At 36.8% G+C, this 576716-nt stretch overlaps 1 protein-coding gene across 2 annotated transcripts; it reads right to left on the bottom strand.

Moving 5' to 3' along the window:
• Positions 1–49450: 49450 nt before the first annotated feature.
• Klhl1 (kelch like family member 1) lies at positions 49451–466384 on the bottom strand. Of its 2 annotated transcripts, XM_060391518.1 has the most exons (11): positions 465086–466381; positions 318711–318893; positions 301978–302114; positions 281209–281405; positions 203704–203916; positions 173860–174046; positions 140342–140566; positions 86902–87064; positions 74221–74433; positions 58903–59074; positions 49451–50588 (listed from the first exon to the last, which is right to left on the bottom strand). In XM_060391518.1, the coding sequence occupies exons 1-11, from the start codon at positions 465583–465585 to the stop codon at positions 50529–50531; spliced, it is 2250 nt and encodes a 749-aa protein (XP_060247501.1). In that variant the 5' UTR covers positions 465586–466381; the 3' UTR covers positions 49451–50528. The 2 variants fall into 2 exon arrangements, with proteins under 2 accessions (XP_060247501.1, XP_060247502.1); XM_060391519.1 differs by lacking the exon at positions 140342–140566 and having other exon boundaries at positions 49473–50588; positions 465086–466384.
• Positions 466385–576716: the final 110332 nt, after the last annotated feature.

A 576716-nucleotide genomic window follows, 5' to 3' on the forward strand; every position in this document is an offset into this window, starting at 1 on the left:
TTGATATGATAATTTTTATTTCATCATATTTTATTTTGTCATATTAAGGCCCAGGGTGGCCTTCCAATACTCTAGTAAATAGAGCTAGACCCAGGCACATACTGGCAAAAAAAATTGAACATAGTGTGTTTTATAAAAAATAACTCATGAATCTGGGAGCAGATCTGTACAGGGAAATACGAATTGGAATGATGGGAATGGATGTGAATTCAGTAACAGTAGGTCTGGGTTCTCATTCTGCTTTCTGCTTCCTGGCAGACATGCTGGAAGGATTATTTCCCATTTTTCTGCTGATGTGGGCTAAGGTATTCCATTATAACAATCTGTAATGAAAGACTCAAGCCCTTTAAAACTATGAGATAAAAAGGTATTTTCTTGCTTAAGTTGATTGTCAGTTATTTTCTTAAGTAGAATGTGCACAAAAAACAAATTACATAAGTATAATAACACCATTGTAGTTATACAAGAGGCAAAATAGAACAGTGTGCTTTTTACTTAGACAAAACTAATCTCTTTAAAAAGGCTCAGAAAAATAAAATAGACAATTTTTTTTTCAGGAAAAGTAATCTCTGTGAAGATGAGGAATACATGAGATAAAATATGTAGTAAACTTTTTTCCAAGTAACAACTTTCAGTGTTGTAAAGTACATGAGTATTCATTATATGTTTTGTAAAAAGCAAGAGTAAATGTATCTAAATAAGGAATTTTGCTTAAAAAATGAAAATTTTATTTCAATTATAATCAGAAATCTAGCATAAAATTTTTGTTCCATATTTTATATACTAAGAAGAACCATTTATAGTACACAAAATAATTTGTATGTAATATATGTAAAAGAACAATATTTGTAGCATAGAATTTGTGAAATTACAAATTAATAAATGACATAACCAGAGAAGCATTAGAATATATGTCATCATTTTTATTTTAGATTTACATTTATCTCTACTTGTTTATTTTGAGTCATGGTTTCTCTGGAGAGCCTTGGATCACCTGGAACTCTACAGCTGGCAGGCCTAGACCTCAGAGATCCATCTGACTCTGCCTCCCAAGTGCTGGGAGCATATTTAGAGAAGGATAACGAACAAGTCATAAAGTCCTTTGTGTTGATTTCTGTGACATGAAAAGTAATAAAATTAGGTACTCTCAAAAGAAAACCACACAATACTTTCCCCTGGAAAAATGTTTGATCCAAGCGTAGTACCAAGAACATTGGAGAATAAATCCAATGAGCTTCCTCTAGGAGGATACAAAAAGACGGAGAAAACCAGAGAGAAAATCACTCAAATGTTTGGAAGTGCCTCCAGTGTACAGAGCAAGGCTCAAGGGAGTTTTCTAAATAGTAAAAATCAAATTATAATAAGAGACAGAATCCAAATCAAGAAAAAATATTGGAAACTAATAGAACACAGGAGACAACTAAAATAATTGATAGACATTGTCCTGAATGTAGGAATATACATACATGTACTGAGGTAAGCTGAATAAACATTACAGAATAAAAAATGGTAAAACATGATCAACCTGAATATTTATTACTTTCCAATATGTACATGAACACACCCACCACACACAAATTTTTAAAACAAGAGTGCACAAGCAGACAGAACACACACACACAACATACAGGCATCTTAACACATTCCCTACATGTCCTCTATCAGACACACACACACCGTTGCAGGTTCAGAATGTATACATCTTATGAATGCATTGCTATTTAGTTCTACAGTTAGCATTAATAACAAACAATGAATAGGGTAAGGCCTGATTAGGTATTGTTTTTTCTCTATTATAAAAAGAAAATAAATTTTTAAGTTATAGGCAGCATTTAATTTCTCTCTGTTCTATTTTGAAGTGTAACTAATTTGGAATACAAAATGTGTCTTATATAAAATAACTTTTTTCATAAAAGCAAGAATATGAAGCTCTTTTCACAGTCTGTAGGCTGTCATTGTTTTTATCTTGACAGTGTATTTTACTTTACAGAAGGTTATCAGTTTCAGGAGGCCACATTTATTGATTGTTGGTCTTACAGCATGTGCAGTTGATGTTCTGTTCAGGAAGTTGTCTCTGGTGCCAATGAATTCAAGGTTCTTCCCCACTTCTCCCTCTAACAGATTTAGTGTGTGGGTTTTATGTTGAGATCTTTGATCCACTTGGACTTTAGTTTAGTGCAGGGTGATAGGTATGGATCTATTTGCTTTTTCTCCATGTAGACATCCAGCTAGAGCAGCACCATTTGTTGAAGATGCTATCTTTTTTCCATGGTATGGTTTTGGTTTCTTTGTCAAACATCAAGTATCTGTAGGTATTTGGATTTATTTCTGCATCTTTGATTCAATTCCATTGATCCACCATTCTGTTTCAATGCCAGTACAATGCTGTTTTTAATACTGTTGCTCTATAGGACAGCTAGAGATCAGGAATGGAGATACCTTCAGAAGATCTTTCATTTTTACAGGGTTGTTGTGCTCAAGTATATTCATAACAGCTTTATTTATAATAGCCAGAATCTAGACACAACCTAGATATCCCTTACTGAGGAATGGATACAGAAATTGTGGATGGGGGCGGAGCCAAGATGGCGACTAGCACACACAGTTTCTGAGCGGTGGGATACCTGATCTTCTGAGTTGGAGAATGGAAGGACCCCCAACCCAGGAAAACCACAGCGAGGTTTTCTGAACACCAGGGAACATCGCAGGAGGTGAAAACTTTGGCCTCCGGTCACCCGGAGACTTGCTTGGGGAAGGAGAGAAAAGATCCTTTGTTCTTGCAGCACTCCCTTCCCCCAGACCTCCTTCCTCCTCAGCACAGAGGCACAGCGGGCTCATCTTTCTCAGTGCAGACCTAACTGCCTGGGGTATACAGCCGCTGGGTGGAGCCCCAAGCACTTTAGCTGCAAACAAAAGGCAGCAGTACGTGTCCTGGAGTCCCAGATTCGCGCAGCGGCTGCACCATCCTCCCAGGGCACGAATCTGCTAGACACCATACTAGCTTCTCAGGATCGCCATCAATGACAGTACAGCCTGCCCAATCCCACAGTGACAGAGAATACGCTATATACTCACCAAAACCAGGCAGAAACGTCATACAACCTGGACACACCAGGCACTGGGCCTCCCAAGCTTGGAGAGCACAATGAAGAGATCCCAGGACTTCCCAGAAAGCATTGGGACTAGCAACCCAGTCTCCAGTTACAGCGGGACATGGCGGCAGAGCAGCACTGAACTGGCGGGCACCACAGCCCTCCAGTTTAAGACTAACCAGGGCCAAACCAGAGAACATAGAGCCTGGTTACCCCATCCCTGCTGAAGTGACCACCCTGAAATCTCCAGCTGCAGCAAGACCTCAGAACCTGGCAGTGACAGCAGCACAGAACTGGCGGAACACATCAAAGAAGCAGGGCCAAACCAGAGAGCAGAGAGCCCCAAGATACCAAGATCTCGGCCAAGAGACCTGCCTGTAAGTGAGTGCACCCTTGAGAATCTGCAGTTCCCCAGATCCTGGGTCCTTCTAAATCAGAAGCCAGGCATCGAACCCCCCTCCCACCCACATACCCACTTTGGGAAACAGAGGGGCACTAGGGACATTGAAGTTCCTGCCCTGTGGGCCTGATTGAGGAGTTAAGACAGTTAATGCCAGAAATTGTGCTACAATCGTCATTAGCGCCTGTGACATATACAGTGCAGAGCCCCTCCCACACACTCAAGGGTTCAACATTAGCCATCACTCTGTCCCTCGAGAAACTCATCCACGCACACTTACACACACAGACACACACACGTGCGCGCGCACACACGCTTGCATTTGCCCCATTTGCGCCTGAGTACTTTCCTCCCACAGGCACAGCACACGCTGAGAGTGCTCAGCTTCCTGAAGAACTCTCCAGACACCAGAGAGAGACAGCACCAGTCTTATCTGCAGAATCCAAAAACAAACAGGGAAGGTTTCAGATAAGCCAATGGCCAGAGGTAGGCGAAAGAACACTTCCAACATAAATCAGGACATCATGACTTCACCAGCAAACCCCAAAATCGATGGATACTCCAATTCATCAGAAGCACAGGAAAATGATTTTAAAGCCATGCTTGCCCAATTATTTGAGGCTCATAAGGAGGAAATGAACAAGTCTTTCAAAGAGATGGCCAGTCAATTGGAGGCAAAGAAAGAAGAAATAGACAATATCCTTAAAGAAACACAGGCAAACATAGCCAAACAAATAGACACAAGTAGAGGAAAAATTAGTGGCATATGAGAAGGAAATGAAAAAAGAAATAGAGGCCATTGTAGAGAGACAGGAATCCAAATTCAAACACATGAAAGAAATGGTGCAAGGCATGAAAATAGAATTAGAATCAATAAAGAAAACACAAAATGAGAAAACCCTTGAGCTGGAGAACTTGGAGAAAAGATCAAGAACCACAAAAGTAAGCATCACCAACAGAATACAAGAGATGGAAGAGAGAATCTCTGGAGCTGAAGACACACTTGCAGAAATGGATACTTCTCTCAAAGAAAAAGTAAAATCAGAAAAGTTCCAATCACAAAATATCCAAGAAATCAAGGATGCTATGAAAAGACAAAATCTAAGAATAATAGGAATTCACGAAAAAGAAGACTCCAGACTCCAAGGTCCAGAAAATATTTTCAAGAAAATCATAGAAGAAAATTTTCCCAACTTAAAGAAAGAGATGTCCATAAATATACAAGAGGCCTACCGAACTCCAAATAGACTAGACCAGAAAAGAAACACATCACGTCACATCATAGTCAAAACACTAAATCTACAGAACAAAGAAAAGATATTAAAAGCAGCAAGGGAAAAAGGCCAAGTAACATATGAAGGTAGACCTATCAGAATCACACTGGACTTCTCATCAGAAACTATGAAAGCCAGAAGGGCCTGGGCAAGTATCATGGAGACTCTAAGAGATCACAAATGTCAACCCAGACTACTATACCCTGCAAAGCTTTCAATCAACATAGATGGAGAAAACAAAATATTCCATGACAAAACTAAATTTACACAATATCTACACAGCAAACCATCCCTACAGAAGATACTAGAAGGAAAACTCCAATCCAATGAAAACAAATTCACCTAAGAAAACAGGGCACACAGATAATTTCCCAACAAAAATGAAAAGAAAACAGGCAATGAAACAGGGTTAGATCATCGACTCCATTACAAAAGGAACTAACATGCATTGGTCACTATTATCTATCAATATCAATGGATTCAACTCACCAATAAAAAGACACAGGCTAACAGAATGGTTAAGGAAACAGGATCCAACATTCTGTTGCATCCAAGAAACACACCTATGCAACAAAGACAAACACTACCTCAGAGTAAAGGGCTGGAAAACTGTTTTTCAAGCCAATGGTTCCAGAAAACAAGCTGGAGTAGCCATCCTAATATCTAATAAAATAGACTTTCAACCCAAGTTAATCAAAAAAGATAAGGAGGGCCACTATATTCTCATCAAAGGAAAAATCCACCAAGAGGACATCACAATCTTGAATATCTATGCCCCAAATACAAGAGCACCGACATTCGTAAATGAAACATTATTAAAGCTTAAATCATACATCGATCCTAATACCTTAATAGTGGGAGATTTCAACACTCCACTCTCACCAAGGGACAGATCAACTAGACAGACACCAAATAGGGAAATAAAAGCACTCACAGAATCCCTAAATCAAATGGACCTAATAGACGTCTACAGATCATTTCACCCAAACTCAAAAGAGTACACCTTCTTTTCAGCACCGCATGGAACCTTTTCCAAAATAGACCATATAGTGGGCCACAAAGCAAGCCTCAACAGATACAAAAGGATTGAAATAATCCCTTGTATACTATCTGACCACCATGGACAAAAGCTAGACATCAACAACAACAGAAACAACAAAAAGCCGACACGCACATGGAAACTGAACAACTTACTACTCAATGACAGCTGGGTTAAGGAAGAAATAAAGAAAGAAATTAAAGACTTCCTAGAATTCAATGAAAAGGAAGGCACAACATACCCAAATGTATGGGACACATAGAAAGCAGTGCTCAGAGGAAAATTTATAGCACTAAGTGCCTTCAAGAAGAAATTCTTAACATCACATACAAACAACTTAATGGCCCAACTGAAAACCCTAGAAAAAAAAGAAGCAGATACACCCAAGAGGAGCAGACAGCTGGAAATAATCAAACTAAGGGCTGAAATCAACCAACTAGACAAATAAAACTATCCAAAGAATCAATGAAACAAAAAGCTGGTTCTTTGAGAAAATCAACAAGATAGACAAACCCTTAGTCAAAGTAACTAAAAAGCAGAGAGAAACTATCCAGATCAACAAAATCAGAAATGAAAATGGGGACATAACCACAGACATTGAGGAAATCCAAACAATTATTAGGTCATACTACAAAAGCCTATATGCCACAAAATTTGAGAATTCCACATTTGGCTAAGGCTGAGGATCTGGCTTGCTTCCATGTATGTGGACCTATCTGCATTGCCCCCGTGGCACGCCTGGGTTGGCTACCCAGAGGCTATTTAAGCTGTGGGCTGGCTTTCCCCGGGGTCCGAGGATTGTTCAAGGTTCCTGAATAAACTGCATTGAAAAAATAAATAAATAAATAAAATTAAAAAAATATATAACTAAAATTAAATTTACTAAATTAGTAAATACAAAAACATTTATTCTTTAAAAAAAAGAGAATCTAAATGAAATGGATAATTTTCTTGAAAGATTCCATCTACCAAAACTAAGTCAAGATCAGGTAGAAAGACTGAATAGCCCTATATCTCCCAAGGAAATTGAAGCAGCCATTAACAGTCTCCCCTCCAAAAAAAGCCCTGGACCAGATGGCTTCAGCGCAGAATTCTACAAGACCTTCAAAGAAGTGCTAACTCCAATTCTCCTCAAGCTATTCCACAAAATAGAAACAGAAGGAACACTACCAAACTCATTCTATGAAGCCACAGTCACCTTAATACCTAAACCACACAAAGACCCAACAAAAAAAGAGAACTTCAGGCCTATCTCTCTTATGATCATTGACGCAAAAATACTCAATAAAATACTTGCAAACCGAATCCAAGAACACATCAAAGATATCATCCACCATGACCAAGTAGGCTTCATTCCAGGCATGCAAGGGTGGTTCAACATACGGAAATCCATCAATGCAATCCACTACATAAACAAACTGAAGGAGAAAAACCACATGATCATCTCCTTAGATGCCGAAAAAGCATTTGACAAAGTCCAACACCCATTCATGTTTAAAGTCTTGGAGAGATCAGGGATACAAGGCACATAACTAAACATAGTAAAGGCAATATATAGCAAGCCTATAGCTACCATCAAACTCAATGGAGAGAAACTTAAATCAATCCCACTGAAATCCGGGACAAGACAAGGCTGTCCATTGTCCCCATATCTCTTCAACATAGTACTTGAAGTCCTAGCCAGAGCAATAAGACAACTAAAGGAGATCAAGGGGATACAAATCAGAAAGGAAGAGGTCAAAGTATCACTATTTGCAGATGATATGATAGTATACATGAGCGACCCCAAAAAATCAACCAGAGAACTCCTTCAGCTGATAAACACCTTCAGCAAAGTTGCAGCATACAAAATCAACTCAAAAAAATCAGAAGCCCTCCTATATACCAAAGACAAAAAGGCTGAGAAAGAAATTAGGGAAACAACACCCTTCACAATAGCCACTAATAACATAAAGTACCTTGGTGTGAGTCTAACCAAGCAAGTGAAAGACCTGTTTGAGAAAAACTTCAAGTCTCTGAAGAAAGAAATCGAAGAAGATATCAGAAGATGGAAAGATCTCCCATGCTCATGGATTGGTAGGATTAACATTGTGAAAATGGCCATACTGCCAAAAGCAATCTACAGATTCAATGCAATTCCCATCAAAATACCAACTCAATTCTTTACAGACCTTGAAAAAAAGATTCTCAGCTTCATATGGAGAAACAAAAAACCCAGAATCTCCAAAACGATCCTGTACGACAACAGATCATCTGGAGGTATCTCCATTCCTGATCTCAAGCTGTACTACAGGGCAACAGTAATAAAAACTGCATGGTATTGGCATAGAAACAGAAAGGAGGATCAATGGAACTGCATAGAAGACCCAGAAATAAATCCACACACCTATGAATACCCGATATTCGACAAAGAAGCCAAATCCATTCAATGGAAAAAAGACAGCATCTTCAACAAATGGTGCTGGACCAACTGGATGTCTACATGCAGAAAAATGAAAATAGATCCATATTTATCACCCTGCACAAAACTAAAGTCAAAGTGGATCAAGGACCTCAACATAAAACCAGATACCCAAAATCAATTGTAAAAAAAGTGGGGAATAGCCTAGAACTCATTGGCACAGGAGACAACTTCCTGAACAGAACACCAACAGCACAGGCTCTAAGAGCAACAATCAATAAATGGGACCTCATGAAACTGAAAAGTTTCTGTAAAGCAAAGGATACTGTCATCAAAACAAAACGACTGCCTACAAATTGGGAAAGAATCTTCACTAACCCTTTATCTGACAGAGGACTAATATCCAGTATATACAAAGAACTAAAGAAGCTGAAAAGCAGCAATCCAAGTAATCCAATTAAAAAATGGGGAACAGAGCTAAACAGAGAATTCTCGACAGAGGAATATCGAATGGCAGAAAAACACTTAAAGAAATGCTCATCCTCATTAGACATCAGGGAAATGCAAATCAAAACGACCCTGAGATATCACCTTACACCCATCAGAATGGCCAAGATGAAAAACTCAAGCGATAACACATGCTGGAGAGGTTGTGGAGAAAGGGGAACCCTCCTCCACTGCTGGTGGGAATGTAAACTGGTACAACCACTCTGGAAAGCTATCTGGCGCTTTCAAAGACAAATAGGAATAGTGCTTCCTCCAGACCCAGCTATACCACTGCTAGGTATATACCCAAAGTTTGTTCAAGTACACAAAAAGGACACTTGCTCAACCATGTTTATAGCAGCTCTATTTGTAATAGCCAGAACCTGGAAACAACCCAGATGTGCATCAACGGTGGAATGGGTACAGAAATTGTGGTATTTTTATACAATGGAATACTACTCAGCAATCAAAAAGGAGGAAATCATGAAATTTGCAGGCAAATGGTGGGATCTAGAAAAGATCATTCTGAGTGAAATATCCCAGAAGGAGAAAGACAAACACGGTATATACTCACTTATATAGACCTATAAGATATGATAAACATAATGAAATCTATACACCTAAAAAAGATAATCAATTGAGCAGACATGGGTAAGATGATCAATCCTTGTTTAGGAAGACAGATGGGATATACATGGAACGTATGACAGGAGTCTACTCAGCGCATCTGAAAGACTCTAACTAGCAGTGTTTTCAAAGCAAAGACTCATGACCAAACCTTTGGCAGAGTACAGGGAATCATAAGAAAGAAGGGGAGTTAGTCTGATGGGGAAAGGATAGGAGCTCCACAAGGACCAAATATATCTGGGCACAGGGTCTTTTCTGAGACTGACATTCAACCAAGGATCATGTATGGATATAACCTAGAACCTCCACTCAGATGTAGCCTGTGGTAGCTCAGTAACTAATTGGTTTCCCAAAGTCAGGGGAACAAGGACTATTTCTAACAGGAACTCAATGATTGGCTCTTTGGTCTCCCCACCCCCAAAGGGAGGAGCAGTCCTGTTAGGCCACAGAGGAGGGCTTTGCAGCCAGTCCTGAAGATACCTGATAAAACAGGATCAGATGAATGGGGAGGAGGTCCCCCCCATCAGTGGACTTGGAAAGGGTCACGGTGGAGATGAGGGAGGGAGGGAGGGACTGGGAGGGAATGAGGGATCGGGACAGGGCTGGGATACAGAGTTAATAAAATGTAACTGATAAAAAAATAAATAAAATAAATAAAAAAAAGAAAAAAAGAAAACTAAAAAAAAAAAAAGAAATTGTGGTATATTTACACAATGGAATAGTATTCAGCAATTAAAAACAAGGAAAACATGAGATTTGCATGCAATTGAATGGAACTAGGAAAGATCCTGAGTGAGGTATCCCAGAAGCAGAAAGACACAGTTGGTATATACTCACTTATATGTAGATATTAGCCATGTGATATTGGATAAACATACTAAAGTCTATAGTCCTAAAAAAGAGAGGATGCTTAAACCTCATTTAGAAGGGCAAACAGGATAGACATTGGAAGTGGGAGAAGACAAGGAACAGGATATGAGCCTAGCACAGGTTATCAATCTAGCAGGGTTATCAAGGCATATGCCAAGATTTGTAGCCAAACCTTGGGCAGAGTGCAGGGAATTTTATGGAAGAAGGGGAAGAAAGGAAGACCTGGAGGAAACGAGAGTCCAGAAGGAGTCCAACAAATCCAAAAAATCCGGGCTCAAGGGGTCTTGTAGAGACTGATGAATCAGCCAAGGACCATGCCTGGAGCGGACCTAGACCCCCTGCTCAGATGTAGCCCATGGACAGCTTAGTGTAAGTGGAGCAGGAACAGTCTCTGGTAGGAACTTGGTTGCCTGCTCTTCGATCAGCTCCTCTTGGGTAGGTGGCCTTACTAAGCCACAGAAAAAGAAGACCCAGACAGTCCTGATAAAACTTGATAATCTAGGGTCTGATGGTAGGGGAGGAGGACCTTCCCTATCATTAAAGTAGGGGAGGGACATAGAGGGGGAGCGGGAGTGAGAGTGGGACTGGGAAGAGATGAGGGAATGGGATACAAACATGATACAAAGTGAAGAAAGTGTAAATAATAATAATAAAAAATAATAATAATCGCATCCTCCTCTTATGCGAAAAGAATAAAAAATAAATAAAATAAATGTAAGAAATAAATAAAATAAAAGCATAGCTACAAGAAAAAAAACAAGAATGTTAAGAAACACATACTTTCAATTAGAAATAAGTGAATAAAAGATGAGTCACTTAAAACAAATTGTTCTGGGCTTGATGGTATATAGAAACATAAAGGTTGAAGGCAAGATAGAAATAGGGCAAAGATTTCTAAGCAGGTTTAGTTAATCACACTGAGCATAAAAAGAAGGAAATAGAAAAATTTGCAGCTGATCAAGGTGGAATTACATGTTTATATATGGACATCTATACATTTAATATTTTGTTCTACTGCAAATTGTGGATTCTCATTTTCTATAACTTCCATTGAATTTATAAATCTAGCTATCTTTGGAACAAACTGTCATGTGTATCTATCCGATCTAAAATTGTCAGATAAAATGAATGACATCATATGTCTTTAATCACTACCTTTACGTTTACATTTAATATCACATGATATGCATTTGAAGTTATGTATACAGCGTATTAAAGTGCATTAAATGTAAATGTACTCATTTTTGTAATAATGATTAATGGCTTTTACCATTTTTATTTGAAAAATGAAATACACAAACTAATAATATATAAATATTTATTTTTAAGAAGTGTAATCTATTTCTGCCATGAACTCAATGGCCGGCTCTTTGACCTTCCCCCCAACCCGAGGGAGGAGCAGCCCTGCTAGGCCACAGAGCAGGACTTTGCAGCCAGTCCTGAGGATACCTGATAAACCAGGGTCAGATGAAAGGGGAGAAGGTCCTCCCCTATCAGTGGACTTGGAAAGGGACAGGGAGAAGATGACGGAGGCAGGGTGGGATTGGGAGATAATGAGGGAGGGGGATACAGCAGAGATACAAAGTTAATAAACTGTAACTAATATTAAAAAAATAAAAAATTTAATGAAAAAGTGTAATATGAAATATATTCATAATCCTATAATTCTCAGTGTAAAGTAATAAAATCATAGACATTCAAGTTTCTCTGAAATATTATTACTGTTGGTTTTATATGTTAAAATGTAATTTAAAATAAAAATATACATATATATTCTTTTATTCTTATAGCCTTATATTGTTACACTGGCTAAAGATACATATATGTGCATTTATGTTGGTCAGTGTAACATATAAGAATGTAATATGAAAGGCCTTATGGATTATTTAGACTTCTATTAAGAATTGGCTTTCCTATTGTTCTTTATGTGTGCCATAGTTGTCATCTCTTGCATAATATCAAAGTTTCAACCTTTTTTCTTTACACAATTTTCCAAGTCAAAACACTTTCTCTACACAATAGTCACTTGAAAAACAATTTAAAGTTTTATTTAATATGATACTTGAATACTTTTTTATTCAATTCAGATTACAATTGGAAAAACTGATGCTTTATTATTTGATCAATAGTTCTTGTTCAGTAACTCTAGGCACAGATATCTTCTACTTTAGAGGTATCAATGAAATAATTGACAGCATTGATCTTGATCTCATTGCCTATATTTTTCTATTGTAAATATCACATAAATTCTAGTGATTCCTCCTTCATTCTTTTCTTTTTTTTGCTCTTGCTGCATGTTTTTATTTTGACATTTTTAACATTTTACATGTTTTAATTAATTTATTTAATTCTTTTTTTAATTGGTTATTATTTTTTTTTTCAATGCAGTTTATTCAGGAACCTTGAACAATCCTCGGACCCCGGGGAAAGCCAGCCCACAGCTTAAATAGCCTCTGGGTAGCCAACCCAGGCGTGCCACGGGGGCAATGCAGATAGGTCCACATACATGGAAGCAAGCCAGATCCTCGGCCTTAGCCAAATGTGGAGTTGTTCGTGACAGAGAGCACTCACCATCGGGAAGGTGGAAGGCGGAAACCAGCTCCATCTTTAAGGCATAGCATTCCGCAGCTCTCTACAGTTCCCCCTTTTTGTTTTAGACGCATCAGGCAAGAGTAGAGGTCTGATCTCTGATATTAGAAATAAATTGGGACTTTGTACCGATGTTCATTTAGGTGTCATCCACCCAAAGAGCATCAGACCCGTCCGATACCTTTTTCTCAGAGGCGGGACCTGGGACATCAACCCGCATGCAATCAGACATGCTCTTCTCTGGGTCCAAAGCGGCTGACCCTGAGTGCAGTGCTTAGCCTCGCATCCTGAGCGTATCATTTTAGCTTTTTATGGTATCCAACCATGCTTGGGGAGAATGTCCTGCTTCAATGGCTGTAAAGGCCTGAATGATCATGGCTGCATCACACTGTTGTGAGACTCTAATCTTGCATATATACCACAGGCAAAACAAGGAGACCAACACCAGAAGGCCTGCTAACACTCCCATGCCCGCCCGTTCCTTCAGATGATTCATGGCTGCAGCAATCCATGTTGATAATCCTGTGGCTAGTCCTGCGTCCACTCTGGTAGAATTTACTGTGACAATGGCCACTCTCAGCTGCTCCATCGTAGTATCGAATTCTCCAGTCCAATTACATTCTTTTCATTCTGAAGTTTTTAATGTTTCCACAATTTGCTGAATATATTTAGTCTATGAAACATTCTCTTATCTCTCATTTTTGTTACTTCTTTTTCACACACCCTCACAAAAACACACAAATATCCCCCAACACACACACACATACACACACACACACACACACACACACACACACACACATACACTCAGAGGAGGATAAGAACAGCAGGATCAGATTATAGAAGAAATACACACTTAGCCTGCAGGGCTGGGACTGGCTTTACATTAAGGTTCTTTTTTATGGTGTTTTTATTGTTCTGCTTTGATGGAAAAAATGAGAATTATGAGAAAAAGTGAGAATGCCTGAGCTTTTATTATGCTCACTGTGTTGCCTGATGGTTTCAATATCTATAGAATTGCAAAATCTATCTGTAAGACGTTAAAAGGAGGGGAAATAAATGCACTGGGAAAACCAAATTGTTCACTTTTAAATAAACAATGTATTAAGTGCTCTGTCATGAAACAACTTGTATTTAAAGACCTTTGATTTTATCAAGGAGAAAACCATTTCTTTATTCTTCAATGTGTTTTAGATAATTAAAAAATCCTAAGTCTAGAAAACATATATTTTTATATTGGCCAAAGATACATATCTGTATATATTGGTCCATGTAACATAAAATTTAACTGTGGATTATACTTGAATATTGTTATTAATTTAGTATTTGATTTTTCTGCCAATGGTTAAGACAAAGATTTTATTCTAACTTGCAACTTAAATACAGCAAGTTTATATAAAAATTAATTTAAAAGAATTATTTCATTATTACTTGATATAGCATTTCAATATACTACAGAAAAAGAAAGACCTTAAAAATAAAGTGTAGCTCACACAAAAAAATAGTATGCTTTCTTAAAAAAAATGAGATGTATGATTTTTGAGAGTTTTTCCTACAATTATATGCTTATGTTTGTTAGAATAATATAATCCTTAACCTGTCCCAGTATGTCAAATATGACAATAGTAAATATTTCAAATAAAATTGAAATTTCATACAAAATGACATATAGAACTGATTTTTGAGATGATTATAAACGTTAAGAATAAAACAGTCAATAACAACCTGCATATTTTACAATAAGACACCATGGTAATGATTTGTTATCCTCAAACTTATTTTACTTTACACACAATATTTTTCCTAGAAATTTTTAAAAAAAAATGTTCTAACAACTTCACATTCTCTACCAGAGCAAACCCTAGGGAACATCAAAGAAACAATTATATTCACTCAGAGTTTCTGCCAGCTGAGTCTTGACAGAGTAATCTCCTTGAAGTGATTCTCTCTGCTAACATTTTATACATTTCCCTGTCAAGTACTTATTAGCATTGGCATCTGGAAGAATTTCAGAGACAATCATGTTGTCTAACACCTGCCAAGGCTTATGCAGAAGGCTCTGAAGTTTATTAGAAATTGCTCAAATTAATAACTGTTTCATTAGTAGTTCTTAGTTGTCTTATATACTGCTATTTTATTTCAACAGAAATGTATCATTTTTCATATTGTGGCCTGAACCCAACAAGGCCTTGTACATTCGTATACTCTATCCCTGAGTTATATATCTAATCGTACAAGCCACATATTCTAAAACTGTCTCTGACATGAACTCAGTGGCTGGATCTTTGATTAACCACCTTCCCCCACCCCAGGCCACTGTGGACAGAGAGGAAGACAATGCAGACGGGTCTGATGTGACCTGATAGGCTAGGGTCAGATGGAAGGAGGGGAGGACCTCTGCTATCATTGGACTGGAGGAAGGGTATGAGAAGAGAAAGATGAGGGAGAGAAGGTAGGATTGGGAGCAGAGGTGGGAAGGGACTACAGCTAGGATACAATGTAAATAAATTGTAAATAATAAAAAATAAATCAACTGAAAATCATATTTAGTCACTGTTGAATGATGATTTATTTTAAGTACCATATTTAAGTAATACATCCAAACTGTTTAATTTTGTCACTAAAAAACAATATAGAAGGCTAGAGAGATGATTCTGTAGGTAAAGTATCTACTGCACAAACATATAAACCTCAGATATCTAGAAATCACATTTTATTTTTTATTTTTTATGTTTTTTTAACTTAAGAAACAATTTATTTTGGCTTATAATTCCAGAGAAATTTATAATAGAGAGGAAGGCAAGACAGCAGGAATGGAAACCTGAACTATCATATCTCAGTAATAACCAGGAAGCAGAGAAAGAAGGAAGGGAAGTAAGGCTATAAAACATGAAAGCTAGCACCCAGCAATGCATTTCCTACCACAGGACTCCCTGTGGTAGGTTCCAAAACTTTCCAATCGGAACCAGCAACTTCAGACCTTTCAAATATATAAACCTATGGGGGATATTTATATAACACCACATTCTTCTTGCAGTCCTGCAACAAAATTTTGTGTTACAGTATGGAAAAATCATTATAAATACAAGTGATATATGCTATGCCTTAAAGATGGAGCTGGCTTCCGCCTTCCACCTTCCCGATGGTGAGTGCTCTCTGTCAGGAACAATTCCACATTTGGCTAAGGCTGAGGATCTGGCTTGCTTCCATGTATGTGGACCTATCTGCATTGCCCACATGGCATGCCGGGGTTTGCTACCCAGAGGCTATTTAAGCTGTGGGCTGGCTTTCCCCAGGGTCAGATGATTGTTCAAGGTTCCTGAATAAACTGCATTGAAAAAAAAAAAAAAAAAAAAAAAAAAAAACAATCATCTTTACTTTTGAATGAAATTATTTGTACCTTCTCTGGAACATTACAATATTCATGGTTGAAAGATAGAAATCACATTTTAAAAGATACAAAAAATGGCATCCCTCTGTAACCTCATTACGGTGGTGACGGAGACACGTTCCTTCTGGAGCTCCCTGGACAACCAGTGCTACAGAACAGGTGAACTCCATTTTCAGTGAATGGACTGTCTTCCAAAAATGAAGATGATGAGTAAAAGAAGATACCTCTTTAAAAACATGTGCAAATGTGTATGAACACATAAGCTCCCATAGACCTCTTTCACATACATGCAACACACAAAGCATAAATAAATTAAATAATAATGCAGAGGCTATGGAGACGACTCAGTCAACAAGGTACCTGTGTTGCAAGTAAAGTAAGCCAAATGAGAGCAAGGAGAATTTCTTCCCGAGAATGCACAATAACTTTATGTGAGGTTTTAGAAAAAAAATTACTGAACACCAAAGGCACTCTGGGTCCTTTGTCTTGAGTACTTGAAGAATGCATTTCACATACAACCTAATAGTGAGGTTTTAGAAGGACTTTATAGGTTTATAGGTGAGAACATACAGGCCAAGAATTGAACAGAGTTCTAGTGGGCAACAATGTGTGGCATGTAAAAAGTTTCCAGTTAGGAGCCTGAAGTAGAAGTTTAAATGTAGTACTAGGTAGATGTGTGGTAGGTAACTAGTCAATCTAGTTGGCTCACACATGAGGTAGCTATATGCTTTTCCATTCCAGGCAATAGGACCTGAATTTTATTTACACTCTCTTGCCTGGGTTTGGAGCCGATGTATAAATGGAGAAGAAACGTAACAGGAAACTAGCCCAGGACCCAGAGCCCTCAATTACTTCTGGGACTTAGAGGCTCTGCCCAAGACAGAACCAATCTCACGTTTGGCTTTTGGCAAAGGACAAGAATAGAAGTCCCTATTAGATTAAATTATTTTCTGGACCTTGGAGTCTGGAGTCAGAAGATGGAAAGATCTCCCGTGCTCATGGATTGGTAGGATTAACATTGTGAAAATGGCCATAATGCCAAAAGCAATCTACAGATTCAATGCAATTCCCATCAAAATACCAACTCAATTCTTTACAGACCTTGAAAAAAAGATTCTCAGCTTCATATGGAGAAACAAAAAACCCAGAATCTCCAAAATGATCCTGTACAACAACAGATCATCTGGAGGTATCTCCATTCCTGATCTCAAGCTGTACTACAGGGCAACAGTAATAAAAACTGTATGGTATTGGCATAGAAACAGAAAGGAGGATCAATGGAACCACATAGAAGACCCAGAAATAAATCCACACACCTATGAATACTTGATATTCGACAAAGAAGCCAAATCCATTCAATGGAAAAAAGACAGCATCTTCAACAAATGGTGCTGGACCAACTGGATGCCTACATGCAGAAAAATGAAAATAGATCCATATTTATCACCCTGCACAAAACTAAAGTCAAAGTGGATCAAGGACCTCAACATAAAACCAGATACCCTAAATCAATTGTAAAAAAAAGTGGGGAACAGCCTAGAACTCATTGGCACAGGAGACAACTTCCTGAACAGAACACCAAAAGCACAGGCTCTAAGAGCAACAATCAATAAATGGGACCTCATGAAACTGAAAAGTTTCTGTAAAGCAAAGGATACCGTCATCAAAACAAAATGGCTGCCTACAGATTGGGAAAGAATCTTCACTAACCCTTTATCTGACAGAGGACTAATATCCAGTATATACAAAGAACTAAAGAAGCTGAAAAGCAGCAATCCAAGTAATCCAATTAAAAAATGGGGAACAGAGCTAAACAGAGAATTCTCGACAGAGGAATATCGAATGGCTGAAAAACACTTAAAGAAATGCTCATCCTCATTAGACATCAGGGAAATGCAAATCAAAACGACCCTGAGATATCACCTTACACCCATCAGAATGGCCAAGATGAAAAACTCAAGCAATAACACATGCTGGAGAGGTTGTGGAGAAAGGGGAACCCTCCTCCATGGCTGGTGGGAATGTAAACTGGTACAACCACTCTGGAAAGCTATCTGGCGCTTTCTAAGACAAATAGGAATAGTGTTTCCTCCAGACCCAGCTATACCACTGCTAGGTATATACCCAAAGATTGTTCAAGTACACAAAAAGGACACTTGCTCAACCATGTTTATAGCAGCTCTATTTGTAATAGCCAGAACCTGGAAACAACCCAGATGTCCATCAACGGTGGAATGGGTACAGAAATTGTGGTATTTTTATACAATGGAATACTACTCAGCAATCAAAAAGGAGGAAATCATGAAATTTGCAGGCAAATGGTGGGATCTAGAAAAGATCATTCTGAGTGAAATATCCCAGAAGGAGAAAGACAAACATGGGATATACTCACTTATATAGACCTATAAGATATGATAAACATAATGAAATCTATACACCTAAAAAAGATAATCAATTGAGCGGACATGGGGTAAGATGATCAATCCTCATTTAGAAAGACAGATGGGATGTGCATTGAACGTATGACAGGAGTCTACTGAGCACATCTGAAAGACTCTAACTAGCAGTGTTTTCAAAGCAAAGACTCATGACCAAACCTTTGGCAGAGTACAGGGAATCATAAGAAAGAAGGGGAGTTAGTCTGATGGGGAAAGGATAGGAGCTCCACAAGGACCAAATATATCTGGGCACAGGGTCTTTTCTGAGACTGACATTCAACCAAGGACCATGTATGGATATAACCTAGAACCTCCACTCAGATGTAGCCTGTGGTAGCTCAGTAACCAATTGGTTTCCCAAAGTGAGGGGAACAGGGACTATTTTTAACAGGAACTCAATGACTGGCTCTTTGGTCTCCCCACCCCCGAAGGGAGGAGCAGTCCTGTTAGGCCACAGAGGAGGGCTTTGCAGCCAGTCCTGAAGATACCTGATAAAACAGGATCAGATGAATGGGGAGGAGGTCCCCCCCATCAGTGGACTTGGAAAGGGGCACGGTGGAGATGAGGGCTGGAGGGAGGGACTGGGAGGGAATGAGGGATGGGGACATGGCTGGGATACAGAGTTAATAAAATGTAACTGATAAAAAAAAAAAAAAAAAAAAAAAAAAGAGCCTGAACATGCCTTGAAGAGCAGCCAGAAGGCAGTACTTTTCCATGTCCTCTGTATCAGTACCTCCTGGTGCCTGCCTCAACTTTCCAGGATTGTGAACTACAAACTTCAGGATAAAACAAACCCTTTGTTCCTCATATTTATTTCAACTATGATGTTTTATCACAATGATATGAAACCCTGACACAGCATTTTCTTTTTTTTTTTTTTAATTTTCTTTTTTTTTATCAGTTACATTTTATTAACTCTGTATCCCAGCCATGTCCCCATCCCTCATTCCCTCCCAGTCCCTCCCTCCCTCCCTCCCTCATCTCCACCATGCCCCTTTCCAAGTCCACTGATGGGGGGACCTCCTCCCCATTCATCTGATCCTGTTTTATCAGGTATCTTCAGGACTGGCTGCAAAGCCCTCCTCTGTGGCCTAACAGGACTGCTCCTCCCTTCAGGGGTGGGGAGACCAAAGAGCCAGTCATTGAGTTCCTGTTAGAAATAGTCCCTGTTCCCCTCACTTTGGGAAACCAATTGGTTACTGAGCTACCACAGGCTACATCTGAGTGGAGGTTCTAGGTTATATCCATACATGGTCCTTGGTTGAATGTCAGTCTCAGAAAAGACCCTGTGCCCAGATATATTTGGTCCTTGTGGAGCTCCTATCCTTTCCCCATCAGACTAACTCCCCTTCTTTCTTATGATTCCCTGTACTCTGCCAAAGGTTTGGTCATGAGTCTTTGCTTTGAAAACACTGCTAGTTAAGGGTCTTTCAGATGTGCTCAGTAGACTCCTGTCATACGTTCAATGCACATCCCATCTGTCTTTCTAAATGAGGATTGATCATCTTACCCCATGTCCGCTCAATTGATTATCTTTTTTAGGTGTACAGATTTCATTATGTTTATCATATCTTATAGGTCTATATAAGTGAGTATATCCCATGTTTGTCTTTCTCCTTCTGGGATATTTCACTCAGAATGATCTTTTCTAGATCCCACCATTTGCCTGCAAATTTCATGATTTCCTCCTTTTTGATTGCTGAGTAGTATTCCATTGTATAAAAATACCACAATTTCTGTACCCATTCCACCGTTGATGCACATCTGGGTTGTTTCCAGGTTCTGGCTATTACAAATAGAGCTGCTATAAACATGGTTGAGCAAGTGTCCTTTTTGTGCACTTGAACAAACTTTGGGTATATACCTAGCAGTGGTATAGCTGGGTCTGGAGGAAGCACTATTCCTATTTGTCTTAGAAAGCGCCAGATAGCTTTCCAGAGTGGTTGTACCAGTTTACATTCCCACCAGCAGTGGAGCAGGGTTCCCCTTTCTCCACAACCTCTCCAGCATGTGTTATCGCTTGAGTTTTTCATCTTGGCCATTCTGATGGGTGTAAGGTGATATCTCAGGGTCGTTTTAATTTGCATTTCCCTGATGGCTAATGAGGATGAGCATTTCTTTAAGTGTTTTTTTGCCATTCGATATTCCTCTGTCGAGAATTCTCTGTTTAGCTCTGTTCCCCATTTTTTAATTGGATTACTTGGATTGCTGCTTTTCAGCTTCTTTAGTTCTTTGTATATACTGGATATTAGTCCTCTGTCAGATAAAGGGTTAGTGAAGATTCTTTCCCAATCTGTAGGCAGTCGTTTTGTTTTGATGACGGTATCCTTTGCTTTACAGAAACTTTTCAGTTTCATGAGGTCCCATTTATTGATTGTTGCTCTTAGAGCCTGTGCTGTTGGTGTTCTGTTCAGGAAGTTGTCTCCTGTGCCAATGAGTTCTAGGCTGTTCCCCACTTTTTTTTCCAATTGATTTAGGGTATCTGGTTTTATGTTGAGGTCCTTGATCCACTTTGACTTTAGTTTTGTGCAGGGTGATAAATATGGATCTATTTTCATTTTTCTGCATGTAGACATCCAGTTGGTCCAGCACCATTTGTTGAAGATGCTGTCTTTTTTCCATTGAATGGAATTGGCTTCTTTGTCGAATATCAAGTATTCATAGGTGTGTGGATTTATTTCTGGGTCTTCTATGCGGTTCCATTGATCCTCCTTTCTGTTTCTATGCCAGTACCATGCAGTTTTTATTACTGTTGCCCTGTAGTACAGCTTGAGATCAGGAATGGAGATACCTCCAGATGATCTGTTGTTGTACAGGATCGTTTTGGAGATTCTGGGTTTTTTGTTTCTCCATATGAAGCTGAGAATCTTTTTTTCAAGGTCTGTAAAGAATTGTGTTGGTATTTTGATGGGAATTGCATTGAATCTGTAGATTGCTTTTGGCAGTATGGCCATTTTCACAATGTTAATCCTATCAATCCATGAGCACGGGAGATCTTTCCATCTTCTGATATCTTCTTCAATTTCTTTCTTCAGAGACTTGAAGTTTTTCTCAAACAGGTCTTTCACTTGCTTGGTTAGGGTCACACCAAGGTACTTTATGTTATTAGTGGCTATTGTGAAGGGTGTTGTTTCCCTAATTTCTTTCTCAGCCTTTTTGTCTTTGGTATATAGGAGGGCTTCTGATTTTTTTGAGTTGATTTTGTATCCTGCCACTTTGCTGAAGGTGTTTATCAGCTAAAGGAGTTCTCTGGTTGAATTTTTGGGGTCGCTCATGTATACTATCATATCATCTGCAAATAGTGACACTTTGACCTCTTCCTTTCCGATTTGTATCCCCTTGATCTCCTTTAGTTGTCTTATTGCTCTGGCTAGGACTTCAAGTACTATGTTGAAGAGATATGGGGACAATGGACAGCTTTGTCTTGTCCCTGATTTCAGTGGGATTGATTTAAGTTTCTCTCCATTGAATTTGATGTTAGCTATAGGCTTGCTATATATTGCCTTTACTATGTTTAGGTATGTGCCTTGTATCCCTGATCTCTCCAAGACTTTAAACATGAATGGGTGTTGGACTTTGTCAAATGCTTTTTCGGCGTCTAAGGAGATGATCATGTGGTTTTTCTCCTTCAGTTTGTTTATGTAGTGGATTACATTGATGGATTTCCGTATGTTGAACCACCCTTGCATGACTGGGATGAAGCCTACTTGGTCATGGTGGATGATATCTTTGATGTGTTCTTGGATTCGGTTTGCAAGTATTTTATTGAGTATTTTTGCGTCAATGTTCATAAGAGAGATAGGCCTGAAGTTCTCTTTTTTTGTTGGGTCTTTGTGTGGTTTAGGTATTAAGGTGACTGTGGCTTCATAGAATGAGTTTGGTAGTGTTCCTTCTGTTTCTATTTTGTGGAATAGCTTGAGGAGAATTGGAGTTAGCACTTCTTTGAAGGTCTTGTAGATGGCTGCGCTGAAGCCATCTGGTCCAGGGCTTTTTTTGGAGGGGAGACTGTTAATGACTGCTTCGATTTCCTTGGGAGATATAGGGCTATTCAGTCTTTCTACCTGATCTTGACTCAGTTTTGGTAGATGGAATAGGCAGGTCTCTTGGCCGAGATCGTGGTATCCGGGGCTCTCTGCTCTCTGGTTTGGCCCTGCTTCTTTGATGTGTTCCGCCAGTTCTGTGCTGCTGTCACTGCCAGGTTCTGAGGTCTTGCTGCAGCTGGAGATTTCAGGGTGGTCACTTCAGCAGGGATGGGGTAATCAGGCTCTCTGTTCTCTGGTTTGGCCCTGGTTAGTCTTAAACTGGAGGGCTGTGGTGCCCCGCCAGTTCAGTACTGCTCCGCTGCCACGTCCTGCTGTAACTGGAGACTGGCTTGCTAGTCCCAATGCTTTCTGGGAAGTCCTGGGATCTCTTCATTGTGCTCTCCAAGCTTGGGAGGCCCAGTGCCTGGTGTGTCCAGGTTGTATGACGTTTCTGCCTGGTTTCGGTGAGTATATAGCGTATTCTCTGTCACTGTGGGATTGGGCGGGTCGTACCGTCAGTGATGGCGATCCTGCGGAGCTAGTATGGTGTCTAGCAGATTCGCGCCCTGGGAGGATGGTGCAGCCGCTGCGCGAATCTGGGACTCCGGGGTACGTACTGCTGGCTTTTGTCTGCCGCTAAAGTGGTTGGGGCTCCGTCTCAGCGGTTGTATACGCCAGGCAGTTAGGTCTGCACTGAGAAAGATGAGTCCGCTGTGTGGCTGTGCGGAGGAGGAAGGAGGTCTGGGGGAAGGGAGTGCAGCAAGAACAAAGGATCTTTTCTCTCCCTCCCCAAGCAAGTCTCCGGGTGACCGGAGGCCAAAGTTTTCACCTCCTGCGATGTTCTCTGGTGTTCAGAAAGCCTCACTGTGGTTTTCCTGGGTTGGGGGTCCTTCCATTCTCCAACTCAGAAGATCAGGTATCCCACTGCTCAGAAACTGTGTGTGCTAGTCGCCATCTTGGCTCCGCCCCCCATCGTCGACACAGCATTTTCTAACCAAATTCAAACCTGGTTTTGTTTTCTGTTGATCTTATATAAAACAATATAGCAGTTAACATGCAATTTGCATAAAAGTACTATTTGTTTGAATAATTATTTTTTTTCTTTTTAAATTTATTCACTTTACATTCTGATATTATCCTCCTCTTATTCCCACCCAACCTCCCTCTTCTCACCTATTCTCTTCCCTTAATCCTCAGAAAAAAGGAGACCTCCTCCCTTACCAACTGACCACAGACTATCAAGTCTCTTCAGGATCCTCTTCCTATGTGGCCTGACAATGCCACCCACCAGAAGGAAGTGATCAAGGAGCATTCATCAGAGTCCATGTCATAAACAGGCCCTGGTCCCTTAGTAGGGGACCCACATGGAGACTGAACTGCCTATTGGTTACATCTGAGTAGCAGGCTTAGGTCCTTTCCATGCATGGTCCTTGGTTGGTGCCATCAGTCTCTGCACGCTACACTGGACCCAGATTTGTTGTCTCTGTGTTCTTCATGTGGCGCTTCTCTTTCCTCTGGGGCCTTCTATCACTCTGCTTCTTCCTTAAGACTCCCTGCTCTCTGCCCAAAGGTTGGCTGTGAGTCTCAGCATTGCTTCAATCCCATGCTGAATGGAGTCTTTAAGAGGACATTTATGGTAGGCTCCCATCCTATTCCCTCTCTTCAACTACTTCTGGCATCTATACTGTTTTCCCTTTGGAATGCTAATTAAGCATTCTTCTTAAAGTCCTCCTTTTTGTTTAGCTTCTTTAGGTCTGTGGTTTTTTAGTTTGATTATCCTGTGTTGTATGGCTAATACCTGCTTATGAGTAAAGTATATACTATGCGTGTCATTCTGGGTCTGGGTTACCTCACTCAGGATGATCTTTTCTAAATCCATCTATTCGCCTGCAAATTTTATGATATCCTTATTTTTAATAGCTGAGTAATATTCCATTGTGTAGATGTGCCACAGTTTCTTTATCCTTTCGCTGAGGGACATCTAGGTGGTTCCCAGTTTCTGGCCAATACATATAAAACTGCTATAAACATAAGTGAGCAAATGTCCTCTTGGGCACTTGATTTTTGACAAAGATGCTAAAACTGTACAATGGGGGAAAAAGATAGTATCTTTAACAAATAGTGCTGGTCTAACTGGATGCAAATAGATCCACATTTTCATCCTGCACAAAACAGTATTTTTTAATACTGTTAATAGTTCAGAAGTATACAGAATTTCTTGCACCACTCAGCTTTTGAAAGTGAGGATTTCACCAGAGAACATGGAGTTTTGTGAATGTTAGAACTTTTTCTTTATATCATTCAAAATGAAGAAACTAAAAAAGAAGGTCTAATATTGGGAAATGGAGAAAATTCCCCTTTGTTAATAAATGTTTTTATTTTTTTAATTAGAAATAATACATATTAATGAAGAAAGTTATACCTGGAAATTACTTTCTAAGAAAGCTTTGGAATTACTTAAATATTGCAGTCTCTGTGTTCCAATATAGTTTTAGCTAATTTAGAACCTCGAATTTAAAATTAATGACTAGTGAAGCTCACACAAAAGATAAATTTTCTAATTTTTCTTGTAGGCATTTTATCAAGACCTTTATAAAGAAGATAAATAATGTCAGACTTGATTAAGAAATTCTGTCCACAATAAATATTAAACAACAATGCTTTAATGATGATGACTTTTTTGTTGAGCACAGCATTTGAATTTTTGATTCAGGAAGACTATTAGCTTCAGGCTTTAATAGAGTATTGATTGCATACAGGGATTCTAAATAACAATAAAGTGATCTTCACAAATGAAAAACAGCACAAACCCGAGATTCTAATTAACACAGATATTTACTACCATCAGAAATAAATGCTGTGGCTGTAACTTTGGGAACTGTACCTGAATAACTAAAGCTATCATTAGGCACTGTCTGGTAGAAATAAGCTTGTTGCAGTTTATTCCAAGCATGCCAAATATGAAATGTCTTATATGCCCAAATTTTCCACTGTTAAACAATACATTTTTGTTGGGATAAATAAGCATAACTCCAAGCAATGGAGTCAACAGTAGAAACCTCAGGATTTGGGAAGTAGAGGCAGGGGATTCAAAGTAAGCCTCAACCAGAGAGCAAAGAAGGGATAAGCTTGGGTTACAGGAGACCCTTAGGGAAGCTATCTTTGAATTAGTCATTAAAGAGTTTAGAAAATCCTCAAGAAAGTATAAGCTGTTGCCATTATCCTTGTTTTTCTCCCATAACTTGTAGGTAAGATCCTATTGCAAGTATACCACACACTAAAAAATATAGTATTGGAAGAATTCAATTCTCCTGGAAGTATCTTTCCTAAGGATTACATCTCATATTATTGGAAGTGATTATGCAAGATATGAAAGGAGAAAAGCAATTCATAGTCCTAACCAGTTGTAAAGCCTATGAACCACAATGACTGGCCTAGTGAGAAAGGCTTCATGGCACAACAGTGGCACTTTATGTATGTATATATTTGTTTATTTATTTATTTATTTATTTATTTTGATGGTGGCAAATAGATATCTAATTGGACCCAGTGCCCACTCTATAGGAAGAAATTTAGACCTGGAAGTATAATTCTACTCAGATATTATGACTAAAGAGGTAATAGAAACTAGAGACAAATTTATTATGATCATTTTTCTAAATTAATATAACTTCTAATTGTATTCTAAATACTCAGTTTAATATCCACAGTAAGCATAATTTTCACCCCTCATCAAATAAACTTCTTGTTGCAGTGGACAGTGATTATTACAAAGACCCACAACTGGTTAAAATGTGGAGAACTGACCTCAGCTGACAAATCTACCATTACCCAACACTTACAGCAGGGCCATGGATATCATTACAGCCCTCAGTGGTAGCACAGGCCAATAAAATAAAAAATGATCTCAGCTGGCAGTGTACACCACTCAAATAAACACAGCCTCCAGTAGCAGCATTGCCCATAACCCTAAAAATGACTTCAGACTATGGTCATCTTCATCGCCTTCTGGCATTTTTACAACTTGTGACCATTGGGAAAGGCCAATATTGTTGGTGGTACCTTCCCTGGGCTAATGATTTTGTGTTCTGTAAGAAATGAACAAGACAAAGGAAGCAAACTAGCAAGCAGCACTCCTCCATGGCTTCCGCATCCACTCCTGACTCCAGGTTCCTGACCTGTTTGAGTTCCTGTTCTGGTTTCCTCCAAATATGAACCACAGTGTGGAAGTATGAGTCAAATAAACACTTTCCTCCCTAGCTTGTTCTTTGTTCATATTGCTTTGTCACAGAAATAGAAACTATAACTGAGACAGACTAGACCATGTTGTTTTGGTGAAGGCTGTGGAAGGATTTTAGAACTTTGGACTAGGAAAATCATTTAGTGCTGAGAGCTCAGTGAGATGTTCAGTAGGAGCTTAAAAGATAAGAATGTTGAAACAGTGCAGATGATTGGGTCTTAGCTTGTGACATTTCAGAGGGACTCAAAGACTTGACAATGCCATTTGCCCTTTGTGTGACATATATTCAGGTAGAGCAGAAGAATTGACTGTGAATAACAAGAGACTAGGACCACTGAATGAAAGCTTTGTTTTACTGAGACAATTGATGCTTGTCAGCTGGAGCTGAGAAATTATCAGTGACAATAAAAGAGACCAGCATCACTGAACTGAAATACTCTTGGATGTATTTTAGAAAGCTCAGCACAGAGAAGCTCTGTTCCAGAGGCAGCGAAGGTTGTGCTTGGTAGTGTAAGAATCACCAAGGTGGTACTGATATTGAAGGCATGACGTGGTCATGGAGAAAATTTGGGGCTTTGAACAGTAAGAGCTCAGAAGAGGACAAAAGTGAAGATGTAGCCTTAGTGGTAGTTGAAGGTACAGGACTGAAGGAGTCATGCAGAGAAGATCAGGCTTGAAAAGAGCCTAAGAAAGGCTGTTGGTGAAAGTACAGTCCAGTTGTAGCAGAAGACCCCAGCATTTCTTGGATGCTAACTCCACGGAATGACTACCAAGAAGAGCAGCAGTGGGAAGTGGAGCCTGCCAGAGCTTAGAAGACAAGCTGTGTCCGCTTCACAATACAGATCCAGAGATGTCTTCCAAGCACTTTGGAGGTGTCCAGAAGACAGTGAGCGAATCATACATATTATAAATTGAGTTAGTTATACTGGTCAAGTGTGGCTTTGCTTTCTTTAGATTATGAGTGTGCCTTGGTTCTTCCCTTTTGAAGGAAGGAAATTATTTTTTTTTAACAAAATCAATTTTTACTATAAGTTTTCTGAAGAAAAGGTAGACAAATTCTTTGAAATTACAACTTTTCTTTTTTGCTTTTTCTTCTAAAGGGTGCAATTTAAATTTGATAGAGGGAGGTGGCAATTACATTCTTCCTCTTGTTGACTTTGAGGTAAAAGTAAATATCCGTTTCATCTCCAATCATATTTTCATCTATTTATTTATTTATTTAATTTTTGCTGAGACTTATGGCCAACTGTTGGGCAGAGTGCATGGAATCTTATGAAAGAAGTGGGAAATAGTAAGATCTGGAGAGGACAGGAACTCCACAAGGAGAGCAACAGAACCAGAAAATTTGAACACAGGGGTCTTTCCAGAGACTCATGCTCCAACGAAGTACCGTGCATGGAGATAAACTAGAACCCCTGCACCAATGTAGCCCATGGCAGTTCAGTGTCCAAGTGGCTTCCATAGTAATGGGAAGAGGGACTGTCTCTGACATGAACTGATTGGCCTGCTCTTTGATCACCTCCCCCTGGAGGGGGAGCAGACTTACCAGGCCACAGAGGATGACAATGCAGCCACTCCTGATGAGATCTGATAGACTAAGATCAGAAGGAAGGAGAGGGGGACCTCCCTATCAGTGGACTTGGGGAAGGGCCCTAGTAAAGAAGGGGAAGGGAGGGTGGGATTGGGAGGGGAGGAGGGAAGGTTTATGGGGGAATGCAAAGTGAATAAAGTGTGATTAATAAAAGTTAAAAGAAATATAAAAGGAAGGAAATCATTAACTTATTCTTTTATTTACATGATCCCACAGTCAAGAGACTAAAATTATAAAAGATATTTGAGGTTTTAAAAGGGACTTTGAATTTTTAAAGTCTTAATTATGAAGTGTTCGAATTTGTAAACACCGTGTTACTTGTAAAATTTGTGAAAAGTTTTATGTTGTAATGTTGATGTCATTGTGTAATCTAGGATCTGATCAAAAATAGAAAGGTATGGCTTAATAGTGATATGTTTATAAGTTAAACTGATTAGGGATTGTCAATTGTCCTAGCTAATTTTTTGTCAACTTTGCACAAGATAGGGAACCTTGACCAAGATTCCATAATATCTTGTTGTAAGGCATTATCTTAATTGTTGATCAACGGCAAAGGCTCAGCCTATGGTGGATGGTGCTATCTCTTGGCTTGGGTTCTATAAGAAAGTAGGTTGAGCAAGCCAGGAGGAGCAAAGCAGAATGCAGCATTCCTATATGGCCACTACATCTGCTCCTGTCTCCAGGTTTTGGCCCTGTCTGAATTCTGTTCTGGATTCCTTCAATGATGTACTAAAGTGTTGGAGTATAAGCCAAATAAACTCTTTCCTTTCCAGTTTGTGATTGGTCATTTGTATTTTGTCACAAGAATAGAAACCCTAATTAAGCCACTATATTACTTTTCTGCCTCTTGTGTTGGAGGCAGGACACCATTAGCTAAATTCTACTTTGTGTAACTTAATATTTCCTAAGCAAGTTTATTAGTAAATTCATTATAGCATCAACTTTACTTAAGTTTAGCTTATAGATAGTGTCTTCTATATATGATAGGGAAGAAGCACCCATGAAACCTCAAAAATATGGCTGCATAAATAAAGAGAACTCAGTTAACAAGCCAGTGTGGATTGGGGCAAATTTCATAGGGCCCACCACTAAGTAAACAGCTATAGCCAATCAAAAGTTACTCACAAAATTAGTTTTCTTCTGAGACGAGGATCCTGATCTAATCCCAAGTGGTCAGCTCTGAGAAATATAACTCTCAGTGGACACAGAAGGTTGTATGTATTAACAGTAAAAGATTTGACAGAGATGAGGACAGGTATGAGACTGAAGAAGAATTGGAAAGAGGAGAGGAACTGATAGGAAAGATGTAATTATAGCCAATCAACATGTTTTAAATTATCAGAACTTAGAAAATAATGAGAATAAGATCATGCATAGTTTGTGAACTTCTGGTATGTCAACTAACTTATGAATAAGTTAATCAATTAATTAATAATTAATTAAATAAGATCGGTAAAATTGATTGATTGATTGATTGATTTTTTCTATTTTGTTTTGAGGCAAACTCTCATTGTACAGCCCAGGCTGTCCTAAAACTCAAAACTATTCTACTTCATTCTGTTAGGATAACACACAAGTAGCACATCTTGCCTGTTACTCAGCTGTGGTGCCTCCATTCTCTTCAAGCTGAACACAATATAAACCAGCACTCTGGTTTTGATATCATTTATTGTTATTGTATACATATCATGATATGTGTGTGTTTGGGGGGGAGGTAAGTGCCAGGACACACATAATGCAATCAAAAGACAACTTTGTGAACTTAGCTCTCTCCCTTCATCTTTGTGTGTGTAATGAATCTAGAGCTCATGTGGCCAGATGTGTGTGGCAAGCACCTTCACCCGCTGAGCCATCTGTTGGTCCTGATTCAGGGTTGTTTTAAAGTAAAATAATATGATATAAAAAGCACTATTTGACAGTAAAAAAAAAAAAAAAAACTCTATTAAAAAACTTGTCAAGTTTAATAGCAGTTAGGTAAAAATTGCAATCAATCTCAACCATTGATAAACAATCAGAAAGAAATTACTGATAGTTTTTTCAGGTGATCAAATGTTGAAAATATCAATCATAATGATTCCTATTTTAGTTCAAAATTCAAACTAGAATTGAATGCCACTAAAATGTCGTATATCTTTTTCATATGTGTTAAGAACTATTTCTGAGATTGACTCTGTATCTTTTGGTTACTTACACTATTTAAACCATTATATGTAACCTCTTTTATTTTTATTTTGTATTTTTATCTTTTATTTTATCCCAGGAATTATTTCTACTTGAGAGACACCATTGTTTTGTCAAGTGAACACTGATGCACTCATTAGGTTTTTCTACTATAGTGAACTTTATCATGGGACAATTGTTCGTTTGACACACACTTTTTTCAGCTAGTATTATCAACCTATAGAATGCTGAGGGTTATTTGGGCATAAATTGAAGAGGCCATATCTCCACCAATAGATAAACTTTTGTAAAGAAAAACTCAATCCCTGGTACTGGTGCCCTAAAATTTTTGGGTTTTCAGCTTATTCATACTTTTATTTTATCAATATAGTTTTCAAATTAAAGTTAAATTATTCTTTTTTCCATATACTAAAACTTACTGACCTCATGTGATGGTCATGCTTATCATTTTATCTTCCCTTTAAAATGTTCTTTTTTAAAATTTATTTATTTTAATTTTTTTTCTCCATTCAGTCCCACCTTCACACACACACTACCCCTTTCCCCCTGAGTTCTCTGAGAAGGAAAGGCCTTCCATGGATACCAATCCTCCCTGGCACATCAAATCACAAAAGTACTAAGCTCATTCACTCCCATTGAGGCCAGGCAAAGCAGCCCTGCCTGGGGGAAGGAATCTAAAGATAGGCAACAGTGTCAGTATCAGAAGCCATGCAGGAGAAACAGCAAACAGCTCTAGAACTTATGGAACGCAGCCTCCACCAGTTAGCAGACCCAAGATGGGTGTCTCAGAGAGGCCTAGTCTGAGGACTTCATGCTGTTATGGAGCATAGCTCCACTTGTTGCCCTTGTCACCACATCCCTCATAATATACGAGTTGTAAGAAAACTCAAGGGGGCTTTCAGGCCCCTCACTGGACAGTATCACTGGCACTCACAACAATAATGCTTGATCTCATTCAAGCATTGCTACTGGAGCAGATTAATGATTCACCCACCACCCTTGGAATTTGTTCCTTGAAAGGAACATACATAGAGATGTAGATTGTTAGCAATGACCACTACCCTCAAGAAGAATTTTAAAAACCAGACTGTTTAGGAAAGTTAGGTAAAGATGCTTTCTATTGGCTCTGAAGCAGAAGATCTTAGAGAATAATTTGTAGTTAAGAAAAATAGACTCTTAATAATAACACCAGAAACTTTTTGAGGTTGCCGAGGAAAGACAATAGCCTAAAGAAGCACTGGCTGAGGTGACATTCTCAAGGTGGGCTGGTGACTGAGATGGCAATTGCTTTCCTTCTACCTTTTTTCTTTGCCCTCAGTCTTCTGTTATGTTTTAATAAAAATTATTAACGAGTAGATGCACACCTTAAATATTTAAAATAGAGATGGCTATGTTCTACATAAAAGTATAGATTTGTGATTGTTTTAAGATTTCTATAAGATTACATTTTTTTAAGATAATTGATTCTTTCTTTGTGTCTGCAAACTGCAGCCTGCCAGTAAAGAAAAGCTGGCTGAGAAAATATATTGCTTGATCACACTCTGTTAATATATAAATAAGTTGCTTAGTTACAAATGTATTTGTTTTTTTGGGGGGGGGAATAATTTGCTTTTCATATTTGTTTTTCACTCATGTGAGGGAATTGGGGAACAGATTTTTCTTATGTATTCTAACTGTATAACAGTTTATTTAAAGAATAATAGAATGTAACCACCATATGATTTCTGTACTGCTTGAAAGATCTTGCTGGGATATATAAGCTGTGGGAAAGAGAATAAAGCTGTGGTTTGGACCTGTGGTTTGGAACTGTGGTTTAGATCTTCGGAATTTGTTCTATCCACCAAGATGTGTATTTGCATATGTATGTGTGTAAAGTCAGTTTGGAGCTTGCTCTCTGGAATTTGCTCTATACACCTAATGTGTGAATGTGAATGCATTTATATGTGTGTGTGTGTGTGTGTGTGTGTGTGTGTGTGTGTGTGTATAACGTAGAAGAAGCCTGTAACAGAATCTAAATGAAGAGAAGTTAAATCACGAAGAAATTTATTGGAAGCTTATAGCACTGCCCAACACCAGCAATTTAATTGTGGCCCCTCCATTTGCCACTATCAGTGGAAGCCATATCAGTTCTGGACTGAAATATTATTCCCAGGTAAAATCTGTTGGGCCACCAGGCAGCAGCTGGATCTACTCCCTGCCTCAGTGTAACCCTGTGAATATCAAAGCTTGTTATCCATAAGTTGGAGAGATGCCCTGGTCCCATTGTTAGGAGACCCACATGATGACCAAGCGGCACATCTGCTATAAATGTGTAGGTGGCCTCAGTCCAGCCCATGTATGATCTCTGGTTGGTGTTTCAGTCCTTTCACTTGCAGTAAATTTTCAGGTTCCTGAGATCCCAATCTTTAATTGTCAATCTTAGTGCCTGAGCAGTTGTTATTTTGTTCAGTAAGTGGTCTCCTGTACCAATGCATTCAATTCTATTCCCCACTTTCTCTTTTTATATTTAGAATATCTGGTTTTTGATTGAGGTCTTTTGTCAAAGAGCAGATTCAACATTTGAAATGGGAGCAAACTGAGTTCAGTTGTAGATCCACAACTCCTGCCTGGCTGGTGACCGATCAGAATTTTTCTGAGGGTAATTTTCCAGGCCAGAACTAATGGCTAAGGACAGTGACTTCCGCTGATAGTAGCGAACTCAGGGATCAGAATTAAATTGCTTTTCTTTGCTGGCAGGCTGAAGTTTGCGGTTACAAAGCATGAATCAGCTATCTTAAAAAAGTAATCTTGTAAAAATCTTAAAAGAATCACAAATCTAAACTTTTATATAAAAACAATCAGCCATCTCTGCTTCAAATTTTTAAGGTGCATATCTACTCATTATTATTATTTTTTTTTTATTAAATCATATCAGGAAGCTGAGGGCAAAAACCAGTATAAGGGAATCAATTGTAGTCTCAGTCACTGGCCTACCTTCAGTGAGTCACATGAGTTAGAGCTGATTGCCGCATTGTTTTCCCTCAACAACCACAACAAGTCCATGGCTTTACTATTAAGAGTGTATTTTCCTGAACTTCAAACTGTTCTCTAAGTATTTTCTATGTCAGAGTCACTAGCAAAAACATCTGTACCTAAACTTGATAAACAATCTTTTTTTCCAAATTCTTTTTTCATACTTTTTATTTTATTATTATTATTTTTTTCAATTTATTCACTTTGTTTCCCACTATATCTCCCTTCCACTTCTCCTCCTATATCTCTTCTAATAGGGGAGGTCCTCCTTCCCAACTATCTGACCCTGACCTATCAGGCAGGTCTTATCAGGACTGTCTAGATCCTCTTTTTCTGTGGCTTAGTAAAGCCACCTAACCAGGGGTTGGTTTTCAAAGACAAAACAACTGAATTTATTCCAGAGACTTCCCCTACTCCCCTTACCAGGGGATTCCCACGGAAACTGAGCTGCCGATGGGGCTACATCTTTGCAGGGGATCTAGGTCCTCTCCATGCTTGGTCCTTGGTTGATTCATCAGTCTTTGCAGCACCCCTGGGCCCAAATTTTTTGGCTCTGTTGGTCTCCTTGTGGAGCTCATATGCCCTCCAGATATCTCTATCTCTCCTTTCTTCCTTAAGGTTCCCTGCACTCTGCCCAAAGTTTGGCTATGCATGTTAGCATCTGCTTCAATACCCTTCTGGGTAGAGTCTTTCAGAGGCCGTCAGTGGACAGGCTCCTGTCCTGTTCCATGCTTTCTTCTGCTTCCCATGGCTATCCTGTTTGCCTTTCTGAATGAGGATTAAGCATCTTCCCTAGGGTCTTTCTTTTTGTTTAGCTTCTTTAGGACTATAGATTTTAGGATGTTTATCCTATATTATATGATTAATATCCACTTACAAGTGAGTATATACCATGCGTGTCTTTCTGCTTCTAGGTTACCTCACTCAAAATGATCCTTTCTAGTTCCATCTATTTGCCTGCAAATTTCATGATTTCCTTGTTTTTAATCGCTGAGTATAATTCCATTGTGTAAATATACCCCAATTTCTGTATTCATTTCTCATTTCAGAGACATCTGTGTTTCTGGCAATTACAAATAAGGCTGCTTTGAACATATTTGAACAAATGTCCTTGTAGAATTTTGGAGCATCTTTAGGGTATGTGTTCAAGAGTGGATCTTGAGGTAGCCTTATTCCTAATTTTCTGAGAAAGCACCAGATTGATTTCCAAAGTTCTTGTACAAGTTTACATTCTACCAGTAATATCTGAAACAAACCATTCCCTAAACAGAACCTATTTATATTAAATTAGAAATGAAAGGAAGGAAGGAAGGAAGAAAGGAAGAGAAGAAATAAGGAAGAGAGGAAAAAATGAGACAGAATTTAAGAAAGAAAAAGAAGTTAAGGAAGAAAGGAGAGAAGGAAGGAAGGAAGGAAGGAAGGAAGGAAGGAAGGAAGGAAGGAAGGAAGGAAGGAAGGAAAAGTTGTACTGAAGATGACCTCACTGCTGAAGAAGAGTATAACACTTGTCATCAAAGGACAAATGTGTGGATCCCAAGGTTCTAATGGAAGGAAATAATGACCTGAAAATGGTTTGGTCTGTAGAGGGATTTTAATCCAGGAACACGGCTACTCTGTTAAGGAATCATATCCAAAAAATCTTAGGTCTGTGTGATCCAGCTGAAATACGAACATGCCCTTAGCACATATCTTTAATCACTCTGGCTGGAATAGACACTTAGATTTGAAAGAATGAATTGGAGGTAGGATGTAATCAATTCTCAGGAGAACAACTAGGAAAGAGAAACTACTTAAGAGCAGTGCAGAGAGAGCTGGGAAGAATGTGAAGGCAGTAAAGTAGAGTTTGGGAATATAATACAGTATGGTGTAGTTCAGTGCAATTAAGTTTATTACTTTAGTTCATGGAATTCAGAGGCAGTTTTTCCAAGCAGAGCAATTCAGTGACAAGCAGAGAGAAGAGAAGCCAGTTTGAATCAGTCCGCTTGGAAAGGAGTTTTGAGCCTGAACAGCTGAGTTGAACCAGCCAGCTAGAGCTCAGAGAGAACTAGAAAGGATAAGCTTACTGGGCAGTCAGTCTTTGAGACCGAAGAAATTCTAGGCCTAGGTTAGCACACAGAGGCTGGAAGCTGAAGCCTTAAAGACCTGGGCTTGCAGAAGATTAGATTGTATGGAGGTTAGAAGCTTCCAGGCATAGGCTTAGATACATGAAAAGGCTTGCCATGTATTCCTAAAACTTGGGTATGGCTCTCACCTCATTCCATCATCAGAAGAAATAAAAATGACTTTTATATTGGCTCATCCATAGCCACTTTTGGTCTAGTTGAAGAGCCTGGTTCAGTTATGAAAAGCTCTGTGATAGTAAAAGTAACTCACTGATTATGAGTCCGACATGTGTAATAACATAGAGCAAAAATATGGGATGTGTTCTTATCTCAGGCTTTCCATTACAGTAGGGAAATTTCAATATAACACATACAAAAAATAAATACATGTGTTTCAATAGCTTCCCTTAGAGCAGCCAAAAGTATATTATTAAAACATAATAAAGTCTGCTAGTAGACTAAAGTATTTAAATTATTGTACTTTGTATATACTATTATTTCTGTTGTCCAATTTCAGGCTTAACATAAATGTGTCATATTGTATTACATTCTTACTTCAACAGCCCAGTATTCTAGGGGAATCAGATAAGTTTCATATTATTGACCACTTCCATATTATACTTCCTTCATTGCATAAATTAATCCTAACTGCTTCTTTCTGATTAAAAATTTCTTATCTAGAATTGCTTGAATTTCTCTTTTCCAAAACTTGCTAATTCCTTCTCTGCAAAGGGAGTCATTAATGCTCCTCTTTCTAGCTTGGGTTCTGATTTAAAATAAAATGCTCTGACCGTAAGCAACTTAGGAAACATAGGATTTATTTGGCTTACACATTCATATCAGTCAATCACTGAGAAAAGCCATCGCAAGGACTCATGTGGGAAGCAAAGCTGAAAGATTGCATCCTCTGGTCTCCCAAGCTGCCTGTTTTGTACTTCCCAGGGCAGGGTAGCAGTGCTCACAGTGTTCCCACATCATTTATTGCAGAAATGCCCCCTGACCAAGATGTGTCTACAGGTCAATACGATGAAGTCAGTTCCTCAGATAATGTTACCTTTTCCAGGTAACTATAGTTCCTGTCAAGCTGACAAAAAAACTAAACAGCGCTCTCATTTAACATCTGATTTGCTAGCGGTGTCTGCTGCTCCTTAGTCACCCTTTGAACAGCTACAGCAGGCACTTCCATATTTACCGTTTAAAGAGCATGTTTGACTCCTAGTTCTCACACTGCTTCTTGCTCTGATTCCTGAGGGCCTCCCTGGAAAGTTACACACAAATTGACATTGATGGGTTACTTTGGCTGAGCTTATAATGGACTGCAAAGGAGAGACAATTTCTAATACAACTGTTTCCACAAATAAAACGGGGGATTCATTGATCCCACAGAGAAAACATCAAGCACTCAGAAAAATCCAATCCACTGAAAAGAATTAAGTGTGTATTTTTTTTTCAGCCGAGCCTTTTTAGTTTTAGAAAGGACAATAGTCTGAAACTGCTTTGCAAACACTTTAATTAAAAGATTTACATTGAATCATTATTACCTATTTTCTTTGCTTTCAGTTATCTTGACTTCTCACTAACAAAAGCTAGTGAAATATGAGTACTCTGGAGGCAAGGGATTTTCTTGAACAATCTAAATAAACATTTCAAAGGAGTTTTTTTTTTAAGATAAATGAACTTTCCTTAATAATTGGTCATTTTTGTTCATATGTTGAAGGTTTAAAACATTATGTGATATATTGTTTTGGTCTGTTCCATCTATAAACAAAACACAAATTTGGTGGATTCAACAACAAATACCATTTCTCACAGATATGGAAGTAGGAACTTCCAAAATCAAGGCTTCAACAAATTCCACTATTAAAAAGAGTACTTCTACATTAAAGGATGATTACCTTCTGTGTGTGGCTTCATATGACAATATAGTAAGACATTTCTTTATCTTTCTTTCCAAAGAGCATGGATCTGTTTTTGAAAGCATCTATGACCCAATCACCATCCTAGAGGACCATTAGCAAGTAACATTATATAAAGGCTGGAATTTTAACACATGAACTAGAAATAAAAAATATATTCAATTAATAAAAGCTTCTTTATGAATAAGCTCTTTTATATAGAAAAATCAAGAACTGATTCTTGTAGTGAGACCTGATTTAATCACTTGTTATCTTTGTTAGCTTGCTCAAAATGTTTACTCAACATTACTTTTCCATACACAAAGTAAGAGGAAATGATAATATATTTAAAATATTTAAATAACAAATAGATTATATAAATTTATCTTCTGTGGCTGCTTTTGCATCTTTGTTGTATATTGACAATATGAGTTCATGTCATGTATTTTATAATAAAATGAGTTTTTTAATTCATAAGATTTTTGGAAGCCAAAAACCATTAGCTTGCTGTGAAACAAAAATGTCTTTCTTATTAGTGATAATTTTATTTTGGTACTTCCAAGACCTTATCCCAAATCAAATAGTGTATAGATGTGACAATAGTGCTATTTAAGATGTTGCTACTCTATGTGTACCATAAATTGCTAGAGGTCACTGACAAATGAAGAAATACAAAATATTATTGATACATGGACTTGGTATTACACTTGGTGTATTTTCAGTCTTTGAAATTTTCAAAAATGATGACAATAATAGATAACTTGATACTCCTTATTTGACATATATTCCCTTTCTCTTCTTCCATCTCACTCTGCTGCATGTATCCTCCATTATTATTGTGGTTATTATTTTCATGTGTACATAAATAGATGATGAAGTACAGAGTTTAATCTGGAAATCTTAGCACTGTGACACAGATATAAAAAATAATTTAAAATGTATCTTTAATGTCTACTGGTTGTTGAATGCAGTCAGGAAACCCTCATTGGTTATTGTAAATACTTTCTAAAATCCAGGTGTAAAAAGAGCCACACATCTTTTTTTTTAACTTTTTTATTTTTATTATTATTATTAGTTACATTTTATTAACTCTGTATCCCAGCTATAGCCAGCTCCCTCATTCCCTCCCCTATCCCATCCTCCCTCCCTCATCTCCTCCCTGCCCCTTTCCCAGTCCACTGCTTGGGGAGGACCTCCTCCCCTTTCATCTGAACCTGTTTATCAGGTATTTTCAGGACTGGCTGCAAAGTGCTCCTCTGTGGCCTAACAGGACTGCTCCTCCCTTGGGGGTGGGGAGGTCAAAGAGCCCTGTCAGAAATAGTCCCTGTTCCCCTTACTATGGGAAACCAATTGGTTACTGAGCTACCACGTAGCCACACATCTTAGTCGTCAACAAAATTCCAGCAACTGGTATCTCATACCTTCTCTACTATAAGAAAAACATTAAGAATGTATGAGACACCATTTGCGGGAATTTTGTTGGCGACCATCAGAGTTAATGATAGTTGTATTCAAAGACAGTCCCAACTACTAAAGTACCTATTCTCCAGCTTCCCAGCTTTCTGGTAACAGAAGGGAAGGAGGAAAGAAGGACAGGAAAAGCAGGAAAGAGGAAATTAAAATCATTGTTTTCTGTAACTTTAGCACGTGTCCTGGCAGTGAAATGCTATACAAGGAAGATCTTTAAAAGCTCAGTGTTCATGCTATTGAAAGATTGCATCATACTTTAGTAAGAGGAAAATAAAACTTGAAGATAATGATCACTATCTTCTCATTTAAAAAAAATCATTTCTTCCCAATGGTTTTTGAAAGCAGAACAAAGACAATATAATGTTTTACACAGAGAAGATTGTTACTTCTTCATGATCCCCATGCAATGTGAAGTTCATTTGAATTTTGTTGTTTTATTTATTGTTCAATTTTGTGTTTTCTCTATTTGTTACTGAAGGTTACTTCATAAAGTCTATCAAATAAACAAGTTAATGAGTACTTTAGCCTCTCGTTTTAGTGCTGACCATGAACAATGTTCAAAACAATTCAGGGAAACAACCTTTTATTACCTACTGTCATTTAAAGATAAACCAGGGCTATGTTATTAGGGGAAATTGGATGTCTTTTTCAATCAGATATGGGGGAAATAGAATTCTTGAAGGTAAATAACATTTAACTAAGAAAGAAGAATAAATACAATTAAATTACAATTCTCAAAGCAAAACGGTTGAATTTTCTCTATATGTAGAATAGAGATATTAAAATTAAAGCAATATTTAATAGATATTATGAAAGTAGCAAATTAATATCTAATTAGACATAATACTCTGTTAGGTATGACCAATAAATGAACTATTTATGTTTTTAGCATTATTTTGTGTCAAATACGATTTTAAGCCATGTTAATGGTTAATGGAATTGGGTTCATTTCCCAGAGAGGCATCTGAATATATTTTATATTTTATCTGGCTTTGGAGAACAAATGCACTAATACTAGAAAGTTTTTTAAAGAAAAAAAGTTGGTTCCCTAGTAAGGGAAGCAGGGGCAGTCACTGACATGAACTCTGTTGCCTGCTCTTTGATCATTTACGCATGGTCATACCCAAGTCTGACAGCACAGCAATGTACTTGAGCATACATGCTGTTTCTCAGCTTTCTTCTTCCACACTTAAACAATCCAGAGAAGGTTCATATACAGTGGGCAGGGATCTCCACCCCCCATATCCTAATGGAGATGATACTCACAGATATGCTCACTGGCCAATCTAATCTAGACAATTATTTATTGAGACTCCCTTCTAAGGTGATCCTAAATAGTGTCAAGTTGACAATTAAAACTAATCATCACAACATTTATTCATGGATGTGGTGGAAGCTATTAACACATAACTCTAATTAACTGAATATACTTTGCATATTGGTGACTTACAGTTTCTGTATGCATGGATTATAACTACTTGCTTAAATATCAGTGTTAATGTTTTCCATAGACATTTTTAGTGACATAATTCAAAAGGACTTTGATTTTTTTTCTCATTATATTTTGTAATGATTTTTTTCATAGAATATATTCTGTTTAAGGGTGTTGGATCCTCTGGACCTGGAATTACAGATAACTGTGAGATGTCATGTGGGTGCTGGAACTAAACACGGGTCCTCTGGACAGCAGTCAGTCCTATTTTCTGCTGAGCTACTCTTCAGCCTTATAGACTTTCATTTTTAATAGATAATAGGAAAATATTGGAAGAGTGATGATAGGGGTTTGTCTGGTGCTATATATTCAAATGATAATTACTGACCACCAAGATCTGGTTGCCTCCCAAATGAGCACAATTCTCCCATACACCTGTCTTTGTTGTGTAAACCTTGTTCTACTTAAAGTTGAGTGGTTAATAAAAATGATGAAGCCTGGGACTTGATGTAAGAAAGGTAAGTGGAACTGAGCTTCCTGGGCTTGGGGATGGAGGGAGGACCATGGGGTCAGAGAAGGAAAAAAAGATGGAGAAATAGAACATGACTTGATGGAGCATATCTAGCCCAGAAAGGATGACTTATTGGCAAGTAACTTTTACTGTGTAGCTGAGAGGTAGCTAAAAATTTAGAGGGTTGATAACTGTTCAACTTCAATGCATTAAGCTTGTAAAATAAATCACTGTGTCTCTGTGACACTGTATCTCTGTGTTAATTATTTTAAAAACAAGGGTAAAGAATATTTTGTTTTATTAATCAGTATCTTACACAGTAGAAATAAATTCCATAACTTGAAAATCTACTTGACTATATCATTATTCAACAGAACAACAAACACACATGCAGGATAAGTGGTATATATCTTCAAATTAACTTATAATATCTAATTTCAACCTATACCTTAATATAACAGTAAAAATGTGTTTTCCCCACGAAAATGCACATTTATTTTGTAGTAGCTTTTAGATATAAGCTTCCATATGTTTCAAACTTGATTTACTTTTAAATAATTTGTTGCTTATGAGAACGTCCACAAGTTAGTCTGACCCTGTTCTTCCCCATCCCTTAATTCCATCCAGATTCTCTTCACCTCCTCATCTACTCAAATTTTCATTCTTATTTTTTGTTGTTGTTTAAAAAAAATTCCAGTACAAAACAACCTCAACTAAAATTTGGGCATATGCACTCACGTGTGTGCGCTCCCCCCCCCCCCCCCACACACACACCACAGTCTGTTTGGGTTGAGTGACTACTCCTGAACATAAGGCCTGAATTGAGGTATGGTTGATATATGACTACATATGTATAGTATATGACTGTACAGAAAAGACTATACAATGACTCTTCAGTAAAGACAGCTGATGTGTCCTTTCTGATCAGCTATCAATTTACAAATAGCTTCTGGGCTAGAAATGGAAATAGGAAGACTATGATATTTTCAAAGGAATAATAATAATAAATGTTTAGGATAAATGGTGAGCATATTCAGTAGGGTTGGTCAATGGGATGTTTTAAATCAGGGAGTATTAAGTTAGGTAGTTTGAAACATGACTCCTTTACCACAGTGATTTATAGCAGATGTGGTATAAGTTTGAGCTTTGAACAGATTCTGGGCTGATGTCTGGTAGTAATCCTTTTCCTGTGGCAGCCTCTGTGTCAGGATAGGCTATTGGCAGTCTTTACTGAATACTCCTCACAGCCTGCCTACAGCAGCACTTTATGATAGCTTCTTTAATAATGTTCCAGTTTCAGTTATATCTTATTATTAGGGATGACAACAAAGACCATTTTAATGCTGAAATTTCTGTATTTCATCTCAGTAAAATTCCAATTTAAAATTTTAATTCATCTTTGTTTTGGTTAGTTGGATTGACTTCAACACTACAAAATACAAGTAAGCTCAGTGTGTTACAAACATTGAAAGACAGATATTTCATTTTGTCTCTGGCAACCTACCATGACTTCTCTGAAGTTTGAACACTTGTTGCAAAAGGAAGGTTCTTTTTTAATTAAATTTTTATTTTTTATATTAGTTACAGTTTATTTACTTTGTATCCCAACTGTAGCCCCTCCCTCATTCCCTCCCAAACCCTTCTTTTATGGGGTATTTTATGCTCATCTGTGCTTATGAGGAGAAGTATTTAGAAACAGAAATTATGTCATCTTCATACCTCGCAGTAGTAGGTTCTTGTTTTATGTCTATGACCTATTCAGACAAGTATAGGCTAGAGTTTAGAGGACCGTGTATGAGTTTCTTCCTGTTGAACAGACCTTACACCCAATTAGACAGCTTGTAGTTACCGTCAAAATAAGAGGTGCCACCACCTCCCCATCGCATGCATGCTGTCAGTCTGTTCATTATTCTAGATCATAGGTTTTAAGCTGGGCAGGACTGTTGATGTCTCCTCTCTTTTGTCATGTTGGTCACGCCTTCTGAGACTGTGAGAGCCACTCCTCAGAGCAGAAGCTTACAGGTCAACTGCAGTTATGTTACTCCAAGGCAAATATTTGAAATATATGTACCTTAAGCAATAGGACTTTGCCTTCATATTCTGGAAGTAAATGCAGGAAGTAAATGCATAGCCATGTCAAAGCCTATATTGTTATAGGGGCCTTTTAAATTCCCCTGAACAACAACTGCAGAGGAGTCTTCTAAAGATTGGGACTGCGTTTTCTGACAGATAGTCTATGGTTATTTAGGGAAGCATTACCCTAGGTGGTGTGCCTTCATTTAAACTATGTATGTTTGTGTACACACACACACACACACACACACACAGAGAGAGAGAGAGAGAGAGAGAGAGAGAGAGAGAGAGAGAGAGAGAGGCCCAGGACACCTACTTTTAGTGTCTCCTAGACATGACAGGGAAATGTTCTCATGAACTTCCAACAGTATGGTTAGCTGAACAAGACGAGCACACTAATAACACCCTCTGATATGCAAAGGTTGAAGGGTGAAAGTTTACATCATCTCACTTTTATATGAAGAGTGCTTAGTGGTGATTGAAGGAGAGTCATTCTTCTTTGCAGAGAAGCTCCTGCAAAGCAGCATTTTAGATAATTTATATTTGTATTAGTTTACTATGGAGAATCACGTTGCTATTTTGTTTTGTTATATAGCCTAAGAATTCTTCAGATTACGTATATATATAAATGCATGTATATTGTCAAATATCTGGCATAAATTAGTCAGAGGCTTAACTAACATATTAACTTCTAAGGCCTTGAAGTTTCTCACAGTGTTTTTCACTCACTATAGAATTATTACTACACAGTGTTAAAATATTAATTATATATGGCCTTATGATACATAAGGACTTCCAAAGAAGTATATATTATAGATATTACTATGATTTTTTAATAGATTCTACACAAGAAAAACATGGTAGGTGTGACATACTGAGTTCAAAGTTAAGCAAATAAATGGAATAAGAAGTTTAAATTCAAGCTATTCTTGAAAGATAGTTTTATGACAGACAAATTCTACATTGGCTATGTAATTTATCAGTAAAAGTTCAGAGAGCAGAAACTTAAAGTAGATGTTGACATATATCAAAAATAAGATTAAAAAGACTGATGAAAGTAATGGCAAAGAAAGTCATTCAGTGAGAATGATAAGGCAAATTGAATCTACATTCATGAAAAGGATCCTAGTACCTAAAGCCGAGGAAAGGAACCTAGTGTATTTACTATGGTATAATTAAAAATATTGGTTATTTTTACTTAATAAATTTTGGGCTATTCCTGACATAAAAATATATTTGTTCTTTTTTGCTCTTGGGTTTTTATTTTATGGTTTTTAAGATTATATAATACCATATTTTCTCTCCCCCTCCTACTCTCCATACCCTCCCATATATCCCTTCTTGATCTCTTTACTCCTGATTGACTCAATTTTTATGCTACTTGTAAGCATTTTTTGTATAAGTATACATATATTTATACAGACATACAATATACAAAAGGGGCATACATCTATACATATATATACACAAAATACATGTGTGTGCATGCACACATACGTGTACATATGCACATATATGTAAATTTTACAAATCTAACCATTTAGCACTGGACAACCAAGTGATGTGCTTTTTTTTTTTTTTTTTTTTTGGCAGACAGAACAATAAGGTATTTCTCCATGTGTGAAAACTAGAGGTTTAACATCACTAGAGTATGGTACAGGGTTTCAGATGAGAGCTCTTCTCTAGGTGCCCATTTTCCCCTCACAATACCGTTCTGTGTACACTCACACAGTGACAATGAAAATAGGAGCAAGCTCCCTGGTATTATTGTTATTATTATTTATTACAATTTATTCACTTTGTATCCCTGCTATAGCCACCCCACATCTCCTCCTGGTTCCACCCCTTCTCCCTCTTCCCTCCTATATCTCTCCTGCAGTCCACTGATAGGGGAGGTCCTCCTCCTCAACTACCTGACCTTAGCCTATCAGGTCTCATAAGGACAGTCTGGATCCCCTCTTTCTTTGTGGCGTAGTAAGGCCACCTCGCCAGGAGGAGGTGATCAAAGAGCAGGCAACTAAGTTCATGCCAGTGATTGTCCCTGCTCCCCTTACTAGGGACCTCTTATGAACACTGACTAATCCTAGTGGTTCACTTGTCTTTCATTATGATTTCATTCAACAGTAAATTTCTCCATAGATATAGCATCTCCTCAGATAATCACAATGGCAATTAGGGCTTTGATGTTGACATTTTAAGTCCTACAGACATTTAGCATATAACAATTGTACAGGATTCAACTTTGGAAAAAATATTCTACCACCCAAATATAGGAGGTATAATTATACTCACAGCTTACAATTGCATTGAAATTATAGAAATTATTCACTAAGTCTAATTCTGCAATAAAATGAGACTAAAGGACCCTTACTTTAGAATATTTTATTAAAAAAAGTCATATGGTGGTTAGCTCTGACTGCTGTGTGTGTGTGTGTGTGTGTGTGTGTGTGTGTGTGTGTAAAATAATTTCCCCTTTGGCTAATCTTTTACTCTTAGCCACTCTACTTCTATCTATAAATATTTTGTGGACTGTAGAAAATATTTGCTATATACAAATATTTTATGGATTTCTATTGCTATGATAAAATGCCACGAATAAAAGCAAGTTGGGTATGAAAGAGTTTATTTCACTTTCATGAGCACATAACATTTCATCCTTAAACTATGTCAGGGCAAGAAACTTCATACCTTTCTTATAGAACTCAGGACCACCACCCCAGGATTGTCACCACCCACTAGTTGAGAAAATGCCCTACTTACTTGCCTGTAGCCTGATAACATGGGCGAAATTTCTCAATTGAGCTCCTCCTTTCAGACGACTCCAGCTTGTTCAGTTGGCATAAAACTAGTGTGGGCATCCTATGTAAGTTACAAAGTGAACCGAGAATTGACTTTTAAAAAGTTGTCAATTGCCTTTGTATATGGTAGGACCTACCAATTAAAAATGCTACAGAAAACAAAACTGTATTTTCTGCACCAGGTTACCATTTGATTCTTTAAAAAATTTAGGTTAATAGAGAATATTGAATGATTCTGAGTAGCTAACTTTATACCATTCATTTGATAATATTTCGGACTCATTTACGTGTGTAAGTGAATTTTACTGCAAGTAAACACCATGCAAATTTGCTTTGGCGTCTTGTTTTATGAAAATAATCCTTATAAACTGGCATGAGTAATTTGTCAATGGGGGCTAGTGCTGACACACATAACTGTATTACTATACAGATTAGCACTATTAGAAATGAGCTTTAATATTCTGCATCTAAGGACTATTTAATGGAAAATTAATGTTCTTGATTTTTATTCATCAGTAAAAAAATATTTAAGCCAAGTACAAGGAATTATCAATAGCAGCATTTCAGTAACCAAGAAATGTAATCAGATATTCTCAGGATGACAATAATATTGAGAAAGCACTTTGTTTTGCTTTGAAATTAGTTTAGCTCTTTTATAAGAGGTTAATCTTATTTGTTATGTACAGTAATGGGAAGTTAACCAGATATTTGACAGCAGAAAATAAAGATTCTTTAACAAGGAGAGGAGGCATACATAATTCATATTTCAGAGAAAGGAGCAATAAAAAATGTTATTGTCAGTTTCATTGTTTCCAATCATTACATGGAATTAATAAATCAAATTTATTTCATTCCCCATAATTTAATTAAAAAGCTACAGTTAATACCACTTCAAAAAATAATAATGGTTGTATTAAGAATAGTGATAGTTCAAGGTTAAATGTTAGTTTAGGTTAGTTTATCTCATCATAATACTTCACGTAATCTACACGTTTATATCAGTTGCCCCATCTAGCAAATCAGTTGCACATAGCTGTTGTATACGATCCATATTGGGAGGTGTTCGGAGGCAATAAAATAGTTGTTGAAAATCTCACTACAAAACACTTATTTGTAAAATGGTTCATAAGTGGAGGAATCAACTCCTTATGATATCCACAGAGAGCAGGTAAAAGCTGAGGCTTATGTGTTTAATATTCAATGCTGTTATTTTTTTTATTTCAGAAAATAAAATCTGTGTGAGATAGGGCCTGTGCCATAGAAGGTGGTTACAGAAAAGTATATTTGTTTTTTCCATCAAATTGTTCTGTCTGGCCAGGACTCCAAGATCAAAGAATAAGGACCCATGGAATGAAATCTTTGAAAGTATTAGCTACAGTGTTTTTTTTTTTTCTTTAAGTTGATCTCTCAGTCATTTCTGTCACTGAAACACACACACACACACACACACACACACACACACACACACTGGGCATGGACACATGGACACACACACAAAATAACCAATAACATTTATCTAAATCTACATGAATACTGTCCAAGAAAATGTACAATCTAAAAATTGTAATAAAAAGCAGTTACTATAGTTTAAAAACAAGAATACCGGGCTTATGGAAAACATAAGCATGACCTGCATATTCTGGGGATTGACCTGTCTAAGGCAACTGAGAAATGATGGACAGATATGTGTATAGAAAAGTTGGAACTGGTTAGATCATGCACTATGTTGGAGAAGGAAAAACACGATGAAAACTCAGCACTTATTATAGATCACTGGATGAGGAGGTGGGCATTACAAGAAGCTGCCTGAACAGATGGATACTGATGAAGGAGGAGATGTGTTACCTAATCTCTATAGTGGAGTCTCTGGAGTGACACAATCTCAGGCTGCAGCTACCCTGTAAGGGGCTGTTGTTGATACTTTCTGGAAACATTGTCAACATCTTTCCTTAACAGCAAAATGCTTTGCCATTCTTCTGGGCATGAGCTGGACAAGCCTTGCCATTCCCATGAGTCTGAGGCATTAGGGTTCTTGGCATTTTCATATTCATGTCAGGAATGCTTATTCATACAGGACAGCTTACTCTCCATACAATCATAAACATGTGTCATGAATATACAAATTGTAACCTGTAATAGAATGGAGTCTCACACTCAGTGGTATTAGAGCTCCCTAAAGAGAAGCAATAGAATTGTTGGATGTTTTAAAATACATTAGGAGGGGACAGGAGCTCCACAAGGAAAGCAACAGAACCAAAGAATCTGGGCAGGGGTCTTTTGTGAGTCTGATACTCCAAGCAAGGACCATGCATTGAGATAAACTAGAACCCCTGCTCAGATGTAGTCCATGGCAGCTCAGTGTCCAAGTGGGCTCCTTAGTAAGGGGTAGAGGGGCTGTCTCTGATATGAACTTGGGGACTGGCTCTTTGATCACCTCCATCTGAGGGGGAGCAGCCTTACCAGTCCACAGAGGAAGAAAATGAACCCAGTCCTGATGAGACCTGATAACTAGGGTCAGATGTAATGGGAGGAGGACCTTCCCTATCATTGGACTGGGGAAAAGGTATAGGAGAAGAAGAGGGAGGGAGGGTGGAATTGGGAGGGGAGGAAGAAGGAGGCTACAGCTGGGATACAAAGTGAATAAACTGTAATTAATAAAAATAAAATAAAATTTTAAAACTGCATTCATTTTATTCAATGTTTCTACATATTTATATGAGCCGGTTTTGATCATGTAATTATATCTGCAGAATATGAAAGAACTGAGGTGATAATTCTCTTATTTTTATTAGTATTTTGTTGATGGAAATATATAGAAAAGATAAAGTTATTTACTACATGTACAAACTATGTTTCTTATTTGAGCATTACTTATTAATTGCTTTATAAAAGTCACATTATAAACTTTTAGATAAAATTATAATGGTGAGAATTTTTTATATGTGTGTGTGCTTGATGCCTATGGGAAAAGAAGCATACATGTGTCATAGCTTATATATGGAGGTCATCGGACAACTTCCAGTGTCTGTCCTTGCCTTACACACTGTGTAATATAAGTCTCTTCCTCTTCATCACTGCCCAATGTCAGACTATATTGTTCTGGAATTCTTGGGGATTTTCCTGTCTCGGTCTCATACCTGGATGCAGGAATACTGAGATTACAGATGCAAGCTTCCACCTCTGGTTTTGAATGGCTTCAGGTGATCTGATCCCAGGGCCTCCTACTTGCATTACCCACTGAGCTATCTGATGACTTTCTGTTAGGAAGCAATAAAGCATGGTGACCACTCAAAAGTGGTGAAGGTGCATCATAGGAAGCAACAATAAAAAAAGGGAAATCACAAAATGTTATAAAATATTAATGTTATGCAGACATAATACATTTTATGCAGACACATACACACAAACACACATACATGGACACACATGGACAAACACAAAAACCTACAAATCAACAACCTCATCAGTTTTCTTTTTTACCTTCTCTAAAAAATTGAATGAAGCAAGATACACCAATAATAGCAAATGTTCTATCATTTATTAACTATCATTGTAATTTACATGAACATTTCTTGATGGTGTTACATAAAGGTTCCAATCTTCACTTTAGAACAATTACAAACATTTAGCTTAAAATAATGTGCGTATCAGTGAAAGAGGTTTGAAAAATGGTGAATGGGAATCTGTAGTCAGTCATCCTTCTAGCAGTTATCATAATCATCCCAAATTTAATGAGCTGGAAACTTTTGTCTTAAAATTCTAAGTTTGTTTTAAAGAACAAAATTCTAAAGGACTTCAGCATGCAGTGGGTATATTAACATCCAGAATAACGAACATCCATGCTTATGTTGAACTCTGCATGAGGTAAATGCCCATAGCTGTACTGACTCTGGCTCAGTGTGTTGACGATGCAAAGCGATGTGGCAAGCTTAATGAAAAGTCCTCTGTGTTTGCCAGTTTCACACTGAGGACACAGTTGCAATAAACTCCAAACATCATCTTAGATACAATATGCAGCCTTGATTAGCAGGGCAGTTTGTTTTCTGAATGCAAGAGACAAACAGTCATCTGTATCTCTAATTGTTTTCATAGCTGAGGGAAATGAGAAAGAAGCACATTTGTTTCAAAAAACCATTTTGTTTCCTGGCATCATCACATCTGATTAGGAAAACATCAAATCAATCAGATTTTGTGAGATGAATTATCATAACTTTCCTCTTAGCAGCCTGTTGGATGTCCTCACAGATTATAAGAACAAGTGAGTGTCCTATCATTAAGGAACTATCTATATCACAAATATGGGTCTCTTTTGATAAACCAGCCTTTGGTAACTCTAGTTATTGTATGCTACAGTACAAAACATTACCAATAGCCATTCCTGAACTAACTAACGGTTGGCCAGATGTTATGTCTCCTGTTTTCTTTTTTGCTATAACTCTGTTTGATCTTTTACTGCTTTTGGCACCAGCAGGTAAATCTATAAAAATCCTGTTCCTAAGAAGTTTTTATATCAAGAAGTTCTTTCTCATCATTTCCTTATGATATAAAACAAGCACAGTAGCAAAGAAATCCCGCTAAACAGTGTACAAATTAGTCAAGGTTGCTTGATGACAACCACACAAGCCCCTGCTCTCCCGATATTCAAGGAAGCCATCTGTTGAATAAGATGAAAAAAGAGACAAAGGTTACTATCGTGGAACTGAATGTAAATTATAGTATATTTTAAATTATATACATGAAAATCATGAATAAATGTGCTTATGTTATCCCAGTACAGTCACAGAGAGTAAAAGATAAAGAATGTACTGAGATTTTTAACTTCAAAACAAAAAAAACCCAATTAGTTTTATATTAAGATGATAAAACATGCCATCACCCATAGAAAGTTTTAAAAACAAACAAGTAGGATTTGAGTGAAAAGAATTTAAAATAAAAATGTTTCCACCACACATTTATTCATGAATGTATTTGCCATATTTAATTATAAAAGTTATGACACTACAATCAATTTGAAGTTATTTCCACAGATATCATATGGAATTAAATGTATTATATATTCATCCTCGGCACAGACAATGCACAAAAATGTATCCTCAATAATTTCATCATGAATAATTAATTATGACATAATTGGTACAAGGCGTATTAAATGTGGTCTGTAAAATGATGATCATTAAAATCATGGAGAGTTTTTTAAATGATCCCAAATATAAACATTGTTAGAAACATATTAAAAAATTTCAAAAATGTTGTAATCAAATCTATTTTTTGGAGGTAATCCATATTTTATATTGATTTTTACATATGATTTTGTATTTGTTTTTCTTAAAATATCAACTCTAAGGGAAATTATAAAACATCATTTAAATTAGAAAGTAACAAATTACTTAAGGTAAAAAAGTAAACAGTCAAACATCTTTATATGATCTGTGTTAAACTGTTTACTGAGAAAGAACATTTTAAATCTTCTACACATAAAAACTTTAATGAAACCCTTCTAAGTAAGGTTTTAATTAACCTTTTATCTACTAATTGTTTAAAATATATTTATTAGTGCTCATCACCGCCTCAGAATATTATAAAAAACTCAAACAATTTATTATTATTGTTAATTATTTACAGTTTATTCACTTTGTATCCATTGTAGCCCCCTCCCTCATCTTCTCCTGTCTATCTCTCCCTCCCACTTCCTTCCTTATCCATCTTTTCTAGTACACTAAAAGGTTAAGTCCTCCTACACTATTGACTGACTCTAGCCTATCATGTCCAATCAGGACTGCCCGGATCCTCTTCCACTGCAGGCTGTCTAGGTTTCCTCACCAGGGAGAAGTGATTGAGCAGCAGGCAACCAAGTTCATGTCAGAGACTGTCTCTTCACTTCTTGCTAAGGAACCCACATGGAGACAGAACTGTCTATAGGCTACATCCGAGCAGAGGTCTATGTCCCCTCTATGCAAGGTCTTTGACTGATGCACCAGTCTCTGAAGTCCCTTCTGGGCCTTGCTTTTTATAGCTTTTCTGGTCTCCTTGTGTGGCTCCTGTCCCCTCGGGCTCCTTTTATATCCCCCTTCTTCTACAAGATCCCCTGTGCTCTGCCCAAAGTTTGGCTGTGAATCTCTGCATCTGCTTTGATCTCCTGCTGGTTGGAGACCTTTAGAGGACATCTGTGGTAGGCTCCCAACTTATTTCCTCTCTTCTATGGCTCTTGGTGTCTATCCTGTTTGCCCTTCTGATTGAGAATTAAGCATCATCTCTAGGATCTTCCTTATCATTTATCTTCATTAGGTCTGTAAATTTTAGTATGTTTATCCTATAAATATGGTTAATAATCTACTTATAAGTGAGTATATACTATGCATGACTCCCTGCTTCTGGGGTACATATAATTTCTTCTATCATTTCACTTAATAAATTATTTTAAAAAGTCAATTTGATGTAGTATTGCTTTTCTACAGAAAAATTGCCTGAAATGTCACGAGGAATGGGTATACATTGATAATCTACTGCGCTCCTGAAGAACACTTTATAAATTTTATTACGGTCACTTTCATATCACACTGTGTATCATAATCTGAATGTGATCCATATGAAAAACTAAGGGACACTGCAAATTCCATATGAGGAAGGCAAATTAAAGCATTGACTTCCCTTCATTATCTAAATATTTCCAATGTCACCTAGTATCAAACTCATAGAAGGCACTTTTTCAAAATATGAAAAGCCTGGAACAGCTTCCACTTGAGTATAGCTAAAAAAAATTGTTCTTTTTTTTTAAGTTTCCCGAGTGCCCTCTGACACATATTTATTACATGAAATGCTATACACTAATCTATAAATAATTTGAAGAACAATATTTATTATATTTATGCACTAATAATCCCGTAAATAGATTTGAGTCATTTATGGGGCAATAAGCTTCTTCTTTTATTACAAATGTATGATTTCACTGGTGCCTTTTCTGTTTGCTCTCTTTGTCTCTCTGTCTCAGTCTGTCTGTCTTTCTCTCACATTCTCTCTCTTTCTCTTTTGTTTTAATGTCTGTAATGAAAAGACTCTATTCAGCTCTTCAAGAAACACGTCAGAAGAAGGAGAAAAGAGGGAACAAGTCAGGAGCCTGACACAGAGGACCTCTGAAAGGCTCTGCCCTGCAGACTATCATTGTAGATACTGAGACTTATGGGCAACCTTCAGGCAGAGTGCAGGGAATCTTAGGAAAGAAGTGGGAAACAGTAAGATCTGGAGAGGACAGGAACTCCACCAAGAGAGCAACAGAACCAAAAAATCTGAGCAAAGGGGTCTTTCCTGAGACTGATATTCCAACCAAGGACTATGCATGGAGATAACCTAAGACCCCTGCACAGATGTATTCCATAGCAGTTCAGTATCCACGTGGGTTCTATTGTAATAGGAACAGGGACTGTCTCTGACATGAACTGATTGGCCTGCTCTTTAATTACCTCCCCCTGAGGGAGAAGCAGCATTACCAGGCCACAGAAGAAGAAAAAGCAGCCACTCCTGATGAGACTTAATTGACTAGGATCAGAAGGAAGGAAAAGAAGTCCTCCCCTATCAGTGGACTTGGGGAGGGGCATGCATGCAGAGGGTGGAGGAAGAGAGGGATTGGGATGGGAGGAGGGAGGGAACCATGGGGGGGATACAAAGTGAGTAAAGTGTAATTAATAAAGAAAAAAAAGAAGACAGAATGTTAAAAGGAACCAGAAAAAAAAAGGAAAAAAGAAAAAAAGAAACATGGAGGACCCACAGAACTTCACGTAATCATCAAGGCCCCTAAATATTTCCAAATAATTTATTTCTTTCATTCCAGTTTTCTACTTTGTGTTATAATTTTATCTCATGTAGTAATAATTTGCCTCTCTTGCTTTTCTTACTGATTTTTAAACCTTACAAATCAATTCTTATTGATTGTTACTGATTACTATCCATCACTATGCATTCTCTTAAAAATAAGGATATTTAACATTATTTCTGGTCATATGTGCTATAGTTTATTTATCTATCTCCCCAGGCTTAATGTTTTCTACACCATTTCTTGCTGAGCGAAATTTTACTCCATCTCTTAGAAATGCTGATTTTTGATAGCTAAATCGTTCCCACATATTTATCTGGTTAACTACCTCATTTTTAGGTCACATTTAACATTCCGTTTTCAGCAGGAAGAGATTTATACCCAGTGTATGTAGGACATATTGCAGTGATGAGTATTTCATTTAAAAAATACTTTATCATTCTGTTTTAAATGACAGGAGCTCCACAAGGAGAGCAACAGAACCAAAAAATCCGGGCACAGGGTTCTTCTCTGAGACTGAAACTCCAACCAAGGACCATGCATGGAGATAACCTACAACTCCTGCACTGATGGAGCCAATGGCAGCTCAGTATCCAAGTGGGCCCCCTAGTAAGAGCAACAGAGGGCCAACATGACATGAACTCAGTGGCTGGCTCTTTGCTCATTTCTCCCTGAGTGGGGAACAGCCTTATCAGGACACAGAGGAAGACAATGTAACCAGTCCTGATGAGACCTGATAGGCTAGGGTCAGATGTTAAGGAAGGAGAACCTCCCCTATCAGTGGTCTGGGGGAGGGGCATGGGAGGAGAAGAGGGAAGAAAGATGGGATTGGGAGGGGATGAGAGAGAGGGCTACATCTGGGATACCAAATGAACAAATTATAATTAATAAAAAATGAAGTAATTAAAATTTTATATTTATTATACAAAACAATTAAATACTTAAAAGAAATTACTTTTTATTGGAAACAATTTAGCTCATATATTTTATAACAGTTTCACTCTGGAGCTCCTGTCCACACCAGGTCTATCTCCCCCTTCTTTCATAAGAGTCCCAGAACTCTGCCCAAAGTTTGGGTATAAGTCTCCGCATCTGCTTTGATGCCCTGCTGGGTAGTGTCTGGCAGAGACCCTTTATGGTAGGCTCCTGTCCTGTTCCCTGTTTTCTTCCTCATCTGTAGTATATTCCATTTGCCCCTCTGAATGAAGATTGAGCAACTTCCCTAGGATTCTTCTTCTAGCTTAGCTTCCTTAGGTGTACAGATTTTAAAATGTTTATCCTATATTATATGTCTAATAGCCACTTAAAAGTGAGTATATACTATGTGTGTATTTCTCCTTCTGAATTACCTCACTCAGGTTGATATTTTCTAGTTCCCACCATTTGCCTGAAAATTTCATGATTTCCTTGTTTTTAATAGCTGAGTAGTATTCCATTGTGTAAATGTACCACAATTTCTGTATCCATTCCTCAGTTGAGGGACAACTGGGTTGTTTCCAGATGAATAAAGCTACTATGAACATGGTTGAGCAAATGTCCTTGTTATATACTTGAGTCTAATTTGGAAACATGCCTGAGAGTGTTACAGCTGGATATTGAAGTAGCAGTATTCCTAATTTTATTTTTTTTAATTTATTTTTTTATTTTATTATGTTTTGAGGTTTTTAATATAATTTTTTCCTATTCTTTTTTTAATTTTATTTTTCTTATTAGTTACATTTTTTTAAATCTGTGTCCCAGCTGTATCCCGCTCCCTCATTCCCTCCCCACCCCCACACTCCCTCCCTGGTCTCCTCCCTGCCCCTTTCCAAGTCCACTGATAGGGGAGGACCTCCTCCCCTTTCATTTGACCCTGTTTTATCAGGTATCTTCAGACCTGAGGGACATTAGCTCCATAACAAGATCAATAGAACCAAAAAAATCTAGACCCTGAGGTATTTGCAAAAACCAATAATGCAACCAAAGACCATGAGTAGATATAACCTAGAACCCCTGCTCAGATGTAGCCCATGGCGGCTCAGTTTCCAAGTGGATTCCCTAGTATGGGGAGCAGGGGCTGTCTCTAACATGAACTCAGTGGCTGGCTCTTCGATCGCCTCCCCCAGAGGTGAGAGGAAGCCTTACCAGACCATAAAGGAAGACAGTGTAGCCACCCCTGATAAGACCTGATAGGCTTAGATCAGATAGAAAGTGAGGAGGACTTCCTCTATCAGTGGTCTTGGGGAGGGGCATAGGAAGAGAAGAGAGAGGGAGGGTGGGACTGGAAGGAGAAAAGGGAGGGGGCTACAGCTGCGATACAAAGTGAATAAATTGTAATAAATAAATAATAAATGAATAAATTTAATTTTTCCCTTTTTCTTCCCCTTCACCAAATTATAAATTTAATTATGGTGACTTGAAAACATTTGTTACAGAATCAATTATTACAGCTAAATGAGGGTTAAACGTGATACTAGGTTATCTCGTTACCTTTTAAACAACTTTCTCTATATGAACTAGGGAGAAATGAATTTAATTCAGACACAAGAGATAATGATAATACTCAATTAATCTATGTAACAAACATCTACATATCTCTTATAGAATAAACATTGCCTCTGAATTTTTGTAGCTTTCAAGTGCACACAGCAGAGTGGCAGTTTGTGTCTCCTGGAAGTATGAAAGTCAATGTAATTTCACCTATGTGACAGAAGTAAAAATTCATTTTGTCTTCTGAAACACGTTTTCTTTAACCAAGTGAAAGGACTGAGGTTGTTCAATGGCAGATTAAATACGTTAATACATATATATGCACATGTGAGTACATCTTTCTCATAAAACCAGTAAAGGCACAATTATGACAATTGTTTCAGTGCTATAATTCTATCTAATCTACCATGTTTTAAAATATATATATATTGGTCTTAGGTATTTTCCGAGTTTTCTCTTTTATTGTAATTATTAGCCTGTTGTTGGGGCTAGATACTAAAATTCATGTATATTTGGATGTAAATTGATTAAAAATGATTGACCTTATTGAGCGAAGGCACATTGGAATAATGAACATTTCCAAAAGTTATATATATATATATGTATATATATATATATATATATAGTTTATGTGTATGTATCTAGAGACTCTCTCCTCATAGTCCCTCAAGAGCCTTACAAGTCTAAGAGATGAAAGGTATGAAAATAAAATGATTAATTTATTTCACCAGATATGAATGTAAAATATTTAATTCAGTTCTTTAAAATTTTTCTCCACTATACAAAAACAAAAGTGTAACTAAAACAATTTTCTGTTTGTAAAATACTGTACGATTCAGAGAATGAAAAATTTTTAAAAAGATGATAGAAGATGGTCTTTAAGAGGCTTTTGCCTATTACCACATAGAGTATTTTGATTTCAATTTTTTGGAATGATGAGCACAATGATATTTTATGATAACTATTTAATGAAGCTATTACATTACGTCATTATGTATCTGCAAATTCCATTTATTTAAAGCTCATTTGTATTAGTACTATGTGTAAATATCACACTACTGAAGTGGGACATTTTTGTAACAAATAAACGGTGCTTAATTTACACAGTATCTGCTGTGGAAACACTTGGGCCTTAGTAATGTGAAACATCCAAATATACCCGGCAGCATTTTCACAAAATAATATAAACAATCATTGCTCTTTTATTTCTAGTGCCCTTTGGGTAAAGAAGTCTCTTGCAATTATAGTAAATATTGGAAAGTTAAAGAACTTAAGTTCTAGTGGTGCTCTTTTCCCCCAACTATCTTTCTTTTCTTTTCCTAATTCACACAACATATATGTATTTAATATTTAAGATTATAATATATAAATGCTTATATATATTTGGTCCATTCTACAGTTTTGCTTCAGGAGAAGGAATTATTCACAATGGAGACATCATAGCCTTACAATTGTACTTAGATATTAGTCCATCTGAATGAGGCTACTGAGATAAAAATCATTAAAGATGGATCATCGATGATAGCATACATGCTTATATGTAAATATCACTCATGTAAGCTTGTTAATATGCTTCAGGTACTCTATTCACTATTTTTTTTGGGGGGGATGGACGGATTGCTTTTATTTTGTCTTGTCTATTCACTATTTTATTACCCACCTCAGAACCTGTAGCTTATTAAAGCATATAAATTCTGTCTTCTGTTTATTTTAACAAAATAAAGATTTTGAATTTCCATGTGCTCATAAATGGACACTTCATTGTCCACTTTATTAAAAGAATATCCTTCTGTTACTTTTTAAGGAGAGAGGTAGAAAAATAAAATGAAAGTATGCGACATTTTAACTTAAAAGACCATATCTAGGAATGCTTTCCGTCCGTCTACTGTAAGCAAAGCCATGGCAGCATCATAGTCCAAGGTTTATTATACTTTAAATAGTTTTACCTATATCTTGCTTTCTGCCCTAGTCATATATTCTCGAGCTTTTCAAACAGAATGGTTCTTGCTCCATTCTATTCTGATCCTAATTACAAGATATTCAAGATATATATTTTTAATATTCAAGATAATTTTTTACTCAAGATGAGCCAAACATTTGTTTTCATATTGCAGGGCAATGGTAGCTAATGAAGAAAATGTTATTTGGATCTCTTTTTCATTTATTTTAAAATCAACTGAGTACACATTTTAATCCACTTTCTGTTTGTGGGGTGAGATTATCACTTAGTGATTCTTAACAGCTTTCCCAAGTGGACAATCTCAGCTTACAGCATCCATGCACAGAGGTAAAAATGACTAGCAGGAAGGACACATTCCACAACCTCTATCGTTTTGGTGCAGGAAATTTTAATCAAATACGCTGTTATGGCTTTGTGTATAAATATATTACGCTTTCACTTTTTATTTTACACCACTCAAATTTCTTGGTGTTCCTTATTCTGACTCATCATAAAATCTCCTTGAATGATGGGTATATTTTAGTAGTATAAGTTCTTTTAGTGTTACCTAAATAAGAAAATAACATACAAAATAAATCATTTTTTTCAGAGCTCTCACAATACATATGACTAAATCAGTCACTTTGGAATACAGTGGTTATACAACATAGATAACAATTAGCATAAGCATCTTCCATAAGATGTAACCTAAAATGTTTTATTTTTAGTAACATATGCCCCTAACAATCTTACCTGTGTCCACTCATTAGTTTGTGGATCGTAGGATTCCATGGTGTTGAGGTATGTTTGCCCATCATAACCACCAACAGCATAAAGTCTGTCACCAAGGAGACAGACACCAACAGCATCTCTAGGCATACTCAAAGGAGCCACCATGGTCCATGTGTCTGTTTTTGGATCATACCTAAAATGCAAGAATAATAAGATGCAAATTATAATCATATTAAACTTTTATTCTATGAAAGATAATTTTTAAAGTATGATCTGAAAAAAGAAAATTTAGAATTTTTTCTCTCAATTTCAATAAATTTGACACAAAGGTGGTCTGAAAGTAATATCTACATTATTGTTCATTTTAAGGTACTTGAGAAATGACTGAATCATCAAATTAATACAGATTCATATGATACAAAATGAATGTCCTGGCTTTATTTTCAAGATAAATAGTTAGATATATGTCAGTATTTTGAACTAGATTGGAATGCTAGTTTTTTAAATTAATTTAATTTTTTATTAATGCCAGTTTATTTACTTTGTATCTCAGCTGTAACCCCTCCCTTGTTCCCTCCCATTCTCACCCTTCTCCCTCCTCTCCTTCCATGTGCCTTTCCAAGTCCACTGATAGGGGAGGTCCTCCTCCCCTTCCCTCTGACCCTAGCTTATCAAATCTCATCATGACTGGCTACATTGTTTTTCTCTGTGACCTGGGAAGGCTGCTCCCTAATCAGGGGGAGGTGATCAAAGATCAGACCACTGATTTCATGTCAGAGTCAGTCCCTGTTCCCCTTACTAGGGTACCCCCATGGAGACTGAACTGCCTACATCTGTGCAGGGTTCTAGGTTATTTCTATGCATGGCCCTTTGTGGGAGTATCAATCTCAGAAAAGATCCCTGTGCCCAGATTTTTTGGTTCTGTTGCTCTCCTTGTGGAACTCTTGTCCCCTCCAGGTCTTTCATCTTCCCGTTCTTTCATAAGATTCCCTGCACTCTGCCCAAAGTTTGGCTATGAGTCTCTGCACCTGCTTTGATACTTTGCTGGGTACAGTCTTTTAGAGGCCCTCTGTGGAAGGCTCCTGTCCTGTTCCATGTTTTCTCCCTTTTTCTTTGTCCATCCAGTTTACCTTTCTGAGTGAGGATTAGTCATCTTTACAGGGGCCTGCCAAAATTTAATCATTGTCCTAGGCTACTCAGTACATAGTAATTTGATTGACAGATTGAAGCTAATCAATGCAAAGCATCACAAATAATGACAAGCACAAAGATCCACAACATCATTACAAATATACACTATTTTCAATCACAGTCTAACATTCTAAAACATTCAATAATGAGTTGTATAAAGGAAAGGCAAACAATACCACTGATATACAGCAGTACATTCTAGAGCATGGAACATATCTTTAACCAACAGTATACATATTTTAAATAAATGACTTAAAAATAGTGACAGGAAATAAGATTTTGTAAGTTAAATGTGCGTTATATTTTTATTCTGTGTCTTGTGGTTCTGAATTCTATCCAGAAAAATCTTACCCTACTTCATATTCAAATATATTTGGTAGGCATTCTTGTAACAATTTCAGCCTCTTGAGGATTCAGTTAAAGGTGTTAAATCCATTTTGAATTATTTAAAAACAGTGTGAGAAATACAGATCTCTGTTAAATCTTCTTCAGGTTAACATCCAGTCTTGCCAAAACCATTTATAAAACAAACTATCCTTTATCCAGAATACAATTTGAACCCTTAGCAAAAATTAGTTGGCCATAGCTGTATGAGTTTATTCCTGGATCCTTTATGATAGATTACTGCTCAGCATGTTTATTTGTTATGGCAATTTCAGGATGTTGTTATGACTGTCATTCAGTAGTATAATTTTTGGTGAGGTATTGTGACATCTCTTGTAGTGTTCTTTCTATTTTAAGGTAGCTTTGACTACCATAAGAAATGAGACTATAGGATATCAACAGTTTCTGCATTTCAAACAAAACACTCATCAGTGAATACATACATGTGGCCATGGGAAGAAACATTTTCTTGCTATTCATTAGAGTATGGTGTGCCAGCAAGAATATATAAAAAAGTTTAAATATAAATATGCAATGACAAAAACATCCAAAATAAATAAATGGGTCAATGAAATAAACAGTTTTCAAAAGAAATAAACAGAATCAATGAAATCTCGATAAAAATTCCAATACAATTCTTCACCTTGACATCCTATATTAACCCTGTGAGATGTCTGTTATCAAGACAACAAATGATGGCAAGGATAGACACAAAGGTAAACCTTTACCCATTACTTCTAGGAATTTTAGAAACTAGTGCAATCATTGGGAAAACTGTTTTCTAGAATTTTTTTTTTAAAGTATATAAGGCTTTTTGGGGTAGAAAGTAACACTTCATATATATATATGTACATGAAGAATTTTATATATACGTTTCTCTATGTATTTTATGTCTATATAAATAAATGCTCTATTTCTCAATGTCCGAAGTGCTGATTATATTTAATTGAATGTATTACAAATAAAGTCAAAGGAAGGCACGCCTAACCATTAGTTTCCTTTAACTTGTGACATGCAGGCTCCATTACAGATGTGCAGGATGTAAAGGTACACTAAGAAATAACCAGACCTGTAGTACTGCCTCTCATATTCATGAGTTTGAAAAGATTTTTCTCTATTCAGAACTATTCAGTTTTCTCTTTGCCTGGAGGCATAAGAATTCATCCTCAAAGTGAATTCTATTTTTTTTAACATAAATGGTTTCAGATATTTAAAAAATACTGCAACCATTAACTATGGATTATATTATGTAACAGTATTGTTATTTTTTTAGCGAAAGCTGGCCTTAAGTATTTTTAAACTGCCATTTTATTACAAACAATAAAAAAGAAAAGAGGCAGAGGCAAAGGTTTGTTTTTGCATCGGGTCTGTCTACCTCTCCTGCATGTTACCTTGGCCTTCCTAGTCAGAGTGTGAGCTTTGTAGCAGAGCATCTATTAAACTTTACAGCCCTCAGGTAAGAGAATCAGCAGTACATAGTGGATAAAATTGGCTGTAAAATGAAAACTGGCTAAAGGCGTGTAACAGTCACACAATATGAGTTCATTTTTCCTTGAAAATACGCACTGCACTTTTGAGGCAGCATTAAATCTTCAAGCATCATTCTCATCCCCATACATTGAGGGTACAGTTTAATTTAAAAATATTTATGGGGAATTTGTTTTAAGTATCATACTGTTATCAGATAGAAATGAGATGTTCCACTGACTCAAATTTCAAGGTGATATTTAGATGAAGAAATTTAAATACAGAAATATTTGCAGCCTAATATCTATATCAGCCAACAAAACAAAGTGAGAAAGAAAACAAACATCAGGAGGAGAAGCAAAGAACGATGTGAGATTCTCCCTGGAACCCTGCAGGCCACAACAGCCAGGGAATCAGGGAATACCCCCAGCCTTATAGCAGATCATTTACTGGCATCTGTCTTTCCTCCCTACCTCCATTCTATGGGGACTCTGCAGATTGTAGTGGCAGACCCAACTTAATCCCTCCCCTGGACCAGCTCAGGAGCTGCCCTTCTAGCCCATCCTCATTCCACAGCATCAGACTCAGTATCTAGAAACAGATTTTAACTGAGTCTCAAAGTGGCACACCTCACAAGGACTCAAAAGAATTCCACAGCAGAAAACTCTTTGTTTCATGTGGGCTGTGAGAGGAGATCTTTGTCAGCTGCGGAGATTTAAATCTGAGGATCTGGAGAGAAAAAAAAAAATGCCAGAGCCCAGAGAGTATGGAGGACCTCCACAAAAGAACAAGGCTGCTACTCTACTACTTCCCTCTTGCTGCTCCTTGTTGCTCTTGTGAAACAAGAAGTTGGAGATCTCCTGAACTGAGGATTGGCCTGGCTCCAAGGAACCCAACAACCCTAACCTGCAGAAAGCAGCCAAAAATACTGTGCCCCCATTGACCCCTTCTCTCTCCTACCTGTGATGGGATGTTGGAAGGGGTTGAGGTGGAGTAGAGAGAAAAAGGTAAAAGAAATGTAAAAATAAAGATAAATTAAAAAGAAACTAATACCTAGAGTACATAATCATTGTTGTGTTTAACCCCCCCCCAGCAGAGGGCATAGTACCTTCCAGCACTATGAAAACTACTTGCAGATGATATGATAGTATACATGAGCGACCCCAAAAATTCAACCAGAGAACTCCTTCAGCTGATAAACACCTTCAGCAAAGTGGCAGGATACAAAATCAACTCAAAAAAATCAGAAGCCCTCCTATATACCAAAGACAAAAAGGCTGAGAAAGAAATTAGGGAAACAACACCCTTCACAATAGCCACTAATAACATAAAGTACCTTGGTGTGACCCTAACCAAGCAAGTGAAAGACCTGTTTGAGAAAAACTTCAAGTCTCTGAAGAAAGAAATTGAAGAAGATATCAGAAGATGGAAAGATCTCCCGTGCTCATGGATTGGTAGGATTAACATTGTGAAAATGGCCATACTGCCAAAAGCAATCTACAGATTCAATGCAATTCCCATCAAAATACCAACTCAATTCTTTACAGACCTTGAAAAAAAGATTCTTAGCTTCATATGGAGAAACAAAAAACCCAGAATCTCCAAAACGATCCTGTACAACAACAGATCATCTGGAGGTATCTCCATTCCTGATCTCAAGCTGTACTACAGGGCAACAGTAATAAAAACTGCATGGTACTGGCATAGAAACAGAAAGGAGGATCAATGGAACCGCATAGAAGACCCAGAAATAAATCCACACACCTATGAATACTCGATATTCAACAAAGAAGCCAATTCCATTCAATGGAAAAAAGACAGCATCTTCAACAAATGGTGCTGGACCAACTGGATGTCTACATGCAGAAAAATGAAAATAGATCCATATTTATCACCCTGCACAAAACTAAAGTCAAAGTGGATCAAGGACCTCAACATAAAACCAGATACCCTAAATCAATTGGAAAAAAAAAGTGGGGAACAGCCTAGAACTCATTGGCACAGGAGACAACTTCCTGAACAGAACACCAACAGCACAGGCTCTAAGAGCAACAATCAATAAATGGGACCTCATGAAACTGAAAAGCTTCTGTAAAGCAAAGGATACCGTCATCAAAACAAAACGACTGCCTATAGATTGGGAAAGAATCTTCACTAACCCTTTATCTGACAGAGGACTAATATCCAGTATATACAAAGAACTAAAGAAGCTGAAAAGCAGCAATCCAAGTAATCCAATTAAAAAATGGGGAACAGAGCTAAACAGAGAATTCTCGACAGAGGAATATCAAATGGCAGAAAATCACTTAAAGAAATGCTCATCCTCATTAGCCATCAGGGAAATGCAAATCAAAACGACCCTGAGATATCACCTTACACCCATCAGAATGGCCAAGATGAAAAACTCAAGCGATAACACATGCTGGAGAGGTTGTGGAGAAAGGGGAACCCTGCTCCACTGCTGGTGGGAATGTAAACTGGTACAACCACTCTGGAAAGCTATCTGGCGCTTTCTAAGACAAATAGGAATAGTGCTTCCTCCAGACCCAGCTATACCACTGCTAGGTATATACCCAAAGTTTGTTCAAGTACACAAAAAGGACACTTGCTCAACCATGTTTATAGCAGCTCTATTTGTAATAGCCAGAACCTGGAAACAACCCAGATGTCCATCAACGGTGGAATGGGTACAGAAATTGTGGTATTTTTATACAATGGAATACTACTCAGCAATCAAAAAGGAGGAAATCATGAAATTTGCAGGCAAATGGTGGGATCTAGAAAAGATCATTCTGAGTGAAATATCCCAGAAGGAGAAAGACAAACATGGGATATACTCACTTATATAGACCTATAAGATATGATAAACATAATGAAATCTATACACCTAAAAAAGATAATCAATTGAGCGGACATGGGGTAAGATGATCAATCCTCATTTAGAAAGACAGATGGGATGTGCATTGAACGTATGACAGGAGTCTACTGAGCGCATCTGAAAGACTCTAACTAGCAGTGTTTTCAAAGCAAAGACTCATGACCAAACCTTTGGCAGAGTACAGGGAATCATAAGAAAGAAAGGGAGTTAGTCTGATGGGGAAAGGATAGGAGCTCCACAAGGACCAAATATATCTGGGCACAGGGTCTTTTCTGAGACTGACATTCAACCAAGGACCATGTATGGATATAACCTAGAACCTCCACTCATATGTAGCCTGTGGTAGCTCAGTAACCAATTGGTTTCCCAAAGTGAGGGGAACAGGGACTATTTCTAACAGGAACTCGATGACTGGCTCTTTGGTCTCCCCACCCCCGAAGGGAGGAGCAGTCCTGTTAGGCCACAGAGGAGGGCTTTGCAGCCAGTCCTGAAGATACCTGATAAAACAGGATCAGATGAATGGGGAGGAGGTCTCCCTCATCAGTGGACTTGGAAAGGGGCACGGTGGAGATGACGGAGGGAGGGAGGGAGGGACTGGGAGGGAATGAGGGATCGGGACACGGCTGGGATACAGAGTTAATAAAATGTAACTGATAAAAAAAAAATTAAAAAAAAGTGTAATTAAAAAAAAAAAAAAAAAAAGAAAACTACCCAACATGTAAAAAGTTTCCCAGTCAGTTTAAGATTGATTTCTAGATATTCTTCAACCAAAAGGTATGGCCTCTCTCTCTCTCTCTCTCTCTCTCTCTCTCTCTCTCTCTCTCTCTCTCTTATTAGCATTCCGTCAATTTTGACAAGCCTGCTCTCGTTTAAGTAGATAATGGACGTACAGTACAGGATTATCATTCTACGACCACAGATTCAAAGAAGCTAAGTAACAAGGAGGGCATAGGGGAAGGTACCGGAATATCACTCAGAAGGGAAAGCAGAATAAACAGCAGAAGTGGCTGAAGAGAGGAAATTAGACAGGAGAAGGAACAGGAAGTTTGTGGTGTCCTCAGTAACAGTATCTTACGGTCTAGTTATGGTGGAAAACAAAGACAAAAACAAAAACAAAAACAAAAACAAAGCTTGTGTTTGGGAAACCTGGACAGTTTTTGGCCGCATTTGTTTTCCAAGGGGAAGTAGTTAACAGAGTGGTGCACAACAGGTTAAAGCTCTCTTAGCAACACACTGAGTACTCCACACTAAATGGAAAATCTATATTAACACGCCCACAACTGCCACAGCTCTTGCTACACTGAGTAAGAGACTGCAGATTTCTTTAATCATTTAGTAGCAGGGGTCATGGAGGCTGAAGAGGCCACTCTCTAACTAAATAGGACTCCTAGTGGAGGAAGGGGAACACCGACTCCCCTACAAACACTGCAACCAAAAAGAAAGTAGAGACTGAGGAAATCTGCAACCAATGATCTGCCTAACCTGGGACTCACCGCATGGGAGATAGCCAACCTTGTCATGATTAACTTTAAAGACTGCTATTAACTATTATTTTGTAAGAAACTTAAACCACCCTGTGTATTGAAATATGAGTTTACATTTCACTGTTTTAATTAAGACCAAACATAAGAATCAGTAATTTGAGAGGAAGGTTTTTGTTTTGTTTTGTTCATCTTATCATCTTCATCACATACCAGAAATCCTACAGTTCTCATATAGTTATCCCACTACCAAATGAAAAGATGAATTGTGGAATTAAAATAGATTAAATATGTGTCGAATTAGTGAATCTCTCAATTCTCATCACAGCAGCTTCTTTGAAGAATCACAGCTGGTCCACCTTCAGAGAATAAGTCTGTGTAGTGCTCAGTTGCACGGGTTACATTTACATGACAGTCCCTCCTCCTAAGTGTAAGGACTCTTGATGGAAGAGGGGGCATTAAAATTGTGAAAACAAGAGGCAATAGATGACAAAAACAAAACAGTATTCTAGGGCACACCTGGCCAGTAGCACTTAAGAACTTCCTCAGATTTGCTACAGCAAGAATGAGACCTGTGCAAAATCAAGCCAAACAAAACCCTAACATGAAAAAGGAAGGTGGTCATGAAGTCCTACCTTTATCTGTACCTGAAGAGACAGCTGGTGGCTACTGAAAGAGGAAAGGGAAAGCCTTTTTTTTTTTTTTTTTTTTTTTTTTTAAGACAGGGTTTCTCTGCATTGCCTTGGCTGTCCTGGACTCACTTTGTAGAAGAGGTTGGCTTTGAACTCACAGAGATCTGCCTGCATTTGTATCCCTGAATGCTCTGATTAATGGCTTATGCCATCATATCCTGGAAAATTAGTTTAAAAAACACCTATGATACAGTAGATAATTGTGTACGCATGCACATATTGGCAAATTGTTGGATATATTTAAGAAAAAAACAAATGAAATTGGGAGAGAATTGTAGTAAACAGGTATGGATTTGAAAGACACTTGACCAAAACATATTATATACATATGTGACACTCTCTACAGTAAAAGAAGAATAATTGAATCCAAATCATGTACGAATTTTATATATAATGTTTATAGTTACTAAAAATATAACTCATTTATGAATATATGTATACTTTCATATCTGACAGCAAATGTTGACTTAGATGATTGCAAATTTATCAAATAAACAAATATAGCTATTACCTCTGTGTTGACCTAAATATATTAATTAATATTTGTTTATGTTGTAAATTATTTTAGTGACTTGAGCAGACTTGAATCAATGTTTGTATTTTTTAAATAAACTATCAATATATTTTAATACTTGTTTATTGATTGTATTTCATTAAGACATAGCTATATGACTTTCACTTAATATTTGAAAAATTCTCTAAAATTTTAGTCACGGCTTTCCTCAGAAAATGTGTTGTTTTTTTTTTCAGTGCAGTTTATTCAGGAACCTTGAACAATCATCTGACCCTGGGGAAAGCCAGCCCACAGCTTAAATAGCCTCTGGGTAGCCAACCCAGGCGTGCCACGTGGGCAATGCAGAAAATGTGTGTTTTGAATGGAGAACTTAACCATACGACCATCATGAATATTAAGGGAAAGTTAATAAAAAATAGAAAATTACATACAAATATAGAATTTACTAATATATATACATAAATATATACATTCACAAAAAATCAAACAGTATAAATCTATCTATGGATCTATCTTATCAATAGAAGTTCATCCTTAAAGTATTCTTTTTTCTTTACCCATAAATATAATATAAATATGCATGCATTGATATAAATTACAGCTTATTTTAATTTACCCTAAGATACTTTATCTTGAAAGAAAATTTAGCTTTATTTTCTTAGAGTGTGGTTAATTTGAAAAGTAATACCTGAGTACTTACTCTGTGCTTGGAATTTTACCAAGTGCACAGATATTGAGATAAAATGGTAACCTTAGACATTGCCACCACGCAGAACTGAGTTTAGTGGAGCAGTAGATGAGAAAATAATTGAAAATAGGATAATGATTATATAAAGCAAAACCAACCCCTATCCTTTCAGGAGAAATTTACTTTATGAAAATAGTCTTCTGGCCACTACAATGATATATGTTTGAAAAGTAAAAAAATATGATGATTATATTGTAAAAAAAATATGATGATTATATTGTAAAAAATATGATGATTATATTGTAAAAAATATGATGATTATATTGTAAAAAATATGATGATTATATTGTAAAAAATATGATGATTATATTGTAAAAAATATGATGATTATATTGTACAGTTTAGCATAGTCTATCCATCTCCCTGCCCCAACTTCTCTTGATGGTAGATATCTTACTCAGATCTAGAGAGCACAAGACAAGATGGTCTTTTTCTATGACTAGCCAGCAGTGCTAATGGTGCTTCTGAGCACATTTTCTCATTCGCTTTTGTTTGAAGAGATAGAGCCCTGGTGGCTTACCTGTCTTCTGCTTATTCTAGATGCTAAGTACTGAATAAATAAATTGAAAATATAAGACGTAGAGAAAGGGGAATGAGGGAAGGAATACCGGGACACACAGATAAAAGTAAGGGTCATTGAGGGGATGTATGGTAATTCAATATAATAGAGTTGAAGCTGCCTAAAATATATATACATATATAAAGGCTATCTAAGTGAAATCATTGAATAATGGGGAGCCAGACCACCAACTGGCCACCTTTTGTTACCTAATGAAAATTCCAGTACCAAAATTTGGCTACATGTCTTTGAATTTTTGGTCCCCAAACAAGATAGGCAAATACCAAGGCTATTGGTTTCTTTCCACAAACTGAAGGCAACTCCCCATTTCTAAAGATGACATCTACACAACTAATTTAACATGGATAAATAGAACTGGTGTCTACATAGAGCCTTGATTTCTATGTTCTAGTGTCTTTTTTGCAGGAAGGTAGTCTGCAGGTTATCAAAAGCGAAACATGAACACCAAGCCAGCCAAAAACCCAATATCCACAATGGTATATTACCTGTATGATAGGTAATATAGCTAGAGCAATGGTGGTGCAAAACTAGTGGGACTAATGAACCAATAACTGATTGTATTTAAACCCAGTAATTCCCCCATATGAACCTAAACCCAATACTGCTTGGATGACCAAGAACATGAGTTAAGATAGAGAAGGGATTTAGGACAAAAGCAAATAAACCATCTAAAAATTAATGAAACAAACAACAACAACAACACCATAAGCATAGTAAAATGACTCTTCATGATATTCTCCTAGTACTCATAGATTAGTGCCTTATTAACTATCATCAGAAAGGTTTCACCCTGCAGCATATGGAATAAATGCAATGATCCACAGCCAAACGTTATACCAAGAGTGGGCCTTGGAACACTCAGGCCTGAATGGGATATCTCTATCAAACCCTTTCCCTTAGAATTCCTAGAACTCTGAAGTGGAGGTAGAAAGAGCCTGAAGAAACAGTGGACACCAGGAAAACAATGCCTTCTAAATCAAGCAGAGCTAGTATGAGCTAAGAGATTGAGGCAGCATGAGCAGGACTTGAAGTGGTCTCTATGACAGCCTCTACACATATAAGAAAAGTATCTTTAGAAAAGTATCTCATAGTCTTAAATTCTCCTAAAACCGAGTACATATTTTACAGTGAATTTTGTCAGTGAAGATCACTTATTAAAGTGACATTTTGTTTTAAAATAAACTTTAGTGTGTTGCCCACACTCTTTTTAGCTCACTATTTTCTTTCTCTACTTTTGTGCCTGCTCTGAGGTGCTGGTGTTCTTAATGCTCAATATGAACAATCACAGTAAGTATTATATAGATGCTCTTAACACCATCTTTGCATAAAGCATGTGTTTACATAAGAGATCATCTTGATATATATATATACAATATACATATATAAAGCAAAGTATTGTATACTAGACTATGATAGTAAACTAAAAGCACTGTTTACATTATATGCAGAAATAATATTTCAGAGGAACTGTTACACATCCTGATTTATTGATCACTTACATAAGAAACTGTCAATATGAAATTATGCTTTCTAATATGTGAAAGTGCTCTGAATCTGATAGGCATTGCAAATTTATACAAGAATCATGATAATGTTCTATGCCTCTTCATTACTAAAGCTATGCATACCCACTGAATGCCTATAACCTAAAATAGCTTTGTGTATTTAAATCTAATTTTGCTTGTTAAATGTATTTTGAGACTGAATTATTTATGCTTGTGTAAAGAAACAACATTTCATATACTATAGAGTAAATTGAGATAGATTTCTTTGAGGAAATATCAATTCATTACCATTGTTTACCTAAAGTATGTAAGGTAAAATTTGCTGACTCACCATATGCAATAATCCCTCCATTTTCCAAAGTATTTAGTACATGAAAGTAAATGCCTTTGAGATCTTTAATAATTCCAAAATATATGATTGTCTTAAATATTTACAAAAGATAACATCTATTGAATTACTGAATATTTCAGTGTAACAGGTGTAGATTTTTCATTTCACTATATTAGAGAATGTTTAATTGGAAAAAATAGGTATAGTATTCCCTTCTCTATCACACACACACACATATATATATGCTAAAATATAATATGTATGTATGTTTATATGCATATATATGCTTATAGATATATGTGTGTCTGTATTTATTATAGACAGTCATAAAGGCACAGTCTGTTTCAACGAAAAGCCATAATTTTCAACATTATCCCTTTATATGATCCAATAAATCTCATACATTTGAATATAGTTCATTTAATACAAACTATCTCTTGCCAATAAAAACATCTTTTATTTAAGAAAAAAGACTTTAAATGAGACAGCTCTTTCCTTTTCCACCTACTGTCCTTTGTACAAATGTAATTATTAAGAAAATATGTTTTAATAATTTAAAAAAGACAATTATCATATCTAGTACTATTCATGGAGCCTTTGTGTTCTGAAGATACTATGATCCCAATTCATTCAATCAGTTATCCAGTATGATCTGAAGAGAGTTATTTTGCCTGCAGGGCTCAGAATTTTTAGCTTTGTTGGTCTTCTTATGGAGCTCTTCGCTCTTCCGGGTCCTTCTATCGCCCAACCACCACCGTATTCCATAAGACTCCCTTCACTCTGCCCAAAATTGGGCTGTGAGTCTCAGCATCTGCTTCAATACCCTGTTGGGTGGAGTCTTTCAGAGGACCTCTTTGGTAGGATCCCATCCTGTTCCTGCTCTTCCATATCTTTAAAATGAGCAAACAATCTCCTGCTATGCCTCTCTCCTTTTTACATAAAGCTAAATGTCATCCACAGTACCAGAGTGACAATGCTGCAGACATGTATCATAAGTAAGGAATAAGATGGTATTGTACAACTTAGATTTGAAGGTTAAAACAGAATTACTAATCCTAACTAATAAACTAATTACCTTGATATCCCCCATGTTCACTTCTGTGTAGAAGAAGTTTCATGAATGTGTAATTAGAAAACTCACAGGCCTTACTAAGGACTTACCCAGTATTCATTCCATACCATCCAATAGTTCTTAGTGACCTAATCTCCCAACAAGCAAACAATATGTGCCAGTCTTATTAGAATAAGCTTGAAGTCATGGTACTCACTCATAACCCTGGCTTATCTGGTCCAGATTTTTCCAGACTTAAAAAGACCAGTTGCATTTCCTACATGAACTATGGTTATAGAAATTACATATTCTGAGTTGTTTTAAAATGGTGTTACAAAACAAAATACCTTATGACCCAGCTTTGAGTGTTTGAAATAGTATAACAACTAATACATAGACCAAATAGATAAAACAATTTCTTTTTTTTTATTCTTTATTAATTACACTTTATTCACTTTGTATCCTCTCTGTGGTTCCCTCCCACCTCTCATCCCAATCCCCCGCTTCCTCTACCCTCTGCATGCATGCCCCTCCCCAAGTCCACTGATAGGGAGGTCTTCTTTTCCTTCCTTCTGATCCTAGTCAATTAGGTCTCATCAAGAGTAGCTGCATTGTCTTCTTCTGGTAATGTTCCTTCCCACTCAGGGGGAGGTAATTAAAGAGCAGGCCAATCAGTTCATGTCAGAGACAGTCCCTGTTCCTATTACAATGGAACCTACTTTGACACTGAACTGCCATGGGCTACATCTGTGCAGGGGTCTTAGGTTATCTCCATGCATTTTCCTTGGTTGGAATATCAGTCTCAGGAAAGACCCCTGTGCTCAGATTTTTTGGTTCTGTTGCTATCCTTATGGAGTTCCTGTCCTCTCCAGATCTTACTGTTTCCCACTTCTTTCCTAAGATTCCCTGCACTCTGCCCAAAGGTTGCCCTTAAGTCTCAGCATCTTCATTGATAGTCTGCAAGGCAGAGCCTTTCAGAGGTCCTTTGTGTCAGGCTCCTGACTTGTTCCCTCTTTTCTCCTTCTTCTGATGTCCATCCTCCTTGCCTTTCTGGATAAGAATAGACCATTTTAGCAAGAGTCCTCCCTCTTGATTAGTTTCTTTAGGTGTACAGGTTTTAATAGGTTTATCTTATATTTCTATATGAGTGAGTATATACCATGTGTGTCTTTCTCCTTCTTGCATAGCTCACTCAGGATGATCTTTTCCAGATCCCACCATTTACCTGCAAATTTCATGATTTCCTTGATTTTTATTGCTGAGTAATATTCCATTGTGTAGATGTACCACAATTTCTGTATCCATTCCTCCACTGAGGGGCATTTGGGCTGATTCCAGCTTCAGGCTATCACAAATAAGGCTGCTACAAACATTGCTGAGCAAATGTCCTTATTGTGTACTTGAGCCTCTTTTGGGTATATGCTGGTATATCTGGATCTTGAGGAAGTGCTATTCCTAGTTGTCTGAGGAAATGCCAGATTGCTTTCCAGAGTTGTTGAACAAGTTTGCATTCAGCAAACTTTATTTCCTAATAAATGGCAAAGCTTTGTTCCAGTCATAATTTTAGAAACACTTCAATAGAAATGTGCTAGGGAAACTGGATGGACATTGGAAGAGGAAGAAAACAGGGAACAGGACAGGAGCCTACCACAGAGGGCCTCTGAATGTACCCATCAAGGTATTAAAGCAGATGTTGAGACTCATAGCCAAACTTTGGGCAGAGTGCATGGAATCTTATGAAAGAAGGGTGAGATAGAAAGACCTGGATGTGGCAGGAGCTCCACAAGGAGAGCAACAGATCCAAGAAATCTGGACACAGGGGTCTTTTCTGAGACTGATACTCCAACCAAGGACGATGCATGGAGATAACCTAGAACCCTTACACAGATGTACAGCATGGGAATTCAGGCTCCAAGTGGGTTCCCTAGTGAAGGGAACAGGGAAAGTCTTTGACATGAATTCAGTGGCAGGCTCTTTGATCACCTCCCATGATGGGGGTGTAGCCTTACTAGACCACAGAGGGAAGACAATGCAGTCAGTTCTGATGAGACCTGATAGGATAGGGTCAGAGGGAAGGGGAGGAGAATCTCACCTATCAGTGGACTTGGGGAGAGGAATGAGAGAACATGAAGGAGAGAGGGCAGGATTGGGAGGGGATGAGGTAAGAGGCTATAGCTGGAATACAAAGTGAATAAACTGTAATATATATATATATATATATACATATATTTTTTTAATAAATGTGCAGGGTACTTGAGTATCATGTGGAAATGTTGTGGCTTCAGGTTAATGGAAAAGTACAGGCAAGATGAAAAACTAAAAATAAAATGGAAAAATATTCATGTGCTAAGGAAGGAGATGGAAAGGAAAGAAGAAAGATGGGAGAGAAGATGGGAGGGAAGGTGAGTTGGGGGCGAGGGCGAGAGGGAGGAAAAGAGAAATTATGAACATTGTTCCAATAGTTACATTTGCTCTTCCAGAAGCGTAAGGTGTTTTCTTAGTGCCCTTGCGACTTACCTTTCCACATAGTCCAGGAGCCGGGAGCAGTGATTCGAAGCAGGAGCATCATGGCCGCCCACTGCATAGAGGAAACCATCACAGGTGGCCACTCCAACACCCCCTCTCCTCTTACACATCGGGGCACACATGCTCCACTTATTTGTGTGAGGATCATAATATTCCATCGAACTTAAGCAAGAACTTCCATCTCGGCCCCCGACTGAGTACAACCTGGAACCACAATCAGTAGAAACATTTATTATTACATTTTAGATGACAAAACCTAAAAACAAAACAAAACAAAAATGTGGATCTTGTTGAAGATAGCCTTACAAATGATGGGATTCTTGTTATCGTATCATGCAGTACTCTATGTGAAATCATATGAAAATAATTCATCTCAGGTTCTATGAACTTATAATTAGATTATTTATGACATAATGATTAAGCGGCAATGGCCTTAATTTGAATAAATAGTAAGGAATATTTAAAATCTATTTCAAAATGTAGAATAAGTTATAGTATACTGACCACAGTCTGAGGACTTTGATTATTTCATTTGGTATCAGTAATCATTCACAGGTACTGCATTGCAATGCTACAGTTTAGAACACTGAACAATTAAATACTCTAATGCGCGTTGTCATAACAACCATCTTCCTCAGTGTGTATTCTGTAGTATAAGCAAACTTCACAGGAAACTCGGGATACTGGTTTGAATGACTAATTGTAAAATTTACTCTCCTTTTGCTGTAGTTATTTTGTTGATAGAACTATAATAAGAAACTTCAAAAGCAGAGATTAAATGATTTTAAGATACATTTTACAACACTTCATAAATACTATTCTTCATCCTATGGCAAATCATGAAGACTTCACTTTGGCTTCAATTTATTTATTCATTTGATAATTTTGTGTGCCACATAGTATGTATACATACACTGAAAGAGAAAGATGTGTGTATACATCTGTGTATTGTGTGTATACACTAAATAGACAAAATGTTCTAAAATATCTGAAGTTTTACTGATGAATTAGAGATAGAAAACACACACACATGTATAAATATATTTGTGTTATATATATAAGTCTCTCTATATATATTTATATATATTTGTATATAAATATTTATATATATTTTTGTGTGTGTGTGTATATATATATATGGAAGCCTCCTAGTGCTACAATCAGAATCAGTGTCAAGAAAGCCTTAGTGGACATATGTAAAAATATAAAAATTTAGTAATATTTAAAAAAAATGTCAGCGTGGGAGACCGGAGGTTGAGGCTGCCGTGACCCTTAGAGTTAGTCAGGGTCAAGAAGAGCTGTGGGGCAGGTAGCTTTTACTTCCGATGGGAGCATCGAGGACAATTCCAGTAGAACAGATATCAAGAAAAGAAAGGTGTAGTTTGTTTATCTTTCAATATCGTTTTATATAAGTGATCTTTAACAACAAATATTATTCTTGCCCTTCTTTGTCTTAATTCTGCATTTTTTAGTTTCAAAATGGACAGCATTGTGGATTAGGGTTTGGAGGCTTCAGGTTTTTAACTTCATGCTCCAGTATTTTTTAAAAATTCTACAATATGGTGTTTCAGCTGATTTCAAACTACATATACCTTTTTTTCTTTTTTTTTTTTTTTACAAATCGTTTTAGGTTTCTCATGCTGTATGACATGCTAAACATTTCTGGTTGCCTGAGTGATCTCTGTGTGATTGTCATGCTTGATTACTCAGAAGTTGTCTGCTGACTCTCAATATTATAAAATAATAAAATTAAGCAGTAAGAGCATTATAAATGAAAAACATTGAACAATTTAGCCTGCAAAATCACCCAAGAAGTAAAATAATGAGCCAGAAGTTTTTATCATCCTGAATACTTCATAAAATCTGAATCCATTTGCTTCTAATTAATTTAAGTTGAACATCTATCTTAAAGAAGTACTCTATAATTCTGAAATATTGCCAAAATGTAACTAAATATGCTTTGTAGAAATGCTTCATAATTGCCTACATGAAGGGCATATAGCATATAGCTTGTGCATTGAACGTATGACAGGAGTCGACCACAAAAGGCCTCTGAAAGAGTCTACCCAGCAGTGTTTCAAAGCAGACACTAAGACTCATAACCAAACCCTCGGCAGAGTGCAGGGAATCATTTGAAAGAAGGGGAGTTAGTATGATATGGAAAGGATAGGAGCTCTACAAGGACCAAATATATCCAGGCACAGGGTCTTTTCTGAGACTGACACTCAACCAAGGACCATCTATGGATATAACCTAGAACTTCTGCTAGGATGTGGCCCGTGGTAGCTCAGTAACCAAGTAGTTTTCCAAAGTGAGGGGAACAAGGACTATTTCTAACAGGATCTCAAGGGCAGGCTCCTTGACACCCCCCTCCCCCCAGGGGAGGAGCAGTCCTGTTAGGCCACAGAGGAGGACTTTGCAGCCAGCCCTGAAGATACCTGATAAAACAGGGTCAAATGAAAGGGGAGGAGGTCCTCCCCTATCAGTGGACTTGGAAAGGGGCAGGGAGGAGACCAGGGAGGGAGGGTGGGGTTGGGGAGGGAATGAGGGAGCTGGATACAGCTGGGACACAGAGTTAACAAAATGTAACTAAAAAGAAAAATAAAATTAAAAAAAAATTAAAAAAAATCATATCACATTTTCTCTAATGCTTCAGATGATCTGAATTTAAGTTGCTCTGCTTATACATATACATGACATAAACTTATTTCACTAATCAGATATCTAAGCCTAGCCTACCAAATGACATATTTGAGGATATGCCATAATCTACAGAAGAAACCAAAGATAGTGTGCATCTACTAGAACTAAATCACGATCCTTCTCTGAGTATCATGCCAATACAGACTGTTAAGGATTTGAACAGTCGATCAGTCTTTCAAAGCTACAAAGTGAAGCCCAGGACCTTAAGGCTGCATTAGTATATCCACTTACTCACTTACGTGTGCATGCACACACACCCCCACACCCCGTAAAATTAATACCAGATGTTAGAAAAAATAATAGCTGAAAAGACATTGTATTTATCCCAAAAGACCTTTGAGAAAACTTGGTGGATTAGAATTCATTAAAAGAGATAACAGCGCTTTTCTTTTCTACTGCATGAATGCATTATGAAAATTGGTGCTTGTTTTCCACAACAGAAAAAAAAAAAAAACAACAAAACTAAACCAAATGAGTGCTTTGTCAGCATACCTAGTCAATCAAATTTATTTATAATCTATTTATTTCTAGACAAATATTAAATGACCAAGGACTAAGGTATAAAAATAAACAAAAACAGCAATTTATTGTATTTATCCCCCAAACTGTAATAAGCAAAGAATAGAAATTACACAATTTGAGATCCTAGAATCATGTTACTCTGCACAGACTCTCATGAAAAATGAGCAAATGCGTATCCTCTCAAATGCCATTCTCAATCTATTTAATCATAGTGCAGACTCCCTGCTTGCTTTCCCTAAGAGGACAAATTAGATGGTGAGACTGAAGAGCAGAGAAGTTTCTAATACTGAGGTAAATGACCTGACAACATTCAGAGTGACAGCTGACAGTTTCACAGCTAGAAAGAAAACATGACAATTTCAAGTTAGCACTGAAAGCTGAGTAAAATCTGTAGGGTGAAGAAATGCAGGGGCAGCGTTTCACACAAGGCAAGAATTATGGCTTTGGACACAGGTGATGGAAGGTAACAGCAGGTTATGTATAAAATGTGACAGAAGTTTAGGAAGAATGGGATCGAGTGATGCAGGATAAAAAAGATGAATATATGGAGCTGAAATTTGCTTTGAATCTACAGGAAATGGCCCCAAGATTTTTGTTTAGTTTGCTATGATTATTAAGCAGCACATATATCTTCTATGCTAGAGTTGAAATAAGATATGAACAGATAGCTGATTTTAGCAAACTTTCATGCTTTCCCGAGAATAACAAGATTCTGGATTTTCCCCATTATTTTCTGTTACTTCTGTGTCTAATTAGCATAAAGTTGATTTTGCATTATGATTAAGGATCAAATTTCCATTCCTTCATATTTAGTTAATTAATGCATATTTAAGACAGTACTACTAGTTTTATATTCTATCATATAAACTACAGCAGCTCTGGGAAATAAGTCCTGTGTTGTTAAGATACAGGTTCAAATGTTGACAGAAGTAGTATTTTAGTATTAAGCCTCAGGTTGTTCATTCTCACTTTATTCATTTATTTCATCTTCAATTTTAAGATCCAGTTTTGATCTCATATTATATAGTGAAACTGGCATTGAACTCACAGCAAGCTTTCTGTTTTTGCCCCTTGGGTTCTAATGTTAGAGCCATGCAACAGAAAGCCTAATTCTTATTTTCAGTCTTAGCTACATCATTTCTCCGTTAAAAGCGTGAGATTTAAGCCTCTTTTTAATCTGCTAGGTAACAGATGCTAACAGAAGACCAATGTCCAGGGTTTTCACAAACATTGTTAATAAAATTAAGGAAGATTCTAAATTACCATTTCACAGTCACTCCTTTTCTAATGATGATGGAGAAAGACTAAGGTTGAGAATTCATAGTCATTGAGTTTGCTTCCTGCCTGAGAACTCTTGAGTTTAGGACATGCTAATTAAAAGACATGTGAATTAAAATTGGAGCTTAAAGTGACTTGTTTAAGGAAAACTGTACTTTCATTTCAGAAACAAATATGTTCTCTGCCCTAAGGAAACTTTCTTACATGCTTCTTGTTTCACCATGAAAATGTGGGGGTGCACAAAAGGCATTCTTACTTGTTTGAAAAAATACCCACTCATTCTTAGTGCCCACAGAGTATTTTCTAGTATTATTCTGGTCCAAGGTAGTTCCAGGTTAGAGAGCTGCATGGAAGAAGCGGCAAAATGAAGGAAAGACAGATACAGTACAAATTGCCTTTAGAAACCTTTTGTGTTATATGGGTTACTTACTGACTTGCTTTTACAAAATTGTAGGCACATAAAAATTCATAACCAGTAAGATTCTAGAAGACACTAATTATTTCAGATGGTCATTCATATCCATGACTAAAAATCTGTGCCTAGTTGTCATAAGAAAACAAGTAATTGGTTCTTCTTTGCAGGGTGACAGATACTTTACAATAGGAAGCTCTGATACAAAAACAGCAGGGGGACAACAAAAGGAGTAAACTGTCACAGGGAGGGCCTTGAAGTTTCTACTACAAATCTAAACACTTTTTGTTCTCTATGTGTCCAAGAAAGTCATGGAGAAAAAGTTTAAAAAATCCAAGTAGAAAGATTACTTTAAAGAAGGTATACACCTTCTTTAAAGTTTAATATAATTTGTTGTATATAAAAATTGTTTATATAAAAATTTGTTTTTTGTATCCATTTTGTATCCCCCCATACGCCCCTCCCTCCTCCCCTCCTGGTCCCACCCTCCTGCCCCTTTCTGCATACAAAATGAATAAAGTGTAATTAATAAAAGTTAAAAAAAAGAAAAAAATCATAAAAAAAATTGTTTTTACTCTTGTATATATATGAGTATATGTTTTACTCGTATATATACTCATCATATATATATATATATTTGTTTTTACTCATATGTACATTTATGAGTATATGAGTAAAAACAAATTTTCCTTCATCAGTCACAATAGCTCAGTACAGCAGAAAGGTGAGACTATTGTGTCTGACTATGAGGCTGCAGACTGGAGAAGCATGTGTGACCTGTGCTGAAGACAACATCTTTCATGACCGAAGCTGGCAGTGACTGACAGTAAACAGAAAACTGATTTGTACTTGTCTTTCTTTTGTGTTTGGTGGTTTTGAGGCATGCTTCATCAAGTCACCCTTTTCATTATTGGCTTGTTTCATAGACACCCAGCTCCTTTGAGCAAATAGTGATTTTATTCAAGCTGAGAAACAGATTATTTGGCAAGATAAAACAGATATATAGAAATTAACCAATATTAGGTCTTTATTTTAAACCATTTTTATATTTCTATATGACCTGTGGCATGTTGTCTATCCAAATTTTTGCATCTGATTATTTATATCAAACTTAGTTTGTGTTTTTTACTTTGCATACTCTTGACCTTGGCAGAGATTGTGATCTGATGTTGGAATGCTTCCCTACTTGCTAAGAATTAGATAATTCAAAAGGTATCACCTGGGCTAGGATGTAGGTCGTTTGTATGTATGTATGAAGGACAAAGTTTGTTACCAAGTATTCTCTCCAAAACGTAGGATGCTAATGTCAAAAATGCAAAGGTCAGTATTCATAACACACTGAATAAAAAGACTGACTATTCCTAGGGATGTTTGAAGTCCCAGAAATTTATAGATAGAAACAAAAGTTTCAAGAGTTCAATATAATTTCTAACTCCAAGGCAATTTTTATCCTATTTTAAAAACAAATTCACTGGAAAGTTAAACAAAATATTTTCCCAGTAGATAACATATAAATCTCCCTTGTCTATTCGTAAGATTCACTAAATGACCATTTTTTCATTTTCTTCTATTTATTTTGTTCTTTTTTTTCTTTTAAAAAAATGCATGAGTCTTGTATAGGTTAAAACAATTTTAGGTTCTCACTTTGAGCAAAATAATAAAAGTTTTGATTATAAAAAGAGAATATTCCCCAAGAAGTACAATGCAAGGGATTGAAGATTAAGAAACAGAAGTCAGTATTGAATCATAGTACAGATATTTATACGCTGATTGTCCTTTCATTATTCTTGAGCTAAATGTTTCCATTGAATGTAAATTACCATAGTTAGCAGAATAATGAAAATGATGTTTCAAGAGAAAGGAAGAGTCCATGATGAAATGTGAAATGGATCGCATAGTTTTATTTTTCTTATGTTTTCCAGATGCTACAGGGAAGTTGACATATATTTTAAGAAATTCAAGCCAGTGAATGCTATTCAGATTGTATCAATAGCTAAATTGCATGATATTATAAAAACAAGCAAACAAGTAGAAATATGTTTAAATTTAACAAGAATGCAAAAATTCAAGCAACAAAACCAAGGTAGTGCTCAAAGAAGAAATAATAGACACATATAGTTTGTGCAATCTATATACACACATTAGTACACTCTTTTGGACATTGGAGAGTCTAAGATCATGACAAACCCTCATGCTACAATGTTAATAAATCTTCAGTTACATTTTTATTTGTAAAACAAATCTGTCTTGCTAATCAAAGATGATTAAGATTATCAATTAACTTAGTATATGTTATTAGAAGATTCATTCATGGATTCAGTATTGCATTACAACCAATGAGATCTGTAGAACGCATTAGTTTTAAACTTTAGGCAAATTTCTTATTTTTTCAGAAGATTACTGCTCATTGGTATTTATGATTTTTAATTGGGAGAATTATAAATGTCAAACATATAACATTTAGATATAATAGCACATTAGTGATATGCAAAAATAAAATGAAAACTTCCATTCATAGACTTGAGTAAAAGCTCAAAAAGTCATAAGTGAAAGTATTCTCTGCAATGGATTTGAAGTGAAGGATCATTTGTAAATATATTTTTGTCTGACACAAGAAAATCACCTAAATATTAGTAGAGTCATCAAACCACAGAGACTTGAGGCTGTCTCAAACATATTAAAATATATTCTAGTTGCATGAAATGATTCCTGAGTCAGAACTGCATTGCTTTGATTTACAAGACAAAGATGATTGCAAATATAAGATGAAACCATTTAAAATAGTTTCATATAAAAGTACTTTTTGAGGGGATTTTTCGTAGTTAAAATGTAAACAATGCCAAGAAAATAATTCAAAATAATATTAGTATCTCACTTTCTTATTTGGCATGAATGACAATGTCTGAGTAGTGAAATTTCAAAACACATTATGAATCCTGAATGAAAAATTAACTTGTTTAATGACAACTGGAAGGGGGGAGAGAATGTGTAGTCTTTCATTTACAACATGTGAAAATTGTGACTAGATTCTCCATATACATATATTTCTGTTAGGGTTAGAAAACATTTACTTTAACATACATATAATAATATATAAAAGAACAAACTCATAAAAAGTAATAGCTCTGATGCAAAGAAATTTGCAAAAATAAAATAAAATAAGCAGAGCATTCAAACATCAATGTCTGTGTTTTAATTGCAAATTAATGAAATAAATAAATTAAAATAATGTTGCATGCAGAATGCTAAATAGACAGGGCCAGAAAAGAAATCCCCTGTGATACAAAATAATCAACACTGAATATACAAAACAAAGAAGAGATAACAAAATATGCAAAAGAAAAGTACCAAGTTACAAATAAACACAGACTCATTTGACAAAACACTTAGCAATGTAAGTGTCAAATATCATTGCTATAAAGGCAGATACAAAGTATTATTTTAGTATATGTTTCTCTTCCCATAAAACTTATAAGTAAACATTAAATAAATTCACACATTTCCTTAATAAGAAGTTATTATATAGACATACATGACTTATGTACCACTTTGGTTCTGTGCATTTAATACGTGAACAACTACTTAACCTGAAAAATATTCAAAAGATATAAACCAATGTTAATAAACTGAATCATCTCTGACAACATTTTACATCATTACATACTTAGAGAGAACTTGTATTTAAAATAATCATACTGCTATATTCTGAAGAAAATATTTCAATTTAAATATTCCACAACTTTTTTTAAGCTGAAAGGCAAATATTTACTCACAGGTTAAGTCTTAAGGATGATTTTGGTGTGTGTTTTTGAACATATATGGTTCATTCTTATATTTATATACATAAGTTTCACATAAAAAATAAAAAAACAAAGAATATGAAACTTAAAAATACTTCCTCTGAAGTAAACTAGAGTCTTAGTATAATATTAAAGTCTATTTCTACATATGTATATATTCATCTGTGAATTGATTTTTATATCTAAAATTATCTGAATGAAATTAAGAGTATGGTTTAGGTCTAAAGTAAACCAGCCTGATGTAACTTAAAAGTCGTGAAAATAGAAGGCTGTAAATGCTCCCCCTGGAATCTGAGTGCTGACACACCAGTGAACGCAAACCAGTGTTACAGCCCTTCCTTTAAGTCACCCTGTGGGCAATTGCCTGGGACTGGCAGGTCCAAAGCTGCTCCCTGGTGGTCAGCAGCTTGTTATGGTCAGGTGGGCTTCAGCGCAACCCAGGCAGCCAAGCCTAGGGTTCAGGGGCAAATCTTTCAGGGTGACAGGGGATTCCTTCTGTCATCCCTTCAGCCAATCTTTGGTGAAATAGATTGGGGTTGCCTCCCTTTATTTCATGTAAAACAGGGGCTTGTAAACCTTGGACAGCCAGAGGGGTTTGGGGGTGAATGCCTTTGCTTCACTAGGACTACTTCATTTACATGCAGCAGCACACTCCTAATGTAAGGAGGGGAATGCAGTACTTACTTATCCTCAGGGAGAGGTAGGGGGAGAAGAATTCTAGGTACAGTTAAAGATATTGAAAAGGTCATTGATTGAAAGTTAATCAATCATTAGCATTGGGGAGGGGTATTTCCAGGAATCCTAGGTGCACGATGAATGGGCCCCTGATTTTGAAAGGTTGTAATCTCCTTGCCTTTTATGTGACACTCCTTAAAGGAACTGGGATTTCCCAGATCAGGTGGAGAGGAAGGAACCCAGCTGAGAAGGGGAGTCCATCATTTAGCCTGGAGCTTAGCGGCTATGTGGTCATCCCAGACTTAGACCTTTAACACCAGAATCAAAGAACAGCAAACAACTTTCCATCAAGAATGTGAAATTATTTCCACAACTGTCCCTGACAAATGCACCAGATTAAGCAACTATCATCAAAATATCTTCATTTTTCGGCTCTGTTTGTCTCCTTTTGGAACTACCAGACCCTCCGGGTCTTTCTATCTCCCCCTTCTTTTATGAAATTTCATACATTCTACCCAAAGTTTGGCTATGAGTCTCAGCCTCCTCTTCGATACCTCAATCAAAACTGAGCCTTGGGGGCTCTGAAGAGAATGATACCCCAACTAAGGACAATGTGTGGAGAGGACCTGAAACCCCAGCTCAGATGTAGCCGGTAGATTCAGTATCCTAGTGAGGTCCCTAGTAATGGGAACAGGGACTGTCTCTGGCATGAATTCAGTGGCTGACTCTCTGATCACCTCCCCCTGGGGTCCTGGGGTTTGCAGCCTTGCCAGGCTACAGAGGAAGACAATGCAGCCAGTCCTGATAAGACCTGATAGGCTAGGGTCAGAGAGAAGGGGAAGAGGACCGCCTCTATCAGTGGACTAAGGGAGGGAAGGTAATATTAGGAGGAGATGAGGGAGGGGAGCCACAGCTGGGACACAAAGTAATAAATTATAATAAATGATAATAAAAAATACAAAAAAAATATCTTCATAAGAGCTCTGGAAAGCAGGTAAGCGATTTTTCCACAGTACAGCCAAAAAATAATAATTTACAAAAAAAAGTATATAAAATGACAGCTTCGCATTTTCCTGTGTCACTCCTCCCCTTCTAAATACAGAAAGCATTACACTAGGAATCATTGAGGAAAGAAGGCAGTGAGCTGGTGGCTTTTTCTCAGATAAACTCCAGGCCTGCACAGAAAGTTTTAGACAAAGCAATTTTCCAGTCCCACTATGTGTCTCTAGCTTTGATTCTCTGTGAGGTTAGATAACAAAGTTCTTGGCCAGCAAGGTATCTGCAGCTTTCAGTTTTGCCATAGCAGCAGTTAAATCACAGAGTTAATCCAATACAGAGAATGGAGTGTTGGTAGAATCATGAGCTGTTTGGCGATCAGTAATAGCCAAGATGCATAAACACAGTAATATCCAAATTTTAAATTACTTCATAAAAACTCACAAAGTTCTAGGTGCATATAATTTGTTCATAAAAGCACTTATGTTTATCAATTTTGGACAAAGAAGAAGTTTGTTGAATAGGCGTGGAGAAATTGGACAACCTTTTATTTTTCCTCGTTTTAGTGGAAGTGCTGTGCATTTTCTCTCCAGTGGCTGTGGGCTGACTGTAAATGCCTTTGCTATTCTGAGGTATGTTTCCTCTATCCTTACTCTCTCCCAGAATTTTATCATCAAGATAAGTTGGATATTGTCAAATATAGTTTCTGCATCTAATTGGATGATAATGCGGATTCTGTCTACCAGCCTGTTCATGTGATGGATAAGGTTTATTGATTTTTGTATGTTGACTCATCCCTGTATCTCTGGGATAAAGCCCAGTTGACAAAGATGGATAAAATCCATCCTGTTTTGTTGTTTCCTGAATTCAGTTTACAAGGTTTTTACTGAGACTATTTCCATCTATATTCATAAGGTATTTTATGTCATTTGACACGAAGAAATTGAGCTGGAGTTCAACTAGACAATTCGGCTTACTGCATTCATGGTGTGGGAAGGTTTTTCACAGGCTATCACAAGAGAAAGGTAATTATCAGTGTCGCTTAGCCACAAAAACTGTGAAGTGGAAAAGCTACCTGTCTGCAAGGTTTACTGGTTCATTTCTGGTACAAATGGTATGGGACTACCAAACCACGTTTGACTGGATTTAAGACCAACTCCATAAAATGAGATCATACCTAGCACTTTTAAGTGGCCAAAAACTTGACTAGACAGGTTGTGGAGAAAATTATTAATAATATTTTATTAAACTAACAGCAATAAAATGACACAATCACATACTGCTATACCTGTGAATATATCATGAAACCTCCTCCAAGAATTTTCCTCTGTCAGTATGTAGAAATTGACACAGAGACCTACAACTTGACAGTGTGCAGGGAAATGACTGGCTTCAGCATACTCAGTCCTAAATGGGATACTTTAAGTCTCAGGCATCTTTGTAAAATATGAGATGAAAAGAAAATAGAAGTCAAAGGTGGTAGATGATTCTAAGCAAGCAGTGCCTTCCACACCAATGGGTCTGATGCACGTATGAACCCACAGAGAGCGTGACAGCATCCACAAGACCTCAGAGTCTCAAAACAGTCAAAATCCCAGCTGTAGAAAGAGAAAGTGGATGTAAAGTACGGCTTCTAATCAAGAAGCTATTTGCAATTGATACTTGGTAGGAATCGGGAAAATCAGACTTTTCTAATGGTGTGATACTGCATATTTCAAAACCAACACATAAGAAATTCCATGTTTGTTTTATTTTATTTAATGAGGACTTATTTATGTGTTTTGGAATTTTTTGGTCTTTTTTTCTGTTTGGTTTTACTTTGATTTTCACTGTGTTTTCTTTTTTTCTTATTGTTGGAGAGCAAGCTAGCATGATGGCTAGAGAGGTAGGAAAGATCTAATAGGAGTCAGTGAAAGTGAAACTATGACCAAAATATATTGTATAAATCTTTTTTTAATAAAAATTATTTATTTTGAAAATTTATAACTTAAGTGTGATGGGAAGACAGCTTGAAAAGTGGACAAATTGGTACAATAATAGAGGGAAATCACAAAAGACATAAAACCTTTAGTAAATTTTGAAGCAACTTAAATATTTTACTCAAAGTTTAGAAATATTCTCATAGCATATACTCAATACATCTTGGATTAGCAATTAATATAAAAACATTTTAGTTCATTTTATATCAGAAATAAACATGCCTTTATTTAAAACAATATTCTTAAATACTGACACTCAATTAATTTTGTCGTAACCTATTGAAGCATGACAGAAAAATCTACTCACTTGCCATTCAGGGCTGCTACTCCAACAGTGCTCCGAGCAATGGACATGCTGGCTACATATGTCCACTGCTGGCTTTGGGGATCCCACCTCTCCACTGTGTTCAGGTAGCTCCAGCCATCATGGCCCCCCACCGCGTAAATAGGCCCTTCAAGCACAGTCACCCCTAAAACATTAGAGAGAAAAACAAAACAATGTGCTTTTAGTTAACATCACACTGTACAGGGGAAAATGTTAGGAAGTTAAGCTTCACGCTGTGCTTTTATTCTAAGATACATGAACTAAAACTAAGAAAGAATTCTATACTAGTGTTTGGTACCTAATATTCATAATATTTGCCTCATCTTTTCTGTCTAGGATTGATTGGGCTATTTGAGGTTTTATATATTTCTATATGAAACTTGGTATTGTATCTGATATTTCTGTGGAGAATGTGATTCAAATTTGATGAGCATTGCTTTGGAACTACGAAGCATTTTTGATAATACAGCCATTTCCATAATATTATTCTAATCTCTGATCATGGGGATGGGTCTTTTGTCTCCTCCAATTTTTTCAGTGTATTAAAGATTTCATTGTTGAAGTCTTTCAAGTACTTTATCAGACTCTTATTTTTCCTAGACAAACATTTTTTGAAGTACCACATTATCCTAAAAATGACTTTTTCTGAATTTTTTTACTGCCATCATGTTAGTATATAAAAGAGCTGCTAAGTTTTGCATGTTGGTCTTGTATCCTGACACACTGATGATAATATAAGAATTCCCCAGTAGAACAATGGAATAGTTCTCAGCTATTTAAAAATGAGAAAATAATGAAATTTGCAGGCAAATGGATGGAACTAGAAAAGATCATTCTGAGTGAAGCAACCTAGAAACAGAAAGACAGGCATGGTATACAGTCAATTATAAGTGGATATTAGCCGTATAATATAGGATATACATGTACAGATGTAAAGAAGATAGTTAACACTAAGGAGGACCGTAGGGACGATGCCTAAGTCTCATTCAAAATGGCAAACAGGATAGATACCAGAAGTGGTAGAAGGGCAGAAACATTATGGGAGCCTACTATAGAGGGTGCTCTGAAAGGCTCCAACCAACAGGGGATCGAAGCAGATGCTGAGACTCCCACCCAAACTTTGTGCAGAGCACAGGGAGTCTTATGTAAGAAGAAGGGGATGGGGATAAAAGGACATGGAGGGGGCAGAATCCCCAAAAGGAGACCAACAAAGCTAAAGGTTCTGATCCCTGGGAGTCTTGATGCACCAACCAAGGACCATGCATGGAGAGGAGTTAGGCCCCCTACTCAGATGTAGCTGATTGGCAGCTTAGTCCCCATGTGGATATCTGAGTGAGGGGAGGAGGAGCTGTCTCTATCATGAACTCAGTTGCCTGCTTTTTGATCACCTGCTTCAGGTGATGTGGCCTTGTTAAGCCACAGAGGAAGAGGATCCAGGCAGTTCTGATGAGACTTCAAAAGTTAAGGGCAGAAGGCAGAGGAGAAGAACTCCCCCTTTCAGTGGATTAGGGGAAGGGTATGGGGGAAAGAGGGAGGGAGGATGGGATTGAAGGAAGTTGATGACGAAGGCTTCAATTGGTATATATAATGAATAAACTGAAAACAAGTAACAAAAATTAAAATTGATAAAAAAGAATTCCTCAGAAGAGTCTGTCTTTTATTTTAAAATTTTTATTATTATTATTTTTATATAATAATTTTTATATAATAATTTTTATATAATAATTTTTATTTTTTTAATATTAGTTACAGTTTGTTAACTTTGTGTCCCTGCTGTATCCCTCTCCCTCTCTCCCTCCCAATCCCACCCTCCTACCCTCATCTCCTTCCTGCCCCTTTCCAAGTCCACTGATAGGGGAGAACCTCCTCCCTTTCCATCTGATAGTGGTTAATCAGGTGTCTTCAGGACTGGCTGCAAAGTCCTCCTCAGTGGTCTAGCAGGGATGCTCCTCCCTGGGGGGAGGGTCAAGGAGCACGCCATTGAGTTCATGTCAGAAATAGTCCCTGTTCCCCTTATTAGGGTACCTGCTTGGATACTGAGCAACCAAGGGCTACATCTGAGCAGAGACTCTAGGTTGCATCTATACATGGTCCTTGGTTGGAGAAACAGGGTACTAAGATCAATCCTCACTTAGAAAGACAAATGGGATGGACATTGGATGTAGGAGCAAACAAGTAAGAGGACAGGAGTCTACCGCAGAGGGCCTCTGAGAGACTCTACCTAGCAGTGTATCAAAGCGGTGAGTCTAAAACAAAAAGGGGGAACTGTAGAGAGCTGCGGAATGCTATGCCTTAAAGATGGAGCTGGTTTCCGCCTTCCACCTTCCCGATGGTGAGTGCTCTCTGTCACGAACAACTCCACATTTGGCTAAGGCCGAGGATCTGGCTTGCTTCCATGTATGTGGACCTATCTGCATTGCCCCCGTGGCACGCCTGGGTTGGCTACCCAGAGGCTATTTAAGCTGTGGGCTGGCTTTCCCCGGGGTCCGAGGATTGTTCAATGTTCCTGAATAAACTGCATTGAAAAAAAAAAAAAAAAAAAAAAAAGACTCATAACCAAACCTTCGGCAGAGTGGCAGAGTGCAGCGAATCAAAAAACGGGGGTGGGGTGGGGTGGAGTTAAGATGACCTGAAGAAGACAGAAGTTCCACAAGGACCAAAAATTTTATTATTTTTTTTAAATTTATTCTGTTTACATCCCAATATAGCCCCTTCCCTTTTCTCTTCCTGGTTCCACCTTCTCTCCCTCTTACATCCCCTGCCCTAGTTCTCAGAAAGGAGGAGCCCTCCTCTCCTACTAACTTTCCCGGTCCTATCAAGTATCATGAGTACTGTTTGTATCCTCTTCCTTTGTGGCCTTGTAAGGCCTCCCTGCAAGGGGGAAGTGAAAAAGGAGCAGGCAATGGAGTCCATGCCAGAGACAGCCCCTGCTACCCTTGCTAGGCAACCCACATGGAGACTAAGTAGCGGCCCATAGGCTGCACCTGAACAGGTGGTCTATGTATTCTCCATGCATGATCTTTGGTTGGTGAATCAGTCTTCATGGGCCCCTGTAGACACAGATTTGTTGGCCCTGTAAGTTTTTTTTGTGGAGCAGCTGTCTCCTCTGGGGTTGTATCCCCAGACTCTTTTATAACTCTCTCAGTCACCTGCTGTAATGCACGGAAAAAGCAGAAATAAATGTATTCATTAACTTCTTTTGTTTTTGAAATTTTGCACCCCAAGACCTGACTACTTGATTTCTTTTCTGATCATCACAAGACTATGATTTATGTGATTGAATCTGCTTTTAAAAGTTATCCATTGAAGCCTTTTTCAGACCCAACTGCTGTATTGAGACCAAAGTTAAATTATGTGACTTTCAGTTACATTATTATTAACCATGTGTTTATACCATCCTAGAAACATTCACACATAACATATAATAGGAATTCATAAAAAGTATATATGTATATGCACACATGAGCTTCCTCAAACATATAAAATTTCACAATATAATTGTATAAACTTAGAACACATTGTATAAACAAACACTCTAAATGCGGTTGAGGGAAAGGATTTATGTATGTGTGTGTGTGTGTTTTAAAATGATTTATCATTTGACATTATAATACAAGTACATCATTTTCCCCCTTCCCTACCCACCCTCCAAACACTCCTGTATACTTCGGCTTGCGTCCTTTCAAGTTTATGGCCTTCATGGCACCAGTCGAAAACGATGAACAAGATGTCAGTCTGTCTCTCCCCATTACTCTCTTGCTATCCAACCACAATGACTACTGAAAAGGGAAAGGATTTTACTGTAGGTAGGATGGACGGACAGTCAGACTGGAAAATTTCAGATTAGAGAAAGAAAATAGCAGACTGAACATGGTTACCAGATTGGATGCATCAGTAAGGGGAGAGAAGGGCAGGGTAAGAGAGGAAGACAAAGAAAGGAAAGGCAAAGGAGACCAAGGGAGTAGGGGTCGAATGAGGAATCCAAAAGGAAACATTTTGGCATGGGAATATGGGAATGAAAAGCTGGCAGAGAGAAGTCAATGAGCTGGCAAAGTTTAGGGTAGGGGCCCAGATTAGAAGGCCTGAGAAAAGCCATAGGTCACAACTACCTACAAGGGTATGGGGGCCAGCAGGAGCTTTGTTATATGAGCTAACAGGCCTCACAATCTGTGCCTTCTGACAGTGATGAGAAAGTGGCATTTTTTGGTAAAAGGGAATGCCCCCTAATTTGGCAGAGTGAAATTTCCTTTGGACTTAAACACAACAAAGAGAAAAGCTAGGTTAATCAAATAAAACATCTTATTTAAGAATTTTTAGACATAGCCAGGTGTGGAGGCACACACCTTTGATCCCAGCACTCAGGGAGGAGATGCAATTGGATCGATGTGAGCTCGAGGCCATCCTGGTCTACAAAGTGAGTACAGCACAGCCAAGCCACACAGTGAAACCCTGTCTTGAAAAAAAATCCATCTTTTAATATATAATATAAATTAATGATTCAAATATAATAATATCAACCTGCTGCTGAAAACACTGAGACCTCATTATTCTCTCATACTACTTATGACATTCTAAGACTCATAACTTTGAAGCTACATTTAATAATGTTTATTACATGTATTATGATAGAATTTTACTTAAAATTTGAAATAGTTTCTTTAATAATTATGATTGAAATGGAATATAAAAATGATATAAAACAGTAAAATAGTTAATATAAATTTAAAAATTTAGATAGATCATTAAATAATTAAACATTATACATTCATTTTCTCTAATAATTATTAGAATATTTATCTTGATTGTCTTGATATATGTCTATATTTTAGGAAGTTTCTACTGTATTAAGTTTTCCTACTACCTCTCAGGAGGCCCTTAATATTACCTGACTCTCATGTATTTTCTTCATCATAGCCTTATCCTCTCTCCCTTTCCACTTAATCCTCTCTTAAAGAATGTCTCCATGAAACCGCATAGAAGACCCAGAAATAAATCCACACACCTATGAATACTCGATATTTCACAAAGAAGCCAAATCCATTCAATGGAAAAAAGACAGCATCTTCAACAAATGGTGCTGGACCAACTGGATGTCTACATGCAGAAAAATGAAAATAGATCCATATTTATCACCCTGCACAAAACTAAAGTCAAAGTGCATCAAGGACCTCAACATAAAACCAGATACCTTAAATCAATTGGAAAAAAAGTGGGGAACAGCCTAGAACTCATTGGCACAGGAGACAACTTCCTGAACAGAACACCAACAGCACAGGCTCTAAGAGCAACAATCAATAAATGGGACCTCATGAAACTGAAAAGTTTCTGTAAAGCAAAGGATACCGTCATCAAAACAAAACGACTGCCTACAGATTGGGAAAGAATCTTCACTAACCCTTTATCTGACAGAGGACTAATATCCAGTATATACAAAGAACTAAAGAAGCTGAAAAGCAGCAAACCAAGTAATCCAATTAAAAAATGGGGAACAGAGCTAAACAGAGAATTCTCGACAGAGGAATATCGAATGGCAGAAAAACACTTAAAGAAATGCTCATCCTCATTAGCCATCAGGGAAATGCAAATCAAAACGACCCTGAGATATCACCTTACACCCATCAGAATGGCCAAGATGAAAAACTCAAGCAATAACACATGCTGGAGAGGTTGTGGAGAAAGGGGAACCCTCCTCCACTGCTGGTGGGAATGTAAACTGGTACAACCACTCTGGAAATCTATCTGGTGCTTTCTAAGACAATTAGGAATAGTACTTCCTCAAGACCCAGCTATACTACTGCTAGGTATATACCCAAAGTTCGTTCAAGTACACAAAAGGGATACTTGCTCAACCATGTTTATAGCAGCTTTATTTGTAATAGCCAGAACCTGGAAACAACCAGATGTCCATCAACGGAGGAATGGGTACAGAAATTATGGTATTTTTACACAATGGAATACTACTCAGCAATCAAAAAGGAGGAAATCATGAAATTTGCAGGCAAATGGTGGGATCTAGAAAAGATCATTCTGAGTGAAATATCCCAGGAGAAAGACAAACATGGGATATACTCACTTATATAGGCCTATAAGATATGATAAACATAATGAAATCTATACACCTAAAAAAGAAAATCAATTGAGCGGACATGGGGTAAGATGATCAATCCTCATTTAGAAAGACAGATGGGATGTGCATTGAACGTATGACAGGAGTCTACTGAGCGCATCTGAAAGACTCTAACAGTGTTTTCAAAGCAAAGACTGACATTCAACCAAGGACCATGTATGGATATAACCTAGAACCTCCACTCAGATGTAGCCTGTGGTAGCTCAGTAACCAATTGGTTTCCCAAAGTGAGGGGAACAAGGACTATTTCTAACAGGAACTCAATGACTGGCTCTTTGGCCTCCCCACCCCCCAAGGGAGGAGCAGTCCTGTTAGGCCACAGAGGAGGGCTTTGCAGCCAGTCCTGAAGATACCTGATAAAACAGGATCAGATGAATGGGGAGGAGGTCCCCCATCAGTGGACTTGGAAAGGGGCACGGTGGAGATGAGGGAGGGAGGGAGGCACTGGGAGGGAATGAGGGATCGGGACACGGCTGGGATACAGAGTTAATAAAATATAACTGATAAAAAAATAATAGTAAAATAAAAAAATAAAAAAAAGAATGTCTTCATGAAATGCCTTTCCTCTGGGCTCAGAAATCCCTGCCGAAGAGGATGCAGAATGAGTGTCCTTTACTATGGTTTCCAGTTTGTGTTTTTATGTAATTCCTGAGTATGTAAAAGTAGTAATTCAAGGAAAAGATATCTTGACCATGAGAAGGTGTAAGGAACACAAGGTAAGTTGTAAATGATGAGTGAAAATGATGTAAATACAGTACTCATTTATGAAACCTCAAAAAATAAAACTATATACAATAAAATATTAATATGCTAAGTATTTGTGGTAGACTTTATATAATCTACACTGGACAAAAGTATATAGATAATAAGTGGAAAATACTGAAACATTGTATATATTATGATTATTTAGCTATCTTAGGCACTGGTAATCACAATCATGGTGATAAAGATAGGACAAAATGGAGAATATAATTGTGATAAGGAGCTCTAGTTTATGTGACTGTTGCCTGAGTTTCGGTCTCAGTTTATTTTTACTACCTGAATAAGATTGAAAAAAATACTAGAATCATTATAGCTGTTAATCTTCACTCTTAAAAGGTATAGGACCCATAGAATTTGGATGGAAATCACATATAAATACGGATAGCTACATGGCAAATAATATGCCTTCAAAATATTTATAATTTAGAGTAGCCTTGTAGTATTTGTTAAGAATTGAAAAGAATAAGGATTTCAGCAGTATGACAAAGTAAATATCAAACACATTTTCACCCATAAATAGTAAATTCTTATTGCAAAAGTTCCCACCAAAACAAGTAATGTATTTTTAGTGTTTATATTTCTCTTAATGTTCAAAAAGCCACACATTTACTAGAAAATATTTATATTATACACATGACTATTAAAAAGTGATATTCTTTTTGCTATTACTGTATTTTAAAACTCTGGTTGCCTTACAATGTATTTATTGATGTCATTCTGATTTCTATGTAAAGTATTCTCACTAAGTTGAGATTCCTTCTTCTTGTTCTTCCCAGAAAAGGGGAGGCAAACCAACCCTGGCACCCCAAGTCTTAGCAGGACTAATCCCATCCTCTCTCGTAGAGGACAGACAAGGCAGCACAGCAAGGGGAAACAAATCAAAAAGGTGGCAAAAAGAGCCTTTACTCCAACTGTTAGAGTATACCCACTCAAGCCACATGATACCCAAACTACACATCTGCTACATATGTGTAGGGGGTCTAGGTCCAGTGCATGCTTGTTGATTGGTGGTTCAATCTCTGTAAGCCACCATGGGACCAGGTTAGTTGATTTTATAGGTCTTCTTGTAGTGTCTTTGACACTCTTGGCTCCCTCAATCCTACCACAAAACTTGCCTAACTCAGACCATTGATTGGCTGTGGATATCTGAATCTGCTGGACGGAATTTCTCAGAAGTTATGCTACACCCCAGTCAATAAGCATATCAGTTTCATTAATAGTGTCAGAGGTCAGAGCTCTTTCATGGGGTAGGTCTCAAGTTAGGTCAGTCATTGGTTTACCACTCCCTCAATCTCTGCTCCATCTTTATCACTACATTTCTTGTAAGTGAAACAGATTTTGGTGAAAGGTTTTATGAGTGGGTTGGTTGTCCTCTCCTTCCACTGGAAGCCCCACCTCACTACAGGAGATGGTGACTTCAGGATCCTGAACCCCGCTGCTGGGAGTCTCAGCCAGGGCCACCTCCATTGACTCCAGGGATCAAAAAACTCAAGCCACAACACATACAGGTGAGGATGTAGAGCAAGATGAACACTCCTCCATTGTTTGTGGAAGTGCAAACTTGTAAAACCACTTTGGAAATGATTCTGGTGGTTTCTCAGAAAATTGAGAGTGGTTCTATGTCAAGACTGAGCTATACCATTCCTAACAATATATCCCCCCCAAAAAAATGCTCTACCATACAACAAAGGTACTTTCTCAACTATGTACATAGCAGCTTTATTTGTCATAGCCGGGAACCGGAAACAGCCTAGATATCCCTCAACTAAAGAATGAATGAAGAAAATCATGCATTTCAACATTTGGAATACTACTCAGCTTTTAAAAGTTTATTAAAAGTTAAAGATTGTACAAGTTTACATTCCCACCAGCAGTGGAGGTGGGAATGCCTCCAGCTTGTGTTGTTACATGAGCTTTTGATCTTAGCCTTTCTGATAGGTATGAGGTGAATCTCAGGGTCATTTTGATTTGCATTTCCCTGATGACTAAGGACACTGAGCATTCTTTCAGCGTTTTTCGGGCATTCAATATTCCTCTATTGAGAATTCTCTGTTTAGCTCTGTATCCCATTTTTTTTTATTAATTACACTTTATTCATTTTGTATCCCCCCATAAGCCCCTCCCTCCTCCCAAACCCACCCTCCCTTCCCTTTCTGCATGCATGCCCCTCCCCAAGTCCACTGATAGGGGAGGTTCTCCTCTCCTTTCTGATCTTAGTCTATCAGTTCTCATCAAAAGTGGCTGCATTGTCCTCTTCTGTGGCCTGCTCCCCCCTCAGGGGGAGGTGATCAAAGAGCAGGCCAATCAAATTATGTCAGAGGCAGTCCCTCTTCCCATTACTAGGTAACCCACTTGGACACTGAACTGCCATGGGCTACATCTGCGAAAGGGGTTCTAGGTTATCTCCATGAATAGTCCTTGAATGGAGTATGGGTCTCTGGGACGTTCCCTGTGTTCCCATTTTTTAATTCGATTACTTGATTTGTTGCTATTTAACTTCTTGAGTTATTTATTTTTTATTTTTTTCTTATCAGTTACATTTTATTAACTCTGTATCCCAGCCATTTCCCACTACCTCATTCCCTCCCAGTCCCTCCCTCCCTCCCTCATCTCCACCTTGCCCCTTTCTAAGTCGACTGATGGGGGGGACCTCCTCCCCATTCATCTGATCCTGTTTTATCAGGTATCCTCAGGACTGGCTGCAAAGCCCTCCTCTGTGGCCTAACAGGACTGCTCCTCCCTTGGGGGGTGGGGAGGCCAAAGAGCCAGTCATTGAGTTCCTGTTAGAAATAGTCCTTGTTCCCCTCACTTTGGGAAACCAATTGGTTATTGAGCTACCACAGGCTACATCTGAGCGGAAGTTCTAGGTTATATCCATACATGGTCCTTGGTTGAATGTCTGTCTCAGAAAAGACCCTGTGCCCAGATATATTTGGTCCTTGTGGAGCTCCTATCCTTTCCCCATCAGACTAACTCCCCTTCTTTCTTATGATTCCCTGTAGTCTGCCAAAAGTTTGGTCATGAGTCTTTGCTTTGAAAACACTATTAGTTAGAGTCATTCAGATGTGCTCAGTAGACTCCTGTCATACGTTCAATGCACATCCCATCTGTCTTTCTAAACGAGGATTGATCATCTTACCCCATGTCCGCTCTCTTGATTTTCTTTTTTAGGTGTACAGATTTCATTATGTTTATCATATCTTACAGGTTTATATAAGTGAGTATATCCCATGTTTGTCTTTCTCCTTCTGGGATATTTCACTCAGAATGATCTTTTCTAGATCCCACCATTTGCCTGCAAATTTCATGATTTCCTCCTTTTTGATTGCTGAGTAGTATTCCATTGTGTAAAAATACCCCAATTTCTGTACCCCAATTTCTGTACCCATTCCTCTGTTGATGGACATCTGGGTTGTTTCCAGGTTCTGGCTATTACAAATAAAGCTGCTATAAACATGGTTGAGCAAGTATCCCTTTTGTGTACTTGAACAAACTTTGGGTATATACCTAGCAGTGGTATAGCTGGGTCTTGAGGAAGCACTATTCCTAATTGTCTGAGAAAGCGCCAGATAGCTTTCCAGAGTGGTTGTACCAGTTTACATTCCCACCAGCCATGGAGGAGGGTTCCCCTTTCTCCACAACCTCTCCAGCATGTGTTGTCACTTGAGTTTTTCATCTTGGCCATTCTGATGGGTGTAAGGTGATATCTCAGGGTTGTTTTGATTTTCATTTCCCTGATGGCTAGTGAGGTTGACCATTTCTTTAAGTGCTTCTCTGCCATTCGATATTCCTCTACAGAGAATTCTCTGTTTAGCTCTGTTCCCCATTTTTTAATTGGATTACTTGGTTTGCTGCTTTTTAGCTTCTTTAGTTCTTTGTATATACTAGATATTAGTCCTCTGTCAGATAAAGGGTTAGTGAAGAACCTTTCCCAATCTGTAGACAGTCATTTTGTTCTGAAGACAGTGTCCTTTGCTTTACAGAAGATTTTCAGTTTCATGAGGCCCCATTTATTGATTGTTGCTCTTATAGCCTGTGCAGTTGGTGTTCTGTTCAGGAAGTTGTCTCTGGTGCCAATGAGTTTAAGGCTTTTCCCCACTTTTTCTTCTAACAGGTTTAGTGTGTCTGGTTTTATATTGAGGTCTTTCATCCACTTGAATTTTAGGGGAGGGAGGGTGGGACTGTAAAGGGAGGAGGGAGGGGCTTATGGGGGGATAAAAAGCAAATAAAATGTAATTAATAAAAATTAAAATAAATAAATAAACAAAGTTAGAGATTAAAAGTTAATTAAAATAATTGAAGAAGTCACACAGTGGATAAGAGCAGCAGTTGCTCTTCCAGGGGTCCCTGGTTCAATTTCCAGCACTCCATGGTAGCTCAGTGCCATCTGTAACTCCTGTTTCCATGGGATGCAATGCCTTCTTCTGGCTTACATGACTATCAGACATTCAGGGGACACACAGAAATAAATGCAAGAAAATACCCATGCACATAAAGTCAAAATTATCTCAAACAATACACAGTTATGCACTCTCTAAATATTTTGTTAAATTAGTATTTTTGTTCTCTTATTACCAAGGATGGTTACCATTGTTTGTTTAGACATTCTTTAAAATAACGATGCTGCATACATATCAAGAAAGGCAACAGTAATAGAATGCTATGTTCTAAAGTTCTTAATAGCAAGTACACAGATACATCTGTTGGACTCCCTTAGTTATGACTGGAGGTACCTAAAACAATATCTAAGGAAATAAAGACGCGATTCCTACTTCAAAGACACATAAAAGGCTGACAAGAAGATGCGGGTCACTGAATTTGAAGAGTAGAACAAAACCAATAGCACAGGGAAGAAACAGTGTGAGTAAATGAAGGTTTCAGTTTTTACAGGCTACTATAGAAATCTAAAAATGTCCAGCATGAATGTGTCCTTTATGTATGTTTCTGTCACTATATTTACATCGTGCTTGTAGTGGCTAGATGAAGTGACAGGGCCCTTTATTTAGAGACATGGACCGCCCTGAGTAGGAGCTTTTGCCCAGTGAATTCCATTTATCTGGCCAAACAGTTCTCAGATGCATGTTATGATCTGCCACTCTCCTGTGCCTTCCTCTCACTTGACCTTTATAGGACATAGGTTTAATGCATCTCTGCACCTGTTCCCACTTACTGCTCCATATTCCTTGAGGGCTTTTCTTATATTAAAGCTCACGAAGAATTGAAAACGCTTATTGAAAACCAATTCACACAATTACTTAAAAAAATAACATTGCCCATAAATTTGAAAAAAAAAGTTTGCTGATCAGAAAACAAAGGCATTTTCTACTAGTTCAATTAGTACTGATTAATGATTTTGTAAGTTTTATTGGCACCAGTTGTGATGTTTTTTGTTTTTGTTTTTGTTTTTTTGTTCCAGTTTTATTAACTTGGATCTTCTCTCTATGGTTTAATTTGGTTGAAGGTTTGTCAATCTTATTAAACTTTTCTAATAACCAATCCTTTCTCTTTTCATTTTTTTAAATTCATTGTAGTGTTCCTTTGCTCTTGTTTCTCTTTCATAAATTTCCAGGCTTGATTTGATTATCTTTCCTCGCATTCTTTGGGGAGAAGTATTAAAAGACATGGCTTTTCTAAAGTACATCATTAAGTCATTAATTTGAGATCTCTCAATAGTCTTGATGTAGTCATGTGATGCTACAACCATTCCCCCAAGGACTGGCTTCATTATGTTCCACAGATTTTAGAATGCCATGTTTAATGTGACACCTCAGTAATTACTGCAGTTTGTTCACAGGAGAATACTATTATCCTAACTGCACCATAATTAGTTTAGTCTCCTTCTGGTAGCTAAGATCATCATGGGAATAAGAGATAAGGTGTGATGCTATTAAGAATAAACAACCCTTCCCCTACCTAGGTAAATGAAAAATGATAATGTATGCAGAAGGAAACAGTAGAAAAGTAGAAATGTACCTTTCGTACATACAGGTAACCCACTAATTTCAGAAATAAGAACGTCTGATTAACCATCTCTTATTAAAAATTAAGAAGTATGAGGCATTGCTGGGAAGAGCCTCTCAAAGGACAACTCTGAGAGGCTCCAGTTTGCAGGCTTAGCCGAGTATCATTGATAGGGTTAGATGTTGGCACTCTCCCATAGGGTGGGTCTTTGGTTGGGCCAGGCATTGCGTGTACAATGGCTTCAATCTCTTCTCTCTCTGTTCAATATTTATCCTTGCACATCTTGTAGGCAAGGTAAAATTAGGATCTAAGTTTTTTGTGGGTGGTTTGGTGTTCCTTTACCTCTACTAGGAGACCTGTCTATTTAGTGGGTGTCCTCTTCTGTCTCTATCTATGCCTTATGCTATTAGAAGTTTCTGCTTGAGTCCCCCTCATATCCTCCTAGGAGCATCTCCTGACTTAAGTCTCCAGCTTGTCACAGATTTGCCCTCATCCTCAGTTTCTCTTGCTGAGACTCACAGTCAAACATTGCATAGGGTGTCTGGTGGAAAAGTGGGAAGAAAAAGAAAAGGACCTTGATATGACAGGAGCTCCATAAGAAAACCAAATCAGAACCAACTAACCAGGACCCAGAGGAACTTGCTGAGGCTGAAGCATCAAACAAGGACCATGCATGAACTAAACATAGACTCCCTTATAAAATGTTTCAGATGGGCAGCTTATGTTTCATGTGTGTCCTCAAGGAAAGCAGGGATTGCATCTAACATGAACTTTTTTGCCAGCCTATTTTGATCACTTTCTACTGGTAGGACTCCCTTGCCAGGCCACGGGGCAAGAGGCATATTCAGTACCTATGCAATTTAAGGAGCTGGAATAGACAGGAAGCAGAGGCTCCCATTTTCTGTGGCATAGGGAAGGATGGAGGAGGGACTGAGGTGGGACTAAGAGGTGAGGTGGGATGGGGCTACAACCAGGATATAAAGTGAATTAAAAATAAATTAAAAAAAAAATAGAAGTAAATATAATCTATTAGCAAGGATATTATAAATTCAGTTGGTGTGATAATGACACAAGCTATTGCAACTTCTGAATTTTGTTATTCCCTTGCAGTAAAAACACACAATACTTTTACATGTGACATTAGAAGTATCATGTGATTTCAGTTTTACTTACATTAAATACATAGAAATACCAGAATAGTAATATTCTCATGTGCTCTGTTTTCCATTTCTTTTAAAGAGTGAAAGAATGATTGGTAATATAAATGAGATTCCATATAAATTCCATGATCATCAGACATTCAGAGCTAGAGTCATTATTCCCAGAGATCGATATTTACACCCAGGATGTTATTCAGAAATACAAAAATGATAAACATTTGTAATTTAAAATACATGTAATCTAGATGTATTTTTCTCATTTGTTTACAATTTGAAAGTGGCCAGATAAATATATTTTGTTTGTACAAGTATTCCTTTTAAGAATAAATTCACACACGTGATGACATGCAAAACATTTGCATCATTGTCGATTTTCCAGTTACAAGTTTACCTCCTTTAAATTACTTATTCTTTAAGATCAATTTTATATGAAGTACCCAACAAAGAATTTACTATAGTATTGTTGGTATGTAAGAGGCTCTTACTCCAAATTCAGCTTTCACGATGTCATTAGATAATTCACCATAACAGCAATGTAGCTAGGCAATATTCTGCTCATATTCATATTATTATTTATCTGTTTTGCAAAATGGCTTCCATGATTTTTTTCTTTCTACTTTATGATATCATTACCACTAAATTTTCAGTTTTAGCATTTGATGTTTTACCACTGTAACTATTTCTACATAACTCAACCAATGACATTCTATTTTCTATTCATATATAAGTCAGCTGCATTTTTTTTACAGTTTAGCTAACCTTTTAACTCTCTATCCTTGACTTTGCAATACCACACTTACTGAAATTTTTGTTAATATGTATGGCAGATATTCTAAGAACAGCTATATAGTGTTCAGAATTTTTGTATGCTACTTTAATACATGTCTGTTTTATATTCATTTTATACTAATATATTACTACCATGAAAGATGCAAACTAACATTTAATGTAATTTTAGTGCTCATTGTATTCATTTCAAAAGTAATTTTAAAAGTAATACTGCAGAAGAAGATAACAGAATAATTCACTTACTAAAATTAATTCAATAAATTTTCTTGTCTGACTTATAGGTATAGTTCTTGATTACATGTTTACTTTTCCAAAACCAGTAAATTAAATAAAATAGAGGAAATTACTTTCTATTTGTAGCAAATGAAAACAAAGGAGGCTAGTAATGGAAAGATTATTGATTTATAAGGTTGATCATTTATGTACTGTTCAACAGGTTACTAGCCTTTTTTTTTGTGAATATAATTTAACCCGTATATGTTTGTATTGTCAGTATTTAGTTAGATTGCCTTTTCCCTGCATTGTTTAGGAAAGTAATTTTCATTAGGGTTTTAATTCTAATATATACAAAAATATTTCAGAGGTAATCTTGTATAGTTTTAGACTATCTTAAAATATTTAATTATTCTTTGAGAATTTTATATATGCATACAATAAGTTTCATCAAATGTGAAAGCTAATTGCTAAATTTTCATGGTAAGACATAACAAATTTCCAAAAAAAAAAAAAATATAAAAAAGTAAAAACCCACATAACTTTAGACATATTCATTTTGAAGTTTTGTTTTAAAAAATTCAAAGAAATAAATGTGTATGTTTTTTAAAATATACAATAAAAATGATCCCCATTTTCTTTGTGTCTAAAATCTAATTCTATGCTTTTTTGTGAGATTATTTTGTCTTTTTTTTTTTTTCCAGAGCTGAGCACCTTACCCGAGGCCTTGTGCTTTGTAGGCAAGCAGTCTATCACTGAGGTAAATCCCCAACCCCCTTTTTTTTTTTTTTTTTTTTTGGTGAGATTAAACAGAATGGGATATTTCAAACTATTAGGAAGTGAGGCTCTAATATTTTCAGAAATGATGAAGAGCTTTGGTGTTGCGTTTCTTCTAGCATACATGATAAATTTCTGGTAGAAATGTTAATGTCTAGATTTAAAAGAGAATGCTCAAATATAGCAAACACACAGATCTCAAGAGATGCACTTTGTGTTTACTTCAAGTGACTATTTCCCTGGTTCCCCAAAAGTAAACAAAGCAAACAAAGAAACAAAGAAAAATACAGTAGAACACACTTTTTCTCTCGGCATGTTCAAACAGAGGTCTACAGGAAAAGAGTTGTTGTTGGTGTCTGTGTTTCTGTTAAAACCTTTATGTAGGAAAGACAATCTCACCTATGACAGAGCAGGCTTCCGGGAGGATATAGGGGTGATACTAGCAGAGACTCCTAGTAGCAAGGGTCATGGAGATTAATGAGGACACTCACTAACTAGATAAGACTCCTAGTGGAGCAAGGTAAACATCAACCCACAGGCAAAATCTTCAACCCAAAATTTACCCTGCCTACAAGATATACAGGGAAAAAGAGCAGAGATTAAGGGAATGTCCGAGGAATGCCGGGCCCAACCTGAGACCCATCCTATCAAAGAGGGACAAACTGTGACATTATTATTAATACTATGCTGTGCTTGCAGACAGGAAAAAAAAAGTTAATTAAAAAATAATTAAAAAAAAAAAGAACTGCTGCTAAGGGAATTCCTTGGGAACCCACTATACATATGGACCAAAAAAGCGTAAGGGAAACTACAGATCTTCACTTCTACTCCAAAATGAATCCTCCAATCTTACCCTCCAGCTCTGTAGCTAACCGCCTGCTACAGGCTCTATTTTTGCCTCTTATTCTCAAATATCAAGCAGGTCTTCTCCTCCAAGCTTCCTCCTTTGTCTCAGCTCCCAACTCAAAAAGGCATTTCCTGTGAACTTGGTGGTCAAGCTTGCCAGAGAAGCAAGTAGACTAGCACAGCAGGTAGGCAAGCTTCAGATCTTCACTGTACATTCTTTCTTCCAGATCCTCCAAGTTTTATCCCCAGTTCTAGAGCAGATTGCCCGTTGTGGCCTCTTCTAACTCTCCCTGTCCACCACCCCCCAGAGGAGTAAGCAGATTCTGATGGAGCACCCAGCTCTTCACTCTTGTGGATCTGTTCAGCCCACTGCCAATACCTAATACACAAGGGACCCAGAATCTTCAGTGGCAAGAACTAGCAGGAGCCCAGAAGCATTCCCTGCCATACAACATACAGCCATTATCCTTTCCTAAGAAGTAGAGATGGCAACAGAAACCAAGGAATGAATACCCTACCAACAAAGAAAAGACCAGATATCAGCCCCTGGAATTACAACCTTCTCAAACACAGACGCCTAAACTGCAGTGCAAAATCAAAATCAATTGCAACCAGGACAGTATCTTTCCACTAGAGGCTAGCAACCTAATCAAATTAGGTTCTGAGAAATGCAAAATGGCTGAAACACAAGACATGGAACTCTAAATAGCTTTTACTGATATAACAGAGGTCCTTAAAGAGGAAATAAATCCCTTTAAGGACACTAGTCTCATCAGTCTCTGTGGCCTCTGAGAATGAGAGTCTCCCTCTCATAACCACTCAGGAGCCAACCCTGACTTAGGTCTCCAGCTTGTCATAGAGATGTCCGCACACTCAGGTTTTGTTTTCTCTACAGGCCTTCTCTGCTCTTTAGCTGATCTCCACCCTCTTGACTCTCTGTGCTGCCACCCCCTCCCAAGTTCCCTCTCTTCAGCCACTACTTCTATTTATTCCATTTCTCCTCCAAAGTGATATTTATGCATCCTGCCTTGGATCCTCCTTGTTATTTATCTTCTCTGGGTCTGTGCCTCATAGTATGCTTATCCTACATTATATGGCTAAATTTCCCTTATAAGTGAGTACATACCATGTGTGTCTTTCTGGGTCTGGGGCACCTCACTCAGGATGATATTTTCTAGTTCTAACCATTTGCCTGCAAAGTTTCATCATTTCTTTGTTTTTAATATCTGAGTAGGATTTATCCATTCCTAAGCTGAGGGACATTTAGGTTGTTTCCAGATTCTGGCTATTACGAATAAAGCTGCTATGTACATAGTTGAACAAGTGTCCTTGTGTATGGTAGGGCATATATGTATACATTTGGATATACACCCAGGTGTTGTATAGCTGGGTCTTGCAGTAAAGTTATTCCCAATTTTCTGAGAAAGCACCAGATTGATACCCAAAATGGGTTGTACAAGTTTACGCTCCCACCAGCAATGGAAGAGGGTTTCCCTTTCTCCACATCATCTCCAGCATGTATTGTCACCTGAATTTTTGATCTTAGCCATTCTGATAGGTGCAAGGTGAAATATCAGGGTTGTTTGCATTTGCATTTCCTGGATGACTTGCCAGCATAGTTGCTGGGAATTGAACTCATGATCTTTGGAAGAAGAGCCAGTGATCGTAAGAGCTATCTCTCCAGCCTTAGAAAAGTTCTTTGTACTTTTTTTTTTGAGACAGGGTTTACTCTGTGTAGCCTTGGATGTCCTGGACTCACTTTGTAGACCATGCTAGCCTTGAAATCACTGAGATCCTCCAGCCTGTGCCTCCCCAAGTGCTGGGATTACAGGTGTGCTCCACCAAGCCCAACTTGACTTGCCAGCATAGAAATACCAATCCACCCACAAAACTCTGACCCCAAATTTACCCTGCCTACAAGGTGTGCAGAGGTAAAAATAAAGTAGATAGAGCATAGATGGAAGGAATATCAACTAATGCCTGTCCCAACCAAAGACCCATCTGATAGGAAAGTGTCAGCCCCTGATACTATGAATGATACTCTGCCAGAGACTCTACCCAGCATCATCTCAAAACACAGGCTGAAAATCACAGACAAACATTGTCCAATGAGTAAGGAGTCTTATGGGAAAGTGGAAGGAAAGAGAAAAGAGCAGGAGATGACAGGAACTCCATAAGAAGACCAACAGAGTCAATTAACCAGGACCCAGAGGACTAGAAAGATGAGAAGTTGTAATCAGGAAACTTTATATTAAAAAAAATAATAATGGTCACTAAAAAGAAAGGGAGAGCAAAAACAGAAAGCGAGAATTTACTTAAGTATAACCTTTCTAGTGTCTGTATCTGAAAATACAAAGAAAATACCACAGTGCAAGTGAATGGTCTTAAATTTGAAGAGGAACTTCTAAGATCACAAGCAGACAGATGCTAGGTATCTGAAAGAAGCAGAGAATTAATATTTGAAAGATGTCTGTAATGGTGAAATAAATAATACGCAGATGCCATAGATATATTCTACAAGAAAATCTGTGATGATGGGTAGAGTCTCTCAGAGGCCTACTCTGACAGGCTCCTGTTTACAAGCTTAGCAGAGTATCCTTCATAGTGTTAGGGGTTGGCATTCTCCCAAAGGATATTGCATCTGAGCAGGGTGTTTAGCTCCTCTCCTTGCAGAGTCTTTGGTTGATTCATCAGTCTCTACAGGACCCCTTAGGCCCAGATTTTTTTGTCTCTACTCATTATAGAACAGTGCAAGTAAACAGCTTCAGGTTTTTACCTTGATGATTACATGACTGAGCTGTCTAAGTAACAGGGATAGTGAGTTCAATAGATAGTATATTTATCAAGCTTTATGACTAAGCACATGCTGGCACAAATTAAGACAGTTATAATAATGAGATTATAAAGCAGAAACATCACAATCAATCATATTATGTGAAATGTGCAATATGAAACAATAATTATCACAATCAATCATATTATGTGAAATGTGCAATATGAAACAATAATTTTACAATAAAACATAATTTTCAGATTCAGTCCACAAACACAAAATGGTCATATCATATTTTTAGCAAAAAAATATAAAATGATTCCTAGGACTAAGTATGGTAAATACTACTGTTAACATTGAAAAATAAAAATAAAATGCAAGAAAATGGGATGGGAAAAGAAAGTTCAATTAATAAAAGGTATAGTGTTCAAAAAGACTGCATTCCATGCCCAGAACCACTTAAAAACCTGGGCATAGTAGCAAAGCTCCTAATGTTTGAGCTGGAGAGGCAGAGACAGAAAGAGTTTTGAGGCTTGTTAACCAGCCAACTAGGCCAACAAGAGGCCCTAAAGATAATACTCAAGATTGATGCCACCTCTGCATGTATGCACACACAAGTCACATAATACTTATCACACTTGAATATACATACACAAAAAGCAAACAATACAAATTAAAATATAAGACCTATAAAAACTGTCAAATACAGAAAGTGGTAGTTATGAAGTCTAAATCGGTAACTAGTTTAAGCACAGTTAAGAATGAATTTACTACAAAAACATACTTGCACCAACACATAATAGTTTATGGAAAATATTCTATTATGAATAATAGAAATATAAACACATCATGAAATATAGACATACATTTATCAATTTTAAAAGCATAATAGAAAAATGCCAATGTTTTAGTAACTGAAAATGGTTTAAAATATTTGGAGTAATTGATGTGTAAACCTTGCAAAATTTAAGCACAAAATATTCAGATTTAGAGAGAAAGTCATTGCTTAGCAAGTTACTAAATTTGAAACAAAATATTTAGATGCAACAAGGAAGACCTCATTAATTTTAACATTAAAGTTAATGAAATTCAAAACACACTGATGTGTTTATTATAATTATGTTACAAAGTTTGACCAGTTGCCTGAAGTGTCATGATGTCTTCGACAGAATTGGAATGCTAAGTCAAAAGCTAATTATAATTAATAGTAAGGTATTTGGTATTATAAACTCAAGGATTCATTAAGGATATGAGAAAATAAATTTATAGCAATATGAAGAAAAATGACTGAATTTGCAGATGCATATGTTGACTTAATCTTTACTAAATGTTATGCAACCATTGACAGGTCATTAAGGTTACATGAGATCTTAGGTATCAGGTCCTCATGATAGTATTATGAGAGATGAGAAATATAAGTTCATTGTTAACTCAAGTGAAGAATGTGCTAGAAGGCATCTGTCACTTAGTCCTGAAGAGGGTCATCCTCTAGAGGATAATCAGCTGGAGGATTTCTTCCAACTTATGCTCTGTGAATATAAGTATCTGCTGTTTAATTCACCTAGTTGTGGTATGTTATAGCACACTGAGATGACCACTGCATACTAGTTCATAAAAACTGAATGTCATCAAGGCACTAAAGATTTCAATGATCAAAATTTATCTCAATTATAAAATTTCAGGAGATCAAATCGCATAGATTAATTGAAAATATCTACTGTTTGAACTTAATTATCACAATAATAGTTCACAGCTCTGTAGCGAACTAAAGAACACATCATCTCAACTGCAATTATAATGCATTTATGAAAAGTATGAGTATATGAGTGCAGAGGAAATTACACACTGGATCACAGTAGAATGATACTGGGTATAATGTGAATGAGAAAAGAGCCACATCATGATACAATAAGACAAAAGACCTAAAAGAAGGTACAATTTATTATATATTGTAGTGATGGGAGCAAGGGCTGTCTCTGACATGAACTCAGTGGCTGGCTCTCTAATCACTTCCCCCTGAAGGGGGAGCATCCTTACCAGGCCACAAAGGAAGTCATTGCAGCCAGTCCTGATGAGGCCTGATAGGCTAGTGTTAGATGGAAGGGGAGGAGGACCTCTCTTACCAGTGGACTTGGAAAGGGGCATGGGAGGAGATGAGGGAGGGAGGGGTGAATGAGAGGAGAAAGGGAGGGGGATATAGGTGGGATACAAAGTGAATAAACTGTATTTTATTAAAAATTAATTAATAAAAAAACTCAAAATGGGTCTGGAACAGGGTGATGGCTACTTCCCCTGTCTGCATGGAAGTCCCTTGGGTGATGTCAGACCTGAACATCCACATAGTGGCATTGGGGAGTCCAGTTTCTGTTGATTACCCATTGGTACAAAAGCTGTATTAAAAAAGTTTGCTGCTGAACAGTAAAAGTAGATATGCACCTCAGTGTTGGACACTGGTGACTATTTCCTGGGATACTGACTTCTATATTTTACCCCCCTCTTGGATCCTGTTTCCCACATGTTCTTTTATGGAAGATGAGACTGAAAGACATAAAGCCAGATAACCAAAGAATAGGCTCTTTTCAGTCTCAGGAGGCTGAGAATAGGATAACCACCAACTCTGGCAACCCTATGCTCTTTTCTTTATTTATTTTCTTTATTTTTCTTTTTTTCAATATCTTTAAAAATTAATCAATTAATTAGCAATTTTTTTTATTTTTTTCTTCACAATGTATTCATTATATATCCTGAGTAAAGCCCTCTCCCTCAACTCTCCCAGTCCCCCACTCTCTCTTTTATCCCTTTCCCCTAGTCTACTGAAAGGGGGAGTTCTCCACTATCACCATCTGTCCATAGCATGTTATGTCATGAGGATTACTTGGATTCTCTTCCTCCTTGGCCTGGCAAAGCTGCATTATCAGAGGCGAGAGACCAGAGAGAAGGCAACTGAGTTCATGATAGAGGAGGCCCCTGATCCCCTCCCTCAGAGATCCCATGGAGACTGAGCTGCCAACTGGCCACATCTTACAGGGGGTCTAGGTCCTCTCCATGCATGGTCCTTGGTTGGCGCATCAGTCTCTGCAGGACCCTTTGGGCTCAGATCCTTTAGTTTCGTTGGTCTCCTTGTGGTGCTCCTGTCCACTTCATGTCCTCTAATCCCACCCCTCTTTTCCTCCATAAGGCTTTGCCCAAACTTTGGCCATGAGTCTCAGCATTGGTTTTTATCTCCTGTTGGGTGAATCTTTTCAAAGAACCCTCTATAGTAGACCCACCCCCATTTCCTCTCTTCCACTGCTTCTGGTGTCTATCCTGTTTGAGATTCTGAATGAGATTTAAGCATCCTGCCTAGGATCCTCCTTAGTTTTTAGCTTCTTCAATAAGGATGTTTGCTCAACTATGTTCATAGCAGCTTTATTTTTAATAGCTGGAATCTGGATACAACCAAGTTGTCCCTCATGAAGGAATGGATACAGAAATTGCAGTAATCTACACAATGGAATATTACTCAGCTATTAAAACCAAGGAAATCATAAATTTGCAGCCAAATGGATGGAAATAGAAGAGATCATCCTGAAGGAAGTAACCCAGAAACAGAACAACAGGCATGGCACACATTTACTAATAAGGAGAGATTAGCAGTATAATATAGGACAGCCATTTAGAGATCCTAATTATTTTATTTTTTATTCACCTTAACTTTATATCTTGGTTGTAGCCCAATCTCTCCTTTGCTCTCAGTACTATTCTTCTTCTTTTCTTCTCCTCTTGTATCAGATTCACAGGACCCCAAAAGACCATCAGGAGTCCAGTCCATTGCAAAACATGTGAGAGTCTTTTTTATTATAATCTATAGCTTGGGCTCACACACCCTCACCAACATAGCGGATGAGAGCAGAGAGCTTCATGCTCAGGTTAGGTGGTTGATTTAAAGATCCCAGTCCGTCCCAGCATGACCAAAGCTGGGGGATTCCTGCCTGGCAAGCATCTAAACACAAAAGGGGATGTTGCATTTTGAATTTATTGTTTATAAGAAGGCCTTCAAACCATTTAAGGTCTGGCTTCCCTTGGCTGGCTGTACTAGGGGATAGGGGTTGGTTTCCTAGCAACTGTATCAATAGTGGGCAGGAAAGAATGTAGTTCGGCTGGCCTTTGTTCAGGCTTATACTTTAAACTTTAAACCAATACCCCCCTGAAAAAAAAAAAGCCCAAATTTTAATTCTTTAGTCTCTCAGTCCTCCTTCCTGTCCCCCTTTTCTCAGAAAAGAGGAACTCCCTTTCATATCTACTCCAGTTCATCAAATTGCATCAGGAATGAGCATATCCTCTTCCCCTGTGGCTTGGTAAGGCAGTCCTTCCAGGAGGAAGTGATCAAAAAGCTAGTAAGTGAATTCATGTCCTATGCAGTCTCCACTTCTCTTGCTAGGGAACCCACATGAAGCCTGCGCTGCCCATCTGCCACATCTTTGTAGGTGGCCTATGTCCAGTTTGTACATGTTCTTTGGTTGGTTCTTCAGTCTCAGCTACCCCTCTGGGTCCTGTTTAGTTGGCCCAATTGTTCTTCTTGTGGAGCTTGTCACCTCCATATACTTTTCTCTTTCCTCCCACTTTTCCATAAGGCTCCTTATGCATCAATCAACTGTGAGTCTCAGCATCTGTTTTGAGGAAATGCTGGGTAGAGTCTCTCAGGGAACTAAGAAAGAAGGAGCAGAGAGTTAAGAGGGTGAATATCAGACCTGGGGAGAGTGAGTGCGAGAGGAGAGAAAACATGTAGAAAAAAATAAATAAAAACGGAGAGTGGTGGTATTTCTGTGATAAGCTGGAGAACTAAGCCAAGGTAGGCCGCTGGAAGGATATGAGGGGGATTCAAGCAGTGACTCCTGGTAGCAGAGGCCACAGAGACTGAAGAGGACATGTTCCAAGTAGATTAGCCTCCTAGTAAAGGGAGGGAAACTCCAATACACTCACAAAAACTTCAACCCCAAATTTATCCTGCCTAAAGATGTGCAGGGATAAATAAAGAGCAGATAGAGCGGAGGTATAGGGAATGTCCAAATAATGCATGATACAACCAAAGACCTACCCTGTGAGAGTGCCAACCCCTGACACTATGAATAATACTCTGCTAAGTTTGTGGATGGGAGCCTGACAGAGTTGTTTTCTGAAAGTTTCCACCCAGCAGAACCTCATATTTTTTAGAAAAGGTTATCAAACAAAGAAACGAGATAGAAAAATTGGAAAGAAAAAGGAGAGTGAGAAAGTACAGAGACTAGGACAATGTTGCCATGCTAAATTGGTCATGGTCATGAAGGAAAGAAAGAAAGAAAGAAAGAAAGAAAGAAAGAAAGAAAGAAAGAAAGAAGAAAGAAAGAAACAAAGAAAGAAACAAAGAAAGAAACAAAGAAAGAAACAAAGAAAGAAACAAAGAAAGAAACAAAGAAAGAAACAAAGAAAGAAACAAAGAAAGAAACAAAGAAAGAAACAAAGAAAAAGAAAAAGAAAGAAAAAGTGAGTGCAAAGACTGAACTTGTACTTTTCTGCCAGACTCTAGCCATTCATTCATTCATTCCATAATAGCTTTTGTTCAGGTTCAGGTCAGTCTGTACTCAATAACAATTTTTACATATCAAAGATTTTTATCACTATTTTCTGCTGAAAAAAATGCAAAGAAATCTTCCTTTGAATATCACAAGAAAAAAAAGTGGGGAATACCCTTGAACTCATTAGCACAGGAGACAACTTCATGAACAGTGGGTTACTCAGTAATGGGAAGAGGGACTGCCTCTGACATAATCTGATAGGCCTGCTCTTTCATCACCTCCCCCTGAGGGGAGAGCTGCCTTACCAGGCCACAGAAGATGACAATGCAGCCACTCCTATCAGATGTGATCTGATAGACTTTCAGAAGGAAGAAGAGGAGGACGTCCCCTATCAGTGGACTTGGGGAGGGGCATGTGTGAAAAAGGGGGAGGGAGGATGGGACAGGGAGAGGGGGAGGGAGGGTCTTATGGGGAGATACAAAGTGAATAAACTGTAATTAATAAAAATAAATAAATTTAAAAAAAGAAAATATTGAGGAGTAAAGCCAAGGAAAGCAAGTCATTAGTTATCACTGAAAAAGATTTAGGCTGGAATTCCCTTATATACGATGTTCCCAACATAGTATTACCACCAGTCAGGCTATCTTTGATCACTTCCTCCTCTGCAGTGGGAGCAGGGAAAGAGACTGTTCTACTGAGTTTTGATTAATCAGCCAAATTAAACTTGTAGAAGCATGAAGTATGAAGTACTCCTGCTGAAGAATTGCAAATATTTTTCTCTTGCAGGAAAACACTAAGGAAAAACATCAGTTTGATATACTATGTTGCATAACACTCATCCAGAAGCTTCGTTCTGGTATATCTACCACTAGTATGTTCATAAATTATTCAAATGAGTGAAATACAATATTTGCATTGCAATGAAATTTAACATCATTTTTTAAATTTTTATATTGTAACCTACACTATGGCGAATTTTCCTCCTTTGTAAAACATTTGAAAGAGATCCATTCTTCAAATCTTTATTTAAATCCACAAATCATACTTTTTGTTTCTCACTAAGGAAATGCAATAGCCAATTGGTAACAGTTTGACAGCTTTATTCTAATTTGCTTTCTCCTGTAGTGACACACACCAAATACAAAAGGTACTTTGGGAGGAAATGGTGTATTTTATCTTGCAGGTTACAGTCAGTCATCTAGGAAAGCCATATAGGAACTCAAGGCAAGAACTTAGAGCAGAAACCAAAGAACAACATTGATTACTGGCTAGCATCTCAGTTCCTGAACTACATTTCTTTTATAGCCCAGACTCAATGACATAGAGGTGACACTATTACCCATAGTGAGCTAGGCCTTTCCACAGAAAAGGCCTCACAGGCCCACAGGCCTATCTGGTGGAGGCACTTTCTCAATTGAAGTTGCTTCTTCCAATGTGACTCTAAGTTTGTGTCTAGTAGACAGTGAAGGCTAATGAGATATATTACATTCTAATTTGCATTAAAGACACAGTATTTATGTCTTCTAAGGCATTGTAAATTCAGTGCAATTTTTTCCTGATTAATCTTGGTTTTTGTTTGTTTGTTTTTCCAGACAGAGTTTTCTGTATATCTCTGGCTATCCTGGAACTTACTATGTAGATGGTGCTGGAACCACTCAGTGGTCTGCCTTCCTCTGTTATCCTCCACTCCCCTACCCTCAGTGCTGAGATCAAGGTGTGTGCCATCACTGCCAGGCTCCTGTTTAATTACTGCATCTCTCTAAGAACTTACAACTGTGATTTAGATCTAGTGGTCCCCATTTAATGCATGTCAAGTAGAACAGGAATGTGAAAACTGATAATAGAGGAAGAATGAAAGATTTGGTTAATTAAGCAAATTTAAGTGTAGAATAAGTAACACATCATGATCATTAATTTGAAGTGAAGAATATGATACTACTAGAATGTAGAATATTCATGACTGTAGTTTAAATTTTTAAAAAAAATCAAGCTTTGATAAATCTTTATGAGAAAATTAAAATGTCTCAATTGTATTTGAATAATAAGATCTGGAATTGTCTTGATTTATACTATTCCTTAAGCAAATTCTTTTTAATTTAAATTTCAAAATATGAAATGGAAATACTGTAGTTAAGAATATGAGTGGTGTCTGGGGATGGGTCCATAGCTAAGAGCAAGTTCTACTCTTACAGAGTTTGCTTCCCAAAACCTATGTCTATCTGTTCACAGCCACGTGTAACTCCACCTTCCAGAGAACCAGAAACTTCTGTCTTCATAGGCACCTAAGCTCACAGGCACATGCTACATACAAAAGCAGACATGTATATGTATATGTATATATATATATATATGAATTTTTAAAAATAGATATTTTATTTAAAACACTATTCTGATTGTATAGAAGAAGCATGACATATTTATGTACTATGATGTGGTTTGTTTGTATATGTGTTTGTTTACATGATGTGTGTGAGAGAGTACATGTACATTCGTGACCACCATACACAAGTGGAAGTTAGAAAAGAGCTTTGAGAAGCTCATTCTCTCCTTTTATTCTGCTGGAAGCAAAACCTTTTATCTGCCAAGTAATTTAGCTGAGGAAATTCTTTATTTAACACTGAATATTTAACACAAAACACACATGTATATAGTGTCTGAAAAAAAATAAATACGAATATGACGAAGTCTCCTAAAAACTAGCAGGGGAAGTCTGAAGAGGTAGAGGGTTTGATATGTACAATATATGATCATGGGTGTTATCACATGATGCATTACAGAAAGACTACATGGGAGATAACTATGAAAAAATAAGAGCTTTCCATGTAGCGGGTCAGTACAGATGGAGGAACAGCTTGTACAAATAACGCTTTGGACATATTTATGATTTCTCTAGTCTGATAGTACATTGTGTACTAATTTCTGTGCTCTAGCCCCAAGAGTAAAAATCAAAATAAGACTAGTAAAAAAGGAAAGGAGACAATCTGACTACCTGTCAATGTTGTATGAATGATTTTATACTTTCTTGTAAATAAATTAAAAATCAGTTTGAAGGTGCTAGAGAGGCTGTTTGCTTGAAAATAAAATATTTGCTCTGCAAGCATGAGAAACTGAGTTCATTCCTCACCACACACGCAAATACCTGGGCGTCCTGGTGTACACAGCTCATTCTAATGCTGGGAAGGTAGACACAGGCAGGTCCCTAAAACTCTCTACTCAATTATCTGGCCAGCCAGGGTCTCCCAACTGTCAAATCTCAAACTGGTGAATGATCCTATCTCATAAACAGGATGGGCTCAAGAAGAAAAAGGATTTGTCACCAAGCTCACGACCTCAGCTTAACCCTGCGGTTCAAATGTCTATAGGAGAGAATTCACACAGCCGTCCACTAAACTCTACCAGAATGCTATGGCAAATGTAGATGTAAGCATGAGCATGGGTGTGCACACATACACACTCACAAACACGCACACATACACACTCACATACACACTCGCATAAACTAAATACCTATCATTTTTTTATTAAAAATAAAATTATAATAAATGGTTGAGAGTTGGCCTCCATTACATCATTTATATATGTGCACATGGATCTGCACACATGCACACACACACACTCTCTCTACACACACACACAGTCTACACACACACAATCATCCTAACTTTAGCTTTGGTCTTTTGAAGATGAAAAAAAAAATGAATAAAGTAATAATCACTTGTTACACAAGGAAGTGACAAATAAATCATAACTGTGTAATTTACCAAAAATTCACTCTAGATAATTTCTGTCTGTATTATACAAATAGATGAATAAAGTAAATGTAAAAGGATAATCTTAAGTGCTATCACCTAGAAGTTATGTATGATGCCAGCTGAATACAGGATGCCTCTTTGATCATCAAAGAACACTGGTACAATCTGTTCATGAGCTTTTCACCAGTTTTTGTGTTTCATAAATCTGTGTCCACCTGAGCCTTTTCTATACATAGCAGTTTTTGGCGCTGTGCAGCATTCTGGCCTGTTCTCTCTGCAGGAGACTGCAGTTAACAGTGTTCACCTTTAAAGGTTTCCATAGGTGGTAGAAATAGAAGAAGATGGCATGCTTCTTTATGTTCCATCTGCATTTTCTAATATTAGCAATAATTGCTTATTGTCTTCAGCATTCACCTCCAGCAATGAGAACCAACTGGCACAATTTATTTTTAATGAGCTACTTTCCTTTATCTCTGCAGCCTAAATATTTTAGAAGTATGCTGACAGGCAATTATTCCATTTATTAATGCCTAGATGCGAAGGCCAAGATTACACTTTTCAATGGAGGAAACTGGTCTGTCATTTCTGCCTTCACAATTTTAAGGCACCAATTGATCCTTGTTAGCACACATTCACTCTCAAAAGTAGCTAAGAAAGTTTGGAAAGTAAAACAGATTTTTGTTTTTGTGCAGACAGGCCATCAGCTGGGGAAACTGAGTGCTCATACGTAGATTATGAGGCTTCTTAAATAATTTTTGACAAATTTTTTCTAGTGATGATAATGCTGCAACTTGTGACTTTGGAACTTGACTGAATGATAAAATAAAAATCATTTGTGAGTTAAAATAAATATCTTACTCCCCTATCAGTGAGTAGACATCCCCTATCAGTGGACTTGGGGAGGGGCATGCATGCAGAAAGGGGAGGAAGGGTGAGATCAGGAGGGGAGGAGGGAGGGGCTTATGGGGGGATACAAAATGAATAAAGTGTAATTAATAATAATTAAAAAAAGAAGTCAAAAAATATATAAAGGTATAGTTTCACAACAGCAAATAAACTTGCCAAAGTTTGTGACCTATAACTTTTTAGTACTGCAATGTTTAAATAAATGGCTAAGTTAGGAAAATGATGGTATTAATTTTATACCATAGGACTTCCTCAATTTATGATACTAAGATAGACCTACTCATTTTACTGGATAGTTCACAATAGACATTAAAGAATGGCATCTTAAGAGGAATTTAATAAATCCAATGCTTTGCTACTTTTATCAACACGATCCCTGGGAATCTACATTTAATTAAACCAAAACTAATAAAAGTCAACAAAGGCAACAACAGATTAGGAAGCATATCAGTGACAGAATGATTGAGCGGTGAGTGCATGAGGTGGTAGGATAAATTATTAATGACAAAGCTGAATAAATAAACCTAAAGTAATTACAGAAATTGAAGCCAAGATCTCTTGCTTCTTGAGTCTATATTTTCTTGAAGACTTCCCACTATTTGTCAGTCTAATTGGATGCATATCACTCAAATATAAAGCACCCTTAAATTATTTGCTCAGTGTCTAGGATAAAATTATGTACATAGAAATATACCGTGGGCCAGAGCTTGATAAGATGTTTCATTTTCAAGAAGAAATCACAGTTACAAAGATTTTTTAGTATCCATCCTGTAAGCATGGATAAATTGCTCCATTTCTGAGCTTCAGTTTCTTGTTTATAAGGTTGTAGGAAAAAAAAATATCTCGTGGAGGCTGTTATGGAAATTAAATTGGAAATAATGTTTAACACGACAGACTAAGTTTCTGACATTCAATTGTGAGTGTTAGTATGAGTCTTAACTTGACTTCAGAAAGTGACACTCAAAAACAAGATCAATTTCAAAAATATCATAGGCAGAACAACAACAACAAATTGTCTGCATTCATCATAGTCTATTTCCTTCTTGTTCCATTTATCCTATTGTCCAGGTCCCTGTTTTTATTTTTTATGGGGTCATATTTGCATTGCACACTTATCCTAAAATACAGTATAGAGTTACTGTTGGAACATGTTCAACAATCAATATATTTCTTTTATTAAAATTAATTTTTTTCCATTTAATATATTCTGATTATGGTTTCCTCTCCTGAATTTCTCCGATAGCCATCTATTCCCCATCCAAATCCACCCCTTTTATGTTTCTTTTTAGAAAAAGAAATATAAATTTAATACTAAAGTAATATATAATATAAACAAACAAATTAGCTAGAGTTATCCGCACAGATTCTAGGGAGACTCCCCTCTCCCAGAGATAACCCTCTCATAGATTTCTGTCATCTCTCAATCCCAGCTCTCCCACACCTGATCCACATTCCAATTGCGCAACCATGCCCTTTCACACCCAGTTTCCTCCTTCCATCTACTTCAGTTGTCAAATTTTTTTTTCTCTTTGGCATGAGATTTTTTTTAATAATTTTATTTTTTTATATTAATCACAGGTTATTTACTTTGTATCCCAGACATAGACTTCTCCCTCATTCTCTCCCAATCCCACCCTCCCTCCCTCATCTCTTCCCATGCCACTCTCTTAGTCCACTGATAGGGGAGGTCCTCCTCCCCTTCCATCTGACCCTAGCTTATCAGAGTGAGATTCTAGCATAATCCCTTGGGCCCTCCTTGGCTTCCTTGGGTCTGTAGATTATAGCATCATTATCCTGTACATTATGGCTAATATCTACTTATAAGTGACCTTATCTGAGACTCCTAGCAGAGAGGGATATGGAGACTGAAGTCACCAACTCCTGTAGCCAGGTGGGACTTTCAGTGGAAAAACGGGAACAGTAACTCATCCATAAAAACTTTGACACAGAGTAAACTAATCTAGGCCCATGGAGGCTCATAAAGACTGAGCAGCCAACCAAGAAGTATTCATTGCCTGGACCTAGACCCCCTACACATATGTAAAGATGTCCAGGTTGGTCATCACGTGAGTCCCCTAACAATGGGAGTAGAGGCGATCTCTAACTCTGTTGTCTGGCTTTGGATCTGCTGCCAGCTCTGTTGCCTTGTCTGGCCACAGAGGGAGAGGATGCACTTAGACTTGCCTTGGCACTTGAGGTGCCAGGATGGGGTGGTACCCCATGGGGCCTCCCTTTCACTGAGAATGTGAAGAGAAAAGGGGCATGGGGGAATGAGAGTGGGCATGGGAGGAGAGGAGGAGGCTAGGAACAGGCTGCAAAAATGATTCAATAAATATGCGAATAAATAAATAAATAAATAGGAAACAAAATCAGAATAAGACAATAAGCAGAAGACAATGAAAGGGAAAAGCACAAGAAACATATGGACACAAAGACACACTTTCACATACATAGGTATCCCATAAAAATATAAAACAGGGAGTCATAATATATACACAAAGAACAATATTTTCAGTCTACATTGACTGAAGCAAAGCATTTATATTTGTTATGGTTAAAGAATATATCTTATGTCTATGGCCATACCACCCTGAACATGGCAGATCACGTCTGTTCACGGAAGCTAAGCAGGGTCGGGCCTGGTTCATACTCAGATGGGAGAATATATCTTACAATATTTAGTTGAATTTGTTATGTACAATTGTCTCCATAAAATATAAAGATTAATAAGCATAAAAATCATAAAAGTGTGTTACAAAAATGGCGTTGATGTTTAAATAAAAACTTACAAACCTAAAATAAAAAACAATCGAGGGGATTCCAAGATTTCCGTGACCAACACACACTATTTCTGGAGGGCATAAGATCTGAAACTCTAAAACTGGTGAATGGAGCGGCTGAAATCAATAAATTAGAAACAGGTAAAACAATTCAAAGAATCAATGAAACCAAGAGCTGGTTATCTGAGGTCAACAAGGTAGACAAACCCCTTAGCCAAACTAAAAGGCAAAGAGAAACTATCCAAATTAACAAAATCAGAAATGAAATGTGAGACACAATGACAGACATAGGAAATTCAAAGAAGAATTATGTGTTACTTCAAAAGCCTATAAGCTACAAAATTTGAAAATCTAAGTGAAATGGACAATTTTCTTGATAGATTCCACTTACCAAAGCTAAACTAAGATCAGGTTAATAGTTTAAACAGTCCTATACCCCCAAGGGAATAGAAGCAGTCATCAAAAGTCTCCATGTCAAAAAGAGCACAGGGCCTGATGGTTTCAGTGCAGAATTTTATCTGACCTTCGAAGAAGAGCTGACACAAATAACTCTTCAAAGTATTCACAAAATAGAAACAGAAGGAACATTATCAAACTCATTCTATGAGGCCACAGTCACCTTGATGCCTAAACCACACAAAGACCCAACAAAAAAAGAACTTCAGACCTATTCCTCTTATGAACATCAACACACAAATATTCAATAAAATACTCACAAACCAAATACAAAAACACATAAAAGATATCATCAACCATGACCAAGTAGGCTTCATCCCAGGCAGGCAGGGATGATTCAATATATGGAAATCCATCAATGTAATCCTCCATATAAACAAACAGAAGGAAAAAAAATCATCATCTCCTTAGATGTTGAAAAAGCATTTGGCAATGCCCCATACCCATTCATGTTTAAAGTTTTGGAGAGAACAGGGATACAAGGCACATACCTAAACATAATAAAGGCAATATACAGCATAGTAAACACTAAAGCAAACATCAAATTAAACAGAGAAAATTTTAAATCAATTCCACTGAAATTGGGGGCAAGGCAAGGCTTCCCACTCTCTCCTTGTCTCTTTAACATAGAACTTGAAGCCTTAGCTAGAGCAGTAAGACATACAAAGGAGATCAAGGGAACTGGAAAGGAAGAAGTTAAAGTATCACTATTGGCAGATGGTATGAAAGCATACATGAATGACCCCCAAAATTCTACCAGAGAGCTCCTTCAGCTGATAAATGCCTTCAGCAAAGTGGCTGTATAAAAAATTAACTAAAAAAAAAAAAAATCCATAGCCTTCCTGTATATAAAGGACAAAAGGTTTGAGAAAAAAATTATGGAAACAACACCATTTACAATGACCACAAATAACATAATCTTGGCGTGACTCTAACTAAGCAAGTGAAAGACCCATATTAAAAAAAATCAAGTCTCTGAAGAAAATATCAGAGATTTGAAAGATCTCCCATTCTTATGGATCAATAGGATTAACATAGTAAAAATGGCCATCCTACAAAAAGCAACCTACAGACTCAATGCATTCCCAACAAAATACCAAAACATTTATTTACAGAACTTGAAAGAGGAATTCTCAATTTCATATGGAAAAACAAAGAACCAGAATTGCTAAAACAATCATCTACAATAACAGATCTTCTGAAGGTATCCCTATCCCTGATCTAAAGCTGAACTATAGAGCAACAGCAATAAAAACTGCATAGTACTACTGGCTTAGAAACAGAATGGTGGATTAGTAGAATAAAAAAGAAGACTCAGAAATAAACCCACTCACCTACAGATACTTGATTTTTGACAAGGAAGCTAAAACCATACAACAGAAAAAAGACAGCACTTCAACAAATGGTGTTGATCTAAATTGATGTCTACATGTAGAATAATGCTAATAGTTCCATATTTATCACCCTGCACAAATATAAAGTCCAAGTGGATCAAAGACCTCAACTTAAAATCAGATACAATAAAGCTGTTAGAAGAAAAATTGGGGAAGAGCCTTTGACCTCATTGGCACAGGAGACAACTTCCTGAACAGAACACCAGCAGCATAGGCTCTAAGATCAACAATCAATAAATGGGACCCCATGAAACTGATAACATTCTATAAAAGAAACTGTTGTCAGAACAAAAGAACAGCCTACAGACTGGGAAAGGATCTTCACCAACCATATATCTGACAGAGGGCTAATGTCCAGAATATATAAAGAACTCAAAAAGTTAAAAAGCAACAAATCAAGTAATCCAATTTAATAATGGGGTACAGAGCTAAACAGAGAATTTTCAGTAGAGGAATATCAAATGAAAAAGAAACAAAGGAATGTTCAATGTCATTTATCATCAGGGAGATGGGAATGAAAATAACCCTGATATTTCAGCTTGTACCCATCAGAATGGCTCAGATCAAAAACTCAAGTGACAGTACATGCTGGAGAAGATGTGGTAAGAGGGAAACCCTCCTCCATTGCTGGTGGGAATACAAACTTGTACAACTACTTTGGAAAGCAATCTGGCTCATTATCAGAAAATTAGGAATAGTGCTTCCTCAAGACCCAGCTATACCACTCCTACGTATATATTCAAAATATGCTCAAGTACACAACAAGGACATTTGCTCAAACATGTTTGTAGCAGTTATTTTCTTAATAGCTAGAATCTGGAAACAACCCAGATGTCCCTCAATGGAAGAATAGATACAGAAATTGTGATACATTTACACAGTGGAATACTACTTAGCAATTAAAAACAAGGAAATCATGAAATTTGCAGGCAAATTGTGGCAACTAGAAAAGATCATACTGAGTGAGTTAACCCAAAAGCAGAGACAAACATGGTCTATATTCACTCATAAATGATTATTAGACATATAATATAGTATAAACATACTAAAATCTATACTCCCAAAGAAGCTAAACAACAAGGAAGACCCTAGCGAAGATGCTGAATCCTCATTCAGAAGAATAAACACGATAGTTACTGAAAGCAGAAGATAGGGAACAGGACAGGAGCCTACCACAGATGACCTGTGAAAGATTCTACTGATCAAGGTATCAAAACAGAGGCTGAGATTCATAGCCAAACTTTGGGCAGAATGTATAGAATTTTATGAAAGAAGAGAGAGATGGAAAGACCAGGAGGGGACAGGAGCTCCAAACTCAGACCAACAGAGAGAGAGAGAGAGAGAAAACAAACAAACAAACAAACAAACAAACAACAACAACAACAACAACAACAACAAAACCTGAACCCTGGGAGCCCTGAAAAGAATGATTCCACAAACCAAGGACCTAAAAAATGCATGGAGAGGACCTAAAATCCCTATTCAGATGTAGCCCATAGACTCACTCTCCAAGTGGGGTCCCTAATAAGTGGAGCAGGGGCTTTCTCTGACACAAACTCTGTTGCAGGCTTTCTGATCACCTCCTCCTTGGGAGAGCAACCTTGCCAGGCCACAGAGGAAGATAATGCAACCAGTTCTAATGAGGACTGATAGGCTAGGGTCAGGCTAGGGTCAGAGAGTAGGGGAGGAGTACCTTTCTATCAGTGGACTATGGGAGGAGCATAGGAGGACAAGAGGGAGGAAGGAAGTTGGTCACACTTGGGATATAAATTGGATCAATTATAATAAATGATAGTAATAATAATAATAATAATAAAGAAAAGCTAAATAAGAAAATTAATCTATTTTAAAACATTGTTATTCATTAATATATAGTAAAATGTCATAATTAAAAATCAAATAACAATATAAACAAAGTGTTTGTATTTATAAAAAAATTACATGTTCTCTTTTCTTAGTTGCCTATGATTAATTCTGAAATATATTAAAACATGAAATATAATGCATTTTCATATTTGCTTTGTCCAAATCTTCATGAAAAAAAAAAATCTTCAAATCTGAGTCAACTTTACTCTCAGTGAAATTGGTGGAGAAGTTACTGCAGAGAAGGAGGAATAAAGAAATGCTATTAATCACCTTGTTTCATAGGGTTGACTGCTGAAAGAACGTTAGCCATTTTAATCCCACGTTCTTTTAATATAAGTGATTTCAGACATATTCTGTCCCTTGAAATGAGTACGAATATGAATCCCAAGAATAAATATTATACAAGTGTCCCTCATCCTTTATCAATTTTAACAGGCTTCAGAGTAATTACACTAGTATGTAAGTCTTAGAAAATAGGCTTTGGGGCGTGTAGCGAACTCTGCAAACTGACTTGCTATTTTACTCTGTAAGAAATGACAGAGTGGCCTATGACAAGTAGGCTCCTGGGAGGACATGGGTGTGACTCTAGCTGAGACTCCTAACAGGGGGCAGACATGAAGATTGAAGTGACCACCTCCTAGCCAGGCAGGACTAGTGGAAGGAGGAGAACAACAACCCACTAGCAACTTGTGATCCAAAAGATTCCTGGCCTGCAAGAAGTACAGGGGTAGTGAGTGAATAATGATTGAGGGAAAGTCCAAATAATAATTGGCCCAACCTGAGACCCACCTCACAGTGGAGAGCCAGCTCCTGACACTAACAATGATGCTCTAGGCTATACTTTCAGACAGGAGCCTAACTGGACTGTCATCTGAGGAGCTCCAGCGAGCAGCATACAGATACTGGGACTTGTAGCCAAGCTTGGGGCAGACTTCTGGAAGTCCTGTTTAAGTGTCTGGGGAAAGACAGAAGTACCTGGTGAGGACAGGAACCTCATAAGAAGACCAACAGAGACAACTAACCCAGTCCCATGGGGTTTTCAGAGACTGAGATATCAACCTAGGAGCATGCATGATCTGGATCTAAGTCCCCTGCACACATGATGCCAGTGGGCTGCTTGGTCTTCATATGGGGCACCTGACAAGTAAGGGGCTGTTTCTAACATGGACTCTACTGCCAGCTTTTGGATCACTTCCCCCTGGCAGCACTACCTAGCCTGGCCTCAGGAGATGAAGATATGCTCACTCCTGATGTGACTTGGTATGCTGAGGAAGGTTGATACTGGAAATGGAGGTTCCCCTTTTCTGAGAGGAAAGGGAGAAGTGATAGGAGGAGAAGGTTAAGATGCGGGACTTGGAAGACAGGAAGGAGGGTACACCATAGGGATGTAAAGTTAAAAAAAAAAACTAAATAAAAGAGACTCCTTTTACATTACAAATCAGATTGTGAGTTTTTTCATGTTTCCTTTTGGTTGTCTAATAACCAATTCTCTGTTCCACAGACTTTCACCTGACTTTTCCCTGGTAGTAATTAATCCATTTACTATCCAGTATAGACAGGTCATGTAGACTAAAATAAAGAGAATTATATTAGTGATAACTAAGTCCATAAAAATGGATCTAATGGATATCTACTGAATGTTCTACCCAAACAATAAAGAATAGTAATTCTTCTCAGCAATGCCCAGGATAGTCTACAAACTTGTAAAACAGTTTAGAATAGAAGACAGAATTTAATTAATACAGAAATGTTGAAATGATGTTGTGCATTGCATCACACCACCATAGATTAAAGCTAGGTGACAACAGCAAAAGAGAGCTCATTAAGTACAAGAAACTCACGGCATTTAATTCACAAACTGATAAGACTATTTTAAAATTTACAGAAATGACCAAAAGGAAAATATGACATAACAAAATATACAGGGCACAATCCAGTTCTGAGTACAAAGAATGTTTATTCTGTTAATTTCCTACATCAAGAAATTAAGTGATATTAAATAAATAATTTAATGATTCCTAAGAATTTACAAAAACAGTAAAAAGCTGAACACATAACTAGTAGAATGGAAAAAAAATAAGATTAGGGAAGATTCCACTTAAAAAATGGGGAACAGAGCTAAACAGAGAACACTCTGTAGAGGAATATTCAGTGGCAGAGTAGCATTTAAAGAAATGCTCAACATCCTTAGCCATTAGGGAAATGCAAATCAAAACAACCCTGAGATTTCACCTCACACCCATGAGAATGGCCAAGTGACAACACATGCTGGAGAGGTTGTGGAGAAAGAGGAACCCTTCTCCACTGCTGGTGGGAATGTAAACTTGTACAACCACTCTGGAAACCAATCTGGCGCTTCCTCAGACAACTAGGAAATAGTGCTTCCTCAAGATCCAGCCATACCGCTCCTAGGCATATATCCAAAAGAGGCTCAAGTACACAAAAAGGTCATTTGCTCAACCATGTTTGTAGCAGCTTTATTTGTAATAGCCAGGAGCTGGAAACAACCCAGATGCCCCTCAACTGAAGAATGGATGCAGAAATTGTGGTACATCTATACAATGGAGTATTATTCAGCAATGAAAAATAAGGAAATCATGAAATTTGCAGGTAAATGGTGGGACCTGGAAAGGATCATCCTGAGTGAGTTGTCCCAGAAGCAAAAAGACACACATGGTATATACTCACTCATATAAACATACAACATAAGATAAACCCACTAAAATCGGTACATCTAAACAAACTAAGCAAAAGAGAGGACCCTACTTAAAACGCTCAATCCCCATCCTGAAAGGCAAAAAGGATGGACATCAGAAGAAGAAGAAAACAGTAAACAACCTAGGAACCTGCTACAGAGGGCCTCTGAAAGCCTCTGCCCTGCAGACTATCATAGCAGATGCTGAGCCTGATGGCCAACTGTTGGGCAGAGTGAATGGAATTTTATGTAAGAAGTGGGAAATAGCAAGAGCTGGAGAGGACAAGAACTCCACAAGGAGAGCAACAGAACAAGGAAATTTGAACACAGGGAACTTCCCAGAGACTCATACTCCAACCAAGGACTATTCATGGAGATAACCTAGAACCCCTGCACAGATGTAGCCCATGGCAGTTTAGTGTCCAAGTGGGTTACATAGTGATGGGAAGAGGGACTGCCTCTGACATAAACTGATTGGCCCGCTCTTTGATTACCTCCCTCTGAGGGGGGAGCAGCCTTACCAGGCCACAGAAGAAGACAGTGCAGCCATTTCTGATGTGATCTGATAGACTAAGATCAGAAGGAAGGAGAGGAGGACCTCCCCTATCAGTGGACTTGGGGAGGAGCATACATGCAGAAAGGGGAGGAGGGAGGGGCTTATGGGGGGATACAAAATGAATAAAGTGTAATTAATAATAATAAAAAAGGAAAAAAAGATTAGGGAAGAAATTAATTAGTCAAAATTAAAAATAAAAAGGACAAAAAACCAATAATGAGCTCTTTGAAAAATAAAAAGCCTGACAAACTTTAAAAAATTAAACAAAATAAAGAAAACACTTTAATTAATAAAATTAAAGAAGATAAGGAAATATAAATAATACCAATGAAATTCAAAGAACACTAAGAATGTGCGTTAAATAGATATACTATTGAATTGGAAAAATTAAAAATAGAAGAATTTTAAGATGCATACGACCTACCAAAATACAACAAAAATGAAATACAATCCCAATAGACTTGTAAAAAAAAATGGGGCAGAAGCTGTAAGAACCCTACTTTCAACTAAAACTCCTAGGACTGGAAGGATGCACTGTTGAATTCTACCAGATCTTCAAAGAATTTATGCAAACAGCACTAAAATTACCTGGCAAAATATAAAAAGAACAAGAGCTTACAAACTCTTTTTTTTCTTAATTAAGCCAATTTTATCATCGTATTAAAAACCAAACAAGACACAGAATGAAAAATTATAGACTGATTAACATGATGAACATAAATGCAAACCTTCTCAATAAATGCAAAGTTACTTAAAAATAACCTTCTTGATAAAACCAGCTTCCTTTCAGGAATTCATGAGTGGTTAAAGAAACGCATACCAATAAACTAACTAAATTCATCACATAAGATGGAATTCAACTGATCATCAAAATAAAGGCAGAAATGGTATTTTACAAAATACAATATTCCTTCATTTTAAAAGTCACAGTGAAGTGTGAGATGGAGAGAGAATGATTCAGCATCTCATATAATTATAATTGTATATAATTACAGACAGCGTGCTAGTGAAGTAGAGAAAAATTAAAAGAATTTCCATTAAGTGTCAAGATAATGGTGCTCAGTGTCCCCACTCTATTTAATAGAATATTTGACTTAGCTAGAACAGTAAGACAATAAAAGGCAACACAGCACTACAGATAGAAAAAAGGCATAGAGGATTTTATTGTGGTATGCCCTATACATAAAACAACCTAAGGAATCCACTAAAAACTGTTACAGCTCATAAACTTTTAGAAAAGAGACACGGAAGTAAATTAATACCAAAAATGAGCAGCCTTTCTACACACCAATAAAAATTATACTGAAATATAAATCAGTAAAATCGTCTCATTCATAACACGCACACAGGCATACACCATAGAAATATACACAACAAATGAAATAGGCTTCTACATGAAATACTGAGGAGAAAAAACTAGTAAGACACCAGAAGGTCAAAAGACCAACCATGCTCAGATATTGGAAGCATTAGTATCGTGAAAATGATCAATCCGCTAAACCCTATCTACAGATTTATTGTAATCACAATTACGATTCTTCTGATATTCTTTATAAACAAAAACAGCCTAAAATTTTTAATGGAAGGTTAAATTCCAAAGGAGTGTTAAATCTATGAAAAAAAAAAATATTCGCATCCTTTATTTCAAGTCACATCATAGACCTATACTAACAAAACTGTGTGGAACTATCACAATAAAGAAACACTATAAATTAATAACATAAAGGAGAGCACATCATGAATTCTCTAAATGCACATGAGCAAAGCTTGTAAGAACTCACAAAGAATGAGTCCTCTGTGCATATCTCCACAAGGTCCTCTGATCCGATATTATAGCTTCTAGTTCAGTGTTTTTATGGGCTTCCTGGGTGTGCAAATGAGTGAGTCTCTGAGGACTGTGCTTTCTCTTTGGCTATTTTGTGTGTGTGTTGGTATGTCTTAACCAAATTGATGTGATATTTTGTTTTTCTTATTATGTTTTTAAAATTTTTTATATTATAAAAACAAAAACAAAGCAAACAAACAAACAAACAAAGTGAATTGCTGAATGGTAACCTAACTATTTGGAAAAGGTTAACAACTGAACTGTTACTTATGCCTACTTGAGGAGGAACATCAGTTTTCCTCAATAGAGGGACATTGAGTAAGCTAACCTAACAAACAGAAACATGTGTAGTTCATTATATGCTTCTGTTTGTTTTTACTTTCTTTGTTTTGTGAGTGATTTTATTATGTTAAAGTTTGGTGTTTGTTTTTTGTTTATATTTTTCTTTTTTGGTATGGCTTATTTTTTAATTTTATTTATATCTTTATTTATTATAATTCATTCACTTTTATCCCCACTGTGGCCCCCTCCCTCATCTCCTCCCAGTCCCATCCACACTTCCTCTTCTCCCCCTTTGCCCTTTCCCTACTCCACTGATAGGGAAGCTCTTCCTCCCCTACTATCTGACCCTAGCTTTTCAGGTCTCATCAAGGCTGGCTGCATCATCTTCATCTGTGGCCTAGCAAAGCTGCTTCCCCCTCAGGAGTTGGTGATCAAAGACCCAGCCACTAAGTTAATGTCAGAGACAGCCCCTGTACCCCTTACTAGGGAACCCACTTGTAAACTAAACAGCCAATGGGCTTCCTTTGAACAGGGAATCTAGTTCCTCTCCATGCCTGGTCTTTAGTTAGATTATCAGTCTCTGTAAGCCCATATAGGCCCAGGTGTTTTGGCTCTGTTGTTCTCCTTGTGGAGTTCCTGTCACCACCAGGTTTTTCTATCTCCTTCTTCTATGAAGATTTGGGCACTCTGCCCAAAGTTTGGCTATCAGTCTCTATATCTCCTTTGATACCCTGGTGGGTAGAGTTTGTCAGAGGTTCTCTGTGGAAGGCTCCTGTTCTATTCCTTGTATTCCCCTACTTTCGATGTCTATCCTGTTTGCCCTTCTGAGTGAGGATTAAGCATCTACCTTAGGATTCTCCTTGTTGTTTATCTTTAGGAGTATAGATTTTAGTATGTTTACCCTATATTGTATGGCTAGTATCCATTTATAAGTGTATATATACCATATGTGTGTTTCTGATTCTGGGTTACCTTACTCAGGATGATCTTTTCTAGTTCACACGATTTGCCTGCAGATTTCATAATTTCCTTGTTTTAAATTGCTGAGTAGTGTTCCATTGTGTAAATGTACCACACTTTCTGTATCTGTTCCTCAGCTGAGGGACATCTAGGTTGTTTCCAGATTCTGGCTGTTACAAATAAAGATGCCATTAACATAGTTGAACAAATATCCTTATTGAATGGTGGGGCATCTTTTGGGTGTATGTCTAGGAGTGGTATAGCTGGATCTTGGGGTAGCACTCTTCCTAATTTTCTGAGAAAGCACCAGATTTATTTGCAAAATAGTTGTACAAGGTTACATTCCCACCAGCAACTGAGGAGAGTTCTCCTTTCTCCACATCCTCTCCAGCATGCATCATCCCTTGAGTTTTTGATCTTCGCCATTCTGATGGGTATGAAGATAAAGAAAACAGAATTATTTTTGTTGTTGTTGCTGAGTTATTGTTGTAGTGGAGGATTTTTTTTTTTTTGTATTGTTGAGAAAATGTGTGCTAGGGTCTAAAAACACTTGAAGTGGAAATAAACAGTTTTACCAAAATATATTTTAATATAAAAATTGTTTCAATTAAAAATATAAATATAAAAATAATGAAAATAATTTATATCACATTGCAGAAATATGTGCACATACATGGTCACTCAATACCTACTTTAAGATTTAAAAAATTGGAATGCATTTTGACAATATGAACATTTTATAAAATAAAATTAGTAGGTTATCTTCATGGCTTCTCAACCCAACCCAAGACCTTCTGACTAGGTTTACAGTGCTAGGCATATATTTGTTCCTGTGTATATACCTCAAATCTAATTAGAAAGTGGTGGTTATTCCTATAATATTCCTGTGTCCATTGCACTAGTGGACACATCTTATCAGTATTTTGATGTTTCTATGAAATGCTTTTATGGTAACATAAGTAATTAAGTTTCAAAACTTATAAGCAAAAGGATATAATGACAAAAATTTCACTAAATCATTTACTAAAACATCACAAATATACGTATCTACGTAATAGAGTTGGATATTTATATATTTCTCTTTAGTATTTTCTGATATAGCAAATATATATTGTGAGAATCTATAACATCTATTTTATAATGCTATATTGTAAAAAATAGGATAAGCCAGAGAAAATTAAAAACTATATAATTTGAAATGAGATATTAATTTATCTGTAAAATGAGTTAACTGGTAGCTCTTGTAACATAAATTGTACTAAATTATATAACTTTTAACTAAATTACGTTACTGCTGGCTGAGGAGAAAGGTTAGCTTCCTGGGAGAGTAACGCAACTTAAAGCTGAAGTTCTGTGCAGCACCAGGCGCCTTCCAGGCCTGGAGCGCATACTCCACAACAAATCCAGGTGTGAATTTAATTTGTTTATATATATTAAAGAGACTTTTGTTTAAATGCACTACAAAGCCAGGCTTTCCTCCAGGATGACCATACCTACTGGTGCAATAGTCAATTCGACGAATTGCTGGAGAATGAAGCAAACCTGAAAATCAGAGCAGGTTAAACAACCAATGGCCAAGACAAAGTAGAGTATAACAAAGGAACTAATTTGTGGAGAATGTCAGGCCAGCTTTGCCAACAGAGACATAAGACTCTCAACCACACAGTAATATCTTCCAGGACCTCAGTAACCTCATTTTAAACATTAAGGTAGTATTTAAATAATGTTGAAACTAAAAGACCATAGACACTTTTGAATTTGAACTAAATGTAATTTACATTAAAATTTAGCTCAAAGCCGGAGGAGGTCTGGGAGGACAATGTGGTAGTTTAAATGGCAATGGGCTCCACTGGGTCTTATGTTGAATACTTAGTACTCAGTTAGAGGAAGTGCATTACTAGGGAAAAATCACTGAGGTTTCAAATGATGCATTCATTGTGGAGATGAAAGTACTCAGCACACAGCTCCATCTGCCTGACATAATGCCTTCATTGCACCATTGTTGATTTTAACCCTCTGGAATCAAAGCCTAATTAAACTCTCAATTTTATAAGTTGCCTTGGTATTTTTAGTTTGGGTTCCCTAGAGTCATAGAACTTGTAGAATGAATCTCTTTCCTATATCTGTATCTGTACCTGTACCTGTACCTGTACCTGTACCTGTACCTGTACCTGTACCTGTATCTGTATCTGTATCTGTATCTGTATCTGTATCTGTATCTGTATCTGTATCTGTATCTGTATCTGTTTCTGTTTCTGTTTCTGTATCTGTATCTATCTCTATCTATCTATCTATATTATTGGAATATGTAAGTTATTGGAATGACTTATAGACTTCAGTCTGATTAATCAAACAATGTCTAGCTGTGAACACAAAGTTCAATAACCTAATAGTTGATCAGTCCAGCAAGGCTGGTTTTGAGACACTGATCTTTATATTATAGAATCCTGAAAAAATAGGTTCCCGTGACTATGAAGAAATGGACATGCTATCAAGGAGAGAGAAAGCAGACAAAGAACAAAAGCTTCCTTCTTCCATAACCTCATATAGACTTCCAGCAGAATGTACACCCTTATTAAAGATGTGTCTCCACCTTTGATCAAGATCAAAGGTATATGTCTTCCTACCTCAAAGGTCTGGACTGGAAATGGATTATCCACTTCAAACCAAGCACCATAATAGAAAACTAACAATCTATCTATCTATATATTACACACACACACACACACACATATATATATATACATGAAAATTTTAAATAAGCTTATTTTAAAAAAACAGTTAACATTTCATTTTCTTAATTTTTGGATTTAGGTAAAGTTTCTCTTGATATTTTCTTTAAACAAGTTGAAACAATTTTTTAGCAATATAAATTACTTTCATATACATATATATCTACAGTCTTGTTGCAACATTCTTGAACTTAACAAATTTAAATTTTGTCAGAAGAAAAGTTAAGAAATGTAATGGTCAATATCTTGTCATAAAAAAATCTTTTTCTTAGAGCCCTCTAAAATATGAGTTGGTGAAACTGTTACTCTTAAAAGGCAGTATAAAAAATAAATAGAAGGGGCATTCTTAAAACCACTGAAAGGAAAACTAATAAGTGTATACTCTTTTTTATTTTGTAGAATGCTTTTTATAGGAGACGTCAATGTAGTAAGCATGTCACTGGATGTGGAATCATAAGAGGAGTTCAAATCTTAATTCTGCTACCCTAGCTGAATGATATTAAAGAGGACACTGTCATTTGTGAATCTCAGATTATCTATTAATTGAAAATTTGAGAATGATGAACAAAATAGAAGATTATAACACAGTAATAGTTCTGAATAGATGCATGCATCGGAAAATGATTTTAAAGTTAACAGCCTATTATATACTGTTGTTTTAATAAAATCAAAGCATAACAAAAATTAAGGTTGTAAAGTATCTTTATCTTGTCTTTAACTTAATTAAATGACAAAAATCAGGACATCATGGCTTTACCAGCAACCCTAAAAATCAATGGATATTTTAATTTATTGGAAACACAGGAAAATTATTTTAAAGCTATGCTTATCCATTTATTAGAGGCAAATAAAGAGGAAATGAACAAAGCTCTCAAAGAAATACAGTCAAATACAGCCAAACAAACAGAGGCACAGGTAGAGTCACAAATAGAAGCATATATAGAGGAAACAAATGTAAACATAGAGGCAATCATGGAAAGACAGGCATCCACAGTGAAACACATGAAGAAAATTGTGCAAGACATGAAAAAAGAATTAGAATCCAAAAGGAAAACACAAACACCACATACCTAAACATATTAAAGACAATTTACACCAAACCTATAGCCAACATCAAACTAAACTGAAAGAAACTTAAATCAATCTCACTGAAATCAGGGAGTCTTTTCTGAGACTGGTACTCCAATCAAGAACCATGCATAGAGATAACCTAGAGCTCCTGCATAGATGTAGTTCATAGCAGCTCAATTTCCTAGTGGGTATCCCTAATAATGGGTACAGAGCCTGTCTCAGACAGGAACTCAGTGGCACCAAACTCAGTTTGATGACCTCTCTCTGATGGGGGAGCAGCCTTACCAGACAACAGAGGAAGACAAAGAAGCCAGTCCTGATGAGACCTGATAGGCTAGGATCAGAGGCAACAGGAATTAGGCCTCCCATATCAGTGGACTTTAGTAGGGGTATGGGAAGTGTTGAGGCAAAAAGGGTATCATTGAGAGGGGATTATGAAGGGAGCTACAGCTGAGTTACAAAGTGAATAAACTGTAATTTATAAATATATATATATAATTAAAAATAATTAAACAAACAAATTTCAACCTAGAATAAGGCATTGTTTTTTTATTTTCTATTTATTATTAATTACAAGTTATTCACTTTGTATCCCAGCTGTGGCCCCCTCCCTAATCTCCTCCCAATCCCACCTTTCTTCCCTCTCTTCCCCTATATCCCTCCCCTAGTCCACAGAGAGGGGAAGTCTGTTGTTTATAAAGTAGAATTTCCTAGAAGTCATATTGAGTTTAATCATATGTTACATCGAATGTTACCTCTAGTAATTAGCAATGTAGTGAGATTCATGATACTATTCAATGAAAAACACTGAACAGTAAAATGAGTTTTTATAATTTCATCAAGCTAGTATATATAACTAGTACATTTATTGTAATAGCAAAGAAGCTTTGCATGAGGTATGTATTGTGATTTCAGGTTCTAAAATTTTTCATAAATGTTTCCCTGAACAAGAATACAAATCAATGAATACATCAGGGAAAATCCAAGCTATCTATTCAGCAGGTAACATGACATTGCATTCACAGAAGATGAAATACACAAAGCTTTTCATTTTCTAATGATAGTTTTCACTGCGTAGAGATTTATTTTTGGATGGTAGAGCTTTACATTCAACTTTATGTTTTGTTAGAATTATTACTAAGTTACAAATTATATTTTTACAAGCATCTAGTAAAATGAGAAAAAATAAATAAACTTGGACTTTTATTTTATAAAAGTTGGAACTTGGAGCTTATTTATATTGTATCTATGTAAGTAATAATAAAATAGTATTTTGTGGTTACCTTTTGATTTAGCTGTTCAAGGCAGAGATAAAAATTATCTACCTGTAGTCTCTACAGACTTACTTTAAGAATTTTCTGTTTATTTGTGAGATGTAGATAGGAAATAAAATGAAAGCACTGTGTGCATAGTCATCTTAGAATGTGTGTATGTGATATGAGTTGAGAAGAGATGCACCTGCTGTCAAAAGAATCCTTCCTTTCAGTTGTACACTTAAAATATTTCCCCTTTTTAAATGTTTAATATCTGATAGATGGTATCAAATATACTGCTTCAAAAATCTATCTCCTGTGAAATCTTGCACATTTCTTAGGTGAAACCTTCATTTAAAAATGGGTTGATCTAGTCTAGTAAATAGTTAATCTTTAAGTAAAAGAGACACAAAAAGAAGAAACACACAAGCGAATATCAGAAACAGAGGCTACTCTGAACCAGGTGTGTATTTCTCTGTATTTGTTTCTCAAGATTAATTATAAAATCCTCTAGCCAGATCTATCTCTCTCTGTATATAGATTGCTCTATTTGAATTTCAAAGTATGTTATGCAAATAACAAATATGTAAGTTGAATCATTTCTTTAAATGTGTCCTTCTTTAATTGTTAACCCGTGCTATTATATTCTTTTGGATAATAAAGTATCCATAATCTACTTCACTTAATATATTGGTATATTTTGTATATTCTGTATTGATGTTACTAGTGTGTTGGTTGGTAATTTACAAGAAAAGCATAACATGTTTATAAAGTAATAAATTATGTAGTTAGTAGTTAGCAACTACTTGAGGTATAAAAAAGAATATGACTCATACATCTGAAAAGATTATAGTAACATCCCATAACTTACATGTAATATATAATTTTGGGGAAGGTGGTTAACCTGTAAGTAAACTTGTTTCACATTAGAAGGTCCTTTTATAAGCTAATAAAGAAATAATAATATTTAGTGATGACATATATAAATATATGCAGCTCAAAATAACAAAGAAAACAGTACATGTTCTGTCACTTGAATTCAACAGACAATAATGGGAAATGTATGCGAGCATTTAGAATAAAGAATCCAGCTAGCACAGCTAATGCTTACTTTAGTGGTGTCTCCATCTCCTAGCATACTTCCATAAGTATAATTATCATGGGGAAGTTAAGAATGGGAGTTGAGAAAACTGTCCTTCTGTTTCTGCTTTCAATCTTCCTCATTCATTTTTATAAAAATACTTTACATAAAAATGTTTAGTGTAAAGTTTTTTTAAAGGTTTGTTTTAAAGGTTTATTCTAAGTTCTTTTATGAGTTAAATGAAAATATGAATTTTGTCGCATTTTAATACACCTCTCAAAGACTAAGGAGAGTGTCAGAAGAGAGAAAAGAGCAAACCTTGTAGCCTCCTGACCAGATACTGGGGCAGAACTATAAAAACTATTGCACTAATGTCTGTCAGGAGAAGTTGGGGCCCTCTAAATGAGAGCAAAATGCTGGCTGAAACATATTGAATAAAAGGACTATTTCCTAATTCAAAAGTAAGAATAAAGTATTTTTCATGTAAGTAGTTCTACTCATTAGAGTATGTGCATTGTGTTGTACATAAAATCAAATCATATAAGAGCAAAACAAACTTTGCTATGTATTTCCTGTTTTGCCTCCTGTGTAGACAGCCCAAATTAATCAGTCATTATATTACTCAATATACTCTTCCACAGCAGAACTTTATGTAAAGTAAAAAGTATTGCTTTATTAAATTTTATACAATGTAAAAATGCCAAAATATAATTTTATAATCATATGTTTTATAGACATTCTTGTTGTAATAAAAACTTGTAGCTAATTGAAAACACATTGACTTAATTAGTGAGAATCTCTAGGGAGACACTGAGCTCCCTTGACACCATGAAGTTAATTTTCATAGGCTAGGTTACCTATTAGAAGGTGCCTCCTTAATTCATTGAAAGCTATAAAAGATTTTAAACTCCTAATCATCTCTAGTATTGAAAGTACTCTTGGGATTACCTCATAAACCACACACTCACACACACACACACACACACACATACACACACACATCAGGAAACTAAGAGAGCAAAATTCTTGGTAGCTCAAAAATACTTTGATTTTTATCTTTCATTTATAAATTTCACTTCATATTTATTATTTGAATGTAAATTTTGTTTCATATATGCAAATTTTAGCAATTTTGATCATGGAGAATTTGCTGTGTGATACAAGTTTGCAATAACTAAATTTGTGAAGGAGTACAGGTCAGTGTTCCAGGGACACTGCAGCATGTTAACCTCTCTAGGTTTCAGAGAACCCTGGAACACACACAGTGCTAACACGGCAGATAGGCACCCCTTCCACAGAAGATGTCTTCTGGAACTTGGCAGGACTTCTGAAATTATGAACTCACTGCATCTGTATTTAGCTTCACAAGATAAGTACAAGACTGGGCATCATGGATGGGAGATGGGCTTCAGAAACTAACCTTACTTAAAAAGAAATTATTAGCAGTTAATGGTTACAGAAGGACGAGTGTGGTTTTCTTTAGTGGTTAGACACTAAAAGTCGTCTATGCTCACAGAGCCTCATGTAAACAACCCAGTCAGAAGCTGAGGGCCATGCACAAAAGGAGACAGGAGAAGGCTGGAAAGATGGCTCAGCAGTTAGGAGTTGGAGACCCAAGTTCAATTACCGGCACACACATGGTATCTCACAACTGTCTGTAACACCTGTTCCAGGAGGTCTGACATCCTCACATAGACATACATTCAGTCAACTCTCTCTCTCTCTCTCTCTGTCTCTCTCTCTCTCTCTCTCTCTCTCACACAAACACACACACACACACACACACATACACAAACAAACACAAACAAACACAAACACCAAAGGAGCCATGACACACATATGAAAGTATCAAAGAATAAATTAAAAATAATGAACAAAAGTCATGAAATCAGTTGTAACTTCCAGAGTGAGATGAACATTTAGACAATAAACTTAGAACTTTTAAGAGAAAAATTATATTTATATCGTGCTTTCTTTTTTGTTAATCTTCATGCTACATAGTTCTCCTGCAAGGAATCACATATTTACCCTTGAGTTAATGAAACATAAGTTTTAGAACTTGCCAAAAACAGTCTGTGACAATGAGGATGACATAAATGATTAGCTTCAATGAGCAAATGCTAACATCAAAGCAACAGACCCTCATCCTGAGTATTGTGATCTGTTCTTAAATACTGGCTTTAAAGTTAGGCCATCTGCAGCAAAGAAAATCTCAAGGGATGTTGGTACAAAGACAAGTAAATTAAGATTTGCCTCTGTTGCCTCTATTTGAAGGACAACAGCAGGTGATCCTTGTGAATTCAGATTTCAAGTCCAGGGCTCCTTATTCAGAAGTCAGTCTTTCACTTATGTGAATTAATACTAAACAGGTGCAAAGAAACCCAGGGATGTGAGCCTTCTTGATGCAATTATCTCACATTCAAAGCACCCCTATGAAAACTCAGAAACACAACTGTGTATTTAATTGGCCAATACCAAAAAGAAGTGGAACATTAAAAGACAAAGAAAATTGAAGAGAAAGAATAACAGGAAGAAGAAAGATTAGGAAAAGGAGAGGAAGAGCAGGAGGAAGAAGAGTAACAGAAAGAATAAAGAAAACTTTCTCAATGAAGATTGAACATCTTATGCAGGGTCCTCCTTCTAGATTAGCTTCCTTAGGTGTACAGATTTTAGTATGTTTATCCTATATTATATGTCTAATATCCACTTATAAGTCAGTATATACCATGTATGTCATTCTTATTCTGGGATACCTCACTAAGGATGATCTTTTCTAGATCCCACCATTTGCCTGCAAATTTCATGATTTCCTTGTTTTTAATTACTGAGTAGTATTCCATTGTGTAAAAATACCACAATTTCTGTATCCATTCCTCCATTGATGGAGATCTGGTTTGTTTCCAGTTTCTGGTTATTAAAAATAAAGCTGCCATGAACATGGTTGAGCAAATGTCCTTGTTGTGTACCTGAGCATCTTTTGGATATATGCCTAGGAGTGGTATAGCTGGGTCTTGAGGTAGCACCATTCCTAAGAAAGTCTGAGAAAGCGAAGGATTGATTTCCAAAGTGGTTGTACAACTTTACATTCCCACCAGCAATGGAGTAGGGTTCCATTCAGAAAGGCAAATGAAACAGACATTGGAAGAGTGAGAAAACAGGGAACAGGACAGGAGCCTATCACAGAAGGCCTCTGAAAGACTCTATCCAGCAGGGTATCAAAACATATTCTGAGATGCATAGCCAAACTTTGGGCAGAGTGCAAACTTTGGGCAGAATCTTATGAAATAAGGAGGAGATAGAAAGACCTTTTGGACAGCAAAAGAACCAAAAATTTTGACACAGGGGTCTTTTCTGAGACTGATGCACCAAACAAGGACCGTGCATGGAGATAACTGAGAAGCCGTGCACAGAAGTAGTCCAAGGCAGCTCAGTATCCAAGAGGGTTCCCCAATAATAGGACCAGAGACCATCTCTGACATGAACTCATGAGCTGGCTCTTTGATCACCTCCACCTGAGGGGGAAGCAGCCTTACCAGTCCACAGAGAAAGACAAAAAAGCCAGTCCTGATGAGACCTGATAGACTAGGGTCAGATGGAAGGGGAGGAGGACCTCCCCTATCATTGGGCTGGGCAAGGGGCATAGGAGAAGAAGAGGGAGGGAGGGTAAGATTGAGAGGGTTTGGAGAGGGGGCTAAAGCTGGGATACAAAGTGAATAAACTGTGATTAATAAAAAAAGAAAAAGGAAAAGGACTAAAGTTGGCTACAAAGTAAATAAATTAATAATAATAATAATAAAAGAAAATCACTTCAGAGAAAATGCAGCCTCTGGTTTCTTTAAAATAAGAAATTAAAAAATAGGTAAAATAAAAACATAGGGAGGAAAAATAACAGAAGGCGAAGGAAGAATTGGATAGTACAGAGTGGACAGGGAAGTGATCATTTACCATAAATTAAAAATAATTTAAGAGACAAATACAAATTTTTAAAGATTTATAGTATCTTCACACTGACAACAGAGGGCATTAAGACTGTTATAAGAAAGCAAATATAGTGAATTGCCAAATAGCAATAGTGTAACTTCATAATTCCAAGGTAATTGAGATAAAGACACTGCTGTCGACATTGTCCTGTATGTAAGTTGTAAACAGTTCAAAAGACTGGATATCAGTCAATCAAGATGAACTGGGAGAGGAAGAATTAAAGCCTAAACAATGACTGACTCGATAGGCAATGTCAACACTGGCACAACATAAGCACAGAGAAGATAATGATAGAAGCTTGGATGCTCCCTGTACTTGGTTATCGTAAGTTCACTGAGCTTTCTGTCATTCAACTGTTCATCACAGGATGCTTGCATCATCAGAGAACTCAGTAAACACTTTATTTCCCAATCAGCTTGGTTTCATCTGAATGGACCTTGGGTGAATGTGTAAACCAAACGCCATTTTCTACGTACAGAGTTTTGCTGACCATCGACTAGGGGATTTAAAAGGAGACAAAACACAAAACAGTCAAATTTACTTTTCCCACACCGTGGGAGGTGCCATCTTGTGTATCTAGTTTTACAGTCAGCCCTCCTTGCTCTGGACTTCAGCATTTTGTCTGTCTAGTACTTTGTCGTTAGTATTTTGCTAATAATTCATCTTTCTCCCACCAAATGTGTGAGTTAATGAAAATGTTACGGACAACTTAAGCTCTTCACCTTTTTCTTGGTCTGCTTTCTCAACAGCTAAATGTGCAGTTACCAGTCTAGGAAAAGTTGAAAAGCCTAAATATTGTACTCCGAATAAACCACTTTATATAAGAATTAAAATATATTTGTATTATAATTGAAATAGTTTTTAATTATACAAATAAATATAGACCTTACCTAGGCCATGCCTATGTGTTGACATCGGAGGTAAAACAGTCCATGTCTTGGTTTTGGGATTGTAACATTCAACAGTGTTCAATGTCTTTAAGCCATCGCGACCTCCAATTACAAAGAGCTTGTCATCAATAACAGCCACACCAAACTGAAGCCTCCTGCCATTCATCATTCCTGCCTGGATCCACAGATTCGTTCTGAGGTCGTACTTCTCTATAGTTGTAGCTCCTGATTGGACATAAAATCAGACAGTCATCAATTCCAATGAATCAATAAACAGCTTTTGCAGTACAGTATAGATTAGAATGTGAAGACACACTAGTCACATCCATTTTTCTAAAAGAAAAGCCTGTCACAAAACAAAGGGAATAATGAATTATTAACTTTATTTTCTTCTCTTCGTGGATACAAATGATCAAAATAAACACATACATCCAGTGCAAAACTATTGATTTAATGGTGACAGTGTTGGGAATGAAACGGTTTTGTGTCTTATTGTTTGTCTTTCACAGAATGTTTTAAAATCTTAGCTTGAGAAAAAAAAAAAAAAAACCAAACCTGAAAGTCATTTTAAATGACAAAATTATGTGTGCTATCTGTACATCTTAAAGTTAAAATATATTAATTAAACCAAACATTAAGGGGCTGAAAATATTTCCCCATTTCATTTTACATGTGTGGTACAGCATAAACAAACAAACAAATAAATACATAACAAACAAAACAAAAAAGTTTCACTGCCTGTGAGGTAGTTCAGCTTATAAAGTTGTTTTCAAACATCTAGTTTGATTACATGTATTTGATAATTAGAGCCCATGCAGTAGAAGGAAATAAATGACTACCACAAGTTTTCCTTTTACCTTTACATAGGCACCTCGGTATACATGGGTCCACCACATACAGTGCACAAACAAAAGAAATGTACTTTAATTCTCAATTGTGAGATGTTTCATAAATGTTTACCATGATATTTAAGCTTGTTTAGAATTATTTGAGGAATATAATAATAATAATAATAATAATAATATTTAGAGATATAAAATGTTGTTCCATCTTTAATAATTATGTCATAATCTCTAATCTCTAATAATGGCTCTTTGTGTGAAATATATATATGTATATATATAATTATATATATGTATGTATATGTAAATTTGAGAAAGAAACTAACTCTAATAACAGAAAAATTGAAAAGGTCTTAGCCAAAATGGCTCCTAAGAGAAGTAGTAGTGCATTTTTCTACTTGATCTACATAAAATATGACTGCTTATGATATAAATCAGCTAACAGCTTATAATGTCGTCTCAGTGTCTGACCTCTCTGTTAAGCCTCACATTCAACAACATAACCTCTGCACAGATGAGCCATGAGTTTCGTGTGCTTTTATTCAAACACTAATGCCCTATTTTATTTGCAATGTAATAAAATGTTTTCGTTTAGGGAACAAATATCTCTGGGGACTCGTATACTTTTTAGACTATAACGAACAATAAACAAACAAATATGAACATCCAAATATGCCAGTTGAGAATTTGCAACGTATGGTAATATGATAAAATACACTTTCAATTTTTCTTCAAAAGTAAGATAATAATAGTGTAGAATATTAAATAATGGATTATCTAAGTAAAAATAAAAGCATTATAAAATCATTAATTAAAAAATAAATTAATGTTTATGATATCATTTGATGGTTTTTTTATATACATATATTTTTCACATGTGTGGATGTGTCTGTGTGTGTATGTGTGTGTTTATTTTTAGATTAGTGTACATTTTCTCTGTTTCATTCCACTGTGTATAAATACATTTTCTGAGGTGAACTGTATCACTGGATAATTTCAAGATTGCCTGACTATTGCCAAAGGGGCACTGTCTGCTCTCCACGAAAGGTAAGGCCCTTTTGCTGAAGACAAACCTATATAACTCACTGAAGGTGATGAAGTCAAGCTGGTGTCTACCTAGAACCTTAACCCTGCTGACTAGTTACTGTTTGTGTCACTGGAAATTTCTCTTTCTCAGGTGGTTGAAGAAACTAAGACTTGTTAATCTGGGGACCTAGGAAAAACTAAATACTCCTGTCTGATAACAGAACATAAAATGACTTCTAATGACATTCATTTATACCCATAGATCTATGCCTCGTTCAGCTATCATTAGAGAGGTTTCCTCCTGCTGTAGATGGAACTCATCTACAAATGCACAATGTGCAGAGAATGAGAAGCCTTGGAACAACTCAGTTCTGACTTGGATATTTCTATGAATCCCTTCTTTTTAGGTTCAGGGAACTATGCAGAAGAGGAAGCAAAGGATTGTGAAACCCAGTACTAATGGAAGACAGCAAGAAAATAACATCTAGACACAGCAGTTCTGAGACTCATATGAACTCACAGAGCCTGGCAGCATGCACACGGTCTGAACAGATGGGTAGCAGATGGTCTAGACTAGATGGGGTGTCGGCAATGAAAGGGGACCTGAACAACCCTTATCCCTAACCTGGATGTTATCTCTAACTGATAACTGCATGCGTGCACACATACACACACGCAAAATAGTTTAACCCAAAGGAGTCTTACTGTGTAACCACATTTAGGGGCATGCCTCATGCTCAGCAATAAATGGCCAACACAAAACAAACAACAGTACTTTGGAGACTTTTTTTGTCTTGAAATTTCTTTACATGGCATTTTTTAACTCTACATATCTTTTGCTTATATATTGTAGTTTCTGAGTTTTTGTCTTTAGGGTTTTTCTTTGTGGGTGAATGTGTGTGTATCTCTCTGTGTATTTCTTGTGCTTTTTCCTTTTCTCATTTTTTCCTTTCATTTATTAATTTTGCCCTATCCAGTTTGTTTGTTTTTTTTCTTCTTATATTTCTCTTTTCAGTTGCTTTTTTCTTTTCTTTTTCTAATTAGAGAGAGGAAAGAGTAAGAAAGGGTCTGGTTTTTGTTGGGTGTGGGGATCTGGGAGGAGTTGTAGGTAATCTGTAAACATAATATAGCACATAAAGAAAAAAATATATATTTTTAATTAAAACATGTTGCCAGAATTTTCAAACTTTATAGGACTGAGATTAAATACAGCCCTTAATAAAAAGTAAAAACTATATTCAAGTGTATGTATTTTGTAAATAGGTATTGACAGGTGTTAGCAAAAGTGTATAACTTAATTTTGATCATCCCATTCCCTCTAGACTCATACTACAAGAGTGGGTAGAAATGCAAGTTTTTGAAGGAATGTGCTGCCTTTATTTCCCCAAATAAATACTTTTTGCTGGATAGTATTTCAGAGAACACGAAAAGCTGTTATGCTCATCTGGGAAATTAGTCGAGTACAGATGGATTTAATCTGACATGATCAACCACATGAACTATTATTCGTAAGGGAATGTGTGGATTTGCTGTGAATGTCAGGCATTCTCCAAAGAAGTTGAACTCGTCTTACATCTCAATGCATGATTTTGTGGTTTCACAGTTTTATGCTAGCCTCAGCATTAAAGGGGATCCATTTGCTTATCTCAAGTTGCCACAATAGAAATAGCAGCTTGTCTCTGTTTTCATTATTTAAATTCTATTCCATACCTGTATTTTATGACTACTGTAAAAAAAAAATATCTTAAACTTAAGGGCTTAATAACACAAACATATTTTCTAGCTGCTGACAGTCAAAAATATAACAAACACTGAAATCATAAGTTGACAGGGTTGCATTCCCTCCAAAGATCCAGGGAATAAAAAAATAATTTCTTGCCTTTCTGTGTTCTATAGGATATCCATGTTCCTTCCAGATTCTTCTACACACATGGATCCAACAGCACTGAATCATTCCAACATTGTCCACTATGATTATATTTGGCTTTCCTATGGCATTCTCCCTCATAAATATATGTAACCTATGTGTGTTACTACCAACATATTAGTAACTTTATTCTTAGTGTGATATTTATTTAATTTTTGTGTGTCTTTTTATGGGTGCATGCATGTGTGAGTACAAGTGGCTATGGATGCTTAAATGGTGGCAACATGGGAAACACAACTGAATAATCCACAGTATCAATAGGCATAGTTTTTTTTTCTTGTAAAACAAAGCATTTGATTAGGGGCTTGCTTACAGCTTTGGAGGTTTATTCCGATATCATCACAGCAGGAAGCACATAGGCATGCTTCTGGAGCAGTAATTGAGAGCTTTACATCCTTATCTATCCGTATCTCCCTGCAGGGAGAGACAGAGATGGGGCCTGCAATGGATTTTGGTTTTTCTTCACCATTTGCTCGTTATATATCCTGATTGAAGCCCCCTCCCTCAACTCCCCCAGTCACATCCCCCTCCCTTCCCCCATCCTCTTCTCCTAGTTCACTGAACAGAGGAGTTCTCCACTACTGTCATCTGCGCATAGCTTGCTAAGTCTCATCAGCACTGCTTGGATCCCCTTCCTGACAAGGCTGCATCATCAGGGGCAAGTGATCAGAGAGCAGTCAACTGAGTTCACGATAGAGGCTGCCCCTGATCCCCTCACTCACAGATCCACATGGAGACGGAGCTGCCAGTTGGCCACATCTGAGCAAGGGGTCTATGTCTTCTCCAAGCATCTATAGACCTAAAGAAGCTAAACACTAAGGAAGACCCTAGGGACGATGGTTAAATCTCATTCAGAATGCAAAGGGCTTTTTAAACCTCAACACACAACCAGTGACAAATCTCCTCCCATATGACCACATGCAATTCAACAATTCACACATCATAATCTATCTCAAACAGTTACACCACACAGAGAAATAAAAAGAATAGTCACTTCAAACAAATACTCAAGTGTGCAAGTGAGCACCTATGGTGGAAGGCTTGGTTTTCTGGTGGTTCTGTCAGCACTGTTATCAACAACAGAAAAGTGAAAGAAGAATTGCAACTCAGAGCAACAAGTGCCTGGCAGGAGAGGCACAGAAGGGTGTCTACACAGTGATCATCCGTGTACAACTGGGTAAATGTACAGTCTCATCAAACTTGTCCTTATGGGGTCTCAGCATCACCACCCGCCACATTCTTTAGGTTACAACCATCATATTGAAAGCAGCCAGGCTATCTAATTTTTGTGGGCCGTAGGAAGGCCTCACTGAAAAGGCACAGAGAAAGTTGAATTTGGGTGGACGGTACTCAAACACGTTGCAAACCATTCCCTCTTCCCTTACCCCAGCCTCTGTATTCGCTGGAGTCCAATTGGTATGCCTTCTTAGTCACTAAACCCTGCTACCAGTTCCCCAAAACGTGAGCTTTTCTACAAATAACCATCTTATTGGTATGTAGCCTAGCATAAACAGATTTTAGTGATGAAAAGATGGACGGGTTCTGTGAAACACTGGCTACCAAAAATAGTTAAGCTGTATTTCACCTCATTCCTCAACAGTGCTTCATTATACGGCTTTGAAAACAGACAGGAGAGGAAAAAAATTGTATTTGAGGAATATACATATTTATGGCCAAAATAGTTGGTATTTTCTTACTTGTTTACTATGCTTTATAAATGTTTTACATATTTGTGTTTAGTGTGTGTGTGTGTGTGTGTGTGTTTGTGTGTGGGGGGGTAGATGGGTGTGTGGGTGGGTGTGCCTTTTGTAGGTATGTGTGCGGGTATGCATGCCAATGTAAACAATCATTTATCAAGAGGACAGAGTGATGTCTTCCATCCTGACAGTCTTGCTCTGCCAATCCCTGAATTACTATCTTGGGACAGGGTCTCTCATTGAAACTGAAGTGTGGTTAGCAGTCAGAAATCTTATTTCTCCACTGACAGTTATATGGATCACACCTGGCCTTTGGTATAGATATTGTAACTCAGTCCCTTATTATTTCTCATATGCTCTTAAAACTGAGGCATTTTTCCAGATTCCACCTTTTAATTATCAAAAAGTCAAGTATATTTTCAATAAACACATTTTACACAATTTATTAGTAGTAATGCATTTTTCTTTTTATTTTTTAATTAAATTTTTATTTTTTATATTAATTACATTTTTTTCGCTTTGTATCCCAGCTGTAGCCCCCTCTCATTCCCTCCCAATTCCACCTTTCCTCTCTCATCTCCTCCCATGCCCCTCTCCAAGGTCCACCTCCCCTTCCATCCGACCCTAGCTTATCAGGTCTCATCAAGACTGGCTGCAATGTTCTCCTCTGTGTCCTGGCAAGGCTGCTCCTCCTTCAGGGGAGTAATAATCTTTAATAAATATCCCTACTGGTTTATTTTATTGTCTGGGTGTATTTTATTACAATTATTATCATTATTACTTTTACATTTTTTAGTTTGGAAATGAATTTTGTTCTTCCTTTTGTTTATGAGAATTATGCATTTCCTTTGGTGTTTACTGTGCTACAGAAAGTACAAATTTATTCATGTTAATTTTCTGCTTTTGTTCCTTAAATAAAAGCAACACTTGGCATTATATAGATTCAAACATCAGTATGAATATAGCTAGACCACTATTGTAGTAACTAATCATTTTGTAAAGAAATTAAAAGGCAACATTTATGTGGAAATAGAATAGTTCATGTCTACTTTTAATAAAATAATTATACATTGTCTTCAATGTCTAAGAAGTTAAGGCATATCTTTCAAGTGTGTGTTATGAAACTGGTCCAAGAAAACCTTGATAACTTTTCCAGCCTGCAAAATACTTTCTTTGTCTAATGGTACCAACCATTGCCATTGGTAAACTCTGGATCAGTACTTCCAACACACGAAAGAGAAGTAGAAGTATAGATCTATTTAATCTCTGCAATCACCCAATAACAAATGTATGCAACTAATCTAAAACAATGTGCAGTTCCATAGAAACAACTACATAGCAGCATCCACTTGGAGAGATTAGAGATTATAGCTTGAAGGTAGTTGATCTATATATACTGTTTTAGGTAGCTTGATAATGTTATATTATTTTGATGATTACCTTATTTTTATAGAAAAATTTGCTTTCATTCTGTGAGGTTATTCTGTACAGTAATAATCAATGAATATATATATATTAGTGAATCAAAAGTATCCTAAATTTATGTAGCAATTAAGTTCAATGGGAAAGCTCATTTTTAATATACAGAACATGTGAAATAAAGTTAAGGAAGATATTTTTGCATACGTTTTTTTTTTTTTTCAATGCAGTTTATTCAGGAACATTGAACAATCCTCGGACCCTGGGGAAAGCCAGCCCACAGCTTAAATAGCCTCTGGGTAGCCAACCCAGGCGTGCCACGGGGGCAATGCAGATAGGTCCACATACATGGAAGCAAGCCAGATCCTCGGCCTTAACCAAATGTGGAGTTGTTCGTGACAGAGAGCACTCACCATCGGGAAGGTGGAAGGCGGAAACCAGCTCCATCTTTAAGGCATAGCATTCCGCAGCTCTCTACAGTTCCCCCTTTTTGTTTTAGACGCATCAGGCAAGAGTAGAGGTCTGATCTCTGATATTAGAAATAAATTGGGACTTTGTACAGATGTTCATTTAGGTGTCATCCACCCAAAGAGCATCAGACCCGTCCGATACCTTTTTCTCAGAGGCGGGACCTGGGGCATCAACCCGCATGCAATCAGACATGCTCTTCTCTGGGTCCAAAGCGGCTGACCCTGAGTGCCGTGCTTAGCCTCGCATCCTGAGTGTATCATTTTAGCTTTTTATGGTATCCAACCATGCTTGGGGAGAATGTCCTGCTTCAATGGCTGTAAAGGCCTGAATGATCATGGCTGCATCACACTGTTGTGAGACTCTAATCTTGCATATATACTACAGGCAAACCAAGGAGACCAACACCAGAAGGCCTGCTAATGCTCCCATGCCCGCCCATTCCTTCAGATGATTCATGGCTGCAGCAATCCATGTTGATAATCCTGTGGCTAGTCCTGCGTCCACTCTGGTAGAATTTACTGTGACAATGGCCACTCTCAGCTGCTCCATCGTAGTATCGAATTCTCCAGTCCAATTACCTAAAATATAGCTCCACAATTGTTTAGACAGATTTGCAGCACAGGAAAAATTCTCATGTTGTATGCTAGTGACACAAAGTCCAGCATACTTTCATTGACAGCCAGGTTGAGCGATTTGCTCAGACCCTGAATAATCATTTAGCCAATGTAGCTCATGCCTTAGTTGTACATAAAGGAATTAATGCTCAACTAAAAGGAAGCTTGATGGTGTTCAATCAGAGGATTGACCTCTTGCAGGAGCAAATTGACACCCTATGGCATAAGTGTTTTTATATGCTCAGTTTTGATAATTCTTAAAATCATAAGTAAACATGGGCCACATGAGAACTATTTGTAAAGCATAGAGTTAGATGGTAAATTTTCTGTGATGTTATTTGAATAATGAAACCAACAGTAAAAAGTTGTCGTAGTTCCAAAAGAAATTGTAAAAAAGTAATTGTGTTAGCACTTCTATTGCAATGATATAACTCTGAGAGGAAAGGGTTTATTTCAATTTACAGTTCTCATGTCACATTTGTCTTTACTCAGGGAATTCAAAACAGCAGACCAAGGGAGGAAATTAGAATAGAGGCTCCACCTCAGGTATAGTAACTAGATAATAAATCCTTTAATTATTTTTATTTTTATTTTTTATTATTAGTTACATTTTATTAACTCTGTATCCCAGCTGTATCCTGTTCCCTGATTCCCTCCCAATCCCACCCTCCCTCCATCGTCTCCTCCCTGCCCCTTTCCAAGTCCACTGATTGGGGAGGACCTCCTCCCCTTTCATCTGACCCTGTTTTATCAGGTATCTGCAGGACTGGCTACAAAGTCCTCCTCTGTGGCCTAGCAGGACTGCTCCTCCTTTGGGGGGTTGGGGAGGTCAAAGAGCCGACCATTGAGTTCCTGTCAGAAATATTCCCTATTCCCCTTACTATGGGAAACCAATTGGTTACTGAGCTACTACAGGCTTCATCCGAGCAGAGGTTCTAGGTTATATCAATTCATGGTCCGTCGTGGAATGCCAGTCTCAGAAAAGACCCCTGTGCCAGATATATTTGTTTCTTGTGGAGCTCCTATCCTTTCCACGTCATACTATGCTAACTCCCCCTTTTTTCATATGATTCTCCGCACTCTGCCGAAGGTTTGGTTATGAGTCTTAGTATCTGCTTTGATACATTGCTAGGTAGAGTCTTTCAGAGGCCCTCTGCAGTAGGATCCTGTCCTGTTACTTGTTTTCTCCTACGTCTAATGCCCATCCCATTTTTCTTTCTAAGTGAGGATTGGTCATCTTACCCCATGTCTTCTTTCTTGTTTATCTTCTTTAGGTGTATAGATTTCATTATGTTTATAATATCTTATAGGACTATATGAAAATCCTTTAATATACCATGTGTGTCTTTCTCCTTCTGGGATACCTCACTCAGAATGATCTTTTCTAGATCCCACCATTTGCTTGCAAATTTCATGACTTCCTTGACCCTAAAAATTCAACCAGAGAACTCCTTCAGCTGATAAACACCTTCAGCAAAGTGGCAGGATACAAAATCAACTCAAAATTATTCAGAAGCTCTCCTGTATACCAAAGACAAAAGGGCAGAGAAAGAAATCAGGGAAACAAGACCCTTCACAATAGCCACTAATAACATAAAGTACCTTGGGATGACTCTAACCAAGAAAGTGAAAGACCTGTTTGAAAAAACTTTAAGTCTCTGAAGAAAGAAATTGAAGAAGATATCAGAAGATGGAAAGATCTCCCATGCTCATGGATTGGCAGGATTAACATTGCAAAAATGGCCACCCTGCCAAAAGCAATCTACAGATTCAATGCAGTTCCCATCAAAATGCCTTCTCAGTTATTTACAGACCTTAAATCCTTTAATGTAAGAAAAACTGAAAGGTTATTAAATTTTATTGAAACACGTTAAAGATTTAAGGAAGAATTTTTGGGTAGTGATATATAAATAAGTTTTTAATTCATGATAATTATTGAATACTTTGTTTGTTCTAAATGCTTTCCTGGAATTAGTGAATTACATTTTTATAGAAATATAATAGTAAATATGACTATTTTATTAATAAAATGTTAGTCATTTACTGAGTATTGGATGATCAATGATATTAACCTAATTTTCAAGCTCAGTATAACAAAGTTTACTCTTTTCACTTATCTCAATTTAGACATAGTTCATTTTTATTAAATGTAAATGAATAGAAGAATTTTAAAACTTTCCCATCTCCAGTACCTGAGATTATAATGAAATATTACCTCCCTGACTTATATGAGTTACAGTTCAAAGGACCAGAGACAATGGTTTTTCCTTTGTAATTCTGCTGATATGACCGTTGGAAAATGGAACGCTTTGCTTTGCCTAGTGATTAATTAAAAGACAATGTGTATTCACTTTCCAACATGAATAGAAGGTAGAAGATATAACACAAACATAAAATCATTTCCCTCATGAAACAGGTAGCAATTTTCTCAAAATTGAAAAAATCGTCAAGGTGTCATGGAGCATAGTACTCAGTCTCTGAACATGTATTCATTGATACAAGAAAATGCGATGACAGAAATCAGTGCTTATAGATTCTGCCGTGGCACTACAGAAGGCAGGGTTTGTTCTAATATGCATTATTCAAATATTTAGCAACCTCGTTTATCTTGAACACAGACAGCACAAAATTAAGTGGTTTTTATTTTTTTGAACTGACACAATAGATGTCAAAAAAGACACCTGATGATAAATCTTTTCTTTTCAACTCACTAGAAAATCCCTGAGGTCCTTCACAAAGCCTTTTGACTATGAATTTAATGGAACATTAATAAACTCAGTAACCTGACTTCTATAGCTTTTTACAAAACCATAAATTAGAAAGAACTGAGATGGCTGCGAGATGCAGTAGATAACACTGGAAGAGTAACCATGAAAACATGCATTGATCTATCACTGAGTAATCATTTATTGCTATTAAGTGGGAAAAATCAACTTCTAAAATATTTAAAAGGCTCTTAGTTCAATAATGTTGATCTTGGAGCAATAAAATCATTACAAAATGATTACAACTTGACATACATACTCTTTAAGAAAGCAGCTAATACTGAAAAGCATTTCAGAAAACATATTGAAAACAAGTTTTTTATGATATATAGACATGATATCAGAGACCAAAATTTGAAGTAATTGTGGCAATAACCATCATTTACTTATTTTTTTTAATTTTTCATGGAATAAACATTTCATCAGTTGACACACAGCCACATATTTATAAAAGAGAAAGAGAGAGAGAGAAAGCTATAGAACATATACTTTACATGAATGCACATGACATCAGGTCTCTTAAAATTTTGTTCAAACAGAGAGGGAAAATATTATATTCTTGCTATTTTATTATATAAGGAAATCTTATAAACTTTACAACTATCACATTAATTTTGCATGTGCAAGGTAATCAACCAGAAACTTCATTCTACTGGTGGATGACATTGGTGCTAGGGAACCAAATTAGAAACTTCTGTAAGAGCTGCAAGTTCTCCTAACTGCCAAGCCAACTCTCGTGTTCCACTGCAATTTCGTTATAAAAATAAAACACACCAATTTTGTGAAAAAAAGGCTGCTTAAAAGAAATCATCATTGAGAGTGATTATGTAAGAATAAATTCAGCATGCAATGTACAGATGCAGGATGAAGGGAAAAATTGCTGAAAGATGTCAGCTGAATGGTTAAAATAAATTTAGAATGATGATTTACTTTGGATATTAGTATATTCCATAATCATATTTACATTGTAATAGCATTTTACCATTGCTAATTTAAGAGTTAAATTGTAACTTACTAGAAAATAAATTCTTAAAATTGAACAGCCTCTAATAGGAAGCAAAACTGAAGAAAATAACATACTAAATAAACAATACCTTTCAAAACTTACAAATACAGCCATTTGATTAGTCTCAGTCAGAGAAAGAAATACTAATATTAATTATAATTAAAAGTTATATTTATTCATAGCACATTATTAATTGATTATTATTAACAATAATAAAATGATGAATTTCAGGAGCATGGCCCAGATAAGGGGCAGTACTAACCATAACTAAAATCTTTCCCATTGAGTCAGAGTAAATCATCTGCTAACATATTAGCAGAGATATGAAGTCATTGCTATGACTAACCCTGATAATGGGATTATTTTCTTTCTTTACTATTTTTTATTTCATTTTATTTTTTATTTATTACAATTTATTCACTTTGTATCCCAGCTATAGTCCCCTCCCTTGTCGTCTCTCAGTCCTACCCTCCCTCCCTCTTCTCTTCTTATGCTTCTCCTCTAGTCCACTGCTAGGGGAGGTCCTTCACCCTTTCTAACTGACCATGGACTATCAGGTATCATCAGGAATGGCTGCATTGTCATCCTCTGTGGCCTGGTAAGGCTGCACCCCCTGGGGGGGAAGGTGATAAAAAAGCTGGCCACTAAGTTCATGTCAAGACAGGCCCTGCTCCCCTTACTAGGGAACCAACTTAGAGAATAAGCTGAAATTATCTACATCCAAGCAGGGTTTCTAGGTTATCTCCATGCATGGTCCTTCCTTGGAGTATCAGTCTCTGCAAAGACCCATTAGCTCAGATTTTTTTTTTTGTTCTGTTTGTCTCCTCGTGGAGCTTCTGTCCCCACCTGGTCTATCTTCCTCTTCTTTCATAAGATTCCCTGTACTCTGCTCAAAGTTTGGCTATGAGTCTCAACATCTGTGCTGGGTAGAGTTTTTCAGTGGCCCTTGGTAGGAGGCACCTGTCCTGATCCTTTTTTTTTTTTTTTTTTTTTTTTTTTTTTTACATTTCACATATCTATCCTATGTACCCTTCTGAATGAGGATTGAGCATCTTCCCTAGAGTCCTCTTCTTTGCTTAGCTTCTTTAGGTGTATAGATTTTAATATGTTTATCCTACATTATCTGTCTACTATCTACTTATAAATGAGTATATACCATATGTGTTTTTCTGATTCTGGGATACCTCACTCAGGATGATAAGGATATTCATCAACCATATATCTGACAGTTCAGTAATATCCAGAATATATAAAGCACTGAATCAAGTAAACCAATTTAAAAATGGGTTACAGAGCTAAACCGAGAATTCTCAACAGAAGAATATCAAATATCAGAGAAACACTTAAAGAAAATCTCAGCATTCATAGTCATCAGGGAAATGCAAATCAAAACAACCCTGATATTTCACCATACATGGAGATAACCTAGAACCCCTGCACAGATGTAGCCCATGGCAGTTCAGTGTCCAAGTGGGTTACATAGTAATGGGAAGAGGGACTGCCTCTGACATAATCTGATTGGCCTGCTCTTTGATCACCTCCCCCTGAGGGGGGAGCAGCCTTACCAGGCCACAGTAGAGGACAATGCAGCCACTTTTGATGAGAACTGATAGACTAAGATCAGAAAGGAGAGGAGAACCTCCTCTATCATGGACTTGGGGAGGGGCATGCATGCATAAAGGGGAGGTAGCGTGGGATCGGGAGGGGAGGAGGGAGGGGCTTATGGGGGGATACAAAATGAATAAAGTATAATTAATAAAAAAATTATTAAAAAAAAACCTGAAGTGACAAGACATGTTGGAAAGGATGTGTGGAAAGGAGAACCCTCCTCCATTGCTGGTAGGAATCTAACTTTGTATAACCATTTTGGAAATCAATCTTGCATTTTCTCTGAAAATTAAGAATAGTGCTACCTCAAGATACAGCTATAACACTTCTAGGCATATATCCAAAAGGTGCTCAAGTACACAACAAGGACATTTGTTTAACCATTTTCATAGCAGCTTTATTCATAATAGCCAGAATCTGGAAATGAGGAATGGCTACAGAAATTGTGGTACATGTATACAATTGAATACTGCTCAGCAATTAAAAACAAAGAAATCATTAAAATGACAGGCAAATGGATGAAATCAGATAATGTGATTCTTAAGACTATAGGAAAAGAGGGTGGGAGGAAGTTTAAAATTTTGGGAGAAAAACAAGCTATATACAGATCCTAGTAAGTGATCCTTTAGCTACTTAGAAGAATATAGTACTGATAGGTATATAAAGAATAGAGATTGTATTTATGAAGTTTCAGAAAACTTGCAGAAAACGACTATGCTGCAAAATGAAAAAAAAAAATCTTCCATTCTACAGTCTGTTAATTAACTTGGTTTCATTTTCTCAGCTTTCTAAGACCATATGGTAGTCTGATTTCACAGAGAACTAACTAATCAGATTAGAAGAGGAAACTTCAAGGCTCCCAAGCACCGAGTCTTCCTAACACATAGCAATGGTTTAGGTTGCTGCTTTTAGCCATAGTTACACTGAGCACTATGAACAAAAAAAAAAAAAAAAAAAAAAAAAAAAGAAAAAGAAAAGGAAATACAAGGAAAACTTGCAGATTTCCAAGAACAGCTGCATGTTTAAGTTGGTGCTACAGAAGTTGTCCTTTAGGGAGATATATGCACCATTAAAAATGAGCCAAGAACTTTACCTGAGGACAATAGGAAAATATCTCATGATTATTTAGGAACTGATTTGTTAAGACGGCACTGATCATAGGAACTCACTTGCAAATTTTGGAAGAATGCCCTTGGATATGATAATACCCTCCTACAGCCATGATGCATGGAGGACAAGAGAAGTTACAGCTCCTGTTTAAAGCCAGGTTTTGCAAGAATGCAGATTAGGGACTTGAAGATGTCCTTAGATTTCAAATGGAAGCCTGTGACCCAGACAAGGTTTAGTAGGATCAGAGTTCATAGAGGTAGCAATTCACAGGATTAAGCATGAAACTCCAAGCTTGAGGTAGAAGATGCAGTAGAAAACTAGAATCTCACAGTTAGCAAAATATTTCCCAGGGAAAATGCAGATGATTAGGGCTTGCACACAGGAAAAGACCATGTGGGCTGCAACTGGAAAGTGAATAGGGGTGTGGTTGCCTAGACCTTTATAAATCCATCATATGTTTCAGATGCCAGAGGAAGAGTCCAGGGCTTTGAAGCTTGTAGACTTAGGGAAGGCAAAACTTTGGTCATGTCTTTCATTTTCATGTACTCATTCCTTGTTCCTGGAGTGAGAATTTGAATTCATTTGCTTTTTAAAATTGTCGAGCTATATTTTAGGTAATTGGACTGGAGAATTCGATACTACGATGGAGCAGCTGAGAGTGGCCATTGTCACAGTAAATTCTACCAGAGTGGACGCAGGACTAGCCACAGGATTATCAACATGGATTGCTGCAGCCATGAATCATCTGAAGGAATGGGCGGGCATGGGAGCGTTAGCAGGCCTTCTGGTGTTGGTCTCCTTGGTTTGCCTGTGGTATATATGCAAGATTAGAGTCTCACAACAGTGTGATGCAGCCATGATCATTCAGGCCTTTACAGCCATTGAAGCAGGACAGTCTCCCCAACCATGGTTGGATACCATAAAAAGCTAAAATGATACACTCAGGATGCGAGGCTAAGCACTGCACTCAGGGTCAGCCGCTTTGGACCCAGAGAAGAGCATGTCTGATTGCATGCGGGTTGATGCCCCAGGTCCCGCCTCTGAGAAAAAGGTATCGGACGGGTCTGATGCTCTTTGGGTGGATGACACCTAAATGAACATCTGTACAAAGTCCCAATTTATTTCTAATATCAGAGATCAGACCTCTACTCTTGCCTGATGCGTCTAAAACAAAAAGGAGAAACTGTAGAGAGCTGCGGAATGCTATGCCTTGAAGATGGAGCTGGTTTCCGCCTTCCACCTTCCCGATGGTGAGTGCTCTCTGTCACGATCAATTCCACATTTGGCTAAGGCTGAGGATCTGGCTTGCTTCCATGTATGTGGACCTATCTGCATTGCCCAGGTGGCACGCCTGGGTTGGCTACCCAGAGGCTATTTAAGCTGTGGGCTGGCTTTCCCCAGGGTCTGAGGATTGTTCAAGGTTCCTGAATAAACTGCATTGAAAAAAAAATGTAGAAGTAGTTGACCAAGTCACATATGAATGTCTTACCAATGACTTAATCTAATAGTCAATAAAAATATCTGTGCTCTAATATCTTAGATGGAGGTAAAATGCACAGTCACACCTCTTTCAGATCCATATCTGATACCTCTTCCCTTTACAACTATGCACACACCCATCAGTGAAAAGTTTTTCTGTTTTTAAAAGAATTTATTTATTTTTGTTTCATGTGCATTTGTGTTTTTCCTGTGTGTCTGTGTGAGCATGTCAGATCCCATGGAACTGGAGTTATAGACAGATCTGAGCATGTGATAGCCCTGTTGTGTTCTATGGCATAGTGAGATGTATATTGCTTGCAATTGCTATTATACACTTTATAAAATTCTAGAAGACAGGACCTTGAAGTCTCCAAACACAATGTAATGACAGCGGGAAATGCCAATTACTCTGATTTGCCATTTGATTGGTGCATGCTGTATGTATGTTTTGGGATGCCACACTGAATTTAATTAAGACCCACAAGTAATACATGCTTATCAAAAATTTAATAAAGAATGTCACTTTACGTGAAAAAAAAAGCCCCTAAGGTTATAAATTTGCCTCTCATCTCACAAAAAACCCTCAGCCTAAATTTTTGAGCACTATTGGACTCACTAGATTTATTTGAATTCTTAAAGATAGAGTAAAGTATTCCATATTATGTGGCCATAAGCCTTTAGGGAATAGGGGCAAATTTTATGGTTCGAACAAAAAGTGTCCACTAAAGATATTATAGGGTGAAGCCTTGGTTCATACTTGGTTTGACTATTTTGGGAGATGGCAAAAATTTTAATAAGAGACATATCCTAACTAGAGGATATAGAACTCTGGGATTAGATCTCATCTCCTATTTTCTGTCCAGGTCTTCTTTCCCGAGTTGAAGGATGTGAAGGGGGTTTCTGCTTCACTGCATCACTCTGCAATATCGCCAGTTAACCATTGGCTGAAAGAAATGAAGGTGCTGCTCTGCATTTCTACATTCCACTGTTATTTTCCCTTAGACCGAAAAATTCTCAACTTCATATGAAATAACAAGAAACCCAGAATTGCTAAGACAATCCTCTATGATAAAAGATCATCTGGAGGTATCTCCATCCCTGATCTCATGCTGTACTATAGAGCAACAGTAATAAAAACTGCATGGTACTGGCATAGAAACAGAATAGTGGATCAATGGAACTGAATAGAAGACCCAGAAATAAACCCATACGCTTATGGACACCTGATTTTTGACAAAGGTGTCAAAACCATACAATGGAAAAAAGATACCATCTTCAACAAATGGTGCTGGTCTAACTGGATATCTACATGTAGAAAAATGAAAATATATCCATATTTACCACCCTGCATAAAATTAAAGTCTAAGTGGATCAAAGACCTCAACATAAAACCAGACACATTAAATTGGTTTGAAGAAAAATTGGGGAAGACCCTAGAACTCATAGGCACAGGAGACAACTTCCTCAACAGAACACTGACAGCACAGGCTCTAAGATCAACAATGAATAAATGGGACCTCATGAAACTGAAAAGCTTCTGTAAAGTAAAGGACATCATCATAAAAACAAAACGACTGCCTACAGATTGGGAAAGGATCTTCACCAACCCTCTATCTGACAGAGGTTTAATATCCAGTATATATAAAGAACTAAAGAAGTTGAAAAGCAGCACATCAAGTAATCCAATTAAAACCTGGGGAACAGGGTTAAACAGAAAATTCTCGATAGAGGAATATTGAATGGCCGAGAAACACTTAAAGAAATGCTCAACCTCATTAGCCATCAGGGAAATGCAAATCAAAACGACCCTGAGATTTTGCCTCACACCCATCAGAATGGCCAAGATCAAAACCTCAAGTGACAACACATGCTGGAGAGGTTGTGGAGAAAGGGGAACCCTCCTCCACTGCTCTTGGGAATGTAAACTTGTACAGCCTCTCTGGAAATCAATCTGGCACTTTCTCAAACACCTAGGAATAGCACTTCCTCAAGATCCAGCCATACCAATCCTAGGCATATATCTAAAAGAGGCTGAAGTACACAATAAGGACATTTGCTCAACCATGTTTGTAGCAGTTTTATTTTTAATAGCCAGAAGCTGGAAACAGCCTAGATGCTCCTCAACTGAAGAAAGGATACAGAAATTGTGGTACGTCTACACAATGGAATATTACTCAGCAATAAAAACCAAGGAAATCATGAAATTTGCAGGTAAATGGTGGGAACTGGAAAAGATCATCCTGAGCGAGCTATCCCAGAAGCAAAAAGACACACACGGTATATATTCAATCATATAGACAGATAATATAAGATAAACCTACTAAAATCTGTACACCTAAAGAAACTAATCAAGAGGGAGGACTCTGACTAAAATGCTCAATCCCCATCCTGAAAAATTCTGAATAAAGCACCAGCCACCTTGATGTTGAGCTCAGGTCCTAAAATTGTGAAAGCATAAACACCCCTCCCCTGTTTTTAAGTGCTAATAAAATTAGTAAATCATTCTTTGGAAGTCAATAAACATATACAAACATGAAAAATGGAATTAACTTTCTACATTAGAAGACCAACAAACTTATATATTGTTTCATTATTATTATTTGTGGACGTCATTTCTTTCATTCATGTGTATAGTGTATTTTGAAGAAATTCACCACAATTCTCTTCCACTCAACTCGACTCCTATCACATCACCTCCAACAATTTTCTTTCTCAGTTCATGTGTTGGCTTTTTTTTTAAACATGCTTAGGATTACCTCCACTGGCGCATGAGTGAACTCTCAGAGACCACATCCCTGGAGGAAACTGATTATTCCCTCTTCAAAGAGACAGAAAGCACTTCACCGGCTGGCTGTCATTCTTTGCAGGATTTTGGCTGGCTTGATAGGGGTAACAAAACAGGTGGCAGGCCTTAATCAATGAATATAATACTTCTTTGTGCACATGGGGGCGCATTTAATAACATGCTATGGTAAGAAAATATGGAATGTTACTTTTTCACACATAACTGTGTATAATATTTAAATATGAATATGAAATCTATAGTCAGTATTATAACCTGTTATTTTCTAAGTCAGGTAGTGATATTAAAGGGGAAATTTTAATGATTAGCCAAATTTAAAATTATTGCATCTATGGTTGTTGCATATGTACCGTTTTACATCAAAAAACTCATCATCATTATATCTTCAGAGAAGAAAAACAAATATATTAAAGTGCTATTCAGAATTAATTTCCAATTTTCATGTTCTTAATAAATATTCACTCAGCACCATAGATTCATACTACTTAAAATTTTTATTTAAGTAGCATGATATTTACAAATTAAATAATTCCTACATTATTTGCTAACTCAAGCCCTTATTCTTTATGTCAGCCTTAAGGTGCTAATATCTCTACAAGCACCTTTTGTATAATGTTATTTCACTTCTTTCCAGACTTTGTTGAAAATGCAGGGGAAGTGAATGAACGGAAAAATTGAATGTCATGCAAGTTGGCCACCAGTAAATTTGAATCTTTGGCAAAAATACACAGTGTATCTGCAGTGCTGTGAAGAGCTAGAAGTCCCATTAATCTCTATCTACAGCTATAAACACTTGGAAAATACACTTTTCCCTTTTTTATAAATGAGTATTTACTTTAAGAAAATATAAAGCTTGAGTCTTTGTGACCCATTTAAGTTTCCACACTTCACAGTGATTTATATGGCCACATTGGGTGGCAGCTTGGTGACTTCTAATCTTTATTTTATTTTTTTGTCTTTTTTTTGCTCATGGTAATTGAGCCTTGGGGAGTCTCTTTCTCTACCAGAAAATAACTGCATAGTAGAATCCTGTGGTCTAGGTATATGTGAAACATAAGTAATACACATACTCAGAGGTGTAGGCCCTGCATTAGCATAGAGAGAATATTCCTTATGAGTAACTACATATTTTTAGTAAGATTGATCACAATGAATACGGAGTACTCAATGATTTACAATTACAATGGCTACTTTATCACAAGATAACCCTCACCCATTCTTCATTTCTTAGAACACCTGGAGTATATATAATAATATGGTCCAGATCCTCTATCATTAGGAAAAATAGTGATATCACTAGATGAAAAGCAGATTAATTTGATCCAGAAGTCAACCAACTATCATCAGAAGTAATAGACAGATTTATAATTTCAACAGCCGCAAGGATTTATCACTTTCCAGAGGCAATAAAGCTGGGAAAGGAGGTGTTGTGGACAGGTAATTCACCCTTCGCCTGAAGACCCTCCCAGTTTATTCTCCTTGAGGGCTGCAGTCACTTGTCTTACAGACTCTCTGGGAAAGACATAAACACAAAGTTCACTTAACTCATGAGCATATTTCCTAACTCTAAACCTTATTTATTGAGGAAGCAGATATTGTGATTTACCCCAGCCTTTCCCCGGTGTCCTTGGAGACTGTGATTCTCTGGAAAGTATCTTTTAACAATCTTACTAGTGGACAGCAATTCCAGAAGACAGCTCTTGTACGAAAAGCAAAGCTGGCTTAGGCTGACAAGCTGTTATTCTTGGTTTTGAGCTGTTTCTATATCGTTGCAAAAACTAGTGACCTTGAACTAGTAATCGCCATGATGTGCTTCAAGTTCAAAGAAAAATAACTGAAGTGGAACTGAAGTGACTGACTGGGGTTACAGACAGAGTATCCAGTAGGCCAGTCCTCAAAAGGGCAAAACTGAAAGGAAAATAAAGAGTTCCTTTTATTATATCTTGTTTCTTCAAAAGGAAAAAAAAAACTAGAGTTATTAAAACATCTTAGAGTTATTGTAACTTTATATTGCAAAGGTTTAGGTTTCTTGACACAGAATTATATGTGAATGATTTTCTTAAATGCAAGTGGAATTATGTTGAGTTACATGCATGAAAATATCCAATTACAGAATTTCAGAATGAAGAGCTCTGCTTTCAAAGTTCTTGACAGAGTTGCCTATGCACTTCAAGCCAAAGGATTAAAATAATCAGACCAAATGGCTAATTTCAGCTGATATATCTCTTTCCATTTTGTCTCTCAATGGTGTTTTTCATAACAGACAAATTTAGGATAAAATGATCTTGTAAAATCCTTTAATTAGAAAGGAAGAAATCCTACTATGTTTACTCCTAAAGAGAGACAAAACCTTTGTGTAAACTATATGGAACTACAAGGCATAGATTGAATATCAGTATATCAGGTTTCTTACTATAAGATGATTGAAGGATAGTGAGTGCTATTTTTAAGTTTTTAGATGGTAATTAAAGCTCTCCATGCTGAAATTTGCAATTTCTTCCTTCCCATTTTTATGCTTAATATTAAGCATAATATTATGTGTAATATTAAGAACATTTGTTTGTTATTCACATGGAACATTTAAGGCTTGCTGATTAGACCGTATATTTTTGTCATTAATTATATGCCTTTGGCTGCCAGTAGGCCATAAACAAAAAGAAATTAAAAGTTATTTAATTCTTCTCGTCCACTCAGCAGATTGTGATCTGAGCTCATATGCTGCTCCCTTGGGCATGACATATCAACACGACTGGTATTTTCATTTAGTATCCACTGCCATCATAAGTAATATATTAAATAGAAAACACAATAATTCAATTGTCTTACTATTTCCTCTATTATATTCTTATAGGAATATAATTTTGAAAGATTCTTGGATTTTTTTTCTGATCTGAATGCTTTATATACATTAATGAAAATGTCATACAAAAATACATTATTATGCATAATTAACATATAATTAATATACATAACAGATCAGAGTTATGAGTTGATGATGGCTGATAAACAACATGATCTAGAAATCAACACACTTATTGCTATGTTATGCTCTCTGGTTTTGTATCAACTTGACACAAGTTAGAGTCATGAGAGAGGCAGGAGCCTCTCAGTTGAGGAAATGCCTCCATGAGATTTAACTATAAGGCATTTTCTCATTTAGTTGTCAATGGGAAAGGGCCCAGCCTATTGTGGGTTCCTGGGCTTGTGGTCTTGGATTTTTTTTTTTTTTTCATGGAGTTAGTCAATTTACATGGAGCACGTCTCGCCCCTGGGGGCAATGGTCTCCTGAACCTACTCAGACCTTGGACACCACCACTGCTAGTTCTAGATTCTTGGATTTTTAACTTAATTTGTTTCCTGAAACCAAATAGTCAGTGAAATGGCTATATGCTAGTCTGCTGTTACACTGTAGTTAGATACATACATGGAGGCATTGTGTCAACAAGAGAACAGTATCTTTCAAGTACTGTATCTTTCAGTATCTTTTTTTTTTTCTCCTTCAGACAAATAAGGATAATTTTAAGAACCTTGCAGGTACTTGCAGATCATACCAAGATATATTAGTTCTATTTCCTCCTCTCAGGTAGCAAAACTTAGCCTCATGTCTAACACAAACAGGCCTCAGTTTTATGATTCTGATATGCATGATACTATTAAGTCCAATAACACCAGGCTCCAAGCAGCAAAATTCACATTTAATAAATCATTATATTATCACTGTGAGTAATTTCATATGGGATTAACTTTACCATTTGTTCCCCAGTCCACAAATCACGCCTTTATATATTCTCACCATAAGTTCATCTCATGGCATTACATCCAATGTCTAAGAGTAACTCATTTTGAGTCTTTTATATTTCTATTTTGTTTCTTTGTAGTAAAGCTCTTGGAAAGTCACACACATACACACATACACACACAGACAGACAGACAGACAGAGACAGAGAGAGGGAGGTACAGAGAGGTGGGATAGAGAGAGGGCAGAGAGAGGGAGGAACAAAACTGAAATTGGGAATTTCTAACAAACATCAAAGATGGTTAAAAGGTAATTGTGGACAAGCAACCAGAATGGACTTCCATGTCCAGTTGTTTAAGGATTGCATCCAAGCATTTAACCTTGTTGTTTAAATTTAACTCTTTTGTTTCCTATTTAACAAATAATTGTGGAAGGTTAATTTCCTATCAAAACTTCTAAGAATGCTCTTAGAAAGAGAAGCACATTGCCTAGAGGACGTCTTTGGCATGACACTGTAAAATTGCTTATTCATGCCCGGCCACAGAAGAGGACAATATAGCCAGTTCTGACGAGGCCTGATAAACTAGGGTCAAATAGAAAGGGAGGAGGACTTCCCTTATCAGTGAACTTGGAGAGGGGAATGAGAGGAGATGAGTGAGGCAGCATGGGATTGTGAGGGAGTGAGAGAGGGAGCTACAGCTGGGATACAAAGTGAATAAACTGTAATTAATATAAAAATAAAATTTTAATTTAAAAATTGCTTAGTCAGTGGGTACATTATATTTGGGTCAAATTAATGTAATATTAGGATCAAAATTTTCCTAGAAGTACAGAAATAAATGATTACATTGTCAATAAATGAACCTCTTATTCATTTTCTTTCTCTCTCTCTATTTCATTCTTTCCCTTATTTTGCTTTCTCTCTTTTAAAGAACCAAGAAATGGAAACAAGTCTCTGTAGGTCACCTTGTGCATTGCAACAGAATGACCACCACAGAATAAAAAAAGCCATATAAAGGTAAACAAATGAACAACACTAAATAAAACTTTATGGAGTCTGAAGTGTAAATCTAAAAAATGAAAAACCAAATGCAATCATGGAGTTTTATCATTTTAAAATCATTACAATCTAGGAAACATGGTCTATAAACCATGCAAAAATGGTTGGCTACGCTTGGCCTTTGGGTCGTAGAGTTTCACATCTGCCTTACAATGCCCATAAAGTTAGGGAGAAAGGAAGATAGTAACAAAGCCTGGCTGGTTAAGTAACACAAAGATGTATTCATGTTGAGGAGGAGCTTCAGACAGCACTGTGCATGTGCAGCTTCTTAAGTAAATGTGGTTTCCCCAACAATCACACCCACTCCAGCCTCAGTGCTCATGTGCCCTACCTCCCTGAGGACTTTCTTACTTAATTCTTCTCTATGACTAATATTTTTACACACTATTTTTACCTTGTTTGTGGTTGTAGCTTCTTGTACGGTTTAAGCCACAATAAAAGACAGGATTTTTGTGTATTGTTTTTCACCAGGGTTAATAATAGTGACACTAATTCATAACTACCGAAATTATAGCTGGATTTGGTGATTTGAAAATAACTTATTTATTACCTCAGTACTATAAAAAATGTGGAAAGAATGCAAACAATCAGGGATGGGATAAATATCCTTGCAGTCTCACTTTAGAATTAGTATATTTTAGTATTTTTGAAGGATCACATTTCTTTCTTGCCATTTATTTACTAACTGTGCACATATGTATAGACATGGCAATATAAACAAGGATTCCAGAGAGCACTGTGAAGGAATGGGTCCTCTTTTTCCAACCTGTATGACTGGACATTGAGCTAAGGTTTTTAGCCTTGGTAGTAAACACATTTCCCTCATGAACCATCTAGCTGGCCTGAGATTGTGTTGCTTAATATGAGAGAAAACTATTATTAAATTTATCAGAAATTCATTGTTACCATTCAACATGTAATCATCTAAAATGATTTGATCAGATTGAGATAACTAATTTGATTAGCAGTGTTCAAGGTAAAATGTTCAATTAGTAAAAAAAGCTTTGCATTTATAGCATTCACATATTTGTGTCCACTTAGATAAATATAAACATATAAAGACTTATTCATTTTTTTCATTTATTTTCTTTTTATATGTGTGTGTCTGCGTGGACTGGCATATATCATGAACATACCATACCATGACATGCTCGTGGGTGTCACAAGACCCCTTTGTGGGAATCAATTCTCACCTTCCTCTGGAGAGATTCCAGAAAATGAATTCAGGTCCTTACCTTGGCAGTAAGTGTTTTAATCTGCTTAAGAATCTTGCTTGTCCTGTACCCACATTTAAAATATTTTGCACAGTATTATCTGTCTGGTGGAATTTTGTTACTTTTGTTAATGACGCAAAATGAAATAATTTTAATAGTCTCCATAACTGAGAGATAGGTTGCAGTGGATTGTGTCAAGAACTTTGAGATAGCCAGGTAAGGCTCTATCACCGCCTTCAACTCTGATCTGCTTGTACAGGACACATATAAAACAGAAGGGTAATAAAATGTTCACTTGTGTTTTTCAACACCTAGATCATGGAACTTTTTAGAACTTTAGTATGTTCCTTTCTTTTCTAACATATGCCAAAGAAGGTAAGTCTGACCTCACTCTTATTATTGTCCTCCTCTTTGTATGTGTGTGTGTGTGTGTTTGTATATTTGTGTACAAATAGATACTCCTATTGTTTGGTATAATTGAATAAATTAAATATCTGTATTTATTTGAATTTTTATTCATCATTTTTCTCTTCATAGTATCTCATATATTAATGTGTGTACATACTTATGTACAAAGCATTTTTATTGTATTTCTGGACTACATTAAAGATTGCTCCTAAAACATTTTTATAAGTAAAGACCCAAAATAATTTGAGTGCAAATATGTTACATAAAATTTTCAATATATTTGCAGTAATTAAAATGCTTCTTATAATATAGTATATCAAAGAATATTTAACAGTCATAATATTGAAGAAAATGTGAAAATTTAAATACAATGTTTGAGAATAGGTAAAAAATAGCTAATAGATTTTGTAATATTTAGGAGTAGTGACATCAGCACTTCTTATGATTTCATTGGACATTGTTGTAGCTTCTCAAAAGTAGGGATTTTTCCGTTACTTTTTTATTTAAACAAATTATTTTTATTAATATTTTTGTTAAATTTTTATTAATTAGTTAATTTTATCTCACAATTCCAGGTTCTCCTTTCTCCTCTGCTCTCAGTCCCTCTCTCTCACCTCACTCCCCCACCATCCTCCCATGCTCCCTTTCACTCAGAAGAGGCTCAGAGGGAGGCCTCCCATAGCTCTCAGCTCATCTTGGCATATTAAGGTGTAGTAGCTCTAAGGGTATCTCTTCCTGTTGTGGCTAGGCAAGACAGCCCAGTTAAGGAAAAGGAATCCAAAAGCAAGCAATGTAGTCAGAGACAGCCTCTGCTCTTGCTGTTAGGAGTCCCACATGAAGACAATAATATTAACAATAATAAAAAAATCAATACTATTAATTAATAATGATTTACTCATTCATATTAATACATAATGTATATTATAAAAAGAATCTGTCTCAGAGCCTAGGGCTCATCATTTCATCTAGATGAGCTAAACAAGTCCCCGTATTGTCCCATATTCTACCCTTTTGTGTGCTGCAAAAACAGCTTTTTATGTGCATGTCTTCATGTCTCATGCTTTCGCAGCATGCATTCACTCTACCCACCAAGCCTTTGCCCTAGAATAGCCATGTTAGTCTTTCTAAGTACAGAGAGGAACACTGACTGTAAAATGACACAAGAAACATTAGGAGTAATGGCACTGCTCCCTAGGGTAATGGTGATGGCTTTGGTCTCCCAGCTGTGAGCATCTGTCAAAACTTATGCACCAAACACCTACAATGAGTGCATTTCACCAGGGTTAAATGTATATTTTTCTATGTAGCTGTCATAATCTAGTTAATAATTCACACACTGATTTAGCTGAGGGGAACCAAATAAATGTCTACAGCACTGACATGGATAGATGAGTAGAAAAATGATAATCTAATATGACATTAAAATCATATTATTTATTCAAATGCATTAGTTATCAATGTTAGATTCCAACATTTCATATGTTCAAATTCTATAAAATATCTTGAATACATTGACAATGAAAATACCTGTTTTCAGTGCAACTAGAATTGTAAGGTTGCTGAAAATAGAGATTCCTATTCACAATAACAACAAATAACAAAAGCACCTTGGTGTGACTCTAACCAAGCAAGTGAAACACCTATTTGAAAAAAAAAAAAAATTCAAGTCTCAGAAAAAAGAAATTGAAGATATCAGAAATCGAAAGATCTCCCATGCTCATGGAATGATAGGATTGACATAGGGAAAATGGTCATCCTACCAAAAGCAATCTACACATCCAATTCAGTTCCCATAAAAGTACCAACACGATTCTTTACAGAACTTGAAAGAACAATTCTCAATTTCAGGTGGAAAAGCAAAAATCCAAGAACTGCTTAAACAACCCATCTTGATCAGATGATAATTCCTTTCTTAAATTGGAGAATGTAATTTTATTGTGTAGAATCTTAAATTGTATTTAATGATTACAATTTACTCTAGATATAATCAGTTATGTGAAAGAAAACATGTATGTCTGCATTGTATTGTATATTTCATATGAAATTTTTTGTCATGTGAAAATTAGCTAAATGAAATAAGGGAAACAAAGGAAGATAAAAATAAGGGGTATAAGTGTGAGGTTCCTGAAAATGGTGATCTCAAAGGTGAGAGCAGAAAAGTGGTGAGTTATCGGGTATAGAGAAAGGTTGGTAAGGGGAAGGGAGGTGTGGTTGAAGCAAATGTTTCAGTTAGGCAAACAATTTGATCTAATACAGCACGTTTGTTCTTTCAAGTATCTCATTTCTCACATTATATTTTTCCTAATATTGTGAAATGCATTGAGCTCCTCTGAGACATATGTTTGTTAATGTGAACACTAGGTATGATCAAGACTACCTTTAAGGAGAAAACGTAGTAAGAATCATAACATGCTCGGCTTTTATCACCTTACAAATGACATTCTTAGCACATCTCAGGATCAGTGTGAATTAATGAGTGATAAAAATAATTCAAGTTTGGTGATGTAAACATGCATTTATTCTCTTCCTTAGCTAACTGATTAGTAGAAAATAAGATAAACTGCCAAATTAAAACTGAACTACCTATGAGGGAGGGAGGGTGGGATTGGGAGGGAATGAGGGAGCAGGATACAGCTGGGATACAGAGTTAATAAAATGTAACTGATAAGAAAAAAATAAAATTAAAAAAAATTAAAAAAAACTGAACCACCAAATACTGTTAGTATCAGCTCATCATAGGAACTGTATTATATATTAACATTCGAAATATATTTCATAGATGGAACAGCTTAAGTTTTCCTAATGGTCAGTTGGAGGAAAAATATCCAAATCCTTAGTACTTTTACAGCCTTAAAGGTTCAGTCCACAGAGAAAAACAATGAAGCCAGTCCTGATGAGACCTGATAGACTAGGGCCAGATAGAAGAGTAGGAGGACCTCCTCTATCATTGGACTAGGGGAGGGGTGTAGGAGAAGAAGAGGGAGGGAGGATGAGTTTGGGAGAGAATGGGGGAGGGGGCTACAGCTGGGATACAAAGTGAATAAACTGTAATTAATAAAATTAAAATTAAAAAAGGTTCAAAGGAAAGAGCTGTTCAGATAATGATAATCATCTATTTACTTTCTGCATTTCAAGTCTTCAAAATAGTATGAACAAAGGTGAATTTCATATCAATATAAAGTCAATACTATTATATAATTTTATACTTTATAGCAAGTACTTTATTTATGTGAGAGTCTTCGTTCTGATCATCCATGAAGGTCAATTAAAATAGTTGCAATCTAAATTCAGCAGATGTTTGCTAAAAGTCATATTAAATAACAAATACAAAACTATAAAGAGCTGCCTTTATGGTTAGGAAAAATGAACAAGGAATGATGGGCACTCATCAATTTGTAATTACTGTTCTGCCTATTGGTTAATATTTACTTAGGTTATATAGACAGAAAGACATCATGAATTTATACATAGGCTGCAAACTATGGTCACAATTAACCTTCAGAGAAATTTAGAAGTTGATCAAAATAATTAACAAATGATCACCTCTACTGTCACTACAGGTGTTATAATTTAATATATAATATATGTTTTCTCCTTTCACATACATAAAACATTTTTTTTTTCTTCGAGGCAGAGTTTCTCAATGTAGCTGTGGCTGCCCTGAACCCACTTCGTATACCTGGCTGGTCTCTAACTCACAGAGAACTGCCTGTCTCTGCCTAGCCAACCCAAGTGCTGAAAGTACAGGCATGTATCCGCATGCACAGCGCATTTATCCGCATGCACAGCTCACATACAAATGTTGGTATAATGTTCTTGTGGAATGTATACAGTTTTCCCTTGTTCATTCAGATGCTGATTTTTCTGCCCCACTATATGGTTTAAACCCAGACATTGCATCGTGACCCTCATTGTAAGCATCACCTGTCTCAAGTTGGTGTAAACATGCCACCACTTGTTCTCTATATTGTTAATAAGACAACCAGCCAATGTTGAGCAATGGAGAATATAGGGTGGAACATCCTGGTTTGGATGGGAGAAGAAGGAAGAGAGTGGGAGGAAAGATCCCAGAAAAGAGGCCCAAGAAACATCAGCAGAACTAAACGGACCTAAGATATGACTAAATAGCAAGTATAATGTGGAAAATCTAAATAGGAGGAAGCTATGTAAGCTTGGATGTTTGGATGGAGTGTTTATTGCCCAGCATTGTGCTCTACGATAATTAAGTAAATAATAGTCTCTGTGTGATGATTTGGGTATACATCCGGTTTAGGAATAACAGCTGTTTAACTAAAAAATAAATCAACTTTAAATATTAATAATCATCGGCATACATAAAAGTCATAAGGTCTGAAAGCATACTAGAAAATCTGTGAAGCCTTCAAAATTAATAATAGAAAAGTAACTGATCTTTATAAACATTCAAAACTCTTGTAACACTTGAACTATGAGAAAAATAACAACTATCAAAAGTTTATGACATAAACACATAAGATTATCTATTGAGAAAAATTAAAAATAAAAAAGAAAGAAAAGATTCTGCTTGTGAGACGTTATAAAGTTTATAATGAAAAATTTCCTACTTGAAAATTAACCCTGGTGATTATTTATAACTAATAACACTCCGATTTTATATTAATTTATTCTTCACTGGTATATAATTCATGATCCATGTATGTATTTATTCTGCAATCCCAAAGTTTTGATCTGTACAATAATCTAAGCGATTGTGAATTGCACAAATACAGAGGAATTCATACATTGACATGAAGGAAATAAGGAAGTAAATCAAGCTACTTAAAATGTATCATGTAGCTTAAAAAAAAATCAAGGCATTTCAGGTAGAAAATTCTGCCACTCTAATACACAGAGGCCTTTGCTTCTAATTGTGATGCACACTCTTGAATCAACTATCACAGGAGTAACTATGAAGCTCTGAATTAAACACTAGTTCTTTTTCCAAATGCACACAAGTAAAAATGGCATTATATTGAAAAAAAAAAAAAAAACAACTAAAATCTGAATGCAACAATATGCAGAAAAATAGGCCCAGGACTATTTTCTGTTTCCCTTAAAGGAAAGGTTTTTTCGCAGAAGCCAGGCAGTGAGGCTTCCCAGAACTTTGACAGAGGCTTTTCTGGCAGGTTTATGACCTGGGTGACCCAATGGCCGTGATTGGCCTACAGAGCAGTCAGAACCTAAGAACTCAGAATCCTCAGGAGAACCAAGGAAAGTATGGCTGTTTGTGGACTCTAGACATTTTCTGATTTGTACGTTATATAAGATGAGACAGGAGTCAAGACAGAAAATGGATGCAAAGATGCTAAATTTAGCTTTAGCAATGTTTCTAAAGCATGGCTTAGTCTTAGAAGTTGACAGAGCCAGATCTTGAGAGAAGAATTAAGGGAGCATATTGTCCTGCTGAGGAAGAGAGGTCAGGTGTAATTATTGAATGTAAAAAATAGGGCAGCACTCACAGGTAATAAATGTTACTTTCAAAATACCCGATTCTTATTTGGAAGGTGATATTTTCTTTAACTTTCTGCCTAAAGAAAATGAATTCTAGATGCAAGAACTTAATGTTTCCCAGGCCTCCGTGTACTTTCTTATGCAATATTCATCATTCTTTCAGAATTTGCAAGCCTTGTTATGAAACCTACTAGATTCTTACAGCAAATCTCTAAGGCATAAAAACTGTTCATTTTAAATTAAAGAAAATGGCAGTACTGTCCTATATGCTGTTTCTGTTGATCTTGATAATTTTGTGGAATAGCCAGTGAAACAAAATACATAATAATTAGAAAAGGTAGAATTCATATGTTGCTGGTTCTCATTGCATACATTATCAAATATATTAAAACTTTAAAAACAAATTCAACAAGATGGTGTTTGCCTTCACTTCCACATCTACTGGACCTCAACCCTATCTGTATTCCCTGAGGACAGTGGTCCCAGGAAACAGCAGGCTGCAAGGCAAACACAGCAGAGGTGAGCTAAGTCTGGCCCCCAGCGCTCCCTCATTTACTGAACCTCACACCTAGAGTGCATTCCTGGAAGCCAGTGGACCCCAGGAACAACCAGCCATTACCAGATACAACCAGATGGTTACAGGCCACCACAAGAACAAAAATAACAGGAGCCCAGGCAATATGTCAATATCAGAACCCAAATATCATTCTACATCAAGCCCAGGATATCTTAACATAGCTGATGACCAACAAAATTAAGCTAAGTCTCATGAAGATGCTAAGGCCTTTAAAGAAGAAATGAATAAATCCCTTAAAGAAATACAGAAAAACAAAATTAAACTCATGAAAGCAATGAAGAAAACTGTCCAAAGCCTGAAAATGGAAGTAGAAGCAGTTAAGAAAGCACAATCTGAGGGATCCACTGTACCAGCCCTGTACATGGTACTGTCAGTCACTGTGAGTTCATATGAGCTTTGGTCACATTTATTTATAGGGCTTTCTTTTCATGGTATTCTCCATCCCCTCTGGCTCTTACACTCTTTGTTTTCTCTAATTATGGCTGAGCAAGGAACTGATCTCTGTATGGGTAGAGCAGAATATGACATATTGTTGGTGTCATTTTATTGCTGCTTTGTTTTGTTTTATTTAGAGCTGTTGTTTTTTGTTTTAGATTGGGTCCCTGGGATTTCTTATATCAAGTACTTGATCACCAATGCAATGTCATGAAATGGGTTCCATATCCAGGAGTAGGCTTCAAGCCAATTCAAAATTGGTTGGTTACTACAAAAAGCTTTATGCAACCACTGTCCTGGTATATGGTGAAGGCAGAACACCATTGTATCAGAGTATGAGGCTGTGTTGTGTTTGCATTTCCCTTTTGGTATTGTGCAGATCTATAGCAAAGATGCTCTTGTATCCAGATAATTGCAATAATAATATCTGATTGGGGGGTTACAGAGGACTGGAGAGATGGCTCAGAGCCTAAAAACAGTAGCTTTTCTTTCAAAGGTCCTGAGTTCAATTCCCAGCAGCCACATGTTGGCTCATAACCATCTCTAATGTGATCTGATGCCCTCTTCTGGCCTGCAGACACACGTCCAGGCAGAGTACTATATAAATAATAAATAAATAAATCTTAAAAATAATATCTGAATGGTTATTAGTAAATATTAAAGTAAAGATAATTAAGGTTACTAAGAAAGTTTAATATTTAATGGATTTCTTCAGTATAGTAAGACTGCTTTCAGGATAGAAAATTTAAATTCTCATTTCATCCAACAGATTACATACCATCATATTATTTTATGCCCTAGAAACAATATTAAAATCACGGTATTCATCGATTGCAGTGTTAGTGCTTTTAAAGAAATAAACAATTTAAAACAAAAATAGAAAAATATAAAAATAAATTTTTGCTTGAATTTTTATAAGTACATCAGTATTAGAGCAGACAACAGAAACATACCAGACACAACTTTGCAATGTCATTAAGTATTCTTCAGAAATCAGTTAACTTCTAACAGATTTTAAACAACTAAACTATCAAATATCACCCCTGTCCTTTTTTGAACATAATAGTGATGTTTTGGCAATATTGATTTATTATTTAAACTTGTAACATTTGTTTTAGGTTAAATACTATCTTCTGAAGATTTAAAACTGCAATTGGTCACATGTGAGTAATTTTCATTGAAGAAATATCATTTCTAATGAGTAAATGACCTTCTTTCAGCAGAGTATACACAATGCCTTTAATTTGGGTGTTACAGTGTGGGTGTGCGTGTATGTTGTGTGTCCAAGCATGAATGAACACATGTGAGTGCATATGTGTTTTGTGTACAAACTAAAATGATAAAAAGAACAAAAATTTATTTTTGTCACATTTTAACAATAAGCTCAATTCTTTAAGTGTACATACTGCTTTTTCAAACACACTAAGAACTATTGAGATACTAATTAAACTCAGTGTACTGATTTATTCTTATCTATGCATTCTTCTATGTTCAGCTCCTCAGTAGTGGAGCTGCTTCATTACTGCACTCTCAGAATGCCTATCCACTCGCTCTGAATTTTTCCATAGAACTCAAGACTCATTCTAATACATTCACTGTAATTCTTGTTTTCCAAGCAGAAATATTTAAATTCTATTTTTATTTCAAATATAATAGAACAGAGTTAATATGAAACTTAAAGACATAGAATCAGGGACTGTAGGTAGGAAAAGATTTTGTTTTCCCCTAAATTTGAATTGCATTGTTTCAGTAAAACGATGTGTGAACATTGTTAACATCAGCAAATTCTCTCATTCAGATTGAGTCCTGGTACAACAAGGGTGTGGGTTAACGCGAGTCTAGAATCACATACCTTTGTTATTATCCATTCCCCCCACTGCAAAAAGAGTTCCAACTGTAGACTTTCTGGGCTTAGTTCTCGGGCTTTGCATTAAAGTTCTTCTTTCTGGCAATAGATGGTATTTCATTGCTTCCAGAATCAGTTTTTGGCATTCCAAATCATTCTTAAATAGTGCATGGTTTTCAAGGTCAGCCAGTATCTGTGAATAATACACAGTCACTGTTAACAGTGTTTGCTAAATTGTTGAGTATATGCTCTATGTATTGACCGTAGAAACTTAATTCCTTTGCCATCGCTCTTACATTTGGAACATAGAATATCAACGTTTTACTAGGTATTAAATATTATAAATAAAACAAACAAATGTATTTGCTCTCTTTTCTATTTTCTCTAGGAAATCTTCACATTGGAAACAAAATGTTTAAATGTGAGTTTGCTGAGATTAATAAATTGACTCACAGCTTAAGCTCAGCAATCATTTAATTTTGATACGTGTACAAAAGGTCTTTTATATTAAAATGGTTGAATATAATATTATTGATATTAAAGAGTCTCTTAGCTAATTAGGATGAATTAATTTTATTTTATAAATAATTCTGTGTTCTAATTTTGATAAAATACAAAGATAAAAGTAAGAAACCATTTAAATAAATATTAGCTCTATTTGTTGAGTTTTAAGCTTTAAAAATTATTAGTGACATTAGTAATTTACTGGGTAAAATAATTTAATAGCTGAGGATAATTAAAATATACCTTTAAATTAATTTCAACAAATGGTACTCTACTGTCACTGTCTTGATTTTTTTTCTAGTGTTGCATATATAAAAGGTCTTTTGTGGCATGAATATGATTTCCAACTCTTTTTTTTTTTTACTTTTTTATTAACTACAGTTTAATCACTTTGTAACCCCCCTATAGCTCCCTTCCCACCCCCTCCCAATCCCACCATCCCTCCCTCTTCTTCACCCATGTCCCTCCCCAAGTCCACTGATGGAGGAGGTCCTCCTCCCCTTCCTTCTGATGCAAGCCTATCAGATCTCATCAAGAGTGGCTGCACTGTCTTCCTCTGTAGCCTGGTAAGACTGTTCCCCCTTCAGGGGGAGATAATCAAAGAGCAGGCCAATCAGTTCCTGTCAGAGACAGCCCTTGTTCCCATTACTATGGAGGCCACTTGGACACTGAAATTTCATGGGCTACATCTGCACAGGGGTTCTACATTATCTCCATGAATGGTCCATGGTTGGAGTATCAATCTCAGAAAAGACCCCTGTGCCCAGATTTTTGGGTTCTGTTGCTCTCCTTGTGGACTTAAACAGAGAATTCTCGATAGAGGAATATCAAATGGCAGAGAAACACTTAAAGAAATGCTCAAAGTCCTTAGTCATCAGGAAAATGCAAATCAAAACGCCCCTGAGATATGACCTTAAACCCATCAGAATGGCTAAGATCAAAAACTCAAATGACAACACATGCTGGAGACGATGTGGAGAAAGGGGAATCCTCCTCCACTGCTGGTGGAAATGTAACCTGTACAACCACTTTGGAAGTCAATCTGGCACTTTCTCTGACAATTAGGAATAGCGCTTCCTCAAGACACAGCTATATCACTCCTAGGCATATATCCAAAAGAGGCTCAAGTATACAAGGACATTTGCTCAACCATGTTTGTAGCAGCTTTATTTGGAATAGCCAGAAGCTGGAAACAACCCAGATGTCCCTCAGTGGAGGAATGGATATAGAAATCGTGGTACATCTATACAATGGAGTATTACTCAGCAATTAAAAACAAGGAAATCATGAAATTTGCAGTCAAATTTCCAACTCTTTAGCTGAAAATAATTGTCAATCACAATTCAGCAGTAACTTCATTTTTATTTTAAAAATGGTTATAGATGTTGATCATTGAAGTGCTTCTAATTCATTTAGTTTTGTTACCTATAAAACGCTTATGGTAAATAATGTTTATTGTACAAGTTAAATGTTAGCTTAATACCACAGCTTGTCATTAACAGAGTAAATATGTATGGATGTATGAACTGGACAAAATTTTTGATGAAATTTGTTTGATTTTTTTTGTTTCATCATTTTTGACAATATTCATAATGATCCTTTGTGCCATCTAACATAACATATACACTTACTTCTTTAAAATATTAAGCCTACTTAACGTATTTCACAATTAAACAAAATTAAAATGTTTGGATTTATGTTCCTTACAACATTTCAGGCTTATTAAAGTATATGTAGTCAATTAATATTAAAAGTAAAAAAAAAAAATAATTACAGTACAAGTATTTGCATCATAGAGACTTCTTAAAATATCACAAATTGGCATCAGTAAAAGAATAAAAAATTTATCAACAGACTTCTACATATTTGAAAATATTTTTCTCTAAACTATTATATAAAATTAATTATTATGATGATGATATTTGCCCCTCGTATTCTTAGATTCTGCAGGATTTTTAAAAGGATGTTAAATGTAGTATTTTATGAAAGTTCTTTTTCTGCATCTAATGAGTTGCTTATGTGATTTATGTCCTTAATGCTGTTTTTGCAGTGAATTATATTTGTTTATTTACCTTTGTTGAACTATTATTGCCTCTGTGCAATGAAGCTGGGAGTGTGTTCTCTTCAATGTATTCTTTAATTAAGATGTATTTTTTCCTCCATTTAATTTTTTATAATTTTTATTTTTTATGTTAATTATAGGTTATTTACTTTGTATCCCAGCTGTAAGCCTCCCCCTCATTCCCTCCAAATCTCACCCTTCTTCCCTCATCTCCTCCTATGTCCCTTGCCAAGTCCACTGATAAGGGAGGACCTCCTCCCCTTCCATCTGACCCCAACTTCTCAGGTTTCGTCTCTGACTGGCTGCATTGTCCTCCTCACAAGGCTGTTCCTCCCTGCGGGAAGGAGGAACCTGGAAACAACCCAAATGTCCCTTAGTGGAGGAATGGATACAGAAATTGTGGTACATTTACACAATGGAATACTACTCAGCAATTAAAAACAAGGAAATCCTGAAATTTGCAGGCAAATGGTGGGAACTAGAAAAGATCATCCCAAGTGAGGTAGACCAGAAGCAGAAAGACACACAAGGTATATACTCAGTTATAAGTGGATACTAGACCTATAAGTTTGTAAGTATTTTATGGAGAATCTTTTAGTCCACATTTAACAATAATTATTTTTCTCCTGTTTTTTTTTTTTGTTTTGTTTTGTTTTTTTTTTTTTGTTTTTTTTTTTTTTTTTTTTCTGGTTTGGGGATAAGGGTAATACTGAATTTAAAAGGAAAAGAGAAACTATTTTTTTTCCTTTTTTCTTTCTTTTATACTAAATAATTTGAGATCTGGTAGAATTTTATGCTTCACTCGTCTGTGTTTGGGAATTTTAGAGGGGAGACATTTAAACTACAACTTCCATCTTACTGAATGTTATGGGTTTATTTAAATTACCATATTCACAGTTGAATGGGTGTAGCTTTAAACAATTATCTTGAGTAAGAGAACCCAGACAAGAAAGAGAAACCTTATGGGTTTATTTCTCCTGATTTGTGGATGATTTATTTCCAGAGATTAATGCAACTCTCAACACTCATCTGAGAAAGGTTTATTTGTGGTAGATGAAGATTAACTGAGAGATAGGTAACCATCCAGGTGTATAGAATAAGAGATTAAAATGCCTTAAATGGGACATCTCTATCATACCCCTTCCTTCCAGGACTCAAAAATAACCTACTGAAGCTAACGTGGAGAGAATGTAAGAGAGATAGACAGTGGATGAATATAAGAAAACAGCATCTTGTGGTCAGCACAAGAAAATTGTGCATATGACCTCATAGCGTTTATGACAACATACATAATACCTACAGAAGCTCAAACCATTTTAGATCTTAGCACGGAGAGGAGAGGTGGGTACAAATTCTCAACCCTAACTGATATGTTATTGACAACTAATAGTTGCTTGAGAAGCAAGATTCCATTTTCTCTAAGAATGTAGATCCTGGTAAGTCCAGTGGAAGCATGCATACATATTGATAAATGTATGCTCAAAGTAATTTAGACTTGATGCATGTAAAAGAAAAAAATGAGGACATAAGTCTGGTAGGTAAGGAAGTGGTGATGGACCTGGGAGCAGTAGGTATGGGAGGAAAATGATTAAATCTCATTGTAAAAAATTCTTAGAACACCAATAATATTTTTTAAAAAAATTCAGTAAAAATTAATAATGATTAAAATGTAATTTTAAAAGGCAGAGAGCTAGTATAATTTCTATAATTTATGTTAATTACAGTCATTTTTTTCTAGAGTGAGACAACCAAGATATAGAGTAAAGTATATATTCAATTATATGTGGATATTAGCTTCTAAGCAAACTCTAACCATGTTACAATCCATAGACCAAGTGAGGCTAGGAATGGAAAAAGGGACCGTGGAGGTACATGGATATCTCTAGGAGGAAAAAATAAAATAGGTTTTATGGATCAACTTGGGACAGAAACGGCCTGGGTATAGGATGATGGAGTAGATGTGGGGGATAGAACTGAGGGAGGGAATGCTGTGACAGACAGCTAGATTTGAGGAGTATTTGAGGTTTACTATAAAAATATAGCACTGCAGAATCTTCCAAAAATATGTGAAGGTGATCCTAATAAAGTCTCCAAAAAATGGGGGAGACAGTGTCCCAACTTGCCATTTCTTGTCAACAAAGAAAACTTCCAGTAGTGGGACTGGGTTACATTCACTTGAATTGTTGGCCAAAGGTGCCCCATGGAAAGCCCAACCAGGCTTAGGAATAGGCCGTTCTCCACAAACTGCCAGCAATACCCTGTGGCTGAAGATAACAACCTGTAATTCACTGATCATGAGGAGGTCAAGCTGGAGTCTACATAGACCCTATACCACTCTCTTCTACAATCTTTTTCATGGGAAGGTACTCTGCAAGCTACCAAGAGTGAAAAATATACACCAGCCCAGCCACCGAATCGTTGATCTAAAATACTGTCCTGCCTGCAAGGAAGCTAGGGCAACGGTGGCACAAAGCTTGTGGAAGTAACCAAACCATTTTCTGATTTAACCTATTTACTGGCCACTCCTCTAGCTGGAACCCATACCCAATTGCTTGAGTGAACAAGAGCCAGAGACTAGATATCCCTGAGAAATAGGGTAAAACAAAGAACTGCTGTTCAAAATAAAAAAAAAATAAAAAGCAGTGATAAAATGATCCTAAAGATATGCTGCTATACTCATAGATCAAGGCCTTCTGAACCATAATCAGAGAAGCTTCCTCTTCAAGCAGATGTGAACAAATACAGACTCACAGTCAGAACTGAGAGAAAGAGAGAAAAACAGAAGGGGAATGTGTGTGTGTAAGAGAGAGAGACACCTTGGAACTTCCAGTTTGAAATGAGATGTCACTAATATATCTCTCTTCTCAGAATTCATGGAACCATTAGAAAAAAAAAAAGGCAGAAAGAGTGAAAGACATAGAGGGAGTATAGGACACCAGGAAAACAAGCCATTCTGTCAACTGAGCGAATCTCATGAACTCACAGAGACTGAAGCAGCAATCACAGACCCCCCACAGGTCTGTACTGGGTCCTTTTCTGTATATAGTATGGCTTTCAATGTAGTATTTTTATGGGACTCCATAAAATATGTAAATGAATAAGTCTCTAATTTTTATGCCTTCTCTTAGGTTTTTCCTTCTCTTGTTTTGCCTCATTTAACTTCTATGTGAAGTTTTTCATTTTATCTTATTATGTTTCATGTTGTTATATTTTCTTGCTAAAAAATAAGTGGATTAAATCCAAGCAACTTAGGTCTTTTCATTTTTTAAGCAGTTTTGTCTAATAATGTTGGGGATTGAACCCAAGGCTTCATATATGCAAGAATAGTATTTCACCAAATGAACTAAATAACCTCTTCAATACCTTATATTTTTTTTCAAAATTAAATCTTTATTTGCTGTAATTTAAGAAAATATTTTCCAGTCTTTTTCTACTATTGGATCTCTTTACAAAATCTCTAAACAAAATTCATTACAATTAAAAGTGATATTCTTTTGACAAGTGAACTTCATAAAGTCTTTTGCATTTTTTGTTTGAAAAAAGTGAAAAAAACAAATGCTAAAATAGTGTCAATTCCCAAAACTGCAGAAAATAACTTGTTTCAATATGCTAGAATAGTTGTCATGCAGAGAAAGTACTTGTAGGCATTTCTATTGTTCAGTCTTTAAGAGATTCTATAGGAGATGGATATTTCATCTAATTTAAATATACCCTGAACCTATTAGTTAAGTAAGAGGCCAGTGAAAGGAGTCAGTTTTCACAGAACTGAAAGCAACAGAATAACCGTTTCATAGGTATTACTGCCCCTTTTCACAAGAATAAGCAAATCTTACTGATATCTAGCATGGATTTTTTTTTTATATGTTCACATTTCAGCTCTGCCTATGCTCTCAGACAGACACAGAAAGAAAAACCAGTCAGAAATGCTGAAAGTGTGTAGTATTCTTTGCTTTACTAGTGCTGCGGCTCTTCATCAGCAACTGTTCCAGTACCTGCTAGGCTGGCACAGCCCGGACTCCCATAGAAGAAGCCAGCTTACCTATAGATAAACCATCAGTTTGTAGCCTGGATGATGACACTGAGTAGTCCTAAGCAAAAAGAGTTTCACATTACATTCCAAGTTCCATTACCCTTCACTGAAATCATTCTAATGACCTAATCAGTATTTTGTCGAAGTGACTTGAGGATCTTTATATGTGAATATAAATGGGGAAAAAAAAAGCAGAAGCAAAAGACATTTTCATGTGTCCTGTTTCAAACTGACTTGTAAAGCTTGTCAGAGACAACTGACTCTACCTTGAATATTTAATGAAACAAGGGGAGACTTTATATGAAAAGAAGCTGATTCATTAATTTTATTTCAAATGCAGAAAGCTCTGATTACCTTAAGATGATAAGTAATTGGAAAACTTGCAATTCCAATAATAATAATAATGACATAATCAAAACAAGTAGAGCTCATAAAATTAACCAAAATCAGAGGTTTTATTAGTCACAAGTGAAGTGGGATTTGAGCTGCTATAATTTATGATTAACATGTACTTATTGAGCATGATTCTATTATTTCACTGTGAGGAAGCTCAGATTTTCTAAAGCTGAAATAAGTCAGTCTGTGTTCTACATGAGCATTACTCCCCTTTTGAACATATGTATCCTAATAAATTCTAGAACACTTGCTCATTCATTCTGCAAAATTTAGAGAGTAGTATTCCGTTCCAGTGCCGTCATAGATACATAAGATTTGCAGCTTAATTTTATAAAAGCATCCTTAACTGTACAATGTTGCAATATATTTGATCATACTCTGAACCCCAAGATTGTATTGTTTACTGGAAAAACCTGTTTCAAGGTGTGATGTGGCTCATCCCTAGCACACCTTTGACCCAATTCTTAAGGAATGCAAATAGGATTAAATAAAGTTAGCTCTAGGTCAAGTGGCAGAGCTAGCAACCAGCTGACAGTGAACATAGGAAAAACCATAATAAGTAAGAGGAAATCAGAAGGATGGAAGGGAAGATGCATAGGAAGGAGAAGGGAGGAACATTCAGTTTGTGGGTGTTTTTTAGACAACATGGGGAAGGAGCCCATTTTCTTTTGGGGATGTCAGTTGAAGAGGAAGGTCAGCTGGGTGCTTTTGCCATGTTACTAAGCTAGCAGGCTTTCACCCCAGAATCTGGCTCTGGATTCTTTATTGGTAAACTTGAACAGTTTGCAAAAACAACATTTTGGTGGTCCCAGTGTATTGCACCAACAAGAGAATCATGTCAACTCAGACAAACTGAGAAGCCATCAGATTTAGTAAGTCCCCAGGGAAGTCCTCAAGGAGGGAGTTAAGGAGGGGAAATACCATAAAACAAGGCATCAGGGCCCTGTATATTACTAGTTTAGATGGCTTGAAAATAGAAGCAGGAAATAAAAAGCTAAATGACTTAACTAAACTTAGCTCAATGCTGATTTCAATTATTACCATTTTGTTAATTCATATTTTATCCTTAACAGTCACAGTGGCTTTCCATGCCATCTTAAAGAAAAAAGATTTAGAAATAGAAAAAAAAAAAAAAACAAGAAAAATACAAAATGTAAAAGAAAATTTAAAGAGAGTTATAAATAAAAATGAGAAAAATACCTAGACACAGAGTGATTTAGATAGGAACTTAACATCCCACCACATGAAGCATGGCCCGGCTGGCATCATTAGAAAACCAACTTTGGTTAATGGAGACAGGGAGATGATAGGCAGCCCCAAGGTTATGAAGACATTAAATGGAATCCTATAGACATACTAGCTTTAAAGAGATTTAAGGAAGCCATCTTTTCTTTTGGCATGTATTCACCTCATGTAAAGCAGATATTAAATTCATGGGAAACTTAGAACAAAATTATATCCAAGACTGGCAATATTTAGCAACAGCCATATTGGAAGCTGCTCCTCATTTAAAATGATGTACATGGTAGAAAGAGGAAGCTAGAGTACTAGAACAGAGCCATAAGTCTATATTTGTTAATGTTTTCCAGGACCATTTGCTAGGTGAAGGTCAATATGCTGGCTTACAAAGGCAGCTTGAATTTGATGAACATTTTTGGTGCTATATTATTTATTTTTAAATGCTTGGGATAAGGTGGAAGAATTAGGAAAGAGGTCTGATCTGTTGCAAAGACTGATATCAGCTGTAAGTAGAATAGTATCAGATTCAGAATTCGGACATGTTTTAGTTGAATCTATGGCTTTTGAATATGCTAATTCAGAGTGATTAGATTTTTAAAGGCAAGATCAGCACCAAAAGAAGAATGGATAAGAAATATATCTCATATTGGATCTCATGTTTGTGATGCTACTCCAGCAGGAGAATTTCTAAAGGTTAAAAAAAAAATTTCAGATATTTTAATTGTGGTAATCCAGGTCATTTGAATAGGAACTGTGGGCAAAGCAATCCTAGAAACAATGGTTTTTGTTTGTTTGTTTTTCTAGAGATTATCAAAAAAGAAGGGCCCAGCCTTCTCTACTATACAAAAGATATATCAATGGACAGCATTAGACTAATGAATGCAGATCAACAAGGAACAGTCAAGTTAACTTTTTGCCATTGGTAAACACCTCAAGAGGCCTTCTGAAGACCCTGGTATAAAATTCAATCCAATCTTTCCCTGTCAGCAGCAGAGAAACTCATCCAAAGAGCAATTAACAGATGGGCCATCAACCACTGATGAAACCAAAACAATGCAGCAATGCATTGACCAGGGGATGGAAAGGCTAAAACAGAGGAAGGAAACACAAAATAAGTGCTGAACTATTGGCTATAAGACTTTTAAAAGGCTTCTGAAGTTGGGAATATGGGTGAACAGTTAAAAACTATTAACTGGTCTTCCAGAGGCCCCACCATCAGTTCCCAATACATACAGGTTGCTCAAAATTGCCTGTAGCTCAAGTTCCAGACACTTCAACGTCCTTTCAATTCTGTAGATACCTGTATATTCATTATATACAAAACTCATATGCTCACAAATGCACATAAATAAGTAGTCACAATACTTTATGTTTTATAGAAGTCACATACAGCTGTTTCTCTGTGTGCAGATTATGCATTTATATGTAGCTTCCTTATTCATACATTTATTAGAATTAAAAGCAAGGCAGAAAATATCTTTTCATGAGATTTTTTCATAAATAAGCTCATTCTGAAATCAGATAACTGGAGAAGAACTTACTGCACGTATACGGATTCACCACTGTGAACCAGTGCATTTATGCTTCTTTTGCATTTTAATAAAAATATTTCTGATTGACAACAGTGAATTTTTTATTAATTTTATTTTTTTCTTATCAGTTACATTTTATTAACTCTGTATCCCAGCTGTATCCCACTCCCTCATTCCTTCCCATTCCCACCCTCCCTCCCTCATCTCCACCCTGCCCCTTTCAAAGTCCACTGATAGAGGGGGCCTCCTCCCCATTCATCTGATCCTGTTTTAATAGGTACCTTCAGGACTGGCTGCAAAGTCCTCCTCTGTGGCCTAACAGGACTGCTCCTCCCTTGGGGAGTGGGGAGGTCAAAGAGCTAGCCATTGAGTTCCTGTTAGAAATAGTCCTTATTCCCCTTACTATGGGAAACCAATTGGTTACTGAGCTACCACGGGCTACATCCGAGCAGAGGTTCTAGGTTATATCCATACATGGTTCTTGGTTGAATGTCAGTCTCAGAAAAGACCCTGTGCCCAGATATATTTGGTCCTTGTGGAACTCCTATCCTTTCCCCATCATACTAACTCCTCTTCTTTCATATGATCCCTGTACTCTGCCAAAGGTTTGGCTATGAGTCTTTGTATCTGCTTTGAAAACACTGCTAGTTAGAGTCTTTCAAATGCCTTCAGTAGACTCCTGTCATACGTTCAATGCACATCCCATCTGTCTTTCTAAACAAGGATTGATCATCTTACCCCCTGTCCACTCTCTTGATCATCTTTTTTAGGTGTATAGATTTCATTATGTTCATCACATCTTATAGGTCCATATAAGTGAGTATATACCGTGTTTATCTTTCTCCTTCTGGGATATTTCACTCAGAATGATCTTTTCTAGATCCCACCATTTGCCTGCAAATTTCATGATTTCCTCCTTTTTGATTGCTGAGTAGTATTCCATTGTGTAAAAATACCACAATTTCTGTATCCATTCCTCCATTGATGGACATCTGGGTTGTTTCCAGGTTCTGGCTATTACAAATAAAGCTGCTATAAACATGGTTGAGCAAATATGTCTTTTGTGTACTTGTGCAAAGTTTGGGTATATACCTAGCAGTGGTATAGCTGGGTCTTGAGGAAGCACTATTCCTAATTGTCTTAGAAAACGCCAGATAGATTTCCACTGTGGTTGTACCAGTTTACATTCCCACCAGCCATGGAGGAGGGTTCCCCTTTCTCCACAACCTCTCCAGCATGTGTTGTCACTTGGGTTTTTCATCTTGGCCATTCTGATGGGTGTAAGGTGATATCTCAGGGTCGTTTTGATTTGCATTTCCCTGATGGCTAGTGAGGTTGAGCATTTCTTTAAGTGTTTCTCTGCCATTCGATATTCCTCTACAGAGAATTCTCTGTTTAGCTCTGTTCCCCATTTTTTAATTGGATTACTTGGTTTGCTGCTTTTCAGCTTCTTTAGTTCTTTGTATATACTGGATATTAGTCCTCTGTCAGATAAAGGGTTAATGAAGATTCTTTCCCAATCTGTAGGCAGTCATTTTGTTTTGATGATGGTGTCCTTTGCTTTACAGAAGCTTTTCAGTTTCATGAGGTCCCATTTATTGATTGTTGCTCTTAGAGCCTGTGCCGTTGGTGTTCTGTTCAGGAAGTTGTCTCTGGTGCCAATGAGTTCTAGGCTATTCCCCACTTTTTCTTCTAACAGATTTAGAGTATCTGTTTTTATGTTGAGGTCTTTGATCCACTTGGACTTTAGTTTTGTGCAGGGTGATAAATATAGATCTATTTTCATTTTTCTGCATGTAGAGATCCAGTTGGACCACCACCATTTGTTAAAGATGCTGTCTTTTTTCCATTGAATGGTTTTGGCTTCTTTGTCAAAAATTGAGTATTCATTGATATGTGGGTTTTTTTCTGGGTCTTCTATTCGGTTCCATTGATCCTCCTTTCTGTTTTTATGCCAATACCATGCAGTTTTTATTACTATTGCTCTGTAGAACAGCTTGAGATCGGGGATGGAGATACCTCCAGATGATCTGACAACAGTGAATTTTTAAGACATTCTAAAAAGACCATGTAGAAACAACTACAAATTCAGGAAAGGTATATATTCGTAATCTCTGTATACATTGTGAATGTTATTTTGGAGACACAAGCATACATGCTAAAACAGAACCAATTAAGGATTCTTGATCTTTGACTTGTGTATAAATATTAGCATGTTAAACACAGCTGCAGCCAAAGAAATTTTTAAATCTCATCATTTCTCTTCAAAGCTACGACCTGACAGTACTGTCACAATATCACTGATAAACATTTGACACTTTAATACAATTAAATTTTAATTAGCAAATTTTTATATTGATGTTGCTCACTTTTGCTTTGTTTGGCCTGGTTACCCTTTTCTAAAGTTATGAGCATAAAATTATACATCTGGTGGCTATTATACACCTAACACTTATCCTTGCCTTCATCTACACTTTGACCATTTGCCTAATTAATGTATGAACTCTGCTGGCCTGGAGATGAATAAATTTGTGAGTGACCAGAACATTATACATGGAAGCGATGGATAGTCCTCTAAAGAGCAAATGGTACTAGATACAAAAAAAGACCAACAATTCTCCCTCACTTCTGACACATTTTATTTCAAGTATTTCAATTGTATGGTAGAAGCAGCTGTGAATATGATGCCAATAATGTTCAGAACAGCAATTAAAGACACTGCATTCTGATTTGCACTAGGGACACTTGATTTTATCATTTCATTAACAATGCATGCCGTCAATTAAACATTATTTTTCTTTAGTCTTATCATCTTTAAGCAGACTCTTTTAATTTGTAATTTGTCTCACACTAATTATAAGGTATCCATATTTTTTGGCTTTTCTCATTTCACTAACGGAAGACGGAGAAAGAATTTCAATCACTTTGTATTTGCAGATTTCAACTCTCTTTAGATTTATTCTGATCAAAGCTCGACATTTCTCTTTTGATCATCATCAGTTAAATCAGTTTCTGCAAAAACATCAAGGTGAATGCATCTTGCACGTCAATAAGGGATTGCAATAATCCTCCCACCTAATATTCATTCCACTGGGCTTCAACTTTGTAAGGTTTTTAAAAGTTGGATATGAAATAAGCTGCCCCCAAAATCTCTCTACTAGAAAGAAAACTTCAGGATTAAGTTAGAATAGAAGCTTATTTTTCTTCATACTAGAAATATTATCATATGTTGGAATGTGTTAACACCGGTGTAAGATAAGCATTTCTAACAGGATAAGACGTAGTTATTATTTTCTTATGCTTGTAGTTAAGCCACAGTATATTTGGATGAGCTGAACAAATATCAGTTTGTTACATTGAGAGCATAGGATTTGTTTACTCTTCTCACAATGAGATAAATATCAAACTACACATGCTTTTGATTTTTTTTCCTATTGTCCACACTTCTGTAGCTCCCTGGTGACTGAAAACCATTAAATGTTGCTACCTCAGATTAATATTTGTGACTGCCATGGAAGCTGATTGTTCATAGAATTATTCACCACAGACCTCAAGAAGAAATTTAGTAAGTGTCTTAACAATGGAGTGGTTGCTTTCCCCCTGCCATATATACTGTCCCGTTGCTCTTCAACAACCTTGTTTTCTTCTTATTATTGGATTTGTTATTTTCCTTTAGTATTGAAAGTATATTGCAGTGTTAAAAGAAGGCCATTTGATGTTTCAAAATTACCAATGTAAGATCTTGGAGAGTATTGTTTCTCAGGATTTGAAAATGAACAAGGAGACCATTGCTCTGCTGAGAGAAACCCAAGCCAATCATGACGATAGAAGCAAAATTTAACTTTGAACATGATTTTCATTTTCATAATATATAGAATCTCTTCTAATGTGATGTTATTTTGTTTGAAGCCAATAACAAAAGTTACAAAATAAATATTTAGGAAGAAGAGAGACTATGTCAAGGGAAAAAAAAAGAATTCGAAAAGGAAAAATTAAGTTGCGAGATATTACAAATGGCTACTTATTTTAAATATACTAATTTATGTAAATACACTAATTTACACAAATAAATGCAGTGGACTTGGAAAGGGGCAGGGAGGAGATGAGCGACATAAGGAGGGATTGGGAGGGAATGAGGGAATGGGATAGAGCTGGGGTAGAGAGTTAATAAAATGTAACTAATAATAAAAAATAAAAAGAAAGAAAATTTAAAAAAAGTGTCCTGATGCTTTCTCAGAATATTAGGAACAGTGCTTCCTCAAGATCCAGCTATACCAGTCCCAGACATATATCCAAAATGTGCTGAACTGTACAACAAGGACATTTGCTCAACCATATTCATAGCAGCTTTATTCATAGTAGCCAGAATCTGGAAACAACCCATATGTCACTCAATTGAGGATGGATACAGAAATTGTGGTACATTACACAATGGATTACTACTCAGTAATTAAAAACAAGAAAACCATGAAATTTGCAGGCAAATGGTGGGAACTAGAAAGGATCATCCTGAGTGAGGTATCACAGAAGCAGAAAGACACAAATGGTATATACTCACTTATAAGTGGATTTTAGGCATATAATATAAGATAAACATACTAAAATCTGTACATCTAAAGAAACTAAGCAAGAAGGAGGATCCTGGGTAAGATGATCAATCCTCATTCAGAAAGGCAAATGGGGTGGATATCAGAAGAGGGAGAAAACAGGGAACAGGACAGGAGCCTACCACAGACAGCCTGTGAAAGATTCTACCTAGCAGTGTATCAAAACAGATGCTGAGACTTACTTATTTTTTATTAATTGTACTTTATTCACATTGCATCCCAGCTATATGCCCCTTCATCCCCTCCTAATCCCACATTTTCTCCCTCATCTCCTCCCATGCCTCTCCCCAAGTCCACTGATAGGGAAGGTCTTCCTCCCCTGACCCCAATGAAACAGGTCTCATCAGGACTAGCTGATTGTCTTCCTCTGTGGTCTAGTAAAGCTGTTCCCCTCTCAAGAAGGGGTGATCAAAGAGCCAGCCACTGAGTTCATGTCAGAGACAATCCCTGTTCACATTATTAGGAAACCGCCTGGAGACTAAGCTGCCATGGGCTACATCTGTGCAGGGGTTCTAGCTTATCTCCAGGCAAGATGCTTTGCTATAGTATCAGTCAGAGAAAAGACCCCTATGTCCAGATTTTTTTTCTGTTCCTTTTTTTTTAACTTTTATTAATTACACTTTATTCATTTTCTATCCCCCCATACGCCCCTCCCTCCTCCCCTCCCGGTCCCACCCTCCCCCTCCCTTTCTGCATGCATGCTCCTCCCCAAGTCCACTGATAGGGGAGGTCCTCCTCTCCTTCTTTCTGATCTTAGTCTATCAGTTCTCATCAGAAGTGGCTGCATTGTCAGGGTTCTAGGTTATCTCCATGAATAGTCCTTGGTTGGAGTATGAGTCTCTGGGAAGTTCCCTGTGTTCAAATTTTCTTGTTCTGTTGCTCTCCTTGTGGAGACCCTGTCCTCTCCAGCTCTTACTATTTCCCACTTCTTACATAAAATTCCATTCACTCTGCCTGTCAGTTGGCCACCAGGCTCAGTATCTGCTTTCACAGTCTGTTGCTCTTCTTGTGGAACTCCTGTCCCCTCCAGGTCTTTCTGTCTCTTCCTTCTTTCACAAGATTCCCTGTACTCTGACCAAAGTTTGTCAATGAGTCTTCTTTAGCTTCTTGAGGTGTACACAGTAAACTCAAGTTCTGTTTCAGCAGAGAAACAGATTTTCAATAATTTTTTCCAAAGCAATCTATAGGAGAGTTTAAGGAAAAGGCATAGGGAGAAAAGAGGGAGGGTTGGTGAGACTGGGAGGAGACGAGGAGACGAGGGAGGGGGCTACAAATGGGGCTACAAATGAGTAAATTGTAATACATAAATATATAAATAAAATTAAATTTAATAAAAAGAAGCTTTAATTTTGATAGAGAAAAATAAATAAGCAGATACAATACATTATAATACAATGTACAGTAGTAGCTTTAAGAGTCTGGGGTAAGGTGAAACAGCAACATAGAGTGTATATATATTCACAAAGATGATGCCAAGCCCCAGAGAGACTCCTACTGCTTTTTTTAAAAAATAAATTATCATCTTCCACAAACAAGGCAATATCAGATCCAGATGTGAAACTGGTAGTAATTGAAACTTTAGCTTTAAAAAATGCAAACGCACAGTGTAAAAGTGTTCGTAGACCTTTGAAAACTTGGTAAACACCTATGGATAAATGGATTAGAACTACTTCTGACAATAACTATGTAATTGTACAAGCAATTCCCAGCAATCTTAGATAATAAAGTTTGACTGTAGGACATCAGGTCATTTGAAAAGGGATTATAGGCAAGGCATCCCCAAATACTTCTCTAGAAGAGCTCAGCCTTCCAGGATTTGTAGAAGGTGTGATGAGGATAGTCATTGAACTAATGAATGCAGATCATCAAAAGATATTCAAGGTAATCTGTTACCAATGGGATCAGCAAAAATTATTTGAGGGCAAAACCATTAACCTCCATTTATCATTTTGATACATACAAACTTACTTTTTCAGTAAAAACTCCAAGAAAGGAAAATGATTGAGATTTATTACCCATTGCAAAGAAAGTAACAAGCCTACTGAAGACATTGTACATCCATTATATTAAAGGAGTAGCTGTTAGCCACAGCATATATAATTTTTATAGATATTAAAAATGGTAGGCTGAGCAGATGATTCAGTTGTTAAGAACACTTACCACTCTTTTAGGGGACCATGGTTCAGTCATTACTACTCTTGTCAACGTTATGCCTAGATCACGAGACCCCCAAAAGGTCACCAGGAACCTGAGTCTGATATAAACACACAAAGGTCTTTATTCAAACTTGAGCTTGGGTCATCAATCGTTCCTGACTCAGCAAATTCAGAAAGAGCAGCCCAGAGTCTAAGAAGGGCAGAGTTTTGGGCAAAACAGCAATCGGGGAATTCCAAGCCTTGGCATTACAGAACTTGGTAAGAGGGGAGTGGGTAGAGGTAGATTGACCTTTAAGCTGATTGGTTCAGGCCACTTGGCCAAACCATAAGGGGGAAACAGGCTACTAAAAAGGCACATCTTGACCTGGGCGAGGCCCAGAACTATGTGTGTACTTTTATTTCACTGGTTGCCTCCAGGTGCAGGGCCTTATTATTCTTGCCGAGTTCCTCCTGTGATTTTTCACTTGCCAGTTTCCTTCTGTGGGCTTTTTAGTTCCTGCTGGGAGAACTTGGATCACCTAAATGACAGGTCCATTTAAAATGGTGCCTGAAAAACAAGATGGTATTCTGTTCTTGTTCTCTCAGTCAGGTGCCCTCAAGACAGGGAATTCAGTGTCTTCTTCTCGCTTCCAGGAACAACTGCACTAATGTGCATATTTATACACATGTGCACAAACACACAATATTAAAAAAACATAAAAAAATTTAAAAAATTAAATATTTAGCCAGATTATGACTTATAGCCTACAGGAAAGATACTTTCAATTTAAAAAATAAAATTACTTTTCTATTTACAATAATTGAAGTTAGAGCAATTAATGCTGACAGTTAAGAATATAAGCAACTGTAACCCATGCACTTGAGGAGGCAGAGGCAGTCAATCTCTGTGAGTTTGAAGCCAGCCTTGTCTACAAAGCAAGTTTAGACAGCCAAGGTTACACAGAGAAACTGTCTTAAAAACAAGCACACAAATAAATATTTAATCAAAATGACATTAAAAACAAACTCTGAACTCAAAGGGGCTCACAGAGACTAACCCACAAACCAGAGAGCATCCATTGAGTAGTCTAGCTCCCACCCCATTCCACACACAGACATATTCTAACAGATATACAGCTTGGTCCTCATATGAGACCTCTAACATTAGGTCATCAGGTCAGGGCCTGTCTCTGACTCTCTTGCCTGCTCTGTGATCTCTTCCCAATAACGGGGATGCCTTGTTTACCCTCAATAAAAGAAGATATATCCAGTCCTACTTGACATGTCAAGGCAGGTGAAAACCCATGGGAGATCTCCCCTTCTCTGAAAAGAAGAGAGAGAGGAGGAGAAGGGAGCTAGAGGGACTAGGAGGAAGGGAGGGAGGAGAAGTTCCTACTGGAATGTAAAGTCAGTGAATATGTTAAAATACATAAATAATACTACTCCTAGGCATATATCCAAAAGATGTTCAAATACACAACAGGACATTTGCTCAACCATGTTTGTATCAGCTTTATACGTAATAGCCAGAACCTGGAAACAACCCAGATGTCCATCAATGAAGGAATGCATAAAGAAATTGTGGTACTTTTACACAATGGAATATTACTCAGCAATTAAAAACAAGGAAATCATGAATTTTCCAGGCAAATGGTGGGATCTAGAAAAAAAAATCATTCTGAGTGAGATATCCCAGGAGCAGAAATAGACACATGGTATATACTCACTTATAAGTGGGTACTAGACCTATAAGATAGGATAAACATACTTAAATATGTAAACCTAAAAAAGATAAACGAGAAAGAGATCTAGGGGTAAGATCATCAAACCTCATCTAGAAAGACCACGGGGATGGACATTGGAAGTAGGAGAAAACAAGTAACAGGAGAGTAGCCTACCACAGAAGGCAACTGAAAGACTCTACCTAGCAGTCTATCAAAGCAGATGCTAAGACCCATAACCAAGCCTTCGGCAGAGGGTAAGGAATCATATGAAGGAAGGAGGAATTACTGTAACCTAGAGAGGACAGGAAGCCCCACAAGATCTAAATATATCTGGGCACAGGGGTCTTCTTTGAGACTGTTTATCCAACCAAGTACCATGAGTGGATATAACCTACAACCCCTGCTCAGACATAGCCCATAGCCCATAGCCCATAGCTCAGTTTCCAAGTGGGTTCCCCAGTAAGGGGGACAGGAATTGTTTCTTACATGAACTTAATGTCTGACTCATTGAGATTCCCTGACCCCCCTAGGGAGGAGCAGCCTTGCTAGGCCACAGATAAGGACATTGCAACCATCCTGAAGATACCTGATAAGCAAGGGCCAGATGGAAGGAGAGGAGGACACCCCCTCTCAGTGAACTCGGAAGGGGGCAGGGAGGAGATGGGGGAGGGAGGGAGGGGAGAATTGGAAGGGAAAGAGGGAGAAGGCTACAGCTGGGATATAAGTGAATGTATAAAATTATTTAAAAATAAAAATATTTTAAAAATAATAAATAAATAAATATGCAAACAAACAACAGCAAAAAACAAAACAAAAGATATATATTTAATTAAAGGATGAGATGAAATTCTATTACAATTTTACCAATCTAGAGACACTGTCATTATCCATAAACATTAATCAGCATTTAATTTTCCAGTGTAAATTGTAATATTTTACTAACTGAACAAATTAAGATATAAGCTAAATAATGTAGCCATAATTTCAATCGATGTAACTCTCAACAGAGTTATGTTTGCTATGATAAACAATATCTATGTGGGTGTTACTTCATGAAGAAAAACTTACATTTGGGAATTTTGCTTCAGATGTTTTCCATAGATAGGAAGATAGATGTTAGATAGTTAGGTAGATAGATAGATAGATAGATAGATAGATAGATAGATAGATAGATAGATAGATAGATGGTAGTATAAATTATATCTCAGGAACAAAAAATAGTCCACGGGAATGAAACCAAGTAGAATTGCATATAATGATATCTATTTAAAATATATTGTTTGTTAACATTGTTTTCTTAAGACATGTTTCTTGTTAACTCTTCATGATTCTATTTAGCTGCCTTTCTGTCTACCAATTTAATGGTCATCTATGTATGTTCACCTCCACTTCTCCTTATCCATTCTCTTTTTCGTAAAATACAAACAAGTTTCCTTCCTCTTCATGAATTCAGAAAACTGTTGATTACAGATTTTCCCTAACTTATCAACACCATGACTCCATAAGAGCTGTAACTGTAACTTTGAAGAGTATTAAGAATCTGTGGATCAATTATTTTAAGCTTATCTTTCACTAGGTAGACTCTTTAGTTGTATTTTAAATGGTATAATTGTTTCCAATTTTCCTTCATTGGGTGTCCAATAATTATTATTTTTTTCTCTCCCCCATCAGTCTTCATTAGTTCCTGTCCTTTTCCTTGACTTTGGTGGTGGAAAATTCTGAAAAAGAAAATCTAGTTCCCATGCTAACAATGTTTAGCTTTGTCTAGTGAATGACAAATCTAAGTAGAAGGCATAAGTTTGAGAAAGATGGAACTATTTCTTTCTTATTACTCACACAATCTTCCCATTTTGGCCTTGCTCAGGTAGGATTCTCTGTCTCTCTGTCTCTGTCTCTCTCTTCTCTTCCTTTCAGCATCAGTTCCAAGTAGTTACTTGGATAGTGATGTAAATTTGTGCTCATCTCCTCTATTCATAACTGGTAGGAGCTTGTGCAGGTCTAATTCATGTGTTCATCAGTGATGTAGTCATCCACCGCCTTTGAGGTAGATGTTGGTTAAAACAGAGACTGACAACTATGCAAAGACTAAGGTAATAGAGAATGATTAGCCCTCAGTTGGGCATCTGCATCACACTTTCTCCTCTCAAGGTTTAGGTGTCATTGTGCAGGAGGTGGAGAAGAAGAAAGAGGAAGAAAAAGTTTAAAAGCTAGAGTTAGTGTATGAATACAAAGATATAGTACCTCTGGATACAGTAGGGAAGTGGCCTATATGAAGTCACAATGACTATGGCAGTTATGACATATATAAGCAAAAACCAGACTTATAAGTACATTTTCAGTGCAATTATTTTCATGATTCCTTCTTCCTAATAATTTGTAAATTTGGATATTATTGTTCTTTCAGCTGTATAACTAACAAATATTCTTTGCCACTCTCTGGGCCTCCTTTTTACTCAACTGGCTGTTTTTTTGTTTTTGTTTTTGTTTGTTTGTTTATTCATCTTGCGTATATTAGAGTATTTCACTGTTACATAAATCACAAAAGAAACAACATATATACTAAAATATTAATACAGGAGAACAACTTTAGACATTTAAAAGTGTAGTTGATGGTTTAAAACATACATATTGATATTAATTGTAATTGATTATTCAATAAAGTTTTTTCAGCCTGTGCCTATAATAAAGAAAATGATGCCTCTGTATTTATTTAGGAGGTAGATATAATCACTGGTAAGCACTTAGTGAATAACAATTATGTAATCATAACTTTAAAAAATGTCTGTAAGTAATTATAAATTATTTAACTTTTGGGAAAAACTGTTCAACTTAATCCATCAAAAGTAGATTTAAGTTAATATAATCTTGTTTCTTATTTAATATGTAGATTGACCATTTGAGGTTTACACCATCTTTCCTAATCTGAATATCAACATTACATGTATACTTCAAAATGTGCCAAATATAATGAAATTAATTCAAATGAGTGCCTTTTACAATTATTTTAATCTGTTTGGATTTTGTGTGGATTTTAAGATGTCATTTAAAACTGAGTATCCTTTATTCTTTTTCAGCTATTTCAATGAGTTATTAACTTGAAGTTATAAGATTTAGTCAGCTTTCATTTCACTCTTGAGATTTCAACTGTCATTTGATAATATCAAATCTTGAGTTACTGTCATTAAGTTACAGTTGATCACATGGAGAGGAGGTGTGCTTCAGAGTTTCAGGAGGGTTGCAGCACAAAATTGATGTCTACACAGGAAACAATAAATTCACATTCATTAGAATATGTAATTATGTATTTCCTGTATTGAATATTAATTCCAATAAGTTTTCTTACTGTTTTTATGTTGCGAATAAGACACTTGCTTTCATTTGACATTTCCATCTGCATAGGCATTTTAATTTTCTCTTACGCTTTTTATCCACCATTGTCCTCTCTATTCCCCTATTTCTTCTTCCTGTCTCCTTTCCTCTCCACCAAATAATCTCCACTAGATATTTTTTAATTTTTAATTGTTTTTTAATTGGTAACAATTTATTCTCTTTGTATCCAAGCTGTAGCCTCCTCCCTTGTCTCTTTCCACTCCTTCCCTCTTCTCCTCTCATCCCCCTCCCCAAGTCCACTGATAGTGAGGTCCTCCTCCCCTTCCATCTGACCCTCGCCTATCAGGTCTCATCAGGGCTGACTGCATTATCTTCCTCATGGCCTGGTAAGGCTGCTCCCCCCAACCCCTTAAAGGGGAGGTGATCAAAGAGCCAGCCACTGAGTTCATGTCAGAGACAGTCCCTGTTCCCATTACTAGGGAACCCACTTGGATACTGGGCTGCCATGGGCTACATCTCTCCAGTGGTTCTAGGTTATATCCATTCATGGTCCTTGGTTGATTCATCAGTCTCAGAAAAGACCCCTGCGCCCAGGTTTTTTGGTTCTGTTGATCTCCTTTGGGGGCTCCTGTCTTCTCCATGTCTTTCTATCTCTCCTTTTAATAGATTATTTACAACCCATGCATACCACTCATTTTTCTTGCTTATTTTTATTTAAAAACATTTATCAAATTCTTAAATATTATCACAAAGTTCTTCATAGTCTACATTTTGATTATTATTGAAGTAACATCTTTCAATTTGACATCATGTAAGAATATTCCACTTAAATATAATAATGCTCTATATTCTTAATTCTTTTGACAGTTGTTATGTTTGACATATACTGGAACATTTTGTGTCACTTTTACTGAGAATTATTACTATAATAAGTATTGGTAATGGTAGGAATATTTTAAGGAAGAAATTTAATGGGCTTTAGACCAGGTTGGCTATATAATATTTTCCAGGCTAAGCTCTTAAAACACTGGCTGAATGACTAATAAAGTAAATTAATCAAATCTGTTTAAAAGCCATTCTTTTTATTCTTTTTTGTAATTTTTTAAAATTTCTTTTGATTATTACAGTTTATTCATTTTGAATCCCAGATGTAGCCCCCTCCGTCATCTACTCCCATTCCTACCCGCCTCCACTCTCATTCCCACCCTCCCTCCCTTTTCTACTCCATGCCCCTCCCAAGTCTATTGATAAGGGAGGTCCTTCTACCCTTTCTTCTTACCCTAGACTATCAAGTCTCATCAGGACTGGCTGTGTTGTCTTCCTTTGTGGCCTAGTACAACTTCACTACTCCAGGGGGAGGTGCTCAGAGATCCAGCCACTGAGTTCATGTCAGAGACAGCTCCTGCTCCCATTACTAGGGCAACTACTTGGATACTGAACTGCCATGGGCTACATCTGAGCAGTGGGTCTAGGTTATCTCCATGCATTGTCCTTGGACTTTTCCCAAGAGAAGCTATGGTAAGCTCTGTCAGTTCAGAGTACAGGAACCACCTTGAAGATTTTGCTACCTGACTTACAGGTACTTTCTCTCAAAGTCCCTGTCACTTCTTTGGTTTTCTGTCACCTGCTCCTTATATTCTGTGGCCAGTGTCTCATATGGGACAATAACTATTCTGGTTTCCAGGAGAGATCTGGATATGAACCTTTGGATATCCGAGTCGAGCAACAGTTTTCCATGTTGGTACAGTGGTACTTTGATGTTCTGAAGTGTTATCTTTTCAGATTTAAATCCTCCCTCATTTCAAAGTTAGTTACCAGTAATTATCATTTATGTAAACCTTCCCTGTTGAAATTTATATTTTCATATATGCCTGTGCTTGTGTTTCATTTGTTATGTAATAAATAAAGCCAAGTCTGCCAAATTTAGAGGCATTTCTATTCATTTATTTTTGCTAATTTTGTAGGCTACAAAAATGCTTGAGTCAGCAACGTGCCTGCAGCACATTTATGAAGACTTCATTTTGATATCCAGCACCCATGTGAAAATGAGAAATTATACATCTATAATTCTACAGAAGGCAGAGGCACAGATATAAGGTCCTTATATCACTGGCTAGCAAGTGGACAGTTGCTGAGCACCTAACTTTTTAGAAAATAGTAAATTAGGAGAAAAATGTGGAGAATTTTGGTAAATACAGAATCAACCTATGTATGTCACACACATGCATGCATGCTTATACTGACAAATATGGACATATTAAATTACAAACACATACACATACACTTTTTTTAAGAAAAAATAATCTTTATAGAATCCTAATTAAAAGGTCTAAGGATTGTTATGGCTTTTGTTTCGTTAGAAATGCTTTGCCATTTTTCTTGACTTTCTAAAATAATTATTGTATCCTTTTTTAATTTAAAAATACTATGCACAATATATATGATTAAATATTAATTTCCCTTTAATGTTTAATTGAGAAAAGTAATTGGTCTTGCATTGTATCGCCTCTTGGCATTATCTATAATATTTTAATATGTACAAAAGTGCTTATTATACAATTTAAGTTTTAAGTTAATTTGCTTTTCTTAGACTGAACTTTGTTTTGCTGATTTATCACTCTGGAAAAAATAATGCATTTTTTTTCACTTACCCAGTTTTTAAAATTTATATATAGTGCTTCTAGAAATGGACTTTGGGATTTGCACAAAATGAGGAGGTAAATTTCCTATTCAAGAAACAGCCTTAGATATTAGAAAAAGGGTTGATAAATCTGTGTGCTTTGTAAGTTACAACAAACTAGGATGTTATTACCTCCTGGAATGACTCATAATGAGATATTCTACTACCACCCCTTGCTCTCCTTCAAATCCATGTAATCTTTTCCTTCATTAAATGTTGATACACACACACACACATATATATCAACATATATTTCAACACATACATATGTATATTTTTATATCTTCCTTTATACTGACAATTTACAAATGTCACCTTGGCCTTTTGTCATTTCAATATGGTGGCTAGGATAAGTGGAATATGGAAAGAATACTTCTCTCTCCTTTTTCCATATATATATATATATATAGATAGATAGATATAGATATATATATATCCTTTCCCATATATTTGTGTATATATGTGTGTGTGTCATTGTTTGAATTTATGTACAATATCTACACATGGGTGCTCTTGGAGGCCAGGAAGGGTGTCAGATTCCCTGGACCTGTAGTTGTAAGGCAACTACTCTGGATGCTGTGAACTGAAACTGGGTTCTCTGAAGGAGGAGTAACGGTTTTTTACCACCAAGCCATCTCTCTTGGCCCTTGAAACTCACTGAACAGCCACATTAGAAAGTACTAACAAAATTTTAAAAAAAGAGCATCTATGTGTATGTTCTAACGTTTGCATGGTATTGTGAGTCAAACTAAAGACCCTGAGCATGATAAGCAGTCCAGTGCTGCGGCCCTATGCTTCTTGACATGTTTTAATATTTAAATGTACACAATGTAAATGAGTATTTATGTGCATAGTATAAAGTTGTGTTTTATGACACCAAATAAAAATCAGTGGAAAATTTGTTACAAAATATGAAACTATACTTTTTAATTTCAAACTGACATTTGATCACTCATATTATTGTAGAAAATTGAATAATATAAAAACAAAAATAATTGTGCTGGGTCTATCCTTTGTTTCATACATATTCATATAGTCAGCAAAATGCCTTAAATTTCCTATTTTTATATTTTTGTTAAATTTTATACTTTAGTGTACTTAAGAAAATTGTGAAAAGAGTAACATGTAACTCTTGATTTCTTAAAAATAATAGATGCATTCTTGGAAGAAAACTCATTTATCTGTTTCTTTCATTTTGCCATATCTTATGGTCTTTTTTAGTGTGGAGTCAAAAGTTGAATTTATTTCAATATAAACTGTTGCATTTCAAATCCTCATAAAAGAGCCATTTTTGTTTCTGAGATTTTCTGTCTTTTCTACTCTTCCAAAGCCATTTGGTCTATTATTGCTCTCATTTAAAAGTCATTCTCATTTTATTCTTCATGCCACATTAAAATAACATTTTATAATGATATGGGTTGATTCATAATTAATAGAAAAAATCAGAATGGATTTTCTTTTATGTGCATAAAAACTAAACACAGAAGCACCCAATACACTAAGTGATATAAAAGCATGATCGTGTAGAATACAAGGAAATATTTATTTTATTGCCACCTTAAGATGGCAATTGCCTTATAAAAATAGAATAGTGTTTATGGCATAACTAAACTATTGTTGTTATTAATCAGTCTTTTATCACTTTTTATTTGTGAAATATCTGTAATTGCTTTTATTAGTGTCTGTGTGTGTGTGTGTGTGTTTGTGTCTGTATCTACAGCTTAGGAGAACAAAAATGAGAGTTGAGTTAGAGACAGATGATAAGAGTTGATGATGATAAGCAAAAATAAGACTTTAATCAATATAAAGCAAAAGATAATGATTTTTGTAGTCTTCATGGGTTTACAAAAATTCCTAAGAACATGTGGTCTTTTCTTTAAACTATTAAGAAAGACTGAACGCATGAGTTTGTAACAGTTTGTTGTGCTGGCCTGTACATGATTTTAGCCCCTAAGTTAAATATTTCAGAGCATATTTCACATGTACCTAAAGAACTGTTTAATAAACTAAAGTAGTTATTTAATCAATTATTCATTCATTTCTATTTTGTGTTACTACCTTAAGAATTTAAGATATGTTGAATTTCAAATATGTAATGGTAGATGATTGAGATAAACTGGACAAAACAATTATCATTGCAAGGTTTTAGGAAAAATATGAGGAGAAATGTGTAAAACACTAGCTTCAAACTACTAAGTAATGCTAAATTAATGGTAATTTCATTAGTAAATTTTTCTTTTATTTGTCTCTATCTCAATTTAACTTTTACCTCTACATTTGTGTTTTCATATATGGGTGAATATGAACCGATACACATATATTCACATACAAACTAGATGAATGTAAACCTATGCGTAATGTGTAGTAGAGAACAAACAACCTGATAGGAGAATAATTTATTATTCAATGCGTCAATTTAATTAAGATATATTGAAAGAAATCTTTATGTATTTCTGACGTCATAAGAGTAAGCTAGAAGGCTGGGGAAGAAGACATGAGAAGGCACATTCACAGCCTTTTATAGTACTTCCCTCCTTTTCTCCAGTAAAGAATATCCCAGTATAAACAGGGAAAGCTTGAAGATTAAATAGTTGCCTCTAACACTGAACTTAAAATTTTTCTGTTTCAACTTTCCAAGTCCTAGTCCTGGCATTATAGGAAAGAGCTGAAGTGTCCAGCAAATTGTTGACAAAATTTGAATAAAACCCTGACATTTCAACCAGCAGAGAAAATGGGAATGTAAACTTGTACAACCACTTTCTAAATCAGTCTGGCACCTTTTCAGAAAATTCAGAATGGTACTACCTCAGAACCTAGCTATACCACTCCTGGGCATATATACAAAAGATGCTCAAATACACAACAAGAACATATACTCTCCTATGTTTATAGCAGCTTTATCTGCCAGAACCTGGGAACAGCCCAGATGCCCCTCAACTGAGGAATGGATACAGAAATTTTGGTAAATTTACACAATGGAATACTACGCAGCTATTAAAAAGACAAGGAAATTGTGAAAATTTCAGGCAAATAGATGGAACTAGAAAAATCATCCTGAGTGAGGTAACCTAGAACCAGAAAGACACACATAGTACATACTCACTTAGAAGCAGATATTAGCAATATAATATAGGATAAACATATGACAATCTACAGACCTAAAGAAGATAAACAACCCTAGGGAGAGATGCTTAATTCTCATTGAGAAAGGCAAACAGAATAGACAGCAGAAGTGGTAGAAAGGACAGGAGCCTACAACAGATGTCCTCTGAAAGATTCCTCCCATCAGGGGATCAAAGTAGATGCTGAGACTCATAGCCAAACTTTGGGAAGAGCACAGGAAGTCCCATGGAAGAAGAGGAAATTAAAAAAGACCCAGCAGGGACAGGAGCTCTTTAAGGAGACCAACAGAGGTAAAAATCTAGTGCAGGGGGTCCTGCAGAGACTGAAGCATCAACCAAGTACCATGCATGGAGAGGACCTAGATTCCCTGCTCAACTAGAGCTCATAGCAGCTCAGTCTCCATGTGGGTCTTCTAGTAAGGGGAGAAGGAGTAGTCTGTCTCTGAGATGAATCTTGTTTGCCTGCTTTTTGATCACCTTCTCCTGGGAAAGCAGCCCTAATAGGCCACAGGAAAAGAGAATCCAGGCAGTCCTGATGAGACCTGATAGACTAGGGTCAGGTAGCAGGGGAGGAGGGGCTTCCTTGTCAGTGGACTAGGTGAAGGAAGATGATGGGAGAAAGGGAGGATATTTGGGATGGGGAGGAGAAGTCAGAGGGGGCTACAACATGGATACAAAGTGAATACATTGTAAAAAAAAAAAGAATAAAAATTAAAAGAGAAAACATGTGAGTATTAGTGGGTAAATTTAAGAAAAAGAAAATCAGCGTATCATTCTTCATTGGCTAATGTCATTATTTGCTTTTACTGCCATTACTGAGGATGCAGTCTTTGAACATACCTAGTATCAAAGGGAAGAGAAAATGATTGGAAAAATCTAGTACTGGGAATCACAATGTATTCATTGTCTGCTTACATAAATACAGGTCTCATTTTCTTTAAAAAAACTTTGTGTCAAAGCAAGCTCTTATAATTGATTCAGAGAAAACATCCATAAAATTCAGTAACCCTGATTTTAGTTCCTAATTACTCTCCATAGCAAAATGAAAGACAGTTATTATTTTCAACTGTTTTGCAATTTTCTCATACGAATATTTAAAAATTCCCAATCTTAAGTCAACCATAAATTTTTACATACTGCTACCAGTTCATAGTTCCTTATTTCCCTGCTTTATTAACTACTTACCTTAAACTCTTCTTGATATATATATATATGTATGTGTATATCTACATATATACATATATATATACATACATATATATTGTGGTGGATTGTATGTAAAGAAATGTGATGAATGAATGATAAAAAATTTGTTATCCTTCAAGTGTACATTTACACATACATTTTCACATATGATTTCATTGTATTAATTCACTTTGAATTTGCTCTTCACAATAATAACAGAAATTATACACCTTAAGTTTAAAATGTTGTATATAGATCAATTTTTTACTGTTACAAAGCTGTGATAATAGATCACAGGTAGATCATATAAAACTAATGTTTGTTTTTTTTTTTTTTTCTTCACAAAATGAAACTCATAGGTTAGTGATATTTTAATTTCCATGGCTTGGTGTTTTTAAAGTACTGAGTATAAAAAATGATGTTCTAGTAAGATAAATGGTTAATTAAATATTTTGTTATTTCTGATACGATTTTAGTTGGAAAAGATTTTTGAATTGGAATTTATATCAAGGTTATGTCAACTATCAGAAAATCTTATTATTCTCTTTTTCACTTTGTCCTCTGGCCTCATAAAAAAATATATATAGTGATTTAGTTTTTTTTTTCCTTATCTCTAGTGAAAAAAGGTTCTATGCTGGATTCCATTGTTAATTCTGAACTGCCATTCAATTGATCTTAAATGTAAAGAATATATATATATGTATGTATACATGTATATATATATTATCTAAGGAATTATCATATTATTTTATTATAGATCAAATTTAAAGAGAGGATGACAACAGATGTTTAGAATGTAGTTAGGGGTTATGCTGGCTCAGTAAAGTAGTGGCTGTAAGTTCTCTTTCAAGGTCTGTGACTTCACTAGCCTGGAGTTGGCTAGGTTTCTAGTACCAGGTATGATCTCCCTCTTGCTGAACAAGGCTTAAGTTTGAAAGCTGTTATGTACAAATAACTGATAAACAAAAAAATAAATTATAGACACACTAATGGGAGTACATTTGTTATCTAATTGATTTTCAAAGACTTTTTGTGCATGTAATACATTAACACTTTTTGATTGTAAAACCAGCCCCAAATAAAAGTTTATCATATTGATAAAAGCAAGCCTGAATCTATATGCAGCCAAGATGATATTTAGATCCATGATCCTTCACTTATAACCTTTATGCCCTCTTACTTAATTTGAATACAGCACCTTATTAAACTCCCAAAATTCTGAATATTAATTTGAATTGTGTTTTCTTATGATGCAGTAATTTTTAGTATACCACACTTATTGAAGTAGAAGTACACAAAATTACCTGTGGTGGAAGCAGTGGCAATCTTATGAAGGCAAGGAGCATACTCAGGTCACCGCATCTCCGCTGCATGTCATACTTGACCCACATCATTAATGCATGGAAGATGGTCTCTTCATCGGGGACGTTTACATCGTCACTGGCCAGTAGTTTATGGAGCTCTTCAGCTGGAAGGAGTAAAAACTCTTGGTTTCTGATTACTTCCATTATGTTTTCCTGTGGAGAGAGAAAAAAAATCTTGGCATAAATTCTCCTTCACTCCTATGTGGCTGGCAAAGCATCTCAGATAGAAAATGTGAAAGGCAATCAATAACCTTTGTTCTCATTATAACATAATCCTTGAGACTCATCCTTCAGAAATAAGGAGCTGTTAAGAAGAAAGCATTGTAATTGTAATTGAAGTGTAAATGTATCTGAGACAGCAGAGATCTTGTAATAACTGGAGGATTATAACGCACATCTTTGTTATGCAGGCAGAATATATTCAGTGATTAAATGTTCAAGTTTCAAACGGACTGCTATGTAAGATTTAGCAAATATGAAGAGAATAACTTTTCACACTTTCAAAGGCTCAAATACACATACACAAATCAGAAAATGGCAATACAGTTACAAAGAGAAATAAGAAACAAGGTAGCTTTGTTGTTTATTAGAAAAGGAAGAAAGACAGCTGAGAAACCACAGAAGTCACAAAATCATCTGAGCTCTACTCACCACTTTCTCTTATAATTACCTCCTCCCATGCCAATCCATTTGGTATAATTTGTTTCTGTTAGAGTTTTTAATTTTTTATTATTCATTAATACAGTTTATTCTTGATTTTATTCAAGTCATAAATATTTTCAGCTGCATAGCACATAGGAAGACTTGGCTTTGAATTAGTTTCATTGTTTAAAAGGGCAGTCCCTAACCAATGGGATACCCCTGGATGATGTATAAGTAAGATTTGGAAGGTTCTTTCTAGATCTTCTCACTCAAAAATCTACAATAGCATTTTGGATGCTTTAAAAAGCCAACAGGAAAGACATTGGAAGCAGTAGAAAACAGGAAATAGGACAGGAGCTTACCACAGAGGGCCTCTGAAAGACTCTACCAAGCATTGTATAAAAACAGATAATGAGACTCATAAGTAAACTTTGGGCAGCTTGCAGGTAATCTTAGGAAAGAAGGAGGAGATAATACGACCTGGAGAGGAGAGGAGTTCCACAAGCATAGCAACAGAACCAAAATATCTTGGCACAGGGGTCTTTTCTGAGACTGATACTCCAACTAAGGACCACGTATTCATGCATGGAGATAACCTAGAACCCCTGCTCAAATGTAGCCCATGGCAGGCCAGTTTCCAAGTGGGTACCCTAGTAAGTGGAACAGGGACTATCTCTGACCTGAACTCAGTGGCTAGCTCTTTGACCATCTCCCATAAATGGAGGAACAGCCTTGCCAGGCCACAGAGGAGGTCAATGAAGCCTGTCCTAATGAGACCTGATAAGCTAGGGTCACATGGAAGGGAGGAGGACCTCCCCATCAGTCGACCTAGAAGCATAGGAGGAGATAAAGGAGGGAAGGTGGGGTTAGGAGGGAAAGAGGGAGGGGGCTACAGCTGGGATACAAAGTGAATAGGTGTAATTAATATAAAAATAAATTTTAATTTAAGAAAGGAAATAAAGAATTAAATAAATGAAATTAAGAAAATTACTTGCACTGATTAAAACAGAACTATTTAAGTTAACAATTTGAATTATCTTGTGTTGTTTGAAAAATATTAATGAGTTTAGTGTATTTTTATCAAATACACCTCTCTCTTCTCTGTTCTCCATCTATTGAAACATAGGTAACCTTTCAAGATCCCCATTGCTGGAGAAAAACTATTTTTTAGGTCCCAGTAGCCATCAAGTTTGGCTTAAGTTTTATTCCTATTTATTTTCATCTAGCATGTGTTTTTCTCCCAATTAATCTCCCTTTGTCTGCTCTAAACTTCTTTGTTAAATCTATAATGAAGCCAACATGGTTTTAAATGTGTGTGGCATCATCAAGATTTCCTTTTAAGGACTTTAAGTTTTTACAGTGTGATGCCTTCTAATTATAATTAATTTCTTTCCTTATGTGCATAGAGGTTGATAAATTACCCACTCTTCCTTCTGTCATGTTATTTAACATACCATCACTTACTCACTCCAGTATGTAAAAAGGCATTCATTCACTTTGTTTCCCTTGTTGTTGTCATTTGTCACGATTTATTTCAAAAAGCAGAAGTTGTAGTGGTTATCCGAAGTCCCATATTTGGTTGGTGAAGCCAGGATGATCAAGAAATTAGGGCCAACTTCAGAAACATAGTATAAGGCTAGGATTGGTTTCATGAGATTCTTTCATAATAATAAGTAGGTAAATAAGCAAGTAAGTAAGTGTGTATGAATGTATATATGTAAATAAATAAGTCATTTATTTTTTTAGTTTCTCATGTCAAATATTCAGACAATTTTAAACAGTTAACACCTCACTAGATTCTCAAAACATGACACCTTCAGACCTCCCTTGGTAGTTGTTAATCAACATCCTCCAACTTAATGTACATGTATAAGAGAAGATGAATATGATGGGTAGAGCTTTGGGAACCGAGCCTGCAAATATAGCCCAAGCACCTTTTTTGTTTGTACAGACTACCAAGCTATTATAAAAACCCTTTAGTGATCCTGTATGCAAATACTAAATGTCTTGAGAAAGAAATTAGGAAGACAACACCCTTAACAATAACCATAAATGATAAAAAAATATATCTTGGTGTATCTCTAACAAAGCAAGTGAAAGATCTGGATGACAAAAACTTCAAGAATATGAAGACTATAAGTGAAGAAAATATCGGAAGATGGAAAGATCTCCTGTGCTCATGGATCAGTAGGATTAACAATTGTCAACTTCCCTGTGGGGATCCTTTCCTCTCCAGGTCTTACTAACTCCCCCTTCTTTCATAGGATTCCCTGCACTGTTCTCAAAGTTTGGTTATGAATCTCAGCATATGCTTTGATACACTGCTAGATAGAGTCTTTCAGAGGCCCTCTGAGGTAGGGTCCTGTCTTGTTTCTTGTTTTTTTCCTACTTCCAATGTCCATCCAATTTGTCTTTCTAAGTGAGGACTGACCATCTTACCATGGATCCTCTTTCTTGTTTATCTTCTTTAGGTGTACAGATTTTAGTATGTTTATCTATCTTATAGATCTAGTATCCACTTATAAGTGAGTGTATACTGTGTGTATCTTTCTGCTTCTGGGATACCTCACTCAGTATGATCTTTTCTAAATTCCACCATTTTTCTGAAAATTTCATGATTTGGGCACAGGGGTCTTTTCTGAGACTGATTCTCCAACCAGGGAACATGCACGGATATAACCTAGAACCTCTGCTCAGACGTAGCCCATGGCAGCTCAGTATTCAAGTGGGTACCCTAGTAAGGGGAACAGGGACTGTCTCTGACATGAACTCAGTGGCTGGCTCTTTGACCTCCTTCCCCACCTTAAGGGAGGAGCAGCTTTGCTAGGTCACAGAGGAGGACATTGCAGCCACTCTTGTTGAGACATGATAAGCTAGGGTCAGATGGAAGGGGAGGAATATCTCCCCTATCAGTGGAATTACAAAAGGGGTGGGAGGAGATGAGGGAGTGAGGGTGGGATTGGGAGGGAATGAGGGAGGGAGCTACAGCTGGGGTACAAAGTAAATAAACTTTAATAAATATAAAAAAAATAAAAATTTAATGAAAAAATCTTATACAAGAAAAGAACTTACAAAAGTCTCATCATCCCTGATTCAGTTGTGCTACACAGTAATAATAATAAAAAAAAATCCCACATGGTATTGGCATAAAAACAGACAGATTTATCATTGGAATAGAATTGAAGAACCAGAAATAAGCTTACATAACTACAGAAACTTGATTTTTGACAAAGACGCAAATACAATACTATAGGAAGATACAGTTTTCTACAGATGTGGCTGGTCTAACTGGATGTCTGAATGTAAGAGAATATAAACAGATCCATATTTATCACCTGGCAAAAACTCAAGTCCAAGTGAATAAAGATTTCAGCATAAACCCAGACAAACTAACTCTAATAGAAGAAAGAATGAAAAATAGCCTTCATCTCATTGGCAGAGGAAACAGCTTCCTGAACAGAGCACCAACAGCTCAAGCAATAAGATAAGCAATTAATAAATGGAACCTCTGAGAAAGTACCAGATATATTTCCAAAGTGGTTGTATAAATTTACATTCCCACCAGCAATGGAGGAGGGGTCCCCTTTATTCACATCCTCTCCAGAATGTATTGTCACTTTATTTTTTTTTGTTGTTGTTGTTAATTTTTGTTTTTTTTGTTTGTTTGTTTGTTTTTGTTTTGCTTTGCTTTTGATATTTTTAAGAAAGGTTTCAATTAAAATGTTAAAAACTCTGCTGCAGACTGGCCATTTTACCTGCATTCTGTCCTCAAAGCAGATAATTATTTATTTTATTTTTTTTCTTTTTTTTCCCTTCCTTCCCCTTCTTCATGCATGCCCCCTCCCCAAGTCCACTGATAGGAGAGGTCTTCCTCTCCTTCCTTTTGATCTTAGTCTGTTAGATCACAACCGGAGTGCCTGCTTTGTAATCTTCTGTGGCCTGGTAAGACTGCTCTCACCTCAGGGGAAGGTGATCAAAGAGCAGGCCTATCAGATTGTGTCGGAGGCAGTCCCTCTTCCCATTACTACGTAACCCACTTAGACACTAAACTGCCATGGATTACACTTTTTAATTTTTATTTTTATGTTACATTTTATTTACTTTATATCCCAGCTGTAGACCCCACCCTTATTCCCTCCCAATCCCATTTCCCTCCCTCACTCCTCCCTGCCCTCTCTAAGTCCACTGATAGGGGAGTCCTCCTCCCTTTCGATCTGAACCTAGCTTATCAGTTCTCACCAGGACTGGCTGCAATGTCCTCCTCTGTGGCCTAGCTAGGTGGTTCCTCCCACAGTGGTGGGGTGGTCAAAGAGCTAGCCACAGAGTTCATGTAAGAGACAGCCTTTGTTCCCCTTTCTAAGGTACCCATTTAGATACTGAGCTGCCCTGGGCTATGTCTGAGCAGGGGTTCTAAGCTATATCCATGCATGGTCTTTGGTTGGAGAATCAGTCTCAGATAAGACCCCTGTGCCCAGATATATTTGATCCTTGTGGAGCTCCTGTCCTCTTCAGGTCTTACCAACTCTCCCTTTTTTCATATGATTCCCTGCACTCTGCCCAAAGTTTGGTTATGATTCTCAGCATCTGCTTTGATATACTGCTAGCTAGAGTCTTTCAGAAGACCTTTATGGTAGGTTCCTGTCCTGTTTCTTGTTTTCTCCTACTTCCAATGTCCATCCAATTGTCTTTCTAAGTAAGGATTGATCATCTTACCCTGGGTCCTCCTTTTTGTTTAGCTTTCTCAGGTGTACAGATTTTAGTATGTTTATCTTATCTTATAAGTCTAGTATCCACTTGTACATGAGTATATTCTGTGTGAGTCTTTCTGCTTCTGGGATACCTCACTCAAGATGATATTTTCTAGGTCCCAGCATTTGGTTGCAAATTTCATGACTTCCTTGTTTTTAATTGCTGAGTAGTAGTCTATTGTGAAAATGTACCACAATTTCTGTAGCTGTTCCTCCATTTAGGGACATCTGGGTTGTTTCCAGGTTCTGGCTATTATGAATAAAGCTGCTACAAACATGGTTTAACAAATATCCTTTTTGTGTATGTGAGCATCTTTTGGATATATGCCTAGGAGTGGTATAGCTAAATCTTGAGAAACACTGTTCCTAATTATCTGAGAAAGTGCCAGATTGATTTCCAAAGTGGTTGTACAAGTTTACATTCCCACCAGCAATGGAGGAGAGTTCATTCCCCTTTCTCCAGAAACTCTCCAGTATGTGTTACTACTTGAGTTTTTGTTCTTTTTTTTTTTTTTTTCAATGCAGTTTATTCAGGAACATTGAACAATCCTCGGACCCGGGGAAAGCCAGCCCACAGCTTAAATAGCCTCTGGGTAGCCAACCCAGGCTTTTGTTCTTAGCCACTCTGATGGATGTAAGGTGAAATCTCAAGGTCGTTATGATTTGCATCTCCCTGATGGCTAATGACATTGAGCACTTCTTTAAGTGTTTCTCTGCCATTCTATGTGCCACTACAGAGAATTCTCTGTTTAGCTCTCTACCCCAATTTTTAGCTAATTTAACTTTGTTGCTTTTTAACTTCTTTAGTTCTTTACACATACTAGATATTAGTCCTCTGTCAGACACAGGGTTGTTTAAGATCCTTTCCCAATATGTAGGATATCATTTTGTTCTGAAGACCATTTCCTTTGCTTTCCAAAGCTTTTCAGTTTTATGAGGTTCCAATTATTTATTGTTGATCTTAGCGCCTGTGCTGTTGGTGTTATGTTTAGAAAGGTGTCTCCTACACCAATGAGTTCAAGGCTTTTATCCACTTTTTCTTCTGACAGGTTTAGTGTGTCTGGTTTTATCATGAGGTCTTTGATGTACCTTGACTGTAGTTTTGTGCAAGGTGATAAATATGTGTGCATTTTTCTACATATGGACATCCAGTTAGACCAACACCATTTGTTGAAGATGCTGTCTTTTTTTTTCCCATTGTATCGTTTTGGTTTCATTGTGAAAAATCAATATTCATATGTATGTGGGATTATTTCTGGATTTTCTATTTGATTCCAGTAATCCACTATTATATTTCTATGCTAGTACCATGCAGTTTTTATATCTCAAGGTCCTGCTATTGAACTCCTAGTCATATATCCAAAATGTGTTCAAGTATACATCAAGGATGTTTGCTCAACCATGTTCGTAGCAGTTTTATTTATAATATCCAGATTTTGGAAATAACCCAGCTGTCCCTCAGCTGAGGAATGGATTCAGAAATTGTGGTACATTTACACAAAAGAATACTCCTCAGCAATTAAAAACTAAGAAATGATGAATTTTCAGGCAAATGGTAGAAGCTAGGAAAGATCATCCTGAGTGTGGTATCCCATAAGCAGAAAGACACCCACTTATAAGTGGATATTAGACATAAAATATAGGATAAATATACTAAAATCTGTACACCTAAAGAAGCTAAGCAAGAAGGACCCTAGGTAAAATGATCAAACCTCACTCAGACAGGCAAATGGAATGGACATCAGAAGAGAAAGAAAACAAGCAACAGGATAGGTGCTTACCACAGATGGCCTCTGAAAGACTCTACCCAGCTGGGTATCAAAGCAGAAGCTGAGATTCATAGACAAACTTTGGACAGAATGAAAGCAATCCTGTGATTGTAGGAAGAGATAGAAAGACCTCAAGGGGACATGATTTCCACAAGGAGAGCAACAATACCAAAAAAATCAGGGCACAGGGGTCTTTTTTGAGACTTATACTTGGAGACTTATACTCCAACCAAGGACCATGCATGGAGATAAACTAAACTCCTTGCACAAATGTTGCCCATTGTGGCTCAGTCTCAAATTGGTCTCCTAGTAAGGGGAACAGGGACTGTCTTTGACATGAACTCAGTGCCTAGTTCTTTGATCACCTCCCCTTGATGGGGAACCAGCCTTACCAGGCCACAGATCCAGACAATGCAGCCAGTCCTGATGAGAGCTGATAGGCTTGGATCAGAAGGAAGGAAAGGAGGACTGCTCCTATCAGAGGATTTTGGGAGGGGTATGGGAGGAGATAAGAGAGTGATGTTGGGATTGAGAAGGGATGAGGGAGGGGTATACTGCTGGTATACAAAGTGAATAAACTGTAACTTATAAAAAATAAATTAAAAATTAAAAGAAAATGACTCAAGAAATTTGACAACAAAAAATAACCAAATTAAAACATGGGGTACTGGGCTAACCAGAATTCTCAACATAAATATCTATAGTGGCTGAGAAACACTTAAAGAAAAGTTCAGCATCCTTAGTCATCAGTGAAATACAAATCAAAATTACTCTGAGATTCCATCTTATACCCATCAGAATGGCTAGGATCAAAAACTCAAGGGACAACACATGCTTGCTATGATGTAGAGCAAAGGGAATACTCCTACATTGCTGGTGAGAATGCAAACATGTATAACCACTTTGGAAATTAATTAGCCATTTCTAAGAAAATTCTGACTAGATCTACCATAAAATCCAGCTGTAAGACTCCTAGGCATATACCCAGTAGATATTCCACCATTCCAAAGGATACTTGCACAACTATGTTCATAGCAGCTTTATTTGTAATGACCAGAAACTTGAAACAACTTAGATGTTCCCCAACCAAATAATGTGTATAGAAGTTGTGTTACCTCCACACATTGGAATACTACTCAGCTATTAAAAATAAGGACATCATGAACTTTGCAGGCAATTGGATGCAACTAGAAAATATAATCCTAAGTGAGATAACCCTGACCCAGAAAGACACACATGGCATGATCCTAGCATAACTGTTCTCTGAGTGGCTTTCAACAACCAGTGATGGAAACAGATGCATACACACACAGCCAAACATTAGGTGGAGCTCAGGGAATGTTGTGGAAGAAGGGGTTGAAGGATGGAAGGAGTAAGAGAAGTCACGGACATCACAAGAAAATCTACAGAATCAACTAACCTGGACCAACAGAGGCTCACAAACTGAAACACCAACCATCACCATGAATGGGACGGACCTAAGACCCCTACACATATGCAACAGATGTACAGCTTGGTTTTCATGTGCACCCCTTTTCAACTGGAACAGGTTCTATCTCTGATCCTGTTGACTCTCTTTGTATCCCTTTTTCCTAACTGGGATGCATTGTCTAGCCGTAGCAGGAGATGTGGCTTGTCCTGCTGAAAGTTGATATATCAAGGCATGATGATATCCATGGGAAGCCCTTCCTTTACTGAGGAGAAAGGGTGGGAGCAATAAGGGGAGGGAAAGGGAGATGAAAGGACTGAGAGAAGAGGAGAGAGGGGAAGCTGCAATTGCAGTGAAAATTAAAATAAATTAATTAATTAATAGGAAAAAATCCCAGCCTCACTCTTCAGTTTGAAAGCTAAGTATTATAAGTAACAAAATACATCCAAGGGCTAATGTCAGATTTATGGACCATATAAAAGGTTTTATTTGAATTCCTGGGAAATTTCAAAGCTGTACATAACAAGAAAATACTTGGGAAAATAAAAAAAAAATCTTGTTTAAAAAAATAAGTAACAAAATAACTAAGAAATATTATGAAGGGATATTGATCAGTATCAAAAGTGAAGTAAGATATGAGGTGATCAAGAAAACTGAATTTCTACCTTAGCAGCTGTACATCATAAAAGTACAATGTTTCTTTGAGGTTATTTCTCCTAAAGACTACAGAAAATGTGTCCCCTCTACACCAAAAACAAAGGCAACTGGGCATTTTTCCACTAATAAGAGATAAGAAAATATCTTTATCTCATGCCTCTTGTCCATTTTTTCTATATCACGGAGAGACAAAACCTAAAATAGAGATCTGAACCACCATGATATAGAAGGAAGAAATGGTTATATAACAAAATGACTATATAACCTACTCCATAAATATGAATTAAAATGTCTTTTCAATCAACAATAAGATCATTTTGCTATCCACATTCCTTTCTGAAAGCTCACTCAAATCTGTGTTTGGAGTGTGTGAGTTGGTTTGTTTTTCTGTATTCTTTGACCTAATTCTGTTCATGGAGATGCAAATACTAACAAATGTCTCTACTCTAACTTAGGGGTCTTCTCATTAGGAGTCTTGCACAGTGTGTTATTGCACAAGGGTTACTGCACAGTGTAACATCTTAACTTATAAAAACCTGGACTTCTATCTCTTGGTATAGTTAATACCTTAAAAATAATGCAAGACCTGTTTATGTTTATTGAATAGGGCAAATTATGATATGTGATCAAAGAAACTGTATTAGCAGTACAAAGTAGTCAAATACTAGACTGTCATACACATTCTTTCTTTACAGCAGAAAATCTATCGTATGTGGAGTACAGTAGTAAAATACAGATTCCAAGTTTGCCTTTCTAGCCTCCACGTCCTCTAACAGTTTTTGAGATAACTCCAAGGAACACTTTTGAGACCTTTGATAGTGTAATGGACAGAACATGGTCATGGTAGAAACCTCCCAAAACATATATTTAAATATGACACAAAGGATTCTCGGATAGAGCCAGACACAGGAGATTCACCCAGAAAGACATGAAAGAGGACACCTGAGCAGCGGTAACCAGTCATGTGGCAGAATTTAGATTAGAATAAGTTATGAGCTAATCAGCGAAGGAGCCTAGCTGTATGGCCTATGTACTTGTAAATATATTTTGAGTCTGAGTCATTATTTCAGGATCTTAGGGCCATGAGGACCCCCCCAACATATAAATAAGTGAACTCATTCTTATATCGCAATCTCACCTCCCAGAAGAATCCACTATTTATAAAAATTTGGATTACAATGAAAGGGGAGGAGGTCCTCCCCTATTAGTGGACTTGGAAAGGGGCAGGGAGGAGATGAGGGAGGGAGGGTAGGATTGGGGAGGGAATGAGGGATACAGCTGGGATAGAGAATTAACAAAATGTAACTAATGAGAAAAATTAAATTATGGAAAAAAAAATTGGATTACATCCTGAAAGACATTTTTCTCTTGGATGTTTAATAATCATTACACATACACATGCATGTATGTAATTTCTGTCAGAAAACTGAATTGTATTATATCTATCTATCTATCTATCTATCTATAAATCTTCTACTATATATTGTATATAACTCTTCTAAAATTATACTGTCTATAGACAGTAGACCTCAGCCATTAAAATGATGACAAAATACTTTATAAAGGTCTAAAACAATAATATGAGCCCCTGTGGGCCTCCCATTCAGCTCATCATAGAATTACAGTACGATAATAACAGTTTATACACTCTTGAACTAACCTCTATCTTGAACATGCTGTTTCCCACTCTCCTCATAATATCATAATGATATACCTATATGAATATGTACATATATATGTGTGTACATATATATATATAACAATGTCTCATGTATCCATTCCACTACTGAGCTACAGCTCCATCCCTCTTTATTTTTATGTACTGAAATTCTTATCTATAATCACTAGAACATCTTGACATATTTTCAAAATTGGTATAAAATTTATACCAATGGTAGAATTCTGTGTTGTATTTTTTTTTCACCTATTCCCTAAACATTTGATTTGTGAGGGTCATTAAAGAATGAAAATATTAAGTAGTAGAGTGATAATGAAGTCTTAAAAAAATAGATAAGATTCAGCAATAATGCTTAAGCAGATTTGATCATTTATTGGATGAATATGAATCTTCATATTGGGTTCAAGTCATAGTTATGTTTGCAAGGAGAACCCTGGAGGAAGTAATTATATATCTGGACTGGAAGCAACAACAGCTTCAGAAATATGTTTTTAATTACTTATTTAGGGTCATATGCCACTTATTTATACAAGTTATATAAAAACACAAATTATCATTATATTAATATATCTCTAATAGTAGGCATCAAAGAATAGATTAATTACCCTTTTTTTTTCTTAAAAATAGCTTCACGTTTTTGTTTCTTCTGGGATTATATAATAGTTTATACATATTCTGTAAATATTTATCAAATTAATACATTATAAGTTTTGAACCATACTGCTACCACATTTCTATGAAGAGATGAAAAAAGAAAATTATCATAGTTTTCAGGAATTTGGAAAGTTTTTTGTTCTCTTGCTGTTTCCTTTACTCAAACATGTCTGCCATTGTTAAACTATACCCTGAATTATACAGTTACACTGCAGGTATAAAAAAAAAAGAATACAATAAAAATCACTTTGTGAAACACTTAGTTGTGTCTGTCATAAAGATTTTGTTCAAGGCATATTTCATTATATTTTACAGTGTCCTCTTTATGACGACCCTTGGGAAACTTCTTGCAGGTTTTAGTAGCAAGAATAATTGCACTTCTCCTGAGTAAATTGCTTTTCTTTTATCATGGATGTTGTAAATTATGAAATTGATCAGATTTCTCTTTTCATTTAGCCTCTAGGAAACTTAGAGTCAGATTGAAATCCGTCTGGCAGGAAGGATATAGCCTTTTATAGTTTGATTTCTTTTCAGACAGCTCTGGTAATAGTTTCGTTTAATATCACAATAGCCTCATTTCTTTCTTTCCTTTATAAACCTTCTCCTAATTCAGCTAAAATTCTTATAATTTTGTATATTTGTAAACCCTAGTAAGGTCTTCATAAGCTCTTGGTGTTGCTGGCAATAAATATTGTTAAATAGGTGGTTATTAAGACACGTTACAAGCTATTGCAGCTTGTGTTATATGCCTATATTATATTATGTATTATCTATGTTTCCACTTGTTAAAAGGCTCTAAAATTTTCTTTATTCTCCTCTCCTCTCTACCGAGTTTCTTTTCAATGTTATTTTTCTCTAAAATGTTCCTGTGATAATAGCTATTTAGCTCCTTGGATGTTTTAAATAAGCATTTATGTTTATCAAGAAATTTAATTGTTGAGAATGTTTGAACAAAAAGATAACAGTCCAGATTTGTATACGTATTTTAAATTGCATTTTAAGAGTAAACTGATAATTTTAAGGTATGAAACTTGGGCCCTCAGGCTTGATAGCTGTCTTGGAGTTTCTATTGCAATGAAGAGATCCCATGACCATGGAAATTTTAATAAAGCAAATATTTAATTGGAGCTGGCTTACTGTTCAGAGGTTTTGTCTATTATCATCATGGTAGTATGCAGGCAGACATGGTGATAGAGAAGGAGCTGAGAGTTCTATATCTTGATCTGTAGGCAGCACAAGAGACAGTGAGACAGTGAACATGGGATTGAGCACCTGAGACCTCAAAACCTGCTCCCACAGTGACACATTTCCTCCAACAAGGGCACACTTACTCCAACAGGGTCATACCTCCTAAAAATGCCACTCTCTGTGGATCAAGCATTGAAACACATGAGTCTACAAAGGACATACCTATTCAAACTACTAAAACAGTCATTGCTTTTCCTCACTGAGCCATCTCTACTGCTCAGTATTTACTTACATTCTGCTTAACCTAATGTGATAGTGGAGGTTCAGCTTATATTTATGTAGCATAAAAAAGAGGTATTTGTATTTATTTTTAATTAAATTTATATATATATATTACTCCCAGTTTATTTGCTTTGTTTCCTAGCTGTAGACCTCTCCCTCATTCCCTCCCAATCTCACCATCCCTCCCTTATCTCCTCCCTGCCCTTCTCTAAATCCACTGATAGGGGAGGTCCTCTTCCCTTCCATCTGACCCTAGCTTATCAGGTCTCATCAGGACTGGCTGCATTGTCTTCCTCTGTGACCTGGCAAGGCTGCCCCTCCCTTGGGGGGGGGGTAACCAAAGAGCCAGTCACTGAGTTCAAAGCAGAGACAGCCCCTGTTTCCCTTTCGAAGGCTCCCAATTGGATACTGAGATACCCTGGGCTATGTCTGAGCAGGAGTTCTAGGTTTTATCTATGCGTGGTCCTTGGTTGGAGAATCAGTCTCAAAAAATTCCCTTGTGCCCAGATGTAGTTGGTCCTTCTGAAGCTCCTGTCTTCTCCAGATCTTACTAACTGTTCCTTCTTTCACATGATTCCCTGTACTCTGCCCAAGGTTTGGTTGTGAGTCTCAGCATCAGCTTTGATACACTGTTAGGTATAGTCTTTCAGAAGCCCTCTGTGGTAGGCTCCTATCCTGTTACTTGTTTTCTCCTACTTCCAATGTGCTTCCTATTTGTCTTTCTAAGTGAGGATTGATCATCTTACCCTGGGTCCTCCTTCTTGTTTAGCTTCTTTAGGTGTACAAATTTTATATGTTTATCCTATCTTACAAGTCTAGTATCCAGTTATAAGTGAGTATATACAGTGTGTGTCTTTCTGCTTCTTGGATACCTCACTCAGGATGATATTTTCTAGGTCCCACCATTTGCTTGCAAATTTCATGATTTCCTTGTTTTTAATTGCTGAGTAGTATTCTATTGTGTAAAAGTACTACAATTTCTGTATCCATTCCTCCATTTAGGGACATCTGGGTTGTTTCCAGGTTCTGGCTATTACAAATAAAGCTGCTATGAACATAGTTGAACAAATGTCCTTGTTGTGTACTTTAGCATCTTTAGGATATATGCGTAGGAGTGAGTGGTATAGCTGGATCTTGAGGAAGCACTATTCCTAATTGTCTGAGAAAGGGTCAGATTGATTTCCAAAGTGGTTGCACAAATTTACTTTCTAGCAAAAGACACTGTCATGAGAACAAAAGTACAGCCTACAGACTGGGAAAGGATCTTCATCAACCCTATATCTGACAGAGGGCTAATATCCAGAATATATAAAGAACTAAAGAAGTTAAAAAGCAATAAATCAATTAATCCAATCTAAAAAAAAATGGTTGTAAGGAGCTAAACAGAGAATTCTCTGTAGAGGAATATCGAATAGCAGAGAAAGAAAGAAATGCTTAAAGTCTTTAGCCATCAGGGAGGTGCAAATCAAAATGACCCTGAGATTTCACCTTATACCCATTAGAATGGCTAAGATCAAAATCTCAAGTGACAATACATGCTGGAGAGGTTGTGGAGAAAGGGTATTTATATTTAAATTTCAAAAACATTCACTACTGTCTTGGGGTACTTAATCATTTTTCTAAAAGTGCAGTATAATTGTAATAAGGCATGTTAGTATGGGGAATTCACTTATTCAAATTGTTAAAGCTATTTTGTCAAAGTTGATCTCTTATGAAACATGTGATGTCAAGTAAATGGTATTCTACAAGGAAAGCATAGAATGTGACTCTTTGCTATTGTTGAGCTCTAATATGTATAAATGAAAAAAAAGTCAAAGTTGGTTATAACATCATAATATTTTAAATCTATGATTTCTTCAGCTTCCCTTACAAGAAAAGTTTAATAGTCTTTAAACAGTTGCATGATTCAACTTTGTTTTTAAAATCAAGATTAAATGCTTTACCTGTTTACTATTGAGCAATACCTTTCTGTTAAATTTTGAAGACAAGACTTCGTCCTTCTATAACTTGAGACACAAAAGTATTTATAGCCCATATTTGAAGCCTGTCAGATGTCATAGTTGGCAACCCTTGGTGATTCTTCAAGACACATTTTTCATTGCTTATACGGGGTGCAATCTGTTTTAAAATTATTACTTTAATGTTGTTAACCCTAACATATTGTTATCAATACTTTAACACTCTCACATTTTGAAAATGTTTTTCATGGGCTTTGGACTGTTTAGCATCCTTGAATTTGAATACTGATGTCAAAAGCAAGTTTTACTAAAGTCTTGAATACTCCCTTAGAATTTCACAAAGACTGGAGAATTCGATACTATGATGGAGCAGCTGAGAGTGGCCATTGTCATGGTAAATTCTACCAGAGTGGACGAAGGACTAGCCACAGGATTATCATCATGGATTGCTGCAGCCATGAATCATCTGAAGGAATGGGCGGGCATGGGAGCGTTAGCAGGCCTCCTGGTGTTGGTCTCCTTGGTTTGCCTGTGGTGTATATGCAAGATTAGAGTCTCACAACAGCGTAATGCAGCCATGATCATTCAGGCCTTTACAGCCATTGAAGCAGGACAGTCTCCCCAAGCATGGGAGCTAAAATGTTATGCTCAGGATGCGAGGCTAAGCACTGCACTCAGGGTCAGCCGCTTTCGACCCAGAGAAGAGCATGTCTGATTGCATGCGGGTTGATGCCCCAGGTCCCGCCTCTGAGAAAAAGGTATCAGACGGGTCTGATGCTCTTTGGGTGGATGACACCTAAATGAACATCAGTACAAAGTCCCAATTTATTTCTAATATCAGAGATCAGACCTCTACTCTTGCCTGATGTGTCTAAAATAAAAAGGGGGAACTGCAGAGAGCTGCGTAATGCCGCGCCTTAAAGATGGAGCTGGTTTCCACCTTCCACCTTCCCGATGGTGAGTGCTCTCTGTCAGGAACAACTCCACATTTGGCTAAGGCCGAGGATCTGGCTTGCTTCCATGTAAGTGGACCTATCTGCATTGCCCACGTAGCACACTGGGGTTGGCTACCCAGAGGCTATTTAAGCTGTGGGCTGGCTTTCCCCAGGGTCAGATGATTTTTCAAGGTTCCTGAATAAACTGCATTGAAAAAAAAAAAAAAAAAAAAGAGCAAATGGTGGGTTAGAGAGGTAGAAAGGATCCTGGAGGAACTGGGGGAGGGGAAAGATGATGAAATAATATTGTATGAAAACATTTTTCAATAACAATATAAATGAAAAATAAAAAAAGAATTTCACAAAGAATGGGAATTCAAGATATTGTCATATGTAGTCCCATTATGGATGACATTCTGAGGCTCAGAGTAGCTCATATGTATTCATGTTGTTCAAATCGGGACTAGAATTAAGAATTGCATTTCATCCATTCTGACAACTCCCATTTTAATAACTAAACTACATAATCTGTCACTATTTAACCTTTGGCTGATTCATTTCTGGTTCTCTGCAACAGTAGTTTAACTTACTGCCTTGTTTTGATTTGTGAGATGGACATACACTCCAATTATTGACTGATGGCATTGGTAATTGCTTAGGTTCTTGATGTTTCTGAATTCCCCATTGTTTTCTGATGATTGTGGCAGATTTACTTTGGAGATCTGGGTGATCCTTGAATCTCATCAGTGCTGCTCATTCTCCAAGTGATCATAACTAAATATGCTTCCGATATGAAAAAAAGAGGCTTTAAAAAATCTATCAAGCACATAGCAATATTTTGAAGATTATTTCAGGAAACTAATTTGAGAATGCTTAGAGAGCTCGCTGACTCATAGAAAGCATAAAATAATTAATAATTATCAATTATTAATTATAATTCTGTATTTGAGTTTGTTTCAATTTAGAGATGAATTTCAAATTATGACTTACATTCCCATAACTTCAATATTTAATATATACTTTGACTGTTATCTCAACTAAGCATTCTGATTTCATTGTATAAAAGCTATGTATCTAGCTTCTGTGTATTATTTAGATTATGAAGACAAAAATTAAAAAAGAGAAAGGAAGGAAGGAAGAAAGAAAGAAAGAAAGAAGGAAAGAAAGAAAGGAAGGAAGAAGGAAGGAAGGAAGGAAGGAAGGAAAGAAAGAAAGAAAGAAAGAAAGAAAGAAAGAAAGAAAGAAAGAAAGTTTCCTTACTAAGTCTTAGTTCTATTTGGTAATGAAGAAGGCAATAAAATATTTTATAATGAGATGAAAGTGAGTTGTCATAATCTCTTTAAAATATTGGTGTTAATTATTCCAAAACAGAGTGTTGTGTTTTTTTGTTTTGTTTTGCTTTTTTCGTTTTTCTCATGACAAGGTTTCTCTATATAGCTTTGAATTTCCTATAATTCACTTTGTAGACCAGGTTAGCCTCAAATTAACAGACCTCTTCTTGTTTGTGTCTCCTGACTTCCTCTACCTCTTCCTCCTGACATGAGTAAAAACATGTACCTCCACTGCCTGTTTTTTTTAAGACATTTAACATTTTTTATAACAAAAATGTTTATTTAGTATCTGGATATAACACATGATATCTATCAATCCTAACTATAATATTGGAAGGAAAATGATTGTTTTAAACCTTTTAAAAAACACACAGTCTTGGCCCTGCATATGGTCCCTAAGAAAAATATTGCTTAAATTTTATCAGTAAAATATCAGGAAAAGCAATGACTTATTATTAAAGGGTATAGACCTAACGCAGTCAAAATCCGCTGGAATTTAAGAGAGTGACTAGAGTAAGCATTACTAGTTAGGAAAGAAACAGCCTGAACTAGTCATGTTTTGTAAACAAGCAAGGCTTCTAGTTTTAGAACTGGAACAGCAACCCAGCCCCAAAGCCTTTGACAACCTTCAGCCTTCAATTTATTCTGCCTACAGATGTGTTAAGGAAATATTAGCATGGATTTTGTTTGAGTGAGCAGCCAACTACTCGTCTAACTTGAGGTTCAAGCCATGAGAGAGAAGCATTGCCCTGTATGGCCCTAAACTGGAGGCTAGATCCTCCAGAGACCTAGGAGAGAACCAAACATGACTAGGGGGAAAAATGAGTGAAATGATTTCTAATGATATTCTACTATACTCAGAGATTGGTCCCTCACTCAGTCGTCATCAGTGCTGCTTCCTCCAGCATCTGATGTGGCAGATACAGGGTCCCACAGCCAAACACTTAGAATACATGGTCACCGAATCACCCAAACGGTGCTCATTGGGGCCTCACAGAGACTGAACCAAGAATCGCGGAGCCTGGTTCGCTTGGTGTTAGGTCATCTGTATATATGTAATGGATGTGTAGCTTGATGTTCTTGTGAGACTCCTAATAGTGGAAATGAGTGGTGTCTCTAATGCTTTTGCCTGCTTTTGGAACCCATTCCTCTTAGTAAGTTGCCTTTCCCAGCCTTGACATGAGGGTTTGTGCCTCTTCTTATTGGAATGTATGATATATATTCCTGGGAAACCTGCAATTTCTTTGAAGGAAAATGGAGAAAAAGTGGATCTGGGGGGAGAAAGGCGGTTTGGGGAGGGAGGGAGAATAGAGTAGTAGAGAGAGGAAATTCAAGTAGGAGTATATGAATAAGAATAGAATAAAAGTGTCTTTGTCAATCCTGAGGCTTCAAAATCACGAATTTGCAGGCAAAATAAATTAAGGAGTGCTTTAGTACATCATAATACCCTCTTGAAATAGACCTAGCAATCACAACCAATGTATAAGCATTTTTTTCTGATTTAATATTCACTAATATAAAAATATTCAAAAAACTTGCAAATCTTACATGAAATGTATGCAATTAATTCAGGTATACACTTTAACCATTTAAGTTGCTTGGTCTGTTTATGAAACTTGGTATACATTGTTCAAGTGTTTCATACAAAATGTATTTTAACTGCTAATGTCAGAAAGGTTAGTGGATAAAATTCAATTTTAAATTGTATGACCATAAAATATGTCAAGCAGCAACTTGGTAGTAAATCCATGATTTATTAAAATAGTACATATTCTTAAATAAGTTGATTGGTTTTTCAAAATAGGCACATTCATGTACATTTCATATACTAATCCTGCACACAGTATAAATCAAAGTAAGGTACTTATTCTATAACTATTGATGTTTAACACACTTAATTCTTACTAAAGCCAATATTCTATTTCTTTACTGTGGTCACACACTGTTTCACATCAGTAACTGCAAAATCATTTTGTTATCTAAGAGAAATCATTGAAAATGACAGTTCTAGGAAAGGTTAGATTGAAAGTGATACTCTCTGACTAATGTTTATTAAGGACATAAGTTTGTGCTAACCTACAAAGAAATGGTATTATTGATTCTTTAGTCACAAAATAATGTTTTTTTTTTCTGTTATAGCAAAGAGTTTAAGAGAAATAACATTTTCTTTTTTAATTTTAATATTGATTACAGTTTATTCACTTTGTATCCCAGCTGTAGTTCCCTTCCTCATTTGCTCCTAATCCTGCCCTCCCTCCCTCATCTCCTCCTATGCCCCTCTCTAAGTCCACTGATAGGGGAGGTCCTCCTCCCCTTCTCTCTGATCCCAGTCTATCAGGTCTCATCAGGATTGGTTGCATTCTCTTCCTTTGTGGCCTCGTAAAGCTGCTATAAAGAAGTATGATTATTGTATGTATAATGACATTGATTACATTACTAGTCATTGCAGAAAAACAAAAACAAAAATAAAACACTACAAAATGCTCAGACCTAAATGAGACAGTTACTTTATATTCCCTCTTTCAAGGCTTGTTGCTTGTTGTACATGGAGTGTTAAGATTTTAGGAGACAAAATCATAAAATAGTTTTAAAATCCATAAAATAGAAACTGATAAAATGCTACACTTTTAGAAAAAATGATTGAAATAGATATAATCTTCATAATTGTCAAATGATTCTTTAATAAATATTTTTCAACATTAGCAAAAATTAATTTACCATATGTAATTAATATAGCAATCAGAGAAATGGAGAATCCCCCTGTAACATGTATAATAGGTTGAAAAATACATAACACAGGGACATTAAATATGAAAGTTGGTGTGAAAATGGGTCCTTGATACAATTGGTAGACATAGTAAGTAGAAGTCAAGGTTATTATAAAAAATAGAATACCAAGCCTCACAATTTCCCTTGCCCAGCGTTTTAGTACAAAATCACCGACTCAGTATTTCTCAAACTACCACAAATGTGCATTTATTAATTTAATAATTTCATTAAATAGCTTTCATGTTTCCTTAATGCCAAGAACGAGTAATTATTTATTAATTTTATAATCAGTTACCATAGGTAAGGTGGTTAAAGAAAATTGTCCTTTATTAAGTGATAGTTTCATGCATAAGAAGCCCATCAAAAGAGCCAAATAACAGAGAGACAAAACCCCAAACAGGATGTCACCGAAATATTCCTCCCCTCAGAGCTCAGAAAACCATGTAGAAGAGAAGGCAGAAAGAATGTAAGAGAAGAAGGCATGGAGAACACTAAGGAAATCATGCCTTCTAAGCATAACATAACTTAAGCATTTATTTTTTATATTAATTACAATTTATTCACTATGTATCCAAATTGAAGGCTGCTCCCCTATTCCTTCCCAATTCCATCCTCTCTCCCTCATCTCCCATGACCCTCTCCAAGACCAGGGATAGGTGAGGTCCTCTTCCTCTTCCAGCTGACCATAGCCAATCAGGTCTCATCAGGATTAGCTGCATTGTCTTCCTCTGTGGACTGATAAGGCTGCTCTCTACTCAGGAGTAGGTGATCAAAGAACCAGTCACTGAGTTCATGTCAAAGACAGCCTCAGTTCCCCTTACTAGTGAACTCACTTGGAGACTGAGCTGCAGTGGGCTACATCTGTTCAAGGGTTCTTGGTATCTCCATGCATTAACCTTGGTTGGAGTATCAGTCTCAAAAAAGACCCCTAGTCTCAGATTTCTTGGTTCTGTTGCTCTCCTTTTGGAGCTCCTATCCCCTCCAGGTCTTTCTATCTCCCCCTTCTTTCCTGAGATTCCCTGCACTCTGCACAAAGTTTGGCTATGAGTCACAGCATCTGCTTTGATACCCTATTGGGTAGAATCTTTCAGAGGCCCTCTGTGTTAAGCTCCTGTCTTGTTCCGTTTTCTTTCTCTTCTGATGTCTATCCTATTTGCCTTTTTGAGTGAGGATTGCGCATCTTACCCAGGATCCTCCTTCTTGCTTAGCTTCTATATGTGAACATATTTTAGTATCTTTATTGTGTATTATATACCTAATATCCACTTATAAGTGAATATATACCATGTGTGTCTTTCTACTTCTGGGGTACCTCACTCAAGCTGACCTTTTCTAGATCCCACCATTTGCTCACAAATTTTATGATTTCCTTGTTTTTAATTGCTGAGTAGTATTCCATTGTATACATGTCCTACAATTTATGTATCCATTGCTCAGCTGAGGGGCATCTGGGCTGTTTACAGGTTCTGCCTATTTCGCATAAAGCTGCTACAAACATGTTTGAGCAAATGTCCATGAGCATATTTTGGATATATGCTTAGGAGTGGTATAGCTGGACCTCGAGAAAGCACTATTCTTTTTTTTTAATTTAATTTTATTTTTTTCTTATCAGTTACATTTTATTAACTCTGTATCCTAGCCATGTCCCAATCCTTCATTCCCTCCCAGTCCCTCCCTCCATCCCTCATCTCCATCTTGCCCCTTTCCAAGTCCACTGATGGGGGGGACCTCCTCCCCATTCATCTGATCCTGTTTTATCAGGTATCTTCAGGACTGGCTGCAAAGCCCTCCTCTGTGGCCAAACAGGACTGCTCCTCCCTTGGGGGTGGGGCAGCCAAAGAGCCAGTCATTGAGTTCCTGTTAGAAATAGTCCTTGTTCCCCTCACTTTGGGAAACCAATTGGTTACTGAGCTACCACAGGCTACATCTGAGTGGAGGTTCTAGGTTATATCCATACATGGTCTTTGGTGGAATGTCAGTCTCAGAAAAGACCCTGTGCCCAGATATATTTGGTCCTTGTGGAGCTCCTATCCTTTCCCCATCAGACTAACTCCCCTTCTTTCTTATGATTCCCTGTACTCTGCCAAAGGTTTGGTCATGAGTCTTTGCTTTGAAAACACTGCTAGTTAGAGTCTTTCAAATGTGCTCAGTAGACTCCTGTCATACGTTCAATGCACATCCCATCTGTCTTTCTAAACAAGGATTGATCATCTTACCCCATGTCCGCTCAATTGATTATCTTTTTTAGGTGTATAGATTTCATTATGTTTATCATATCTTATAGGTCTATATAAGTGAGTATATACCGTGTTTGTCTTTCTCCTTCTGGGATATTTCACTCAGAATGATCTTTTCTAGATCCCACCATTTGCCTGCAAATTTCATAATTTCCTCCCTTTTGATTGCTGAGTAGTATTCCATTGTGTAAAAATACCACAATTTCTGTACCCATTCCTCCGTTGATGGTCATCTGGGTTGTTTCCAGGTTCTGGCTATTACAAATAAAGCTGCTATAAACATGGTGAGAAATATAGATCTATTTTCATTTTTCACCCTGCACAAAACTAAAGTCCAAGTGGATTAAAGATCTTAGCATAAAACCAGATACTCTAAATCTCTTATTAGAAAAAGTGGGGAACAGCCTAGAACTCATTGGCACAGGAGACAACTTCCTGAACAGAACACCAACAGCACAGGCTCTAAGAGCAACAATCAATAAATGGGACCTCATGAAACTGAAAAGCTTCTGTAAAGCAAAGGACACCGTCATCAAAACAAAACGACTGCCTACAGATTGGGAAAGAATCTTCACTAACCCTTTATCTGACAGAGGACTAATATCCAGTATATACAAAGAACTAAAGAAGCTGAAAAACAACAAACCAAGTAACCCAATTAAAAAATGGGGAACAGAGCTAAACAGAATTCTCAACAAAGGAATATCGAATGGCAGAGAAACACTTAAAGAAATGGTCATCCTCATTAGCCATCAGGGTAATGCAAATCAAAATGACCCTGAGATATCACCTTACACCCATCAGAATGGCCAAGATGAAAAACTCAAGTGACAACACATGCGGAAGCACTATTCTTTTTTTTTTTTTTTAAAGTTAATTAAAGCAAGTAATTGATTAAAGCAAATTTTTAAAATTCATGAACGCAGGCTGCCTGGGAAGATGAGGTCGAAGAGATCAGCATTGGACATGGGCAAGATAAGGATTTTTATAGCTCAGAGATAGGGGATTTACAAACAGGGGATTTGTCAGGCAAATTGATGGGGTACAAAAGCAGCACATAAACACAACAAGCTGATAATAACAAAGACATAGTCGTGAGGTGGTCATAACAAGATAGTTCTAAGAAGGTGTTTCTAACAACATGTGGTCATTACAAGAGGTGGTCACAATAACCTTTTGAAACAAAGACATGGTTGCTGTTTTCTGGAAAAGGTAGTACAGAACCTTCCAAGTTAAGTTTACAGGTGGGACACAGTCCAATTGCTGAGAAATAAAGATTTAATCGTAAATAGGAATGCACCTAGTTTGTCTTTCTTATAAGGTGATTTTCAAGCCCAAGATGGAGGCAGGCTCGTTCATGACAACACTGACACATTCACCTACTGAGAAATAAAGTTATAAGAATGGCTACCCAGAGGCTATTTAAGCTGTGGGCTGGCTTTCCCCAGGGTCCGAGGATTGTTCAAGGTTCCTGAATAAACTGCATTAAAAAAAAAAAAAAAAAAAGAAAATTATACTTAGTGCCCTCACACATCTCTAGAAGTAATAATAATGCATTGTTATCTCTAAGTTAAAGGCTTGGAAATTAACTTTAAAGTATGTGAACAGAATCATATATTGTCTAAAATGTTCAGTATGGTGAATTAATCCTTGCTCTGGCTGTGTCCAAAGGAAGCACTATTCTTAATTGTCTGAGAAACTGGCAGATTGACTGTCATCAGAACAAAATGACAGCCCATAGACTGGGAAAGGATCTTCACCAACCCTTTATCTGACAGAGGGCTGACATCCAGAATATATAAAGAACTCAAGAAGGTAAAAACAACAAAACAAGTAATACAACTAAAAAACAGAGAATTCTCTGTAGTGGAATATCAAACGCTGAGAAACAAGGAAATGTTCAACATCCTTACTCATCATCAAAAGGCCCTGAGATTTTTTACCTTACATCCGTCAGAATGACCAAGATCAAAAACTCAAGTGACAATACGCGGTGAAGAGGATGTGGAGAAAGGGCAACTCTCCTCCATTGCTGGTAGGAATATAAACTTGTATAATCACTTTGGAAATCAATCTGGTGCTTTCTCAGACTTCAGCACTTATGAGCTCAAACTGTGCACAGGGTCTGCATGGGTCTATATTAGGTAAGTTTCTAGAACTAAGAGAAGTGGACACACACTAATCTCTAACTTAGAAGCCAGCTCCAATTGATATCCACTTACAAATGCAAATTTAATTTCCTCTAAGGGAGTGTCACCAGGGAAACAAGCCTCTACAAAGGGTAGACTTCATGCCCTGAAGCAGATCACCAACACAAAAGAAAAGCTCAATTGGAAATGAGGCTCATTTTTTTCTACAATATTTTTTCAGGGCCTTACAAAAAATACAACAAAGCTTTACTGTTCCTTTGCAAATATGTTATGGCTTCCAGGTTTGTGTTTTTATAGGATTCTTGTATATGCCAATATGTATGCCTCTGAGATTAGATATGTTTCTTGTGATTTTTAATTTTTATATTTTGGCTCTTTTGTTTGGTTGTTTAGTCTTATTGTAATTTCTCTATTTTGTTGTATCTTGTTTTATTGTTATTTCGTAGGTGCCTGGCCCTCCTCCTCCCTTTGGAGAGAAAGAAAGAGTGTTGATCTGGAGAGGAGTGAAAGGGAAAAGAATCTGAGAGGAGTTAGGAAAGGGAAAACCATAATCTTAATGTATTGTACAAAAAAAACCACATATATTTTCAAGAAAAAAAAAAAGTCCAGCTAGGTTTTTTACAGAGTTTATAGCAGAATGTTTGTAAGACTACTTAGCTTTAGCATACTTTTTCTGTTGCATGACTAGTCCTATGCATGACCATTTCTCTATGTTCACATATGGTGGTGTCATATTGCATCTTTCTCACAGACTCAATATCTGTTGCATCTCCTTCTCCCTCATCCATTTTCTCTTTTTCTGGCATATGTCTGAAAGGCTAATCTGGCTTCCTTTTTTGGTTTTAGAGGCTCAGATTCAGTTTTAATTGTACTGCAAATTTCCTCTCTATTAAAATTGGTTGATTAGTGATCAATCAACTTAGCTCCATCTGGGAAGTAGTTGTACAGTGATACCAAGATTAATTGTTGGGTCAAATGTCTAGCAGTGAAGGATGGAAATTTTCAAAAGCTGGTTACTACAATTTGCCTGTCCTATAAGATTTTTCATTTATCATATTTGTTATTGAAAAATTTATTCTGTGAAGCTGGGTGCAACAGCCATCAACAAGTTTCAAGTCATTCAAATGTTATTTTTCATTTTCTGCATATGTTTAACTCTCTAATGGAGACTATTAATTAAATATGAAAGGACATATCTGTGCAATCAACCAAAAATTGTATTTCATTAATTAAAGAAACAAGACAATTTTATTCTGATTTATAAAATAGTATTTTTATTTTCTGATTTATATTTATGTTTATTTATATTTTTATATTATTTATATTTTTATTTATCTGTTCTCTGACACAATTTTGCCTTGAGCTCATACTTCTAACTTGGCCAAAGTACCGGGACTCTAGCATATTCTACCATTCCCAATTGTAGCATTAATAATAAAACCACCTTCTCCATTTAAGCTCTTTAATGTATATTACCTTGATAAGTTATTTAGAATGAAAACATCACAACATCATTACAAAATTATTTATAGAACATTTTTAATACCTAGGGGATCATAAATCCTGCATTATTACAACTTCAAATAATTTGTTGGAATGACTGAACATCTTAATTAAATAAAAGAAAAGAAAAAATGGTCTATTGAAAATGGGACAAAGAAATTTTCTACTCTTTATGGTTCTGAAACAAAGAAAAATTAAATTTTTGGAAACTATAATCACTAAGTGTGCTAAATGATATTCTAACTTGATTCAAGCAAATCTGTGACCACTGCAAGTCTCCACAATGCAATGAAAAACTGAGACTATTAATTAAGTAAAAACCAAAACCCGGCATATTTGATACCATGATTGTTTTTTCCAATAGCCTAAAGAGACCTTTGTGTTTTGGTTAAGTTTGACTCCAAATAAATAGGGCAATTGTTAGTTAGGTTTAGTTGTGCTTTATTAAGCATGTACCGAATAACCCTGTTTCTAGAATGCCTTGATCATTTAAGAAACAGGGAACATGTTTAGAAGAAATCTCCAGAAACCTCTAATAGAAGCTAGAGTAATCATGAAAATAACTCATGTTCCCTGTGATGTCAGTGAAAGAATGAAATCAGTAAATGACTTTACCAGGCAGACTTAGATTTCTAGATTTCGTCATTCAGTTAGCATCTATTATTGAAGCCTCGCAAAACTCCTGATGCAGTTAGGTAAACAAATTCTGATGCAAACTTAAGTTGCAATACACACACCATGGATAAATTGACTCTTAGCTGAAACAGCATAGAATGAGAGCAGACAAGTTAAATACTTGTAACGAGCCCTCTATCCTGGACTAATAAGACAAGGACCCCTCTACTACTTTCTACACCAGGTGTTATGTCTCCAAGGAAGAGATAAATGTGACTCTCACCAAAACTTAGAGCAATGCATCCTACTAATCTTTACTATTTTCCTGTTGACAATCCTGGGTGCCAACTTCTTCTCCCCACTGAAGAGTCTAAATGAAAATTATAATTTCTGGTTAGAATTTATCCAGACCTTAGGGCCAGATTTCAAAAAGAAACAAGTCTAGAGATCAAGTATTTTTAATTTCTATTAATGGATATTAAAGTTCCAAGTAGGGGTTTATAGGAATGTGTGAATAATTTAATTCCTTGTACTTTTTGAGACAGTAAATTCAAGCGTTTTTTGATATCTTCAGTTTTAGCATCAGAAAGTGGTGAAGTACATAATCTCTCTTGATTGAAGTCTGAAGGCATCATAAATAAGACTGTTACTGAAGACCAAGTTATTAATGGGTCTTTGAGGGCACCCAAAGCCTCCAGGAGAGACATTAATGCCTCTCATCACTGCATGAACCATTGGCATGATATATGGCCTTGATACTGACCTCAGTTTACTCTTAATTCACTTTGTCACTATGGTCCAAGGGGCTACCTACAGTCAAGAACAGTTACTTGGAAGACCTTGAAAACTTTGAGGCTACACAATTCACATTAGGTGGTAATAGGTTTCTTCATACCATATCAGATATTTTCAAGCAAAACAATTTACTACTCTACTGTCCATATCCTCTGCAGTAAGTCTATTATTTTATGCAATAGTAATAGTTTTGTATTATATATATATATATATATATATATATATATATATAATATATATATATTCCTTGGAGATTCCCCATTATTATAAAAACATGTGGCCCTTGATGCCAGAAGTGTTTGATATGATATTAGCTACAGGGTTATTATTAGATGATGCAATTTGATAAGAAGCAATTAGTCCTTTTCAACATCCTTCCACTTAGATGATCATGTTTCTTTTGCATGTAACTTATTTCCAAATAATGCATCTCCAACAAAGGAATATCATTGTGTGTGTGTGTGTGTGTGTGTTGGAGAGTGTCTAGGCAAGCCATGACTTTGATCTAGACCTTGCCTTTATTATTAATAATGTCTTTCATGCAGCCAGGTGTGGTGGAGCACGCCTTTAATCCCAGCATTTGGGAAACAGAGGCAGACAGGTTTCTGTGAGTTTGAGTCCAGCCTGTATACAAAGACTGCAGGGCAGTCAGAGCTACACAGAAAAACTGCTGAAACAAACAAAAGCCAAAAAATAAAAAAAATAAAAAAACACCTTTCTTGGGATGTGCAATGCCCAATAAACATTATGTCTTTATATGTAGTAACATGGCAGTCCATTAACTAAAAATATGAAGACATAATACATAAGGACCAAGGAGTTGACTAGAACCGCATGTCAATTATTGGGTTACTATTATTATAACTAGTGAGGCTAACCAAAAGCTATGAGGTGGTCTTAATGTCTGTTGGTCAATAATATTATTTTTTTAAAGAAGATACAGTTTGTAGACAGTAGACCTAGAAGAGAACAAAAGGTACACATAGACTACAAGACATCTAAACAAGATGAGGTCTGGCAGCCACACGAAAAGACTCCAGCATGAACTACTGACTCTCAAGCAAAGGCCTATTTTCTTCAATTATCCAGGAAAGACTCAACTATATACTACACTTGTTATTGATTTATTGATGACCATATTTAAATATTTCTGGGATAAATCAGTTGTTGCTTCCTTATACTTGACCTTAATTTTTCAAAAATGCAATAATGGACAATAGATATACTAACAGAAGCTAAAGTAATGAAGATGACTATCTGTGGTACAATAGTAAATTATCATCATTCTATTATGTCACTGAAGTGAGTCCTAGGATAGCTTTTGGGGTAGATCGCAGACAAAACATACTGATTTTCAACATTTTTCTCATGCTTTCTTAGTTTATGCTGAAATAAAATTCAGATAGAATTTAGATATTTTCTTCCTTTTTCTTTGTAAGAACTCTTCACTTTCTGTCTCAGGCTACTCTTAAACTCTTTATGTGTACAAGGATGGCATCAAACTAACAGCAGATTACATGCCTCTCATTTTCAGGAGCTGGAATTACAGTCCTTAATTATTACACTCAGTGAATGCAGCTCTATTCTTCACAAATGCTCCTATTTGGAAGTTAAACTGAAGGTCCAATCCTCAAACTGATGAAGGGGAACATAAACACGACACATATTATGTTTATCATATAAACATAGAAAAATATGGTAGGTGCTTCAGGTAAAACAGATGTGCATAGATCAACGTAAACTGTGTAGATACAGACTTCTTACACCTATTCTACACATTTATTCTGCCACTCTCAGAAGAAAATGGAATAGCACTAAAATGTTGTCTTCCTCCCAAAGATTCTTTGATCCATGACAATGACAAACTTTTCTCTTTAACCATTAACTCCCACATAATGTGGGAGTTTAGTAGACCTGGCATAGTTCATTACTGTTCTATTCCTAATAACAGAAAACGGAAATAGTGATGCATGTACAGTGAAAATGAGCTAAATCTAAACAAAGTTATACAGACATAAAAAATAACAGTAGTATCAGTGGACTAGGGGAGGAGCAGAGGGGAAAAGAGGGAAGGAGGGAGAATGGGATTGGGGGTAGATAAGGGAAGGGGTACACAGCCAGGATACAAATTGAATAAATTTTAATAAATATTAATAATAAAAAATTAAAAACTAAAAGTAGTTTGGTATGTTTTGAATCTCAGTGTTTGTGGGGTAGAGGAAAGTGGATATTTGTGGGTTTGAGACCTTCTTTGCCTACATAGTGTGTAACTCAATCAAGGTTAGTGAATGAGTTGATTAAAAACTTCTAAATTCACTGAAGGAAGAAACTGAAGAAGATGGAAAGATCTTCCATGCTAATTGACAGAATGCAAATAGCTATCCTAAAAAAAAAAAATCTACACACTCTATGTAATCTCCATCAGAATTCCAAAACAATTCTTCAGAGATCTTGAGAAGACTACTCTTATCTTAATATTGATAGACATAAAACATGGTACAGCTAAAACAATCCTGAATAATAAAATTCCTGGCTTTCAACCTACACCACAAACCTATAATAATAATAATAATAATAATAATAATAATAATAATAATAATAAAACAGCATGATGTTGACACAAAAAGACATGTTTATCAATGGAACAATATTGAATACTCAGGAATAAATCCACATACTTAAGATATCTGATTTTTATAAAATATCCAAAAACACATGCTGGAAAAAAAAGAGAGCATCTTCAGAAAATGGTGCTGGTCAAATTGGATGTCTCTATGTAGAAGAATCCACAAATATCCATACTCATCAGCCTACACAAAACTCAACTCTAGATAAATCGAAAACTTCAACATAAAAGCAGATATTCTGAACCTGATAGAAAAGAATGTGGGGAAGAGCTTAGAACTCACTGGCACAGGAGAAGACTTTGTGAATAGAAACCCATTAGTGCAATCACTAAAACCAACAATTAATAAATGGGACCTCAAGAAATTGAGACGCTTGTGGTTGGCAAGCACATCATTTCAACAAAGAAGCAGCCTATGGAATGGAAGAGGATGCATGCATACTGATTACTACTCTGATAGAGGGTTAATGTTAAAAAAATAAAAAGAATCCAATATACTAGATATCAACAAGACAAATAATCCATATTTTAAAATGGGTTCATATCAAAACAAATTCTCAATAAAAGAGAGTCAAATGACTCAGAAACAGCAAAAGAACAAGCTAACACCAAGATAGCCACAAGCTCTTTATGTGCTATGTTATATTGCCTACAAGTCATGCTAGTGCAAAGCTTGCAAGAGCAACCAACCAACAATTTATTAGACTTTTGTCCCATTCCAGGAGATTCCATATCCAAATCTGTTTGAGTGACTAAGAACCTGAGTCTAAGTAGTCCAGGGACCTAGGGTAAAACCAAATAATACTGCTCTAATTTTTTTATTGTATACCAGAATATCATTAGAATATCATATATGAGTGCCTTGCTCACTCATCATCAGAGAAGCTTTCTCCTGCAGCAGATGGAGAAGCTATAGAGTCCCATTCCATGGTACTCTATAGTTGGGTATAGAGTGCTGGGTGTGAAAAGTCTTGAAACACTTAGTTTTAAATGTTTTGCCTCCATCAAATTTCACCCCTCAGAAGCTCAGGAAGAAGAGACAAAGGAGAGTATAAGAGGCAGAGGAGATGAAGGACACTAGGAGAACAAGACCCTCTAAATAAACAGAATCAAAGCTCATATGACCTCACAGAGACTGAAGGAGCATACACAGGGCCTGCACAGCTCTATATGAGGTTCTCTGCACTTATGGCTGCAAGTTTAGTGTTTTTTATAGGATTCCTGAATGTGCAAATGAGAGTATTTTTATTCATGTACCCTTTCTTGGGATTGTTTTCTTCTCTTAGTTTGTCTTGTCCAACTTCAACATGATAAATTTTAATTATATGTTATGTTGTTTTATTTTATTATTATCATTTGAAGCATGTTCTTTTCTAATGACAGAAAAAATAAGAGAGTGGATCTGGCTGAGAAAGGAAGTAGGAGGAACTGGGAGGAATAGAGAAAAAAGAAATCATTACCACAATATATCAGGGAAGAAAAGAACTCATATTCAATAAAAGGAAATAAAAGACTTTCTAATATTTTATGGGATGCAGCTAAATCAATATAGTGTCTAGTGTACTTTATGAAAAAACTATAAAAAACTAACTTGGGAAAAAGAAATCAATACAGGAGTTTCTACTGCTATTTGAACAATGTGTGTATGTGACAGAAAGAAGAGAATATTAAATGTAGAGAAGAAGAGGAAAAAAAACAGGAAAGGGAGATTGTCTTTTACAATATACTAATTATTAAGGACCACAATTTTAATGGATTGCAATTTTTAACATCCACATAAAGCATAGAAAATGAAGTGTTTAAAGGTCAATGTCAAATGTCTCACAACTACAATTTGTGGACACATTATTAAAATATCTTTATTTTTAAATAAATAAATACTTTATAGTGGAGGAATATAATGCTGCCTCTTGATATGCAAATATGGAAGGTAACCTAGCTGTTTCCTTCTATATTAAAAATAAAACTTTTCATGTTACAAAAACAAACCAATGAATGAATGATGAATAAGTAATGCATTAAAAAAATATGAAACTATCAATACTCGATGCAAAACCTCAATCGAGTCTCACTCACTGAGAGAACTAGAACCTTGATACAAGATAAAAAGCTAATATTCCCATCAACACAGTGTATAGTTTTATGAAGTTGCCTTTAGGAATGGATCTAACATCATAGAAAATATTGATTTTAGAACAAAAAAACACACCTAGAAGACAGCAGTTAACTATTAAAGGAAAGAAATAAAAATATAGAACAGATGCATTACTATAACCACTTTCAAATTGGTTACGTTGATAGAAACCTATGGAATCATCCTCAGGGACCTTGGGGCAGAGTTGGCCAATTTCATCCATGACTTCTTTGAATCAACTGTTGAGAATGAAGTGAAAACTTATAATTAAAAAGGTGCTATTTATCTTTTTTAAGTTTTTTAATTCTTTTTGCTTTTATTGTAAATAGATTTTTTACATTAACTACATTTTAATTGCTTTGCCTCCCAGCTGTAGCCCCTTCCTCATTCCTCTCACAATACCACCCTCCTTCCCTCATCTCCTCCCAAATCTCTCTCCAAGTCCACTGATAGGAGAGGTCCTCCTGCCTTTTCATCTGACCCTAGCCTATCAGGTCTCATCAGGACTGTCTGCTTTGTTTTCCTCTGTGGCCTGATAAGGTTGCTCCCCTCTTAGGGGGAGGTGATCAAAGAGCCAGCCACTGAGTTCATGTCAAAGACAGTTCCATGATACTTGCTCAACAATGTTTATAGCAGCTTTATTTGTAATAGCCAGAACCTGGAAACAACCCAGATGTCCATCAATGGAGGAATGGGTACAGAAATTGTGGTATTTTTACACAATGGAATACTACTCAGCAATCAAAAAGGTGGAATTCATGAAATTTGCAGGCAAATGGTGGGTTCTAGAAAGGATCATTCTGAGTGAAATATCCCAGAAGGAGAAAGACAAACATGGTAGATACTCACTTATATAGACCTATAAGATATGATAAACATAATGAAATCTATACACCTAAAAAAGATAATCAAGAGAGCAGACATGGGGTAAGATGATCAATCCTCATTTAGAAGACAGATGGGATGTGCATTGAACGTATGACAGGAGTCTACTGAAGGCATCTGAAAGACTCTAATTGTGTTTTCAAAGCAGATACAAAGACTCATGACCAAACCTTCAGCAGAGTACAGGAAATCATATGAAAGAAGGGGAGTTAGTATGATGGGGAAAGGATAGGAGCTCCACAAGGACCAAATATATCTTGGCACAGGGGTCTTTTTTGAGACTGACATTCAACCAAGGAGCATGTATGGATATAATCTAGAGCCTCTGCTCCAATGTAGCCAATGGTAACTCAGTAACCAATTGGTTTCCCATAGTAAGGGGAACAAGGACTATTTCTAACAGGAACTCAATGGCTAGCTCTTTGACCTTCCCACCCCCGAAAGGAGGAGCAGTCCTGTTAGGCCACAGAGGAGGACTTTGCAGCCAGTCCTGAAGATACCTGATAAAACAGGATCAGATGAATGGGGAGGAGGTCCCCCACTATCAGTGGACTAGGAAAGCGGCAGGGTGGAGATGAAGGAGGAAGGGTGGGATTGGGAGGGAATGAGGGATCGAGACATGGCTGGGATACAGAGTTAATAAAATGTAACTGATAAGAAAAAAATAAAATTAAAAAAAATGTAAAAAAAAAAAAAAAAGACAGTCCCAGTTCCCATTACTATGGAACCCACTTGGACACTGAGCTGCCATGGGCTACATCTGTGCAGGGGTTCTAGGTTACCTCCATTGCTAAAACTTCTAAGTAGTAATATAAGATTGAAAAACATTCAGAGAATTGTAGAAAACAGAGTGCAAAGAATTATGGAAACATGTCAATCAATCAATATAGAAATGATTAGAGGAACAAACAATCTATAGAATAGCATTTACATAAAATAAAATACAAAACATAAGCAGATTTATAAAAATCACACCAAATCACATTTTTTATTTAATCAATGATTGCACTAATTTTTTACTATTTCAAGTTCCTTGAGTATCAGAATTAGCATATGGCCTATACAGGTATTCAAAGACACATTTGAAGTAGCCCATAAAACCTTTTGCAATATATTTTTATGGATAAAAAGTTGTTTCTTATTATTAGTAGTAGTAACAATTTTTTTGGCCAATATTTTTTTTATTTTACTTTATTAATTACATTTTACTCAGTTTCTATCCCCCCCCCCCCGTGGTTCCCTCCCTTCTCCCATCACAATCCCTGATTGGGATGTAACTTCCTCCACCCTCTGCCTGCATGCCCCTCCCCAAGTCCACTGATAGGGGAGGACTTCTTTTCCTTCCTTCTGATCCTAGTCAATTAGGTCTCAACAGGAGTGTCTGCATTGTCTTCTTCTGTGGCTTGATAATGCTGCTTCCCCCTTAGGGGGAGGAAATTAAAGAGTAGGCCAATCAGTTCATGTCAGAGACAGTCCCTGTTCCTATTACAATGGAACCCACTTGGATACTGAACTACCATGGGCTACATCTGTGTAGGGGTCTTAGGTTATCTCCATGCAGAGTCCTTGGTTGGAATATCAGTCTCAGGAAAGACCCCTGTGCTCAGATTCTTTTGGTTCTGTTGCTTTCCTTATGGTGTTCCTCTCCTCTCCAGATCTTACTATTTCCCACTTCTTTCCTAAGATTCCCTGCACTCTGCCCAAAGGTTGCCCATAAGTCTCAGTATCTACATTGATAGTCTGCAGGGCAGAGCCTTTCAGAGGACCTATGTATCAGGCTCCTGACTTGTTCCCTCTTTTCTCCTTCTTCTGATATCCATCCTCTTTCCCTTTCTGGATACAAATTGAGCATTTTAGCAAGAGTCTGCCTCTTGATTAGTTTCTTTAGGTGTACAGATTTTAGTAGGTTTATCCTATATTATATGTCTATATGAGTGAGTATATACCTATACCGTGTTCATCTTTCTGCTTCTGGGATAACTCACTCAGGATGATCTTTTCCAGATCCCACCATTTACCTTCAAATTTTATTATTTCCTTTTTTTTTTTTTTTATTGCTGAGTAATATTCCCTTGTGTAGATATACCACAATTTGTGCATCTATTCCTCCACTGAGGGGCATCTGGGCTGTTTCCAGCTTCTGGCTATTAAAAATAAGGCTGCTACAAACATGGTTGAGCAAATGTCCTTATTGTGTACTTGAGAATCTTTTGGATATATGCCTAGGAGTGGTATAGCTGGATCTTGAGGAAGCGCTATTCCTAGTTGTCTGAGAAAGAGCCAGATTGCTTTCCAGAGTGGTTGCACAAGTTGACATTCCCACCAGCAGTGGAGGAGGTTCCCCTTTCTCCACAACCTCTCCAGCATGTGTTGTTTCTTGAGTTTTTGATCTTAGCCATTTTGATGGGTGTATGCTTAAATCTTAGGGTTGTTTTGATTTGCATTTCCCTGATAGCTAATGAGGTTGAGCATTTCTTTAAATGTTTCTTTGCCATTCGATATTCCTCTGCAGAGAATTCTCTGTTTAGCTCTGTACCCCATTTTTTAATTGGATTACTTGATTTTTTGCTGTTTAACTTCTTTATTTCTTTATATATAGTGGATATTAGCCCTCTGTCAAATATAGGATTGGTGAAGATCTTTTCCCAATCTGTAGGCTGTCGTTTTGTTCTGTGGACAGTATCCGTTGCTTTACAGAAGCTTTTCAGTCAGGTGGTATCTCCATCCCTGATCTCAAGCTGTAATATAGAGCAACAATACTAAAAACTGCATGGTACTGGCATAGAAAAAGACTGGTGGATCAATGGAATCGAATAGAAGACCCTGACATAAATCCACACACTTATGGACACCTGATTTTTGACAAAGATGCCCAATCCATTCAATGGAAAAAAAGACAGCATCTTCAACAAATGGTGCTGGTCTAACTGGATGTCTACATGTAAAAAAATGAAAATAGATTCATACTTATCACCCTGCACAAAACTGAAGTCCAAGTGGACCAAAGACCTCAACATAAAACCGGGCACATTAAATTGGTTAGAAAAAAAAAGTGGGGAATACCCTAGAACTCATTGGCACAGGAGAAAACTTCCTGAACAGAACACCACAGCACAGGCTCTAAGAGCAACAATCAATAAAAGGGACCTCATGAAACTGAAAAGCTTCTCCAAAGTGATAACAATTTATTCACTTTTTAGCAAGGCTATACCCTCCTCCCTTGTCTTCTCCTGGTCCCACACTCTTTACCCTATGTCCCTCCCCCAGTTCACTGTTAGGGAAGGCCCTCCTCCCCTACTATCTGACTCTACCCTATTTGGTCTCTTCATCTTCAGGACTGTCTGGATCGTCTTTCTCTGTGGCCTAGTAAGGGCACCTCACCATGATGAGGTGATCAAAAACAGGCAACAGAGTTCATCCCAGAGACTGCACCTGCTCCACTTACTAGAGAACCCCATGGAAACTGAGCTGCTCTTGGTCTACATCTGAGAGGAGGTCTAGGTCCTCTCCATGCATGATCCTTGGTTGATGCATTAGTTTCTGGAGGCAAATTAAGCAATACCAAAAAAGGAGGTGTTACAGTTTCAGACATTTTGGTTTTTCTAGGATAGTAGAGAATGTCTCCAAATGGATTATGGGAATATTCTATAGTATTTAAATTAGAAAAGTACATACAATTTAGGGTCTTAAACTTTCCTGATGTCAAGATAATAATTCCTGACAGTCACATTGCTTAAATTTTATGAGTCTCAGCCTGTAGTGTTCTGCTGGAGAAGTCTGAAGTTGATAGTCTCTAGATAGCCTTTTTTTTTTTTTTCAGGGAATTCTGAAATATCTCCCCTGATCTGGGTAATTCCAGGTCTTGTAAGAAGGTCACATAGTTCTCAGGGCAGATTATAGGCCAGACCCTCCCCTGATCAGGAAACTGCTCTAGCAAGTATCTAGTAATTCCTAGAAATGCTCCACCCTGTTAAGGATCTTAGTCTTCAATTGTACTTGGAGGTGCCCTCCCCTGCCCACACACACCACAGTATAATGAAGGCCTGTATTTCCCTTCTAGTGATAGGACTATTTAATTTTCACTGACTCTCTGACCCCAGAGAATCAAACACTTTCATCCTCGAAATCCTACCTTCTGCCCAGGGTGTATATTACCTTGATTTCACATAATAAAGGTATGCAGGTTCAAGCTTTCTCACTTCTGAACTATCTGAGAAAAGTAATTTATCCTCTGCAGAGAGGAGTCTCACTGGGCTTGGCCTTTGAACCTCTGGGGCTGGGCCTTGGCTTCAAGTTGACCAGAGATGGTCTTGCACCTCTGCCATGCTCAGCACAGCAGCTTAACCAGGAGTTGTAACACATTGTTGTCTTCAGAGGCTTTGGAATGTCCAAGCTTCCACTGCCGCCAGGACCTCATGCTAAAAAAGCTAAAGTGTAATACTCTGTGAAAAAGCTTTCCACACCCCAGCTTAGTGCTCTCAAGCTTCACCCTAAATTGCTTTAGCTGTCCCTGAGAGAAATGGAATCCCATTTCTCCAACAGCAAGCTGATCTCCAGGACCCCAGCTGAAATCCAGGCCCACTTTTAACAGAGAAAGAAATCAGCCTACATAAGGTAAGAGTTAAAGTTATCATTATGAAAATTATTATCTTAAAAACAATAAAATGTGACTATTATCAGAAATGTGTTTTATTTAAGCTAGATATATATTGTGCAAAACCTTTCCAGTGTTCTTGTCTCCAGATTAGTCCCATCTTTTACTAAAAGGGAGTTTCTGTGTTTGACTATTCAGAATATAATCATATGATTGAAATCATTCATCTTAATATATTACACATATTTTCCATTGGATATCATACTATGTGAAAGATTACTCCCCATAATAACTAAGAATTGATATTTACACAAGATTTTCTCACACTTGCTGTAGTAAATAGAAGGTTAAATGGCCAAGCACATTTGTCATTTGTGGAAACTAAACAAACATACTAACATTAGACAGCAAAACACTACTTAATCATTAAATTATATTGGCTCTTAATGTGTCTTAAATAAAACAGTGTTTCATAATATATGAGATGTGTTTAATCAATCTTGACATGGTACTTTAAAATTTGTAGATGCTTTATTATCAATAGTTTCTAACCTATCCGTTCTCTTTAGTAACTTTCCATAGTGGTTATTTCTGAAGTAAAGTAATGCCTTACTAAAGTAAAGCACAGAGAGCAATATTGAGTATATTATGGTTATACGAGAAGATTCAATCTTACAGAGCAGTAGGTATTTGCAATCCCTTACAGTAGAGGTTGGGACAGGATGAATCTGAGTTCAAGGCAAACATAGGTAAGATAGAAAGAGCATAGAGAGGGCATGAAGAGTGAAGAGAGAGAGAGAGAGAAGGAGGCAGAGAGAGAGAGAAGGTCGAGGAAAAAGAACATTTTAAACTATTTTCATATTGTTTTAACTAAATCAGATTACATGTCTACATTTAAACCATGTGAAAGCATTTAGAGCACCTCTGAACACTGACCATGTGATTTGAAGGTTTTCTTCAACTGTTTCTTGGAAGTCTTTAGTCACAGTTTCTAATTCAATACGATGTCAATACTTTCTAAGTATTGGATCTTAGGCATAGGTAGGACAACTGTTTCCATATACCAAAAGACTGATAGTGTGGCATTACTGGTTACCTTTCATATCTTAAGTCATTGTCTTTAACCTTAAATTTGGTGCTTAAAGCCACCTGTGGATAAGTGCAACATGCATTCTAACCTGGAGCTGTTCTCTTCCTTATTTGTATGCTCAGCTGAACAGATACTAACACTAATGACATTGCATTTGTAAGTGCCAAAATTTATTACTATGATTTAACCTTTCATGCTGTAATTATGTTAAATTGTGAATAATAAGAAAACGTGGTAAACGCCAATTAGCCTTGTCAATTATAAAAGTCTTAACTTCCTGCTAACTCAAAATATGTGAGTAGTTATGGCTATCATAAACTTGTCATTTCATAGCTTGAGTATAATTTTTGACATTATTTAATATCATATCTATATAAAGCACATAATGTGGCTATTTATTTTCATAAATGAAATAAATGAGACAAAATGAGGTTTTATGCCTTGAAAACACTTTTCGAAAGTTTTATGTTAAAAATCTCGACAATCTCTCTCCAAACTCCATGCTCATATTCATATACCCCTCAGTACCTTGACTACCATATTTACTGATAAATGGCTGGAAGTTTTAAAAAGAAACTGAATAAATAACTAAATTTTCGATACATTTCTACTTGAGAGACTCTTTGTCAACTAACACAGCAACCCAGGAGATCATTTAGCATGATGGCTGCACTAATCAATTGATGTCCTACATTAACCCAGTTTGCCAAAATCTCCCAGGGAAGCAAAAATAACTGCCATAAAAATGCTGATTAGCAGAGTGGCCTCACACAGAGAGTTTGTAAGCAGGTAAACCACAATGTGTTTTCTTTGTGGGATGTCTTCTTGATGGCCCCCTCGAACTACGCCCTCATCGGGAATCAGTGTGGTTCTACGAGGTTCATCTAATTGTCAGACAAGAGTGTGCATTGTAATTACAGAAGTCAGGTAATTCTGTGACTTGGGGATCCTAGGAAGGATTTTATTAGCTATAAGTCACCAGAAGTGTCAAGTTCTCTATTGCTTCATTCAGGGGAGAAAAAATATATATATAGTTTGGAGCACCATCAAAGGGACAGTGGTGGGAATAATCTTTATTTGTATTATCCACTTTATAACACATTTGATTAAGGTCATAAAACAGAAAAATAAGGGACATAAAATGATGGATATTTTAAAGTATTGTTTTTATTTCTGATTCACTTCTGCTTGACTGGTTTTGGAATCTTTATATATTCTGAAATTATTATTTTCAAATGATGAAAACACATTATAATCTTATTAAGTTTGCATATGAGAGCTTCTCAGATTTAAATATTCATCCTGTAAGGAACAAAGCTAGAATGTTAATAAAACAGAAATGATAAAAGTCTACTGTGACTTACATTCTAATATTCTTAAATTATGATGCAAATTTTTTTGCTGAAGTAAATGTGCGTTCTTTGTCATATTTCTTCTTATCAAGTATACTGAAAAAAGTAATAATACTCAAGAAAATTGAAAAGCTGTTTAATTTAAATTATGTGTTATATTTTCTACCTTTCTAAGTTGTTAAGAATGATTTATTTCTAAGATTTTTAAATATTTTGTTGTTTTGCAAAAAGTTTCTTCATTTTTATGTAAAATATTCTGATAATAACATAAGCTATGACAAACTTTGTGTCTAGGAGTATTAACTAGCTTAATGATATCTGTCACCAATTTCCTAACAAAACATTTGTTTAATCATTATTGAGTCTAAAATTATTGAGTCTAAAATACAGAACCACAACAATACAGTAACTGAGAAAATGGTAATTTAAGCTTATTGGTGTCTCACATTTGAGGACAAAGCTCTAAGAAACAATTTTAAAGATCCACTTAAACCTTGTGTTTGTGAAAATATTTGATCCTATAGAGCAGTGCTTCTTAACCTTCCTGATGCTGCAATCATTTAATACAGTTTCTCACATTGTGATGACCCACAATCATAACATTATTTTATGGCTTCTTCGTAATTAATTTTCTACTGCTCTTTATTGTATTATAAGTATATGATATGAAGAATATGTGATATGTAACTCCCAAAGGGGTCACTACTCTCAGGTTCATAATCACTGCTTTAAAGCATTAAATTGTGGAGAGACTGATAATGATTAATTGATGATAAATACTCTAACACAAATACTAAAGTTACAATGCACGTCTAACACATGAATAAAATTAAAATCAGTTCCTCAAGATTCCAGAATGATATGAGGTGTGATGGGAGGCATCTCTGGGATGGGAAACCTTCCTGGATTGTAGGTGGTGACACTTGCTGAGTCTACAAGCAGAGGGGATATGGAGTCTGAATTGGCCACCTTTGTAGCCAGGAAGGATTTCCAGTGCCAGAAGGGAGACACCAACCCATATAGGAAAACTTCCAGCCAGCCAACCAATAACTGGCCCAACTTGAGTCCCATGCCATAAGAGAAAGAGACCACCACTGCACTATTAATAATATTCTACTGAACTTGCAGACAGGAGGCTAGCACAAAAGTCATCTGGGTGGCTTCCCCCAACTGCTGAAAACAGATGGGCTTTCTCTCAGAGCTTGCAAATGAAGTGTGGGTCATACATATTGTCTGAGCAACTGGGAGAGGACTTTTTAAAATTTTATTTCATTTTTCACTTTTTATTCATTATATAACTCAGTCGAAGCCCCCTCCTTTAACGCCTCCCATTCTACCCTTTCTCTCTCTTTCCTCCATTCCTTTCCCCTAGTCCAATGAAAGGGGGAATTATCCTCCTCTGCCATCAGAGGATAGATTATCAAGTCTCATCAGAACTGCCTGGATCCTCTTTCTCTGTGGCCTGGCAAGGCCGCATTGCCAGAACTAGATTGCCTGCTCTTTGAGAGGACTTTATTTATTTATTTTTTTAATGCAGTATACTTCAACAGCTTCATAGAATATTTGCTCTCTAGGTGGTGGGTCCCAAACTTTAAGGGTAATTAATCATATGAACACTAATTTCTCAGCAGGTAAACACGTTAATTAGTTCATAGCTTAATAGCCTATTAGTTCTTGGAGCCTAGCTGTAGGATGCAGCTCATTAGCATCTACCGCCTTGAATACCATAACTTATCACTAGCCTCACCCTGTCTCTGCTCCATTGCCAGAATAAGGGGAACCATTATTTGTGTGAGTGATTTCAGTGATGAGGTATTTTACACATGTATATGGGTTAATGTCTATCTATGCGAATGTCCAAACGCAAGTGGATGTGTGTGTACAGATGCATATTCATGAAAAACAGATATAAATGTTAGGTGTCTTCCTCTAGTGTTCATCACTTAAATTTTGAGACATGGTCTCTGATTAGATCTTAACCATTTCTGATAGGCGTTGGTCACCACCATAGGCATCACCTCTCTGAGCCTCTTTTGTGCAGGGTTATGCAATATTTTATGTGGGCAGAGAGGTTCTGAACTCAATCTTCATGCTTGTGTAGCAAGTAATTAAGTGACTAGGGTATTATTCCAACCCCAGCACTATAGTTCCTAATGCTTTGCCTCATCTCAGGCTCAAAAGACACAGTCAGTTGATCATAGGTTGAAACATTTTAAATTCTGAACACAAATAAAAACTTCTTGGCTTAAGCTGTGCCTGGAAATGGAAGGCAGAATCACATAGCAAGTTAGGAGCATTCAAGGATATCAAAAAGGCCATCACAGTATCTTAAAGCTTTTGTTCAAGTCACTGTTTTTGTTTACATATAGTAGCTCCTGCCCTTATAATGTAAGAGTACTGATTACAAACCAGAGAGATGGGCCATGCCGATAAGAAAAAGTACATGTATAACCCTTTGGCAGTTTCAGGCATCCACTAAAAATCATGGAAAATATGGTCAATAAATGCCCTATATCAATAATCTCTACACACAGAGACCAATAAGCTCAGGGTCAGGTTATTCTTTTGTGAATAATTAGTGACATGTGCACATGGCTCTGAGCATGTAAAAGAGTCTGTGCAGCTGAGATGGTTGCAGCATGCTAGAGGCTATATCGGGAAGATTGCTATGATTCTGTGTACAGCTACTACCAGACTAGTTAATACTGTATAACATAAGCCTGTCTAACAGGTAAGAGAGAATGTGCAAATGACTAATTATGAAAGATAAAGATCAAATGACTCGGGGAGACTGAAAAGAATGAATGTGGTGGATGATAAGAGGATGTGCATATGAAAAACATTTTTGTAAGACTTAGAGTTCAAATGTACATCCAATTAGTGCAATAATTTAAGTTGGAATATTGTGAAGAAAGGTCTGAAAGATCAAGTAAAATAAAAACTAGTTTTTGAGCAGTTATATTTATGTCCATTCCTGATTTAACATTTAATTAGTCAATTCTGTAACCAGGTATGAGAAAAAATACATAAATTATTTTTAAACATAAAATGTGAGAATAAAAATGTATATTTTGTAATATGATAGATTCATTTGTTGACAAATATAAATTATAAATTATAAATTATTACATTTATTCCAGAGTATAACATGTGACATTACACATTGACAATATCTTCAATGTAAAAGTTACAAGAGAAAACACAGCCAGACACACATTCATTAAATATTAAATTTTGATTTATATTATTTTTATCATTTTCATAAATTAAAATGATACTGATTATTACAGGAATTTCTATATCATTTTATTTAGAATGCACCAAATAGTGTGAGATCGCATACATATTTTTGTTGTCATTCAATGTTAGAGCAGGATGTTCCCTTTAGACTGTGATATTTTTCAAAAATACTGAAATATATCTCAAAGTAACACACACTGTGAATACATGGATTTCTGCAGTTCATGGAGTAGCTGAAAACTAGAAATTCTAAGGAAGACAGGGAAAGCCCATTAAACCTCAGCTCTACAAACACAAAAAAATAGTCATCTTAAGAACTCTGGGAGTGGAAAAGATAGTCTTCACAATGGAAGATCACATCAATTGATTGTCTAATACCAAACTGTCATTACTGAAAATATCTATATAATTAACTTTACAGAGACTGAGTATGTTGTAATTAGGATTGCATGTAGGAACGTATGATTATATGCTTATAATGGTAATTAATATAAAAATTAATGTAAAAGTTGCTATGAATTTGAAAAAGATCCAGAAAGAGTTATATGTGAGTATTTGGGAAGAGGAAAGGGAAGGGAAATGCGATATAGTTATACTATGATTTCAAATAATAAGAGAAGTAATATAAAATAATAAATGTATCCTTTAGAGCAAATCCTGTTTCCTGAAAGGCATTTAATTAATAATATTAGTCTTATTTATTACATATATCATTTATATGAGGCAAATACATATTAACATTTAATATAAATATATTTTTGTTAACTATATGTACAAAAAGTGAATTAATTCCCTCAATAGAATAGACAATGAGTGAGAGCAAGTGAGAGAAAAATGAAAGGAGTGAAGTCATATGTTAAAAATTAACTTAAATTTTATCTCAAGGCAATCTTAACTTCCTTTATTTCATCACAGAATAAGCAAACTTTTAGATTCAGTGTGGGTTTAATGCGGATTAATACACATCTAAAGGAATAGAACAAAATAAACCAGATGTTAAACATCTTACAATATTTTATCACAATTGCATTTTTATGACAATTGATCCTCAAACTGTGGAGTATATTGGCTATTTTTTCACCTATACATGTATATCCTGAACTATCACTCATATCACTCATCATTCATTCCAAGTGAGGTAACCCAGAAAGACAATCATCTCATATTTTCTCTCAATTGAGTACTATGAAATTGGAACTTCAGATCTGTATGCTTAATTTGGAATACCCCAAAAAATTAAGATACAAGAAAATTAGTGAAGGTCATATGGGGGGAATTCAGTTTAAAAGGGAAGGAAGATAGAGCTCAGGAATATAAGTCTAAATAATTAATGAAAAATAATGTTTCAAGAAGGATTGAAGGATATGCAGAACAGGATATCTAAAGACAATTTAAAAATATCATATGAAAAAAGTACTATTATAGAAGCCTCCTAAAAGATATACATCCATACAAACATATAAATAGTTAGATTAAATGATAATGATGATGCTAGATAAAAAGATGATAGATAAGGAGATGATAGACACATAGATATAGAGATATATGGAAATTTAAATAAACTTAACCTATAAAGGGATACAAATGCTTCTTTTAGATACTATAGGCTAACAAATACAAAGTTCAGTGTCAGGAATGGGTTGCCTCCTTTGTAGTTCTTGGCAAGTGAGACACCAGAGACTCACAAACACTATAGTTAATACTGTTGATTACCCTTCAGATTTTGCCACTATGACCCTATTGTTAAAGATACCATACTCTTGAGCCATAAATCATGAAGAAAAATCAAGCTGGTATGCACATGAAAGCTTCATCAATACTGTCTAGTTTTTGTGGTGCTTATGGATCTACACATGCTGCAAGGTGAAAAAAGGAATCACCAATTTTACCTACTTGTGGATTGTTTGCTACAACTATGACTCTCTTGACAAGACACATCCTATGTCACATGTCTTGACACAATGTCATGGGAATACAACCACCTTCTGATTTGTTTTACAGCTCACTGCTTAAGTTGAAACTCATATTTGGCACAATTTTCAAGGCGAAACAGGCATAAACATGTCATAGGTACTAGGGGTGAATATTCTACTATTTTTGTACTAAATGAACACTATGTTAAGCCAACTCAACTCCTCATGTCTTCTTTTTAACCTATATATTACTGTTTCAGTCAACGTTCATCAAAAAGCTAGTTTTTGTAATTGATGATTAACACAAAAACTTTAAACTGATTTAATTTATGCAAATAAGAGGCATTGGAATGCCCATCTCTAAATCAGACATCTGTATGACAACAACTGTTTCCTAAGCTCATGGATCATAGTCAAGGAGGGGTAACAAAGGTGTTAATAGCCATTTGTGATGGACAGTTAAAAACAAATAGTATTTTCTATACACATCAGGCCAGTTGTACATAGAATGTATAGTGATTACAGCAGCATGCACAAAATATTTGAAGGTTCAGGCAAAATTCTAGCAAGTAGTGGGAAAATGAAATTTTCCACTAATTAATGAACTATCAGCAATTGATAGCATGATAGCACCTGGGAGAGGAAGACTCAGTTTTCTTTAAGGGGAGGGCTTCACATAAAATGTACATGGGCAACATAAACTGTACTTGATGAGTTCACAAATGAGGTATTAAATTTGTATAATATGTTAGTTAACATTTTTTTTGCTACTATGATTTTAAAAACTCCATAATCTAGGCAACTGATATAGCAAAGGATTTATTTAGGCTTACCGTTCCAGAAGAATAAGTCTCCATGATGGCAGAGCAGGCACATGGCAAAAGGTAAGTAGTTATGGATGAACAAGTGGTATGGATCTTGGAAGAATGAGAAGGGGGTGAATATGATAAAAATATATTGTATAAAATTCTCAAAGAAATAATGAAAAGTGAAACCAAACAAACAAAAGAAACAAAGCATGCTTTTACATGAGATGACCAGACAACCAAAACAAAACAAAAACACAGAATAGTATTTGTTGTCTTTCCCCTTTATGTCATGCATGAAGACTATTTTTTTCTTAATTAGATTTCTTTCTTTTTATATGATATTGAACTTTGTAGGATTTAAACAGAAAGCATATATTATGTATATATCACTTATCCATGTGGTTTGTCATTCTTCATTTCTTAGGCACTTGAGTGAGATAATAAGATGAGTTATGGAAAATTACATTCTGGGAAATTTAATGCTACCAGCCTTCATTAACAAAATGGAGAGTCACTAATGGCATATCCCACTGTGTATGATGGTTTAAGACCAATCAAAGGTGCATCCTGTACTTCCACTTCGACCCATCTCATGGCAAGCAGCCTAAGGAACCATTCAGAATTCAATTCTGAAAATATCCCTTTGAGACATTAGGTTTCATTTCACTATTTAACCTTAACTTACATTTGGTTTGCTGCTACTTTTTTGTAGGAAAAAATACAATTGCTTGACATTGTCTGTTTTTATTTTCCATTTCTGTCCTGATGCTTCTTTTTTTCAATATTATTATTATTATCATCATCATATTAATTTTTACAAAATCCATATAAAAGTACTATTTTTATATTAGATCTAACCAACACTTTTTCCACTTAACTACTCCTGTACGCCTCACTTTCTATCAAATTATGAGCTGTTTTTTAATTAATACTATACAGAGACAGAAAGACAGAGAGAGAGCTAGAGACAACAAGAGAGACATGGAGAGAGATATAAAGACAAAGACAGAGAGACAGAAATACACAAAGAGAGCTTGCTACCAAACTGTTTCTTGGATGCATATATGTTTAAAGATGATTACTTGGGATTGAATAGCCTATCTAGGACTCATCCCTGAAGAATAATGATTATCCCTTTCTAGAAGTCATAATTTTCATACAATTCTTCATCTAGGGATAGGTTCTAATGAATTTTCTTTTGTCCATGGGGACATTCATGGTGCTATAATGTTCAGCTCTTTTTTAAGTGACAGTGTGGTTGAGATCTCTTGGGTGTAACTTCCCTGTCATATGTAAAAGGCACAAAATTCCACTTTTCTGGCTCTTATAATAATTTTGCTTCTTCTCCTGTAACATGTCATGGACCATTGGTGTAGATATACATCTGTCAATTCAGACTGGCTATGACATAACCCATGGTTTGTCATTTGACCAGTTGTATATTTCTGTAATGGCTCTGTCTGATGCAAAAAGAAGAAACTTTGTGAAAGATGAGATTTAATTGTATCTATGGGTATAATTCTATTCAACTGTCAGTAAAAAAATCATGAGAATTTCAGGTAAGTGAATGGATTCAGAAAACAACATGGGGTAAGATAATCCAGACTCGGAAAGACAAACATTGCATCTTTCTTATTTGTGCATTTCTTCTCTAAATTTTTATTTTATTTTTGTTTGGTTTTTGTTTGTTTGTTTGTTTTGTTTGGGTATTTTAGACAGGGTTTTCCTATGTAGCTTTGGCTCTCCTGGACTTGCTCTGTAGACCAGGCAGGCCTTGAATTCCCAGAGATCTGCCTGTCCCTGCCTCCCCAAATGCTAGGACTAAAGCCACCAGGCCAGGATTTCAGCAATAAGATTTTAAATGTGGATACATCACCTAGATTAACTGAAGTAATTAGGGAAGTAAAAGAAGGCTACGTAGGTAAGAAATTCTAGAGAGAAAAATAGTAAGGTCTGGATGCTGTAAAAGCAAAAATGAAAAATACATTACCAGGCAAGGATAGAGGGAGCAAGATAAAAGAGTGATGGGTTGTGGTAAAGAACACTAAAGATGGTTAAAAATCCATTAGAAAATATTGTTTATGCTTACATAAATATATTTAATAAATGCGAATTTGTATATGTATACATCTTATATACATGACTTAAAAACACTACATCTAAGATCCAGAAGAACTTCAGGACCAGGCATGGGAAACTTCTTTTCAAGTTCTTGGTCATGGGAGACCAAGAAACTCTCCAAATAATGTAGTTTATTTTCTTTTTTTTTTTTTTTTGTATTTTTTTTTTATTTTTTTTTATCAGTTACATTTTATTAACTCTGTATCCCAGCCGTGTCCCGATCCCTCATTCCCTCCCAGTCCCTCCCTCCCTCCCTCCCTCCCTCATCTCCACCGTGCCCCTTTCCAAGTCCACTGATGGGGGGGACCTCCTCCCCATTCATCTGATCCTGTTTTATCAGGTATCTTCAGGACTGGCTGCAAAGCCCTCCTCTGTGGCCTAACAGGACTGCTCCTCCCTTCGGGGGTGGGGAGACCAAAGAGCCAGTCATCGAGTTCCTGTTAGAAATAGTCCCTGTTCCCCTCACTTTGGGAAACCAATTGGTTACTGAGCTACCACTGCTAGGTATATACCCAAAGTTTGTTCAAGTACACAAAAAGGACACTTGCTCAACCATGTTTATAGCAGCTCTATTTGTAATAGCCAGAACCTGGAAACAACCCAGATGTCCACCAACGGTGGAATGGGTACAGAAATTGTGGTATTTTTATACAATGGAATACTACTCAGCAATCAAAAAGGAGGAAATCATGAAATTTGCAGGCAAATGGTGGGATCTAGAAAAGATCATTCTGAGTGAAATATCCCAGAAGGAGAAAGACAAACATGGGATATACTCACTTATATAGACCTATAAGATATGATAAACATAATGAAATCTGTAGTTTATTTTCATTGTTATTAGTTGCATCATAGAAATTGAAGGGAGGACCCATTTGTTAAAGACACAACACACTATGAAAAATAGACTTGGAAATGTCCTACATGAGGAATTAAGGTCAAAGTATTTGAAAGCATAAGAAAGTTGACTATGTCCAGCACTCTTCATTTATTTCCGTTGTTTATTTTATTTCCACTTCTGAGTGACATTCCATCACAATCCTCTGGGCCATCCTGATTACTTGGCTTCTTTGGATCTATCGATTGTAGTATGGTTAATCCTGTACTATAAGTCTGATATCTGGTTATAAGTGAGTATATAATATATGCGTCTTTCTGGGACTTAGCTACCTTTTCTATTTCCATCCATTTGCCTGCAAGTTTCATGATTTCATTGAATTTTTATTTTTATGCATTTTTTAAATTCTTGCTTATATTTTATTTTAATTTTTAATATTTAATTCATCATTTATTACAATTTTATTCACTAGCTGTGGTCCCCTCCCTCATCTCCTCCCAATCCCAACCTCCCTCCTTCTTTTCCCCTCTGCCCTTCCCCTAGTCCACTAATAGGGGAGGTCCTCCTCCCTTTTTGTCTTACCCTAGCTTATCAGGTGTTATCAGGACTAGCTGCATTTTCTTCCTCTGTGGCCTGGCAAGGCTGTATGCTCCAGGGGAAGGGAGCCTGCCACTGAGTTCCTGCCATAAATACCTCTTATCCCCTTACTAGGAAACTCACTTAGAGACTGAGACTATGGATTATTGCTGAGCAGGAATTTTAGGTCTTCTCCATGCATGGTCCTTGGTTGGTATCAGTCCATGCAGGCCCCCCACAGTCCAGTTTTTGTTTTGTTTTATTTGTTTTGTTTTGTTGCTTTGTTAGTATCCTTTTGGGGCTCTTGTGCCTTTCAGATATTTCCATCTCCCCTTTCTTTAATCAAATTCCATCTATTCTGCCCAAAGTGTGACTATCAGTCTCAGCCTCTGCTTCAACTCCTTGATCAGAACAGTCTTTCAGAGGCCCTCTGTGGTAGGCTCCTATCCTGTTCCCTGTCTTCTCCTGCTTCTGTGTCTATCACATTTGCCTTTCTGAATGAGGATTGAGAATCTTCCCTAGGGTCTTCTTTGTAGTTCAGCTTCTTTAAGACTACAGATTTTAATATGTTTATCCTATATTATATGTCCAATAACAACTTATGAGTAAGTATAATATAGCATGTGTGTCTTTGGGCTTCTGGGTTACTTCACTCAAGATGATCATTTCTAGATCCCACCATTTGTCATGATTTCCTTGTTTTTTTGTTTTTTTTTTTATATTTATTTTTGTATTTGAAGGAAAAAATATACATATACATTTGCAAAATTGTTCAAGAAGGTTAAACCAGAAACAAAAGAGAAATGTATGGAACAAAGGAGAAATTGAATAATACGATGAAGAAGAAGGGAATCCCATAGTGAACACATTTTGTCTATCTGTAGCTCGTGAAAAACATCTCCTCCTACTTAATAATTAAAATCATTGTTGGAGCCTTGTTTTTAATAGCTGAGTAGTATTCCATTATGTAAATGTACGACAATCTTTGTATCCATTTTTTGGTTAAGGGACATCTCCATTGTTTCCAGTTTCTGGCTATTATGAATAAAACCACTTTGAACATAGTTGAGCAAATGTCCTTTCTTTATGGTTGAGCATCTTTTGGGTGAGCCTCCATGTAGTATATCTGGGTCTTGATGTCAAACTATTCCTGATTTTATGAGAAAGTGCCAAATTGAATTTGAGAGAGTGTTTAAAAGTTTGCACTATTTTTCCTTCTTATCCTAGTCTGTTAGGTCTCATCAGGAGTGGTTGCATTGTCTTCCTCTGTGGCCTGGTAAGGCTGCTCCCCCCTCAGGGGGAGGTGATTAAAGAGCAGGCCAATCAGTTCATGTCAGAAGCAGTCCCTGTTACCATTACTATGGAACCCACTTGGACACTGAACTGCCATGGGCTACATTTGTGCAGCGGTTCTAGGTTATCTCCATGCATGGTACTTGGTTGGAGTATGAGTCTCAGGAAAGACCCCTGTGCTCAAATTTTTGGTTCCGTTGCTCTCCTTGTGGAGCTCCTGCCCTCTCTAGCTCTTACTATTATTTCCCACTTCTTTCATAAGATTCCCTGCATTCTGCCCAAAGTTTGGCCATAAGTCTCAACATCTGCTTTGATAGTCTGCAGGGCAGAGCCTTTCAGAGGCCCTCTGTGGGAGGCTCCTAACTTGTTTCCTGTTTTCTTCTCCTGGTATCCATCCTCTTTGCCTTTTGGAGTGGGGATTGAGCATTTTAGCCAGAGTCCTCCCTCTTGATTAGTTTCTTTAGGTGTACAGATTTTAGTAGGTTTATCCTATATTATATGTCTATATGAGTGAGTATATATCATGTGTGTCTTTCTGCTTCTGGGATAGCTCACTCAGGATGATCCTTTCCAGATCCCACCATTTGCCTGCAAGACTAGGATAAGAAGGAAGAAAAAGAAACCCTCCCTTACCAGTGGATTCAGGGAGGGGAGTGTGTGGAGAAGGGAAAGGAAGGGAGAGATTGGGAGGGGAGGAGGGAAGGAACTAGAGGGGGATACAAAGTAAATAAAGTAAAAGTAAAGTTTTTTAAAAAAGAATAAAAGAATTAGAAAGAAAAAAATTTTTGAACTGAAATTCAGTTATAAAGTATTATGTTCAATTTCTACTTCCATTTATGGCTTAAGCATGGATACTAAACATTTCCACTAGGAAAAATTTGAGAGCCAAGTTGGAGAAGTTGTGATTTTTTCCTTTAATTAATTTCACTCCTTTGTTTGTTTTGAGATAAATCTCTCTATGGAACCTTTGGTTGGTCTCAAACTCATAAAGATCTACCTGCTCCTGTCTCCTGAGTGTTGTAATAAAATGTGTGCCCCACTAAAAAAAATAAAAAATAAAAAAAAAAGTTTGAACTCCCACCAGCAGCGGAGGAATGTTCTTGTTTCTCCACATTCTCACTAGGAGCTGGACTGCAGAGGGCAACAAGGGTGGGAATCAGATCTAGGTAGAACAGGAGTGATATGTGAGAGGGCAGGGTACAAGAAAGGAAACTGAGGAGGGCCATGTCTTTGTCAAACTGGGGTCCTGAAACACAGTAGGTTCCTGGGAGGATATGGGTCTCCCTCTAGCTAAGACTCCTAACAGGGTAGCCATGAAGATTGAAGTGACCACCTCCTAGTCAGGTAGGATTGAGAGGAACAACAACCCACCAAAAGAAAACACAGGAAATAAATAACCCCACCAAAGTAAAACAAAAAGCAACCAAGCACACAACCTTATGACCACAGCGAACATCACATTCAAAGGATCTAACAGCCACTGGTCATTAATCTCTCTCAATATTAATGGACTTAATTCTCCAATAAAAAGACACAGACTAACAGAATGTATGCTTAAACAAAACCCAGCAATCTGTTGTATACAAGAAACAGACCTAAGTCACAAAGATAGACATTACCTGAGGGTAAAGGGATAGAAGACGGCTTTCCAAGCAAATGGATGCAAGAAGCAAGCAGGAGTAGCCATTCTAATATCTGATAAAATAGACTTTCAACCAAAATTAAACAAAAGAGATGGGGAAGGACACTTCATACTCATCAAGGGAAAATTCCACCAAGAAGACATCACAATCCTGAACATCTATGCCCCAAATAAAAGGACACCCACATTTGTGAAAGAAACATTGATAAAATTAAACCACACATAGATCCCCACACACTAATAGTGGAAGACTTCAATACCCCACTCTCAACAAAGTACAGGTCAACTAAACAGAAATTAAACAAAGAAACAATATCTCTAACAGAGGTCATGTATCAAATGGACCTAACAGACATTTACAGAACCTTACACCCATACACAAAAGAATTTACCTTCTCAGCACCTCTTAGAACCTTCTCCAAAATAGAGCACATAGTTGGTCACAAAGCAAGCCTCAACAGATACAAAAAGATTGAAATAATCCCTTGTATTCTATTTGACCACCATGGACTAAAGCTGGACCTCAACAACAACAAAAATAACAAAAAGCCGACACGCACATGGACTGAACAACTTGTTACTCAATGACAGCTGGGTTAAGGAAGATATAAAGAAATTAAAGACTTCTGAGAATTCAATGAAAATGAAAGCACAACATACCCAAATTTATGAGAAACATTATAAGCAGTGCTCAGAGGAAAATTTATACCAATAAGTGTATTCAAGAAGAAATGTGTAACATCACATACAAACACCTTAATGGCCCAACTGAAAACCCTAGAAAAAAAAGAAGCAGATACACCCAAGAGGAGCAGACAGCTGGAAATAATCAAACTCAGGGCTGAAATCAATTAGAAACAAATAAAACAATTCAAAGAAACAATGAAACCAAGAGCTGTTTCTTTGAGAAAATAAAAAAGATGGACAAACCCTTAGCCAAGCTAACTAAAAGGCAGAGAGACACCACCCAAAGAAACAAAATCAGAAATGAAAAGGGGGACAAAACTACAAACACTGAGGAAATCCAAGCAATCATTAGGACTTACTTCAAAAGTCTATATGCCACAAAATTTGAAAATCTAAATGAAATGGACAATTTTCTTGATCGATTTGACTTACCAAAGCTGAATCAGGACCAGGTAAATCAATTAAATAGTCCTATATCCCCCAAATAAATAGAAGCGGTCATCAAAAGTCTCCCATCCAAAAAGAGCCCAGGACCAGATGGCTTCAGCACAGAATTCTACCAGACATTCAAAGAAGAGCTAACACCAATTCTCTTCAAACTATTCCACAAAATAGAAACAGACGGAACATTACCAAACTCATTCTATGAAGCCACAGTCACCTTGGTACCTAAACCTCACAAAGACACAACAAAAAAGAGAACTTCAGGCCAATCCCCCTTATGAACATTGATGCAAAAATACTCAACAAAATACTCGCAAACCAAATACAAGAACACATCAAAGATAGCATCCACCATGACCAAGTAGGCTTCATCCCAGGTATGCAGGGGTGATTCAATATATGGAAATCCATCAATGTGATCCACCATATTAACAAACTGAAAGAAAAAAACCACATGATAATCTCCCTAGATGCTGAAAAAGCATTTGACAAAATCTAACATCCATTCATGTTTAAAGTATTGGAAAGATCACGGCTACAAGGCACATATCTAAACATAGTAAAGGCAATATACAGCAAGCCTATAGCCAACATCAAACTTAATGGAGAGAAACTTAAAGCAATCCCATTGAAATCAGGGACAAGACAAAGCTGCCCAATCTCTCCATATCTCTTGAACATAGTGCTGGAAGTCCTTGCTAGAGCAATAAGACAGTTGAAGGAGATCAAGGGGATACAAATTGGAAAGGAAGAAGTCAAATTATCACTATTTGCAGATGATATGATAGTATACATGAGTGACCCCAAAAACTCTACCAGGGAACTCCTACAGCTGATAAACACCTTCAGCAAAGTGGCCGAATATAAAATTAACTCAAAAAAAAAATCAGTAGCCCTCCTGTATACAAAAAACAAAAGAGCTGAGAAAGAAATTAGGGAAACAACACCCTTCACAATAGCCACAAATGACATAAGGTACCCCGGAGTAACCCTAACCAAGGAAGTCAAAGACTTGTATGAAAAAAATTTCAAGTCTCTGAAGAAAGAATTAGAAGAAGATATGAGAAGATGGAAAGATCTCCCATGCTCATGGCTTAGCAAGATTAACATAGTAAAAATGGCCATCTTACCAAAAGCAATCTATAGATTCAATGCAATTCCCATCAAATTACCAACACAATTCTTTACAGACCTGGAAAGAAAAATTCTCAACTTCATATGGAATAACAAGAAACCCAGAATTGCTAAAACAATCCTCTACAATAAAAAATCTTCTGGAGGTATCTCCATCCCTGATCTTAAGTTGCACTATAGAGCAACTGTTTTAAAAACTAAATGGTACTGGCATAGAAACAGAAAGGTGGATCAATGGAACCGAACAGAGGACCCAGAAATAAACCCACACACTTATGGACACCTGATCTTTGACAAAGATGCCAAAACCATACAATGGAAAAAAGATAGCATCTTCAACAAATGGTGCTGGTCCAACTAGATGTCTACATTTAGAAAAATAAAAATAGTTCCATCCTTATCACCCTGCACAAAACTGAAGTCCAAGTGGCTCAAAGACCTCAATATAAACCCAGACACATTAAATCGGCTAGAAAAAAACTGGGGAATACCCTAGAACTCATTGGTACAGGAGAAAACTTCCTGAACAGAACACCACCAGCACAGGCTCTAAGAGCAACAATCAATAAATCATGAAACTGAAAAGCTTCTGCAAAGCAAAGAAAACCATCATCAAAACAAAGAGACTGCCTACAGATTGGGAAAGAATCTTCACCAAACCTTCATCTGACAGAGGACTCATATCCAGTATATATAAAGAACTAAAGACTGAAAAGCAGCAAACCAAGTAATCCACTTGAAAAATGGGGAACAGAGCTACACAGAGAATTCTCTGTAGAGGAATACCGAATGGCAGAGAAGCACTTAAAGAAATGCTCAACCTCATTAGCCATTAGGGAAATGCAAATCAAAACAACCCTGAGATTTTACCTTACACCCATGAGAATGGCCAAGATCAAAAACTCAAGTGACAACACATGCTGGAGAGGTTGTGGAGAAAGGGGACCCCTTCTCCACTGCTGGTGGGAATGTAAACTTGTACAACCACTCTGGAAATCAATCTGGCGCTTTCTCAGACAACTAGGAATAGTGCTTCCCCAAGATCCAGCCATACCACTCCTAGGCATATTTGCAAAAGTGGCTCAAGTACACAAAAATGACATTTGCTCAATCATGTTTGTAGTAGCTTTATTTGTAATAGCCAGAAGCTGGAAACAACCCAGATGCCCCTCAACTGAAGAATGGATGAAGAAATTGTGGTACATCTACACAATGGAATATTACTCAGCAATGAAAAATAAAGAAATCATGAAATTTGCAGGTAAATGGTGGTACCTGGAAAGGATCATCCTGAGTGAGTTGTCCCAGAAGCAAAAAGACACACACAGTATATACTCACTTATATAGACATACAACATAGGACAAATCCACTAAAATCTGTGCATCTAAGGAAACAAAGGAAGAGAGAGGACCCTAAGTAAAATGATCAATCCCCATCCTGAAAGGCAAAGAGGATAGACATTAGAAGAAGAAGATAACAGGAAACAACCTAGGAACCTTCTACAGAGGGCTTCTGAAAGCCAGAAGAAGAAAACAGGAAACAAACTAGGAACCTACCACAGAGGGCCTCTGAAAGCCTCTGCCCTGCAGACTATCAAAGCAGATGCTGAGCCTGATGGCCAACTGTTGGGCAAAATGAATGGAATTTTATGTAAGAAGTAGGAAAGAGTAAGAGCTGGAGAGGACAGGGTCTCCACAAGGAGAGCAACAGAACAAGGAAATTTGAACACAGGGAACTTCCCAGAGACTCATACTCCAACCAAGGACTATTCATGGAGATAACCTAGAACCCCTGCACAGATGTAGCCCATGGCAGTTCAGTGTCCAAGTGGGTTACATAGTAATGGGAAGAAGGACTGCCTCTGACATAATCTGATTGGCCTGCTCTTTGATCACCTCCCCCTGAGGGGGAGCAGCCTTACCAGGCCACAGTAGAGGACAATGCAGCCACTTTTGATGAGAACTGATAGACTAAGATCAGAAAGGAGAGGAGAACCTCCCCTACCAGTGGACTTGGGCAGTGGCATGCATGCAGAAATGGGAGGGAGGGTGGGATAGGGAGGGGAGGAAGGAGAGGCTTATGGGGGTGATACAAAATGAATAAAGTGTAATTAATCAAAAATTAAAAAAAAACCCTGTTATCCAAAAATTATCCAGCCTAAAAGAAGTGCAGGGATAAAGTGGGAACAAAGATTGAGGGAAAGTCCAACCAATAATTGAGTTAACCTGAGATGTGCCTCATGTAGAGATCCAGGACCTAATACTAATAATGATGCTCTGCTATGATTGTAGACAGGAACCAAACATTGACTGTAGTCTGAGAGGCTCCAGCCAGCAAGGGATCAGAACAAATGCTGGGACTTGCAGCCAAGCATAGAGTGGAGCTGTGGGAGTCCTGTGGAATTCCAGGGGGAAAGATAGAAGGAGCTGGAGGGGACAGGAACCTCACAAGAAGACCACCAAAGACATCTAACCCAGTCCCATGAGCACTTTCAGAGACTGAGATGTCAACCAAGGAGCATGCATGATCTGGACCTAGTTTCCCTGCACACATGTGGCTGAGGGGCAGTTTAGCCTTTATATGAGGTGCCTGGCAAGTGGAGGTAGGGGGCTGTTACTAACATGGACACTATTGCCTGCTTTTGGATCACTTCCTTCTGGCAGAGGGACTGGCAGGATGTTCTCAGTCCTGATGTGACTTGATGTGCTGGGGAAGGTTGATGGGGTAGGCTCCCCTTTCCTGGAGGCAAAAGAATAGGGGAAGGAGGAGAATGGATGGAAAGGAAGGAGGGGGTACCTATAGGCTGTAAAGTAAATAAGCTGAAATGAAAGAAAGATAGAGAGAGAAAGAAAAAGAAAGAGGAAAGTAAAGCTGCCTATGTAGAAAATTAGTCACTTGTCCTACCTATCTGATAAGCCTAAGATTCATAATTACCAGCACTGTATTATAGATCTAAGACTGCAATAGTGGTATATTAACTTTGGGGCAACAAACAGAAGGATAATTAAGTTTTTAATTACATTTTTATTTTTTATATTAATTAAAGTTTATTCACTTTGTATCCCAGCTGTAGCCTCTTCCCTCATTCCCTCCCAATCCTATTTTCCCTCCCTCATCTTTTTCCTGCCTCTCTCTAATTCCAGTGACAGGGGAGGATCTCCTCCCCTTCCATTTGACTCTAGTTTATGAGGTCTCATCAGGACTGGAGGCATTGACTTCCTCTGTGGGCTTGCATGGCTGCTCCTCCCTGGGAGGGAGGGAAGTCAAAGAGTCAGTCACTGAGTTCATGTCAAAGACAGTCCCTGTTCCCCTTACTAGGGTTCCCACTTGGATTCTGAATTGCCATGCACTACATTTGAGCCAGGTTCTAGATTATATTCCATTCATGATCCTTAGTTGGATAATCAGTCTCAGAAAAGAGCCCTGTGCCCAGATATATGTGGTCCTTGTGGAACTCCTGTCTTCTCCAGGTCTTATGAACTCCCCCTTCTTACATATGATTTCCTGCACTCTGCCCGAAGTTTAGTTATGAGTCTCAGCATCTGCTTTGATACACTGTTAGGTAGAGTCTAGCAGAGGCCCTCTACGTTAGGCTCCTGTCCTGTTTCTTGTTTTCTCCTACTTCCAATGTGCATCCCATTTGTCTTTCTAAGTGAGGATTTATCATCTTACCCTGGGTCCTCCTTCTTGTTTAGCTTCTTTAGGTGTACAGATTTTAGTATGTTTATCCTACCTTATAGGTCTAGTATCTACTTATAAGTGAGTATATACTGTGTGTGTCTTTCTGCTTCTGAGATACCTCACTCAGGATGATCTTTTCTAGTTCACACCATTTGCCTACAAATTTCATGATATCCTTGTTTTTAATTGCTGAGTACTATTCCATTGTGAAAATGTACCAGAGTTTCTGTATTCATTCCTCTGTTGAGGTACTGGGCTAAACAGAGAATTCTCCCTAGAGGAATATAGAATAGCAGAGAAACTCTTAAGGAAATGCTCAATGTCTTTAGCCATCAGGGGGATGCAAATCAAAACAACCCTGAGATTTCACCTTACACCCAACAGAATGGTTAAGATCAAAATCTCAAGTGACAACACATGCTGGAAAGGTTGTGGAGAAAGGGAAACCCTCCTCCATTGCTGGTGGGAAAGTAAATTTGTACAACCCCTTTAGAAATAAGTCTGGTACTTTCTCAAACAATTAGGAATAGTGCTTCCTCAAGATCCAGATATACCTCTCTTAGTCATATGTCTAAAATATGCTCAAGTACACAGCAAGGACATTTGTGCAACCATGTTTGTAGCAGCTTTATTTGTAATAGCCAGAACCTGGGAACAACCCTGATGCCCCTCAAAGGAGGAATGAGTAATTAAATTTAAGGCCCACTCAATATGAGCGATATCATGCAAGCCTGGTACCATAAACCTAACTGGTGAGAATCTGAATTTAAAGGCTTACTACATCACTTTCCTAAACCAACATAATTCTTTCCTGTTATAACAACTTGTAAAGTAGGCTAAGATTCCTTAACCCGAGTTCATGGAAATTTTTAGCATTTTCATTTTCAGAATATATAGTTTTAAAGTAATATAATTGTCTAATATAAATGTAGTAAAAAATTCTTCTTTTTGTATACATTTCAAAGTATTATATAGAAAACTATGAAATAATTTATTATGAAGTATGTATGCAGATGTGTTTTCATTCTTAAAGAGTCAGGGCAGATTGGTAGCATATATATATATATATATATATATATATATTGGTCATTGAAATCTTTATTTATAAATATTAAGTAGAAAAGAACAGCAAAAATTATTTGTTCGGCTTTTATTTCTGACACAAAATATCTCTTAAGCATTAATTTTCCTTGGTATGCAGCCATAAAACCTGTACATGAAACACACAGGAACATTAAATATGCGAATGCACAGGCAGTCATAAATGCTAAATACTACTTGGCTTTAACATTTCTATACAGCCTATTTCTTCATAACAATTAACCAAGTTATGTTGTTTCAGAAACAAATGTGCAGATAAAGTGTAGATGCTTTAGGATGTTAAAATATAAATTATTTTATCTGACCAAGAAACAAGGGACATATATTTATTTTCTATTAGCAAATTAGCCAATAAAGAAAAAAAAAAAGAAATCTAGGCTAAAATTACAATGGTATTTCCCTTGAAATAAATTAAAAATACCTTATTTAAGTAAAAGAAAGCATTTTTTTCACATCTTAAGATAAATCAATAGGATAAGGTTACACAGCAAGACAAATCAGTCTTGTTGTCTTCCCCATGATTTATAATGCAGGCTTTGTGTAAAAAAAAAATCTATTAATGCAGACATAATCCTTTGTTCCACTGAGAATACAATAATTGGGTTTTCCTCAGCTGCCCTGTTGTCCACTGCAATAAATCAGGTATTTCAAATTTGCATTTACTGCATACATTTTGTAACATATAGACTGGGATGGCTTAACTTAATTAATCTAGAGTTGTTATTAGTTCTTAAATACTTGATAACGTTCCAGCGACAGGCAAGGAATTCCACTTTAACGGCTGTGCGCTCTGATTGACAAAATCTCTCATGCCAAACTCAATGACAATCAACAAACTCATTCCTCTCTTCTGCTGAGAATAATTTTTACTGCTTTTTCCATCATGAATACAACAATTCTTTCATTTGTTTAGCAGTCTGACAGTGCAGCATTTTAAATTTTTTAATAAAATGGGTAAACAGCTTTTATTAAACTACTTACAATCAAATAGATATTACTTATAATAACACAAAGCAAAGCAAAAGTTGAAAAAAAATAAACATGCAGAAGAAGAAAGAAAGGATAAACCACCTCAGCAATAAATGTGTGTACCAAACTAGATGAAAAAGCAGGAAATATCCTTTCTGAAGAAGAGTTGATTTGTAACAAATACCTTCACTTAGGAGGTCATATTTTAGGGTTACATTTTTAGAAAGAACACGAACTGTAAAGATCAAACAGTTCCACATGAGGAAATACATGCTTTATATTCTAGAGCTTACTAAAAACCTATAGTTGTGAAGATAACACCTGCTGAGAGTAACGTTAATACTATTGTTTTGTCAAATTTATATAATATTACTCCTTAATATGTGCTGACTATTCACCACAAATATAGAACCAAGAGCAGAAAAGAAAACACCACAAAAACCAAACAATAAGTTTTATTGGTGTTACCTACTGGAATATGGCTGAAGGGATATTTACAGGACCAGAAATTATTCAAAGGCAACTATGTCAGCCAAGTCCATGCTAATATAAAGAATGACACAGAAAGGGTGGGATCTGGAGAACACTCCTCATCTCGCAGGCAGCACCTTTGGTTGGAGACTGTCAGTCAAAGTCAGCTGTTAGTCTAAACCACTTCCAGACAGCTCAGCTGGTTTATTTTTCAGGCAACTCTATTAGTCTTTGCTTTTTCCAGCTTGTCTGATCCTGTCTTAACTCAGTCCTTGGTACATATGCAAGCTTGGAGAGAGTCGAGGCTAGTGAATCTCTTCACTTTCAGAAACTTTCTGACACTATTGAGTTGTTTGTTTCCTGAGAATTAAGACCCTTGAATCATAATTTTCTCCACCACTTAGACCACACTGAGTCTTCATGAGCAGCCCTCCAAGATGGAATGTATTTTTGGGGGGAGAAAATTTTTTGTTTATTTATCAAACTCCCCTTAGAATTTTTTTTAATTTCTTTTTTCCTTTTTTTATTAATGACAGTTTATTCACTTTGTAGCCCCCCTGTAGCTCCCTTCCTCCTCCCCTCCCAATCCCACCCTCCTTCCCCCTTCTCCACCCATGTCCTTCCTAAGTCCACTGATGGGGGTGTCGTCTTCCCCTTCCTTCTGATCCTAGTCTATTAGATCTCTTCAGGACTGGCTGCATTGTCTTCCTCTGTGGCCTGATAAGGCTACCACCCCTTCAGGGGGTAGTGATCAAAATAAAGACCAATCAGTTCATGTCAGAGACATTCCCTGTTCCTATTACCATGGAACCCACTTGGACACTGAACTACCACGGGCTACATCTGTGCAAAGGTTCTAGGTTTTTCCCATGAATGGGACTTGGGTTGGAGTATCAGTCTCAGAAAAGACCCTTGTGCCAATTTTTTTTTTTTTTTTTGGTTCTGTTGCTCTCCTTGTGGACCTCCTGTCCTCTCCAGGTCTTCCTGTCTCTCCCTTCTTTCATAAGATTCCCTGAACTCTGCCCAAAGTTTGGTTATAAGTCTAAGAATCTGCTCTGATACCCTGCAGGGTAGAGGCTTTCAGAAGCCCTCTATAGCAGGCTCCTGTCTTGTTCCCTATTTTCTCCCTCTTCTGATGTCCATTCTCTTTGCCTTTCTGAATGGGGAGTGAGCATCTTAGCCAGAGTTCTCCTTCTTGATTAGTTTCTTTAGGTGTACAGATTTTAGTATGTTTATCCTATCTTATAGGTCTAGTATCCACATATGAGTAAGTATGTACTCTGTGTATCTTTCTGTTTCTGGGATATCTCACGCAGGATGATCTTTCCAGTTCCCACCATTTGCCTGCAAATTCCATGATTTTCTTGTTTTTTATTGCTGAGTAATATTCCATAGTGTAGATGTACCACAATTTCTGTGTCCATTCCTCAAATGAGGGGCATCTGGGTTGTTTCCAGTTTCTGGCTATTACAAATAAAGCTGCTACAAACATAGTTGAGCAAATGTCCTTGTATACATGAGCATCTTTTGGATATATGCCTAGGAGTGGAATAGCTGGATCTTGAATAAGGGCTATTCCTAATTGTCTCAGAAAGCACTTGATTGATTTTCAAACTGGTTGTAAAAGTTTACATTCCCATCAGCAATGGAGGAGGGTTCCCCTTTTTCAACAACCTCTCCAGCATGTGTTCTCTCTTGAGTTCTTAGCCATTCTGATATGTGAAAGGTGAAATCTCAGGGTTGTTTTGATTTGAATTTTCCTGATGACTAAGGACATTGAGTATTTCTTAAAGTGTTTCCCTGCCATTCGATATTCCTTTATTGAGAATTCTCTGTTTAGGTCTGTACCCCATTTTTTAATTGGATTGACTGATTTGTTGCTGTTTAACTTCCTGAGTTATTTATATATTCTGGATTTTAACCCTCTCTCAGTTATAGTGTTGGTGAAGATCCTTTCCCAATCTGTAGGCAGTCTTTTTGCTCTGACAACAGTGTCCTTTGCTTTATAAAAGGTTTTCAGTTTCATGAGGTCCCATTTATTTCTTGTTGACCTTAGAGCTTGTGCTGTTGGTTTTCTGTTCAGGAAGCTGTCTCCTGTGGCAATGAGATCAAGGCTTTTCCACACTTCTTCTTCTAGCAGTTTTATTGTGCCCACTTGGAATTTAGTTTGGTGTATTTACATTTTTCTACATGTAGACATCCAGTTAGACTAGTACCATTTGTTCAAGTTGCTATCTTTTTTCCATTGAATGGTTTTGGCATCTTTGTCAAAAATCAGATGTCCATAAGTGTGTGGATTTATTCTAAGTCTGCAAAATTTGTGAAAATACTAGATTGTCTCAAAATTTACTGTTTAACTTGTAAATATATTGGCTTTGATTTATATTTTAATAATTCCTTATTGCTTTATATATTTATTTAAAAGTGCTAGAAAAAGAATTTTCATAAACATTTGTTGATCAACCATGATTAGGAAATACTTCCTACTCAGAACCATATGTTATCATCACTTATGAACATGAGCGTTAATAGCTTCATCACAAAATTCATTTGTATTTTGTAGAATTAAAAATTTAATAGGTTATTTAAAGAATTACAAGGTGGATAAACCATGAGGAACCATAGTGATGATCTGGAACAGACTCAGTTGTTTTTTTTCTTCCCAGTAATAAAAGGACTCTCAAGAGAAGTGATTATTGAATGGTATTTATATTAAATAATGTAAAAATGCTACATTTCTAGTTTGCACTTTATTGTTTACTTTGAATTTATATTTTTTTCTGTTGAAAGTTGGTGTCAGTTTTCTCCCTCTTCTGATATCCATCCCATTTGCCTTTCTGAATGAGGATTGAGCATCTTAACCAGGGTCCTCCTTCTTGCTTAGCTTCTTTAGGTGTAGAGAGATTTTAGTATGTTTATCCTATATTATATGGCTAATATTTATAAGTGAGTATATACCATGTGTCTTTCTGCTTCTGGAATACCTCAATCAGGATGAGCTTTTCTAGGTCCCAAAATTTGACTGAAAATTTCATGATGTCCTTGTTTTTAATTGCTGACTAGTATTCCACTGTGTAAACATACCACATTTTTTGTATCCATTTCTCAGTTGAGGGGCACCTGGATTATTTCCAGGTTCTGGCTACTACAAATAAAGCTGCTAAGAACATGGTTGAACAGTTGTCCTTGACATATACTTGAGCATATTTTGGATATATGCCTAGGAGTGCTATAGCTGGATCTCAATGAAGCAGTATTCCTAATTGTCCGAGAAAGAGCCAGATGGATTTTCAAAGTGTTTGTGAAAGTTTACATTCCCACCAGCAATGGACAAGGGTTCCCCTTTCTCCACATCTTCTTCAGCATGTTTTGTCATTGGAGTTTTTAATCTTAGTCATTTTGATGTGTGTAAGGGAACAGGACAGGAGACTACCACAGTGGGCCTCTGAAAGACTCTACCCAGCAGGGTATTGAAGCAGATGTTGAGACTCATACCAAACTTTGGGCAGAGTTCAGGGAATCTTATGGAAGAAAGAGAAGATAGAAAGACCTGGAGGGGACAGGAGCTCCACAAAGAGTAACAGAACAACAACAACAACAAAATAATCTAGGCCAGGGGTCTTTTCTGAGACTGATAGTCCAACCAAGGACCATGTATGGAGATAACCTAGAACCCTTGCACAGATATAGCCCATGGCAGCTCAGTTTCTATGTAGGTTCCCTTGTAAGGACAACAGGGACTGTCTAGGATAGGACCTCAGTGGCTTGCTCTTTGATCACCTCCCCCTTAGGAGGAAGCAGCCTTCCCAGGCCACAGAGGAAGACAATGCAGCCAGTCCTGATAAGACCTGATAGCCAAGGGTCATAGGGAAGGGGAGGAGGACCTTCCCTATCATTGGACTCAGGGAGTGGCATGAAAGGAGAAGAGAGAGGGAGGGTGTGATTGGGAGAGGAGAAGAAAGGGGACTACAGCTGAGATACAAAGTGAATAAACTGTAATTAATAAAAAAATAATAAATAACTAAAAATTAAGAAAAAAGAAAATTAGAAAGTTGGTGCCAGTATCTGCACTCATTACCTTATCAGAAAAATAGTAAGATTTAAAAATTAATCTAAAAAGACAAACTAAGGATATTTAGCATTCTCTATTTACAGGTGTGTAAGACTGACTGACTGGAAATGAATGATATAGATGGAAGTGGAAGTTTCTGGACTTGGTTTCATCATGTGATGTTTTGCTGAAAGCTAGGCGTGTGATGTTTTCCCCAGGTTGGCTTGTGATGAGGCAGGTGATGTTTCGCTCTTTCTTGTGAGGAGAGTGACTTTGCCCAGCTGAGAACATCTGTGGGTAGACTTTGAGTACAGGACACACATGAAGGCCCAGGAACTTTTTAGACTGACATCTCCGTGCTGATCTTTGTGCTTCAACACTTGACTTCACAGAGCGAAATGTTCCAGAGAGCTTCTCCAGTCAATGCAACTTGGTCTTGTGGCTTTTGGTGACTTCACGTTCCTGCTCTGTGTTGGCCTTTGGACTGGACTGGTGGTATCCTTAATCTATCAGTCTAGCAATGACCCAGGGACCCTAATCAGCAGCAAGTTGATAGAAGAGAACTACAGCCCTTTTCTCTATTAATCTCCTACCTCAGGTTGGCAGGGCGGGGGTGGTTGGAAGGGAGGTAATGGTGTTTAAGAACCCTAAATAAAGTAAGTTTTGTGAAAAATCTAAGCCTGAAATAAATAAGAGCTCATCTGTAAGGAAGATGGTTTTCTTTCCATTAACAGCCAGTAACCATCCATAGCACTTCATCTAGGGGTGGAACCATGTTGAATTTTCGGTGCCCACATTGGAATATTAACTAGTAACATAGAAATCTGTATACTTCTTTACTTTATTCAGTGTTAAAATCTAGCAGTATGATACAGTTAGTAAAGACTGGATTTTGCGACTGATTGGATATATAAATGTGTCTGTCCCATCATTGTTGTCTGATGTAAGTTTCTGAAAGCCCTTTTCAAAGAGCAGGGGTGTTTTATTCCGGCCCTCAGCTCAAGCAGCAGAATGGTTTCCCTCGGGCAGAGATTGATTTCTCCTGTTTCTTTTGAACTATAATCAATTCTTCATTTCCTTTCCCTTTAAAAATCACTGTTAAAAGATATTAACAAGTATATTCCTAGACAGAAAATTTTAATTTTAATATAAAAATACTTATGATGTCCACCTTATCCAAAAAACCAAATTATAAAATAGCTCTTTATGAGATAAAATTTTATGAAAAGTGATTTTGTTACATGAATAAAATTGGATTTCTTTTCTCATTCAGAAAGAAAGTAAATTATTGTCCCCATTTTATTTTTCAATTTTTTTTTTTTTAAATCAAAGGGGCCTGAAGGCAAAAATCTCTTGCCTTTCTTCCTTCTGAAATATCAGAAGAGGATTCTTTCAAAGTGTTCTAATATTAAAAGAATATTACTTAGTCTTTTGTGAATTCTCCCAATAAAATGATTTCATATCATATAGAGGATACTTCAAAATGTTACAAAATTACTTTTAACATGTTTTTAGGGTATTTTTAAAGTGTTCTTGAAACTCTATTAACTCCATTCTTGAGCACGAATCTGAGGTATATAACAGCGCTGCATACCCTTTACTGTTCTAGACAATACAGAAAATGTATTTTTAACAGTTGGTGGTATGTGTGCTGAATGATGTTCTTTTATGTTGAAATGTGGAGGTAGAACACTTTTGTTAAGGGTAAGGCCACTCACAGGTGAACCCTGCCTCACTGGATGTCCCTACCCTTCTGAATGCAAGAATCCATGTATAGGATTCAGTATGTCAAAGATATTAAATAAGTGCCTATACTAAGATAAAAAGTCAATCCAATTTCAACACACAGCTGCCCTTACTAGAATCACTAATTGCAATCAATCTATTAAATAACAAATAAATGAGTACATGAAGTCAGTAGTGTGATGCCTTAGTGGTGATTATTCGTTGTGTACATAGAGGAAATTTTCATAAAATAAATGTATGTTTAACAATTAAAGAAAAATAAAAAAGGAAGACTAAATATTGGAAGAAGGTGCAATGATGAGTCTTGAAGGGTATGGGAATAGGAAATGAGGTGTGGATGTGATCAAGATAAAATCTGGATATGGGAAGTCTCATAAGGCACAGTTCTTGATTAGGAGGTATAGGCAATTGATGCCTGCTAAGAGAGTGACAATCTGTGTTCTTCATAGTTGAGTTCCCAAGAAGTTTATCCAGTAGCAAGTGATTGTCACTAAACACACACATGTACATAGAAGACAAACACTGAATGTACTAAGCAGATTGCATTCATAAATACATGTGTATATGTGTGTGCATAACAAAAATAATTGAACAAAGAGTGATTACGAATTTGAGAGGAAATGGGATATGTGAGAGATTTTGGATGGAGAAAAAAAAATTTAAGGTAGAAATTATGTACATGTAGTACTCATGCATAAAAATTTCAAATAAAATGAATTAAAATATAATAAACAACATACATTGTAAAAGATGTATGAGATGTAGCCTGTGGTAGCTCAGTAACCAATTGGTTTCCCAAAGTGAGGGGAAAAGGGACTATTTCTAACAGGAACTCAATGACTGGCTCTTTGGTCTCCCCACCCCCAAAGGGAGGAGCAGTCCTGTTAGGCCACAGAGGAGGGTTTTGCAGCCAGTCCTGAAGATACCTGATAAAACAGGATCAGATGAATGGGGAGGAGGTCCCCCCTATCAGTGGACTTGGAAAGGGGCACGGTGGAGATGGGGGAGGGAGGGAGGGACTGGGAGGGAATGAGGGATCGGGACAAGGCTGGGATACAGAGTTAATAAAATGTAACTGATAAAAAAAATAAAAAATAAAAAAAAATTTCAAAGAATGAATAAAATTTAAAATCATAAAGTGCATTTGAAGGAAATTAATAGTATCAACTTCATGACTGTCGTTTGCAAGAATGGTATCCAGGATATTTTATTATTATTGATGCGCGGATCAGCTCAAGGACCTTGCGTTTGCTACACTTGTACTCTATCTCTAAATTTCCAACCATGTTTTTGATCTCTAGTATTTCCATGTTTCTCAGAATTGTGTTGAACTAACTGTGTAGCTTAGGCAGGGATTGTGCTCCTAAGCCTTCTGCTTCACCTTCTTTATTTTGGGTATCGGAGCCTTGTACTGAAATGACAGAGACAAAAGTTTTAATGGGATGTTCTTTATCCTCTTAAAAAAATCAAGATAATGAGTCATATTTCAATAATACTGAAAGAGGGAATGGAAAGTGCATTACAAGATACTTAAGTGGGGCTATTTTAGAGAAATCTAACAATTTCAGCGATCCAGAAGTCTACTTATATTTATATTAGTAAATAATTATTTATTTTAATACTATTTAAAGCACATCTCAGTCAACAATACAAGTCATTTGCAGCATCATGGACGTGCAATTCTACCTTTCATAGATAAATTAGTTTGAATGTGAAGGATACCCCAGGGCTTTTGTTTTAAAGGTCTGATCTCTGAACTGAGTTCCTCCTTCAGAAGGTAGATCTTGGTCTGCAGAAGTGGGTCACTGGGATTGGGCTTCTGGTGGTCACACTTGGAGTTGCCCCAGGTTCTGGTTATACTCTGTTTGCCGGGTTCTGAAAAGTGAGCCAGCACCACAAGCTTCTACTCCAGCATGTCTTCACCATGACAGGTTGACACCTTTGGAGGACATTAGCTAAAATAAACCTTCTCTCAGCAACACCATAGCAATTAATACACTTCAGGTGAACAGTGTTCAACAAGCTCTGAGGATGTAATGCGTACCATGATTTTACATGGCTGAGTCATTAATTTAACTCTGGCAATGTTTATTTATTTATTTATTTATTTATTTATTTATTTATTTGACATTCTAATTTAAAGACAAGAGAATCTATGACCATTACAAGGGAAAAGCATTGGAGAGACAGATAAGAAGGTCCTTTCTGCTCAGGCTGCCCACCCCTCGTAGTGTTTATCATTGCTGAACATCAGTAGCAGGAATCCTCCAAACTGCCCACTGCACTGATATTAATACACCGATTGCTGATGAAATTACAGATAATGGAAATCTATTTTTTTTAATTTCAAACTGTAACAGAATTGAACATATATGCATAAAATACCAAAATTTAATTACACTGAATAATAGGGATATTTATTCATAATTTGGTACTATTATAGTACACTGTGTATAGTCCTAAGAAAAACATGAATAATGCATTTTATTTTGGTAACTTGTAAAAGATACGAATTCAAAGTTAAACTCCATGTGATCTCCTAAAGAAATCTCTAATTCATGATTTATTGTCCGAGGTACAGGTAAAGGGAAAAAGTGTGCTTTTAAGCCAGTAATTGTGAGGTGTCAGCTATTTGGGTAACACAAGCAGAAATCACATTAATAAAGCTTCCTTTAATAGCTGTGAGGGGCAAGTGAGCACCGAGAAGTGTCTTTAGAGCTATGAAGACTTACACTGATCCAGATAGCTTCATGCTCCAGTTACTACTCTTCTGCCTTTCAAAGCCTCTGATGAACAAAGTAGTCTCTGATTAGTCACGTTTCCACTCTTTCTGCTTCCAGCATGAATCTAGTGAAACTCTGAAGGTCAAGATAGTCACACTGAGTAGAAATTGAGCATGTGATAAACAGAGAAATGACAAGCAGCACTTTAGATGAAAATATAAACCTAACTGAAGAACAAATCTTTCTTCAGTTCTTCAGCTGCATCTGTGTCTGAAGAATTTAACACTGACTTGTCTGAGGCAATTTACGCTTTGCTTCTTGGCTATCAGAAATCTAATCCGACAATGTAGGAAAACTGTAACAACCATACACGAGTTATCATATTGGGTAGAACAGAAAATTTGTACAACACAATATGTACTACATTAATAACCTAATCTATTAAAATTTAACTATTGATATATAATAAATTATTTAATTCCTAAACCCTCATTTCTCAGTTTTAGAACTGTACATGGCTTACATGAATAAGTTAGTAAATAAATATAGTTATCATTAACTACCATTATTGGTGGGAAAGGAGTGTGGTACAGTCTGTGTCTGGCTGGTACAAGGCCTTGGTTTCAGTCCTACCACTGAGATATATCAATACCTAATGCATGCTAATATATACAAACTTGTCCATGATATATAGCTTGTGTTCCATGTGCAGTAGTATAGCGAGGGATGCTGACAAAGCTGCTCCCCATTTGTCCACTGCAGAGGCAGATGTTAGCCATTTATTTTTCTGTTGTATTTCCATTGTTTACAGATGTGTATAGAAAATATTGGATTCTTTTCTAGAGAGGTCTTTCTTCCTTCCTTCTTTCCTTCATTTCTTTCTTTCTTTCTTTCTTTCTTTCTTTCTTTCTTTCTTTCTTCCTTCCTTCCTTTCTTTTTCTTTCTTTCTTTCTTTTTCTTTCTCTCTTTCTCTCTCTCTCTCTTTCTTAATTAAATATTTATCATTAAGCCAGCCTGATACCATTATTGTTGGAATTAGAACTTGGATCAGTTTATTACTCAAAGGTTTTTAATGGCTTGACACTGTATTCAATATAAAAGCCTAAATACTGAAAAACAAATCACCTTAACATTGTAGATGGGGGCTTTTCTAAGCCTAATATTTCATAAATTATGTTTCACTCCTCTTTGCCTTACAATGCAATCACATTTGAATATGCTTAAACAGAAAAGGCTAGTTTAAGCTCAGTGAACAGGCAAATCTATTTTTCTTTGTAACCCTACACAAATTAAAACGAGACTCTCTCATGTATGGGAACTTTTTATGTATCATTTGATCATAACATTTACCATCTGTGTTTGTACATCCACTTGTATCTGAGCAAATAATCAGCGTTGATGATGAAAATTTACTTTCATTCAACATATGAAGCTTGAGACTGTGGACAATATACTGCCTGTTTAATTCATCCCTATACTCCCATTACCACTGACTACAGGAGCTGGAATATAGAAATAAAGGCTTAATGTGGGAATTCACTCTTTCATTCAATAAAGAATATAATATATAAATATTTCATAAGACACATCTAAATATAAAAAACATTACTAAAAAATCGACTATATAGATAGGGAAAATAGAGAACTACAACAAATTAAGAATACGATATGAAGCCAGTAAGCAGTAAGTCCCCAAAGAAATATAGGCCAGCACCATTTTATATGGAATAGTGAGAACAAAGACATCCGTGTTAAAAAACAAAAACATTGGAGAACTGATCTCAGTAACTCAGAGCAGAAGGTAGTGTTAATATTTGGTAGGAGACTTGTGGGAGAGAAAAAAAAAAACAAAAAGAAAAATCCTCCTGTAATAATATGTGTATTAAAGGTGAACGTAGCAGGAAGAAAGCTGGCATGTTTGGACTTCTAAAGTAAGTATAGGAATGCAGTAAGAAAGCAAGTCAAATGCACACACATGCACTGTTATTGAGGTAACAAATGCACAGTGTGTGAGAGCCACAATCATTTTCACAGTTTAAAAAGTTTTTGAAGTTAAAATATAATATCATGTTTTCTTTCTCATTCCCTCCTCCAACACCTCTTATGTATGCCTGACCCCATATTCTACGTCAATTTCATTGACCCTGTCCTCTACTTATTAAATATTTTAAAAACACTAGGGAAAGGTGTAATTCATTAACTTATTCTGGACACTATCTGGAGAAATAGAAAACAACCAAAGTGACATTACATCACTGAAGTGTTTGCAATATATTAAGTAAGATCAGCCACAAAAATATGACAATGAATACTTAGGAACATATTTGTAAATCTAGTCTTTGGGAGAAAGAAGCATAAATCAGAGCTTAAGAACAAACATTCTTACTCTTATGAATAAAGCTGCTATAAACATGGTTGTGCAAATGTCTTTGTTGTATACTTGAGCATATTTTGTATATATGCCTAGGAGTGGTATGGTTGCATCTTGAGGTAGCACTATTCCTAATTGTCTGAGAAAGCACCGGATTGATTTCCAAAGTGGTTGTACAAGTTTACATTTCCACTTAATAGCCAGAATCTGGAAACAACTGAGATGTTCCCAGAATTGAGGAATGGATACAATAATTGTGGTACATTTACACAATGGAATACTACTCAACAATTAAAAACAAGGAAATCATAAAATTTGGAGGCAAATGGTGGAAACTAGAAAAGATCATCGGGAGTGAGGTATCCCAGAGGCAGAAAGACACAAATGGTATATACTTACTTATAAGTGGATATTAGACATATAATATAGGGTAATCATATGAAAATCTGTACACCTAAAGAGGAAAAGCAAGAAAGAAGACCCTGTGTAAGATGCTCAATATTCAATCAGAAAGACAAATGGGATAGATAGCTGAAGAGTATGAACCATACATTACTAGAACAGGAAAAAATCCAAATCCCAGTACATGTTTGAAAGACATTGAGAAGTCTAGGAAAGCTCAGGGAAGTTTCTACTTATGATTTCAAACTTCAGTGCAATGCAAATTGTTCTCAGTAACACTCTGCAAAAAGATACTGCCTTCTAGGCTAGGGTCAGACAGTACGGGAGGAGGACTTCCTCTATCAGTGGACTAGGGAAGAGTAGTAGGGTAGAAACAGGGATGGAGGATGGGACAGGGAGGAGATGAAGGACAGGGTTACAACCAGGATAAAAAAGTGAATAAATTGTAAATAATACTGATGATGATGATAAAAAGAAGAAAATAAAAGATACTGTCCTCTACAAGAATGACTAGTAAACAGTGTTTGATTGTATCATCAATAATGTGAGATAGTGAAAGACAAAACTTTTAAGGACTCACTTCAAATTTAATTCACCTTTCTATTTTCCTACAAATATACATGCAATTGCCTATAGGGTTAAAGATTCTAGAAAAATAGATTTTATCTTTCCATTTTTCTACATATGTACTCACAATTACATGTGTGAGATAATGGTTCTTGTTCTACTTTTCTTTCACATAAGCCTTTTACTGACAAAGGATAATCTTGAGCCAATTGAGAAAGAGTTACAGGTTGTGACACTGAGCATCTTCAAAAGGCAGAACTAACCTTGAAGCCAAGTGGGAGTTAAGATGTAGATCCCATCCCATCAGTACAAGACTCATTGAATATATTCTGAAAATCCCATTCATCTTTAGCCTCTGATGCTCAATTCTAAATTCATGTGTGTGTGTATAAATTTTATACATATATACATAATGTATATATATATAATGTATAATTAATGAGCACCCTCTTTAGCCTATAAATGACATTTCATATACTATTTAATATGAAAGTTCACCTTGATACTAAAATTAAAATGAAGAATGAGAAAGATAAAACTTAGCACTTTTTTTTATTCTTAATTAATTACACTTTATTCACTTTGTATCCCCCCTGTGGTTCTCTCCCTCCTCCCATGCCAATCCCTCCCTTCCTCCACCCTCTGTATGCATGCCCCTCCCCAAGTACACTGATAGGGGAGGTCTTCTTTTCCTTGCTTCTGATCCTAGTCAATTAGGTCTCATCAGGAGTGGCTGCATTGTCTTCTTCTTCTGTGGCCTGTTAATGCTGCTTCCCCCTCACGGGGAGGTAATTAAAGAGCAGGCCAATCAGTTCATGTCAGAGACAGTCCCTGTTCCTATTACAATGGTACCCACTTGGATACTGAACTTCCATGGGCTATATCTGTGCAGGGGTCTTAGGTTATCTCCATGTTTGTAGCAGCCTTATTTGTAATAGCTAGAAGCTGGAAACAGCCCAGATGCCCCTCAGTGGAGGAATGGATGCACAAATTGTGGTATATCTATACAATGGAATATTACTCAGCAATAAAAAACAAGGAAATCATGAAATTTGCAGGTAAATGGTGGGATCTGGAAAAGATCATCCTAAGTGAGCTATCCCAGAAGCAGAAAGATGCACACGGTATATACTCATTCATATAGACATATAATATAGGATAAAACTTATCACTTTTGATACAAGTCCTTTCCATTAAGCATGCAAAACAGCTATTTTCATAACCTATTTTTATTTAACAAATAGAAATCATGTTGTTTGTTTATATTTTGGATTTCAATGCATTTTCAAATTATGTAAAAATATTTTCATTTTTGTGACTCCATGATCTTGTCACGTTGCACTTTACTGATATTAAAATATGGCATTCATAATTACTCAGTGTTTATTAATGAAACCCAATAGAGTATAGAGTAAGACTTTAGTTCAATGATTTTGAATCTGTTCTATGTGCATAAGCCAAACAGTAAATTAATATTGGAAAATCTATTTCATACAACTCCCTAATATCAGCTTTTCAATCAAAATTTTCTATCGTTTTACACATTACTGAACCACTTATCATGCTGGGTCAATTTCCATGGAAGTAATTCAGAATCATTTACACATCAACAATAACTGTGTCAAAATAAGTGAATAAAATTTTTAACAGAAAAGAAGGAAGCATATAAATTGAAAAAAAAGTGAAAATGTTAAGGTCTGGGTTGAAAAAGCAAAGTTGTCCTCTAAAAGATTTTTAGGAAGCAAATAAAAACTAGATTCACAGGTGTTAACAAATTAAATAAAAATTTTGAGAGTGTCTACATTTATGTCATCATAGATATAGTGGGAAAACTGGTAATTTTTTAAAAGTGTAAGTAGAAAAATAAACACTTTCCTTCAAAGCACAGATTGCATAGATCAGCTAAGAATATTTGATTAGGCAATAATATTATCCTGATTAGACAGGGATCAAGAGGAAAATTTGTGATGAGAAATTATAACATGAGATTAAAACCACTAATTATCACGTGTTCGATTTAAAGGGGAAAAAATAGACTAAGAAGGACAAGTGGGTAACAACTTTTCTACTCTTAAATATTAACCATGAACCATAGGAGAATACTTTAGCTTCATATTTCTTTTTTAATATTTTTATTAAATTTTTTTCATTGTTTTTTCTTTGCTGTTTTTAAATTATTATTATTATTATTATTATTATTATTTATTACCACTTATTCAATTTGTATCCTGGCTGTGACATCCTCCCTTTTCTCCTCCCAATCCTTCCCTCCTTCCATCTATTCCTCCTATGCTCCTCTCCTAGTCCATCGATAGCAGGTCCTTCTCCCCTTCTATCCGACCTTAGCTTATCAGGTCTCATCAGGACTGGTTACATTGTCTTCCTCTGTGGCCTATCAAGGTTGCACCCCACAGGGGGAGGTGATAAGAGAGCCTGCCATTGAGTTTATGCCAGAGACAGCCCTGCTCCCCTTGTGAGGGAACCCTAATGGAGACTGAGTCTATGGGCTACGTCTGAGAAGGGATTTTAGTTCCTCTCCATGCATTGTCCTTGGTTGGGGTATCATTCTCTTCAGAGCCCCCAGGGCTGAGTTTTGTTTGTTTCTTTGTTTGTTTGTTTTGGGTCTGTTGGTCTCCTTTTGGAGCTCTTCTCTCCAGGTCTTTCTATTTCCCCATATTTCTATTTTTTATAATAATTTAACTTTCAATAAACATGATAAAACATATAATTTATTTACTATCTCAAAGATAAGCTTGCATAGTCATTAGAGCATATGGTATCATACCTAGAGATATTTTATAATTTTATGTATGCATTCATAAATAATTCACATTTAAAGACGGTAAAAATATTGTTGCTTTTTAGAATAAACTAGGGACAGTCCAAGCAGCTGCAAAGGAAACATTTTTATTACTGAATTAATAATTTCCAAGCAGACCAGAAGGGACCATTATCCCTCTTGATATGGCAACATATTATTCTTTGGCTAAGCTAAGCCAGGGACTTTAAATTTAATGAATTGTGCCCAATTAAATGACAGCAATTGGACCTTGATATTTTGGTTGATAAAGTACTTGATTACACTGATTTTGAACTATCCATATCAATTCAGAAATAGTGTTGTGCCCTATCATGGAATATTTCCAAAGAATTCAACAAGAGAATAACAAATTGTACTGTTTCTTTTATCTATCAGCTTTTATCTAACTTTTGATTTGTTTAAAAATTTTAATTATAAAGGTGAGAAGATACTGAAATTCTAAGATTAATGATTAGATTTTTTTTAAATATTGTTTTTCACTAGTGTCTTAAAGTGTTTATTTTCTTATATTGCTTACTACCTTTGATCTAGAGATTGCCCTTTATTTTATGTATGAAATTAAAATAATTATATCTAGCACATGAATTATAAGTATTGAGTTTTGTAAGAACTTATATTGTCTTTATTGGAAGTAATATGAACAAAAAAAAATCATCAACATAAAACAGTCACATTTAAAGTTTTTCAACTTATTTAAAGTTTACAAGTCATGGTTGTAGAGATGGCTCAGTGGATGAGAGCACTTCTATTCACACATACACTTACAATTTGCTTTTATTTGTTATATTCATCAATATTTAGACTGCATGTATGTCTGTGTGAAGTTGTCAGATTCCCTGGATCTGGAGTTCTGATGTTCCCGGAGAGCAGCCAGTGCTCTTATCCACTGAGCCCTATCTTTCCAGCCCTGAGCAGTGATATTTTTGCTGGTAACCCAGGCTCAATTTCCAGCAACTTATGGAAATTCAGTCATCTGTAATCATTACTCCATGCTGTCTGATGTGATTTAACCTTTGCCAACACTAGGTAAGTAAGTGATGCATATACACACAGGCCAAACAAGAATATACATAAAATAAAATTTAAAACTATTTAAAAAGTTAAAAGCATAAAGAATTCAAAAGACCTTTAGAATCTCTATAATTTGGATAAAAACATTTCTATAGATGAAAATTGTAGCAAAACCAAATATGTTTAATCTACTTAAATATTATTTGTTGATTACTATGCATGCCACTTAAATTTTTGAATTATGGCAATATTTTGAAAAGTTAACTTTACAAAATATATTATAAATGTTTACTTTTACTATTTCTAAATATTTGATTAGAAACAAAAATAACTAATAGTCATGATACAAGCATTATACACTGACCATTATAGCTGCAAGATTATTATCCACAAATCATTCAGACATAGCTGCCCCATATATGATATTGTCTGATAGACTTATTTAAAGAAAAAGACTGAAAAAAGATGAAAGTAACAGTTTTAGAAATGAACAGAAAAATATTGAGAAGATAAGTGTATTTTATAGAAAGTATATTGGTTCATCAACATTTAAAATTCCAGATAGTCAAAACTCACATCAATATTGTCTATAAAATATATTATTACTATAAAATTAAAATAAGGTCAATATTATTATTTACCCTGAGATTATAAAATATTTTTTATGTAATAATAATAGTAAAAAAATGAAAATGTACTAATCATGTAAAACCTTTAATCATAAAATAAGTTTTGAAAGCTATCATAACAGTTACTGTCTCGTTTGGCATTACCGTGTGACACTTCATTATTTAAATATTAAGTCTTCTTACCATGGTGTAGCTGTGGGCCACCTTCATTAATTCAATGCAGCCTTGAGCATCTGCAAACGCACGGATCCCTAAACAGTTTGAGGGGTGCAGAAGCTTCATGAGAAAATGACAGCACACTTCCACCACCTGAGGCAGCTGAAGAAGGCATGCAGCTGCAAGAAGGTTTTCAATCGTGTCTTCTTTTAACTCCAGGCAGCCTAAAGTACAAGTCCAAAACACGAAACCCTGTGTTTAGCATTTCTTGCACGGCTAACGTTGTATGTAACTAGCTGAGTCATTTCTTCATCCCTGTTGGAATGTTTAACTCTCCTGCCAATGCACAGGTCTTATGCAGGTAACATAGTTCCTGTGAGTTGATATGTGCCACACTAGATGAATAAAAAAATGAGTAGGTATTGTCATTGATTTTTTCACCCCTCCCCCCTCAGAATTGACTATATTTCACTTAAAACAGGAAAGGCATTTCAAGTTTTTGTCACCAGACTGTCACTTGCCCTGACATTCATCCATGCATGTACTTGCCTCCTAGCTGTTACAGGTGATAAGGAAATCCAACTAGCTGGCAAATGTAAAACAAAAAAAAACAAACCTCCAAAACCTGGGAGTGGAGTGCAAACCAGAATCACTAACAAATGTTCTTAAATAGCAGATATAACCAATGACATCTTTTAATATGCATATACGACAACTCATAAAAAGTATACCTGTATTTATAAAAAATAATTTAAAAATAATGAAAACATTATGGGCATCTTGAAATCTACAATTTTTTACTAATATTTGAGTCTAAGTCAAACACTTCAGCTATTCACAGTTCTAAAAATACTACTATTATATAATTGGAGAAATATTTTTAAAATTATTTAATAAAGTCATCATAAGAGTGGAAACATATTTTCTAAACAAATATGTGAAAATCAAATAAATGTTGATAGTATATTTTTAGTAGTATAGCTCTGTTTCTCTGACTAGAAATAGCAGAAATATATATATTTAATTTTACAATCTCTCAATAGAATTTGTACACAAACAATTAGTTCAGCAGGCTTGGCCTCCTATCTGTGTGAAGAAATACATTCCAGGATTATTGTTGGGTGCATTCTGAAAACTTTGACGCAGGAGGATTCTTGCCATTCTCAGGAAGGAACTGCTGAACTTTTACTCTTAGACGCAATACCCATTTCCTTCTGAGTGTGTAGAACATCCTTACAATCTCATTAGAGGTTGCCTAGGTGAGCAGTCTCTGGTATGAAACGTTGAGTTACTGAGTCAGTAATGAGTCTCTCTGCCCAGCAAGAGTTCACAAGTTTCATCACAAATGATTATACTTAGTCCCAGGGTCTTGTACCAGAGGAGAGGCTCAGGAAGAGTCCACCTCATGTTCCCTGAATTCATCTGAGGGATCATTGTCTCATCCTCAGTGTGCTTTATATTCTTGTTATAATAAGAAATGACAGGAATTGGTACAACAATAAGCAAGATCTGGTCAGTGATCTCATGAGTCACTGTTGTCAGATACAATGTTCAGAAATTCCTATCTATAATGTTCTAACCATAACAGCTGGAGTTGTAATTTTCAAAGATAAATGCTTTTGTGTTTAATTTTAATTCTGTGTTTAAATTTATACTAACATTTATTCTAATTATATTCAACACCCGAGAAACATTTTAATGGTAATGTAAAACATGAATCTATTATTGTTATAAATATGCAAGGAACTTACACAATGCAAAAGTTGAAAAACAAACAAAAACATGTTTAGACTTATTACAAAGCAAGGGCAATTAAACTTGAATAAGATTGCTCCGAACAAACACAAACACAAGCACATCAATTGAAGTGAAAAAAATGTAAATAAGAACGTCCACATACATATAAAAATACATGAAAAGAAATGGAGGAAAGAAAGTTGAAGGGAAGATTATCACCAAACAAGTCAAATAACCACGAACAAACCATGTAATGCAGCCTATGAAGCTCATATTATATAAAACTTACTTAAGAAAGATTAGAAACAAAAAAGTTAAACCCTGATTATAAATCTTCTGTAAAAATAAGAGAAAATCCTTATGACTTCAAGTTAATGAAATATTTTAGGTAAATATCAAAATATAATCCTGTAAGAACAGAAGAAAATGGACTAAATGAAATTTACTTCAATTTGCAAGCAAGTGGTGGGATCTAGAAAAGATCATTCTGAGTGAAGTATCCCAAAAGAAGGAAGACAAACATGGTATATACTCGCTTATATAGACCTATAAGATATGATAAAGATAATGAAATCTATACACCTAAAGAAGATAAAAAGAAAAAGGACCCGGGCTAAGATGACCAGTCCTCACTTAGAAAAATAAATTGGAGGTGCATTGGACGTAGGAGAAAACAAATAATAGGACAGGAGCCTACTGCAGAGGGCCTCTAAAAGATTCTACCTAGCAGTATATCAAAGCAGATACTAAGACTCATAACCAAACTTTGGGCAGAGTGCAGGGAATCAAATGAAAGAAGGTGAGTTGAAAGAATGACTTAGAAAGGATAGGAGCTCCACAAGGACCAAATATATCTGGGCACAGGGGTCTTTTCTGAGACTGACACTCCACCAAGGACCATGTATGGATATAGCCTAGAACCTCTGCTTGGATGAAGCCCGAGTAGCTCAGTAACCAATTAGTTTCCCATAGTAAGAGGAACAAGGACTATTTCTGACAGGAACTCAATGGCAGACTCTTTGACCTCCCCACCCCCCAAGGGAAGAGCAGTTCTGTTAGGCCACAGAGGAGGGCTTCACAGCCAGTCCTGAAGATACCTGATAAAACAGGGTCAGATGAAAAGGGAGGAGGTCCTCCCCAATCAGTGGACTTGGAAAGGGGAAAGGAAGAGATGAGGGAGGGACCAAGGGTTTTGGGGGGAATGAAGGAGCGGGATACAGCTGGGATACAGCTGGGATACAGAGTTAAAGAAATGTCACTAATAATAAAAAAAAATTAAATTAAAAAAAGAGACAATGGTTGGAGATAAAAAGTGAGCCTTGAATTAGAAAAGTACCTAAAAAAATGCAAATGACTGTTCAGAATATATGAAGAACTCAAAAATCCAATAATCAGAATTAAGTAAGAAGGCAAGAAAAATTTAAGAAGGATTTTTTTGTTGTTGGTTTGCTTGCTTGTTCTTCCAGCAGCAGTGAATGGGTGAGAAGAGTTGAATATCATCAATGTTTCTGGAGATATTCAACAGGCACGCAATGAAAGATAATGAACCATGGCTCGCATTGGAGCTGCTCCTGGGTTTATGAAACACCACAACTATTTTGTGTAATGGTTTCCCACTTACAGCTTTTTTAATGCTATACTATTCAATTAAGCATATGCTTAGACTAAATAAAAAAATTATCATACACCTTAACACAATCATGTGTACTGACAAGTCACAACAACAATTGGACCTATAACTACTCAAAAAAACACATGACAGTAATAAGAAAGAAGTTACTGAAATATTAACTAGAAACATGATTATACTAAGTGAAAAGTAATGATGATAAATGCAAAGAAATTTCCCGGAAAATTAGTACAAATATTACAAGTAAATAAAGATCCTTCAAAGTTATGAAAACATGAAAAATATATAGAGTGGGCAAATTGTACTTATGATTTCAGAAAGATACACACACATATGTATATAACAATTGATGAAACAATAATCTATGAAATGTGAAAGGATCAAGTAAAGGTATATATGTAGTGAAGGAAAGGGGAGGTGGAAACAATATAAATATAATTTCAAAAAACATGGCAAGGAAGAGTTTCAAGGCAATCTCTTGCAGCAAGAATTAGGTCTTTTCCAGATCCCACAGTTTACCTGCAAATTTCATGATTTCCTTGTTTTTTTATTGCTGAATAATATTCCATTTTGTAGATGTACTACAGTTTCTGTATCCATTCCTCCACTGAGGGGTATCTGGGCTGTTTCCAGCTTCTGGCTATTACAAATAAGGCTACTACAAACATGGTTGAGTAAATGTCCTTATTGTGTACTTGAGACTCTTTGGGGTATATGCCAAGGAGTGGTATGGTTGGATCTTGAGGAAGCGCTGTTCCTAGTTGTCTGAGAAAGCGCCAGATTGCTTTCCAGAATGGTTGTACAAATTTACATTCCCACCAGCAGTGGAGGAAGGTTCCCCTTTCTCCACAACCTCTCCAACATGTGTTGTCTCTTGAGTTTTTTATCTTAGCCAGTCCGATGGGTATAAGGTGAAATCTTAGGGTCATTTTGATTTGCAATTCCCTAATGGCTAATGAGGTTGAGCTATCCCAGAAGCAGAAAGATACACACGGTATATACTCACTCATATAGACGAATAATGTAAAATCTGTACACCTAAAGAAACTAATCAAGAGGGAGGACTCTTGCTAAAATGCTCAATTCCTATCCAGCAAAGAGGATGGACATCCGAAGAAGGAGAAAAGAAGGAACAAGTCAAGAGCCTGACGCAGAGGACCTCTGAAAGGCTCTGCCCTGCCGATTATCAATGCAGATGCTGAGGCTTATGGGCATACTTTGGACAGAGTGCAGGGAATCTTAGGAAAGAAGTGGGAAACAGTGAGATCTGGAGAGGACAGGAACTCCACAAGGAGCGCAACAGAACCAAAAAATCTGAGCACTGGGGGCTTTCCTGAGACTGATATTCCAACCAAGGACTATGCATGGAGATAACCTAAGACCCCTACACAGATGTAGCCCATGGCAGTTCAGTATCCAAGTGGGTTCCATTGTAATAGGAACAGGGACTGTCTCTGACATGATCTGATTGGTCTGCTCTTTAATTACCTCCCCCTGTGGTGGAAGCAGCATTACCAGGCCACAGAGGAAGACACTGCAGCCACTCCTGATGAGACCTTATTGACTAGGATCAGAAGGAAGGAAAAGAAGTCCTCCCCTATCAGTGGACTTGGGGAGGGGCATGCATGCAGAGGGTGGAAGAAGGGAGGGATTGGGATGGGAGGAGGGAGGGAACCACGGTGGGGGGATACAAAGTTAATAAAGTTTAATTAATAAAGAAAAAAAAAGACTTTATACCAAAAAACAAAACAAAACATTTAGGTCTTTCGTGCTATGTATGTGTTCGGGATATAAATAAAGAGAAGATTACGAAAGGGTAATCGTTATAAACGTTGTTGTCAAATGATGTGTTTATTACTTTGACAGTTATTACAGTTTTATGACTACGTACTTACATCAAACTGAGCAAAGTGTATACTTTTAACAAATGAAGTTTTTTTACTATTATATTATCTGTCCATCTATCTATCTATCTATCTATCTATCTATCTATCTATCTATCTATCTATCATCTATCCATCTATTTATTGAGAAACTGTTTTAAACAGACTAAGTCAGGCTCAAACTTACTATATATCCAAAGTTGCCCTCAAGTACTTTATCTTCCTAGTCCACCTTGGGAGATGCTGAGAACACAGGAATGTAACAAAATGTCAGGCCACATAGGCAATTTATGCAATTTCTTCATTAACAAATATTTAAAGATGATATTCCAATATAAAGATGCTACAGTCTTACAGTTTGTGGTTCCTTGTAATATTCTTATACATAAATATATAATATTATTATTAAAAACTGGTTAAATTATCTGTCTTTAAACAATCAATACAAATGATAAATGTATTCACATAGTTCCTTTTTAAGTTTTGAGTGTATAGTGTATTATGATCTTTTTCTATAGTCCTGTGTTAATAACTTAAGGTAAATTATTATTAGTTTTAATTATTAAATTGAACTATCACCGTTAATCTCAAATAGTTAAAATTCTTTATACTTTTCAACTTAGAAAAGAAATGGTAGAGAAGCCAGAAAGCACAAATGGAATAATAGTAAGTGTTGAGCTTGCATGCTCATAAATTATGCTAGCTCATGCATGGTATATTCTTTATCTATCTATAACTTGGCTATTTATTTCACACACTTAGATGCTAAAAAGGCGAAATCAGCCAAGCATTTCACTTTAAACTTTCCTAAAAATATGTGAATACTGTTAATGTGGAGGGAATGCAATTTTATGCTGTTAATTATAGTTTACCTTGAAGGCACAGCATTTTATAAGTTGCCACTTGGCTTCAGTCATAGTTTGAACTGTAAATGTTTCCCACAGGGTCAGGTTTAGCTCCTTCATTCCTAGAATGTAACATCATTTTGAAAGCTGTGCAAACTTTAGAAGTGGGCTGGGCAGCAGAGAAAAGGCTTTACGCTCATCTGTGGTGATCTATTGTAGGTTATATTACATACTTCTCCTTTTTTCTCGGATTCCTGCTATAGGCGCATGAAGGAGACTTAAAAACATGATTTCAGAACCACAAACTTTGTCGTTCTTTCCACACTATGATGAAATGGAACCCATAAGAACAACCAATTCTTCCCATCAATTGTTTTAGGTATTTGGTCATAATACAGTAATAAGAAATATAAATACCCAAACTGCTTGAACACTATCTCAGTGCACATCCACAAATGTACTTAAAACTTCCTCAAACTTGGAAAAAGTGTATGATATTTATCTTCAGTGTTTGATATTTTATCTGTAGGTTTTGTCAAATTAAAAAGAAAAAAATGTCCAGTATAATTTTTATAGATTTAATATAAAACGTCTCAGAGTAAAAAGAACTCAAGAGAAGTACACTGGGGTGTTTCTGCGTTTTGTGGATTAAGTTGTACATAATCTCAAGTCCTTGCTTATTTAAATATTTGAATTTCAGAGCTGCCTAGAGCAGTGATATTTACTAATGAAACCAAGGACAATGTCATAAACTGGTCGCTTATTTAAATGGCTTTAAGATTTCTCCTTTGTAAAATGTTCATTCAGAAAAATAATGTTTCACATGACTATTCTATGAGTGCAATTTTGGGTTGTTATGTCCTTGCAGCCATAATGTTCCAGAGAAGAAAGTTGTAGTGTACATCAGAGGTCAACTTATCTTATTTTCTAAGGGAAAGGGGAGCTCCATTTCCCATCCATTCCAGCTCATCAAGTTGTACCAGCACTGGGCTTGTGGCTCTTCCCATGTGGCCTAATGCTGTCAAGTGAGTCTGTGCCCAATGCAGTCCCCACTTCCTTTATTAGAGGTCTCACAGGAGGCCTAAGCTGCCCATCGGCTACGTCTTTTTTTAAGGAGCCTAAGTCCATTTCATGCATGGTACTTGATTGATTCTTCAGTCTCAGCAAGTCCCTCTGGACCCTTGTTAGCTTTCTCTAATGTTCTTTTTGTGGAGCTCCTGTCACTTCCAGGAACTTTTCTGTTTACTCACACTTTTCCACAAGACTCCATATACATTCCATGCAATGTTTGGTTGTGAGCCTCAGTATTTGTTTTGAGGCATTGCTGGGTGGCACCTCTCAGGGAAGAGCTAAAACACGCTTCTCTTTGCAAGTTTAGCTGAGTATCTTTCATAGTGTCAGAGGCTGGCCCTCGCCAATAGGGTGGGTCTTTGTTTGGGGCAGGCAATGGTTATGCATTCCTTCAATCTCTGCTCTGTGTGTTCTAATTTTCTCCCTGCACATCTTGTAGGCAAGATAAATTTGGGGTCTAGATTTTGTGGATGGGTTGGTGTTCCTCTTCCTCTGCTAGGACATGAGTCTAGTTAGTGGGTATCCTCTTCAGTCTCTATGGCCTCTGCTAATATGAGTTTCTGCTTGATTACCCTTCATATCCTCCCAGGAGCCTACCCTGACTTAGATCTCCAGCTTGTAACAGACACAACTCCCACCCTGTTTTTCTTTTCTCTAGAGATCTTCACTCTCATCATTCACTAGCTCTGTCTGTTCTTTCCTTCCCAGTAAGATTTTTGTATCCTCCCTTGGATCCTCTATGTTACTTATCATCTTTGGGTCTGGGTCTCATAGTATGCTTATTCTGTACTATATGGCTAAAACCCACTCGTAAGTGAATACATACCCTGTCTCTCTTTCTGGGTTAACTCACTGAGGATGATCTATTCAAATTCTCTCCATTTGCCTGCAAATTTAGTAATTTATTTATTTTTAATTGCTGAGTAGTGTTCCATTGAATAAATGTGCTACAGTGTCTTTACACATTCTTCATTTGAGGGACATCTAGGGCTGTTTCCAGATTTTGGCTATTGTGAATAAAGCTGCTATAAACATAGTTGATCAAGTGTCCTTGTTGTGTGGTGGAGCATCTTTTGGGTATATACCCAGGACAGGTATAATCTTGAGTAAAGCTATTCCGAATTTTCGAAGACAGCGCCAGATTGATTTCTAACATGGTTTCTCAAGTTCACACTCCGACCAGCAAATGGAGAAGTGTTCCCCCTCCTGCATACCCAAACGAGCATGTGCTGTCACTTGAGATATGATAAACATAATGAATTCTATACACCTAAAAAAGATAATCAATTGAGCGGACATGGGGTAAGATGATCAATCCTCATTTAGAAAGACAGATGGGATGTGCATTGAACGTATGACAGGAGTCTACTGAGCGCATCTGAAAGACTCTAACTAGCACTGTTTTCAAAGCAAAGACTCATGACCAAACCTTTGGCAGAGTACAGGGAATCATAAGAAAGAAGGGGAGTTAGTCTGATGGGGAAAGGATAGGAGCTCCACAAGGACCAAATATATCTGGGCACAGGGTCTTTTCTGAGACTGACATTCAACCAAGGACCATGTATGGATATAACCTAGAACCTCCACTCAGATGTAGCCTGTGGTAGCTCAGTAACCAATTGGTTTCCCAAAGTGAGGGGAACAGGGACTATTTCTAACAGGAACTCGATGACTGGCTCTTTGGTCTCCCCACCCCCGAAGGGAGGAGCAGTCCTGTTAGGCCACAGAGGAGGGCTTTGCAGCCAGTCCTGAAGATACCTGATAAAACAAGATCAGATGAATGGGGAGGAGGTCCCCCCCATCAGTGGACTTGGAAAGGGGCACGGTGGAGATGAGGGAGGGAGGGAGGGAGGAACTGGGCGGGAATGAGGGATCGGGACACGGCTGGGATACAGAGTTAATAAAATGTAACTGATAAAAAAAATAATAATAATAAAAAAAAGAGATTTTGCTGTTTGCCATTGTGACTGGTGTGAGATGGAATCTGAGTCATTTTGATTTTCATTTCCTTGGTGACTAAGGCAGTTGAGCATTTCTAAGGCTCCTCACCCTGAATGTGAGAGTCCAAACTCTTTAATGAGTCAAACTTGGCAAGAAGAATTGGGTTATATTAACACACCGAAAACTCATAAAGTCGTTATGAGTTGCATTGTGGCATTCTTAAAACTTGTAAATAAGAAACACATATCTATACTGAGCAGTCAATTTGTGAAATGCAAGAGATTGTCAAATAACAATTAAACTCCATACAGTGTCTAAAAATATAAACTTTAAAAAAGTATTTCCCGAAATTAGTCTTACAAAATTCAGTTTTACGCATATTGGTGGGCTGCTAAACATATAAAAAAATGCTAAGACAAAGCTATTTGCTAATTGATTTTATTTTTTTTATTTTTACACTGAATATTCAAATTGTTCAAACATTCTATAAAACTAACTAACTCAATGTTTTAAAACAATGGACAATGATAGGGCACCAGTCTTTGATGACTAGTTAGATTTAGAATAGAATTTATTGTCTATTGAATTATTTAAGCTTAAAATTAATATTCTGCTAATGTGCTTGCATAATTTATGTCACTTAAATTAATTAAATTTAAACTAGTCATAAAGTGTATTAAACCAGTCATTAAATGAAGCACTGTTTTATTTTTAAGTATAATAAAGAAGTCAGGGGCAATTTAGCAGATAAAGTTTATAATAAATATAATGTATAAACATTTAATATTAAAAGAACATTAAATATCTCAGTGCCTTTGTACAGATATTTATTTCATTGAAATGTTGGCAGTAAGCATAAGCTTTCTTACCATTCCCTTTGCATGTACAAATACTTTAACTTCTGTGGTACGCAAGCATTTTTTCCAACATGTTAGCTCTTCAGTATGATTAAAGATTGCTGTTAGGCAGTTTAATTTCCTATCCTCCTTTTTAAAATTACCCCTGTTAGATGGGCAGCTTCCTGTATTTGAACTTTGTCCTTATCTGCTGTCCCCAGGACCTGACACTGTATTAGTAACCTTGCATTTCTACCTCCCATATTTGTTAGAACTCTATTTCCTCAATCATCAATGAGCACAGTTTATTTTCAATGGTACAAGGATGATGTAAGAGATGAACCAAAAGAAAAGAGTTATAAGAGTGAATGAAGGCAGCCTTACAGTACAGTCACCCTAAGTCCATCTAATGAAAATATTATTTATTTAAATTTTCATCTCTGGTTAAAATTTGATTACCAACATGCACATTTTCATACATGTATGTAAAACCAATATAGTTGCTTTATTTCATTTTATTTTATTATTTTACAGGGAAAACTCTTCTCTATATATCAAAAATGTTTATACCCCAAAATAATTGTTTTGGGTGGTAAATTACAAACTTAATTAAGCATATGTTTCATGTGTAATTCAGCATGGCATTATTACTTAGTGTCTAGTAAAGTATACATGATATAGTACAATATCTGTCAGTCTGTCTACAGAGCATCACATTTTAACCTGCTCAAATATCTCTGCTGTCTGTAATCCACTCTGTTAGGGGCTTATAGCCATAGGATGGTGAAAAGCACTGAGAACAAGTCACAATATACGAATAGTGATATCAATTTAAGTGATCCATATTATTGTGAGCGCAAGAGAGTCATATGTCATTCTTATGAACTCCTGTCATAACGTACTCAGCAAAAGTGTTGTATGATTGAGAATGAAATATTAAGTTTATTTTCTACCATTCATATTCTAGTAACAAGCTTATTGGCTTAGTGTTGATCTCTCTCAGATTACATATTCCTATCTGTCCAGGCTGCATTTCAAAAACATTAGAGGCATTCTTTTTTTTTTTTAAATTAAATTTTTGTTTTCTTACATTAATTACATTTCATTCACTTTGTATCCCAGTTGTAGCTGCCTCCCTCATTCCCTCCTAATTCCACCCTTCCTCCCTCATCTCTCCAAGTTCACTGATAGGGCATTCTTTCTTATTTTTGAATTATGATTATTTATTACAATTTATTCACTTTTTATCCCAGCTGTAGTCCCCTCCCTCATCTCCTTCAGGTCCCATTCTTCCTCTCTATCCTTCAATTTATGCCCCTCCCCTATTCTACTGATATTGTCTCCCCTATTCTACTGAGATTGTCTGGATCTTCTTTCTCTGTGGCCTGCTAAGGCCACTTCACAAAGGGGATTTGATGAAAGAACAATCCAGAGACTGCCCCTGCTGCCCTTACCAGGGAACATATGTGGAGGCTGAACTACCCATGGGCTACACCTGGACAGAGGGTCTAGGCCGTCTCCGTGCATGGTTCTTGGTTGGTTCATCAGTTTCTGCAGCTCCACCCCCTGCCCCAGATGTAGCATTCTATATATACTGTCAAAAACAAAAAATGGTTCCCTGCAGTAATTAAGGAGACATTTTAGGTTTATATGAAAATGAGTTTGTCATTTTAGTTAGGGTCCTCTCTCTTGCTTAGTTTCTTTAGATGCACAGGTTTTAGTGGGTTTGTCCTATGTTGTATGTCTATATGAGTGAGTATATACCATGTTTGTCTTTTTGCTTCTGGGACAACTCACTCAGGTCCAATCCCCATCCGGAAAGGCAAAGAGGATGGACATCAGAAGAAGAAGAAAACAGGAAACAACCTAGGAACCTACCACAGAGGGTCTCTGAAAGCCTCTGCCCTACAGACTATCAAAGCAGATGCTGAGCCTGATGGGCAACTGTTGGGCAGAGTGAATGGAATTTTAGGTAGGAACTGGGAAATAGTAAGAGCTGGAGAGGACAGGGTCTCCACAAGGAGAGCAACAGAACAAGAAAATTTGAACACAAGGAACTTCCCAGAGACTCATACTCCAACCAAGGACTATTCATGGAGATAACCCAGAACCCCTGCACAGATGTAGCCCAGGGCAGTTCAGTGTCCAATTGGGTTACATAGTAATGTGAAGAGGGACTGCCTCTGACATAATCTGATTGGCCTCCTCTTTGATCACCTCCCCCTGGGGGGGGGAGCAGTCTCACCAGGCCATAGTAGAGGACAATGCAGCCACTTTTGATGTGAACTGATGGACTAAGATCAGAAAGGAGAGGAGAACCTCCTCTATCAGTGGACTTGGGGAGTGGCATGCATGCAGAGGGAGGAGAGAGGGTGGGATTGGGAGTGGAGGGAGGGGCTTATGGGGGGATGCAGAATGAATAAAGTGTAATTGATGAAAAATTAAAAAAAATAAAAAATAAAAAAAAGAAAATGAGTTTGTCAATACATTTTTAAAATAACAAATTGTTATTCTTCAAATACTTTTGTAATTTAAGCTTTATACATCCTTAGCATCTTCAGGAATTCATCAGAAAATTTAATATTCAGGGTGTCATGTCTGACTTTCTCATCATCTCTAAGTAGTTCCTAAGTGATTTGAAAGTGAAGTAATGCTATCTTTAAAGTCCAATTATTTTTCCTCCTTGATGCCATGCTTTTGTAGATATTTTATGAGATATTTCCTGAAGAGTTTCAACATCATTATATATAATCAAAGACTTTTCTACACATAAAACAGATTCTATCCAAGTTCATGCATGCGAGTGAATAAAGCAATTAAGAGAGGCGTCTGTAGAGTAAAATGTTTCTTAAAGTTTTAAATCAATTTGACCCTGTGCTTCTAAGAAGATAAATAGTTAATAATTCAGATATATCACCTCTAATTGAATTGTTGGCCAAGCAATCCACCAATCAATCCAGACTATTGACAAAGTTATTGATATCTCCTCATAAGCTGATGGTAAAGCCCTATTGCTGAAGGTCTTTACCTACACAACACATTGAGCATTGAGAAGCCGAGGTGGTGCCTACCTATAACTAACATATCTACTGATTAGTGATCATGGTACTGGATGGCACTCTTTAGACTTATGAGAAGAGAAAGGTAAACATTAACCCAGCTACAAACACTTTGATGGACAGTAGTACTTGCCTGCAAGATACAGTCGTGCAATATTGGCACAAAAGTTCTACAAATAACCACCAAATATATAATTGGATCGAAGACACACTCTATTAAATGGTACTCATGCCTGACACTTATCAGATGGCCAGAACCTGATACTACTATGGTTATGGAAGTAGAGGAGACATAATACTGCAGTTCTGCTTAGGAAATGAAGCAGGGAAGCAAGCAAACACACAAACTCCTAACATTTTAGGATACACATATATCAGTGCCTTGCTGATCCATCATCAAAGAAGTTTCATCCTCCACTAGAAGGGAATTGAAACAGAGACCAAAACTGGACATTGCAGAACAAGAGACTTTGGAACACTCAGTCTTAAATGTAATGTTTTCATCAACTACTCCAGGAACCAGGGAACTCTAAAGAAGTAGGGCCAGAAAGACTGAGAGCTGGGTGGGATGAGTAACACAAAGGCTGTTTTAGACACAACAGGACTAACACAGATATGAATACACAGACAGACACAACTACAGCTACACGCACAAGGCTAAGCCAGATGGGGTCCCAGTCCTGAGGGAAAGTGGATACAAACCCCCATTTCTAACCTAGTAACTATCTCAAATTGAAAACCATATTTAAAGGAAATATATTTACTACTACACTCTACCAGTAGTTAACTATACTTAAAGGCAGGCCCATGCTAAATAAATGATAAAATAAAATGAACTGCCTCAAACACATTTTTCAAAGGTTTTTGTTGTTGTTTGTTTTACAATACTTTTTAAAACCATTTACAGGTCTTTTTCAATTATGCTGGGTGATTTTGTTGTATCTGTTTTCTGTGTCTACCTATGTGTCTTAGTGTCTTCATGTTCTTGTGCTTGTCCTTTGGTCCTTTCATTTCTGTTTGTGTGTTTTGTTATATTCTAGTATGTTTTTTGTTGTTATTATTGCATGTCTATTTGTATTCTAGTGAAAAAAAGGTGTTATTTTGATTGGATAAGAAAAAGGGGAGGATCTGAAAAGAGGCCAGGAGGGAAAACTTAAACAGCATATATTGTATGGGAAAAATTATATTTTCAATAAAAGTGAAATAAATGAAGAAAAATGGAAAAAAAGAAGCATTCTCTTGCTTGCATATGAATTTATTCACCAAAATCATAACATATCATAAACAATTTTCTAGAGATAAAGTGAAAATAGACTTAAATGGAAAATCCTTAAGAATTTTTTAAATTTCCTTAGCTATCTAATTAACAGAATGTTATTCACATCATGACTAACATTGCCTGTTTTTGTTTGTTTGTTTGTTTTGTTTTATTTACAAAAATCATTTGTATCCTACTTGTAGCCTCCTTCCTCATCTCCTCCTGGTCCCATCCTTCCTCCCTCTTTCTCTCTCTCTGTCTTTCTTAGTCCACTGGTAAGGAAAGTCCTCCTCCCCTACTGTCTGATCCTAGCCTATCAGGTCCCTTCAGGGTTCTCTTCCTCTGCAGTCTGGCTGTGTCTTCCTACCAGGGAGAACTGATTAAGGAACAGGCCCCTTAGTTCATGACAGAAACTGTCTCTTCTCCTCTTACTAGGGAATCCCACATGGAGACTGAGCTGTCCATAGGCTGCATTTGAGCAGGGAATCTAGTCCTCTCTATGTATAGTTTCTGGTTGATGCATCAGTCTCTGCAGCTACCCCCCACCCGGACACCGTTTCATTCTCTTCTATTCTATTCTGTTCTGTTCTGTTCTGTTCTGTTCTGTTCTGTTCTGTTCTGTTCTGTTCTGTTCTGTTCTGTTCTGTTCTATTCATTTGGCTTTGTTGGTCTTCTTGTGTTTCTCCTGTCCACCCCAGCTCCTTTCATATGACCCCTTCTTCCATAGGACTCCCTGCGCTCTATCCAAAGTTTGCTTGTATGTCTCTACATCTGCTTCAATCTCCTGCTAGGTGGAGTGTTTTAGAAGACAACTGTTTAAGCTGTGGGCTGGCTTTCCCCAGGGTCAGAAGATTGTTCAAGGTTCCTGAATAAACTGCATTGAGAAGAACAAAAATAAATAAATAAATAAATAAATAAATAAATAAAGTACAATTGCCAATAAAAAAAAAGAAGAAGACAACTGTTGTAGGCTCTCATCCTGTTTCCTCCTTTCTACCACTTCCAGTGTCTACACTTTTTCACCTTCTGAATGAGGATTAAGCATCTTCCCTAGGATATTTCTTATTATTTGGCTTCATTAGATCTGTAGATTTTAGTATGTTTATCTTATATAATATGGCTAATATCCACTTATAAGTGAGTAAATACCATGCATGTTTTTCTGCTTCTGGGATACCTCACTCAGCATAGTCTTTTCTAGTGCCATCTGTTTGCCTACAAATTTCATGATTTCCTTGTTTTTAATAGCTGAATGGTATTCCATCATGTAAATGTACAATTTCTGTATCCATTCTTCAGTACAGGGACATCTAGGTTGCTTCCAGATTGTAGTTGTTATAAATAAAGCTGCTATGAACATAGTTGAACAAATGTCATTTTTGTATGGTTGTATGGTTGAGCACCCAGGAATAGTATAGCTGGGTCCAGAGGTAGCACTATTCCCAGTTTTGTAATAAAGTACCAGATTGATTTCCAAAGTCGTTGTATAAGTTCACATTTCCACCAGCAGTGGAGGAGTGTTTCCCTTTCTCCCCATCCTCTCCAGCATGTGTTATCACTTGAGTTTTTTATCTTAGCCATTCTGTGTGTGAGATGACATCTCAAAGTCATTTTGATTTCCATTTCCCTGATGACTAATGATGTTGGGCATCATTTTAAATGTTTCTCTGCCATTCAGTATTCCTCTGTTGAGAATTCTCTGTTTAGTTCTATACCCCAATTCTAAATTGGACTATTTGGTTTGTTGATGTTTAATTTCTTTAGTTCTTTACATATTCTGGGTATTAGTCCTCTGTCAGATGTAGGGTTAGTAATAATTTTTTTCCAGTCAGTAGGTTGTCGTTTTGTTCTGACGACAGTGTCCTTTGCTTTACAGAAGCTCTTCAGTTTTATGAGGTCCTGTTGTATGTGTTATTGATCTTAGAGCCTGTGCTGTTGGTGTTCTGTTCAGGAAGTTGTCTCCTATGCCAGTAATTTCAATGCTTATCCTATCCTCACTTTTTCTTCTAAGAGATTTAGTGTGTCTGGTTTTATGTTGAGGTCTTTGATCCACTTGGACTTTAGTTTTGTGCAAGGTGACAAGTTTGAATCTATTTGCATTTTTCTCCTTGTGGGCATTCATTTAGACCAACACCATGTGTCGAAGATGCTGTCTTTTTTCCATTGTTTGGTCTTGGCTTCTTCGTCAAAATCAGCTGTCTGTAAATGTGTTGCTTATTTTTAGGTTTTTGAATAGATTCCATTGACCTTCCAGTCTGTTTCTATGCCATCATGCAGTTTTTATAACTGTTGCTCTATAGTGCAACTTGAGGTCAGGGATGGAGATACCTCCAGAAGTTCTTTTATTTTACAGGATGGTTGTAGTTATTCTGTTTTTTTGTTTGTTTGTTTGTTTGTTTTCTATATGAAGGTTAGAATTGTTCTTTCAAGATGTGTAAAGAATTGTGTTGTAATTTTGATGGGAATGGTCAATGAATAACTGGCCCAACTTAGTCCCATGCTGTCATGGCACTATTAATGATATTCTACTATACTTGCAGACAAGAGGTTTGCATAACTTTCATCATAGAGGCTTCATGCAAGAATTGATGGCAACTGATTCAGAGACTGTCAGCCAAACTTTAGGCAGAGCTCTTGAAAGCTTGTGGGAGAGTGAGATGAAGAATTGAAGAGGTAAGAAAGATCAAGTTAGCTCAAGAAAACCTACAGAATTGAATAACCTGGGCTCAAAGTAGCAGCTCACAGAACTAAACTACCAACCAAAGAATATGCATGGGATGGACCTGGGTCTCTTTCACATATGTAACAGATGTACAGCTTAGTCTTTATGTGATTGCTAATATCAGGAGCAGGGGGGCTTTCTCCCACTCTGTTGCCTGTCTTTGGTTCTCTTTTTTTCTAACTTGGCAGTTTTGTCTCTCCTCAAGTAAAGAAGATGAATCTAGTTCTATTAAAGCTTGATATGCCAATGGTGGGGGTTGATATCCATAGAAGGTCTCCCCTTATCTGAGGAGAAAGGAAGGGTGGGCAAGGTTATGGTGGGCAAGGCGTTGAGAGGCAGGGACTTGTAGGAGAGGAGGGAGGGGAAACTCTAATTGGAATGTAAGTGAATTAATGAATAAATTAATAAAAAAAGGAGAAATGGAATAAAGGGAGAACAGATGCTTTGTATATGCTTTTATGCACTAAAAATATCCAAAAATACAAGCATTTTATTGTAAACTATTACGCTTTTCATTTGTATATATCCTTCCTTAAAGTGACTCATTTTATTTGAGTTGTTAACACTATTGAACTTTTTGGCTAATAGCAGCTAGGACAAATCACATCAATGTTTTCTTATTTACTTCTTGCTAAATTTTCCCAACTTTTGATTTAATACTGTCTCATTTAAATCCCTGGTTTAGGAAAGCAGTAAAGAATGTATTTCTCACATTTTGCAATGAATCAACTTTTATCAGCTAAACACTGCCTTGAAAGATGGCTTTTTTTTTTTATCTAAGGTTCTCAAACTCTACAATCATTAAAGACTGCATTATTTAGGGACTAGCCAACAAAGATCAAGGACTTCCAAGATGGCTGACTCCTTCAAATTCTGGACATGAGATAAAAGCCTGGAAGCTGAAAACCCAGGCCCTTGCTCATAGACTGTCTCAACAAGTTCAAGACCTGATGAGGAAATGTTTATCCAACAGCTGTGAGCCAATCAGCCCTAATGTCTTTCTTCAAACTGACCAAACCAAAACTCCCTAAGAGGCTTAAAATACCACTGGCTCAAAAGAGAAAGCTGGACTTAAAATACAGGGTTTCCCCTTCTGCTTTGTGGACGTCTTGATCTCTATTTCCTGCTATATGTGTTTTTTTTTTCACCCCAATAAAAGCCTTTCTTTAACTGATGATTATATTTACATTTCTATTTACATTTTCTCTACAGCTACCTCATGCTCAAGATTTTGTGTGCCTTTTAACTTTTAAATAATAAAGAAAATGAACCAGTTCAAGATCCCTTTTGGTAATAGAGAGTGGGGAGGAAATAGTTTAAAGAAAATATTATCAAATGAATGGTGTTTTACTTTCCTACATGCTAGTTCTTTTGGGGAGTTGCATTTATTTTAGGTCTTTTCAAACTAGTCTTCCAGATCATGGAGACAGTCTTCTAATTAGACATATGTAGGAATCTTGAATCTTTTTCAATTGGTTGAAATGAACACTGATTTCTTCCATTGTTATGTTTTACATCTTATGTAACAAAGCCAAGTACATATCTGAGGCCATCCCTACAATTTCTGTACTGTTATTACTAGAATCCATTGTTCATCCAGAAAACTTATGTAAACATACAGTTGAGAATGCATCAATACCCTGATACAGCTGTGTTTAGAGGTACAGGCACTGGTACAAATGTGCTCAGGAGGAAAGGCTATGGGGCCAGTGCAGCTGAGAGGCAACTTTATGTCCTTACTTTCTTCTAAAAGTAGAGCCATATCTGGGTCATTACCCTCAGCAGGAAGCATTGAAACAGCATCTAACCTTGTATAAAAAGGTAGTGAGTGTCTTTGGCCTAGTTCTGCTCTATGCAAAGGTAAGTTTGCAAGTGCATGAAAACTGGATATGGTCACTGTGCTTTTCTCTTCCTGGAAGGATCTCTAAAATATTAGCTGTATTACCCTTCCCTTATTCTAGGAAACAAGAATAAAAATTTAAAGAATAACATCTATTGTTTTTCTTCTTTAAAGTATCACACATTTATAAAAAGAATTCTGGTTACCCTCACACCTACCTTTTCCTATCCTTCCTTTCAATATTAACCCTCACTCTTATTTTTAACTTCCCTCTCATATCCATTCCTCTTTGTAACTCAGTTCCTTTAATCTGGACCAGGTTTGGTACCATCAGTTTCCAAAGTATCCACCGGAGTCTGGTGAGCTCATGTGTCATCACAAAAGTGTAGACAAATCATCCAGAATCCATTAGCAGCCAGAGGGTCATGGAGGTTTGCTGTGGTCTTCTGAGTCACTCCTTATCCAAGCTTGACTGATTGTTGTCTGTGGCTACTTAGCACAGAGATATAAACAAATTGTAATTAAATTGTGAAGCTCTTAACAGTTTCCTCCTTTTAAGAAAACACGAAGACGAGCTTTTTTTTTAAGCTTATAGACCTTAGTCTTCCTAAGAACATTTATTTCATATATTTAGAGTTGCACATACATTTTCTCTATTTCTTTGAGTTGTGTTTTCAAATTTTTTTTTCCAGTTTTAGATTCCAAGAGCATTTTTCTCAGTGACTTGAAACGCAAGCTTCAGGGAGTTGGTAAGTGTTGAGACTACCCTCTACAACAAAGATATGCAAAGCTGACTTTTCTTCTGCTAAAACCAAATAGACAACACAAGGAGTCAATGAGCTTTCTTCCTCATCCCAGGGCTTAAAAGCCTGCTCCCTTAATTTAGTCTAGTTATGCTCAGACTTAATTAAAGGTCTTTTTCCACTATTGCAATAGCCTTCAAGAAAAATCTTTGAAAGATTTTTATAGTGAAAATTTTGCTTAGTTTAATCATAATTTAAAATTATTGGGACCAGAAATGTCTGATTTCATATCACATAGCTGAAGCTAATTTCAATTCTGTACTCATAGTTCATGCATTTTTATCATTTCTTTAGGTATTTCCTCTGAGACATTAAATCATTTTTTCCTTGTAACTCTTCTATGTTCCAAAAAAATTGTGATATTCTGGAGAGGAAAGAGCTGGCATATTTATTATATCATTCCCCAGTACAGCTCTGAATTGCACATATTCAACAAACACAAAATTTGTTTATTTTCAAATAACATAATGACTAATAAAATATATAAATATAATAAATTACAAAAACTTTACAACTCTCCGAAGCTATTGATTTTCCAGACTCTAGCTATCATTATTGCCCCCTCATCAGGTAATTGTCATGTAAATATGAAAGGTCATGTAAAATTTTAACATCAAATTAGCACATCAAAAAATGAGAATATTTAAACTCATATTTCTAAAGAGATCTTTTTTATACGTTTAATGTTCTGACCAACTTTCTTTTTTGTATATTTTTATTGATTATTATTATTTATTACAATTTATTCAGTTTGTATTGTGGCTGTGGACCCTGCCTTATCTCATCCCACTCCCACCCTCCTTCCTCTTCCCCCTTTGCACCTCTGCAAGTCCACTAATATGAGAGGACCTCCTCCCCTTCTCTCTGACCCTAGTCTATCAGCAACTTTCTATTTAATGACTAATTCTATTTCCTTTTAATCTTCATTCCACCAAATACTGATTTTACTCATATATCTAATTCTGTGTAATTATAGCAGAAAAAATACAAAAATTATTTTATACATTTGTGATTTCACTAAATAGAAACAATGATATTTCCCCATTTTGTAGTCTGCAAGTAAAATTTAATGATACAAGTTCAGCCTTTTCTTTTATTTAGCTTTGAAAGACCTAAAACCAATGTTAAATAAACATGGTATCAATATAATGTTATAATTATTTTTCTGTACCTGTATATGCAAATTGAACCAGATCCCAGAGCGCATTTGGGTCTATGCCTTCCATCTTGATCTCCTCTTGCTTGGCTTCACAAACATCACTTGTAAACATGGCAGCAAAATAGTCAGAGACAGAACTCAGAACAAGCCTGAAAGAGGCACAGGATCTCTTTTAGGCAATGCACATAAAGCACAGAACACTGAGTTCAGCAAGCAAAAGGTGTAGCAAAGAAGCAACCAGCAGCTTTTGATCAAATACTAAATTTATGATGTAAATTTAAAAGTAATGATGATAATGATGATGAGGATAAAATGTTTTTAAACAAAGGTATTCTGCGTGGATAGATAATGATAGTCCTAGAAGTCAAAGGTTTTTAAAACCATTGGCAAGTTTGGCATGCCTCCCTGTCTCCATTTGTGCTATTTGGTCAGGCATTTCCAGAGGCATCAACAAAATACTTCCTGTTACTATTTTCCTTGTTTGCTTACCAAAAGTAGACGCTCTGGACCCAATGCAGAAAAACAAAACAAAACAAACAAACATGAATTTTGGATACAGGACACATAGATCTGATCTCAGTCTGAAACAGAGAATGAAGTTTTTACTGCTTGCTAGCATACATCCTTCCAAATATTCATATTCTCCAAAGCCATGTAGGCTCCTGGAGAAAAAAAAAAGTCACTTGTTTTATACTGCTCAAAGCAGCATACTACAATACTGACCTTCTGGCCAATCTATATCTTCTGGTGAAATCACTATGCACATAGCATAACTAATTTTGATGTACCTAGTCACAGATTGTAGTTGAGACCTGTTGAGAAAGAATATGATTCTTCCTGCTAGTCAAGGACAAGAAGCCATGTCACATAGAAGCCATAGTTTACATCTATGACTTTTATTTGGCTAAATAAACCTATATCCATACATCCTTTTACATATTTAAGTTAGACCTGGATACTAATGCTACTATTTAGCCTTGGACAGAGAAGCTTCCTTTTATACTAGACAGTAGTTAATGAAGAGAATCAACCTGTTGAAAGAAGTAATGTCTGAGTGTTCAACCCTAAGTAAGAAATTTCCTTCACAACTTCTGAGGATTTTCGCATATTAAGAAGAGGGACAAAAGAATAAAAGGATAGACTGTGTGAAACAATGTGGCACACCAAAGCTTCCACAACAATATGTTTTGTTTGTTTGTTTGTTTTGTTTGGGGTTTTGTTTTGTATCTTTCCCTTAGTGGGGAGGTTGCAATGGTGGAGGGCAGATTCTCAGGGATGGGGACATGGGTGGGATTGGGGTGAATACTGTGAAATTCACACACACACGCACACACACAAATCAATTTAAAAAGTTAAAAAAAAAAGAATCTATGGAGGGTAGCAGTGTTATGAAAGGCTTTCTTCTACATATCGCATTGCTGATGCAATTATGAACACGGAGTAGCTTCAAATCTCTGAACTTGGCTTTAAAAAGGTAAAGAAAAGAAGAAAAGAAAACACAACTTTTGAAAGTACAAAATATGAATTGTACTCAATAATCTATTAAAACTAAGCTGCACATTACCCTTTGCAGTCAAGACATAATGAGTTCTTTCTTCAACCAACACTATTCTGTCATCAAAAGCATTTCACTATTTTATGAACATTATATGACATTACAGCACAGTACCTTTGATGCTCCATCCTGCCTCATTGAGGTTTTAAAAATCTAGTGTGAATTTGATACTAAAATCTTATATTTCCTCTTTTCCAACATTAATATTAGACTGTGGGAATATGAGAAGTTCAGGAAGAGTCAGTTTAATTGTTTCTAGGAAAGGGATATCATTACCATCTTTTTTAGTGGTGTCGCTATTGATAAACTTCCCGTGGTCTAACTTTCTTAGCTGTGTTCATATATGCAACCTTAATTAATCTCAATGGAGCAAAAATGTAAAAAAAAAAGCCATTAAAATGGAAGAGGAATATGATAAGAACAGAATAGGCAAGGGTGAGAAAGACAAAAGAAGGTTATGAAGAATGAATATGGTGACAACACACTGCATATATTCATGACATTGTTGGAGTATTAAATTAAAAATAAACTAAATAATGAAAATACAGTCTTTGAAAGTACAATATAAACTGTACACAATAATCCATTAAAACTAAGCTGGATACCCTTTGCAGTATACGACATAATGATTTCTTCAGGCAATACGTCTGTCATCAAACACATTTTACTATTTAATGAAATTATAGCACAATACTTTTGCTGCTCCAATCTCCTCCGTGAAAGATGTAAACATGTGCTACAAACATGATACTAAAAACTCATTTATATTTCCTGTATTTCCTAAAATTTAACATATGTCTTTGCAGGAGAATCAGTTTTCTATCAATAGTAGAAATGTTTTCTTTAGGATTATTTTAGTGTAGCTCTGAGGACAAAGAATTATCCTAGCTTTCATTTTCTACCTTAATCTACAATGACTCATAAAACATTTTTCCTTTACAAGGGATACTAAATTAATTTCTTTCATTTATAAGAAAAGGCACAATTTCATTATTATTTTTACTTGGTTTTAATAGAAACTAGATTTCAAACTTATTTTTCTGAGGTAATATGCCATGTAGTTATAATTATTTTAATTTTCTGAGGATTTTAATAGTTTTTACAGTCATACATACATACATATCATTCATATATACTTTTACTCTTTTGGAACTTATATAATACTGAGGTTTATCATTTTTAACTAAAGATTAAAAATCGTTCACATAAATTTTCTCATCTTTTCATCCCGTTCACTTCCCACCGTATCTAACAAAAATTGTCAGTAAGCAGCACTCCACCATGGCCTCTGCACGAGTTCTCGCCCCTAAGTTTCTGCCTTTTTAATTTCTGTCATGTCTTATTTTGTTGTTGTTATTGATGATGATGATGATGATGACGATTAGTGTTAAGATACTGTAAGCAAAGTAAAAAAATTACTTCCCATTTCAGTGTGGTCATAGTGTTTAATCACAGCAATAGTAACCATAACTAAGACAAAACATTTAAGATAGAAAAAAGGAGAAATATTGGATTTAAATAAAAGATAACAATACCAATTCTCCTTTCTATTATTAAATCTATTTATTTCTTTATTTATTACAATTTGTTCACTTTGTATCTCTGCTGCAGCCTCCTCCCTCATCTCCTCCTAGTCTGCACACCCTCCCTCTTCTCCCCCTATGCCTTTTCCCTAGTCAACTGATAGGGAAGTTCCTCCTCCTCATCTATCTCACCCTCGCCCATAAGGTCTCATCAAGCCTGGCTGCATAATCTTCCTCTTTGACCTAACAAGGGTGCACCCCCCATGCTCAGGGGAGACCTGTAGACTGCTCAGTTTCCAAGTGGGTTCCCTAATAAGGGGTACCGGGCTGCCTTTGACAAGAACTCAATGGCCAATTCTCATTTCTTAACATAAAAATACTTATATTTTTATGTCTGGATAGATATAGATAGATAGATAGATAGATAGATAGATAGATAGATAGAGATAGAGAGATAGATAGACAGACAGATAGATAGATGGATAAGGGGGCCCTTGTCAATAGAAAAGAAAAGTGAAGTAAAGTGGAGAAGGACAAGCACAAAGTTAAGACTTTATGATGCACAATAAAAGGAAACATTCAAAACTGACCCAAGGCTTTTCAGTGGATCTACTTCTGAGGCTCATGTGTATAGGCAACTTTTGGGCATTTTCCTTTAACTCATAGAAAACTATGAGGAAAATGAATTATTCTGAAATGTTTCTTGTGTAGTTTTTACTGCTATTATCTTTAAATTCTATGAAATATGAGTGATGGGTTGTTGTTAAAATATGAACAAAAAGCAGGATTGTTCTTTATTAAATGCATATCATAAACATGTAATGATTCACTTGAAAGTATCCTGGAGAATTTCAAAATTTAGATGTTTCTTTAATGCTCCAGATACTATCAGGTTAGCAAAAGTTAATTTATTACTTTTTTGTGCATTTAGTTGGGCAGTAGAAACCAATGTAAATGTTTATATCTTCAAAGATTGACAGAATGGTTAAGATGCAGAAAACCTAAAGCCTAATATAAATAGATGAGGTGGGGTATCTGAGCAAGGGAATTCCACTATTTTTAGGAACAGAGGGAGGGGATGCTAGAAGGAGGCAGGAACTGAGAAGAGAAGTGAAAGGGACTTATGACTGAGAAGTAAATTCAATTAATTAATAAAAATAGTATCTTGGGTTTAATGTTTGGCAAAAAAAATTAACATCTTTATATGTGAATATTTAGCTTCAGTTAATGTAGGGAAAGCTGAACAAAAATAGCATCAGTGAGTAAAAGAAGCCACTTGAGGAAATCACTTATTGGGGTCACAAAAATGTAGTTCTTTACAAATCGATTAAAGATTCCTATGTTCCATTTCAATTTATTATGGTGTTTGACGCTGCCACCTTCAACTTTCAACTTTTTAAAATCTTTTTTTTTTTTAAGTTAGATAAGTGGAGACTTTCTTTTTTTTTTTCAATGCAGTTTATTCAGGAACCTTGAACAATCCTCGGACCCTGGGGAAAGCCAGCCCACAGCTTAAATAGCCTCTGGGTAGCCAACCCAGGTGTGCCACGTGGGCAATGCAGATAGGTCCACATAGATGGAAGCAAGCCAGATCCTCAGCCTTAGCCAAATGTGGAATTGATCGTGACAGAGAGCACTCACCATCGGGAAGGTGGAAGGCGGAAACCAGCTCCATCTTTAAGGCATAGCATTCCGCAGCTCTCTACAGTTCCCCCTTTTTGTTTTAGACGCATCAGGCAAGAGTAGAGGTCTGATCTCTGATATTAGAAATAAATTGGGACTTTGTACTGATGTTCATTTAGGTTTCATCCACCCAAAGATCATCAGACCTGTCCGATACCTTTTTCTCAGAGGCGGGACCTGGGGCATCAACCCGCATGCAATCAGACATGCTCTTCTCTGGGTCGAAAGCTGCTGACCCTGAGTGGAGACTTTCTTATCTCAGATTTACCTCTTATTTAGTGACTTCTCTTTCTTTTGTTCCTTGACATTCACTTCGTTCTAGACTATTGTGGATTTCTGAGCTTTGCTTTAATATTCACTTTTGTAAAGTAATTCTTTAGCATTGCTTTAATGACTTGTATGATAGCTTTAAATTTTCCTGTGCTACTGTAGTGCCTGAAAAAAAAAAAAAAAGAAAAAAAAACCTATTGGCTAAATGTTCCACCAGAATTTGACTGCCTTTAAAACAATTTAGTGTTTTGCTTGCAATTTTCTTACAGTCATACTTTCTTACTTTCATTTTCCATCTTGCCATTACGAATCTTCCAGATGGTAGGAATGAAATTTTATTATGATTTCTTGTACTTGTTTTCCTATGGTAAATACAACACAAACCCATCCTTTAGTTTGGTCTAGTTTTTCTATGTTCTATATATAAAGCCCAGACATCCTGGATCAGTACTAACATTACCGAAAGGAAACAAGACACTTCATCCAAAAAGCTTTGTTGGTCCGAGAAGAGAGGTGTGAATCCTTTGCACTTAGACCCATGCTCTGGACATTTCATTTACCAGTCTAGAGGCTCCCTACCTCTAGACAAGGAATGGCACCAATGGCAACTACCTATACACAAGAGCCTAAAATGCCACCTCTGTGAAACTATGTTTATCTGCATCAAGGAAATCTTGTATCTTTCTGGGGTGCTGAGGCGACGAGGTTAAATCCTTGGTCCACTATTTCCTCTGCTTTTGCAAACTTTCATTTTATAAGAACATTTTACACATAAATTTACACATTTGCATTCAGTGCTCTGCTTATAAGATAACAAGATTTACCAAGCCAGTCTATGTATTATATCTCTCCTCACTTCTTTATGTTTATACAATCTTCACTTCGGGTTCAAGTTAATACTCTAGCTTCACAGGTCATTTCATATTTTTTTCCATGCTTATCTTTTATGTTTTGGTTAATTAATGTTATACCATGCTTGAAGTATAGCATTCTGGATCATGTATTCCAGGGCGTTTTGAAAATGGATGACATATATCCCCAGATCTTTGGAATTTGTTTTCCACTTTTACCTAATATTGTGTGTGTATCTGATACAAGTAAAAACTTTTCAGAAAATCCAAGATGGTGGCATCGAGAAGACATTATGTCTGAAGAGCAGGATAGCAATGACTGCACAGGGACCAACAGACTGAACTGTGGACCCTAAAACACCAGAAATTTTGTTTCCCAGATGAGCTGAAACCTCACAGTGTGGAAAGAATCAGGTCCATTCTCAGGTCACCCAGCTAAACCATTGAAGAGTTCTAGGGTCTCAGCAGGGGTTCTGTCATTAGCCCAGAGCCACAAGCCTGCATGCCCTAATCACCATCCCAGACTGAATTATGGGCCCCCAAACACCTCCTTTTGGGAGGTACCCCATGGTGAAGGAAACATCAAGTCAGACCTCAGAGCACCCAGTTAATCCCCAGAAAATTTCTGGGTTCCCACTGGCTCTGGGCTCTAGCCTCTGGGCACATGTCTGTGTGCTGCTCTCACCTGCCACTGATTACCACTTGAGTACTGGAGCACAGAGCTCCAACCTCATACCTGCAGAAGCCTGGGACCCATGGGATCAGCAACCAGACACTGCTCCAAGGCACAACCTGTCTCACTACCTAAACTGACCATACCATGGGGCTCCATGATTCTTCAAGAGGGCTGCCCCCAGTAAACACAGTATAAAAGCAGCAGCTGCTTGTTAAATTCAGAGCAAGAAATCTAGTGGCATGGTAGCTGTCTCCAGGATTTTTCCTGATGAGAGGAGAGACCCCTGACTACCAAAAGCCCCCATTTTTCCACAGTTCCATACACTTGAGGTGAGCTGTGGCTATTCCCTGAGAAGTTCCTGCCATCCAGGGACTATGCCCAAACAGCTGAGGAGGCCTTCTTCAGGAACAACCATCTTACTGCCAAGGGGATTCTCCCCACCCCAGGATTCCAGTAGGCACCAGAAACTAATAGCCAATAACTCAAACAGCCAGATGGATAGAGTCATCGTAAAAGCAAAACCAGCAAAAGCCAAAGCAAGATGGCATCCTTAGAACCCAGTTGTCCAGAGGCAAGTAACCCTGACACCCTAACATATGTGAAATTCAAGAAGATGACCTTACATCTATTTTTATGAAGAGGAAAATGGAGGAAACAAATAAACTGCATAAAGAAATAAAGGAAGATAAAGTCAAATACATTATGGCCATCCATAAAGAATACAGGAAGATGCAGCCAAACAATTTGTGTTCTTTAGAGAGGAACTAATTAAATCACAGAAAGACATAAAAGAAAGAGGAATGTTCAAACAGGTGACATAATTGAAGGAAAAACAGGAAAATACAGTCAGACAGATACAGGAAATCAACAAAACGGTTCAAGATCTGAAGATAGAATTGGAAAAATTAAAAAAAAAACACAAATGGAAGAAATCATGGATAGGAAGAACTTAGGAAAGAAAACAGGAACTACAGAGGTAAGCAAAACCAACAGACTATAAGAGATGGAAGAAAGAATCTCAGGTGTGGAAGATGTATCTGTCAAAGAAAAGGTTAAATCTAAAAAATTCTTGACACAAACCATCCAAGAAATTCAAGGCAACATGAGAAGACAAAACCAAAGAACAACAGAAATAGAGGAAAAAGAAGATTCATGTCTCCCAGGCCAAGAGAATATTTTCAACAAAATAATAGAAAATTTCCCCAACTTAAAGGAGAAGCCTATAAGAATACAAGAGGCCTATAGAACACCTAATGAATTGAATATCCTCCTGCCACATAATAATCAAAACTGAAATACACAGAAGAAAAAAGAATACTAAAAGCTGCAAGGGATAAAGCCCATGTACTATATAATGGGAAACCCATCAGAATCACACCTGACTTCTCAAAAGAGACTGTATAAACCAGAAGGGCCTGGATAGATATCATTCAGAACCTAAGAAAACACAGATGTCAGTCCAGGCTACTATGTCCAGCAAAACTCTCAATCACCATAGATGGAGAAAACAAGATATTCAACAACAACAATAAATTTAAATAATATTTACCCACAAATCGAGAATTACAGAAGATACTAGAAGAAAAAAAAAATACAACCTCAAAAAGCTAACTACATTCAGGAAAACACAGCAAATAAATAACCTCACTATAGCAAAACTAAAAGTACCCAAGCACACAAATGCTCTACCATAGCCAACATCAAAATCAAAGCATCTAACAGCCACTGGTCATTAATCTCTATCAACATCAATGGACTCAACTCTCCAATGAAAAGACACAGACTAACAGAATGGATGTGTAAACAAGACCCAACAATCTGTTGCATACAAGAAACACACCTAAGTCACAAAGATAGACATTCCCTAAGTAAAGGACTGGAAGATGGTTTGCCAAGCAAATGGACCCAAAAAGAAAGCAGGAGTGGCCACTCTAATATCTAATAAAATACAATTTCAACCGAAATTCATCAAAAGAGATAGGGAAGGTCACCTCATACTCATCAAAGGAAAATTCTACTAAGAAGACATCACAATTCTGAACATCTATGCCCCAAATACAAGGGCACCCACATTTGTAAAAGAAACATTAATAAAACTTAAAACACACATAGATACCCACATATTGATAGCGGAAGACTTCAACACCCCACTCTCAACAAAAGACAGGCAAACAAAACAGAAATTAAACAAATAAACAATAACTCTAACAGAGGTCATGAATGAAATGGACCTAATAGACATCTATTGAACCTTTTACCCAAACACAAAATAATTTAACTTCTTCTCAGCACTTCTCCAAAACAGACCATAGAGTTGGTCACAAAGCAAGCCTCAACAGATAAAAGAAGATTGAAATAATCCCTTGTATCCTATCAGACCATCATGGACTAAAGCTGGACCCCAACAACAACGGTAGTAGCAAAAATCCTGCACTCACATGGAAACTGAACAATTTGCTACTCAATGACAGTTAGGCCAGGAAAGAAATTAGACTTCCTAGAATTCAATGAAAATGAAGGCACAACATACCCAAACTTATGTGACACAATGAAAGCAGTACTAATAGGAAAGTTTTTAGCATTAAGTGCCTTCATAAAGAAATTCAAAACATCTCATTCAAACAACATAATGGCTTACATGAAAGCCTTAAGGGGGTGGGGGGAAGAAGCAGACACACTCAAGAGGAGTACAAAGCTCGAAATAATCAAACTCAGGGTTGAAATCAATAAAGGAGAAACAAAGAGTACACTTCAAAGAATCAATGAAACTAAGAGCTGGTTCTTTGAGAAAAATCAACAAGAGACAAACCCTTAGCCAAACTAACTAAAAGGCAGACAGACATTATCCAAATCAACAAAATCAGAAATGAAAGGGGGGACATAACAACAGACACTGAGAAAATCCAAACAATAATTAGATCTTACTTCAAAAGCCCATATAACACAATATTTGAAAATCTAAATAAAATGGACAATTTTCTTGATCAAATCCACTTAGCAAAGCTGAATCAAGAACAGGTGAATCATTTAAATAGTCCTATAACCCCTAAGGAAATATAAGCTGTTATTAAAGTATCCCATTCAAAAAAATCCCAGGGCCAGATCATTTGAGCACAGAATACTACCAGACCTTCAAAGAAGAGCTAACACCAATATTCTGAAAAGAATTGCACAAAATAGAAACAGAAGAAACATTACCAAACTCATTCTATGAAGCCACAGTCACCTTGATACCAAAAGGTCACTGAGACGTAACAATAAAGAGAATTTCAGGCCAATCTCCCTTATGGATATTGATATAAAAATATTCAACAAAATACTCACAAACTAAATCCAAGAACACATCAAATATATCATCCACTATGAGCAAGTAGCTTCATCCCAAATATGCTGGAGTGGTTCAATATACAAAAACCCAACAATGTAATCTATCATATGAAAAAGCTGAAAGGAAAAAAAAAATCACATGATCATCTACTTAGATGCTGAAAAAGCATTTGATAAAATCCAACACACACTCATTTTTAAAGTCCTGGAGAGATCAGAGGTGCAAGGAACTTGCCTAAACATAGTAAAGGCAATATACAGCAAGCTTATAGCCAAATCAGACTAAAAGGAGAGAAAATTAAATCAATCCCACTGAAATCAGGGACAAGACAAGTCTACCTACTCTCTCCATGTCTCTTTAATATAGTTCTTGAAGTCCTTGTTAGAGAAAAAAGACAATTAAAGGAGACCAAGTTATTCAAATGAGAAAGGAAGGAGTCAAACTATTACTATTTGTAGATGATAAAACAGAATATATCAGTGACCCCAAAAATTCTACCAAAGAATTCCTATAACTAACAAACACCTTCAACAAAGTGGTTGGATACATAATTCAAAATAATTAGTAGCCTTTCTGAATACAAAAGACAAATGGACTAAGAAAGAAATTAGGGAAACAACACCATTCACAATAAGCACAAAAGACATAAAATATATTTGTGTAACTCTGGCGAAACAAGTCAAAGACTTGTATATATATATATATATATATATATATATATATATATATATATATATATATATATACAAGACTTCAAGCTTCTGAAAGGGAAGAAAGAAATAGAAGAAGATCCAGAAATAAACCCACATACCTATGGCTACCTGATTTTTGAAAAAGTGCTAAAAGCATACAATGGAAAAAAGGCAGCATCTTCAACAAGTAGTGGTTGTCTAACTGGATGTCTACATGTGCAAACGTGTACAAATAGATCCCTACTTATCACCCTGAACAAAACTAAAGCCCAACTGGATCAAAACCTCAACATTAAACGAGACAAATTAAACCACTTAGAAGAGAAAGGGGGGAATAGCTTTGAACTCACTGGCATAGAAGACAACTTCCTGAACAGAACACCAACAGCCCAGACTCTAAGATCTACAGTCAATAAATGGGAACTCATGAAACTGAAAAACTTTAGTAAAGCAAAGGACAATGACATTGGAACAAAACAACAGCCTACAGATTGGGAAAGGAACTTCAATATCCCTATATCTGACAACGTGCTAATATCCAAAATATATAAAGAACTCAAGAAGTTACAAAGCAACAAATCAAGTAATCCAATTAAAAAATTGTGTACAGAGGTAAACAGAGAATTCTCAATTGAGGAATACAGAATGGCAGAGAAACATTTAAAGAATGCTCAGCCATCTTTAGTCATATGGAACATGCAAATCAAAACGACCCTGAGATTTCACCTTACACCCATCAGAATGGCTAAGATCAAAAACTCAAGTTACAACACATGCTGGAGAGGATGTGGAGAAAGGGGAACCCTCCTGCATTGCTGGTGGAATATAAATTTGTACAACCACTTTGGATATCAATCTGGCACTTTCTGAGACAATTAGGAATCATGCTTCCTCCAGATCCAGCTATACCACTCCTAGGAACATATACAAAATATGCTCAAGTATACAACAAGGGTATTTTATCAGCCATGTTCATGGCAACTTTATTCATAACAGCTAGAACCTAGAAACAACCCAGATGTCCCTCACCCCCTCAACCGAGGAATGGATACAGAAATTGTACATTTACGCAATGGAATACTACTCAGCAATTAAACACATGGAAATTATGAAATTTGCAGGCAAATGGTAGGAACTAGAAAAGATCATCCTGAGTGAGGTATCCCAGAAGCAGAAAGACACACATGTACTTATAATATGTAATATGAGTAAATAATACATAATTAGATGTTATTATCAATTATGAAACTGAACACGATATATACTCACTTACAAGTTGATATTAGACATGTATAATGTAGGTAAACATACTAAAATTTATACACCTAAAGAACCTAAGCAAGAAGGAGGACACTAGGAAAAATGCTCAAAATCATTCAGAACAGCAGATGGGATAGACTTCAGAAGAGGGGAAAAAAAGAAAAAACAGGTCATGAGCCTACCACAGAGAGCCTCTGAAAGACTCTTCACAGAAGGGCATCAAAGCATATGTTGAGACTCAGAGCCAAACTTTGGGCAGAGCACAGGGAATCTTATGAAAGAAGGGGGAGACAGAAAGACATGGAGGGGACAGGAGCTACACAAGGAGAGCAACAGAACCAAAAATCTGAGCACAGTGATCTTTTCTGAGAATGATGCTCCAACCAAGGACCATGCATGGAGATAACCTGGAACCCCTGCACAAATGTAGCCCATGGCAGCTCAGTGTCCAAGTGGATAACTTATTAAGGCGAAAAGGGGCTGGCTCTTTGATCATCTTCCCCTGATTGGAGGTGGAGTTGTCAGTCTTAACAGGACTTCCTGTGCTCTGTCCAAAATTTGGCCCTGAGTCTCTGCGTTTTCCTCGATCCCCTGCTGGTTGGAGTCTTTTTAGAGTACATCTGTGGTAGGCGTAGGCTCCCATTCAAGTGTCTATCTTGCTTTCCTTTCTGAATGAGAATTAAGCATCTTCCCTGCCGTCCTCCTTGTTGTTTAGCTTATTTAGGTCTGTACATTTTAGATTTTATTACATGGCTAATAACCACTTACAAGTGAGTATATACCATTTGTGTTTTTCATCTTCTGGGTTACCTCACTCAGGATGATGTTTTCTAGTTCACACCATTTGCCCGAAAATTTCATGATTTCCTTGTTTTTAATTGCCGAGTAATATTCCATTGTGTAGATGTACCACAATTTCTGTATCCATTCTGCAGTTGAGGGGCATCTGGGTTGTTTCTGGATTCTGGCTAATATGAACACATCTGCTATGAACATAGAGAAGCAAATGTCCTTGTTGTATAGTTGAGCATCTTTTGGATATATGCCTAGGAGGCTTGAGATAGCACTGTTCCCAGTTTTCTGAGAAAGCTACAGATTGAATCCCAAAGTGGTTGTTTAAGTTTACATCAATGGAGGAGGGTTCGCCTTTTTCCATATCCTTTCCGCATGTATTGTTACATGAGGTTCTGATCTGAGCCATTCTACTGTTTGTAAGATGGAATCTCTCTGATTCAATGACACTGAGCTAAAAACAAAATCAGCATTTTTAAAACAAATATTAAGATTAAAATATAATCATGTCTGTTCTCCCTTTTATTTCATCCCACCACATCCTGCAATATATACCCACATAGCTCTCTCACAAACTTGAACACTATTTATTTATTTATTTATTTATTCACTTTGTGTGTGTGCCTGTGTGTGTGTCTCTGTGTGTGAATATAGATCTATGTTATAAGTACAATCTGTTGATTCAGTTTATTTATTTTTTTCTCAAGATATTGTTAGCTTTATAGTTTTCCATTTACAGAAAATAAGACTAGCCATAATTTATAGGCATGAGAAAACATGACATTTTGGTAGGGTTTAGTAACTGTGACCATAAAGTTAGAAACTTTCCCACACTATAAGAGACATTGTTCTCGATTGTTTCCCAGATCTTGGGGGATAGCACATCCTTCAGACACAGGACTCAGTGCAATCCATCGGAAACATCTCTGGAATTCTGTTCCCTGAGAACTACCTCCCAGTGTTGCTTTACATGCTAACATATTATTTGAGATAATACTATAGCTATTTAATGAATTTGTTAAAATTTGTTTGATCAAAGTAACATGAGATTAGTCATATTAAATGAAAATAAATTTCACTCTGAAGAATAAAGTTAGAATTTCAAATAGATTCTATTTAAATCTAGCTTAAGGAAAACTTGCATTTTGTCACACCTATTTCCTGATATGGTTTTACCAATAGTGATAAGTGTTTGTTGATTAATTTTTTATAAATTATATTTTAAATTCATAGGAATGCTGAAAATAGTTGTACATAGTAAGTTTGTGGAACTGTCACAGTAGCCAATTAGTTGGGTTTCATATTATCTATATTATTTAATAGATGTTAAATAACCTTTTGCATGCAGGTCCAGGTCTTCAGCCTGTGTGAAGAGTTTGTACTGAGGTGGCTATAGAAATAGTGCTAGATTTTTATGGCCACCTTCTCATAGGATATATCTATCTTGGGTATATGCATACATGTAAAGATATATACAAGTTTCCTATGTAATATGTATATATGACATATATATAACAATAATGATTAATTTTAATATAAAGGAAAACCATCGAAGGGATTTTGACACTGGGAAAAATTATCCACTTTAGTAACTCAATATTATTAAAGAAATCTAAAATTAGAAATCCTTTTTCTCTTGCTGTTTACATGGTATCGTGTTCAGTTTCATCATTGATAATAACATCTAATTATGTATTATTTACTCATATTACATATTATAAGTACATCCTGTGTAATTTAGATTGCCTAAAATGTCTAATACAATGTGGTAACACACAATTTACTTTAGGGTAATGTTTAAAATTTAATGATGAGAAAGATACTGTATATGTCTAATTATTGTAATTTTTAATATTTTGATATGAGATTGTTTGAATCAGCAGATTTGGCTATTCATATTTGTTGATAATTAAATTCATCTATGCAATAACTTCCATATTTAAATAGAAACAAATTTATCATATAAAAACTATAGAATTATAAAATTTAACTATCACATCATCAAATGCATAGTATTTTTAAATGTAAACCCACAGTAAATCAGTCTTTTTTTTTACATTTATTAATAGAATTTACTATAAGAGAAACATGCAAAAGAATATGAGCAACTTAGTTAATTCTCATAAACAGTAACCACATTTATGTAAACACTTCTTTATGCCACTTATTATTTTTGAAATTAGTTAACTGATGACATATAAGCTTTGCTTTAATTAGGCATGCTTTTAAAGGCTGTTAACTTTGTGTATTCCAAAGAACATCTCAGGAAACATAAACAATTTTAATAAGATATACGAATAATAAGGCTTCTGATTTTATCAATACACACAATATTATTATAATGTTCCTTTGAAATTTTTACATTTAAAATGGTAATGTTCAACGATAAGAAATATACGGAAAATAGAATTTTTAAAGCTGTAAGATAGATCTAATTTGGATCAGTGTTATTGTCTTACAAAAAGATCCTTTAAATAAACCTTCCTTTTGAATAAATCATAGTAATCTAATACAACTTTATAAAAATGATACAAAATTATTTTCCTTGCTATGGAAATGTTTTTTTTTTTTTTTCAATGCAGTTTATTCAGGAACATTGAACAATCCTCGGACTCCGGGGAAAGCCAGCCCACAGCTTAAATAGCCTCTGGGTAGCCAACCCAGGCGTGCCACGGGGGCAATGCAGATAGGTCCACATACATGGAAGCAAGCCAGATCCTCAGCCTTTTAATTTCATTTCTAGTTCATGGAAGTGGAATTTTTAGTCTGAGTTTTAGAAATAATTTATGGAAATATTCTCTTTTAAATATATTTTAGTTAGGATTGGTTTGTTCGACAAACTGATTTTTTTATAAATGTAAATTTAAAATGTCAATATAAATTTTATAATTTAAACCAATAATTTTATTTCTAGAATAACCTGAATTTTAAAAATCATTGATCGATGGAGTAAATTATAAAATTTCAAGTATTAGGCATATTTCCTAAATTATAGTTTCTTTAGTATCCCTAAAAGTCAGATGAAAAGAAATGATATGGTCCAGAGTTATTTGTGATGATTCAATATTCTGAAAATAGCTATGAAATTGTAAGAGGTTAGAACTTTTGCAGGGCCTCGCATACATCTTAAAGTAAGTCAAGATACATACATCTATCTTCCTGTGTACTCAAACCGTTTGCTTAATGTGCCTTTAGAAAAAAGAAAACAACCTAAAAACCTACATTACTTGCTGTGGATTCCCATGTAGTCAGCTTTTACAACATTAGCTAATGCATAGCTGTAATTTTACTTTATTTACTCTTCCATGCCCATAACCCAGATGACACATGTGTCTCATTTGCTGGAAAAAGCAAATACAGACACCAAAAACAAAGTCCTAAAGTCCACCCTAAAAATTTGATGCACCATTAATGAATACTGGTTGATAAAAAATGGTGTTTCTTATCTGGGTCAGTTGGGATCATTTGGAGCCAGTGACTTAATCCCTTGTAAGATTCTATAAAGATTTCTTTAAAGTATCCCATTTCATCCTTATGTGATATTTTTCATGCTGTTAAATATAGTCAGACTTAAAGCCTTTGTGAGGGTCACACACACAGTCACATAGTAAAAACACACATGGTAGACAGAGACATAGAGACAGAATGATTCACAAGACAATCTGGTTTTTTTTTTCAGTCAGGCACAAATTCTGACTAATGTAAAAGATAGAAGAGCATTGGGAGCATGAAGCAGAGAATTCAAGTCTGGACTGGGACTTGGTTAAATCACTTCAAGTGAAAATGTTTAATTTATTCTCTTAATGTGACATCAATGAATTATTTGTAGCTCAGTTAATTTACTAAAACGTATAATATACAGAGTTCTAAAAAGAATTATAAAAGAATTATTTTTAAGTCTTTAGATTTTTTACTTATTACTAGTTAAATAATTTAAAGGATATTATACAGTTCACCTTACTGTAAAGTAAACAGTGCAACAACCCAAGTTCTCTGACAAAGTCTAGGGTTTTTTGTTTGTTTGTTTGTTTGTTTTTTGTTTGTTTGTTTGTTTGTTTTACTACTATTACTGCTATTAGTACCAATGAGTAATTCCAATACTGACATTCCCATACCTGTGAGCAGGTATCTTTCGATTCCCAACAATCAGGATGACATCACAGAGCTGCTGTTGCTTTAAATAGTTCTCCATTTTTCTGAAGGATTGCTCAGCATGGTGAACAGCTTGGTAGAACTCTTCAGAGCTACTGGAGTCCAAATCACTCTGAGGTGCCAGGGAATGACTGGTCGCTGTCAGCCTGTAAATTATACACACAAGCAGAAAGATGATATCTATAAAACATCAGTAACGGTCCAGGAAGTTAGGTCTAGTTTTACAACTCAGGGATCTTTATTTACAAACATTATCATGAAAACCAAATAAAAATTTTAAACAACCATTTTAATGAAATTATTTGTTTTAGCAAGCAGGAAATAATTTGAAAAAAAAAAGTCTTTTTTTTTGTTTGATGTTTGGTTATTTTGTTTTTGTTTTTGTTTTTTTTCCTTTTATTACTACAATTATTCACTTTGTAGTCCAGCTGTAACTCCTTCCCCCTTATCCCCTCTCAATACCTTCCCTCCCTCTTCTCCTTCCATGCCCCTCCCCCAGGCCACTGGTAGGGGAGTAACTCTTCCATTTCCATCTAACCTGAGCCTTTCAGGTCTCAGGAGGACTGGCTGCATCTTCCTCTGTGGCCTGGTAAGGCTGCCCCACCCACCTTAGGGGAAGATGATCAAAGAGCCAGCCACTGAGTTCATATAAGAGACTGTTCCCATTACTAGGGTATCCACTCAGAGATTGAGCTGCCACAGGCTACATCTGTGCAGGGGTTCTAGATTATCTCTGTGAATGGACCGGGGTTGGAGTATCAGTCTTAGAAAAGACCCCTGTACTTTTCAGAGGTCCAGAAAAGACCTCTGATCTCCTCTCCATATCTCTTCAACATAGTACTTGAAGTCCTAGCTAGAGATATAAGACAACTAAAGGAGATCAAGGGGGTACAAATCCAAAAGGAAGAAGTCAAAGTATCACTCTTCTCAGATGATAGGCTAGTCTACATGAGTGACCCCAAAAATTCTACTAGAGAACTCCTTCAGCTGATAAACACCTTCAGCAAAGTGGCTGGATACAAAATTAACTCAAAAAAATTAGTAGCCATCCTCTATCTGAAAGACAAAAGGGCTGAGAAAGAAGTTAGGGAAACAACAGCCTTCATAATAGCAACTAATAACATAAAGTACCTTGGTGTGACTCTAACCAAGCAAAAGACCTGTGTGAAAAAAACTTCAAGTCTCTGAAGAAAAAAAATTGAAGAAGATATCAGAAAATAGAAAGATCTCCCATGGATCGGTAGGATCAACATAGTGAAAATATCCATCCTGCCAAAAGCAATCTACAGATTTAATGATATTCCCATCAAAATACCAACACAATTATTTACAGAACTCCAAATAGACTTTTCTTAAATGGTGGCTTAAAATAGATTTAATCTATCAGAATATCAATTTAGTAAATCTGAAAAAGTCATAGAAATAGTATATGCATTACATATTTATTTTAAAATATATTGATGGTGAATATTAAAATATATATTTTGCTTATCTATGTAACAGAATACTAAGCCTCCATAAAAATAGGACCTCTTTTTAATCTTATTGGGCAAAATTGGTAAACTTAAAATATATTACAATAAGAGAAATATCCAAGCTTACAAAGTCAACTGTAGGAAACTTTTACTAATTTGAAGATTATAAATTAAAAAAAAAAAACTCGTACAATGAGAAAGTAAAACAGTAAGTGATTAGAAACTAGGAACATGAAGGGATAAAAATAGTGGGGAAAAATCTGGCAGTAAATATAAAATCATAATAAAGTCGAAGACTGAAGTCATGTGACTGTTTTACACATGGAATGACTGTTGTTAATATATCAAATTATTAGATTTTGAATATTATATCCCAAATAAATATTACACATTATCCCATTTTATCACTACCTAAGGTTTCCATACTAAAATTTCACATTATGTCTCATAAGCTTGTACAGTGATGCTTCAATTAAATTATCTTAACATTTTTTATTTAAAGTTCTATTATCAATGCAAGTAAAGCTGTTAGAACTATGTTTATTAATAAATCCAATGCAAAATGCAGAAAATAAAATTTTAGATATTGATAAAAAAGAGAGATTATGATGCCCAAATTTTTCAACATGAGCAAAATTCAAAAGAATGCTTCAAAGGATTGGTTGCAATCCATCTGCCCCAACTCACTAGCAAAACTCTTGGGCAAAATATAAGAGATGGATATAAGAAGTATTCATTAAAATGTTGTGAATTGTAACCAATTTTTAGTTAACTGATGAGCATGCTTTAGTTATGGAAAGCCAGCTGGTACTTCATAAGCAAATATGATATCAATTTAAACTTTTTTTCCCACTGAGATTAAGAAACAGATGCATAGGTTTCTTGCCCATGTAACTTCATTGAAGGTCCTTTAGAGTTAAACGTGAAATAAAGTAAAGCATTATTGTTAGATGAAGTGAAAATTTTATGTCATCTAGAGAAGATGTGTATGTGTTCCTAGAAGATCAAATAGAATCTTCAGAATGTCTAAAATATACGAAGCTATAAAACTATGGGTCATCTATAATCAGCATTATTTATCTACACAATATAATTATTTTCAGGCTCTTCATGTCTCCCTTTAAACATTTTTAAGTAGTACAAGTTATAAAACATTTTCTGTGAAATTTTTATGCCTAGTGAAGATAAGTTTCCAAATGTTTCAAAAAAATCCTTAATACTTTTCACTAAGTCATCTAAGTTGTGGTGACTACACTACTAAATAAATTAGGTAAAAGAAGTTTAAATCTTAGTGAAATTGTAGAATTATTTAAAATAAAGGCTGAAACAGGTCAGAATTTCATTTTTTGGACCAAACCGTTCAAAATTAAGCTAGCTATATGTTGGGTATAGATGGGCTAGGATTAGTTCCACTGAGTAAAGATGAGCTGTTGGCAGTTGACACAGTAGAGGGAAAAAGTCATGCCTTTATTTATTATTTTTTTAATGTGTCCATTGGAAGGTGTTGCAGTGGATGGACCTAGATAAAGACAGAAAGAAATGGGATTTTGTGAGATAATTAAATAAATTACAGGGTGATTGTAAGAGTTATGCTGCAGAAGAAAATTATGATGTAGATATGACCACCTTGCATTGTGTACATATATATAATTCTTCAAATTTAAAAAATAAAAACAATAAAAATATGGAGAGGCAAAAACTGAGTCTCAAATGTATTCATTTTCTTCCAGTCTTTTATTTTTCTAAAGTTTTCCACGTTTTGATTTTCTCGGCAAAACGTCTGGAAATAATTCAGTATCTGTCAAATAAATGGTTATGTTGGTTGAACATTTCTCTTGTACAATTCCCATAAATCATTTCCTAACCTCAGACTTGGATAGGATTAATGCACCTCAACCTTTGAGGCGGAGTGGAGTTTGAAAATGACTGTTCACACCAGAACACCTCCTCTTTACAATGTAGGCTTCATTAGTTGCTTCCCTCCTGTTAAATATCAAAGATTACTAATTTGATTAATAATGCTTGAAACCTTTAGAAAACATAGTGTTAGATGTTAGAAAACATCAGTGTTTCCTCTGAGTATTAAATAAAAACACTGCTTTGGTCAACATTTTATATTATACTGTAATATTTGATGCTTAAATCTCTAAGAAATTTGTAGTCAAATAAATTAAAGACTTTAATACAATGATTAAAAACTTAAAATTTTCTCTTTACTGTAACTAGGAAAAAAGTTTGAAAATATAATAAGTGCATCTTGTCAAAATTATGGTATAATATCATATCAAATTTAACACATGCTAAAATCATCATGGCCTAACATGTTTAAAACTTAAACTGGCTCTTGACCTCAGGAACTATTCAAACTATAAATATAACCTTTTACTTTATTTCACAACCATTTGTCCTGCAAGCACTGTTTCATTTTTTAGCATTCAGTAATGTCTGCTTTTTACCGTCCAAACAAACCTAAAACTATGAAGAGTTGAGTTACTTTACCACATACCTTTTTATTTATTTATTTTTTTAATTTTCACACATGAGTAAAGTTTGGCATCATGTGTTTGTTTGTTTGATTAACTACTGTATTTACTTTACATCATGATCAGAGCTTCCCCTCCTACTCTCCTCTCAGTCCGCCCCTCTACCCCTCTTGCCCGATTCACCACTAATCCCTGCCTACTCAGAAAAGGAAAGGACTCCCATGGGTAACAGCCTGCCTGGGCATATCAAGTTGCAGTAAAATTAAGCAAAGCTCCTTTTAAGCCTAAAGAAGTCAGCCCGGTTAGGGGAAACTTATCCAAAGTCAGGTAATAAAATCAGAGACGGCCTCTGCTCTTGCTGTTAGGAGTCCCACATGAAAACTAAGCTGCCTAATAGTCCAATAGTTACATGTGCGCAGAAGGCCCAGGTCTTTTTCTTGCAGGCACTTTGGTTTGTGGTTCAGTGTCTGTGAACTCTTATGGGCCCAGGTGAGTTGATTATGGAGGCTGTCTTTGTTGTTATTTGGTTTTGTTTTCTTATGTTTTGATGCCCATGACTCCTCTGGCTTCCTACAATCCTTCCTCTCCGTCTTCCCCAGAATTCCTCAAGCTGCAACCAAGTGTTTGGCTGTGGATCTCTGCATCTGTTTCTATCAGTTGTTGGATGAAGCCTGTGTTAGGATAGTTATGAGAGGCTCCTATATGCATGTATAGAAGAATACCAGTAATAGAATCAGGGTGGACTCCCTTTTATGGCATGGGTCTTAAACTGGAACAGTCATTGGTTGGCCATTTCCTCAATTTCTGCTCCAACTTTACCCCTGTACATCTTGAAGGCAGAACAAATTGTGAGTTGAAGGTTTTGTGGTAAGGTAGTTGTTCTATACCCTCTATTAAAAATCTTTCTCCTGGGATATCTCACTCAGGATGATCTTTTCTAGATCCCACCATTTGCCTGCAAAATTCATGATTTCCTTGTTTTTAATGGCTGAGTAGTATCCCATTGCATAAAAGTACCACAATTTCTGTATCCATTCCTCCTGTGATGGACATCTGGGTTGTTTCCAGGTTCTAGCTATTACAAGTTAAACTGCTACAAACATGGTTGAGGAAATGTCTTTGTCGTATACTTGAGCATCTTTTGGATATATGCCTAGGAGTGGTATAGCTGCATCTTGGGGAAACTATTCCTGATTGTCTGAGAAAGAACAGAAAGACACACACAGTATATACTCACTTATAAGTGGGTACTAGACCTATAAGACAGGATAAAAATACTAAAATTTGTACAAGAAAGAGGACCAGGGGTAAGATGATCAATCCACACTTAGAAAGACAAATGGGCTGGACATTGGAAGTAGGAGAAAACAAGTAACAGGACAGGAGCCTACCACAGAGGGCCCCTGAAAGACTCTACCTAGCAGTGTATCAAAGCAGATGCTGCGACTCATAACCAAACCTTTGGCAGAGTGCAGGGAATCATATGAAAGAAGGGGAGTTAGTATGACCTCCAGAGGACAGGAACTCCATAAGGACAAAATATATCAGGACACAGGGGTCTTCTATGACACTGTTTCCCCAACCAAGGACCATACATGGATATAATCTAAAACCCTTGCTCAGAAGTACCACATGGTAGCTCAGTATCCAAGTGGGTTCCCTAGTAAGGGGGACAAGGATTATTTCTGACATGAACTCAATGACTGGCTCATTGATCTCCCCCTCCCCTGTGAGGGAGGAGCAGCCTTGCTAGGCCACAGATAAGGACATTGCAGCCAGTCCTGAAAATAACTGATAAGCTAGGGTCAGCTGGAAGGGGAGGAGGACCTCCCCTATCAGTTGACTTGGAAGTAGGCAGAGAGGAGATGAGGGAGGAAGGGTGGGATTGGGAGGGAAATAGAGAGAGGGCTACTCCTGGGATATAAAGTGAACAAACTGTGATTAAAATAAAAAATAACTTAAATTTTAAAAAAGAAAGAAAGAAAATCTTGCCTGCTTACATCAGATGGTTATTTCAGGCTCCATATCCACCATTGATAGAAGTCTTAGCTAGGCTTACCCTTATTGATTCCTGAGAATTTCCAATTTCCCCAAGTCCCAGAGATGTGGTTCCTGCAGTAAAAGTTGTCTCTCCCTTGTAAACTTGTCCTCTCTCTTTCCCCCAACCTTTTCTTCCATTCAATCAATCCTGCTCCCATTACCTCTCCCTCATCCATCCAGCCACCTTCCTCCATCCCACCCAAGATCTATTCTACCCCCTTTTCAGGGAGAATCAAGAGTCCTCACTTGGGTACTTCTTGTTACAAATCCTCTTTGGGCCTGTGGATTGTAATACGGTTATCCTTAACTTTACTGCTAAAATCAACTTATATGTGAGTACATACATTGCTTGTCTTTTCTGAGTCTGGGTTATCTCACTCAAGATGATCTTTTCTAGTTCCATCTATTTCCCTGCAAACTTAATATTCCGCTGTGTAAATGCACCATAAATTCTTAATCTGTTCTTCAGTTTAGGGAGACCTAGGTTTTTTCCATTTTCTGGCTATTATGAATAAAGCTGTTATGAACATAGGTCAGCAAGTGTCCCTGCGGTAGGGTGGAACATCCTTTGGATATATGCTTAGGAGTAGTATAGCTAGATCTGGAGGCAGAACTACTCCCATTTAGTTTTTAATCAAACTTCCAAATTAATTTTCAAAGCATTTGTACAACTCCACACACCCAGGAGCAATGGAGTAGTGTTCCACTTACTCTGTATCCTCACCAGCATGAGCTGTGGTTTGACTTTTGCTCTTATCCATTTGGACAGGTGTAAGATAGAATCTGAGAGTCCTTTTCTTTTGAATTTCTTTGATGACTATGGATATTGAACATGGTTTTTAGTGCTTCTTGGCCATTAGAAATTCTTCTGGGAAGAATTCTCTGTTTAGATCTATACCACAAATGTTTAAATAGCTGTGGTGCCCTTCCTTGTCTCCTCCCAATCAAAACCTCCCTCCCTCTTCTCCCCCAATGCACCTCTCTTAGTCCACTGATAACAATCTCTGTCAGATGTGGGGCTAGTGAAGATTCTGTTATTATTATTATCATCATCATCATCATTTATTACAATTTATTCAATTTATATCCCTGCTGTGGTCCCCTCCCTCATCTCCTCCCAATCCCACCCTCACTCCTTCTTCTCCACCTATGGCCATCTCCTAGTCTACTGATAGGGAAAGTCTTCCTACCATTCCCTCTGACCTGAGCCTATCATATCTCATCAGGACTGGCTGCATTGTCTTCCTGTTTGGCCTGGTAAGGCTTTTCCCCCATCAGAGGAGGTTATCAAAGAGCCAGCCACTGAGTTCATGTCAGAGACAGTCCCTGTTCCCATTATTAGGGCACCCACTTGGAGACTCATAGCCTAACTTTGGGCAGAGTGCAGGAGGAAATCTTATAAAAGAAGAGGGAAATAGAAAGACCTGTAGGGGACAGGAGCTCCACAACAAGAGCCACAGAACTAAAATACCTGGGCAGGGGTGTCTTCTTAGAGACTAATACTCCAACCAAGGCCTATGCATAGAGATAACCTAGGACCACTGCACAAATTTCACTATTTTTTTTTACATAGCTGAGTAGTATTCCATTGTGTATATATACCACAATTTCTGTATCCATTCCTCCATTAAGAACATGTTTGTTCAGATTGTTTACAGATTTTGGCTATCATGAATAAAGCTGCTATGAACATGGTTAAGCAAATGTCCTTGTTGTATACTTGAGCTTATTTTGGATATATGCCTAGGAGTGCTTTTTGAGGAAACAGTATTCCCAATTTTCTGAGACTGTGCCAGTCTGGTTTCCAAAGTAGTTGTATAAGTTTACATTCTCACCAGTAATGGAGGAGGGTTACCCTTTCTCCACAACCTCTCCAGCATGTGTTGTCACTTGAGTTTTTGATCTTAGCCATTCTGATGGGTGTAAGGTGAAATCTCAGGGTTGTTTTGATTTGCATTTCCCTGATGACTGAGGATGGTTGAGCATTCTTTAAGTGTTTCTCTGCCATTCTGTATTCCTCAATTGAGAATCCTTTGTTTACCTCTGTACACAATTTTTAATTGGATTATTTGGTTTGTTGGTGTTTAACTTCTTCGGTTCTTTATGTATTCTGGATATTAGCCCTCTGTCAGATATAGGGTTGGTGAAGATCCTTTTCCAATCTGTAGGCAGTCTTTTTGTTCTGATAACAGTGTCCTTTCCTTTACAGAAGCTTTTCAGTTTCATGAGGTCCCATTTATTGATTTTTGATCTTAGAACCTGTGCTGGTGATGTTCTACTCAGGAAGTTGTCTCCTGTATGAATGAGGTATGGGTCTTCCTCACTTTTTCTTTTTCTGTTAACAAGTTTACTGTGTGTGTGTGTGTTTTTAATTTTATGTTGAGGTCTTTGATCCACTTGGACTTTAGTTTTGTGCAGGGTGATTTGCATTTTTCTACACGTACATATCCAGTTAGAACAGCACCATTTGTTGAAGATGTTATCTTTTTTCCATTGAACACTTTTGGTATTTTGTCAAAAATGAGGTGTCCATAGGTGTATGGGTTTATTTCTGAGTCTATTTTACCATTCTGCAGATTTCTGTTTTTATCCTTTGACTGTGCTCTTAGCCCTACAGAAAGTTTTCAGTTTCATGAGGTACCATTTATTAATTTTTTATGTTAATACCTGAAGCATTAGTGTTCTGTTCAGAAAGTTGTCTCCTAAATGCCAAAGCATTTAACACTCTTCCACACTTTCTCTTTTATCAGGTTTAGTGTATCTAGTTTTATGTTGAGATCTTTAATTAAAGTCACTATGCTATTATCACAAAATAGTAAAATTCATTAACAAAATCTGGCAAAAACAACCGAATATAAATGACTAAATGGATATCTTCCCTAGCATTTTAATATAAAATGGTGAAAACATGATTGTTGTATTAGTAATGAAATTTAAGGAAGTGTTAAAAATGAATGCTTAGTCATGCTAATCTCACTTATTTTCAAATATGTTATTAACCACCAAGAGAAAATATATAACCTTGGAATTATTATGATGGATTAAGTTTAAGCACCAGGTGTTGATACTTACATGAGAGAGAAATGAATATAGTCATTAAATGTGCTTCTGGGTATAATTTTATTTTATAAGTAAATGGGAATCGTAAGGAAGGCTTTTTATCAGAAGTATTAAGATATAAACACACAAAAAGGTAAGACAAAATATTTAAAAATATATTTGTGAGTTATGGACTTTTTATATATTTTGGCCTTTTTAGTATATACTACCATCTAATTTGTATGTCTATAAAATAAGTATATTTAAAAAAATTGCTACAATGCTTGTGAAATGCACTGTAATATTTATGGAAATAAGTAAGGACTATTCTAATATATTATTTTCTAAAGTTTTTGTGGTATAAGTTTTAGGTTTATTTCCAAACAAACATTGTCTGTAAAAGTTTTTTTTTTATTTTTAGTAAGTTATATACATATAAAAACAGTATAGCATTGTAATGGCTGGTTTTGGTTGTCATCTTTTTGTAAAATTAATTTTATTTATATATTTATTTATTACAATTTATTCACTTTGTAATCCCCACTGCAGCTCCCTCCCTCATCTTCTTCTAGCCCCACCCTCTCTCTTCTGCCCCTTTGCCTTTTCCCTACTCTCCTGATAGGGAAGACCTCTTCCTCTTCTATCTGACCTAAGCTTATCATGTCTCATCATGGCTGGCTGGTTTATCATTCTCTGTGGCCTGGCAACGCTGTACCCCTCCCCCGTAGGGGGAGGTGAACAAAGAGCCAGCCACAGAGTTCAAGTCAGAGACAACTCCTGTTCCCCCTTACTAGGGAACCCACTTGGAAACTGAGAGGCCAATGGGCTTCTTCTGAGCAAGGGGTCTAGGTCCTATCCATGCATGATCCTTGTTTGGAGTATCAGTCTCCGCAGGCCTTGGTTGTAACCTTTACTGCATCTGGAATTACTTAAAACCCCAGCAGCTGTTTTTTTTTTGTTTGTTTGTTTGTTTGTTTTGTTTTTGTTTTTGTTTTTGTTTTTTTAATGAAATAATTTGAAATAGGAAAACTCACTTTTAATCCAGATTTTTTTTTCTTTTGCTATGAAGATACACCTTTTATCTGGGCCATGACATCCGGTACCAAGCTATATAAAGAGCATTCAGAAGAAATATTGTTTTCTTTTTTGACTAAGTGCCTTCATTCTGAGTGGCAAGTTCATTCTTTCACTGGCGTTAAAGCCTATCTCAGATTCTAACATACACCGAAGAGCAGATGAGACGTTGTGCCTTGTGGATTAATTGCTAGACCCTCAGCTCTTCCTGTGGTAGACAGCCATGATTGGATAAATCTGACTACAGACTACAAGCCATTAAAATAAATATTTTCCTAATAAATACATACATAAATAAATACAGCTAACAGGTAGATCTATACTACTTTATGTTCTCTCCCTGTAGAGAATCTTGACTAGCACAATGTCTGTGGTTCACTACCGAGAAACGTTTAGCAGCTGTTGAAAGAGCAGTTTTGAAAGCTGCTGCCCGAGACCACGAGGATTAATTTCTGCACATGTGATTAGACCTGGATTAATCTCATAAAAGTTAAGATGTCGCTAAAGAGAGCTAATCACTCATTCATACCTATCTGAAAGAAAAAAAATTAAAAACTTCTAATTACCTTATTTTTCTATGTTCATGAAATAATTTAAATGATTATCTCTGCATGATGAGTCTATGTCAACACCTGTTTTTGGGTTGGACTGAAGGGCCACTCCACAGGAGGAGACACATGCCTGGTATTATAAATCTGCCTAAGAATATATAGATCTACTGCCTTTATTTTGCTAATTGCACATGATATCAAGAAGCCCTGTAAATTTGTCTATGTATCCCCTAGATTAGAGTAGCTAACAGACCTCATAAGAAGAGTTTATTTTTGCTTCATGCTATTTGTCATGTCATTCATATATCATATATAGAGAGAAAGATCAATATATAAAATCAAGGTTTTAATATGTTTAAACTCAACCAATACTGATTTTGATAATAATAAGGACAGCTTTCACAAGCTGAACTTTCAGAATGAGTGGACAAATGCAGTAAAAATGAATGATTTTCAGGATAATATGGAAATGTAAAATATAATGAGATTCATCTTCTCTACAACAAGCCTTGTAATACGTAAGTAATTGATTAGTTAATGCAAAACCTCCGGTTTTTACTTAATGTCTTTTCTACCAAAAATTTACCTTCAGCTTATCTAAAATTCTAAACTAAAGCAAATCTTATTTAAGATGATTTCTAAAATACATACTTCCCATAAATCTAGAAAACACTAATATTTAGTGAAATTTTTCCCTGCTGTCTATAACATAACAGCTAAATGGCCTGAGCTTACCTGTAAAGAAATGTGAACTTTCATTGACAGCCAGGTTGAGCGATTTGCCATAGGGTATCAATTTGCTCCTGCAAGAGGTCAATCCTCTGATTGAACACCATCAAGCTTCCTTTTAGTTGAGCATTAATTCCTTTATGTACAACTAAGGCATGAGCTACATTGGCTAAATGATTATTCAGGGTCTGAGCAGTCTGCCCAGTATGACTCATGGCTAATGCCCTGGTGGTAGCTCCAACAGCCGTCAATGAGATGGTAGTAACAATGGTGGCTGTAGTTCCAAGATGCCTTTTCTGTCTGAGGAGAGTCATAGCGTGAGGGGCATCAATGGGCATAGGCACCCAGTGAGGCATGCGAGTAACCAGGGCATACCTAACTTTACTAGCATTGGGGTTTAAAAAAAAGCGAGTATCATTACCACAATTACTTGGCTCTATCTGGCTAATAATGAATAAAAATGGGGGATATAGACAAACAGGTGTGGGCTTATAGGAAATATTATGAGAAGCCTTAACCCCTCGTTGGAACATCCTGCGTCAGTTCTAGAACTAGCAGTGGTGGTGTCCGAGGTCTGAGTAGGTTCAGGAGACCATTGCCCCCAGGGGCGAGACATGCTCCATGCCAATTGACTAACTCCATGTTTTCCTCCAATTTTGAAAGGTATCGGACTGGTCTGATGCTCTTTGGGTGGATGACACCTAAATGAACATCTGTACAAAGTCCCAATTTATTTCTAATATCAGAGATCAGACCTCTACTCTTGCCTGATGCGTCTAAAACAAAAAGGGGGAACTGTAGAGAGCTGCGGAATGCTATGCCTTAAAGATGGAGCTGGTTTCCGCCTTCCACCTTCCCGATGGTGAGTGCTCTCTGTCAGGAACAACTCCACATTTGGCTAAGGCCGAGGATCTGGCTTGCTTCCATGTATGTGGACCTATCTGCATTGCCCCCGTGGCACGCCTGGGTTGGCTACCCAGAGGCTATTTAAGCTGTGGGCTGGCTTTCCCCGGGGTCCGAGGATTGTTCAATGTTCCTGAATAAACTGCATTGAAAAAAAAAAAAAAAAAAAAAAAAAAAAAGAAATGTGAACTACAGTGAAAGACTAGAACTAATTATTTTTCTCAAGAAACATCTTTTTAATTAAATTGTTATTTTTTACATTAATTGCATTTTATTTGCCTTGTATCCCAGCAGTAGCTCCCTCACTCATTCTTTTCTAATCGAACCCTCCCTCCCTCATGTTCTCCCAACTCTTCTCCAAATCCACTGATAGGGGAGGTCCTCCTCCTTTCCATTTGACCCTAGCTTATCAGATATCTTCAGGACTGGCTTCAGTGTCCTTATCTGTGGCCTGGCAAGGCAACTCCTCCCTCGGGGAGTGGTCAAAGAGTCAGCCACTGAGTTCATGTCAGAGACAGTCTCTGTTCCCCTTACTAGAGTACCCACTTGGATACTGAGCTGTCATGGGCTACAACTGAGCAGAGGTTCTAGGTTATCTCGATGAATGGAACTTGGTTGAAGTATCAGTCTCAGAAAAGACCCCTGTGCCCAGATATTTTGATTCTGTTGCTCTCCTTGAAGAGTTCCAGTCCTTTCCATGTCTTACTAACTCGCCTTTCTTTTATATCATTCCCTGCACTCTGCCCAAAGTTTGGTTATGAGCCTCAGCATCTGTGTTAATACACTGCTAGGTAGAGTCTTTCAGAGGCCCTGTGTTAACTGGAAAAGGAAATCACAGATTGAGTCATTCCCTAGAAAATAATCTGTCAAGTAAATGGAAGGAGAAAACTACCTGGAATTATTAGGCTGAGATCAGATAAATAATATAGCAAATCAACCCAATACCTAGAAGTGGGCAATGAACACAGTCTTCAAAGAAGAAACTCACCAATAAGATTTCACAGTTTTAAATATACCTGCAGCAAATATTGGGGCCCAGATTTCATTTTGAAAAACCTTTGTTCCCAAATATAGGCCACAACAGGAACTGAATATCATTTAAGAATGGAACATCATTGATTAGAATGAGTGTTCTACATTGAATAAATTGATATGCTTCTGTAGAAAATGTTTTAAAATGTAGATATTAGAATGGACTTTATAAAAACATTGGCTCCCATCAACATCTCTATTATACCTTTGGGTTTGTCAGCAATCAAGAGTATGAGCACCACACAGGAAGCAATGGGTAGGTTCAAGGTCTGTTCCCCTTCAGATCACTTTAGTAAATTCAGATTAACTTTTAAACTTAAAAGTATTACTTAAAAGTATTAATTTTACATTCTTTAAAAACTTGACATAGTATTCTCCTGGTAGTTCGTTCACATTTGAACTTGCTATACCATTCATCAGAGTCTACTATTGTAGAATGCCCCAGACTGTATGGTAAAACCTTTCAAAGGAAGAAAAAAATATCAGTCATGGCAGTGCATCCAGTGTTCAGTTGATGGTTCTCTGTGAGTTTGAGACTAGCCTGAGCTATATAGAAATGCCAGGTCATCAAGATCTATAAAGTAAGACTTTATCTAAAACAACAAAAAACAACAACAAAAACAACTAGGCCACAGAAGAAGACAATGCAGTCACTCCTGATGAGATCTAATTGACTAAGATCAGAAGGAAGGAAAAGAAGACCTCCCCTATCAGTAGACTTGGGGAGGAGCATGCATGCAGAGGGTGGAGGAAGGGAGGTATCGGGATGGGAGGAAGGAGGAAACCACAGGGGTGATACAAAGTGAATAAAGTGTAATTAATAAAGAATTAAAATGTATATATGTAATATGTTATATATATAAATATATTTTAACTTAATCATCATACATGATATATATACATTCATCTGTCATACTGTATGCCATAAATATGTACAATTGTTATGTATGCATATCAATTTAATGTGTTAAAGTTTATTGAACATATCACAGCGATATGACTGTATGTAATTTACCTGATTAATTACATTAAAGTCATATGAGATTTAAGATAGAGTCCACAGTCTCCCTGAAGGCTACATTGTTTCCATCTCATTCCTGACTCTCCATGTTTTCTATTCACTGTCATGATTTTGGGAATTGAGGGAAATCTGCACATGTTTATATGCATATCCCTAAAGAACCACCTCATTCTGAGATATAAGCATGGAATGTAGAATACAATTCAACTAATTCTTACCAGACATATTGAATTACAAATATATAGTTCAGTACATGTGCCTCTGTTTGTGTGCCTGTGTCCCTATGTGAGTGCCTGCATGCCTGTGAGGACTGAGAAAGAAATGAGGGAAACAACATCCTTCACAGTAGCCACAAGTAATGTAAAATATTTTAGTGTAACTTTATCCAAGCAAGTGAAAGACTTGTATGACAAGAACTTCAAGTCTATGAAGAAAGAAATTGAAGAATTTATCAGAGGATGTAAAGATCTCTTATGCTCATGGATCAATAGGATTAACAGTAAAAATGGACATAATGTCAATCAATCTACACATTCAATGCAATTCCCATCAAAATTCCACATAATTCTTTACAAACCTCAAAAAACCCAATTTCATATGGAAAAACTATTCTTTACAATAAAAGAACCTCTGGAGGTATCTCTATCCATGACTTCAAGCTGTATTATAGAGCAATAGTAATACAAACTGAATGGTATTGGCATAAAAATAGACAGGTTGATCAATGGAATCAACTCAAAGACCCAAAAATTAAGCCACACACTTTAAAGATGCACGCTTGATTTTTTTTTTTTTTATAAAGAAGCCTGTAAAACGCTCAAGTGCATTTGGAATGAAGACCTCAACATAAAACCAGATACACGAAATCTAATAGAAAGGAAAGTGGGGAATAGCCTTGAACACTTTTGTACAGGAGAACACTGCTTCAACATAACATCAACCTAAGATCCCACACACAACAGAAAATTAATTTTTTACAAAGAAGCCAAACCATATAATGGAAAAAAGATAGCATATTCAACCAATTGTGCTGGTCTAACTGGATGTCTACATGTAGAAAAATGCAAGTAGACCCATATATATCACCCTGCAAAAAGTCCAAATGGATTAAAGTCTTCAACATAAAACCAGACACACTAAACCTGTTAGAAGTAAAAGTGGAGAACAGCCTTGACCTCATTGGCACAGGAGACAAATTCTGAAACAGAACAAAAACAGCACAGGCTCTAAGATCAACAATAAATGGGATCTCATGAAATTGAAAAGCTTCTGTAAAGCAAAGGACACTGTCATCAGAACAAACGACAGCTTATAGACTGGGAAAAATCTTCCCCAACACTACATCTGACAGAGGGCAAATATCCGGAACATATAAAGTACTGAAGAAGTTATACACCAAAAAAAAACAAGTAATCCAATTAAAAAATGGGGCACAGAGCTAAACAGATAATTCTCAATAAAAGAATATTGGATGATAGAGAAACATTTAAAGAAATGCTCAATGTTCTTAGTTATTCAGGAAATGCAAATCAAAACAACCCTGATATTTCACCTCACACCAGTCAGAATGGCTAAGTAAAAATACTCAAGGGGTAAGGCATGCTGAAGAGGATGTGAAGAAATGGTAACCCTCCTCAATTGCTGGTGAGAACGTAACCTTGTACAACCACTTTGGAAATCAGTCTGGCACTTTCTCAGAAAATTAGGAATAGTGCTACCTCAAATCCAGCTATACCACTCCTAGGCATATAACCCAAAAGATAACCTACCATTCAATAAAAACACTTGCTAAACTATAGCAGTTGATATAGCTTTATTTGTAATAGTCAGAATCTGAAAACCCAGATGTCCCTCAAAGGAGGAATGGCTACAGAAATTATGGTATATTTACACAATGTGATACTAATCAGCAATTAACAACAAGGAAATTATAAAATATGTAGGCAAAAGGGTAGGATCTAGAAAAGATCATCTTGAGTGAGGTAATCCAGAAGCAGAAGACACAGATGGTTTATACTCACTAATAAGTGGAAATTTGCCATATAATATAGGATAAACATACTAAAATTTATAAACCTAAAGAAAGTAAACAAAAAGGAGGACCCTAGGGAACATGATTAATCCTCATTAAGAAAGGCAAACAGGGTAGATATTGGAAACAGGAAGAGAAAAGGAACAGGACAGGAGCCTTGCACAGAGGACCCTCTTAAAGACTTGACTCACCTGGGTATCGAAGGAGATACTGAGACTCATAGCCAAACTTTGGGCAGAGTGCTAGAAACCTTTTGGAAGAAGAGGGAAATAGAAAGACCTGGAGGAGACAGGAGTTCCACAAGGAGAATGACAGAGCCAAAAAACCTGGGTCAATAGGAGCTTGTAGAGACAAATACTCCAACCAAGAACCATGCATGGAAAGGATATAGAAACCGTGTCCAGAAGAAGCCCATAGGCTGCTCAGTTCCTAAGTGGGTTCCCTAGGAAGGGGTAGAGGGGCTGTCTCTAATAGAAGAATTTTATTTATTTATTTATTTATTTAATTATTTACTTATTACATTTGATTCACTTTGTATCCCAGCTGTAGCCCCTTCTCTCATCCCTTCCCAGTCCTACTCTCTCTCCTTCATTTTCTCCCATTCCTGTCTGTAAGTCCACTCTTAGGGGAGGTCCTCCTCCCCTTCCCTCTGACCTTAGCCTATCAGGTCTTTTCAGGGCTGGTTGCATTGTCTTCCTCTGTGGCCAGGTAAGACTGATCCTCCCTCAGAAGAAGGTGATCAAAGCACCAGGAATTTTTAATGGCTGAGAAACACCTAAAGCAATGTTCATTGTCATTATTCATCATGAAAATGATAATCTCACAGCCATCTCACATTCCATCAGAATGGAAAAGATCAAAGACTCAAACGACAGCACATGCTGGCAAGAATGTGGAGCAAGGGGAATACTCCTCCATTGCTAGCAGGAGTGCAAACGTGTGCAACAGCTGTGGAAATTAATCTGGAGTTTTCTCATAAGTTTGGAAATAGTTCTATCCCAAGGCCCAGCTTTAGCATTCCTATACCCAAAAGATGCTCTACGATACCACAAGGATACTTGTTCATGTACATTCAGATCAGCTGTATTCTAAATAGCCAGAAACTGGAAACAACCTAGATGTCCCTCATCCTAAGAACAGATGAAAAAAAAAAAAAAAGTGCTATACTCACACAATGGAATACTACTCAGCTACTGAAAACAAAGGTATCTTTTGGATACATAAAGAGATGTATAGCTGTGTTTTGGGATAGCACTATCCCCAATTTTCTGAGAAAGCCTCAGACTGATTTCCAAAATGATTGTGCAAGTTTTCACTCCCACAAGAAATGGAAGGTTGTTCTCCTTCCTCCAAAACCTCACCAGCACGTACTGTTGCCTGTGAATTTGATCTTAACCTTTCTGACTGGTGTGAAATGGAATGTCAGAGTTGTTTTGATTTGTGTTTTTCTTATGACTAAGGAACTTGAACATTTCCTTAAGTGTTTCTTAGCCACTCAATATTCTCACAACCCAACCATCAAACAAAGCCTCTTGGGCCTCTAGCATTTTTATACCCTCTAAATAGTCCCCATAATTTGAAATGTCACACAATCACAGAAACTATATGCTGCTGTCAAAATTATGCCTGCGCTAGAGCATAAGACAGTTCATACTCAGTTGCTGTTAAGCAGTCCCATATTCCCACACTTGGAAAGGAAAACATTTTCTTATATCATTTCTGTTTTTTTCCATTTTTAATTTATTATAGTTTATTCACTTTGTATCCCAGCTGTATCCCCTTCTTAATCCACTCCCCATCCAACTATCCTTCCTTCTTCTCCTCCCATGCCCCTCCCCCATTCCATTGATATGGGAGGACCTCCTCCCCTTCCATCTGACTCTAGTCTATCAGGTCTCATCAGTACTGGCTACATTGTCTTCCTCTGTGACCTAGTAAAGCTGCCCCCCCCCTCCAGTGGTAAGTGAACAAAGAGCCAGCCACTTAGTTCATGTCAGAGACAGGTCTTGTACCCCTTACTAGAGAATACAAATAGAAACTGAGCTGCCCTGGGCTACATCTGTGTAGGGGTTCTAGTTTATCTCCATGAATGGTCTTTAACCAAAATTTGAAAATTCTCACTACAACTCCGAACTCTTGCTTAGATAAGAATTCATAAATGCACTGCATACCCTGATTAGGATCAAAGAAATTTGCAATAAAGTGTTGATTAAGGTAGATAAACCTATACTATAAAAACTTCTACATCTAAACTCAGCTAGCAAACATATTGTTTTGCATCTAGAAAACTGAGAGCCTAGCCTTCTTGCTAATTTGATCTAAAATATATATTCAACTCCTAAGAGCCATTCTGAGACCTTATAGTGTCCATTCAACATGCAGAAGTACCCATACATCAAAAAGGCCACCAAAATTCTTTCTCTCATAGACTTACTCAATTTAATCGCTTTGTACATTAATCCAGTGCACAGAATCTCTACAGTGATTATAATTTACGATGGCATGTAATACAACATATTATGATAGGAGTGGCACTGTCTCATAGTTGTTATATTACATTATTTAAAGTGAAATCACATGTCCTGGTAATACCTACAGAGTATTATATAAAACCACTCCTATTAGAAGGCAGAGACATTTGGCAGTCATATTTTTGTCTACCAGAGACTTTTCCATATGAGCAATTATCAAAAATGATAAAACCAAAATCTGCTTTATAAATGGCTATAACAAAGTGGGTCCCTCTTATTATTGTAACAAATAAGAGACTTTCTATAAGCCATTTTATAGTCTTACAATTAAGCTTAGTTGCTTAGGAGTTAAAATGTTTTTAGGTCTAGAGAGATGTTTTTAGGTTGATAGACACGATATATGGTAAAGATTAATTTACATTCAGAATTTTAGACACACAGATAGGAGAAATTATGTTTTCTTCAAGATTGCCAAATACAAATAAGCAAAACACTATGAATGTAACTTTAGCATATGCTTTTCCTTATTGTTTTGTGGTTCTTACAGTATGCCGTTCTTCATGTATATGTGTAATAACATAGATGTGTCTGTAAAGGGGATGTTTTATTAAATTAAAAGGGAGAATTATGAAAATAATAAAACTTTTGATTCAGATATTTACTCAAGATGAACTTGAATATTTTGGAATCACAGTAAATAAGGAGAAAATTAAAGCAGGATATTGTCATATGCAAAGGCATGAGAGATAGTGAGTGAGTCAAGGGTTTACTTTGTAAACATGATTTGTTGAGTACAGATGTTCATCACTCCCATGAAATGCCATGAGCAGTAACAGATGCCTTGATCCCATAGCTAGAGGAGGTCAAGAAAGACAGAGCCCTGGAGTTTGTTGGCCAGCTAGTGTAGTAAAAATAAATAAATAAATAAAAATAAAAATATTCTTCCTCTTCAGTTAGAGAGCCTGCCTCAAAATATAAAAGAAAGTGTGAAAGAGGAAGACAACTGTCCTTGACCTTTGGTCTAAACACAGACACTAACTGACAGAGAGAGTGACACACACACATATACACACACACAAGCAAACACACAATTGTCATAACCAGTAACTAAAGAATATTCAAATACTGTAAATTGTTAAGTAGAACTGTGTATAAACTTCAAAACTGATTTAACAAAATCTTTCATCAATCACATTTTCTTGTAATTAGCTATGGTTATCCATTTAATATAAAAACTGTGAAATCACGTGCATAATTCTCTCAGTCCATAAATGTGGTACTGACAGAAAAAACAAATAGAGGTGTATGAAGTACACCGTTGTCAGAAGAAATTAGGTTTACTTACCTTATGCTCTCCTAAATTACTTTCAAATTTTTTGCCCTTGTAAATATATACTAACAAAAAGAGAACTGAGTTTTTAAAATTAATGACAGATGATTTCAAAAGATACATGACTAACATAGACGGAGATCAAGGGGATACAAATCAGAATGGGAGAAGTCAAAGTATCACTATTGGCAGACGATATGACAATATGCATGAGTGAAATAAAAAATTCAACCAAAAATTAGATTGAAATCAAGCAAAGTTAAACTGACCTAATATATATGTTTAAATGTAGGGATATTTCATAAGGTACATTAAAAAATGTTACAAGTAAAAAAATGATTTTGAGTCAGATGTTACAAAAGACATTGATGTGTACCTTTTGTTCAGCCAGAGAGTAAGATCTCCTCATTTATAAAATTGTAGAGAGAAGAGAAAATGATGTTGTCTTGGAAGTAAGAACTGCCTCAAAGTATGAAGATGAATCTGCTCACCCATCTCAAAGCCACTAGTCAATCTTCAGTCATATTAAAGCAAGGTACCAGTAAACTAAATGGAGAAATAAGTCAGCACTCTTCAAAACAGAGCAGCACAATGACATCTTGATAATTAAATCTTTTCATTCAAATGAATTAGAAAATTATGATCAAGCAGTGATATAAAAGGAAGACAAAATGGAATAGATGTGTGAACAGATGAGATTTTTTTTCTCAATGCAGTTCATTCAGGAACATTGAACAATCCTCGGACCCCGGGGAAAGCCAGCCCACAGCTTAAATAGCCTCTGGGTAGCCAACCCCAGTGTGCCACGGGGGCAATGCAGATAGGTCCACATACATGGAAGCAAGCCAGATCCTCGGCCTTAGCCAAATGTGGAGTTGATCGTGACAGAGATTTTTAAGGAATTCTTAAAAGAATATGTACTATATTTTAAAACACATATTGACACTCACACACTGACAGTGCAACACTTTAATGTACCACTCTAACAAGTAGACAGGTCATGCAAACAAAAAATAAACAAAGAAATGCTGAAGACAATATAGGTTAAAATCCAATGCTCGTCAAGCTTTCTAATGCTGTGACGCTTTAATGCAGCTCTTCATGTTGTGATGACCCCAAGCATAAAATTATTTTTTTACTACTTTATAATTGTAATTTTGCTACTTTTATGAACTGCAATCCTTTGACATCAGGGAAATGCAAAAAACTACTTTGAGATTATACCTTAGGCCTCAGAATGGCTACTATCAATAATACAAGTAACAGCTCATGCTGGCAAGGATTTGGATTAAGGGGAAGACACATCCATTGTTGGTGTGAATGAAAACCAGTGGTATGACTATTTAAATTGGTGTGGAGATGTGGAGCCCATGGACCATGCCACCAGGGCATCTGGCATAGAACGAGAGCAAGGTGGTGCATGTCCAAATCTCTGAAATCTATATCTCAAGATTGGCAGGAGTAAGAACTGATCCCTCCCTGCTCTGAGCCTGTATGCCTTGGCACAGTAGCTCTGACCCCCTACCTCCGGAATTCTCAAGGTGATCTTGTAGCTTGGCACATGAAATTTCTTTCCATGCAAATAGAGCTTCACCAGCAACCCAGCCCCAACCGATCATTCTGTCCCACCCTGGGATCACTCCCCACTCCCCAGGGTTTATGAAAGAAACATGAAGAATATGGATTCTTTACCTGACAAGTAGAAGACAATCAGGGCTAATTAAAGTGAGAAATGAGGCATAGAAAGCATCATTTATATAGATATCTTTATAACATAATGAGAATAGGGACATCACTTTATCCAGAGAATTGTATTTTGTTTGTTTGTTTGTTTGTGTGTGTGTGTGTGTGTGTGTGTGTTCAAGGGGTTTCTGTACATCTAAGAACTTACTTTATTAGAGGAATAGTTGAAACATTCCTATTTGAAAGCACAGTCAATAACACAATACATTTACCTCTGCCTAAACTTGTTCAAGCCATTTCCACAAGGCGTCTTTGCCAAAACAAAACAAACAAAAAAACAAACAAAAAAACAAAAAGAAAAACCAGCGAACTAAACCTGAATGCACTTTCCAAACATTTGTTTAATAAATATTCATACATCACTAACCTTGTTAGCATTAGAGAGTTGTACAAACATTCCTATGTAAAAGCACAGTGAATGATACCTTTACATCTGGTCTGCCTAAGATTGTTTTGTTATTAATGAACATCAAAGGGTTAAAAGATATGAACATGGATGTGATGGGGATTCCTGTGCTCTGACAGCTTTTGAAGCAAATATTTCCATTCTTCAAGGTTAATTCAATAGCCATTCGTGGAATAGCCATAACACCGAGTAAATAACTGATACATAAATTCAACCTGTGGGTTAAATTTTCCCAATCCCTATTTAAGATTCAACACAGTATGAAGTTACTATTCTAGAAAAATATACTACATTCATTCAAAACATATACGAGATTTCTCCTGTGAACCAAAATTGTATGGATTAATACGTTCATTAATAGTATTTGACTCAATTATCTTGTAATAACAGCAGAAAATTAAGAGTCCAAGATGTCATTCAAGAGAAGGAAAATAAAAGTCCTTAATAATCACTAAGGGCTTGGACTCAGCCATAAAATAGAAAAGACTGGAATATACCTCACACAACACCAGAAAAGAATAACATTACATTGTTTCATACTTCACTGGGAGATGTCTGCTCAATAACTAATGGATTTGATTACTTAAAATGAGATTATAGTTTACTGTGACCCAGCAATACATTTTTTAAACATATGAGCTGTTTTCTACTATTACATCAAATGCAATACATGTCATTTAACTAAAGATGAAAAATTCAGCAGTCCAGTTAATAAAGATTTTAAATCAGATTTTTTAAAATCTAACTTTTGCAGAAACACTCTTAAATGAAGAAAATGTTCAAGAATCTAAAGGGAAAAATATAAAAGAGAATTGTGAGTCAATATCAGAAATTATTTTTGGAACTAGATTTGTTTTCATAGCTGTAATAGTTTTAGTCTGTGGGCACAAATATTAACTAAAGCATTATGTATAATTACTGTGAAATATCCTTGTTTAAACTGTATTCTACATAATTAGTTTGGAGAAATTATAATTTTGCAGCAGTATTCATCATAGTTAATAAAAATGTCATGAATTACAATCATGTATGATAATTCATTGTCAAGTCTTAGTCTTAAGGCTTGTCATTATGTATTGATGTCTATAAATTCCCAAAGCCTATAATTATAGGTACAATATAAACATTCTATACAAGTTATATTTTTATAGTTATTTTATATTGAAAATATTTTTTCACACACTTATATAATAACTTTCCTTGGAGTTTTTTTTAATTTAATTTTTATTTTTTCAATATTAGTTACAGTTTGTTAACTTTGTATCCCTGCTGTATCTCACTCCCTCTTTCCCTCCCACCCTCATCTCCTCCCTGCCCCTTTCCAAGTCCACTGATAAGGGAGAACCTCCTCCCCTTACATCTGATACTTGTTTATCAGGTATCTTCAGGACTGGATGCAAAAGTCCTCCTCTGTGGCCTGGCAGGACTGTTCCTCCCTGGGGAGAGGGGGGGAGGTCAAAGAGCCTGCCATTGAGTTCCTGTCAGAAATACTCCCTGTTCCCCTTATTAGGGTACCCACTCGGATACTGAGCTATCAGAGGCTCCTTGGAGTTTTGAATTATTTGTTTTTGTTTTGTTGTTAGTTTTTTTTTTTTTTTTCTGGCATTGGTAATCTAGCACTTCATTCAAATATTTCTGCTTTTCTGTTAAATATTTTGTAGAAAATACACAATCATATGTTGTTTTCCTTGTCTTTGATCAACAATTTTAAAATTTAGATTGTATGCCAAACTATGCAAAGTACAAATTATAATAAGCACTTAATATTTTTGAACTGGTAAATATTTTCTGAATAATAAAAAGGAGCAAAGTTATACACACACACACACACACACACACACACACACACACAGAATTCTGATCCTTTGGATCATAATGATTAAATGATCCATTTTAACGAATTTAATTCACTTTAATGTTTAATTTACAAAATAGAATATTACATTTTGTTCTCTTGCTTGATTTTCTGGCGTTGTTTACTACACTTTGATTTTGAGACATAGTCTATATAGCCAGGACAGCCTCAGATTCATTTAGCATGCCTCCACTTTCCAAGTGCTGTGATTATATGTCTGATTTGACACAGATATTTTGTAACACTTACTGCCTCATAGTAAGTACCGAAATTATACATGTGTCAGCCCAGCAGGGGAGCAGGTGCCAATAAGGGAATTCAAGACAATGTGAATGAAATGGAAAAAAAAATCACCTAAAACTGTTATGAGGAAAATTGATATTCTTCAGGTAGGGATCAACAATAGGTTATTTAATCCTAAATTATTATATATAATTAAAGAAGAGATCAGGAATTAGGGAGAGAGTAGAGGCAACTCATCAGGAGTTAGGGAGGAAAGACGTAGATTATAAATGATGTAAACATAGTATGATATTCTCAATGCATAAAAAGTGAGCAAAAAGTAGCACTATTTCCAGTTTTCTGAGAGAGTAAAAGATTTGTACAAAAAGGTTTCTATTTTGTGCAGGCACTTTATGAATCCAAAAGGTGACTTGTCCTTTTCTTTCTTATGCCATCTACCTCCTTAAATATCAAAGGAAAAAAACAACAGTGGGCATGATCAATATCTTTGTTCATGGTTTTGTAACTGTTGAAGTGATCTACTAAACATTGTACATTAAATAAAAACAATTTTTTTGTTTTGTTTAAAAAAAAGAGAGAGTAAAAGTGGTTGTACAAGTTTACATTCTCACTAGCAATGGAGAGTGGGTTTCCTTTTCCCCATATCCTCTCTCTAGCATGTGTTCTCATTAGAGGTTTTTTGTTGTTGTTGTTTGTTTGTTTTTTGAAGTCCTCCTCCCCTTCCCTCTGACCCTAGAATATCTGTTCAACTAACTTATTACCAAAATGTATTTTGAGGCTCATTACAGCACACTGCAGATGCACTCCCCAAATGTACTGGTCAAAACATTGTACAATTTATTTATTTATTATTTTATTTTTATTTTTAAAGTTTTTATTAATTACACTTTATTCGCTTTGTATCCCCCCCTGTAGCTCTCTCCCACCTACCCTCCCAGACACGCCCTTCATCTGCCTTCTCCAAGCATGCCCCTCCCCAAGCCCAATGATAGGAGAGGTCTTCTTTTCCTTCCTTCTAATCCTAGTCTACTAGGTCTCATCAGGAGTGGCTGCATTGTCTTCTTCTGTGGCCTGGTAAGGCTGCTCACCCCTCAGGGGAAGGTGATCAAAGAGCAGGCCAACCAGTCCCTGTTCCCATTACTATGGAACCCATTTGTTCACTGAACTGCCATGGGCTACCTCTGGTCACTTGAGTTTTTGTTCTTAGCCATTCTTATGTGTGTGAGACAGAATCTCAGAGTCATTTTGATTTGCATTTCCATGGTGACTAAGGACACTGATCATTTATTTTTTTAATTTAATTTATTTTTTATTAATTACAGTTTATTCACTTTGTATTTTGGCTGTAGCCCCCTTCCTCATTCCCTCTCAATCTCACCTTCCCTTCCTCATCTCCTCCCATGCCCCTCCCCAAGTCCATTAATAGGAGAGGTCCTCCTCCCCTTGACTTTGACCCTAGCCTATCAGGTTTCATCAGGGCTGGCTGCATTGTCTTCCTCTGTGGCCTAGTAAGGCTGCTCCCCCCTCAGGAGGAAGTGATCAAAGAGCCAGGCAATGAGCCAGCCCCTGTTCTCAACACTGCCCACTATGGAACCCACTTGGATAGTGAGCTGCCTTGGGCTCCATCTATGCAGGAGTTCTAGGTTATCTCCATGCACTGTCCTTTGTTGGAGTATCAGTCTCAGAAAAGACCCCTGGGCCCAGATTTTTTTGGAGCTCTTGTTCCCTCCAGGTCTTTCATCTCCCTCTTCTTTCATGAGAGCATTTCAAGTGTTTTTTCTACCATTCAATATTCCTGTGCTGAGAATTTTCTGTTTAGCTCTGTACCACATTTTTAATTGAATTATTTGTTTTGCTGGCGTTTAATTTCTTCGGTTCTTTATATATTCTAGATATTAGCCCTCTGACAGATGTAGGGCTGGTGAACATCTTTTCCCAGGCCGTATGCTTTAGTTTTGTTCTGATGATAGTGTCTTTTGCTTTACAGAAGCATTTCAGTTTTAGGAGGTCCCATTCATTGATTGTTGGTCTTAAAACCTGAGCTCTTGCAGAGACTCAGAGCCAAACTTTGGACAGAGAACAGGGAGTCTTATGGAAGAAGGGGATATATAAGGACATGGAGAGGACAGGAGATCCACAAGGAGACCAACAAAGCCAAAAATGCTGACCGGAAGAGGAACTGCAGAGACTGATGCATCTACCAAAGATCATGCATAGAGAGGATATAATTCCCTGCTGAGATGTAGCCCATAGACAGCTCAGTCTCTATTTGGATACTCTAGCAAGAGGAGAAGATACAGTCACTGACAAGAACTCGGTTTCCTGCTCCTTGATCACTTCTCCCTGGTGGGGCGACCTAGCCAGCCCCAGGAAAAGAGGATACAGGCAGTTGTGATGGAACTTGGTAGGCTAGGGTTAGACAATAGGGAAGAAAGACTTCCCCTATCAGTGGACTATGGAAGAGGTATAGGGGAGGAAGAAAGAGGGAGTGTGGGACATGGAGGTGATGAGGGAGGAGGCTACAACTCACTCACAGAGTGAATAAATTAATAATAATAATAATAATAATAATAATAATAATAATAATAAATTAAAATATAAATTAAAACAACATGAGCAAAAGCAGGGTACAGTAGCAAATGCCTGTGATCTCAGCACTTAGGATGGCAGACGCATGTGGATCTCTGTGAATTTAAGGCCAGACTGGTCTACAAATGAGGCCAACATAGCCAAGGTTAGATAGAGAAATCTAGTCGCCAAAACAAAAACAAAACAAAAGAACAAAAATGATAGGATGAAACAACAAATAAACAGGTAGAATTATAACTTGGCGGTACAATGTTCACTAACCATCTGCACGATTCTAATTTTATTCCTCAATGCTGTACAGAGATGAAGGGCACAGATAGCAATAAAGTGCATGTATTTAATATAAGCCAATGTGCTTTTGTGCTTTAGAAAATACTGGCTTTATATTCCAATGATTACTAAATTTTAAGCAGAAACACACACACACACACACACACACACATACAAAGTTCTATGAAACAGTTAATATTTTTGTTTTATCTTTGCTTAAATCATTTTTATTATAAAATAGATTTATCACAAAGCACTGTAATTGTAGAGTGTGATAGATTAAAATGCATCTTTTCTACAAGGATAATCACAGAATGTAAACTTTAGTAAACAGCTGATGGTCATTATTGAGCAACATTTAACAGTACATAGCTTCCTTTCTTACTCGCTGCAGGAAAAGTAAAGTAACAAAGATGAATATCTAATCTGGAGTCAAGATTAAAATATTTCATATAGTCATAAGATGTAAATTAGGAAAAATTATCAATATTTACTTTATTTTTTTAAATAAACTGATTAAATAATCCATTTTATCATGTTAGTATGCTAGTTCAAAGTCTTTGTTATTTTACTGGATATTCAGGCTTAAAATGTAGGCATCAAGAAATCAATATGATTGAAATTACAAGTCCTGTGCCTTTTAATGTTTCATAGGTAATATGAGAAACTCCTCTGTTAATTTAAAAGGAATATGACTTTTTCTTTAAATAAATTTATACTTGCATATTTTAAATTTTTCTTTATACAAATGTACATATTTAAAGAAAAATTAAATATATGGTAGCTTTTCATAAATGGCTGTAATTTATTTTCAGGTCTCAAGAGCTTTCCTCTTTCCATGTTAGAGTGTTTATTTTCAGATTTTATAGATCATGAATTTGTGAGAATGGTGATCACAGGGGAGGGAGAATGGGCAGAAAATAAACCAAGAAATGTTACAATTCAATTTTAATTTAATAAAAGTTAAAATTCTTTTGAAAACACAGCAAAGAGTACATTTAAAACTGGGGGCAGGGAGGAGATGAGGGAGGGAGGGTGGCATTGGGAGGGAAAGAGGAGGAGCTAAGGCTGGGATACAAGTGAATGACCCGTGATTAAAATAAAAAATAAAATAAAATAAAAACTTGAAAAAATGAACTAAATACATATTCAGAATTTCTAAAATATACTATTCTAAGAGTAGATAAAAGTAATCAATATGAGATTTTATTTTAGATTTCATTTCAGCTGATCAGGGAACATCATGATGAATTTGAAGTTGTTCTGTCCTACTCAGTGAATAGCAAAGAGCCTTTAGTGTAGAATAAAACGCAGAATACTAGGGAGGAGATAGATTTGTACAAACTTTTGTACTCTTTAAAAATTAAAATCTCAGGCTATCACCACGCGCACACACACACACACACAACACATATTTATGTATCCATAAAAACATAAATGAGGTGAATACCTAGTTTAGCAAAGATTGGATGATCATGAGAGTTGATGTGTTGCACATTTAAACAATTCAAAGAAAACACCTAAATAGAAACAGTGGATGAGATGAGACTATACTTATGAGCTAATTAAAATTTGCTTAATGACTATTAATTAGTAAAGAATCCTAAATTTCTAATTGGTTTTGATATTTTTACTATCAAAATGATTTTGCTATAAGAGTACTCAACAATTTTAGCTATTCATTGAAATATAGAAGTAGAAAATTATTGCAACAAAAATAGAGAGTACTGAAAAGAATTTGGAAGGCACAGTATTTGGTGCTTTAGGAGATCTCTGTTTTTATGGGTTTATATTAGTGAAGTAGTATATGATATTGTGAGATAACATTGCAGGCCAGATGACTTAATTTACTCTACATTACAAACTCCTATTTACAGATAATGTCACCATGTGGTTGATAAAAACAAAGAAGCAAACAAATATTTAAAATTCCATGGTGAGACTAAAAGCTTGTTGTTATTACTGATGAATGGCAGGGTTGTTTCAAAACAATATAAGAGTTATTCTGATTCTCATACATATTGTTTGTCTTAAACAGACTGAAACACATTTTTTTAAAGTTTATATTTTATAATCAACATTTAATAAATGAACTTTTGTTCTGACTTAATGTTGTTTATCATTTCTCTGATAACATACAATTTTAAACACTGATTTTTTAAATTATTTTTTTATTTTTTATGTTAGTTACAGTTTATTCACTTTGCATCGCAGCTTTAACCCCTCTTTCCCCCTCCAAATCCCACTCCCTCTCCCTCATCTCCTCCTGTAAGGGAAAAATTTACAATTAACTTGCCACAGTACAGTTCATCATTTCAGAGAAGTTAAAGCATCAGGAATCGAAACTGTTGATGTTACATCCAAGAACTGAGAACAATGACTTCATACTAAGCATGCTAGTGCTTAGCACGATTTCTCCCCTCTTAAAACGTCATAGAATTTATGAAAGAAGGTGGAGATAGAAAGCCCTGGAGTGGACAGGACCTCCAAAAGGAGATCAATAGAGCCCAAAACAAAACAAAACAACAACAACAACAACAAAAAGAAAACCTGAACCCTTGGAGCCCTGAAGAGACTGATAACCCAACCAAGGTCCATGCATGGAGAGGACCTAAGACCCATGCTCAGATGTGGCCCATAGTCTTCGTCTCCAAGTAGGCACTCCACTAAGTGGAACAGGGGCTGTCTCTGACATGAACTCAGTGCCTGGCTCTTTGATTACCAACCCCTGAGGGTGGAGCAGCCTTACCAGGCCACAGAGGAAGACAATACAGCCAGTCCTGATGAGACCAAATAGGCTAGTGTCAGATTAAAGGGAAGAGAACCTCTCTTTATCAGTAGACTTGGAGATGAGCATGGGAGGAGAAAAGAGAGAGAGGGTTGGATTGGGAGGGAATGGGGGAGGGGTGTACAGCTGATATACAAAGTACATAAACTATAAATAATATGAAAATTAAAAGTAAAATAAAAAAACTATTAAAACTAAAATCACACTTTCCTTATTTAAAAAATTAATAACTACAGAAAAGTAATTCTTTGTATTTGATTATATCTACCTCTTATATTTTCCTTCACATTTCTCTTATCATATTACCTAATAAATTGTAACCACCTTAAAAGAGAAAATTTTTATATTCAGCCTGAGTTTTGATTAATCTTATATGATTCTGAAAATGAATGAGGTGTAAAAATGTGATAAAGATTAAAAAAAAAGATAAGTATTCATGTGAACAGTAACTCAGGCTATATTCAATATTTATGTTTCTACTCCAAGTTGAAAATTAACATAATTTGGAATAAAGAGACATTATTATATTTATATATTGTCACTTATTGGTTTGCCTCAGTACCTTCATATAGTTTCCTGTAGAAATTTTAACCTAAAATTATCTAATTTTAAGTATTTTTTATTGTTTATAAATAAGTTATCCTATTATGTAGTATTATTTTATTAGATAATGAATTTCAGGCATAACAATTTAAACTAGTGAAGAATTTGTCAGTTCATAACCACACTGTAAGTCCAGGAACTTCTTTCTTATGTATATTTTTCAATTTTCCATGCTTAGGAAAGCAGACCCCAGTATATTAAACATTGACCTAAATTATTAACTATATACTCATATGCATATAAATAACCAACCACCATATACAAAAAGTAGTCACTGATTCTAGCAATTATCCAAACTACAGCTCTTTCATCCATAACTGTGTAGTTCTCATCTAAGACTAAAAATTATTCTCCTCACACCATTCTATTATTTTCCTGCACTTAGATTTTGATAGTCACAATTGATTATTTATCCTTTATACTGACTTGAAAACAACCTCTTTCAACTATGTGAATTGCGCTGAATACATATACCAAAAAGAAAGAGAGATTTAATTATTCACCAGCACATATCTGGTATTTTGATTTTATCAAAATAATTAATTTTCATTGATTTCGAGAATTGTTTACCTGAAACAGAAGACAACTCGAAAGTGGATCGATATTGCTCTGATCCTTCTCTAAACACAGTGCTTTCAATTCATTCTCCCAATTCGGCATCTTACGTTTGTCCTTGAATTTCGTGGGTATGTGATGCCTCAGAAATTAAATGTGATTTCAACGTTGTCTTTTGTAAATTCACCTTTCTATGAAATTCTTGAAAAATCTTATTTATATATAAAATGTGTGTGGATTATTATTAGTTTAAATTAAACAAATAGGAAACATGTAAGAGTCACAGCTTTTACAATTAAGGAGCCTTGTGAGAAGACATGCATAATCCAGAGACAGTAGAACTGCAGAGCTGCTACTAAAAAATGCATAGGGCATGAGATCTGCTTGGCACAATTAAATTCAAGTGTGAGATGTGGTGATTCTAGAAGTATCAATCAAATACTATTGAAAAGGAGATTCATAACCTACATTTTAAGAAACCATATGCCCATAGGTAGTGGGCAAGAAAGGCTAATGAGAAATTATACAGAAACCTAGCATTATACAAGCTTTAGATACATACATACATACACATGAACCTTATAAAATGGATAAATATTCCTCACAGCATTAGCTAAATAGCATTATAGGCTGCCAAATAAAAGCCCTGAACATGAAAGGTATATGTCTCCAGTGTAGTTGGAGAGGTCTCAGAAACATACCAAAAGAATATTGGCTATTGTCATTGTTCTTAGTTTCTCACCAGAACTTGATGCTAGACCTTGTTCCTGAAGACACGATACACATTGTTCACATGGCATAAAATAGTCGACTTCGTACTGCTCAGGAAAGGTATCCACTGCTGACTAGCTTTCATAGTACTGGAAGAAGCTATGTGGGCTTCAAGAAGATGAGATTTCACCAAGAGTCTTACCCAGTGGTGAACCCTGTGAACAACATAGTGACCAATATGACAAGATATGCCCTTGCAGGCATGGGTATATAGGAGTATCCAACTGCTTCAGATGGGAATGATGGCCTATATTAGGAAGATGTATCTGGCTCTGTAAATAAGACTAAAACCTCAACGTTGGGGAGCTGAAAGCCCCAAGGAATGAATATACCACTGTTATTCTAAATAATCATAATACCAAAGTATTTTCTAAATTGCACCTCTATTCCCACAGAGTGGTGCTGCTCTCAGACTTGAGAACATAAATCTTTGTAGTAAACAGTGGTTAACACAAAAATGGCAACAGATCAAGGTATAGAGAATAAACATCCATGGAGTATCCACTTACAAATAGAAAAGCTAAATCACCTTCCAAGACACATTGGACAACAAGAAAGGAAGAAAGGGCAAAGGATTTAAATGACAGAAATCGGGGAGTATCAGAGTGTAACATGTCTTCTTTTTATTTGTTTTTTTATTATTTGTACTAACATTGAATATGTATAAATTATTGAAGATCAGTAGAATATAAATGTAGAACATATACATGTATGAATATATGTATTATATATAATACATATGATTCACATATGTATGTTATGTATATAATAAGGCTACTGGCTTCATAAGATCACAGAAGATGTAGCTGTCTGTATAAGGCATGCAATATATATCAAGCTGAGCAGTATTTTAGAATGAATAAGAAAGTATTCATGAGCGGCTACCACTAGATAATGGGCTGTTGACAGTAGATGGCTGATCAGGGAGGGAGCAACAGTTTTCTTTGACTTAGAGAGGGGAAGGGAGTAGATGAGGGAGGGTGAGTGGGGATTGGGAGGGAATGAAGGAGGGGGCTATAACTGAGATACAAAGTGAATAAACTGTAATTAATAATAATTTAAAAAATAGAATGTGGTCCTTTGCACGTTGATTAACCTTCTGATAGTGGCCCCATAGTAGGTAAACCTTTGACCAACACAAATTGTAATCTATGGTTTACTGATGAAATTTAAAGGAGAGAATGCAAAGTTCGAATGCTTTGGAGGGAGATCTGGAAGATATTAAGGAAAGCATCCTATATTTAGGGATATAAATAACATCAAAATGTATTGCATGGAATTTTCATAGTATTAATAAGAATAATATAAAATAGTCATTGAAGTCAACCTTTTCTCCTGTAATTCTAAAATAAGGATTTTTAAAAGTAGTAGAAAAACAGGAAATGTACTCTGAACAGTGTAATTATATCTTGTAACATTTGATCTTGAATATTTCAGCTGTGGGCTGTGTCAAGTTGATTAGTCAATACTGAGGTAGAATGAATAGAAATATGATTATGTCTATGATCTTAACTATATTCGACCTTAAATTTTCTTGTATGCATTGTGAAATATGTATATTCCATTGACATTCAGTAATTTATTCAATAAAGACATATTCAATTTTATTACAAATCAATTGTTTCTAATTTGAGGAAATAGCCATCGATAAAAGAAGTAGTTCTCAGGTAACTTACATTCAAGTAGAAAGAGATACAAAAAAAAAGTATCCAATGTAAAAAATTGCTGCGAAATAAAATAAGCATGAATAAAACAAGAGTCTCCTGTAGGAGAAAATAACACCATAGAAGTTCTATAAGGAAATTAATAAGGGGGTAATATGTTTATTTGATGAACGTTCTCTATCAGAAAAAAAAAACATAAACTATGACAGATGAATGGTTAGTGGTTTAAAATTATTAAGCAAGCCACTATAGCTGAATCAGACAAAAAGAGCTGAATAGATAATGGCAAACCAAAGAAAGAATCTTGTCCCTAAAACTCCTTGCAATGCGAGATAATGATTCGTGTGTGTGTGTGTGTGTGTGAGACAAGAAAACTATCAAAAGATAATAATTTAAAGAGACTAATATCTGATAACTGTTTAAGAGAACCCTGTGGGTAATGATGGTTGTAATTCACATAAGAAAAACAGTGAAGAAAAACATGTTTTTAAGCTGTTTTCCTTAGTACCACTGGGGGAAAAAAAACATGATTGTTGTGTATATGAACTATAAGAAAATAGAGGGGAATGACGCCAGGTTTTTTTTTTTTTTTTCATGTTATGTAAGTTAACTTAGAGAATGACTTTATAATATAGAGATGGAAGAAATATAAGAGCAGTAGATACATAGGATAGTACCAGGCTACATACTGGTGGAAGTAGTTATTGAATATACTTTTCTCAAATTGGGGACATGTTTAGAGGCTGCATATTACATGTTATACTGTATTTTTATTTGCTTCGTATTTTTTTTTAAGTTTAAGCTTAGTACGATGTAGAATCTTTGATCATCTGCCTCAGGTGATGCAGCCTTGCCAGGCCACAGAGGAAGAGGATCCAGGCAGTCCTGATGAGACTTAACAAGCTATGGGCAGATCGCAATGGTGGAAAACTTCCCCTTTCAGTGGACTAGGGGCAGGGATGTGATGAAGAGGGAGGGAGGGTAAGACAGGGGAAGTTGAGGGAGGAGGCTTCAGTCATGATATATACTGAATAAATTTTGCAGGAAATAAAAGAAAAAAAATCAAAATCTTGAAGGCATGTTTGAAAAGGGAGTTTTAAGATTATGTTATTTAAAGCGGGAAGTCCTACTCTATAGGAGTTGGCTGCCTATACAAGCTGAATTCGATTGCCTTGGACTTGGGCTATCGTGAAATCTGTGATATGTGGCCTAAAATGAATAACTTTGGGTGTAAGTTGCCTTTGTTGCAGCAATGAGTTATATTATTATTAACAAAAATAATAATATAAGAAGGGTAACAGAGTTAGAGTCGATGTTGTGATGAAGTTGGCCTTGAGATTTTCAGACCTTCAAAGATGGTTTAAAAAACAAATTAACAAATTAATTAACAAATTAATTAGAACCCCTGAACAGATGTAGCCCATGGCATCTCAGTCTCCAAATGGGCTTCCTAGTAAGGGGAACAGGGTCTATCTCTGACATGAACTCAGTGGCTGTCTCTTTGATCACCTCCCCGTGATGGGGGGCAGACTACAGAGGAAGAAAATGCAACCATTCTTGATGAGACCCTATATGCTAGGGTCAGAGGGAAAGGGAGGAGGGCCTCCCTTATCAGTGGACTGGGGTAGGGGCATGGGAGGTGAAGAGGGAGAGAGGGCAGGGTTGGGAGAGGACAAATGAGGAGGTTAAAGCTGGGATGCAAAGTGAATAAATTGTAATAATTTTAAAAAGACAAAAATTTGTTAAGGAAGGCAAAATTGTGCTAAACAAGCCCTACTATGCCATAGGTAAAATGTGAACCATTTTGAAAAGAGTTTCAAAGACTGGAATGATAGAAGAAATGCTGCCATAGGAAGCTGGGCTCGTGAGATTTCATGAGGGAAGAAGTATTCTTCAGGAATGGGGCTAGCAAGCATTGATATTATATTCTGAAACATAATTAGCTTTGTTATTTCTATACTCTAAGAATTTCAGAAAGATTTAAGTCAAAAAATTAGTTAGGCAGAGGAGATTCCAAGGTAAGATAAGATTCAGTTTGGTCCTCACTTTCAGATATACAGTGAGATAAAAGGGAAAAGATGAGCATTTCTTTAAGTGTTTTTCTGCCATTCGATATTCTTCTGTCGAGAAGTCTCTGTTTAGCTCTGTTCCCCATTTTTTAATTGGATTACTTGGTTTGCTGCTTTTCAGTTTCTTTAGTTCTTTGTATATACTGGATATTAGTCCTCTGTCAGATAAAGGGTTAGTGAAGATTCTTTCCCAATCTGTAGGCAGTCGTTTTGTTTTGATGACGGTATCCTTTGCTTTATAGAAACTTTTCAGTTTCCCATTTATTGATTGTTGCTCTTAGAGCCTGTGCTGTTGGTGTTCTGTTCAGGAAGTTGTCTCCTGTGCCAATGAGTTCTAGGCTGTTCCCCACTTTTTTTTTCCAATTGATTTAGGGTATCTGGTTTTATGTTGAGGTCCTTGATCCACTTTGACTTTAGTTTTGTGCAGGGTGATAAATATGGATCTATTTTCATTTTTCTGCATGTAGACATCCAGTTGGTCCAGCACCATTTGTTGAAGATGCTGTCTTTTTTCCATTGAATGGATTTGGCTTCTTTGTCAAATATTGAGTATTCATAGGTGTGTGGATTTATTTCTGGGTCTTCTATGCGGTTCCATTGATCCTCCTTTCTGTTTCTATGCCAATACCATGCAGTTTTTATTAGTGTTGCCCTGTAGTACAGCTTGAGATCAGGAATGGAGATACCTCCAGATGATCTGTTGTTGTACAGGATCGTTTTGGAGATTCTAGGTTTTTTGTTTCTCCATATGAAGCTGAGAATCTTTTTTTCAAGGTCTGTGAATAACTGAGTTGGTATTTTGATGGAATTGCATTGAATCTGTAGATTGCTTTTGGCAGTATGGCCATTTTCACAATGTGCTCATCCTCATTAGCCATCAGGGAAATGCAAATCAAAAGGACCCTGAGATATCACCTTACACCCATCAGAATGGCCAAGATGAAAAACTCAAGCGATAACACATGCTGGAGAGGTTGTGGAGAAAGGGGAACCCTCCTCCACTGCTGGTGGGAATGTAAACTGGTACAACCACTCTGGAAAGCTATCTGGCGCTTTCTAAGACAATTAGGAATAGTGCTTCCTCAAGACCCAGCTATACCACTGCTAGGTATATACCCGAAGTTCGTTCAAGTACACAAAAGGGATACTTGCTCAACCATGTTTATAGCAGCTTTATTTGTAATAGCTAGAACCTGGAAACAACCCAGATGTCCATCAACAGAGGAATGGGTACAGAAATTGTGGTATTTTTACACAATGGAATATTACTCAGCAATCAAAAAGGAGGAAATCATGAAATTTGCAGGCAAATGGTGGGACCTAGAAAAGATCATTCTGAGTGAAATATCCCAGGAGGAGAAAGACAAACACGGGATATACTCACTTATATAGACCTATACGATATGATAAACATAATGAAATCTATACACCTAAAAAAGATAATCAATTGAGCGGACATGAGGTAAGATGATCAATCCTCGTTTAGAAAGACAGATGGGATGTGCATTGAACGTATGACAGGAGTCTACTGAGCGCATCTGAAAGACTCTAACTAGCAGAGTTTTCAAAGCAAAGACTCATGACCAAACCTTTGGCAGAGTACAGGGAATCATAAGAAAGAAGGGGAGTTAGTCTGTTGGGGAAAGGATAGGAGCTCTACAAGGACCAAATATATCTGGGCACAGGGTCTTTTCTGAGACTGACATTCAACCAAGGACCATGTATGGATATAACCTAGAACCTCCACTCAGGTGTAGCCTGTGGTAGCTCAGTAACCAATTGGTTTCCCAAAGTGAGGGGAACAAGGACTATTTCTAACAGGAACTCAATGACTGACTCTTTGGTCTCCCCACCCCCGAAGGGAGGAGCAGTCCTGTTAGGCCACAGAGGAGCTCTTTGCAGCCAGTCTTGAAGATACCTGATAAAACAGGATCAGATGAATGGGGAGGAGGTCCCCCCTATCAGTGGACTTGGAAAGGGGCACGGTGGAGATGAGGGAGGGAGGGAGGGACTGGGAGGGAATGAGGGATCGGGACACGGATGGGATACAGAGTTAATAAAATGTAACTGATAAAAAAATAATAATAATAAAAGAAAAAAAGGGAAAAGATGAGAGAAATAAATGACTAACAGGTCTTTTTCTCTTTACCCACGTTTTCCCACAAGACTCCCTACTCATGGGTCAATGCCTAGCCGTAAGTCTCAGCATTTGGGAAGAGAGGCTGCTTAGTAGAGCCTCTCAGAAGACAACTCTAACAGGCTCTTGTCTGCAAGCTCAACAGTCTCATTCACAGTCTCAGAGGTTGGTTCTTTTCGATGAGGTGGGTCTTTGGTTGGGCCAGGCATTGGTTGGGCATTCCCTCAATTTCTGCTCTATCTGCTTTATTTTTATGCCTGCATATCTTGTAGGCACGGTAAATTTTGGGTTGAAGTTTGTGTGGATGGTGTTCCCCTCCCTCTGTTAGGAGGCTTGTCTAGTTAAAGGGTGTCCTCTTCATTCTCTACAGCCTCTGCTTCTAGAAGTCTCTGCTTGACTGAAGCAGAGACTTAGCTCTCCAGCTTTCCACAGAGATACCCCACCCTCAGTTTCTCTTTTTATTCTACAGGCCTTCTGTCATCTTGCCCTCACTCTCCTTAGGTCTAATATCCATCCTCTGAACTCCCTGTGCTCCCTTTCCTACCTTGTTCCTTCTCTTCAGCCACTACCTCTGTCTATTCCAGCACATTTTTATAGTGAGATTTTATGTATCCTCCCTTGAATTTTTTATGTAACTTACCTTCTTTGGGGCTCAGAGGGGCTTGCTGAGATGGAAGCATTAACCAAGAACTGTGCAAAAAATGGATGTAGGACCCCTACAACAGTTAACTTGGGCTTCAAGTGGGTCCTCTAGTAAGGGAAGTGTGGATGATATAGGGCATGGACTTACTTGCTCCTTAACCCAACATAAAATGTGAACAACAATCTTATGCTCAACAGCCATGACTCCGCCATGATGGGTTAACCTCAAAACCCTAGGAAAAATAATCTTTTTTTCTGAGTTGAAATTTTCAGATATTTCATCAAAAAATGGGGAAAATAGAAAACATAATAAACTGAGTAAAATAATTGGAAAAGTAACAGATTCTTTAAGAGGCATCAAACAGTAACATTTTAGCAAATGATTCTGATACTGATTGGTTAGGAAAGAAAGAACACTTTTTTTTTTTTTTTTTTTTTTTTTTACCTTAAACTGACTTCAAATGTCAAAGAAAACTTTGTGAAAGTCAACATACTCACTTGTGGCTTGCTGGACCAAGCTAGATATGGATCAAATGAGAAACTGTAGTATTAAAGGTGGTTAGTTATTTCCTGTCTCAAAAACTCAGTTGAAGGGTCACAGAACAGCCTTTAACTAATGGGTAAGAAAAAAACTAATTATACTGATTATGTGCATTATTATTTGATGTTTGGAAGCTCCAGAATGTGGAGTGAAGTTTTTATATCATAAAATCAAACACACATTGTCTTGGACAGTGTACCCAAATAAAGACTTTATAGGAGAAAGATTTTGTGGTATTTTTTTCCTTGGTTTTCTCACATTGACTCTATAAAGTGTATCTTTATATTTTTATGTTTTAAAATCTACCAAACTTTTCTACCTTTCACTTTTCTTGGTTTTGTTTTGTTTTTTTTTGAACAGGCTTTCTCTGTGTAGCCCTAGTTGTCCTGGATTTTCATTGTAGACCAAGCTGGCCTTGAATTCATGGAGATCTACACGTCTTTGCCTCACTGAGTGCTGGTACTAAAGGTTTGTGCTATCACATGCAGCCACTTCACTTTTTGAAACTTGACTATAAATGGTATTTGGGTGGATGACACCTAAACGAACATCGGTACATAGTCCCAATTTATAATATCAGAGATCAGACCTCTACTCTTGCCTGATGCGTCTAAAACAAAAAGGGGGAACTGTAGAGAGCTGCGGAATGCTATGCCTTAAAGATGGAGCTGGTTTCCGCCTTCCACCTTCCCGATGGTGAGTGCTCTCTGTCACGAACAACTCCACATTTGGCTAAGGCCGAGGATCTGGCTTGCTTCCATGTATGTGGACCTATCTGCATTGCCCCCGTGGCATGCTGAGGTTGGCTACCCAGAGGCTATTTAAGCTGTGGGCTGGCTTTCCCCGGGGTCTGAGGATTGTTCAAGGTTCCTGAATAAACTGCATTGAAAAAAAAAAAAAGGTATCTCCAAACTACAGTGCATCTGTATCTCTGCTTCTTTTATAATTCAAAAACAAAATTGCCAAGAACCAGCTGTTGACTTCCTTTATTGGAACGGACTTTGGAAAACACTAGAGAAGGTGCATAGCACTGAATATACTGCTGTACATTATACACATGAACCAGTTAAAGCAGTTTTCAAAAAACAAAAAAGAATGTCAGTAAGAATCAGAACAAAAGGAGCCAATAGTTATTTACATTTTTATTCTCAATATATGAAAGCATGAAGAGAAAAACATCTCATGTTTTTAATAAAAATGTTATCTTATTAATTTTTAATATACAGATTTAATAAAACATGCAAAATGCAGATAACACATACTACCTGATGTTTAAGTATGACTGGACCCTATAATGAACTCATTTTCTTTTGTTTTATTTTTGTTTGGTTGGTTGAGATGGGCTCTTATATACCTCAGGCTGACCTCAAATTTACTATGTAGGTGAAGGTGGTTTTAGACACCTGACACTCTTTACTTCACCTCAGAATGCTGGAACTATAAAATGAAGGCTCCATGACAAGGGCTAAACTAATTTTGAATAAGTACTTCAATTCTTCTGTCCATCATTCTAATTTAGTTTGCCCTTGTCAATATATTTTCTAATTTTCCATTTGAAAGTCCATTTCTTTTTTTTTTTTTTTTTTTTCAATGCAGTTTATTCAGGAACATTGAACAATCCTCGGACCCCGGGGAAAGCCAGCCCACAGCTTAAATAGCCTCTGGGTAGCCAACCCAGGCGTGCCACGGGGGCAATGCAGATAGGTCCACATACATGGAAGCAAGCCAGATCCTCAGCCTTAGCCAAATGTGGAGTTGTTCGTGACAGAGAGCACTCACCATCGGGAAGGTGGAAGGCGGAAACCAGCTCCATCTTTAAGGCATAGCATTCCGCAGCTCTCTACGGTTCCCCCCTTTTTTTTTTTTGCTATACAAGAAAGAAGCAAAAGTGGAATTGAAAAATTCATTCCTTACTTTTTTTTAGCCTCAGCTATTTGTCCCAACAGATGGATCAATACATATCTGAGGACGAATGCTTTGTCATTTTCTTGAATAAGTCTACTCACACAAATATCTACTGAAAAGAGAAGATTATGTAGGTGTCTGGTTAAGAGAATATAGTAATTAAGTAAAGTACTATTGCAGTACACAGTTTTTTTCCTCAAAATAAAAATTTCTGAGACATTACCATGTTGAAAAACATCTGTGTTCACCCATTCCTTCTTAAAATGTCTTATAGCATTCACTTTATGTGGTTTGTATGTTTGTGAACCTAAGTCACAATTATGGGTTCCCAGTAATAATGATAGACAATACATTTACAATCCATGAAAAACTAATGAGGGCTCCAGAAGAAACATTAAACATTTCATAAATAAAAGTACCTTGGATGAAAATAGAATGTTTATAAGAGTTTTGAGGGCTTGCTTTATTGAATATTTATTGTTCCCCCCAGTACCCATGTTTTATTTCTTTACAAGGAAAGAGTTTTATATTTATCAATTTATATTATTATTTTCAAGTTGTATGATTTCTTGTTCATTTCAAGTAAGTCATTTTTATTATTTGATATCTTGAACATTTGTATTGAAATTTTAAAATTTTATTTTTCTAATTTACATTTTATTTACCATTTTTATTATATATTTATTTATTACTTTACATCATGACTGCAGCCTTCCTTCTCCTCCCAGTCCACCCCTTGTACATCTCTCCCTACATTCTCCCCTCCTTTTTTCTCAGAGAAGTTAGAGGTCCCCTAAGGGTACTAACTTGCCCTGACATATTAAATAGCTCCAGAACCTGGTGCATCCTATCCCACTGACGCTAGACCAGGGAGCCCAGATAGTGGAACAAAATCCAAAGAGAGGCATCAAATTTACCCTCCTCACAAGATGTGCAGACACAATGATAGAGCAAAGATTGAGGGAATGATCCCCCAAAGACTAGTTCCTACTTGAGACCCATCCTATGAAAGAGAATCAGTCCCTGAGACTATTAATGTTACTCTTCTATGTTTATACACATGAGCCTAGCATAACTCCTCTTAGAGGTTCACCCAGCCGCTGATGGAAGCAGATGCAGAAACCCACAACCAAGCATTCGATAAAGCTCAGGAGTCACGTGGAAGTGTTGGGGGAACAGTTGAGGAAGCCAGAGGGGTCAAGGACTCCACAAGAATACCTACATGATTAAATATTTAGCATTAAAAAATGTCTTAAAGTGGTTTGTCTGAGGACCTTTTCTTTTTCCATGAATTCCAGAAATAGCTTTTAAGACGGTTTAACTAGCAAGGCTTTGGGGGAAAAAAATAGGTAAGATTGACATGTTATTTCTATATTTGGACTTGCTGTAAAACACAATTGTATTATATTAGTATTATATTATATTATATTCTGACTTATTTATATATTTTATATTATATTAATTATATTGTATTATATTAGACAATTAGTCACAGATTTCTCAAAGAACAGAATCAAGAGAATGGGTATGTATATCACAGTGAGTTAGTAGGATGTCTTACATAATTGAAAACCAGGAAATTTCACAACTGCTTTCTGTTTGTGGTAGAATGGGAAAATTGGTAAATGCATACCCCAAGAAGCTGGGAGTCTCATAACTAGCCAGATAATTACGGAAGCCCAAGTCTGAGTTGAAGGATGGATGGTCACTACCAGTGACTGTTGAATATATGTTTAAAGGCTAAAAAAGCTGGAGTCTGCTTTCTCTGGTCAATGCGGAACCAAAATTTTAACCACTTAAGAACATTCTTTGGAAGAAGAGTCAGTGCTCATAACCTATGAGCCATCTCTCCAGCCCTAAGTGCAATAGTGGTGGGAAAGAGAAAAGAACCCGGAAGTGACATGAGTTCCACAAGAAAAACACTGAAGCCAACTCACCAGGGCCCAGAGGGGTTTGTGAAGACTGAAGCATCAAGCATGGACCATGCATGAACTGGACATATGCTCTCCACAAACATGTAGCAGAAGGTCATCTTAGGCTTCAAGTGGGTTCGCTAGTAATGGATGTGGGGACTGCGTCAGGCAAGGACTCACCTGTTAGCATTTACATCACTTTCCCCTGGAGGAACGGCTTTGATAGGCCACAGGGGAAGAGACACATTCAGTCCTGGCACAATGTGATGAGCATGGGTGGATGGAAAAGGGAGCTCCCTTCTTCTGAGGAAAAGGGAAGGGGAAAGGGAGAGACTGTGGGACTGAAAGGGGTGGGTGGGAAGAGGCTACAAGGATGTAAAGTGAATAAAAGAAATAAATGAGAAAAAAAAAAACCTTAAGAGAAAGAACATTCTTGAATTAAGTAGGTGAGTTCCCCCATTCTTTTGTTTCCTGTTTCCAACCCACTAGATAGCACTACTCACTTTTAAGATGTTTCCAAAAAACAAAAAAAAACAAAAAGATGTTTCTTATCCACCCTTTCAATCTGTTGCCAAATGTCAATCATCTCTAGAAACACTGTTAAAGCCATATCCAGTAGGATATTTTATGAATTTTCTAGGCAACAGTGAATATAGTCAAGATGACAACTAAGATTGAAGCCATAAAAGCTAGACTCTCACAGGACTTTAAAAATAGATGCTATGAAATAAGTTCTGCTATAAGATTTAAATTTGCTAATTTTTCTTCTGTTTTTTAATATTGTTTGCATGTGAATTATTTAATATTATTTATATTTATTTTTCATGAAAAACTCTAGATATTGAAACAAACATAATAGTATTCATAAGTAAAAGCTAAATACAACAAACTTAGAAAGTCCTTTAATTTGAATGAAAATAAGTAGTAGTTCAGAATAATAGAAAGTACATATATACACGTGCATATATCTGTATATATTATATTATATCAATGCATATTGTATTATATAAACTATCATAAATGCGAAATTCACTTCAACAATTGGCTGACAACAATCAGAAAGGAAAACCGATAGAGCATGTCTCCAAGTGACATTTTGTATTTTATTTCACAATGTCACCTTGCTGACGGTAAGAAAAATTTTTCTGCAACATTTTTAATTAAAGGGCTTACATCTCTTCATATTGTTTGCTCTTGTTTGTAATTAATGAAAGGGCAAAATAATTTATAACAACTGTGAAGAATTCCTCTCCTAATTTGTCAGAGTGGAAAATATTTAATAAAATTGAAGCAATATAGCCTGTGAATTTTTTTTAAAAACCCTGTGATTACTTTGCCGGTACATAATATTATGGGATTGCTTCCTCCAGTTATTTGACAAAATGAAATCTTTTACTAGAATTTCTTTTTTAAATTTATTTTATTTTTTTTTATGAATTAGAGTTTATATACTTTGTATCCCAGCTTAACCCCTTCCCTCATCCTCTTCCAATCCTGCTCTCCCTCCCTCATCTCCTCCTATGCCCCTCTCCAAGTCCACTGATAGGGGAGGTTCTCCTCCCCTTTCCATCCTAGCCTATCATGTCTCACCAGGACTAGCTGCATTGTCTTCCTCTGTGGCCTGGTAAGGCTGCTCCCCTAAGAGGGGGTGGTGACCAAAGAGCCAGCCACTTAGTTCATGTTAGGGACAGCCCCTGTTCCCATCACTAAGGAACCAACTTGTACACTAAGCTGCCATGGGCTACATCTGTGCAGGGTTTCTAGGTTATCTCCATGCATAGTATCTCAGAAGCAGAAAGATGCATATGGTAGATACTCATTTATAAGTGGATATTAGACATATAATATAAGATAATCATACTAAAATCTGTGCACCTAAAGAAGCTAAGCAAGAAGGAGCATCATGGGTGTGATGATCAATCCACACTCAGAAAGGCAAACAGGATGGACATCAGAAGAGGGAGAAAACATGCCTACCACAGAGGGTCTCTGAAAGACTCTCTCCAGCAGTGTATCAAAGCAGATGCTGAGACTTATGGCCAAACTTTGGGCAGAGTGCAGGGAATCTTATGAAAGAAATGGGAAATAGAAAGACCTGGAGTGGACAGGAGATCTACAAGGAGAGCTACAGATCCAAGAAATCTGGGCCCAAGGGTCTTTTCTGTGAGTGATACTCCAACTAGACTTTCTTAATAAGCCTTTCAGTATTTTCATATGCTTGAAAATAATTGAAAACTGTTAAAAAGAAGATTTCTAAGTTGCATTATTTTGGATAGAATAATACAGAAATTTGTATTGAAAGTTGATTTGCTGAAGCTTGAGTACTATTAAAGAACAAATACCAGACCCATAAAACATGAATATTTATACCTGATATTACAGTGATATAGAAAATAGATCCAGTTGTTTATTATTAATCATATACTGAAAGCAGTGCCTTCAATTGTTTTTTATTGCATATGATTTAACATTTATAATTGAAAATAATATATACACAAAGAATTCTCTGCAGAATACATTACATTTGTTTTGTTAGATAATGAAAGCTGGGTTAGGAAATAAATTTGAAAAGAGAGAAATATATTCAATCTTATACAGTCTCTAAGGACACATATGGGCAAAATACAATAGTAATAACACTTTCAGTATATGATATGCAGCAGTAAAATATGCCACTAGCTCTAGATATTATGTAAATTAATGAACAGAATGAAAACAATGTAAAATGATTCTGGAATAAATGAAATAAAAGGAAATTGACAGAGATAGGGAACTCTTGTTAACTTTATTTTTCTGTTTAAACAATAGAATAGACTCCAATCTCATAAGAAGCCAGTTTTTAATAAGCAAGGAGGAAAAAGAACAGAATGAATATAAAATGACTGCATAACTTTATCAGGAACAATTATTTCATGTCAACAAAATTCATTGTTGTTTGACTAAAGAATTTCAAAATAAATTTGATGCATTCTGTAGCAAGAATTCTACTAGTATTTATAAGTCAATAAAATGCAGAAAAAAAAGAATATAGAAAAGTGATATTTTGAGTGTGACAGCAAAGAAAATCATCCCAGAGCCTGTCAAATTGAAAGCTGAAGAAAGAGGGAAGAAAGTGCAAAACAAGACAGTGTTTCCCACTCTTTTCCCATCATCCTCCATGCATAAAAAATGTGAATCTCTCATTCTCTGAGGATATTCCCATAGCACTGACTCCTATACACTCTCAATACATGTAGTACAGCATGGATTCCTACACATTTCTGTGTGTGAATGATTTGATAATGTTGGTTATTTTGAATTTACAGTGGGCTGCAGAAAATATATAAATAAAAAAGGTAAAGCCTCTTCCAAATAAAGCTTTGTCAAAAATATATGTTTGTAAAAATGTGTCTTCTCTCTTCTTTTCTTTAATTATAGTAGATTTCTAGAAATCTGTATTGGTTTTGGGTAATAATTTCTAAAATTCATTGGTGAATGCAAACATAAATCACACTTCATTCATGAAGTAACATTTCAATAAAAATAAAATGAAATAATTGTAGTTTAAAACAGACACACGCATCATTATAACCCACACTCTACTACTTATCACATACTTCAGTAAAACAACCCAAAGTGAAAAAACATAATGCATAAAATGTATTAATTGGTGCTTCAATGATGAAAAGTTGATTACATATATAATCATGTCATTGCTGAATGTCTATTAAGAATAATATATACACATATACGCATGCTCGATTTATGTATTATGAAGTAGAACTTAACATTTCAATGAAAATGTGTTTATCCCATTAAAGTTGGATTCGGTACATATTGTATTTGTGTCATTTCTGTTTGCTAGAAACCTTAAGTTTTACGAAATCTATTTTAGAATTACATAAAATAGATATACAAATTTTAAAAGGCTTTTGAACATTTTAATAGCAATTTTAGTTTCAGTACTCACATAATTTTGTTACAAATTCAGTTGTTAATTACATAAAAAATAACCTCATGAAACTGAAAAGCTTCTCTAAATCAAAGGACACCATCATCAAAACAAAATGACTACCTACAGATTGGGAAAGAATTTTCACCAACCCTTTATCTGACAGAGGGCTAATATCCAGTATATAAAAAGAATTAAAGAAGCTGAAAAGCAGCAAACCAAGTAATCCAATTAAAAATGGGTAACAGAACTAAACAGAGAACTCTCTGTAGAGGAATATTGAATGGAAGAGAAACACTTAAAGTAATGCTCAACATCATTTGCCATTAGGGAAATGCAAACCAAAATGACCCTGAGATTTCACCTTACACCCATAAGAATGGCCAAAGTGAAAAGCTCAAGTGACAACACATGCTGGAGAGGTGGTGGATAAAGGGGAACCATCCTCCACTGCTGGTGGGAATTTAAACTTATACAACGACTCTGGAAATCAATCTGGTGCTTTCTCAGACAACTAGGAATAAGGCTTCCTCAAGATCCAGCCATACCACTCCTAGGCATATACCCAAAAGAGGCTCAAGTACAAAATAAGGGCATTTGCTCAACCATGTTTGTAGCAGCTTTATTTGTAATAGCCAGAAGCTGGAAACAGCCCAGATGCCCCTCAACTGAAGAAAAGATGCAGAAATTGTGGTACATCTACACAAGGGAGTATTACACTGCAATGAAAAATAAGGAAATTATGACATTTTCAGGTAAATGGTGGGGCCTGGAAAGGATCATCCTGAGTGAGCTGTCCCAGAAGCAAAAAGACACATGCGGTATATGCTCACTCATATAAACATGTAATATAGGATAAACCTACTAAAATCTGTACATCTAAAGAAATTAATCAAGAGACAGGACCCTGACTAAGATGCTCAATCCCTATCCCTAAAGGCAAAGAGGATGGACATCAGAAAAAGAAGAAAACAGGAAACCACCTAGAGACCTGCCACACAGGGCCTCTGAAAGACTCTGCCCTGCAGACTATCAAAGCAGACACCGACACTTATGGCCAACTGTTGGGCAGAGTGCATGGAATCTTATGTAAAAAGTGGGAAATAGTAAGATCTGGAGAGGACAGGAACCCCACAAGGAGAGCAACAGAACGAGAAAATTTGAGCACAGGGGTCTTCCCAGAGACTCATACTTCAACCAAATACCATGCATGGAGATAACCTAGAACCCCTGCACAGATGTAGCCCATGGCAGTTTAGTGTCCAAGTGAGTTCCATAGTAATGGGAAGAGGGACTGCCTCTGACATAATATGATTGGCCTGTTCTTTGATCACCTCCTCCTGAGGGGGGAGCAGCCTTACCAGGCCACAGAGGATGACAATGCAGCCACTCCTGATGTTATCTGATAGGCTAAGATCAGAAGGAAGGAGAGGAGGACCTACTCTATCAGTGGACTTGGGGAGTGGCATACATGAAGAAGGGGAAAGGAGGATGGGACCGGGAAGGGAGGAGGGAGGGTCTTATGGGGGGATACAAAATGAATAAAGTATAATTAATAAAATTAAATTAAAATAAAAAATAAATAAATATTTTAAAAATGGATTATACAGCTAAACAGAGAATTCTCAATATAGGAATATCAAATGGTAGAGAAACGCATAAAGAAATGTTCATAGTCCTTTGTCATAAGGGAAATGCAAATCAAAACAACCCTAATATTTCACCTTATATCCATCAGAATGGCTAAGATCAAAAACTCAAGTGACAGCACAAGCTGGAGAGGTTGTGGAGAAAGGGGAGCCCTCCTCCACTGCTGGTGGGAATGTAAACTTGTACAACCACTCTGGAAGTCAATATGGCTCTTTCTCAGACAACTAGGTATAGCGCTTCCTTAATACCCAGCCATACCATTCCTAGGCATATACCCCAAAGAGGCTCAAGTACACAATAAGAACATTTGCTCAACCATGTTTGTAGCAGCCTTATTTGTAGTAGCCAGAAGCTGGAAACAGCCCAGATGCCCCTTAGTGGAGGAATGGATGCAGAAATTGTGGTACATCTACACAATGGAATATTACTCAGCAATAAAAAACAAGGAAATCATGAAATTTGCAGGTAAATGGTGGGATCTGGAAAAGATCATCCTGAGTGAGCTATCCCAGAAGCAGAAAGACATACATGGTATATACTCACTCATATAGACATATAATATAGCATAAACCTACTAAAATTTGTAGACCTATATAAACTAATCAAGAGGGAGGACTCTGGCTAAAATGCTCAATTCCTATCCAGTAAGGCAAAAGGATGGACATCAGAAGAAGGAGAAAAGAGGGAACAAGTCAGGAGCCTGCAAGGGTCTACCCTGCAGACTATCAATGCAGATGCTGACACTTATGGGCAACCTTTGGGCACAGTGCAGGGAATCTTATGAAGGAAGAGGGAAACAGTAACATCTGGAGAGGGCAGTAACTCCACCAGGAGAGCAACAGAACCAAAAATTCTGCGCACAAGGGTCTTTCCTGAGACTGATACTCCAACCAAGGACCATGCATGGAGATAACCTAAGACCGCTGCAGAGATGTATCCCGTGGCAGTTCAGTGTCCAAGTAGGTTCCATAGTAATGGGAAGAGGGACTGTCTCTGACATGAACTGATTGGCCTGCTCTTTAGTTACCTCCCCCTGAGGGGGAAGCAGCATTGCCAGGCCACAGAAGAAGACAATGCAGCCACTCCTGATGAGACCTAATTGACTAGGATCAGAAGGAGGGAAAAGAAGACCTCCCCTTCAGTGGACTTGGGGAGGGGCATGCATGCAGAGGGTGGAGGAAGGGAGGGATTGGGAAGGAAGGAGGATAGGAACCACAGGGGGGGGGGATACAAAGTGAATAAAGTGTAATTAATAAAGAATTTAAAAAAATCAATGGCAAAAAAAGAAAAAATAAAGAAGTGTAAAATGATAGTTGTCATGTCTGCTGCCATAAGGATTGATTTTTCTAAAGGTTTGATAACTCTCATGAAGGGCTTACTATACAGTGAACAAGAAGTGTGCCTTTTCCTAGCTCTGACCCTTCTCACTCCACATGTGCTTCTCCCAAGATCACATCCCTCCTCTGAAGTAAGAGGCCCAACACCCTGGACTTTCAGAATTCCAAAACTAAGATATGAATAAAATTCATTACTTTATATGGTTCCCAAGATTTTGACATTTTGTTATAATAATGAATAGCAGAGTATTACCTCATTCAAACATCATAAGAATATAAAATTTATAATCAGTAATTGAGTTCAGGCATGGGAAACATGGGTTTTCCTTCTCAACTGCCATGCTTTTCTAACTCACAAGGGTTAGATTTGAGTAGCTGTTCCAGTGGTATAAACTGTGAATAATCAGAAATATAACTAGTCAGTTGAAGGGATTAAATTTATATGAATTAGAGTCTGATTTAAAAGACAGATATCCCTTGGTTTTAATCTTGGAAACTCTGTTGTTTACTAAACCTAGACACTAAGATAAAATGACTATGTTAGACAAAAACACACTAAATTTAGTTCATAGGGAGTAAAGTTGGAAATATATTTGCATCATCCACACAGATGAATGCATGGATTTTTCCTGGGGCTGAAGAGGTGGTTGAGCAGTTAGGAGCACTTGCTGTCCTTTCTTAGAACCAAGTTCAGCTAATAGCACCACACCACAGCTCTTTGACCTCTCTCTCTTTGTGGGTGTATGTTTATATTTGTTTCTGGGCTTTTCCTTGTTCTACTCTACATTGAACTTCCTACATGTTTTCTTGTTACTCACACCAGTATTAAAGATACTCACCCAGACATCAGAATGAGATGAAAAAGAAGTGTTCAGAACAGAACGCCTAAACACAAACTGTTACATTGTTTTTCTTTTAATCTAACACTTCAGTTAAAATTAAGATAGTTTTTAGTTGGTAAATTATATAGAAAACACCCATATTATTTATGATAGACAAAATAAATTGGCCTATTGCTTTATAGATTCATCCTAAAGTGGCTATTTTCGTGATTTTAATCTAGTTATAAGATTGAAGCAAACCTTCTTGTTGTTTATGTATTTGAAATAATGAAATACAGAGTTAAGTTGTGGATTTAACAAAACAGCAAGCTGGCTATAATACATGCTGTCCTCTGATATGGGCAGATGTAAAGCTATTCTCTAAGCATATGCTGACGCTTGAGTTGTTTTATGCCTTAATCTCATACCTGCTTTGATGCATATTTTATCAGATAAGCAATCTGCCAACATTAGGAGTTCAGAAGAAAGTTAATCTACAACTGAGTAAAATTACATCCCAAAGCACAGAACAACAATATGTCTTATTTATATTGAGATTTAAACCTTTGCTACTATATGAATAATGCAAGGACAAATTTGTAAAATTTTCTTACAATTCAGTTTCCTTAGTGTTTTGAGGTTTATTACATTCGTTTAGTATGCTTATACAGCTTGGGGAAAGTAACTGTTTTGTTTTTATTTTTGTTTTATGTTTTCATGAAAAGCTGTGTATAACATTTGTTTCAGGTTTTCCCTTGGTAAATTCTGAAAGCACTCAACCATATCAAACCCATTAAAATTTAAATAATTGCTATACTTACTTACCTTTATAAAATTCACTGTTAAAAATGTCTGTCTTTGGGGGGACATGCATGCCTTCGGGGAGGCCATAGCAAGGGTTCACCTGTCTTCCTCTATTGCTGCTCTTGGTCTAATTGCCTCGAAGCAGATAATCTTTTTCTTTGGCTAGTGTCCAGGAATGCCTTCACTATCCTACAGTCTCTGTAAACTAATTCTGAGGTTATGAGCATGCACATAGCTGCCCAGCTTTTTACACAAAGTTCTATTCAAGTCTTCATGTTTGTAGAGCAAGCACTTTTACACACTGAGCTATCTCTCTAGCTTTCATTGTTAACATGTTGATTTATGTTAAGCATCAACCTCTATTGTTCATTACACTTGCTTCATATTATCTTTCTTAATAATTCTGATTTATGCTGAGTGATGGGTTTTATATGTTGTTGTTCTTTATTTGTAAGCATTCTCTGCTAAACAGAATATCTGGACAAATGAATGCATGAAATATTGAAGCCCTGAATTCTAATGTAAATGGTTGTTTCTTGAGAATGCTGCCATTCTAGTGTTTTAGTACTGAGCTATTTATTACATACATGTACATACAGAAAAGCAAAATTAGAAGATGATATTTGAGTTCAGAAAAATTACAATTGTAAACATGTTACTTTCACGAGCTATTTTATGCAAAAGAGCAACATACGTATAACTTATTTTCATTATACACGGTTCACATTTTTTTTTCTTTTTTTGCGAGTTAAAATCAATTTTGAGTGTTTAAATGTTTACATTTCTAGGCATCTGTATATCTCTTCTGAACATGATATTCTTACAACTGACTGTTCTGTTCGTCTACTGATGCAATACAGGCAGAATATCCCTGAAGCAGTAAAGCACCAATTCCCTCAGCACTGACTCTGGTGGAATATGTTGAAGACGCAGTAAAAGTGACAGCTCAGGCTGCAGCAATAACTTTTTTCTTGAGGAAATCCCCAAAGCTTCACTCACTCACCACAGGAATATCCTGCAGTAAGAGTCAAGTGGAATATCCTTTTGACTTCTATGACTTTTATTCTGGAATATCTCTTTTGTTAAAGCATATAAGATTAACAAAATATAAATTATATACATAAACAATATTAGTAATGCCAAAGGAAGTTAAGAAAATATAAAAATCGAAAATTGTGATAGTTTTGAAGGTTATCAAGAAGATGACATGACTAAATGAACAGGCTCATCATGATGTTAAAATAGAATTTTGTGTTCATTAATTCTAAATAACTGTAGTTCAATAATCAAAATTTATCACAATCAAATTAGAAAGAATAATGCAACGAATCGAGACTTAATTGTATAGAACTAAGATGTACTATATGTATTTAGTACACATAAAACAGCACTGAAATGTAACGTATTTTAATATTTATACTAATGGTAACATGAGTACAATGTGGCATTTGAAAAACTGAAGAGCTAATTTGTGTCACTTTTCTCTAACAGATAATATTAAGTCAATCATACCTTAAGGTATTCAACAAATTAATGGATTTATACAGCTGCAAGGAGGTTGACTTTAATTAGAAAAGTAGGTTTGCTGTTCCAAAAAGGTAGTTCAACAATTAATAATACTTGTAGCTTTTAGAGGACTTGGATTATGTCCCTAGCACCCACGTAGTACTGACTACCATCTATATCTGCAGCTCCAGAGTATCGAATGCCCACTTCTGACATATAGAAACATCAGGAAGGCACATGGCACACAAATATATACATAAATAAAGCACTTTTATAAATAAAATAAAAAAATCTATAACAAAATAAGATAAAAAGTATTTCTATAATAGCATGCATCCATTATTGTCTGGTATTTATAAATCTCCCTGTATCTGATATCTGTGTGTGGTAAGCAATGAGAGATATAGTGCACAAATAAAGAGACTCTACTTGTACTGGTCATTCACAAGTTGCTAGAAAAGAAGCATAGCTTAAAATTGAGTTTAAAAAATAGTGATAAGACAGTCAGTGACACATTCAACAAGGTTTTTATGTTTTATCAATGATACAAAACATTACTACCTACATTTCTTTTAAAAAAAATTCTGAATAGCAAGCACTGATGACATAGTGCCATGACAGTTCATCCGACAGGTGTCTTACTGTGCAAATCAGCAGGCTGTTGATTTAAAAATGTGGTAGATACATATTTTCAAACTGTAGAAGCAAACACACAAAATTAGAGAAATAGAAAATAATGGTCTAGCTGTTGATTTACATTTTTAAGGACAGTCTCTAGTATTTTTTTGCCCGTTTCAAAAGTACAGCACATTTAAATTGAGGATAGACTTATATAAATTATGTTGCTGAATACTGGTCAGGAAGAGCAAATACAAATGTAGGAAGGTCCAGAGTTAGTGACTGCCTTGATACAGAAAATGCCTGAGGAGAACCATGTGTGCTTAAAGTCCTTTTAAAATCAGTACAAATAAAATTTTCTTCATGACTGCTAACAAAACCCGCCTTTCTTTAGGAACGGAACTGTGTCGTTACAGAACCAAGGAAGGATAAGAATACAAATAGAAGTTCTATATTGTAGCAGGTTGAGTGACTGCATTTCCTGAAACAGTATGAGTTAGTATGTGACAGCTACTGCTAACTCAAATGGTGACAACCATCAAGACAATAATCCCACATACACATGCACACACACGCACACACATGAACACAAATACACACACACACACACACACACAGAGAGAGAGAGAAAGAGAGAGATATTTTTATTCCTTAAAAAAATCTCTGTTGTCTCTTCTGATTTGAGTGTACCATCTTCATAAAACTATTACCTTGTCATAAATAGGTATAAGCTTCTGAGACTTGATGATTCTTGAAGTTTTATCACTGAAATAGCTTACTAAGTGTAGCCTGAAATATTTATGGTTATCTTTGTAGCAAGGTGGCAAACTGAGAAGTAATTTTATAGGATGGTTAAAAGAGACACATTATATAGTGGTAAGACTTTTGGAATACTTAATATAAGAAAATCTGAGAGGCAGAAAGAGTTAGTTGTGTTTTATTCACTGCATTGGGGGAAGGTAGTAAAAAAAAAATATGTAAAATGAGAAGCCAAGCTGTATTCTTAAAACAAGTTAGTAAAATAAATTCAGAATGCCCATTGTTTAGGTAGATTCAAATTAACAGGGTGGCTTCTCTTCTGTTATTGAAAAACAAAGCTGAAAACATGGATTTAGTTATGAGACTTAGTTAATAACTGTGCCTGAATTTGTATGGTCTCAATAAGTATATTTGATCTGATCTGATGACTCAGTAAAGCATGATAGTTTAGAGGTTTATATAAGATGGTTCATCCGAAAACCTATGCAAATAGAAAATGTTACATTCTAAATCCATTGTTAGAAAGTTAGAGGCATTCTTATTCCTATTTTAATGATTTTAGTGTCATCCCACACTGAAAGAGAAGACAACAATTTAAGATATCAGAACATTGTTTTTGTTGCTTTTTCTTTGTCCTTTTGTTTCACTTTTTAGCCATTTGAAGTATGAAGGAATGTGGTAATTCTGCTAAGGCCGTGTTATTTAATTCTATCCTTAACTAGAAATTGAAGGGGAAAAGATGATAGTAGCATAGGGATGAGTCAAAGGTTGTAAGTGGACAAATAGCTTATTAAAACATTAGTGTGAGGCCATAACAAAACACAATATTCATATAAGGAACATTTGTATTAATATAATTACAGCAGTTTAGGGTTGCCATGATTATTAATTTCTATCAATATACATAAAATTTATTACATATAAGAGAGTTGAAGATGATCAGAGTATATGATGGGGTGGAAGAATTTTGTTGTTTTTTTTTTTTTCATTTGAAACTAAGCACTATGCACTGGATATATTCCTTGTGTTATTGTTGACACAATCTAAATACTTTGGTTGTCTCATTTTATATTCTTAAAACTTAAAATATTACAACATATCTATTAGAGCAGGCATTCAGTATCACTTTCTTTAAAAGATGCTATGACTGTGGAATCGTGCTATGTGGTGAGGAATGAAGAAAGAGTTTTTAGAGAGAAAGAAGTGATTGTCCTAATGGTAAAAAGATAGAATTACTATGAATATAGTTGAGTAAATGTCCTTATTGAATGGTGGGGCATCTTTTGAATGCCTAGGAATGGTATAGCTGGATCCTGAGGTAGAACTATTCTTAGTTTTCTGAGAGGGTGCCAGATTGATTTCCAAAGTGGTTGTATAAGGTTACATTCCTACCAGCAAAGGAGGAGGGTTCCCCTTTTTCTATATCCTCTCTTCTTGTTGTTGCTTTGTGTGTGTGTTTTAAAGACTTTTAAAAATGTTATTTATATTTTTAATTACATCTTATTCACTTCATATCACTGCTGAAGCCCCCTCCCTCATTTCCTACCAATCTCACACTCCTTCCCTCATCTCTTCCCATGCCCTTTCCCAAGTCCATTGATAAAGGAGATCCTCCTCCCCTTCCCTCTGAATCCAGCCTATCGGGTCTTATCAATACTGGCTGCATTGTCTTCCTCTGTGCCCTGGTAAGGCTGCTCCCCTATCAGTGGGAAGTGATCAAAGAGGCAGCCACTGAGTTCATCTTAGCCATTCTGATGGGTGTGAGGTGAAATCTCAGGATGGTTTTGATTTGCATTTTCCTGATGACTAAGGATCTTTAAGTGTTTCTGTGACATTGGAAATTCTTCTGTTGAGAATTCTCTGTTTAACTCTGAACCCCATTTTAAAAATTGGATTACTTGGTTTGTTGGTGTTTAACTTCTTTATATATTCTGGATATTAGTCCTCTGTCAGATATAGGGTTAGTGAGGATCTTTTCCCAGTCTGTAAGCTGTTGTTTTGTTCTGATGACAGTGTCCTTTGCTTTACAGAAGCTTTTCAGTTTCATGAGATCCCATTTATTAATTATTGTTCTTAGAGACTGTGCTGTTGGTGTTCTATTCAAGAAGTTGTCTCTTGTGCCAATGAGTTCAAGGCTCTTCCCCCCTTCTTCTTCTAACCAATTTAGTGTGTCTGGTTTTATGTTGAGGTCTTTGATCCACTAGGACTTTAACTTTGTACAGGTTAATAAATGTAGGTCTATTTGCATTTTCTACATGTAGACATCGGGTTAAACCAGCACCATTTGTTGAAGATGCTGTCTTTTTTCCATTGTATGGCTTTGACTTCTTTGTCAAAAATTAAGTTTCCATAGGTGTGTGGGTTTATTTCTAGGTCTTCGATTCGATTCCAGTGACCAACCAGCCAGTACCATTCTATTGTTATTACTGTTCCTGTATAGTACAGCTTCAGATCTTGGATGGAGAATGTTCGATTATGTTCATAGCAGCTTTATTTGTTATAGCCATAATTTGGGAACAACCTATGTCCCTCAGTGGAGGAATGGATACAGAAATTGTGTTACTTTTACACAATGGAATACTACTCAGCAATTAAAAACGAGGAAATCATGAAATTTTTAGGTAAATGGTGGGACCTAGAAATGATCATCCTGAGTGAGATATCCCTAAAACAGAAAGACACACATGGTATATACTTACTTATATAGAACTATAAGATAGAATAAACATGCTGAAACCTATACACCTAAAGAAGATAAACAAGAAAGAGGACCCAGGGTACAATGATCAATACTCACTTAGAAAGTCAAATGGGATGGACATTGAATGTAGGAGCAAACAAGTAACAGGACAGGAGCCTACCACTGAGGGCCTCTGAAAGATGCTACCTAGCAGTGTATCAAAACAGATATTTAGACTCACAACCAAACCGTTGGAAGAGTGCAGGGAATCATGAAAGAAGGGGGAGGTAGTTATTATGACCTGGAGAGGACAGGAGCTCCACAAGGACCAAATATATCTGGGCACAGGTGGTACCTTACACAAGGGACAACTACTCAGCAATTAAAAACAATGAAACATTAAATTTGCAGGCAAATGGTGAGAACTAGAAAAGATCATCCTGAATGAGGTAATGAATGGAACAAGTTAACTTTACAGTTTTCTTTATAAAATTATACGCCATGTTAATCTAAGTTCTCCCAGTACTTTTCCAGGAGGCAGAAGGACATGGACAAAAGGGGAAGCGGGTGAATTGAGACAAAACCCACCCTGTTGCAAAGGAATGCCAAAGGTCTCCCCCCTTTGAGGAGGAATTCCAGATCTACAGTATGAGAGTTGCCTGGAAACTGTCCAGCTGTTGGGGCAGAACTGACTGGACTTGGGCATCTAAAATGAACCAATCGTTTTAAAAGTCACCCACCCTATAGCTCCTTCACCCAATCCTAAGTTGCCAAGATTGCAACCCCCGTCCATCCCGCACTTTTTCCTTTAACAACCCCAGGCTTTCGTCTCGCAGGGCTGTTCCTCGCTGGTTTGGAGAGCAGCTGCATTGCACTGCACAGTTAATCGCATGAATGAACCTCTTGCACTTGCATCAATTCAGTCTCCGAGTTCCCTTCATATGTCTTCCTAGAAATTAGGCTCCTGCTAGGCCTAACAGTAACCCAGAAGCAGAAAAGACAAATATGATACATACTCAATTATAAGTGGATATTAGCCATATAATATAGGATAAACATACTAAAATCTATAGTCTTAAAGAAGCTAAACAACAAGGAGGACTGTGGGGAAGATGCTTAATCCTCATTCAGAAGGGCTCACAGGATAGACATCAGAAGTAGGAGAAGACAGGGAACAGGACTGGAGCTTTACACAGAGGACCCTTAAAAAACTCTACCCACCAGAGTATCAAAGATACTGAGATTTATAGCCAAACTTTAGGCAGAGTGCCAGAATCCTTATGGAAGGAGAGGGAGATAGAAAGACTTGGAGGAGTCAGGATCTTCACAGGAGAACAACAGAGTCAAAATACCTTGGTCCAGGGGGGCCTGCAGGGACAGATACTGCAACTAAAGACCATGCTTGGAGAGAACCTAGACCCCCAGTTCAAAGGAAGCCTATTCGCTACTCAGTTTCCAAGTGGGTTTCCTAATAAGGGTACAGTGGCTGCCTCTGACATGAACTCAGTGGCTGGTTCTTTGATCATCTTCCCCTGGTGGTGCAGCCTTGCCAGGACAGAGAGGAAGATGATACAGCCAGCCTTGATGAGACTTGATAAGCTAGGGCCAGATAGAAGGGGATGAGGTCTTCCCCTACCGGGGAACTAAAGAAAAGGCATAAGGGGAGAAGAGGTTAAGTGTATTGGATTTGGAGAAGAGAGAGGGTGCTGCAGTGAGGATACAAAGTCAATAAATTGTAATAAATAGCATATAAATAAAAAAATTAAAAACTTAAAATTACTAATGATCCCATAGCCAAAAATCTTGAGTAAGATTAACAGTTTTCCTGTTGCTAGAAAAATGTGAAACGAAAATGAGTAAATGACAAATATTAGATTTGGAAAAAAAATCTATCATACATTCTTTCAAAACAGTTTTTCAGAAAACACAGTAAAAGAACAACTGTGATTAATGTATAGAAGATAGCAATTTCACAAAATAAGTACTCAGTGAAATGTCATAAAATATCCGTAGGTCTCTGTCAAACAAGCTGTGAAAAATTGTCTGTGAAATCTCAGTGTCTTACACATGTACATTATATTAATAATAAGCAAAGTCTCAAATCCTCATTCCATTCGCTATTTTTGTCATCTTTTTCTATGAAAAAATAACACGTTTTAGAAGATCTTCATGAGAGTATATGAATAAATGCATTCCTGTGTATTGTCATATATGGTTCAACATTTAACTGACATGTGTCTCTGTCAGTACACAGTCCACGAACAAAATGTAGGACAAGCTTTCTGAGACCTCTTAAGAAAACTCTAAGTTAGCAGACAAGAATCTTGTAATCTCTGTTCCTCCACGACATGGGTTGTCCTGGGAATATGCTTTCAATGCCATTCCTAGGTTTAAGTGGGTTTTTCTTTAGATTCCCCATCATCTTACCTATTATTACTCAGAATGATATTCCTAAGCATGACTTGTCTCCATGATTATATACTGCATAAATTTGTATGATTTTGTCCTTATGATTATATATAGATTGGACTAAAGTGAGCTTCTGTCATATGACTTTGTCTAACCCTCAGAACACTCTCAAATTACCTGATTCCCTGAACAAGGAAGCTATTGCTCTATACTTTAGCCTGTCTCATTTTTAGGCTTCACTCACCCAGGTACATGACAGCAAATAAAGTGGTAAAATGCCTCCAAAAGTTACATTTTTGCAGTGATTTAAGTTCCACTGAAACATTTAATTACCTCGATATGAATAACATAACATAAAATGTTGTTGTAATGGTAGCTAGTTGTCTTTCTTGATTATTAAGTGCCATCAATATCTTTAGCATCTTTTAGTTTTCATGTTTGACAGTTGTTACTCTGACATTTTACATAGCAAATTCTTACTTTGTTAACATGAAATGAATGATGCCTGTTATCACTTATAAATACAAGTGCGTGACTATAGTTTTGTTTATTAATATTTATTTAAATGTATACTCTAAATTTTAATTATGCTTTTTTTCATGAAATAAGCAGTTTCTTAAATGATTTGTTTCTATCTCTTAAGCAATAAGGAAAGCACGATGTTTGTATAAAAGCTTTGTATTCTTAATTCTCAAGCCTCAGAGAACTAGCTGCTTTTCAGGTTTTAATATATCGTGATTAAAAAACATCTCACCACAGAGCCTTGTTATAAGAATATGCATGAAATCAATACCTAGTCCTTGTTCTTAGATTGTATGACATTTTGATAACCACAATACTCTTATAAACAAAGGCAACAGTCAAACTATCAGTTTGTGTAGTTACTATGAATCGAAAAGATCATCCTGTGTGAGGTATCCCAGAAGCAGAAAGACACACATGGTATGTCCTCACTTATAAGTGGATATTAGACATATAATATAACATACTAACATCTGTACACTTAAAGAAGCTGAGCAAAAAGGAGGACCCTGGGTATGACGATCAATCATCATTCAGAAAGGCAAACAGGATAGACATTGGAGGAAGGAGAGAAGAGGAAGCAGGACAGGAATCTACCACAGAGGGCCTCTGAAAGACTCTACCCAGCAGTGTATCAAAGCAGGTGCTGAGACTCATAACCAAATATTGGGCAGAGTGCAGCGAATCTTAGGAAAGAAGTAAGACCTGGAGAGGACAGAAGCAACAGAACAAAAAAAAAATCTGGACACAGGGGTCTTTTCTGAGACTGATACTCCAACCAAGGACCATGCATGGATTTATTACTTGTACCCCTGTTCAGATGTAGCCCATGGCAGCTCAGTATCCAAGTGGGTTCCCTAGTAAGGGGAACAGGGACTGTCTCTGATGTGAAATCAGTGGCAGGCTCTTTGATCACCTCCCCATGAGGGGAGAGCAGCCTTGCAAGGCCAAAGAGGAGAAAATGCAACCAGTATTAATCAGACCTGATAAGCTCAGGTCAGATGGAAGGGGAGGAGGACCTCCCCTATCAGTGGATTTGGAGAGGGACATGGGAGGAGATGAGGGAGGGAAGGTGGGAAGAAGAGGGAATGAAGGAGAGGGCTACAGCTGAGATACAAAATGAATAAACTGTAAATAATATATGAAAAATAAAAATTTAATTAAAAAAAGAATCACCTCAAATGCTTTAAGGATATGTTACTCTATCATGCACATGCACACACATTCATTTACACATGGACACACACACAGACACACACACATTTTGTTAACAACTAAGTTTTACTGGTTTTCACTATCAATATACATGGACACTAAATTAAGTTTTGCTATTTAATTAATAATTTCACCAAATATATTCTGAAACATCATTCCCACAATAAGACTGAAAAGGGATCAATACAGAAAATACTCTACTATTGTTTTTTTTTTTTAATCAAGATGAACAATTATTACATGGGACCTCATAAAACTGAAAACCTGTAAGACAAAGGACACTGTCAATCAGTCAAAGTGGCAGCCTACAGAATGGGAATCAACTATACCAGTGCCACATCTGATAGAGGACTAATATCCAAATTGTATAAAGATTTAGAAAAGTAGATATCAACAAAATAATGCAACTGGAAAAAATGGTATGTAGATCTAAACAAAGAAGTCTCAATAGAATAAATTCAAATGGATGAGAAAGACTCAAAAACTCCTTACCATCAGGAAAATGCAATTAAAAACTAATTTGAGAATCCCACTTATACCTGTCATAGTGGCCAAGATTAAGAACACAAGTGACAGCTCAATACGGTGAGGGCATAGAACAAGATAGCAACTACAGAAATCAATATACAAGTTCCTCAGAAAGTTGGCAATTGAGTTACTTCAAGACCCATACATACCACTCTTGGGCATATCCGTCTTACCACAAGAACACTTGTTTAACCATATTCATTGCTGCTGTCTTCACAATAGTCAGAAACTGGCAACACCCTAAGTAACCTTCAACAGAAAAATGCATAAAAATGTGGTATATTTACACAATGAAAACGACTCAGGAGTTTAAAAAATGGCTTCATGAAATTTGCAGGCAAATGGATGTAGTAACCAGAAGAAAGTCATCCTAAGTGTGGTAACACAGACCCAGAAGGATAAGTTATTTGATTACATGCATATATATATATATATATATATATATAAAATACGTTTATTATATATTAATAAACAACAGTCAAATTACAATACGTAGACCAAGAGAAGTTAGAAAGGAATTGTCATGAGGAGAAACACATGGATCATCCTTGAAGAAAGAAAAAGAATTTATGGATGGATGGTGGTGAGCAGGGGAGCAGAACTTGAGGTGCACATGATATATAGGGTAGCTGGAAAGAATTGGGGAGAGACAGATGGAATTAAAGGAAATTTGAGAAATAATATGGAAGCCTATTGAGAAAACTTCCTAAAATATATGAAGGTGATCTTAATGAAGTCTCCTAACTATGAGGATATAATCTCAACTGGCCACCTTTTTTCATCAAATGAGACTTCCAATAGCTGGTATAAGTTTCATACTCTTGAATTGTTGGCAAAGGGGGTCACATGGAAATCTATACACAACCCAGATAGTTACCAAGACATTACGTTGCTTCCCCAAAACTGACATCAGGGCCTCAGTGCCAAGGATAACACCCACAAAATTCATTGACCATGAAAAAGTCCAGCTGGTGCTCACATTGCCTTCGCCTGTGTCTTTGGTGTGGAAAGGTGCTCTTCAAGCTACTGATAGAGAAATATAAGCCCACCCATAAAACTTTTGACCTAAAATCCCTCCTGCCTGTGAATATGCTAGACCAAAAAGTCATAGAACTTGCAGGAGTATCCAACAGATGTCAGAAATTACTTAAAGACAAATACAGAAAATGGCACCCCTATTCAACATTGCTTTGGTACCAAAGAACCAGAGATTAAATATTACAGTGTCCTAGGGTCAAATAAGCATTACTGGTTAAAAAAACATATATATATATATATATATATATATAATCAATAAAATGATTCCTAATGTTATGCTCCTATATTCATAGATAAGTGCCTTATTCAGTTATCATCACATAAGCTTTCTTAGAGGAAGATCAGAAAAGATGCAAAAAAAAAAAAAAAAAAAAAAAAAAGAAACACAGCCAGACATTATTTGGTGAGTGTCTAGTTGGAATGTCTTGTCAAATTCTTCTCATCAGAGCCCAGGGAACCTTTCACAATAGGAGGCAGTAAAGGATTAAGAGCCAGTTGGGATAGAGCATTGCAGGAGAACAAATTCCCGTGAATCAACTATGCAAGATGCATATGGAGGCTGAAGCATAAGCACTGGGTCTACATGTGCTTCTTTCAGGTCTCTTCATATATACTATAACTTTTAGCTTAATATTTCTTTTGTAATTTTTTTGAGACAGGATTTCGCTGTTCTGGACTCTCTGTGTATACCAGGATGGCCTCAAACTCACAGAGATTTGCCAGCCTCTGCCTCTCAGATTGCTGGGATTACAGGTGTTCACCACCATGGCTAGTTTAGCTGAATATTTATTTTTCTTTTTTTAATTATTTATTTTAAATATATTTATTTATTATAATTTATTCCTTTTGTATCCCCAATGCAGCCCCATCCTTTTTCACCTCCCATCCCACCCACCCTCCGTCTTCTTCCCCTATGTCCTTTCCCTAGTCCCCTCATAGGGGAGGACCTCCTCCACTTCTATTTGATCCTAGCTTATTGGGTCTCATCAAGGTTAGCTGCATCATCTTCCTCTGTGGTCTGGAACTCCCAGGGGGAGATGATAAAAAGCCGGCCACTGAGTACATGTCAGTGACAGCCCCTGTTCCCATAGCTAGGGAACCCATGGAAATCTTGAGTATGAGAAATATCTGATTCTTTTTCCTGCTCTTGGGACTCTTTTAATCCTGTTGGGTTGCCTTGTCCAATTTTGAAATCATGTTTTTGTTTTATTTTATCTTGTAATGTTTGGTTGTATTTTAGAAGCCTCTTCATTTATAATGAGAGAGAGAGAGAGAGAAAAGAAGCACACTGAAGGGGGTGGAGTAGAACTGGGATGGGGAAAGAAGAGAAATTATAATCAGAATATTTTATATGAGAAAAAAACTATTTTCTATACAAGGAAACGAGAAAATACAAAGAAAACAGAAAATAATAAAAAAAATACTCAAACCTGGGGCTGAAATCTATCTATAAAATAGAAACAATAGAAACAAAAATATCAAATATTTAGAAGTCAGAGTTGTCATACAGCAGACAAGTAATTGTGTGGTAATTTGCAGGGTTCTGAGTTCAGTTCCCAATTTTGCATATGAATAACAATGAAGATAAGATAGCCATAAAATATGTAATATGTAAGCAATCTTCTCTGTCTTAAATATGATTTTAGGTGAAAAGAGTCATTAAAAAATGATATTAATCCAGATCTCCATCAGTAAGGAGCACATTACTATTTGCCTACAAAGTGGATTTACCTGTTAATGTGGCTAAGGACATGCCTTAAGTTTGTGGAAAAGTTGTCATGGCAACTGCATTTCAGTGCATCACTGCTTGTATCAGATCATGAATAGGACTAAGAAAAAAGTGCTCTCCTCAGAAACAAGAACTCTAGAGAAGCAAAAATCTCCAGTCTTTATATAAGAAACAGAGTGTTAAAAGAGTGGTGTGTGTGTGTGCTTATAAAATGAAAAAAGGAAGACAGCATTAATAATTCTTTTCTTAATGTGTGTGTTTATTTCTCTTTAGAGTTACATGAACTTTAGAGTGAAAAAATTGCATTGGATCCTATTTGTATCATTGGAATCAAACCAGATTGATGGGTGGGCAGTGAGATGAATATTCCATTAATGTTTCTATGCGTGCTTGAATATAAATGTTATAGCTTAGTTGTGTAATTATAATTAAGATTCTTTCTACAAAATATAGATTATATGACCTACATCAGGAATTCTAGGTAGTCCTTACATGGCATGATACCTAAATAAAATCATAATTCTAAGTAATATTATAATATGACAAAACATACATCAGACATCATTGTATCTAGTGGAGTATGAATACAGTATTTCTCTTTCTGGCTACACTGGAAGCATAGGAGGGGAGATAAAACCAGTAGTTTGTTGTTTTGCTTTGTTTTGTTTTACTTTTTTTTTTTTTTTTGCCAATTCCCTCTACAACCCAACTGTGCCAGAAAATATCTTTGGAAGAACCACTGCTATTATTCTGTAAATGCACATTTTATTAGGCTCACTGCCAATGACTTACTAGTACACCTATAAAATAATGACTTCTCAACCATAGTCAGAGTAGCTTCTAGCTTCTTCTAAGCTTTTGTAAACAGCCCCCCAACTGGTTAAGGTATAGATAATAAGAGACTTAAGATTGCTTAGCCATGATAGAATATATACATCAGATCTCTTTTTTTTAAGTCTCAGAGATAGTTGTTGAAGAGGGTCAGGAAACATTGCAAACCCCAGACTTGTAGATGGTGCCAATGAAACATTTTTTTAAAGACACATCAGTATACATGACCCTATCACAATTGTGATTTCATGCAGAGCATCTGAGCAAAATCAAACCAGACAAAATCCAGCATAGAAGAAACGGATGTTCACAAATCACACAAATAAAAGAAGAGCAAATAATGGCTCTACAGAAGGAGCATCCAGATGTTGAAGGGCTACCTGTGATCCAAAGATATACATACATACATATATAAATGTATATATGTATATCCACACTCATATTGGCAGTGCTGGGTGAACTCAGTGTGATTTAAAAAAAAAAAAAACACAAAGCAAAACACAAGTAAACATGTAAATTAGGAAGAAAATTGTGGTAGGGGAGGATTTAGGGCTTGAGAAATGAGTGTGTATTTGTTCAAAACTATTTATATGCATATAAAAATTCTCAAACAATAAAATGTCAAACTTTCATTTAATTTTTCTAATTTGTGATTATATTGTAAAACTGAGGTAATTATATTGTAAAACTGGGATAAATGTTCTTTTATTTTTAAGAAGGACAATTCTGCCTCCTGGACCTCAGGGCATTATAGCCAATCTGTCAGTTTCTAAGTACTCAGCTTACCCTGAGTCACAGAGCTGAACTGGACTCCAGGGCTCTATTTCCGACTTTGATTATGAGTCACTGAGCAACCTTGGGAAAGTCATTTAACCTTCTGTGAACATTTTACCTTGTTATTAACAGGAAACAGTAGCATTTGACTCTCTTGGGTCTTATGTCCAATAATTTATATTTGAACTCATTCTGAGAGCTTTTTGGACACACTGGCAGCTCACTTGCTGTTTGAAGTATTATACCAAAACAACACAACACAGTTTATGAATTTAATTCATATTCCCATTGTCTCAGAGATTGTAAATTGTTTTTGTATAGAGATCTTTCCAAGAAAAACTCAGACTGCTTTCTAAATTTCTGCCACTCAAATATAGCAATCAGTGACAAAATAGTATATGAAAAAGCCTGAAGATGAAGCAAACAGCTGCCTTTTTGTCTATTTTCAACATTCTAATATTTGTAGTATAAATCTTTAACTGTCAGTACACTCATAATCACTTTATATGTGCTCGCTAAGTATTTTCAGTTTTTCTTTTAAACTGCTATTCAGTCATTGCATGCATGTAAAACAACATTTATCTCATAGATTACTAGGAGTAGAAAATATGTGTATGAGTAAATCATATCACAGCAAATAGGAAGATATGACAAATGCTAATAAATAGTTGTCACTATTTGAACTCTGTAAAAATAATACAGTCATTTTCACAGTGTCCCTGTGAAATATCCCTCAAGTTTCACTTCATGAAGGCTTCACCATTATCAGGAAATATTGTCCAGAGGTGACTAAATAATGTGTTTGCCAATATTTTCAATGAGATAATCTGTTGATGAATTCATACCTAAATAAACTTTTGGGAGGTAGAGCATTTTGTTGTTTTATGGGTTTTATTTTTAGAAGGAATGGGTGTCATTAATAGTTTATTTTGTTTCTCTCTTCCTGCTCTTCCTTCTGGCCCTCTCTTTTCTCTCCTTTCCTATCCTCCCCTCTTCTCTTCCCTTCCCTTCCCTTCCCTTCCCTCCCCTCCCCTCCCCTCCCCTCCCCTCCCCTCCCCTCCCTCCCTTCTTCTCTTCTCTTCTCTTCTCTTCTCTTCTCTTCTCTTCTCTTCTCTTCTCTTCTCTTCTCTTCTCTTCTCTTCTCTTCTCTTCTCTTCTCTTCTCTTCTCTTCTCTTCTCTTCTCTCTTCTCTCATCTTTTTCTTCTGTCCTTCTCCTTCTCTTCCATTTCTGACTCTCCTTCCTGTTCCTTTCCTCTTCCCTGTCTTAACATTTCTACTCCTCCTGTAGAAAGGAGGAATACCTCTTTCTCACTCTCTCTTTGTTGACAAGCAGCAAAGAGTTGAGAGATGAATAATCTGTCACTTGCTCTCACTACAAGCCTACAGAAATGGAAACAATCACCATGCCTTGACAGTTCTGAAACTGTGATTTCTTTTTAAATTTTAGACATATCATGTCACTGGTAAAAAGCAATTTAGTGAAACAACATCAACAAAAATGCATACTGGGTCGCTTATGATCTCTAAATTTGACTCGTTTAGAGACTGTTTCAATTTTGCAATCCTTAGTCCTTTTTCTCCTACATTTTAATGTAGTTAGTTTGAATGGACATTTTGAATAACTTGACTCTTCTTTAGGCATCAAAAATACTAATGGCACTTTTCAAATGATATCTCTTCACAATCTGAGACAATGACTCATTCATTTCTTGGAAGAGAAGTTGTTTTATTACCACTGGCACAGATTTCTTCTAAATTTTGCATGCTATGCCTTCAAGTATCTTAGAAAATAAGTGATACTAAAGTACAAATAACAGTTTGCAAGCTTCCAGCCTAGATTTTTAATAACTCTGATTGGTATAACAAGATGGAAGGTTTTAAAGCATTTAAGAAAAACTGGATTACTATCCAGCTCAGAATCATCTCAACCCTACACGAAATGTATAGCTGCATATACTATGAGAATAATTTTGAACAAAATGTAAATTTGTTTGTGACATTTATAAATGTCTTAACCATATTTGACAGTTTGATTTCACTGGTAGTCTTTGATTTTTATTTATTTTTAATTATTAATTAATTAATCCATCTTACAACTCAATTGTAGTCCTCACTCTCCTCTCCTCAAGGTCCCCCTCTCTCCTTCTTTCTTCTATCTCCCCTCTTCTGCTCCTCAGAAAAGGAGAGCCTCCCCACACCAACCCATCCCTTCACATTAAATTTCTTCAAGGCTGAGAGCATCCTCTTACCCTGTGGCTTGGTGAGGCAGCCCCACCAGGAGGAAGTGATTGAAAAGCAGGCAATAGAGTCCATGTCACATACTACCCTACTCTACATGAAGAATAAGATGCCCTTTGGCCCCATCTGTGTAGGGGGCCTATGTCCAGTCTATGCATGGTCCTTAGTCTATGCCTCAGGATCATAAGACCCCTGGGCCCTGGTTAGTTGGCTCTGATGGTCTTTTTGTGGAGTGCCTGTCTCCTCCCTTCTACTTTTTCCTCTACTATTCCACAAGTCTCCCTGCATTTCCCTGTGCATCACAGAGCTAAGTTGAATTTAATTTATCATGTCTTTTTTCTTCTTCTTTAAAAGTCAGTTTAGAGGATATAATTAATTATTGATCAAATTGATTTCATTCTTGTTTTCAACTCTTCTCCTATATTCATATTTTAATATTATGTTGTATATTGACTTTGGTCAAGTTGCTAATAAAACTATCATTGTTTTCCTAAATCAACATAAAGGCACACAGGTTGCTGCTCTCTAGCTTGTGCTCCAAGAATTAGCCAAGTCTATAATTCCTGTCACAATAAACGTAACTATTTGCAACTTCCTATGTGCTAAGATACACCATGATCTGTAAACTGAAAATTTATACAGATACAGCAATTTTTAATGTGTTGCTAGTGCATTTTCAGCGATGTCTGTGTGTGTGTTTATGTGTATATGTGGTTCCTTTGTGTTTGTGTTGGTATCTGGAGCCAGTTCTTTCCTTCCACTATAGGAGTTCTAGGGACTGAACTCATGCCATCAGTCTTTGTTTTAAGCATCTATCTACCTGCTAAAACACTTCTCCAGACACCAGATTTATGGTTTATAATGTAGTTTCATGTTAAAGGCATTATACTATTTGTCATCTCAGGCAAATGTAGGCCAAATATTCTGTGGTTCTTAGAAGCAATACTACAATTTTGACATTTACATTTGTTTAATTTACTCTCAAACAACCACGAAAAAAATATTTGCTTACAGACCTATGGCAGAACATTAACACTGACAATAACCAATTTCTCCTCATGCATATTTAAAATATTAAAACATTAAATTGAGTGGAAAAACTGAGGAATATGATGTGATTAACATAATTTTGAATATTTATAAACAACATCAAATAGTATTATATTAAAATAATTAGTTTAATGATTTAATTTCTTAACTTAGAAAATGTAGTTATTATTTAAATTGATCAGATAAGAGGCATGTCTTCTCAGTTTATCATTTTTATTTTCCTAGCTGTCTCAAAGTTTGAAATTTATTTTTTACCCTTTTTATGTTATCCAACTTTTCGATTGAAACAGTCCTGAGTTACCTGAAATATTCCCACATGATTTGGTGCCTTCTTCTTTTTAAATAAACCAGTCCTTAAGACACTCCAGGAATCAGCAACTGCCTCTGTATTAAACTTTTATCTCAGAAGTTAAAGATTTATAAGGTTCAAGATTATAAAATATTAACATGAAAGTCGAAGTTTTTATGTGTTCGTTGAAGAAAGTGATTTGGGGCTTCCCTTTATTTTAAAGTCCTACTTTTCCTTCAAATCGAATATGTGAATTGAAAAACATTGCAAGTCAGAAACCCCTAAAGAAACATGAGATTGACTGACTCTTCTTTTATGTATCAAAACTACCATTCAGGATTCATTTGAAATAAATCCTAATCTGAGCAGATGATATGCTGCTTTAAAAGATTAATATTTTACTGTAATTATGGTGGTGCTAATTTTTGTTTTTCTAGCCCATCCATTATTCTACAAATATTTTAATTGCAGTCAAAAGATTAAAAATAGCTTCGTAATTGTCAAAAACCAGAACTAAAATATTTACTGAGAGGAGTTCCAAAGTTTTAAATGATAAAATTGTTAAAACATATAGGATAAACATTTCTTAAGTCTTCTTCTGTGCACTAAGTTTTCTTCTGGAAATTATGCCCAGGAAACAGAATCACTTATTTCCATACTAATTGTATCATATCAGTGACTGCTCAGCAACAAAGATAAAATGGTTAAAAAAATAGCAATAATTAATAGAAAATTGTCAAGTTTCATCATCATGCTTGATTATATATTATTACATAGCATAAAACAAATGTTGCTTGGAGAAATTTAGAAATAACTTATTCATGGACTTTATAAAAATTATCATGGTAATCTGATGATAAGATGTGATATTTCTTCATGCAAAACATTTCAGAGTGTTATTATTGTGTGACAGTACCAAGGAGAACATTTGTGACATTTTATCACAGTTAGTAAAAACCACATGTTTATATGACTTTAATAACTCAACGTTACCTACTTATGAAAGTTTCTCTTTTTATCTACAGTTACAGCTGAAAAAAAATGACTGAGAAGCAGCTCAGCGGATACATGGTGGGAGACAACAGTGGGTCTCCTTACAGTGTCTTTAGACATTAATATTGATTTCAGGAAAAGCAGCGCAGTAAGTACCCCATCTCCATGGTGAGCGGTGATTGGGCATTTATTGTCCTCAAACAATTTGTACACCTGCTTCTGGAAGTCAGTTTTATCACGAAAATAGTATATTGCTCACACTGAAATTAACTGGAGATAGAGGTATGCTTTAATTTTTTACTGTAGGATATTGAGACTCTTGGTCACACTGCAGTGGGAGAGGGAGCTGGGAGGCAGGAAAATGGTTCAATGGCTCTGGAGTTCTGTTTACTATTCCTTATGGTACTGTTTCCTCACAGACTCTGAAAAGAGCTGGTCATTTTATTCAGGTTCACTTGCTACAGATGGTGGTAGATTTCCAAATGAAGGCATGATGTCAGTTATCTGTGTGTTTGGGGACTATAAAAGAAATTTTAAGTAACAAAAATAAAAGTAACATTCTATCATGGGCTTCACAAAAATCTCGGAAAATTTATGTTTTTAGCTTGGTTTTAATCTTAAATATAAATACTGCTTTTTAATATTTAAATGTTTTATTTGCCTTTGTCCTCTACTTACTTTAATTTAATTATTACTATTATTAGTGTGTGTGTGTGTGTGTGTGTGTGTGTGTGTGTGTGTGTGCGCGTGTGTTGATACAGGTACTTTGCCTGTGTGTATGTCTTTGTACCACTTGAGTGTTTGAAGCCTACAGAAGTAAGAAAAGAAGTTGGGTATACTGCAATATTAGTCATAACATATTTCAAGTTGCTGTGTCAGTTCTGGAAATAGAACATTATTCTCCTGGAAGAAAAGCCAGTGTTCAAGGGGCAGGCAACCAAGTTCATGTCTCTTCTCCCCTTCCTGGTCCTTGATTACGTCTCCCTGGTGGGGCAGTCTAGCTAGCCCACAGAGGAGGAGGATATAGGCAGTCCTGAAGAGACCTGTTAGACTAGAGTCAGACAGTATGGGAGGAGAAATTCCCCTCTCAGCGGCATAGGAGAGCAGATTAGGGGAGGAAGAGGAAGGAAGGGTGGGACTGGGAGGAGATGAGGAGGAGATTACAACTGGGATGCAAAGGGAATAAACTGATAATAATAATAATGGAAAAAGACTTCCTGCTAATTAAAATAAAAGGAATAACTGTAAATATTTAAATTTTTTAAAAAATTATATTTTGTAGATTATAATTACATTTCACCCCCATTCTTGTTTCTCCAAATTCTATTATACTCCTTTTTTAAATCCATGGCCTTTGTGTCATTGTTGTTACATAATGTGTATTGCTTCTCATGTAAGTCTTTTCAGGACTGGCTATTTGGTGTTAAATAATGAGTTTCTGTGATTTTTCTCTGAAAAAAAAAATTTTTATCATGCTCCTAGCATTCCTTAGCAGTCTGAAGTTCATTGCTCAGAGCTGAGACTTTCTGGACTTCCCCAGAGTTCATCTTAGCATGGCCTCTGTTGTTGCAATTGTTCAGCTCATGTTTAGGCAGACTAGTTGGGGAGACATTATGAGTGTAGCTTCTGACATTATTAAGAAATAATCTCACAGCAAATTCTCTGACGCTGAGTACCTTAAACTCTTTCTCATCCCTCCTCCCCAGTGTTTCTTGAGCCAAAGATGCTGGCTTGTTTTGTAGATGTGTGCTTTTAGATTAGGATCTACATCTTTGCATTTTAATTGATTATGATCTTTCTGGACTGTTCTCCATATGTTTCAAGTAGAAGTTTCCCTGATAAAGAGAGAAAATTAAATTAATCTTCGGCTATAGTTACAGATTATACTGGTTTAATATAGTGGCAGGTATATGTTCTCCAAGATTCATGAATTCATTATCCCGGCTACTTTGTTAACTTTCCAGTTCCACACATAATTTCCCTCTTGTTGAACAGGTCTTAAGTCCAATTAGGGGGTTGTTGGTCATTTACATATGAGAGGAGTATTTGGTCCAGTCATATTCTCAAGGCAAAGACTGTTTCTGGGATGGCAGTCAGGGAGCCTACTTGGGTCTAAGCTAGATCCTGTGCACATATGTTGTTGTTTTATAGCTTTATATTCTTTTGGGAATCCTGAGAATGGGAGCAGAGGCTGTCTATGACTGCTTTGCCTGTTTCTAAGACACTTTTCCTCCTTTTGGGTTGCTTCATCCAGCCTCAATATGAGGGTTATGTACCTGGTCTTATTGAAGCTTGTTATGCCTTGTTTGGTTTACTCTCCTGGAAATCCTGCCATTTCTGAAGGGAAAAAAGAAATAGTGAATCTAGGGAACAGAGGAGGTAGGGAGGATAGACTTGGAGAAGAGGAGAAACTGAGGTAGGGATGTAATGTATAAGAAAAGAATAACTTGAGTTTTTTATCTTAGCCATTTTGATCAGTGTAAGATGGAATCTCAGAGTTGTTTTGATTTGCATTTCCCTGATGAAAATGGATGTTGAGCATTTCTTTAAGTGTTTCTCTGTCATTCTATATTCCTCTATTGAGAATTCTGTTTAGCTCTGTACCACATTTCTAATTAGATCATTTGGTTTGTTGTTGTCTAATTTCTTGAGTTTATTTTATATATTCTAGATATTAGTCCTCTACCAGATGTGGGGTCATTGAAGATCTTTTTCCACTGTTTAGGCTGTTGTTTTATTCTGTTGACAGTGTCTTTGCTTTAGAGAAGCTTTTCAGTTTCAGGAGGTTCCATTTATAATTGTAGATCTTAGAGCCCGTGCTGTTGGTATCATGTTCAGGAAGTTTGTCTCCTGTACCAATGAGTTCAGGTCTTCCCCACTTTTTCTTCTAACAAGTTTAGTGGATCTGGTTTTATGTCCATGTCTTTGATCCACTTGGACTTTTTAATATTGTGCAAGGTTCTGAGCATGTGTCTATTTGCATTTTTCTACAAGTGACAATACATGCTGTAGAGGCTGTGGAGAAATGGGCAACCTTCCTCCATTGCTGGTGGGAATGCAAACTCGTGCAACTGCTTTGGAAATCAATCTGGCACTTCCTCAGAAAATTGGGAAAAGCAATACCTGGAGAATCAGCTATACCACTTCTGGGCATATAACAAAAAATGCCCCACCATTCAATAAGGACATTTGATTAACTATGTTCATAGCAGCTTTATTTGTAATGGTAAGAATTTGTTAAAGAACCTAGATGTCCCTCAATGGAGGAATGGATACAGAAATTGTGGTACATCTACACAAAAGAATACTACTCAGCTATTAAAAACAAGGAAATCATGAAATTTGTAGGCAAATGGATGAAATTAGAAAACATCGTTCTGAGACATAACCCAGAAACAGAAAGACAGGCACAGTATATACTCATAAATGGACATTGGATAATCCATATGATATAGGATAGCCATCTATAGATGTAAAGAAGCTAAACATTAAGGAGGACCCAGGAAAGGATGCTTAAATCTTAATAAGAATGGCAAACAGTCTTATTATAACTTGTTAAAGTATTTGGGTGACAGCCTTGTTTTTGTTTTTTATTTTTTATATTAATTAGAGTTTATTCAATTTGTATTGCAGCTGTAGTCCCATCCCTCATTCCCTCCTAATCCCACCATCACTCTCTCATCTCCTCCCATACCCCTCTGCAAGTCCACTGATAGGGATGTCCTCCTCCCTTTCCATTTGACTCTAGCTTATCAGGTCTTATCAGAACTGGATATATTGTCCTCTTCTGTAGCCTAGCTAGGCTGCCCCCCACCTTGAGGAGGGATGGTCAAAGAGCAGGCCAATCAGTTCATGTCAGAGACAGTCCCTGTTCTCATTACTATGGAACCCACTTGGACACTGAGCTGCCATGGGGTACATCTGAGCAGTGGTTCTAGGTTATCTCCATGAATGGCCTTTGGTTGGAGAATCAGTCTTAAAAAAAGACCCCTGTGCCCAGATGTTTTGGTTCCGTTGCTCTCCTTGTGGAGCTCCTGTCCCCTCCAAGTCATTGTCTCCCCTTTCTTTGATAAGATTCCCTGCACTCTGCCACATATTGTTTATGAGTCTCTGCATCTGCTTTGATACACTGCTGGATAAAGTATTTCAGAGGCCCTCTGTGGTAGGCTCCTGTCCTGTTTCCTGTTTTCTCCTTCTTCTAATGTCCATTCCATTTGTCTTTCTGAAGATTGATCATCTTACCCAGGGTCCTCCTTCTTACTTATCTTCTTTAGGTGTACAGATTTTAATATGTTTATTATATATTTTAGGTCTAGTATCAATTTGTGAGTATATACCATGTGTGTCTTTCTGCTTCTAGGATACCTCACTCAGGATGATCTTTTCTAGATCCTACCATTTGCCTGGAAATTTCATGTTTCCTTGTTTTTAATTGCTGTGTTGATAACTTTCTTAAGGAATGTTTGTCTTTTCAAGGGACGTGGAGAAGGACTGGGTCTAGGGCAGCAGGGAGGTGGGAGGAGGGCTGGGAATGGAAGAGGAGGGGGAAACTGCAGTCAAGGTATGATATATGATAGAAGAAAAATAAGCCAGGTGCATTAACACACACCTGTAATTACAGAACTCTTGGATGTAAAAGCAAGCCAATCTGTGTGAGGTTTAGTACAGCCTAGTCAACAAAGTAAGTCTAGGACAGCCAAGGCTACACAGAGAAACCCTTTCTCCAAGAATGGAAAAAGACAGCATCTACATCAAATGGTGCTGATCTAACTAGATGTCTAAAGGGAGAAAAATGCAAATAGATCCATATTTATCACCCTGCACAAAATTAAAACCCAAGTGGATCAAAGACCTCAACATAAAACCAGACATACTAAATCTTTTAGAATTAAAAATGGGAAAGAGACTTGATCTCACTGGCACAGGAGACAACTTCCTGAACAGAATACCAACAGCACAAGTTCTAAGATCAAAAATCAATAAATGGGACCTCATGAAACTAAAAAGCTTCTATAAGGCAAAGGACGCTGTCATCAAAATAAAATGACAGCCTACAGACTGGGATACGATCTTCACCAACCCTATATCTGACAGAGTGCTGGTATCCAGAATATATAAAGAACTCAAGAAGTTAAAAAGCAACAAATCTCTGTTCATTCTGCATCCCCCCATAAGCCCCTCCCTCCTCTCCTCCCAATCCCACCCTCCCTCCTCCCTCTGCTTGCATGCCACTCCCCAAGTCCACTAATAGGGGAGGTTCTCCTCTCCTTTCTGATCTTAGTCTGTCAGTTCACAGACCTCTACTCTTGCCTGATGTGTCTAAAACAAAAAGAGGGAACTGTAGAGAGCTGCGGAATGCTATGCCTTAAAGATGGAGCTGGTTTCCGCCTTCCACCTTCCCGATGGTGAGTGCTCTCTGTCATGAACAACTCCACATTTGGCTAAGGCCGAGGATCTGGCTTGCTTCCATGTATGTGGACCTATCTGCATTGCCCCCGTGGCACGCCTGGGTTGGCTACCCAGAGGCTATTTAAGCTGTGGGCTGGCTTTCCCCGGGGTCCGAGGAGGATTGTTCAAGGTTCCTGAATAAACTGCATTGGAAAAAAAAAAAAAAAAAAAAGCAACAAATCAAGAAATCTAATTTATTGTTCAGGGTCTGAGCAGTCTGCCCAGTATGACTCATGGCTAATGCCCCGGTGGGAGCTCCAACAGCCACCAATGAGATGGTAGTAACAATGGTGGCTGTAGTTCCAAGATCCCTTTTCTGTCTGAAGAGAATCATAGCGTGAGGGGCATCAACGGGCACAGGCACGCAGTGAGGCATGCGAGTAACCAGGGCATACCTAAATTTACTCGCATTCCAGCATTGGGCAAAAAAGCAAGTATCATTACCACAATTACTTGGCTCTATCTGGCTAATAATGAATAAAAATGGGGGATATAGACAAACAGGTGTGGGCTTCTAGGAAATATTATGAGAAGCCTTAACCCCCTCGTTGGAACATCCTGCGTCAGTTCTAGAACTATCAGTGGTGGTGTCCGAGCTCTGAGTAGGTTCAGGAGACCATTGCCCCCAGGGGCGAGATGTGCTCCACTAACTCCATGTTTTCCTCCACTTTTGAAAGTCATTTAAGGTTCTTAAATTATTTTTTTCCCTTTTTTTTTTTTAATTTTTCATCAATTACACTTTATTCATTCTGCATCCCCCCATAAGCCCCTCCCTCCTCCCCTTCCAATCCCACCCTCCCTCCTCCCTCTGCTTGCATGCCACTCCCCAAGTCCACTAATAGGGGAGGTTTTCCTCTCCTTTCTGATCTTAGTCTGTCAGTTCACATCAAAAGTGGCTTCATTGTCCTCTACTATGGCCTGGTAAGGCTGCTCCCCCCCAGAGGGAGGTGATCAAAGAGGAGACCAATCAGATTATGTCAGAGGCAGTCCCTCTTCACATTACTATGGAACCCAATTGGACTCTGAACTGCCCTGGGCTACATCTGTGCAGGGGTTCTGGGTTATCTCCATGAATAGTCCTTGGTTGGAGTATGAGTCTCTGGGAACTTCCCTGTGTTCAAATTTTCTTGTTCTGTTGCTCTCCTTGTGGAGATGCTGTCCTCTCCAGCTCTTACTATTTCCCAGTTCTTACCTAAAATTCTATTCACTCTGCCCAACAGTTGCCCATCAGGCTCAGCATCTGCTTTGATAGTCTGAAGGGCAGAGGCTTTCAGAGGCCCTCTGTGGTAGGTTCCTAGGTTGTTTCCTGTTTTCTTCTTCTTCTGATGTCCATCCTCTTTGCCTTTCTGGATGGGGATTGGACATTTTAGTTAGGGTCCTCTCTCTTGCTTAGTTTCTTTAGATGCACAGGTTTTAGTGGGTTTGTCCTATGTTGTATATCTATATGAGTGAGTATATACCATGTGTGTCTTTTTGCTTCTGGGACAACTCACTCAGGATGATCCTTTCCAGATCCCACCATTTACCTGCGAATTTCATGATTTCCTTATTTTCATTGCTGAGTAATATTCCATTGTGTAGATGTACCAAAATTTCTGCATCCATTCTTCAGTTGAGGGGCATCTGGGTTGTTTCCAGCTTCTGACTATTACAAATAAAGCTGCTACAAACATGGTTGAGCAAATGTCCTTTTTGTGTACTTGAGCCTCTTTTGGATATATGCCCAGTAGTGGTATGGCTGGATCTTGAGGAAGCGCTATTCCTAGTTGTCTGAGAAAGCGCCAGATTGATTTCCAGAGTGGTTGTACAAGTTTACATTCCCACCAGCAGTGAAGAAGGGTTCCCCTTTCTCCACAACCTCTCCAGCATGTGTTGTCACTTGAGTTTTTGATCTTGGCCATTCTCACCCTGAACAATCATTTAGCCAATGTAGCTCATGCCTTAGTTGTACATAAAGGAATTAATGCTCATCTAAAAGGAAGCTTGATGGTGTTCAATCAGAGGAGTGACCTCGTGCAGGAGCAAATTGATACCCTATGGCAAATCGCTCAACTTGGCTGTCAATGAAAATATGCTGGACTTTGAGTCACTAGCATATAACATGAGAATTTTTCCTGGGCTGAAATCTGTCTAAACAATTGTCGAGGTATATTTTAGGTAATTGGACTGGAGAATTCGATACTACGATGGAGCAGCTGAAAGTGGCCATTGTCACAGTAAATTCTACCAGAGTGGACGCAGGACTAGCCACAGGATTATCATCATGGCTTGCTGCAGCCATGAATCATCTGAAGGAATGGGCGGGCATGGGAGCGTTAGCAGGCCTTCTGGTGTTGGTCTCCTTGGTTTGCCTGTGGTATATATGCAAGATTAGAGTCTCACAACAGTGTGATGCAGTCATGATCATTCAGGCCTTTACAGCCATTGAAGCAGGACGTTCTCCCTAAGCATGGTTGGATACCATAAAAAGCTAAAATGTTATGCTCAGGATGCGAGGCTAAGCACTGCACTCAGGGTCAGCCGCTTTGGACCCAGAGAAGAGCATGTCTGGTTGCATGCGGGTTGATGCCCCAGGTCCCGCCTCTGAGAAAAAGGTATCAGACAGGTCTGATGCTCTTTGGGTGGATGACACCTCAATGAACATCGGTAAAAAGTCCCAATTTATTTCTAATATCAGAGATCAGACCTCTACTCTTGTCTGATGCATCTAAAACAAAAAGGGGGAACTGTAGAGAGCTGCAGAATGCTATGCCTTAAAGATGGAGCTGGTTTCTGCCTTCCACCTTCCCGATGGTGAGTGCTCTCTGTCAGGAACAATTCCACATTTGGCTAAGGCTGAGGATCTGGCTTGCTTCCATGTATGTGGACCTATCTGCATTGCCCACGTGGCATGCCTGGGTTGGCTACCCAGAGGCTATTTAAGCTGTGGGCTGGCTTTCCCCAGGGTCCGAGGATTGTTCAAGGTTCCTGAATAAACTGCATTGAAAAAAAAAGAAAAAAAAAAAAAGAAAAAGGGGGAAAGTCCTATTAAACTTTCTATAACACACACACACAAAGAAATCTAATTTAAAAATGGGGTACAGAGCTAAACAAAATTCTCAATAAAGGAATATCAAATGGCAGAGAAACACTGAAAAAAAATGTGCAACATCCTTAGTCATCAGGGAAATGCAAATCAAAATGACCCTAAGATTTCACCTTTTACCCATCAGAATGGCTAAGATCAAAAACTCAAGGGACAGCACATCCTGGAGAGGATGTGGAGAAACAGGAACCCTCTTTCATTGCTTGTTTGAATGTAAATTTGTACAAACATTTTGGACATCAATCTGGCACTTTCTCAGGTAATTAGGAATAACACTTCCTCAAGATACAGCTATACCACTCCTAGCCAAATATCCAAAATATGCTCAACTTTACAACAAGGACATTTGCTCAACCATGTTTGTAACAGCTTTATTCATAGTAGCCAGAATCTGGAAACAACCCAAATATCCCTCAACAGAGAAATGGATGTAGAAATTGTGGTACGTTTACACAATGGAAAACTACTCTGCTTTTAAAAAATAAGGAAATCATGAAATTTGCAGGCAAATGATGGGAACTAGAAAAGATCATCCTGAGTGAGCTAACCAAGAAGCAGAAAGACACACATGGTCTATACTCACTTATAAGTGGATATATGAAATACAATACAGGATAAACATACTAAAATCTGTACACCTAAAGAAGCTAATCAAGAAGGAAGACCCTGGGTAAGAGGATTAATCTTCATTCAGAAAGGCAAATGGGATGGATATTGGAAGAAGGAGAAAACAGGGAACAGGACAGGAGCTTACCCCAGAAGGTCTGTGAAAGTCTCTACCCAGCAGAGTATTAAGGTAGATGCTGAGACTCATAGCCAAACTTTGGGCAGAAGCAGGGAGTCTTATGAAAGACAGGGGAGACAGAAACACCTGGATGGGACAGGAGCTCTACAAAGAGACCCACACAATCAAGAAAATCCTGGGCCCAGGGGTCGTTTCTGAGACTGCTACTACAATGAAGGGCCATGCATAGAGATAAGCTAGAACCCCTGCTCAGATGTAGCTCATGACAGCACAATGTCCAAGTGGGTACCCTAGTAAAGGGAACAAGTTCTGTCTCTGACAGAAACTCAGTGGCTGGCTCTTTCTTTGATCAACCCCCCTGAAGGGTTAGTTGCATTACCAGGCCATAGAGGAAGACAAAGCACACAATCCTGATGAAACCTGATAGTCTACGGTCAGAGGGAAGGGGAGGACTGCCCTTATCAGTGGACTGTGGTAGGGAGATGGGAGGAGAAGAGGTAAGAAGGGTGGAATTGAGAAGGTAAGAGGGAGTGGGCTACAGCAAGGATACAAAATGAATTAATTGTAATTAATAGAAACAAAAATTAAAATACGTAGCAGTGTAGCCTGATTACCATGAAAATATTCTCTAACAAAACAAGGTAAATACATAAATTACAGAAATGTATAAAAGGCAGAAAATAAGACCCTCAGGACATGTTCTGAGTTAAAAAAAAGCAACTTTAAAAAATAAAATAGTATAACATTGTGCAACAAAGAATCTCAAAAGTTAAGACACAAACCAGATGGATAAACTGCAGAAGAATTTATGAGTAAATTTTCTTTCCATTACTATTCATAAGGTAGCAAAATTACAATTATGATTCACCAACAAAATAACCTTAAGGTTGGGGTCACTACAATATGAGGAACTGTATTAAATAGTTGCAGCCTTAGGAAGGCTGAGAAGCACTGGCTTATACTGAGGCAAATTACGTTTCAGTGGCATATTTTAATGAACTTCTTTAACTGGTACATTCACGTTGTCTGAATTTCATGTTACACATTAATTGTGTCTTTCGTTTGCTTCATAAAAATTATACTGTACGATCCTTAGCCGAATCATTAGGACAGAGGACGTGGAGTACATTCGTACTCAGTGGATATGTGCACACGCTGTAGCTGTAGATTGTGTTTCCTCATTGCCGTATAATATTCGACTGTAGTTCCAGCACTATGTAGGAACTTATTCTATTAATACAGGTATTATTGCAATTACATATTTTTCAGTTAAGATAAACTTGTAATGCATTGTGACAACAGCCTTGTTACACATTTTGGGGATTAAGTACAGTTATTTATGTATTATTTGTCCTAATGAAAGCAATTGCATTACTTGAGATAAGAATGTTTGCATTTCATTGATATTATCAATGACTGAAAGTATTCATGATGATACTCTCTTCAAGAACAATAAATGAGAATTCAGGCACAAATTTTTTTTTCAACCATAAGGTCACCAGGAAGTACTGTCATTACATTCAGTATGATCTTAAAAATCTAGTGGTTAAGACAGGAAAAGTAGGCAAGGGCCTTATCTAGAAATCATTACATGTAGAACTTTCTTGTGACTAGAGACACGTCTCGGTGGATAAAGCAGATGCCAAGCAAGCGTGGGGACTTCAGTTTTGTTTCCTAGAAACCAAGTGTGAGTAATCACAGAGTTCTTTGGGAAGATGAGAGACTGAGATAGAAAAGGCTGAAACCTGCTGGCCAGTTAGCTTTGTGTAGAAAATGCCAAACACAAAAATGATGTGGCATACAACAGGTAAGAAGGCATGGAGCAACACCCAGTATTTTCTTCTGAGCTCCACACCCACTCAGACATACACCCACCCCCCACACACTACATACACACACACGCACACACACACACACACACACACACACACACACACACACACACACGCCAGCCATTTTTTACATAGGGCTTTTAAAAAGATACTTTGTAGTATAAGCAATGAAACAGTAAAATAATTGAGATTAAATGAACACAAGATTCTTTAAGAATTGATTCAAGGAATTTTCCAAATATATGTTTTAGCAGTAAAAAAGAAATTAAAATGGGGATATAAAATGGCAATATTAAAATGGGAATACCCTCTTGTTCTGCAGTCCATTGACAAAAATAAACTCTTTAGAACAAAAAATCATTTCAGAGATAAAATGAATTAAAGCAAAATTTAGAATACAGTAAAAGAAACTCTCTAGACTTTTTCAGGAATTTCTATGAATCATGTTTATTATTCATATTGCTACTGACACCTATGATCTTTGACTACTTTTCTGCAGTTGCTGAATCACATGTCAGAAAGCTACAATTGTCTTCATTTTTTTCATAAGCCAGCTTTAAAATATATCAAGTAAACCCCACAAAATCTCTAAAGAGAACATATATTTTATTTTTTGCAGGATCTTTTCCATTGTTATCCAAAAACTTGCAGCTCTTTTGATGAGTGTGTTATGTGTTGTGGGGGATGGAGGGTATACATACCACAATACCAGGGTGTAAATTGAAAGATAGCCTTTGTAGGTGACCAATTGGTCTTCTCTTTTCAACTTTACCTGTATGGCAAGTATTGAACTTAATTCTCTGGCTTAGGTATCAAGCAACTTCCGTATAAGCCAGCCCACCTGTCGACAGGCAGGGCTTTTGCAAGCATGAGAAAATAATTTTCTAGTTCTACAACCAGAGATGCAAATCTGCTTCTCTCTTCTCAGTACCAATGGGGAACTCTTTCTGCTCCTTGCTCCTGCCTGTGGTTGGTGGACTATGACTTTCATTTACTTGTGGTGAGATTTCAAATATTAAAAAATAAACTTTCGTTAATGTCAACATCTTTTTATTCTCTGTATTCAATCACCTTGATAAATTAACATCCTAAGAAATTTTAGACTAGTCTAAAATGTACAATAACAAAGGAAGTGAACTGATGAAAGGATGAAGTGTCACTGGTATTTGTTAGTCCACTCACTGTGCTGCTGAGAGTGCACACATAACATCATTTACATTCAGGGAAGCAGTATGTGAAAGTAATGAGAACAACACTATCTCAAGTGTATGCACTAAATATAGGACAGAACAACTAATTTATTATCACAATATGTAACAGATATAAATTGAAAGTTTACTAATTATTTAAAATACTATTTGTTTTGAATGCTAATTTTCTGTAAATAAACTGTTTTCTGCCTGTGTTCCCTTGAAAGTCATACTTATTACACAGGTATTTCCTGAATACCAGGATAACGGTCCTCTGTTCACTTTTCAGTAATAGTTTACTGAATTAATGCAGCACATTTCATGTTTCTGTCCAATTATTGATAGATATTTGGTAGTTTCTAAGATAAGTTATTAAAACAACAAAGATATTTATTGTATTTGGATAGGCCTATATAGCTATTTTTGAGATAAACACATTAAAACATTGAATTATAGATTAATAACAGTATGTTTATGGTATTTTATAATATTGCAAGCTTCCACTTTTTGCCCATTGTATAAATTTGCTTTCAAAACAGTATTTGTAGTTTAATATTACAATTATAGCTATTGAATATTTTATTTTAAAATATTTAATGCATTCTTATATTGATAATTTTAGTATTATGAGAATCTAGGTCAAGATAATTTTTTTACATTGTCAATAAACTCTGCAAACATTTTCTATTAAGAATATTTCTTCCCTTGATTTTGCAAAGGAAATTTCATCAGATAAGTGACTCTATGTGTACTTGTATTCCAATTAATTATTTACCGAGTACAGCACCAATAAAATGGTATATTAGTTTATTAATATATGGTCTTATATTCTATGACAAAACAGTTTCATATTTCTTAAACTGGTTTAGTAAATTAATATTTGTAGAATCTTCTCCAATTATTATGATTTTACTACTCCAGAGTACCTACTTCTGTTTCCAATATGAGGCATGGTTTATATTCTAAAATCCAGAGAGTGAATCAAGGGATTTGCAGCAAGATTTTATTTCCTGGCTCCATCAGAAGCTGTACTTATAAAGTCTCAGCAGCATCACTGCTCTAATGTATGTGGAACTCTTTATATATTTTGGATATTAGATCTGTAAAGTTAAACGCCAACAAACCAAACAATCCAATTAAAAATGGGACACAGAACTAAACAGAGTATTCTCAACAGAGGAATCTCAAATGGCTGAGAAGTACCTAAAGAAATGCTCAGTGCCACCAGTCATCAGAGAAATACAAATCAAAATGGCTGAGATTCCATTTTATAACTGTCTCAATGTTTAAGATAAAAAAATTCGGGGGAACAGCCTTACCAGGCGACAGAAGGTGATAATGCAGCCACTCCTGATGAGATCTGATACACTAAGATCAGAAGGAAGCAAAGGAGGATCTCCCCTATCAGTGGACTTGTGTGTAGAAGGGGGAGGGAAGGTGGGATTAGGAGGGGAGAAGGGAAAGATTTATGGGGGGATACAAAGTGAATAAAGTGTATTTGATAAAAGTTAAAAAAGTTAAAATGACAATACATACTGGCAAGGATGTGGAGAATTAGGGAACAGTCCTTCATTGCTCCATTGCAAACTTGTACAACCACTTTGGAAATCAATCTGGCGCTTTTTCAGAAAATTAGGAAGAGTGCTACCTCACAGCGCAGCTTCACCACTCCTGGGCATATACCCAAAAGATGTTCCACAATACAAGCACATTTGTTCAACTATGTTGATAATAGCTTTATTCATAATAGTCAGAAACTGGAAACTACCCAGATGTCCCTCAACTAAAGAATGGATAATAAAAAAGTGCTACATTTACACAATGGCATATTATTCAGCTATTGAAAACAAGGAAATCATGAACTTTTCAGGCAAGTGGATGGGACTAGAAAGTGTCATCCTGAGAGAGGTAACCCTGGCCCGGAAAGACACACGTGTCTTTAGTGAATTTGAGCCCTGTAGTACAGGAAAACCATACTACAATTCACAGACACAAAGACCTAAAAAGAAGGGCCAAAGAGAGTTTTGAGTATCTCTTTAAGTGTTTCTCTACCATTTGATATTCCTCTACTGAGAATATCGAATGGTAGAATATCGAATGGGCTCTGTACCCCAAGAAATTTGTGGGCAAATGGTAGGAAGTAGAAAAGATCATCTTGAGATAGCTAACCAAGAAGCAGAAAGACACACAAGGTATATACTCACTTATAAGTAGATCTTATACATATAATATAGGATAATCATACTAAAATCTGTACACCTAAAGAATCTAAACAAGAAGGAGGACCCTGGGTAAGATGATCAATCCTCATTCAGAAAGGCAAACAGGATAGACATTGGAAGAGGGAGAAAACAGGGAACATGATAGGAGCCTATCACAGAGGGCCTCTGAAAGACTCTACCCAGCAGTGTATTAAAGCAGATGCTGAGACTCATAGCCAAACTTTGGGCATAGTGCAGGAAAACTTATGAAAGAAAGGGGAGGTAGAAAGACCAGGAGGGGATTGGAGCTCCACAAATAGAGCCACAGAACCAAAAATTCTAGGCCCAGGGGTCTTTTCTGAGACTGAAACTCCAACCAAGAACTCTATTCATGGAGATAACCTAGAACCCCTGTACAAATGTAGCCCATGGCAGCTCAGTGTCTAAATGGGTTCCCTAGTAAATGGAATAGGGGCTGTCTCTGAAATGAACTCAGTGGCTGGCTTTTTGATTGCCTCCTTCTGAGCGGAGAACAGCCTTACCAGGCCACAAAATAAGACAATGCAGCCAGTCTTGATGATATCTGATAGGCTAGGGTCAGATGGAATGGTAGGAGAACCACCCCTGTCAGTGGACTTGGAAAGGGTCATGGGAGAAGATGAGGGAGAGAGGGCAGGATTGGGAGGAGATGAAGAGGAGGCCACAGCTGGATTAGAAAATGAATAAATTGTAATAAAAATAAATTTAAAAAACATGAGATTTTATATTAGTTAATTTTCTTTTTACTGTGATCATACCTTAAAAGCAGCATTTAAAGGGAGGATGGTTTTACTAAGGCCCACAGTCTAACAATGTGGTAAAGGCACAGAAGATGGCTCACATGGGGCATTCTGTCAGCTATAATCATTCATCTAGCCCCCAACCCTGCCTCCCACACATACGTTGGAGATGAATGGGAAGGAGAGTCATAAATCTCAATGTCAACTTCTGGAGACTAGCTCAGCTAGCTCCATCTCCAACAGGTTCCACCACTTCCCCAATTTACATCATTAGGGGAAAGTTATACTCAAACGTTGGAAGTTGAGATCATTCACCTAATTTGCTGCTATATGTCATTATAGTGATTTATATGTGAAAGTAAAGTAAAAGAATTATAAATGTATTGGTCTTTCACAAACCTATTACATAAATTATTTATGGTACATATATATGTTGTATATGAAATCCAATAAAAATGTATCAATAGCATTTTCTAAAATTTAAAAAACATTCATATTCACATTGATATTCATAACCAGTGTAAGACACATTAAGTTCAGCATAAGCAAATAAATTGATAAGTGAATAAATAGGTGTTCTCTCCATGCTTTGCTTACAGTAAGTTTATTTTTTTTAGTTAATTATTATAGTTCCTTGTTGATTAGAACTTGTCTCTGTGAGCAAGCATGCTATTTCTAACACTTTCATTAAATTACATCCTGAATTTTGTTCATTTGACCTAATGAAATATTAAACATATTAATTCCCAATATTTGGAATTAGAGAAATATTAAAACCTTAAAACATTGAGTGCATTTCCCCTTTCACTTACATATTTGCTCATGTTTCAGTTATCTGTTACTTTCTCTCTCTCATACAGAGCTTGGTTTCTTTTGTTTGCTCGGTTGTTCGGTGGGTTGTACTACTGATTGGGATTACCCTTACACTCTCAATCTTCCTGCCCCCGTTTGCAGAGTCCTTGGGACATAGTTGTGCAATAACATGCTAACTCATTCCACTGACTTTGGGAAAACTTTCAGTTTTGAATTTGCTAATAAAGTTGCAGTTACTTGTATTAAACGATAGATTTTAATTATTCAAGATTCTGATGTTCTTTTCTCCTAACTCGATTTAATTCAAGAGCAGTTCAATACTTTTGTTTAAACCTTAAATATCAAAATATATGTCTATTTCTTTTTGCTATAGAATAATAAATGTCCTTAAAAGTTTTTCCCTTGCTTCGATTATCATGTTTTCTAAAGGGTGACCTTCCTTCTGGCTGCCACTGCCCTGTGTTAATGGCAAATGTGAACTTTTTCAAGTCCATTGAACAATCATATGCTCTAAAATCTGCCTCCATAGCTCTTATTTTATTCATAAAAACTGTGTAAGTACCATCAAATACCTGACTTGATCACTATAACTACAGACCTCATGTGTAGTGTTTCTATTTTCACTTTCATAATCTCATTTTGTCAGGCCTTTTGATTATTGAAAACCACAAGTTAATGAACAAAGAATATTTCTACAATTTTAGACCTGGCTTAATACTACATTGTTGAAGAAAATAAATATATAAAAAATATACTTATAGTTTCAAAATCCACAAGTACATTAATTATTTCACATAATATTTTAACTAGAAGTCTTAAAAAGGGCAAGAAAAATTATCAGGTTATATTGATATCTTTATAATTTTGAAAGAAAGAAATTGTTCAGTAATTCACTGAGCAATAATGCTTCCTGGAGAACTACTTCACACCATGATGATGACTTCACTGTATTTAAGACATGCTGCCTTAGAGAATAGCTTATGAAAATCACCATGAAATGTCCACTCAAGTGAATTTATCAGAGGGCTTATATTACTACATGGTTACATTTTCTTACTGAGGTCCTAGACATTCTTAAACTCAGCAGGGATTATTCAAAACAATATTAAACATTCACACTATGAAATTCTGTTATTAATAAAACATGTTCTAGAATGATAATCTAATATCATATGTGATAACTTATTTATTCTGAGAATCCCCATTCAATTGTTGTATCAAAAACTGATTAGTGGATCTGTAGACATGATTAACAAAACAACAGCAACTTATAAATAGAATAAGCAAAGCTGCATTTATCCATTTTTAACCAGTTCCAATAAATGTGGTGTGTATACCCAGTGAGACTACACTGGAAAAAACTGTTCTTTGTTTTATAGGCAGTTATCAAATGGAGATAGTTTCTATATTAAAGATGGGGGCTTGTGTATAGTTATTTTCTCAGAGCTGGACCCCATCTCTCTTAGACCTGTGCAGGCCTTCTGCATAATGTTGTAACATCTCTGAGCTTATATGGTTGTCAGTGCTGTTGTGTCTAAATGGCCTTGATTTCTGTCTGTCTTCTTCTGCCCCCTCTGGCTCTAGCACCCATTATATCTACTCTTCTACAGAGTTCCCTGGGATCTTAGGGAAGGAATATAAATATTCCATTTAGGACAAAGTATACCAAAGTCTCTCACTCTGTGAAGATTGCCCACTTGTGGCCCTCTAAATTAGTAGCAACATACTACAAGAAGAAGCTTCTCTGATAACAGCTGAGCAAGACAGTGACTCATGAATATAGCCGATTTTCATTAAGAATCACTTTTATCATAGCTATTTGAATGATGTAAGATGGAATCTCTCAGTCATTTTAATTTGTAGTTCCCTGATGACTAAAGACATTAAACATTTTTAAATGCTTCTAGGCTTTTAGAAAAAAAATCTCTGGGACAGGCAAAGTTCCTGGGAATCTATGGGGATGACCAGCAGAGACTCTTAGCCAAGGGGCATATGGAGCCTATAGTTGTCACCTCCCATAGCTGAGGAGGGAAAAGTCCAGTGGAGAAAAAGGGACACTAACCTCCCCATAAAACCTTCTACCCAAAATTTGTCTTACATACAAGAAGTGCACGAATAAAGAGGGAACAGAGATTAAGGAAATGACAAATCAACAACCAGTCCATAGGAACAAGCCAATCCCTGACAGCATTAATGATACTCTGCTATGCTTGCAGACAGTTGCTTAGCATAACTATCTTCTGAGAAGCTTCATTTGCAGGTGATACAAATAGATGGAGAGACCCATTGGCAAAACAATAAATAAGCAAAATGCGGGGAATTTGTGGAAGAACAGTAGGAAGGATTGAGGGAGCCAGAGAGTTCAAGATTACTACTAAAAGACCTACAAGGTAGATGCATTGGATCTCCCAGAGACTGAACCACCCCCCAGAAGGCATGCATGGGCTGGATCTGAACTCCTACAGATGTAGCAGGTGAGCAGCTGATCATCATGTGGGTACTCTAACAATTGGAGCAGGAGCCATCTCTGATTCTGTTGCCTACTTTTGGATCCCTTTCCCCTAGCTGGGCTCTCTTCAATGGGAGAGGCTGCCCTTAGCCCTGCTGTGTCATCTTAGGGTGGTACCCATGGGGTGGCAGGGCTCTCTTCCCTGAGAAGAAGGGAAGGGAGAAAAGTGGAATGCATACTTAATGGCATTGCTGGGAGGAGAGGAAAGAGGGGCAATCCGGCAGTAAAGTGATTAAATAAATGAAAAACAAAGTAGAAATCCCTCTGCTGAGAATTCTAGGTTTAGCTCTGTACCAGAATTTTCATTTGAGTTGTTTTGATAGTGTTTAATTTTTTAAGGTCTTTATATATTTTGGATATCAGCCCTCTGTCAGATATAGGGTAAAGATCTTTTCTCATTCTTTAGGCTACTGTTTTGACCTATAGACTATGTTATTTGCCTTACAAAAGGTATTTGATATTTTATTTATGAATGTGGGGGGGGTTCTTTGTTTTTGGAGAGAGAAAAAACCAAGAACATGGGGAGAATCTGGGCAGAACTGGGGAGGGAAAGAATATAATCAAAATATATTTTATGTTAAAAAGACAAATATAAGTACAAAAGAAATAAACAAAGGAGCTTATAAAGTGTTTTTTTTCTGGAAATAAACAAATTTTATTGTATAATTACATAGCTATGAGAAACAATGATCTTTACATACTAATTCATCAATATTTCCTAATTGCACAGTTCCATTTTGTTCATAAGAAATATCATTTAATTTCAACTGTACAAAATAGTGAAACCTAAATTTGATATCAATCAAAATAATAAAATTGTGAGGTACATTTATAATGGATTTCTTAGTCTTGTTTGACTGAAGTCATGACTCTTGCTTATAGATGACCTTGAGAGCATTATGAGTTCCAGCATTTTAGTCAAACTTTTTAGAATATAGCACTTGAATGAGTCCACTCAAGTCTAGAGCTCTGACAGAGGGAGTGGAAGAGATGGAGAACACTTGATTGAAAAGGAACATTACGTTGGAAGTGCTGACCTATCTACACCTTTCAACACTGATGATAAGAAAGAAGTTATACCATTATTAAATGTATCTGTCATTAGCAATATGGAGAAATACATTCTGCAGGTGATACAAATAGTACAAAATACAAAAAATAAAATTAATACAAATAAAATACAAATAATAAAATAAAATAATAAAATACAAAATAAAAAATAAAAAAATAAAATACAAAAAATAATTATTTTTTAAGTAAAATGTTAATGACTGAAAATTTAGAGAACACATATTTCCCTTTGGAATATATATATGTATATATATATATATACATATATATGTATGGATAAATATATATGTATATGTATGTATATATATGTATATACATATAAATATTCCATACATTTATATATACTTAATTATGTGAATAAGAAAAACATATATGAAAAAAGGGAAACGTAAACAAGATAAGAGCAGATCTTTCATAGATTTGCCCTAATATGAAAAGTGTTGTCTTTGTTCAATGATCCCTGAATAGCAGATGATGCAAGGATTTAGCAGGTGGATAAGCAGATGGTAGCCAGAATTCCCAGGTTTAACAATAACACTGCTTGTTTCATCAAAACAAATATATATGTGTGTGTGTGTGTGTGTGTGTGTGTGTGTGTGTAAAGGCTAAGCATATATCAACTCATATTATGGAGATTAACGAACTAAATATTTTGTTCCCCAGTGATTATCTGGGAAAAATTAAAGCACCAACTAAAGACATTGATATGTATTTCTATCAATTTTCTCAGACAAAAAAAAAAACATTTTTAAAGTACAAGCTTTGGCATAAGTATAAAAAATAAATAGTAATTAGCTGAACTAAATCAAGTAACATGAGGGTTTGCAAATTTACCTTGTGGTTTAACAGCTGTGCTTTTTACTGTCTGCACTATGAATTTACACTCATACTATGTGTTCTCAAGAGGTGATAGAAAATTGAAGTGTGTTTGAGTAGCATATTAAACATGAATAAAGTTACTAATTTAGTCACTCTAAATCATCTGGTAAGGAGAAGTTTATTTTTAAGAGGCGTTATGGAACAAGTTTAAAAACCCTTTACTTGGCATCTACTTATACTGACAACTATGTGAGAAACAGGTATATGGATTTGAATAAGCCATTGAGAAGGAAACAGAACAGAAAAAGGAGACATGGTAAAAATGTTGAGGGAGTTTTGAAATCCCTGTTTGTCATGTTACCAGGGCATTCAGCAGAATTTATCTACAGAGTTACATTGGGCACAGGTTGGATAAGCAAACCCTGAATGTGCTGCCTCTGCTTTGAACAATGCAGTGATAACTCTCCCATGATCATTAGAAAGCTTTTGGACACGGCCTGACAGTGCTGAGGAGATTTCTTGTTTAATTTTTTTTTTTTTTTTTTTTTTTTTTTTTTTTTTAGTATTGCTGGGATTTGGAGAATTAGCCACCAAAGTATACTGCAGAGTCTGTAAGACTGTCACAGTTGTGATTTTACAGTTGATTTACCTGTCATATGCTAGATTTAATTCTTAGATTTCTGTTGGTAACCATAACTCATGTTATCTTCTGATGATCATGACCATAATATTTCCTGACAGAATGAAAACAGTTATTTTCTAAAGTCCTAATTTTATTACTAACAAGCAACAGAATTGGTTGTATTATTTTATAACGTTTCAAAGCACACTGCTGATAATTTATACATAACATGGTCTTTTCAAAGCACATAGCATATTAATTTTTTTTTCTCACCAAGATTTTGGAGGCATAGAAGTAACACAACAAATATCTCTTTACCTCACTTGTAGTCTAGTGTTCAAAGTTCCCAGCTATAATCCTGGAGTAGTCTACTCTAGTTTCCTTGAGATATTCATCATGGTGGTTTTGAGGTTTGAGCCTGTGGCTCCTGGGGTACTTTTGTACCACTCATTTCCTGAGATGCCAAGGCATTCCACCAGCCAGTGAACCGCAAAGGCCACCCATGTTACTCTGTGTCTACCCCTTGCTGAGACCGATCTAACATAGCCTGGTCCATTCCCACTGAGCAAACCAGGAGACTTTGGTTTGGTGAGTAAGCACTCGTGTTAGCATGTTATCATGTAGATAGATGAGTACCCAAAAGCAGTTCTACAAGTCACCTTCAGATCTGGAAATGTATCCTATGGTAGACAGACACATTAGCAGGCTTAAAGCTCCAGGTTCTATCCCCACACAGGGAATAAAAAATACAAGAAAGAGACTCATAGTATCGAGAAAAAAATATGTTCATATGCTTTCATATTATAATTTCTTTTCATATATTTATTTATTATAATTTATTCACTTTGTATCCCCTATGAAACCCCCTCCCTTGTCTTGGCCAAGATCCACCCACTCTCTCTCTTCTCCTCCCATGCCCCTTCTCTAGTCCACTGATAGGGGAGGACCTCCTCCCCTTCCATCTGACCCTAGCCTATCAGGTCTCATCAAGGCTGGCTGCATCATCTTCCTCTGTAGTCTGGCAAGGCTGCATTCCCCCAGGGGGAGGTGATCAAAGAGCCAGCCACTGAGTTCATGTCAGAGACAGCCCCTGTATCACTTACTGGGGAATCTACTTGAAAACTGAGCAGCCTAGGGGCTTCCTTTGAACAGGGAGTCTAGGTCCTGTTCATGCATGGTCCTTGGTTGAAGTATCAGTCTCTTCTGGCCATCCTGGACCCAGGTATTCTGGCTCTGTTGTTTTTGTGGAGTTCCTGTCTCCTCCATGTCTTTCTATCTCCCTCTTCTTCAATAATGTTTCAGGCACTCACCCAAAGTTTGGCTATGAGTCTCAACCATTCAATAATGACATTTGTTCAACTACATTCATAGCAAGTTGATTTATAATAGCCAGAATAGGTTGGAAAAAAACTAGCTGTCCCTCAGTGGAAGAATGGATACAGAAATTGTGGTACATTTACACAATGGAATACTACTCAGCAATTAAAAACAAGGAAATCATGAAATTTGCAGGCAAATAGTGGGAACTAGAAAAGACCATCCTGAGTGAGGTAACCCAGAAGCAGAAAGACATACATGGTATATACTCACTTATAAGCTGATATTAGCCATATAATATAGGATAAATAATGTAGGATATAAATAAATAAAAATAATAATATAAATAACTAATATAGGATAAAGATACTAAAAACGATAGTCCTAAAGAAGCTAAACAACAAGGAAGACCCTAGGGGAGATGCGTAATCCTCATTCAGAAGGTCAAAAAGGATAGATATTGGAAGTAGGAGCAGACAAGGAATAGAACAGGAACCTTTCACAGTGGACCTCTGATATCTACCCACCAGGGCGTTGGAAGAGTTACTGAGACTCATATCCTATTTTCTAAAGAATAAGGTACTGTTTAGAAAGCATCCCAAAGTATGTATTTCATTAAGTAATATTTTGACTAAATATAATTATTGTATTCAATTTTCGCAGCACTGAACTCAGTAACATTTATTTTTATATATTTTCAAATTGTACTCTGATATATTTTATGTATAGAAGCTTAAGGCTATGAGAAAATGAGAAGCTTGTCAAATGTCAAAAGACTGTTTACAAAGGGACTTGTCCTTGTCAAGGGAAGTTTGTGTGGAATAAAGACTCAGCCTGGAGTACAGATCACCATAGGCCCAAACTGTGTTGAAAATTTGGTCAGATAATCCAAGAGGAATTCCATAATACAGAAATTAAAGGAAAGCAAAACTATGGTAAAAGCTAAGTATTGTAGACTGACACACAAACACACAAATCCTCGGTGTACTATAGATCAAACAGAATTCTGTGTTTATTATTATTCATCAGAACTTCTTGAGATATGTGTAGCATCTATAATACAGAAGGGAGACAAAGAAAGAAATCACCATTTTCTATAGTTATCTCCAACACAATTATTACTGTCCCTCAAAGCCTGACCAATCCTTGCAGCAATGTGACTCAAACCTACAGAAGCAATAGGAGGCTTGAGCTGTTGTAGCAGAAAGTCTAACACGAAAGATAATGCTATCTCCCCCTTCTCCCATAAGACTCCCTGCTCTCTGTCCAAACTTTGGCTGTGAGTCTCTGCATCTGCTTTGATCATCTGCTGAGGGGAGGCTTTTAGAGGAGATTTGTGGTAGGCTACCTTCCCATTTTCTCCCTTCTACCATTTCCAGTGTCTGGGTGTCTATCCTTTTTTCTCTTTTGAATGAGAATTAAGCATCTTACGTAGGGTCATGTTCCTTGGTCTCTTCTCCCTGGTAAGGCTAGCCCACAGAAACCCAGAGAGGAAAAAGATCCACACAGTCCTAATGGGACCTAATAGTCAAGGGACCGACAGTAGAGGAAAAAGACTTCTCCTATCAGTGAACTAGGGGAAAGGACCAGAGAAGGAAGAGAGAAGGAGGGTGTGACCAAGAGGAGATGAGGGAGAGGGCTACAATGGGCATAAAAAGTGAATAAATAATAAAAAATAAAAATTTAAATAAAATAAAAAAAATCCTGAGATTATTAGGCATTTTTATAAATAGTTTAAGGCAATCAAATATAACAAGTGAAGTAATTCATAATTTTATTTTTTTGTTGTTTACTAGAAACTGTATAGTTGAGTATGCATTAAAGGCTCATAAAGCTTATTCACAGAGTAGGGTCCAAAATGAAAAGTGAAGGGTAGGCTGAAATGTCCTTAAAAGTATCTAATTTGGCTGTAATTGTATGAAATTGCTTGTAATAAATTGGTGAAATGACTATTGCATTGACAATGGGAAATAGAGTAGACACATGAGTGGATGGAGGGTGGAGCAGGGTGAGGAAGGGGTTGGGGTATGGAGCAGCAGGAACTAAGTGGAAGCAGAGATGAGGGAGAGAGTGAGTATGAGGAGAAAGAACTGGGATCAGTGCAGGAAGATCTCCAGAATGAGTCAGAAACCTAGCACAATGGAGGCTCCTGGGCATCCATGAGGGTGACCATGGCTGACACTCCTATCAATAGGGGACATGAGCATGCAATGGCCATCTCCTGTGACAAGGAAAGACCTCCAATGGAGAGACTAGGAACCAGCACAGCCACAAAACCATAGACCCACAATTTATTCTGCCAACAAGATGAACAAGGGTAAAGATGGGGCAGAGTTTGAAAGATTGGCCAAACAATCATCACCCCAGCTTGAGACACATGCCATGAGGGACAATCCAACCCTGAGACTAAGAATGATATTCTGATATACTGCCAGAAATGTTCCTGGCATGACTGTCATCTGGGAGGTTTCAACCAGTAACCGATGGAAACAAATGTAGAGACTCACAGCAAAACCTTAGGCCAAGCTCAGGGAAGCTTGTGGAACAGGAGAAAGAAGGACTTAAGGAGGCAGAAAGATAAAAGACACCACAAGAAAACATGCAGAACCACCACTTGGGCCCATTGGGGCCCATAGAGACAAAATAAACCACCAAACAGGAAGCATGCCTGGGATGGACCTAGGAACCCTACACATATGTAACACGTACAACTTAGTCTTCATGTGAAACTCCTAACAGTGGAAGCTGGAGCTGTATATGGCTCTTTTGCTAACTGTTTTCCTTTCCCTTAGCTGGGATAGCTTTCCTATCCATAGTGGGCAAGGATGACAATAGTCTAATGGCAACTTGATGCGGTGGGGCGGGTTGAATCCTGTGGGAGGTCTCCCTTTTTCTGAGCTTTTTCAGAGGAGATGGGAAGGTTGGGAGGAAGACAGTAATGACTGGGAAGAAAGAAGAGAGAGGGGGGAGAGAGAGCAATGCAAAGTAAATCAATTTTTAAAAAGAAAAAAATTAGATTCTAAGTCTAAAAACAATGAAGAGTTTATTTATATATATTCAATACATATTAACAATGAATAGTTATATATATTGATATATATCCATATTGATATCAATGTGTAAACAATATATATGTGTGTGTGTGTGTAGTTATGGATTTTCCTCAAAACTTAAGCATAAAACTATGGTATGTTCTAGCTATACCACTCCTGGATATATGTTATGTGTGTGTGTGTGTGTGTGTGTGTGTGTGTGTGTGTGTATGTTTCTAATTTAGTATATCCTGAAGAAACTTGAATGTCCATGTTTATAGTTGCTCTATAGGCAATAGAGCCAATATATGAATATATAAGACTATATTCTTGTCAATACATGTGTAGATAAATGAAAGTTGTACAACAATGGAACTGTATTCAACTATAAAGGAATCTAATTATGTAACCTTGAAGGTACGTAGATGATATCAGTATTTACTGTGTAAAGCACAATAAACAGAATCAGAAATGTAAATGTCATATATGTTCTATCAAATGCAGAATATTCTTTTGTGGGAGAATTTGCATTTGCATATTTATGTGTGTTTGTGTGTGTACTTATGAAATTAAAGTCAAAAGGAGGAAGTGAAAAGGGGAATAACAGGTAGGATAAAGAAGTAGAAACAATGGCCACTCTCAGCTGCTCCATCGTAGTATCGAATTCTCCAGTCCAATTACCTAAAATATAGCTCGACAATTGTTTAGACAGATTTGCAGCACAGGAAAAATTCTCATGTTATATGCTAGTGACTCAAAGTCCAGCATATTTTCATTGACAGCCAAGTTGAGCGATTTGCCATAGGGTATCAATTTGCTCCTGCAAGAGGTCAATCCTCTGATTGAACACCATCAAGCTTCCTTTTAGTTGAGCATTAATTCCTTTATGTACAACTAAGGCATGAGCTACATTGGCTAAATGATTGTTCAGGGTCTGAGCAGTCTGCCCAGTATGACTCATGGCTAGTGCCCCGGTGGTAGCTCCAACAGCCGCCAATGAGATGGTTGTAACAATGGTGGCTGTAGTTCCAAGATCCCTTTTCTGTCTGAAGAAAGTCATAGCGTGAGGGGCATCAACGGGCACAGGTACGCAGTGAGGCATGCGAGTAACCAGGGCATACCTAAATTTACTAGCATTCCAGCATTGGGCAAAAAAGCAAGCGCAGGACTAGCCGCAGGATTATCAGCATGGATTGCTGCAGCCATGAATCATCTGAAGGAATGGGCAGGCATGGGAGCGTTAGCAGGCCTTCTGGTGTTGGTCTCCTTGGCTTGCCTGTGGTATATATGCAAGATTAGAGTCTCACAACAGTGTGATGCAACCTTGATCATTCAGGCCTTTACAGCCATTGAAGCAGGACATTCTCCCCAAGCATGGTTGGATACCATAAAAAGCTAAAATGTTACGCTCAGGATGCGAGGCTAAGCACTGCACTCAGGGTCAGCCGCTTTGGACCCAGAGAAGAGCATGTCTGGTTGCATGCGGGTTGATGCCCCAGGTCCCGCCTCTGAGAAAAAGGTATCGGACGGGTCTGATGCTCTTTGGGTGGATGACACCCAAACGAACATCGGTACAAAGTCCCAATTTATTTCTAATATCAGAGATCAGACCTCTACTCTTGCCTGATGCATCTAAAACAAAAAGGGGGAACTGTAGAGAGCTGCAGAATGCTATGCCTTAAAGATGGAGCTGGTTTCCGCCTTCCACCTTCCCGATGGTGAGTGCTCTCTGTCACGAACAATTCCACATTTGGCTAAGGCTGAGGATCTGGCTTGCTTCCATGTATGTGGACCTATCTGCATTGCCCCCGTGGCACGCCTGGATTGGCTACCCAGAGGCTATTTAAGCTGTGGGCTGGCTTTCCCCAGGGTCCGAGGATTGTTCAAGGTTTCTGAATAAACTGCATTGAAAAAAAAAAAAGAAAACATAAAAGTTTCACATTGCATAGTCGTTTTCAAAGTCTGGAAAGACTAGTGACTTTGATGATCAAATGCTCACTTTTATTAATTAAAAAAACGAAGTTATTTTAAATATAATAAACAACAACAAAAAAACCAAAACCAAACAAACAAAAAACATGCTTTCTCTTCAATTGCTCCAAACACTTTTGTTGTTTTGTGGATGATAGAGCAACTACTGATGTTTCTGCTAAGTGGAAAGTACATTAGAATCCCAAGAAGTTGGGGTTTGTGGATCAGTCATCCTATTGTAGGATGCTCTTATGTCTGCTGGAATGAGCTACCTGGTGCTGGTAGGAATACATATGGCCAGGGTGCACCACCTTACAAATGTATTCCGTGTGCCTCACAACAGATGTGTGTGGGCAGTGAAGAGAAACCGGCAGAGTGACTGGGTCATGGTGGTTCTTTTCTGTGTCTTCAAAGGATACAAAACTGTTCATATAAACAGCTAAGGATGTAGGGAAGCTACCAGAAGTATGTTAGACAGTGATTAATATAAGTGTGTTATTTGCCTTGATTTCGTGATTGTTCATGGCATTTGTCAGCTTTTTGACAAAGTATAAAACTCCACATGTTGTATTTTGTTTTTATAAATATTCACTTAGAGTCAAAAAAAAAAGAAGTAGAAACAAGAAAATGTAAGGAGACAAATAAAATATATTTTCAATAATGTAAGGATCTGTGATTTAGTGTGTATGTATGTTTGCATGTGTGCTGTGCATGTGTGTGTTTGGTTGTGTGATTTATTTGGAACTGCAAAAGAGGAAATCTGGAGAGAAAAGGGGGAACAACAAAAGCTCTTCTGGAGTAAAACTCATCGCACTAATACTGGAGAGATGAAAAGTGGTGAAGTTAGAATATGAATACAGCACATACATGATATACATGTGAAGTGTAACAAAGCACTTTTTATAGTAACTGAATAGTCAAATTATCATATACCCTCATATGTAGTTGTCATACACTAAAGCACACGATAAAGGATATAAATCTATAGGGATTTTCGAAAGCAGTATAGTGGAATAGGCAGGAGGGGTGATGCTGTGCAGCACAGGATTTGAGTGCAGTGAACCTCTCCTGTATTCTGTGTGATGGATTTTTATAACATTTGTCCTTGTTTATAATCAGTGCACCACACATATGCAAAGTGGTAGTGATCTGTAAAATTGAAGAAAGGCATATGGGAACTCATGGCTTTTCTGATTAATTGTTCCATTAATTGTAATACTGCTTTAATCGTGCATTAAGCTGAATTTTGATAAAAAGCAAAATACCTTAGAAAATGAAATCTAAACACAAGAAGCCAAAACATATTTTACAGGATGAAATAAAAGTCACGTGAAACCTCTGGGTGTGTTCTGTGACCTTTCTGTGATATTTACCTTGTTAGGTTTTGTATTCTTTCAAAAGACTTTCTTCTCATTAAGTAAAAGGTCAAATAGAATAATAGAATTCAACCCATATTTACTATTATTTTTATAATTCTGTACTCAGAAAAAAAAATCCTATTAACCTGATTTGTGCAGGTGCCCTTCTAAATGGTCTTTTTTTTTTTTTTTTTTTTTTTTTTTTTACTGGAAGGAGTTTCTATGTATGTTCTGCTATTTAGGCTGAGAAATGGGAGGGGGGTTGGGAGTGTGTTCACAGAGTTGGCAAAGACCAGCTGCCTCTGTCTTTCTAGCATGCTCTAATGAACAGAATTAAGTCAATCTGGGAAAAGAGAAAGAGAAAATCCCAGCAGATTTTTAGAACACTTAAACAGAAACTGGAAATCTTTTCCTAATATTCACAGCATAAAGAGTAGATTCATTTCCTCTACTTATGTTGGTATTTACATAGTAAGTAGGACCCTCATTTACACATGCACACACACACACACACACACACACACACACACACACATACACTCATTTACAGTTAGCATATTTATTGTATTCAAAGACTTGCTTAAATAGTACAGTATGTTTTAAAATTAAATTTAATTACCTGTATACATGGATTTGGACAACTTTCTATTTTTTTCCTCTCAAAATGTTAATAAAAATTAAACAGCAAAAAAAAAAAAAAATGCAAACTTTGTGTTATTTGAAGGCCACAGAGCTTAGTGAAGGGTATTGACTTGGCAGCTTGACAAACGGTTTCTTAGAATTTGAAAAGGCACTAATGAGATCTGAGGCAGTGTAAAGGTCAATTAAGATTTGAGAGTCTTAGCCCTCTCATATACAAGAGTAGACCATGGGTCCAGACGAAGTCCAAGATAACTGCCAGCTCTGCTGTGCTTTTCAATGCCATTGCTCTTGATAACAAAACTATGTGTACATTTTAATTCAAAAAATTTTAATCAGATTCAATTCATCAAAGTAAAGATAGAAACTCTATTCAATATAAGTGACAATATGCTGTTAAAAATACAACACACCTTCAAATATCAATACATGTATATAATCAAATAAATAAGCAATTGTTTTAAATTAAACTATCTCAGTACTGTACACTGACTTTCAAAATAAGATTAAATTATCCTCTCTTTTTAAATTTCTCTTATAATTTATTCAATTTATATCACAATTGTAGCCCTCTCCCTTATCTTCTCCTGGTCCCATTCTCCCTCCTTCCTCCCCCTTATCCCCTTCCCCCAGACCATAGAAATGGGGACCCCTCCTCCTCTACCTATCAAGTCTCATCAGGACTATATGAATCCTTTTCCTCTGTGGCCTGGCAAAAGGTAGAACAGAGTCCATGTCATAGATAATCCCTGTTGCCCTTATTAGGGAATCCACATGGAGACTGAGCTATTTATCAGCTACGTCCGAGCAGGCGGTCTAGGCCCTCTCCATGCACTGTCTTTGATAGGTGCGTCAGTCTCTGCAGGCCCCCCGGGCCCAGATTTGTTGGCTTAGTTGGTCTCCTTGTGGAGCTCCTACCCCTCTTAGTCATTCTATCCCTAACTCTTCCCTAAGACTCCCTGTGCTCTATACAAAGTGTGACTATGAATCTTAGCATCTGCTTCAAACCTACACTGGGTAGTCTTATGGAGGACATCTAAGGTGGGATCCTGTCCTGTTTCCTCTCTTCACCCGCTTCTGGTTGAAGCAGTTTCATCTATTCTATTTGCCCTTGTGAATGAGGATTAAGCATCCTACTTAACGTACTCCTTATTAATTAGCTTCTTTAGGTCTGTGGACTTTAGTACATTTATCCTGTATTATATGGTTAATATCGACTTATAAGTGAGAATATACCATGCCTGTCTTTCTGGTTCTGGGTTACCTCACTCAGGATGATATTTCCCGGTTCCATCCATTTGCCTGCAAGGTTCAGGATTTCCTTGTTTTTAATAACTAAAATTTCTTTCATTGTGTAAATGTACCACATTTTCTTGTTTCCAGATTCTGGCTATTAGGAATAAAACTATTATAGCTGAAAGAACAATTCTTAACTTCATATGGAAAAACAAAATACCCAGGATAGTTAAAACAATCCTATACAATAAAATATCTTCCAGAGGTTTCTCCACCCCTGATCTTAAACTGTACTATAGAGCAATAGTAATAAAAACTGCACAGGGATGGCATAGAAACAGACTAATGGATCAATGGAATTCAATAAAAGGCCCAGAAATAAAACCACACAACTATGGACATTTTATTTTTGACAAAGAAGCCAAAACTATACAATAGAAAAAAAAAAAAAGATAATATCTTCAACACATGGTGCCAGTCTAACTCATTGTCTACATGTAAATGCAAATAGATCCATGTTTATGACCCTGCACAAAACTAAAGTCCAAATGGATCAAAGACTTCAACATAAAACCAGATACACTAAATCTGTTAGGAAAAAAGTGGGGAAGAGCCTAGAATTCATTGGCAAGGAAGACAACTTCCTAGACAGAACACCAACAGCTGAGGTTCTAAGATCAACAATCAATAAATGGGACCTAATAAAACTGAAAAGCTTCTGTAATGCAAAGGACACTAACAACAGAAAAAAAGGAGAGCCTACAGAGTGGAAAAAGATCTTCACCAACACTTATCTGACAGAATGCTAATATCCAAAATACTTAAAGAATTCAGGAAATTAAACGCCAACAAACCAAATAACCCAAGGGGAAAAAATGAGGTACAGATCTAAATAGAGAATTCTCAACAAAGGAATATCAAATAGCAAAGAAACACGTAAAAAAAAATACTCAACTTCCTTAGTCAAAAGGGAAATTCAAATGAAAACAACACTGAGATTCCATCTTACACACATCAAAATGACTAAGATCAAAACCTCAATTGACAACATATGCTGGAGAGGATATCGAGAAAGGGGAACCCTCCTCATTGCTGGTGGGAATATAACGATGTAGAACCATTCTGGAAATCAATCTGGTGCTTTCTCAGAAAATAGCTCTACCCCAAGACCCAGCTATACCACTCCTGGGCATGTAACCCAAAGATGCTCCGATATACAACAAGCACATTTGTTCAAATCAGTTTATACAAGTTTTATTCATAATAGTTAAAATTACCAGATCTTTTATATAATCAACTAGGCTGCTTGATAATTTTAAAATAATTTTTAAGACATTTATTATTTATTTTGAATATGAATATTTGTTTGAATGCATGTCTGTGTACCTTATGTGTGCAGTATCCATACAGGCTATAACTGAGTGTCTATAATTCTTAAGAACTGCAGTTACAAAAAGTTGTTAGCCACTGTGTGCCTGAGAATGGACCTGGGTCCTCTGAGATAACAGCACATGGATTTTTTTTTCAGCCCATGCTTTTAACAGCTCTGTATCTCCAGACCCAAAAGATAAAAGAATGTTAAGACATTTAATGTGTCAAAATATAAAAAAACCCACCACACAATATTTAATTGAGATACAAACTACAAAAGTATAAAAATGTATATATATATATATGCATTCGTGTGTGTTTGTGTGTGTGTGTGTGTGTGTGTGTGTGTGTGCGTGCATTTATGGTAGCTTGTCCCATTGATATACCTTCTGCTTCTTTGAGCATGTGGACTTGATACCAATCAAGTGTAAGAACTTGAATAAATGTTTATCATCAGTATTTAAAGCTTGATGAACACTAATAAATGGAAGAAGTGTCTTAATTATTTTCTTCTCACAATAGTCACTAATTCTTAAATAAAATTAAAAAAAAATAATACTGCCCAAAGGTTTCCTTGTCAGCCTGTGTAGTCTATAACCCATGGTACACATTCAAGCTTAAGTAGCAAGTAAAGTGTGTTAGTGTCTGCTTTCACGATCAGTACATGATATGCATGATCTCCACTATTACATTTTTTCATTTAGTAATGCTCCAGAAATCCCTGAGCTTTGTACATGTGTCTTATAATCGAGGAGGGGTGTCACATCCATTTTTTTTTTCAATTTAACCAATTCAACAGACAGAGAGTAAGGTGATTCTCCATTATTTGTGATTTTTTTCATACCTTTTCTTGAGATCAACCACAATATGAAAATACTAAATGGACTATTGTAAAGATAAATGATTTCTAAGGTTTAAGTTGTCTACAGTTCTAATCAGAGTGACAGCACCTGTTATTGCATATCTCCAACTGGCCTGTGAGTCACATCATCCTTTTGTCTCACATACCCATGTTTGTGTGCTATTACTAATAGACACTTAGAAGGCATCTGTGCTTTTAAATCAATGGCCGTAGCTTACTCATGAAAGTACTAATGCACACTTCCTTTATTACTAGATTGGGCATGTGTATTGATAATAGTGATTTGATAGAGTTGATTTTATTGTTTGTCTGGTGCTATGAATGGGTTCTGATGCCTCATGCATGCTAGGCAAGCAATCTATGTCTAAGACACACCTGCAGTCTGATATTAGTAAATGGAGATTTCTTAAAACACAAAAAAGTCTTTAAGTGAAAAGGTTAAAGTTCTCAAATTACTAAGAAGGATAATTAGATATGGTAAAAAGAAATCTAAAAATTGTAGAAAGGTAAACTAATAACAGTTTGGCTATTATACCTCAAATGAAAATATATAGGACCAATGTTCATGACATTATAAAAGAAAATGACATGAAATTAGTAATATATGTATCAGAAAATGAAAATGTATGTAAAGTTCCACACTCTCCATCATTTTAAAAGAATCACCAGTCATTCTTTAAAAACTTTTGGAGGTATTCTAATTTTTCTGTTATCTTCCAGTTTCAAAATTTTCACAAAATGACAATAAGATAAAAAAAAAATGATGATATTATTAAGGTAGATTTTAAATAAATGCTTTGTGAATATTAATTTATTTTTATGTAATAAGAATGTAGCAACATTAAAGATATTAATGGCCCCTTTTCACATGAGGAAATAGAATTTTAAAGCATTTAGGCAGATTTCATTGAGCCATAATTTGATTATTTTAATTAAGTTTACTATTGATTAATATTTTAAAATTGGCTTCAACAAAGTTTTCAAAGTCAGGCTCACATCAGAAATAATGTTGACCCTGATTACTCTTGATTCCATCTCTGGTTCCACAGATTAAAAAGTCATTTATGGATAGTTACAACCGCCTTCCCATCATTTTTGGTTTTGTTTTTGGCTGTAGCTGCAAAGCATTCAGCATGCTGTTCATTAGTCAACAGGCAGCCTGGTGGAAGAAACTGGCAGAGTGTAAAAGACTCCATGTTGGCATGAGTCTGTTCAAGAGCAAAGTACTCAGTGTGCCATCTGATTGGCTCAAGAGATGAATCTGAGAATATGCCAACATGCCTTTTCAGGACAGCTGCCAATATTTGACCAAGGTTCAGGTAATGTTGTCATTTAGTGGCTGCAGTAACATTTAGACATACTCAAATACAATCACAATAAAGACAGAAAAAAAATGGTAACTGCAAACTAATCTTTACATTCCAGTAATTTACAATTTAAACAAACTTCTCATTATGAATCTATAAAAAATCTAGAGGCAAACAGTAATATTTCTTGTTTATTATGTTGCATATTCTCTCTGCACAAAATTCATATTAGTGTGATATTCATACTAACAGAAAAATATATTATCCAGTATACTCATAATGAAATTTGATCACTCAGTGTTTAACAATTTGATAAGATTATTGATTATCCATAATGTTATTCTATGTGCTGTAGTGTATCAATTTTCTTTATTTTTTTACTGTTTTACTTAGAGATGAGCATTGTAGAGAAAAGCATGTATCATGGGATGTATCACTATATAAAACTCCAAACAATTTGTTTTATAAATTATCTCCAAAAATTTCTTTAAAGCAGGTAACTGAGCTAAGAAGCAAGTAAAGGAATTTAAAGAATTTTTTAAAGTTTCAAGTTCCTTTCAGCATATTAGGACTCTCCAGTATTCATACCTGGAAGTCTCATGTCTTCGTTTCATTTCCCTTGGAAAAGTTTATGTACTTATTTACTATTGGCATATATGTTACTACAAATTTAACAACTTAAGTCCATCCACTCATGTCTGTTTCCTCAGTTTTCTTAGGTTTAGAGTCTACATTTGTATTAAGATCTACTAAGGATCTCACAGCCCTCAGAGAGGATGCTGTCTGATCTGTCTTTTGTCCAGTTTCTCTATTAATAAAGACTTATTAAATCAATTTTTAACATGAACCAAATTTGCATTCTTTCTGCAGTATAGAAGAAGTTCTCATTGCCTTGCAGGGTATCCAGAGACTGCTTGGATTTTGTAAAATGGATAGTGAAAACTTGATCAACTTAATATGGAAAACAAACAAACAAACAAACAAACAAAACATCAGAATAGCTAAAACAATCCTGTACAATAAAAGAACTTCTGGAGGTATCTCCATCCCTAATCTCAAGTTGTACTATAGAGCAATAGTAATAAAAATGGCATGGTACTGGCATAGAAACTGACTGGTGGATCAATGGACTCCAATAGAAGGCCCAGAAATAAATCCACACTCCTACAGACACTTTATACTAGATATATAACACAGGATAACCATACTAAAATCTACACACCTAATGAAGCTAAACAACAAAGAAGACCCTAGAGAAGATGGTTAATTCTCATTCAGAAGGAAAAACAGAATAAACCTCTTGAAGCATAGAAGAGAGGGAACAGGACTGGAGCCTACCACAGATGTCCTCTTAAAGATTCCACCCAGCAGGGATCAAAGCAAATGCAGAGACGCACAGTCAAACTTTGGACTGAGAGCAGAGTCTTATGGAAGAAGGGAGATATAGAGAGACCCGGAGGGGACAAGAGCCACACAAGGAGACGAACAAAGACAAAACAAGGTGGGCCCAGGAGGAACTGCAGAGACTGATGCATCAACCAAAGATTTTGCATAGAAAAGACCTAGATCCCCTGCCCAGATGTAGTGCATTGACAGCTCAGCCTCCTGTGGGTCCTCTAATAAGAGAAGTGATAATCTCTGATATGAACTTGGTTGCCTGCTCCTTGATCACTTCTCCCTGGTGGGGAGACCTAGCCAGCCCACAGAGGAAGATAATCTAGGCAGTCCTGATGGGACCTAATAGGCTAGGGTCAGACAGTAGGGAAGGAAGGCTTTCCCTATCAGTAGACTAGGGACAGAGATAGGGAAGGAAGAAGGAGGGAAGGTGGGACATGGAGGAGATGAGAGAGGGAGCTATAACTGGTGTACAAAGTGAATGAATTGTAAATAATAATAATAATAATAATAACAACAACAATAATAATAACACTTGCCTTATCAATTTCAACAGAGGTCAACACATGTTTTGCAAACTTATTTCTTACATGTAAAAAATAGGAAATTTCTTCCTCATTGAGACAAATCCCTTCAGTTGCCAATAGAAGACTAGATACCAATACGTCGTTAATGATTGATTTTTCCAACTACTCTAACTTGAAACAGGAAATTAACTCATTGTGATTTAGATTTGAGTCTAAAGAATGATTAGATGAAACGCGCACATGCAACAAAAGGTTGTCTACTGGCCTGCAACAGCAGGCCAGCAGCAGTGGTGAGGTCTGCTCAGGTCTCTGTGCTCTCTACATCCCCTGTGCACCACAAACCCCAGTTCTGTAGCTTGTGGTATTTCCAAGAACCACCCAAATCTGATGCCAAAGAGACCAGCAAGAATCAAGAGGCAGTTGGAAAAACAGAGGACTGCCAGCCATCTGGGACCACGAGCTCCACCTACAACTTATGAGACCTAGTACCATCAGAGACCAACAGTCATGCTAAGAACAGAGTCAACCACATGTCTACAGGTTAGCCTAAGAACACAAGCAATAAAACTCAAGACTATATGACACCACCAACCCAGTTATCCTACCACAGCAAGCCCTGGTGATAGCATCATACTTGAAACACAAGAAAACAATATTAAATCCGAGGTTATGAAAATGATAAAGGCCTTAACTAGGAAAATAAATTCCTCTAATAAATTCAGGAAAGACAATCAAGCAGGTGAAGGCATTGAATAAATCCCTTAAACAATACAGAAAAATAGGTCAAATGGGAGGAGAAAATGAATAAAACTGTCCAAGACCTAGTAATGGAAATAGACTCAATAAAGAAAACACAATCTGAGACAATCCTACAGATGGAAAACGTAGGGAAGAGAACAGGAACTTCAGACCAAAGCATCCCAACAGAATTCAAGAGATGGAAAAAAGAATCTCAAGTGCAGAAGATATGATTGAAGAAAGCAATACATCAGTCAATGAAAATGTTACATCTAAAAAGTTTCTGACATAAAACATCCAAGAAATCAGTGACAATATGAAAAGACCAAACCTAAGAATAATAGGAATAAAAGGAGGAGACTCCAAGCTCCAAGGCCCAGAAAATATTTTCAAAAAATCATAGAAGAAAACTTCCTCAATCTAAGCAAAGATTCCTATAAGCATGCAAGAAGCCTACAGAATACCAAATAGACTGGACCAGAAAAGAAAACCATCCTGTCACATAATAATGAAAATACTAAATGTACAGAACAAATAAAGAGTAGTAAAAGCTGCTAGGAAAAAGAAAAAAGAAAAGGCCATGTCACATATAAATGCACACCTATGAAAATCACACCTGACTTCTCACCATAAACTTTAAAATCAAGAAGTGTCTGGGCAGATTTCTTAAGGTCACTAAGAAACCACAGATGTCAGCCTTGACTCTTATACACAGCAAAACTTTTAATCATCATAGATGAAGAAAACAAAATTAAGCAATCCATAAACCTAACCCTTCAGAAGATACTAAAGGGAAAACTCCAACCCAAGGAGGCTAATTACACCCATGAAAACACAGGAAATAAATAACTCCACAACAGAAAAACAAAAAGTGAGGAAACACACACCACACACAAACATACTCTACTACCATCAACATCCAAATAATAAGAATTAAAAACCACTGGTCAGTCATTAATATTTCTCAACATCAGTGGCCTCAATACTCCAATAAAAAGACACAGGCTCACAGAACAGATGTGTAAACAGGATTCATTCTGTTGCATATGAGAAACACACCTCAGCAACGATAATAGACATTACCTCAGAATAAAGGGCTGGAAAAAGTTTTTCCAAAAAAAAAAAAAAAACAGACACAGGAAGCAAGCTGAAGTGGCTATTCTAATAATTAGTAAGATCGACTTTCAACCAAAATTAATAAAAAGACATCAGGAAGGACACTTTATACTCACCAGAGGAAAAATTGATCTAGATTGACATCTCAATTCTGAATATATGTACCCTAGATGAGAGGGCACCCACATTCATAGCAGGTTTCACTATGGAAGCAGTTTCAAAAGGATGTCAGTATTCCAGGATGAAGCTGCAGATACTGATCAGTCCTTCATCAACAAGAATATTCAGACTCCTAGTGGAAAGCTTTGCCATTTCCCTTCCCTTGAGCCTGGACCATATGGATGAATGTTTTGCCTGTCTTCCATGGGTCTGTGGACTTGGAGTCCTTGACATGCCTGTGCCCATGTGGAAAATACAAATTCACTCAGGACTTCATCCTGTCAGTGATTCCTCTGGTTCCTACAGATACCAACTCATCTGTACAGATTCCAGTGTAAAGTACAGAGAAACGTGAGAGATCCCGCACATAACTTAGAAGTATTGATAGTGGAAACTTCTTTGGGGAGATGGGAATCAATTTTGTTTCGGGCTGTGAAACTACATTCATTGATAACTTCCAAAGGATGGTCCCATATCCATGAGTATTATATGAACAGCATTAATTGGATGTGGTGGGTCCCCAAAAAAGCTGGGCACAGTGGTACATGCCATTAATCCCAGCTCTCAGGGAGTGAGAGGCAGGAAGATCACTGTGAGTTCAAAGCCAGCCTGGTCTACAAAAGCAAGTCCAGGACTGCCAAAGCAACATAGAGAAACCCTGTCTGGAAAAACAAAATTTAAAAAAATAAGCAAAAAGAGAGGACAATAAATTGGGTAAAAATGGAGTTAAATTTGGAGTAGTTGGGGAGAGAAGTGTGGGAAGATAAATATGGCCAAACGATAGTGTATACATTTGTGAAAATATCAAATAATTAATAATTTATTTTAAAGGGCCTACTATGATTAGAGCTGAAATCTTTGGTGTAAGGTGAATTTTTAATAAATTGGAAAATTAATGACAACCTTTAAGAATAATATGAATATTTGATTGTGAATATTATACTTCACCAGAACATAATCAAGGATTATGTTTATTTTACCAATTATGAGAGACCATTCTGATTTAAATTATGAGCAATTCTTTTTTAACATAAGATAATTGGATTCTTGAAAGAGGACCATTATGTGAAAATGAAAGTTATCACCAGAAGTATAGAGGTAGTCATAGAATGTGAACAAAGGTCTCTAAAATTACTTAAAAACAAATCTAACGCTTCATTTAATCTTTTACATAAGAATATGTAGAATCAATTGTGGTTGACTGGGGTAAATTGGGATTGTGGGACTTTTCTCAAAGATGTGAGACATTTGTAAAATAGTGTTGACTCATATACAGAAATATGAAATTACTTTTTGCAGTCAGTGAACTTATGATTAGGATAACATGGAATTAAGCTACATTATATCACACTAGAGTTCCCCAGTAAAAATAGAATGGGACATTTGAATTCAGATATGCTTTGGCGTATGATGAGAAATTCACAGAAATGGACGTTTTAAAGGGCTTCTGAATGCAGCTTTCAGAAAGGAGAAAGGAGCTTGCAAACCACTTCGCTTTCTCCACCCACCACAACTTTCTGGTTATTCCTCATCACAAATATATCACTGCTAGTTATTTCCCTACATCTCAAACTGTTTTATTTCTCTTTGTCTCTCTTCAAACTGAAGAAACACCAGCCTTTCAATTTTCTAAAAAGCAGCTAGTCAAGGGAATGAATGACCAGCAAAATGGGAAAGACACCAATTGAGTAAATCTCAGCAGCCATCCATCTCTACAGCACAGACCACCCCATTACTAAAAATCTCTGTCCTTATGTTTCAACTAGGACATCCCTTCACCGATACTATTGCACCTCCCTGACTATGCTAATTAATGCAGCCATAAGTGTGATTAAAAGCTTAATGACTGCACCAAATGCACAACACACTTCAGACACTGTCCTTGGCATAATCAATAATGTCAGTTACAGGTGAAATCTGGTAAAGTGATAGGACCTTGGGACACTTTATGGCACAACGTTTCGCAAAATCTAGGAATAGAAGTTTGGCACTGACTGGTAGATTTGTTCAGCGGAAAGTTAATGACATGGAAAATTTATGAAGAAGCTGGAATTACTCCACTCAAACTCAGGTTCATCAAGAACTCAAACACAGTTGTGTACTCCAATGAAAAATGCAAGCGCAGGGAATCTTTCTCAGAAATTTAAGAGATTCAGGAGGAAAATGATAGAGAATAAATCAAGCTAAGCTTGGGGCAGTGAAACTGGGCAAATTGCCCACTTTTGGAACTATCTCTATTAGGGAAATATTAAAATTTAATAATGTTTTTATGTAAACCGAGTCACACTCTTTCAAGATATCAGGCCTGTCACTTCTCTCATTTTTCTTTTTGCTGCCAGAATTAATATCGCTTGAAAGTCTATTTTTCAGTTGCTCACATCAGTCTTAGAGGAGACAATATCCACAATGGTTTACCATTTCTTATTAAGTATGGAGAAAAATTTCTCAGCAAAATTATGAGCAACATGAAGGGAATAAAGAATTGGTGCTGTGCTCATTCCACGTAACTGACTTTAATAGAGTTTCAAAGTAGGGGTAACTCTGCTCCTTCTGCTGTATAAACGGAGGTGCTGCATATCTACTAACAAAAATTTTACTGTGTGAAAATGCTCTCATGTAATCACTGAGCTGAAATTATATGGACATAAAAGTATAGTTTGAGAGTAACTATTAGACAATAATCTATCCAATAAAAAAATCTAAATTTTAATTTGTGGCAGGGAGATTGTGTGTGTGTGTGTGTGCATGAGAGAAAGAGAGATTAGGTCTTGGAACAACACAAATAATCATGGTAGAACGCAAGGAGGTCTTAGGAATAATGATAAGAAACAAGGAGATCTTAACTGCAGTAGGTAAGAGTAAACATAATATCATGGAATACATGGATACGTGTTACAGAAAAGGAGGAAGGAACCAGTATAAAAATGACCAGAGGAGGGGGCGGAGCCAAGATGGCGACTAGCACACACAGTTTCTGAGCAGTGGGATACCTGATCTTCTGAGTTGGAGAATGGAAGGACCCCCAACCCAGGAAAACCACAGCGAGGCTTTCTGAATACCAGAGAACATCGCAGGAGGTGAAAACTTTGGCCTCCGGTCACCCGGAGACTTGCTTGGGGAGGGAGAGAAAAGATCCTTTGTTCTTGCCGCACTCCCTTCCCCCAGACCTCCTTCCTCCTCGGCACAGCCGCACAGCGGACTCATCTTTCTCAGCGCAGACCTAACTGCCTGGGGTATACAGCCGCTGAGACGGAGCCCCAAGCACTTTAGCGGCAGACAAAAGCCAGCAGTACCTACCCCAGAGTCCCAGATTCGCGCAGCAGCTGCACCATCCTCCCAGGGCGCAAATCTGCTAGACACCATACTAGCTCCGCAGGATCGCCATCACTGACGGTACGACCCGCCCAATCCCACAGTGACAGAGAATACGCTATATACTCACCAAAATCAGGCAGAAACGTCATACAACCTGGACACACCAGGCACTGGGCCTCCCAAGCTTGGAGAGCACAACGAAGAGATCCCAGGACTTCCCAGAAAGCATTGGGACTAGCAAGCCAGTCTCCAGTTACAGCAGGACGTGGCAGCGGAGCAGTACTGAACTGGCGGGGCACCACAGCCCTCCAGTTTAAGACTAACAAGGGCCAAACCAGAGAACAGAGAGCCTGATTACCCCATCCCTGCTGAAGTGACCACCCTGAAAACTCCAGCTGCAGCAAGACCTCAGAACCTGGCAGTGACAGCAGCACAGAACTGGCAGGACACATCAAAGAAGCAGGGCCAAACCAGAGAGCAGAGAGCCCCGGATACCACGATCTCGGCCAAGAGACCTGCCTGTAAGTGAGTGCACCCTTGAGAATCTGCAGTTCCCCAGATCCTGGGTCCTTCTAAATCAGAAGCCAGGCATCGAACTGCCCTCCCACCCACATACCCACTTTGGGAAACAGAGGGGCACTAGGGACATTGAAGTTCCTGCCCTGTGGGCCTGATTGAGAAGCTAAGACAGTTAATACCAGAAATTGCGCTGCGATCATCATTAGCGCCTGCGACATATACAGTACAGAGCCCCTCCCACACACTCAAGGGTTCAACATTAGCCATCACTCTGTCCCTCGAGAAACTCATCCACGCACACTTACACACACAGACACACACGCGCGCGCGCGCACACACACACACACACACGCTTGCATTTGCCCCGTTTGCGCCTGCGTACTTTCCTCCCACAGGTACAGCTAGTCCTCAGCACACGCTGAGAGTGCTCAGCTTCCTGAAGAACTCTCCAGACACCAGAGAGAGACAGCACCAGTCTGATCTGCAGAATCCAAAAACAAACAGGGAAGGTTTCAGATAAGCCAATGGCCAGAAGTAGGCGAAAGAACACTTCCAACATAAATCAGGACATCATGACTTCACCAGCAAACCCCAAAATCGATGGATACACCAATTCAGCAGAAGCACAGGAAAATGATTTTAAAGCCATGCTTGCCCAATTATTTGAGGCTCATAAGGAGGAAATGAACAAGTCTTTCAAAGAGATGGCCAGTCAATTGGAGGCAAAGAAAGAAGAAATAGACAATATCCTTAAAGAAACACAGGCAAACATAGCCAAACAAATAGATACACAAGTAGAGGAAAAATTAGTGGCATATAAGAAGGAAATGAAAAAAGAAATAGAGGCCATTGTAGAGAGACAGGAATCCAAATTCAAACACATGAAAGAAATGGTGCAAGGCATGAAAACAGAATTAGAATCAATAAAGAAAACACAAAATGAGAAAACTCTTGAGCTGGAGAACTTGGAGAAAAGATCAGGAACCACAAAAGTAAGCATCACCAACAGAATACAAGAGATGGAAGAGAGAATCTCTGGAGCTGAAGACACACTTGCAGAAATGGATACTTCTCTCAAAGAAAAAGTAAAATCAGAAAAGTTCCAATCACAAAATATCCAAGAAATCAAGGATGCTATGAAAAGACAAAATCTAAGAATAATAGGAATTCACGAAAAAGAAGACTCCAGACTCCAAGGTCCAGAAAATATTTTCAAGAAAATCATAGAAGAAAATTTTCCCAACTTAAAGAAAGAGATGTCCATAAATATACAAGAGGCCTACAGAACTCCAAATAGACTAGACCAGAAAAGAAACACATCACGTCACATCATAGTCAAAACACTAAATCTACAGAACAAAGAAAAGATATTAAAAGCAGCAAGGGAAAAAGGCCAAGTAACATATGAAGGTAGACCTATCAGAATCACGCCGGACTTCTCATCAGAAACTATGAAAGCCAGAAGGGCCTGGGCAAGTATCATGGAGACTCTAAGAGATCACAAATGTCAACCCAGACTACTATACCCTGCAAAGCTTTCAATCAACATAGATGGAGAAAACAAAATATTCCATGACAAAACTAAATTTATACAATATCTACACAGCAAACCATCCCTACAGAAGATACTAGAAGGAAAACTCCAATCCAATGAAAACAAATTCACCCAAGAAAACAGGGCATACAGATAATATCCCAACAAAAATGAAAAGAAAACAAGCAATGAATCAGGGTTAGATCATCGACTCCATTACAAAAGGAACTAACATGCATTGGTCACTATTATCTATCAATATCAATGGACTCAACTCACCAATAAAAAGACACAGGCTAACAGAATGGTTAAGGAAACAGGATCCAACATTCTGTTGCATCCAAGAAACACACCTATGCAAAAAAGACAAACACTACCTCAGAGTAAAGGGCTGGAAAACTGTTTTTCAAGCAAACGGTTCCAGAAAACAAGCTGGAGTAGCCATCCTAATATCTAATAAAATAGACTTTCAACCCAAGTTAATGAAAAAAGATAAGGAGGGCCACTATATTCTCATCAAAGGAAAAATCCACCAAGAGGACATCACAATCTTGAATATCTATGCCCCAAATACAAGAGCACCGACATTCGTAAATGAAACATTATTAAAGCTTAAATCATACATTGATCCTAATACCTTAATAGTGGGAGACTTCAACACTCCACTCTCACCAAGGGACAGATCAACTAGACAGACACCAAATAGGGAAATAAAAGCACTCACAGAATCCCTAAATCAAATGGACCTAATAGACGTCTACAGATCATTTCACCCAAACTCAAAAGAGTACACCTTCTTTTCAGCACCCCATGGAACCTTTTCCAAAATAGACCATATAGTGGGCCACAAAGCAAGCCTCAACAGATACAAAAGGATTGAAATAATCCCTTGTATACTATCTGACCACCATGGACTAAAGCTCGATCTCAACAACAACAGAAACAACAAAAAGCCGACACGCACATGGAAACTAAACAACTTACTACTCAATGACAGCTGGGTTAAGGAAGAAATAAAGAAAGAAATTAAAGACTTCCTAGAATTCAATGAAAAGGAAGGCACAACATACCCAAATTTATGGGACACACTGAAAGCAGTGCTCAGAGGAAAATTTATAGCACTAAGTGCCTGCAAGAAGAAATTCGTAACATCACATACAAACAACTTAATGGCCCAACTGAAAACCCTAGAACAAAAAGAAGCAGATACACCCAAAAGGAGCAGACGGCTGGAAATAATCAAACTAAGGGCTGAAATCAATCAACTAGAAACAAATAAAACTATCCAAAGAATCAATGAAACAAAAAGCTGGTTCTTTGAGAAAATCAACAAGATAGACAAACCCTTAGCCAAACTAACTAAAAAGCAGAGAGAAACTATCCAGATCAGCAAAATCAGAAATGAAAATGGGGACATAACTACAGACATTGAGGAAATCCAAACAATTATTAGGTCATACTACAAAAGCCTATATGCCACAAAATTTGAGAATCTAAATGAAATGGATAATTTTCTTGAAAGATTCCATCTACCAAAACTAAGTCAAGATCAGGTAGAAAGACTGAATAGCCCTATATCTCCCAAGGAAATGGAAGCAGTCATTAACAGTCTCCCCTCCAAAAAAAGCCCTGGACCAGATGGCTTCAGCGCAGAATTCTACAAGACCTTCAAAGAAGTGCTAACTCCAATTCTCCTCAAGCTATTCCACAAAATAGAAACAGAAGGAACAGTACCAAACTCATTCTATGAAGCCACAGTCACCTTAATACGTAAACCACACAAAGACCCAACAAAAAAAGAGAACTTTAGGCCTATCTCTCTTATGAACATTGACGCAAAAATACTCAATAAAATACTTGCAAACCGAATCCAAGAACACATCAAAGATATCATCCACCATGACCAAGTAGGCTTCATCCCAGGCATGCAAGGGTGGTTCAACATACGGAAATCCATCAATGTAATCCACTACATAAACAAACTGAAGGAGAAAAACCACATGATCATCTCTTTAGACGCCGAAAAAGCATTTGACAAAGTCCAACATCCATTCATGTTTAAAGTCTTGGAGAGATCAGGGATACAAGGCACATACCTAAACATAGTAAAGGCAATATATAGCAAGCCTATAGCTAACATCAAACTCAATGGAGAGAAACTTAAATCAATCCCATTGAAATCAGGGACAAGACAAGGCTGTCCATTGTCCCCATATCTCTTCAACATAGTACTTGAAGTCCTAGCCAGAGCAATAAGACAACTAAAGGAGATCAAGGGGATACAAATCGGAAAGGAAGAGGTCAAAGTGTCACTATTTGCAGATGATATGATAGTATACATGAGCGACCCCAAAAATTCAACCAGAGAACTCCTTCAGCTGAAAAACACCTTCAGCAAAGTGGCAGGATACAAAATCAACTCAAAAAAATCAGAAGCCCTCCTATATACCAAAGACAAAAAGGCTGAGAAAGAAATTAGGGAAACAACACCCTTCACAATAGCCACTAATAACATAAAGTACCTTGGTGTGACCCTAACCAAGCAAGTGAAAGACTTGTTTGAGAAAAACTTCAAGTCTCTGAAGAAAGAAATTGAAGAAGATATCAGAAGATGGAAAGATCTCCCGTGCTCATGGATTGGTAGGATTAACATTGTGAAAATGGTCATACTGCCAAAAGCAATCTACAGATTCAATGCAATTCCCATCAAAATACCAACTCAATTCTTTACAGACCTTGAAAAAAAGATTCTCAGCTTCATATGGAGAAACAAAAAACCCAGAATCTCCAAAACGATCCTGTACAACAACAGATCATCTGGAGGTATTTCCATCCCTGACCTCAAGCTGTACTACAGGGCAACAGTAATAAAAACTGCATGGTACTGGCATAGAAACAGAAAGGAGGATCAATGGAACCGCATAGAAGACCCAGAAATAAATCCACACACCTATGAATACTCGATATTCGACAAAGAAGCCAATTCCATTCAATGGAAAAAAGACAGCATCTTCAACAAATGGTGGTGGACCAACTGGATGTCTACATGCAGAAAAATGAAAATAGATCCATATTTATCACCCTGCACAAAACTAAAGTCAAAGTGGATCAAGGACCTCAACATAAAACCAGATACCCTAAATCAATTAGAAAAAAAGTGGGGAACAGCCTAGAACTCATTGGCATAGGAGACAACTTCCTGAACAGAACACCAACAGCACAGGCTCTAAGAGCAACAATCAATAAATGGGACCTCATGAAACTGAAAAGTTTCTGTAAAGCAAAGGATACTGTCATCAAAACAAAACGACTGCCTACAGATTGGGAAAGAATCTTCACTAACCCTTTATCTGACAGAGGACTAATATCCAGTATATACAAAGAACTAAAGAAGCTGAAAAGCAGCAATCCAAGTAATCCAATTAAAAAATGGGGAACAGAGCTAAACAGAGAATTCTCGACAGAGGAATATCGAATGGCAGAAAAACACTTAAAGAAATGCTCATCCTCATTAGCCATCAGGGAAATGCAAATCAAAACGACCCTGAGATATCACCTTACACCCATCAGAATGGCCAAGATGAAAAACTCAAGCGATAACACATGCTGGAGAGGTTGTGGAGAAAGTGGAACCCTGCTCCACTGCTGGTGGGAATGTAAACTGATACAACCACTCTGGAAAGCTATCTGGCGCTTTCTAAGACAAATAGGAATAGTGCTTCCTCCAGACCCAGCTATACCACTGCTAGGTATATACCCAAAGTTTGTTCAAGTACACAAAAAGGACACTTGCTCAACCATGTTTATAGCAGCTCTATTTGTAATAGCCAGAACCTGGAAACAACCCAGATGTCCATCAACGGTGGAATGGGTACAGAAATTGTGGTATTTTTATACAATGGAATACTACTCAGCAATCAAAAAGGAGGAAATCATGAAATTTGCAGGCAAATGGTGGGATCTAGAAAAGATCATTCTGAGTGAAATATCCCAGAAGGAGAAAGACAAACATGGGATATACTCACTTATATAGACCTATAAGATATGATAAACACAATGAAATCTATACACCTAAAAAAGATAATCAATTGAGCGGACATGGGGTAAGATGATCAATCCTCGTTTAGAAAGACAGATGGGATGTGCATTGAACGTATGACAGGACTCTACTGAGCGCATCTGAAAGACTCTAACTAGCAGTGTTTTCAAAGCAAAGACTCATGACCAAACCTTTGGCAGAGTACAGGGAATCATAAGAAAGAAGGGGAGTTAGTCTGATGGGGAAAGGATAGGAGCTCCACAAGGACCAAATATATCTGGGCACAGGGTCTTTTCTGAGACTGACATTCAACCAAGGACCATGTATGGATATAACCTATAACCTCCACTCAGATGTAGCCTGTGGTAGCTCAGTAACCAATTGGTTTCCCAAAGTGAGGGGAACAGGGACTATTTCTAACAGGAACTCGATGACTGGCTCTTTGGTCTCCCCACCCCCGTAGGGAGGAGCAGTCCTGTTAAGCCACAGAGGAGGGCTTTGCAGCCAGTCCTGAAGATACCTGATAAAACAGGATCAGATGAATGGGGAGGAGGTCCCCCCCCATCAGTGGACTTGGAAAGGGGCACGGTGGAGATGAGGGAGGAAGGGAGGGAGGGACTGGGAGGGAATGAGGGATCGGGACACGGCTGGGATACAGAGTTAATAAAATGTAACTGATAAAAAAAAAATAAAAGAAAAAAAAATGACCAGAGGAATGGGGTGAAAGAGGAAAATTAAGAACAAAAGTATGCGTGAAAATTCTGTAATGAACTCTATTACTTTAAATGCTAGCTAACAATATTGGGGAAGAAGTTAGTTATAATCAGTACATGGTTCACCTCAAAGGAGATTGTTTTTAAACAACATTACTGATAAAAACAAAGGTAGTAGCAGTGTATCAAAGCAGATACTAAGACTCATAACCAAACCTTAGGCAGAGTTGCATGGAATCATAAGAAAGAAGGGAGAGTTAATATGACCTGGAGAGGACAGGAGCTCCACAAAGACCAAATATATCTGGGCACAGGGGTCTTTCATGAGACTGTTTCTCCAACCAAGGACAATGTGTGGATATAACCTAGAACCCCTGCTCGGATATAGCCCATGCTAGCTCAGTATCCAAGTGGATTGTCTAGTAAGGGGAACAGGGACTGCTTCTGACATGAACTCAATGGCTGGCTCTTTGATCTCCCCCCCTCTCCCGAGGGAGGAGCAGCCTTGCTAGTCCACAGAGGAGGACATTGCAGCCAGTCTTGAAGAGCCCTGATAAGTTGGGATCAGAAAAGGGGAGGTGGACCTCCCTCATCAATGGATTTAGAGATGGGCAGGGTGGAGTTGAGGGAGAAAGGGTAGGATTGGGAGGGAATGAGGGAGGGGCCCACAGCTGGGATACAAAGTAAAAAAAAAAAACTGTAACTAATATAAAAAAAAATTTAATTAAAAAAATAATGCAGACCGTGGAACAACACAGTAAATATTTTAGGTTATTATCAAGTCAGAAATATAAAAAAAACATAATCAAAAATAGCAATAATGCAAAAAAAATTATAAAACTAAAGTTGGCCTAGCATACATTTTCTTTATAGTTTCTTGTTCCACTTGTTTAAAGAATGAATTATCTTGGTTAACATTTCCAGGGCAATGCCAGTTATAGACCTCCACAGTGGGCTTTTCTCGTGATTTTATAAAATTATATAGGATGCTTTTAAAAGATAGATACATTTTTGTCTGCCAGGAAAACCTCTCCTGATGTAAGCACTTTGAATGAAGTACCATAAACGCAAGCTACAAGGCCTAGAGAAATGAACATGCTTGTTACACACACTGTATCTTAAAGCATCTTTGGGATTTTGAATACTTTCCCATGATTGCGTAATTATACCTGTTATGATGTGGGTCTGGGTGACTGGCACTATCATGCTTTTCTGCAGTCATAAGGTAAAAGGAATTTAGAAATAGCAGAGGAATAATGTTTTCCAAAATTATCTTAATATCATAAATTGGTGTGGTCCATTTGAATTATTTGTATGTCTATGCTTTTTAAAATAATAATAATGAGATAAATATGGATTTTAGTTTTTGACATATTTATGTTTTAAACTATTGAAAGATACTAGGAAGTTTAAATTTGTGACATTTTATAGGTAGGCACTATTAATTTTCTGTCGAAATTTACTAAAGGTAAATTATTACAGGAGATTACAGAATATTACAGGATAAAATATTTTAATTGCTCATTACAACAGTTCCATTAAAATGAAATGTTCGTCATTTGGTAAACAATAGTGCTCAAACATTGACTTTATATGAATGGCTTCTAGAGAAGCCTCCTCAAATCATAGTACACGAGTACATTTTCGGTGTTTGCTTGTTTGTTTTGGTTTTCAAGGCAGAGTTTCTCCGTGTAGCCTTGGTGGTCCTGAACTCACTTTGTAGACCAGGCTAGCTTAGAACTCACGTAGTTCTGCCTGCTACTGCCTCACAGTGTGCTCAGATTACAGGTGTGCACCGCAGTCCCTGGCCAGAAGCACAGTTTTTAATACTTAGTGGAAAGAGAAGTCAATATCATCATTAAAAACTATTTAATAAGGGCTATGTCCATTTATGATATATCTTCAAGTTTTTATTTAGTTACAAGTTTATTACATTTTTTTATTTTATTCCTTTATAAACGGATAGCATTTTTTATCACACCCTACCCTCTTTAAGTCTAACTTCTCCCAGACACCTACCAAATCTGCCTCATAGAGTATTCTTTTTTGTTTTTTTTTTTTATTTTTAATAAACTTCTGATTCCAATTATAGTTGCATATTTTCATAATGGCCCTCCAGCAAACAATGGGCAAGCTACAACAACAGACGCCACCCATGGTGGAGGGGGGGAGAGTCCTCCCATAACATTAAACAACAGTCCATAACTCCTTAGCTAAGGGTAGGACCCTGCTAGATTCTTGCTCCGTGCCTATTGGCATGTCAGCTAGTTTGGTCATGTACAGGTCTTGTCCTGCCAAACACAGCTCCTTTAAATTTGTGAATGCAGCATCCCTGTCATTTCTTGAAGAAACTACCCTGAAGCTGTCCTCACCACCTATAACTCCTTAAAATCTTCTTACACGTCTCCCAAAATATTCCCTAAGTCTTTATATTTTTAGCATATTTTGTTATTTTTTTACATCCAGACTACGGTTTCCTCTCCCTGTTCTCTCAGTCTCTTTGTGCTAACCTCCCCTCGAACACTCCTCTCCACTCCTCCATTTCACCTCAGAAAAGGGTGAGCCTCCCGGGGATATCAAGCAAACATGGTATATCAAGGTGAAGTAAGCCTAGGCACCTCCTTTTATTATTACTGGACAAGGTAATCCAGAGAAAAGGATTTCCAAAAGGAGGCTAATGATTCAGGGACAGCCCCTGCTCCCACTGTTAGGAGTCCCACAAGAATACCAAACTACACAACTGTAGTAAAGGCACCATGTGGGAGCCAGCTAGACTTCTGCGCATTCAGCATTCACTGTGTTGTGTAGGTGTTATCTTCAGCCATTAAGCCTGGATGTCAGTTTGGTGAAGGGCAACCTATAGCGTCAGCAACACCCTGAGTTAGTTCCATTCCCTTCCCTGTGAACTTCATAATTTAACTCTTTTTAATGGTCAAGTAATTGTCTACTGTACAAACATATCACATTCATTTATCACATTTTTTTCTTTATCCCTTCTTCTGTTGAGGGACATCTTAGGTTGCCTCCAATTTCTGGCTCTTAGGAATAAAGCAACAATGCACATAATTTATCAAGTGTATCTGTGGTAGGATGAATCATTTTTGGGTTATATTTCTAAGAATGGGGTACCTAGATATTGAGGTAGATTGATTTTTATCTTCCTGAGTAACTGACATACTGGTTTCCATTATGCCAACAATGGAGAAGTGCTCCTCTTTCTCCACATCCTTACTAACGTGGACTAGTCACTTGTAATACTGATCTTAGCCACCTGATGAAATCTCAAAATAGTTTTGATTTGCATTTTCCTGATTACTAAGGATGTTGAATATTTATCAAATTTTTTCTTGGCCATTTGAGTTTCTTTCTTTGAATATTCTCTGTTTAAATATGTGTTACATTTTAACTGGGCTACTTGTTTTCTTTATATATAACTTTTTGTTTTTTTAATATACGTTTTTATTTATTATAATTTATTCACTTTGTACCCCACCCTCGTCCTCTCCCAATCCTAATCCCTCTCTCCTTCATCCTCTCCCATTTCCCTTCCTCAGTCCACTGATAGGGGAGTACCTCCTCCCCTTCCATCTGACCCTAGCCTATCAGTTCTAACATTTTGATAGATAGATGATAGATAGAGATGGAGATGGAGATGGAGATAGAGATAGAGATAGAGATAGAGATAGAGATAGAGATAGAGATAGAGATAGATGGATATTAGCTCGCTAGCAGATGTGGTGTTCGTTAAAATCTTTTTTCCATTCTACAGTTTGTAACTTTGCTCAAATGGTAGTGTCTTTTGCTTTACAGAAGCTGGTTCAGTTTCATGAAATCTCACTTATTGTTCAACGTAGTGCCTATGCTAATGGTGTTCTTTTAAGAAACTCTCCTGTGCCAATGAATTCAAAGTGACTTCAATTTTCTCTTTTATCAGTTTCACTGTAGCTGGTTTTATATTGAGGTTTTATATTGGGTTGAGTTTTGTGCAGGGTGATAACTATGAATTTATCTGAATTCCTCTTCATGTAACCATCTACTCTGAATGCTGTCTTTTTCCAGAGTGCATTTCTTGCTTTTTTTCTTTAAATCAAAAATCAGGTGTGATATTCCAACCAAGGACCATGCATGGAGAGGAACTAGACCCCTTGTTCAAAGGAAGCCCTTTGGCGGCTCAGTTTCCAAGCGTATAACCTAGTGGTGTACAGGGGCTGTCTCTGACATGAACTCAGTGGCAGGCTCTTTGATCACTTTTCCTCTTGGGGGTGCAGCCTTGCCAGGCCACAGAGGAAGATGATACAGCCGGCCTTGATGAGACCTGAAAGCTAAGGTCAGATAGAAGGGGAGGTGGTCCTTTCCTATCAGGAGACTACGAAAAGGGCATGGGAGGAGAAGAGGGAGGGTGAGTGGGATAGAGAGAAGACAAGGGAGGGGGCTGAAGTAGGGATACAAAGTGAATAAATTGTAATAAATAAATAAATATATAAATAAAATAAAATTTTAAAAAATCAGGTGTCCATAGGTACATGGTTTTATTTGGGGATATTCAATTTGATTACATTGATCAACATGTCTTTTTCTGGCAATACCGTGCTGCTTTTATTATTTTAGCTCTAGAGTAGATTTGAAATTTTGGATACTTACACATCCTGCAGATGTAGTATTTTTTTCTTTAGATCATAAATTTAATGCTTTTTTTTTCCTGTTCAGATGTATCATTGTTGGGATTGATCTGGAGCTACTACATATTCAAATGTTAATTGCTTGCCCACTAAGATTTTTATTGTCTTTTGAGCAAATTCTCACATATTCAAAGTGACTTTGTGTAAACTTTGCCTCCCAAATTATTCTTGATTGAACATAAAAGTTGTTGACAGCCTGTAATTGAGCATAAAGAGAAGCAGAAGGCAGGCCTTCCTGAGAGTGAGAAAGTAACGCTAGGAAGAAGAAAGAGGAAAGCCTTTTCTCCAGGAGATATGAGAGAAGACAGAGCTGCCTATTGGCTTGGAAGGCATAGCTAGTCACGTGGCTGGGTGGGGCTAGGTGGTTGGGTGAACTTAGAGGAGCTAGTTGAGAGTCTGCCTAGCTAAGGCCTAAGCTTTAACATATTAAAAAATCTTGGTGTCTTTATTTTTATCCCAGTAGAGCCACCATGGTCTCACAAAAAAATATCCTGGATCCTATTATCAAGGATTGAATTACTATTCTGGGTTTTCTGTTTTCATATAAAGCTGAAAATTGTCCTTTCATGATTTATGAAGAATTATGTTGGAATTTTGATGTGTTGCACTGAATCTTTGATTGTTTTTTGGTAGGATGGCCGTTTTTACTATATTATTCCTACTGATTTGTGAGCAGCAGGGGAGATCTTTCCATCTTCTTGTTTCTTCAATTTCCTTTTTTAATGTTTTAAAGTTTTTTTTTTTTTTAATCCTACAGGCTTCCATTTGCTTGGGTAGAGTTGTCCATAATATTTAATATTATTTTAGACTACCGTAAAGAGTATTGTTTGCCTGATTTCTGTCTTAATCCGTAAGTTAACTTTGTATCTAGTTGCTTTGTTGGGTGCACTTATCAGCAATAGGGGTTTCTTGGTGAAATATTTAGGATCACATGGATATTTGTGAAAAACTGTATGTATACAAAATTTGTTAGGGGACGATGTAGGTGTACTTTATAAAACTAAGCACTAGATGGCAATATTGTCCATTTAGAAACACCTGTATGTGTATGGAATTAGACATTCAACTATGTACAATATATTTAAAGTCAGTAACTAATAAATTAAGAATTTGTAATTTTTTAAACTTTAAAAATATATCTTACTAAATTTTGGATAGATAATGTAACGAACAGAGAAAATTGTTTATTTTTATTTAATTAAAATGTGAATAATTCTTAGTTCATCTGCATTCATTTGTGACTCCCTATTCGCCATAGACTTGCTCTCTCCCAGGAACACCACAGCTATTACACTGATGGGGACCCACATAAGCTACATGTGCCTCCTTTCCTCTTTCCATTGTAAAAACTCTTGGGTAATCTCTGACTGCTACTCTTGTCCTCTTCAGCCATGCCTTCCAGCCTACCTCTATCCTTGGGAACTGTGTCTCTTGGTGTGAAGCCAGGGTCTCCACAATTCTTTCTTGGTGCCATCCTCATACAGTTCTCCCCATTCCATTCTTGTTACTCTTAAGCAGCCACCTATTGCATGTCTCTGTTCCTTCTCCCAGCCTATCCCCTTTCTATTGTGAGTTAGGTGTCATACCAAGTATGATCCCATGCCCCCCCGCCCCAATTTTATTCTCATTGTCTTCTATATCCATTTCTTCTAGAGTATCTCTATGACTATTTGACCCTCCCCCACATTGATTTCAGAACCACTCTCTACAAGACCCACCCCAGCTACCACACTTAGGTTCAGGAAAGTTACCAGTATTCCCTTCCCCTCCTACATTCCAGTCTTTCTTAGACATCTCATTCCCTCTGCCAGGTCATCTCCATCCCTTTGAGACTTACTGTCACCTGTGGCTGTTTCAAGTTTACCCCTAGTTTTGTTTCTGGCACCCTTTGTGATATCACACCCCAAGTCCAATAAAAAGAACCTCTAATGTCACTCACCTTCCCATGCCTGGCAGCCTGTACTGACTTGAGACTGCTTGGAGTCCTAGTCCACAGTTCCATCAAGAAGGTATGGGACCTATTGGTGTCTGAATCATAAAGCCCACAGTAGTCCTAAGACTAAAAGCCAAACATCATTCAGTCCACAACGTGTCAGACTATGATAACAGGAGCCAAAGTAAAAACATTCACTTTAAAAAGTGAAACAAGGTATCTACAACAGACATCACAAAGATCATAACTCCAGATATATAACTCATGCTGCAAAACACAAACATTAAAAACAATGACAGTATGCCTTCTCAAGAAACAAGCACTCCTACTATAATAATCCCTAAGGGGAAAAAAATCTAGCTGAAGCACAAGAAAAAGACTTCAAAATCACAACTATGAATATGCCCAAAGACCTTAAAGGGGATATGAATAAACGCCTTAATAAAGAATATGAAAACACACACACACACACTCACACACACAAAGAGTTGGATTAAATAATGAAAATAATTCATACATGACAGTAGAAGTTAAAGGAAATGGACTCATAATCCTCAAACAGAAATAAAACTTGAAATGACAAACTCAGGAAGTCAAATGAAAAGCTCAGAGGCACACTTAACCAATAGATAGAAATATGTGGAAAAGAGAATCTCATGATGGAATGACAAGGTAAAATAAATGGATAGCACAGACAAGGAAAATATTAAATCTAACAAATATATCTAGGCACAAAGCATCCAGGAAATCTAACAACTATGTAATGGCAAAACCTATGAATAACAGGTATACAGAAAGAGAAGAAACCCAGGTCAAACACACATAGAACACTTTTCTTTATTCTCTCAAACTATACCTCCAGCCGATAGCATCCCCTCCCTCCCCTCTCTTCTTTCCCCGAGATTCAGTTAGAGGGTTGTATGGAAACCTAGTGCAATGGGAACTTCCTGGAAGTTAGGAGGGTGACCCGAGCGAACACTCGTAGTAATTAATGCAGGATACAGAGACTGAACCAGCTATCTTCTGTAACCAGGACAGGCTCCCAGTGGTAAGGAGCTCTAGGGTAATGGTGAGTCAGAGCTTGTGGGAGTGGCCAACCAATGACTGGTGTAACCTTAGGCACACACCAAAAGAGAAAGTTCATGCCCCACACTGCCTACATGGCCATAAAACACTGTTAACAAAATCATACAAGAAGATTTTCCAAATATAAATAAAGGGATACCTATTAAAGCATAAGGAACATAAAAAAAAACAATACAAAAACAGAAAAAAAATGTTTTGACATAATAATACAAACACTAAATGTACAGAAAATGAAAGGATATACATAAATTTACAAGGGAAATACTTCACGTCAATTACAATGGTAGGCCCATTTGAAGAACACCTGACTTTTTAACACAGAAATAGAAAGCCAAAAGCATCTGGATAGATGTTCTACAAGCTCTGAAAAAGCATAGATTCGAGCCAAGACTACTGTATATAGTAAAATTATCAATCACAATGGAAAGATAAATAAAACCATATTTAATAAATTTATGTCTGCTAATATAGCTATACAATGCACTTGAAGGAAAGTATCAGTCTGGAGGGAAGGTGATACCCAAAAAGACATAAGGAATAATTAATCTCAGAACAGGTAATCCAAAAAGGAAAACAAGCATTAAAAACAATCAAAACATAAAATAAAATAAAACACCATTACAACAAAAAGACAAGAGTTAATAGCACAGCTCAGTAATAATGCTCAACATTAATGATCTCAGTTTTCCAATTAAAAGACACAGAGTAACAGACTGTATTTTAAAACAGCATCTATATTTCTTTCATCTCTAAAAACACATCTCACCATCAAGGAAAGATATCTTAGAGTAAAAGATTAAAAAAAATTTCTAAGCAAACAGAACTAAGAATAAAACACATGTAACTACTTTAATGTATGACAAAATACACATCAAAGCAAAACTAAGAGATCAAGATTAACTCTAAATGCTCATTAAAAGAATAAAATCCCAAAGAGTATATCTAAACATTTATGTGCAAAGACAGGAAAACCAATTTAATAAAAGACACAATACTATACCTAACATTATATATTAATACTAATACAATGATATGTGTGACTTCAATATAATCCTTATACCAATAGAAAAGCCATCCAAAAAGAAATTAAATGAATAAAATCTGAAGTTTAAAAATATCATAAATAAAATGAGACAAATGGACACTTAGAAACTCTTCCACCCTAGCAATGGGGGATATGTTTTCTTCTTGGAATTCCATAGAACTTTCCTTAAAATTAGCCACATGTTATGACACAAAATACATCTTAACAGGTACTGGCCTATTGAAATATCATACTGTATCCTATCTGAGCATCATAGAAAAAAGTTGGATACCAACAACAAAAAAAGTAACAGAAAGTACACAAACTCATGGAAGCTAAACAATTCACCATTTAGTGAAAATTGGGACAAGACAGAAATTTAGAGAGAAACTACAAATATTTGAGAACAAAATGATAATAAATAGGAAGTATCTCTAAAGCTATGGGACACAATGAAGACAATTTTAAGAGGCAAAATCTGAGCATAATCTGGCTATATATACATAAAAAACCTCATACAATCCAATACTAATAACTTACTAATACACCTTAAAACTTCAGAAAAACAGGCAGAAAAATAATGTCCAAATGAATACAAGTGAAGAAAGAATTAAACTCATGGTAGAAATCAATAAAACGGGAAGAGAGAAAGAGAGAAATGTAAAGAGAAAGACAATAACATAGAGAGAAACAGACAGACAGAAGAATCAATTAACCAATGAAATAAAGAGAGGACAGAAGATGTAGCAGGATGAGAAGAAGACAGAGATAAAAACATTTCTTTGGGGGCAGTGTGTGTAAGCATGTGGCCATGAGGGCTGGCCTGATAGAACAGAAGCAGCCCAGAGAATTCTCTGTAGAGGAATATACAAAGGCAGAGAAACACTGAAAGAAAGGTTCAATGTCTTTAGCCATAAGGGAAAGGCAAATCAAAACAACCCTGAGGTTTCACCTTACAAGTATCACAATGGCTGAGTTCAAAACCTCAAGTGACAACACATGCTGGAGAGGTTGTGGAGAAAAGAGAACACTCCTCCATTGCTGGTGGGAATGCAAACTTGTAAGATTTTGGAAAAAAAAAATCTGGTGCTTTCTCAGAAAACTGGGAACAGTGCTTCCTCAAGATCCAGCTATTCCACTCCTACGCATATATCCAAAATATGCTCAAGTATACAACAAGGATATATATTTGCTCACCCATGTTTGTAGCAGCTTTATTTGTAATAGCCCGAACCTGGAAACAACCCAGATGTCCCTCAACAGAGGAAAGGTGGTATTTTCACACAATGGAATACTACTCAGCAATTAAAAATGAGGAAATCATGAAATTTGCAGGCAAATGGTGGGATCTAGAAAAGATCATCCTGAGTGAGGTATCTCAGAGGCAGAAATACACACATGGTGTATATTCACTTATAAGTTGATACTAGACCTAGATAAGATAAACATACTAAAATCTATACATCGAAAGAAGATAAACAAGATAAACAACCCAGGGTATGATCAATCCTCACTTAGAAGGACAAATGAGATGGACATTGGAAGAAGGAGAAAACAAGAAATAGGACAGGGGCCTACTACAGAGGGCTTCTGAAAGACTCTACCTAGCAGTTTATCAAAGCAGATGCTGAGACTCATAACCGAATGTTGGGCAGAGTGCAGGGAATCATATGAAAGAAGGGGAAGTTAGTAAGATTTGGAGAAGACAGGAGCTCCACAGGAAAGCAACAGAACCAAAATATCTGGGCATGTGGGATTTTTCTGAGACTGATACTCCAACCAAGGACTATACATGGACATAACCTAGAACCTCTCCTCAGATGTAGCCCATGGCAGCTCAGTATCCAAGTGGGTACCCTAGTAAGGGATACAGGAACTATCTCTGACATGAAGGCAGTGGCTAACTCTTTGACCATGCCCCTTTAGGGAGGAGCAGCCTTGCCAGGCCACAGAGGAGGACATTACAGCCAGTCCTGATGAGTCCAAATAAACTAGGGTCAGATGGAAGAGGAGGAGAACCTCCCCTATCAGTGGACTTAGAGAGGGGCATGGAGGAGATGATGGAGGGAGGGTGGAGCTTGTACTGAACCTCTGAGATCAGCTTCTTGAGGCTATCACAGGTATCTTTACTGGTTTTCTCAGTTGAGCTCCTCATTGAGATGCTCATTCTTTCTATCTTTCACTTAGTGGTAACAACCACTATATCATCCTTAGCTTCTGGACAGTAGTTGAAAGGGATACTTGCTCTCTGGACCATACTATTTTTTAAATTATTTTTTTTACATTAATTACATTTTATTCACTTTTTATCCCTGCTGTAGCCCTCTCCCTCATTCCCTCCTAACCCTGCCCTTCCTCTCTCATCTCCTCCCATGCTCTTCCCCAATTCCACTGATAGGGGATCCTATCTGATTCTAGCCTATCAGTTCTTATCAGGACTTGCTCATTGTTTTCTTCTGTGGCCTGGTAAGGTTGCTGTCCCTTAAGAGGAGGTGATCAAAGAGCCTGCCACTGAGTTCATGTCAAAAACAATTCCTGTTCCTGTTATTAGAGAGCCCAATTGGAAACTGAGCTGCCATGGTATCATCTGTACAGGGGTTCTAGGTTATCTCCATGCATGGTCCTTGGTTGGAGTATCAGTCTCAGAAAAGACCCCTGTGCTCAGAATTTTTGGATCTGTTTTTCTCCTTGGGGAGCTCCTGTCCCTTCCATGTCAGAAAGGTACATTCTTAATAGCTGAGCTAGGGACTTTTTGAGTCTAGGAAGCAAGAACAATAGCCCAAATCAGCAGTGGCTCACATGACTCTGTTACTGAAGCTAGGCTGGTGATCACAAGGTGATGATTAATTTCCTTTACCCATTTTGCCCTCAGCTTTCTGATCTGATTTAAAAAAAAAAAAATGTTAATTTGTAGATGTGCACCTTTAGGTTTTAAAATAGAATTGGCTGACTGTTTTTTGTATGAAAGTTTAGATTTCTGATTCTTTGTTTGTAACTGAAAATTGCAGCCTGCCAGTAAGGAGAAACTGGATGAAAAAAATATACCGTGCTTGTTTACACTTTATCAATCTATAACAAGTTGCTTGGTTAAAAATGTATTGGGTACTTGGTAACAATTCTGTTTTCAATCCATGATACATAAAATATTGGATCAAGTTAAGATACTGGGGACATGTTTTTACTACATATACTCATTATAATTGTTCACTTAAAAAAAATAAAAAATAACCACACTGTTTTTTTTCCTCTTGAAAGATTTTACTGGGATGTATAAACTGTGGAAGAAAAAAAAACATTCCTGGAGTTTTTACACACACACACACACACACACACACACACACAATTTGTGTAGTCTTGCTGTTACAAATAAAGCCATTACAAACAGCAGAGGAATAGATGTTCAAATTGTGGAACATTTACACAATGGAGTACTGCTCAGCAATTCAAAACAAAGAAGTTCTTGAAATCTGCAGGCAAATGATGGGAACTATATCATCCTGAGTGAGGTATCCCAGAAGCAGAAAGACACACATTGTGTATACTCACTTATAAGTGGATGTTAGACCTATAATCAAGGATGAATACACTCAAATCGGTATACCTAAAGAAGCTAAGCAAGGAGGACCCTGGGTAAAATGATCAACCCTCATTCAGAAAGTCAAATGGGATGAACATTGGAAGAGGGAGAAAAACAGGGAACAGGGCAGGAGCCTAACACAGAGGGCCTCTGAAGACTACCCAGCAGGGTATTAAAGCAGATGCTGAGACACATAGTCAAACTTTGGGCAGAGTGCAGTGAAAAAAAGGAGAGATGAAAGACCTGGAGGAGACAAGAACTTTACAAGAAGAGCAACAGAACCAAAAAATCTGGGCCAAGTGCTCTTTTCTGAGAATGATATTCCAACCAAGGACCATGAGTGGAGATAATCTAGACCTCCTGCACAGTTATAGGCCATGGCAGCTCAGTCTCCAAGTGGGATTCCTAGTAAGGGGAACAGGGGCTGTCTCTGACATGAATTCTGGCTCTTTAAACACCTATCCCTGAGGGGGGTGCAGCCTTACCAGGCCACAGAGGAAGACATTGCAACCAGTCTTAATGAGACCTGATAGGCTAAGGTCAGGTGGCAAGGGAGGAGAACATCCCCTATCAGTGGACAGGTGAAGGGCATGGGAAGAGAAGAGTAAGGAAGGGTGGGATTGAGAGAGGACAAAGGAGAGGGCTACAGCTGGGATACAAAATGAATAAACTGTAATTAATAAAAAATATAAATTAAAAATTTTGTTCATGTGAAAAACATAGGAAATTAGTAAAATTCTGGCATATATGACCTACCAAAGTTAGTTAAAGGTGAAATAAGTAATTTAAAAGACATATAACCCATAGCAAATAGAAATGGTAATTCAAAATTCTCTAACTAAAATAGCCCAGGGCTATGAAAAGTAGACTTCTACTTGACTTCCAAAGAAGTAACTGCAACATTCTTCAGAGAATTTTGCAAAATGGAAACTTTAGAAGCAGACCTGATTTTCTTTTTTACAAAGTCACTGCTACCATGTACTAAAATCAAACAGAGACTCAATAAAAAAGCAAGCAAGCAAGAAAGAAAGAAAGAAAGAAAGAGGGAGAGAAAGTAAGAAAAAAAGAAAGAAAACAAAAGAAAAGGAAAAAGAAAATTGTAGACAAATATTCATTATGTAAATAGATATAAAAATTATCAATAATTGCAAACCAATCAAAAACACACTAGCTCCAACTAGAGCTTCAGGGATAGGTCAACAAATATAAGCCAATAAACCTATTTCTGATAAAAGCAGATTAAATCAGACACTTCATGATTAACTCATTAGATTAAAAAAAAAAGACTTTCAACAAATAACATCCTTCATAATAAAAGTTGTGACTATGAGAGGCATATCTGAAGATAATAAAGACAGTCTGTAGGAAGCCCATGGCCAGCACAATGCTAAAGAAATTCAAAGCCTTTCGAATAAAACGGGAATAAAACTAAAGTGCTCAATCTTTCAATTCCCTTTCAAAATAATTCTTAAAATCTTAGAACAGTTAGAAAATTGAAGGAGGTAAATGGGACACATACAGGAACAGAAAATAATCAAAGTTATGCTCAGGATGCGAGGCTAAGCACTGCACTCAGGGTCAACCGCTTTCGACCCAGAGAAGAGCATGTCTGATTGCATGCGGGTTGATGCCCCAGGTCCCGCCTCTGAGAAAAAGGTATCAGATGGGTCTGATGCTCTTTGGGTGGATGACACCTAAATGAACATCAGTACAAAGTCCCAATTTATTTCTAATATCAAAGATCAGACCTCTACTCTTGCCTGATGCATCTAAAACAAAAAGGGGGAACTGTAGAGAGCTGCGGAATGCTGTGCCTTAAAGATGGAGCTGGTTTCTGCCTTCCACCTTCCGGATGGTGAGTGCTCTCTGTCACGAACAATTCCACATTTGGCTAAGGCTGAGGATCTGGCTTGCTTCCATGTATGTGGACCTATCTGCATTGCCCACGTGGCATGCTGGGGTTGGCTACCCAGAGGCTATTTAAGCTGTGGGCTGGCTTTCCCCAGGGTCCGAGGATTGTTCAAGGTTCCTGAATAAACTGCATTGAAAAAAAAAAAGTACCTTTATCTGTAGATAATGCAGTATTATGCATAAAAGACCCAAAAGACACCATCAAAATTTTTCTATACATAATTAATGCTTTCAGCAAAGTAGCAATATATAAAATTATCACAAAAATAGTAGCTTTCCTACTTACAAACAAGCATATTTTAAAAGAAACGAAGGAAACAATATACTTTACAATATCCACCAAAAATTAATAATGTGGCATAAGACAAGTAATGCAACTTGAAAGAATTATATCATAAAAGCTTTAAGATATTAAAGAAAAAAATGAATGATACATCAAAAAATAGAAATATCTTCTACGTTTACAGATCATTGAAATTAATATTGCAAAACTGGCTATGTTACAAAAAGCAGGTTCCACCAAAATTCCAACAAAATTCTTCACAGGAATTGAAAAAATAATTCTAAGATCATATAAGAAGGTTTAGTTCTCTTTCCTTTATCTCCTTTACTTTTCATAGTCTTCACTAATTTCTTGTTACTCATTTACAAGTTACTGTGCACATATAAAGCTAGTACATGTTATTTCTAGTTTTTGTGTGAGTATATATTTTCACACAAAATATAGTGACTAGTGAATAAAAATTAGAAAAGAATACACAAGTTTTCCTTCAAATAGTTTAGTCTTTCTCTTATATTCAGGTGCTGAATTTTGTCAAATGCTTTTTCCACATCTGAGAAGATCATATTGTTTTTTGTTTCTTTTTTTTTTTTTTTTTTTTTTTTTTTTTGAGGTTGTTTATACGGTGCGTTACACTGATGGATTTTCATATGTTGAACCACCCTTGCCTGCCTGGGATGAAGCCTACTTGGTCATGTGAATGATATCTTTAATGTGTTTTTGGATTTGGTTTGTGATTATTTTATTGAGCAATTTTGCATCAATGTTCATAAGTTGAGATTGGTCTGAAGTTCTTTTTCTTTGTTTGGTCTTTGTGAAGTTTAGATATCAAGGTGGTTGTAGCCTCATATAATGAAGTTGGTAATGTTCCTTCTGTTTCTATTTTATGGAATATGTTAAAGTATTGTGTTAGCTCTTCTTTGAAGTTCTGGTAGAATTCTGTGCTGAAACTATCTGGCCCTGGGCTTTTTATTGAATGGGAGACTTTTGATGATAGCTTCTATTAACTTAGGGGATATAGGACTATTTAATTTATTTACCTGATCTTGATTCAGCTTTAGAAAATGGAAATTATTTCTTTTCTCTCTTACTCTCTCCTCCTTTTCTATTTCTACTCTCACCCCCATTTGTATAACTTCACCTCCTTTCCCCACTGCTCTTCTGCCCTGCTCTCCTTTATTTATTCTTTCCTTCCTTCTTTGCTTTCTTGCTTCCTTCCTTTTCCCCTATGCTTTATCTCTCCGTTATTTAGGAACCATGAAATTCCCTGAGGGTACTTGTTGTGTTCCTCTGCTACCCTCCTTCTCCCTCTATTCTAATCTTGTGTCCTCTATCTTTAGCTCAGTCCTTCTGTCTTGTGGTCACTGCTCCAGACAGAGATAATCCCATTGAATCTGATGCTATTTCAAGTAGAAGGAGGGACTTATGGTTTTTAACTTGAAAATTATATATGGATATAAACATATACAAGTACATATTCATTACTTTACAGCTTTTATAATTTTAACAACTTGCAACATGAGAATATTCATATTTTGCTATCACTGATTAATATAGTTTAATATAAACATATTATATATTTTTTAAAGTAAACAACAAAAATGAAGGCACAACATACCCAAACTTATGGGACACAATGAAAGCAGTGCTAGGAGGAAAGTTCAAAGCACTAAGTGCCTTCAAAAGAAATTCTAAACTTTCCAATCAAGCAATTTAATGGCTCACCTAAAAGCCCTAGGAAAAAAATAGAAGCACACAGCAAAGAGGAGTAGACAAGTAGATGGCTGGAAATAATCAAAATTCGGACAGAAATCAATAAATTAGAAACAACCAAAACAATTCAAAGAATTAATGAAACCAAGAGCTGGTTCTTTGAGAAAAATCAACAAGATAGACAAACCCTTAACCAAACCAACCAAAAGGCAAAGAGAAACTATGCAAATCAACAAAATCAGAAACGAAAAGCGGGACATAACTACAGACATGGAGAAATCTGTACAATCATGAGGTCTTTCTTCAAAGGCCTATACACACAAAATTTGAAAATCTAACTGAAATGGTCAACGTTCTTGATCGATTCCACTTACCAAAGCTGAATCAAGACCAAGCAAGTCAATTAAATAGTCCTCTATCCCCTAAGGAAATAGAGGCTGTTATCAAAATTCTCCCATCCAAAAAAAGGACAGGGCCTGATGGTTTCAGCATAGAAATCTACCAGACCTTCAAAGAAGATCTAAATACTCTTCAAACTATTCCACTAAATAGAAACAGAAGAAACACTACAAACTCACTCAATGAAGCCAGAGTCACCTTGATACCTAAACCTCACAAAGACCCAACAAAGAAAGAGAATTTCAGGCCCATCTCTCTTATGAACATTGATGTGAAAATACTCAACAAAATATATGCAAACCAAATACAAGAACCCATCAAAAATATCATCCACCATGATGAAGTAGGCTTTATTCCAGGTATTCAGGAATGGTTTAATATATGGAATCCATCAAAGTAATCTACCATATAAACAAACTGAAAGAAAAAAAAAACACATGATAAATGGCTTAGATGCTGAAAAAGCATTTGATAATCCAACAGCCATTCATGTTTAAAGTCTTGGAGAGATCAGGAATATAAGGCAGTTACTTAAATATAGTAAAGGCAATATAAAGCAAGCCGATAGCCAATATCAAACTCAATGGAGAGAAACTCAAATCAATCCCACTGAAATCAGGAGCAAGGCAAGGCTACCCACTCTCTCCATATCTCTTCAAAGTATTTCTTGAAGTCCTAGCTAGAGCAGTAAGACAATTAAAGGAAACCAAAAGGATAGAAATTGTAACGGAAGAAGTCAAAATATAACTATTTGCAGATGATATGATAGTATACATGAGTGACCTCAAAAATTCTACCAGGGACCTCCTACAGCAGATAAACAGCTTCAGCAAAGTGGCTGGATACAAAATTAACTCAAAAAAGACAAAAGTGCTGAGAAAGAAATTAGAGAAACAACACCCTTCACAACAGCCATAAAGGGCATAAAGTACCCTGGTGTGACTCTAACCAAGTAAGTCAAAGACTTGTATGAAGAAAATTTCCAGCCTCTGAAGGACAAAAAACAGAAGAAGATATCAGAAGATGGAAAAATCTCCCATGTTCATGGCTTGGCAGGATAAATATAGTAAAAATGGCCATCTTACCAAAAGCAACCTACAGATTCAATGCAATTCCCCTCAAATTACGAACACGATTCTTTACAGACCTTGAAAGAAAAATTCTCAGGACACCTGCTCAGTCTTGTTCATTGCAACTTTATTTATAATAGGCAGAAACTGTAAACAACCTACATGTTTCTCAGTAAAAGAATGGATAAAGAAAATGTGGTACATTTATACAATGGTTTATTACTTAACTTTTAACAAGAAAGGTAACATGAAATTTTTAGGTAAATTAATGGGACTAAAAAAGAAATCATCTTGAATGTGATAACTCACATTGAGAAATACAGAAACATTATGTATTTACTTACAAGCGGGTATTAGCCATTATGTAAATGATAAGTAAACTACAATCCACAGAACTAGAGAGGTTAGGCAAAAAGGAAGGGTCTAATGAGTACGGATGTATCGTTTTGGAAGGAGTAAATAAAACGTATTATATGGGTGGACTTGGGTGGCGAGTCGATACAGGAACAGGGGGATCAGATGTGCAGAACATGGGGTGGCAGGAGAGAGCATAGAGATAAAGAGCTGGAATTGGGGTGGCATTTGTGGTGGTGCTTGAACCTAGTGAAGTTGAAACTTTCTGGCATCTATGCAGGTGATTCTAATGATGACTACTAGTAGAAATGGGATAAGGAGTATCAACTGGCTATTTCTTGGAGCCAGGTAAGGCTTCCTCTGGTGGAATGGCTTTCATTCAACTGGGTAGTTAGCCAAGGGGTCCCATAAAAATTGTTTGGGGAAACAATCCAGGCTCTTGCTAAGAAAAATGTTGCTCTATTTAAACTGACAGTGGGACCCCATAGGTGAGACTCATTGAACTCATGGAAAAGTCAAGCTGGTACCCACATGGAGCTTTCACCCCTATGTTCTAGTGTGTTTGGTGGGGGAAAATACTCTGCAGGTACAAAAAGAAATAAAAAAAAAAAGAAAGAAAGAAAGAAAGAAAGAAAGAAAGAAAGAAAGAAAGAAAGAAAAAAAGAAAGAAGGAAGGAAGGAAGGAAGAAGGAAGGAAGGAAGGAAGAAAGAAAGAAAGAAAGAAAGAAAGAAAGAAAGAAAGAAAGAAAGAAAGAAATTATTCTAAGGCAATGCTAATACAGAACTATTGGGAATAGCCAACCAATGTCTGATTTAACTTAAGGTCAGCCAATTTCCCAAGAAGGAACCCATACCTGACACTCCTTGTGTAACTGATATGCAAAGACTAGGTATCCCAAAGCCCTAGGGTAAACCAAAACTTGTGGTAAAAATAAATAAATAAATAAAGAGAGAGAGAGAAATAAATAAATAAATGGTTTCTACTGGGCTTCCGCTATACTTATTGATCAGTGCCTTATCCATTCATATCAAACAGGCTTCCATTGGCACAGGTTAGAATAGATGCAGAGATCTACAGCCAGACATTACATTGAGAGAGTCTATACTGGATATCTCTATTAAATCGGTCTCCTCAGAGCTTAGAGAAGCCCACGATAATCAAGGTAGAAGAATTGTGGTAGCTAGAGTGGATGAACAACACCAATAAAATGAGATGTTCTGAATCAGTGATGCAAAGCACATATGATTTCACAGAGACTGAAGAATCATCTTGAGCCTCCATGTGTCTGCTCCTAATCCTCTTCATAAATATTGTATTTTTATGGCACTCCTAATTGTGAGAACAAGTGGTTCTCTGATTCTTGTGTCTAAGATTGGGACTCATTTCCTATTGTTGGATTGCTGTATCCAACTTCAAAAAATATATAACAATAATTCAAGTATTATAATAATATAAATAATAAAAAACCCTGTTATTTTTCAATGAGAGCCAAATATCAGGTGAATCCGGAAGGGAGAAGAGATGGGGAAGAACTTGGGGTTGCAGAGGGGGAGGGAAGTATGATCAGGATTTATTGTTTGATAAAAGAATCTATTTTCTTTTCAATTCATTTTGTTAATACTCTATTTTCAATAAAACTAAAAAAAATATTTCAAAATGAATAAAATAAAATGTAATAAAGTAAAATAAAACGAACACATCTGAATTGGGAAAACAACAGAAGGATAAATCCCCCCAAAAAAAGATACAAGAATAAGAAACCCACTAATTCTTGCGTTCTGGAGTACATAAAAACACTAGACTGGAGGTCATGGTATAAATAAAGAGGATCTGGTATAGGTCTGTTTATGCTTCCTTGGTCTATGTGAGTTCATTTGAGGTTTAATCATGTTGATTTAAAGGGCCTTGTTTTCTGTTTATTTTGTATTTTTGTTGTTGTATCCTCAACTGCATGATCAACTACATCAAAAAGAAAATTAACTCAGTTAAGCTATTGGTCTTTAGGACCAACTATGCTCTTCTTAGTATGGGATGAGTCAAAATTTTACTCATGTTCAGTAAGAATGTGACAGGGCAAAAGAGTTCAGAGATCCATTTAAGGTTTAGAGTTTGATCTCCTTGATGGAGAGTCCTGTGGAAAATTACCCAACTTATTCTAAGAAATCAAGGTCAAGATACCTTAACTGATTAAGTGAGGTTTTGTTAAACTGCCTGCTTGTGCAGAACTTCCTCCAGCGAACTGCTGATCTTCACATCTGTTAACTTGCTTGCTTAAGCAAAGACCTCCCTCAACTTAGCTGCATGTCAAGATGCCAGAACATGGTTTCTACCTTCAAAACAGTGTGCTCTGGACACTCAGTGCTACACTTAGATCTGACTATCTGAGCATAGTCAGGGCAGGTTGGAGTAGGACTTTCAATTACAAGTAAACTGTGTTTGAGTCGTCTCCAGTGGGGTCCCCATAACAATTCCTTCTACAACACTGTCACCCTATGATCATGGACTCTAATACCTCAAAACTATAGGCCCAATTAAATGTTCTCTTTTATAATTGCCATGGTCATGCTGTATTGTAAGGGCAGTAGAAAAATAACTAAGAGTGTAGTGCATTGCACACAGAATTGAAAAGCAACATTTGCTGTTACCTTGACTTTTGGTTATATACAGTAACTGAGAGATATGATCTTGTTTCTGAAGTCACCACACACTTTGGCTGCACAGGATGTAGAAAATCAATTTTTGCTGGCCAGGAATTAATTATTCCTCCTGAGTACAAACCCAGGGGCTACTCTTTCTGATAGCTAACTTTTATAGTGTCAAAAAGTTCTATGCAAACTAGTGGTGTGGGAGAGATGTGGATGCATTTATTAATTACTGAATGGATCATGTATGCTGTGGGTCTGATCTTCCAGACAAGATGTATTCACTGATACAATAGTGGCATGGAAGTTATAGGCCATAAAACAACTCTCTGAAATAACCTGAAGTCTGCTACACAGGAAGGAATTTGTGCCTAAGTAACATTGTCACACTTCTGTGTCAGATGAAGTAAAATTCAACCTAGTATTGTTAGTTTCCTAAATGGTCATGTTGTTAAACAGTCCTCTAAATATTTATGCTCATATGCATAAGTCTGAACTGCTGTCAGCCATTATCAGAGAAGATTGATTTATTTTCTGTAGTCGGTAGTGGCTAATTCAGAGACTCATAACTGGATAAAATGATGCAAATAGGTGACTCTTGTATTCAACCCTAAATCCTCTTATGGGGCTCAAAGAGCATCTCAGAAAGGGGTTGCAAAAAAACAAATTGAGAGGTGGAAGATTGTGAGTAATACTGTGAAACGTGACAGTTGAAGACATGACAGATTATCCATTGTACTCATGAAACTATAGCAGCTTTGCTGACAAATACAAGATCTGGAAAAGATGAACCAAATCAAAACTCCAGCAAGATGGAGGATGTCTCAGGGGTCCCCATCTCTAGAGGAGGCTGGATTAGCAAGTACTGAAAACAGGGGGATGGATAGACATTTTTGTTTAGGTTAGTGGTCACTGGTCGGTTTTTTTATACTCCATTGGATGAGCTAACAGCTATGTCCATATTTGGGAAGCACTAATTTGATATACTAGGATGATATTGCAAGATAAATAAGACACAAAATGGAAAAGAGAAGAGTTTGGGAAGATTCAGAAGAGGCAATTACAGGAAGGAAATTGGGTTTTTTTATGATCAAAATATATTGCAAACACATATAAAATTTCAAAGAATAAGTTAAAAATATTTTCAACCTTCAGAAGCACATTTTCTATGAAACTTTTACCATCTAAAACTACTTTAGCTTATACTCTTATCAAATTGATCATAGAAAAGTTAAAAAAACACTTAAGAAATCACATATCAACAATAATTGTGTGTTTTCTAATACCAAAGATTTAAATAATTGCACCAAGATCATAGGGTGTTACCATTTTATATTTACACAGAACCAAATTTCTGCAGTTAGTCTTTTAATAGCCAAGTTCTTAGTGTCACCCAAAGTGATCATGAAACTATTCATTATTCCATATCATTTATGGACATGTTCGAAAGTAGAAGCAAAGAGATGTGTCAACTTGAAACAGCCTCTCCACTTAGAATTTTCAATTAGAAACACACAATACAATCAACACAGCCATTAACATGTATTATGATCTTCCATACAAACTGATGAGAAAAGTAACATACACTTACTCTAAAACAGAAAACATACAATGTTATTTTGTTAGAAGAAGAATTTCTCTGAGAAAAGTAGACAGGTTTCATCGACGAAGAAACATTCATCGGTGAAGAAAACTAAATGTGGGTTTTTGCTGGTTGAGCAAAAACCACCACCACAGGAGAAAAAATAAGTTTGTGAAGCCAATGCACTCATCATTTATATAGAAGGACACTGGATGTGATAGTCAGAGGTCAATGGCAAATGCCAGAAATGATGTACAGATTGCATATGGATAGTGAACCATTCCTACCATAGGTATCTAGCTATCGTAGATCCTTCTATAAATCAGAATTCCTGGGAGAAGCTGTACCTGAAAAGGCTAAAGACAGATTAAACTGCAGTGAATGTGACTAGATCTTATTGTTGCAGGTCCAGAAAGTAATTACACTGTATCATAGGCTAACTAAAGATCTAAATAGCCATTATTTTCCCATTCTCTGTCAGACCAAACACACTGTGACTAACAGATAAAAGATTTTGGAATGTATTGACTTAACTAACCCCTGGTTTTCACCAAAGGAAAGGCTAAGAGTCATCAGATGTTAGTGGGATTGCTCTCCTTTGCTATCACTATCTACTTGATGTTTGACTAATAAATTTTGAAGTACCTGGATTTTACTACTTTGTGTTTTTTTTTTTTGTTGGTTTTTTTTTTTGTTTTTTTTTTTTTTCAATGCAGTTTATTCAGGAACATTGAACAATCCTCGGACCCCGGGGAAAGCCAGCCCACAGCTTAAATAGCCTCTGGGTAGCCAACCCAGGCGTGCCACGGGGGCAATGCAGATAGGTCCACATACATGGAAGCAAGCCAGATCCTCGGCCTTAGCCAAATGTGGAGTTGTTCCTGACAGAGAGCACTCACCATCGGGAAGGTGGAAGGCGGAAACCAGCTCCATCTTTAAGGCATAGCATTCCGCAGCTCTCTACAGTTCCCCCTTTTTATTTTAGACGCATCAGTCAAGAGTAGAGGTCTGATCTCTGATATTAGAAATAAATTGGGACTTTGTACAGATGTTCATTTAGGTGTCATCCACCCAAAGAGCATCAGACCGTCCGATACCTTTTTCTCAGAGGCGGGACCTGGGGCATCAACCCGCATGCAATCAGACATGCTCTTCTCTGGGTCCAAAGCGGCTGACCCTGAGTGCAGTGCTTAGCCTCGCATCCTGAGCGTATCATTTTAGCTTTTTATGGTATCCAACCATGCTTGGGGAGAATGTCCTGCTTCAATGGCTGTAAAGGCCTGAATTTTTCAGTTACTATAAAAAGTTCATGAAACTGCCTTCACATTGGAACATAGAACTTAGGGTGACATAAATCCTTGTTCCCAAGACACTATCACTCATAATTGGCTCCATAATAAACTATCTCTTATCCTCTTACAAGTTAAGAATTGTATTTTTTTCATGAACACCTCGATGAATGAACATTTTATGATATGGATTTGATCAGCAATTCATTGAATTAGTTATGTATCAGTAGAATTCTTGGAAGGAAAAAAAGTAGCAGATCAAGAAACTTGAAAAAATGATCAACCTTAATTTTATCACTTTCATTGATTTCATTTTTATGAATTAATAGATTATATAATGAAAGATTAAAAGTGAGATAACCCAGAAGACCATTTAGTTGAAGATGATATTAACTTACAATAGGAACAAATGTTGGAGATTGAAAAACGATGGCCAGAAAGGAAAATTTCTAAGGAAAAACAGTTAATCTTTGAGAAATTGTGAAATAGTGAGAATGCTGATAGTGATAAATATGGGCTTCGATTTCTTTCTTTCTTGGTAATGCATGAAGAGCTCCTATGATGGAGAAAAAAATAAATTAGATAAAGGGGAGCTTAATTAAATTCTGTATACATTACATTTATATTTTCTTTGCTTCATTCACCCTAGATGTCAGAAAGGTGATCATATGAGACTAGAGGTCATGGGAGATTTAAGTGTTGAGTTAGACCTGTGGAATCTTCGTTTATGGAAGGTTGCTGAAAAAGTGGAGACAGATGACTCTAATCTCAGTATCTTCAAGAAGAAAGCGTTAACAGGTATAACATGGGAAGGTTTTTTTTTTTTTTTTTTTACTATGATCAATAAAATCTATGGTGTGTATATTGATATTGTATGAACTCTGTAATATCAAGTATTACACGGATGCTATAAACACAAATGTGAAGCTATATTGTTTCTGTCCTTTTACATGAGTGGAATTTTGGAAATATATGTATGGAATTATATAGTTTAACTGTTTGGATGTAGATATATGTAAATAAGTGAATATTAATATGAATCATCTGCTTAAGTAACAGTATCATGAGGGATGTGAACAAGAGAGTGGAGGACTGAGCCTTATTTACTATGGTATAAAGGATTAGGTACTGAGATGGCAGTATTTTAGCAATAAGTTGGTTTATGTCTGTCATGGATTTTTTTTTTTTTTGTTCCAAGTCCATGAAGATTTGAACCTTCCAGTATTTGAAAGCTAAGAGTAGCTTTATTCTGAATGCTCTCCTTTGCAGTTCTAAAACACAACTTTAATCAAATGAGGATCCAAACCTCATGTAAAATAATGTTTATATGTGGTTCCAGACCAAGCAAAAAGGAAAGAAAAGAAAAAGTTTTAAGAAAATATCTTAGAAGAGGCTCATCTTTGCTTTATGGTAGAGATCAATTTTATAATGCAGAGTTGATGAAAAAAATGTATTAAGCATTAACTTTGCATTGCAGTTTTCATATTTTAGTGATGTAAACAAGAAAAATCAGCATGTGTTGCTTAGTTTGTGTAGTAATTCATCATTATGAATATTATGCAGCTTTCCTACATGTTAAATCTGCATTTCCAATTAAATAGAATAAAGTTCTAAGTTAGAATAAAGGTTTTTTTTCTCAGCATTTTACTTCAGAAGACCTATATCTCTTGGGCAATGAGCCCTACTCTTATTAGATATTAAAATATCGTGCATTGAGAATGACTAATTGCCACATTTACTATGTGCTTTTCAATCAGTCATGAACACTGAGTCAATGTTCTGTAAAACTATAAAAAGATACAAACATGTTCTCAGGAGTGGCTAGAAAGACTGTCACATTAATCTGCATTGTTTAAAAATTCGGTAAGAAATTTTAAAAGAAATTTGAGTTTATTCCTAGCATATTCAACATGCAAAATTTCATGATACTCTGATTCCAATAGTAAAGAAAATGTTGGTTGACAATTGCATTATTTTCAGAATTCCTGCCACTTAGAACTTACTGTAATGAAAACAAATGAGATATTTTCAAAAGTAAACTTGACAGATTATTCTTAGCTATGTTATTGGTTATCAGTTTCAAATTTTAAACTTAATTATAACCTATTGTCTTAGTTTTCCTTTTGTATTTGCTAATTCTTTATAAAAACTTGAGTAAAGTTTTTATAAAAGGCTGATATCCAAACTGCTTTAATCATTAAAATTTTATAAGACAAAGGTGTTTTTTATATAAAAGAATGCAATTCATGAAAATGTCAGCTCTTTCTAGTTGATTTGAAAATTGTACATATTTGTGTGTATTTGGTACTCAGTGTACTATTTTCTGAGCTATTTGAGTAAGAACTGTATATTTTTTTAAAGGGAGAAGGAATTGGATTTCTGTAGGTGTCTGGGAGGAGTTTCAGTGGAGATTATATATATGATCTAAATATCTGTATTTATGTATAAAATTAACTAATGAATAAAAAAATGAAAATATACATTTCAAGAATTTTTTTTCCTTTAAAATAAAGAGGACTGGTAAATCTTTAATCAGAAATTGTCCACCCCTTAAAGTTTTGTGTTTACTCAAAAACCAGCAAAATTTAAATACTTACACATCCTAAGTACCTAGCGAATAGGTGAAGTCTGACAGCTTCATGATATTTATGGAATCTGTTTTTATAATTTTAGTCAACTTTTTTACTTCAGTGAATAATAGAAAAACTTAGATTTAGGCCTCATAATGTGGAAAACTCTTGACATTCTTTAACATTAAAAATTAATTTTTCTTCTATAAACAATGACCTTACATTATATTCATCATCTTAATGTATGAATAGAATATGTTCAAGGCTCTTGAAATTCAAATTCAAGACTTAAATTCAAGACTAAAAAAAATTTAAAGGTAATGGTAACTTATCCATTTGCCAAGGTAAAGATCAATTATATCTAACATTTTATTTTATATATTTTCCTAGCTTAATATAGTTCATGAAAAATGACATACTTAAATAAAAAATATTTTTTTCTTTTCTAATTTTAGAGATAATTCAACCTTTTTGCATATTCATTAACATTTTTTAGAATTTCAACTCTATTTCTTCTTCTATAATGTATTCTGATATCATAGAATCTATATGCAAATCCTTTCATATGCTCAAAGGAAAAATTATGTATTTAGAATAATAATGACTCAGTATCCTAAAAACTAAAATCCAAGAGTTGCTTGTATTCCAAGGATTTTCTGTATCATCAGTGTAGCAGAACTCCATGCAAAGTGTCACCCACCCTTGAAATAAACTGGGAATAAATGTTACTTCAGTATTTTGTATGCACAGTTTTACACTGAGCCGAAAGAAATCACGATAGCTGCAGATGACTGTCATCCACGGAGTTTAATTCTATAACTTACATGGACAGAGGCAAAGTGAGCAGAAAGTAGTACTAGGGAAAGGATGGTAGTTGGGATAAGGTCACAGTGGCTGTGAAGAGGGACAGAGCTGACAGTGTTCCGGTTCTGTTTTTCACCTCCTTATTCCTCAGAGCCAAGCAAAGGGATCAGTCACTCCCTGGGGGAGTACAAGAAGTGCGTTGTGATGCTGCTCAAAACTGACTTCCCCCACAGCAGATAATGGAAAGACTTAGAATCGAATGGCAAAAGGTGATGGAAGGACTCTATAATCTATGAAATATGAGAACCTTTCAACTTGATGGCTCCCCCAAATGTATGCACATTCACTTGATAGTTGTAACTCTAAGAACTTGCTAAAAGAGTGTATGTATGAGCCAACGGAAGTTAATGAGCAAAGTTTTAATGAGATTTCAACTTGGGTAATAAAACCGGGCTGGCATCAAGCTCAAACTTTCATCCGACATCTTTCTAACCTGGGGAGAGAACACGGGATGACTGGCAACCTGGAGCTACTCTGACACCTGCTCAGACGGAACTTACTGTACCTGTGTCCACATCCTTCACCTGTTGCCTGGATGGAGCTGGCAGGCTCCGCGTGGAGCTCCTTCAAGGCCAATCCTTTGTCCTGTGGTCCAGGAAAGTCCATGTCTGTCACCACCTCCTCCTCTAGGGACTCCACGTAGAAAAGAGTCCTGGCGGGCTGCTGGGTGCCCTGCCTAGGAACCCCTTGCTGCAGCCTCGTGGCAACTGGTAGCAAGGTGCCATTCAGCGGATTGAAGGGAGAGGACGAAGTGGACGATGAGGATGATGATGAAGAGGAGGAGGACGGTTTTTTCCAAAAAGCGCTCACACTGCCCTTTTCCTGGCTTTTGAGCAGCCGACTCTGGCTAGGTCCCCAGTGCTCGAAGCTGCCTCCTCCACTGTCCTGTTGCAGGCAGCTGCCCCCCGCTGGGCTACCGGAGGCCGGCGAAGGATGGCTGAAGAGTTTCCAGTGGAGTCGCAGGATGTGCTTCACATCGAAATCTTTTCGCCCGGAGCCGGACATGCTTTATGCACCGAGGGCCTAGAGACTGCAGCTCACACACCAGTAACCTGGAGATCGGACTGGGGAGGTCAGTGGCTTCTGAAGACAGAGGAGGAGACAGGATTCGCCCCGTGTACACGGAGTGCCAAAGGTGGCCAAGCGGGCTGCGCGCCTTGCCAGACGACTACACCAGCACCTTGAGCGCGCTGCAGAGCCGCGCGGCTCAGTCCGGGTCGCTTACCCAGGACCGGGGCTTTTGGAAACCTGTGGTCTAGAACAGAGGAAGTCCTGGGACACGAGGGGTTTAGAATCCACAAGCAGCTTGCGGGGACCCCCTGGTGACCACCCAGAGGGAAGAGAAGCTGGAAATGCAAAAGAAAGGGAGGGAGGGCTGAGCTCTCCCCAGCTCCAGAGGTGGCGGCAGCTGAATCCACCTCACTGATACACACTCCTTGCAGAGCTGTGGTTTGGAAGCTAGTCAGATCTCCTGTCTTCGCAGCTCGGGAGTTCCGTGCTTGATGGGTGCAGAGAGAAAAAGAGCCTCAAGTCAGAAGTAGTGCGCCCCCACCCCCAAGCCGGTTCCGTGCACCTGCTCCCCTGTCCCTGTCCTCTGGGAGAATGCTCTAATAGATTGCCAGGTGTCCAAAGGACAGTCAAATGCTTTCTGGGATGCGAAAGAGAGCGATTTTATATAGTCAGTTTGTAAAGGAGAAAAATAAATATCCCAGGAAAAACCTAGAGCTTCTAAAGCAAAGCCCGCCCTGGAAAGCTGTCAAGGTCCTCACAGTCTGATTTTCTCTCTGCCTCAGCGCCTCCTCCCCCTCCCCTCTAAGTGACGCAGATGTGCACTGGGGCCTATACCGAGAGATGGAGGGAGGGAGGGAAGACTTCAATCTTCTTTATGCAAGTGAGTCTACTGCTCTTATTGTCCCCTTGCGTAAGCCCTGTCACCTTTTTTCACCCTCCTTCCTCTCTACATTACTGTATAGCAATAAAAGTAAAGCAAACAGGCAAAATGCTTTAGCATCAGTAAACACCAAACATGAATCATGGCAGTGTAAACTTAATAGTCCGCCGCGGTGTGCAGGTTGCAGGTTAATGGCTTGAATTATTTAATAAGCAGCATCCTTTAACCTCTAGCCTTCCGTTCTTCTGTAGTGAGAAACAGAAAAAGGCAGGGATGCTGTCATCGAAGTGTGATGATGCCATCCTCCTGGCACTTACGTCTTGGCTGTGCTATTAATGTACCCAGACATTGTCTCACCTCCGGGGACCAGAGACTCACTGCAAAAATTTGAAGATGGATTGAATATAAGCCACAGGCTTGGCAAAATCAGTATTTTCTGGGAGCTTCAGAAGCAAAACTGGGGTACAAAACAACAACAACAAAAGGAATGAAATGATAACAGAACATTTGACTGCATAACTTCTTTTAGGTAAAGGTGGTACAGAATGCACAGAAGAGTGTGAACAATAAACAGCACATCCCAAGGCTACTACGCTGTAAAAAGGATGCCTAGGAAGGGGAGCTGTGGATTTTCCTTCAGAAGGGTGGGACTGCGGTTCTTTTCCATAAAAATATTAAAAATGTCTTCTACTTTTCTTTATGAGTCCTTAAATTGAGCCCCGTATCCTTTAATCAAGGCTAGAGTGTCAGGAAAGCTGCGTGTTCACTCTTTATTGTGCCTTGTAATTCATTGGCTCAGTAACTTCCAACAAGGCATAGAGATCAAACACTACAGTAGAACTGGATCACTGTTCTCTTACCCCATTGCTGAGCGACAGACTTAAGGGAAAATCAAGGCAAAACTGGAAATCTTAGATAGAATCGAACGTCCTAATGAAGTAAAATATTAAGATCACAAAGGCCACACTTTCAATGAAAGAAAGAAAAACTCCATTGTTCATCTAAATATTTATTTATTTCAGGACAGCTGGACTGAAATCCCTTGTATTTGGATTTTTCTTTCACTATACAGTGATTAAAAAAAAAAAAAACAGAGACAAAGACTCTTTAAAGCAAACAATGATTAACAGATAGATCATTTTTTCTCCAAGAAGTAATCAATAATTTCCCTTAATGAAAAAAACACATATGAAACCACATATTACAAAGAGCAGAGAAACTAACATCAGAAATAATGTAGAAATTTGAATTTTATTCAAGTTAATTGATTTCTGTGTAAAGTGTTACCCAGTAGATATTCTAACTTGATTTTATTACATCAAATTATGTAGACAATTCTACTTTTTCGGTATATTTTGTATATTCTTCAGTGATTAATGCCAAAACACACTGGAATATAAATTTCATTTTTTAAATAAGATATTCCATTTTATATTCCTACTTTTCTCTGAAATTCTAACATTTGTCTCCACAGTTTAAATTTTATCTCTTTATAAATGAGTGTTTTGTGTGATATAAATGTTGTGTAGAATTGAATCTTAATATTTTTGAAAATGAATTTAGAAAGTTTTCATACATAGCAGATGATTATTATAGGCTGATTATCCTCCAGTAACACTATTGTGGGAGGCTCACAGTAATGTTCACTATTTTTAAAACCTTGTCACTGCTTACTAGTAATATAACTACTTTTAAATTGTTCTGATCTGAATATACTATATGTTTTAAATAATCATCCTTCTAAAGAAGATATGTAAACACCATAACATGAATTACTAAATACAAAATTAAAAATTACAAAATAATTTTTTTTTCATGAAATCAAGTCAAATTGTAATGGTTGGCGAATATTTCCAGGGCCCATTGCCATGGACCTCAAAGGAAATGGAAAAGACGGTAATGGTGAACAGCTACACAAAACTATGGGCTGAAGAAGGAACAATTTTCATTTTTGTCATTACTGTTTATATATTTTTTAGCTAGCTGCTTGAGATGGCAAAGCAAACAAAGCTTGAACTGTCTCTCCAGCCCTTGTGTCAGAGACCTTCCCCACTTCCCTGTTATTGTGGCTTTGTTTGTCCAGGAAACATTCTCCCTAGGCTGTATCTCAGGCTTGAAGTTTTCTCCCAGACAAAGGGCTACATGATGGTAAGAGTTTATGCTTCAGAAATAAACCACAGACCATCTGGATATGTCTGAAATAATTACCTTCAAAAGAAAACTTATAAACATCATTAATATGAATTACCAAATCCAAAGATTAGGCCTTATAAAGTAAAAACGTTATGAAGTCAGGTTAAAATAAAACGACAGGCACACATGTCAATTTTATTTTATTTCATGAACTTATGAGACATAAAGAAGGAAAATGGAAGAAAAGGGAGCAAGGGAGGGATGGAGGAAGGAAGGAAGGAAGGAAGGAAGGAAGGAAGGAGAAAGAAAGAGAAAGAAAGAAAGAAAGAAAGAAAGAAAGAAAGAAAGAAAGAAAGAAAGAAAGAAAGAAGAGAGGGACCATGGTGAGAGAGAGGGAAGGAAGCAAGGATTTAGGGAAGGCATGTGGAAGCAAATGAGGAGAAAGAAGAATAAAGAATTTGCTTGGGGAAAGTCTCTCAGAGAACAATTCTGACAGGCTTCTGTCTCCAAGCTTAGCAGAGTATCATTCATAGTATGGGGTTGGCATTCTCCCATATAGTGGAGCTTTGGTTGTGCCAGGCATTGGTTGGTTATTCCTTTTATCACTGCACATCTTGTAGGCAGGGTAAATTTGGGTTCAAATTTTGTTGGTGAGTTCCTGTTTCCCTCCCTCTACTAGGAGTCCAGTCTAGTTTGAGGGTTTCCTCTTCAACTCTCAGTGGCCCCTGCTACCAGGAACCTCTGCTTGAATCCTCCTCATTATCTTCCCAGGATCCTACCATGACTTAGGTCTCCAGCTTATCACAGAGATACCGCTCCCCTCAGTTTCTCTTTTCTCTACAGGCCTTCTCTTCTGTCCCTCTCTCTTCCCAGGTGCTATCTCCCCACTCTTAACTTTCTACACCCTGTCTCATACTTGCTTCCCTCCCTTCAAGCACTACCTCTGTCTACTCTGTCTCCCTTTCCAAGTCAGATTTATAAGTCCTCCCTTAGGTCCTCCTTGTTATTTATTTTCTTTGGTTTTATGCCTTGGCAGTATGCTTATCCTGTACTAAATGGCTAAAATCCCCTTATAAGTGAGCACATACCATGTGTGTCTTTCTGAATCTGGGTTACCTCACTCAGAGTCTCACAGACAAAAATGGAGCAATGAATCGTTAGTCTTATGAAAAAATGGGAGGAAAGAGAAAAGGTCCTGGAGGTGACATGAACTCTACAAGAAAACAACAGAGCCAACTAACCAGGGCCCAGATGGGCTTGCTATGATAGAAGCATCAATCCAGGACCATGCATGAGCAGGACCTATGCCCCCTACAAAGATGTAGCAGATGGGAAGTTTAGACTTCATGTAGGTCCTCAAGTAAGAAAAATGGGAACTGAATCAGCCACAGACTCACTTGCCTGATTTTTTATCACTTTCCCTGCCTGGACTGACTTGAAAGGGCATAGGGGAAGAGGACAGGCTCAGTACTATGATCAGAAATTGATGATCTGGGATGGATGGGAAAAGGAACTCCTCTTTACTGAAGAATAGGGGTGAGAGAAGAGAGAACTGAGGGAGAGTGAGATTCAGAGGAGAGGAGGAATGGGGTTATAGCCAGGACGTAAAGTGAATAAAAAAAATAAGTAAATTTAAAAAAAAAGAAAGCGCCAAAAATTGGACTGTTCTTTTCATAATAAATAAAACCTTTCAAAAATATCTTCTTAAATATTGCACTATTTATTTATCCACTGTTCAAAATCAAATTACCACATACCAGATCCATTGACAGCAGCAATAAAGATGAAAGAAATGGGCTCCTTGCAGCCTGTTGGGAGTATTCACACAAGAAAATTGTTTAGCTTATCCTAATTTATAATTGACTGTGAGTCAATTGAACTAAGATTTAAGACAAGCAATCTTACAGAGAACACCCGTGTAGTACAATCGTGTTTAAGAATTCCAGCTATAACACTACAGATTATTTTAAAGACAAAGTGATTCATACATTCTAACACTGTTGTTGACTAAAATTAAACTTACATCAGTCAATCAAGGTCTTTTAAATGAGTATCCATATGGTTGTCATAGTTGTCCCATAATTCAAACCAAATTACAGAAAAAGCGTCACCAGTTCCCACAGCCATCAGATGTTAAACTGCTCACACAGCAATTAAATCCAGCTCTGTTGTTAATTATAACAATTGAAAAATTCTTAGATTTGGATCCAAGACCTTTCTTGGCTAAAATTTCTTACTTTTTCTAATTATTTTCAGAACAAAATCAGTACAATAATCCTTAACTAAGAACAGCTATTCTGATTTTCCTTGATGTTTTTGACAGTCATTCTATAATACTTATCAAGTTGTTTTAAATAATACACAAGAATACATTTTAACATATAATCAAGTTTGAAAATTCTTGTCTGTTTCTTTTGTGTTGTTTGTTTGCTTTTTGAGACAGAGTTTCACTGTGTAGCCCTGGCTGTCCTAAATCTCATTCTCTAGACCAGGCTGATCTTTGACTCCCAGAAATCTGCCTGCCTCTGCTTCCCTCCCAAAAAACTTGTGTGCTGCTACTGCTCCACCAGAGCACTTTGTTTTCAGAAGGGCCTTATAGTTTCTTTGTTATTTAAATTGAATGAAATGTATGTATTGATAGAAACAACTAAGTTATTCCAGATGGTAAATAACAGAAAAAAAGGATTCAAAGTACAGGATACTTAAGCTGAACCAAGATAATATTGTAATGTACCTTCTTAAACATGTTTGAAATAGTGTTACATAGCAGCAAACTTCAATTATCTTATGTGTAATGGCAAGAACTTCTATCTGTTAAAACAATCATAATATCAGATGATAATAATTAGGGTATGTTAAATTTCATCATAGCATCAGTGTGGCTTAGAGTTAAGTAGTAATTAAGTAGCTTCCTAATAAACATGTGTAGATGTTATTTGCTCTTCAGGGGCACTTTGTATCCACTGTCTCTCTGGTTTTCTTGAGTTTCCTAACATTAAACATATAAGTGAAGACTCCTCATGCAAATTAGTAAATGAATGGCATAAATGCATGAATTCAAAGTAACATTTAATGACAGCTTTGTGTAAAACTCCAGGCTTTGTGGCTACCTAGTTCCCATGAAATTGTGCAGAAGGTTTAAGGTAATTTATGGAAATTCATTATTTTCTTTATTAATTACATTTATTCACTTTGTATCACCCCTGTGGTTTTCTCCCTCCTCCCATCCCAATCCCTCCCTTCCTCCACCCTCTGCATGTATGCCCCTCCCCAAGTCCACTGATAAGGGAGGACTTCTTTTCCTTCCTTCTGATCCTAGTCAATTAGGTCTCTTCAGGAGTGGCTGCGTGGTTGCCTAACACACAAACACACTATCATGGCCAACATCAATATCAAAGGATCTAACAGCCACGGTCATTAATCTCCTCAATATCAATGGACTCAATTCTCCAATAAAAAGACACAGACTAACAAAATGGATGCGTAAACAAGACCCAACAATCTGTTGCATACAAGAAACACACCCTAATCACAAAGATAGACATTACCTGAGAGTAAAGGGCTGGAAGATGGTTTTCCAAGCAAATGGACCCAAGAAGCAAGCAGGAGTAGCCATTCTAATATCTAATAAAGTAGATTTTCAACCAAAATCAATCAAAAGAGATAGAGAACATTTCATTCTCATCAAAGGAAAAATCTACCAGGAAGATATCACAACCCTGAACATCTATGCCCCAAATGCAAGGGCACCCCCATTTGTAAAATAAACTTTAATAAATCTTAAACCACACATAGACCCCCCACACATTAATAGTGGGAGACTTCAACACCCTACTCTCAACAAAGGACAGGTCAACAAAACAGAAATTAAACAAAGAAACAATAACTCTGACAGAGGTCATGAATCAAATGGACCTCATGGACATCTACAGAACCTTTCACCCAAACTCAAAAGAATTTACCTTCTCAGCACCTCATGGAACCTTCTCCAAAATAGACAACATAGTTGGTCACAAAGCAAGCCTCAACAGATACAAGAAGACTGAAACAATTCCTTGTATCCTATCTGATCACCATTATTTTCAGTTATTTGTTTAATGTCTTTTATCTGGTTGATCACGTGCTAAGGAAATATGTTTCATGCAATATTACATGTCATCTGGATATGGTTGTAGACAAAATCTAAAATAGAAATATAGATATTTTAGTATAAATATGCGAACAATAAATAAAACATTTTAATAATATTTCATTACCAAGAAAATTTCACAGCATATATAAAGATTTGATTGTATCAACTTCTTTTTTTATTTTTTGATATAATTTTTTATTTTTTTATGTTAATTACAGTTTATTTGTGTCCAGGCTGTAGCCCCCTCCCTCATTCCTTCCCAATCACACCCTCCCTCCCTTGTCTCCTCCCTGCCCCTCTCTAAGTCCAATTATAGGGGAGATCCTCCTCCCCTTCCATCTGACCCTAGCTTATCAGCCATTCTGATTTCAACATTTGGGTTTCCTACCATAACATCTTTGTCACCTATAGCTAGAATGAAATGGTGCCATAGACCTCCATTGTTCATTTTAGTAAGTTTGGAGAAGTACAGAAGTCTTCCTTTTCTTGCCCCTATTTCATGACCTCAAGGGAGGCAGTGGACCATTAACACATTATCTTATGGGATTTACTAGCTTTGCTGTTAAGAGTCTACTGTGTGCAGGCTTTAAGGGCTGTGAGAGAAACTTTTCAAGCTAAGCACTGTTGACTTAAAGCATAGAGCTTCCATAGGAGAAAGCCATTATGTGTAGAGCAACCCAAGAAATAAGCTCACTTTAGAGCATGTCCTTGTATCAACTTCTTATACTCCAGTAAAATAATTTAAAAACTTTAACTTTTGAAATTTATCAATGTTTTATATTGCCTAGTATAAGAAAGCGATTTCATTAATTTTTTATAATGTGCTCAAATATACTTGTAGGACCAATAAGATTCTGTGATACCTAGATCACTCTCTTCAGATATTACAGCAATTTCACAGTGCTCTGCCTGCCTCTATCTCCTTTCCTGCTGAGATTAAAGGTGTGAGCCACCACTCCCAGCTACTGTATTGCTTTCTTTACATCACTCCAGGCAAGATAATTTCTCAGAATAAACAGAGAATTTTCTCTAGTGTAGCTTACAATATTTTTATAGATTTTATAATTTTTGGATCCTTTTCCTGGAAATTTTAAAACGTGTTTCCTTTTGTGATTTTTTTTTATTTACAACAAACTATTTTGATACACTGTTAAACAAAATCCTTATAAAATATTAAGTAAGAGTTATAATAGTGGTTTATCCAGAAACTCACACCTGGTCAAGGTTTAGAGAATAAGTGACTATGGAGTCGTCAACTACAAATAGGAAATGTGTATATTTCCCTTTCACATTTCTCAGGAAGCATTGATAAAGAGGTGTTGAAAAAAAGATTTTAAGAAAAAAGATGAGGGAGAAAGAAAGCAAAATTATCTCTCCACTCATAAATGCACAGTAGCTGTAGCTATCTGTACAATATCCATACAAGATCATTACTGTCAGCATTTTGTCATGGATTAGAATGGAATCGCCAGCCTCCATTCCTATCTACTTGGGGACCTATAGATAGTTGATGGCTTCGGAGAGAGTAATAGTGAGTTTTAGTTAAAGCTTTAGCTTCTGATAGATAAGCCAAACTCTTTTGAATGCCATCATATACAGAAGTATATAGACACTACAAATCAGAATCAATGAGTCATAATTTTTAAAAAGGATACCAACTTGGTGTCATAAAGAAGTGAGGGTGAATGTGGGAGTAGATAAGAGGAAAAGCTGAGGAAGACTATACTCAAAATGTATAGTATAAAAATTTCACAGAATTAATAAAAATATTTATCAAAAAATTAAAAATTCCATTTTTGGGTGCTTTTAAAAACTGTATTGAATATTGCTCACATAGGTATATTTATCCTCCTCTTTTAATGCCATGTATAAGAGTTTAAAATTTGAAAATTCATTGTAAATAGAGATTACTAACATCTTGAAAAAGTTGTGTGAATTTGCTTTATTAAAACAAGATAGCTGGGATACAAAGTGAATAGACTGTAATTAATATAAAAAACAAAAATTTTAATGAAAAACACAGAAAATAGTTTTCTTGCATTTAGAAATTTGAATTTCATTTTTCTAACTGTATACATATTTTATGTGTGCTCCTATAACAAGTTACTACAGAATGAATAATTTATTAAATGACAACAGAAACTTGTCCTCTTGTGGTTCTGGAGACTAGTAAATCCAGAGTAGACTTTATAGAAACTTTTTCTAGTTTAGGAGCTTCTTGCTGTATTCATACTAGGTACAAAAGTAGAAGAAAAAAATAAATCAGGTCTTTAATTCCAGTTTATGGTGTTAATTTCTACATGTGAACAGAGCTCTCTTGACAAAATTTTTTTTATAAAAAGCATTGTCTACTAGCATGCTTAATTTGGAGATGAAAGGTTTTGGGGAGATGAGGAGGAAGTGTTTTTCTTTATATGAAAGTGAAAGTATCTGAGGAAAGGAGGAGAAAAACATTCATCTTATCAAATAATCTATTTTCTTTAAAAAAAAAAAGCAGTTTTTTTATAAATTAATATTTTCCTAGATTCAACTGCTTCAATGACACAGATATTGCCTTGCTCATTTCTAAATTCATAGTGCCTACTAAATCATGAGATATCAATGCAACTATATAAGTATTGAATTTACTGTAAAGAACAATGTTAAAGGAGAAATAATTCTTTATGGTGTAAGTCAGGGCAGAAGATTCTCAATAGATAAATAAAACTACAAAAGTTGGTGGACTTTGAGTATTCCTAACTGTCATTTTTATTTCTTTAAGAAGACTCAAAATATTCAAGAAGATGTATCATATATTATGCATATACAATTTAAGAAAAAAAACAATGCAATATGGACTATATTTTGCAAAAATATAGTGCATATATATATTACTGAATTTGTTACAAATTTATCTTAAAAACTTTGTTTTTAAATTCACAATCTTTGGTTGCAGGAAAGATTGACTACATTTTTCTCTTTACCATCCTTTATTTATTTAAATGTATTTATAAGAATGTCTTTATATCAGAACATAGCAAAAGACAGGGACATAGACTTCTCATATAGACTAACCTTTATGTCTTTACTAACTTTATATTATTAGGTGAAATAAGACATGAAAATTAAAACTCATCAGTTAAGTATAGACACCTAAAATGATAGTAAATCATAGAAAGAATAAAAAGGTTTAGAGGAAATGAAGATGAACCTAGGGTTGTCTGTCTGATAGATGAAAATTCACTGGAAGCATGTCAGAAGTGTCTAAAATACAGAAAATACTGCTATTTAGGTATCAGAGACCGTGTCGTAGACACAGGGACTCGATAGAAAAGACACCGAAGTATGTGATATATTTTGTCATTTTAAAAGGTCAAATCTCATACACTTGAAAAGAGAGAGGTGTTGGCTTATGAAGGAAAAAGACATTAGATCATAACAGGATTTTTCAGGCAAATGAAAGGGATTCAGGTTTTGATTGAATGGGCTGAGAAGCCACTGACAGATTCATATAACATGGATGTTGTATGGTACTTGTATTCTAGTACCCTTCTGATAATCTTGTTAATAATGAACAGAACAAGGTAGATAAAACAAACAATCATGATGCTACAAAATAATTAATTTGAAGAGTAATGTGGGCCTGGCCACATGCTTGTAATTCCAGCATTAGGGGAGGCAGAGGCAGGCAGATCTCTATGAGTTTGAGACCAAGATGGTCTACAAATGAATCCAAGACAGCCAAGCCTACAGAGAAACACTGTCTTGAAATACCAAAAAAAGAAAAAACAAACAAACAACAACAAAAAAAAAAAAAAAAAAAAAAAAACCATGAAATTTGGCCAAAAGTTCAACAAAATCTATCATTTTTAAGTAATGATTTTTTTCTCAACAATAACAATTTTAAGTTATTTCTATATACGTACTTATGTCTTAAAAGTCTTGTCCAGCTTTTGAAACTTAACAATAGAGACTCTTGACTTATTTCCTTCCCTATCCTTCACTTACTCCCTTCTTCATTTAGTAATGCAGGACACTCATCTAAACCAAGTCATAACTATAGGTGCTGATCTATTCCTATAAGAAAAGTAAGTTTTATTTTTATACTGATTTACTACAAGTGGTGAAGATACCATTATGTAGAATGAGTAAGTTTGATTCTAATTATGGAATGAGGGCTACTCAATAATAATTTATTATATGTAAGAGAATAGTAAGAGAGAAAGTTTCATGTATTCTTAAACTCGTATGTAAACAAGTACTTTCAAAAATGTGTCTGTTAAGCTATCAATTCATTAATGTGTTAGATTTTTTAGTAACATGAATATTATATATGTTCACTTTAAATATCTGAAACAAAATACGCTATGTATGTGTTGCACGGCTTACACTTTAAAGAGGGTCAATGAAAACTGGCCATTACATTTCATAAAGTGTTAAAAATATTAGGGCTCCTTACTCATACGTAGATGTTGGGTAGCTTGGCCAACATGTGGGTGTGCTAAAAGGGGGAGAGTGGGCTGTCTCTGACACAGACTCTGTTGCATGCCTTTTCATCACTTTCCATTGGTGGGACTGCCTTGCAAGGCCACAGAAGAAGATTCTCAAAGTTCTGATGTGAATTGATGTGTTAGTCTGAGCTGGTAGTGTGGATGCTTCCCTTATGTGAGGAGTAGGGGAGGGAGGGATGGGGAGAACTGGGAAAGAGTATGGGGCCAGAAGAATAGGAGGGAGGGCCTCTGATGGAGAAGTAATGTGAATAAATAAATAAATAAATAAATAAATAAATTGATTATAATAAATGAAAATCATGAGCCACCACTACTACTACTACGAAAGAAAGAAAGAAAGAAAGAAAGAAAGAAAGAAAGAAAGAAAGAAAGAAAGGAGGGAGGGAGGGAGGGAGGGAAGGAGGGAGGGAGGGAGGAAGGAAGGAAGAAAGAAAAAGAAAGAAAGAAAGGAAGAAAGGAAGAAAGAAAGAAAGAAAGAAAGAAAGAAAGAAAGAAAGGAAGGAAGGAAGGAAGGAAGGAAGGAAGGAAGGAAGAAAGAAAGGAAGAAAGGAAGGAAGGAAGGAAGGAAGAAAGGAAGAAAGGAAGAAAGGAAGAAAGGAAGAAAGGAAGAAAGGAAGAAAGGAAGAAAGGAAGAAAGGAAAAGGACAGGAACCTAGCACAGAGGGCCTATGAAAGACTCTACCCAGCAGGGTATTAAAACAGATGCTGTGACTTATAGCCAAACTTTGGGCAGAGTTCAGGAAAGCTTATGGAAGAAGTGGGAGATAGAAAGACATGGAGGGAATAGGAGTGTGACAAGGAGACCAACAGAGTCAAAATATCTGGTTTCGGGGGGTCCTGAAAAGGCTGATGAATCAAAGGACCATGCATGGAAAGGACCTAGACCCCCTGCTCAGAGGAAGCCCATTGGCTGCTCAGTTTCTCAGTGGGTTCTCTAGTAAGGGGAGCAGGTTCTCTTGCCATCCTACCAAAAGCAATCTACATATTCAATGAACTGCCCATCAAAATTCCAACACAATTATTGTCAGACTTTGAAAGAACAATTATAAACTTTATACAGAAAAACAAAAACAAAAACCCCAGAATTGTGAAAACAATCCTATGTAATGAAAGAACATCTGGAGGTGTCTCCATCCCTGAATTCAAGCTATACTTCAGAGCAATAGTAATAAAATCTATGTGGTACTGGCATAGAAATAGACTGATCAATAGAGTCTAATCAAAGACCTAAAAATAAACCCACATATCTACGGAGAGTGGATTTTTGACAAAGGATCCAAAGCCATACAATGGAAAAAGAAAGCATCTTCAACAGATGGTGTTGGTCTAACTGGATATTTACATGTAGAGAAATGCAACTAGATCCATTTTTAATCACTCTGCACAAAACAGAACACCAACAGCTCAGGCTCTAAGTTCTACAATTAATAGATGAGAACCCTAGAAACTGAAAAGCTTCTGTCAGGCAAACGACACTATCAATAAAACAAAATATAAGATAAAGAAAAAGATATTTACCAATCCTACATCTGACAAACAGCTAGTATCTAAAATACATGAAGAAATCAAAAAATTAACCACAAGCAAACAAAATGATGCAATGAAAAAAGCGAGATACAGAACTAAACAGAAATTTTTCAACAGAATCTTGAATGGTCAAGAAGCACTTAAAGAAATGCTCAACATCCTTGGTCATGAGTGAAATGCAAATCAAAATGACTCTGAGACTACATCTTACAAAGTTCAGAATCACTAAGATCAAAAACACAAATGACATCACAGGCTGGAAAATATGTGGAAAAGGAAAACACTCCTCTATTGAAGGTGGGAGTGCAAACTTGAACAAAATCAAGTTTTTGATTTTGAGTCCATGTCAGACTCAGCTCTGTATCCGATTAGCTGCCTATCTCCTACATCTGTATAGGGAGCCTAGGTCCAGTCTATGCATGGCTTTAGTTGGTGATTTAGTCTCCACAAGCCCATCTGGGCCTTGATTAGTTGTCTCTAATGATCTTGTGGAACTCTTGGCATCTCTAGACCCTTACATCCTTCTGTGGAAATCAATCTGGATGTTTCTCAGAAAATTGAGAATAGCTCCCCCTCAAGATCCAGCTATAACTCTTCTGGGTATAGACCCAAAAGATTCTTTACCATACAACAAGGACATATGCTCAACTATGTTTATAGGAGTTTTATTCATAATAGTCAGAATCTGGAAACCACTTAGATGTCCCTTAACTGAAGAATGCATAAAAATATTGTAGTACATTTACACAATGGAATACCACTTAGCCATCAAAAACAAGGAAATCATGAATTTTGCAGGCACATGGATGGAACTAGAAAAGATCATCATGGGTGAGGTAACCCAGACCCAGAATGACACACATGCTGTGGACACACTTATAAGCAGATTTTAGCCATAAAGTACAGAATAGACATACTATAATTCACAGACCCACAGAAGATAAGTAACAAGGAGGATGCAAGGGAGAATGCTTGAATCTCACTGAAAAGGGGAAATAGAATAGACGTCGGATATGGCTGAAGAGAGGGAACAAGACAATAGTCTAGCACAGCTTTTTTTCTGCAAGGCTGCATTCAGCAACAGATCAAAACAGAGACTCACAGGCAAACAAAGGGTGAAGCATATGGAGTCTTGTGGGAGAGTGAGAGGAAGGATGTAAGGGTCTAGAGATGCCAAGAGTTCCACAAGATCATTAGAGACAACTAATCAAGGCCCAGATGGGCTTGTGGAGACTAAATCACCAACTAAAGCCATGCATAGACTGGACCTAGGCTCCCTATACAGATGTAGGAGATAGGCAGCTAATCGGATACAGAGCTGAGTCTGACATGGACTCTTTTGCCTGCTCTTTGATCACTAACTCCTGGCAGTGTTGTCTTGCCAGGCCTCCAGGGAATTTGATGATCTCAATCCTGATGTGACTGGATGATCTGGGGAGGGGGGGTGGACTTCCTCTTTTCTGAGGAATAGGGGAGGAGGGATAGAGGAAGAGGGAGGGAGGCTGGGACCAGAAAGAGGAGAGTGGGGGAGGATAAGATCAGGAGGTAAGGTGAATAAATAAATTAATTTAATAAAAACTGACAAATTTAAATTATCAATTTTTATTGTTGAAACAGCTTTATACTCAGGCCACATGACCTGTGTATAAAAGTAACACTATCATGACTGGAGAGATGATCCAAACTGAAAAGCTCTTAGCTACTGAAGAGGAAGACTGAGGTTAAGTTCCCAGCACCAGCATCAGACTGCTCATAGCCTCCTGGAACTCCAGACTTACAGAACCTGACACCCCTTCTCATCTCCATGGGTACCAGAACATATGTGGTGCACACACAGACACACACACATGCACTCAGACATCCACAAACACATACTTATTTGTAAACTTTATATTGTAAAACACTGGAACTATAATGAAAACTTGTACACACACACACACACACACACACACACACACACACAAATAGTCCTTAGGGAAAGTTTGAAAGCCAGTGATATTCTAGAAGTCTGAAAGAAGGGGGGGGAATCATTTGGGAAATAAAAATTACCCCAAATACATTATTTTAAATCACAGAGAATTCATCATTAAGTAATGAACAATATACATAAAAAAAGAAACCCAGGGAGAAAGAAATTATTTGCACATAGAAACTTCTACTCGTAATAAATATTTAACTCTGCCTGCGGTTGTCACCACCGAACCCACTTAGTTGGATTACAGTATTTATTTAATATCAAAATATGTAAAGAATAGGTAATTTTTGTTTTGTTTGTAATTTTCAATTCAACTGCAGAAATGACATTTTGGCATATACTAAATATCAGATATGAGCCTTTTTAAAAATAAGATTTCTTTGTTAAACAGTCATGACTGAATTGATGTTGTTAATTAACTTAAGCAATGCATTCAGGTGAGTAATGTTAAATGAAGTGGAAAGTATTTTTTACTGAATTTTATATGTCATATTTGTTCACATTATTCATTTGGCGTACAAAGAATGTAAAATATCATTATCTATGTAGTCTTTTCTGCTTGGGGCATTAGTAAGTAAATACCATTTTTTATAAAAAAAGCATTAGTAGGGCGAAATCAGCCCTTTTCTTTTAGACATACTAAATAGTAATGTTTTCTGTTTTATTCTTTTTGTCAAACTTCACTCTAGGTTCTATCTTGTTCGTAGTTCACAAGACAGAGAAAAACACACACAGACACACAAAAGTAAGTAATGTCATGAGGACATAATTGCTGTGTAGAAAAATGAAGCAGAAAAAGTAAACACATTCTGTAGAGGCTGCAACAATTACTTTAGACAATGTTGTTAGAGAAAACTCTGCCTCAAAGTAACATTTGAGAAGGAGCCTTAATAAGTCAGGGGTGTATCCAAGAAGGTCTGTGGTTGCCAGGGCAATAGTCACCTCAGCACAGGAGGGGTAGTAGGAGGGCTCCGGGGCATGTTTTCGGCACGAGAGGGTTGCCTGGATTGAAAGGAAAAACAATTTGAATGCATAGCTCATTAAATTGGTATCTGTACTTGTTAGAAATCTCTCCAGTGCTCAGGGTCTTTGGTTTTATCTTGCTTATTTGTTTTGATAGATCTTTTGATTTTTCCATATCTGTCTTACCTCAAGACTGCCATTGAACACAGCCTGACTCAATATTATTGCCTGGCTGAAGGTTGATTGCTGCACTCCATTTTGATAAACCATATTCTAACTTCAAAATATTCAGAATACATCATGACATAACTATTTACAAGCCTGGAGTATTCAGAATGTTTGATGATAAAACACATATAGTTTGTATTACATCCATATTTATTTCTACAAAGCTTATTATATACATTTTTGTGCTACTTTTCTTATTACTGCATTGAAATACCCAGAAGAAGCACAATAAAAGAGTGGCCAGTTCCCTGCCTAAAGTTTCTGCTGGAAACATGCAGCAGAGGTGACCTGCATGTTCTACCCTACCTCCATCTCCTGCTTTCCTGGGAGGCCTGTAGGGCCCCAAGAAGAACCAGTTGAGACAGCCCTACCTCATCCTGCCAGTTCCCTGCCTTCTGGGTGCACCTCGCCACAGCCAGCAGAGGGGACCTGAGCTCCACTGTCAGGCCATCAGCTCTGCCTTCCTTCCTTTGGAGGTCTGCAGGAGTCCATAACAGTTAGGACACCTGATGCAAATCTAGCAAAGGTGAGAACTGGCTGTTTGCTGAGCCCAATCATCAGGTCCACAGGCTCAGCCTGCCTCCCCAGGAGTATGCAGGCATCAGAATCATGCAGCCAACATCAGGGACAACCAGATGGCTAAAGGCCAGAATAAGAACACAATAAGAGACTAGATTCTAGTCTAGACTAGCACCACCAGAGTCTAGCTTTCCTAATGTAGCAAGTGCTGGATATTCAAACACAGCTGAATCACAAGAAGATGAACTTAAATCCAACCTTATAAAGATGATACAGGCTGCTAAAGAGAAAATGAATAAATCCCATAAAGAAATTCAGGAAAATACAAACAAACAAATAGGTGAAGGAAATAATTAAAACTCTTCAAGATCTGAAAATGGAACTAGAAGCAATTAAAACAAACAAACAAAAACCATGGTAATATTGAAAATAGAAAACCTAGAGAAATTAACATGGACTACAGACACAAGTATCACCAATAGAATACAAGAAATGGAAGAGAGAATCTCAGATGTAGAAGATACAATTGAAGAAATCAATGCATTTGGTCAAGGAAAATGTTAAATCAAAAAAGTTCCTGACATAAAACATCTCAGAACTTTGGGAACTTATGTAAAGAACAAACTTAAGAATAATAGGAATTGAAGAAGGAAAATATTCTCAGCTCCAAGGCCCAAAGAACATTTTCAGAAACATTATAGAAGAAAATATTCACAACCTAGAGACTTGCTTATAAAACTATAAGAAGCTTATAGAGCACCAAGTATCTTGGAGAAGAAAAGAAAATCCTGCCATATAAAAATCAAAACATTAATGTACAAAACAAGGAAAGATTATTAAAAGCAGCAAGGGAAAAAGGCCAAGTAATATATAAAAGCAAACCTAACAGAATTACAGCCGACATCTCAACACAGCCTTTAAAAGTCAGAAGGACCTGGGAAGCTGTATTTCAGACTGTAGAGACCATAGATTTTGGCCCAGACTACTATAGCCAACAATACTTTAAATCTCCACAGATAAAAGAAAAAGATATCCCGGAACAAAACCAAATATAAGCAATATCTATCCACAAATCCAGCCCTACAGAAAATGATAGAAGGAAAACACAAAGCCAAGGAGGTAAACTACACCAAAGAAAAAAAACAGAAATAATAATCCCACTCCAGGAAATCCAAAAGTTAAACACACACACACACACACACACACACACACACACAAACACGAAGCACACATGCATACACACAGGCAGACACACACATTAACCACCACCAACATCAAAATAACAGGAATTAACAAACATTGGTCATTAATATCTGTCAAGATGAATGTACTCAATTCTGAAAAGAAAAAACACACAGGCAAACAGAATGGATACAAAAAGCAGGATGCACCATTCTGCTGCATACAAGAAACATACCTCAGTAACAAAGATAGACATTATCTCAGAGTAAGAGCTGGAAAAAGATTTATCAAGCAAATAGACTGAAAATGAAGCTAAAGTATCCATTCTAATAGCTAATAAAATAAAATTTCAACCAAAATTAATCAAAATGGTTGGGGAAGGACACTTTATACTCATCATGAACCCTAGAGATCTCAACACAATTTGCAGCTCTCTTCACAGATCTAAGGGGTCTTGTCTCTCAGTGTGTGACTGGTTAGAATCACCTCCTTCAGCATGTTTTACTGTTTCCATAAAGGTAGGGAGGGGTCCTTTGAGCATCTCCCTACTTCTGACATCCCCAGCCCGTATGTAATGCTTTGATTCCTTCCTGAGTCTCATAAGTCTTACCATTTTTTTTTTTTCTGGATGGAATGTGTGGTGGTTGAAATAAGAGTGTTTCCCACCGGCTCACAGAGAATAGTACTACAGGGAGGTGTGGCCTTGTTGCAATATGTATATCCTGGGGGGTGGGCTTTGGGGTTTCAGAAGCTCAAGCCAGGCCTACTGTCATTCTTTCTTCTTGCCATTTGCTGAGCTGGAATACAGAACTCTCAGCTACCTCTTTTGCACCTTGCCCGCCTGCATGCCCACGATGCTTCCTAAAGATAATGGACTAAACCTCGGAACTGTAAGCCAGCCCCAATTAATGTTCTTCTTTATAAGATGAGCCATGGTTATGGGGTCTTTTCTCAACAATAGATGCCAACTAAGACAAAATGGTTAGGTTTCTGAGGAACTACTAACTAAACTGGGACTTAAAGCTTGATTTACCTGAAAGGTTTTCACTCATTAGACAGATGCTCTAATTGCTTTCCAACTAGTCCTAATGATCATTAAGTGAACATGGGAATCAGAAAAAGCCCAGTTGGGGTCCACTTTGCCAAGATTCTTTTTAGCAGTAGGATAGCTACATGGTGTTTGCACTCAATGTTCTCTCCATAGCTGTCTTTTGCACTAACCTTAATTTTTCTCTCACTTATCTCCATCGACAGAATGAAAGACATAATGTGTGTTTTTATTGAGAACGAAAGGACTGGTCGTCAGAAGAGACTAGAAATCCTTTGCAATAGAAGTACAAGTGAGATGAAGTGGTCCCTTAATCCATGTTGAGTTTGAATTAAAAATTAAAACTTCAGTAGTAAATTTAAAGGGTCAATTTTTTTATAGAGACATGAATCACACAGAAGGGTTAGCACACACCTAAAATAACACACATGTGTAATAACACAGAAATTGTTCATAACACAAAAATTGATTCTTAGATATTTTTTTGTTCAGAAAAATGTTGAGTTTTCCTCAACAATGACCCAAAATCTCTTATGTCCATATAGTTCTTTAAAATTTCTAAATCATTCACACATGGGAAATCATCTTGGAATGTTATAGTTACATTTTTAAAATGCAGATAAATTTGTTTACTACATTACTATTTTGTGTGTATATGGCATGTCTTGATGTGTACCACATATGTGCCTGGGTATTTGGAGGCCAGGGTAGGCCCCTGGATGTCTTCCTTTGATCTTTGACTGTCTTTGCAGCAGTCAATCATAGAAAACAAAGATCTTTGTTTCATTTGCCTCTCACAAGATGTCAGTCATCTCTGAAGTTAGGGGAACACACAATTGTGATCTGCTTTTTCTGTTGGTACTGTAGATTAGAAATCAAGCCCTTGTTTTCACAGCAAATATTCTTAGACACGGACCCATGTCTCCAATATCTATATTGTGTTTGTAAAAACCAGGAACAGTGGATGTGCTATTAAAATTATAATGTATAGTATTTATTTGAAGAACTTTGACACTAAAATTTATTGAAGGATTGAGAGGTTGGTAAAAAAAAGCTGTAATTTGAATAGCATTGAATGAATCTTATGATTATAAATTTTAAGAATAATATTGACCATTTCTCTTGTATGTTTGTTGTACTTTTTAAAAATCCATTAAAATTGCTATTATTACATACCTACACTTTGATACCCTAGACATTTCTTTCTAATATAACTTTGTTCATATTTATATACCTAAGAAAGACCCTTTTTTATTTTTACTTATTTAGTTAAGTGTGTGCATGTATATGCGTGTATTAGCACGTGTGTAGTGAAAATGAACATGTGAGCATGGTTACACATGCTAGCCAATCACATAAAAAGAATAGAGTTGGGTGCAGTGTATCCTGGTTTATTGCTATCATCTTTACAACCTTGAGACATCTCAATCATTGAACTTGAAGCAAAGCTGGTAGCCAGTAATTGCAGAGATACTTCTGTCTCAGAACTCCAAAGGTGACAGATACAGACATAGACAAACTTGGCTTTATGTTGATGCAGAAAACTGGACCTCAGAGAATCATGCTGCTACAGAAAATAATCATACACACTGAAATAAATCACTAGCTCCATGTACATTTGTTTCTATCTAATAGAAAATAATGAAATAAAATATCTTTAAATTATTTCAATTAAACTCTCAAAATTTATTTGTGAGAACTTATATGCAACCTTTTATATTACTATGCTATAAGGGTGTTTGATACTTTATAAAATAATATGATTATTAATATTATTTTTGGTTGTAATAGGATCTATTGAAGGCCAGCATGGCCTAAGCTTCCTGTTTCAAGTATTGGCATTGTCTTCAATATTACCTTAGAGAATTAAGTACTTATACAGTCCTGAAAATGGTTTGTTTGCAACTTCTAATGTCTTTTTCTAAACTTGCTCTCCTTTATAAAGGCAGTGTTCAGGCAATCATCAATGAAACCTGTCAAATATGATTAAAAAGGGTTATAGTTCTCATAAGAGAATGAAACAGAGGTCATTTCAGCTGGCTTGAGAATTTATACATGATACTGGAGAACAGTGAAGAAATTGCTCAACTACATATCAGTCACTTCCCACCACTTTCCAGATAATCTTGATAAGGCAAACATGAGCCTGACATATGGGATATGTTATTTTTATCCAACAAATTTGAAGTTTTCCAAATTTCACTAGTTATCTGCCTACAGGCTTTTAAAGAAAGTATCAATGGCTGTTAAGTCTTCCATAAGTATGCTACAATCCATATAACCACAGAGGCTAGTTACAGAGCAAGGGAAAAGGGAGGGGTTTCTCTAGGAAAGGAAGTAACAGAGATAGTTATGGATGGACAAGGTGTGATATAGAGGAGCAAAAGGGGAGATGGAATGAAGAGGAGGGTAATAGAAAGAGTGCTGGAAGTGTTACCCAAAGCTAAGGGCCATTTGAGGAATTGTATTAAAACCTAATATAGTAGAAGCTTCTTAAAATATATACATGTATAAAAGAAATGTAAATTGGAATTACCAAATAACAGGGGAGAGAAAGCACAAACTAGACATTTCTCACCACCAAAAGAAAATTCCAGGGGCAGAAATAGTTTGCATCTAATAGAGTTTTTGGTGAAAGGTGCCCCATTGGAATCTCACACAACCTAGCCTATTGCCTAGGCTCTTGGATGTTCTCCACAAATTGAACGTAGACTCTATTGCTGAAACCCATATCTACATAGGTAACTGAATAAGAAGTCATGCTGGTTTTTAATGGTTGAGTAATGTTACACTGTATAAATGTACCACAATTTCTGTATTCTGAAATTCTGTATAGCTGAGTGTTGTTTTCAGATTCTGGCTATTACGAATAAAACTACTAACGTGGTTGAGCAAATGTCCCTGTTGTATACTTGAGCATGAAATTTGTAGGCAAATGGATGGAACTAGAAAACAGGGAACAAGACAGGAGCCAGCACAGAGGGCCTCTGAAAGACTCTGCCCTGTTGGGTATCAAAGCACATGCTGAGGCTCACAGTTAAACTTTGGGCAGAGTGCAGGGAATCTTTTGAAAGAAGGGGGAGGTAGAAAGACCTGGAGAGGACAGGAGCTCCACAAGGAGAGCAACAGAACCATCAAATCTGGGCAAAGGGATCTTTTCTGAGACTGATACTCCAACCATGAACCATTCATGAAGATAACCTAGACCACTTGCTCAGATGTAGCCCATGGCAGCTCAGTCTCCAAGCGGGTACCCTAGTAAGGGAAACAGGTACTGTTTGAATTGAATTCTGTGGCTGCCTCTTTGATCATCTCCCCCTGGGAGAGAGGTAGCCTTTTCAGGCTACAGAGAAAGACAATGCAGCCAGTCCTGATGAGACCTAATATGCTTGGGTCAGAAAGAAGGGGAGGAGGATCCCCCTTCAGTGGACTAGGGGAGGGGCATGGGTGGAGAAGAGGAAAGGAGGGTGGGACTGAGAGGAGATGAGGCAGGAGTCTACAGCTGGGATATAAAGTGAATAAATTATAATAAATATATGACTAAATTTTAAAAAGAAGCCATGCTGGTTCCCACCTAGAGCCTTCATTCCCATGAATATGTGTTCATACTGGAAGGTACTTGGTATACTACTAGAGGGAAAGGTTAACACCATAAGGTTACAAACCCTGTGATCTACAATAGTGGTCCTGCATAAGATATACTGGTGCAATAGTGATGCAAAAGTTGTTTGCGCAGAAGCCTATCCTGTCATAAGTCTACAACTTACCATGCCAGTGCTGCTGCCCATTGTTTTTCTTCTTTCTGCAAGCTCTCCCCCTCTTTCGAGGTCTAATCTTCACCCCCATTTCACTTTGTGCTCTCTTGCCTTACTTATTCCCTCTCTTGGACCATTTCCACTCTCTATTCTATTTCCCCTTTTGAGTAAGATTTAAACACACCCCTCTGGGTTCTCCTTGTTACTTCTCTTCTTTGAATCTGTGAATTGTAATGTATCTATCTTGGTAGGCTTCTGGGAGGATTTCAGGTTGACTCTAGCTGTGTATTCTAGAACCAGGGGTCATGGAGACTCAAGAGGATACCCTCTACCTAGACAAGACTCTTAGTGGAGAGATGGGAAAAACCAATCCACCCACAAAAAAATGTCAACCCAAAAAAGTTACCTTGCCTGCTAGATGTGCAGGGATAAAGATAAAATAGAGGTTGAAGGAATGTCCCTTCGGTGCCTTTCTAAATTTCAGGCAGATTTGTTTTCTATAGTCTATATAGCCATTTAGTTTTTTAAACTCAGCTGATGCTCTGACATGAACTGTGACATACAAACAATCCTGACTCCTCCTAATTTCTCTCTTGTTGCATTTTATACATTTTCATCCACATTCTCTACATTCTTATATTTAAGTATTAGTTTTGTACACAGTTCTTTTGGACTATGTGTTTTTCCACTGAGTGAAATTTTTTCCCACCATGACCCAGTTGGTTCAGTTAATTTTTCCTAAGAAATCAGAGATCATCCAGATAGCATCATGCCTTGAAAACATTCTCTAGGCAAGTTTGCTAAGTTCTTATCCCCTTTTATAAATGTTTCTACCCCTCTGAATAAATCCAACGACACTATAACAATATTTAAATATACACCTGTATCTTTACCTTTTCATTCCCTTTTCTCTCATGTTCTGCAAACTCATTTCAAATTAGAACATGCTTAAATATTTTTGTATAATAAATCTAACCAAAAGCAAATTTAAAACATTTTAAATACTAGAATACATTAACTTGTTTTCCCACTGTATACATGAGTATGTAAATTTAAATACACTCTTGTAATTATTTCTGCATAAAAATAATGATATGTAATCCAGGTAGATATTAAGAACCATAGTTGGTCATGCACTAGAAAAATACATGATGGTATTTTGTTTTATAGACATTTAGATAATATTTATGCGAATTATGTCAGCTTTAGAATACACTGAATATACTCAGGAAACTAATAAATATGGGTTGATTTTTATCTTTTAAATTATTGTTAATTTAGAAAGATATCACATACAACATCTAAAGAAAAGGGTCATTAAGGAGAAATTATTAGAGTCATGGGTTTTAGAAACTCTGTATATATCTTCTCTCCTTTATTTTAAATATTGCACTAAAGAATCTTATCCTGAATATTATAGATAGCAGAACATATTAAAATATTTTTGCATATTATTAAAAGTCTTATTAAAACATGAAGGTTATCAGTTTAAATAGTAAAGTTTTCTTCATGTGTGTGCATGGCACATTCCAGCTTTGACCTGTGAATATGATTTTAGAAACTTTTATAGAAACTTTCTTTTCAATGTGGCTACTAAAATATTCATTGCTGTACCTGGGACAAGTACCCTACTCCTCAATGACTTATACAATGACTTATACAATGACTCTTCAATGACTTATACAGCATTTAATAATCTACCACTTCAAAAGAGTTGAGAATTATCAAGGACTGGACATTAATTCTTATTGATGATTATATGCATGGTTTCAGGCTGACCACTCTTCAATTCACAACAAATAAGGGGGCTGGAAAGCAAAGTAAATTATTCCAATTAAAAACAAATTAAAATAAAAAATAAAACAACTAATTCTTAATTTTGAAAAGGATATATAGTATCATGCTTTCATAAAAGCTGGAAATGCTTACGGACACATGTTACTAGATCATAATATATTTGAGCTTATGTTCATGCCTATCTAAACCGAAACCAAAACAAAACAGTTCCATAAGTCTGCACTAGCTTGGGCTACTTTATTTAACACAAACCCTGATTGAATCAGAGAAAAAAATCATATATTGTTCAGGTACTACCATGGTAGCAGCTGTTAAATGTGATAGAATTCACATAGAACTAGAACAAAATTATTAGAACTCAATGCAAGCATGTATCCTGCGCTCATAAAAACATACAAATAATATTATAACGTGATGAAAATGTCAGTCAAGGTCAAGCTCTAGGATCAACTTTATTGCTCTTAAATACATGATTAATAAATTTTCAATATTAATATATTGCTAATGCTCAATAAACCACTTTACTACCCAAGTTTATCTCTATCTTATATTATTTAAATTACAATAAACAACTAATTATAACTAATAATTGCATATTTTAGGCAATATAATTGCAAATTAGTTTCACTCATTTTTCTCAATCTCATAAGAATTTTGTTACCATAATTCATTCTCAAAAACATAAAAGAAAAATCAAAGCTCTAAATAAAACTAGTGTGGTAATTAATAGCTATGCTTATACATATAATATAACTTCAATGATTTCTGCATAACAAAGAAGTCTTGAACATTTAAGTATACACATTAATTATAGTTATGAAAGAAGTTTATACTTGGAATAAATCATGTAATATACAACAAATGGAGAGACTTCTTGGTGAGCTTGTTTAGAAATATCAGAAATATATTCCTTAGTATAAAAAAACAAACTGAAGAGATTTCTTGGTTGAGGAAGGGATAAGAATGTGGGTAAGAATGTCTAGACTTTGTTGGTCTCCCGTGGAGCTCTTGTCCTCTCCATGTCTTCTATCTCCCCCTTCTTCCATAAGATTCTCTGCACTATGCCAAAGTTTAGCTGTGAGTCTATCCAAAGTTTGGCTTTGATGCCCTGATGGTTAGAGTCTTTCAGAGGTCTCCTGTGGAAGGCTCCAGTCCAGTTACTTGTCTTCTCCTACTTGAGACATCTATCCTGTTTGTCCTCTTAGTGAGGTTTCAGCCTCTTTTCTAGGGTGGTCTGCAGAGACCTATACTCCAACCAAGGACCATGTATGAAAAGGACCTAGACCCCTGCTCAGAGGAAGCCCATAGGCTGCTCAGTTTCCAACTGGGTTCCTTAGTAAAAGGGCCAGGGGTTGACTCTGACATGAACTCAGTGGCTGGCTCTTTGATCACCTCTCCGTAGGGGGTGCAGCCTTGTCAGGCCACAGAGGAAGATGTTGCACCAGCCCTAATGAGACCTGATGGGTAGGATCAGATAGAAGGGGAGGAGGTGCTCTCCTATCAGTGGACTAGGCGAGGGGCCTAGGGGGAGAAGAGGGAAGGTGGGTGGGAACAGGAGGAGACAAAGGAGGGGCTACAGACAGGATACAAAATGAATAAATAGAAAGAAAGAGAGAGAGAGAGAAAGAAAGAAAGAAAGAAAGAAAGAAAGAAAGAAAGAAAGAAAAGAAAGAAAAACAAAGGAAGGGAGGGAGGGAGGAAGGAAGGAAGGAAGGAAGGAAGGAAGGAAGGAAGGAAGGAAGGAAGGAAGGGAAAGAAAGGAAAAGAAAGAAAGGAAAGAAGGTCCCTTTTCTGTCTGAAGAGAGTCATAGCGTGAGGGGCATCAATGGGCACAGGCACGCAGTGAGGCATGCGAGTAACCAGGGCATACCTAAATTCACTAGCATTCCAGCATTGGGCAAAAAAGCAAGTATCATCACCACAATTACTTGGCTCTATCTGGCTAATAATGAATAAAAATGGGGGATATAGACAAAGAGGTGTGGGCTTATAGGAAATATTATGAGAAGCCTTAACCCCTCGTTGGAACATCCTGCGTCAGTTCTAGAACTAGCAGTGGTGGTGTCCGAGGTCTGTGTAGGTTCAGGAGACCATTGCCCCCAGGGGCGAGACGTGCCCCATGCCAATTGACTAACTCCATGTTTTCCTCCACTCTTGGAACTACAGCTACCATTGTTACTACCATCTCATTTTGTTGGAGCTACCACCGGGGCATTAGCCATGAGTCATACTGGGCAGACTGCTCAGACCCTGAACAATCATTTAGCCAATGTAGCTCATTCCTTAGTTGTACATAAAGGAATTAATGCTCAACTAAAAGGAAGCTTGATGGTGTTCAATCAGAGGATTGACCTCGTGCAGGAGCAAATTGATACCCTATGGCAAATCGCTCAACTTGGCTGTCAATGAAAATATGCTGGACTTTGAGTCACTAGCATATAACATGAGAATTTTTCCTGTGCTGCAAATCTGTCTAAACAATTGTCGAGCTATATTTTAGGTAATTGGACTGGAGAATTCGATACTACGATGGAGCAGCTGAGAGTGGCCATTGTCACAGTAAATTCTACCAGAGTGGACTCAGGACTAGCCACAGGATTATCATCATGGATTGCTGCAGCCATGAATCATCTGAAGGAATGGGCGGGCATGGGAGCGTTAGCAGGCCTTCTGGTGTTGGTCTTCTTGGTTTGCCTGTGGTATATATGCAAGATTAAAGTCTCACAACAGTGTGATGCAGCCTTGATCATTCAGGCCTTTACAGCCATTGAAGCAGGACATTCTCCCCAAGCATGGTTGGATACCATAAAAAGCTAAAATGTTACGCTCAGGATGCGAGGCTAAGCACTGCACTCAGGGTCAGCCGCTTTGGACCCAGAGAAGAGCATGTCTGGTTGCATACGGGTTGATGCCCCAGGTCCCGCCTCTGAGAAAAAGGTATCGGACGGGTCTGATGCTCTTTGGGTGGATGACACCTAAATGAACATCAGTACAAAGTCCCAATTTATTTCTAATATCAGAGATCAGACCTCTACTCTTGCCTGATGCGTCTAAAACAAAAAGGGGGAACTGTAGAGAGCTGCGGAAAGCTATGCCTTAAAGATGGAGCTGGTTTCTGCCTTCCACCTTCCCGATAGTGAGTGCTCTCTGTCACGAACAATTCCACATTTGGCTAAGACTGAGGATCTGACTTGCTTCCATGTATGTGGACCTATCTGCATTGCCCCCGTGGCATGCCTGGGTTGGCTACCCAGCGGCTATTTAAGCTGTGGGCTGGCTTTCCCCAGGGTCCGAGGATTGTTCAAGGTTTCTGAATAAACTGCATTGAAAAAAAAAAAAAAAAAAAAAAAAAAGAAAGGAAGGAAGGAAGGAAGGAAGGAAGTCAGTCTAGACTCAATGCAGTGCACCTGAAAATACGGTATATCCTGACAAACTTCACACAATTTAACCCTTCAAATATGAAATTGTTTCTATCAATTCTCATTACCATCATTGTTTTACTCATTTCACATTTTCTGCTTTTCTGAAAATCTTTCTACCTGTTTGCTTTCTTTCTCCTTGTTTCCTGTCTTAAAATAGGCCCTTCTGGGAACTGCCACCTAGAGGACTTATCATTTGACCCTGATATCCTCTTTTCAATTTTAAAATGTCAATAACAAATACGGAAAAAACTTTGATACTGTATCATTTCACTTAGTTTACACTGTAACTTCATTTATCTCTACTCTGCTGTTGCTTTATGCTTAAGTAAAATGATTGTTAATATTTTAACTAAATGAAAATGTATCTTGGAAGACAATGCTGAGTTTACAGATAAGGAAATTGTCTCTCCTCTCAGGTCTTGAGTTAGGCTGAGCTTGACATGCCTCTGTTATAGCTCAGGCCTACTCTCCACAAATGTAGCCAACAATTTTTCTGGAATATGTTGTTTCTAATTTCTCTAATATAAACAGGCTTGAAACTCCCTGGAAATTGCTGTCCAGAAATGATTTTAACTGTTTAATAGTTCTAATATTATAAGACATCTAATTCAATACAGGAGTGCTGACATGAGTTATACTGCACAAAGTGTGTTAACATAAATATTTCTTTTAAAATTATTTTTTAATGCATTCAAAGGGTTAAAATGATTATTTTTCCAAAATTATTTGTTTTTTATGTATTCCTGATAAGATATAAGAAAGAGTATGGAATTTGATTATTTGTCTCTAGTCGGCGTTACAGTAAATAAAATGACATAGAATATCGTGAAAATGAAATGGGAGTCTTTCAATGTCTTACATAATATAGTGCTCGTGTACCTGGTATAATGTACTTGGTAAATGCTATATTTCACACATACCATTGCAAATTCTTATATTCCTGAATGCTTTAATGTCCTATTACACTTTTTTTATGCTGACTTTAAAATTAATCCATTCTGATGTCAAAGTGACTTATCATATACCTTCTTTTTTTAATATGTACATTTTTTCCTAGTTTCTTCACCAGAAAATATATTCTGTTTCCTCTGTGTTGGTCATTTGGGCATTCTCACACTTATATACCCTTTATATGCCCTTCATAGTATTATTCTAATTGTATCCTCTTTAACACTGTATAAAAGAATTATGTTTTGTACTCAAAAATATAATTGAATAATACCGACTTATGATATTTTCAATAGTAGAAGCAATATGCCTACTCTTTTTCATTTCAAAAACATGGTCAACAGTCAAAAATTTAAGTGGATTATATAGTAATAATTATTACTAATACTGAAAGAGCCTCCAGCCAAGGACCATACATGGATATAACCTAGAACCCCTGCACAGATGTAGCCCAGGGCAGCTCAGTTTCCAAGCGGGTTCCCTGGTAAGGGGAACAGAGACTGTCTCTGACATGAACTCAGTGGTGGGCTCTTTGACCACCACCCTCCAAGGGAGGAGGAGCCTTGACAGGCCACAGAGGAGGACAATGCAGATGGTCCTGATGAGACCTGATGAGTTAGGGTCAGATGGAAGGGGAGGAGGGCCTCTCCTATCAGTGGACTTGGAGAGGGGCATGAGAGGAGATGAGGGAGGGAGGGTGAAATTGGGAGGGAACAAGGGAAGAGGCTACAGCTGGGATATCAAATGAATAATCTGTAATTAATATAAAAATAAAATAAAAGTTTATTTAAAAAAGACTGAAAGTGCTTTCCAATTTGTATTGAAGCCTTTTACTTATTTGAAAGGTTGGTTATTTGCATTTGAAAATCAAGTGTTACCTTTATTTAAGTATGGGTAAATTTGTTTGTATGCCTTATTTCACTTTTTGTTTGTAAAGTGGTTCTCAAAAATATCATATTCTTGTTCTCAAAAACATCGTAGAAATGGTATGTATAATGATGGTGAACTATGTTTATTCTGAAATGTAGCATTTTTAATGATCTTCTGCATAGTCCTTTGTTGAATGATAAGTCAGGTTGACACAAGAACACAAATCAATGGGTTAGATGGACTACAATGGTGAAAGCATTAATATCTGACTTCCAAGGGATTTTCTGAACTGTAAAAACATATTGTTCAGTACTGTAACTGTCATGAACATAATAATTGAACTACAAATGACAGAAAATCCTTTCAAAAATGCTAGTCTTAAAGAAAGCAGCTATATATTGAAATGATTGTGACTACTTGCCATTATCACCTTTTTCCTGCATCTATATCTGGATAAAGTGTGAACAATCTTAAATCTGTTGTAACTTAAATTTGCCCCATTTCTGGTTTTCAGAATCTGTCATAATATAGACAGAACATATGTTTCCTTCCCCTCTTTCCTCACTGCCAATCCTGCCTCAAATCCTATAAATAATCAAAATTGAGTTTGATTAATTTCTAACTGCAAGTAAAAAGATGATATCCAAATATTTTTAATAAAATATAATTATCTAACCTTTATTCCTTCTTTTGCTTCACATTTTATTTATCCCAATTTTGAGTATTATAATTCATTATAAGTATTATACTGTTTTAGTGATAAAAGCAATCCAAAGAGGTTGTAGGAAAAGAACCCTCCTCAATCGCTAGTGGGAATGTAACCTTTTACAACATTGGAAATCAATCTGGCTCTTTCTCAGAAAATTAGGAATAGTGCTACCTCAGGATCCAGCTATATCACTCCTGGGCATACCCAAAAGGTGCACAACCATACAAGGACATTTGCTCAACTATGTTCACAACAACCTTATTCATAATAGCCAGAATCTGGAGGCAACCTAAATGTTCCTTAAATTAAGAATGGATACAGAAATTGTGGTGCATTTATACAATGGAATACTATTCTGCAATTAAAAAACAAGGAAATCATGAAATTTGCAGGCAAATGATACTAGAAAATATCATCCTGAGTGAGGTAACCCAGAAGCAAAAAGACACACAGGGTATAAACTCACTTATAAGTGGTTATTAGACAAATAATATAGGATAAACATACTAAAATCTACAGTCCTAAAGAAGCTAACAACAAGGAAGACCCTAGGAATAGGCTGAAACCTCATTCAGAAGGGCAAAAAGGATAGAGATTGGAAGTAGGAAAAGACAGGAAGAGGGCAGGAGCCTTCCACTGGGGGCCGCTGAGAGACTCTACCCATCAGGGTATCACAGCTGAACTTTGGGTAGACTCATAGCCCACATTGGGCAGAGTGAAGGGAAACTTATGGAAGAAGGGGAAGATAGAAAGACCTGGAAGAGACAGTAACTCCACAAGAAGACCAACAGAGCCAAAAATAACTGGGCCCAAAGGGTCTGCAGAAACCAATATTCCAACCAAGGGCCATTCATGGAGAGGACCTAGACCACCTGCTCAGATGAAGCCCATTGTCTGCTCAGTTTGCAAGTGGGTTAACTAGTAGGGGATCAGGAGCTGCCTCTAACAGGAACTCAGTGGCTGGCTCTTTTATCACCACTCCGTAGGGGGCACAGCCTTGCCATACCACAGAGGAAGATGAGACCTGTTAGGCTAGGGTCTAATAGTAGGGGAGGAGCTCCTCTTCTATCAGTGGACTAGGGGAAGGCAAAGCAGGAGGAGAGAAGGTGGGACTGGGAGGAGATGGGGAGAGTGAGGCTCCAGCCAGGATATAAAGTGGCTAAATTGTAATAAATATTAATTAATTAATAATTAGAAAAGTAATAACATATGATAATTTCTTTATTAATTTTGTATGCTGAATTTAAGATTAAGAAAATCTTATATATAAGTATCTATTAATAGTTTGGAATTGTCTGAAAAAGCACCAGATTGATTTCCAGAGTGGTTGTACAAGTTTATATTCCCACCATCAGTGGAGAAGGGTTCCCCTTTCTCCATAACCTCTCCAGGATGTGTTATCAGTTAAGATAAAATGTTTCTTTTTTTTTAATTTTATTTTATTTTTTTAGTTACATTTTGTTAACTCTGTGTCCCAGCTGTATCCCGCTCCCTCATTCCCTCCCCCACCCCACACTCCCTCCCTGGTCTCCTTCCTGCCCCTTTCCAAGTCCACTGATAGGGAAGGACCTCCTCCCCTTTCATTTGACCCTGTTTTATCAGGTATCTTCAGGGCTGGCTGTAGAGTCCTCCTTTGTGGCCTAACAGGACTGCTCCTCCCTTGCGGGGGGTGGAGGGTGAGAGAGTCAAGGAGTCTGACCTTGAGATCCTGTTAGAAATAGTCCTTGTTCCCCTTACTTTGGAAAACTACTTGGTTAATGAGCAACCACGGGCCACATCCGAACAGAAGTTCTAGGTTATATCCATAGATGGTCCTTGGTTGAGTGTCAGTCTCAGAAAAGACCCTGTGCCCGGATATATTTGGTCCTTGTAGGGCTCCTATCCTTTCCATATCATACTAACTCCCCTTTTTTCATATGATTCCCTGCACTCTGTCGATGGTTTGGTTATGAGTCTTAGTGTCTGCTTTGAAACACTGCTACGTAGAGTCTTTCAGATGCCTTTTGCTCATTGTCCAAGTGGGTTCCATAGTAATGGGAAGAGGGACTGCTTCTGACATAAACTGATTAGCCTGCTCTTTGATCACCTCCCTCTGAGTGAGGAGCAGCCTTACCAGCCCACAGAAGATGACAATGCAGCCACTCCTGATGAGATCTGATAGACTAAGATCAGAAGGAAGGAGAAGGGTACCTCCATAATTAGTGGACTTGGGGAGGGGCATGCATGAAGAAGGGGAAGGGAAGGTGGGATTAGGAGGGGAGGAGAGAGGGGTTTATGGGTGACTACAAAGTGAATAAAGTGTAATTAATAAAAGTTAAAAAATAGTTTGGAATTATTTTTATTAGTGATGAAAATATGCTGAAATGTATTATTTTGAAAAGTTTCTTAGTCTGTCAGTTCACATCAAAAGTGGCTGTATTGTCCTCTACTGTGGCCTGGTAAGGCTGCTCCCCCCCCCCCAAGAGGGAGGTGATCAAAGAGCAGGCCAATCAGATTATGTCAGAGGCAGTCCCTCTTCACATTACTATGGAACCCAATTGGACTCTGAACTGCCCTGGGCTACATCTGTGCAGGGGTTCTAGGTTATCTCCATGAATAGTCCTTGGTTGGAATATGAGTCTCTGGGAAGTTTCCTATGTTCAAATTTTCTTGTTCTGTTGCTCTCCTTGTGGAGACCCTGTCCTCTCCAGCTCTTACTATTTCCCAGTTCTTACCTAAAATTCCGTTCACCTGCCCAACAGTTGCCCATCCGGCTCAGCATCTGCTTTGATAGTCTGAAGGGCAGAGGCTTTCAGAGGCCCTCTGTGGTAGGTTCCTAGGTTGTTTCCTGTTTTCTTCTTCTTCTGATGTCCATCCTCTTTGCCTTTCTGGATGGGGATTGGACGTTTTAGTTAGGGTCCTCTCTCTTGCTTAGTTTCTTTAGATGCACAGGTTTTAGTGGGTTTGTCCTATGTTGTATGTCTATATGAGTGAGTATATACTATGTGTGTCTTTTTGCTTCTGGACAACTCACTCAGGATGATCCTTTCCAGATCCCACCATTTACCTGCAAATTTCATGATTTCCTTATTTTTCATTGCTGAGTAATATTCCATTGTGTAGATGTACCACAATTTCTGCATCCATTCTTCAGTTGAGGGGCATCTGGGTTGTTTCCAGCTTCTGGCTATTACAAATAAAGCTGCTACAAACATGGTTGAGCAAATGTCCTTTTTGTGTACTTGAGCCTCTTTTGGATATATGCCCAGTAGTGGTATGGCTGGATGTTGAGGAAGTGCTATTCCTAGTTGTCTGAGAAAGCGCCAGATTGATTTCCAGAGTGGTTGTACAAGTTTACATTCCCACCAGCAGTGGAGAAGGGTTCCCCTTTCTCCACAACCTCTCCATCATGTGTTGTCACTTGAGTTTTTGATATTAGCCATTCTCATGGGTGTAAGGTGAAATCTCAGGGTTGTTTTGATTTGCATTTCCCTAATGGCTAGTGAGGTTGAGCATTTCTTTAAGTGCTTCTCTGCCATTCGGTATTCCTCTACAGAGAATTCTCTGTTTAGCTCTGTTCCCATTTTTTAAGTGGATTACTTGGTTTGCTGCTTTTCAGCTTCTTTAGTTCTTTATATATACTGGATATGAGTCCTCTGTCAGATAAAGGGTTGGTGAAGATTCTTTCCCAATCTGTAGGTGGTTGCTTTGTTTTGATGACGGTGTCCTTTGCTTTACAGAAGCTTTTCAGTTTCATGAGGTCCCATTTATTGGTTGTTGCTCTTAGAGCCTGTGCTGTTGGTGTTCTGTTCAGGAAGTTTTCCCCTGTACCAATGAGTTCTAGGGTATTTCCCACTTTTTTTTTCAAGCCGATTTAATGTGTCTGGTTTTTATGTTGAGGTCTTTGATCCACTTGGACTTCAGTTTTGTGCAGGGTGACAAGTATGGATCTATTTTCATTTTTCTACATGTAGACATCCAGTTAGACCAGCACCATTTGTTGAAGATGCTATCTTTTTTCCATTGTATGGTTTTGGCATCTTTGTCAAAGATCAGGTGTCCATAAGTGTGTGGGTTTATTTCTAATATCAGAAAGGAGAGGAGAACCTCCCCTATTAGTGGACTTGGGGAGTGGCATGCAAGCAGAGGGAGGAGGGAGGGTGGGATTGGGAGGAGAGGAGGGAGGGGCTTATGGGGGGATGCAGAATGAATAAAGTGTAATTGATGAAAAATTAAAAAAAATAAAATAAAATAAAACAAGAATCAAAAAAAAAAAAAAAAAAAGAAAGTCTGTACTAGAATGGCTACCCCAGCTTTTTCTTGGGTCTGTTTGCTTGGAAAATGTTTTCCATCCCTTCACTCTGAGATAATCTCTACCTTAAAGTCTACCATGCTGAGGTGTGTTTCTTATATGCAGCAGATTGTTGGATCATGTTTTCACATCCACTCTGTTAACTTGTGTCTTTTTATTGTGGAATTGATTCCATTGATGTTGAGAGATATTAATGACCAATGATTGTTAATTAATGTTATTTTGAAGTTAGTTGTGGTAAAATATATTATGTGGAAAAAAAAAAAAGAAAAGTTTCTGTAACCCATGGTAACTCGATATCCAAGTGGGTTCCCTAGTAAGGGGAACAGGAACTATTTCTGGCATGAACTCAATGGCTGACTCTTTCACCTCACCCTTCCCCAACCCAAGGGAGGAGCAGCCTTGCTAAGACACAGAGGAGGACTTTGCAACCAGGCAGGCCTGAATATACCTGATAAGCTAGGGTCAGATGTAAGGGGAGGATGTCTTCCCCTATCAGTGGACTTAGAAAGTGGTGGGAGAAGATGAGTAAGGAGGATGGGGTTGGGAGGGAATGAGGGTATGGGATACAGCTGGGATACAAAGTTAATAAACTGTAACTAATATTAAAAAAATTAAAAATTTAAAATAAAAAAGTTTCTATGTAGTAGCAGCAATAAAGAAGAGCAATAGATAGTTTCTATCAGGCGAATTAAAAAGGAAAAAATTAAGCAAATAATGCCTCGTATATATCTTATATGTAGACAAATCTATATTTATATAATTGCATATAAAATGAATCATGCAAGATCTACTACTGTAAAACAGTGTGACTGTTTAGAAAGCATAAAAAAGTTTGTACATTTACAAATGTACAAAAGTTTAAAATTTAAAGTTGTTTTGGACCTTGCATTTCATAATTTTTAATAAATATAACCAAAACGCTTGTGGAATTTCTGTGTGAAGATTACTGTAAACTAGAATACTTTCTTGGGATCATATTTTTTAGCATTTATTTAAAGTGAGTCAGTTGAATGAAAGCTGAATATCTTGTCAGAACAAGAATAGCAGAGAAAAACTCTTCACCCAATTCAGCCAGGGAGCACTAAAATAGGATGCTATGCTAGTAATCTTTTGATTTTTCCTGTTCAATTCATATGTCATCTAGGCTTCAGTCTACAGGATGCTGCTCCACACCTTGGGGCTTCCATTCTTACAAAATTTCCTCAAGTGGTTAACTCACAAACATATCCAGAGATTTATTTTCTAGTGTTCTAAGTATGTCTCACCTTAATCAAATTGACAATTAAGATTCACCAAAAAAGTGGTAGAGTGGTATAAATGGCACATTGTAGTGGCCACGAAGCAGTATATGGTTGTGAAAACCATCTTCCTGCTTTTCCCTTTCATTACAGACAGAGCTCTGACTAACAGATAGTAAAACAGTCACACTTAGAGAGAAAATTTCTCCTTAGTCACTTTTCCTTTATATTAATCATCTGTCCACATAACTTCTGTACAGATACATGAAAAAGGGCACTTTTCTATAAGTTTTGTGTTGTCCAGTCTGAACAATTTGCCAATAAAAACTATCAATGTCATTATTATTCCTTTATAACGCTACCTTTGAAGCCTCTTAAAAGTAATTTTTAAATCCATACAGCATACAAACCTACAACACGTGTGTGCACGCGCGCGCACACACACACACACACACACACACACACACACATATTTAAAAAGATATCAAATTATACATCTATGGAAGCGTTCTCTCTTGAGAAGTACATTTCTTTCACTATAAAACACAATGTTTTATTTGTCCCTTTAAAACTCTATGTCTTCCAAATTTAAATTTTGTACATGTATCTAATGGACTCATTGATACTACAAGGAAAAAGGAAGAAGAAAACACATTGCTAAACTGGGTAAAGATTATATATTGCAAATAGAGTATAGAGTTTCATTTGTAAAACCCCGCTTTAGTTTTATAAGGGTGGCTTAGTGATAATGAATACTGGGTATTCCTGCAAAAGACCTATTGGAATATATTGGTTTCCAGGACCGATATGATGACAAAGAATTATCTGTAACTTTAGTTCCAAGTGATGCTACACCTTGTTCTGGCTTCCAGGGATATTGGAAAACTGAGTGGTGCACATATATACAGTTAGTCAAGTCAATACACTCAAACACAGAAAGTAAAAATAAATAAGTCTTACAAATAAAAAATATTACTGTGGTGTAACTGACGAGTAAAAGTTCTACATTTAACGTGTTAAATGCACAGAGTTTGGTGAGGTTGGCCTTGTGCCTTGTCAGAGTAACACCTTCCTCATTGTCAATGTCATGGTTGTAAGTTTTTCTCTAAGGGATTCTATGTGATTTTGTCTTTGAAGTTTATTTTTTGTTTTATTTTGAGAACATTAATGGGATAGGAGCCTCACAAGGAGACCAACAAAACTAGAATATATGAGCCCAGGGGTCCTGCAGAGACTGATCGCCAACAGATGATCATCATGAAGAGGACATAGACCTCCTCCTCAGATGTGGCCAATTGGCAGCTCAGTCTCCACATGGATCTCTGAGTGAGGGGTGCAGGAGCTGCCTGTATCATGAACTCAGTTGGCTGCTCTTGGATCACTCGCCCCTGATGATGCAACCTTGCCAGGCCACGGAGGAAAAAGATCCAAGCAGTCCTCATGAGATTTAACAAGCTATGGGCAGATGGCAAGAGTGAGAACTCCCCATTTCAGTGGACTAGAGGAAGGGGATGAGGGGAAGAGGGAGCTAGGACAGGACTGCAGGGAGTTATGAAAATGAGTGCCCTCTTAACAAAATGTTAAGTTTACAATAAAGTATAGTTAACTATAGGCACCATTGGGCACCATAAAATATAATGATATATAAAATATACTTATATTGTGCTATTAAACTCCAGATTTACTAAAGAAAATGTTTATTCCATCACTCTTGTTTGCGTCCATGAATTTAACATTTTTTTAAATTCTTTATTAATTACACTTTCTTCACTTTGTATCTGCCCTGTGGTTCCCTCCCTCCTCTTGTCCCAATCCCTCCCTTCCTCCACCCTCTGCATGCATGCCCCTCCCCAAGTCCACTGAGAGGGGAGGTCTTCTTTCCTTCTTTCTGATCCTAGTCAATTAGGTCTCATCAGGAGTGGCTGCAGTGTCTTCTGTGGCCTGGTAATGCTGCTTCCCCCTCAGGGGGAGGTAATTAAAGAGCAGGACAATCAGTTCATGTCAGAGACAGTCCCTGTTTCTATTACAATGGAACCCACTTGGATACTGAACTGCCATGGGCTACATCTGTGCAGGGGTCTTAGGTTATCTCTATGCATGTTCCTTGGTTGGAGTGTCAGTCTCAGGAAAGACCCCTGTGCTCAAAATCTGTTGCTCTCCTGGTAGAGTTCCTGTCCTCTCCAGATCTTACTGTTTCCCACTTCTTTTCTAAGATTCCCTGCACTCTGCCCAAAGGTTGCCCATAAGTCTCAGCATCTGCATTGATAGTCTGCAGGGCAGAGCCTTTCAGAGGTCTTCTGTGTCAGGCTCCTGACATGTTCCCTCTTCGAATTTATTTAAAGGATTATCCTTTTGTGAATAGTTTTTTTTTTTAATTTTCATTTAAAATATCTGCTAGATTCATTTGTTCTTATGTCAAGTTTGCTTCTGTATTCTCCCTACAGCAGAATTAAAACATAAAAAAGTGGAAACACAGGGAATTATATGAAAAATGAAGAGGAACAAGACAGTTGAAATTATAGGTATGAAACTAGGAGGAGTTCAAGTTGGTTGCTCTAAAAATTTAAAATATAAAATGCAATAAAAGGAGAGAGTTTCGAATATCAATCTAAATAAAAGAATAGCTTATGCTCTAACTGATGTAATGACACTAAATAGGAGTCTATCAAAGTTGTATTTCAAAGGGTTTTAAAATTTATAGGTCTTTTGAAAGTCTGCTGTAATGAAGAGTTCAAGTACGGAACAAATCTATCTTAAATTAATGGATTTATTGGAACCATGTATATAAGGACTACAGGAATGTAGAACATAGAATCACTCGGAAATATATTGGTAAGAAAAGATGAGGGAGTGTGACTTTGATTGGTCATTTTGCTTACCAAGTTTAAACACTTCAATGGTTGTCACCATTGTACTTAGCATAAATACTAGGACTTTTCTTTTGACATCTAATGCCATGGCCTTTCCTTATATTTTAAAATATCTTCTATTATCTAATGTCATTTCTGGCCCATCATTCTCTTGTTCCATATAAACAATTTTCTCATAATTTTTAAGCTTTTCATTTTTTTCAGTATGTGCCTTCATACAGATAAGTTCACTCAAAATGTTCATGCTTGTTTTAAATGACAATTTTTTTCCGTTTCTCTGATGTTTCAAATGAAATAACTTTTAGCTTTCTTCAGAAGGACCTCCAGATATTCCCATTTGTCTATCTGAGCATTGTTCTTTTAGTCTTGGTTACATTTTGTTTGTATTTCATATAACCAATTAAATTTGCTGTTTATTTTTCAGCATCTAAGTTGATGATCGTGTTTTGTTTTGTTTTGTTTTATTCTTTTAGTTTGTTCATGTGATAGAGTAAATTAATGGATTTCTATATATTGAACCTTCCCTGAATGTCTGGGATGAAACCTACTTATTCATGGTAGATGCTAACTTTGATGTGCTCTTCAATTCAATTTGTTATTATTTTATTGAGTATATTTGTGTCAATGTTCCTAAGAGAGATAGGTCTGAGATTTTCTTTGTTTGGTCTTTGTGTGGTTTAGGTATCAAGGTGACTCTGACCTCATAGAATGAATTTGGTAATGTTCCTTCTTTTTCTATTTTGTGAAATAGTTTAAAGAACATTGGAATTATCTCTTCTTTGATGGTCTGGTAGAATTCTGTGCTGAAACTATCTGGCCCTGGGCTTTTCTATTTTGGATGGGAGACTTTTGATGACAGCTTCTATTTCCTTAGGGCATATAGGACTATTTAATCTATTTACCTGATCTTGATTTAATTTCAGTAAATGGAATCTATCAAGAAAATTGTCCATTTCATTTAGATTTTCAAATTTTGTTTCATATAGGCTTTTGAAGTAGGACCTAATGATTCTTTGGATTTCCTAAGTATCTGTCATTATATCCCCTTTTCATTTTTGATTTTGCTGCTTTGGCTACTTTCTCTCTGCCTTTAGTTAGTTTGATTAAGGGTTTGTCTAGCTTGTAGATTTTCTCAAAGGATAATCTCTTGGTTTTGTTGATTCATTGAATTGTTCTCTTTGTTTCTATTTTTTTTTTTTAAATTTTACTTCTGAGTTTTAATGTTTCCAGCTGTCTACTCTTTTTGAGTGCGTCTGCTTCTTTTTGTTCTTTGTTCTAGTGCTTTTAGGTGTGCAGTTGCTTGTATGAGATGTCTTGAATTTATTTTTTAATTAATTATTACAATTTATTCACTTGTATTCTGGCTGTAGTCCCCCTTGTCTCCTCCCAGTCCCACTCACCCTCCCTCTTCTCACCCTCTGCCCCTCCCCTAGTCCACTGATAAGGGAAATCCTCCTCACCTTCTACCTGAGCCTAGCCTATCAGGTCTCATAAGGGCTGGCTGCATCATCTTCCTCGAATTTCTTTATTAAGGCATTTATTTCTATGAACTTTTCTCTTAACACTGCTGTTATTGTGTCCCAACAGTTTACTTAAGTTGTGCCCTCATTTTCATTTAGTTCTACAAAGTCTAATTTCTTTCTTTCTTTTTTTCCTGCCCTTGTTGTCATTGAGTAGTTGTTGAGTTTCCATGCATGTGTAGGCTTTTTGCTATTTCTGTTATTGTTGAGGTCTAGTTTTAGACCATGGTGGTCTGATATAATACAAGGTATTATTTCAATCTTCTTGAATCTTTTGAGGTTTGCTTTGTGTTCAACTATATGAACAATTTTGGAGAAGGTTCCACGAGGTGCTGAGTATATGAAATACTCTTTTCTGTTAGGGTGAAGAGTTCTGTAGACATCTACTTGGTCCATTTGTTTTAAGATCTCTGTTAGTGTCATTATTTCACTGTTTTGCATCTGTCTCAATGACCCAACCCTTGGGTGGGTGTTGAATTTTACCTCTATTAATGTGTTGGGATTGATGTGTGATTTATGCTTTAATAATGTTTCTTTTACAAATACAGGAGCTTTTTTGTTTGGAGTATAGATGTTCAGGATTATGATATCTTCTTGGTGGATTTTTCCTTTGATGATAATTTAGTGTCTTTCACCATCTCTCTTGATTAATTTTAGTTGAAAGTCAGTTTTATTAGATATTATTTTGGCTACTTCAGCTTGAGTCTTGTGTCTGTTTGCTTGGAAAACCTTTTTCCATATCTTTATTATGAGGCAATGTTTATCTTTGTTGCAGAGATGTATTTCTTGAATACAGCAGAATGTTGGGTTCTGTTTCGACAAATATTTTGTTGGTCTGTGTCTTTTTATTGGAGAGTTGAGTCCACTGATATTGATAAATATTAGTGACCAATGATTGTGAGTTTCTGTTATTGTGGAGTTGGTGGTGACTGTGTATTTGTATGCTTGTTTTATTTTGCTCTTTTCTCATTTTATGTTTGCCTTGAGAGATGTATCCATTTATGCAATTGTATGCAACTGAGATTCTCCCCTCCATTTCTTGTATTCTGTTGGTGATGCATACCTCTGTAGTTCCAGATCTTTTCTCTAAGTTCTACATCTGCAGGGTTATCTCTGTGTGTTATTTATTGATTCTAATTCTGTTTTCATGTCTTGAACTATTTTATTCTTTTCCTTCACCTGTTTGATTGTGGAATCTTGTTTTTCCATGATGGCCTCTATTTCTTTATTTCCTCTTTATGTGCTTCTAATAACTACATAATCATAGATTTAAAACTATTTCCTATCACACTAGTTCAGTGGCATTAACTATCCATTGATTTTTGGGAATACTGATGAAGCCATGATGTCTTGGTTTTTGTTGATTGTATTTTTATTGCCACCTCTAGCCATATGATTGTCTGTAACTTTGAGTGTTTGTCCTGGCACCTAATACTGCAAACTGGTTCCATCTATCTCTGGAGTCTGGAGCAGTCTACAGGAAGATAAGAGATGTCCAAGGGCTCAAGAATGGGTACTAGAGATTCAGACAGAAGTTTGAGTTTCTGCTGAGTTCACTCTCCTCTACTGGCTCACTGTTGGTGACCCAAGCACACCAAGCAGCTGGGATAAAAGCAGAAAGACTAGAGCTGCTCTGGTGCCTCACAGGTTTCCTCATAAAGGAGGACAATGGGACCTGAGGTCCTGCACCTAGTTTCGCTCTACTAGGTTCACTGCCTCTTCTCGGCCAGGCGGCTAAACAACAGGCAGAAAAAAACTCCAAGCCTTGAGCTGCTCCATTGTACCACAGGCCTCCTAGGAATGGAAGAACTATAGGACCTCCCTGCCCAATTCACCTCTGCTGGATTCACTATCCCTACTGGTTCACTGTTTTTGACCCAGATAGGCCAGGCAGCTGGGGCTAAAAGATCTTGGAGCTTACAGCTGCTCTGGTGCCCCACTGGCTTACTCAAGATGGCAGACAATGGGCCACATTATGAAAATTATTGAACAAAAAAGAGTCCGTGTATTTGAAGTAGAGCAAAAAAGAGGTACGTGGAGGTGTTTGGAGGGAAAGGGAGGAAAGGAGAATGAAGTAATTGTATTATTAACTCAAAATATAAAAGCAATAATAACAAGAAGGAAAGCAAATATATGTTAAAGATATAACCATTGCGAACACAATTCTACATTAGTTGAAATTTCTTTTTTTTATAGTCAGCTGTTAGCTTTTATTTAAGTGTTTCAGATTCAGATACTTTTAAAATTAATGTTTTATTTTATTATTTTACAAAATAGATGACCTTTCAAGAATTGTATGAACATACACGGATTCCTAGCATTGCAACTCAAGTGTGCTTTTGCAATAATAGCTTTGAGTGAACAAGATATGAAACCTATGAACAATTGGTACTCTTAACTAGTTTTACCGAATTTTGCTTTCCAATAAAAGTAGGCTTATGAACACTGTGTATTGAATTTAATACATGTTACACCTCCTGTAGGAAATTCTTTTATTTCTCTCAATGATTTAAAAATGTAAAATCCATTTTGGATTTTATATTTTATATTACATATTTTATAATATATATAAATATACATACAATATATTTTATAGATTTTTATATGCCTGGACTATATAGCAGGCAAATGTCTGGGATTATCCATGTGCCATAGTATGCCAATTCTTGTATAAAGTATTAATTTCAAGATCTCAAGCTATTATTTACAAAAAGAAAAAGGGTACTCAAATATAACTTGAAATACTCAAATTCTTGAAAAAAAACTAAAATTATTATATACACATACATTTTGGTAGAATTTTATTATAGAATAGCATTTGTTTATAAGTTTTCGTAATATTAGGTGTTTTATTGCATGTTGAAAGACAGATTCTCCAATAGTTAAACTAAAAGCAAGCTAGTATTCTTCACACTCAGTGCTATATTTCCTCATTGCTGCAGAAGTTGGAGGCATCCAATATCCAAGTTTTGGAGTTATGAGTAGCTTTTAGCTATAATCTGTAGGTGGAGCAAAATCAGACTCCGTTTTTCTGAGCACTGTCCACTCTCAACCACTGTCCACTCTCAACCACTGACCCATCTTTCCAGCCTTAATGTTATTTCTCTTCCCTTTTCAAGTTTTGGGTTTTAAAAGAAGAATATTTTCAGTATAAGGAATCAGTGAAATAAAAAAAAAAGTTTTAGTTATGTTTAATCACAGGGCTAGTTTTATTTGTAACTATTATTACTACATAGTACTTTATTGACATAAGCCAAATGAGTTTTCCACCTGGAATTTTTCTCTATAGTACATTTAAATCTCTGTTCACTTAACATGGAATGGGGTTTGTTTGGTTTGGCAGCATACAATAAATAAGGCAAAATATCAATTTTTAAAAAATATTTCAATTATGATGTCTGTAGTTCTTTACATAGTATCTTGGCAGACTATTTGAAACAGACTCATGGCCTATGACCACAAGATTGTAGAAATATTTTCCTTCTTGCAACTGAATTCATCTGAGATAGAGTGTCCTGTGAAAGAAAACTGTATTTCTTTCCAAGCAGGTGTTTTGAAAGGTATTAGGGTAGCAGAGACACTTTTTTTTTATGGTCTTCGTACATACTCCTGCTTTTTTATATATGAAAAACTATGAGTCATCTTTAATGAGGCTCCTCCTAGTGAACTAGCACATTTTCTTACTTAGAGAACCTGGTAGCATAACATAGACTAACATTTTACTAAATAAAAGCATCATGATTAATACATGTTCTCAGTACCCTAAATGGGATTCTTGTGGCTCTATTAACATTTATAAAATTACTTCAGGACTGTACTAATAAGTAAGTTTAAATCATGGGCAATTCTGTCATAGGAATTTTTCTACTGAAGAACCAACATATTTCTAGACTTCTCGGCAGGTTTTTCTTAGAAATCCATGCTTCTTCTACCCCATACAGATCATCAATGATTGTACCAGTTGGGAATATGGAACTGTTTGGGCAGAAAGAAATATTTTCTTTTCCTTTGTAGGATATTGAGGACTCAAGACAATAGCCTGAGGAACAAAGATTCCCTACAGGAGAGACTGGGCTCCATCCTCAAAGAGAAAGGCTGAAAGTCAGAAAATAATGAGAGATGCAATAATGTTGTTTAAGTCGTGGCATGGAAAACACCAGGAATAAACCAATGTCTGGATATTTAGTTGTGTTTTCCAACTGAGTCTTTTATACCCTTTTACGTGATATACTTTGAGTTTGGATTTTGATTCCTGTAAACAGTATATTTTATTGCTGAATAAAACTGTTTTAATTTTAAATTTAAAATTTCAGACTATTGTTTCAATATTTTTGAACATGAAAACAAATGTGTTCTTTCAGGACCACAAAAGAACTTCTGTCACTTTCGCAAAACTGTAGGTCCAGTATGCTAACCTTATCAGCAGATGTTGTTTATATGGCCTTTCTGCTATTTCTGTTACACAAAATATGAAATGACACAGAGGATTCTTTTCTTTAAATATTGGCTTTATACTCTAACCAGAAACTCAATATGAAGCCCTCTAGAAAAGGAGAACAATCCATGGGATTGAATTTAGATTTTCCATTGGTTTGTAAATGCGAGTATGTGTAAGTGACCCCTTTTAATGATCATTTCCTAACTTGAAAGCATGATTCAGAGCTGTGCCACATTGATTAGCAATTAGAATGTAACACAAAAATAATGTCATAATATTCTGCTGTTGGTAACACGGTTTCTTAACTTGTGTGAGTCCTGAAGGAATTCATTTGGATTTTTAGTGTGTAGTTGAAAGCAAAACCATGGAGATAAGTTATTACTGAACTAAAGCAAAAAGAAAAAGAATGCCAAAGTCCATGGAAATAAAAATTTGGAGTTAATTTCAAAGTGTGGTTGATCCATCTTCTGTAATGACTTACTTATCAACATAGTTTATGAAAGCTCATGCTTCTCCCAAGAAACAAGAGTCCTGAGTGTGTCAAGTCGTCAGCATACTGATGATTCTCCCCTCCCTGTCAATAGTTTCCAACACAGAAATAGCTCATGCTGTGAAGGATTACACTCAGTCAATGTTACTGCATAAGCTTGTGAATTCATCACTTAGAAAAAAAATATAAAGAAAAGAGAAATTGTTCCCCTTACCATTATACATACTAGCATCTTATTCTCTTTATTTTCTAATATCTAAAAATTTTTAATCCTTTGCAGTAGAGAATAAAAATAAATGACTGGATGTATAAAATATTTCCATAGTAAATCCTCATAAACTTATATAACCAACTTTCCAGTTACCACCGAGAAGCACTAGGCTTTAAAACACTGAAAAAGAGAAATGACCTAGATATTTCTGAAATTTAAATGTATACAGAACAGACGCAAGTGTCCACTGGTGTGAACACAAGTTTACTTTAAAAAAAATATTTATTTATTTTATTAATTTCAGTTTATTCACTTTGTATCCCAACTCTTAAAAGACAAGTGAAAAAAATAGAGAAAAATACTAATTATTAAGGAAAGTATATATATTCTTTATATGGCATTCTTTATATGACATTCAGAATATATAAACATTAGTGACATATAGTTATGTACTATTTAGTTATATATAGTTATATATATATGTCTTTATATAATATTGTTCAGAATACATATGGGATGATTATAAATTAGTCTCTGTTCACAAAGTTAAAGAAGTTAACTCAGTATTTCATATTCTGATATAATAATCTTCTCTGAATTAATTTAACACAGAGCTGTGTTAATGGAATACCAGTACAGTAAATACATATGGTATTAAAATATTATATATGTGTGTAAAAGAAAAACAGTATTTTAAACACTGAAATTTATTAAGTGAGTTTTTCACAGTGGAATAATATATGAAATAAAGTTAAAATGAAAAATTTCCAGTCTTAGTTGATCTCTTAAAGCAAAGAAAAATTGAACAATGTATTTAGATACTAAAGAAATCAACCCGTTAGTAGAAGCATCCCAACCTTTGAAATTGCTTCTTTTCCCTTCCATCTACATAGAAGAACTAAAAGCTGTGAAATCCAAGAAGAGAAGATAATTTCAAAGTTTTGGCTTCCAGCTTCTTTTCACAAATGGGTTAGGGCAATTCTCTCTTCCTTTATATAAAAGTGACCACCCTGTTAAGACAACGGCATTGACAGCTTCTTGTGTCTCCTTAAGTGAAAGGATGCTGGGAAACTGTTTAACTCCTGCCATGAAAATTTTTAACCTTTACTTTGTAGACATGGCAGCGTTGTGTGATAAGAGAGCATAGGAATGATACATTCTTAAGTCTTATGTTACTTATGTTCCTGGAATATAAAAGGGACGTTAGGTACTTTTTCTGTTGCTGTGATAAAAAGTCACGGTCCCTTTTCTGTTGCCGTGATAAAAAGTCACGGTGATGGAAACTTACAGAAGGAGGAGTTTACTCCAGAGTATAAGAGTCCACCATGCCTGCAAAGCCTATCAGCGGTCAGAAGATATAGAAACCAGAGCAGGTAACCAAGAATTCACACCTTTAACCTCCAGCATGAAGTAGAGAACAAAGTGGAATTAGGCTAGGTGAGGCCGCTTACTTTCAAGGCCAGCCACAGTGACATACTTCCTCCAAGGCCTTACCTCATAAACTTCTCCATGGAGTGCAACCACATAATGCATTCGTTTTTCTGAATCTATGGAGAGAGGGCATTCTTATTCAAACCATTATGTAGGTTATATTGAAACTTTTGCAAAGTTATACATTTAGGCTCATCTAAAGAATATTTTATTTTAATGTGTCACTTAAAAATTAAAAGTCTGGAGGGTGTATTTCTGAACTCTTGGGAACTAACTATATGCACAGAAAAACAACAAACAAACTAACGACCCATATATGAAATTTTATAACAATGTTATTCCAAACGAGTGAGAATTAGGAACCAAGGTCTATCAATTTTACATTTCAAAAACTGTCTTCCAGTTAGATAAGAAACATTCATTATATCATGATTCCCCCCTCTCACAAACCACCAACTCTAACCAACAGAAGTTCAAAACTTAGACATGGTTAGGAGGAGAAGTGAATTAGAAAAACTAAGCAGAATTTCTCATCTGCAGGCTTTTTAGATTTGAGGGTAGAGCAAAATTCAGAAGAAATTTTAAGCTAAATTTAAAATAAAGGATTCTTAGTAGTAAAAAGAAAAAAAAAGGTTTATTGCATTATTGAAATGAAATTCTACTTGATATTGACAGTAACTAGAAAAGCTGAGACATGCATAAAATTTCAATGAAAGGCCAAAATTCAAAATAAGAAATATAGAACTGAATTCTATCATACAAAAATAAACTATTGTGTCCTCATCCTTAACTAAGTTCAAAATAGTGAATGATCTAATATGTGAGGTATCAAATGAGGGAACAGAGATCCTAGAGTCTGAGAGTGGACTGAAGGGAGATAAGTGGCAAATACCATTTTGGACTCATGGTAGCCTTTGATATGAGTTCAAATTTCATCTCTGTTGTCACCCAAAGCAAGCCAAAACTTGTATCATATTCTTGAAGTATCTTTTGAATATATAACTACTCATTTTATAATGTCTCACAGACTTAGAGGTGTGTCCTAACCTCTCCTCATCCTTTATAGTATATGACAACCATCTAAATTTTTAAAGGGATGTTCTCTCTATGTCTCCTTTTATGGAATTTGATTAAGCTTCTCAATAGTATTTTACATTTGTGATATCAGTTTCTTTGCTTTTAACTTTCTTTAAAAGTTCTGTTATGCAGGGAATCATATGAAAGAAGGGGGAGTTACTAAGACTTGGAGAGGACAGGAGCGCCACGAGGACCAAATATATCTGGGCACAGGGGTCTTTTCTGAGATTGATTCTCCAACCAAGGGCCATGCATGGATATAACCTAAAACTGCTGCTCAGAAGTAGCCCATGGTAGCTCAGTATCCAAGTGGGTGCTCTAGTAAGGGGAACAGGGACTGTCTTTGACATGAACTCACTGGCTGGCTCTTTGACTCCTCTCCCCCCACCCCCAGAGGGAGGAGCAGCCTTGCTAGGCCACAGAGGAGGACATTGCAGCCAATCCTGATGAGACCTGATAAACTAGGGTCAGATGAAAGGGAGGAGAACTTCCCCTATCAGTGGACTTAGAGAGATGCAGGGGAGGAGATGAGGGAGGGAGGGTGTAATTGGGAGCGAATGAGGAAGGGGATACAGCTGGGATACAAAGTAAATAACCTATGATTAATATAAAAAATAAAAATTATATTAAAATGTTCTCTTATATATCTAATAATTTCTTAGTTTCAGCTATATATAAAATAGACTACCGTGAGTGTGGAAAAAGATAAGCAATCAAACAACAAGCAAGCAGACTCTCTGTATGTTGTGTGTGTAAAATATATGTATATATATATGTAAACATAATACATAAAATATAAATGTAAACTATAAAAAGGAATTAATATATATTACTTTTTATTTCCAGAGACAAAATTTGAGCATTAGCAAGAAAATTTTTATTTGTACACTTGGTTATTTTTTTAAGTGTATATTTGTGTTCATGGAACAGGTGTGCCTTAGGAGCTGGTTATATTAATTCTACCATGCGAGGTTTCAAGCCATCAGGTATGGCATTGAGGATACTTACCTGCTCAGAAAGATGAAAAAAACATGATTTTCTTTGTTTTTAAAGATTTATTTTAACTGTGTACATGTTTGTGTGCACGCAAGCACCCATGTGTCCCAACCGTGAAAGTGTACCCATGGAGGCCAGAAAAAAGTGTCAGATTCCGTAAGGCTGCAATTACTGGCATTTGTGAACCACCCCACGTAGGTCTTTGGATCAGAACCCACATTCTCTCTAAGAGTAAGACTAGCTATTAGCCACTCCACTAAGTCTCCAAATCCAAGAAAATTACTATATCTGAGTAGAAAGGTGTGGCTAAGGATCTCTATGACACTCATTTGTTAAAAGTGATGTGTTTAATAACTTCTCAGTGCCAAATGCTACACTATGCAGAGAGGATGCATCATGCCTCACGCATGATGAACTGGCAGTACGGGATGATACAAGTGAAAAGGAAACCCTCTCAATTTCGCTTGGACAAAATAACCAGCAATATTTGACAAAATCCAATATCCACTAATGTTTAAAGTTTTGGAGAGATCAGGTATACAAGGCCCACACCTAAACATAGTAAAGGAAATATACAGCAAACCTCAGGCCAACATCAACCTAATTGAAGAGGAACTTAAATCAACTCCACTGAAACCAGGGACAAGGCAAGGTTGTCCACTCTCTTCATATCTCTTCAACATAGTACTGGAAGTCCTAACTATGGTAATAACATATCTAAAGGAGATGAAAGGGACACAAAACAGAAAGGAAGAAATAAAAATATACATGGGTGACCACAAAAAATCTTTTTCTATTTGCTTTGATTCTTCATCATCATCATCATCATTAGTCACAATTTTTCATATTCCAGTTATCATCCCCTCCCTCACCTCCTGCAAGTACCACACTCTCTTCCTCTTCCTCACCTATCCCTTTTTCCTAGTCAACTGAAGGAAGAAGTACTCCTTCTTTACTATGTCACTAGCCTAATAGGTTCCATCAGGACTGCCTGGATCCTCTTCCCTGTGAGCTGGCTAGGTCACCCTAACAGGGGGAAGTAATAAGGAGCTGGCAACCTAGTTCATGTCAGAGACTGTCTCTTCTCCTTTTACTACAGATCCCAGATGAAGACTGAGCTGTTTATGTACTACATCTGAGCAGGAGATTTATGTCCTCTGACTGAATGACCTTTGGTTGGTGCATAAGTTTCTGCAGTCCCCCCTAGAACCTAATATTTTTGGTTGTGTTGGTCTCCTTGAGTGACTCCTGTCTAATACAGGTCCTTTTATATATCCCTTCTTCCATAATACTCCCTGATCCCTGTCCAAAGTTTGGCTGTGAGTCTCTACATCTGCTTTGAACCCCTTTTTGTTGTGGTCTTTTAGAGGACATCTGTGGAAGGTGCCAGTCCTGTTCCCTCTCTTCTACCACTTCTGTTTCTATCCTGTTTTCCCTTCTGAATGAGAATTAAACATCTTCCCTAGGATCCTTCTTGTCATTTAGCTTCTTTTGATCTGTAGATTTTAGTATGTTGATCCTATGTGATACGAATAATTTTGCTTATAAGTAAGTATATATCATGCATCTCTCTCTGCTTCTGGGATACCTCAGTCAGGATGATCTTTTAAAGTTCCATTCATTAGCCTGAAAATTTAATGATTTCCTTGTTTTTAATAGCTGATTGGTATTTTACCAGAGAATCACTACAGCTGGTAAGAATCTTCAGCAAATTGGCTGGATACAAAAGTAACTCAAAGAAATTAGTAGCTCTCCTGTATACAAAAGACTGAAGGGCTGAGAAAGAAAAGGGAAGCAACACCCTTCACTATAGCCACAAATGGCATGAAGTACCTTGGTGTAACTCTAACCAAGCAAGGGAAAGACTTACATGAAAAAAACTTCAAGTCTCTAAAGAAAAAAATTGAAGATATCAAAAGATGGAAAGATCTCCCGTGCTCATTGATTGGTAGGATTAACAGTAAAAATGGTCATCTCACCAAAAGTAATCTACAGATTCAATGTGATTCCCTTCAAAATAAAAAACACAATTCATTATAGAACTTGAAACAATATTTCTCAACTTCATATGGAAAACAAAAAATCCAGAATAGATAAAAATCTTATACAATAAAAGAACTTTTGGAGGTATCTTCATCCTTGATCTCAAGCTGTACTATAGAATAACAGATATAAAAACAGCATGACACTGGCATAGAAACAAACTGGAATATCAATAAAATTGAATCGAAGTCTCAGAAATAAACCCACACAACTATGAACATATAATTTTTGACAAAGAAGCCAAGACAATACAATGGAAAAAAGAAAACAGCATCTTCAACAAATGATGCTGGTCTAACTGGGTGTCTACATGTAGAAAAATAAAAATAGATCCACATTTATCACTCTGTACAAAACTAAAGTCCAAGTGGATTAAAGACTTCAACCTAAAATCAGACTCACTAAATCTGTTAAAAGAGAAAGTAGGGAAGGGCACAGGAGAAAACAGATCTCAAACAGCCCAGGCTCTATGATCAACAATCAACAAATGAGACCTCATGAAACTGAAAAGTTTCTGTGAAAAAAGATCACTGTAGTCAGAACAAAAGGTCAGCCTACAGATTGGGAAAGGATCTTCACCAACCCTACATCTAACAGAGGGCTAATATCCAGAATATATAAAGAACTCAAGAAGTTAAGCACCAACGAGCAGAGCTAAACAGAATTCTCAACAGGAATATTAAATGGCAGAGAAATACTTAAAGAAATGCTTAGCATCCTTAGTTATCAGGGAGATGAAAATAAAAATGACCTTATTCTGATAAGAATGGCTAAGATTAAAAAAAAAAAAAAACTCATGTGACAGCCCATGCTATAGAGGAATAGGAGAAACGAGAACCCTCCTCATTGCTGATGGTATTAAACTTGTACAACCACTTTGGAAACTAATCTGGCAGTTTTTCAGAAAATTAGGAAGAGTGCTAATTCAAGAGCCAGCTCTACTAATCCTGGGCACATACACTAAAGATGCTCCACCATTCAACAAGGACATTTATTCAACCATGTTCATATCAGCTTTATTCATAATAGCCAGAATATGGAAACAAGCTAGATGTCCCTCAACAAGAATGGATGCAGAAATTGTAGTACATTTACACAATGGAACAGTACTCAGTTATTAAGAACAAGGAAATCATCAAGTTTGCAGGCAAATGGATAAATCTAGAAAAGACCATTCTGAGTGAGGTAACTCATAAGCACAGAGGCACACAAGATATATACTCACTTGTAAGTGGATATTAGCCATATAATATAGAATAAATATACTAAAATTTATAGATATAAAGAAGCTCAACAACAAGGAGAACCCTAGAGAAGATGCTTAATTCTCATTCAGAGGGGCAAACAGGATAGACACAAGAAGTGGTAGAAGAGGGTAAACAAGATGGAAGCCTACCATAGATGTCCTCTACAAGATTCCACTCTGCAGGAGATTGTAGCAGATGCAGAGACTCACAACCAAACTTTGGACACAGATGAGGAAGTCTTATGGAAGAAGTGGACTGATGCATCAAAGACTATGTGTAAAGAGGACCTGGACTCCCTTGTTCAGATGTAGCCAAGAGATAGCTCAGTCTCTATGTGGGTCTTCTAATAAGTACTGAAGAGGCAGTCTCTGATGTTATCTCTGTTGTTTACACCTTTGATCACTTCTCCCTGGTGTGGTGTCTAGCCTGCCTAAAGAGGAAGAGGACCCAGGTAGTCCTGGTGGGACCTGATAGGTTATGGTCAGACAGTAAAGGAGGACTTCCCCTATTAGTAGACTAGGGAAGAGGGATAGCACAGGAAGGTTGAGAGTGTGGAGGGATGGGGAGGAAATGAGAGAGGGAGCTACAACTGAGATACAAAGTGAATAAATTATAAATAATAATGATGATGATGATGATGATGAAAAAAACATTTAATTCGTGTTTGCTCACAGTTTCAGAGACTTACTCCATTATCATGATTACATGGAGCCTGGACACATGCAGGAAGACATGGTGATGGAGAAGTAGCTGAGAGTCCTACGTCCATATCTATAGGCAGCAGGAAGAGAACAATTTTGCACGTGGCTGCCATGCCCTTATGACTAAACACTGGTGTAGATGAGCCCAAAGGGGTAACTCTCATTTAAACAACCACCATGTCAGATTTGTCAACAAGTCTTTAAAAGTGGGAAAAGAAGCATTTGTTTAGATTTACATGCCAGGAATGGATTTTCTGGTTTATTTTTGGTGAAAATGTTCTTCTCTCAGGCAACATATTGGCTTATTCTATTCTCAAAACTCACAAAACCCAACTTCTCTAATAATTCATGGGGCATTGTAATTCCCTCCTTACTCTTCTTCATTTTTAAATATTTGCCTAACATGAAATGTGATTTTGTGGTTACTTTATGACCTTTTTACTATTTTAAGCTCTATAAACCTACCCTCTTTTGACCTACTATCTTTGTGCCAGCATATGAAATATGAACTAACATCTAATAACTTCCAAACAATATTCTTGTATAAAAAAAGTGTAAGGAAAGAGCATCCCATGGAATGCATATCACATGATTGAGCCCTAATATAAATTCCAGTAATAATATGCATAATATTTAAAAATCAATTATAATAGATGCATTAAGTAATAAATAAATTGGTGGTAGAAATAACAGATGTATCAAGGAATTTCTGTATTTCTCATCTAATTTTTCTGTAAAGGTAATACTGCTACAAAATATTCAATACATAAAAGAGAAGAAATTCCATGGTGGTTTGGAAAAATAAGGGATGGCAAAAGATGCTGAACACACTGAGTTATGTTGCTATGTATTTCTGAGTATATCCTGTACAAACTATGGATATCAGGTTGGCAGTTGAGTCTCCCAGGATCTAAGCAGATGGCACACTGAAGTTGCAGGTGAGGAGAATAAAAGATTGAAAAGCATTTTACAAACTGGGGTCAGAAAGGAACATTGTTATAGCTAGTATGGGCTCTGTCACCATGATGAGCAAACTTTCTAGAAGCCACAGAAAGCCTGTGAGAAAAATTTTGGGGAAAGATCCAAGCTAATACCCAGCAGAGTCCCTACGGGTGTTTGATTGAAAGTGGCTTCCATAGGCCCATAGGGAGTGGCATCATAAAGAGGTGTGGCCTTCTTGGAGTAGGCATGGACTTGTTAGAGGAAGTGGGACACTCTGAGTGTGCTTTCGGGTTTCAAATACTCAAGCCAGTTTCATTTGCTCTCTCTGTCTCTGCTGCCTGAAGATCTCGACTTAGAAATTCCATCTACTTCTTCAATATCATACTTATCTTGAGTGCAGGCATGCTTCCTGCCTTGATGAAAATGGGCTAAACCTCTGAACTATAAGCAAGCTTCAATCAAATGTTTTCTTTTGTAAATGTTGTGGCCATGGTGTTTCTTCAAAGCAGTAGAAACCCAAACAAAAAAGGCACAGTGGTCCTCTTCTTTGCTATGTTGATGCTCTTTTCTTTGTGAGCACCAATCATAAGTCAGAGGAGCAGGGGTTGTTGCTGGAGAATGTTAGCTGACCAATATGCACAACCTGGAAACAATAGACTGTTGAACAAGACAGGAACCTTCACATTCCAAAGCTTTCTTTACCAATTTTGTAAATAATTATTTTTGTAGGCGACCTGCCCACATACTGGGAAAGGATCTTCACCAACCCTATATATGACAGAGGGCTGATATCCAGAATATATAAAGAACTAAAGAAGTTAAAAAGCAATAAATCAAGCAATCCAATTAAAAAATGGAGTATTGGTATAATGTTCTTTTGAAATGTATGCACCTTCCCTTGTTCATTCAGACGATGATTTATCCCCCCACCCCACTCTCTGGTTTCAACCCAGATATTGCATTGTGACACTTATTCTAAGCATCCTATCTCAACTGTGTATAAACAGGTCAAAATAAAACAAATAGCTGCAATGTTGTGCAATGGGAAGAGCCAGAGGACAGGAAAGAGGGGAGGAGCTAGAGGGCAGGAAATGAGTGGGCGGAGAAAGGGCAATGAGAGCTTGGATGGCATAGCTGAAGAAGAGATCTTGGAACCACATGGAGAGATGGACTAGACATAAGATATCACTAAAATGTGGGAAACCTAAATGTTAGGAAACTATGAGGTTAACTAAATAATCCCAGTGTCTGTGTGGTGATGTGGTTATACAGCTGTTTAGGACTAACAGCAGAATTACCAGAAGATATATCAATAGTAAATTTTATTCAATTACAACAATGGAGTATGGAGCTAAACAGAGAACTCTCAGTAGAGGAATACAGATTGCAGAGAAATACTTAAAGAAATGCTCAGCGTCCTTAGCCATCAGAGAGATGCAAATCAAAACAACCCCGAGATTTCACCTTACACCCATCAGATTGGCTAAGATTAAAAACTCAAGTGACAACAGGTGCTGGAGAGGTTGTGGAAAAAGGGGAACCCTCCTCCATTGCTGGTGGGAATGTAAACTGGTACAACCACTTTGGAAATCAATCTGGTGCTTTCTCACACAATTAGGAAAAGTGCGTCATCAAGATTCAACTGTATATCAGGGCACAGGGGCCTTCTATGAGACTGTTTCTCCAACTAAGGACCATGCTTGGATAGAACCTCTGCCCTGATGTAGCCCATGGTAGCTCAGTATCCAAGTAGGTTTCCCTAGTAAGGGGAACAGGAACTATTTCTGACATGAACTTAAGAACTGACTCCTTTACCTTCCCCAGCCCTGAGGAAGGAACAGCCTTGATCGACCATAGAGGAGGACATTCCAGCCAGTACTGAAGTTACCTGATAAGCTATGGTCAGATAGAAGGGGAGGAGGACCTCCTCTAGAAGTGGACTTAGAAAAGGACAGGGAGGAGTTGAGGGAGGGAGGGTGGGATTGGAAGGGAATGAGGGAGGGGGCTACCCCTGGGATGCAAAGCAAATAACCTGTGATAAATATTAAAAAAAAAAAGATCCAGCTATACCACTCCTAAGCATATATCCAAAAGAAGCTCAAGTACACAAGGACATTGTTGCAACTTTATTAGTAATAGCCAGAACCTGGAAACAACTCAGATGTCCATTAATGAAGGAATGGATACAGAAATTGTGGTACATTTACACAATGGAATACTACTCAGCAATTAAAAATGAGGAAATTGTGAAATTTGCAGGCAAATGGTAGGATCTAGAAAGATCATTGTTAGGAAGGTATTTCAGAAGGAGAAGCACACACAGTATATACTCACTTATAATTGGTTATTAGACCTATAAGGTAAGATAAACATACTGAAATCTGTATACCTAAAGAAGATAAACAAGAAAGAGGATTCTGGGGAATATGATCAACCCTCACTTAGAAAGACAAATGGGATGTATGTTGGACATAGGAGAAAACAAGTAACAGGACAGGAGCCTACTACTGAGGGCCTCTGAAAGTGTCTACCTAGCAGTGTATCAAAGCAGATACTGAGATTCATAACCAAACCTTTGGCAGAGTACAGGGAATCATATGAAAGAAGGGGGAGTTAGTATGACCTCGAGAGGACAGGAGGTCCACAAGGACCAAAAATATCTGGGCACAGCGGTCTTTTGTGAGAATGTATCTCCAACCAAAGACCAAGTATGGATATAACCTAGAACCCCTTCTGGGATGGAACCCATGGTAGGTCAGTATCCAAATGGGTACCCTAGTAAGGGGAACAGGGACTATTTCTGACATTAACTCAATGGCTGGGTATTTGACCACCCCACCCTGCACCTGAGGGAGGAGAAGCCCTGCTAGACCACAGAGGAGGACTTTGCAGCCAGTCCTGAAGATACCTGATAAACCAGTATTAGATGAAAGGGGAGGAGGTCCTCCCCTATCAATGGACTTGGAAAAGGATAGAGAAAAGATGAGGGAGGGAGGGTGGGAATGGGAAGGAATGAGGGTGTGTAATACAGCTGGGATACAAAGTTAATAAACTATAAAAAAATTATTTTTGTGTAACTTTTAATGGAATCCTGTGATAAACTGTTAGGCCACATTTCATCATATAAAATTGTCCTTTATTCATTCTAAATATTTACAATCAGTAATTTGTAATTTCTCCTTATCATTTCATTCCCTACTTTCATCAAAAGATTTGTCAAACATAATTTTTAATATACCATGACTAATAGTGTTCAAATCACCCTAAATTTTTAGAACTGGATAGCTATATGCTTATTTAGTTGGTCTCATTATTCAATGTATCACGAATATCTGTGTTAGAAATCTGAGCAAATATTGTGAATCAGAGCTAATTGAATAGCACAATCCTAATCAGGCATGTGCATATTGATTTCTTACTTGCTAATAACACATCTTCATAATCTTCTGCTTTTTTCAGTGTTTCCAGCTCCATCTCTTCATTACTTATCTGTCTTTGGCATACATAATTAGTTTTCTTCCTAACTACAAAAACATCAATGACAATGATTATTATAGTTATGACTAGAAATAAATAAGAACTCATGTATTAATAATTGCACAAACACTATAATATAGATACATCAATTGTTGTTTATTCACACCTGAGAAATTTGAAACACACAAAAAAATTAAGCACATCCAATTTCTCATTAAAGTACTAAGGGTTTCAAACTCATGTTTGACAACTAAGTACATCATTTCAACCATTTCAAAGAATTGTCTCCCTTACAAAGACATTTACCATTTTAAAGGGAATTCTATTCTACCGCTTATTCTGAATACTACCAAAACGGCCCTTTCATGAGTCTTATCTATTTTAGTTTGGTTATGTTTTCTTTATTATGTGATGTTCCCTAGCCATACATACCAATTATAATTAATTCACATTCTGGCTAATTGAAGACTCTTAATATTAGCAGATAAGTTTTTCAAGTGAAGTTAGAAAATGAAGGTTTCAGGTACTGCTTTTCTTTGCTACTTAACATAAGTATAATAAAAATTATTAAAACTGAATTAAATGTCTACTAACCACTTCTGAGTGAGTATATACTACATGTGTCTTTCTCTTTCTAGGTTCCCTCATTCAGGATGATCTTTTCTAGTTCCCACCATTTACCTGTAAATTTCATTATTTCCTTGTTTTTAATAGCTGGGTATTATTCCATTGTGTAAATGTATCACAATTTCTGTATCTATTCCTTTATTGAGGGACATCTAGTTTGTTTCCAGATTCTGAGTATTATGAATATAGCTGATATGAACATGTTTGAGCAAATGTCCTTATGGTATTCTTGAGCATATTTTCAATATATGCCTAGGAGTGTTATAGCTGGATCTTGTGGTAGCATTGATCCTGAAGAGAATGATACCCCAACCAAGGACAATGCATGGAGAGGACCTAAAATTCTGGCTCAGATGTAGCCCATAGACTCAGTCCCAAGTTAAGTCCCTGGGAAGGTGATCAGGGGCTTTCTCTGACAGGAACTCAGTAACTGACTCTCTGTTCACCTCCCCCTGGTGGTGCAGCCTTGCCAGGCCACAGAGAAAGACAATTCAATCAGTTCTAATGAGACCCAATAGGCGAAGGTCAGAAAGAAGTGGAGAAGGACCTCCTATATAAGTGGATCAGGGGAGTTGCATAGGGGGAAAGAGGGAGGAAGGGTAAGGTTGGGAGGAGATGAGGGACAGGGCCACAGCAGTGATACAAATTGAATAAAATTTAATAAACAATAATAAATTAAAAATTAAATTAAATGCCAAAACAAGTTATCAAGTTCCTCAATTCAATGGATTATGCTGAAATTAGTTCATTTCTAGAATACATATGAATTTATATTATTGTGAACTTGCTATGATAAAATTCATGTATGCCTTAAAGGTTTTTCTTTAAATAACAGATTTTACATTTTATCATTTGGCTTTATTTTCTTTTCTGCTAACATTTTATTATGAATCACTTCAATGACTATGATGCTAAGAGGAAATACGTAGGAGTGACACTGTAAAATGAAAGGAACTTTCTTGCAAAAGATATTGAAAACGTAAATACATAAAATAAAGTCTTTGGGTTTAAAGACCTCGAAATCAACCCTCAGTGACTCATGGAAAAAAATGGAACACAGAAAATAATTCTGAGATTGCAGGACTTAGGAAAGAAGTTAAAAGAATAAATTTCTTAAGGGAGTAAAAAACGCTTAAAAAATGGGGGAAATAAAAAGAAAACCAAACAGAAAACTAAAAGAAATAACCTAAATATTGTGTATTGTAACACATTGCAGGGGGAGACATAATAAACACAGTGAAAAAAATAAAAGTAGAATCAAAAAAAGATGGAAAGCAATAGCAAATATGAAAGATAACCAATTTCTGCCTGAATATAGATACTTGAAGACAAGAACATTATCAAAACATACATTTACATCTTAGTAGCTAAAACTGACCATGCTCATCAAAAATAAATACATTGAAATTAAGAGAAATCTTTTAAAAAGGCAAGATTCATCAACCAAGGCTACCCAGAAAATACTTTGAAGAAACCACATACATAGAGAATATCTAGATATGAAAAGAAAAGCTTACCTATGATTTACACGTGTAAATAAATCTACTAGAACTGAGCTCCCCATGATTGGTTAATTTCTGCCTGGCATCCAATTGGGGCATTCTGAGTAGACTATACGCATCGGCATATTTATAAAGAAGATTATAGATACTTATGCACCCAATAATAATATTTTGCTATAAAGGACTAAGGTTAAACCCTTTTGAGGTACATAAAAAAAATAAGAACAAAATCATCACATTAAGTATAATTATTAGGCATATAATTAATGGACAAAGGTCCATAGGTTTCCCAAGTTGAAACATTTTAGAAAGATTGTGGGGAAATAAATAAATGAGGCAAAAATATTTGATTTCATATACTTTTACTTGTTATATTTGTATAGATGAATAAATTTATGTGTATGTTGTATGAATGAATCTCAAGTGTTGGAAATAAACTTACAAAAAAACTGGAAAATGTTTAACTTGAGAAATTTTGTTGTCACGAATGAGATGATTTTTCAAGGCACTTCCCCAAGATAACAATCCCATCTCTTGGTTGCTAAAAAAGAAAGTATTGCTACATGTGTTCAGAAATTTATATCCCTTACTGGACCTAACTTTTGTCCACAGAAGAATGTATCTTTTTTTTAAATTTTTTATTTAACTTTTATTAATTACACTTTATTCCTTTTGTATCCCCCATAAGCCCCTCCCTCCTTCCCTCCTGGTCCCACCCTCCCCCCCCCTTTCTGCATGCATGCCTCTCCCCAAGTCCACTGATAGGGGAGGTCCTCCTCTCCTTCTTTCTGATCTTAAAGTCAGATTGCTTCCATAATCTGATGTGAGCATGTAAATTCTCATATTTGCCATAAGTGTATGGAGTCATCTAGTGATTTAACACATAGTAGAATAGAATTATCTCTCTTCTTAATAATGAGCAACTTCTCCCATGCAATCCTGTCTAACTGTCCCTTTTCTCCTAGATGTACTTGAGACTAGCATTTCTTTGTTTTTTAGCATTGAAGCAGGGATGTGAAAAATCAGAGAAAACAGCTTTGCTCAAGGTATATTTTGGAGACATGGTGTCCTAGCTACTCCATCAAGGTGCATCAAGGTGCTAAAATCCAGGCTGTTAGTATTTGCTGACCTACACAGAACCACAGTCTTGTTTTCCTCCCTTTGGTACTTCTCCTTCAGTACCAACACCCAAGTAAGGAGATAAAGAAGTTAAGCTGCTATCATGTATTAACTTACATGATGACAGATAGTTTAACTTACATGTCTTTGCTTTCTTGATGCATGATTTTTAAAAATTTAATGTGTTATCACTTGAGTTTTTTATTTTAGCCATTCTGATGGGTGTAAGGTGAAATCTCAGGGTCTTTTTGATTTGCATTTCCCTGATGACTAAGGACGCTGAACATTTCTTTCTTTCTTTCTTTCTTTCTTTCTTTCTTTCTTTCTTTCTTTCTTTCTTTCTTTCTTTCTTTTTCTCTTTCAAAATAGCTTTTTTCTTTTTTTAAAAATTTTTATTTTTTTAATATTAGTTACAGATTGTTAACTTTGTATCCCTGCTTTATCCCACTCCCTCTTTCCCTCCCAATCCCACACTCCCTCCCTCATCTCCTCCCTGCCCCTTTCCAAGTCCACTGATAGGGGAGAACCTCCTCCCCTTTCATCTAATACTGGTTTATCAGGTATCTTTAGGACTGGCTGTAAAGTCCTCCTCTGTGGCCTATCAGGGCTGCTCCTCCCTCCAGGGGAGAAGGGGGTGCGCAAAGAGCCTGCCATTGAGTTCATGTCAGAAACAGTCCCTGTTCATCTTATTAGGGTACTCACTTGGATACTGAGCAACCAAGGGCTACATCTGAGCAGAGGTTCTAGGTTGCATACATACATGGTCCTTGTTTGGAGAAACAGTCTCATAGAAGACCCCTGTGCCCATATATATTTGGTCCTTGTGGAGTTCCTGTCCTCTTCAGATCATAGTAACCCCCCCCCCCCTTTTTATGATTCCCTGTACTTTGCTGAAGGTTTAGTTATGAGTCTTAATATCTGCTTTGATACACTACTACGTAGAGTCTTTCAGAGGCCTTCTATGGAAGGCTCCTGTCCTGTTACTGAACATTTCTTTAAGTGTTGCTCTGCCATTGAATATTCCTCTATTGAGAATTCTCTGTTTAGCTCTGTACCCCATTTTTCAATTGGATTACTTGATTTGTTGCCGTTTAAATTCTTGAGTACTTTATAAATTCTAGATATTAGCTCGTTGTCAGATGTAGGATTGGTGAAGATCCTTTCCCAATCTGTTGGCAGTGATTTTGTTCTCAAAAGAGTGTCCTTTTCAGAAGCTTTTCAGTTTCATGAGATCCCATTTACTGATGGTTGCTCTTAAAGTCTGTGATGTTGGTGAAGTGCAGGGAAAATTAAGAAAGAAGGGGAAGATAGTAATACCTGGAGAGGACAGGAGCTCCACAAGGAGAGCAATAGATCCAAAAAATCTGGGCACAGGGGTCTTTTCTGAGACTGTCCAACCAAGGACCATGCATGGAGATAACCTAGAACCTCTGTTCAGATGTAGGCCATGGCAGTTCAGTGTCCAAGTGGGTTACATAGTAATGGAAACAGGTACTGTCTCTGACATAAACTGATTAGCCTGCTGTTTTATCACCTACCCTGAGGGAGGAGCAGCCTTACAAGGCCACAGAGGAAGACAATGCAGTGAGTCCTGATGAGACCTGATAGATTAGGATCAGAAGGAAGGAGAGAAGGACCTCTCCTATCAATGGACTTTGGGGGGAAATGGGTGGAGAAGCAGGAAGGAGGGTGGGTTTCAGAGGGGAGGGAGGGAAGGGAGGGAGGGAGCTACAGTGGGATACAAAGTGAATAAACTGTAGTTAATAAAAATTTAAAATTAAAAAAATGTAATGGCAAAATAAAAAAGAAAAAGAAGAAAATAAAAGAAAAGACAAAGTCTTTAATATATTTTTAAGATGACAAGCAAAATATTGATATGGGACATATTTTATGTTAGAATAAAGACATTTGCTACAGAGAAAATATGAGATGACAGTACAACTTGTTGTGGAAGTAAGAAACCACAATAGAACAATGTATAAATTAGATTCCAAAGAAATTTAAAATAATCAAACTTTTAAATTTTGTTATTAATTATAGTTTATTCATTTGTATCCCCACTGTAGCCCCCTACTATTTTCCCCTCCCAATCTCACCCTTCCTCCCTCTTCTCCTCATATGCCCCTTCCCCAGTACAGTGATAGGGGTGGTCCTCCTCCCCAACTGACCTTAGCCTATCAGGACTCATCAGGACTGGCTGAATTGTCTTCCTCTGTGGCCTGGTAAGGCTGCTTCCTCCTCTGAGGGAGGTGATCAAAGAGCCAGCCACTGAGTTCATGTCAGAGATAGCCTCTGTTCCCCTTACTAGGATGCCCACTTGGAGACTAAGCTGCCATGGGCTACATCTGAGCAAGGGTTCTAGATTCTCTCCATGCATGGTCCTTCCTTAGAGTAACAGTCTAAGAAAAGACTGCTGGGCCCAGATTTTTTTGGTTCTGTTTGTCTCCTTGTAGAACTCCTGCCCCCCTCCAAGTCTTTCTATCTCCCCTTTCTTTCTTTCTTTTTTTCTTTTTAATTTTCTTTAATAATTACAATTTATTCACTTTGAATTCCAGATGTATCTCTCTCCCTCTTCCCCTACCAATTCCACCCTCCCTCCCTCGTCTCCAACCATGCCTCCCTTCCTGGGTCCACCAATAAGGGAGGTCGTCCTCCCCTTAATTCTGATACTAGTATATCAGGTCTCATCAAGAGTGGCCTGGTAAGACTGCAAACCCAAGGGGGAGGTGATCAAAGAGCAGGCCAATCAGTTCCTGTCAGAGACAGGGACTGTTTCCATTACTATAGAACCCACTTGGACACTGAACTGCCATGGCCTACATCTGTTTAGGGGTTATAGATTATCTCCATGCATGGTCCTTGGTTGGAGTATCCGTATCAGAAAAGTCTCCTGTGCCCAGATTTTGTGGTTCTGTTGCTCTCCTTTTGTAGCTCCTGTCCTCTCAAGGTCTTACTATTTCCCACTTCTTTCATAAGATTCCCTACACTCTGTCCAAAGTTTGGCTATAAGTCTCAGCATCTGCTTTGATACCTTGCAAGGTAGAGACTTTCAGAGGATCTCTGTGGTAGGCTCCTGGACTGTTCCTTGTTTGATCCCACTTCTGATGTCTTTCCTCTTTGTCTTTCTGAATGAGGATTGAGCATCTTACCCAGAGTCCTCTTCCTTGATTAGTTTAAGTGTACAGATTTTAGTATGTTTATGCTATATTACAAGTCTATTATCCACTTATGAGTGAGAAAATACCCTGTGTGTCTTTCTGCTTCTAGGATACCTCACTCAGAATGGTCTTTTCCAGTTCTGACCATTTGCCTGCAAATTTCATAATTTCCTTGTTTTTAATTGCTGAATAGTATTCCATTGTGTAAATGTGCCACAATTTCTGTATCCATTCATCAACTAGGGGCCTCTGGCTTGTTTCTAGCATCTGGTTATTATAAAACAAAGCTGCTAAAAACATAGTTGAGAAAATATCCTTGTTTTATACTTGAGCATCTTTTAGGTATATGCCTAGGAATGGCATAGCTGGATCTTGAGGTAGCACTATTCCTAATTGCCTGAGAAAGCACCAGATTGATTTTCAAAGTGGTTGCACAAGTTTACATTCCAACCAGCAATGAGGAAGTGTTCCTCTTTCTCCACATCCTCTCTTGCATGTGTTGTCACTTGAGTTTTTGATCTTAGCCATTCTGATGGGTATAAGGCAAGATCTCAGGTTGTTATATTTTGCATTTCCCTGATGAATAAGGACTGTGAGTATTTTTTAAGTGTTTCCCTACCAGTCAATATCCCTCAACTGAGAATTCTCTGTTTAGCTTTATACCCCATTTTTTAATCAAGCAGATTGCTTGATTTGTTGCTGTTTAAATTCTTCTTTATAAATTCTAGATATTAGCCCTCTGTCAGATGTAGGGTTGGTGAAGATCCTTTCCCAATCTGTAGGCAGTCATTTTGTTCTGACAAGAGTGTCCTTTGCTTTACAGAAACCTTTCAGTTTCTTGAAGTCCTATTTATTGATTGTTGCTCTCAAAGCCTGTGCTGTTGATGTTCTGTTCAGGAAGTTGTCTCCTATGCCAATGAGTTCAAGGTTCTTCCACACTATTTCTTCTAACAGGTTTAGTATGTCTGGTTTTGTGTTGAAGTCTTTGATCTACTTGGACTTCAGTTTTATTCAGGGTGATAAGTATGGATCTATTTGCATTTTTCTACATGTAGACATCCAGTTCGACCAGAACCATTTGTTGAAGATGCTATCTTTTTTCCATTGAATGGTTTTGGCTTCTTTGTCAAAAATCACATGTCCATAAGTGTGTGGGTTTATTTCAAGGTCTTCTATTCGATTCCATTGATTCATCACTTGGTTTCTATGTCAATACTATGCAGTTTTTATTACTCCTGGTCTATAGAACAACTTGAGATCAGGGATGGAGATACTTCCAGAAGATCTCTTATTATAGAGTATTGTTTTAGCAATTTTGGTTTTCTTGTTATTCCATATGAAGTCAAGAAATTTTTATTTAAAATCTGTAAAGAATTATATTGGTAATTTGATGGGAATTGCATTGAATCTGTAGGTTGCTTTTGGTAGGTAACATGGCCATTTTTATAATGTTAATACTGCCAAGCCATGAGCATGGGAGATCTTTCCATCTTCTAATATCTTCCTCTATTTCTTTCTTCAGATACTGGAATTTTTTTCATGCAAGTCTTTGACTTGCTTGATTAGAGTCACACTGAGGTATTTTCTGTCCTTTGTGGCTCTGGTGAAGGGTGTTGTTTCCATAATTCATTTCTCAACCCTATTGTCTTTTGTATACAGGAGGGCTACTGATTATTTTGAGTTGATTTTGTATCCAGCTACTTTGCTGAAGGTTTTTATCTGCTGTAGGAGTTCACTGGTAGAATTATTGGGGTCACTGATGTATACTATCATATCATCTGCAAATAGTGATAATTTGACTTCTTCCTTTCCAATTTGTAAATCCTTGATCTCCATTAATTGTCTTATTGCTCTAGCTAGGACTTCAAGAAACATGTTGAAGAGATATGGAAAGGTGGGCAACCTTGCCTTGTCCCTGATTTCAGTGAGATTGCTTTAAGTTTCTCTCTTTTTAGGTTGATGTTGGCTATAGGCTTGTTTTATATTGCCTTTATTATGCTTAGGTAAGTGCCTTGTATCCCTGATCTCTCCAAGACTTTAAACATGAAGGGGTATTGGAGTTTATCATATGCTTTTTCAGCATCTAAGGAGATTATCTTATTTTTTTTTCTTTCAGTTTGTTTATATGGTGGATCACGTTGATGGATGTCTATATATTGAACCACCCCTGCATATCTGGAATGAAGCCTACTTGGTCATAGTGGATGATACCTTTGATGTGTTCTTGTATTCGGTTTTCAAGTATTTTGTTGAGTATTTTTGCATCAATGTTCATAAAGGAGATTGGCCTGAAATTCTTTCTTTTTTGGGTCTTTGTGAGGTTTAGGTACCAAAGTGACTGTGGGTTCATAGAATGAGTTTGGTAGTGTTCCTTATGTTTCTAGTTTGTGAAATAGTTGGAAGAGTTTTGATGTTAGCTCTTCTTTGAAGGTCTGGTAGAATTCTATGCTGAAACCATCTGGCCCTTAGCTTTTTTCTCATGGGAGACTTTTTTTGACAGCTTCTACTTACTTAGGGGATATAGGACTATTTAATTGATTTACTTGGTCTTGATTCAGCTTTGACAAGTGGAATCAATCAAGAAAATTGTCCATTTCATTTAGATTTTCAAATTTTGTGGCATATAGGCTTTTGAACTAAGACCTAATGATTATTTGGATTTCCTCAGTGTCTGGTATTATGTCCCCCCTTTTCATTTCTGATTTTGTTGATTTGAATAGTGTCTCTTTGCCTTTTAGTTAGTTTCAGTAAGGATTTGTCTATCTTGTTGATTTTTCCCAAAGAACCAGCTCTTTGTTTAATTTATTCTTTGAATTGTTTGTTTCTAATTTATTGATTTCTGTCCTGAGTTTGATTATTTCCAGCTATCTACACTTCTTTGGTGTGTCTGCTACTCTCCCCACCCCCTCCAGGGCTTTAAGTGAGCCATTAAAAGTTGCTTAAATGAGATGTTTCTAATTTCTTCTTGAAGGCTCTTAGTGCTATGAATTTTCCTCTTAGCATCACTTTCATTGTGTCTCATATGTTTAGGTATGTTGTGCATTCCTTTTTCTTGAATTCTAGGAAGACTTTAATTTCCTTCTTTATTTCTTCATTGACCGAACTGTCATTGAGTAGCGAGTTGTTCACTTTCCATGTGTGTGTAGACTTTTTGCTCTTTCTATTGTTATTGAGGTCTAGATTTAGTCCATGGTGGTTAGATAGGATACAATGGATTATTTCAGTCTTCTTTTATCTGTTTAGGCTTGTTTTGTGACCAACACATTATATGGTCTAGTTTGGAGAAGGTGTCATGACGTGCTGAGAAGAAGGCAAATTCTTTTGTGTTTGGATGAAAGGTTTGTAGATGTCTCTTAGGTCCATTTGATTCATGACCTCTGTTAGTCACTGTTTCTTTGTTTAATTTCTATTTTGTTGACCTGTCCTTTGCCGAGAGTGGAGTGTTGAAGTCTTTCTCTATTAATATGTGTGGATCTATGTGTGGTTTCAGTTTTAATAAGGTTACTTTTACAAATGTGGATGCCCTTGTGTTTGGGGCATAGATGCTCAGGATTGTGATGTCTTCCTGGTAGAATTTTCCCTGAACAAAGTTTTACAATAACCTTTATACTTAGAAAGTCTTACCTTTTCTAGTGGCAACACCAAAGTACATTTTTTTTTCAAATCTAAAAAATTATTATTTTTTATGTGAAGAAACAAATAATGTAATCCATCTATATGGAAGAAAAGTATAAAGCTCACCTTCAAAATTTATTTATGCATAAAATTGATGACATGTGAATGATATTTATAAATTTTCATTTCATTTTCCTAAATGTAAAATACGCAATTTTTCTGTATTTTATCACTGATAAAAAGATAAAATAAAAATAACTATAAACAAAGTATTTGAGAATACACTGTCAAATGAAAATTGAAGGTATTGTAAAATCAGTAATTTTTAGAAATCAATACTTAATGGATGAAGTTTCCTGAGGACTAATCATGTGTTGTTTCTTTCGTTACATGATCTTTTGGTAGCACATCATGGATTTACTTGAACCAGGCTATCAAAAATCTGCTATAACACTAACAGCTTAGCCCTATATTCAATATTAAATTACTAACTTAAGATATAAAATATCAGTGTAACATAAGATCTATATCTACATTATTCACTTACATTTCAAACATTTTATAAATATATTCAATTATAAAATTTCCAGTAATTTTTAAAAATCAAGCATTAACATTTATTATTCATATGTACACACATATATGCATTGTGTATGTGTTTTCTTTTACTGTAGATCCTTTTAATAGGACTTTATACAGAGGTTGTTAACTTTCCTAATGCTGTGACTCTTTAATGGAATTCCTCGTGCTATGCTGACCTCAGTCGTATGATTATTCTGTTGCTATTTCATAACTAATTTTGCTGTTAAGAACTGTAATGTAAATATACTACATACAGGATATCTGACAAATGGCCACCAAAGAGGTCGTGACCCATAGGTTGAGAAATACTGCTTTAGATCTTACATGGGCTGTTATTACATTTGCTGACAATAAACATGGTAACCTGTTACAATTTTAAAATAGACTTTAGTTTGAGAAACATTACATGATTGAAAGCAGCAGATCACCCAGGAAAGTATCCTTTTATTTCTTCTAACATATGCATACCCTTTAAACTTTGTCATGCTGACAAAGTTCCCTCTATGTATTTATGTTTATTCATATAGATATAGGGTTCTTTGAGTTTTGATCATGGACATTTATTTTTGTAATGGACAGTAGCTAATGAAAATACACATCTAGTAAGAATGCTGAGAGTGAACTCTTAGTCATAAATAGGGCATCTGTGTCATACTCTTTGCTGTAATGGAGGCTCAGAAAGAAGCACATAAATTAAGGCAGAAAGAACGTGAGAGCCAGAACATCGGGCAAAAATCTGCTAAATGTTGTTCTTTAGAGATGGCATTTCTATGACACACATTACCTTACAGCAGTTTTGGTTACCTGCAGATGACTTACTGAAGACAAAGCTAGCTAAATTTCTGTGTAAATGGTGCAAATGATATAAAGACTCATTTCATATGATGAGATGTTGCCGTTGAAAGTACTGGAGAAAAAGAACCATTCTTTATTGAAGATAAGGCAATGTATATTTGCTGTATTGTCCAGTGAGAGGCCACAGAACAATGCACATACAGGCTCAGTAGTAGATGGTCAATCAAAAAAATGAAGTTAATCATATTATCTAGAATTTTTTTTCAAGTGATGTTAGTTGTGAATATTTTTATTTTTGCCTTACTAGTCTTTTACTTATATAGTAAGGTTTCTGATTTGTGTTAACTTTAATTTGAGTTAAGTTAATGAAGCCTGAGTTTAATGACTTCTTAACGTCTATATTCCAAAGTTAAAACAATGGTGGTTCACCTGAAAAACTCTTCATGGTATGATATTTTTTAATTTAAAAAATCTTGTCTATTCCTTAGTAATTAATTTTATTTCTTTGGTCACACAAGTAATGTGTGAACATACATAATTAATTAAAAAAACAATGAACAGTGAGGAAATTGAGTTTATAAAGTATTTATGATCATGAACTCTGGTATCATTGTGTATCTGGTATCAGAAGTGTGTCTGAAGATTTAACTTCATGTGTCTTCATTCTTATTCTGTATTCATGCCATTGCACATGCACAGCATCTCACAATGAATTTTAATGAATAATTGGAAATATGGATTCACATTCATTAAAAATGCATGGCAGTGTTTGAGTGTTACTAAAATCATCAACCGCCCAGCTTAACAGCAAACAGTTTTTCAGATTTCACTCATTGATCTCTTTAATGATGCCTTATTAACACAATTGAAAAATTAAGACTATGATTAAATTTCTTATAGAAGGATTTTAACATTACTACACCAAATGTAAGTCTTTCACAAAAAATTATCAAATAATATCTACATCCTAAGGAACAATTTTAATTAAAATAAGAAAAGACAAATACTTGTATATCACCATTATTTTATAAAACGAAAAACTTCTGTAATAGTGATCAGAAGTCTTTGGTGAAACCTGTGGAGTTTAAGGATTACATATGTTAATCCCAATGTTGGAAGGACAAAGACTGCTTACCCAAATAATCACTGTCAACTAATTAATTCAAGGAAATAATTAAAGCAGACTTTTTTTTTCTCATGTACATGGGCTGCCTCTCTCTGAATTGGCCTTTGATAAGTCAGGATTTTATGTAAAAGGGACAAGGCTTTCATATCTCAGGGGTAGAGAGTTTCCAAACAGGGAATTTTCTTGGCAAATTAGGGAGAGATTTAGGAGCAGAATTTAAGCATAACATGTTAGGGCTAATGATGTCCTGAAGCAAGGTGGGCCTAACAACAAGTAGTCATGACAAGGTAGCCATAACAACCCCTTTCAAACAAAAGTAGGGTTGCAAGATAGTTATAAACATCTTTTTTGTTCTTTTTGTTTTGTTTTGTTTGTTTTTCTAATTTTTATTGTTATTTTTTATACTAATTAGAGTTTATTAACTTTGTATCCCAGCTGTAGCCTCCCCTGTCATTCCCTCCCAATCCCACCTTTTCTCCCTCTTCCCCTCCCATGCCCCTCCCTCAGTCCTCTGATAGGGGAGGTTTTCCTCCCCTTCCATCTGACCCTGACTTATCAGCTCTCATCAGGACTGGCTGCATTGTCTTCTTTTGTGACCTGGTGAGGCTGCTCCCCCCTCACAGAGACTTGATCAAAGAGCCAGCCACTGAGTTCATGTCAGAGGCAGTTACTGTTCCCCTTACTAGGGTTCCACTTGGAGACAGAGCTGCTATGGGCTACATCTGTGCAGGGGTTCTAGGGGTTCTAGGTTATCTCCATGCATGGTCCTTTGTTGGACTATCAGTCTCAGAAAAGACACCTGTGCCCAAATTTTTTGGTTATGTTGCTCTTGTTGTAGAGTTCCTGTCCCCTCCAAGTCTTCCTATCTCCCCCTTTTTTTATAAGATTCCTTACACTCTGTCCAAAGTTTGGCTACGAGTCTCAGCATCTGCTTTGATACACTACTGGGTAAAGTCTTTCAGAGGCCCTCTGTGGTGGGCTCCTGTCATGTTGCCTGTTTTCTCCCTCTTCTGATGTCCATTCCCTTTGCCTTTCCCTGGATAAGATGTTCAACATATTTTTGAATCAAAGATGTGATTGTCAACTTTGAAACTAGCAGTACAGAACCATTTGTAGTTAAAGATACAGGTGGAACATAGCCAAATCCTTGAGAAACAGAGGGTTAATCATAAACAGTAATGAACCAAGTTTGTTTTTACTATAAGATGATTTTTAAGCCTAAGATGGAAGTAAGCTGGTTCTTTAATTACCCCAAACTCTGACATGGTTGATTCTGTATTAGTGTATGAGCATGTGTATGTGTGTTTTTGTGGGTGTCTTTGCGTACAACCGTGAATATACATATTGACAGGCCTTCATTTCAAAAGGTTTCCTTGACTTAAGAGAACAAAATATTAAAATATAATTATCGGTTCACTTACAGATAAGCTGAGAAGTATGAATTAGGGCCCACTTATATTTCAAACTACACACCTCGACCATTCGCTGAACAGAAAGAAAGGTTAAATGGGGATCAAAATGCCAAGGCTATGTTGTGGAGTGGGGTGGCAGAGAGAATCAAAATGCAGAAAACAAGTGAGGAAATTCCAGATGATGTAGGCTGTTTGTATTAGTAGGGAACTAGATGCCTTTCCTTTAGATAGCTGATCTTAAGGAATAGATTAAAAGATATCTATCTTACAGATTCCTGAAGAATGCTGAATTTAGATTTCTACTTATCCCGGAACAACTTTTCTGTTATCCTTATCAGAATCCTTCTTTTCAAAACATTGTCACCAGCATTACTATTTTAAGGAAACTACTTTGTACCTTATTTGGTAGCTTTGTAACTAATAAGAAGATGAAGGAACTCTTCAAGGAATTCTTCAAATGTTTTTTTCAACTAGATTTAATATTTAGTCCTTATTTTTACTATTTATTTTTATTTTGCATTATGTATATGGGTGTTTTCCCTATTTGAATGACTGTGTAACACTTGCATTACTGGAACTTTAAGAATCCAGGAGAGGGCATTGAATTCTCTGGAACAAGAGTTCCAGAGGGTTGTAAAACATGTGGGGTCTAGGAATCAAACAGAACAGTTGCCATTACTCTTAACAACAGAGACTCTTTTCATCCTGTTTTGTTCTTCTTGTTAAATAAATCTTTACCATATTTACAATCTACTTGTAAATTACTACTTAACTTACTATTATGTTAAAATAAAAAAAAATCTCTCTGCACAAAACTAAAGTCCATGTGGATCAAAGACCTCAACATAAAACCGAATACACTAAATTGGTTAGAAGAAAAAGTGGGGAAGAGCTTTGAACTCATTGACACAGGAGACAACTTCCTAAATAGAACACCAACAGCACAGGCTCTCAGATCCACAATCAGTAAATGGGACCTCATGAAACTGAAAAGCTTCTGTAAAGAAAAGGACACTGTCATCAGAAAAAACAAAAACAAAAAAAAACAGCCTACAGACTGGGAAAGGATCTTCACCAACCCTGTATCTGACAGAGGGCTAATATCCACAATATGTAAAGAACTCAAGAGTTAAAACAACAACAAACCAAGTAATCCAATTTAAAAAAAAAAAGGGGGGGATACAGAGCTAAACAGAGAATTCTGAACAGAGGAATATTGAATGGCAGAAAAATCCTTAAAGAAATGTTCAATGTCATAAATCATCAGGGAGAAGCATATCAAAACAAAACTGAGATTCTACCTTAAACCCATCAGAATGGCTAAAATCAAAAATTCAAATAACAATTCATGCTGGGGTTGTTGAGGAGAAAGGTGAACCCCCCTTCATTGCTGGTGGGAATGTAACTTGTACAACTGCTTTGGAAATCAATCTGGAGTTTTCTCAGACAATTAGGAAAAGTGCTATCTCAAGATACAGCTATAACACTCCTGGGCATATACCCTAAAGATGATCCAAAATTCAACAAGCACATTTCCTCAACTATGTTCATAGCAGCTTTATTTATAATAGTAAGAATCAGGAAGCAACCTAGTTGTCCCTCAACTGAAGAATGGATACAGAAATTGTGGTACATTTACACAATCGAATAATACTCAGCTATTAAAAACAAGGAAATAATGAAATTTGCATGCAAATGAATGGAACTAGAAAAGATCATACTGAGTGAGGTAACCCAGAAGCAGAAAGACACACATGGTATAGACATACTGAACTCTACAGTACTAAAGAAACAAGGAGGACCCTAGGGAAGAGGCGAAAACATCATTCAGAAAGGCAAACAGGATAGACATCAGGAATAAGAGAAGACAAGGAACAGAATAGGAGCCTTCCACAGGGAATCTCTAAAGGATTCTACCCAGCAGGGGATAGAAGCAGATGCTGAGACTCCTAGCCAAACTCTGGGCAGAGTGCAGAGAATCTTATGAAAGAAGGAGGAGATAGAAAGACCTGGAGTTAGATGTAGCTCCTGGCAGCTCGGTCTCCAAGTGAGTTCCCTAGTAAGAGGAATGGGACTGTCTCTGACATGAGCTCAGTGCCTCTCTCTTTGATCATCTCCCCCTGAGTGGGTAGTAGCCTTACCAGGCCACAGAGGAAGACCATGAATGTCAGTCCTGATGAGACCTGAAAGGCTCAGATGGAAGGGGAGGAGGTCCTCCACTATCAATAGAATGGGGAAGGGGCATGGGAGGAGATAAGGAAAGGAGGGAAGGCAGGATTTGAGTAGGGAGAAAGACCTGGAGGGGAAAGGAGCTCCACAAGGACACCATCAGAGCCAAACAATCTAGGTCCAAGGGGTCCTGCAGAGACTGATGAATCAACCAAGAACCCTGCATGGAGAGGGCCTAGACCTCCTGTTCAGATGTAGCTCAGTCTCTATGGTGGTTCCCTAGCAAGGGGAGCAGGGACAATCTCTGGCATGAACTCAGTTGCCTGCTCTTTGGTCACCTTCCCCTGGCAAAGTTGTCTTACTAGGCCACAGAGAAAGATGATCCAGACAGTCCTTATGAGACCTGATAGGCTAGGGTCAGATAGTAGGAGAGGAAGACCTCCTCTATCAGTGGATTAGGAGAGGGACGTGGAGGGGAGAAGAGGGAGGGTGAGATTAGGAGGAGATAAGGGAAGGGGATACAGCTAAGATTAGAAAGTGAATAAACTGTAATTCATAATAATAATTTTAAAATGGAAAAGATGAATAAAAAATTCTATCTAGGTAGAGTGGAGATTTTCTGGTGTTGGGGTCCAGACAGTCTACAGTTTCTTTCTCAGGTACAAACCCTGACTGAGACTGGAAAATGCAAGGCCTGAGACAAGACCTAAGAGGAATTTCCTCAGCAGAGATAAGTCCACTAGGGCTGGGACGTACAGAAAAAAAGAACTTAGATAAAAGGCATAAGGATGTTGTTTAGTTAAACTGCTTACAATGCCACCTTTAGTAGCTAATAAAGTATCTAAAACGTGTTTGAAAAATATAAACATTCTTCATTCTTGAACTGAACCATGAGAGAGTCTTGTGTCTATCAATAACTTCTTTTCCAGGTTCGTGTGTTGCCTTGTCTGCAGAGGCTGAGGCACTCTAGGTTTTGTGTATACATGAACATATGTAATAAAGACATGTGTCTAGTATTTCTTACTGTTTTGAAGTGAATATTCATATCATCCTCCCTTTTTTATGTTGTTACTCAGAAGGTATATTGGCCCAGAGATGATGACACCTTGAGCTTGGAATCCTCATGAATGGGATTAAAATATTCATAAAGGTATCGGACGGGTCTGATGCTCTTTAGGTGGATGACACCTAAATGAACATCAGTACAAAGTCCCAATTTATTTCTAATATCAGAGATCAGACCTCTACTCTTGCCTGATGCGTCTAAAACAAAAAGGGGGAACTGTAGAGAGCTGTGTAATGCTGTGCCTTAAAGATGGAGCTGGTTTCTGCCTTCCACCTTCCTGATGGTGAGTGCTCTCTGTCACGAACAATTCCACATTTGGCTAAGGCTGAGGATCTGGCTTGCTTCCATGTATGTGGACCTATCTGCATTGCCCACGTGGCATGCCTGGGTTGGCTACCCAGAGGCTATTTAAGCTGTGGGCTGGCTTTCCCCAGGGTCAGATGATTGTTCAAGGTTCCTGAATAAACTGCATTGAAAAAAAAAAAAAAAAAACACAGATGGACATAAAGTAAAAATAAACAAATCATTTAAAAAAAATATTCATAAAGAAGTCCACAGAGAATGTTAGCTCTCTTCCTTTTTCGCATGTGAAGAAGCAGTGGAAATTCCCTTTATAACCCACTCCATAGCCCTACATAAAGCATTGTCACACCGTGTCATTGTCAGCTGAAAGCTCAATAGTGCAGAAGTTGTAATTTTTTTTCTTTTGGTTTTGAACTTTCACATGTTTTGTTAATGGAGCTATAACTAAGACAGCCATCAATTACACACTGTGGTTCCCAGGTGTCCTTTACCCTACAAAACTGCTATACAATTTTAACTGTGCTGTTCTTCAAATGTCGTTTTTAACTCAAAGTGTACTTTGAGTGAAGCCTTTTTTCTTCTCACATCTGTACAGATGCAGTTTCAGTCCAATGACTCTCCTACAATTCATGGCAATAATAGCTATGCCAGTCCAGCATTTACTGATTTTAATGGACACAGAATAATTTCAGCTAAACCATTGTAAACTAACTAAGAATATTATTCAAATAAAATATAAAGTTCTTTTCCAGGGCTATCACTCAGTGCATATTTGCATTATATTTTCTTCATTATCTGGTATCTTACCTCAGTGATCCTATTACTTACAAATTCAAATTCAACTCACAAATAAGGAAACAAGTCAGACTATCAATGGAAATGTTTACATTTAAAGACAGGTTGACTCCATATTATGAAGCCACCACTTAATATAATATGAAATCGATACTATTGGTGAAGACATAAATAAAATATTCTAGTTGCTAAATCATCTGCATTTTTCTTTTACTGGACAATGATGAAGATTTTTATAAAGCAAGATAAGTTTGAAATAGGTATGGTTTTAAATTATCTACATGCATGATTTAACAGATTTTCATAGTAACTAATCTCCCTAATGTATCTATTTGAATATAAGTCATATTAAAAAGACTTTAGCAGAATATTTATCTTAAAGTGTGATATCTTAATGCCAGCAGTAAATAATGTTACTCTTCTAGGATAGAATATTTGTATATTTCATATCTCAACATCTATCTACCTTTTTAAATGAACGTAAGCCAGGCAGTGGTGGCAAATGCCTTTAAGTCTAACATTCAAGATGCAGAGGCAGGCTGATTGATCTCTGTGAGTTCAAGACCAGCCTGGACTACCAAGTGAGTTCCAGGACAGCCAGGGCAGTTATGTTGATAAACTTGTCTCAATAAACAAAGAAAAAACACCACCACCAACAACAAAACAGATAAAATAGATCTTATAAAAGATAAACACAGTATATATTCTGAAAATTTCTGTAATTTATTTATAATAATTTATTTATTTACTTCCCATAAGCTTTATGAAATATTGAGGAAAGAGTAAACTGATGTAACGTTAACTCCTTATTTTGACAAACTCGGCCATTTTAATATGACTTTCTATTTAATCATACTTGTTTAACAGATAGAATCCAAGTTAAATACTTTAAAAGAACTACAATTTAAAGAAAGATGGATGCCATTTATAGAAAATTAGTTTCAATTCTTATATGAATTTTGTAATATGTACACGGAAGTTCATTTTATAAAATGTATACTTGAACAAGATATGTCTGATAGGTCAATCCAGAGCGAAACGTATTTTAATCTATCAGATTCACACAGTAATAGAAAGTGGATGAATTTTCAGCATTCCTAATATATTCATCCCCAGGTACACATGAGCATCTGTTCCTTATTTGGGATTTGATTCTCATATTTTAAGTTAGTTAAGCTGCTGAACACGCAGTTCTTTGGGGCCTCATTAATTTTAACTAGCTTTTGTTGACTTAAGGAAGATTGTCATAGTTCAGAGGTTACAAGTACGACCAAGCATCAAATCAAATGCAGCCATTCAAGCCTTCAGTGTCTAGTGTTTAGCTGGTCTTATTACCCTCTAGTTAGAGTCAATTGGCTGTCTGTCTTTTTTAAAATGTTTAGAAATACTACCATGTTCCACTTGAATAAATACCTTCATAGGAAACACAGCAAGAAATAATCATGCTATGGGTTTTAAATTCATCTCCTACATTACCCTCTCAGGGAACTGATTTATGCAAAGATGCATGGAATTGTGTAAAGGTTGCTAATCCTCTTAATGTCTTTATTTAGTTTTAAATTATTGTTTCCATGGGAAAATCATCTATGGAGTGACACAAATTAAAATATTTTATGACTTTTCCCATGGATAAGCCTGTGCTATCATGTAGAAAGAGATTCAGTAGACAATTTAATTATAATTTATCTCTCTCTTCTAGTTGCACCTTGATAGATTTGTCAATATTTCAAATTAATTCAAATATGTTTTCCTCAAGATATTTTTTAAACTGGATATTACCATGTCACATTAAAATTTAAATAATTTCCTGACAACATGGAGTAAGCTTTCCAAGCAACTATTACAGAAGGTATGGCAATATTTGTAATTTAGTCCATGGGCACATATAAATCTTATTCTTACAAACTTATTTTGAAGACAAGAAGCATTTTAAACTTCTAAACTTTCCAGCTCCTGAATGTAACAGTTCATAACAGAGGTGAACTTTAGGCTTTCTAAATTACAGAATAAGTCAATGGTATAATTCTATTCATTTTTATGTGGTTACATGCTTTGAATAAGGTCAGCTATTACTCAGCTTTGAAATACTGTTTCTATACTTTAAACTGTTAAGTTTAGAAATTTCTTTGCATACAGGATCAATTCTATGTTTAGTTTTTGAATAGTTATATAGTCAAAATTAATATAAATATTATCCACACTTAGTTTCAAGTCCAGAAATTAAGAAATATGCATATTTTAGATTTCATATACATTGACCTAAGTCAAATTGTTCTTGCCTCTCTAAATGGAGAGCTATGAAATTCCTTTAAATGTTGCTATGCTTATTTCTTCTAAGAAGAGAAATTATTTTCCCTAGAAATGGATACATGACTATTTGTTAAGTTTCTCAGAAGATGCTAAATTTTATGTAAAAAGTGAGTTTCTTGAACATGTGGTGGCATTCTGTGCATGAATTGCTCATTTTAACTCTCTTTGATTTTGTGGGTATTAGAAGGTTAAAATATTCAGTTTCATGTTTTTCCTCTTTCCCTGCCTAAAATTCCCCCTTCTCTGTAAGGTACTATATGTAATAGAGGTTCCACTTGGGCCATGTTCTGTACTTTATATGAAACAATATTCTTTAGAGAAAAGGAACCAAAACACTAGTTTTTGTTTGTTATTGTTGTGTGTGTGTTGGAGAGAGAGACACACACAAGACTTTAAAAAGCTACACCGCATTGTGAGGGATATATCAAATCTCCAAAGTGGAAGTCCAGGGAAGAGTTTCAGCTTCTTCAAAGGCAGTTTTGGGCAACATTCTTTTCTGCTTGGAAGGTTGTCATTAAATCTTCAACCAATTGATGAGTCCTCTATATTGCAGAGTATAATATTCATAAAGTAAGTTTTATTTTATTTATTGTTAAAACCATTTAAAAATAAAACACCACAGTAACATTCAGATAACAATTGATAACATTCAGATAACTGGTTACAGAGGCAGTATGACCTATTCAGGTGGAATCTCATAATTAATCCTCTTCATTATGTTTACTGTTACATCATCTGGAATCTGATAATGCTTGTATACTTCTGGTGTAAAACATATCTAGAGAGAATGAGCTAAAGATCTAACTGCTGATTTTAGTGAACTGAGTTAGAATTTTAATTGGATGACTTAAAGCTATTAGTGCTGTGGTTATGAGAATATTAATTGCCCTGCCTTAAAATTCATCTTGAGTAATTATAACCAGTATAATGAAATAATGACTGAAAACGCATTTAAAGTAAAAAGCAAATATTTTACTCTAAGGGGTAATCATTGTTGACCAAGTGTATGTGTCTATATTCTAACAACATATAGTTTGTAAAGCTTTCCTCATATTAGATATAGATAAGGTCAGTCAAAGCAAACTTTTAAAGAAATAACACATTTAATAATTGTTATGGAAATCTCCTCTGCCCCTTTTCATTAGCTCCAGAAATCTACAAGCATGTTATATCTTTCTCTTCTACTAAAATTCATTTTCTAAGAAGAACTGTACGCTATATGATGCCTAAGCAAAGCTACAGACTGTGAATTGGAAGTTAGCCAAGTACAGATGGTGAGAAGGCATTTAAGCAGAAGAAGCAGCATGCTCGAAGGCTCTGAGGTGTGAGATAGCATGACCTGACCAGGGCAATATCATTATTCATCCTGTCACTACTTGAAAGTAAAGAAATGGGCTTTATCTTTACATAAGAGTTAATGACTTGACAAGTTATATCCAGAAATGTGATAGGCATGCAATGTACTGAGAGATGAGACTGCTACTATTCCTATTATTGGGGAAATATGTAACTTTAAACCAAATTAGAGGGAGGAGGAGAACCTTCTGTATCAGTGGACTTGGGGAGGGGCTTGGAGGAGATGAGGGAAGGAGGATGTGATTGGTAGGGGATAACAGCCGGGACTACAGCTGGGATACAAAGTGAATAAACTGTAATTTATTTTTAAAAAATAATTAAAAAAGAAAAAAATAAATTAGAAGTTATATACAATCCATTTTGTTAGTTTTGTTCACCCCCAAAAGTAATTATACACATATACATACACATAGAAAGAGGGAGAGAAGGAAACACAAAAGCAGGCAAAGAAAAACAGTTTTATATGTCTATAGATGTGTTAGTATGTATTTATTCATGTGTGAGGACATGTGTTTGTGTATGTCAGTATGTGTGAGTGTAGGCATGGCATGTGTGCTTGCTTTCATGTGTATGTATATATTTATGTTTTTATAGGTGTGGGGGGTGTGGGTGAGTGTGCATTTGACTATGTATGTGAATGTTTGTACATGTGTTTACATGTGTGTGAGTATACTTATGGGTGAGACTATATCTGTGCATGTGAGTAAATGTATGTGTTTCTGAGATGGTATTCCAAGGAAAATATGAAATAATGATTTTAGGTTTTGGTTTTGGTAAAACTGATTTTTGGAAGACTGAATATCTAATGAGTCATTTCTAACCATTGTTATTTTGACTAAATAAATGTTTATCTTTTAGGATCAGTGCTAAAAATTGTTTTTACTAGTGCCTATGTTGTTTTACAATAAAATATCAAAGTTTCAGACTCATGGGACTTTTCGTTTAATATTTTGAATTCCAGGGTTTATCTGTGAAATGCCATATTTCTCCTATACTCAAAAATAATAATAGTGCAGTGGTATAGTAACAAAGATACTCTACTGCTGATTCAAATAGAGGCAAACCAATGGGGGAAAGAGAAGATATGGTAATTAACTCTCAAAGGTATGGCCACCGAAGTTTCGATGAAGAAGAGAATATGGTGCATTGGAAAGAAAACCATCTACGTAACAAATGGTACTGGCAAAAGGGCATTCACCTACAGGAGGATGAAATTATATCCTTACCTTGCACTGTGTACAAAACCAATTAGATGTCGCTCAAAGACCTTAATTTAAAACCTGAACGAGTTAAACTGTTTTTGTTCTCAGTTCTTGACACCATTCTTCTTGCTAAAAGTTGAGCAGAGGCAGCAATCAGTCCAATGTTAAACAAGGTTGGGGAGACGTCATTCTTAAGTAGTGTCTGCTTTTTACTTACTAAAATCATAAAACTGAGATATTACCAAATGTTTCTCTTCATTAAAGAAATATAAAACATGTTATATTAATGAATATATTTACCACAGCTATCTCCTTATTAATTCCAAATGTTCCTCAACTGATAGTATTCTATACTCTTAATTTTTCTTGCAATGAATTTGACATTAACTGAGACAAAGCTCAGAGGTTAGAGAGAAGTAGAAATGAGATACATGAGTATGTTGGGGAGTACTCACTCTTAAATATACATGCTGAGGCCTTGAGGACCTTGGTATTCTTTTCTTGGGCTGTGGAAATGATGAAAAGCATATCTGTTTTTTATTCTGAAAGAAGAAGGATTCCTGCAAGAGGGAGTACTCTCTAGAAATTGACATGAAGTTTGCAGCATCTAGGAATGAAGTTTGCAGCATCTAGGAATTATTACCTGGTAGTAATAATTGTCATAAGCAAAGTTTGAGCGTGATATGAGCACTTTTTTTTGGTAATTCCAATGTTTACTTGTGGAAGAGACAAATGAAATAGCACAAGTTAACATCCTCACAGTATGACTGAAATGCTAAACACTGTACTGTTTTCATCACTCCACATTTTTAATACTTTTTAAATGATAACTTAGAAGGAATCAATACTCTTTATTTTTCCATTTAATGTCCATAGGTATATAAAAGTACATTAGATGAGGTTAAGAAATAAATGATATTGAATCAGACAATATGAGAACATATGTTTCTCACCACAACAATACAGTGCTTGAAAGGCAGTAGTGATTAGGGTTTATACTTTTTCTGTGAAAAAATATAGAGTGATAACCTTACCCTGAAAGCTACCATTCTTCTGAACCTCTCAGGCAGACTGTGGGTTTCAGTTCTGTAGTTCATCTTTCTCAGATGTGATGTATTTATACAAACATATTTTTTAATTATGAATATTTTTTTATTTTTAAATAATTTTATACATTCACTTGTATCCCAGCTGTATCCATCTCCCTCTTTCCCTCCCGATCCTCCCCACCCTCCCTCATCTTCTCCCTGCCCCCTTCTGAGTCCACTGAGAGGGGGTATCCTCCTTTCCTTCCAACTGGTCCTAGCTTATCAGGTATCTTCAGGATGGTTGCAATGTCCTTATCTGTGGCCTAGCATAGCTGCTCCTCCCTCAAGAGGGAGGGGAAGCTCATGAGTTCATGTCAGAAACAATTCCTGTCCCCCTTACTAGGCACCCACTTGGATACTGAGCTACATGGGCTATGTCTGAGCAGGGGTTGTAGGTTATATCCATGCATGGTCCTTGGTTGGATAAACAGTCTCATAGAATACCCCTGTGCTCAGATATATTTGGACCTTGTGGGGCTCCCTGTCCCCTCTAGAATATACTAATTCCTCCTTCCTTCATATGATTCCCTACACTCTGCCAAAGGTTTAGATATGGGTCTCAGCATCTGCTTTGATACACTGCTAGGTAGAGTCTTTCAGGTGCCTTCTGTGGTAGGCTACTGTCCTGTTACTTGTTTTCTCCTATTTCCAATGTCCATTCCCTTTGTCTTTCTAGATGAGGATTGATCATCTTACCCCTGGACCTCTTTCTTGTTTATCTCCTTTAGGTGTACATATTTTAGTATGTTTATCCTATCTTATAGGTCTATATTAGTGAGGCTATACCATGTGTGTCTTTCTGCTTTTGGGATACCTCACTCAGGATGATTTTTTCTAGATCCCACCATTTGCCTGCAAAATTCATGATTTCCTTGTTTTTAATTGCTGAGTAGTATTCCATTGTATAAATGTACCACAATTTCTAAATCTACTCCTCCGTTGAGGACATCTGGGTTGTTTCCATGTTCTGACTATTATGAATAAAGATACTACGAACATGGTTGAATAAATGTCGTTGTTGTGTACATGAGCATCATTTGGATATATGCCTAGGAATGGTATCGCTACATCTTGAGGTAGCACTATTCCTAATATTCTGAGAAAGCGCCAGATTGATTTCCATAGTGGTTGTACCAGTTGACATTCCCACCAGCAATGGAGGAGGGTTCCCCTTTATCCACAGCCTCTCCTAGCATGCGTTATCTCTTGAGTTTTTTATCTTAGCCATTCCAATGGGTGTAAGGTGAAATCTCAGGGTTGTTTTGATTTGCATCTCTCCGATGGCTAGGGATGTTGAACATCTCCTTATGTATTTCTCTGCCATTCTATATTCTTCTATAGAAAATTCTCTGTTTAGCTCCATAACCCATTTTTTTAAATTGGGTTACTTGAATTATTGCCATTTAACTTCTTTAGTTCTTTATATATTCTAGATATCAGCCCTCTATCAGATGATGGTATGGTGAAGATCCTTTCCCAATCTGTAGGCTGTCATTTTGTTTTAAGGACAGTGTCTTTTGCTTTACAGAAGCTTTTCAGTTTCATGAGGTCTCATTTATTAATTGTTGCTCTTAGGGCCTGTGCTGATGGTAGTCTGTTCAGGAAGTTGTCTCCTGTGCCAATGAGTACTAGGGTCTTCCCCACTTTTTTCTTCTAACTGATTTAGAGTATCTGGTTTTATATGGAGGTCTTTGAACCACTTGGACATTAGTTTTTGTGCAGGGTGATAAATACAGATCTATTTTCATTTTTCTGCATGTAGATATCCAGTTGTTGAATATCTTCAACAAATACCATTTGTTGAAGATGCTGTCTTTTTTCCATTGAATATTTTTGGCTTCTTTGTCAAAAATCAACTATTCATAGGTGAGTGGGTTTATTTCTGGGTCTTCTATTCAGTTCCATTAAGCCACCTTTCTGTTTCTATGCCAGTACCAGGCAGTTTTTATTATTATTGCTCTGTAGTGCAACTTGAGATCAGGGGTGAAGATACCTCCAGAGGATCTGTTGTTGTACAGGATTGTTTTGGAAATTCTGTTTTTTGTTTTGTTTTTTTTTTTTCTCCAAATGAAGTTGAGAATTTTTCTTTCAAGGTGTGTAAAGAATTTTCTTGGTATTTTGATGGGAATTGCATTGAATCTGTAGATTGCTTTTGGCAGAATGGCCATTTTCACTGTGTTAATCTTACCAATCCATGAGAATGGGAGATCTTTCCATCTTCTGATGTCTTCTTCGATTTCTTTCTTCAGACTTGAATTTTTTTCAAACAAACATACTTTTAATAATTTGTTGTAAGTAAACAAAATGCCAGCTATATGTCAGATGCTAAAATTACCAATATATGTCTATGGCTTACAGGAGTGACTTCTCCTTTTTTTTTTTTAATGTCAGTTCAAAACCAATCTGTCTGTCCACAAACATACAAGAGGCCTACAGAACACCAAATAGACTAGACCAGAGAAGAAACTCCTCACGCCACATCATAGTCAAAACACTTAATCTACAGAACAAAGAAAAGATACTAAAAGCAGCAAGGGAAAAAGGCCAAGTAACATATAAAGGCAAACCTATCAGAATCACACCGGACTTCTCATCAGAAACTATGAAAGCCAGAAAGAGACTGGGAAGAGATCATGCGGGCCCTAAGGGACCACAGGTGCCAACCTAGACTACTTTACCCAGCAAAGCTTTCAATCAACATAGATGGAGAAAATAAAATATTCCACGACAAAACTAAATTTAAGCAATACTTGAACAGCAACCCAGCCCTACAAAAGATACTAGAAGGAAAATTCCAATCCAATGAAAACAAATACACCCAAGAAAACATAGGTTAAAGATAATTTCCAACAAAAGTCAAAAACAAACAAGCAATGATTCACAGTAACATCGCCAACTCCACAATAATAGGAAATAACATTCAATGGTCATTAATATCTATCAACATCAATGGACTCAACTCTCCAATAAAAACTCTCCACAGACTAACAGAATGGGTGCAGAAACAGGAACCAACAGTCTGCTGCATCCAAGAAACACAACTAAGCAACAAAGATAAACATTACCTCAGAGTAAAAGGCTGGAAAACAGTTTTTCAAGCAAATGGACCCAAAAAACAAGCAGGAGTGGCTATCCTAATATCTAATAAAATAGATTTTCAACCAAAACTAATCAAAAAAGACATAGAGGGGCACTACATTTTCATCAAAGGAAAAATTCACCAAGAAGACATCACAATTCTAATCATCTATGTCCCAAATACAAGAGCACCCACATTCATAAATGAAACATTATTAAAGCTTAAACCACACATTGATGGCAATACCCTAATAGTGGGTGACTTCAACACCCGACTCTCACCAAGGGACAGATCAACTAGACAGAAACCAAACAGGGAAATAAAAGCACTTACAGAGTCCCTAAATCAAATGGACCTAATAGACGTCTACAGATCTTTCCACCCAAACTCAAAAGAGTATACCTTCTTTTCAGCACCTCATGGAACCTTCTCCAAAATAGACCATATAGTTGGTCACAAAGCAAGCCTCAACAGATATAAAAAGATTGAGATAATCCCTTGTATTCTATCGGACCACCATGGACTAAAGCTGGACATCAACAACAATGGAAACAACAAAAAGCCGACACGCACATGGAAACTGAACAACTTATTACTCAATGACAGCTGGGTTAAGGAAGAAATAAAGAAAGAAATTAAATGAATTTCTTAGAAATTAATGAATTCTTCATAGAATTCAATGAAAATGAAGGCACAACATACCCAAATTTATGGGACACATTGAAAGCGGTGCTCAGAGGAAAATTTATAGCACTAAGTGCCTTCAAGAAGAAATTTATAACATCACATACAAACAACTTAATGGCCCAACTGAAAACCCTAGAAAAAAAAAGAAGCAGATACACTCAAGAGGAGCAGACGGCTGGAAATAATCAAACTCAGGGCTGAAATCAATCAATTAGAAACAAATAAAACTATTCAAAGAATTAACGAAACAAAAAGCTGGTTCTTTGAGAAAATCAACAAGATAGACAAACCCTTAGCCAAGCTAACTAAAAAGCAGAGAGAATCTATCCAAATCAGCAAAATCAGAAATGAAAAGGGGGACATAACTACAGACACTGAAGAAATCCAAACAATCATTAGGTCATACTACAAAAGCCTATACGCCACAAAATTTGAAAATTATAACGAAATGGACAATTTTCTTGATAGATTCCATCTACCAACATTAAGTCAAGATCAGATAGAAAGACTGAATAGCCCTATATCCCCCAAGGAAATTGAAGCAGTCATTAACAGCCTCCCCTCCAAAAAAAGCCCTGGGCCAGATGGTTTCAGCGCAGAATTCTACCAGACCTTCAAAGAAGTGCTAATATCAATTCTCCTCAAACTATTCCACAAAATAGAAACAGAAGGAACATTACCAAACTCATTCTATGAAGCGACTGTTACCTTGATACCCAAACCACACAAAGACCCAACAAAAATAGAGAACTTCATACCTATCTCTCTTATGAATATTGATGCAAAAATACTCAATAAAATACTTGCAAACCGAATCCAAGAACACATCAAAGATATCATCCACCATGACCAAGTAGGCTTCATCCCAGGCATGTAAGGGTGGTTCAACATACGGAAATCCATCAATGTAATCCACCACATAAACAAACTGAAGGAGAAAAACCACATGATCATCTCCTTGGACACCGAAAAAGCATTTGACAAAGTCCAACACCCATTAATGTTTAAAGTATTGGAGAAATCAGGGAGACAAGGCACATACTTAAACATAGTAAAGGCAATATAGAGCAAGCCTACAGCCAACATCAAACTCAATGGAGAGAAACTTAAATCAATCCCATTGAAATCAGGGACAAGACAAGGCTGCCCACTCTCTCCATATCTATTCAACATAGTACTTGAAGTCTTAGCCAGAGCAATAAGACAACAAAGGAGATCAAGGGGATACAAATAGGAAAGGAAGAGGTCAAAGTGTCACTATTCACAAATGATATGATAGTATACATGAGTGACCCCAAAAATTCAACCAGAGAACTCCTCCAGCTGATAAAAACCTTCAGCAAAGTGGCTGGATACAAAATCAACTCAAAAAAAATCAGAAGCCCTCCTGTATACCAAAGACAAAAGGGCCGAGAAAGAAATTAGGGAAACAACACCCTTCACAATAGCCACTAATAACATAAAGTACCTTGGGGTGACACTAACCAAGCAAGTGAAAGACCTGTTTGAGAAAAACTTCAAGTCTCTGAAGAAAGAAATTGAAGAAGATCTCAGAAGATGGAAAGATCTCCCGTGTTCATGGATTGGTAGGATTAACATTGTGAAAATGGCCATACTGCCAAAAGCAATCTACAGATTCAATGCAATTCCCATCAAAATACCAACTCAATTCTTTTCAGACCTTGAAAAAAAGATTCTCAGCTTCATATGGAGAAACAAAAAACCTAGAATCTCCAAAACAACCCTATACAACAACAGATCATCTGGAGATATCTCCATTCCCGATCTCATGCTGTACTACAGAGCAATAGTAATAAAAACTGCATGGTATTGGCATAGAAACAGAAAGGAGGATCAATGGAACCGAATTGAAGACCCAGAAATAAACCCACGAACCTATGAATACTCAATTTATGACAAAGCAGCCAAAACCATTCAATAGAAAAAAGATAGCATCTTCAACAGATGGTGCTGGTCTAATTGGATGTCTACATGCAGAAAAAATGAAACTAGATCAACATTTATCACCCTGCACAAGTCCAAGTGGATCAAGGACCTCAACATAAAACCAGATACGCTAAATCTGTTAGAAGAAAAAGTAGGGAACAGCCTAGAACTCATTGGCACAGGAGACAACTTCCTGAACAGAACTCCAACAGCACAGGCTTTAAGAGCAACAATCAATAAATGGGACCTCATGAAACTGAAAAGCTTCTGTAAAGCAAAGGACACCATCATCAAAACAAAACGACTGCCTACAGATTGGAAAAGAATCTTCACCAACCCTCTATCTGACAGAGGGCTAATATCCAGTATATATAAAGAACTAAAGAAGCTGAAAAGCAGCAAAACAAGTAATCCACTTAAAAAATGGGGAACGGAGCTAAACAGAGAATTCTCTGTAGAGGAATATAGAATGGCAGAGAGACACTTAAAGAAATGCTCATCCTCATTAGCCATTAGGGAAATGCAAATCAAAACGACCTTAAGATTTCACCTTACACCCATCAGAATGGCCAAGATGAAAAACACAAATGACAACACATGTTGGAGAGGTTGTGGAGAAAGAGGAACCCTCCTCCATTGCTGGTGGGAATGTAATCTGGTACAACCACTTTGGAAGTCAATCTGGCGCTTTCTCAGACAATTAGGAATAGCGCTTCCTCAAGACCCAGCTATACCACTGCTAGGCATATACCCAAAATTTGCTCAAGTACACCATAAGGACATTTGCTCAACCATGTTTGTAGTAGCTTTATTTGTAATAGCCAGAACCTGGAAACAATCCAGATGTCCATCAACGGAGGAATGGATACAGAAATTGTGGTATTTCTACACAATGGAATACTACTCAGCAATCAAAAAGGAGGAAATCATGAAATTTGCAGGCAAATGGTGGGATCTAGAAAAGATCATTCTGAGTGAAGTATCCCAGAAGGAGAAAGACAAACATGGATTATACTCGCTTATATAGACCTAAAAGATAGGATAAACAAAATAAAATCTATACACCTAAAGAAGATAATCAAGAAAGCAGACATGGGGTAAGATGATCAATCCTCATTTAGAAAGACAAATGGGATATGCATTGAACGTATGACAGGAGTCTAACGCAGAAAGCATCTGAAAGACTCTACCTAGCAGTGCTCCAAAATAGATACTAAGACTCACAACCAAACCTTCGGCAGAGTGCAGGGAATCATATGAAAGAAAGGGAGTTTGATGTGGAAAGGATAGGAGCTCCACAAGGACCAAACGTATCTGGGCACAGGGTCTTTTCTGAGATGGACACTCAACCAATGTCCATGAGAGGATAAAACCTAGAACCTCTGCTCAGATGTGACCCGTGATAGCTCAGTAATCAATTGGTTTCCCATAGTAAGGGGAACAAGGACTATTTCTAACATGAACTCAATGACTGGCTCTTTGACCTCCCCACCTCCCAAGGGAGGAGCAATACTGTTAGGCCACAGAGGAGGACTTTGCAGCCAGTCCGGAAAATACCTGACAAAAGCGAGTCATATGAAAGGGGAGGAGGTCCTCCCCTATTAGTTGACTTGGAAAGGGGCAGGGAGGAGATGAGGGAGGAAGGGTGGGATTGGGGAGGGAATGAGGGATACATCTGGGATACAGAATTAACAAAATGTAACTAATGAGAAAAATAAAATTATGGGAAAAAAAAATCTGTCTTTCCCTCTCCAGCACAAAGTGGATTAAAAGTGCCCTCTTCTGGACAATACCTACTCCTTTCCATGTCCCAATCTGTTCAACTGACTCTGGAATGGGCACTAATAAACACAAGCCTTGTAATCTCTTATTTCTGGAACACACTCACTGAGACTCATTATGGTGGGTGTTCTGTATCCACCTAACATGTCAAATTGTGTGTGAAACCCTGCTTGATTGTCCTTCCATTAACTGTACGCTTTGAGTACTGGGTACTTGTTCATTGTGTTGCTGAGCACTGAAGGGGATTTGACTGGGTATGTAACATAAAGAAGGGGAAAAAATGAGAGACTGGAAAAAAGAATGATAGAAAAGAAAGGAGAGGAAAGGGGATAGGGGAATGATAGACAGACAGACAAAACAACTGAGTATTCACAGACCTTGAACTATATAGAAATCACTTTTCCACACATGCTGGAGAGCTTGTGGAGAAAGGGGAACCCTCATCCACTGCTGGTGGGAATGTAAACTTGTACAACCACACTGGAAAGCAATCTGGTGCTTCCTCAGACAACTAGGAATAGCGCTTCCTCAAGATTCAGCTATAACACTCCTAGGCATATATCCAAAAGAGGCTCAGGTACACAACAAGGACATTTGCTCAGCCATGTTTGTAGCAGCCTTGTTCGTAATAGCCAGAACCTGGAAACAACCCAGATGTCCCTCAGTGGAGGAATGGATACAGAAATTGTGGTACATATACACATGGAATATTACTCAGCAATAAAAAAACAATGAAATTTGCAGGTAAATGGTGGGATCGGAAAAAGATCATGCTGAGTGAACTATCCCAGAACCAGAAAGATATACACGGTATATACTCACTCATATAGACATATAATATAGGATAAACCTACTAAAATCTGTACACCTAAAAAAAAATAATAATCAAGAGGGAGGACTCCTGCTAAAATGCTCAATCCCTATCCAGAAAGGCAAAGAGGATGGACATCAGAAGAAGGAGAAAAGAGGGAACAAGTCAGGAGCCTGACACAGAGGACCTCTGAAAGGCTCTGCCTTGCAGACTATCAATGCAGATGCTGAGACTTATGGGCAACCTTTGGGCAGAGTGCAGGGAATCTTAGGAAAGAAGTGGGAAACAGTAAAATCTGGAGAGGACAGGAACTCCACCAGGAGAGCAACCGAACCAAATCATCTGAGCACAGGGGTCTTTCCTGAGATGGATACTCCAACCGAGAATCATGCATGGAGATAACCTAAGACCCCTGCACAGATGTAGCTCATGGCAGTTCAGTATCCAAGTGGGTTCCATTGTAATAGGAACAAGGACTGTCTCTGACATGAACTGATTGGCCTGCTCTTTAATTACCTCCCCCAGAGGGGGAAGCAGCATTACCAGGCCACAGAAGAAGACAATGGAGCCACTGATGATGAGACCTAACTGACTAGGATCAGAAGGAAGGAAAAGAAGACCTCCCCTATCAGTAGACTTGGAAAGGGGCATGCATGCAGAGGTTGGAGGAAGGGAGGAATTGGGATGGGAGGAGGGAGGGAACCACGGGGGGGGGGGGGTACAAAGTGAATAAAGTGTAATTAATAAAGAATTTAAAAAATTCAAAAAAAGTCACTTTCCCATGATCTCAGACATTAAAATCCAGTGCTTTTTCAATAATTACTTATAATTACACATTATACAAGCAAACTTGTAGATACAATAAAGTTTCATAGATATTTCTCCCTTATTTTAGAGCAAAGAACATTCAACCAAATCAGCTAAAAGGGCATATTTTATTTTCTAAGATCTTTCTTAACACCAAAGAAATATTACACAAACATAGAGAAATCTAATAACTTTAAGAATTTGTAAAACACTCCTTGATCAGTAACAACAAAATGTAAAATAATACATAATGCCTAAAATATATGCTATGTCATTTTTCAATTGTTTAAGAAAACATAAATTTAGAATTTGACATAAATGACAAAATATTAGGACCCTCGCCTTCAAATTATACTATATATGAACGTGAACATTACTATTTCCCTGTAAAATCATTTTAGAAATATTATTTGTTAAATCATGATGATATATGCACAAATGACAGAATCATTGTTTTTGCCTTACACAAAGTCTTGTGTTTTCTTCTCCCTAAGATATCACAGTCTGTGTACGTGTTTTAGTGAGGATGAAGGACTTTGTGATCCTTCCATAACCTTGCTTTTTTATTTTTTTCTCTGATGAGATCATGAGGTCAGATCACTGCCACCTCAGATAAAAGTTGACATAAATCCCCGATGAAATTAGATCAACTATGATTTTCATCAAGAGCACTCTAGTGATTCAGCCCTCATCATATTTATACTAAAAGGTGAAATGTACAATGGGGTGTTTTTTGTTCTACCAGCACATTTTAGGAGAAAGTACCTTACCTCCGTCTTAGCTCACTTGAAATGTAATTTTATCTGCATATATGTATATCTTTAGTAAAGAATCTTGATCATTCATTAAAAATGAATACAACTATGTTGTTTATTTTCATGTACTTTGGAAAATGAAATGTGATAAAGTGGTAGTTCTAAATTGGCCATTAAGGAAACATTTAAATACTATATAGGATATATAAAGAGATGAAAACTTCATGTCTATCATCAAGCATGTTTTAGGGAACATAAAATTGCACACTGGTCTTTGAGACTCTGTATTCCAGGGTGAGAGGGAGGCGAAGTAGTGATATACTTAAGGCAGTCATTGGCCAGGCTAGTTTTTTATATCAACTCGATACATTAGATGCATCTGAGAGAAAGGAACACCAATTGAGAAAATGACTCCATATGCTGAGACTTATGGCCAACTGTTGGGCAGAGTGAATAGAATTTTATGTAAGAAGTGGGAAATAGTAAGAGCTGGAGAGGACAGGAACTCCAAAAGAAGGGCAACAGAACCAGAAATTTGAACACAGGCGTCTTCCCAGAGACTCATACTCCAGGCATGGAGATTACCTAGAACCCCTGCACAGATGTAGTCCATGGCAGTGTAGTGTCCAAGTGGGTTACATAGTAATGGGAAGAGGGACTGCCTCTGACATAAACTGATTGGCCTGCTCTTTGATCACCTCCCCCTGAGGGGGAAGCAGCCTTACCAAGCAACAGAAGATGACAATGCAGCCACTCCTGATGAGATCTGAGAGACTAAGATCAGAAGGAAGGAAAGGAGGACCTCCCCTATCAGTGGACTTGGGGAGGGGCATGTGTGAAGAATGGGATGGGAGGGTGAAATCGTGAGAGGAGGAGGGAGGGGCTTATGGGGGGATACAAAGTGAATAAAGTGTGATTAATAAAAAGAAAAAAAGAAAAAAGAAAAACAAACAAACAAACAAACAAAAAAAGATTGGGCAGTAGGTAGCCAAGCTTTTGCAGGGCTTTTTCTTAATTAACAGTTGGTGGAGAATGGTTCGGATTATTGTGGATCCAGTCAGCTCTGAGCTGATGGTCTGAGTTCTATACAAAAATGATCAGATGAGCAATTCTTTTTTTTTTAATTTTTTATTTAACTTTTATTAATTACACTGTATTCCTTTTGTATCCCCCCATAAGCCCCTCCCTCCTCCCCTCCTGGCCCCACCCCTTTCTGCATGCATGCCTCTCCCCAAGTCCACTGATAGGGGAGGTCCTCCTCTCCTTCTTTCTGATCTTCTTCTTCTTCTTTTTTTTTTTTTTTTGTTCTTCTCAATGCAGTTTATAGTTTATTCAGGAACCTTGAACAATCTTCTGACCCTGGGGAAAGCCAGCCCACAGCTTAAAATAGCCTCTGGGTAGCCAACCCCAGCGTGCCTTGTGGGCAATGCAGATAGGTCCAGGTAAATGGTGGGACCTGGAAAGGATCATCCTGAGTGAGTTGTCCCAGAAGCAAAAAGACACACACGGTATATACTCACTCATATAGACATACAACATAGGACAAACCCACTAAAATCTGTGCATCTAAAGGCACTAAGCAAGAGAGAGGACCCTACCTAAAACAGTCAATCCCCATCCTGAAAGGCAAAGAGAATGGACAGCAGAAAAAGAAGAAAACAGGAAACAACCTAGGAACCTACCACAGAGGGCCTCTGAAAGCCTCTGCCCTACAGACTATCAAAGCAGATGCTGAGCCTGATGGGCAACTGTTGGGCAGAGTGAAGGGAATTTTATGTAAGAACTGGGAAATAATAAGAGCTGGAGAGTACAGGGCCTCCACAAAGAGAGCAACAGAACAAGAAAATTTGAACACAGGGAACTTCCCAGAGACTCACACTCCAACCAAGGACTATTCATGGAGATAACCTAGAACCCCTGCACAGTTATAGCCCATGGCAGTTCAGTGTCCAAGTGGGTTACATAGTAAAGGGAAGAGGGACTGCCTCTGACATAATCTGACTGGCCTGCTCTTTGATCACCGCCCCCTGGAGGGGAGCAGCCTTACCAGGCCACAGAAGATGACAATGCAGCCACTGCTGATGAGAACTGATAGACTAAGATCAGAAGGGAGAGGAGAACCTCCCCTATCAGTGGACTTGGGGAGGGCATGCATGAAGAAGATGGAGGTAGGGTGGGATTGGGAGGGGAGGAGGGAGGGGCTTATGGGGGGATGCAGAATGAATAAAGTGTAATTGATGAAAAATTAAAAAAACAAAGATGAGCAATTCTATAAGCTGCACTCCTCCATGTTCCATGGCCTCTGTACCAGCTCCTGCCTCCAGGTACCTGCTCTGCTTGACTTGCAGCCCTGACTGTTTTTGATGATGAACTATGGTGTGGAAGTGTAAACAAAATAAACACTTTCCTCCGCACATTGCTTTTGTTCAAGGGAAACCCTAACTAATATGACATATATGACATTCACAAAGCCACATACAACAAGAAAACAATAACGCAACAGAATAAAATAAGTGATGGATTATGTGCCAACAGCCACTGAATTTTTCACTTCATTTATGTATAAAAATACATTGTCCATTTAGTTTTAATTTAAAGCCAGTTAGAAAATTTATTTTGAAGACTCCATTTTTATAGATGAAATATATGAATGTCATTAAATAATTAATAGATATATTCCAAAGAGTTAAACTATTCATTCTTTATTTCTTTAAATGACTAGTCTATTAACTCTAGGATTCTAATTTATATAGCATACCACTAAAATCAGATCATGTATGCAACAAATGTCTGAATTCCTGTTAAAACTCTATTTGACTAAAAAATAGAAATTAATAGACTAACCAAGGACTGTAGATTTTAGTATGTTTATCCTATATTATATGATAGTCCTAAAGAAGCGAAACAACAAGGAGGACCCTAGGGAAGAGGCTGAAACCTCAATCAGAAGGGCAAACAGGATAGACATGGTTAATGGAGAAGACTAGGGACAGGATAGGAGCCTTTCACAGAGGATCTCTGAAAGACTCTACCAACCACAGTATCGAAGGAGATAGTGAGACTCACAGCCAAACTTCAGGCAGAGTGCCAGAAACCTTATGGAAGAAGAGGGAGATAGAACATGTATGAAAGAGGAACTACACAAAGAGAACAACAAAGCCAAATTACCTAGGCCCAGGGGGCCCTGCAGAGACTGATACCCCAACCAAGGACAATGCATAGAGAGGACCTGGGTGACCTGCTCAGAGGAAGCCTATAGGCTGCTCAGTTTCCAAGTGCGTTCCCTAGTAAGGGGAACAGGGCCTGTCTCTGACATGAACTCAGTGGCTAGCTCTTTGATCACCTCCCCCTGGGGGATAAAACCTTGCCAGGCCACAGAAGAAGATGATGCAGCCAGTCTTGAGACCTGATAAGCTAGGGTCAGAAAGAAGGGAAGGAGGTCCTCCCCATAAACAGGACTAGGAAAAGGGCATAAGGGGAGAAAACAGAGGCGGTGGGACCTGGAGGAGCCAAGGGAGGGGGCTACAGTGGGATATGACATGATCAAATTGTAATAAATAAATAAATAAAATATTAATTTAACATTTATTAAAAAAAACAGGCTAACCAAGTATAGAAATGTAAACACTGATATTTATTTAATGTCTGTTTGTGTGTGTGTGTGTGCTGTTGCTGTTGATGTTATTTTATATTGTGTGTGTGCAGGTGTCATGTAGGACAGAAGAGGCTGTCAGATACCCTAGAGTTATAAGAGGTTGTAGTTGCCAGGCATACAAGCATGGAACATAACAGATCCTCTGTAAAACAGTAAGTGTTCTGAACAATGAAGCAATTTCTCCAGCTCTGGACACAAATTTTTAATTGAAAGTTTTAATTGAAATGTTTTTCCAAAATATATTTTTGCAAACTTTTTCTTCCAATACATAATACATTCTAAATGTAAAAATATAAACATAGTATATATCACAACACTGTAAATGATTATATGTCATATATTGTATAGCACATTTTATATCCACAATAAAAGTCTAAGGCAGTATTTCATACCATCAAAATGATGGATTGCGAATAGACATTTTAATTGGATATTGTTAATGTCTTAAAGATATATTTATAATGAAGTGGTTAAAGGTTAACAGTCATGCTTTCTTTTGGGAAAGTCAAAGTTGCGAAGTTAACTGTATGTTATGAAAAAATAGGTGAGGAAATGTACATATCGAAATGCGGGAAAGGTTAGATTAAATTCTCCATTTTATGGAGGAATTTTCTTTATATTTATTTACTTTTTTATTACAAGTTGCATCCTCTAGGCACATTTTCCAAGGTTTATATTATTTCCAATTAAAGCTCAGGCAAAAACTGCAATAATTTTAAGTCCATACGGGATGCTAAACAATCTGTAAATTATTAACTTTGATTCAAGAGTGTATAGCACTGCATAAAATAAACATAATAAGGTAGATAATTTAGAAAAATGTACTTTTCAATAGTTTTTATGAACACATGAAACAAAAGTTTCATAATAACTTAATAGCAAAAACTACCAAGTGCAGACATAAAACAATAATCACTGTGTGCAGAGCTGAATCAACATCTGTAAGAATTTTCCATTGAGAACTAACTGTTAACAATTTCATTTCCCGTTTTCTTCTCATACTATAGTAGAGATCTTCCTAGGGATTTTCCTTTCTGTGTGCAATATACAGAGGATAGGAGAAAAAAAAAACTTTACTAGCTAAATGATTTTCACTCTAAGGCTGTCCTTAAAGCATCTTCGATGTTTATAGCCAGTCCATACTCACTCCTCACAGTTAAAGCTACTTACTTGTCCAAAATTCCATCATGTTTTAATGTCTTTTATATCACTGTGCAAGAGAGAAGCCTAAGTACACATGTTTATAGCTTATTTTCTAACACATGTAAGTGACAAGTTTGAAAAGATCTCCTAAAAATGTTCATCTCCTAAAAATGAATCATGTTATTCATTTCTGTATTTTCTCCAAGTCATACTTTTTAAAAAAAATGCTTATGAATTAAAACAAAATTCCTTGTTTTGATGTTTACTGATGATTCTGTGCTAAAGTAGCATTTATTTATTTAATTCTTAATATGGACTAGAAACAGTATCATATAATCTACTGTGTATGACAAAATAAATACAGTCTATGGAGCAAATATATACATCTTTTGACAGTCTAAGATTCTGAATGCTATTATAAGGTATCAAAGTAAAGAATAGCCAAACTGAACTTTAAGCTCAAAGCATTCTAAATATAACTGATACTGAATTCCAAAGCATGACCATTTGTAATATTAGGTAGAAATGAATGTTCTCATCTATGTACTAATTGAGTGTAAATATGGAGCTGAATTTTAAGTTTTTTTTGCATTTTGAATTAATTATTATTTATTACAATTTATTCACTTTGTGTGCTTACTGTGGTCCTCTTCCTGGTCTCTTCCCAATCCCACCCTCCAACCCTCTTCTCCTCCTATGCCCTTCTCCTAGTCCACTGATAGGAGAGGTTCTCCTTCCCTTCTATCTGACCCTAGCCTATGAGGTCTCATCAGGTCTGGCTGCATCATCTTCCTCTGTGGCCTGGCAAGGCTGCACCAGGTAGAGGTTTTCGGAGAGTCTGCCCCTTCGTTCATACAGGAAGACCGTCCCTGCTTCCTTTATTAGGGAACCCAGTTTGAGAATGAGTCTATGGGCTACATATGAGCAGCGTTTTAGGTGCTCTCCACGCATGATCAGTGGTTTATTAGACATTTAATGTAGGATAAACATACTAAAATCTATAGTCCTAAAGAAGCTTAACAATAAGGAAGACCCTAGGAAAGATGCTCAATCCTCATTCAGACGGGCAAACACGATAGACATTGGAAGCAGGAGAAGACAGGGAACAGGAAGGGAGCCTACCACAAATGGGCTCTGAAAAACACCACAGATCTAGTTACCAAAGCAGAGGCTAAGCCTCATAGCCAAACACTGGGCAGAATGCAAGAAATCTTATGAAAAAAGGGGGAGATAGAAAGACCTGGAAGGACAGAAGCTCCAAATGGAGACCAACAAAGCTGAATTTTAAGTTTTAATAGAATTCTTTCTGTTATGATGTTGGGGATCTTGATTATTTAATTCTTTTTTAACTTTTTATTTTTAACATTAGTTACAGTTTATTAACTTTGTATCCTAACTGTATCCCGCTCCCTCATCCCCTCCCATTCCCATCCACCCTCCCTCATCTTCTCCCTAACCCTTTCCAAGTCCACTGATAGGGGAGAACCTCCTCCCCTTTCATCTGACCCTAGCTTATCAGGTATCTTCAGGCCTGGCTGCAAATTCCCTTCTGTGGCCTGGTAGGGCTGCTACTTCCTCAGATGGGGGCAGGAGGTCAAATAGCCAGCCATTGAGTTTATGTCAAAAATAGTCTCTGTTCCCCTTACTAGGGTACTCACTTGAATACTGAGATTTGTACACCTAAATAAGATAAATAAGAAAGAGGACCCTGGGTAAGATGATCAACCCTCACTTAGAAAGACAAATAGGATGGACACTGGATGTAGGAGAAAACAAGTAACAGGACAGGAGCCTACCACTGAGGGCCTCTGAAAGTCTCTACCTAGCAGTGTACCAAAGCAGATACTGAAACTCATAACCAAACCTTAGGTAGAATACAGGGAATCATAAGAAATAAGAGGGAGTTAGTATGACCTGGAAAGGACAAGAGTCCTACAAGGACCAAATATATCTGGGCACAGGGGTCTTTTGTGAGACTGTATCTCCAACAAAGAACCATGTATGAATATAACCTAGAAATCCTGCTCAGATGTAGCCCATGGTAGATCATTTAATTCTTATATACATCAAAATTTCCCTTACTACTTGAGAGAGCAACTATTTATTTAGCATGAATGATGTAAGCTATAATTATTAAAGTAGGCATTAATATTGTAGTAAGTCAAAGTATCAAATAACAGTAACAGATTATAAAGAATGTCAAAATGAAAAGATATTACCTACCTATTTAAAAAAGTCAGTGAAAAAAATATAAAATATGTATGTGATAACATTGAGAAAAATTTAATTCATTTAACATAGGTAAGCAACTGTAATATCTTTCTTTCAGCAATATAAGCCAATAGAGAAGCATGGTCATCTATGTTTGGGGACTGGTTGACCATAAGAGTATGATCAGTACACATTGTAGTTTAAATTTATAAAATAGGCTAAAAGTATGTTATTTGTGCACAATAAGTTAAATAAAAATCAGAATCTCAAACAACATGACACATGTAAGGAATAAAAACAACACAGTAAGCTCCTGCAGTCAAAAATATTCATGAGACCAATTTATACTAGGGTTGGTGATAAACATAACAAACTACATCCATGAAATATTGCAGATGATAAAATGTGATACATTCACATGTGTAGCTCCTTAAATCATGTTTTCTAGACTCTTGAATAAAAAGCCTCTACTTATTTACAAGGAACATACTATTAAACAAAACAAAAATTAATGGAGAGAAAAGAAATGTTTCAAATGTTTAAAAACACACAAAATTAGAGAAAACCACAGGGTTTGGGAAAATAAGTGATAAATTAAAAGATATATTGGTGTCAAAATTTCATCAGTAGGCAAAGAAAGATATAGCCCCCACCCCCAAAAATTACAGTAGGAAAAAAAAAAGAAAACAAAACAAAAAATAGACATTTTGGACTAGTAACAGAAATTCACCAGGACTAAAGACTGGAGTCAGCAGGTTGAATGTCTTTATCTTAGCCAAGAATAGATGGGTGAAAACTGACACAAATCTCTTGGTGCATTTTGGAAAAATGCCTTGACTGGAAACATCTTGAAGTAAACAAATTCACTACTCTGAGAGTTAAAGGAAAACAAGCTCATTACTCCAATCTTGGTGGTAGATGGATGGTTGTGGTCTTTCTGGGAAACTCTTGAGTCAACATCATTTACTGAGACAGAAATATTTCTGTGTGTGTGTGTGTGTGTGTGTGTGTGTGTGTGTGTGTGTGTGTATAGTGTCTAAATGGAGAGATCAAAAAAAATTTTAGAGTTAAATATGTTGGCTCTTAAGAACATCCACAGTAGGTGATAAAAACAGATGGTGCATATGATATCTTGATTTCAGCAAAACAAGTAACAAACAGTAACAGATGCCCAGCATGTGAGGACGAAGATTGCAAAGAGCTTCATTTGCACAGATATGCTGAATGCCGTAAATATATGTGTTACCTGCAGTAACTGCAGATGCTTGCCTAGCTTTGACGTTATTTTTCAACTTGTTTTTCTGTCTTCAAATACTGAAACAATTCATCTATATACTAAGAAATCCTACATGAAATTATCAGAATTATGCTACAAGATTTTTGTTTGTTTTGTCAAATTTCAACCTGTCATCAAATTTCAAATTCAGAAAAAAAAAACACTTACCTCTAATTTTATAAAAATAAACTGTTCTCTTCTATCTCTAGCTACCTCTAGTATAGTCTCTGCTGTCTATGGCTACCCAGAAACCTGAGGTAGGAGTATTGCTTGAACCCAGGAATTCAAGAGTTTGAAAAACATACTAAGCACTGAGTATTTTGAAAAAAAAAAAAATACATGCATAGTATAAAACTTGGGAGCTACAATAGCATAAGTACTTGTTCAATAGTTTTTTTTTCTTTTTGTGTACATGGTTTATGTGTATATATATATATATATATATATATATATATATATATATATTTGTATAGACCAGAGGATAATGATGAGTTTTAGCCTCTTTATTTTTTGAGAATGTGTCTTTCAGACTATGTCTGAACTTAGAACTGATACATTCGCCTAGTGTTCTGGCAATGAATCACATCAACAAAACCTATGTCTCTGTGATCTGGCTGAATTCCCTTAGTATTTCCTTTTTTAATTGAATTTTTTATTAATTACACTTTATTCACTTTGTATTCCAGCTGTAGCCCCCTCCTTCATTCCCTCTCAATCCCACTCTTCCTCCTTTATCTCCTTCCATGCCCCTCTCCAAGTCCTCTGATCGGGGAGGTCCTTCTTCCCTTCCTTCTGATCCTATCTTATCAGGTCTTATCAGGACTGGCTGCATTGTCCTCCACTGTGGCCTGGCAAGGCTGCTCCCCCTTCGGGGGTGGGAGGCAGGGGTAGGGTTGAAGAGCCAGCCACTGAGTTCATGTCAGAGACCTAATCTCTCTGGCTGGCATACCCACATGTAATTCCTCTGGTTAGAATTAAGTCCACACTAATCCCAAGAAACAACATCTAATTGAGAGGCAGACTAAATGACAAATCAGAGAAAGATTTGACAAAATGAGTCAGAGATAGGATATGTCCAACTCTCACAAGAACAGGCAGGAAGGAGAAACTACTTAAGAGCAGTGCAGAGAGTGACAGTTCATGGAGACAGTACCTTTGAGGTCAGGAGTACTGTACAGTTCAGTGCAGTTTGGTGCAGTACAGTTGAGAATTGAGAACAATAGAGTTTACACAGGTCAGTTTGTGGAGATCAGAGGCAGTTTTTCCAAGAAGAGCAATTCTGTGAAGCCAGTATAAAGTAGCTTGGAGAGGAGTTTTGAGCCAAAACAGCAGAACTGAACCAAGTATCCAGAGTTCAAAAAGAGCTTAAAAAGGGTCAGCTTAGTCAATAGTAAGACTCAGAGGCTGAATATATTCTAGGCCTAAGCTAGCCAACGGAGGCTGGAAATTGAAGCCTTGCAGAAGCCTAGATTGTATGAAGTCTAGAAGCTTCTAGGCCAAGGTCACGGGATAACTAGATAGAAATTATCTAAGCTCCGCCCATACCATGTATTCCTAAAGCTTAGGTATGGATCTCATCTCATGCCCTCTTCTGAGGAAATAAAAACATTTACAGCCCAACATATCTTAGATAGTGAATTAGGCTTAGTCATTGTCTTAGCTAAGTTCTACTTTGGTGAAGAGAAACAGTGGGGGAGCTGTCCCTCATGTTCTGCCACCATTGCTCCAGCACATCTTGAAGGCAGGACAAGATTGTGGGTGACTGGTTTTGTGACTGGGTTGCTGCCCAGATTTCTCTTTCCTTAACCTAGAGATTACTTTCTTCCAACAAAGGGACTAAAATGTAGGGAGGAAGGCTCAAAGCCCTCACCAGCTCCACCGGTTTTAGTTCAGTTGGGCTTACTTACAGTTTCAGAGGTTTAGTCATTGTCATCACGGCAAAAACATGGCAGCATGCCCGCAATCATGGTTCTGGAGGACGAGCTGAGGGTTCTGCTTTTGGATCCACAGGCAGCCGGAAGTGAAAGACTCTGGTACTGGCTTGGGCTTTTGAAACCCAAAAGCCCATACCAGAGACACTTTTTCTAACAGGGCCACTTCGACCAGACAAGGCCACATCCTCTCCAGTAAGGCCACACTTCTTAATTCTTTCAAATACTGCCACTTCCTGAACATTCAAATACATGAACTTATGGAAGCCAGTCTTATTCAAACCCTCACAGTCATTATAATTAAGAAGAAAGATAACTTTAGCTCAAATAAGCATGCACAGTGCATATTTTATATGTGCTATGAGGCTAAGACTATTCACAAAAATTGGATGATAAAATATGGAGTGATTTGTTTTATTTATTTTCTATCTCCTCAGTTTAGTACACAGATAATAAAAAATTTTTTTGCAATGGGTTCAACTTCAATCTTTTGTTTTTCATTTTTTAAATTTTTTATTTTAATTACAGTTTATTCACTCCCCATCCCGTCCCAACCCATCCTTCCTCCCTCTTCTTCTCCTATGCCCTTCACCCAGTCCAATGATAATGGAGGTCCACCTCCCAATTCCATCTGACCCTAGTGTATCAGGTCTCATCAGGACTGGCTTCATTGTCTTCCTCTGCAGACTGGTAAGGATTATTCTTTAAATAAAATACTTCATATAACAGGGAAACTAATAGAAAACTGTCACATATCCCCAAAGTATATAGTACTTAATTGTAATCTAAAAATAATTTTATTTTCTGGCCTACTATTTCTAAAAGTGGGGCATACCATAATCTCTCAGTTATTCCAATGTCATTATGCTAACCCCATTTTTATTAAAATACTTCTTACATATTTACAGAATACTCAGCTATGTTTTGGGGGTAAACAATAAATTAGAATAAATAGTAGCTATAATTTAGATGTAAGGAGGTAATAATTTTTCCTCATTAAGACTGAAGTTGATGAAAGGGAGGAGGTTGATGAAGGGGAGGAGGATCTCCCCTATCAGTGGACTTGGAGAGGGGCATGGGAGGAGATAAGTGAGGGAGGGTGGGATTGGGTGGGAATTAGGGATGGGGCTACAGTTGGGATACAAAGTGAATAAACTGTAATTAATATAAAAAAATAAAAATTAAAAAAGAATGTTGCCTTTCCATTTTCTCTTCCTTCTTTTCCTAGTTCACCCACCCTGGAACAACTAAATAACAGAAAATGCACAAGGATCAGCAAGTAAGGCATGGAACCTGTGTCACTGCTTCTCTAAAGCAATATATTCTAAATACCTGTTCCAAATACTTCTTATACCCACAGAGAGATGTACCTCTCACTCCTCATCATATAAGCCGCTTCCTGTAGCAAACAGAGATTATTGCAGAAAACCACAACAGATAAAATGCAGAATGCAAGTACCTGTGGAATGTCTACATCTATTCCCACCCAGTTAATCATTTACAGCATGACACTACACATAAAGCTCCAGATATCTTATGGGAGATGGGGCAGAAGTCTGGTAATAGCCAGAAGCCCAGGACATCAGCAGGAAGTTAACAATTCTTTTAAAAAGGCATAAAATGAAATACTTTTAAAGGTACAGGAACTGGAGGATGGTTGGAAAGATGGATTGAATCTGGAAGGTGGTGGGAGTGAATTGGATCAAAATAGGTAGCATAAAACTCCCAAAGAAATAATAAAGATGGTATACATTACTTGAAAGAAAGATCAGCTAGCCATTCACACTCTTTGTTTTTTGCCAGTCATGTTTGGTTCTACCCTAGGTCTCTCCAGTATCCATTCTTTGGTTTCTAGTCTTTCTTCTGTTTTCTAGCAGCATAGGGTGTGGGCTTCCTCTTGTTGGCATGGCCTTGAGATAAAGCAAACATTGGTTGGCCAGTCTCACATGCTCTGCACAACCATTGCTCTACCACATCCTGCAGACCAGACAGATCACATGTGGGCAGTCTCGTGGCTGGTTGGTGCCCAGCTCTCATAACCCCAAGAGTTATGAAAGTTTTTGTGAGTTTCTCACAACAAAGAGACTAGAATGTAAGCATGAAGGCTCCAAAAGCCTGCACCAATTGAACCTCTTTACCTTCAGGGATTGGCAGTTCTCTTTGGTAATGGAGCACACTGCCAGTTTATAAAAGGCAACCTTATGTCTCTCCTCTCAGAAATCAGGGAACCCCAGAGAAGAGGGAAAAGAAAGACTGTAGGAGTCAGATGGGGTGGAGGGCACCAGAAGGACATGACCGACTAACTAAACTAATCAGGGTCCACGTGGGCTCCTACAGTCTGACATCACATGGGTCTGTACAGATCTTCCGTATGTTTGCTATTGCTCTTGACGTTCTTGTGAGACAGTGAAAGCAATCCGAGTCTTACTCTTCTGCCTGCTTTTCAGACTCTTCATCCTCTGATTGCCTTCATCTAGGTTGCCTTGTTCAGCCTCCAGATAAAGGCTTTCGCCTTGTCTTAATATGTCTTGTTTTATCATTTTTGTCTGTTGTCTCTTGGAGAATGGCTCTTTTTTGTTTGTTTGTTTTTTGAGGAGTTAAACAAACAAACAAACAAGCACTCAGTCTTTTTTCAGTCTTACTTCAGATCCAAGTAATGGGGAAAATAAATGGACTGATACACTGATATACAAACCAAAGCAAATTCTTCCTCAAACTAAACTTCACATAACAGCACTTATGTAACCATATAATTTGCAGGAGTTTCCTATCTGATGATATAGATATGAATTACTTTAATGTGTGAGGATCTTTAAATGGTATATTTAATTTTCACGTGTCTTGGGATATCAATCCCACATTCTTTCCCACATGGTGTCATAGTTTAGTGCTATCATTTTTATTTTATTGTGGATATCTGTACGTATTATCCAGTTAAATAGTTAAATATGGACTCAGACATACTATCAAAATATGCAATATTTAAAAATTAATTTTCACTACTATCATTAATATTACAACTACTAATCTTCATGCTTTAAGGTCTGAAGTATATTATATAATATTGATTCAATGGGCATTCATAGTCCTAAAATAAATTAATAGGGAAATATATTTAACATTATTATTTTAATAGTGTTTTAAATATATTGAATAAACAATTTTACATGTGCTGAATGAGCAATTACTGTCCCTTTACTATGTTTCATCTAAAATATTCCTAAAGTAAGGATTGCTGTTATTGCTACATCATAAATTATTTCTTCTTTAGCAACAATGTGGTAAGTTATCTATTTATTAGGCCTTAATTCAGAAACATGGAGAATTTTATTTCTGCTTATCTTTAACCAGTATTCAGGGAAATATTCTGATTATATACCTTAAAATATGTGAATTTTATGTATCATTTCTTCTCTGTCATGGGTACTATAATTTCTTATCTACCCTTTCATGCTTTAATACATGAAATACTATTGGTCAATTAAAAGATGACATGGAGGCATTTTTGTTCTGTCTTTTCAAATCCAGACAGAGGAAGAAAGGATTCATTAAAGCAGAGATTCCACTTATTTTCTAAATCTATCAAATGTGCCTGTAACACTAATGCTGCCAGAGACTTCACAGACTTTGTTTCTCTGGAGAATAGACTGGACAGTGCAAATCAGCTAATTAGGAGTTGTATGTACAAGCCTGTGTTCTTTTGTGAGCTGTGATGTTAGCCCCTTGTGAAGATTAAGACTGAGCTTTTAAATTAAACAGTGTACTGGCCTAAAATGGATCTTCTTAACACGCTGGTATGGTGATAATTTTTGTTATGCTTTGTTCTGCTCCCCTCTAAAACATTAGTATGGAAGTCTTATTGCCTAAAAAAAAAAAAAAATGAAATGAGGAAAACCCTAAGGCACACTTTTATATGATATATTCTAAAATGAAAGTGTTTTATTTTATTATTTTTTTTATAATTTATTCAATCTTATCCAAGTTGGTGCCCTAGTCACACCCTCCCTTCATCTTACTTGCCTATTCCTCTCCCTTAGTCCACTGATAGGTGAAATCTTCCTCCCCTACTGTCCATCCGTAGCCTACCAGGTCCCATAAGGACTGCCTAGATCCTTTTCCTCTGTGGGCTAACTAGGTTGCCTCAACAGGGAGAGACAACCAAGTTCATGTCAGAGACTGCCTCTGCTCTCCCTACTTGGTAACCCATATGGAGACTGAGCTGTCTATACATCTGAGTAGGGAGTCCTCTGTATTTATGGTCTCTGGTTGATGCATCAATCTTTGCAGTCACCCATGGGACCAGCATTTTTGGCTCTGTTGGTCTCCTTGTAGGACTCACGTTTTCTCCAGGTCCTTGACTCCATCTCACACCCATCAGAATGGCTAAGATCAAAAACTAAAGTGACAACACATGCTAGAGAGGAAGTGGAAAAAGGGGAATCCTCCTCCATTGCTGCTGAAACTATAAATGTGTACAACCACTTTGGAAATCAATCTGGTGCTTTCTCAGAACACTGGGAATAGTGCTAACTCAAAACCCAGCTATACCACTCCTAGGCATTGATCCAAAAGATGCCCAACCATACAACAAAGGACAATTGCTCATCTATATTCATATCAGCTTTATTCATAATAGGCAGAATTTGGAAACAACTTATATGTCCCTCAACCAAAGAATGGATACAGAAATTGTGGTGCATTTACACAATGGAACATTACTCAGCTATTAAAAACAAGGAAATCATGAAATTTGCAGGCAAATGGTGGGAAATGGAAAAGATCACCCTGAGTGAGGTAACCCAGAAGCAGAAAGACACATATGGCATATACTCACTTATAAGTGGTTATTTGCCATATAATATAGGATAAACATAGTAAAATCTATAGATCTAAAGAAGTTAAACATCTTGAGGACCTTAGGGAAGATGCTTAATTCTCATTCAGAAGGGCAACCAGGACAAACACAAGAAGTGGTAGAAGAGAGGGAATAGGCCAAAAGCCAACCACAGATGTTTTCTGAAAGAATCTGCTCTGCAGGGTATCAAAGCAGATCAGAGACTCACAGCCTAACTTTGGACATAGTGCAGGGAGTCTTATGGACAAGGAAGAGTACAGTAGGACCCTGAGGGGAAAATGAGTATTTTATGTAATGTTGATTACAGGTGTATTGTGCTATCTGTATTGTAAAGAAGTCAAACTTATTTGATTCACACCACATATTTTTTGATTAAATACATTTGTTTTAAATTAGAGACCAAAATTTATTGTGTCTGGAATCACTTGGCACTCATAATGTTACTGAAGCTAGTCTCAAACTCATAGCAATCCTCTGCTTCAGCTTTACAAATGCTGGAATCAGAGGATGAGTCATTATACATGACTCGTATATTTGTATTTCTTAAAAGGTCTGTGTTTTTATGAAGTCATTTCCTTCATTTATGTGACTCAGATAATAATGGGATAACCTGCAAAGATTTCCAATCTGGGCACAAAAAATATAAAACATATTTATCTTAAAGTATGAATAATTCATATATTATACATTTTAATTCCTTTTTTTCATTCATTAATTTTTTATTTATTACAGCTTATTCATTTTGTATCCCAACTGTAGCCATTCCCTGATCCCCTCCCCATCCCACTCTTCTTCCCTCATCTCCTTCCATGCCTCTCCCAAAGTCCACTGATAGGTAATCAAAGAGCCAGCCACTGAGTTCATGTCAGAGATAATTCCTGTTCCCATTACTAGGGAACCCACTTGGAGACTGAGCTGCCATGGGCTACATCTCTGCAGGGGTTCTAGGTTATCTCCATTCATCATCCTTGGTTGGAGTATCAGCCTCAGAAAAGAGCCCTTTGGTTCTGTTTCTCTCCTTCTGAAACTCCTGTCCCCTACAGGTCTTTCTACTTCTTCCTTCTTTCATAAGATTCCTTGCACTCAGCATCTGCTTTGATACCCTGAAAAGTGGAGTCTTTCAGAAAACTTCTGTGATAGGCTCCTGTCATGTTCCCCGTTTTCTCCCTCTTCCAATGAATGAGGTTTGCTCATCTTACCCAGGGTCCTCACTCTTGCTTAGCTTCTTTAGGTGCACATATTTTGGTATGTTTATCCTATATTATATGTCTAGTATCCCCTTATAAGTGTTTCTGGGATACCTCAGTTAGGATGATCTTTTCTAGTTCCCACCATTTGCCTGCAAATTCCATGCTTTCCTTGTTTTTAATAGCTGAGTAGTATTCCATTGTGGAAATGTACCACAATTTCTTTCTCTATTCCTCAGTTTAGGGATATCTGGTTGGTTCCAGATTCTGGCTATTATAAATAAAGCTGCTATGAACATGGTTGAGCAAATGTCCTTGTTGTATACTTAATCGTATTTTGGATATATGCCTAGCAGTGGTACAGCTGGATCTTGAGGTAGCACTATTCCAATTTTTCTGAGAAAGCAGCAGATTTGTTTCCGAAATGGTTGTACAAGTTTACATTCCCCCCAGCAATGGAGAAGGGTTCCCCTTTCTCTACATCCTCTCCAGCATGTATTGTCTGTGAAGAGTTAGGTTGGTTTTTTGATGGGAATTGCATTAAATCTGTAGATTGCTTTTGGCAGAATCGCCATTTTCACTATGTTAACCCTACTGATCTATGAGCATGGGAGATCGTTCCATCTTCTGATATCTTCTTCAATTTCTTTCTTCAGATACTTGAAGGTTTTTTTATTTTATTTATTTATTTTTATTTTTTATGAACAGGTCTTTCACTTGCTTGGTCAGAGTCACACCAAGGTATGTTATGATATTAGTGGCTATTGTGAAGAGTGAAGTTCCCCTTACTTCTTTCTTGGCCCTTTTTTCTTTCATACACAGGAGAGCTCCTGATTTTTTTTTTTTTTGAGTTAGTTTTGTATCCAGTCACTTTGCTGAAGGCATTTATCAGCTGAAGGAGTTCTCTGGTTGAATTTTTGGGGACACTCAGTAGTTCTCACTTGTTAAATTTTGCAGTTTGGAAGAAAAAAATAACAGATTTCAATATATTTAGTTAAAGATTTCTAGCAATTTTTAAATTTTTGTAGTATAGTCAAGGATATTCCTATCAGGAAATATCTATCAACTCATCTAAGTGTATTATTCTGGTAATGTTGTTTAAATGTACAATATTTTCAGAGTGAACTAAAACTCAATTGCATCTTAACTACCAAAGTTTAAAAACATACATCAAACTACTACCCTAACCTTAGTATAAAGATGTAGCTCCATAATAGTTTCACTTATATTATCTTTATTTCGTTTTGTCTAATTTTCTCAGTCTCTTATAATGCATGCAAAGAGCATATTCTGAACTTTCGTATCCCATGAAGAGCTTGTATGTTACTTGAAAAAGTATGTTTAGAATGAATATAATATGACAAAAACATATCAATCATGAATAGAAAGAAAATGAGAAAAACATATCAAAACAAAACTCGTGTTTTTAGATTATACAGAATCTCATGGTGTTTTAATTACTTACATTTAAAGGACATTCTTCTGAATGATAGAACTAGGAATGAAATGTATCTGAAAAGCCAAGGAGGGAGTTTCTCTGTTTTCATTTCATGTGCTAATACCAATAAAGTGAGCAATGTGGACAGCAAAATAATACTAGAGAGGTTCTTAAAGTAAAGGAGACATAGAAGCAAGAGTTACTCTGTTACATAGACATTATATGCATGAATGGACAATAAAAAACTGGGTACAGATTATCACTCATGCTTTACATCACTTAAAATATAATACAACCCTTGCCTTTAAATTCATTACATAAACAAATAAATATGAAAGGAAGGAAGGAAAGAAGGAAGAAAGAAAGAAAAAATGATATTATAGTGCAAGCACTCCACACTTAAGTCAATATTTAAGACATCTAAAATATTTCTTGGTCATTTTCTCTGAGTAATAGGAATATTGGGGTTGGACATTTATTTATTTATTTTTTTTTTCAATGCAGTTTATTCAGGAACATTGAACAATCCTCGGACCCCGGGGAAAGCCAGCCCCCACAGCTTAAATAGCCTCTGGGTAGCCAACCCAGGCGTGCCACGGGGGCAATGCAGATAGGTCCACATACATGGAAGCAAGCCAGATCCTCGGCCTTAGCCAAATGTGGAGTTGTTCGTGACAGAGAGCACTCACCATCGGGAAGGTGGAAGGCGGAAACCAGCTCCATCTTTAAGGCATAGCATTCCGCAGCTCTCTACAGTTCCCCCTTTTTGTTTTAGACGCATCAGGCAAGAGTAGAGGTCTGATCTCTGATATTAGAAATAAATTGGGACTTTGTACAGATGTTCATTTAGGTGTCATCCACCCAAAGAGCATCAGATCCGTCCGATACCTTTTTCTCAGAGGCGGGACCTTGGGGCATCAACCCGCATGCAATCAGACATGCTCTTCTCTGGGTCCAAAGCGGCTGACCCTGAGTGCAGTGCTTAGCCTCGCATCCTGAGCGTATCATTTTAGCTTTTTATGGTATCCAACCATGCTTGGGGAGAATGTCCTGCTTCAATGGCTGTAAAGGCCTGAATGATCATGGCTGCATCACACTGTTGTGAGACTCTAATCTTGCATATATACCACAGGCAAACCAAGGAGACCATCACCAGAAGGCCTGCTAACACTCCCATGCCCGCCCATTCCTTCAGATGATTCATGGCTGCAGCAATCCATGTTGATAATCCTGTGGCTAGTCCTGCATCCACTCCGGTAGAATTTACTGTGACAATGGCCACTCTCAGCTGCTCCATCGTAGTATCGAATTCTCCAGTCCAATTACCTAAAATATAGCTCGACAATTGTTTAGACAGATTTGCAGCACAGGAAAAATTCTCATGTTGTATGCTAGTGACACAAAGTCCAGCATACTTTCGTTGACAGCCAGGTTGAGCGATTTGCCATAGGGTATCAATTTGCTCCTGCAAGAGGTCAATCCTCTGATTGAACACCATCAAGTTTTCTTTTAGTTGAGCATATACTCACTCATATAGACATACAACATAGGACAAACCCACTAAAACCTGTGCATCTAAAGAAACTAAGCAAGAGAGAGGACCCTAACTAAAACGTCCAATCCCCATCCAGAAAGGCAAAGAGGATGGACATCAGAAGAAGAAAACAGGAAACAACCTAAGAACCTACCACAGAGGGCCTCTGAAAGCCTCTGCCCTTCAGACTATCAGAACGGAATTTTATGGGGTTGGACATTTATAATTAGATTCATTCCAAGGTATTTG

The sequence above is a fragment of the Meriones unguiculatus genome, chromosome 9 (assembly GCF_030254825.1).
Source record: "Meriones unguiculatus strain TT.TT164.6M chromosome 9, Bangor_MerUng_6.1, whole genome shotgun sequence".
In the NCBI taxonomy this organism is placed as follows: domain Eukaryota; kingdom Metazoa; phylum Chordata; class Mammalia; order Rodentia; family Muridae; genus Meriones; species Meriones unguiculatus.

What these genes read in the sequence shown, in the direction of transcription:
- Klhl1 (XM_060391518.1), bottom strand. Translation starts at nt 465,585, where the DNA reads ATGTCCGGCTCCGGGCGAAAAGATTTCGATGTGAAGCACATCCTGCGA. An exon ending in CTCCTGGACTATGTGGAAAG is followed by an intron (nt 59,075 to 74,220) that starts GTAAGTCGCAAG and finishes CTTGCATTTTAG; the next exon opens with GTATGATCCAAAAACAGACA. An exon ending in AAACTAATGAGTGGACACAG is followed by an intron (nt 50,589 to 58,902) that starts GTAAGATTGTTA and finishes CTTATTCAACAG; the next exon opens with ATGGCTTCCTTGAATATCGG.